General features: G+C 30.9%; 13 protein-coding genes across 25 annotated transcripts; 6 read left to right on the forward strand and 7 right to left on the reverse strand.

The window, feature by feature from the left end:
• The first annotated feature begins 3,773 nt into the window (after positions 1–3,773).
• On the forward strand, positions 3,774–5,512 carry LOC113560713 (probable 39S ribosomal protein L45, mitochondrial). The gene is made up of 7 exons (XM_026966757.1): positions 3,774–3,943; positions 4,008–4,124; positions 4,320–4,532; positions 4,598–4,752; positions 4,830–4,878; positions 4,938–5,087; positions 5,175–5,512. Exons 1-7 carry the CDS (start codon positions 3,902–3,904, stop codon positions 5,439–5,441), a joined length of 993 nt encoding a protein of 330 aa, XP_026822558.1. The 5' UTR covers positions 3,774–3,901; the 3' UTR covers positions 5,442–5,512.
• A 36-nt stretch (positions 5,513–5,548) lies between these two features.
• LOC113560714 (regulator of G-protein signaling loco) lies at positions 5,549–17,148 on the reverse strand. The gene is made up of 13 exons (XM_026966758.1): positions 16,344–17,148; positions 14,649–15,203; positions 14,143–14,589; positions 10,337–10,423; positions 9,729–9,950; positions 9,485–9,646; positions 9,149–9,424; positions 7,806–8,003; positions 7,513–7,743; positions 6,669–6,752; positions 6,458–6,611; positions 6,085–6,176; positions 5,549–6,006 (listed from the first exon to the last, which is right to left on the reverse strand). Exons 1-13 carry the CDS (start codon positions 16,914–16,916, stop codon positions 5,713–5,715), a joined length of 3,375 nt encoding a protein of 1,124 aa, XP_026822559.1. The 5' UTR covers positions 16,917–17,148; the 3' UTR covers positions 5,549–5,712.
• Positions 17,149–17,422: 274 nt separating this feature from the next.
• On the forward strand, positions 17,423–18,474 carry LOC113549568 (E3 ubiquitin-protein ligase RNF180-like). Its single transcript, XM_026950932.1, has 2 exons — positions 17,423–17,713; positions 18,133–18,474. Exons 1-2 carry the CDS (start codon positions 17,513–17,515, stop codon positions 18,283–18,285), a joined length of 354 nt encoding a protein of 117 aa, XP_026806733.1. The 5' UTR covers positions 17,423–17,512; the 3' UTR covers positions 18,286–18,474.
• A 2,277-nt stretch (positions 18,475–20,751) lies between these two features.
• Positions 20,752–22,155, forward strand: LOC113548428 (protein SEC13 homolog). The gene has a single exon (XM_026949302.1). It carries the CDS (start codon positions 21,023–21,025, stop codon positions 21,950–21,952), a length of 930 nt encoding a protein of 309 aa, XP_026805103.1. The 5' UTR covers positions 20,752–21,022; the 3' UTR covers positions 21,953–22,155.
• A 1,844-nt stretch (positions 22,156–23,999) lies between these two features.
• On the forward strand, positions 24,000–30,535 carry LOC113550025. 2 transcript variants are annotated; one of them, XM_026951611.1, is made up of 9 exons: positions 24,000–24,124; positions 24,194–24,459; positions 24,674–24,773; positions 25,606–25,706; positions 25,951–26,063; positions 26,921–27,036; positions 27,368–27,605; positions 27,745–27,892; positions 30,162–30,535. In XM_026951611.1, exons 3-9 carry the CDS (start codon positions 24,691–24,693, stop codon positions 30,344–30,346), a joined length of 984 nt encoding a protein of 327 aa, XP_026807412.1. In that variant the 5' UTR covers positions 24,000–24,124; positions 24,194–24,459; positions 24,674–24,690; the 3' UTR covers positions 30,347–30,535. The 2 variants fall into 2 exon arrangements, with proteins under 2 accessions (XP_026807412.1, XP_026807413.1); XM_026951612.1 differs by having other exon boundaries at positions 24,043–24,124; positions 24,309–24,459.
• On the reverse strand, positions 28,096–33,714 carry LOC113550027 (protein HEXIM1-like). Of its 5 annotated transcripts, none has more exons than XR_003404987.1 (6): positions 33,225–33,714; positions 31,702–32,120; positions 31,188–31,497; positions 29,466–29,559; positions 28,912–28,988; positions 28,096–28,423 (listed from the first exon to the last, which is right to left on the reverse strand). XR_003404987.1 is itself a non-coding variant. In XM_026951613.1 (3 exons), exons 1-3 carry the CDS (start codon positions 33,483–33,485, stop codon positions 31,206–31,208), a joined length of 972 nt encoding a protein of 323 aa, XP_026807414.1. In that variant the 5' UTR covers positions 33,486–33,714; the 3' UTR covers positions 30,674–31,205. The 5 variants fall into 5 exon arrangements, 1 of the variants encoding a protein (XP_026807414.1); XR_003404986.1 differs by having other exon boundaries at positions 28,908–28,988; XR_003404989.1 differs by lacking the exon at positions 29,466–29,559.
• A 159-nt stretch (positions 33,715–33,873) lies between these two features.
• Positions 33,874–55,392, forward strand: LOC113550024 (beta-mannosidase). 3 transcript variants are annotated; one of them, XR_003404985.1, is made up of 14 exons: positions 33,874–34,725; positions 35,286–35,435; positions 48,203–48,351; positions 48,448–48,653; positions 48,771–49,023; positions 50,455–50,620; positions 51,522–51,718; positions 51,792–52,173; positions 52,238–52,506; positions 52,580–52,727; positions 53,641–53,852; positions 53,943–54,164; positions 54,941–55,055; positions 55,162–55,302. XR_003404985.1 is itself a non-coding variant. In XM_026951610.1 (13 exons), exons 1-13 carry the CDS (start codon positions 34,608–34,610, stop codon positions 55,387–55,389), a joined length of 2,619 nt encoding a protein of 872 aa, XP_026807411.1. In that variant the 5' UTR covers positions 33,874–34,607; the 3' UTR covers positions 55,390–55,392. The 3 variants fall into 3 exon arrangements, 2 of the variants coding, with proteins under 2 accessions (XP_026807411.1, XP_026807410.1); XM_026951610.1 differs by lacking the exon at positions 54,941–55,055 and having other exon boundaries at positions 51,603–51,718; positions 55,162–55,392; XM_026951609.1 differs by lacking the exon at positions 54,941–55,055 and having other exon boundaries at positions 33,901–34,725; positions 55,162–55,392.
• LOC113550028 (tRNA-specific adenosine deaminase 2-like) lies at positions 55,334–60,035 on the reverse strand. 6 transcript variants are annotated; one of them, XM_026951619.1, is made up of 7 exons: positions 59,894–60,033; positions 59,610–59,757; positions 58,350–58,426; positions 58,163–58,272; positions 57,836–58,102; positions 56,159–56,311; positions 55,805–56,101 (listed from the first exon to the last, which is right to left on the reverse strand). In XM_026951619.1, the coding sequence occupies exons 4-7, from the start codon at positions 58,175–58,177 to the stop codon at positions 55,991–55,993; spliced, it is 546 nt and encodes a 181-aa protein (XP_026807420.1). In that variant the 5' UTR covers positions 58,178–58,272; positions 58,350–58,426; positions 59,610–59,757; positions 59,894–60,033; the 3' UTR covers positions 55,805–55,990. The 6 variants fall into 6 exon arrangements, with proteins under 6 accessions (XP_026807421.1, XP_026807420.1, XP_026807416.1 ...); XM_026951615.1 differs by having other exon boundaries at positions 58,163–58,426; positions 59,894–60,035; XM_026951617.1 differs by having other exon boundaries at positions 58,163–58,426; positions 59,610–59,754; positions 59,894–60,029.
• Positions 60,036–63,200: 3,165 nt separating this feature from the next.
• LOC113548629 (lysM and putative peptidoglycan-binding domain-containing protein 1) lies at positions 63,201–65,192 on the reverse strand. The gene is made up of 4 exons (XM_026949599.1): positions 64,867–65,192; positions 64,528–64,796; positions 64,178–64,431; positions 63,201–63,625 (listed from the first exon to the last, which is right to left on the reverse strand). The coding sequence occupies exons 2-4, from the start codon at positions 64,684–64,686 to the stop codon at positions 63,454–63,456; spliced, it is 585 nt and encodes a 194-aa protein (XP_026805400.1). The 5' UTR covers positions 64,687–64,796; positions 64,867–65,192; the 3' UTR covers positions 63,201–63,453.
• A 9,714-nt stretch (positions 65,193–74,906) lies between these two features.
• LOC113548836 (DNA-directed RNA polymerase III subunit RPC7) lies at positions 74,907–76,253 on the reverse strand. The gene is made up of 2 exons (XM_026949918.1): positions 76,179–76,253; positions 74,907–75,782 (listed from the first exon to the last, which is right to left on the reverse strand). Exon 2 carries the CDS (start codon positions 75,712–75,714, stop codon positions 74,944–74,946), a length of 771 nt encoding a protein of 256 aa, XP_026805719.1. The 5' UTR covers positions 75,715–75,782; positions 76,179–76,253; the 3' UTR covers positions 74,907–74,943.
• Positions 76,254–78,084: 1,831 nt separating this feature from the next.
• Positions 78,085–432,773, forward strand: LOC113549832 (lysine-specific histone demethylase 1A). The gene is made up of 16 exons (XM_026951307.1): positions 78,085–78,221; positions 78,376–78,495; positions 78,558–78,702; positions 79,063–79,196; positions 79,300–79,461; positions 79,547–79,663; positions 79,724–79,915; positions 79,986–80,131; positions 80,640–80,730; positions 80,802–80,933; positions 81,030–81,103; positions 82,057–82,205; positions 427,031–427,183; positions 429,839–430,236; positions 431,302–431,488; positions 432,314–432,773. The coding sequence occupies exons 2-16, from the start codon at positions 78,460–78,462 to the stop codon at positions 432,436–432,438; spliced, it is 2,241 nt and encodes a 746-aa protein (XP_026807108.1). The 5' UTR covers positions 78,085–78,221; positions 78,376–78,459; the 3' UTR covers positions 432,439–432,773.
• On the reverse strand, positions 270,174–275,262 carry LOC113549831 (toll-like receptor Tollo). The gene has a single exon (XM_026951306.1). The coding sequence runs from the start codon at positions 274,760–274,762 to the stop codon at positions 271,016–271,018; it is 3,747 nt and encodes a 1,248-aa protein (XP_026807107.1). The 5' UTR covers positions 274,763–275,262; the 3' UTR covers positions 270,174–271,015.
• Positions 432,774–463,804: 31,031 nt separating the features above from the next.
• LOC113560334 (DNA N6-methyl adenine demethylase-like) lies at positions 463,805–469,407 on the reverse strand. Its single transcript, XM_026966140.1, has 2 exons — positions 469,268–469,407; positions 463,805–465,317 (listed from the first exon to the last, which is right to left on the reverse strand). The coding sequence occupies exons 1-2, from the start codon at positions 469,344–469,346 to the stop codon at positions 464,254–464,256; spliced, it is 1,143 nt and encodes a 380-aa protein (XP_026821941.1). The 5' UTR covers positions 469,347–469,407; the 3' UTR covers positions 463,805–464,253.
• Positions 469,408–576,716: the final 107,309 nt, after the last annotated feature.

Consider the following 576,716-nt stretch of genomic DNA (forward strand, 5'->3'; position numbering starts at 1 on the left):
TTTACGAGGGCTAAGTTTTTTTTAAGAATTATTGAGGTTATTTAAATAAAATATAAATATTTTCGTATCATATAACATAACATAATATACCTATTAGCTATATAGTACAAACTTTTAAATAGTTAAAAATGTTTTAAGAATTATATCAAATATTTTTTATGTACCTTATGTAAGAAAATTTTTAATCACAGACCTTCAACAACTATATTAATACCCATGTACAAAAATGATAATTTCTTTATTACCTACTTTAATATTACATACCTTTGTGAATGAATTTATGTTTTTTTTACTTATATTTCATAAATATAAATTAAAGTAATTGTGTTTAGTAATAAACAGATGAATTTGTTTGACTCAACTTTAATGCAATGATTTGGGATACATTGTTTATTTTTATCCAGTAATTAGTACTCAACAAAGGTCATAATAAATAAAAAAAATATTTTTTCTTATTTTACAAATTTCAAAACATATTTTATTGAAACTGTAATAATTTTTTTCCTGATTAGACAATACTAGTTTAGGTTAATCCATAATAAAAAAAACCAAAGATATTATTTCTTCTAACTTCATTAATTCAATTATTACAATTTATAATAAATTATAAAATTATAATAAGTATATATTTTTTAGTGGGGGGGCTGGCGAGGGGGTTGAACTGTTTTCTGCGGGGCTAGAACCCCACCTTGCCACCCCCCCCTTGGCGCCATGCCTGCAGTGGATAGTACCTATATGGCTCTATGTAACTTTAGCCATTAACATACTAATTTGATGTAAAGAAAACAGTGAACACATTTGCAAAGTTACGAAATTGAAAATATCTACTTATATTAATAAATATTTCCATTCTTTTCTGATTAGGCACTTATATATTTATATATATAAATATTATTGTTTAATTTCATAAATATATAACTTAATATGAAATTGATTTAATTTAATGTAATTATTTTATGAAACATACAAAACATATAAGTTGATAGTATATGGCCTGGTGAATGGTAATCAGTGCCGGGTTAACGAATATGCCGCCTGGGGGCAGATTTTAAAATACCGCCCTTTACATACCTTATACCGTTATATTCATCATAAAAAAAAAATATTTGAATAAAAATAGTGTTAAAATAGTTTAATTTATTAATTGATATACATTTATAAACAAATAATAACATTGGTAGTTTTAATATAATATATAACTATTAGTACTAAGTATAAACATTTAAATACAAATTGAAATTCAAAACTTTTTTCTAGCTTTTTGTGAAGCAAATTCTTTAATAAAACTATTCCAATCCATACATTGTAGCAAATTATTTTCAATATACATTAGAGCCAATGATGACATCTTTTCATTAGATAATGAGGTTCTCTGGTAGTTCTTCACTCTCTTTAAAACTGAGAAAAACCTCTCCCTACTAGCGTTTGAGCATGGTATAGATACAAAAAGTTTTAAAGCTATTTCACATTAGGAAATGAATCATTTAACTTTGATTTTGTTAATGCTTCAAGCAAACTGTGCATAGATAATTTTTCTTCTTCTGAAAAATGTTTTACTATTGTTTTAAATTGAATAATCTCATTCTCCAGGTCAGGTTCTAAATCTTCACTATAAATAGCTACTAAATTCATTTTTACAATCCACAGGGCCGAATTTGTATATGCAGTAAATACATTTTAAAATAAATTTTTGTGTATCCAAATATATAAAATAAAAACATCAAACATAATTTTACGATAAGTATAGGAACTAATCAGCACATTTGTTGTAATTATCAAATCAGATAAATACAAAAAGAAACTTACATGCTGCAGAGTAGCAAACTATTTAATTATTAAAACAACTATAATAAATTTATCAACAATATTTAACAAATGCCATAATTAAAAATATATTTTAAATAATCCAAGTAATAAAGTTAGTGTAGTATTAATTTAAAAAAAATTAAATTAAAATTAAAATTAAATTACATTGAATACAACAAAAGTTATTGCATATGTCAAATAATTGTCTACAATTTATATTAAATATAAAACAAATAATAAAATGTAATGTAATAAATAGTATAGAATCATAGTCTAAATAGTATTATAAATTACGTTATTTAAAACTGGTTTTAAAAAACCTTTTATAAATATTAATTGCGACTTTATAATTAGTATTTTTCATTGTTGTTTATTAAATAATATAAAATACAATACAATATATTTAATTATTTTTTATTATTTACGAGTACGGAGTAGGTACTAATGTACTATTTTGTATAAATTTGTTATTTTGTTTTAATTATAAATTAATTATTATGTACGTTATTTTTTTACCTTTTTGAAGAAAGTTTGAATGTCAAGAGTTTGAGAAATAGTTTCTTTTTCTTTTTTTGCTCAGCTCTTTTGCGATATTCAGCGCCACTTAATTTTGTTCGTTTTCCACTTATATTTATAAAATAATTAACGTTTTTAACAAAAATGTTGCACTTTTTTTCAGTAATATTATGACTGATTACGACTAGTGTTGACGAGAATCGAGAGACGAATAATAAAATAATAAATAGTATAATACAAATTAAAAACAATTGCTTGGTAGTGTATAAATAAATCATTCGAAACTATTAATACTAAATATAATAATCTGTTGGTTATAAATGTATAATACAAGTATACAAATACAAACACATTAATGTGTTGATTATGTGTCAATGTATTAGTGTGTACTGTTGTAAGCATATCGTGTACAAATTAAAATAAAAAATAATACGATAATAAGGACGAAAATAGAAATGCGTCGGTCATCCGAGCTCTCTAATAGTATGGTCTCGACGTGATAACTTATTGATTGACAATACACTCGTAAGTCGTAATATAATATTATATTATATTACAATTATTATTATTTTGTTCCCACATTTTTCAATGATTAATAATAATTCTTCCTAAAAATTAGAATATATTAAAAATCTTAAAAACCTTCATTATGGCCGTTAAAAAATTGCCACCGGGGGCAACTGCCCCCTTTGCCCCCCCTTAACCCGGCACTGATGGTAATGGACTCTACTATGGATATATATATGTATATACCTATTATGGTTTTCCAAAATTTTGGCACCGATAATTAAAAACTGAAATAATGGATCAGGAGTTCCAAGCTACGCTTTATTTTATTTATTTCTATAAAGTGAGTATCTACTTTAAACGTTTATGTCTTTTGTTATTAAATAATAAAATGTATGTAATTATTTTTTTTACTATATTACATTCAAATTGTTTAGGTTTATATAATATAAAGTAGGTTAGTAGATACCTATTATCCTGAGTTGATTTCGTGTCTTAAACTTCTTAAAGTAATGCCTACTTAGACGATACTTCTGAACGAATTTCTATCAGAAAAAGAGTTTTCAGGGAAAATATAAAAATTTAAAATTGTTTACCAGTTGTATGCACGGTTTAAGATATACCTTAAACAGTGGTTGTATGTCAAATTGTCAATCGACAATCATAGATTGGACTAATTAGTTCCTACTTCTAAATCCTAAAAAGTAATAATAATTATAAATGTTTTAGCAGTTAGCACACGGTTAAAGATTTTAATTCCTGTTGTAACCACGGTAGTAAATAGAATCTATCTATCATCTTAAGCAAGCCATGTGATAAACTGATAACCACAAAAATGATAATGAATGTTGAATAATGGTGTTTTAACTTTTTAAGATAGTAAAATAAAAATTTGAATGTGTGGTAGAGATCGTTAATAAAAGAATTAATTTAAAAATTTATAATTAGGTACTATTTTGGTATAATATTATGCACTCATGCGTGTGATATTATTAAAATAATATAATTTCTTTGTATTTTTAAATTATAAATTAATACTTTTTTTGAGTCTGCTGCTACAATAATAATCACAATGTTTAGGAGCGTTCATACAGTTTATACCGGACTCAATAAGGTTAAAATTATTTTATTTAATGTTCAATCATTGATGTAATTAAATTTATCAAACTTTTTTTTAGCTCCAGCATTTGAACTGTAATGTACAAAATGTGTTAACTATTGGTTGTATGGGTCAAACGCGATGTAGAAGTAACAAACATTACAAACCAGAGTTTAAAAAGTTGAGAAGCCAAAAAGTAACTAAACTCATTATATGTAAATAACTTTTTATATTTAAAACTTTTTTAAATATCTTATTAGCAAGTTTGATATAAACAGTAATAACTATTTGTTATTATAACTCGCATTTTTTCAACATTAAATTGTACATTTTATATGTAGCTATATTAAAAATTACAAATTAACTTATAAAATATTATTGTGTTTTATAGGTTTTAAAAGTAGATTTACCTGATTATGAAAAAGATAAAATGGATGCAGAAGATTACAGTCCAGAAAAATTACGTACTAGGTACAAAGAAAAAGGTATACAGCCCACAAGACCGTGGATTGAACGTAGCACATTTATTAACAATACAGGTTCAATCATTGAACCTTATGTTCCACCAGAAGGAGATGGGAAAATTTCACCAATTAGTACAGCTGTTAAGTCGCTATTGCTTTCATTATAACACTGTAATACTAGTGACATATTTATTATTTTATATAGGGAGCTAAACAAAAAATTGAATTATTAAAAAAGAAAAAAGAAACTTGGCAAGCCATTCGTAAAATAAGACAAAATGAGGAAGAATTTGAATTATATCCAGAATTTATAACAAAAGCACAAGATATTTATCTTAAAGCCCACACAACTATGGTCAAGTGTGTATCAACTCTTTTATTAATGACCTTTATATAATTACTGTGATTTAAATATGAACGTTTTTAATATTTTTTAGTAAAGACAAAAAAAATCTTCTTCAATATGTTACAGAAAAAGCTTATGTGGTAAGTAAAATCAAAAGAATTGTAATATTCAAACTTATAACATATTGTTTGCATTAAAGGAAATGATGCACAATATAGACAGTAAAACATTACGCTGGTCATTCATAAAATCAATTGAACCACCTCGTGTAGTTCATGCAAGAGTAACAGATATCATAACCCAGGACAATTTATTTGCACAGTTGACTGTACGCTTTCACACAAAACAGGTATATAAAGTATATTTAAAAATGTTATTATTTAAATTTATTACTTACTATTCAATAAGCTTATAATATTGGTTTTTTTTTTTATAGACGTTATCAGTTTTTGATCGTTTTGGACGCTTAATTTTTGGTAGTGATGTAGTTGCCAAAGATGTCCTAGAATATGTAGTATTTGAAAAGCATATTGTAAACCAATATGGAATGTGGCGGATTCATGGAAAAATAATCCCCGATTGGATGCCCCCCAAAGAACCAGCTCCAATAACAAATCTATTAAATGTTGAAGCAGAAACAGTAACTGCCATAGAAGCTCAGCCAGACGAAGCAAAATCTAAAATTATTCTTCCTGATGCATAATGAATTATAATATTAACTGATAAGCATCAAATGTAATAATAAATCATAAATAAAAATATAGATACGTATTATTTAAAATTGTTTATACATAACCATTTAGTAAAAATATAAAAATATTTAATATACATAATATAATTACCCACTCCACAATAATACTGAATGTAAAAAAAAAATACATTTAAAATACTCTTAATATGCACATAAAATACATTTTTTTAATGTTAATAACCATTAATATTAGCAAACTTGATATGTGACTTCTTCAATACATTTAAACAAAACTACTTGTTGGTTGATCTACGTACACAGGTTTTTTAATTTTAGTATCAACTTTTTTTTTGATTTGAAGATCATTAGTTAGGTTTTTAGGTTTAGGTGGTAAAGGAGGAGGAAGATGTCTCATAAATTTAGCACGATCATCTGCTATTGGATTTGGCCTTTTAAATTCACCATCATCCAAAGATTTATAAAAGCGAGTGGACTCCCTGTTTCCACCATTACGTTCTGTCAACCTGATAGATTTACGATGTTTTTTGTTAGTATCTATGGTATTATTTTCTTTATTCTAAACATCAAAGAAAAAAATAATTATTATTCATATTTGAAAAACAAACCATATTTAGTCAAAAAAAAATGTAAATACCTTTAAAAATTCGGGCATTTCAAAGTTGATCTCTGTACCTCTTTGGTCTTCTAATCTACTTCTTTGAGCTCGTTTTAAGCCTTCGTATAATGCTAGAAATTGATAACTCGATAGTAAATATTATTCAAAATAAATTAGTAAAAATACATTTAATATCTAAAATTATCAACTTTGTTTAATTATAGTTTTATTATACTAAATCAACATTGACTTTAGTTATTTCAGTAATAGAAAATTCAAAATGATATAGCTGTTGTTAATTTATCACACAGAACATTAGTAATGTTTTAAAAATAATAAAATAAAATAAATTTTAAAATAGAAATTTCTTCTACTTAACAATATACAATAATTATTAAAATCAAATAATTACCATCGCTTTCGGATTGTTTGTCATTTTGAATTTTTGAAATAGGTTTTAATTTAGCAATAAGTGGAGGAAGTTTACTCAGCGTTTGTTTTTTTTCAGTACTATTAATTTGTTGATCATGTATTGCAAATTGTGATTTACAAATCTTCTTTATTTTCTAAAAAAAAAAAATTATATAATTTAGCATATTAAATTTTAATTATAATATTCTTACTCTTTGTTTTTCATGAAATATTGAATCTCTTCTTAAAAATCTACTAATCAAACTAGAAGATTGTTCTGAACCCCATTCTTCAGACTAAAATAAATAAAAGTATACATATAAGTATCGTCAATTATAACAATAAAAACACATGATAATAAATTAATAACAAATATTTCTACAAGGTTTTATCTTGTAAAAATAATAAATGTACAACTATTTTTAGATATAATATTAGGATTATATTTATATGAATAAAACTAAATGTTCAAGGAATATTTCATATTGTACTCTTAACTAAAATCTGAAAACTTAAATTGATAAAAAAAACCTACAAAAAAGATTATTTAGTGTTTTTGAAGTTATAAATGAAGGAGAATTCATTCTTTTAATTTGAAATGATACTATTTGGTACCTTATTCAAAATAATCAAATAGAGACATACTTAAGAAGATATCGGAATATTATTATTTTTTTTTCCCTGGCCCATATGTAACATAGTAAATTTACATTCAGTAAAACCAACCATGTGATGTTAGATTTAATATTAAACTGTAATATTTTACTGAATCATAACTTGAATAGCAACTTAAATATAATAAAAATAGCCAAAGTAAAGAACATAGATAATTTTTTTAACTTTAAATTTCATAATAGGTGCAAAACTAAAATAATGCTAACATTTCTGCTGAACACAAATCATAATATTGCATGAGGGTCAGATTAAAGAAAACATATAGTGCACTGACATCCTCTTAAAAATAAAAATTTGGAATATTTAAATTTATTTAGTTTATTTTGTAAATTAAAATAATTTATAATTCAATATTAATATATTTAACACATCTTTACTAACTTTTATAGATCCTTGATCTGATGGAAGTTTATTTAATTCTGGATTTTTATTTTGCAATAAGTCTTCAAATACTTGATTAGTTAAGTCATCCAAGTTATCTGGATCTTGTCCATTTCTTAATGTAATATTTTGAGCAAATGATGTCATATTACTGCGTGTTAATACTTGAATTCGACGACTTTCTACTAGTGAAACGTCCATATCTAGATCAATAACTTCGTTTTCACTTATCTGAAATAATAAATTATTAGAAGTTACATTTAAAAAAATTTAAAAATGCTAACAATACTCACAGAACACAGTGTAACCAATTCAGTTTTATAACCATACGAGGACAATATGGGACCAATCTCTTGTCCAACAGTTGAATCTATTTTACAATCAACATTTATAGTTTTTCTGTCAGGAAGATCTAATCTAAACCATATCCTAGGTTCAACTTTAACATCTAAACCATCCAGAACACACGAACTGCCATTTAAATCAATTATCTATAACATAAAAAATTATATTATATTCAAAATCTATATAAAATAAAAATTACTATAACAAGCATCGGTTAGAACAAGATACTAAGTATCTATCAAGTATATTTTATACTATATGATGTATTATAATTAATATTTTTTTATATTTATATTAAACTTTTTACAATGTACTTTATTTATAATTATTAATATTTAAAAGGACACATTTTTTTTTTGTGATTTGTAAATTTGGTATCGTAATTTTTATGATTTTCTAACTACAAAATAGTTCACAACTATTTGCAATTTTGACGAATTTCATTAAATTCTAATTTAAAATGCATATAAGAATATTTTATGTGGGATCTTGGATTATACGGGGTGATTCTTTTATCATGAATCACTCATTATTTCAAAAAGTATTCATGTTTTTGAAAATATTTTTTTACATTGTTTCAAGTTGTTAAAAAATCAACGTTTTTTAAAATAAATTATATTTTTAAATATTTTTCATCCTTAATTTATTTTAAGTTTTTTAATTTTTTGAATGAAAACATAGTGTTAATTTCATATTCCAAAGCAGAATATTTTTCAGGGTATTTTGATACATAAAAATCGAATTTAGGGTGAGTAACTTATGAGTTATAAATATTTAAAGTTTTGATGCACGAGGTGGAGTGGTGCAGGTTTACCCCGCAAAATGTTTGGCCATTACTCCGCTTGTCTAAACTTTAATATGTCAATTTGATTTTTATGTATCAAAATACTCAAAAAAATATTCTGCTTTGGAATATGAAATTAAATCTATGTTGTCATTCAAAAAAGTAAAAAACTTAAAAAAATATAAGGATAAAAAATATTTAAAAATATGATTTTTTAATAAAAACGTTGATTTTTAACAACTTGAAACTATGTAAAAAAATGTTTTCAAAAACATAAATACTTTTTGAAGTAATGAGTGGTTCATGATAAAAGAATCACCCCTATTTTTAAAACTATACCATGAATAGAAAATTATAATATTAAATATTTGAACATGTCAAGTATCTAAAGTTATATATTTTTGAATAACAACTAAAATAAAAATTGTTTGGGGATATATATGTATTTGGAAATACTTATTATACGGGTGAATTAAGCAAATTCAGTAATTATTTCAATAGAAATACCTGCTCATTGTTGGATTGAATTTTGAGTTTGAAGTGTTTATAAGGATAACCACGTTTATCAAATAATCTCTGAATAAGAACTTGAACAGTAATATCTGGAGTTACATGCAAAACTGTTGACGATTGGTCAGGAAGTGTCACTCTACATAAACCAGATGTTAATGGAGGCTGCACAGTAGATTGACGTCTCCATGATAATAATGATTTTCGACGACTTCCAGTGTTAACATGGTAGTCAATAGTACTTGTATTAGTTGTTTCTTCAATATCACTTACCTAAAAAATAAAAAAAATTACAATTGAATATCGAATTGCAATAATTATAATTGAACATACTTTTTTGTTAGAACATTCCAAAGATTTAAAAGTGGTTGTGTCTTGTTCACTAAATGGTAAATGGTCAGCTATCTGTTCTACTAAACACATTTTATAAAGATCAGACTTTACAAAACGGGGATAACTATCAAACTTCATCAAATTGAACACTTGTTTTTGTGCCTAAAATAAATATATTTAATATTATGATTTATTGTACTTCCTTATTATGTAATAAAAATTAAAAAAATAAGGGCAGGCATGCCTGTAAAAAGAGATTAGGATCAGCTTCTTCAATTTGTTCAATTGTAAGATTTGAAGCTTTTGAGTCAACATTGACTGGTTCGATAGCATCACACGCTAAATGTTTAGCATATATATCTCGAGCAATTGCACATCGTAACTCTTGGTCTATAGTAGAATGATATCGTTCACACGCAGTCCAAAAGTACAAATTCTCTGCACTGAATTCTTTTTTTAAAAACTCCTTTTTTAAATAAACAAACAAATATATATTTTATAAATATTTTAAAGAGAGTATTTATTTATTCTTTAAGAAGATAATGGGCTTTACTGGACAAATTTCATTGGGGTACCACAAATATACATTTTACTAAAAATTTTTTAAAATGTATGGTATTTACAAATTATAGATTTAAAAACATAATATTATCATGATGTTAAAATGAGAATAAATATATTATTCTTCTTAACTATAATCACAATTTTTACATATTTGTCAGTTAATTACTTTTTATCAAATTTAATCATTTTTATATCATTTTTATACTAGAGTATTAAGAATTTGGTTTAATTTAATAAATTAAAATGTTCAGTTTATTTTTGAACCAAATGTAAAATAATATAACTTACTGCAAAGTTTTGTGAAGTTATAGGATCTTGTAAAACTCTCTCAAACGATAATGTCCAATCTTGAGCTTGACTGGTTTTTGAATTATTCTTAAATATATATAAAAAAAAAAAAAATAAATAAAAAATGATTACAACATACAAAAACAAAATAGAATTATCATAAGAAATTCAAAATTAAATTTCAGTTAGTGTACTTTGGTATAAAAAAACTAATGTCGACTAAGTCTAAAATTCACCATTTTATATACCATTAGTTTAGAATGTTTAGATTAGTAATCCTAATTTGGAAAACGTAATTATATCTCGGGACATTTTTATTTATGTGGGGCAATTCTTCTATCAATTATATGCAGTTCCGCAACTATTGGGTGTGCAAGATGTGCAACGCACATGGGCTTCCAGCTCTAAAGAGCCTCTACAACTAAAATTGAAAATTGAAAATTAATAGTTTGTTTCGATATTTTTTTTTTGTGCTACAAATATTTATTGATTTTATGTTTTTCCTTTTAAATTAAATTAATTATAAGCATAATTATTAAGTAGAGAATAAATATAGTATGTAATTGCTAAGTATCACAATAATAATATTAAGCATTTTATAATGTCTATTAAAAAAAAAAATTGGTTTTATAAGGGTATCGATAATCGATATATTATATGCACATTATACATATATGATATATTGTTGAATGTGATGAGTAGGGCTATGAATTTAATGCTCTAAAAAACCTTAAAAAATGCATTTAAAATGCCAACAATTATAGCATAATGTATAAAATGCACTTATAATGGTTTTTAATTTAATTTCTAAATTTATATTGATATAACTGTAGGGCTGGAATTTGAATTTGTATATAAATATATATTTTTATTAAAACATGATACATTAAGTATTGTAAGTGATAAATTAATTTCAAATGATTTGCAATAAAATATAACATATTTTTACATATTTTGTAAATTTTGGCAATTTCGGTGGTTTAGTAAGTAGTATTATTATACATTTATACTTCGATAATAGTACTCGTAAAAATTGTATGTGTATAATGCATATGGGAAATAACTAATAAGTATATGAGAGTATTAGTTAAATATTAATAACTTGATTATATAGTTTATCTTATTTGTTTCTGTTCGATAACTATACATTAATGATTTTAGATTATATTTTATATTCACAATTATTATTAGACAAAATATATTGATGAATTTTACGTAAAATGTATTTAATTTACAAAAATTAAATAGAAATGTTTTTTTTATATTATTAGTTATTTTATTCTGTTTAATTATTAATTATCAATACTATATTATGAAGTCTTCAAAATATCATGCATAACATTATTTAAATTAGTTCTGGTTTGAAAAAAGTTTCAAATTAATACTATAACAATTTGTGCTCGGATTTTAATATCCTTAAAAATCAAGAAAAATTACCATAAAAAAATGCAAAAATGACTTAAAAAACTCAAAAAATGTCTTCAACATTTATTTAAAATAGCATAAAATTTAAAAAAATTACATTACACATACATAAATATTTTATTTTACTTCATATATTAATAATATAATAATAAATAAATAATTATTCTTTATTGTTACACTGAATCATGAGAGCATGCTTCAGGTTTTCAAATAGAAATGCATGACTGTTGTCCACCAATAAGTTTTTGTAGATAAAAAAGCTCCTTTTCATATATTGCTAGCATATAAATAATTTATATTATATTATACTATAATCTATAATCTTTAATTTTAAATTCATAAACACCAAAAATGACTTAAAAACTCTTAAAATGCCCTAAAAAATTAGAAAAATGATCTTAAAGTCAAAAATTGTCAAAAAATGCAAAATAAAATTTGTTATTTCAATTTAAAAAAACACCTAAACATATTTGTAAAAATTTGAGTATCGTACAGAAAGCTTCAGTAAAAAATGCAAAGTGGATCAGAATCACAGCCCTAATAATAATTAACAATTATATAAATACATAATGTAGGGTAAACTTCTTGTCTAATTAGTAAAATATATGTATAATAGTAGAAATTATTCCATACAAGTTAAAATACTAAAAAAGTACTGATTAATTGCCGTAATAATACAAAAAATAATAATATTCATTATGGCCTCCAAATAAATTTTGCACACGGGCCTCGAGAGTTAATAGTTGCGGCACTGATTATATGTCTATAGTTTATAACTTATATCGTAATATTTTAAAAATTAATATAATAAAATAGCTGTTACTAGTTTAATTTTAAAATACCAAATTTAGTAGATATATACAATTTTTTAATATTTAATATTTGTATATTTTTATTTTTTAAGTATTTACATTAAATGTATATAGTAACTAAATAGTAGGCTGATTTAAGTATGATGTATAATAATAGAACTATTTACATTTTACATCATATTGGATATCCTAAAGTAACAAAAATTTTTTTTCAAAATTCAAGGCAGTGAATATTTTTGAAACTCTAAAATGGAATATATGAAGTAACAAAATATTAGAAAATAATGATTTATATAAATAAATTTAATAATACTTTAGAGTATATTTATAATGAAAAAAACATTTATACCTTATCAATATTTTTTATTTTATATATAATAATATTTAGATAACTTTAAATTACTGATAAAAATATTAAAATGACACAATTATTACTAATAATTTACAGTAATGACTCATTGTGAAATGATTAAGTTCTAGTAAAAGTCTTTACAAATTGATAAAATTTAATTGGTGAGCCATTTAAATATAAATTACCTTAATTAAAATATAACAATTAATCAGTAAAAATATATATTTTAGAGTTAAAATATGATACAAATTGTGTAATATATATACCGTAGTTTTGTTTTCAAAAGAATTTGTTCGCCTAAGAACACGCACAAACGGACTACTAGAGAATGTAATACAACTAATTTTACGAAAAGGAAGCATGTCCTTTGTAGATAAAAAAAAATGTATTAAAAATATTTAATGAAGTACATCTTCTATGAATATAATACTTTAATACTACACTAAGCTTAACATTTTCACATAATCTATACTCAAATATTATTTTGATTTTCAATTATGTATGACAGACACATGTCACAGATATTGACGTCATTGCATACAGTAACCTACCTATCACCACATTTAAAATTTTAATTAGAATTACACATAATGAATACTAATGAACTCAACTCAAAAACATGTAACATATTATGAGAAACTCTTATAAAAAACTTTATAATTGATAAACTATAAACTTATCATTTAACACGAGTTATAAGTTAGCATACATTTATTTATATTCCGTACTTTTTTTTTAATAGCCAACCAAATAAGCCACGATTAATGCATTTTCCAAATGAAAATTAATATGCTTTAAGTAAATTAAATTAATTATTTTATTTTGTAACAATAATTAATTTAAACAAAATTATTGTTATAATATTATAATAACTTTTACTAGCCATAATAATAAAATGTTGATTACATTTATGATAATATTATACATGAATTATTTAATTATTTAATGGAACTTAAAACTATGAAATTGATAAAAACCAACATGTTTTTAATTTTAAGTATCCTAAAATTGTATGGACTCATAGTATAAATATATTCTTTTTAATTAAAAAAGTTATACTCCAATTGATAAGCTCATTAGCATTTTAAATAAAATATATTATTATAAACTTAAAAAATAATATTAATAACACAATATATCGAAATATATTTCTCATCAAATTTAAATAATTATATTTCTATACCTATAAAGTATAACTAAATAAAAGATTAACTTACATAAAATCCATCAGATTCTGGAATAAAATTTTCAGTTCCTTCTTTAATATTCTGTAAGCTTCCCCATATGTTGTTAACAATACAATCTTCATCATTAGTTTTAAAATCTTCTAAACTTTGAGTAACAAGAGGATATCTTAAACAGTCAAATTCTATATTTGATTTTGTTTTGACATCTGATAATAATATTTCTTGACTTCGATAACTGCTTCCTAAACTCATTCCTTCACATGAATTATTTTCATGTTGTACACTACTCTCACTTTTTGATCTACGGGGCCCAGGCGATCTACTTAAGATTGTATAATCAGGTCCTAATTGACTGAAAACTAGATCAACTGAGCTAGTACTTAATGGTGAACGACTTCTAGGACCACGTTCAACTACAGTATCTTTAGGAGTAATTGAATCTGAACAATCAACACAATGTGTAGCCATTTCACCAACCTTATAAAAAAAATATCATGATTATAATTTATTTAGCTACATAAATAAATAATAACTACTTGTTGTATGTGTAAACATTGATTCTGTACATCAACCATTAATATTCTATCTGTCTGCATACCACAGTAATCTTTATATCCAATACCTGAATCACTGTTGCTAGTTGTTGTTGTTGTGCTATCATGACTTGGATGTGGTGAATTGCCAACAACCAAAATACGATTAGCATCATTTTTATAATACTTTTCGATAGCAACTACAACTTGATCACAGTTTGGAGGGAATTGAGTACATACACCATTAGAATCCCTGACACAAGTGATTTTAAAACTATTAGCTTGTGCACAATGGTCTTCATGTGATACTGGGTCTATAGCAAATACATGACACGAGTTTGATGGCTCATCATCTATCGATGATATAGTGACAACACCAAAATATTTGCTATTTTCATCAGAACTAGCAGCACAAAACATGACACGACTACCAGGATAAACAGCTAAAGTTGCTCCAGCATTGTTCTGTAAACAAAGACTGGATCCATATCCTGTCATCAGTACAGCAGCATGAGAACGTTTTTCAGCTTTTAAACGTTTAATACAGCTTTTTACAACCTTAAAAAAAAAAATAATTAATCAGTTTTACTACTTAAAACTTTATTTAAAACAAATGCTTTAGTTAGAGTAATAAGTGTAATGGAAATGTATTTTATCTGTAAGTTACATGAGTATGTTATTTTTTTCTTTTTTATGTTTGTTTAAAATGGAGATAACAAAAGTTACTCATAGTGAGTCAACAAATTATTTTTAAAATTACTAGATTAAAGTTAATCCAAAATATTTTTAATATTTATAAAAAATATTATTTAAACAAACAATTTTAATTAAAAATATAAGTTATAGGTGAAAAAATTATTATTATTATGTCTTATTATTTGGTACTTTCCTGTTATACGAGACTACGGCTATTTTCGCGACTACCAAAATTTGCACACTTTTCTATTATCACAGACTACCTTAATTTTATTTAATATTTATATTTGTATAACGCACCTGCATATTTAATTCTTAGATATTTTTTTAATAGTAGGTATTGTTGGGATGGCTATATTCAAATTATACATATAAATAAAGGATTTAAATACCCAGTAATCATTTGTAATGTATTTTACACAACACATGCTACATATGTGGCATACGGTCACTAAAAACAATAAAATAATAATCATAATAAATACAAAAATAATAATGGTAAAAAATGGTAAATCCACAAATCAAATAATAAAGAATGATGGTCACATTTATGAATTATATAGAAAAAAAAATGTAAATAATATTAGTGTCGTAAAATCATTTTAGATGTTCCTACATCAAAAAACTTTTGTATCATAAATTGTTCTCTATTTTGAATATCGATGTGTTAAAATGGCTATAACATAAATTTTGAATCACCCTATATATATATATATATAATAAAATAATTGTGAATTGCTATGCTAGAACGCAGCACGTGGATATCGTGCAGCTAATTGTGGTAGTCACGATAAAGGTGGTAGTCATGAAAATAGCCATAGTCTCGTATAACAGGAAAGTACCTATTATTTTCCTACCTAAACTTTAAATTAGTTTTTCTCGGATCAATTTCAAAAAATAAATTACAATAAATTATAAAAAAAATTATTGTCATTCAAAGTATAAGTGAATTAATTAATAAATACTTAAAAATAATTAATTAGTAGATTTAAAATTACTAACTTGTAGTCGTGACCCAGCAGGTATACATGGCATTTCAATTGAACCTAAATATCTCACAACTATTTGAAAATTATAAATGGCTACTGCCTCTTTATCATATATTGAACAGATATTATTATTATTACGATTGCAAGGTTTTGATACATGAGCAAACTCAATTCCATAATCTGGATCATCATTTCTCATTTTATTTACATTGATAGGAGTTAAGGCTGGCCTAGATTTGTGTGGATATTTCGGTCGTTGTCTTCCTAATTCATTTTTAAATTCTTCATCAGAGCTATCAGAATAATAATTCTCAGCTATTTGTAATCGCAAAGCAGATTGACATCCGCCAATTAATTGTACTACATCATCATGTAATAATTTACTGACATTATGGTTGCTTACAGCTACCAAATAATCGCCTGCTCTAAGACCAGCCTGATCGGCAGGACTACCAGGAACAATACAACTAAGTATGCATGGCTGCTGCCCAGATATAGTAAATCCAAATCCATTTTTGCCTCTATTCACTTCAACCATACGTACACCATAGTTGGGTCGTTTCTTACGTCTTCGAACAGGATGCATTGCAAACAATTAACTTACATCCTCGAAGATTTTAATGCTCTGATTAAAACTCGATAACTTAACTCGATTTAATATAAACTAAAATTGTCACGTCACGAACAAAACAGGACACTCTCCAAAAAAAAATTATATTTTATAACTAATAACTTACTATAATACTAAAATAAAAAAATAAATCGAGGTTGAACTATTTTCAATGTTCTATAGATAAACATTAATTGCACTAGAATAGTAGAATGGAATGTATAATATTTGATATTTTGATTTAGAAGTATAATATATTTTTAATGATATCCATTATATTATGCCAACCATGAACTTTTGACAAAATAAACCAAGGTTCAATTACAAAACCGTTATAGTTACCATTGTGGTAACAATAAGATTATTATTCTGATAGTCAAACTCATTATCACTTTATCAATTTTATGATAATGTTATCAGACTTTAAAACTTAATTGTCACATTTTTCAGATTTAAAATTTTTTAAAACAAAAAATGTTTGTACAATTTAAATAGCAATACATTAAAACAAATTATTTATTTTGAAGTTGAATAATATTTTTTATTAATATATTTGTTACTTCTGAGTTAAAATGACTAATATTAGTATTAAATGTCAAAAATGTCGATTTGAATTAGCATCAAGTGAGAGTTCATCTATACTTGATTGTCATGAAAAAGAAATTCAAAATACAGCTAGAGTTACATACAGTTGTAATGATAATATAATGGAAAATAATTGGTATTTATCATCTACTAATTTACCAGATTGGATAAATTCATCAGTTGAAGAAGTAAGTACATAAGAATAAATTAATTTTACAAATTAAGATTTAATAAATAAATGATTAAATGACTATTCTTTGTATATCTATATGACTATCTGTTTTGTTGTAGAGATTAGAACCTTGTACTGAGATTTCAATTAGTTGTTTGTTGTTACAATTTTTATCTCATTTTCAAAAAAAAACTATAGGTATACGACTCTTATCCTCCTTTAAACTTATCCTGCCATTTCATTCAATGGAATTATAATAAAATAACCTTCATATCAAATTTCAATTTCTTAATTTCTTATTGAAATTCCTCTGAAAAACCTTTAATTTAAATTATTAATAATATTATTAAAGTATATTATAATTATATTTGGATGGTTATACTGATACAACTTACTAAAATAAATGTTTACTAAAACATGTCTTATTTATTTCAGGAAGATTGGCAAAAGGGTAAATTGAGTTGTCCAAATTGCAATTTAAGAGTTGGTTCTTTTGACTTTGTTGGTGGAATGAAATGTCCATGTAAAAAATATGTATTACCTCAAATTCATTTAGTTAAAAGTAAAGTCGATATTTACTTTCGATAAAAATTTTATACTTTTTTAATATTTTTTAGTGTGTATAATAAATGATTTTTGTTAATACTTAAAAAATTTAATCATATTCCAATATATTACACCAATAATTAAAATCTTTTATTGTTTAGAAATTAAAGTTTTGTACCTACTTTATGTGAAACCAGATTTCTATTCTAAATAAATTGGAGTTTAAAATTATAAGAATGTTTTATTTTGGTTTATTCTAGCTTAATATTAAAGTATTACTATACCATAAATAATCATAATAATTGTATGATACTTATGCTGGGTTGAATAAAATATTGATCAAATTTACAAAAACGTTATGAACGGTAAGTAAAAGTCAAGTGCAACAGCCTCTTAAAAAATATTTATAAAAAAACTAGCTGTCCTGACTCTGTGTTTCCCATGTATTAATTTAGCTTTTGGAATTTTTGTAGGCTGTGTTGGTATTTAATTTAAATATAAATACCTAACAGATATGTTCCCCTGTTAATCATGTTAACCTGTTTTATGTGAGTGTATTTATATACCAGGGGGTCATTTCACATTTTTTCATGGGATGCAAAACCAATATTGAAAACCTAAAGTAATACCAGTCACTCGCATGGTTGAGTCATTCGATGAATTTTTTTCAACACGTTTTTTGTGTTAATGTAGATCATTTTATAGAAATTATAGTATAAAACAAAATAAATAACAATAATTTTGTTCATGAGATGCATTTACATACCTTTGCATCCCACAAATGACACCACTGTTATATACTATAAACTTAAGTAAAAAACTTGATTAACGTAATTAATAAGAGTTTTTATTAATAATATAATCCATATTAATAAATTAAAAATTAAAAACATTTTCTATCAGATCTAATTGTCAATCTAAACCTTATCAACTTAGTCACACACGCAAAATCTCATAAAAATCTCTCCAGCCATTTAGGAGGAGTTTGAATACTAACACATGGACAGAAAAAATATAGATATAAAGAAGAAGATATACATGGCATAATCAACTATTTAAAACTGTAATATATGAAAACTAAATTTATACATTACATTTTCTTTCACATCCTAAAAATTGTTCAGGATCTCCTCCATACGACAACATAATATGCTCACCTGTGTATACTCAAGATAGGTTTCAAAAGAGGTCTTTATTTACATATTAAACACCATTTAGCTTTAAATAGTTTAAATTTATATTATTATCAAATATCTAAAACTTTTGTCAAAACTAATTTTAAATTTTTAAATATGATATTAAGACCACTTCAATTTTAATATACAAGTAAAATAAAAGATTTGTATAATAATTAAATATTTCATTTTAAATTATAATGAAACAAATTAAGTTAATATAGTACATTCCTGTATACATAGGTACCTATGTTTTTAGAAAATATTGTGTAAACAAAAATATTATCGACTAATACATCTTTATCTTTATCTTTATTTATGCTGTATAACAATGCTTAGGTAATAATCTTAGAACAGGATATCAAAAATTCCTTTTTCATTATGGTCCAAGCGGCCAAGCTGTCACATACAATATTTAGCTTTCTGCTTCTTTGAAATTAATTCATTATGCCTGACTTAAATATATGATTCTAATGGTTCTATACTTTGGGACACTTACACTTTTGAACTCTGAGATATTGATTATGAATAATTAAATAATAAATTGAGAATGTGTAAAAACAATTTTCATAATATAAATAATAAAATTACTATGAATCCTCTTGTTTTTTAAGAACTTTTTCAGATTTGCATTTGGCTGTTAAAAAAAATATATATATATATGTGTAAGGTGTTAATACTTAATAGACATTACATAACATCAATATTTTTGTAGCTCTAGAATTTGACCTAACAGCCTATTCTTTTAATGTAGAAATACTAATTTCATTTTTCTATTAATATTTTGGAACTTCTTAATCTATTGACTATTATTTGTCTTATTCATAAAGTTTTTAGTTACAAAAGTTATATTCATGTCAATTCTTATTAAAAAGTTTCAGGTACCATTATTTGAAAGTTTTGGTAAGAAGTATAAATAGTGTAATATTGAAACACGCCGTGTGTTATTATTGTTAGGTCATGAACTATTTGTTTTATACCATCACTTAGACTGGAACTAAATAAGTAAGTAATATTTCATTTTTCACACAAAATTTTCCGATTACAATTTCGTAATTTATGGAATAAACATGTCATTGGTGCATAAGGAAATACTTGCCAAATTAGTACGGTTTAAGTATATCTTAACAGATTTAAATGATTACGCTTCTTTTTTTTCATAAAAGGTGTCTTAATAAATATACTAAATTCAAATTAGGCGCCCGAATCTACACAGTGTGACCGGTTACTTGGTTACCCAATATTTAACCACGCCGGCGTTCTATTATCTATCCGAAAGAAACGGGTACAGATTTCCCGATTTTGATAAAAACTGATAACAGCGAGTCTGAGACTTCGAAGTTCGAGTAGCCGTTGCAGTTCTAGTCTTTATAGACTGCATTGTTTTATATTTTTATCTGTTACCCTGTGATTCTGTTTTACTATCTAGTATCTTAATCTGCGTGATTGTGCAGGCGCTCTATTAGTCTTGTTTTAGTTTTAATCATTTATTTTCTTGTGTTATTTAGTCTACTATCTTCTATCTTGTACGTTATAATTACTGGTTCGTTGTGTGTAGTTCATGAATTTACGTCGGACGTGTTAATTGAAACTTCATCAAAAACATGCTTTCAGTAGTCAGTTCATTCGAAACCCACAACAAGAGACAAATTCTTTCATCAGATATTGATTATTATAATAAATATGTGTGTACTAGTTCTGCTGATGGTGTTATTCAAATTTTTGAGAGTGACAAACCAGACTTGTATTCAGCAATACAATTACAAGAACATGTTGGTCCTGTATGGCAAGTAATGTTTTCACATCCAAAATTTGGATTTTTAGCTTCATGTGGATCAGATTGTAAATTAATTTTACGTAAAACTAATGACGATAATGAATGGAAGATTGTTTATCAATATGATGGACACAAATCATCAACAACTTCTATAGATTGGGCGCCATATAAATCTGGAGCAATCATAGCTTGTTCAAGTGCTGATGGTACTATTTCAATACATACTCTAAATAGCAATGAATGGTCAGTATCAAAAATCCCTAATGCTCATTTAAATGGTGTTAACTGCATTAGTTGGTCAAATCAATTACTAAATAATCATTTGCTATTAGTTAGCGGGGGTAATGATAATAAGATCAAAATATGGGAAGGTCAATTAGGTATGTGGAATGCTAAGTATGAATCAGACAACCAATTAGCTACTATCAAAGACATAAGTTGGAATCCAACTCCTGGTCTGTATAAACATATATTTGCCAGCTGTGCTTCAAATGGCCAAGTATTTGTTTGGGGAAGTGATGATTGCTGTGATTGGGTACAAACAGCGATTGACCCTGAAAATACACAAATACAAAAGGTTAGTTTTTCTCGTTTTGGAACTGTGTTATCTGTTACAATGAACAGTTATGCTGTAAAGCTTTGGAAACAGATTGATAAACAAACTTGGATGTGTATGGAGAGGAATATTACAAACAAAAAAACTTTAGATTGTCAAGACAAAAATGTTAATCAAGATATATTTGCTGCTCTTGCTTAGTATATGTTATTTTTAATATACTAATTGTTATTTGAAAATTAATTCAATTTCAACATAATTCTTGGACCAATTGACTGCTATTTTTATTTATTTAATTAATTAAAAAAAAAGTTCTAATTTTGTATCGAGTAAGAAAATAAAATTAAACAAAATGTATATATTTATTTTATAAGTTTATGAATTAAAATAAAATGTTTCATTTTAAAAAACTGAGTTTATTTTTATAATTATAACTGTAATATATATTAAAAATAATATTCCGTGTTAACGTGGGCCAATGTGGTGTAGTGAATATTGGATACCCAATGTCCGGTCATTGTTGTGGTGATGTGATTTCACGTGATATTATTAAAGAAAACTATTTTATACAATTTTGCATAAAGAATATGAACTTAGCTACCTCAATCTATTCATCTAATAAATATTGAAATACAAAAAATGAACAACTTGAAATTAATCATTTTAACTCGCCCTATGTTACCTATTTATTTATGTTTAATGTTCAAACAAGTTTTTATAAATAGAACAGTATTTTAAATTCTAATGCGTAGTGGGCAGTGGCCTTAACAAATCACTGAATCACTAATCATTCAACGATTTTAAAGAATCAGCTTATAGCTTAGAAAAATACAATTCGGAATAAACTAGTAAGCAACCACTTTCTGTAAATCTGGAATGATACATTGATACACTAGACATTTCACCCTTCTTTAAAAAATAACATTAATTCTCTATTCAAGTGGTGCGGTTGAGTTATTAGAAACAATTTATTCTATTATGTATATTTTATAAGTTGTTTATTAATAATTTATGTAATTTTAAAATTGAACCTGATACAAATTTTACAAATTAATTCAATGTGCATTAAACGTACAAAAATTAAGTGTAAAACATACAGAAAAAAATAATTAACTATTGTTATAGAACATGCTTAATATGACCAAACGTCCCACATCAAACGATTGTCCTGACTTCCTGAGTTTTAGTTATCTCCCATTTTTATTCCCACTCATAAAAAATGTTTCTAATGATAAATTTATTTTTTAAAAGTCGATTATAACTAAATTTACATTGTATTTTATGAGCAATGTTATTAATCATTTATTCTAATAAATTATTACTAATAACCTTACGAAAGTTAAAATGTTTTATTATTAACATTATATAAGTAAAAATATTTTATTCCAATTACATTTTAAATTTTGTTTTACTAATATTAATTATTTATAGAATTAAAAATCGTTGTTTTGCTAAAAATGTTATTTAATATAGGTACACCTATATATGGATATCTAGCAAGTATCTACCGATATCAGGTGTTTCATTTTAGAAAACAAAATTATGGTCACGCAAAACATGCTATAAACATGCTAAACCCATGTTTAGCGATCTAAGATCCCAAGAATCAAGATCCGGTGAAATAAAATTGATTTCACATTTTCACCCAGTCTGTCTTTATGAGGTAATAGGTACTGTATAAATTGCCAATCATGTTGTGACGAGTGGTCTAAATTGTATTTTTTGCTACATAGTACATTGGTACATACTACATAACGTGGGTGTACTGTATAATATTAAATATACTATGGTTTATCTTATGAATCATAATAATATTAACAAAATATTGTCGATTTTATAGTTTGTAGTAGTTTCTTAGTAACCTAGTGCCTGCCTAATTTATAGACAACAACGGTTACAAACTTACAAAACCTGGTCACTTGGAAGTTGTAACAATGTAAAAGGTAAAGACCAAAAAAATACGCCGTCTGTACAATATGAATTATGAAATAGTAGTAAGTACCGTGGTCGATCTCGTAGATATTTTGATCTACAAACAAATATTTCTAAATTCTAAACAGTTGGTACTCAGTAGAAAGTGTTGTGCCATGTGGAGGAATAACAATAAAACCATAGACATATATGTCTATGAATAAAACTAATAATATCGTCCAAAATTGAAATTCAATTAAATTGTAGGAATTTCGTATGTCTTGGAAAATCAATTGGTAAAACTGATCGTTATGACTTATGAGAAACGGCGAAAAGTCGATATATAAATACAATCACGCACGTTTTATAGCTGCAGTTGCTGCTGTAGTGTTGTTAATACGTCGTGGTAATTGCGAATCGGTAGATTCCTTTTTACTAGGTACTACTGTAATATTGTACTAGGTAATTCTCAAATCAAGATAATAGTAGATACTAGGTACATTAGTCATTAATGTGTTGCTATTTTTGTAGTTATCCGGTAAGCGACAAGCGTTAAAAGCGGATTCCAACTCGATAACACTTGAACGTTAATGACTAATACCCACAAAACTTCATCCATACATATCTAATACATATTGTTATTCAGCTACCACTATTTACAACAGTTGATCACCTCAATAATTCTTCAGACTGTCGACTTCCACGAGTCCAGTGTCCAGCTTTCCGATAATTTGCGAGTACCTAATAGTGTACATCAAGTACTCAACAGCTGCTGTCTAAGGTTCACCGTCTATAGTGTGAGTTCAGTCCGTTATCCGTTGACGTCGTCCAGTAATAATTACCTTGAAATTTCTAGAATTTTAACGAATATCGTTTTGTGCTTCGGTCTTCTACCAGTATTATTCAGTATATGTTATTATTATTATCATGTCACTACGTTATACGGTTTACAATATTCCTTTAGTTTGTGTATAGATATCGCGTTTATATCGTTTAAATGCCATTTTTTAGTTGCGGAATTATTGAAAATGAATGCAAATTACAAAGCACTGGACAGGGATGGACGGAAGAAAAGTTTAAGAGAAGGACTACCAGCTTATGCTTACTCACGGTATTTACTATATTTATCTATTCAATATGTAGTATAACTTTCCTTAGTTCTTAATGAAATATTACCTACTTCTTAGGTGTCTACCTAATATTAGTAATACCTATTTAATTAAAAATTGGTTTAAAACTTCACTAAGAACTGTTAAGTATGTTTTAGGAATAATTTTCAGATTTATTTCTAATCTAATTTATGACATTACTATTTGATTTTGAGTAAATATTAAAAATATTATAAATAATCTTAGTTATTATTATTAATTAGTAAATATTTCATTTTTTAATCATATAGTAATATTACATATTTTTAAGAAGATATTTTTTTCAAGTTTTATAACACATCACTGAAATGTATAAATATAATAGCCACTGTAAACTATTTATAGTTTTATACTACGTAAAAGTTGCTGCATTAACTGGTTTAAACAATAATTTGTAACTTTTAAATAATAATAATATGTTACTTTCTCTAATAAAAACCTATACATAGAAGTGGTAAGACAATTAAAATTAATAATAGTTCAGCACATATCTGTGTGCCTATATAAATATCTTATAATATATAAATTGAATCATATATTTGCATAATAACATTACCTTATAATACTTGACATAAGTGGAAAAGAGAATATATTGTGAAATTTGAAAACTATTGTGTTTAAGTAGAGGTTTACGTCTTATAGAGGAATGATAGTTGACAAGGATATAAATAATGTTTTAAAAATTAAGTTATATTATATTATATATATATATAGTAATAAAGGTGACATTTACTTTTAAAATGTATATGTAATATATTTTTTTTAATTCAATTATTTTATGTACTTAATATTTAGAGGAGTTGAATTGCGTAGTGATAAAAATCCTTACTTATACATGCAATCAGAAGTGTTTGATCCTAGAAGAAATGTTCTTAACATTAGCTATCCTATAAATGGTAAGTTACTACAATTATGTATGAACCACTAATTTGTATTACATATATTTTTCAAAAATCTACATAACAACATTTGAGATGTATACTCAATTTACTAATTCATAGTACCTAGTTTTTAATAAAAATTAAGGTTATTAGCACTTGTTTCATAAGGAAAAAATGAAATCTCCAATTTAATGTATCTAAATAATACATTATGTACTAAAAGATCTAAAATAATTATTGATGCATGATTATTTTCTAGTTCCTGAATTCGAGCTACCAAATGAAGAACAAATATCTTATTATGAGCAATTAATGATGATGAGCAATGAAACTATTGTACTAAGTAATTTCTTAGATGAACGAGGAACATTGGTAAATCTATTAATTTTTTCATGTCAAGCTTTATGTTAAATTCTTTGTAATTTAATTCTTCATTAAAAACATCATTTTAATTATAGATTATAAAAATATTTTTTATTTAAATTTATTGGTTATTTTTGCCGAATAAGACATTTCCATACTATACTTATATTACTTAAATATTTAATTGAAGATGACATTATTTTTTAATGTTTAGATTCATCATCCAAATGTTACAAATAAAAATTAGTAGTTTAAAACTAATAAATGTATAAATATATCTGAATAAAAAAAAAAAAATGGTTTAGATTATAAAAAGTTAAATTTTTCTAGAAAACAACATTACGTTTTGTAAGAATTACAAAAAATTTATCTTTTTCATTCATTAATATGAAAATGTTATTATGTTGAATATATTTCAAAATCCAAACATAAACAAATTATTTTTATACCAAAAAAAAAAAAGAAGAATATAAAATCTCCATTTGAAAATGTCCAAATTTATAGAAAAAACAATAATAAATAAAATTATAATGACCTTTTGTAACTTAAAACACTACCCTTAAATACTTCCTTATTTATCTAATAAAATATTACTTCACTGAGATTCTGTTTATTTCGTAATTTTATGATCAATTATCCATATTTCATATTATATAACAAGAATTCTATTATAAAAATAGTTTATTATTTAATGACAATACTGCTCAAAATATTTATAATGTGTTGGTTATTAAATCGTTTATTTTTTATGTTATCTATGATCTATTAGGCATTTTCAAAACAAATCACATTTTTATTTTTATAAATTAAAAGAAATATTACTTCTTAAGAAATAAATAAATTGATAAGAATCTATTATTTTAAAGCTCTGCCCAAAAGTTATTCACAAGAAGCCTGAATCAATTCAAGAACTTTCACTGAAGAAACCGACATTGAACAAGTGTTCATCAGAAATTTTACCATTTTACAAAATATGTTTTGAGTAAGTAGATTATTTTTATTAATTAATTATGTATTTATATTGTATTTATTCTGTTATTTTAAATGTTTAATAATTAGCAGTCTATATTCTACTTTTTCATTACAAATTATAAAACTGCTATACTCTGTCCAGCGAGAGAACGCGCCACAAATCGACCAAAATTAGTTTTTCTGTGCATTTCCTAATACCCAACCATAAGCGAACCAGTTTTGATAGCATGGCGACACAAGGGATTGCGCAGAATCGATGCGTTCTCTTGCCTGACAGACCATATATATTTTTCTAATCCTGTTTGTGAATCACTATTAAAAAAAATATGTAATTATTTTAGGTTAATGAAAGTACCTACAAAAGATTCAAAATGGAAACTATGTTTAATTACTGAACATTCAACTGAGCTACGATCTGAAATACAACAAATTTACTTGCATATGTGGTTATATTATAAACATTATATGGAAAAAGTTGATTTAGGTGTGTTGGATACTTGTAATAAAATAATGGGATTTGGACAATCTGTGACGGAAACTGAACGAATTTATCTTACAATACGGGATGATTATTTAATGGTAATGTATTAAAAATACATATTTTAAGTGAAAAAATAAATATAATCAATCACACAACAAATATTTTCCTCGTAATTTTTAATCTAATTTCTAAACATTAAATAACTATTATTTGTTAATTTATATTTTATCAATTTAGGCGACACAAATATTAGTTTTATTAAAATGCATACTATCCAATCCACATATATCTGTTTTTAAAGAAATTATGGAGACACTAGAATTATGGAAAATCCTATTACAAAAGATGAGTACTAATCCAAAGATGTATGAATTGTCATCATACAGTAAGTACATTTATTATGTAAGTAATTATATTGGGTGAATTACATTAAATTTGATTTATAACATAATAAAGTAAACTTTATAGATCACATGACTTTATTATACCGCTAAACGGTATATTGATTGCATATTTTTATTAGGCTTCTAGAGTAAAAAATATAATTTTGTATTTTATAAAAAAATTATTTTATTTTATTTTGGTTGACATAATACTAATATAAGTATAATATAATAAACAATATGACTAAGTATAAAATTTAAACAATTTTCAAATGTTTTAATTTAGATTTTATCATTAATTTTAACCTTTTATCTTGAGTACTAGCTGTTGGAATTTAAAACTTCATATTTTATCTTCAATCCAGGCGTATTTTCTGTTTTGAAATAATTATTATCCATTAATAAAATGTATTTATCTGTAGATAGTAGTAAATTCCTGGATACACTTGACACCACGCTCTGACCTTTAGAATCATTTCAGAATCAGCAATTCATTTTTTTGGCTCTATGACACATTAGCCAACATCATAGACCTGTGATAAATTATTTAATTTGATTAGTTAAATAATAAGTCACATATTAAACCTAAAACTGTTAGATATAGGATAAAAGAGCATGTTTATATTTTCATATTAAACTTTTATTTTTATTTTATTCAAGAAAATATACCAATAATGTAAGTTGAAAAATTATATGAGTAAATGAATTTGTTTTCCCTTGTTGGTTTTTTATTTTAATTATTATTCATTGAGAAGTACATATTGCTGTTAAAAATGTTTAATCTTTGCTATAAAAAACTAAATATACAAATTATACTCGGTTAACTTGTATAAATTTATAACATTTTATGATTATTAATATATTATGGTAGACTATTTCAAGGAATTCATCACATTCTCAGTTAATAATATAATAAAATTATTAAAATTAAAAACTACTAACTGAGAATTATTTTTAAACTGTATTTTAGCAGAATAATTTTCTATCCACTATTAATAGAACAATTTATCTCTTTACCTACTATGTTTATTTTGCAAACATTTTGTTTCTGACGTCAATGCTACACCAGTTGCTGTCATTTTTCGGCAGATGTTTAATCTAAAAAAAAAAAAATGTATTGACTGGGTTCATGTTCAGTATGTTAAGGTTTCATAGTGAAATATTGAAATATCGCTAATACAATTTAACTGTATCTTTAATTAATTCAATAGTTATTATAGTCGGTATCCACTAAATAATAAAATACAATTTTATAATTCTTATTATTTAATGAAACAACTATTAAAACCATTTTTATTTTTTTCTGTTAATTCCTCCATAATATCTTTTTAACATACATTTGTAATAAATTTAAAACAATAATAACTAAAAATATTGTAAAATAATAACTGCTGAGAATTAAATTTTTAATTACATTAGCAACAGTCTAATATTTTTACCTTTATGGTTGAATGAGTTTTATTTCAATATCAAAAATAATAGCCTGTTAATTAAGATGTTATAGTAAATAATGTAGTGCTATATATTTATCACATACTACTACAGTATTACTTAGGTACTTCACAAATGAATTACCTGATGGTTATTTGTTAGGCATAAGTTATCACTAAATTCCATGTTAAAGTGATCACTGCCAAACTTCACAGTTTACATTAAACCATTAAACATTCTGAAACATAATATAACATATCACACAAGTTGCATGTACATTTTTGTTAATTACATGTATAATATGTATTTATATTTAGAAATATTTAAATTAAACATACATATTTGATGTATTTTTATCCAATTTAAAAATGTTAAAATTAATCTCTTTTTTGCTTAAGGTAGGTGAATTTTCATGTATCATTTAGTTTTATACCAATAATAATATAATTTATAAACCAGTATGAAAATCCAGTACAATGTGTTAGAGCCAGATTATCACGCGAATGTTAAATCGGCATTATACTCTTTCATTTATGTTTTATATTATGTACACGCCCATAATATAATTTAATCTTTTTATTACACAGTAAACATCCATTATTTGAAATTCAATTATTCAGAGATGTTTTTTTCTTTGTTAAGATTATTTTACTTACTTTATTAAATTTATAGACGAGATAATGTATTCGATTACATGCCTAAATTTTGTACTCGTACAATCTTTTAAAATGTCTTTTATTATTAAATTATTGTTGTAAAGATGCTTTGTACAATGAATGAAGCTTTAGCAAACTACAACATTATTATCAATATATTATTTATTTGTTTGTTTGTTTATAGATACTACTTTGGAGATGGCCGAATTGTTAGAACTACTAATTAAAAGCTATTTCAAAACGAGGCATTATTTAGAAGCTTGTTTTGATTTAATGGTTAATAAAGAAGACACCATTAAAGAACAGCAGGTCAAAAATGATATGTTATGCAAATATTGGTATTTAATGGTTGACACTCCAGAACATTAATATGTATTTAAAAACGTTTTGCCAATTTTATAAGTGATTCTTAAAATTGCAACTTCTAATTTTATGTCCTAACAGTTACTTATTTTTTTTTCTGTACCAATTTAATGATTTTTTTTTTTTGTTTTATTCAAAGTGATGTTTTAAGTATATATTTTATGTATTTTTTTAATTTACAAATAGCATATTATATTTAATAAAACCAATATATTTGGTTACAAGTAGTACCCAAAATTGAGTTGGTATTATGCTATAGTTTTAATACAAATTTGTAAATTTATTAATAAAATAAAATCCAGTGAAATTTTAACTACTTGTGTTTAACAGTTCTAAAATTTTTTTATTTTAATCTTACATTAAAAAAATAAATAAAATAAATGTACAACTTATACCGCAACATTGTACCTGTACAAAATATTAGATTTCTTGAAATTTAACATTTCATAAAGTTTTTAATAGGTTTTAAAAAGTCGATTTATTGTTGAAGGATTGTTTTGGAATTATATATTTAAAAAAAAAATTATACATATATAATAAAATCAAAGGAGTTTATGATTCTGATGATTTATAATGGTAAAACCAAAGCATTCAGCATAAAAATTATTTATAATACTCGAGATCATTACCGGAATTACACAAAATAAAATATATATTATGTATCATACCGGTAAATTAAAATACAATGAGTTTCAAAAAATAACTAAATGATCATTTTATGGAAAATGGGTAGAACTTAATATTATTAACATAAAAAGTATCAGTTATCAGAAGCTGTTCTTAAAAAAAAAAAAATATATATATATATATATTTATACTTAAATATTTACAAGGAAAAAGCATTTACATTTTAGTACTTGACTGATCAATCATCTCTTCCACTACTCCGTAGTAAAAACTTCATTTCTATTTCTTGTCCATCAGATGAACTAGAAGAGCTACTGGAGTCTGATGAACTTCCACTATCTACAGAGCTATCTGAATCATTATTCATCTTGGTTTGTTTTTGTTTAAGAGTTTCGACTTCAGCTTGCAGTACTTTGTTTTGTGATGTCAATTCTCTATTCTGTATTTGCATTAGTTTATATTCTTCTAGATCAATAGAATTTTCTTCATCGTCTATGCCATTTAAATATGTATCGGGATTTTTTTTATACCTATATTAAATAAAAATAATTTAATTATTTATTTGTTTTTATATTTTCTTATATATTGGTAATTTATACATTTTTTATCAAAATATATTTTTATAAAAAATTTACTTGTAAGAAATTAAAATATAAAACCTATGATAATATTATGGTCAAGTAGTGATATTGAATAAAATATTCTAATTAATGTGTATAGTTTTCTTTTATTACCTTTTATTGGCCTCAAGCAATTGAACTTTTTCTTCGAGCTCAATCACTCGTTGAACAAGTTCGTTTTGAGTCAACCCAGCCAATTCTTCTTCTTGAACAAGTCTATAGGATTCGATAAATTCCTTTTGTATTGAAGTGCCATCATCGTCCGATGAAGAATACATCTGTTCACCCTCAGATTCGAGACTAGTATAACTTGAATTTCTTGTACGTCCATTTTCATTATTATATCTTGCAAATAATTTTTTATCTATATCTGGGCCATCATTATGATCATCCATTAAAAACTGATTAGTGTTATTTGGAGCCACAGCTTTGTCTCGAAACAACATCCCATCCTTTGTGTATGGTGTTTGCTTTCTGCTTTTACGTTTACCGCGACGCGTACGTCTATTTCTGTGATCTAGATTACCAGGACCCTATAAAATATTTTATTTATTTTATTATGATGAAAAAAAAAATGCCAGTTTAAAAAAATAACAGCACTAACTATTGATTGAAAAAATTTTGGTTAAACTTTCAATTTAGATATTCAGGGTAAATATAATTTAATAAATAATGCACACTAATGTAATAGATTTTTAATGGAATATGAGGATATTACTTTCTAATTTTCAGGATAGTAAATTAGATAGTTATAATTCTTAATATTTTTAATAGTCATACAAGCATAAAGTTAATGTACCACACGTCAAGTACTGTTGGTAATTTAAGTTTAAATTAAACAATAGAACAAAATCATGAGAATCTTCTGCCTAGGTAAGCGATATTTTATGAGTGCCAAATACCAAATAAAAAAGACAGTTAACTAATGAACAGTTTTTTAAACTTATTTTATCTAATAATATGATGAACATTATGAAATCTTAGATGTTATTTTTAAAACTCTCCTCATCCCCTCCAAATAAATTATCTAGATCAACACTAGGTAATATCAATAAATGTAGTATTTGTTTTTTAATGGAAAAATTCTCGAAATGTCCACCGGGCGCATTTGGTTACCGAACAAGTTATCTCAATGAATTCAACAGTTTAGGCACGCAACGCAATATTATTAAGCCATAAGGAATCATAAACCAACAACAATAATGGAAGTGAAAAACACGTTCTATAATGTGTATAGTGGTCGTCCTTGGCACACTGCATAGTGTATTATTCCAGCAGTCACATTAAACGGCGTAGGTATATTACTATATTGTGCAACGGTTGGAAGCCAAATATACCGTGTATTCGTAAAACAACACTTGGACGGCCGACAAGATTTACCCGTGGAAAACAATCGGACGCAAAACACATAGCGTACGCCATAAATCATTATATTTTAAACGTCAATATCGTAGGACGTACGAGTAAACAGACGTCTACATATTTAATCAATGAAAAAATATACTTTTACTTTCCGTCGTCGGCTTACCACCGCGGGAAGGGTGACAAAAATCGGGAAACCCGGTGTGGGGATAAAGCGCGGGTAAACGTCGAGTTAAAACTCGAGGTTAGATGGCATAAAAAGACGTGTCGTGTACCTTTAACTGGTGCTGCTGCCCTTTGATGACCGAATTGTTATTGTTGCAGTTGTGATGGGCGCCGTACCGCGGCGCTGGGCGCGCCGGGGCTCCGAAAGCTGTGGCCGCTGCCGCCGGGAGCGCTGGTGTAGGCGGTGCCGCAGCCGCAGCCGCCGCCGCCGCCGTCGTCCGGTCGTCCCCGCCGCCGTGGTTGACGATCATTCCGCAGGTATCGCTGTTCGGCGGCCGCCCGACGACGACGCCATTTTGGTCTTCTTCCATTGTTGTTTTTGTTGTTGTTGTGGTGGTCGTTTCGACGTCCTGATCGCGCGTTTTCTCGGTCTCTCGGGTCGGCCGTGGATCGCTAGGAATCGGCTGGAAACGGATTTACGTTCGTGGCGCGAACGGTTTACGTTCGAATTGACAACGGCAACGATGTCGCTATCGATTGGGAGGAGGAGGCTCAGCACGAACGGTGAACGCACGTCCGCAAGCCAAAGCAGTCAAACTTCGACTGCCAGCGCGAGTCGAGTCGGTGGCGCTGGACGGCTCGCGTTCGGTCGTCGGCGGTGGCGGGCATCGTTTGTTCGGGGTGGGTGGAGGGGTCGCGTTCCGACCGAGGAGCATGCGTGGTACTACGGCACGTACGCAAACGCGGCTGTATAGTGATGTACACCGTATAATAATAATAATATACAATAATAACAACGCGACGTTCGTGTATATATATAATAATAACAAATAACCAACAACAATAATAATTGTATATTATTTTATTTTTTTTAATTTTAATATTATATTATACCGGATGGAACAATACAAACATTAATATAATCACTTAGACGGACGGTCGTACGAAATAATACAAAAATATTATTAAGTATTTTAACCGTACGCGAATCACGCCGTGTCCGTCGGATATTTTACTGTTTTGTGTAATATTACACGATGAGTATTAAAATAGGACGTGTATACGAAGATTTGCGTTCGTGTGCATAATAATATACGCTTAAGATGATCGCACGTTAAATACAATATTGTACGGCCATCAGCTGCCGTGGTACGGCGCGTAAATAATAACGAACGACGCAATACGTAGCGTTCGCGGGATATACCGCGCTGGTTCGCTATAATAATGTGATAATACAGTAGGACCGCGTAGTAATGCTCACTACGCTGTGTACGATATATTATATAATTATATTATTAATACATAAATATTGCGATTGTACGGTCTCGTGTGGTATACACGAAATGTGAGAGACGGCACTGGCTTGCGGACGAACGCAATCAGAGAGTGACTTCGAAGTCTCGGACTCGGGACACCGTATCGGCAGTAGTCACTATAGTCAGTACGACTTTTGCTGGCGGACCGGACACGGCAGTGCGGCGCTCGCGAGAATCATGTGTCTCGACATCGTAATTGTAGTGCCCGTGTTGTTCCTCCTGTGCCTGCCGGCCGCGTCCGGCGTGGCGTGGCCATTGGACTCGTCCAGTTGGCGGTTCGCTAATAGAAATGCCAGTGAGTGAAATGATTGACGGGACTTTAATACAATGTGTGAACCGCGATTTAAACACTATATATTTCGTAGATATAGGCAAATCATTACTTTCGTCCTGTCCGGAAGACCACGTTTTTCATAACCCCCTCTCCCCCCCCCACCAACCATTTAGTCAAAGATCGAGGGACATTTTTTCTGATTTATATTTTATATTTTTTTTTTAATTTAAAATTTGAACACAACCGCGTGCAGTGATTCGACGTATACGATCTTTTGCACCGATATGTGATCGGTATATAATTCAGATCCATGATTTAATGTTATAAAATATCAAATACGTCCGAATATCCGATTTGGAAAACGACATGATGTTTTTTTTCTTTGTTCCGCCCGGGACCAACATAATAGTACACATCACACCGAACCCTCCATATGTGTTACAATAATATTATATACCTACGCGCGTACGACGTATAGCGATCTGAACGACTACAGTGAATAATAATAGTGTTATAACTTATTATACAATATATATTGTTGTACATGTATGTATATATTTATTACGCCGTCGTGTTTTCAGGTGTCTCCGGAACGGGCCACGTGCCCGGCGGTGTCTTCGCCGACTTGCGATCTAATGGCGTACTGGACGAAGACCCGTTGCGCCGGTATAACGACGTAGCGTACCGATGGGTGTCTGAGGACGATTGGATTTACACCACAACTTTCAAAGGTGAGTGGGTGAACCCGTGCACGAATAATTTCGTTCGAGTACATAATATTTTACCTATCTGCACATAATATTATAGTCTATATTTAACACTCGTCTCTGGAGTACATTGTACACATGTCCAGTATCTGTAGTGGGCAAATTACATGATTTATAATACGAGGAGGCATATACGTATAAGCAGGTACAACGGCTGAGAGTCTGAGACATTATAGTGTGCTATCGTCTAACATCCCCGCCGAATGTTCAGCAGAAATTATATTAATTTGGTAGTCATTCAAGTATTTCCATAGCAGGGGTCACAAATTAATATTTTTGAAGGGTTACATTAGGAATCTGAAAATTTTTCGCGGACCATCAAAATTCTAAGTACATATTTACATTATTTAAAAACTAATAATATTTAACAAAAATAATAATTTACAACAATAACACATATCATTCTTTGTCTGCGGGCCGGATAAAATGTGTTCGCGGGTCGCCATTTGGTGACCCATGTTCTATATTATAGAATATAGATGTAATATAGTGTATAATATTATGTTTTTTGTGAGTTCGATTTTTTAATTATAAAACAGGAGTAGCCAAATTATTTTTTGATAAAGATCTAGCGAGAAAATATTTTTTCTTCGACGAACCGTAAAAATACATATCACTAAACTGTCAACAACGATTTATAATGGGAAAGAGGGTTACTAAATGTATAACAATAAATTCTAACAATAGGGGATCGACTTTGCGTCGTCTGCGAATCCGATCAACTGTTTGACCAGGTTTATATAATTATTATATACATAATACTAATACATATATACATATTATAACTAACAGTATACTGAATAATTATTGTAAACTTTAATAATATATTATTGTAGTTTTGTAGAAAACTTAAATTATGTAATAGTTTAATTGTATTAATACATTATATATATCTGCAATTACGTTAATAAAGGAACCAAGGAAATGAGATCCCGGACCGTGAAAAATCCTTGAAACTTTTGTAGTAAATTTGCATGCAGGCCTTTAACTCCCCTCCCCGTTATGCGGTCCATTATAACTGAAATCTTGTTTAATTTATATTAATACTATTATTATATTTAGTTAATAAACTAGAACCCAATTATTCGAAATTCAAATCAATTTCATATTATTATATTATAAAACGATAGATAATTAATTAAATAGCTAAATGTATTGGCCAGTAAGCATAATATTGCCTATAAATCAATCCGGATTTGCGAAGTGCTCCATAACACTAAATAAATTGTATAAATGTATAATCAAAACAAATTATAGTCAATTTTAATCTTAAAATGTCTTATTATTGCATAATTAGAACTTGATAAAATTGTTTGGAGGGACTGATACGCCCGGCTCTGTATTTCAAGCTTTATTATCTACGTGAATAAAATAGTTATAACTAAAAAAAAAAAATTTAATTAACTGGCTCAAATGGTATTACATATTTGCTCAAATAGTCAAATGTACACAGGTTTTAAATTTGATTATTTATTTATTAAACGCCAAACGGCAATTTGTATTGATTTATATATTTTATGAAACATTATAAATACATTATAGGTTCCCATATTTATAATAATTACGTACAGTGTAGGTTTTGGGAATTAGTAAACTTATTCAAAAGGCTTGACCAGCCCTATAGCTTCGCCAATACGTCTGTTATAGGTTTATACTCGTTTTAATATGCAAAATGTATTGTTTTATTTTGTGTATAATATAAAAACATTTAATATACATATACTGAATCATAAATAAATGATAACCCATCTTTAAGTTTAATTGAATATTTTGTGAAAAATATAGAAGTGTATGTTTTAAATAATAATATATGGCCTACGTTCGAATTACAAAAATGTAAAACTTCTAAGACTCGTTATTAAGTAAACTAATTATTTTACTTGTTTTATTATAATTGTTTATAAAGATTTTTAACTTATTTAAATGCACGTATCTTATGGGTATTATGTATAATGTGTAGTGCACCTAATTACATTATTTAATATTTACATTGCACAAATAAAAGATAGCATGTACTAAGCGTATCGTGCATTGACGCTTTTGTATTATTATAACTATTAGTTATTAGTTATTAGTTTATTACGATAATTGTAGAATTACTTTTACTTATACAATTATACTTATAGTTTATACCATATATAATGTATAATATATTAATATTTACTATAGACTTAACAACTAAAAACTGTTAATAGACGCAATAGAATACCTATTTTAATAACCAGGTATACGAATGAATGCGCATCAACTTTTAAAATTAAGCTAAGTTGGTCAAAAACCTCAATACTCATTAATACTCTAGTAGGTCAACTCTGTTATAAAATGTTCTGAATTAACATGTGATATTTTTTTATACATAAGTTAATTTCCTTGATTTATCGTGTCAATTAATATTATACGTCTACGAAAAAAAAATAGCCACTAGCCATTATAGTTATATGTTTTTGTTGTAAATACGGAGCGATCGGAAATTCGTGTTACGAAAATGGTGGGGATATCATACTATGATACGATTCTTATATCCCCGCTGGCAACCAGTGCCACAATACCGTCGCGTACTATACGACTACTATAATGATAATCTATACTTCTATAGCGTCCACAATCGCTGCAGTTGTGCATACTTCTTTATCTGTATTCTGTGCATCCCACCATCTAATGGACACGAGTACACAACATTTGTATATATGACTATTTATACAAGTCCTGTCCTCTGGTTTTATATTGTTATCGCATAATACACGGCATACACATAACATACTTTTAGAAACATCGTATATTTCAAAAATAAAAAAGTATACAACAATATTCCTGAATTACCTACCACTTACCAGTGTAACATTATTTTATTATTATTATCATTACGAGGTTTATTAAGGGTGCAAATAAATATTTATATCGTTTTTACATTTTCGGTTATTTAAACATAAAACGTTATACAATTTTAATAAATTATTATGAACTATGGCTATATTATATAATATGTATTTGGATTTTGGATACTAGAACTCAACTCAGCTGCGTACAAGATTTGCATTTTAATTGGGTTTTGAAATGATGAGTTTTCTTGTTTATTTGTGGTTATACTTATAATTTGATCCAAAAAATAAAAACATTATTATAAAATGCTAACGTTTAGCAACATAAAAACACAATTATAAACATCAATGAAATTAAACATAAACATTAGAATTAATTAAGAAAAAAAGCAACTATAAAATATTTTGGAAAATATTGACCATTTTTAACAAAAGTTAGCCAACTTTGAACTGTAAGCATAACTAATTCAAAAAAATGAAAAAAAAATTGAAATTTTCATTAGATATGTCAGACGTATAACGTAAAAGAGTACAAAGAGTACGTTATTTTTAATAACGTTATTTGTACATTTCTAATTATATTTTATACATTTATTGTTTATTATTAATTTTTTTAAACGTTTTTCTGAAATACTTACCGTCATAAATTACACGACATTATGTAGGTACTATCTATTAAAAAAAATTATAGTATCTACCAGTATTGGTCCGATAGAAATGAACACCCACCACTCTTCCTAACGGATACTACCACAATACCACGGGTATCAAGGATAGGATTACTATTTCGTCAAGACAAATAAAATCAAGGGTCTGCACAATATTATTATTACACTATTAGGATTATAATACTGCAGAACGCCACACTAAACAGTATATTTTGGTTGTTCTATGATGTGGGAGTTTCGACATGAAAAGCAAACGTTTCAAATGACGTAGGTCTTTTGTCGTAGTGTATATTCGACCGTCAGTGCATTTTATAATAATATACAACGAAAATGCTGGACGGCATACAATACCTGGAACGATGCGATACGCTGATCGGTAGTCGGTTTACCGAACCGCCAACGGCAAACGCGTCTGAAGTCTGAAACCCTGAACGTCGATTTAGAACATTCAAACGATGCTGCAGCGCCGTCTCCAAATAAGCGGCCGATAGAGCGTACTATTTAGTCGTATGCCGCTCGTATAGTAGTAATATGCATCGCTTATGCAGGGCGCAAGCCACGAACAAAGAAAAGAATAGTAGGTATTTATTTACGTTTCATACGGCCACGCACAGTCGACTGCTTAAACTTGGATTTTACAAACTAATGGCGGAGGGAGCGATTTACCTGTGTTTTGTTTCCTAAACGGCGTGCGCGTTTATTCGAATTCTGATTTTAGGTATTTTCGATTATATCTGCATAATTTTAAATTGCACGAGAGTTCGATTTTTGTGTCATTCGTGGAGTGCCCTTTTATTTACTGTAAATTGTTTAATAGGTAATTTTTTTTTTTTAACGTAGACGTTTCTAAATTGAAATTTGAACGAGCATATTTTGAATTATTAATAAGCTTTGTGTATAGTCGTTTTTTGATATTTTAAGGATTATTTGATACTTCAACAGACCTGCTAGATAGTATAGATTAAGGAAATATGATGATTATATATATTATATGAATATGGGTTATGAAGATTTGAAAATCAATATATAATAATATGTATCCAAACAAAAAAAATATACAACATAGAAATATAGAAATAACATAATAATAGGAAATGCTCGAATGCGAATATAGCTATTGACATTTTATAATTTTTGAAAATTGTCAAGTATAATATAAAAAGTACTAGATTAAATATTATAGAAACAGAATACAGATATTTTATATGCGGTCATTATCAAGATCTATTAGGTATTCTAATTTCTAATAAAATTTTTAATGGCTCATGAAACTACTCGTTAAAATTTCAATTTAGATATGTTTTTGAAAATGTAATTTGTTTAACAATTATTTACAGTAAATAAAAGTGGGCGGGTGCGGGGTGATTCTCGTTTGAAAAATAGAAGTTTGTATACACATACCACTCCTAAAATTGTCTAAAAATCTCATTTAATCCCAAGTACATACTTAAATTAAAACTACGGACTATGGTCGTTATAAGTTTACTTATAGATCGAAATTCAGAATTTTAATTAATGCGTTATTAAAGGTTAAAAGAAGAGCGAGAATGCATATTTATTCACCAATGTTGTAAAATGTATACGTATAGTTCTTATAATAACACAATTATAATATCATAACTACTATTAATTTTAATTATATTATTTCACATAATATTATATTATATATATAAAGTGTTACTACATAATTACAATGTGCAACTACAATAAATTGTAAATAACAGTTAGGTTTAATAAGAAGAATCTGTGAATAATACACATCGGTGATTGATGTACGTCTCGCCTTGACAATAAATCCTCGGGAAACGGTTGACGCGAATCGTCAGACCGGAAGTGATGAGGATCGTCAATATACCTATATACTGCAGCGGTCAGTGTCAATTTATACGCACGTCAATTATTCGACCCGTCAGTTATCCACAAAATTTTTGATCAAATTTATTTATAGATTCTAGTTTTATCGTTCGTAAGATGAAATTCGAAATTATTTTATTATATACTACTGTTCACTTTAATAATTTAATGTCTATAATGTAGTAAATAGTACATAGAACATAGTCTTATCATAGTGTAATAGATTGAACAACAAATTTGAGTGTCACAACCAAACTTTTAATATCTACTTAAATTATATAGTGTAGTTTTCAAAGTAATGTGGCATTAAAATATTTTTTCTTTTTCCACCGGCCGCGAATCGTCACAAAAAACAAAATAATATATTTTAATAATTTCAGTTGAGTTAACATGTCGTCAGTTCATTTTCCCGGTTGGGTTAACAAAACCTAACGCGGCGCTAGCGTCGGTGCGCGTAAAATATATATTCGTGCAATCATACTTACATTTAATATATGTTTATCTACTTCAGTACGACATTACACACATGAAATGCTCTTAATGATTCAGTGTCGAATAATATCGATTTCATTTGATGCTGCGGACGTCAGAAATTTGTTATACGCGTTAAGCTACGCATCACTTATTCTGGTATTCGCTTAAATACTCAGCGGAGCTAGAATTATTGACAAAATAAATGTATTTAGAGTCTGTTTAGTTTAAAAAAAAGAAGATACTCCGTACTCATCACTTTTTATACGTTTTTTAATTCCCCCACATCCGTATCCCTGGGCTCTTTTTATTGGGTACCTACCTATGTAAAAAAAATATTTATAAATAATCAATTTAAAACATAAAAAAGTTAAAAGAAACAATTTATTATAAAATATTGGCAATGGTAGAAACTATAATAATTATGCTATATAATAGGTAATAGCCGAATAAAGATTTTTTATTACTCGTATTTATAGTTTATAAAATAAAATTAAGAAACAACGATCTATGATAATTGCAGACATTAATAATAAGTTATAACCTACACTATATATACCTATATAATTATGTTAAGATTTATATAACTGAAGTTATGACTAACGTTTATAGAGAAGCTACAATATATATACTTGTCTTAAATCACAAAAATCTTTAAAATAATTAATATGAATTATGATATTCAGTAGGTAACTCGTACAAAAGATATATCGTCCCGTGTGTTCCACTTAAAAGAAAAGTAGGGATGATACACCATAATATTTCTGAAAAATTAGTCGAGGTACTTTCCCTTAAATCGAGTACTGCTATTGTACTGTAGGCTACAATTGACACATTTTTTTTTTATACGCATTGTGGACACTCGATCCATGTTCAAATTTTTTTTTTTATTGTTACAGCATCAACAACATGGTTATTAGCTTACAGTTTAGGTTCGGTACACATTTAAAATTTTTTTGATATTAAATAAAAACCAATTTAAGACAAACTTGTCGAGCAGTTTGAAAAATAATATTATATACACATTCAACTATTCAAGAACTGGCAGAATTCGTATTGTAACGGATTAGATTCGTACATTTGTGTTGTGCCAATCCTATGGTTCAATTGTGACAAATGTCATAATAGGTAATTTAAGTGGGTAGGTTTAAACTACCTCGTATCAAGAGAGATTTGACAATTTGCTTTTAATTAGTTGTTAAAAAGGAGTTAATTGACCTATTGTGGTTTGGGGTGGGTAGTAGGTATACCTACTATTATATAGACATTTTTTATAGCTATTTCATCAACGCCACTGAATTTATAGTTTAATAAAATTAGCTACGTAAAATAACGCACGCAAAAAAAATGTACAAATGTGAGTTTGGATTTATGGTGCCGTAGCTGTTTGCTATATATTTTTATATCGTTTCGTGCTGCCTTTGCGTATATATTTCGATTTCGTATGTTCAAATCGTCTGAAATCGATTTTACAATAATTCAGTTACAAAATCTCATCGGCAGTGCACAACTGTGTTTACATGTCCCATAAATGTGTTAAAACTGTACGCTAGCGTTGATATAAAGAGTTAATGATTATAATATTACAGTGTACATTGACGTCAGTGTTGTGACTAAAAATTATACTATTTGGGAGGATGGGGTAATTTTCAACTAGGAGTTAAGTCACATCTTATTTACGCATGCAAAGGGTAAAATTGTAATAAGGTTATAATCAGCGATCCATTTAGGATTTTCCACAGCACTTGTGTTGTTTATACTATTTCTAGCCATGACATAATTATTATGATTATTTATTAATCAGCAGTTATTACGTGCATTAATTTTTTGCTTAACATATAATAATGACAAATGGCAGTTGATATTTATATTATAATAAACTAGTACAAAATTAACAACACGTAGGTATAGGTACTAGGTAGTATAATTAGATTTACAATAATGCTGACATTAGTTTTATTGTGAATATGGTTGAGAGAGTCGAGGAAGTAGTTATATTCTTTGAGTTGAACTGATTATCACCCAAGTCATTCGGACTAAGTAAATATGTTAAGACTATATACTATATGGAACTGTGAGTATCTATCTAGTTTGTGTGAAATATGAATTGAAAAGAAGTATCATAGAAATGGACAAGAAAAATATTTTATTTGATTAAAATTAAATTTATATAATATATTAAATCGTAATATCGTATATATTTTTGTATTAATATTCAAATCAGAAATGTGCATTATACAAATATACAATGGCTCGATGCGTGTGTCTAATGCAAAGTATCTAATAATAAATTGTTGAATAAATTAGGCAACATTGTACAAGTTCCCTATCATTTTTTTTCAATAGAAAAAATGTTTATATTTTTATGGCTATTTTCTTTCTCAATCGTGTCTAAATAAATTACTAATTTCTTTAATGTGAATTTATTTATTTATTCTTAAGTTATAAGTAGGCACCTAAGTAATATAATTATACTATCACAAAATAGTGTTAAATATATATTAAAAAAATATTATACATATATTATACTATAAATATGTATGTATACCTATATTTTAAAATAAGATAATTAATAATCTTATTTTTTTTTCTTGCAGCTTTTAACACTTTTATTAAAATAGTTAATATACTTATTAAGGTTTAACTACGAGTTTATTGACTCAGCTTTACACTGATTAAACTTACATTTTCTTTGAGGTCTGTTCGCATAAGCATATTGTGTAAAACCTACCTAATTCACAACGAACGAAATAATCAAACTAGTATAGATATTAAGTGCGTTTACGGTTAGCAAATTGTGTAATGTATTTTTTACATGCAATACGATTAAGAGAATATTGTTTTTTGTTTTAATGCTTATATGCATGTCAAAACCTATTTAACTATATGGCTTTTTATTAAAAAAAAAAAAACCATAACTTTTCTTATTTTTAGTAATTATCTATTTTAATCATCAATGATCACTGTTTAGTATTTAATTATCATGCATTTAAATACTTATTTACGAATCTTTTTAAATAAAATATAATTACTAATTAGTAATTATACATTGGCTATCACGATAAATGATAATTAGTGTCAATTGATATCAAGTTTATGTTAAGTTGATAATTTATCCGTTTAGTGATTGATTTATAATATATTTAATAAGTATATTATGAAATATGCATAATATAAAAAAATATATGTATACAAATCATGTAATTCCAATAACTTTTTTTTAAAAGTAGGTAGGTATATATTATATACATCTGTAAATGTATTTGAATATTAATTAAGCTGTGTTATTATATATTATATTAAAGGACCACAATATAATGGCGTTTAATGTTGTAAATAATAGAATAACAAGTAAATATAGATAATAGGGTTTCAGCTAATGAAAAGATTATACCTATCATTGATTCAATAGTTGGGTATATTGTACATATTAAACTTTATAATACCTATATATATTTAATCAATGGCTATAGTTTATAGTGTTTAATTATTTATATTTAACTTTATCGTTTTTGTTTTGTTTGTTTATTGGTTTTATTAAAAATAAATTTGAATTTTACGATAAAATTAGAACTTCCTAAAAACTTGAGTCTAAAACTAATTATATTATATTCGTAAATTGTAGACATTGTTATCAAAATTTTAAATTGTAAATGTGGTAAAATTACTAGGGATATATTTTTAAATTCAATCAAAATACATAAAATATAGAAACTATTTATTAATTTTAAGTATAATAATATAATACTATGAGACTTTAAAGTTTAAACCATTGATCAGCAATTTAAAAATCCAGTACCACGACAATCATAGAAATTTTCATCCTATTTAAATTTTAAACCATATAAAATCCGTTATTTTAATAGCTTATTATTATAACTACATAGCAAACCACTCAAATCTGTAATCACTGAACCGCAACTTCACCAAATTCGTGTCAAAGTAACAGAACAATTATGCGGCTAATCATTTTGAAAAAGGGGGAAAGTAGGTAACCATTCGCTGTATACCTAGTAGGTGTCGATTGTCCTTCATCAATGTATGTGTTAAATTTGAAGTCAATGATATCATTGTACACGCAAAAAGATTCTGAGCGAAGACAGCCTGTATTACTATAATCAATAATTATGTTTTATGATGTATTTATTTGTTAAGTTGAAAATGTAGGAAGGTTAATCATTATTACAAAAAAAAAAAAATATGCACTTGTAAAATTATTATTCATTGCTTGAATGAATCTAAAAAGAATCTAGTTTAAAAAAATGAATTTATTAATTATTGAAAGATATTTTTTATTTACTATATATTATATAATATTATAGTGAGTACCTACCTAATTTCATATATAATGGTAAATACGAACTACGAAGTAACGTTCCAACTTTTTCAACAATACAATATGTGTTTAATTGTTCTATAGTATAGTATCACTAGTATTATAGTACACTATATTTACTATTTACATTTATAAATACATCGCTAATGATGGCCATTCTTATTGTTTAATTTACATGCATTTTTACTAACAAGGACTCTTCAATGTTTATTTAGTGCTATAGTGGATAAAGCGTTAGTGAACTACTATTTAGTTATTATACATTATATCTACGCGTTTGTGTGAGTGTATTTTCTTATGCATTTGGACATTAAGATTTTTTTAAATATACATACAATATGTATGTATGTATGTATGTATGTATATATGTATGTCATATATTATATATTTATATACAATACTAAGACTGGTTAGTGTGCTCAAAAGGTACCCCCCTCAAAAAAAATGTATATATAATAAATAAAATAAATTGGCAGTATGCCGATGTCACGGAAAAATTAATAACTTCATTACTTATTTCAAAAACAAGGATATAAAATAAATATATTTGTTTTTAATGTTTTTATTATCAGAAAATAATAATTTATTGATGAAAAAAATTATAAACCATGTAAAATACTTAACACGACGGCGTTGAAGTACAGAGTAAATCAAATAATTTATAATGTGGTTGAAATATAAAATATATTATACACATATAGAGGTGGCTAGGTACAATGGTGAATGAAAAATGAATCCGTTCTTTAGTTGAATACTAGAATGCTATTGCTGTACAATGTATATAATGAACAATCAAACAAGAATACAACTGATTATACTTGATGTATATTGGATATATACATTAAACGCTATTATACAGGCTAACAGCATAATTATCTCAAACTTTTCCTGTTTCCATTTGAAATAAAATTAGAAATATGATACAATTTTTATGTTTTGATAATTTGTACAATATACTAATATAATAACATTATACATATAACCACGAGTGTTACTGACTGGACCATAAAGTTGAAGATTTACAAAAATATCTTGCAATGTGTAAAATATTTATAGACTACCACACGTGTATTATGAATGTTTGCAATGGATATTTTCATCATAAAATAATTATACATTAGTAAATTAAAACTCTATATATTAACCAATTTAAAAAACAATATATTTTCCTATAAAATAACAAAACTACCTAGGTATTATAGCAGACTATAATTATTACTTATATTGAAATATAATTTGTTTTTAACTATGGTCGCTAGTCGCTACTCACTATGCTTTTATGGAAGGTGTCCAGTGAACTTCGCCATTTAGTAGCAAGTCACTATAATATAGATGTATCAAATTCAATAGTATTCAATAATAAATCATATAACAAATACATGATATATAATATAAACAAACAACAATATATCTTAAGCGTAGACCTTCAGCTTATTCTTCTAAGAATATTTTATAGAAAATGTATACAGAGTAATTCTTTTATTGAACAACACTTGTAATTTTAAAATGAATTACAATTTTTGGTAATATATTTTCCTACATCATTTTCGGTCAAAATAAAACTAAATTAAAAAAAAATTTATATTTTGAAAAATCATACATTTTTGAATGACAAGAATATTATAATTTTTACTGTGAAGTAGAATATTTTATGGAGTACCTAAGGCATAAAAATCAAAATCTAAACGAGTAGTTTACTAGTTTATAAGATAAGTATTTAAAGTTTAGGTTAACGGAGTGGAGTAGTGGGACCATATATTTTCGTAGATACCCTACAAAATGTTGGTCTACTACTCCAATGATCTAAACTTTAAATCTAATTTTTGATAAAAACAAATCGTAAATGTTTCCTATGCGGCTGTATATGTATACATTAGTTGTTAATATATTATTTCATATTATAATACAATTAATATAAGGATTAAAGAATAATTTATATATAATACAAAAATAGTTTAAAATCGATCTAAACATTCAGAAAATTTCAGATTGTCTAATAAATATAATATACGTTATTATTAATATCAAAAAACCCCTTAAAAGAAAATAACTAAAAATGTTATTTTTTAATATTTTTAGGTATCTTACAGATACCTAATGACTTATGTGGGATACTGTATTAATTATTCATACTTTTCAACAGTGCCTGAACATTTTTACCAAGACTTTAAAAAAAAAAGTATAGTAAATAAAATATTTCAAATTCATAAATAGTTTAAATTATAAAAATGTCTTTTGTAACGTATATAAAACGATATAATATAAGCATTTGATTAGAAATTTAAGTATCCACGATTATTCATTTATGAATTTAAACGAAACGAAATTTAGTTGAAAACTGTTTTAGCGTAAATATTTCTGTTTTTCCTTGTAGGTATACTTTGTAAACTACTAGGATTTTTTTGTCCCAAAGTGCATATAATTTAATACATAGATTCAGTTTTACTGTTCCTTAATATGACGTAAGATAAAGACATAAGGAAAAAATATACCTTATTGTAAAACTAGGTACATTACTCCGCTTACAGAATTTAAAATATAACCTACAGTCTACGCTTTAATATTAATACTTTATTTTTTTAGTTAACTCGAGTTCAAAATCATTCAATAAAAAGTATATTATTTTCGACGGAATAGATACATTTAGTGACATTTATTTGAATAAAAAACTAATCGGTTCAACGAATAATATGTTTGTTAGATACACTTTTTCCATTGAAGAATTTCTCAAAGTATGTATGATTCTTTAGTATATATTTATAAATTCGTAAATTCTTGTACAGTTTTACCTAATAAGTAATAACATAAATATTTGTAACTTGATATAGTACCAGGAAGAGGAAAATGTGCTAGAAGTCATCATGAAGTCGCCCATACGCATGGCAAATTATTTTTTTAATGATTATTCTGATAAAATCCCACCATTTTGTGTCCCCAAAGAATACAATGGGGAATGTCATGTAAACTATTTAAGAAAAATGCAAAGTTCATTTGGATGGGATTGGGGTCCTGCATTCCCATCAATTGGAATATGGTAGGTATTGTAATTTATAGCAATTGTGTTTGTGTACGTGTACGCAGATACTCGAGTATGTATGTAAATAATAATAATTAATAAAACATTAATAAAATCTTTATGTTCATGTTTTAGGAAAAGCGTAAGAATAGTAATGTTTCAAGACAATTTATTAGAAGATATTAAAACTCAAACAATTGCGGCGAATACTTCACATTGGTTATTAAAAACTGATATATACATTAAATGTTTTGAAAGTATTCTCAATGCTAAATTTAAGTTAGCTTTGAACACTGACAAAAATATTATAAGTATTGAACAGAATTGTTGTAACGATATATGCGTTGAAAACGAAATGCATACTGCGATTGAATTATATGTACCTATGGTAATATTACAAAAGAATTAAAAATTATTTATTAATACCTTATTAATAATAATTTATTAACCTATTAATAACGACTCATAAATTCTTACTGAAATTAATTAATTGTGTTACTGCTTAATTTATATCTGCCAAATGTTGTAATATTTAATATTTGACTCAATAACATTTGATATGATTATGATAAAAAAGGTACCACTTATCTAAATATTTTAGACTGAGAGGATCGAGATGTATTGATGATACAAAGATAAAAGATTGAATGATGTTTATTTTTTGTTTCAAACATTCTAGGATTCCTAAATTTTCATAACTTAAATTTTAATTTATATAACTGAAAATCTGTACGTAATAATAGAGTTAAGGAAAATTAGTAATTTAAATTTCTATAGTAGTTTTCAAATATTTATTATTTATTTATGATTTAAAATTGAAAATTGTAGGTTGAGTATAGTATAAATTTATGTTTTTAAATAGTTAAATAATAATATTTAAATTTATAGTCGATTGAATATGAGTAATTGTCATATTTTATATTTAAACGTTGAAGTATTAAAATTATTATATGCTTAGTTACCTAGGCTACTTTACAAAATATATTTCAAAGTATTTCGAAAATATTTAAGTAGGTTCATACAATTGTTTTATAAATACATAGGTAAACACCTAACATAGTTCTGAGCAGATGCACTCCAATTAAAACAGTTTTTATAATGGATTAATTTATCAGATTACGGTAGACTAGTAAATATTATCGTATATTATTGAAAAGTAATAACTAAAGCTATAATTAAATTTAGTGGCAAGTGAAGCAAAAAAAGTTGATAATAAGTTACACAAATGGAAAACAAAAATATTGCTAATTTATTTAATATTTAGTTAGGTATAAGTAAAGTAAATACACAAAAACTTGTTTTTTTACTTACCTTAATTAATTCTACATTATATCAGAATAAAATATACATAGGTACCAAAATTACGCGAGCCATAATATTTTTTATTTTTTATTTGCGATTGTTCCAAGTATGAATACCTATATAAAATCCAATTATTTCCTGCCTATTAACGAGGGGGCTATCATGGAACAAAAATTAAAGTTTTTATAATGGGTTTAAGTTGAAAGTTCTATACCAATATTTACTTATAACAATGGAAACATCCCTAAACTACTTTAGTTTTTGTTGAAAATATTTGAGTTTAATAATGTAAGTAATAAACTAATAATGCGTAGTTATGCGCGAAAAAAATCTGTTTTTGGTAGTTGCCTCAACTTTCAAGTACCTATACTATAGTTTGACGGTCATGATATACTGTTTTTAGTGTTTTTACAATACGTAATTATTTATAGATATCATAAAACAATTTAAAATAGTATAAAAACGAGTATACCTACACGGCTACATTATTACATTGCAAATATAATTTTTATTTCAGACTGACATAGACACTTGGTGGCCTAATGGATATGGTGAACAGCCACTGTATAATTTAAGTATAGAATTTGTAACTAAAAATGATGTTCAATCAAAAACAATTTCAATGGGGTTCAGAACAGCAGAACTAATCCAGGAACCAATCGATAAAAATGATCCAAAATTGGGTATAAAAGTGTAATAACTAATAAATAATTAATATAGATACATAGTCGTATAATATATGGCTTGGAAGTTAATTAACTAAAATATGACTAAAAATGTTAAATGCCCTCAAATAAAAAAAATTAAGCCATAAAATACCAAGATATATTATTATAATATTTTCTTATTAATTTTATTGTATTTAATTTCACGAATCAAATATTTACATTGAATAATAAATAAAATATGTTATGTAAAATTAAACAAAATCAATAGAACCTATACTATTTTTATGATTAAGTTCATTAACATTTAATAAGTATAAATATTTTATTGAATAGTTTTATTAAAAAGTATTTTAATTGTAAAGTTTGACATAAATCATAAATGAAAGTCATAATTTTTCTTTAAATTAGTTGAAATTATGTCTGAAATCCAGGGCTTTTGCACATAATTTCTATAATTGTGATTATTTTTTTTTATTCTTTGTTAAACTGTTCGAGAAATTATTTGTATCTAACCTGGACAAACACAAACTCATATCATAATTTATCACTTTTTTTTTTTAATGTGAATATTAAATTTTAATATTTTAATATTATTAATTATACTAGTAGTGTTAAATTGTGCTAAACTTACTAATAGATTAAATTATTGTTTTTTTGTAGGTTGATTATAATTTGAACATAATAACTAAAAATAAAAATATAGACTACGGTAGATATAAGATATCCTTGTAACAGTAGCCGGTAAATAACATATTGAACCATAACCAAAATAAAAAAAAGTTTCAACAATACAAAATAAAAATTATAGTTCTTTAGATTCATAAATATTGTCACATTTCAGCTAGAAAAGCTAAGGTTTAGGACTCCTAAACAAATAAAATCAAATACAAATTGTTTATATGTATAAATATTTTAGGTTTATCTTTTTATTTTAAAATAAACGGTGTGCCAATATTTGCCAAAGGCACTAATTACATTCCAGCCAATATATTTCCAGAAAATATGAATGATGAAAATGTTATAAATAATTTGTTAACTGCAGCAAAACAAGTTAATATGAATACTATTCGTGTATGGGGCGGTGGAGTGTATGAGAGTGATGTATTTTACAAAGTAATTATTAATTAAGGCAATGAAAACATTCAAAATTAAAATAATTTGATATTAAATTTAATTATTTACATAGACATGTGACAAGTTAGGTATAATGGTATGGCAAGATATGATGTTTGCTTGTAATATGTATCCAGCAAATCAACAGTTTTTAGAAACAGTAGAGGTTGAAATAAAACAACAAATTAGAAGATTACAACATCATCCCAGCATAATATTGTGGGCAGGTAATAATGAAAACGAAGCTGCATTAAGAGGCAATTGGTATGGAACGAGAAAAAATTATTCCATGTTTGCTTCCGACTATGTTGAATTATATGTCAACACAATAAAAAAAACAATAATGGAGGAAGATAAAACAAGAAATTTTGTGGTATCAAGTCCTACTAATGGCTTAAAATCTGAAGAAGAAAATTATATAGCGGAAAATCCATATAGTGCTTTATATGGAGATGGTAAATTATATGAACTTTAAATTTATTATTTAAGAAATACATTTTTATTAATTAAAATTTTTAGTACATTACTATAACTATGAAGTTAATAGCTGGAGTTCAATTTTTTTCCCATGGACTAGATTTGCATCAGAATTTGGGTTACAGTCTCTTCCAGCATATCAGACACTTCAAAAAGCTTTAGATATAAACGATTTGATTACATTTCCCTCACCAGCACTAATTCATAGACAACATCTACCTTTAGGATACGGGTTTATGTTATATCAAATAGAAACCAATTTACCCGTACCGCCAAAGCCTACTGTTAGTGATTATGTGTATTTGAGTCAAGTAAGTATTTGTGATTAAAGGTCACTTGTTATATATCAGTTACCATTTGTCATTACTATTAATATTGTGTTAGATTGTTCAAGCTAGAGCTATGAGAATACAAACAGAATGGTATCGTAAACATAGGAATACATTATTAAAAGATGGTAGAGGTTTAACAATGGGTGCATTATATTGGCAGTTAAATGATGTATGGCAAGCACCAACTTGGTCATCAATAGGTAATAAAACTAATTTTAAAATTGTTTCAATAAAAATATTGACGTGCATGCATAATAATAATAATATATATTATGTTATGACTAGTGTCTGAATTTAAATACCTTAAAAATAATAAAAAATGCCTTTTAAATACTCTTTTAAAATAACCAATTTTTTTGTTTATAAACTTAACCGATAGAAAAATGATGGACTAACATTCAGAATTTTTAGTACTTCTTTATCTTAACAAAATTAATAAATTAAACAGAAACAAAATACCATATTTAGATATACACAATAAATAAACAATATCTATACTTGAAATAAATATGATCATGATGTATCTTCAATTAATCAATAAGCTATTATTTGTCAGTCTTCATAAGACATCACATAGAATAATCACAGTAGATAAATAAATATTATCGCATTTAAATATAGAATGATTAATATTTAGATTAAAAAATAATAAAATTATCTAAAAATGTTTCAAAAATGAACAAAATTGAAAATGCAAAACAAAATTTTTATTTTTGAAGTATCTGTTACACGAAATAAACCATGTACTTGGAATCATTGTCCTACAGCAAACTAAAAAAGAAAATGCAGTTTTCCAGTCCTAGTTATTATATACTATACTCTGTCCAGCGAGAGAATGTGTCTCAAACCAACCAAAATCAGTTTTTGGCCCATTCCCCCAATAATACCCAGCCATAAGCGAACCAGTTTTGATAGCATGGTGACACTGAAGGATGTGCAGAATCAGCACATTCTCTAGCTGGACAGACTATAGAGTACATGACAGGTTTACCTTAACAACAACTAAATATTATTATTTATTGTAAATGGATATATTAAACATGTACCTATTAATAATATATATTATTGTCTTGTACTTATATTTATATAATAATATTTAATTTTTATTTCCAGATTATGACCAACGATGGAAAATGTTACACTATAGTGCATTAGATTTTTTTTCACCAATTATCATAGTTCCAGAATTAGAAATTTCAAATAATTTAACAATTTATGTTGTTTCTGATAGTCTAGTTGATTTGGAAGTAATTTTTAATATAGAGATATATAGCTGGAAAAGTAATAGTCCACTCACTACATACATATCAGATACTATATTATTGGTTAGTAGTGCTTAGTTATTAGTTACATATTACTACATTTCAATATTTGTAAATTTAATTTTTAATCAAAAATGTCTTTAATTGTTACAGAAAAATAATAGTGCCCAATTAATTTTAAATGAAAATTACATTAATTGGTTAAATGCTATAACACAGAAATGTGGTCAAAGCAAAGACCAACATATTCGATCTTGTTTTTTGCACACTAAGCTATATTATAATAATATAAATATGACAGAGGCGTCTCCATCTAATTATCTGTTTCCAAGCACATTTAACAAAATTATCGGTTATGAGACACCTAATATATCGGTTAGTTTTTTCTATTTGACAAAATATTTATTAAATTAAAAATGCTAATTTAAGAAACTGAATTATTTAAACTAATTAATTATGGTCATTACTCATTATGGTTATTTTTGCCATCAATATAATTAAAATATGCATTAAATTTAATTAATATTCATATTAACCACATTAGCATTATAAAATGTTATGAAAAAAAAATATATTAAAACATGTACTCCAAAAATAACAATCAGTGTTATAAGATTAAAACAATTTATTATAATTATTAAAGAAATAAAATAATGCGAAATAGATTAAAAAAAAAACCCCCGTCAAAAATAGTTTTATTAGAATTAATAGATATTTTAATTCAAAATAAAATGTAATTTTCAATTAATATACAACAAATAACTTGTCAAACAGAAATTAAATTAACAATTTTATAATCGTTTCAAATACTTATTAATAAATGTTTTTACTAAAATGTTAATGCTAAATGTTGTGCATTAATTATAATACAGGAAGATAATTAAAAGATTGGTTTCATAAAAATCTGCAAAACTCGTGTAGTCAACATCTAACTTAATTTAAAATTATTTTTACTTTCTTTTAAAAAAAATCATAAATATATCATATTTTTTTTTTTAATTCTAAATAAAATATTTAATTCTAATTGGTCACATAGAATTTAGTATAAACTAATAATCTAATAATTTCTTAAACATGCATTTAAACTTAGGATTATATTATATACATAGATATTGTACATATATTTTATACATTACACTAATATTTTACAGAAGTGTGCAAAAACAAAATATTACACTTCAATATTAGTTAATTAAGAACAATGATGACTCTATTACACTAAATAAATTATTACCATTTAATACAACAACAAAAAACTATGTTTAAGTATAATACCTAAAATCTATATGAATACTCAAAAATATTAAATATCCATAGTTAATTATTTATCTATGAATTACAAAAATTAGCATTTATTGAATTTTCTTAACAGGTTTCCAGAGTTTGGCAAGAAAATAAAAACCAAATAAATGTTAAATTGGAATCAACAGGAATAGGTTTGTTTGTTTGGCTAAATGTCACCCAAACAGATGGTAATTTCAATGAAAATGGTTTTATTATGTTAAACAAAACAAAAACTGTGAAATATACATCAAACAAAGATATCTCATTAAAACAATTTAATTTAGAAATTGAATACCTCAGAACAAAATTTATATAGTTTTAAAATGTTACATCTCAAAAAAAAATTAGAAATATATATATACATTGTTTGTAAATCACTTACCTTAAGTCTAATTATATACATAACATACAAATACAAAATAAAACTGTCTTTCATGAATTTACAGGTTTTTTTTTAACTTTATTTTCCGGAGCATTTGGATTTTGTCCTTTGTAAAATTGTTTAAGTAAATCCATTGCCTGGTTTCCGAATAATCCACCTTGAACATTACATTTTTCTAAACCAGGAACAGCAAGTACAGTACCACAGCCACCAAAACGGTCATTAGCACAACCATAAATAATGTTAGAACAGCCAATATTTATCAACATTGCAGCACACATTATGCAAGGTTCCACAGTAACAACAACAGTTATATTTGATAATTTTTCTAAAAAGCCAGCCTTTACAATTGTATCGACACAATTGATTTCAGCATGTCTAGTTGCATTTTTTGTTTCATTTACAGTGTTACGACCAGAAGCTAAAATATTACCATCATTATCAACAAAAATACAGCCAACAGGAACTTCCCCTACTTCTAATGCTTCTTTAGCTAAACATAATGATATATTCATATGAGCACTCCAATCCATTTTTATTTGAACAACTGGAGAATATGGTATGATTTAAGTTGATTTAATGTTTCATTTTTCCATTTTTCTGCTGTGCCAACACTGCGTGGACTGGGATGAGGAATAAGTACAACCTGCATTTTAAAAAGTTCATAAATATTTCTGAATGAGTTTAAATTTTCTAATTTTACCTTAATATTGTTTAATTTAAATTTCTTGACTATTTCGTTAGACCTTTTTTCAGCATATTTTCCAATAGCAACAATGGTATCAGTATGAAGTAAAGTAACTATATCACTTAATGATTTGTCACAGATTTCTTGTAATTTTTTTTGGTATTCACTCTAAAATATAAATAAATAGTACATATAAACATCTAAAAATATTATGCATATCATACAACAGTATAATGTAAATGTAAATTCAAATTGCAGTCAGATTAGCGTGACCATTAGCCCTGGGTTTTCCGGGACATTACCTGTTTAGGAACTCGTGTCCTTAAAAATGTTTTTTTGGAACAAGGTGTTGTTACTGGGTTTAGCTATCAATATAATAATGTCCTGGAATTTAACTTCTTTTTTTTAAAATTATTTGTTGATGTTAATAAATCATCATGCACAAATATGCATATAAATGTTCAGTATCGGAATATTTTTGAACATACTAAAACAAGATGGCTATCATTATCACATTCTATTGATCGAATTATTTTAATGTTCAATGGTTTAAGTTGCATGGAATTTTAGGAGGATGAGGTGGTAGTGGTATAAAAATATTAAATGTGATTCAAGAAAAAAAAAACGTTCAAGCCGTCACTGACTGATAATGATTAACACAAGTGGAATTTAAAATATTTCAAGTCTTAGTTTTAAAATTTAAAATAATGCATATTTTTAATTACAGAATAATTTGCAAATGTTTATGGTTTAAGCAAATAATGTTAAAATTACAAAATTCATTCTCATAAAAAAATTGTGACTGGTTTTTCCAAGGTTTTAAATTTTTTAAGAACAACTCTTGAGGAACCTTGTATAATTTTCAAATTGTATAAATAAAAAATAAATATTTTATCAAAATTAAATCAAATTAAATTATAAAACGTTTAAATTTTTAAATACCTAAGTAAAAAACTTAAGATTATTTTGAAAAGTACTTTAATTTTTACTTTTATTTAAATAGCTAGATTTTATTTTTTACTAGAGTTCATCCTTAAAATTCAATATCAAGTAATTTTACAAAATATGTTGATAAAAACTAGTGGAAAACTTCAAATACTTAGGAGTGAACATAAATAGTAAAAATGACATGCACTGAGAAATAAGTGAAATAACCGGTGCTAACACAAAATAAGTAAGCTACTAAAATCCAAATTACTGTCAAGAAAATTAAAAACTTTACTTTATACAAGCTATCTGAGACCAGTAATTACATATGCATGTGAGACTTGGTCCTCAACGAAAAGTGATGACAACAGATTGGCAATATTCGAACGAAAGGTACTTAGAAACATTTTTAGCACAATATATAATACAGAGTTAGTTAATAGGCAGACCACGAACGAGATGGAAAGATACGGTAGAGAAAGATATCAAGATGCTGGGAAGAAATGACAGTTGACCTGGCATTTGACAGGGAAAGATGGGAGAGAATTGATTGTGGCAGCTCAGGTCCTACAGGGACCGTTAAGCTAAGGAAGAAGAAGAATGAGTAAAAATTAAAAGTATTAAACTATTATAAGCAAAAAGGTTTAAAATCATACAATTTTGATTGATGGTAATTTATAGCTCTTAATAGTGGGTTTATAAGGCACAATTACCAATGAATAAAGAATGAATAAGATAAACAAAAACTGAATTTTGGAATATTACCTTTAAATCGCCTGGTGTGATATTCTTAGCATTTTTATTCATTAATGCCAAGGGGAAATAGTTATGAATAAAGCAATCTTTGAAAAACTTATATGGATCGTCTTTACTGAGTTCAATAAAAAGATCCCATAATCGTTTGCCGCTCACTTCACTTCTATGGCAGTTAAGACCATTAATTGGTCTTTGAGGATGATAATTTGTGGGTGTTAATACTTCTCCATCTATTTTTAAATAACTTCTGACAATATTAACTTCACCAAATGGTATCTAAAAATTATAAGATTATAATTTTACTCACTATTTAAAAAATTAAAACTAAATGCTTACACCAGTTTGACACATTCCCCAAGGTCCAGGGTTGATGCCTAAGAATAATACTTTTTTGCTTGTAAGTAAAAACTTTTTTAAAAATGTCTTGTGTAAATTGGAAGCATAATCTAATGGATTATAAATATATTCAATATCTGGACCATAATTCAAATGTTTTAACTGAGATACAAGATCATTTTCTAACTTTATAAAAGAATCAGCTAAATCATCAGTTTCTGGTTTGTTTTGTTGAGCAAAGTATTTTGATACAGACATTGATAACTGTAATATAATGATAAAATGTAAGATTACTATGCTAAATTATAATTTGTTTTAAATAATCATAGAAAATTTAAAATATTGTAGAATTTTATAAGTTTTACTATTTCAGATAATATATTTTAAAATAAACATACATACCTACACTACTAATGACAATAATAGTCATTATTAAATTATGTGATACAATGAATAGAAACCATTGTCGTAAAGTGTCTCAGGTTGTACTTTATATTCATATACATAGTTTTTTAATGTATAAACTTAAATATTATAACATAAACATTTTACATCATAGCACTTTATTTAATTAGTTAGGTTATCTAGTTAGAAATTACAATTTAAAATTAATTATGAAGAAATTAATATAAATAAATTAGCCATTTATTTCTAATATAAATTTTCATTGAAAAGCTTAAACTGTAATTAATTAAAAAAAAAAATTATAAATTAACATATTTTTTGTGTTTTGATAATGATATTATATAAGTAAACGTTCCTGATTTCTATATTAATTTTTAAATTTATTTTTTTAATTTCCCACATCAAGATACTAAAATTTCATATTCCTTATCACAGAAGTGATAATAAATAAATAAACGATGATAATAAATAACGAATAATATTATTTAGTCGGTCATCCAATTCACGTATGGTAAATGCGTATTGTTTTTTCAATGCCTATCTTATTATTTGCTTAATCTCTTCATTTTCCGAGCATAGCGTTGAATAGCTACTGATTTTAATAGTATAAAAAAATATTTGAGGGTGCTAATACCCCCTAAGCGCCCCCTATTTGCGCCAACATGTTTAGCCTAGACTCTAGAGGCTATACGTATATAGATAAATCATAAATCTAATTATTACATTCCAAAATAGTTACAACATATAAGCGATACGGATAAGGGATAACCAATGACCAATCCGAAGATTTAAATATTAATATTACAATATACATATATGAACCATAAAATATAATTAAGCAAAATTTCAAAAATTACAAATTCGTTTCAAAGCGCTCCAGTATCTATCCCTCCCCCACTAGTTGTGACCCAGAAGATAGGTGTCAAAATGATAGGTCAGTTCCGCAGTTGTTTAGAGTTTAGACTAAAGAGATTAGAGAGTAGAAGTAAATAATAATGTAGACAATATTATTAAAATAATTAAGTAATATTAGTTAACATACCTAGTTAATAGTTAACACTTCGGCAATACGGCCAGTGCGATACTCGCCCATCAAGCATCAACTAAACACTAATTAGTAATTAACAATTACTATTTAGCGAGGTCTAGTATCGGGATTTACTCGGATTTAATGTGGTGAAAAAAATCTACTGAAATAAAACCAAAATGATAATATTATATTATTATATACCTACATGGCTACATTGAGTGACAATGGTGGGAAATCCAAAAGTGAACTATTTCAGTCGTAGAAAAATATATCTTATCTATGACTAATAAATGTACCTGCTATACGTCTCAGAATAGTAATAGTAATAGTAATTCATAATAATAACAATAACAGTATATTAGGATTTCTCTTGGGGCATAAGATAAACGAATAAGGTAAAACTGTTTACTAAACACCCGAATTTGGTTAACACTTAAAACAACGAATCAACTTAGTTCATATTAAAACTAAGCAGTAGTAAACTAGTAAAATGGCAAACTGTATGCCGTATAGACGTGTACGGACAGGGTTACATCCTGCCAAAATCTATTTAGGTTATCGCACGTCCTCGTAAATCCTAAACTGCGTAATAAAGTGTGAACAACAAATGACGCATATCCGAAACAGTCCCTGCGACTTAGTTGTCTGTTTTCTTTAATTAAATACACTTGAAATAATTTACAATCAATATTATACTTCGAATATTTTTCAATAGATACACTCCGAAAATATTTGCGACACCTGACATCTAACATTGAGTTATTTATTAAACCACGGCTACACCACCACTGCACATCAATTGTTGATAGGACCACTACATACCTATATATTGGCTATATATTACAAATATTCAGTTTACACTACTGCTTAAATTAAACAGATTTAAGTAGGTATTTTTAGGAATTTACTATTTAGCATTGAAAACTGGTTCTTAGGAAATAGGAACTATAAGCTTTGTCTTTATGTATACATTTGCAACATACTTATTACCTAGATTACAATAATAGTTACTTGTGTAAATAGTAAATACATATAAACAGACTAAAATTATTTTATAAAGCAGTTTTATATTATAGAATATATATTACAGTACGTAACGTACAATTACCGAATTTATTCCTCCACAATTTTTACTTAGGTATTAGTTGGTATTAGTGCATTACAATACACCAGTATCCAGTAGGCTAGTAGGATGTAACTTATTTTGGTGTAATCGGTAGGTAGATACTTATAGACTAAAATATCATTAATAGTTAAAAACTTAGAATGTATGGGGTAGTAAAAAAATTGTAAAATCATCCGAAAATCAAAAGTGATATAAACACTTGTATTTTTTAACATACTCCAAAGTTAGGTAGCTAATGCGTCCGTAAATTATTTTTTTAAATAAATATTATAAATTCTAGGTATTTTCAAACTATATACAGTCACATGACATAAATTATTTTATGTAGGTAGTCAGTCGTGAACGCAGGAAAAAAATTCGGTGGACGTTTTTAAAAAAATATACATAAATATCATATCATACTATTAATTTGTAGGTCAGGTAATTTATTTTTTGTTCTTGATATTTCGGAGGGGGTTTAAGCCCCTAAAAATCCCCTTGCGTTTGCGCTTGTAGGTAGTTAAAAATTATAAAATAATTTAATAATGTCTTTATTATAATACTTATAGATATCTTCTGCAAACTACGTATAATTCCAACAACAATAATATTACGTAATTATTTCTATGTTTGATGTATCATAAAAATTGTATTTGTTTTTGTTATGCCATATATTATTTTAGGTAGCTATCCATTACCTAAAATATATGATAATTGATAATATATATATTATATATGGCTATATATGTACCAAATATGGCAAAAATTTCAGTTTCAGCTATATATGTGTTATGTGACAATCGACTATTGCACTAATGATTTATTTTGATGAACTTGGCCGTTAGGGCGTTAGCACGATTATAAAATGGCAAAATGCACTAATTAATCTATTTTATTGTTTAACTTTAAATCTACTATAAAAATAATGGAAATAATAGATTATTATAATTCTATTATATATATTTTATTCCAATTTAAATAGAAGATAAAGAAAAAAAACCCTAACTCCTAATGCCTAAATTGCACCTCAAAACAAAATATACGTCTGCTTGCACTTGAAAACTAGTCTATAATTATTTTCGTTTTATAATTAGGTACCTACCTACATTATTAATAATAATTATAGTAATATTGACATAATAACATAACTATTTATTTGTGTTGTCTGGCGTCCTTATTTAAAACCAAATAACTAATTGCTATTATAGCATTGGTTATAATGAAGTCGTACTATTAATTATTAGGTACCTATTAAAAAGATTATTTATAACAATAGGCAATAGTTTATATTTATAAATTTATCATTATAACTTATAAGAGTGGATAAAAATCAAATAGGTAAACAATAATTTCCAATTAGTATATGGAATTTATACAACTATAGCCTATAGGTATTATAAAATAAAAATTATATATTATTTTAAAAATATGAGTGGTCATAGTTGGTATATAGTTTAGTACCTAAAGTCTGTATTCTGTACCAATGTCCATAGTAAACATATATATAGAAATACACCATAATAATAATATAATGATGTCTCAAGAATTTTGTGTTATTCCTTTCAATAATATTGATTAATTAAAAAAAAAACATTACTGTAATATAATCAGATAAATATTAATTTAATTTACATTTTTAAAAATCTACTCCTTTCTAAATATTTATTTCCTTGTTAACTATAACAGTTTAAGACAATGTCATTTAAAATAGTAAATGCAAAGGTATACTAAATTAAACATAATATGTTTACATGTATGTATGTTTCAGTACATACTATATAAAAATTATGACCTTATAACTAACCTTAAACAAATTACTTCTATATGGTTGTGTGATCATTAGTGATATTTCAATATTTCATTAGTAAAGAATGAGTGGACATTACAATTTCATAACTGAAATAAATAATTTATGAATACTTATATTTCTAAAATATAGAACTAGATATTACATATTTTTAATTGCTGGAAATAAAATAAATAACTTTCTGAGAACAATATTTTATTATTACATAACATAAAGCATTTATATTTGTCTGTTTGTACTTGTATCTGTATAGCATTACTATTTTAGAAAATTAATTTACTTAAGTAATCTAATTTTTTGTTTCAATATAACTATGATTTACTGTTTATAAAAAAAGTATAAAATAGTTTAGTTCAATATAATTATAATAATAGTACTGATGCAAGTTAAGTAAATATTTAATTTGAAAAATTAAATAAATGTAATTGAATAAATAATTTATTTATATTATATGATAAATGCAGTGTACATAATACATATAGTATATAAATATTACATAGAGAAAGACATGATGCTGAACATTTTAAACAAGGGAATTACTGTTGTGACACCTGGTGTCTTGTAAAACTACAATAAATTGTTTTAAAAATATTTAATATCACAAAAAAAACAAATAAGTATAAAATATCAACAATTAACAGAAAACATAATTTATTGATCAAAAATATTATTTTAAATTACAACATTAAAACGGAACCAAACACAGCATTGGTTACATGTCAAATATAGACAAAAATATAAATGTACTTTTAAACATAAAAAATAACATAACCACAACCTTATTTAGATTGAAAATTAATTACAATAGTTTTTTAAAAACAAGTTACAGTTCAGTTAGATTATATTAATAAGTCAACATCTCAATCAAAATTGTTTTAAGATAATTACTATGAAATAAATGTAGTTAAAAATAATATTGGCTAGGGACATTATATTACTATTTATCACAGTGTAAACATTTCTTCTTCATCTTGTTCAAGCCGCTGCCGTGAATTCATTAACTTTTTATTTTGGGTCACAATTATTGGTATATCATCTGTACTTAGTGAGGGACCCTGTATTCTACGATTTGTTAGTCGTTGTCGTGTAAACAATACTTGTTCTTCTGGACAGTACCTGTATAACCAACAGATAATAATATTATTAATTTTTATCATTAACATAAAAATGAATATAAATTACATAATTTGAGAATATATGGTATTGGAATGGTCAAGTGAACTAACAAATTAAAATAGTAAGCATAAACAATATACAATAACAGTATTAATAAATTTGTTAATTCTGAATTATCATTAATTAAAATCAAAGAATAGGATTATTGTAAAAGTTGCACTTTATTTTATGTTTCATTTGTATTCTCTATCAATTAAATATTAAGTATCAAAATAATCTGTATAATTTATAATATTAAATTAGATAGAGAAATGCTATTGTCTATCTTAATAATGGTAATCTTAATGGCTTATAAAATATTGAAGTGTCACTCACAGTTAAACTTGTAATAAATTTGAAATGTAAGATGTACTAGGGTTTCATCCATGTATCTCAAAAATTGATAAATATTCGAGTGTTGGATTATAAACAATTGTATGTCAAATTTTAATTACTCTTAGAAATAATAAATTATTTGTAAAGAAATTTAGACCATTTTAAGAAATAACTTACACACTTCTGTCTTGACTATCAATAACTTGAGCTCTTGCACTAGCAATTTTGTGATCTATTTTATTTAAGAAATTATTACAGTCATCAATGTTGTGTTCTTCAATCGGTGATATGTTAGATGATTTTGACCCTTTGTCATTTTGAAAGTTGTTTGTTCCAATTGCATTGATATCACAAGTAGGTATATTCAGATGTTCCCTTAAGAATAAACTGTCATTTGTAAAGAGTCGGTTAGCATTTCGTATTTGCTCGGTCTAATAGGACAACATTATAAACAAAGCGATTAAAGACGGAAATATCAAAGGTTATTTAGTAAAATATTAAAAATACTAAATAATAATTATATTTACCGTCACGCTGTACTTAAGTGCAAGCCCTTGCAATGTATCCGTCTCTGTGACAACATGTTTGATGTAGTGCTCATTTCGGATGAAGTTGGTATTATTACTTATGCTACCATATTTCCTCAGAGGCTTCGTGTTATCGCGGATGCTTACCCTTTCGTCCATTGGTATTTGGTTATGCCCATTGAAACGATTGCTGTTGCATAATGCGATTTCACAAGACAATAACGTTTTTCACGTCCGCGCAAATAATAAATGTACAAAGTACACAGCTCCTATATACAAACATAGCAGTTATAATGTTTTTGTATGTCGAGTATGGATTATTATTATTATTATTATTACTCGATAAGTGTGAGTACGATTTAAATAATTTCACACAGCGCGGTTTCGTTACGTCTCGTTACCAGCGTCAACGAAACACCTTCACTTCCTAATGAGAATTTCTCTCATCAAACACCTAAAAATGTTTTTGCTATTTGTAAGATTTTTATTTTTGCGTTCCAAGATGATAATTGAAATTGAACAAATGCCTGACACTGGACAGTGAACAGTCTCGGCATTCAGTACGAACGAAAAAAATTAACAAAAATCATAGAATGTCTTTTATCTTATCATAGTATCACAAGTTCTTATCAATATTATATACATACATTAATAAAATCTGGTACATGTGAGTATATTATAATATGTGACACATTATTACAACAGAGTTCTGTGGTAACATCACAGAATAGATAAGATGGTATAATATTTTAATCGTCTTACGATACCGCCCAATCAGAGTCCAGAAAGTACAGTGTGCCACTCCCTACCACAATCATAATGTCATCTTCAACTATAGATTATGTCTATATGTCTTCGACGATAAAGCAAATTGTACTATAATAATTGTAGTTAATTATTAATTTTTTAAAACAAGTTGGTGGCTGAACGTCGATCCAACACGAACAATGGTAAATACTAAATTGCCCGTAATCGCAAGAATAGTAGTGAGAAATGAATTAAGTGTATTCTACTTGTGCATAATATAGTGTCTTAATTAATTATACTATATTATTACAGATAGGTAAATTTAAGGATTTAATTACTATCGCGTTGTTAGTTTACCAATTAATTGTTGATTCTTAATAATATGCAGTTGATACTTGATAATTCAGCATCTAGTTCCAATATTGAGAAAATATTAGTTTTTTTTGTTTTCTAGGCACCTATTGTTTATATATCTACCACAGATGTTAACATACCTTGAGAGGGAAGGCAAAAATACTTTGCATAATATATTATGTAATACGTAAACATATTACTTATACACAATTATTTATTTTTTATTATACAAGCAAGACATGGGAGATGAGAAGTAATTGTATATTTGTATGTAATATACAGATAGGTACAGAGTACACGTAATACCTAAATATAAAATTATTTTAAATCAATTAATATGCTTTTCCATAGTCGTCATAACTCATAGTTTTAAAACACTCATAATTTATGACATAAAAAGTGTAATATTTGTTATATTTTTGGTTTAAACAATCTGGAAAGAAATATTACGTTGACATCCATCATCCGCAGGATATATTAATAGATATTAGGTATCTAAATTAATATTATTAGTATATTACTTATAATTTTGACGTTTTAATAAATATATGTCAAAAATTATAGTACAAAATGCATACAAATTTATTTAATAAAAAGTTGACTTAATTTTGATTTTGAAATTTATTGACTCTTTAATAATGCTATTTTCCTATGAAATATTTATAAAATATATATATAAATTTTTTAAAGGTTCTCAAAGATTTTAAAAAACCAAAAAAATGAGTTAAAAAATTAAAAACGTTGAAAAATGGAAAATAAAAGTTGTGTAAATAGACTTTTTGTTATACATGATTCAAATAATATACTTACAAAGTTACGTTTCACAACCACAAAAAAATACACTTTCCTACAAACTCACATCCCAAGTTATTACAATGTAAAATATTAAAACTTTAAAATGCTCATAAGTCATTTTAAAATAAATATATCAATAAAACCCTACGTGATGCCCTAGATAATACGGAGACAACACATGCTGGTATGAGGTCCTTTTAATCATATTTATAATTTATTATATAATGAATAATGATTTATACAAAATCTTTTTATATATCTATTCTATATGTAGGTACCTATTATAATATTATTTTTGCTGTGTATTGGTTTGCTAATTGCTATATTATAATATGTTGGCCAACTAAATTTGTTTATGTATTTTGTATGGTATAATAGGACTTATTGAAAAATCCAGTGAATCTAGTTGTTTATATAATGTTTATGAAAATGACATTTCGAATAGTTAAGATTAAGGAAGAGGAACCTACGTTATATTATAACTTATAGCTAAACGTATACTGTATACAGTTAAACTGGCTGACAATGCTATTTTTTTGCACCGAACTTGTTATATAATTATAATAATAAATTAATAAACGAGAAAACTCGTTTTGGTTATCTGCTTTTGAAACCGAACTTATAGAGTAGGTACCTATATGAATAGTGTATAATAAAATAAATAATATATTGTGCCAAATAAAATAAAATCTTGAATGCTAGACGCTAGTTGAATGATATTTCAATCGTTTTTGGATGGTTGTCATACGTATATTACCTATTTACAGTGGCGGCTCGTAGTAGTTTAGCACAGGAGTGCGATGAAAAAATTAAAGAACTATAATACATCAACATCATACAAAAAATTAAAATAATAATACAAAATTTAACACGTCGTTACCGTCTGATTTAAGCCACAAAATTCGCCACACACCATAAGCTTTTATAGCTGCCGCGCCGTCGATAATATTATTACTCGTATAATATTATTAAACCTACAGTTAATACGGGAAACTGGTATTTTAATGTGCGGTTCACAATGTCACACAAGCTGTGACGTTGCATAGGTGTATAGCTATCCATATACCCGTATAATAACATCGCGAGTTCGTAACGATATTAAAATAAACTATGAAAATAATTTTAATAATCATTAAAAATATATTTAATTGTTAAGAGGACGCCATACCCGTATGTGTTGTCTCTGTCTTACTAACGTACATTATAGCAAATTTTCGTTCAGCCGAATACATTTTGTGATGTTAGCTTTAATATTAGAATAAATTTACCTATTATCAAATTTAAAGGTAAGAATATTATCTAGACAATGACATATCTTTTTATTGATATTATCATTTTAAAGTGAATTATAAACATTTTAAAGTTATAATATTTTACATAGCTATAACTTACTTTAAAATAATAATATCAATAAAAGCATATGTCATTATCTAGATAATATTCTTACCTTTAAATTTGATAATAGGTAAATTAATAAATTAAATTAAATGTGTTCTGCTGAACGAAAATTTGTTATGGTGTACGTTAGTAAGACAGAGACAACACATGCGGGTATGGCGTCCTCTTAATTTGTTAGTGTATAATATTCTATATACTAAAATATGTAAGTACTTATTTATTTTGTAAATATATTTGTACTTTAAATTGTTCATTTCTGTAGGGAATGCGACCGAAACATTGTACATATGCACAAGCATATTTATAGTATTTATACCGATTTTTTTTTATGCACATTTTTTAATAATAATTGTAATGATAATAATATTATTTTAAATTTTTATTCAATGAAAAAATAGAATAATAATATTTTTAAACAAAAGTTTAATAAATTATGAATCTCCTCAAAATACAATGATTGTGCAAAAAGGAATAGCGAAATACCAAATTATAAGGATCCTATATTATATTATATTATTTATATAAAATTAAAGTTGATTACACACTAATAACTATAAAACTTATATGCATTTATCTATTAGATACAGTATTACGTAAGGTTGATGATTAGACGAACATAAAATAGTATACTATACGTCTATATTGATTATACATTTATACATTATTTCTTTAGTTTGCATTTTATATAATATATTGTACGTACCTATATTGATACAATTAAAATTATCACACACTTATAATGTATAGCTTTTATTAATTATTAACCTGTTAACGATAATAAGTAATAATAATAATAATATTAATAAACCTTTACAGTTAATTGTCATTAAAAATCAATACAAAACAAAATATAGGTACTAAAAGAAACATTAATAAATCATATCAATAATATGTCCGTGTACTTATATAATATGTGCAAACAAGTAAAAACAAAATGTATTTTATGTATATAAAAAATATAAAATAATCATATTATTATAAACTAATTAATATAGGTAAACATAAATCATTATATATAATTTTCTGATTTCTCTTTCTTGCTTTTTAATGCGCAAATGTGTTATAATACTATAATAGTATCATTAAATTTTGATTTTTAAAACCAATTTTGCTTCAATGCTAAATAGTAAATCAGTAAGTAATGCTAATGCATTCAGCCTTTCCTCCTTCATGGTTGGCCTCAAATAGGATTTTACACTTTTAAGAACGGAAATGTCCTCTTGTCTGAGCAAGATGTAAATTTGGAAAAACATACAATCTAGTTCTTTGGTTTTGATAGAAAGAACAGATTTTACATTTTTATCTATAGAGATTCATTTCGAAAAAAGAATACACTCGTCTACAAGTAAGTGCAATATCGTTCGATACCTTGCTCCACCTTACAATATTTACTATTATTTCATAGTACAATTATTGATAGTTTAAATTAGCATTAATTTTTTATTGAACATATTTAATGCATCATTAATAGACAAACTATCAAAATGTTTGCTCTAATCTTCGCTGTTTAAAATTGAATTTAACCTGTTATAATATTTTTAATTGTAGTTGGATTGAAAGAGGTAAACGGTAGATAACATATTGGACGAGTACCGAGGTATACTATTTACTATTTAGAGATTTTATTGTTTTTCAAGGAATTGAAATCTGTTAAAATATAATTATATAGGTACGTATAATATTTGAAGATTAAAACCGAAGAAGCGTTTCCAGTCTCCACTTCAGCATATTGCTTAATATTACATCATACAATTAATAACTTAATATAATCTATTTAATGGCGAAGTAATAACAATGTAAATATTTATTGTAAAACTTAATATTATTTGTATATATAATAATTTGCAGTGTTCCTAAATCCGTGGTTGTGTTATGTAGGCTGCAGCGTACACTGCTTATACCTTCATTCGGGTCTGATATAGTAACCAAGTTACCTTGCTACAGCATGTTTTGAATAAAATGTACCTAGATAAGATGATGTAGTACCCACACATGTGACTCTGTCTTACTAACGTACATAATAAAAAATTTGCTTTCAGCAAACACCTTTTGTGATATTAGTTTTAATATTAAAGTAAATTTACCGATTATCAAATTTAAAGGTAAGAATATTATCTAGACAATGTAATGTGCTTTTATTGATATTATCATTTCAAAGTGATTTATGAATATTTTAAGGTTGTAATATTTTTCATAACTGCCTATAACTCACTTTAAAACGATAATATCAATAAATATTAATATATATATATATTTATTAATATATAATATTAATATTAATAACATTTCATAAAGTAGTAGACAATTACTAAGACATGCAAAATGATGATATTATTCAATTGATGATAAATTATTTTTTTAAGTTTAAAGTTATTTTTGTTATCTCTGATTTTGAACGGTGTGATGAATGTATTGATTTTACAATGATGTATGTTTTTTTTTATTTTTACTTTCTTGATTTTTAATCAAGTAAGTATGGTAATTGAAATGAAAAAAATCTGAATTTTTAAATCTTCGAGGATTTTTGTTAAATAGGAAAATTATAAAAATGTTACTCAGTAGTCAGTTGTAATGAGTAGGTGGATAATTAAGCTAGCTTTAACATAAAATATTATTGAGAGAGATCCGATACCACACCAAAGCGGTATAACGATTTGAATCCAAACGTCGACGTGAACAGTCCCAAAATGTATATTTTTAATTTTTCTCCAAAACTATTAAACTAAAAAGTTGGTTGATAGCTTATTAATAATAGATTATCAAGTAGATACAAAATGTGCGATTATACATTTTCAAAAAAAAATTATTTAATTTTTCACAGTTAAAAAAATAGTTATATTTTGCTAGATTTTCATTTAGTGTGGTAAATTTTGATAGATAACCGAAACTGGAGAACAGATTTTGTTATTTGGGGTCTTGTTAGATTCACAATACATTGACTAGGAGAAGTTTGAAGATTTTCAGAACTTTATCTTCAATCGTTAACTCACTACAAAGCTATAAAGCTGAAAAACAAAAAAATACCCAATAAAATGTATTTTAATTTTTTTTGAAGCTCTGTAGTGAATTAACCTTTTATTTAAAGTTTAAAAGTTCTGAAAATCTTCACTGCACTTCTCCTAGCCAATGTGCATCTAACAAGACTTCAAACAACAAAATCCACTCTCCGGTTTCAGAGATCTATCTAACTAAATGAAAATGAAAATAAAGTACATTATATATACTTATTGCATACAATTAATAAATTTCTAAAAATTGAAAATCAAGAAAGTTTACATGCCGATCTCTGACTTGGAAAGCGTTTTTTTTATTTTTGTGTCTGTCATCACGTTTTGAAGAAGTATTAAAGCTTTGACTTCAAGCCCTCTTTGAATAGGAAATTAAATCTAGTTGGTAATTTAGGGGGTCAAAAGTAAAAAATTTCCAATAGTTTTCTAATAATTAGGAAAAACCCCAAAAAAGTAATGGAAAAACTGAAATTTTTACGTACAACCTGCAGTTTTCGACAAAATCAATTTTTTTATTTTGCTGTAACGATTAAATTTTCAAAATATTTAGAATTTTTTTTCTTGAAATGCTGATAAAAAAAATTTGTTGTTATTTTTTATGGAGGCATACATGACTTGTGTATTGTTTATAATTGGTCAATCTTCTACCATCGTTGTTAAAATTTGTAATATTAATGCATGCAGTTAATTCCCATTTACTGGTTATTAATAGTTTAATTCAGCGGTTTTTAAACTGTGGTACGCGAAGTGCCGTTTTTGGATAACAAACCCATTCAATTATTTAATTCATATCTTATTTTAAAAAACCAATAAATAAAAATAATTATAATGTAGTTGTAGTATTTTACTGCCTTATTATTAGAAAAATGTATTTAACTGTAAAATTTGGAATTCGGATTGTTCTATGTTTAGTCATTACGCGATTGATTGATAATATACCTAAGTGGTACCATTGATTATAAATAGTACTTATAATCAATGGTGGCACGTAAAAAAAAATTTAAAAACCGCAGGTTAATTGGTACTCAGTTTTCAAAATAATATACACCCGATTGTTGAGAAAGTTTTTCGTCAGTGAACCTCTGCGAGCTCCCTCCAACATGGTAAAATGTCAATGCTAAACAACTTAATTTTTATCAAATAATCAAGAAATTAATTTATCGTATTTTGTCATTTGATGCACTATTTTGTCGAAACTGCAATTTATATAATTATATATTTATTAAGCCCACCCAAGCACGCCCTAGTTGCGTCATGAATTAGTGGCTTACCCTTCAGTTTCCTCACTTTTTCTTCCAAAAGATCTTGCTTTCTATATAGTATATAATAAACTACAATGGTAATATTTGTACCTTTGAAAATATATTTGAACATTTTCCTTATTCTCTCAAAACTAGTAAGTGTGGTCAACCTTTCCAAATGTATAGTTGAAAATGCGTTAATTTTATTGCATACACAAAACTCCTTAATTTGGTTAATTGTGTTAAAATACGCCTGTGCATTCGCTTCGGTGGTATAGCGATTCTGGATTTGGAATAAAATGATTTACTGGTCAGCGAATTTATGAGTAATATATTTATTTTGTCTCTCAAAGACTAGATTCGTAATACTTTCCTCCAATGCTTTACCCAATAATATTTTCCTTGTTGCCTTGTGTGTTACCGACTTACCGTACAATACAAGGTATTGATAAAAATAAGTTTTTATTTGGTTTAGCGTTTTTCATATTCCCGTTGATCAAGAAAAAGTTCGAATTTATAACTGCTTGTTTTTTTGTAGTTTGAAATCTGCGGAACTAGTGTCTGAAGTAGATATTAAGTTCTGAATTATGCGTATGCGTGTTAATTGATAAACAGACGACATTAGAATGTTGAACGTCTGCTCAGAAAACTATTTTGTAGTCGTACACGCCATCTCTATAGGTGTAACTAGTCCTTTAAGTTAGTGATGGGGATGGGAGGGTTAGATTCCTAAAAATGTTTGTATCAATTTTTTTTTAATTTGATTATTTTTTATTGTTTCTATATTCTATTGGTGTTCAAGACTGACTTGAATGATTATTAAATTATATGTGAAACATTATATCTTTGTTTATATTATTATATTGTATTGACAAAAATAAAGTTAATACTAACATGTTTATAAACAAATATATTTACCCAAAATATCTAGGGGGGCTGAAGTCCACTAAAGACCTCACATTAGTTACCTACGCCTAGATATTACCAATTTCATTACTTAGCATATAAAACAGATTTTATGTCCAGAAATTAATGCATTTTATTCTAAAAGCGGTGTGCAACTATTGCAAGATTCTATTGAAGTACTAGGAAGTTGTGAAGTGAGACAAATACAAATTAATAAATTATTTTTCTTAAGCTAAAGATTCAAATCGCATGGTTATTTATCATGTATGTATTTAGCGGAGAAACAATTTTTATAATACATGTGATTCAGATCAATGCGTTTCAGTCGTTTTCCGAAACGAGCACCACACAGCAGCAACACCAGATCGATTGCCATTTCTTGAATCATATACTGACAAAGTGACAAACCAGGAGAAAAATCGTCACCACTATATCCTAAACTCAGCATGCGTCACAGTAAATAAAATATAAAATTTCTATCTTTATTAGGTAAGTGTTGTTTATTCATTTATCAAACATATTATTACCGAAGCAGACTTACGATAAAGTATACTTTGTCGTTAAATCTTTCGGAGTCAATCTTTTCCGAGATTGGCTTATAGTTACTACACTAATTAGGTGAGATAGTACGAGTATAAAAACGAATAAAAAGACCTAACCCATGTCCTATTGTAATTACAAAGTCTTGTTAATTTTTAGTTATTACTTTTTTTTTTACATGTTATTGTTTGGTGGCATTTTCATTTTTTTTTTAAACAAAAACGCTGATCGGTGTTCCTATAGTAATTAATAAGAAGTGGATGTTTGTGCATTAATCATATTTTTTAATAATATTTAAATTAATGCTGAGTAAGATAGAAATTTGTTTCATCACTCAAAGAATTCAAATTTATCAATTTAATTTTGTATATTTGTTAGATTTTTATTCGTTTGATCATATTTCTATGTTCATCATGCTTTTAGTACATATCTGAGGATTTTCGCATTATATTAACGGACTTGGCACGATTAACATTAATAGACAAAATGTCCCGCGGTTGTAGTCCTATGAAATATTCGCACCAACCAGAAATAGTCGTTTTTCACTCGTATTGGTACTTGGTTTCTAATATATACCCAAAAACAGCAGTTTGCAAATATTATTTTTAATTTTTAATTTTAATAATAGTAAATTTAATTTTTTTAATTATTAATAATTTATTATTTAAAATTTTTAATAAATAAAAAATGTTATTGATGCATATTTTTAATTTTTTAGTGCATTAACATCCATTCTTTAGTAATTACCTATATTTACTTATATATTTAAATAATATATGGTTTTTTCTTTATAGAGTAGCAATAAATAATTAACAAGAAAATAGTTCAATTTTTAAAATAATACAAAATGTTTCATATTTATTATTTGCCACTTTAAAATAAGTATTTAACTAAATGTTTATGCAGATAATAAAATTACATAAAAATTAAATTCTTTAAACATTTGATAAAATATCTTACTTGACTATATGCCTACGACATAAATATAAATATGTTTATTGATAGTACAAACTGTACAAAATAATATTAGGTAAAGATTACTTGATATATCATTTAAAGTTTTTTATTCATACAAAATACTAATATATTAATTTAAATGTTATAGATACAATTAAATATTTAACATAACTTCTACAGTTGATCTGATGTTTTAATATTTATTGTTAAACTTAAATCAATTATAATAAATTATATTGAAATATAAATAAGCATTAGCTATGATGATATTTAAAAAAAAATTAATATTATTGCAATATAATTAAGTTTTGGATTTATTGCATTAACAATTTAATCCACAGCCTGATTTGATGAAAAATATAGCCAACCAAATATATAATAGAAAAATAGTTTTTATATTGGGTAACTAAATAGTATAACAAAAAGATAATAAGCATTAACTTTTATTGAAAATATAATTAACAATATAATTAATAAATTGCATCATTATCATCCAGACCATCATCATCATCATCAAGATAGCCTTCGCCATTATCAAAATAGTTTTTATTGTAATCTGTACCATCATCTAATTCATCATCTACATCACTTTCAAATTCTTCTTCAATGTCTTTAGGCTGTTCATCTTTATCTTCATCCTCTTTCTTTTTTGGCTCTTCACTGTCTTCTACATCAATGTCTTCTTCTTCATCAAGTTCTTTGACAACACTTTCATTAATTAAAAGTGATGTTGTAGGATTTTCAGTTTTTGCCTTCTTTTTGTTAGCAGGACAAAGGAAATCATCAATTTTATTTTTTTTAGCAGAAACAATTTCTTGCAATGACAAATAATCATGATTAGTAATCTCAGATTTTAACTTTTCCATCCATTGTTTATCAGTTAATGGTTTTTCATCCTGTGAACTTTTTTTTTTTTTCGGTAATAAAGATGGTGGAAAGTAGTTATGATTTTCTATAGATTTAAGGTATGACCAAGGAGTTGTAAACTCTTCTTTAGAAATAAATGATGCAGCATTATTAAAATGCTTGGCTAACTTCTTTTCAAAAGCTATCAGGTCATCATCTTCACTGTCTTCTTCAATTTCAGTAACTGTTGCTCTCAAAGGGGGAAAGAGTTCTGGGGCTTTAAAATCAAGTGGATCGTCTACTTCTAATTTGTCAGGGCCAATGGATATATGTGGGCGACCAACATTATTACCAGCTCCTCGTCCTCCTCTCTTTCCCCTTGATGCACCAGCCATTAACCTAACTAACACTTTTCTAAGTTTTTATTTGTAGTTGATATTTTTTGTTTATGTGGCAAAGCTTCCTGGTAAAAAATAAATAAAAAAATACTAATAAATACATTAGGCTATAAAAATTAAGTTAAACTTTGATTTTTACAGGGGAATGTCATGGTGAGAACTAAGAAATATTGATTACATTTTTTTTATATTTGTTTTAGATAATAATATATTTTTATGAAATATTAAAATATAATATATAATAAAACTGCATTTATAAACAAATATAAAAAAAAGTATGAAAAATTGGATAATTGTAAAAAAATAGAACAGTTTTATAAATTATTAAATTAAAAAAAAAAAGCGTGTATTTTGGTAGAATCCATAAAATATTTCAAAAAAATTTGTAAAAACAAACAAGAATACAATATTTAGAGATGCCTTAATTTACTTTATAACTTCCATAAAACATAAATACTTACAGGGTCATAAATGACTTTTACAACCAAAGAACAGCTAGGGCAAGTAGCATCAGTTTCTCCAGATTCTAATTCTTCCTAAAAAAAATTATAATCTTAAGTAATTCAAAATATACAAGATAACATTGAGAAATATATAAAAATACATTAAATTTCAACAAAAAAAGACAAATCGTAATAATCTTAAATGAATTAATATTTTTAGTAATTTAATAGTAAAAATTAAATAATTGAAGTACCTACAAGAAAATTAATTTTTAGAAAAAGTTACATTATCTTAACGGGAGATAAGTTTTATGTTATAGAATTTACGCTGTACTGAACAAATGTTTTATTGTACTTAATACAACTGTTATGTTTAATAAAATGTACTTATTTTAACTTTTTAAATATATATTCTATTGAAAATTTCAAAATAAGAATCAAACTCGGTGGTAACCACTATATGTTGTATACCAGTCAGGCAATAATCAATTGTTATCTCCACTGAGTCAAGCATTTGTACGAAGTACTCTTATTTTGTAGAAATTTCCCGGGCACAAGTGGTCAACTAACTACAGTTATTGACATAAATAGATGTACGGATTGTGAAATTATACAAAATATTAATAAACATAGAAGTTTTAAGGAAAATTTTTTTACGGTTAAAAGTATCAACTTTATAAGGTAAATTATTAAAAGTTTGACGGCATAACACATTAATAATTTAAAATATAATGGTGAGAGAATGTACTGAAAAAATCATATTAGTGTAAAACTGTTTCTATTTTCCATTAATAACAAAAAAAAAAAAAAAAATACAACAGTACATTCCACGTACTAAAAATGTAGTAATTACTAATTAGTATGGTTTATACATTATCCATGAATATATTATATTTATAAAAAAAAAATCTTTACTTTTGTTATTTGAAAACGATCTCCACATGGACATGGATAATAATACATTTCATCATCTTCATCATATTCAAAATCTTCTATTTCAACTTCGTCGTGATAAATGGACATTTGAAGAGATTATCTGTAAATATGATTTTCAACTAATACAGTTAAATTTATTAGATTAAATTAGGTACTAGATACCTATTATTACTAGAATTTATAGTAAACCTAGTTTCACTATCAGCACAATATCACTAATAATAAAAAATAATTTTTAATTTACTCACAGCTTACAGGTATTTATTGAATGATATTTAAAAATCTTGCTTTGTCAAGATATTATTAGTAAAATACTTTGACTCTTAATTCTTACCATAACGACATACTCGGCAAAACGTTAAATTCGTAGTTCGTGCTATCAGCTTGAAGCTTCTTGTAAATTGACATTCAAACACGTTTTTGATAGGTATATACAAAATAACCTAACATTTATCAAGACGCTATCATTAAAATTTTAAATAGTGATATCACATAATCAGATTTATCACCTGTGTGCAAACCTGATACTGCTGTTATTCTGTGATATTGTAATTTCAAATTTGTGTGAATTATCTATCTATTAAATCTATTTAAATTTGGTTTCAATGCTTAGAAAAATTATTTTTTTTAATTATATTTATACAGATTGATCTTATATAAAAAGGAATGAAAATTAAACATTTTTGAGTTCCCCGCCAAAGGGTTGGTGGTTACAAGAAATTATTTATTGATTATAATATGAATATTTTATGAAAAAGAAATGTATATTATTTTACCAGTGGGAAATAATTATTAGGAATATTAATTGCTCGACTAATAATGTTTTGCAGTCTTACAATTATTATAAAATTATTTAAAATATTATAGAAGTCTATAGGAATCGTACTTTACCGGATTTTTCTGAAAATTCCCGGCATTTTGTTATCATTATCACAATGAGCGCCAAACTCAATCGCTGCAGCTGTGCTTTTGATTATCTGCGGCAGATGTTTTAAACGTCTTGTAGTTCTGTTTCATTTCATTTGAATTTGAAATTTGAATTTTCTCATCGTTTTACTGTATTTCTGTTAACTGTCTCTTAATAGAAATTGTTCTTTAAGTTGATAATTTATTGAATATTTCTTGGTATGTGTATTTTTTTTTTGTATATTATATTTAAGTAAAAGATTTTTTTGAAAAATTTAATTAATAAATGTAGACACATAATGTTTGTAATTTAAATTAGTAGCTATTAAAAACTCTTAAACCAACCTAATTATTTTATTTTTATTTTATATAGAATTCATAATATACTGCATCTGCAATCAATTCAGTTGTGTTGTATAATTGTGAACTCAGTAGATATATATTTAAAGTAATAATCATGAGTGCATTGATTAATCGTCGTAAGCGAATTCGAGTAAGTTAAAATATTTGGTTTTGTTTAGAGTATTATTAATTACCTCGAGCTTTGTGTATTAGTTGAATTCAGGTGTACCCAATGAAGATGATGCTTCTCCTAATGTAACCGATAGTGCTCCTGACAATAATGTATCTGAGGATAATGCAACACCAATGAAAGAGGAAAATGATTTTGAATTGGACTCCGAACAAGATGATCCAACAGGTAAAACTAATTTGTCAACCACCAAACAATGATATATTATATGATGATTAATGGTAAATTTTAAGTTATATACATTTTTAATCTCCAGGTTATATTTATTTATTATCCAACTTAAAAATGTCATAACTCTAAAATGCTGTTTCAATGCAAAAACTGAATTGATTTTAATTCTTGGGCTTTTATAATTAATTTAGTTCTTCAACCTTTAGTTTTTATCAATAGAGTATCTTACCTGAAAATTCATTAAATAATTTGGTTAATGATGTCTTATTTTTAATTTTTATATTAAATATATTATGTTAAGAAATTTTAATTTAGAACATTATTTATTATATTATATATAAAATAAAATTGTATTAGGTTTGGAAGGAGCAGCATTTCATAGTCGTCTACCTTTTGATAAAATGACTTCAAATGAAGCTTACTGTTTTTCGGATGTGGCTCATGGTCCTACACAAACTCAGAAGGTTTTCTTACACATTCGTAATCGATTGGTAAATACTATATAATAATTATTGTATAAACATTTTTAAAATATTTTAATTAATTTTAGAAGAATTCCAATTAAATTTATTTATTATTTTGTTTTATTATTAGTTACAACAATGGTTGGATAATCCAAAACAACAATTACTTCTTGAATCTGCTTTGCCATTAATTGAACCACCTTTTAATACTGATAAAGCTCTTATCCAACGAATTTATGCATACTTAGAGCGTCATGGATTCATAAACTTTGGAGTATTTAAGAGATTAAAAGTAATAAAATAATAAGATATAACATTGGTTTGATGTTATAGTATATTAAAAATAAAAATGGTTAATCAATTACTTATGTTTATAGCCTCTACCAGTAAAGAAAATAGGAAAAGCTATTGTTATTGGTGCTGGTATTGCTGGACTAGCTGCTGCTCAACAAATGCAACAATTTGGCATGGAAGTTGTAGTTTTAGAAGCAAGGGTACTATAATAACACATTCATTTAATCTTAATTTTATGCATAAATGATCACTTAATTTAGGATCGAGTTGGTGGGCGCATAGCTACTTTTCGTAAGAATAGTTATGTTGCCGATTTGGGTGCAATGGTAGTTACTGGTCTTGGGGGAAATCCAGTTACAGTACTATCTAAACAAATCAACATGGAACTTCATCGTATACGCCAAAAATGTCCTCTATATGAACCTGGAAAAGTTAATGCATTGGTATCTACGGTAAGTTAAAAGATTATTAGTTGAATTATTAAATATATCACATTTTAATACAATATATTTTGTATTATAGCAAGTTCCTAAAGAAAAAGATGAAATGGTTGAGAGAGAATTTAATCGTCTTCTGGAAGCTACTAGTTATTTATCTCATCATTTGGATTTCAATTACTGTGATGGAAAACCTGTTTCTCTAGGTCATGCTTTAGAATGGGTTATAAAGTTTGTATTTTTTACTTAATTACATGTTTCTTTATTAATATTAAAACTGGAGATAAACTATAATTGTATTTCAATTTAAGAAAAAAACTTTGTTCTATTACAAATTTCTATATATTGTAAGGTATATTAAAAAAATATTTTCTGATGTGATTTGGTTAATATTCACAGTCATCTTACAAATGTATTATGAATTAAATATGTTTAACAAAATTTTAAATTTTTAAATCTTCAAAGTGTTTAAAAAATAAACAAAAAACTATATTATTTAAACACAAAAGTTATAAATATTAATTCTCATAAAATATACTATATAATATTATAATATATAGTTTATTTCAGTTTTAGTAAATTGTTTTAATATAATGTTCCATTATATTTGCTATTAAATCCTAATTTGTTTCAAAATGAAGTTTGTAAATTTATTTTTTAAATTTTTTGCTATAATTCAAATTTAAAATGTTTATTGAATATTATGGTTTATTAATTTTCTACATTTTGTATGTGATAGATTACAAGAGAAACATGTTAAAGAAAAGTTGATTCAATACATGAAAAATGTTGTAGCTTTACAAGAACGACTGAAAACAAATTATAAAAAGGTATATTCAATATTAATATAATTGTTATGTTATCTTTATTTGTACTGTCAAATTGGGATCATTTTGTTTAGTTACTTCAAGTGGAAGAAACTTTAAAAGATTTATCTGTGCAACAAAAAGAAAATGCTGAAGAAAAAGCTAATGATGCTAGTTCAAATTTTGCGTACCTTGCTGCTACAAGAGAGATGGCTCTTAATGTTAAAGTAAGCTTAAATTATATCTAAATTATTAATTAGTTTGTTAAGTAAGATAATAGATATCATTGTGATTATATTTAATTTATGCACATATTTTTGTAGCAATGGGATGAGTTAATAGAAGAAAAGAATGAAATCGAAGAAAAACTAAAGGAGATGGAAGCATCTCCACCAAGGTATATTTATATTAAATTTTTATAAATACTCACATTTGTTTTTTATAGTTAATTTAGTATAATTTATTTTATTTATTTAAACTTAAATTATAATTATTAAATTTAAGTAAACTATATAAATATATATCTCATAAGTTACAACTATGGCTCAATTAAACTTTGATGCTTTGAAAATTGATTTAAATGATATGCAATGTTTCCATGTGTGAAGCTTAATAATTCATTTAAAAGGTTGTTATCTTTGCTATATTTTTTTTAAGCTTTATAAGTATGAATAAAATATAACTTATATTAAAAACAAACTAGAGTAGTCGTTTTGCGAATTTAAATATAGCTTGTTCTTAAATAAGTCACGAAAAAACAGTTTGGTAAAAAACTTTTGGTATTTATTTAACACTTCTTTATTTTAACTGAACTAATAATTATACAAAACCAATATACTTAGCAAAATATTTTAGAAATTCCGCCTACTTAACTCTTTTTTTTTTGGGATATAGTAAGGCCAATTTATATTTAGGCCTTCCCTAGCTTTGTCGATTAATATTGGGTGAATTAAACTTTATAATTGCATTCAATATTAGAAGGTCATTGAATATAATTTAAAATTAAATGTTATTAAATTGTAAATTTTTAAAAATTAGCTTTATAGAGTATTTTGGATACAAATTGATAAACCAGTTTACCTATTTACAATGTAACAATCGCTACATTTGTCACATTACTGTTCAATGTCAAGTGTTTCATCAATTGATACTAAACATTTATTAGGTTTTAATGAAAAAATGTACCTTTTTTGTTGTTGTTTCATCATAAAGGTATTGTTATACTAATATTCATTATCATTAACAAAAGGTTTCAAACATATTTTTTTATATTTAAATAAATATTTTTTTTATTAATTTAATTAGTCTATAGTATAAAATAAAATAATTTAAGATGTGTTTATTTTTTAGTGATGTATATCTATCAACTAAAGATCGTCAAATTTTGGACTGGCATTTCGCAAATTTAGAATTTGCCAATGCTACTCCACTTAATAATCTGTCATTAAAACATTGGGATCAAGACGATGACTTTGAATTTACTGGAAATCATCTAACAGGTCAGTGATATTTAATTTTTTACTTAATATTATGATTAAAATTATTAGTAAAACCTTAAGACAATTTTAAAGTTGTTTATATTATTCGGTACTCCTCTCAAATATGTGAAAAACTTAGTAGTAAGAAAAAGTAGTGGATAAAATGTAAAAATCTATGATTTGCATATTTATCTCAAACCATAACTACTTAAATATTTTAATCAATATTTAAATTATTATTTTTTTTATTTATAAACATGTTATTAGTCTTATAATATCATGTTTTTTGCTCTTTAAGCTTTTTGTTCCTTGATTCATATAGGTATCCGCTCAACATTTAGTACAGAAAATATGTGCTAACTAAAATTATAATAAGCTTTATTGGATTTAATGATGTAAATCAAATGCTTAAACATTATTATTTTGGTTTACCATTTATTTTATATTATGACAATATAGTATGTAATTTATTTTCAAAATATTTTTGAGAATTTATCTAAATAAATCAATATAAAAAGGTTAAACAATATCTAGAAGTTACAACCAACTTAATTGTTGGTTATAATTACATCCTTAGGCATAAATATTTTTTAAAAGTGTGCAAAATTAATTAATAACATCTGATGGGTGTATTTTTTATTGTGATGTGCAAACTAGTATCTTAATTGATGAATAGAAGAGAACTAACTTGGGGAATAATCACAAAATAGCTGGTTTTTTTTGTAAATATTTTTGTTATATCTCCCTGAAAGGATTATTAAAGAATATGAAGTATTATTGTTATATTTTACTATTATGTGTAAACAGTACTTATATAAGTATTTTAATATAATATATTGATCAAATGTGGTTTAATTTTTAATAAATTAAATTGTTGACAAGTAAAGTGAATTACCAAAGGGTATACTATTAATATTCAAGGTCTATAAGAGGGAACGAGGGGCGCTGGGGGTTTCCAACCCCCACAGGAATTGATTATTTAACAAATAAGAACAGAAACCTTGATTTTATTTTATATTTTATTTGACTATATATATATATAATAAACTTTCCATCCCTTCACCCCTCCCCAAAAAATTGTGAATACTCTACTGGTTGATAGTCTACTAATAAACAAAAGAGAGAACACAATAAGCTCTAAGTTAAATTTGCGTGTATTTTATATGTCTTATTCAGAAAAGAAAATGTCCAATTAATTAAATCGATTTGCTCAATTTACTTTATTCACCATAATAATGAATGTTCACTGTTAAAAGAATCATACTGCATAACAATTCAATAACGTTTTATTTTTTGTTTGGTCTTAATACATTTTTTTTATAAGAAAATAAAATAAGTACCAAATATTAATAGGATTGATGAATTTTATATTTTCATTATAAATTTATAGAAGACTTTAAATATGTTAATAATAAATGTAGATTTGAAAAAACACAATATTAAATTTTGATTAGTTGATTGACAATGATAAATGTATAATACATATTATTAAATAATATAGAAATTAATATGAAATTTATTAAATATTTAAGTTTATAATGTTTGTAATATATTATGTATATACTATGTCATATAGATATAATATTGTGTTATGCATATTTTAAAGAATATATTATAGAAAGTTAAACTTACACCTGTTAAGTTTCAACATTTAAACTCACTTAAGTTCTTTTATTCTACCATGTCAATGAAATAGATCTCATAAATATATAAAAATTAAATATTATTATGTATTGTTAATAAATATTAATAATACTTAAAAGATTAAGGTCATTATGATGATCTAATAAAATAATTTTTGGTTTTTTTTTATTTTTTCATTCAAAAACAATGATATATTTTTCTTATTTAGTATTATTTAATTTAAAAACTATTAGGTTTTTTAAATTGCCCTTCAATTGTAGTTTAATTTTTAAAGGGATTGGTTATAAAGAATATTGCATGTGCTGTTCTATTTCTCTTTAAACTTGAGCATTTACAAAGGGATTATGAAGTTTTGTCCTGGGCAAAAAACTAAAAAAAACTGGGTATACCGTATCCAGTGTTGACAAAGAGATAAAAGAAACCGCCCTTAGGTACTTAAAATTACATCTGTCCACATTGAATAGTATTTTTTTAAACTAATTTGAACTGAATGAATAATGATTTCTTCTAATCATAGGAGATCTATTCAAAATATTAAAAAACATTTTTATTTAGTGTGGTTTGGATTTTAAGATAAATAATAGTTATTACTTATTATGAATAAATTAATAGAATAATATATAATTATTAGCCATATTTTATAAATAAATAATAACTTAAGATAAAAACTTAATGTTATTTAAAATAAATTATATTTATTATTAAAATTATTTAACTATGTAAATATTTTAAAATGTCTTCTCTTACATTGTTAATTTATTTTAACAATGATGCAAGAAAAAAGTTTTTACAAAAGTCACCCCGAGAATAGGTATTACTTTTGTTAATGTTTAGTAAAACTGAAGTACATTTGTGTATTCTATTATATTTATTAGTTATTAGTTTATTATTGTACAGTGTACATAGTTACATAATATTATTCTTATTTATTTTAATATACGTCCTAGATAAGTAAAACTGAAATGATTTTGATTCTTTCTACTGTTTATAGTTTATTACATATAATTCCGCGTATCGCCTACTCAGTAATTTGTAAATTTATCGTAATTTGTTGTTAATTAAAATGTGTTTTAACGGCAATTATTAATCATGTATGAATATATTATAAGGTAAAAAATTGTCTGGATGTTTAAACTTGTGTTGTTTTGATATATTTCATCTTGTTAGGTGTTTTTCGTATTTGAATAACAAATACCATATAATGTAAAAATGTACTGTAAATATACATATCAGTCTTAGCGGGGGTCCGCGTAGAGAAAGTTTTTATTTAATGAAACGCAATAAAGAGCTTAACATTGACTAATTATTTAACATTGTCTCAATACACGTTATTTTAAAAACGGTATTTCATATTTTTTATTGTACATCTCAAAGGTGTTTTTATGACAAATGATCTAGTTTTTCTTTTATAAATTATTTGAGATTACGAACAATTTTAGACTATACTTAAATATTTATTTTATTCAACGGTTTATAAACTTATCTAAAAATTGAAATACATAGTTTCACATCATCAGCCGGACAAGATATAAGAATGAAAATGATAGTTCATTAATTCAACATAAAAATGTATGAACGTCAACGGGCAACTAGTAATAACTAATAAGCTCCAAACAGTTTGTAGTTTATTCGTAGTTAAAAAATGATGCACTAGGTCCATTGACTTTTCTAGCAATTGTAAAATAGGCATCACTGTTTAGTATAATAAATTCCGTTTTATGATAATGCATACTTTACAAAGTGGTCAAGTTAGTTGATTGTCTGTATACTATCTAGATGGTAGACACTATAGTGCATCATGGTTAAAGCAGAGTACAGATTAACGGCCTATCATTTATCAAGTATTCTGATGTTTTCTTATATAAATATTTTAGTCATGTCCAAAACTGATATCACCAGGTACCCAGTGTGCTCAGATACCTTTAACCTCTATTACGTTATGTATTATAACAAGGAGTTTTTTGAGTGATAATTATCATAATTAACATTTTTTATGCTATAAATTAATTTATGTCGGATGACCGTATGAATGGATCACGCCCACCTGTTTTACTGGCTTAATATGTTTTTGATCTATTATCCTGTGTCGAAATAACACTATACTATCATCGGCCAAAATGCTTTTAATTAGAAAAGAAATAATAGGATACAAAAATTAAAAATAATTTACAACAATAATTATGTGTCTAAAACTACTTTTGAATTAAGAACTCATGATTATATTCATGAGATGGTGTATTATATTATGTATAGTATATAATTTGATGTTTTGACACTATAAAGTATTTTATTTTGAACAAATAGAAAAAAATTAGAATTAATAAGAATTAAGTACACAATATATCCTAATTAAAACAACCGCGTACTGAAATATAGGTTATTGATATTTGATATATTAATAATGAGTTTAAATTAATTTAATAAATTATTTTATCCATCATAAAGCGTAGTATGTATGTATACAATTTCAGTATTTAAAGTTATTTATGCGATAAATATATCAAATAATTTATGATTAAACTACCTATAATAATATTAATATATTACTAATTCAAATTTTAAATTACATTTTTAGCATTAGATAATTCTTATTGAGTATGGAGCTCTATTTTTATTTAATTATATGACAAATTGTTTAGTTATTTCTATTGTCAGCTATGACCTACATATGTGAAAAAGCGTACATTCACGTATTTTTAGCATTAATTTACTGAATACAATAGTTTCTTAAAGCGTAAGTAAAATTACAAAAGTATATTAATTATCAGTTATCCGACCGCCACTCGACCCATTTTTTTCGGTTTTTGTTATAATGAAAATATAATAATAGATGAATAAAAATATTTTATCTTTATGAATTATTCATTATTTATTATAGGTAAATTATATAAATCATCAGAAAAGTAAGTTCAAATAACTTAAATTAATAACACTATTATATACATCCAATATATTTTTATATACTTACTTAGCAATTTGTATCTGCCAAAATTGAAAAATAATAAATATCATACAAAATATGCTTGAAAACATCTAGAATAATTATTTGTAGGATTAATTAACTAAAAACTAAAATGTTTGTGAATTATTAGTTGTTACCAAGTAGTTCTTAAAAACAGTGATATTTATAAAAATCTTATAATTCATACCATGTTGTTTTAGTTTAAAACTTTTTTTCGTTGTCAAAATGCAAAATGTGACTAATTGCCTTCAACCGACTTCCTAATTTGTCAAATGTCATTGTGGAATTACCATGTAATATGTTTTATATATTATGATGTGTGCAGTATCACCGCCGGTATAGTTGATGAATAGGGGCGGTTGGATTAGACATGTTGACATTTCTTTTGCGTACACCTTGATTTTGCAGACTCTGGCGGCGTTTATACTTTTCGGCATCTCGGGTTTCAAAGGGGTCGCGGTTTTCATAAAGGGACACCGACAATGTATGATTGTGTGTGTAAGATGAACGTGTTTAACTATAATTATAAAAGGTGCAGGTTTCGATTTAAACATCTTAAAAGACCGCTCAACCTAACCTACATGTCTGTCACCTTACACCGGAAAAATGTCTTTCAATAAATATAAAGATCGTTGAATCTATTCTATCTATTGTGTGTAAACAATTCTTTTTTTATAAGAACACCACAACCGACAGATTTTAAAATACATAATATGTACTTAGTTGTTGTATTTTTATTAAAGACGTTCGTAATAATGGTAACCCTTTCACGAATACAGTCAGTAATATAGTACATCGAGTGCTCAAAACATTTTACCTTTAACAGTTTTTAAATTTTAAAGCGTATACTTTAGGCTGTGTTTTCTTATGTAGTGATAGTAGTAAAAAATAAATATAAACGCGGTTAAGTTTTTTTTTTATTTTAGGCACGAACGTACAACTATTGCGTTAGATTGGCTGAAAAAGAAAAAAAATAAAGTAGTAAAAACAAAAAAAAGGATAAGACTTCCAGAAAAAAAATGTTTAAATCGGCTATTTGTATGCTGGCGCAGGTATATACTTTTAGAGAGGGTTTGCCGAAACTAAAATACGTATTTAATAGAGTTCCGGGTTTTCAGGACGATGTGTACTAAATTTGTGACAAACGATGTGACGTTAATGGAAGTCGTGGGCGGCTTTTTTAATGTTCAGTGTACCTCTACTGTAAATAAGAATTCGGGCACGTTTTCGTAATAAATTGGCAACGGGAAAAAGGAAAAAAAAAGAATTTGAGCAAATAAACTAATAAAGTACTGACATTTTATAGAACATTCTGCGAATAAAAGTTATTGTGTATTATATAGTACTATGATAGTATACGAGTATAATATAATGCTATACACAAGATAAGTGTAATGAGCTTATAGTATATTGTTTTACTTTCATTGAATTGAAATCGGGTCAGGAGGTCTAATTAAGTCGAGCTGGAAAAAAGCAAACAAAAGAATCCTCCCTGAGGTGAAACAATATTCGCTCGATGTCCAGCTGTTAAAAGTAACATGAATTAGCGTAAAACATAAAGGATATCAATATGATCCGTTGTGCCTGATAAACGATGTTTAATTAAAATTGTCTTTAATTAAATCGTCGTGTCGATCAGTGTCTTGAATTTTTTTGTCGACTCATGTTGCCTCTATTTTCATGGAATCTTTTTTAATATCTCCCAATCTTGACGTCTGTTATTAATGTTGATTCAGACTAGCGACTACTAAAACAATATATTGGATACAGCCATACAGATTAAAGAGTATACCATCTATATACAATATTTAAGGCATAATAGATTATAATATATTACATTTAAATTCAATTTTGAATATTTTTTATGATCTATAATGCAAATCACAGGAATATTATAAAACAAATTTAGTTTCGTTGTAACTTGTTTAATAATTTGTGTTGTTTATAATAATTTATGTTATTTTCTTGATAGTTAAAATTATTTTACACTTATAGGTATTGAAAAAACGATAAAAATCGAAAGTTCTTAGCAATAGCCGATAAACATATTTTTTTACGTCTTGGAAATTAATTGCTTTGTTATTTGTTTATTGACTGAAATAAAATTTATTGAGTATAGCATGTTTAAAGTATCATTAGAGCTTATCATATATTTATTTAAATTGTCCTTTATATTTGAATATTTAGAGCCTGGATAGTATTAATACAATATATTTAAAACGAGTTGAATTTTATCATAAGATAATTTTAACTAAATAAGTAATTATAAAAATTACAATTACAGTTTACAGTTGCTGTAAATGAATAACGCTAAGTGTTGATTTAAAATTTTCTAAAATTAATTTAATATTTATCTTTATATTTAATTTCCCCTATCTTAACCTTCGTGTTTATGATCGTTTATCTATAGTTTTGATTTTGTGTTTAAAAAAAATATAAGATTATATTTATTTATTGACAATTTTTATATTTTTATATTTTTTGTATATAGCATAGGTACACTATTATGAGTTTCTATAAGTATTTCTTAGTTTTTAGTTGTTTCTACCTACCTTGGAGATATAGATAGAAAAAAAAATAGTATCTAATAATAAAGAAATTGGTCCCTCGATGAATCAATCTTGTGTGGTGTTCTTAAAAAGGGCTTAAAGCATATTTATTTATCATCTGTATTGTCTTAACCACAACAGTTTTCGTGACTAGGCGTAACCACATAAACGTGGGGAACGTTTTTTAAGCAGATATTTATGAAAAATGACTAGGATAATCAAGCTTGTTACAGTTCAATCCCTCCCATTACCCGAATGAAATAAATATAGTTTATACATAATAGTTTATTTATATGGATGGGAGTTCTAAATAATTAAATTTTGTGTAAGTATAATATTGTTGTTTAATATTCGTAAGAATAGTTTTATTTACATTTTAAATTAGGTTTTTTTTTTAAATTCTTATATATTTTACATAATAGTATTATTTCTTCCATTTGGTTCTATAAAAAATGAATACCTCATTTCTTAGAGATCAATCAGAAAAAACATAATGTAATATAATAAGTCTGTTGTTATTATTATGCAATGATCTTACCTTAAAAATTAAGACGTTGATTATATCTTTGCATAAAAATATAATTTAAAATTAATATTAAATAGGTATAATACAAACTATTTGCAATTTTGATTGGTAGGTAGATAGTGCTATTATTAATTTTTTGTTTTCGATTAATTGGATTTTTGATATAATTGCAACTTTGAATAATTATCATTTTATTTGTTTGTACGTTTTTTGTAACAGGTAGGTATGTAGTTACTTATATCTAAATTATTGTTTCAAGTATTAAAACTACTGTTTTTTTTGTCATGGACCGGTTTCTTTAAATTAAATATGTTACAACTTGATTGTAAATAATGTACCCCGAAAATTTGGATTATAACCTTCTTTATGAATAAATATATTTTAAAATTATTTTTTTGAATTAATATAGAGTGATATGGTATGATGAACATAGTATATATTATTGTGGATATCTATTGCTGTAATTTTGTATAACTTTTATTTACAATTTATTATATAAAATAAACATTATTTAAATTATATTGTTTAAATATTTAAAAAAATGTCCCTTTTAATTTTAAGTATTAAAAAATGAAGTAGATAATATCGTTTTTTATTTATATATTTAATTATTAACTACTTCACATTAGAGTTAATTTGAGATATTTTAAAACCAGTTTCTAATTTTATGTGATGGCATATGAACGATTGAACGTGTGTTGTGGACGGTGGGTCATTAGAAGACAAAAATTTGTTTCATTTAAAAAAAAAAAACATATCGTTTCGAATAACACGGTTATCTGATACAATAATCACTAGAAACAATCAGTAAATATTGTCATTTATTTTTTAATTGACAGTAGCGAGTACAATGCATTTGTTTTTTACTACTGTGGTAAATCTGACACTGTAAGAGTATTACATACAGATAGATTTTGATTTTGTAATCTATTCTAATGCTATTGTCCTGCCATCGCCTATCAGCTATATGAGAAAACTGGAGCGTATTCGTTTTTCCGAAAAAAGTTCCTTGGACTGGCGCCAAAGACGATAAGAACTCTGTCGGAGTTGATATTTTCAGCGTAGATTTAATATGCTTTCTAAGATTATAAAGTTGTTGGTGATTTCCGTCAAAAATGATAAAATATTTTGTATGTGGAAAAGTCCGTCCATATTTATCAGTTATTAAACTCTTTGACACATTGTATGATGTACGCACATCCATGAGTCAATAAAACCTATGTTTAATATTTGATAGATGTCAATAGTTTTGATTGGTACTATAGTATTTCTGTATTTCGGAAAAGTCACAGTGCCACACGTACTTTATTTAAAAAATGGGTTAAGATTAATTATAAAGCTAAAAAAAAAATTATGAATTTCTTTTATGTTTTATTCTTGAAACGCCGGTGAAAATTTCTTGCACAGTATAATAAATAAATTTGATTTGATTAATTTAACTCATATATTTTAATATAGATATATAGTAGTCTCGTTTTAATATAAATAATTATAAATATAAATATTGTAATACCTAATAATAATAATAGACTGCAATGGTAATACCAGTAAAGTATTAAATATTTTCTTAGACCAGAGTGCTAGACCGTATTCCATAATATACAACAGACGTATACAATACCTCCTCTTCTATACATAATAAAATTATATTATTACAGCGCTTTTGAAAAATATAAAATAAATCGTAAATGCCGAAATTCGTATACGGTTTACAGATGTTTTCGCCGATACGATGCCGTTACTAATTTTCCTGACGATTTTTACCGGCGGTGGCGGTCCCTTTGGCTTTCGCGATCACCGTTCGTCACGGTCCGTCGTCGCATTGTATACAGCACGCAATGCACATGTCGTGGCCGGTCGCGCGCGCCGAATCGGCAGATACAGTATTATACTGCAGGTATGAGGTAGGTAGATAGGTCTTGTTGTGCAATTCATACACGCGTGTGGTTAATTTTATTCTCTACATCATTCGAAAAACCGCAGACGCATCCCCAAACCATAATAATAATAATAATTATTGTTTTCTCCCGACCGCGCGTTTTTTTTTTTGCTGTATACAGGGTGTCTCGCACTGTCGCCGTTAGTCGTATAACCGCTAACCGTTAATCTGTTTTTACAGTCATACATTTTTGAAAGAATATGGTTTTAGAAATCATAACTGCAGTGTCAAGCAAAAACATAAAAAATATTCGTTTTTGCGCGTTGCATACAAATTCGGGCCGGTTAATGCATGCGAACTTTATGTTTATTTTTTTTTATCAAGCATTCTGAAAATAGTTGGGCGAGTTTTTAAGTACCTACCTTGGTTGAGAGATGGATGTGAGCACGTATATATGTACCCTGGTCACCGGATATGTGCGAGGATAAACGCGGTCAGACACTTTTTGTATGCAGTCGATCTCTGCAGGTTCGATCGTTCCTCCCTTTGCAGTATTCGTTACGCTCGTAGCCTTTGTGTGTATTATGCATTATGCGTTTCCTAAATATTCTATACAAGCGTAAATCTATACCGGAAGAAACCTCGGGGGGTACAGTACCGAATACTTATCAGGACGGAAGTAAAATATATTGTAATATTTGTAATATATATATTGTATATGTAGACATAAATAAATAATAAATTTTTGTGATTGACATCTGGAAAAAAATAGTAGGTTTAAAGGTAAAGATCATCGTATTAACCGACTGAAACTTATATGCGTATGATGTGCAAATAATCGTTGCAGAATATTTTTAAAATATGTAGATCGCAATATTGAAAAGAAGACTTAAAACATATTAAAAGTCTTATGTGAAAACCAGTTTTTTATTTTAAATCCTGTCATATTCTTGGCATGTATTTTTTCTCTATTTAACGTTCACAAAGCGTCAAAGCAAATACCTCTACACAGTGTGTTATGATTTAATTTTAATATTATTCTGATAAGTTTTTAAATATTTTTACACAGTAGGTACCACAAAACTTCTATATGTTGATAGAATATTAGTCCATATAGCATAAGTATAATATACAGTCTGTTATACTATACGGACTATGGTAAATATATAATAAGTACAAAAATCGAGATTATTAAACGAGTAACAGAATTATTAGTCACATAAGCGTATTAGTGACATATATATATATATATATATATATATATATATTATAATTTATAACTCATTTTTATCCTATAAGTACGACGTTTTTATTGTTTTAAAAACAACATTTATCAATGTTAGGTATAAATAAGTTACTCCTAAAAAGTTGAAGCCAAGTCAATTTTACATTACTACATAACTATTTTGCAATTAACTTTTAATTCCTTTAGTATTGCGTTAATATTTGATACTAATACAACATGGATTAACTTAATAAATTACAAGTTTGTTTCAATTAAATACAAGCTAATAAGTATTACGATTTATCGACTGTGTGCGTCCTCTGGTGTACTGTCAAATGGTATTTGGCGAAAAACCATATTTGGGTGACATTATGTGCGGCAAAAGATTTACTAATAGACACTTCTATAATGGTTATAATAGCGCACGTTCTCTTACTATCAGCGATATTTTTCATTTTATCATTGTTAATTCCATAGAATATGTTGTCACATGTATTTTTTTTTAAGTTATAAGAAATAATATGATAATATTGTAGGTTAATCGTATTCGATTTTATTGTGTAACTAAACATATCTACTTATACAATAATACATTAATGCTATAGATAACGAATTTACAGTTTCATGTACGAAATGTCGGATTTTTTGACAACATTATGATTTAATCCTGCATTTGTTATGTTTTTCTTTAAAGTGATAACTCTGTATTAAATAATACAAAGAAACCAAATAAATTAGAAACTGTTCATATGACAAGCAAAAATATATTTTGTGTACAAATTCCAGGTTTTCTATTTATTATTAAAATTTTTGTTTTTGTCCATCATCCCTCAAAGTATCGACAAGTTTTTATTTTCTTACTAAAAATTATATCGAAGTTGAAAATTGAAGTTCTTTTTCTACTACAAAAAAAACAACTTATCGTTGTAAAATCAATACTCATTATTACGCTCAAATTCAAAATTCGACTGTATATGAATGTTTATTACGTATTTTATTTCACAATAGCTGTAATTGGAAACGAATACATAGATAGGTTGTATAAATATTATGCAACACCTATGTCGTGTATATTTATTTAACTATCTTTTTTTATTTATATTATTATAGGTACCGCTTGATCTGATAAAATGAATTTAATAAAAATGTTGAGCTTATTAGGCTATACTAATTACATTTAGACTGCTCTCGCATGTCTTACATTTTCTGATATATATTTTAGTGTTTTAGTAATTATATGGCACTATAATGCGTATTTATGTAATACCATGATGTACAATTCACGATTAGTGTAAAAATTTATCATGAAAGGTGGCATTTCTTAAACGATAATTATTATTTTGTGTGTTTCATACAATTTATTTATTTCATATATTTACAAATTTCTAAACCATTCTTATAGTTCCATACATATGTCGACGTTTACAGTTATTTAAATTATTTTTTTTTATATTTTTACGCACGGCGGGTCATAATGTAATTTAGTTATTTAATTACTATACTACTTAGAAACAACTTTCGCACGTCTCCAATAGTTATTACTGTTTTTCGACTTATTTAAACAATTTATTAGCCTACTGGCTACATCACTCATCACTCATCAGTATAGGTATTCTGCATACATATTATAGAAAAGAGTGGTATACCGCTTCACAATTCAGTAGTGTATATAATAATAAGTTTAATGAATATATTATACTAACTATTTTTTATTGAGACATTCAAATAATATTTTTCCCAAAGAACTAACCGATGAGGTGTACTTTAGTCATTCATAATTTGGTTTATAATTTTTATTCAAAGTATTTACAACGATATTTTTACTTAAGACCATTTATTGTACACCGCTGTCTGACTAATATTATTGTAGCAATTCATTCAGTATATCTCATATTTATTATTACTTCACTCATCTATCCATCACTGGGCTCCGGGAGTTACAGACTAAGAGAGATATCTTTTTTCTGTATATATGTATGATAAATCGCACATTAATACAGACACATTCCAATGAACCTTAAATTCAGGAGAGTTTCTCGGGCGAACCGTGGCAATAATGACGTTTTGAAAATAATATAAAATATATTTACATATTTCCGTTCCGGGTCAATGTGTCGGTGACGTATGAAACAAAGACATCGTAGAACGAGGCCGGCATTCTCTTACACATACATATATATATATATTTTCTGTTTTCGAATATTACATAAATGTATTATTATCATTATTAATGTCCAGGGGAAAATGGAAAAGAATGATTGTAAACGGTTTGTCTTCTTCACCCGAATTGGGCGCTTCTGTGAATGAGAAAGATTTATTTTTTTAGACCTCCGCAGATTAACGATTTATCTTTATACACCTTTTTTTAAAATGTATTCGTGGTCATACACGTTCATATTTAATACATTATATTTCTATCAAAATCGTATTTAAAAGTTTGATAATAACAGTGACTTTTAAATCACAATTGATAACATAACCCTGTAACCCACTCAATGGTTTACCTAAAAAAGTTGCATACGTATCGTGCGTAACGAATTTGTAATTTTGTTTTATGTATATATACAATTAATCGATCAGATATATTCCATACTGTTAAGTATATTAATATATTGAATATATAACAGTGTAATAATAGTGTGTACGTAAGACGTAAATATATTGTACATAATATAATTATAATGTAAAGAGATAATAATAGTTTAAATTTACAGTAATTTTTGTTTATTAAAAACAATTACTTATTTTGATTACTTAAGTTTACACAAATTTTGAGTTAATATTTTTAAATTTCTACCATATAGCTGGTAACCGTCAAAGTCCGTCGGCTGTTTTGAAACAATCTACAGTATACCGATTTATAATGGATTATCGTAGGACATAAATAACTCTATTTTATTTGTCGATACTAATTTATACCCGATGGGCTAACACATGGGCGAGTGAGAAAATATTCATAGGACCGCCAATGTTATTCATTTTTTTTTTAATTTACGACTGGCTTTACGATTATGTGTGTTATTTTCCATCTTGTCTTATCCACAGGCCTTGTAAATCTTGTTGAGAAACTAAATTTAAAAAATATAAAAACATAAAAATCACCTACATAACCCAACCGACGGACGATCTGTATAACTTTAGGATATTATGATAAATGGGTTTTGTTACTCCTACGAGTACACGACTTAGTTAAGGAAAAACTTTATTTTGTAAAGATATCATGTCATATTGAAGATTTAAATCGATTGGTAACATATTTAAAAAATTATTATTTTCATAATACATAGATATTTCAAATTGGCATAAGAAATTTTAATTTTATTATAATATGGTTTTGGTGAATTTATAATTATTAGTTAATAAACGTATACATAAAGATTAAATATATTAAGAAGTTAGGTATAAAGTGACTATTTTTTAAATATTGTGAACTGCAACCTTTTGACATGGTCATGCTTTTTGTAAGCCGGGAAATTATTTGAAATTCGTATTACGCTTTTTTTCTTGCATTAATTATAATTTGTTATTCTGACATTATTTTTTACTCTGATGAGATTATATTTAAAGTGTATTGTTAGTTCTATTTTCTTTAACGTATAAATAACTTCCGGGACCTACAGCACTTTGATCGGTGGCTTCAAGGTGGTGAAGTTAATTATGACGATTTTCTTATTGGCCTATATATAATTGAGTGGCTGGAAGGAAATCACTAAAATGTGGTACATTCAGTAACTAGATATACATATTGTATTGAAGTTGTAGTGCATCTTTAGGCTTATGGAATACCTAGTAATGATTCAATAGAGCTATTTTTATCGGAAACTAAAATATAATAATTTATTTTTATCATGATATAGTAAACGAGAAAAAAAATACCATGCTTATACAATGACCTATTAGTGAAATAAAGTGTAATAGTCATACTAAAAAGGTATATTATAATAACATATGATTCTTATTTTTAATTTCTATTTTTTGGTAATAAAATTACCGTGGGATAGACTGTTTGTAGGTACCTTTGTATATTGTAACATTAAGACAATAATTTTTATTAAATATATCATATTATATTTAATATATAAAATAATATATCTTGTATGGCTGTATTTTTATTCAAATATTTAATTTTTGATAACTTTGTTACCATAATTATATGGGCTAAATAGGTATTGATTATCAATATCTTACATAAAATTATTCTTAAAATCATACTATAGTCTAATACTAAATAAGGCCGTATTGTATTGCATTCATGTATATATTTTTTTCTATTATATTAATTAAGTTATATTTTTCAAAAGCTCTTTTTTTCATAAACATTTTATTATTTATTATCTACCAATATTATTGATTTAAAATAATAATTTTTATTTAATAAAACTCCTTGGAAAATTTAAGTCAATGGGATTTAATTATTATTTTAAATTACAAACTAAATAATAATTTTTTTTAAAAAAGAAAAATGATAGATTAGGATAAGATATTTTTAAAGTTTCAATAGACTCTATAAAAACTTTTATTTTCTCTTGTTTATTAAGTGTTAATGATAATGTTCTGTTAAAAATATTAATAATAATAAATAACTTTAGCTTATTTTGTATATAGTAGCTTATATAATATATCCATTTACTAATTTATACTACAGATGTTTAATGAAAGTTATGAATAAGTTCAAATTATTGTATAAAATGGACAATAGAAAAATACGCATCCACAATGTTTTTACATATAATTTGGAATGATGATGCCTATGATTTGGTTTAAATTAATTTTCTTATCACGCCATAATTTGGGATGCTATTATAATTAACAATTGTTGCGACAAATAAATTATTATTGAACGGAGTTTTAATAAAATTGTCAACATTTTTAAAAATTTGTTTGAAATATTTAATTGAAAATAAATCGTAGAAAAGTTTGGATTGAAGACGAACAAAATAAAAAGAGTATAAAAAAAATAAAAAAAATAAATTTATTATCATCATTGTAATAGCATATAGAAGCTCGCAGCAGCTGCGGGGGCTCTTGAAGCATGCAAATGGAGAATCTACATACAGTTAATCAGAAGAATTACGAGTGACACCTATGCATGTAATGTTAATTGCCTGGTGGTTATTAACCACGCCTATTTCCCTACTCTCTGGAGCTCTAGAAACATTCTTTTATGTTCACCGGGTATAACGAAAATCGTTTTGCATATATATTATTGCGGTGTTTATTATTATTATACCATTACTATTATTATTATTATTTTAAGACAAAGGAGCCATCGTCCTGGGGAAAAATTCAAACGCCATAAGTCTTATTATATTTAATTTCGCATTTATATAAACCAAAAACCTATTATAATGTTATTGTTATGTTGTGTTAAAAAAATAAACCATTATTGACATATGGGTTTTGAACATTCATAATATTATATTGTTGATCGTTAGTTGAGTCCGTCGAACCACGTATATCTACTATATTGTTTCTGACTTGTTTATGTAACAGAATAATCGTTAAATTACAAATTATGATGATAATAATGTATTACATGGTATAACGCAGAGCTAAGAAAAATATACATTTTTATGTTATAAACGTTATAAATTTATAATATATTTACGCGTTTGATCGGGGCACACAGAAAATTATTTCAAGGAATATAATTAGTATTATTAATAATAATTTATGAGATTGTTTGTTGATCAATCGAATTTGTGGCGTACTCGAGCAATCGGAAAATCAAACAATGTTGTTTATACTGAAGAAATTTTATTAATAATATTGTCATTAAGTCGAAGCACCGACGCGTGGTGTTCGTACCAGCAAGTTTATAATAATATGTGTTATTACTTATTTAAAACTACTTTATTTCATTTTGCTAATTGACACGTATGTAAATTAGATCGATGTTTAAAGAGTAAGCGGGAGGCGTGATTCGCCTGAAACCATTTTGACTCGTGGAGTTAATCGAATTTCAACGTCAATCATAAAAGACGTATTTAGGTTTAGTGTAGGTGCAACCATGAATGTAATAAAATACAACTTACAAAAAAAAAGTACCACTGTAATTATCATTGTGATATACTTATTTCATAAATGTCAAATATTGCAGTTGGACAACATAATGTAGACATACCTAGTATTAATATGAATAAAAATGAAAAAACAAGAATACATTTTTTCTCATATAATTGTATTAATAATTTAATGAAAAATATTTACCCACTGTATCTTAAATTATTATTTTTTCAAATTCAGATTAATTACATAATTTATCCAAGGTTTTTAACATTTCTTCTAACACTCGAAAACCGGTTGTCTGATACATTTTTACATTACATTTAACCGGTTTTAAAATTTGCGGACGGTTTTTAACGTAAAATGTAATGGATAATCTTATAATTTGTTGTACGAATAAATGCTTGAGTTTCATATACGAGTATATGTAACCCAATGTGTATTGATTGGTAATATGTTTTACTTTGGTACAATAGTTGTATTATCATGATTTTTAAATGGTTTGAGAATCTCTCATATGAAAACTGTAATTTTTTTGAGTATGTATATTATATCTCGTTTCGTCCATAATATAGAGATAAAATAATTATACCTTTCTCTGCGACTTTGATTATGGGTATGTTATAAAAACCCCTAATAATTTTGTGGACGTTTTTAAATAAATATATAAAATATGTTTTACCACCTATATTATGTATATATATATACGTTATATTATATTATTACATTTTTTTGTATATATATTTATATATAGTATAATAATATGATATTACCTTTTATGGCAATTATTACGTACCGTGCAAATTTTAATAAATAATTCATACGTTGACTGACTATAATGTATAAGTAGAGGTGATTTAAAATATTATATTATTATTTATTAAGTATTAGTTGGCCGCGACGTTATCTACGTAGTTTCTATCTCGCATTTCTATGTAAATGTTGTTGCTTTAATAAATTAACCGCTAGCACTGTAAACACACACACACACACCTGGCGTTGGATTTGTGTGTTGTCCGTAGGCAAGATGGACTGGTCGAAATGAATGTCCGCTATTTTATGCCGTGTCTTTATCGCTGAAATTAAATCATTAATACGATAAAAGAAAATGTATAATATTAAAATGGAAGCATGTTGAACCTAATGATAACTGACTGATAACTGAAATTAACGACCGTGATTGCCTGTCGGACTTCTCTCGGTTCTCCTATATATATATATATATATATGTATAATATAGCCGAGGTTCGTTATTCAATACTAGAAGCCAATAATAATAATATGTAGACTGGTGCCACTGAAATCCCTACCTATATAACACGCTGCGGTGAGTAACTACTTTAAAAACAAAACATAATATATAACCATTTGGAATTAGTTGTTGGTATATAAATATATTACTCGATAGTCGATATGTTAAAACGCGTCGTATTATTCGATTTGCTGTGTACACGTTTTTAGTATGTTCAGCGGTCCTTCTCCTCAATTAATATATAGCTTGTATGTATCGTGTATAAACCTACATATTATTTTTATAAGTACCTAAAAAAAAAAAAAAATAATTACCTAATAATAACCTACTTGTATAGCTAGATAATAAAAACTGTTATATATAGTTATTAATATACGAGAAGCCTTCTCAACGCGAAGATGGAAATATTGACACATAGCCGCAGTTAATCCGAATATTACACGTACCTAATAGGTATATGTATAGGTGGTTAAATAGTTATTGACGATAGAAATTCAACAAGTTAGGAAAGTTTATTTTATGAGCTTGTTAAATTTCCCGGTTTCAAAACGTATTTCAATTCAACACAATCAATTATAATTCCATACACAATTAAAAAAGAATTAGGTATGTACTTAACATATATATATATAAGTTTATATTGTTTATATATTGAAAATATTAAAATTAAGACAATTTTTGGGCGTTCTGTGAGTGGTTGTATAGATTCCCACTACGTTGCCGCTTGTTTCGAAGGAGGGATAGTGTAGAAAGACATTTTTATACGTCTCAACGGCGACGTGAAGACTACGGTCACGATTTAATGAGATTGGTGGTAGGGGTTCTCAGATGACGACACTCGGAGTGGCAGGAATAGATTAAAGGGTTAATCACGGTAAAATTACAGGTTCCGATAGAACGAAAAACATATATACCAATGAGTATAGTAGGTAGACATATCGTGTACAATATATATCTTTTACTTATATATTATAGTTGCGATGCGTGTTTTTTTCCTATACCTACCTACTAGCAAATAAAAAACATGTATCTATACGTCGTCGACGTAATTTTAAATTACATACGCATTACACACATTATTATAATCTATGTGAAATATATAATTGAAAATATCGACTGGTATATTATCACGATATTATAGTATGAGTACATTATTGTACTTATTATATTTTTATATTTTCAACAGTGTAATAATATATTTTACTTAAAAAACGACGTTATGGAAAATTATATGTTTTTTTTTTAAATTTCACAAATTCTAGAGGCATTTCGTAAAATTATGCATATAGTTAATAATATTATTAAATATTGTTTTTCAAACCTATATCGGTAGTATAAATTGATTATTTCTCTTACTCGTATAATTATTTTATTTGTTTTCTTACTTATTTAATAATAAGCCACCTACAACTATCGAATGATTTTCAAGAAATTTTAGCGATATGAAATAATATTTTAGCATAGTCTACCCAAGCTCCACTGATTATGTGGCTTTTAAAATGCGATGATTCATTATCAGAAAACATCTCTATTTTGTGCTTAGGTAAAACTAGTGCTCAATACATCAGGTTACTAAATCGTATTTACCGGTGAATTCAAATTATTGGTAGAACGATTCATTTTATTCAAAATAATAAGTGGCGAAAAAACTATAAATAGTTTAAAATAGTTTAAACGCTTATCTCGTCTATAATAAATGTAATATATACTTTATAGCCTTAAAAATGTACGACAAGCGACAACATTTGATTTTGATTGTGTGCGTTAACTACGGCGGACACTCCTGTCTCCTATAGCCGATATATTTTTGTATATTGTAAGAGCAACTTACAGCTGCAACAGGTATGAAGTAGGTACGCGGTTTTCAACGCATTCGGTCGTGTGTTGTTTTTAACTGTGTTATACGCGTACACACACAGAAAAAATCTGTGCTGCGCGTACAGTACGACGCTGTATTTTATATAAATAATAGGTACAGCAGAGGATTGATGTTAAATGGCCTCCACTTTCTTCCTTGTATTCATTTGGCATGTCCCAATGTTTATAAGAACGTGACCCCGTACTTATAACCCTCTATTATAATACGTCTTCGTTCCATATACGTAGAGGCGACCGACGTCACGAAATGTATATAACGTAATAATTACACACACACATTCACACACACCACCGTATCACTATTATAATATGGCGGTGTGGGCGTTTGACACCCTGTCAAGAAGATCAATGTTTTCCGACTGTGGCTAACAAGAAAACAACTCGTTCCTTCCCGAGCACAAAGATTAGGTATATGTAGAAGTACTTAGAGGTACCTAGGTACTTGAAGAGTGCCGCACAGCCAAAAGATATCTTTATATATTATATATTTATTTTTATTACGTAGATAGTACCTACTTTTTATTTCAGTCTTCGACAATTCGTTATACATAATTTTATGTGGATTATAAGGTATACACGTATTGTACGAACTATATAGGTCTGCATATAGTGTTCAAATATAATACATCGTGGATTGTCCGGTGTAATTTAACCGTTGTTAATAAATATTGTTCAAGCATTCATTTTGTCATGTTGAATTGTCGCACAGGTCATCGCATACACCACAGATAAATCGTCGGAGACTGTTCTTCGTGTTATTCTGTTTTGAGATATCCGCTGCAGAGTTCGAGTTTAAAGATACATTTTTATTAATTTTTGGCGTAGATTAATTGTTTGTGGATCTGATTTAATGTCATGCGAATTGTTTTGAATACCATTCTACAATACATGTGCAATCGTTTTTTTCAGTTTAGCAAAGAAATAGTTTATGTATTTATGTTTTATGTATAAGACACATAAATAACAGAGTATTTTAAGTGCTATATAATGTAACAATAATGAGAATTTCTTAAATTGTATTTAGTAAATTTATGTTTTTAACAACATTGTCTGTAGTATTTAATTAATTATAATATGACGTATGTTTTTGATATTTATGGTAATTCAAATTCCATGGCTTGTTAGCTTCAGAAATTACTACCATTACTTTACGTACGAAAAGCCACTGAGGGATTCTCACTAATTGCGGTCGCTCTACGTGCTTTAATTACAATTTTGTCTTATGGTTTTCCGAACAATTTCCACGGTACAGTTGTCTTGTTGTATACAGTATATTCCGGGTGAGCGATTTAATTAAACGTGTCTATAGGCAGTTATGAGAATTATTTAAGAGTCGTAGTGAAAAAGAAGAGTGAATAGGGAAAAAGTCTTAAACTTATTTAAACGCCTATGTAGCATTATGCATATTTATGAATTATAATACCCAAAATATGTTTAAATTAAAAAATAAAATAAAGCCGTGAAATAGATATTCTTATGTTCGACGTAGGTATGTATATAATGTAAAATCGTATGAATACGTTTAAAATATCAACACTTAAATAAAATCAATTTCGTTTAGTTATACTTAGAATTTGAAATGCCAAAATTATATATAATATCAGGTTTATATTTGTCATCAACTAATTTGCAATAACAATATCGACTATTATTGTTAGACATTTCGGAATTGACCCACAATTTAAAACTTACTGTGATATCGTATATAGTAGGTATATAATTGTATGCAGTGAAACTTCAGGGTATAGTTAAAGTCTATTTCCTAAGTACTACAAATAATTCAAATACATTCATTTCAAGCGTTTTTGTATTTTATATTGTTCAAGTGATTTTTTAGAAAATATGTTCTTATTAATACTTATAAGTAACTGTAGTCTATCGTGTATATATTATTCGTGCAACTTAACATAATATGTGTATTGTGTACAGTACAGAATGATGTGATAGTCATTGAATATTACAACTAAAATCTTTCTTTGTAACTTTGGGGGTGGGGCTAAGTCCCTTCAAGCCCCATCACAACTCTTTAGCTCTCGATCACTATACCTATGCCGACGGTGTGTCATCGTGATGTCTCTTCTCGCAACATCGTCATCACGTGGTGTTATAATAATAATATATACAATATTAAAATACCGTGACCGGGCGGCCTGGAACTCTCTCCCCTCACTCCCCTCGTTTGTATGTTGGGAATGTCATCGCGGCCGCTGCAGCCGTTTGGGTGGGCGTGCGGGGCTGATTATTTCACTAATAAATATGCAAAACGGCGCCGGGCCCAAAGGATCGTGCGCAGACGTCTTTTCCCGCCGCCGCCGCCCTGTGCATGCGTTTCGTTTACATTGTAATATTATCATGCATATATATGATAGCATTACAATAATTGAGACGTTGGCCCGCCCCGCGTGTGTGTGTGCGCGCTCGGCGGTCGTGATGCGAACGGCAATAGTTGTATATTATAGGTACTATCATAGATATAGGTACTTGCCATCTTATTATGTGCGCGTGTGTGCATTTTCTAACAATAAACTATATATAGGGTGATCTAAAAAGCATATACTCACTCCTGTCTTCAATATAATGTCGTGGTTATATTAAATCTGATTTTTGGAATATTCAAATATACACAAAGACTATACTTTAAAATTCTTGAGGTTGTTTGTACTAGATACTTTAGATACTTGAGAAGCCGCGTGTCCTGTATACTGGTAGAGATAATAACTTCTGTTTTTCAAATTCTTATTTTTCTGTTGTAATTGCTTAGCAGACATTTTTTTCTGAAATTGTTGACATATCAACTTCAAAATTCGAACGAGTATTTAGTTTTTGAGTAACTGAAATTTGTGTCTTGTGTGCTAATAATAATAGGCCCATGGTAATGGGTTTATAAGATATACGTGGGAGTTGATGGTGTTTTAAAGTTTTTGGTAATTAATATAATAATCTATCAGTATTTATAATTTGTAAAAATGCTTCAAATAATACCAATAAATACAAGTCCCAACATTTTATTTATTTTATATATTTGTAGAGCAATTTTTAAGGATTTTTATCCTTAGTGGTAAATTTTTAATATAACTGAGAAACGCCTCGTTCAAATATGTTCAAATTTTAATATGTCGAAAGTTTCAGGAAAATTATCCGCAATCAGACCGCAAACTATAATTTAAAATAGAAAAAAAAGGTTTTCATTTGAATCGACAGTTATTAAAGGAAACAAGGAGTGAACATACTTGATGAATCATCCTGTATATAGTAAATACGATATTGTAACCCTTTTGTGAATACTAACTTATTGTTATTATAGTAGTACAGTATTAAATCAGCGCACGGGCAGGTAAAGAGTATAAGAGGGAGCAAGAGAGTTTTAAATAGTAGTAATAGTGCTGCACGATGACCGGGAGGGGCGGGAGAGGATATAATTTATAAATTATAACTTACTGTATGTATACATCGCAAAAGAACTCGAAAATTCGTTTAGACGAGATTACGTCGCTGCAGTCTTTTTCGAGAGAAAAATATATTTTTTATTATTTTTGTTACACCGACCGGTTTTTCGTATAAGTACCTACGTTCTGTTTCACCCCGACGTTTTGGCGTAAAACGATTCGAAAAAATAACTTAACATTATAGCGGCTACTTGTGCCTCCCACTCGTGGCCAGCCCTCGGGGACAATTGTATTTGTGTTAACGAGTGTTTTATGCATAATATGTATTATATAGTATATACATAAACATAATATATAGTCGTCCCCCGCGTTGCGTCGTCATAATGTACGGTTACCGGTATATCATAATGTATACAATTTTTTTGGTCGAAAAATAAATCGCATCCTAGTAATCGTTTCAGATGGATAGAGAGATATTTTTCAAATTTATACATACAACGCACATATATAAACACGTTTTGCGGTATGCACACATTTGTTTGTTTATTATTTTTTTTCCATGTGGGTTTCAGGACATTTATTTTATTATTATCCAGAAATAATTATAAATATTTCGCTTTATTGTAACCAAAACAATTTGAAAAAAAAATTTAATGGTTAAGGCGAGCTAACATTTTATGGTAAGCCGCTTTTAATCGGTCACAAAAGCTAAACTTTTTTTTTTTTTTATTAACCAACGATGACTTTTACTATTACTATTGTTAATACGACTATTGTATTGTTATTTCCATAATATATTTTAAATATAAGTTTTGTATATTTTCTGTAAACATACTTCATAGTAGATATGACGTTAAAGCATTGAAATAGTGATTAAAATGGTTTATCAATCTTCAAAGTGAATACTATTTGCTTATACTGTAATGTACTCTTGTTGATGAAGACAACTTAACGTTCCTGAACTAGAATTTTCAAAATAATAGCAGTAAATATATGGTTAGTGTGCAGAGAGAAACGTTATTGTGTGAAATTATACTATATAATGTATATAGACACAAAATCAATTTTTTTTAACTATGGGAGGAAGTAGTTTCTTATTATTTGATTGGAAAATCGCGGTATACAAATAAAAATTATTATTTACATTATTACATTGCTTACACGGTCTGTAGGTCATATAATTATTCTCTTGAGAGAAAAACAGTTCTTATCGGCCCTGTTAAATCACCTTTAAAAATACTGTGTTACAAAAACAAATTTTTAAGTATATATTTTTTTAATTACATTTATTTATATTTTATTTTAATAATTATATCATACTCAGAGTCTGCTTACTATATTATATTATATAGACGTTTGGGCAGGAAGTTTATCCGGACAAATTACCATCGTCATAGTTGTCGTATAACTGCGTCACGAATTTGTCGAATCCAATTCATCGAGATTCGAATTGCTTATCGAAACAGGACCGCGCATTACGTACTTATCCGTCGACGGATTGTGGCAAACCACGAACCCGCTGAGTTGCCGACTGTACAATATCGTATTAATATCGTTATGGCATGCGGCGGCGGCCACGAAATTCATCATTTCCATCACGGACACCGTACATGTATATTATTACGACTTATTTTTTTTCTCGCTGTTTCACACCGTCAAACATCACTTTATATTATCTACGCGTATATACATAACGTATGACGTATGTACCTTCTACCGGAGGGCAATTAAGAGCAAAATCACCGGGACCAGCGCCCGAAATATCCTATTAACAGAAGTTTATTAACTAGTCATCGATCACCCGCCGCTGCGACACAATCGCGGCCAACCGACATATACTTAATATATAGTAGTAATATTGTTATTATCTCGGCGCGTAAACGATCGTAATATAATAATTATAATAATGATAATAATAATAATAATAGTTATTCGTTAGTTCCAATCTATGAACAGTTAGTGTGCTGCGTACATTTTATTATTCTCCCCGTATATCATACAAATGATTAAACGATTCGGCCTCGGGAGCCGCCATCGACAACCACCGCACACGACAATCCATTAACACTCTTAACGACCCGGTCCAATAGGTCCGATTATACCAGAATATATTATAACACAATAATAATAATGATAATAATATTATTACTATAATATTATATTATACATATAGGTAAACTGCTTTTCAACAGCCGCCACCGCTGCCGTGTACCTATAAATATAGTATTAAGAGTATGTATAATATTATGTATAATAGTGTAATATTATAATGTGTATGTTGCAGCCCGTGCACGACAACACTGTTCTTGTGTAGGCAATTGCTCTGTTTTTTTTTTTTTTGTTTAAATCACCTATGTATTTATTATGCCTACAACGGAATTTCGATTTACATTTTATTACTATTTCGAGGTTTCCTATTATTTTTTCGTGTTTTTATTTTCCATCGGTTTTTTTTTAATTTGCATCGTGCGATGTGTAGGTGTAAACGTGTTGTTATTACGTACTCGGTCATTATTATTATTTTTTTTTTAACATCTCCAACAGGTATTTTCGGGTATGCTTGTGTTGACTTTACGTTATTACTTATTATCATAATATTCGTATGCGGATACATATAGCTATTGCCGTTTAAATTGCGTTGCCATTTTCACTTATGTTTTGGTTTATAATTAAAATTAAAAATAAAGTTGTTTTTAATAGTATCTAACGTTAAATAATCAAAAACGTAAATTCTGATTCGTTTGACAACTCTGTATTGACACGACATGAAGTACTTTGGTAACTTTGTAACATTAGTAAAATTATAGTATCAAAGATGCAATACTTAGCTACGAGAAGACGAATAGATCAATTCATACTATTTGTAATTATCATTGTGGTGTAGAATATAGATTACACGATTTAATAAAATGTAATTACTTTAGACCAGTGTTGTGCGAAAATCAAGTGTTTTTTCAAAATATTTAAAAAAATTACCTTGAAAATTTTTTAACTAAAGATCAGATATGGATAGTAGGAAAAGTCGTGTTAGACGTGCACATTTATAAAATATTATATTTTAATATTATATAATAATCAATTACAGATGAAACGTTCAATAAATATTAGTATACAGTATGGTCAATACTCAATAGTGTTTTGCACTTACACAGTATTAAAATCAGATAAAATGTTACTTCTTGAATGTTATGATACCTCCTAAATAAATGATATAATTATACATTTTGCTTATTTATTATTTTAGTATTTAGTGTACCTATTGTTGATGTTGTAGTTTATGCCATGTTTTGCGTACCTTCGTTTTTCGAAGATAATTTTCATAAGTGTTACGATTAAAAAAATATTTATGTTGGTCTTCCGTGATATCAAAAACTTTTAACTAAATAATATTTGAGTTGGGAATATACGCAGTAATTAGCATTCAGTTATCACATGTTGAAATACATTCATAGTATTTTTACGTAACAAATTTATTATTTATTTCTATAATATTTATAGACTTTGAATGTTGTCAGTATACTGGATAAGAACCAGCTCTTTTCTTTCGTATAAAATTGTATTAAATAAAGGCAATCATCATAAGAATATCTAAAGATTTTAATGTGCTAATTAGCGTCTGTAGGATTCTCTGATAATTTTTTTCTGATATATTTATTAGAAAGCTTCTTATAGATGTATGATGCAGTTACGTTTAAAATATATAATATTATATTATATTGTACAATGATGATGTTGTCATGGCTTGTTTTTCACAAAGTTTATTAAACAGCTTCATCAACGGTGGTCACTAGGTTGCAATACACCTCTTTTTTAATTTTTTTTTATTTTTATATCTCATTATATTAATCAACGATGATGATGATGTAGAATGAAAACGTTTCCTATAAATAATAATAATAATAAAAAAACAAAAAAACAAAATGAATAGTAAAAATACCAAATAATTTTTATGCACATATATGTCTAAGATTTTATGGAATTTTTGTATAATATTGGTTGTTAACGTGACGTTTTTAGACGATTGTAAAATACAATTTATGAATTGAACGATTTTGTTTATACATCTCACATGGCTCAGTGGGGATCTTATATTTTAGAAGTCGAATGGTTAAATGTATAATAATATCATGTATACTTTATTATAATATCTAATCATAAGTTGAATGAATAATGGTCTAAACTCATGCAATTATTTTGACTTCCTGTGGCTTAAAATTAACGTTTATTTTTGATAGTTTCAGATTTAGTTAAAGTTTTATTTAAATATAATTATGTGATATTATAATATGTTCAACCCACTGGCCACATAAATGTTAACTTGGGCTTATTTAACTATTTAGTACTACATTTTATTGGTTTTTGATTGGTTTAAACAGCTAAAACGTTTTGTTTTTGACTAGGTAGGTATAGTATATACAATTATATCATTTGCAATATCCTTGCTTACAATATTTATATTTTGATAATGATATCTATCCTAAATTATTGCACTATGTAGGTATAGGTACGCATATCTCTATGTATTTTACTAGAAATTTAGGGAAACATTTCCGTTTGTAAAATTTTATTTGGCTGTTATAAATACGTTTTAACACTTGAAGTATTCGAATTTTCTTGTCATAGGTAGGATGTAAGATGCTCGCAGCAATACATATTTAATAGTATATGTATTTCGAGGTCTGCAATAAGTATGTCGTTCGTAAGTGCTTGCAGGGAACAGTATATCAGCATTAATGCAATCCGCAGTGAACTGTAGGGTTTCCCGAGATCGCCACGCCAGGATCTCCGTGCGTTCAAGTCGATCGGTTTGGTTCCTTCCTATATATTACATATGTACGCTGTAACGACACGATCGTGCGGTTTTCCATTAGAGAATTTCGTAAACGAAAAACAAGAGAGAAAAAATGATAGTCCACCGATTCAAATCTCTGTTCTTTATATTATTAAATACACGCCGGTTGTACCGATTCCGTGAGGCGATAAGGAGCCGCTGAAAAAAAATCGGACACACCACTTTCGTCGTAAAATTTAATTGCCTATATAGGTTTAATTTTTTTTAGATCCATTGTCCAGAACTACTTGTGCGCGTTGTGTTTTTTTCTCCTCCTCTGCCTATGTCTAGATTACCGACGGAGATAACACGCACTCATCGGTTTGTCTGCGTTTAATAAAATCGGTTTTTTTCGGGTACTTTTTTCAATAACTATATATACGTTACTGCAGTAAAGTATGCCGTTTCTTGCTTCAGTATCCACTCACTGATGAAAAACCGAACATAAATAATTTATCCGGTTTCCCGATCTGATAATCGACGAACACGGGATTTACACGCGTTAACAAACAACGTACCTAGTCGTCCTCTTCATTTGGATACGTGTGGCGCGCAGGTGGCCCCGTGACGTGTGTTTAGTATAATGTGCGTGTGTATAAGGCATATTAGACTGCATATGTATAATACGCCTAAATTGTCGAAATATACGAATTTTCGGCCTGGTCAAAACAAAATGCGATAACCGTTGAAAAACTCGAACATTTTACGCCGTCACATATTACGTTGTATTATTTAGGTTTCTATTATTATATCTAGTCATAGTTACATCTAGTCTCTATTCAATACTATACCTTCTTATAGTTTTTCACTCCTATAGTATTGTTAGATCTCTAGAGACTCTATCAGACCATTGTTGCGTAGGTCTATCTCTTTTATCGTGGTTTTGAATTCAGGACTTATTTTGCGATCATGTTAGACTTTAGAACATGGTCTAGCCTGCTGCTCAGTCTTTTGGCTCGATTTACCCTAGTTATGGTTCATTCTCTAAAGGTATTATTATGTATTTCTTCATCTGATTTTATCAAATTTTGTCTTCATCATTGTTACATTATTATATTAAGTACTGCAGCAGAACGTCTCTCATACCCTAATTTAATAGGTTGTTTAGTACCAATATTGCTCAAAAGAGAATAATATAATATATTCTATACTGCAGCGCTTCTCAACCTATGGTACGCGGAAAGCTCATAGGTGGTACGCGAACAAAATCTTTCTTTATAAAAAAAATTGGAATACATCATTATTAACATTAAATATTATTTGGTTTATTTGGTGGTGTGGAGGTCGTTTGTAATCGTAATTATAAATAATAATAATAATAATTGTACATATATTTTATTTTATTTAATTTATTTTTGTACATTAAATACTTAATTCCTATCATTTTGTAATTCCTAATAAAATAAAATTCTATGCATGTAACATAAACATATACATTATTAAGTAAAAAAAATGGTCAGGTGGTACGTGAATATGAAAAGGTTGAGAACCGCTGCTATACTGTACATATGATATGGAACCTAAAGCGTATGTGATATCTGCTTCTAAAAATGTTGTTATATCTGTTGTTAAACGTATTTTTCTCTGTCACTTTAATAGCAGGTATGTATAAACTAATTTGCTTACTATGAGTTTTTATCAACGGTGGCCCCTGCACCTCTTCTTTTACTATTGGAACATTTATTTATTTATTGGTCTATATAGTTGGTATTTATAAAATATCGTCAAAGCGCGTGAGCTCGTCGAGATATTCCCGTGCATACAGTGGCAGTTTCTTGTTATAGATAGGTACATTATCGGATCGACAAGTACAAACGAGCAACGGCCAGCGTGGCATCCATACAGAAAAATTGTAATAACAATAATATAATAAACAGTGTGAGTATTATAATATTATGTATTGGAGGTATACGTCTCTACAACTGTCGCAGATCGATAGTATCTGATGACGACGATGAATACCATGACGTTAAACGCTATACTGAAAATTTATTAGATCAAATTTTGATTTTAATATGTTAATATTTTCAGAAAACTTGTCCGTTAACAATTTTCATTAGAAAGGGGAGCTTTTTGTAATTTTGTATGTAACCCACTATCATAATGCAAAGAATTATATAGCCTTTTTAGGTATATTATAACATTTTTAAAAATCAGTTTTTAAATAACCGTATTATTTAAAAAGAAAAAGAGGTCGAATATATGTTTGGCCAATCACCTTGTATATTTAGTGATGCCGTCGTTGTCTATAGCAGATAAGAAAAATAATGGTTTGAGACGGGGATTCATCTTTTGATGTCTTTTTATTTTTATTTTTATTATTTTACGTTATGTTCCCTCATTAAAACAATAATTTAACTTTAATCGACTCATAACATAATACTTACCAATATTGCATAATACTGTTTTATATGTATTATCTATTATTTCAATAAAGTCTAAGTCGAACTTTTGCGTCACCTGAGTTCAGAGTCCGATGGCGTTATGATAATCATATATGTAGGTATACGTTATAATAATATATGTATCTGTTGCGGGTCATACGAAATCTATGCACTCATGTCATTTATTATACCGAAAACAATTACATCACGTTGTGCCTAATACATACCTATGAGCCTGTACTGAACGCAGTTTATTTTATCTTTGTGTAACACTATTGTGCATATCTCTGGTACTCGTTCAATATTTTTTACGAAATCTTATTTATAAGAATGTATTTTGTACGTCGATGATTATTTTATTTTTAGATATAAACAGTAATACATTCATGTTATATCTTTTTACACATAATATGATTCTACCCATGTATACTGTATTATTTATTTATCCTTAAAAATTCGTTTCGAAATTTCCATTAAAATACGTTCCAATAGTTGATTTTGCATATTAATTCAGAAAGATTTAGTATAATACCGATTGACGGCTGCAGTTTTATTTACTTCTGTGTTTGTAACTAGAATATATTTTATAAATACCTATATATGTTATTATATATTCCGTTAAAATATTGTTTGTGTTGCTTATCTTGTTCTAAACACGTTTTATTAGACAAACAACTTCGACTTTTTCTTATTTACATTCAGGGCTGTAAATAATAAATACGTATAGGTACAAAATACCCTTAAAATATGATAAACGACGATGTTGGCAGATATTTCATGGGTATTAAAACGATATTTAAACTTCATTACACGGTTTTCTGAGCGTTTATTATATAGTTAGGTAATGTGTGTAAAGTGTATTATAAATATAGTGTATACCGTTCAGATATATCGAATAAAATATATTTTATTTACAGCTATCGATACTATATGATACTATACTATATTATAAATTTGGGTACTTATGTTAAATTTATAAATACAGATGTATATTTCTTCTGTAAACATAATGCTATTTAAAAACTAAAAAAAAAAAATCCATGCTCATATAGTATACCTAATGACTATATAGAATTGTACATAATTTCATTCGTACTTTTTAGTTTCAATGCTCAGTAAAATTATTCATATTTTAGATCGTATTGATAACTGTATATTTACGATTATAAATAGTTAAAAGGCGTAAATGTAATTTAAGTTTTTAAATTTCCAACATATATACACGTTATGTATCTATTTATAAAAATATAGTAGTAGGTAGTTATACTACCTTCATACCTATATATAATGTATAGTGTATATATTATGTATAAATTTGTTTAATTTGTTTATTTCAGAGAACAAATACGATTTTTATGCTTTGAATGAAATATACTATTCAACAGTTGTACTTTTTGTATAAGATTTATGGTTTCGACAAGTGTTTAAAAAGCCGGATGTGTTATTTTAATAAAATTACAATAGGTTTCTCCTATGTTTAATCGCCGCAGAACTTGAACGTATAAACATTCCGAACATGCTTATGTTGTTTTTTTATCGAATTAAGTACATCTTTTATAAGAAAGTTAATCGTATATTTCACCTGTTAGCAACACTTTAAGTAGCACACCTGTATAAGTATTTTTAAAGTATATATAACTAATTCACTCGTATCAAATAAAGAATAATGCGTATTGTTTTTGTTTTTTAACTAGACAACCATAAAAACCATGTTACATGTGTAATAAACTAATAACAGAGGAGTACAATTGTTTATGATTCGGTTCCGGGAACTTTTGTTGGAGTAATTATCAGTCTGTTGAATGAGAAGTAGTATATAGAGAGTATACGGTGAAGGAGAACAAAATTTATTAGGCCCCTCTTACGCCAGTCGTATATACCTATATTTTGTTTCTTGAGAGAGATGTAGAAACAATACGAAAGGTACTCTGTGTATATTAATAAATAATGACCGATTCTAATGATAGGCTAGTATGCTAGATCATAATTAGTCAATGTTCCATATAATTTTCGCTTTTTTAAGGATTAAATAACTTCTCGAAATTGTATTCACATGATGTATTTCGTCTCGTTTTAAGACCTACCAGAGTTAGTTACATAATAATAATTTTAATATGATTCTACTCGTGTATTATAATATTATTTTGTTGTGCAAGTTACTGTATTATAACATTATATTCGATGATTCTTCTTTGATAAAATTTTGTATAGGTAGATTATACACCAACTTTAGAATTGAAAGCAAACTAACGGAGATTTAGATTTGAGTATTTTACTTTGTTTTTATACATTATATATATTATATATATTATATATATAAAAAATGTAAGAGTTAATTTAAACTTGGAAAAATAATACCTTAATATTACATAAAATTAAAATGTATCTGTTCGTTTTAAAATGTAGGTACATAAGTTTTTCATGAGATTTCTTATGAATTAAAATAATTGTAAAGTTCAAATTGTTTAAGGTACATTTGTAAATTATAATTATTTAATTAAAAGCTTAGATACATATATTGCATTCCCGTTGTGATTATTTTTCTTTTATAAATACTACTTCAAAAAAATAATGTTAAGTTGGTTTATCTTATAATTGAATTTTATAAAACTGATAGAAATACCTAACCTCTTTAAAAAGGAAGACAAATTTATTGCAAGTTTTTTTAAGGAAATCAGTGTATTGTAGGTATCTGTATGTACAATGTACTTATATAATATATTTTAGATGTATAATTTTTTAATTATTTAATCGTTTTGAGAATATTGCGATGTTGATAATATTATATTTGTATTATTTACACAAATAGTCTCAAATACATTGAATCACGTAAATATTGTTTTATGAGATCTTTAAGTAAAAATAAATAAAGTATATTAAAATAATTAACGATTAACTGAGTTTCGATCAGAATCGTTAGTCTATGAAACGATTCGTTATTATTTCTAAATGTCTAATATAAATAATTAAGTATATAACGCTGACTTGCACTGAAGCGAGAGTAGCGACTAGCGAGACGAGTGTTCAGTGTTCACACCCACTCTGTATTCCATCCGTTATTTTTTCTCTTGTGTGTGTGTTTTTTAGTGAGTATTCATTTTATATGTTTATTTTTTACAGCATACCTGTAATAGTATTTGGACACATAGGTACGGTTGATGATTAACGCATTTAAAACACTGCGGGGTGGCCAAAGAAATAAGGATGGATACTTTAACCCTCAGTTCAACTATTTATATTGATGGTGTAAATGTTATTTTCCGATGAAGATGTGGCGATAACGTTTAAGAGGGGAAAAGGGTTGTGATATCAGCCACATATTCAATAACTCAGTATTCAGTGGTTCGGAAAACAAATGAGATTTGTTGGCGCCTGTAAAATATTTATACACACCTTTTTATATATAGAAACTTCGAAATTCATTTTAAATTACAGTGCGATTAAACACGTGTCTGTTCGACATGTTTTTATTCTTTTCATTGTCCATCGTTTAAGTATCTTTCTAAAGGTGTCCAACGGCTATAATAATAATAGTTACCATTATACGACTGATCCAATTTTCATAAACGATTTTGGTTGTTTTTTTTCCTTTCCCGTTTCGGACATCCCTTAGAGGTAGTTGTGGCAACGTCGTCGTCATTCTAAATAAACTTAATTATAGTCTGAAACATGCCTTGTTAAACAAAAAAGTATACAGTAAATAACAAGGTGCCAGGTGAACCAGCACTGGTCAGGTCTCGTTAGCATGGTATTTATTAGCCGGGCCAAGCACCTTCCACAAACAAGTCCCGACAACCTATAGGTAGGTATATAATACAAACCTGGCGTTTAGTTTATAGTCATTAAAATATCCTGCCGAGCCGCCTGTGTAATATACACACGACTTTTAATTTTTTTTTTTAATCTATCCACAAAAATTACGCCAATGTTTATAGAGTGGAAGGAGGTGAGGAATAAATATCAACAACAACAAAAAAAAAATATTAAAAATAAATATAAATATATGTTATATCGTCTTTAAACGTGTGTTTAGATTACATAACGTATAAATCATGTAATTTGAAAAGACGACAACGCATTCCGGTCTACGTGTGGAAGGCGGAGTTTCTCATTGCAAGCAGATAAATCTTCTGTGGGGAGAAAAATGCAGTACAAGGCAAATAAATTTCCAAACTTTGGCGGCTTAAAATTAAATCGAGATAAGAGAAAAAAATTACTCGACAACGTATATTATAATACGTCGCAAAGATAAATATAAAATACATGTGTATAGTCTAATCAATATACACGTGTAATTCCTAACTTGAAAATCGGTATTGGTGTGTAATTCTTGAATTATTGCGTGATCCGTGCGATAAATATACAGCTGGTCAAAGAAAAATACAAATTAACAATTTAATACGCTTTTGACTATATAGCAATATTATATAGTACGCACTCATATAATATAGTTATATTCGACTGGGTTTGTTTCAAATCGTATTTAAGCGTACCATTATCATAAAACTATCGATATACAAATACTTTAATAATAATATAGTCGATTGAAACATTCATTATCTATTGAAATTATTGAATTACTAAAATTGTTCAAGTACGTATTAAAATTGATTGTATACCGTAAAAAAGTCTATTAAAATAATTTCGTTATTACAAATGAATAACTTTCACTATTATTTGTTAGGATGTTTGAAAAAACTAATTTGAAATACTTGAGTTACACTTTGAACTCAATTTTCGAAGAAGAGATAATATCAATTTTTATATTTGAACCTAAATTTTAAATTGTATTATTACCTCAACTCATCAATATCTTGTGTGAAAAAAAACCGCCTCCTAAATTATTGACATTTGTTAAGAGTTAAGATAACAACGTTAAGTTCAATGACATTGTATATGTATAAAAATAACTGAGTATTGTTTAATTTGCTGACCGCCGTGGTTGTTTTTTATTTTTCAATAATTTATTGTATTGATATATTAATATCATTGATATTATTACCATAAATCACTGAGGTTCACGGTTTGTGGTACACCTTGGTTACATTAAACCAGTTATTGATGATTTTTTGTTTTCCGAATTTTGAACTATCATATCGTTATATAATTTTCCATCTACTAATTACCAAAAACTGCACAACCGGCCAAGAATTCTAAGTCTTGGTGGCCCTTAATACCTAATTTAAAGCGGTCCCTTTGGCGATGGTTAGGACGTGCAGCTGCACATGTCATAGCTCCGCCTATGAATGAGTCCGACGTCGACGTGTTTCGTGTACGCACACTGAACCGAGTATAGTGTCTTGTTATTGTGGAGGTATTTTTTGACAGATGGGGTGAAGTCGAAGTATAGCCTCGAGTGGCGCATATTTCGGAGCAATGTTTTTTTTTTATATGATGGTATATTTAAAAACGTTTTAAATCAGAATTGTCGGAAAACTATACAGTGTATTATATTAATAATTATATATCAAAAGCGTTGTTATAGGGTGTAAACTTCCATCTATCATAATACCCATTACCACCGTAGATTATTATAATTTAATTGCCAAAAAGTGAAAAATCTAGTGGCGATACCATGTCCATCATATAGGCGTGAATCGCACAGATGCTAAAGATGCTTATTATAGCACCCTAGATTTTAGAATTGGCATCCAAGCATCACAAAACCTGCTTGGTAAGTACCCATCTATCATAATAAAATGCTGTCACAAATAATTTGATTTTGTGTATTATTATTTTATGTCGATAAATATTTATTGTTAATCTGGGTGATTGTTTAACAGAAAAAAACATTCGATTTTTCTATTTGAAAAGTTTTAACGTTTTTGAAAATTATTATAAGTTACATTTATTATTCTAATTTCTTGATTAAAAACATTATGTTATCTATTAACCCTGTTCACTGTCGTATACAACGTGATAGTTACGTCCAAACACCGACAAAATAATGTTTGGTCTCAACAGCATACAAACAGTGGCGCGTCAAACATGCCATTCTGAGGTCTAGAAATCGTCGTCTATACTACCTATATATTCAACACCATCCCCTTATGATTGAACCAGTAATCGTTTTAATTTTTTTATATTTGAATAATTTAAGATGAAATCATCATTTAATCGTGACGTACAACCGTATAAGTAACTGAATTTCTTCGAATAATTTAAATTGATTCACTTCATTGTAGCTATAGTACAGAGTAATACTACAACAATATTACTGTTTTATTTTTTTCTCGTTACTTGTTATAAAACTCTGTTACCTCTGGCATGCCTCAAAAATCAGCTTTCGCCACGCCACAGCAGCATTCTTGCGATTCATCATTCACGGGCGACACTGATCGCACGGTGTACCGTTGTCGGTTGTCCGGTTCTCGACTTGGCATGATATTATAGAATGTACACGACGTCGCGGGAGTCGGATGCGTCAAAAACGCGTTGTCAAATATTGTGCACGTCCATCGGAGGCGCGGGCACGTGTCCGCCGCGGCTGTGTACTACAGGTAGGCATTACCTGTCCAGCTATTATGGGCACCTACCTACCTACCTGCAACGTCCCGCGTGTGCAGCGTGTAATATATTGTGTGCAAATCGGCCGGCGTCACACGCGTTGGGAGCAGCAGCAACAGCAGCAATCAGTCGGCCGCGGGGTCCAAGGACCGTCGCTGCACGTCCGTCGTTGAATTCCACGCGCGTGTACCTACGTGTATTATAATATACGAATAATAATAATAATAATAATAACGAGGACCCGTCGTATAGCAAACATATTATATTCAAATGGCATTCGAAGCCCGTCGTCGAGACATGATGTGGATCGCCCGGCGTTTGTGTATTACACACTATACATATAGGCGTATCACATATTATGTTATGTATATATTATTATACTCGTGTGTATATTATAATATATATATATATATAGAGGGCGTTCATCGTCGATCGACGACAAACGCGCCGGCCCGGGCGGGCTTTCTCCCGCGGCGAGTTTTTCGCATTGTCTTTTCATATTATCATATTATTATTATCGTGTCCGCGCGCGTACTTATACAGGAGGTACCTACCACATATATATGTGTGTGTGTGTATGTATAATACTACACACGAACAATAGTTGGCCGGCGAACGAAAACTCGAGTTCTCGCGCATCACTACATAATAATATATTATATTATGCGTGTGCGTATATAACGAGAAGTTAATGTAAACTATTTCCATTCAAATTCTGCGCGTATCTATATACCTATACTCATATTATAATATAGGCGAGTACGTGAGTCGGTATAGGTATAAATCGACGTTTCTGTTGCTGCCGGTCTTTCGATGCCAAGTAGTTCGCAATAATTCAACCGTACGTAATAATGTTATGTGATTTCGACGTGAGAACGTTGTTTCGGAGACTCCTGCTAATGTCGTTTTAGGTGAAAAATTATTCTCGACCTTACGCACAACTCTTCACTTCTAATTCAGAGTTTCGACGTTCCATCGTGGTGTTGTTCTGCAATTCCATTGTATCGCTCTTCAAATTATTAGACATTCATTCTTTTCTGCGATGATAAAACACATAGAAAATAATAATATTATGCTAATACAGCAATACGTATTGTAGGGTATCAATACTATATTACTAAAACATTAGAAACATTTATTTTCGTTTATGTATTGTAATTTGCGGTTAACGTATCTAAGAATTTGTCATTGGAACATATTTTATAGTTTTCATAAGATTATCGCTGAGATATAAGTAGAACTTATGAATCCATTAAGAAAAGATTCAATTCAGTGATACAAATATAATAATAATCGTTTATTACTCATATTATTTAGTTTTAGATATTTTAGAGCATAGGTATACGGATTCTAAGAGGAATAACTTTCGAATAAACAATATACATTATGATTATTTTTATGTTACCCGTTTGTTGAAAATTGTTCATGAACGGAAATATAATTTTTTTATATTGAATAATAAATAATTTAACTCAAGTTGTAAATAACTTCTCAACGTAAAATTATTTATTTTTTCATTTATATTTTTATGATATTCATATATCCACGTTGACAGTTATTAATTTTTGAATAAAGGAAATATCCAAAATGTTAATGTGTTAGTATTCCATATTTTTTCAAGCTACTGTTTCTCGAAAATAATATTATGTAATACTCATTATAATTATTGTATTACACAGGCGAGTTAAATTTAATTGCGTTTTTAAAACTGGTTATAAAAATGAATGCTTTTCAAACTAAATGTATTTATTATTTCGAATGTATACATTACACATTCCAATATTATTATAATTTATAAATATTTGGCGAATTTAATTATATTATGTTTAATTTTATATTATTTTAATTTTACATTTTTTCCTTACGATATAGGTTTATACTATTATTGTTTTAGTTTGGTCCTTTTTACCTTTACAGATGACGTAACTTTCTTCGTGATTTTTTTTTATCGTCCTCAATGCTTATAAAATAGATGCTTGCCATTTTAATAAATATATAGTGAGGCGGGACCTCTCAAATTCCTCCCGTTGGTTTTTTGCCCTTTACGTCTCGTATAGCAGTCCATAAATTTCGCTAACCGAACTATAAAATACCGATGACAGTACCTGATAAAAACTTTTAATCCACGATAAACTTCTATAATATACATTTTTGTGTAGGTATCTATGTATTTTTTTAGTCGCATTTTGATTTGTTTGTTGTTCTTATTTATTCACACGAACAAATTCACGTGTTTGTTGTTCTTAAAGGAGTTTATTATAACTGTAATAATTGCATAGAAGGCTATTTGAATATAAATAATTTATTTTGGCAGTTATTTTACTTACACGGTTGATGTTTCTTTACAAGTTAATGTATTTTATTTTTTACATTTATATTAAAAAATCTTAATTTGACTCAAGTATATCTAGTTAGGTATATATAAAGGCAATTAAAATATAATTTTACAAATAAGATAATTAATATGAATCATGTAATATTTTATTTTTTGTAAGACCATTATTTTATTGTTATATTTTTATAAGATATACACTGTAATAAAATATAATTTGGTCTTTACAAAATGTTTTGATTACATTATTTTGGAGATTACTTTATTTGAATGCAGGCCAAGCCTGATTATATTTTAAAATTAAAAAAAAATAATTGTTACTTACAATTATATCTATTTATATGTAAGTACACCTATGTTTATATTTTCAACAACTTTTTCTTAGGAAATAAAAATTATTAATATTATAATGTATAATTTAAGTGGCCCAAAAAATAAAATAAAATAATGGTGTAAATTAATTATGATGATTAAGAATATTGAATAAAATATGTTTACAAATACCAATACATTATAGGCATGTATGTAAAATCGATTGTTGTCTTTACCTTATATGTACTTTGAATTCATTTATAATATATTAATATGAATAACAAAAGGGGAAACAATATCGGTAGATACGTTATAAGTTCTAAAAGCAGTTTATTTCCATTTCTAATAGAATTTATTTTTAAACATAATATTTTGTATGTTCCAGAGGCGATAGAAAAAAATAATAATTTATGTTATGTATCATTCATGTATGTATAATATATATATATATATATAAACTAAAATTCCAACTGCATCGTTTATCTGATTAAAAGAGATTGACTTGCGCCGACTCGTTGCGTTTTTCCTATTCACAGAATATAAAAAGTAAACACTGAGTTATATTGAATTTTTCGTCTGGTGTTATCGGCCATTTATAGATTTCTGAAGTCTTCAAGTAAAAGTGACTTGCGACAGCTGCCAACCACGAACCATTATTTCGTTTACGTTTTATTACATTTTATTACACTGTTACATTTTTTTTTTTTGAAAAAACATATATAACACTTTAATTTCATCTATCATAATATTATAGCTGCGGTATCGAGGTCATAAAAACATAAACCACCTTTTCCACCACCCAGTGAACAACATGTGTCAGGCGCCTCTTTTTATGCTTACCAAGCCCGCGGCTCGAAAAATCCACATCTTTCTCTTATTATGGTGCGCCCAAACCTGTAATTAGCCTCACTTCGGGATATTAATCGCGTTATAACAAGGGTACCCCTAAAAACAAATTATTCGACCATTTTTAACCCTATACTTAAGGCATAAAAACATTATGCTGCAATTTGAGCATTCTCGAATAAGGGCTGTTGTACTATTTTAGCCAAAATAGCAATATTATTACTAATATAGTAATATATAATATAATGTGAAGAAAATAATCATCCAAAAATAATTTACAAATTATATCCACGCCGTTCTTAAAAACTAGTTTTTAATTTTCAGTTTGATATAATAATATATATCCCGATACACTTTTGAATACAGGTAAGTTAATTCAGAATTCTTACAAAATAAATTATTTTTTACTTAGATTGAAAGTGGTGCTTGTTCTGTAAACAAAATTTTCAATTTTACAATTTTAATCTATTTTTTTTTTTTTTTTTGATGAATTCATATAAGTGTGCTGTTATATCTAAATTTAAAAACACAGCGATATGTACTATTTAGGTACTATAATTTGTTTGACCTGTTTTAAAAATAACGTCGTGGAAGTGTGGTACCTCAGTACCTGTCATTAGATTCCAATGTATGCACAAGTAACTATTATAATACGTATTCATAGTCATAACTTTTGAATATAATTTTTAAAGAAAAATGATACATATTATAAATTATTCGATATTATATTGTTATTCAATGTTCAAATATTCCAAACCTCCTTGCACACAGAACACGATACTACGCGATAGCAATAAAATCATGATATAACTCAACTATACTCGTATTTTGCGTTTTTCAAGATTATTATTTTATGTGAAACTATTATAATGTTTTTTATTCGGATAATTTTAGGCAAGCTACCAAGTTTAGATAATATATCGCCATTATCAGTTAGGTTATTGCATTGAATATTGTATATCAGTAATGTCTAATGAATAAAAATTATTTTAAATAAAAATCAAGATGCATGTTTATTTTTATAGAAATAAAAAAAATTGTTTCAAATTAGTATGTTTATATCACTATATATAAGTGTATCGTCAATTTTATAAATTATATATTATGAAACTAATTCAAATTACTATTATAGTAGTAGTTTTTTTGATTAGAAAAACGCACATTAATTTATTATATTGCGTATTAATTATATACAATCACAAATTAATCTATTATTCAGTAACTCAATCATAATCATATATATAAATATATATATGATGTATTTATAGTTATTATTTATTATGATTATTAATTTTCATATTTCTTGAGAATGGACTCATTACGTAAACACGTAGTCTGCGTTCAATATTACAAAAAAATAATTAAGCCAGATCATTAATAAAAAAAAAAAAAATTTAACTTTTATTTGCTGTTGATTTTAAATTCGATATAGTAAATAGTCGGTGAATACTCTATATAATTGTGATGGATAGTATGGTTAGAGCGAAAACCATAAAAAGAATATCAATCGGTCGTGATTAAAATAAAAAAAGGTTTTGATCATGTGTTATATTTGAGTACATACAGTGTTTTTGATTTATGAATACGATCTCGCACTGCAAAATATTGTGCTATTCATATTATACTGTGTAATACATCAGTTCGGATATTGCTTTTCGCTATTATATCCACCACTGTATAGTATTATGTGCAGCACCGTTTGAAGGTATGAAACTCGTTTTTCGAAGGCGTATGTTATTTTTTTTCCGTTTTGATTTTTTATCACATGTGCGTTTTCCTTCGCGACAGACAGGTCGGCAGCGGATCTAAATTACAATTAGTTACTTCTGTTTAATTGATCTGTCATCGGACCGCTGATTTATCGGCGTGCGCGCACCATGATAATAATATAATATGATCAGCAATAACATTTCCACGTCCAGAGTACTCCTGCAAGTAACGGTAAACCTCAACCGCTAACCTTATGGGTCGGCCGCCGTTACGGGGGAGGCTCAACGTCGTACTCCTCTCTTTCTCTCTCTCTCTCCCTTTCTCGTCTGTCTGTTTTCGTCTGTCTCACTCTAACTCTCTCCCTACAATTAATCGCTTATTTGTTTGACCGCCGTCCGAACACGATTATTCGCCCGATATAATAATCGGCGGTCATCCGATTGATTAATTCGCTATACAAAACGAAAATAAGTCACGTAAATTCTAATAATATATATGTAATTACAATCGTTAGAAATATTACGTTTCTATATAGACGTGCACCGTACAGTATCATCTGTATAGAATCTATACTATATACTATATAGTATTGATTCTGTATAGTATATAGTGTATTAAGAGGATGTCATATAAGCGTAAATCTAGAGGGCAACGGGAACGAAGACTAATTGTATAAAAAATCATCATACATTACTTTAAATTGCCTATTCAATGCCCCTTAAGAAGCAATTGTATAATAATATGACGTACTTTTATCTAAAATTACATTTTTTGCACACAATCGCTCAATAATGTGTCACACATTTCATGTAGCACCGCAATAATGCAATATAATATATATGTACTAGCTTTTATAAGTATATTGATTATAATCATTAGAGGAGGCGATCGATATTATAATTATTACTGTTGAACTCGATTAATTATAATAACTTGGTAATATGGTGTATGGAGGCTGCATGTGTCAAGTGTCGATAAATGTTCAATGATATTAAACGGTATGTGTCAAATATGCCATTTTAGATTAATATTTAATTATTGTCTAAATAGAAGATATCTTACTCGATCGTCCGTAAAACTTTTAAATGTGTATATTTACATTGATGTAACGAATAAAATAAATATAATAGCAATAAATAGATATGTTAAATAGGCATTTATTTACTGTGGCTATTCAATAACTCTTTGAAGTGTTGAAGTTATCATCGACTACTGCAGCGTGTGTTGACGACAAACGATATTACAAACTGATTATAAAATATATTTATCTGTGTGATTGTGTGTCCACAAAGCCGTTTTAAACGCTATACTATTATATTCGTCGAAGAAGTCGCATGTCAAAAGTTATACATACAAACCATAAACATTGCGTTGGATTGAAAATGGCTAAGAAATTTAATAGGTATACCTATTAATAGTATATGTATATATACTCGATTTAATATTGCAAGTGTGGTGTGGTAGTCGTGTCTTTTATGGGTTAAATTTTATTGACGTTGAATTTTATGACGGGATCCAGCCATTTAGAAAATTCTGTTTTCTAAAATTGAATTTAATCATTTATTTTTTTTATTTTCATTTAACTTCGTATGTGTATCGTATGAAAATGTATTAAAACTGTCTCATAAAATAACTATAATTATTGATGCTGGTTTATGTACGTTTAATATTTATAATACACCTGCGGTTTTTTTCATATCTTTCAGTTACTTCTTACTAACACTACCTACAGGAAAATACAAATTCGTTGTATTTATATTACTTTCAGTAGGTAGGTGGTATATATTATGTACGCGCCAGTATGTACCTGCGGAATTTGTAATGTGAATTGGAATATCGGAGCAATTCAAATACTGAGAAATGTATTTAATAGTTCGTTTAATAACTGTAATCATTGCCAGTTTACCCTTGTATGATCGCATTAGTAATAAATAATAAAATAAAATAAATGATAATTATGCACTTATTGCACTTATGTGTGTGTGTATATCGCAAATCATTCTGAAACACTTTTCACGCGATTGTATGCGGTTCAAGGACGTTTTCGGATAACCACGTCGATTTCTTGCTTACGATAAACTTTAACCCTTTGGATTCGATCGCGCGACAAAAGTTCCCACTGACGGATTTACACTGCACAATAATAGTACTTATTTGCGCAAAAAACCAGTTTCGATTAATAATAACCCTTAACACTACTACCGTGTACGGTGTAAATAATATACTTATAATGTTCGTTGGTGATGTTCATGTAATCCGGTGGCGACACGCGGTAGAAATCGCGTTTCAGTCACGTTTCGAGGCGATTCGCGCGCGTTGCTTTCAATTGGCGAAACACACCACCACTACCATCGCCAGCGTCGCCGCCGCTTACGCCGTTTGCCTACTGCAGTACAGTCGGCCGTACAGGTATTTTATATACGTATGTACGTTTATATGTATGAAAACAACCGCAGACTGCAGTTAAGGTCGCCCAGATGTACTTAATCATTTTGACAATCGGACCTTGGAATCTGACGTAAAACTAGGGAAATCTTCATTCGCGGGTTGCACGCACTCCGCAGACGCCCGAAACCCGATACTTTAATTTTTTTTTCAGTTATTCGTTGGACACCAACGTGTGCGCGGTGTATAAAAATCACCGGCCACGATACGCGAGCTCGCGCTTCTATAGTCTACAACAGATCGTAGATAACTGGTCGGTTATTAATCCACTTCACAGTCAATTGGAAACACACACACACACACACATTCATAAATACATACGTCTTGTTCGTTTATTTGTTATAAGGTATAAATTAATTTCCTATGAATGCTTTTAGAGTAATGCCCGCTTTTTACTAGCTAGCAGTGTTATTTGTCAACCAGCCGAGTGAAAAAAAAGCTGCTGAAAATTATACGATTAATTATAATATGTACGTTTATACGACAATATCGTAATCATTATGATCTGGAGAGTTATTTGTTAATATACGTATAATGTATATATATATATTTTTTTTTTTTTATTAACTTTGTCGAACGTCAACAAAAAACCAGTCGTTTATCCGGGGTAGATATATATAATAGATGCATATATTTTTTAAACGATATTTGGTTATATCTTCCTTTCAATAACAGCAGTGTGTAGACGTTGAACCACATCCACGGCCATGTATTGACGCGAATTTGAACGCTAATACACTACTCAGACGCATAATTAAACTATACTAACAGATGTTGATGAATACGTAAATAATTTTTATTTAAAACAAAATTAGAAAAATGAGAAAAAAAGTAATCTAACATTAGGTACTATATATATATATATATATATCATAAACCAGCGTAAATGTGTGTTTTAGAGAGAAATAAAATAACATATTCCTCTCAATCAATAACATTTGGAAATCTATCAATGAGTTTTAATTGGTTTTGAATATATTTTAAATGTTAAATATTTTGTTATGAAGTGAATAAAAGGTACGATGTTTGGAACTAGTTTTTCTGATACTTACTAAGCGTTCAAATAAATGAAACGATGATTTTTGGTCTGTTACAATTCAGTTATAGTTAGATTGATGGTGAAATTAATCGAATAAATATAAAAAATATATCTTGTACATTTTAAAGGAGATAAACTCGTTTATTTTTAATTCTAACATAAGACTGTAATTTGTGTGTTTAATATAAATGCATTTGCATTGACGCAGATCAAAATTAAAATAAGATAGATAAAGTTTATCATAAAACCGTAAAACTGTGACATTATCACCATGAGGTAAAACATAAATTATTTGTTATTTATTCTTTTATATTACATTTTGGTTGTACGATTCAAACAATTTATATTTGTTATCTTGTGTACACATCGAATTTTTAAACATGTAGGTACTTCTATGTAAAATATTTTCCTTAAGATTGTTAAAATATCTGTTTTAAATTACCCATAGTCATATAATCTTTTTAATCCAAAATTTTAATTTTTATATCACTTTATATTTTATTATGTTCAAATAGGCAATAAATTATTATACCTTATTAAATAAATATAATTGTAGACATTATTATTTTAATACCAATATAGAAACCTTTAGAAATTGTTACCGCATAATAACAAAAGGTCACGGTAAAAGTGCATCGTTGTTATAGTTGTCGCTTATGATTTATACGATTTTCATTTGCACTTATAATTGGTCGAGTAAACACTAAACCCAGCGTTGTCCAAAAAATACCAGTCATCGTTTAAAACGTATGCGTGAAGCAATGTTAATTGAAAAAATTATTAATAATGGTTCTCTGGTATAATGTATATATGTGTATATTTTTTATTTCTTCACTCTCTTAGGATATATTTTATTCATGAAATTTTCATATATATTTTTTTAATAAATAGATCGTCCAATGAAGTGATCGTGTGTCGCCATTTGTCACGGGGCGCCTTCAGTGCCCCCCGCAGTGACGAGAGTCGCGTTCACCTCTGATGTATAACTTTTTACAATTTTAATCTAAAATAAAAAAAAATAAAAAGGTAAATGTGTACATAAACATTACCAAAAAAAAATATATAGGCACCTAAGACCGCCCGCGAGTGTCCAACGAGTTTTCATTTTATTTTTTATTATTCCACTGTGTACTCTAACCGCCTTCTCTATAAAACCTATTAATTACGTGCGATGACCGTGTGAATTTGGTTTTTAATAACAAACTATTTTGCCGTCGTAACACTATTACACGTGTGACAATCATGAATAACAGTTTTGTTTATTTAACGCATAATCAACATTTATTTAATAATGTTAGTGTAATATTATAATATATAGTATTGGAATTGATTTCGTAAATAATATTATTAATAGCAATTACCCAATATTTTTATTGGATTTATTTAAAATTAAAAATTCTCAAGCTTGTTTCTAATTTATTATTTAAAATATTAAGAATTATGTATAATTATGCATTTAAAAAAATGAAAATGTTATTAATACTGAGCAAGGATTTTCATAATTTATTTTTATTTCTTTAGTTAATTTTATCGCATAGGTACTTACTTAAAAATATAATTTATAACGTTTGAAAACGTAATGCAATTTTGAAATACTCAAAATGTTGACAGGTATTTTTGTATAGTTAGATGTTTCTTGGTTTTTGTTTCGATTTGATTTTTTGATATCAATGAAGAATCTGTTGAATACTAAAATTCCAAGATTTTATATAGTATACATATATAATCTCAATACAAATATTAATCTATATTGTTTGGTGGACGTCAACATTTTATAATAATGTATTAAATGTAATTGTTTTTAAACTATAATGCTTAAGGGTGGTAGGCGTATTGACAAGAAAATATGTATAATATATGTGTACTAAAAATAGACAATTTATTTTTATTTTACAAATTACCTACAGAATATTACTATATATATCTACGCTTTGAAACTTTTCGATTTACGCGCGTGACCAATGCCTACTCTTCCGTCAATAAATTGATTCCACCCTCATACACGGTTGGATATTTACATATACTTGCATATATATTTTCAGCAAAGAGTCGGGTAAAGACCCTTCGATGTCCGAGTTCGCGGTGAGGAGTGGAGTGATGAGCATTTATAAGTAATATTTTCGATGATGCTCAAAAATGATATTATAAATCGTTTTTACACAGAACTCAACGATCGCGGGCTTTAGAGTCCGCCCGCGGCGTGTGCTGATGCTAATAATAATGATAATACTAATATGTGCCGTCTAATTAAATAATAATCGGACCGGATAAAAAGGGGATACACGCGAGCACACGGAACTGGCTAATAATATCCTCACAAAGCGACAACTGCAACGGCGGTGCAACCCTTATTCGTTCGTTCACTCAAGTAATATTTGCATATTCGAGTACCGCTATACACATAGGGTTCGTATTATAATGTATAATATATTATACATAGTATAAATTTTGGTACATGCTAACGGGTGGTGAATAAATTGTTGTCTTTAGCTTTCGAAATGAGTTTTTTCGGGGCTGTTCAAGAGGGTGGGCAGGGTGTGTAATACGTATATATTCTCGGTATCCGATCGGGCGCCCGTCACCGGCAGCAGGAAGTGACCATAACGGCCCGTCAGGCAAACTCCTCCCCTGATGGTGCACATAATATAGTCACCGGTTCGTTCCGTTTATTAACCGTAGGTACGTCCAAAATTACCGTATACAGGGCGCGCCGGTGGAAGTGGGGTAGGAAACGTGTTGGCGTCGTATTTTATTGTAATACATATATATATATATATGTGCATTGTACATATCTCTCGCTTTTTATTTTTAATTTGGATATCCGTAACGACAGGCCCTTAACAAGAGCAGGAAACTGTAAACGTCTAACACAGTATGATATGATATTATTGTGTGTCGTTGCGCCGCCGAGCAGTGTTCGGTGGTGTACACGGTCATGAACACAATTTGGAAACGACGAATACGCAAAGGAAATATTATTATGATTATGATTATTTTTATTATTGTTGTTGTTTCATTTTTATTATGCGTCGCCAGCGACGCGACGGGCTGTCAACGCGCGTTTTATTTGTCGACGTATCTCATAAATAAAATATAACAAAAAAAATAACGATATAAAAACAATACACTGAGGTGGCGTATATACTATATATACTAACTATAACCAGGTTAACATCATAACCGAAAGAGTTACTACGACTACGGCTAAGGCGCGCGTTTGCACCGGGAAAACGACCAGTGCCGACCGGGCGTGATCTGTAGGCATACCCAGCAACACATGTGCTTGTTAAGTGTCTGCGGGCAAAGTGTCGTGTGGTATGGCGATGTGGCATGTGCCTGACGCGAGCATCTGTTCTCCGCGTGAAAGTATAAGCAGAAATAATAATGTTTCATTCACGTAACGCGTGTTATATTTGGTTATAAACTCGGCAAACCGTGATCTATTGTGAATTCTAAAATTATTATTATAGATAGCTATATGACATATACATCCGGTTTTCCGTGATCTATGCGTATACCTATATAGATCTTTTGTGGGAACAAAAATTACTACTTTTGTGGCGTGTACGATATAAGATATAATCATAATATAAGCACCACAATATTAATACCTGATCGTTATAGTAATAGTAATAATAATAATAGTTATCGATTGCTGGAGTTAATTGTTATATATCTTGCAGATAAGATATCTGTTATATTTTTGTATAATACCTACAAAAGGAAAATCTAGTATTGGTTTCTAAACTGAAGTGAAATCTCTTATCATAAAGAGTACCTACCTAAGACTTATGCGATAACAACAGAAATTATACTAGAAATTATTATAGGTATTATAACTTATATATTTAAAATAAATATGGACCAGTGAATAGTAAATAATAGCTTTTTTAATATCATTAAGAATCATGTATAAAGACTTTAAACTTTAAACCAATTTAAATGCACGTATTTGAGGTTTTTTAAAATTTTAATGAACGTTAAGTCGATAATTTTTTTCATGTTTTTTTAGGGTTGATTTTTGTTTTAAAGTTGTAGCATATATAAAACATAGGTATATATAACTTTTTTTCTATACAGAATTCATTAATATCGAGTACTCTTAATAGTTTGAATAATTTATTTTAAGGAAAAGTTTTAGGTTTGTCTAAATTTTTTTTATAACATTTTCTTAAACATTTGATGAGTTAGAATTCTATCGTATATCATTAATTATATCATGTTATACGTGTAGCTGTGTGTATATCGATTAATCTTGCCAAGACATCGCTCGAATTTTCTTTGTGAGTGATTCATTCAATCAGACGAACAATTAAAATATTATAACTCTTGTAGGTTTTGCGTAACATTTTATAATAAACAACCATCAATATCACTTGTAAAAAGAGTTAACAATAATACGGGTGTTATTTTTATTTGTTTAATTTGACACTATTAATTTTAAATCAACTTTTATTTGTGCGTTTTCTGGATGACGATATAGGTAGTATCAATTTAAGTTGAATATTTAAGAATACTCGTGTGAAGTTCAGCGTTAAACAATATTGTGTGTGTCATTCACCTTTACTTGAACTTTAAAGTATAAGTATACCCTGCGTTTCTTTAATAAAAAAATATATATGATCGGAATTAAACGATATTCGAACCAAATTAAAATCCTGTAGGTACTTATAAATAGCTTGTATTACAACTGAATTCAAAACTTTTAATTTCAACTTGAGTAATATTTTATTGACATTATTATTGGAATACTATATTTGAATTACTGTTTTTTAAAGATACATGGTACCTACTCTGTTTTTCACAATCGATTTTTTACACGTTCCCTCAAACGTTAATATACTTACTTATTAAAATTAAAAATACCTACATAATATATTAATATCATCTAACCCAATAGTATTTCAATAGAATGATAATATGATACAATAATGCAGAGTTGTTTTTAACTTCATACATCTGGTAATTTATTGTTATTTATTATATTAGTTTAAACAGCTTCTGTTTTATTGGTTTTTACCGAGAATTTGTTACCTGCGCCACATTCGTCGATACGTCGCCTTAATTAGTTCTGTTAGATGGGACTTTTTGATTGCTTCATCGCCTTTTCCGTAATAAACTAATAAATATTGTTTGACCGCCACAATTCCTTTCTGTATTTATTATATTGTTTTCAAATTGGTCTCCCGTGGAGTTCGTCTTATTCCTGTATAATAATAATAATAATAACACAATAAATTATATTATTGTATGATCTGTGGTTACATAATTATTTATTAGGCTGTTAGTCGCGACTCGCGATACGTGTCAACGTTTCTTCTCGGAAATTTCAAACGGCTATATAGTTTGTAAAATATGACTTATATATCACCTATTACAACATAGCTACGGTGTTTGTGTAGTTTATTAATTATAAAATATATGCGTTTGGAAAATTATTTACGGAAATAGTGCTATAAGGCATTATGTGGGAAAGCCGGACACGACAAATACGGCGTCCGCAACACGCAGCACCTAACGACCCGCAAAGGTCCGCACAAAGGGCGGGTTTTCATTAAAAGTGGCTCGGATTACAAAGGCCGTGAAAATCTGGCAGTGTCAGCGTTCTATTTGCAGCGCCGCTCCTTGCCGCGACGTAGTACCCCCCACACAACCGTGTTTGTAGACAATGATTTAATCAACCGGCGACGTCCGGTCTTATAATATATCACACTACCTCTTCAATTTCACGCGAAATCACTTTACTTCCGGTCATCGTTGCACTGCAGTCTAATGCATAATGCATACTGTACGCAATGACACCAAAGTACCACCGTATATCGTCATATTATATGTATATATATATATATATATATATATTGCAGAACACTGCACTGTTAGAGACGGACCCCGGAGAAGGAATACATTATGATAAAATGCTGTTCTGTGTAAATGTATGCGCTTTTTGTGTACGCATGTTCAAATATGGTTGGGGGACTTGTACTAGATGATTTACCAAAACATGCTTCACCCCATTTTTTTTATTCAAACTCTGATTTTTGGAATTTTTAAGTATATATCTAAAGATCATAATTTAAAATTATAAAAACTGCATATAACTTGCACCATACTCAAAAAATGTCTCATGGAGAAACTTCTGTTTTTGAAATGAAAATCCGCCTTTTTCACTATAAATTGTTAACGGATAATTTTTTTTTGAAAATGTTGATGCTGTATTGAAATCAAAATTCGAACGAGTAATTTCCGAATAATAAATTTTGTGTACTAAATATTAGGATAAAAATAGTTCTTGGTGATGGGTTATAGGTAAATATGATATGAATTAACAGTGAAAAAGAAAGTTCTCATTTTAAAACGGAAATTTGTATCATCATATGATACTCCTTAGGTAGCACACAAAAATCTCAACAATTAAAAAAAAAATGGTATATAAAAACATTTAAAAATTCTAATAATAAAATTTTTATAAAATCAATATTAAAGAAAAAATTATACATCAACCTGTAAATGGAAACAAACTTATACGTTGTTTAAAATTGCGCCATTATTATTATATTTTTTGGGTGTGAGGAAGGTTTTATACGACATAAATACTCATAACAAATAATTTATAATATTGCCAATACAATGTGTTTTTTGTCTTATTATTATCTTACTGATTGTGGTAGAAAAAAATTATAGAAATACATAATTTGCGAAAGACTCTTTTACATAGTTGGAAATCGCAAATCTGCAGGTTGCCAGTTTTTTTAAAATATTTTTTCTTTATAAATACTTTAAATTTATAGCTTTTGAACAGTTTTGAACATAAAATATACAATATCTTTAATATAGATTTTTTCGAGTTTTGTTCCGAAGTGTTTTTTGAATTCGTTAATTCGTCATACAAGTTTCAAATTTTTTTACAATTATTAAATGCTGTGCTGATGTGTGGCGACGTGTAAAAAAAATCCTCAGTATTATGTCGTCTTTTTTTTTTTTTGTAATAGAATCTGGATATGATTACAGTTATATTTATGTGGTCTTTGAAAAATTAGTTAAATTAGTTATTGTTTAAGTTGATTTATTACCTAGTTGTTATTAAAATGAGATTCACATAATAATAATAATTATTATAAAAGTGATTATTTATTTATATCATATATTTGTATACGCCATTGTAGTCTACATTGATATGTACCAGCACAGGAAACATAAAAATAATGTGTATAGCTTAAAAGATTAACCAGTTTTTGATTTATACAATAATAATAATTTTATTTATTTTCCAACTATAGTTTAACAATTTATGAGAGAAAAAATTTACATTGCAGTAGTTGGGCACTCCCTGCAAGCCATTGGTTGCGCGGAAGTGAAATAATATTATATTATACAATATAATATAATATGCGTGATGATCTCGGTAATTAGCGCGGAGCTACAACACTAGTCTGCATTCAAGTTCGTAAATGGTTTGCTCTTTTCAGACATTGTTTGTGTAGCGAATGTTTTGCCGAAAGTTTGTCTAGGATCGTCTGTGACATCAATAACTTGGTATAAGAAACCGGAATCATGGCAACGGTAACCTAATACTTTACAAACGGCAACCGACAAATATTAATATTATTTAAATAATGTAGAATAATAGTAATAATAAAAAAAAAAAACCGTCAACAACAAACCATCATTAATTCATGTGTCTAATAGTCTTAAATCCGGACTTGCGGGTGTCCCGCAGAGAAATCGGATCCGTTTTGACGTATAATCACTAAGTACGATTGAGCCGTCTGCATGTTTTATTGGGTAGCCCCCCTCGTCAAATCATCATCGGCGTCGAGCGAGGCTATTTATATGGACAAAAAAAACCTTTACACGAGACCATTGATATGATATGGCATCATGAACAAAATATGCGTTTTTCAAAGATTTAAAAAAAAAAAACAATAACCAGTAGGTATGTATAGTGGTTTTTCACACGTTATTCAGATATTGCAGGCAAAGATGTCTGTTTGTCATCATTCGTTTAGTGTCTTAAACATCGTGTCAAATTCTATCCATATTATTGTGCGCACTTTGTGCAGCCTAACAGAATGGTGGTGTTTATGTTATATGCTAAGGTTTTGTCTAGACAGAGAACAACTCAACAACGTATTAACCAATCAAATTAACTGTATGGTTAATATACTTGTTATTGGCGCGTATTAATATACTAATGATATTCAATGTAGTGAATACCTACATGTACTTCAACACACATTTAAATAATTTTTAATGTAAGTATTATACAGTGATATATCACGATGTTTTTAGTTTGAATTTTTACAATCAAAAGTTAAATCTTAAATTTTTAAATGTAAATTTACTTTTTGTTAGAAAACCTGGAATTAAAACTCGTAGTACTAAAAGGTAGTCGATTCATGACGATTGGCGAATAAAAAAACAAAAACGTATGTCCATAATCGTTTAAATACGCATTTAATAATATACTGGATTACATTTTGCATTTATAAATTTAAATAATATATATATGATAGCAATTAGCAGTCTATTAATCATTTAAATTTTTTTCCTGAGTATAATATCGATACTTTACTATTGTAATAATATTTGACGATTTACCTTACGTTTTAATAACTAAAAAAATTATTATAGAAATAGCAATATATAGCAATGTATATTGCATATGCTCACTATCGCAGGTGTTAAAATAGATAACATTGATGATAGACAAATTATCGGTGAAACATGATGAGAATGACATATTCTATTTTTCAACAAAGATTAAAATTAATTGTTCACTGCTAATTACATTTATGCCATACAATTTATATTTTTATTAATAATACAATAAGTTATGAAAATAAATGTTTGCTGCTATATTTTCTTGGTGTACATACGTATTATATATATACTCTAGTAAGTGTTTAATATGTGTTGCGTGTATGCATATACATAATATACATAATATTGTATATAGATTTAATACAGATGTCCGTGAATATTTGTAATATTTCTTCACAGATTTCCGAATTTTAATACTAAACTCGATGTTAACCAAGTATTAGCACAAGAAACCGATTTTCGTGTATATTTGTGTTAGGTTCATGTGTCGGCGGGAGGTCTTTTATCGTGCATGTATGCAGATTATACCCCACATTGCTAACACAGTGGTGCGGGGAGGAGGTTTACCAATTGAAATTCTTAAGTTTACGACTCCCACCCAAGTGTATGTATATAATATATATATATTATATGATGTATACATATTACATATCCACGCGTTCGGGGCTTTTCGTGTGCTCGTGATTATCAGTTATGGGTTTCGTGATTTTCCCCTCTTTTTTCCCTCCTTTGTTGCGGAAAATATATTTGCCGTGGAGCTTTATTGCTAATGAACAAGCCAAGTGTCGGTACCCATAATGAAAACGCCATAAAAACCGGCCAATTAGACGGCATGCACAGTCCGTTTTACGGTCCCGATGAAAATAACTTCGGATAAGTCGCCGTCGAACGAAATATATTACTCTCATTCATAAACGCTATATGTATATTGTATACATATATATATATATATATATATGTATTTTAGGTCGATCGTTTATAGATAGTTATATTATGTGTATGCAAGTGTTGTGCGTGTGTTTTTTATTTTTGTAATGCGAACGGAAAAATACTTTGCTGCAGCAGCAGCTCTGGTGGCTTCTCGTTGTTATTAGGCTGTAGTCATATTGTTATACTCGTTTATTTTAATGGATTTTATAGATGTGCTGTAAAATGCTGAATAATATATAGGTGTATAGGTGCAGTGGTTATGCATTTATATACCTGCAGCGTTTGTATATAGATATATGACTTAAATGACTATGCCGGTGAATGATGATGCGAATATTTTAGTTCATTAGACATATATTATAAACGCGCTGTGGCATACGGCGTCTCATTAAAATACGTTGTTCTCGTTAAATGTCCGCTTATGAAAAGTACAAGGGAAAGCCAAATCATTACGAAAGCCGCCGATAAATTAAACATTTGACTGTCGATGCGTAATTTCATCCGTCGTGAATCCACAGTTTGGTCTTGGTCCATTTTTATTTATATATATACGTGGTATAGAAAGTAGTAATGTACTTATATATTATATATATATATACGATACACTAATTGTTTACTTGCAATTTTAACGGACAGTTATTGAATGACGAAAACTTTTTTTCGCTTAAACGTTATAATACGTAGGTATATATATAGGTGTCGTATAATGTGCGTATCAACATAAGTTTCTCAATAAATTTATAAAATTTAAATTAAATTTCATTCACATCAATAAAATTGTAAAGCTCTAAACGAATTAAGTAATTTTATATTCTCTATATTTATCATAATATATTGTGATTTAATGTGCATATAATATATGTCGTTAAAATATAGTTCCGAACATATTTTTCGCTGAAATATTTAAAACTCGTTTTCTTTTACACGCATACTATACGGCACGGTGCGTGAAACGTTTGTTTTATTTTAAAACAATATTGGTATAATACTTTATTTACCAGTTGTAAAAGTCTGTCCGTACAATGTATATAATGCCTTTCATTGGTCAATATTACCCGATCAAAAATGGATATATCACCGAGTCCAAGTATTATATTGAAAAAATATATATAAGCACCTTCGAGTGAGGTCATGTGTTATTATTATAGGCCGGCGAGGAGGAGTATATATCTATCATACAGAGATTTACAACTGTATTGTAGTCGGCCAGTTATCGGGATACTCGAAGTATTTCTACTTTGTTTTTCCTCTTGTTAGTTGTTGTACTCCTTCTTTGCACACACACACACACACTCACACACATATAGAAAGAAAGAGTTAGAGTGAGTGAGATGGGGGGAGGGAGGAGATCTATAATACCGAGGAACAAAAGATCGAGAAAAAGAAATAAAAATAATAAACTGCGAGAATTCCTGCTCGAGACGTCATCGGATGTCGGGTTATTTATGAACGAATTGAGCAGTACGCGTAAATTAAACCGACACTCCGGGGGCATCCGATTGCAATTCTTTTCCGTGTTATAAACCAATAACAATATCGGTGTTTATAGGTATGCCAGTATGCACACACTCCGACACTATGAATGCTTTCATACGTATAGTGTTGATCATTTTTGCATTTTTACCGCGTTCGTCTAATACTAATATTATTATTATTATTATACACATAATAAATATAATATATCATATATATTTTATTAGTTTTATTTCGAGGACACGTGTTTATCTGCCATTTATAATCTCTAAACGCGGTGTCCGTATTTTCATTAATTCTGCCGGACGGCCGAATAACGCGTTGTTTTTATGTATCGCCGAGCTGTGGGGGAAAAAAAATACCCAGAACTAGCAAAATGTCATTAACGGTCTTAAATCATAAATCTAAACGCGTTTTTTTCTCTCCTATCGCGCGGACCCATTTGTCTTTTCGGTGTTGACCCCCGTAGTTTTTTACACCCGGCTCGTTATTTTTTTTTCCGCCTCCCGAGTCCACCTGGATTCCTGCACTCGTCTTTGGACATCGAAACCGTTGTGTTGTTTTTGCGACAGCGACCTGCAACAAACCCCACGGTCGTGGTGTTGGTACGCTGTTCATATTATACAAATATATATCGTTGCAACCTTTTTAGTTTACATTTCATATCATTATTCCCGGCGGACAAAAGGCGTTTAGATCGCGATAAAGCAGAACCGATCGCGCGGTAGTCCGTGCAAAGATAATTGGGTTCAACGAAACGTCGGTAAATCTTTATTGACGAGAAACACCATAAATCTTATACATATATAAGTCCCTGCGCCAATGCGCTTCGCCAGAAGTTTATATATTTCATATTCTATTGGCTTCGTCAAAAAATAACGCCGCGACTGTCGTTGGATGGGACAACTCGCGCGTATACGTATACGTATATATATATAGGATACATCGTAAATGATATTTGCCAATTTTATCAAGCACGGCTTGGATGAGTTATAAAATTATATTTGTTTGGATTTATATTATTATTTATGACGTTATTAATCTATAAAAATGTTATTATTGTATATAAATTTATTTCCATTCGTATAAAAAAAACCATAAATTGGAAATATCAAATAAATAAATGATTTGAAAGTTTATTTGTCCAATATAATATCAGCTTACCTTTAATATAATATCTATTATAGTAAGTTGTCCAACTACTATATATTTACTAGTCAGGTTAGGTTTAATGGGCAACTTATTACTTACTAGTTCGCCAATGGTCATTATTTTATAAAAAATGTGTTATAAATTTTTATGATTTTGTTACTTATATAAATCGTCGGAACATTCATTAGTTTATTAGTTATAAATAAATGATTATGTGTGTGATTATAGAGAATTGTGACATATATGAAAAAAATACAGATTTTGTTTCCAAACTATTTTCAAATCTGTGTAACGTATGGGAAAAATAAATGTTGCCCGACTGTGTCCGTTACGATTCTTAAAATAAATAAGTTGCAGCTCAGAAGAATTATTTTTTCTAGCTATTAATTAAAATATTCTACGCCAATGATACTTCGCGTTATTAATTATTTTGTTCTACTTTCACGTTTGACATTTCTACTTTCGTATTTTTTAAGTTAAAAAAGTATGTTTTTTATATTTTCATCGTAGATAAACATTACAGATAAAATTGATTTGTACTTTGTACAGTTTTTCTATTAAACGTATAATACGTTCAGATTTAAGTTTAAACCCATAGTTTGTAACGTCTTTTGATGTAACTATGTCTTTTTTATTAAAGTTTCAATAACACAAATTTTATAACGTTTTCCTTACTGCTTTTTTTCTTTAGAGTATTATTATTTTACACACACACACACACACGACACATACATACATGTGCGCCAATATGACGTGTTAAATATGAATATTGTTGATCGTGTAGACGTTATGTGTTATGTCCGCGCACTTTCAGTACTTATAGACGCCTTGGAGTACATCAATAATAATTTACTGTCAACAGAATAGCATAGTATAAACGAACGTAATTTTCGCGCCAATATCACGTCGGGCATTCCCGGTGGTGTTTATTTATTACTCACTCGCGACGTTTAATGGGTAATCGATTGTGCGTTTGCATACTATTATATTACTTTGTGTATAGTAATGGGCAATGGCCAATGGTTCTTTATTCCACAGCCAGGTACGTATTACATTGTGTTAGGCTTCATGAATCATGATCCGTTCGCTGCGCAGCGTCCAATTGAGATAACAGGAGGGACGTATTTGTATACTATATTGTATAATGTATATACGTATGTATTATATACATCACAGACTTTGTATGATAACAATTATTACAAATAACATGCGTTCAGCGTCACTTTGAGTGATTCTTTTTGTATCTAACTACTGGTATTTGTTGGTTACTTATGAACCGTAGTGATACGCTGATACCAATAGTAACTATAATTAAATTCGCAACAATAACCTTTGGTAGGGCGCTTTTTGAAGATAATTTTTTCATATTCCTCCCCTGGCTAAAATCAAATTAGTGATTTTCAACAATTCCTGATATTTTTAATAATTGTAATATTTAAAATAAAATAAATAATAATTAAAAATAATATGACCTTAATATAATATTATATAGGTTTATTGACTATATTTTTCTTAACATTAACATGTATCGTTATTAAAATTGTTAAAATAATATTATGTAAAGGAAATAAGTAAACTTATAACTAAGCAGGTACATACATTATGTACTAACGTAATTGCTGTACCTGTTATTAAATATATTTTTTATTTATTTATTTATTATTATTATTATTATACATTTGGTTGTTTGCCAATTTATAAAAACAGTCGCTCACAATTCTGATAAGTGTCTAAGCCCTAAGGTATAATGAGATTTAAATTTATATCTTATTGTGCAGTGATGATATATTATTTTTTATACTATTTGTTGAAATATTATATATAATTAAAATATTTTTAGGGGAAAGGACTTTAGGCATCCTACCCTTTCAAACCCTGATTGCTGTCTCTACTGGTACTTTTAAAACGAACTGATTGAACGAAATAAATTTCAAAAATCATAATCATTATTTGAAAAACTCAATGTCATCGTTTATTTTGTTTATTTAGTGTGTGTAAATAGCCAGCGAAATCGTAATCCTTATCAATATGCATATATATATTTGTGTTCTTGTATTTGAACATAATTAATTTTCGTAGTCATCATCATATCTATGTACTGGTTTGTAAGCTCGCTATTGGAAGTGAATTAAATAAATACCATGTTGTTTATGTAATTTGACATTGTAACAAAATCGTGACCAGATTGAATGTAAACATTAATAATAATAATGTCCAGATCTCACATTCGTACAAATTACTAACTGTATCAAGGAGAAACTAATAACCTCTTTAGTTATGATATAAAAATGATTTATAATTGATAACTATCATTTATACGCAATCACATTTTTAATGATCCAACTAGTTTTTAATTATGTATATTGTAGTACATAGAACGCATACTATTTATATACGATATAGTTATTGGTACCAATTAACGAAAGAAAGCTACATGCTTATTATAATTATTTATTTTACCTATAAATATTCAATGTCGTCAAAATGTTTACTTTAATCACTTATAAAAAAATGTATGTAGCTTTATTATGCTAGTCTTTAATTTTCAGTTTCCTAAGAAAAAAAAACTAACGTGGAATATTATATTAAATAATCAAGTATTGGATATTAAAATCAAAATTTAATTAATTTTTTTTAATTACAAAATAATTTACATATTTTCGTGATTTTAACAAATTTTAGACGAATTTTAAACACTACCTTTACGTTATGTATTATTAATTATTATTGCAAATAACTTATAAGAAACTTTGTCTAATATTAAACGTTCAACTCATTTTGTATACAATAAAAAAAACAACTTCAAATTTCTATAAATACCACAAAAGAGCCAAAATATATTAAAATGTATACTCTGTTTAGAATATGTTAATATAAATATTTGATAAGAAATTCTAGTCTCTGAAGTTATTCGTTTTTGAACTATAAGAAAATAATTTAATAATTTAATAATTTTGTTAAAATTAAGTTAAAAATTCTGTTTTTTAAATTATTTTGAAAAGAACTGGGAATTTTTATTTTTATTTAAAGTACAGACTAAATCCGAATTAAAATCAGAAACCTTTTTAAAATTAGAAAACTTAAACATTTTTCTAATTTAAAAAATGTCTTCCGATAAAAAAAATAACACATCGTTGTAAAAGTAAAACCAATATTCATTTATCGCTCAGCTCAGAAACTAAATGAAAGGAAAGAAAACATTATAAAATACTAAAATAAATGTATATTATACTTTACTAGGAACCGATCAAATCATTTTTTATGAAATGTGTTTGATTTGTTTGCTAACTTATTCATAAGTATTTACGAAAATATTAATTTTTTTATTCAATATAGGTATACATCTGGTATAGCAATTGTTCGGTAATAATCCATTATCAAATAGTTATACACAACAATGTGTACAATATAGTACACGTAAGTTGTCGAGTGCACTCGTGTAAATAATTGATTCAGACAATTTTTTTCCCTTTAAAGAATCTGACATTTCGTTACGGGGTGTCAACGAAAAAGGTAAAATATAAAACGTTTTTCTGTGTATTTTTGGAACACGATCAGTAATTATCTGATCACTGCTGCTACGGCTGCCGAGCATTTGGTAGCCGAGAGGGTACCTCTCGGTATATATTATATAGTGTAGCGTAGTAATGGCCAATTGGATTTGTCCGTTTTCTTTCTCGATCAAATCCCGTAAAATTGTGCAGTGCCCGTTGCACATACACTGTCCCGCGGGACTCGGGTCTCTCTTGCTGATTACGTTCGTGACTTCGTATCCGAATTACCTGATTTTATTTTTCCGTCTCACCCCAGTCCCAAACTTTTAACCTCCACCATCACGTGGCTTAATGTTTAATAGTGTGCAGTGCTTCCGATCGGAAAACAATTTATGCTCCCGTATCGCATTCCGGTCCTGTCGTCCGGCCGCATGCCGGTTTCGCCTCTGGCTCCACAGGCCACACACATATATACGTTTATATATATATATGTGTCGTAATTACAATTAGAGATGGAAATAAATTGGCATGCGATTTATTTTATCGGTTTTTAATTACGATTATTATTCAATAATAATAATAATAATAATAATAAACATAATAACGGCAATCTGAATTTTTGTACATTAGGTATAATATGCGAGCATATATCTACATTAATTACTAGGTATAGTATATATAAGTAATAAGCAAGGACTTTATTATAGGAGTTTGTATGTTATTTAATATTCATTAAAAACATAGTTTAGTGGTTTGTAAATTTGTTTCATAATTACAGGAGTCTAGGTATACCTAGTATTTTTTTTTGATATCTTGCATATTATTTAACTCTTTTTCGTGCGTCAGTGCATGTACGATTATTATTATATTCACATTTCAAGTGCATATTTCACACATAATATTTTTAAATTGGTATTTAATTTTATTAAACTTATTACCGATAAGTATACAAGCAGCGTGTATAATTGCGTAGTGTAATACTGTAATATGATGATGAATTTTATAATTGTATGTGATGTCTCGAGCGATGTACCTACACGTATCATGCGTATTGATTTACATGTTAAATAGCTTGTTTGAATATTTTGGGAGGGATTTCGGTGTTAGAATACAACGAGTAAGCGTCGTGTAAAATGGCCGGCGTGGTATAAATAATAATCTTTCAAACAATTTATGTTCTTTAATTAATATATTCGGTGGGTTAGACAAATGGTCGAGAGCTGCCTTCGTATCAAATCAACATGTCTAATGCCTATTAACATATGATATAGATATCCGGCTACAAACTATGTTTGTTATATTTTATTACATTTTTCTTATTCTACTGTAAGCAGCCGCCGTGGTTTTCGGGTTATTGTATTGTTTCTCTTGAGAATCAAAACGAAACATCGCGAATACAATTCAATTTACGCTTGTGTATTATTATTTTATCGTGTCTGGTGCAACAATTAAAACTACATTTTGTATTAATACATATAATACGGAGGAAGTATGGATAAATTAATAATAACGTATTGTATATTTTGCTGCGGCGTTTGTTTGTATTTGGATATGATAATATAATAATTACGTGTTCATCTTTCGTTGATATAATAATAATAATATAATATATTAATATAGATTATAAAGTATAATTTGACGATGAAAAACGCGATAAAAACGGTGTTTCAATGTATAATTGGCCGCGAATATTCAAGTATTTCATAGCTAGCCAAAACATAATAATATACGATTTCCATATTTTTTTTTTTTATACGCTCTAATTAATGAAATATAATATGTGGATACGTGTAACTGCGGATTAACGAAAAGAAATTAAATTTTTTTAATTAAAATCACGAGATGTCATCACTGGTCAAACGGTACACGATGATATGTAATACGATAAAATTATGACATATTCCCAATCGGATATTATTATAATACTACGGCGTTTAATCAAGCGCGTTGTTTGAGTAAATAATGTATACCCGAGATACGTTTTCGAGTAGAATTATTTATACGCACCATAAACCAATAAAATATATTGTGTCCGTCGTCCAGAATAATAGTAAAATGTTTTGGGTCACGAACTCTTCGTACTCATAACAACTAGGTACCCATATAATATATGGCGGCACTGTATATATGTTACATGTTATAATATAATAAGAAGTATAATACCTGCGAACTGCGGCGGTACACTCTTTACCCGCTGCAGCGGTATCCTAACCCACGCCGACGTGGACGATCATAAATATTTTATTGGGGTGATTCAAATTAGGGACAATATGATGTGTACAAGGTTTTTTTTAGCACAATAACGCATATATAATGCTCTTAATTGGGAGGTCTTTTGATCGTTTGTACCTAACCGCATTTCCACCGCCTTTTCATGTATTCCGCCGCCGATTTTATAATAACGTGTGTGTGTGTGTATGCTCATGTAACCGAGCGCATTCATATTTAGATATTTATATATATATATATATATACATATTACATGTGTAATATTAGTATAATAGGTCAGCGGTTTCACCTTCTAGTTTAGGGACGCGCCGATGACACTATAATGCTTATTCTACAATATATATAACGACAATGTCACTGAAATTTATATTCATTTTTTTTTTATATAATTTTTTGTTTGTTTTGTTTTGCAGGTATGTACGATATTCAAAAGAACTTACAGAATCGTAAAAACGTGCTTACGTGCGTGACATCCTTTTTATTTTGTTTGTAAAACGTTATGCAATATTGTTTTAATCACTCATCGCGGAGGCCGAGGACGCCTTTATAATATGTATATAGGATAACTATATATCATACAAAGGTAAATAACCATACGAGTGTTCGTACCATAACGTTTAAGGAAATTAAGTTTCACAACGATGAACATAATGAAATATTTAAAATAAACAAGTGCTTTGAATTTATATATATATATATATATGCTTATATTACATTAGGTTTACATAGTGAAACAAAAAAAAAAAAAAAAATGGTCACAACACTCGCAGCGGGATATTAAACGTATGGTTTTGAATGCGTTCAAAAGCATTAACGTTTGTGAAATATAAATCGACAATTTAAAAAATAGTCTCTGATCTTCTATGTATAACCGACACGCATAATTTTTTTTAAACACTCATAATATTTGCTTGGCACCACATATTATGTCTTGATGAACACAATATATTATTACTTTTAACGTTTACGTTTGCTCTTATATACCTGTACGTGCAATAAAGCGTATAATAAAGTATTTCTGTTAAGCACAACATCAAATAGAGTTCAATAACTACGCGTCTTAAAATAAAATATAAATTTTGAAGTCATTCCAATTCAATATACGCATAACAATATATATTATTGTATGTAGGTATATACTATAATATATATACCTATACTTATAACATCATTAGGAATATACTTTAAAAGTCCTTGTTAGCCAACCGTCGAGGATCGTCTTCCGTACAAGGCACCCATCACCTGCAGGTATTACTGCAGCGCATTAAGTCGCGCGCGTCGTTCGATCTCTGGTGATATTTTAACCGTTACCGATAATACACATCATTATCATCTGATCACCGCGGCCCGTGTACGACGACGGTGCAGCGGCGGCGTGTCAATGGCACTTTATTACGTATGGCCTACTTTAACGCGCGCGTAATATGTTGTAATATTATAATATATAATATTTGTATATGTATAACGTATCGATAAAATAGACACAGTTCGGCGGGTCGTGGGTTGGAAGAGTTACCGCGTCGTGGTCTTACACTGCCTATGCATATTATAAATATTGCGGCAGGATATTGTTATTATTATTATATTCGTTGTATGTAAATAAGGACGAATTACCATATAAGTTATTACGGACATATCATTATCATCTCGTCCCGCACTTCCTAAATATTCCGTCCGTGTAACGTCACATTCGAGTCTGACATTAATTGTATTTTATTGGATTAAATTATCCGGAGTAATCGAATTTCAAACGATATACCAGTCGGACTAGTCGTGGTGGCGCAATAGCGCGAGGTGTAATCCATGTAGGATGACAGCTGTTGGTCGTGTATATATACTTGTATTATAGTCCGCATCGCGGGCCCCCCAGCCGACCTAGGTTCCGAATTTAAATTATAGGAACGCGTTACATGTTTCGATATGCGTGAAATACAAATATTTGTTTTCGGGTTTTTTTTTCCCCATAATAATGTTCTATTCGTCGAACGCATCGTTTATAATAACGCCTCGTTGCGATCGTAGGCGTGTGTTTGACACTCGCTGGACGGGTAATAATTTTCTGTTTGAATAGGTATTTAAAAACTTATAAACAAAACTACCGTTTTATACGCGCATACCGTCGAGCGTGTGTATCGATTTGAATATAAACATAATATAACGTCTTGGATAATCGCTATGCGGGCTTTGGTATTATATTCCTCATCGTGTAATCGTTTATGTGTATATTATACGAAAAAAAGGATATTATACATTTTTATACTTGTAAAATTTGAATTTCTTACATAATGATAGAAATAATAACAATAATGTAATATTTTGATCTTAAAATGTAAACGTTTGTTTAGCTGGATGCCGTTCACGTTTTCGTTTTTATTTGTTTCTCACGCCTAAACGTGGAGACTTTCATATACCTAGTGTTTATGTAATAATATAAATTATAACTCGCAGTCTTGCACACAAAAAGAATTTTGCATGAACACGTTTGTGTCGCGTAGGTCGAAAATTGGGTCGACTACAAATGCATTATGTTAAAAAAAAAAAAAAAAATTGTAAGAAAAAAGAATCCTCTTAACCATTAGTGTGACCTAAGTTCACTAGCCGATGCGATCCTATTGTGTATCGGTTGATAATCACCACCGCGGGTTACTTTATTGTCACCGTCGTTGTTGTACTTGCGTTGTAAAATAATATATTGTTTTAATGTTCATAATGAAACGCAGTTTTAATTGGCTTCGGCGTCCTATGTTCTCAGGCACCGCACGTCTATTATTATTACAACATTAGACTATTATCGTGTCTGGTTGTCTTTTGTGAATTTTGTTTGCGATTATCGATCTAAATTTTACAAATTAAAATTCTTGTCATTATTAATGTACGCCTATGTCGTGGATGTGCGTTGAATTATTTTCGCAAAGTAATTTCTTTCAAAATCCAACGCGAGAGCGAGAGTGCATTTGTTCGATTCTTCTGATTTTCAGTTCTATTTTGAAATATAATATTTAGTGCAAACCCGATCATCTCTCGGTCTCGAAATCACGAACTGCGGTTTTTACCAACACTATTTAAAACGCGTTTATTCGCCGCTGCAGTACTGTTGCATGTAACTGTGTTAGTTTAATCGTACAGTTCATGGTATACATGAATATAATAATGGGGCAGTCTGATTGTTTTACGCAAGGATTTCACTCGGTTTTACAGCAGAGTTCTGAAATTAATTCTGGACCACGGTCGCATGCGCGCACCGCTGACCCAGCAAATATTATTGCGGCGGCCTCTTGTCAAATCATAGATGATTTGTTGTGACTTGGCGATAGTGTTTTAGCGTGTATCGTACCTACATGATAATTGGTACAAGTTTATAAATAAATATACATTTACGCGTATTATACGCACCTGCAGCTGCAGCAATGCTGTGTGCCGTGCCACTGCACCACCACCACTTACACCGTCGCTACCGTCAACTACTGGGTTACGTTCCACAAATGTCACTTGCGCGCGAGGAACTACATAAATACTATAATATATTATAATAACCTATAACGAGTAAAATATATAATATAATATAGAAAAAAAAAAATAACAACTTGTTGTTGATTTATGCGCCCGACTTACGCAACCACCGTATACGCGACCAACGGCGAAAGTGTCCCGGTGCAAGTACAACGAGCTGCGAACAAATGAGAGTACTATTATATTATATATTATACAGTGTTGTTATAATATGTATGATATAGAGATCCGATAACAATCAATTTGTCCGAGTGTGCCGTACGCGTGTATATATACGTACTTATAGTAAAAAATGATAATAATAATAATAATAATAATAATAATAATAATAATAATAGTGATAATAATAACCGGCTGTCCTGTATTATAATGGTCCGTAAGACTGACTGTGCGTACGCATTGTGTGTAGCTCCAGGACCAGTGGCGGCTTCGGCGGCGACCGGTATTATATTATATTATATATGTATGTATTCATACACATTATATTGTGGCCGCAGGGTCCTGGTGCAGCAGTGCCGGACTGTTTGGCAATACGCCTGGCAAAGAATCAATATCTGCTCTAGTTTCGCAATCGTATATACTACACACTCGCACACATTAGACATCGTTATGACGGCGTGCGGTGTGTTCCAGTGTGGTTTTTACTTTTTATTTTATTGCTGTTACACTAATTTTCGCAGAGACTATATTACTCAAAACGTGTACGATAATGTCTGGGGGCGCCGCCGTGACATTAGCATTATATTATTGTATTATTGTATATATACATATAAATAATAATGCATATTATTATTGTGCGGAGTGTGCGTAATTCGTATATTTATTATATTATATTAGGTGCACTGCGCGCATACAATACGCCGATATATAATATATATTATGAGATTATATTAATGTCTTCGGAGCAAATCATTATTATATCATTGTGCTCGAGCTGTGCCTGTGCGATAGGTCACCAATAACACGCGCGGTCGAAAGTCGCATTGCGTTCGAGCCAACGCGTATATTGTTGTTGTACTTGGTGTTTGATGATGATGGGTTCGTCGAGAACTGTCAAATATATAAACGTAAATACACTATGCTCCTGTACGGGTATCCGTTCTGAAGATGAAAAAAAAAACAATTAATCGCGATATGTGCAGTCCGCGGGCGACAGTCTTTTTATCGTATAGTATTCGTAATGATTTCCAGGGAACTTGACGGCGATCTGCAAGATTCTCGGGGAGAAACTCAGACGATGTCATATTATATTTGGTATCTAATTACTTACCTGACAATATTGTTTAATTATTATCTTAACGACCGCACAACTCCGATCGTAGGCAGCGTACTAATGCTAATGCAATGCGCGGGATAACATTTTCGATGTCCAGTAACTACCAGCTCGCCTTTACCGTTTCTTATTACGCCGATAAAACTACTGCAATAATACCGGAGAGATCATATTATTATATTATATTATATATAGTAGGTCAGCAATGTTACGACCGCGTGTTATGAAGTGCGGTCTGATAAAAAGTAATTTATATCACTGTAACGATTTGTTCAGTTTTCTAACCAACACTTTTCGATGTGTTTGATACACACACTTAAAATATGATAGGTACTGTTGGTCTGGTGTACCACGGGTGTCGGTATAATCACTGGTCAATATTTCAAATATGAAATTCACCAGTGTAGTTTTAGTTATGTACTTGTCTATTATATTATATTTTCATTTACTTGTTTAAAAATTACACCGTCATATATTATTGTAATTTGTAGTTGTATCTATGTATCGTTAAAACGTTTACGACATAATAATACTTTGGGAAAATGATTATTTTAATATTATGAGATAGGTATACTATAATAATATAGGCACGAGTTTTTGTGTGTATACAATTATTTATATTTAATAATATTTTAACATGAGTGTAGGTACTTTTATGATTGATAAATATAATGATATGATGCCATATTAATTTGGTTAACCAATTTATTTTCTGCGTCAGTTTTATATATTTATTTTTGAAATTCGTTTTATGGCAATTTACGTTAAAAGCATTTTCATATTAAATGATATACATATTAAATTGAAAAATGTAGTCGAACTCGAGTATTTTTTAGTGTTTATTTTTAATATTTTTTACACTTATTATCGCGTAGTACTCGTTCATTTTTTATCTGTTACAATATTCTATATTTATTATTAAAAAAATAAAATGAAAAAATAATGTTTTCCTTATGTGAACTAGGGATATAAGTTTTTAACAGTTTTTTTTTTAAAAACATTTTAATATTACAGTAATGGTTTTGATGTGATTTATATTGTATATTATCTATACATGTGTAATGTTATTGTGCATAATAACCAATTGTATGTATCGAATGTAATATTGTAGGTTTTTGAAAATTTTATAATTATTAGCTTTCTCATGAGACAGATTTTATTCATTAATTTTTAGCATACCTATTAATACGATAGTAAAAATCAATTTGGTTGATGAGTTTTGGGGTTTTGAATGAATTATAAATACTTAAATATAATTAATTTGTACTTATTAATTTCTTAAGCAATAATATCTAGTTTGTTAATTAGATTATAACATCGTGTCTGTTGACTTTGTACGTTATTGCCTGTATAGTATTATGTATTTGTTATTGTAGCATATTCTATAAATTTGACTTATCTAAACTAGTAACGTATAATCTGATAAATATTAGATTTCTCTCTTGTTCAATAGTAGTTAGTCTATCGTATTTTATTTTTCTCTCAGAATAATTATCTACCTACGAACGTTTTTAAATTCTGTATAATATTTAAATTAATATGTTAAGCAAAATATAAAATACCTCTACAATATTTGAAAGTAACTTATTATAAATTGAGGAAATCGTTTACACCACTTGGATTTTTTTTATTGGTTTAAGATTTTAATTAAACTGTTGTTAATCTTATAGTTTTTAAATGTTAGATAAAGAGGTAGAGTTTTTAAATTAGAGGAAAGACGTTTCGGAAACCAGTGGGCATGTATAATATTTAAGTTCAGATTAATGCGGACGTTTTCGTTTTTTATATTACAAAAGTATTACACAATTTGTTGTCAAATAACTCCAGCTGTGTTATAACTGCAAGTTGTAGTAGATAAAAAGAAAAAGTTGAGAAATATTGATTTATTTAAAACTTTTTAAGTTTTTCAACAAATAGATGAGCCGTGTAGATATATATATATATATATTTACAGATATTATGCATTACGTACAAATACTTTATCACCGATATACTATACTATTATTATTACGACTTTTTATTAATTGAGTATCACTACGATGATACACATGTTTCGTCCAACGTCAAATATTCTGTTTCAATATATTTCACGACAGATTTGGCATAATTTTTAAATAGTTCACGTATAATGTTGCGAATGTAATCACATATATATATATATTTAAAACACGCGTACAACGGACCTCGCCCTAGCTGTTGGTTGTCCACTGTAAATTGTCAAGAGAAATCCGAGACCACGGTTAAGGAGTAGTTAAGTTAAGTGTGTACGGTACGAATATTAAAAAAATAAATACAAAATAAATCGAATCCAATAAGCCGCTTGCCAGCGGGCACGTGTCCGATCAGATTAGCAGTGTTCTCTTGCATAATCGCGCCGGAGGTGGACAATGTAAATACTGCTGCAGAGCTAACCGACCGCGGCTGGGCTGCTGCAACTGGATCAAGAACGTGTAATGTTATAATGTTTTGGGGGCTACCGAGTTGCGTGTGCTCGTGTGTTGGTGTGCATTCTTGGACGTTTCGACCGAATTCGACCGCAATGGGAGCAAATCGGGTCTCCTCCGGTGGCGATAATATAATATTTTACAATATATATATAATATGCGTATTGTACGCGGCGCACTGCTGCAGACCACTATATATCATATACATCGCGGGTCAGCCCTCCGGGTTAAACCCGTTTTGGCGCTCACCAGAGACTTACGAGTTTTAATAACGTGTGGGATATCGTTTTTGTACGTATACAATAATTGTTTTTTTTTCCGCGTGTGAAATAAAAAGGGCAACTTTGGAGGGGGAAGTCGAACTATATACTTTACTCGTTCCTCGACTGTTGTCAGTGTGCGTATATACGTAATTTGCGGGATAAACGTTTGTATGTTGTAGCGGTATATGTTGTAGTCCTACGTTAATAATTCGAAACGATTATAGACGTACAATATCTCGTAAACGCCGTATATACAAAACGGTATCTGGTCAGCCGCAGTCTGCGCGCTAGACGGTTTCGGTCGGGAGAAAACAAACTCTGTCCGGTTATGTAACAGCGATTCCGATTATATACATATATTGTACTGCTATATAGCCGATTATAATATATGTATACTATTTACCTATACATTGTGTTATATAGGTACCGCCGCCGTTAAAATAGGTATAACACCGTCTCGTCATTCGGTTGAGTTTAAACGCGTACTCGCCACACTCTATCACCCGGTACAGCGTTTTGTCGTCTTGTGCAGCGTTGTTTAATTCAATTCTTATTGGGATAATTTAGTGTTATTAAGAATCGAGATGTATAGGTTTCAATGTGGGAAGCGAGTAGATCCTTAAGTATCGAATTTCAACGATTTTTTTCCCGTTGGTTTGATTAAGAGGATTACAAGTGAATGATTCGTTTGTACATGATGTTTGTTTTGAAACTCGATTTACATTTTTCGTCCATTATCCATTATAACACTCGCGTTATCACTGATCGCCAAGCCTAAATTGTCAAGCGTTGGATAAAATTAATTATAATGATTGTGACCTGATATATTTCTATATGAAATCATTAACCATTTATTTTCATGAAGCAATGACAAAATATCATAAGTCAGTATTGAAACAAATTGCTACATGTGTACAATAATCGTCGTATATTATGTTTAGTTACACAACATTCTTATGCAATGTTATTACAGTTATAATTGTTAGTTAAAAGGCGTTTAATGACATACAGATATACTAAATGTGTTTATATTATAAATGTATGCTAATTAATATTAAAATATAAATGGTAGGTATATATATATATATATGAAATAAGTAGAAATAATATAAAAATAAAATTTAATTGAATACATCATTTTATATTCTGCGTTATATGTGGTGTCTTGTAGTGATTAATATGTATATTATAGTATACACGGCCAAATATAATTATATATTTTTTTTCAAATGTACCATGTCAATAAGAAGATAATAATAAACAATAATATTTGATTATACATTTTAGTTGATTTTCATACTAAAACAGTCACTAAGGAAAATATATGGGTGTTTTTAAATTTGAAAGCAATAATAAAATATAATATTTGAAAAATGACACTTAGTAGATATCATGATTTCCCAAAAAATAATCAATTATTTAATACGATTAATGATTTTGTAAGTAATATGCTCGAAAATACAAATGAAAAATAAACGTTGCATTAAAATAATCAGGCATGGCCGGAAAACGCATCGTATAATCTCTGACATGATCATGCTCTGAAAAATTTTTTTTTTTAATAACGAATTAATTAAAGTTCTAATTTTTGGAATTTTTAAATATTTTAAGTTTCCTGGGGTGATACAAGTACAAAATTTTGCTTTTTAAACAAACGAGAAACTTTCCTATTTTACTGTATATTATTTAGTGAATAATAAAAATAATAATTTTTAAAAATGTTGATTTAAAATTTGTATTTGTCATACTTTTTTTTAGAAAAATTATCTTATAAATAATTAAAAGAACGGAGAAGGGTTCTCGTTTGAAAATGAAAAGTAAGTTTTTATTAATGAAGTTCAATCTTCATAGGATACTTCTTAAATAGTACATATAGTTTCTACAATTTGAAAATAGTGTTTGAGTATACAAATTGAAAATTTTTACAAACCTCAAATTTTCTATCGCCGAAAAAAAGTGCGAGTATGCTTTATGGATCACCTTGTATATATCATGTAGTTGTAACTACTAAATTCGAAACAATTTATTATATTTTATAATCATTCTAAGGCTTATGATGACGGTTGGACAGGGTGAGTAACAGTCGCTCGCTTTAGTATAATATATTGGAAGTTATAATAACGGAGAAAAGTTTTCGACCCGTTTCTCTATCAATATTTTATCGTGTTCGCTCAATATTATCGCGACCCGAGTCCGAAGTCGCCGCCGCCGCCGTGCTGGTCTTTATAGGAAGACGCGTTGCATTACTATGCACCGCTCGTCTTTTGCAATGGTCACGGTCGGGCGGTCACCCGCGATCTCCGCAGAACATGATTTACAATGTTTGCGGCGAAACGCGGGCGAGATTCAATACCTACATAAACCGTAATCGCAAACACTTTGTTTTCCATTAGCGAAGAATGTATAGCGCGTGAATACATAGATAGGTACCTATACATATATATTATTATTATAATATATATTGGTACTGGTTGTATGCACATTATATTTTATATGCGGGGTGAATCACCAAGCACGCGTTTACTTACATATTTCATTTATTTTAAAACCACGATTTTATATGAAAGAATTGACGATTTAAAAATTATAGTGATCAAACTAATCGAAGTATATACATTATAATCTATTAGCATTTTATAATTTGAAAGTATTGGCCGAAAATAATAAATACCTATATATATCGGGCTAAATATTACACATCATATTTTACATTTTATGTGTACAATCATATTCTAAGCATATTACATGGACTTGTGGATTATACTCTAAAATATAATTTATTATTATTATTATTATTATTATTATTATTATGTGTCGAATATCGACGTCGACGAGGGTACCGATGAAATGATTAAATACATAATATAATCTTATAGTAATTTTAATGTAAATTGCAAATACTATTTTCGACGACCATGGTGGTGCGAATTATAAACTCCCATTTTTACTCGGAGTCAAAAAATTTGCGATTCATTAAAAGATCAATCTCAAAGTGTATATAGACTTGTTCCCATGTGATAAAATCATGGTTTGTAAATAATTTCTATCTATGTATACGTTTTGTTTGCAGGTGGATAGAGGTATACGACCGATCGAGACTATTGTACTTAGGTATTGTGGTTTTCGGTGCAGCGCCCTCGAGTTGTACAAGAGAAGAGTTCCGATTGCGATTTATCGAGTGAATTTTTTAGTTTTTACTTTTTACAGTTCGACCTTTGAGACGTCGCGTCGATATTTATATATGTACTTATTATATTGTATTAGGCACCCACGTCTGACATAACAATAGTTCACGTGTTTGCCAAAGTCTGCAGGACTGACGGCAGGAAATTATGCGTGGAAACAGCTGATCGTATTACCCCCGCTAGGATAGGATTACAGAAAATAATTTAATCGACCAATCGTAATTCAACCTTGGCAGCATTTACTGTAGTTGTATTCAATGGCGGTACATAAATATTAAAAGATCATACCAGTAGATCTTTGATTGGAAAAAAAAAAATCATCATATTATGAAAGTTTTTTTTCTGTCGTAATACGCACGGGGACGTTGAACGGATGCGTGTTTTTCTTTTGAATAATACGAGTACGCGTAATATTCATAGAATGCATATATAAATACGTCGACGTGTTGCAGATAAAATTAAATACAAGAGAACGCATACATCTGCACAATATTTTAAACTCGTTTCTTAATTTTTCTAAAGTGTAAACATTATTTCATATCGTGTTAGCTGATAAAATAAATTTTAGTATTTTACTATATGACCATATGACCACAGGAGCTGCAATATTGCATGTAGTATTATTATTTAAATAGATACATAGTTATTGCCTATTGATATTATATTGGAACCTTGAAGTAGACATTTTGTTCTCGTTTTATTCGTTCTTAATCGTCAATTCGTATTTATTACCTCCTCATTCCTTTACAATGCATTATCTTTCAAATCATGTCGTACACTTTTCGAGATCCTTGACACCTTTTTTACGCGTACCTCAATTGATTTCATCAATTTACCGTTCTCTCATTAATTGATCCTTTTATGTCTTGTATATACTACAGTGCAACGATTGAAGTTACTTCATTCCAAAATAATTCATTGAATATATTTTTTATTGTATTTATTGATAATGAATACCCATATGTTATATATATATATTAGTTTTATATGACTTTTTAAAACGTTTTTGTTGACTTATTGATTTATTGATAGAAAAATCCTTGGTAATAAAATATTAAAATTTTTATTTTTTTTTATTTCAAATAGAATACGATAATGGCAATATTGAAAAAAAATAACATTCAATAAATTCGTATATACATAAATTAATTAATTTTTAAATTTTATTTAAATTCATATAGATATGAGTACTGGGCTCCACTGAGAGGACTCGTGTCAATTATTTGAAATACTTTTGTTATAAATAAATTAAAAAATACATGCTTTGTTTTATTTATTGATCAGACTTCAAATATTTTAAATTTATGTTTAGATTGCTTTAGAATGTAGTTTTTTTTAATTTTTACAGAAATATATATATGAAATACAATAAACATTAGACAATTAATGCATGGACTGCATTAAACTTTTATAAAATATATTTTATTAGGTAGATTAAATAAAATCATAAAACTTTACACGGTTATACTATCTATATAGTGAGAAATCAAATCTGAATCATGTTATTATTTAAGTGATTTTGTTGTTAGATGGATTTTTTTCTTACCACCTGAACAGTAGGAATCCGCATGATTATTAAGTATGCTATAAAACGTAAATTATGTTTAAAATACTATGTAAACCTAAAAAATGAGTGGCGATACAAGCAAAAAAATATTATATTACCGCATATATAGCGATCATAAAACGAACTTGTATACAGCCCAGCATGCTCTCTGAACACAATATCATCTTAAATTACTCGGTAAAATCGTTTTAAAATAATTAAGGTGGCTAGTTGTGAATGTGTTTTTTTATGTTACAACAGATACACATGGTATACTGTTAATAATTTTTTTATTATTATTATCATTATTATTTATCGGCGTTTGGGTGACAAATTCCAACATAACGTTGTAGCCGTCATACCAAATATTTTGGCAAGATAAAGTGACGAAAAAAACACGGAGTGCTCAAATCTGATAAACAATCGATTTAAAATCTCCTTTAACGACCGGTATTACTAGTGAGACACTAAAATGCTTTTGAAATTGACCGCTTGAACCTGCTCCAAACGTCCTTAAGATTTATTTTTTTAAATCTAACTCCACGCCATACCGCTGTAGTAAAAATTGAATAAAAATTGTTTTTATACATTCCATTCTATTGTTGATCAAATATAACATTTTGTACACTTGATGATAAGTTAAACTGCTTGTAAAAATATAAACATTGACAGTATGTCCTACAAATATACCAACCCACTCGATATTATATTGTGTTAAAAGTTAATGATCGTTTCGTATCAAAAATAAAAACCCGGTCGAATGTCGTTTGTTTTCATATATTTATTTATTGATCAATTAGCTATTTGACATTCTAACAGCTTTAGCTTTTATTTTATGTAATAAAATAATAAAATATACTATTTTAATCCAGTCATGTTATTTATTTTTTAATATCCGTGTACCTGTGTGTTTATAGTCGCTTATTATTATTATATAAATTATACACTCTACGAATGAATGATGCATTTCAAATTCAATCCTCGATAAAAATCGTGTATCTAAATTTAAAAATGATAAATAAATAGGTATCGTAAGTAGACATGATATTGTGTTATCAACATAATCTGTTAGGGTCGCTACATAAGAGTTTATGGTCCATCGTCCAATTACACGTAATGATGTTTTTTCCATTCTCGTCTCGGGTAACCTTTTTAATTTTTTATTTAAACAATAAATTATACGACGTATCAGATATAATGCTCTTGTTGCATTTAATTTTGGTTGTATAAACTCGTTTTTATTATTGGTGTGTGTGTGTGTGTGTGTGTGTGTGTGTGTGTGTGTGTGTGTGTGTGTGAGTGAGTAGAACAATACGGTGGTAATATTATTTTGTAGGTATTTGTGTTATAAAGAGTATTCATGACTATCATGATAAATATTATTATTAAAGGTTTGTGTTTATATATTTAATATAACAACTTAAATAATATATAATTATTGTATTACTTTTGTTTACATTTTACATTTAAATATATGTATACGTCCAGAAATATTGTAGTTAAAAAATGCCATCGATCAACATTTCACCGTCGCGAATGTCGTTTCATCAAGGCCCACATTTAGGGTGGTTCGAAATAAGCAGTCACCCGGACACCAAATATTTGGAAACTGTCATTAAGTACTTCAAAAAGAGATTCCGGATCTCATAATTGTTCATTTCAGAAGTAATTTAAAAACTTTTAATTTAGATACAAGAAAAAAGTGTGTATTTTTATGGAAAAATAATTTTTTTTTTTTAAATATATAATCTTTATACTGATTTAATGGCTCTTAGAATGTTTCAAACGTTACCAATTATTCAACTGAGCGTTCCTTTTTCTTTTTCAAAAAAGGATAAAATCATATGTAACATCGCAGTAAGTACTAACAAGAAAGAATATTTAAACTCGAGCCATCGTGAACATAGGAATTAGTAATGACAACGATTAACTACGACGTTGTAATTAACAAATTCTCCAATCAACTGCAGTCACGGGGTAAATTTCAACTTTTTTTCTTCAACAAAAGGTACACTAATTATTATAGTAATATTTTTTGATTTTGCTGGGAAATATATTAGACCCGTGTGTTAATATAGATGATTGAATATAATCATTATTGGTTTTTCCGAAAAATAAATTAAATAAAAGTTATCGAATATATTTAATTAGATAAGAAAGAATCATTGTGATCGCCGAGGCGTGGTGAAAATGTGGACCTGTAGTATTTCACGCTAAATTATTTTCATTGAATTTCGAACTTAATCAGTTATGGTGTATATATATCTTACTATGCTTACTGTAAGTCTCATAATACTGTTGTATACTTGCGTTTAGAACATATTAATATGTGTATAGTATGTTTGCTATACGACAAGACAAGCTCATATTGTGTACCTACATTGTATACTGTGTATATTGTTCGTGAACATAATTCGCCGAGCATTACAAAATGAAGTAAATTGATAAATTATGGTTAACTATGTGTTGGATTTGTTGCGGGACGGACGATATGCAGACCGTCGGGCATACTATAATATATAAATATATACAAATTATTATATAGTTACGACGAGCGTAATATATAATATTAAAATATGTTATCGTCGTCTGTGAAATGTCGTCTATTTTTTCAAAACGGTTTTCGTTCTTTCGTGTACTCGGGGCGGTTTTCGCAACGAGAAAAGATGATAATAACATAATATGATACTAGCGAACGAGTGCTGTTTTCGCCGTAGGTCAAATGGCTTGGTCAAGATGACGTGTGTGCGGTGTGCGGAGGGTTAGACGGTAATGAGATTTGTTGTAAATTTATCGTGAATTTTCATATTTATCCATTTATACGTTTGTAATAATATAATAATAATATGTAGAATACAAACCGTATGTCTGATTATGTGTGCCGTATCTTATATATTATAGAAAGTGTTTATAATAATATAATATGTATTAATAGCCTGGTTCATACCCAGGTAACAAGTAGTTACCCAATTTTGACAGGCGTATTGCCATTGGTTTTTGTTTCCACGAAACACATCAACAAATCTAATTAAAAAAATGTTGCGCCGCGAACACTGATAAACTTGCCGCAACCAGTTTCCCTACCAATTGGACGTTGTTCTGCGATGGCAACATACTGTATTTTCGCTTTAAACACAAAATAAGTTGCAAATTTGGCGTTAATATACCCGACAACATACAAACAATAAACGCGCTACGACACTCGGGAGTATAGTGAAGTATTTATGGACTTTTGAACGAGCGATACAAATGCCGCAGCTGAAAAATCATGTCGCCGCCCTATAGTGTGGACCGGGCTTAATATATTTAATGTTATATAAATACCGCATACGCGGTTCATAGAAAAATGGTTTTGGACGGTAACTGGTAAGCAAGGCGGCGGCATATTGACGGATGGACGGGGTGGAGAGGTGGAGGCGGACGAGGAGGCTTAAGTACGGATAGGTAATTATCTCGCGGACAACCTAGCGGCGAGACGGCGGCGGGGCCCGTCGATGGTATCTCGTTTGTACGGGATTGTTGTTGTCGTGGTCGTCGCCGGACTCGTCTCGTAGCAGCCGTCGTCGTCGGCGGCGGCGGCGTTGGTGGTGAACTTGTGTCCGGAATTCGTGTGCACTGTGGTGGTGGTGGTGGCAACGGCAGCGGTGGGGCTAACGAGATGACCGGTATTTCTCTTCTTCGCATATACAGGTACACCACTCTCGCATAGGTCTCTGTGTTTCTACGTATATATAATAATATATTTTTAAATTTCTCTCACTCTCTCTCTCTCTCTCTCCGTTTATTTCTAATATATCTTTCTCTCTGGGCACTCTCGTCGACCGCGTGCAGCGTCTCTGGTCCGTTCTCTCACTACCTCACTCTCTCTCACACATACACACACTCTTCGTCCGTCATCCAGTCGGTCCGTGTTCGACAACTATACGACAGACAAATACACACTTCACACACACACACACACACGCACAGAATGTGTATGTGTTTAAATGGCTTTGGAATAATAATAATAATGGGAAAAGGAAAAAAAAAACAAAGACCCGGTAATAGCGCTAGGAGGACTTGGCGGCGGCGGCGGCGGCGTGTGCGGCGACTTCTGTGCCACGCGTCACGACTCGCGCGCGCCCCGACGCGCGTTGTGTTGTTCATATACATTTTGTTGTAAACGTTCGACGGTTCCTTTTCGTAATTTTTATCATTATTTTTTTATTTTCTATTTTTATTTTATACATCCATTACCTACCAGCGTATTAGAGCCCGGCCGATCGGTATGGGTTATCGGTAATAACACCGTGTGCCGGTGCTGCAGCGGCCTGTTGGTGTATAATATAATACTACGGCGACGCGTCGACGAAATCGTGTTTCGTTCGCAGTTCCCACAGCGTTCGTTCCGTTTTAATTATATAAATCGATAACACGACGTTCGAATTCTTCGGGTTGGCGAATTAACGGGACGTCGAAGGAAAAAAAATAATAAAACGTTAGTATTATTGTCGGGATGGTAATTATTATGCATTTTTCCGCAGTATACGCGTGCACAAGGTGGTACATAATGTTTATACTTTGGAATTTCGACGGAAAGTGTCTGCGTGTACACGCGTTACACAAGGGCGTTGCAATTGTCTATTTTTTTTCTGTTTTGATCGGTTTAAAAAAAAGTTGAAACGGTAAGTTAGAATCGACGCAATAGGTACCTAACAAAAATGTGATAGGTAGGTAATTTGTCGTATTCCAATGGCACCGTATCCAACTGAAAATCGTTAGAGCGTTTTTACACTGAGTGATCTAATTAACATAAATCACTTATTTTTTTTACATAATTTCAAATCAACAATCAACATTTTTCAAAAAAAAAATAAATATTTTTTACTACGTTTTATTGTTATCGTTTTTACGAACAGCGTATATTTTTATTCCTTATTCTAAATATGTATTCTAAAGAAGAATATTTTTTGGAATACTTCTATACTTAAAAATTAAATTTTTAACGAGTAGTTTATGAAGTAGGATACCTATAAGTATATAAAGTTTAAATAAGTTGAATAATTTAAAGAGGAATTTCGAAAAAAAAGTTAACCACTCCGTTCATCTAAACTTTAAATACTTTATAGTTATAACTAACTATTTGCTATATTTGTCCGAAAATTGATTTTTATAGATCAAAATACTCCGGATAATATTTGGTGATAGTATATGAAATTAAAATGCATGTTATTGTCATTGCAAAGAGTAAAAAACCAAAAGAAATATTTAAAAAACCAGTAGATTTGCTGCAACAATGAGTGTCTTACGTTAAATGGATCACCCCGTATATGGGCGCGCTGCTGTAGAGAGAAAAGACGGTCTCTCGGGGCATTCAATTATTGTGCATGCGTTTAACCAATGCCGGTTCAATGACAAGACCGTGTAAATTGATTTGCACGAAAACCATAATCGACTGATACTGTTTGATTAACAAGGCCGATATACATAATATTGTTATGTCGTCAGCAGTTCTCCTTTTCTACATTGTCGTCATCGTTTTGGCTCTGTCTCTCTCCATCTTTCTAGTTTCTGTCCGTCTTGTGCTCGTGATGACGAAATCGTCGTATTGTTCTGTTGAATTATTCGCTGAAACTTTTGGTGCCCCTCGTCATCGTTCACCACACACATATACATACATACATATATACACATATCACACGCACACATACTCGCTCTCACATTTTACATTTATTTAAGTCCCCCGGGCTTTTCTATCTTTGTCTTAACCGGGTCATGACTTCAGCTATGGCGTTATCACTGACGGTCATCACTAGAAACGGCTGTGTCTACATTATTGCCAAGAGGTCGGAACGATATTTTGATGGGTGTTCAACGAGTACCTACGTATACCTATAAATATAACATTTATAATGCCCAACCAGTGTGCATAAAGACACGCGAGTGTTATAGTAATAATATATAGGTACCTCGAGAAAAAAATAGATCGGTCAAGTTATAATATGATGCAGTAATAAGTCTATATAGTTACGCGTAAATTATTAGTCGTTTAATTTAACATGCCTCTTTGTTTCGTGTCATAATATTATAATACAAGAACGGTACAAAAGGCCTGATATGCATACACCGTACGCACTATGCGTAGTTTGCCTGAGTTATATTTTACGTTTATATAGTAACATAATATTATAATATTTTATTATTTTTATAATGTATATGTTTCTAAATCCTTTCGCAGATTTTTTTTCCGCCGTGTTAAAAGTATTTGACTTGGTACCTTTATGAAAAAAATCGATTTAGTAGGAATCACCACGGTATACACTATCATGTGCATTTATAGTCTTGATATCAAGTTGAAGTACTTTTTATGTTCGTGCGGACCGTCTAGCCTTTTGTTATGCAGTTATATAGTAACGTATAGCGCGCATCATTATACTTTTGAATAGTCTTTTGTTTGTTTTTATTAGTAAAATTTAAACATTATACAAAATTCTCCCCATAAAGTCTGTATTATGTGTGTATAAAACAATTGTTTAGAATTGCGAATAGCCACATTTTACGACCAGTTTGCAACGCTAAAAACCTAATAGCCGTTAAGTTTTTCTTAGTCAGTTCAAGTGTAGCATACGATAGCTAGATTTGTGCGCAATTATTTTCACAATAAACTATTAATAGTTTAATAATTGTATTTATTATGTTTTGTTAAAACTATTTTAAATTTATTTATTTTTTTTAATTTTTATTATGGGTACTTTATACAAATCAAAACATTCAATTATACTCGAACACATTATGTAAAAACATTTATTTTTCTATCTACTATATTAATAATTCATGGGTATATACGAAATAGATATTTTTCCAGAAATTGGTATCCACGACTATTTTAAATATCATATTATCAGTAATCTATGGAGTTCTAAACTTGTCAAAATAATGTTTTTTCCATATTATTCGAATTCCCATTAATCAATATAATGTTTCATATATTTATGTTGTGTGTATAATCTTATGATATTTATAAACGGCCAATAAGCTAGAAGAATGTTAATACTAACGATGGCAAAGTTATTTTAATTTAAACATTTATACTTTAAATTATTTTATTTAAAACTAAACTTATTGCAGTATATTTTTCAAAATTAAAAAAGATTTAATACCAAGAAAATTATGTTTATTTTATTGATGTAATAGATAAATATATGTTTAATGTTGTGTTAAATGAGTTGTTTACTTGTTTTTATTCTATTCTCTTATTAGTCATTATGATATAAAATAATGATGATAGGTACTTATTTTTAAAACATCAATTAATTTGATAAAAATCTATCAAAATATGTGTTTTAATTAAATTTTGTAGGAAATAGAATCAAATGAAAGTACACGCTTTGTTTTTCTGATAGAAATTATGTCAAAAAAACCATTTGGCACAATAATGTGAGGTCATTATTGGCTTTTGGTCGGGAAAAAAAATTTATGTATAGTAATTATCGATTGAATTCCAGCGTGAAGAGCTGGTTCCTTGCAACGGTCAGTGGATCCTCCCACTGTACATGTACAAAAACAAAAAAAAAAAAATCGGAAAAAAATACATCTATACAAAAACGTGTTGTCGTGATCGATTCTCCTAATCATGACAATCGACTCATAATGCATAAAAACGTTTTGCTCTGTTAACCCTAATGAACTTCGTAACGTATTTTTTTTCGATTTCCTCCTCCTATCCCGGACCGTTACTCAGATTTTAGCCGGATTCGTCCTAAGAAAGAAAGAAAGATTATATTATTAGGTACCTATATATAATATTATGCTAGCTGACCGGCATAATTTATAGCTAATTGGTTTCTCATATACTGCTGCAGTCTTCACGACGCGTTCGCATATCGTATGCCGACCACGCGCCGCCAACGTTTCGGCACTGCCATCAAAGTTCAAATGTTTTATACACTTTTTTAGTCCTTTCTGCACGATGTTCGGTATGCCGTGGTCTATTGCCCGTGGGGCATTTGAATTTGCGATGGGTTATAGCAATTGAAATATTTTGCAAACTTTCAAATTTATAACCGCAAATGAGTCGCTATAGTCAACTGGCATAATTCTCGAGAAAAATCTTAAAGTGTTGTAAAAAGTTGATTTCAACATTTCTTGAAAATGTTTGTATAAGAACCAATACTAAAAACTAATTATACCCACTAACTTTATGTATACTAATTAAATTAAATTTAAAAAATACTATTTTTTTTTTGATTGCGTAAAATCAAACTTTTATAACTTATTTTGAAAAGGTCGTGTAATTATTGAATTACTAATATCATATGACATAATATTTTACATAAATTCGAATATTGTTCACTATTTTGTTTATAAAATATAAACTTTATCTTTTTAATAATGTCCTTTCATTAATATTACATCTGATAGAATATTTTATAGTGCGTAGGAAGGTTTCTTCATTGACCTAGATTGTATAAGTATATCAATGTAGAACGGTTACATATATTATGGTTGACTAACAACTTTAAGTCAGTTCAAAATCGATTTTTGTGGTTTTGCATTTGATATCTTAAATGCATTTTCTATATACATGTATAGTTGTATTTCTATTGAAATGCTTTAGTTTTCGATTGATTTGAAATTAAAGACTGAGTTTTGTATTTATTTTTTGTTTCGATTAAATATTTTAATGTTCGTAATCATATTTGATTTAAAATTTTCGATTGAAATCATTTTTAAATTCATTCGTAAAATATATAAACATTCGCGTTCAAATCGTCGTGTATATAAATAAAATTGAGATTGTCTTTATGCGCCAATATTTAGGTTAAATATATAATATTTATTTAATCATTTGATTAAATTTCAATGTTCGATTAATATTATCATAACGTGAAATAATTACTAATGGACTTGTCAATTATTTGTTATTGTTTTATTATTATTACCTACTGTTTATCTATAAAATTGTGAATAATTGTAATATAGTCTGAATTATTAAATTATATATGTATATATCTTTATTGTTTGCACTAAAATCAAAGGCAGAAAAAGCTTACAGTTTGTCTACCATTCGATCAATTTTCAACTCTACCGACTCTATTCTTAGAGCTCGCCACCATATGGTAGCCACAACGCGTAGCATAATATACCTATACATCAATAATTATTGTTGTATAGTTCATAACAGAAGACACTTGTCTTTGTCTCACTCTGAGGATGGATTGAGAATTTTTTTCAACTGCTGATGACGGTTATCATCAACAGTTCTTCCTCGGTCGCCGGAACGCCGTATATAAGGGTCTTATAACATTCAATCAGCTCGTTACACAGCGCGCGTGTTCGTTTTTTGCTCGTATCTCAAACACCTCTGGTCGTACGTACGTATATGTACAAAGTGTACCAGGAATATTTAACAAATATAGTAACATTTGTAATGGAAGTTGGTTAAATATAGTCTTGTTACACCTTATATATCATATAAATATATACGTGTAATATTGTCTCCGTGGTGTATCTTTTGTATATACAGAGTAACACGCCAAGCACGCTAACCCCTAGTCGGCCTAGTCTCTTCTTCAATACTTTAATTATTCAAAATCTGATTTTTGAAAATTTTAAATATCTCTAAAGAATCTATTTTCATATTCTTGAGATTTTTTGTATTGTTTTAGGAGTGTTCTGTTGTGATCTTATTTCATCAATATCATATTTTCAATTATTTAGAACTTATCTATATGCAATTTTATGAGTATAAATTTAGTATTTTTTTTATGTGGTGTTCTTAAATTATAACCGCCTATTTTGATGGAGAAAATGGGGGTTTCCATGAAAATGATGATGACCGATTAAAAAAAGCAAATCAAAGTTATAGAGCGAATAATTTCTGAGTTAATTGTGGCCACTGAAAAGTACCTATATCTGATTAAAGGTATCTTTAAAATTATACCCACTTATAAATTTCAAAATATTAGATTTTAAATAAGCGTGTTTATAATAGTATACCTATACGTTTTGAAATGTTGAACATATTATGTTAAGTAAAAAAAAAAAATAGGCATAGAATTTAATATTAAAAATTCCCGGGTATTCATAAAAGTAAGAAAAAAATGTGCGGAACGGTAAGCAGAGAAATAACTAACTACAATGAAAGAATTTATTTTTTTACATATTTGTCTTTATAGTATCTTGCAACGTAAAAAAAAGTTTTCTAAGTATAAATCTACGCTACGTGACAATTGCAGAAGTTTTCAATTTGTAAATCTAAAATCACTTTATATAACTTCGTGTTAGTACTCGTCCCAAAGTTGACATTACGCGTTTTCTGTTAATTTTGTTTTAAAATAATTAAGGATAATAGTTTGTTAAAAGTTTCTAATCATTTCGTATTTGTGGGCGGAATTATACTGATATTTTAATTGTATTTTCTTTTTACACCATACATTTTGAAATTGTTTTTAAAACGTTTATTGACTTTTATTTTTTGTTTTTATTTCTGTTTTTTTTTTTTTTTTTGACAAACAATAAATAGTTTTTATTTTGCACATTTTTGAATTTTTATGTTCATAAATAATTAAATAATATTTATCAAATATGTACATGTTCAATAGTATTTTTTGCAAAAAAAAATCCGGGTCTTAATACAACATTATAATTAAAGGATGGGATGGGGTGAGCATGGTCGGTAAATGGTGATCACTCTGTATATAGTGTATAGTGGTATATCTACGCGTACGATACGGTACACCGAAACGCTTTTTTTTCCGTATCCGCTGTGCTGGCAATTCGTTATTATTAACCCGTGTGGTGATAGAACGGTGGTTGGCGAAACGGCGGCGCGCGCGTTCCAGGCGGCGATATAGCTGCACCAGTGTCCCGACATTAATTAACCGCGCGCCGGGCCCCAGCACTCGGATCAGATAACACAAAATAAAATAAAAAAAACGGTTGAACAAACCACGTATACCTAGGTACATGTATATATTGTGTAATGTATAATATACGTTTGCGCGCCGAGAGGCGCTTCGACACGATCCGTACCGGGTAATTATATCACGAATTTCTCTGTACGAAAACAATGATATCTCTCGGGCGGCCGAGTTTATACCGGAAGGTTCAGTTGGAAGCGGCTTAAACGTGGCGGAAAACAACAGCTAGTGTACAGCGCTCAACGCGTGTTACTATATAATAATATCGTTTATTTATCTGTAATTTTATAAAAGACGTCGCTGCAATGCTCATTTGAAAAAAAAAACAATTGAATACAATTTCAGGGGTGTCAACACATCACCATAATATTATTGAATACTTCGATGACCTAAAAGTACACGAAGGAAAACATTTCGAGGGGGGGAGGGGTTAAAAAATTGTTCATAAATATGGTATTATTAATTTATATCAGGTAATTATTAATGTCAGGTAATTTATTTTTTGTTCCTGATATTTCGGAGGGGATTTAAACACCCTAAACCCCCCTGCATTCTCGTACAAGTATATAGAAGTCTACAGCGTGTATAATAAACGACTTACAGCTTCTAAATATCGCACATCGATATTTCACATTAAATTAAAAAACTGATACAAATAAAATGGCAAACACACTGCAGGTTAAGGCAACTGACAAAACTCGGGATATAAAAAATACAACTATTTATTACTGTTTTATACCGCGAGTTTAACAGAAAAGAATAATATATTAATAAATCGTCTCCGGTAGGTCAAACTGGTCAAAGATAATACACGTGTACCTAATGTCCAAAGAGGAACTTCCCCGGTGTACAATCCGCAACAGTTATAGACACATATAATATATGCATTATTATAATAACAGAATGCTACCAATATATACTACAACATCCTATCAACCATAGACGTAGTGATGATACAGAAAACATCATCAATATTATTAACTTTTTAAGAAAAATTGTAATTATGTAATGTAACTATTTTATAAATGCAAGACTGCATAGCTGAGATTTTAAACTGATAACCTTTGTCGTTGATGTTCTTAACGATCTACAAAAAGATTTATAAATATATATACACATAATATAAGGACCTCTATATTAATATAAACCATGATAATATATCAATAGATTCCGTGAAAATAAAATACGACGATGGTAATATTGTCGAGAATGCGAACATTCCAATAAATAAGTATCATCATTTAATACGACGGCGACAATAGTAATTATTAATTATTATTGAGCATATAAATTTTCGTAACTATAGTGGAAACATGAGCGTTATTATACCTAGTATAATAATACTATTAAATTCCAAAATCTGCCCAGAAAAAATATTCTCTACATTGCGTATATACGTTCTAGCAGATTTCAATTATTTTTGCATTCAAATGCATCTACCATGTATTATATAACGGATTATTTATGTTATTAACTTAACACCTGTAAAATCGACGATAACAAACGTCTAACATTGTGCACGCGTTATGTATTCGGGTGGAAAATAGATAAAAAGTATATTATTACAATTGCGACAACGAGAAAGTTCTGTTTGTTCGCGTATATAACACGAAGGGTCTAAAATGACTGACACATGTGACACATGAGCACAGATGAACGATTCCCCGAGGAATTCCTTTAGAGATCCGTCGTTTGAACGGAGACGAATGCATGTTATATTACATTTTATAATGTTACGAAAATGATTTGTCCGTCTTCAGTGAACTGTTAACGTTTGTTTATCATTTGTTTATTCTTACTCATTGCGTCCTTGACAATTACGTATTATTCAACATTTTCCTCGTTTATAGAAGTATGAAATCTGTTCTTGTGTGCAGATAGTAGTTGTCAATTGTCACAAAAACTCACTGCGGTCAAATTGATTCGTTGACATTTCACAATAGGCACACATTTATTATTTACTTTTAAGTGTTATGTACATTTTTGTATGTGTTGAATTGATACATTTTACTATTTCTGATATTATACTGTAGCGCTTATACATTACCAAAATAATTATATAAAGTACACGTAAATAATGAATTCTTTGTATGAAATATTGTCATATCTTAAAATAGAACATTATATTTATATTATAATATAATAATGTAATTTATATTTTATTATTAAGTTTTTTTAAATAAATAAATACGTCGCGCCTAATAATTATATAAAAAAAGTCGTTGATGGAAACAAGTTGTGTATAGTATTTAATGTTTTAAGGTACTTTTGATGTATTTGTCTTATAAATTGAGTAGGTTATTTAAATTAATTTATCAATTGTGTGTGTGTGTGTGTGTGTGTTTTATTATTGTATTTGTGATCCGTAAGCTTTAACATAAACAAATATGTATGACGAACATGAATAGTTACTGAATAGTAAATTATACATACACTCGTAGGGTTGACATTTTTGAAATTGTGAATATTTCAAATGAGTCGCTTCGTTTGTTTATTGACAATCTTTTATTGTATTGAACTCACCCGTGGTATTAAACACTAATAGCGAATTATTGAACTGGAATAAAAAGGATTGTTTATTATAAATGGTCTTAAACTGTCAAACTTGTTTAATAAACATAATTGGATATTTTGTGCAGTGAATAATTGAAAGATTAATTATATAATTGTATTGTATTTTCTTTTTTTCTTTTTATGATCCTAAACATTTAATTATATTTCCACGTATAACTGGATTATTATTATTTTAGAAAATTTTAAAAAGTTTCTAGTGTCTACGATTAAAAAAAAAAGGCCAAATGTGTTATATTTCTAAAATAAACGGTACATCGATTTATTGGCTAATAATAGTTGATTAAAATTAAAAAATCGTAAATAAAAATAATAATATATGATTTAATATTATAGATATTATTATAAAATATATACTTTAATGCGTTATGTTTATAAAATATTAGTTCAATCTATACCGTATTATTTATAGAAAAATAAATCATCAAAATAGTATTGGAAAATCAGTTAGGTTTTTTATTCTTAGAAAATAGTAGTCGTCTCTGCTCAAAACCAATTTTTTTTTTTTTTTATTCGTATGCAATGATTTATTATTGAATTATGATTTAACATATCTATAACAGTGACCGACCTACTCAATGGCGAGACGTACACTTAAAACCAACTATATCGCAGAGTGACTTTAAAAAAATATACGTGTACCTATATATTTTGCTGTCATTAAACGAATGCGTTGTAATAACTCTGTACGATAATATTGTACATTATGATATTATAATAAACCAGTTTTTACTTTTGAGGTAAATCTCTCTCCGGGACCCATTAGATTATCGAAATAATTTTTGTCATTATATACCGTAAGCTCGTATGAATTAAGTTGCTAGAAATTACTGCTGTACAGGTAGATTATAGTAGCTCGAGAGAGAGATGTATCTGTTACGGACAAAGAGATTATATTATAATGCGTACTAGCGTAGCTGGTATATATCTAAATCGTATATATCGTGATGGTCTTGAAACGAAAAAAAACGGATTCGAGTTATCAAAATACAATAATTGACGACTACAACGCCAGCCGCACGCGGTAACCGTCGCGCCGTTGTTGGAGTTTCGGCGAGCGAGAGAACGAGCGAGAAGGAGGAGACACCATATAGGTACCGTAGATTATGATTATAATATATATACACCGAATTAATTGCCACCGTCTGCCAGGCCGGTGTGTGCAATTTTCACCTAGTGACATGTTCCGCCTTCTCCGCCGGTAAACACACCGTTACAAAATTAACACTATCTTATTATACCCGAACCCTTCAATTATCCCGGACTGAACGCGACGTGTACGTACATAGACTTAAATACACCTACCGCACAACTATTTTAGCGTCTCCGGTGGTTTGTTACGTATAGAGTCGGGTTGCTGTGCAGCGTGACGGCGGCGTTTAGGATCCTCGTTCCTAAAGAAACCGGCGACGACGTGTATATACGAGTAGTATACAGGACTTATGTACGAAATAGATATGATTCGATAAGTATATGACGGGATCAGATCGCCGTATACGTGTGAATATTTAGGATTCTCGCACTTGTTCGAGACAAATTTTCAGCGGACAGGATCGTCCAGACTTTAAACGCGCTTATCGATTAAACACCTATTATATTATGTATCAGATTAAATATATTTTATAAAAACTGGTAACTATTTTCACATTATCGTATACATTTTTAGATAGTTGTATATATGTTACTTACATTTTTCAAATGAAAAGTTTTCGAACGAATAAACAGAAACAGTGTTAGACTGTTAGCGTATAGCGTTGTACTGCCGAAAGAATTATCCCGTATAGATATATATATCAATGTCAATTGTTTGTGCGTATTATAATTTGAAAACGCATTAAAATACAAATTCAAGTGAACATCGCGCGTGTAGTGCGCTAACTCTCAGTTCAAGGCGCTATAAACACCCTTGACAACTCCGGAGATTTACAACAATGCGAGATAAATCTAGAACGCATAATAATATATATTATTACAAACGCGTGGAGTGCGGTTATGTGCGCGGATTGCGTTGTCGTCGAGGACTCAACTGAGAAGTCAAATGAGACGTGGAGCAGTTATAGTGTTGTTGTCGTCGTTTTTGGGGTGATAAAGGTACTTACAATTTCGAAACTCCTGCAGTGGTAGTACTGTATGCTATCGGTGCCCTCGTCGTCGTCGTTTCAAGAGAGGGCGGATGCCTATTTATGTTTTATATGTATATACTTGCGCGTATACGAAATATCGTATATATATATATATATATACACATTATTATATATACATATAAATGTAGTGTGTACTTGTGCATACCCGAGTGCACACCTCTACGTTAGTGTGTGTCTGTACCGGAGCTGGACGACTACTTTGTACTTGAGATTCGCAATGGCGCGTTTTAGAGATTTGTTTTTATCGCTTTCGCTGCGCATTTAAATAGCGTCAACGATTTACGAATATTAAACGAAAAGATGTGTTATCCGAGTATTTGTATATACGCTGGGAGTATCGACGATCGCCACATATATTATTATCATTACTATTATCATCATCATGATTTATGGTATGGAAATACGGTAATCGGTTAACGGTGCGCTGCGGTGCAGATAAATCTGATATTATACTACGCGCGTACGTCAATGTGATGCGCGCGTCATACTAGAGACGTTTTTAGTGAGTCCTACCGTTTACCCTTGCGCGCGCGTATATGTACAGCTGCGTATACTCGTTTTCGTGTTTAGTTCATCAATTCGTCAACAACTATAATCTGAACACGAGAGATCGGATGATTAAACCATACGAGTTTATCGCGTTGAACATAATGCGTATATAACCAGCCGTATTATAGAGATGAACTGGCACCTTGTCGGGTGTTTATTATTATTGTTATTATCGTAATACCAGTTTGCCAAAAATTACATACATACGACGACTCGTTATGGCGTCGGGGCTGTACACTTCAGAAAGTGATACGATGATATTGCTCGTTCTCTCAGTTATTATTAATTTTGATTTATGTTTATGGAAATAATGATAAATTAAAAAGAAAAAAACCGAAACGAAACGAAAAAAAATCCACAAGATTTATTGTATCAGTGCTCCGATTGAATAAATAAATCTTAACGTTTCACGTAAATAATCCTTAAACAAATATTATTTATTTTATAATATCGACGCATTGGAGGTGAGAGTGTTGGTTGAGTGGTGGTGAAGCTATAGTGAAAGAGAAGGTTTGTTAATTGTTATTTGAAACTTTTAAAAAAACACGTAGTTTATAATAATATCATGTCCTCTGTATAGCTGGCGATCTATTTTATTGGTATAAAAAACTCTTGATGATTATTAGGTACGCAACGCGTATTTAATTTCGATATTTTTATAAGTTTGACGGGAAAATGCATACCTCGAGAATATGATTATGATATTAACGCAATCGGCGTCGACACAATTATTTCCGGATGAGACGTCACGGGCAACAGGCAAGATGACGAGGTGCTATTATAATATCATGGATACATTTTTATTCGAAAATACTACTCTACTAGGTAGATAGCGCCACTGGTTCTCGGATGCGCCAACTTGTACAATGCGGACAATGTTGGATGTGCATTAAACTTTAATAATATATATTCTATACATTTTCACCTTTTGACATACGTAGAGCAACTCTTCTGCATCAAGACGCGGCGAACAACACTCATTTGAAAGCGCCAAAAGTCACTGTCATTCGGAACACTGACCGTGAATTCACGTCACGAGCAGAACCGGCGTACGTGTCATCATATACAACAGATATTGGCAATATTGTATAGATCGTTACACATGACTGCACTAGCAAAGGCAAATCTTATGAAAAGAGCGGTTAACTGAAAATGGTTAATGGAAATTTTAAACACGGTATTACTTCGAGTTGAACTATAACAAATAAACACTATGCATTGTTCATGGTGGTGCATTAGTATTATACATTTAAGACGATAAGTTAAACAACAAAAGTTAAGACGAAAACAAGTATTGAATTAGCTTGGCTAGAAAAAAAAATTTAATTTGTTATTAGTTATACTTTATGCCCGTCGACGCTATATAGAATATCACGTTAGATGCTGCGCGTGGCAGTGAATATATCGCGGTTTTAATATGAACTGCAACCATATTGTTTGCTTCTGAAAATCGCTGAAAAGACGGTTTTGGCGTATTATGTATTTCAGTTAAATTAAACAGCCGTGTATACTCATACACACGTGTCCGTGAAATATGTTTAGTTGTACTGTACTACTGTGTAGTAGGTATGTACATTATATAAATTGGCAGCTGTATACAGATGTCGGATTTTCAGAAACAATCATTAGGTGCCCAAAAAAAAAGTTTAATTACAATAAGTATGGGTACTCAAAAATATGTTATTTAAACTTTTTAGGTATAGTCTATGATGATAGATATCAACGTATACAGACAATATTAATTGTCATTATTATCATTGATAGAGTTCGATGTATGCGCAGTACAAATGTACAATTATGAACAATTATTATTATGTTATAATTATTTTGTAATTATTATTACATTACGTTGTCCAATAACTGTTACTCTGTAATCTATTTTAAGCGTCACTAATATTTTCACTTATATTAGTGACTCCAGAATTGATAGCGACTGTATTTTATGCCGATTTCTGATGTCAATAATGTAGATTAGTACGATTATGTCAAGTAAAAATCGAATTTTATATAGTTAGTGATAACTCTTTTTCCATATTTCAATAATACACAATTTCAAATATATTCATTTTGACTGTCATTAAACGAATATATAATTTCAACGGGTGCGCTGTGCTGTGGAAACGATTCCTGCCCCGCGGATTCGTCGCCATTGGCAGTTATTTGTATAACATTCAGGTGTATCGAAAAAAGATTAAAATTACCAATATTTCATACACCTTGTTCTTATAAACCATATTACCATACTAAGTAATAGTGTTGTATGGTTGTGATAGCCACAGCAGCCATCATAAATCTGCAAGCATGTACAATAAGTCATAACATTAATTTTTTTAAATATTTTTATTATTGTTCACAACTGTGAATAACTCACTTGTCGAGCATAACGAAATAAATTTAACAACAGTACACTGTAACCTTTGATGCAATTTGAAGGCGTATATCACGAAGTGCACGTCATAATATGCATTGACCGCGTGCAAGATAGCCGCCACTTTATAATGAAATGTTACTACGATGACATTCGCTAAAAATGGGCGCGCTGTGTAGTCTAATCCGACGGTGTCGGGTTTATTGTACAGTGTCGGACTTGTGCTGCATATAACGGGGGCGGAGAAAGAGTCGGAAACACACAAAAATCAAAATGTTCTGGTGAAAGTGATAAGTCCCGAGGACTGTCGTGCGTATATCTGGCCACGAACGCACTGTGTATAAAATATTGAGTAGTAAGTAGTATGTATATACATAATACAGTTGAACACATTTTACACTGCAGGTATATAGCCGACACACGTTGCACAGTTACCGTCCAATGCGCCTTTCCGCTGTTCTCGTGTTTTGTACTTGTCCAATTTGAACTATTTTTTTTATTTTACCGTCTAGTCTTGGATTTGCTTTCTTAAAGTGCCGATTTCTTAACGCGAATCTCGCTGTTGAACCTCAATTGATAACATAAAATCATCGATTATGGCAGACGTCGTGAGCTTCGTATATACGCGCGGCTCATTATAAATAGGTACCTAATACTACTTAAATGTGCGTGTGCGTGTGTATACCGTCCACGCGTAATTGATAAATATAGTAACGTCAATATAACATATAACATCAGGTCCACTCTGGTTTTTGTTTAACCGTCATTCTTTTCATGCTTAACTAGGATACGGTTTATATTTTCTTTTTCGTAATCATCTTTGCACGTTTTCGTGATCCGGACGAATGCGCGCATGTGCACCATATAGCTGTGTGGTGTTCGAGTGTATGCGGAGTAGTGTTTGGCGTTTACACGAGTTTCAATAGTATACTCGCATATCCGTACACCGATATAACGGTGAATTATTGAAATCGTATCACTTCAAATATGAACGCCGAGCCGCGGTGAATAATATGTACTATATTGTCTATAGTACAGACTCTGTACCTATGACACCAGATCTGGCCGTTCGCCAGAGTTTGTGTGTGTGTAGCGAGGGATTTAAAAATAAACGTATAATATAATCGACAATATAACCGCACCGTCTTCCGCTTTGTATGAAAAATCTCGAATGTCGGTTAACGAGAGTTGCAATATGTGCGCTGATACTGCATCACCAGTGAAACCCGATCAGTGGCGTGTATGCACATAGTACATACGGTTTAATACTTTAGTTTGTCTCTCGACTGGAAGTAATCAATGAGAATTAAAAACAACACGAGTTAGGACAGCTAAAACCATAACGACATACGCGTGACTCGACGTAGTGAATATGTGAATGTCCCCTTATTTTCAGTGTGTACGTATACGTTTCGCTTTAGAAACGTATAGCAGTTTTCGATATTTCAATTTCAGCTGATGTGCTATGTATATTTTGCATATCATATTGTGTCGAGAAACGAGCGCGTGTCTTGAAAACAATTTTTCATCGATAAATGTCTCCTCGTATACATACAACTATTATGATACTTAACCTAACATTATACACTCGGTATTCACGTGAAGGTCGGCGGCGGCACGAGATTGCTTTGTCTTTTTTTTCCTCTCCTGTTGTAACCCCACATGAGTTCACATGGAATTTTGAAATGAAAAAATCCAATACCAGAGATGAAAAAAAAATATGACACTCGCCCAACACATATAATGTAATAGCAGTGTGCTACATCATTACGATAAACATGGTCGGTTCTATCTCATTTGCATAGCGACGCTTCCCAAATACCCCCCGATGGTCAGAAACAATAAATGTCTGTATTTATAAATTAAATTCGTGGAGTAGGTGTCTTCTAATTTCTAAATATATCTGAAAAGTCAAAACCGTTAAGAATATGATATATATTATGTATGTTCACGATGTCTTCTGTATAATACTATCAAACACACACACACACACACACACACACACACACACACACACACACACACACACACACACATACCCTATGTATTTAATATATACATAACATTATACGAAGAAATATTATTTTCATTTTCGGCCCGCGTAGACAAAACCAACAGAAATCGTTTAGACTAGCAGTGTACGTGCTGCGGTGTTGGCTAACAAATCGCATACACGTTATATTGTTGTCGGGTGGATATCGTTTACTGTTGGGTAAAACGTATGTACATAACATGTATAGTCTTCTACGATTTTCTTTTTTAACGATATGCAGACTATGACAGACAGAAGAACTGTAGTCATAAAACTAACAGGGCGATCGCGTATATTATAATAGGTCGGCGGCGGCGGCAGTGGCAGAGCGAAGAACAAGTGATACACGAGAGAGGACGAGAGAATAAAGAGCTGAGCGTAAACCAGTATATTATAATATGCGTGTTGCAGCGCCAAACGAACGATAAAATTTATTATTAACAACGGTCTAGAGCAGTAAATCAGCCGAGAATCGTTCGGACACCTCATCAGTAGGTATATGCTTTTGGAAAAGTAATCAAAAACCGTCGGCAAGCTTTTATTCATTTTCTCATCTCCACGCGGCCGTTTCTCTGTGTGTGTTTTTTTCCCTTGTATGTGGTTTTGCCGTTCGCACTCGGTTTTTATTGCGCATTGTGTGTGCTAAAACAGAACTGAAAAAAAAAATAGATAAATAAAAAACGAGTGAAAAATAACTCACTAGTGTGTACGCAATGTACAGAAACGGGTCGGGTCTGGTGGAATGTCGGTCGGTCGAGGAAATGACCGCGACGCGACGTAGCGTAGGTCCGGAAAACCGAGACTCCAGCGACAAACGACCCGGTCCACCGGCCTTCGCGGCGCATACACAACGACCGATTATTATTATTGAAACAACCGTCCAACTTCCTTGCGAGAATTCAGTACGCATATACGAACCTAAGCGCGTTCATTTTTCAACTAATTTATTATTATTAAACTTGAATCAAACGTGTCGCGCCGTGCCATCTGTATCGACTCGTCATATTTGTAGGTGTTTAAGCGGAACTTAGTGAAGTTTTGAACTTTTAAATGTTTTAATATTTGATTTTCGATTGAGAACATATTGGGTTGCGAAAAACGTCCGTTGGAACCGAACGAAACGTGAGCGCACCTCGCTCGTCGACGTTCAAACGAATCTATCGTCGCGAATGCCGTGACCTTCCCTATAAAACGGGTTTTTGGCGTGTATTTTAATGCGTTATTTCTAGGTTAAACTAACCCTCGACAAATTTCTGTTCAAATTGGAGTGTTGTTAGTACAAAAAAAAAAATATCCCGTTAAAACAATACGTATAGTGAAAACGGGCGTGTCAAAAATTAATGTAAATTTACATTTTCGACAAAACCATTACTCTCCGGTCATTTGAAAAGTTCTCATAAAAAGTTATGGTGTGTACGTTGTGTAATGGTCGTTTTATAAATGCCAGTATTGCCCTTGTAATAATAATAATAATCACAACAACAAAAAAGGGAAATACGCATTTTATTTACTACAAAAAGGCGGGAATGGCATTGCAGTCTCTAGAGGTTAAATAACTAGGGTTAAATTTGTCGTTAAATAAAAAAAAAATATGACACTGTACTGTTCTAGATTAAAAGAGATAAAAACATTTTATGATAATGAAATATCAATGGGCGGAAACTATTAACGTCCGCGTTTAATACACTGTGACTTGAAATTTGGCGACTTGCAGCAGTATGCTCTGTAGTACTTAATACGACAATAATTGTCGGTGTAATAACTTGATTTACAATAAATTAATATATATATATATTATGAATAGTTGAAAAAACTGTTTTCACCGTGTCTCATTTAAAATAATAAATAAATAATAACAATATGCCCGCTATTGTCGACCGATTATTGTATGTCTGCGAACATAATATATCATTCATATCATACAAGTAATTGTTGTCCCTATTTTTCTCATTCGACGTGTGCACAATACTCTGCATCATAGCGCCATCATTATATAGTCGGAGAGACGGTGAGACAGAGAGAGAGATATAGAGTGAGCGAGAGAATAACCGTGTGAGTACTAAGTACTATCACCGTGTATAATATTATCGTCTAAATGCACGATGTATTCCTTCTTGAAAAATAAAATGCATTAATGCGTACAACAAGGTACTATAATGTTTTGTAATATATTATATTATATTTAATGGCTCTAATCGTATCGTTTATGATGACGTGTGGTAAAACGCGTATCGAAATCGCAAAACAAAATCTAGTTATACCTATCTAATATAATATATCGTGGTCGCGTAATAAGTGATCATGTACAAGCGTAATACCACGACAGAGCCACACAGAGGGTTCGCCACGGTGGAGTTCCGAAGCAATAAAACCTGCAGTAACTGTTATTGCTGCAGGTGGCAGAAAAGTTATATACATACTGGTCGCCGATTATCAAGTGATTATTATAAAATATTTACACTAAGAAAAATAGCAAAAAATGTACAAAACAACAATATGCTAGCAGTTAATGACGTCTATCCAATCGTCCTTTCGGCCTTATCTTACCTCGTGGCCAGACAACTCACGCACAGACGCCGGGACGATACTTGAACCACTCGATCGCTTCATTGTACGTCCTTACAAAGTGATTGTCATAAAAAAAACGATTCCCCGCCATCGGAATCAATCGCCTATACATTAATGTAACATAATATCTTCTAATGTCGATTCAATTTGTATGATAATATCCTCGTCAATATTTTTTTTTCATTCGATTTGTTTAACGACAAGTGTGAATAACATTACAAATTGGACTTTCAAGTGATTGTTTTAATGTTTAAATTGCATTCGTAATACATAATGTACAATATTATAATATTAAATAAAAAGTAACGAAATAGTGGACGAATATATCTAAATCGCCAAAATTAATGCTAAAACTTTTTAATCAAACAAAATGTCTTATGGCGACTAAAAAAAAAAACTGATAGCATATCCCCATCCACGAGTAGAAGGAAGATACTGTAATACATAAGGTGCGCGAAGGATATACCAAAATCATTCGGGGATTTCTAATGGCTAGAAAGGACTCCCTTTTATACAGGAAGGATTCCCTCCTATATATGCCAAACGTGTGAAACTCATCACTCTGTTAAGCATATAATTTCAGACTGTTTACTATGCGTTCAAGATAGAATCAAAAACAGAATACCTATGATCTATCCCATAATCTTGACTCCGCCCTCGGACCTAATCATAGACAAAACCCATGACGTAAAAAAAAAATACATACGAATTTGAATAGAATGTAAGTCAAGAAAATGTAAACATAATATAATGCAATTAATGGCATTTTCTGCTAAAGGTGGAACTCGGATAAATAAATAAAAAAATATACAATATCATGTATCCTGCGTGTACATATTACATAATACGAAGCCCCCACTTAAGTGTCGACTTATGACCCGCATTGCACAGCGGTCTGCACGACCACCATCACTCCAGCGATCGCGTCCGTGCTACTGGTTTCGGTTGTGCGGCCTTGGGGTGGAGCGAGGTGGGGCTGGATCCCTCGTATTATACGGGTCCCGTTATCACACCTGCAGCTGCAGTTTCGTCTGTCGCGCCTACTAATAATGTTAAGGTTAGATTATACACACTGCACCACCGGCCCATTGTTTCCAGCCGCGGTAATTTTCCCCACCACCGGTGCACAAAAATTATTACTGCACCGTTTACATTATGCACAGGTATCCGCCGCAGCAGAGCAGCGCCGGGGCTCGGGTCCTCGTCCGCGACGGCTGCGGCGACGGCGGGGGGGATCTAGAGGAAAACGATTTCTTCGGCGCGGAGACTCCACGCCAGCTGCTTCCTGCTTTCGATCGGTCGCCGGCAACCAACCAGATCCGGCAACATGGCCGCCGACAACCGGTCCCCCCTCGTGTCCATATAAATACATATATACATATATATTTTATATTACAATATTATATATAAGCACACACACATGTATAGATCTATATTATACATATTATTATCGCAAGTCTTTGCACACACACACATACACATAGACACCGTACTGACGTGCGCGCACTCGCGCGTACACTTGCTCGTATTTATGGCACTAATTTCCATAGACGACCGCCGCGGCACACTCACGCTACACCGGCGTGTAAAATATATCTAACCCGACCGTGATACAACGATTTGACTACCGCTCAACTACGACGGCGACGGGAAGCCATCATTATCATTATTATTATTATTATATTGTTGTTATAATAATATAATATTATTCCGCTGGAATTAAAACATAATTTTGGTCCTGCTGCAGCCATATAATTCGGTAAACGAGTTTTTAATTAATTGCCTGTTGCTTCGTGACGTCTCATATACTCTGCAGATGATAATAGTGATGGCGTAGTATATATTATTATGTATCGCGTATATATAGAATATAGATATATACACACGCGTACGTTTCCCGCTCGAAATGAGATGGTGACGTAACTACTTTTCGTCGCGTTCCACCCGTTTCCCCGTATCCCGTTAATGCTACGAGTATAATAATAATATATATACCTCCTTTAAAAGCATTAGTTCTGCGGCAGACCTGGTGCTGAGCTAGGGCGGAGGCTATGATTATTTTTATTTTCTGCTCGAAACGTCTTTAAAATTCGAAAATCGCTAGTGTATAGACGGTGAAGATCTGAAGATTGGGGTTCTGAGAGCGAACAAATACTTTTCTGCGACGAAAACCGTCAAACAAATTTAGGTACACTGCAGGAATGTTGGCATACGTGTTTTACCGACTTATACGATTTGAGATCTATTTTACGAATATCCTGACACATCGTTCCCATATTGTTATTGGCGCCAGACTTTAAATGTTCTAAAAAATATAAAAAAAAAATGGCAAACATTTTATATAGGCACGCTACTATACACGCAAGTTAAGTTGGGAAAATTATATGTTTGTTGTTGACATTTGTTACATTTCATCTTAACTAAATTTACATTTGTCCTAAAGCAATCAAAAAATAATGCACTTAGCATTGGAATCCGGATCTTAATTATTATAATATATGCTGTTTCGTAATTGGAGTAAGGTTTGCACGATCATTTTATGGGTATTTTAAATTCTGTTGAATACTCTTTTGTGGTTTCGCGTGCTGATAAGTATTTGAAATGATTATCGTTCGTACATTGTGAAATACTTAACAGCGCTATAGATAGATGGAAATATCTAATAATAAAAAAGTGATTATTCAACCATAATTTCAATTTGCGATTAAATTCCTGTTTACGCCCGTCAAACCCAATTCTCATTTTTCCTCTTATTCAATTGTGTATCGGCTGTGTCGTAAAACGCGCGAACGGCCTTTTTCTCTGCACAATGATCTGAAAGTTATTTCCACACTTTGCGGGGAAACGGTATGTCGGTGTACTGAAATTATTTTAATACACTGCACTGGTGATATTAATGTTTCTCTTTTTTATGCGCACACAGCCGATAATTATGGAACATAAACCAGAGACTAATATATGAATTTATTATAAGCCGAAGACGCAGATAAAAATCAGTTGCAATACTTTTACAATGCTCTGTGTACTTATCGACCAACATACACCAGATACCTATACTATAATAACGTTCTGAAACATTGCAAAGAAAATGCACTGTTCGAGCGTAGCCTTGAAGTTATATTCTCAGAGTACACCTTAATGTTGTTGTTAATTAAAGTTTTATATTTTACGACACAGAGGATCTTGTAGCTATTAATGTTTATGAAGATCGACTACTCGTACGTGCTAATATACACAGGTAGGTACTCCATACGGTATCCAAGCGATCATTTGATCTTTAATTTAGAAATAAATTATAGCCGTTTTGTAAAACGGTGTGGATATATTTTGTTTATTTATTATTAATATTATTAAGCAAAACGTATACACAATATATTTATTTTTCAAGAGATATTCAAAGATATTATGCTTATTACTTATTATGAACGGCTATTTAGTGCTTTGTTTATGATGATATTATACAGTTGTATACACATGTCGCCGAGGAGAGCTGTACACCGATAAAAATAATTTATTTTAATTTAAATATTTTAAAAATTATTTTTTTTTATCATTCTTCCTATGTCTATATAGTTTCTCCGTTGTATATTTATACAATGTATAGTTAGAGCGTCACTAACGGGTCAAATCCTTTAAAATCGTTCAATTATTCAGCTGCGCCGTAATATGCAATACAGTATATGGCGAACACTGTGTCGATAACTGCGATTTTTCAACAAGAAAAATAATTCCCGAAAGGTTTGAATTAAAATGTATAATACAAACTTTAATTTTTTTTTTTATTCGTAATGACACGAACTCAAAGATAATATTGTAATCATTGGTCTCGCGCGGACTGGGCACGGTGTAGCACGAATCTCTGTATCCGATAATAATACACGTAGAAGCGCATACCCTGGTGCAGTGAGAGTGCAGGCGGCCAGCCGACCGATATACTCAACTATAATATAATATTATATGGTCCTATCTTCCGTCGTTATCGACCTCTCCGTTCCGAAGCATCGGTGACCGACGGCACAACCTGTTTTATTGTGTGGGTACTGGGTCGTGTGTCTGTGTGTGTGTGTAAATATAATATACAGTAAGAAAAAACAAAAACGAAAAATATAGTAATAAATAAATCGTCTCACCTTTTTCAAAAAAAAAAAATAAAAATAAAAATAAAAAACCGAAACAACCAGTCGATATATTATTATTATATTATTTGAAGAACGCCGGTGTCGTCGTCGTTCTCGCGAAGAGTATGTGTGTCCCGTCCACCCGTGATGCGGTACACGTGATAGTCGTCATCATTTCGTATCGCGAAGAAATGCAACGCGGAGAACACACCATTGCTGCAGTTTTCGATGATCATCCGTATCGTGATCAATTCGATTTTGACGATCGACACGTGACAATATGAAAAGGAAAACATTTGTCAGCACATTTTTCGGTCTTGGTCCGTAGTATAGCTATTTTTGCACTGTCCTGCTGCTATAAAACGACTATATACGTATACCTATACGCAGTTACTTACGTAATTGTATAAGGCGACCTATACTTATTACTATTCAGTGATAGACATTTTCGGGACTTTATCCGGTGAGCTGTTTGTACGAATAATAATTAGAGGCATTTCTATTTATATGGCTACAGAGACAAATATATTGAATAATTTATTAGACTAAAACTATACTTAATTACATTTTTTTTTCTAAAGTTTTATATTATATTCCGTTAAATTGAAAAAAATATGACTTATTCTGTTTATGTTAATTGCATATTTGAAGGCAACATAATCAATAAAACTTCAAAATAATCACACATTTTTACCCTAAAAAATTCACTAAATAACTATCAGGAAGAAACAAATTTGAAGGCTGGTAAAATAGTTTCCCGGGCCGATTTTTTTATCGTAGTATACTAATGCCGCTTCTAAAATTATTCAATTTTACATAATATTATACAGACGAACGCCGATCAATAATCCGATCTCTGCAGTTGTAACAAAATTGGACAGTACAAACTTCACAAATAGGTACTGTACCGCCTGTTCGTAAATATGCTCACCTTTTTTTATTGTATTTAATGGACGGGGACGCGTGCTACCGATTATGTTTTTTTTATCACTATAAATTATTATTAGGTATTACGATTAGTATTATATACGATCGGATGGCAATGACGAACAGAGCGGCTGCAGACAGTAAACGATTGAAAATAACAGCATACCCGTAATAATAACGTAATATCCGCATCACGTCTATGTCTACACACACACACACACACATACACACACACACACACACACACACACACACACACACACACACACACACACACACACACATTATATACGAAAACGGCGATGATAACGCGACGAGAATATGATTAAATAGAAACGCGTCGGTTAACCGATCAGGCGTTATAGACGTATAGCGGCTGCAGCAGCGGCCGCCTGTTGCTGCGTATATTACGTAGGTATTATAATATATATGTATATTAATATATATATATCTGGGTCTTGTAATCTGTTTTCGAATTAATAGCTCTTTAATTTATACCTCGGATTTAGATGCATGCTATCATTACGGAAGAATGAAAAAAAAAGAAGAATTTTACATTATCCTATGTTTTATTTTATTATTATTTTTTTTTTTTTTTAACCCCGTTTGGATAATTCATTCGGTCGATTAGAAATATCCATAATAAATTATTTATCATTCCGGACTGTACACACGAGAAAACCAGTTTCTACGTGTCGTTGGCATACGCAGAACGTAAATCTTGAGCTGGAAAGGAGTATTGAAACAACACAACAACAAAAAAAAAAAAAAAAACCGTGCTAGTATATTAAATACATAATGTGTACTGTATTGGCGTCATTTTTGTCCCTTATTTTTAGCACCAAGGTTTTTTTTTTTAGTTACCGATAATTAACGGCCGCCTGTCGAATTTTCCGCTCCAGGGTCCGCCGTGATGACGTGAACAGGTGAACTACAAACCCACAAACGGTCACGCCCCTTTCCGGTTTTGATGATATACAGGGTTCAGGGTTGACGATGCGTTTGTGTCAATTAGGTCAATATAGTTATTAACAGGCTACGCGAAAATATTATTTTCCACTGGACGGAAACCGTTGTCTCTTATCAATACTTAAAACGCTCTGTAACAGCCATACGCCTATAGAAAACCGCATATAGGTACATACAAATATTATACAATAATAGGTAATGTATATAATTTACGCTATTATACGCCAAAGTTGATTTGTGATTTATGTCTGTATACTTACAGTTAATGGTTTAAGGTAGGTATAATGCAACGCTCGAATGTCATTTCAGGTATCCGTCATAGATGACTGCTGTACGCGCGCACCTATACGTCGAATAAACGCATAAATCGACGGACGATTTGGCTCGTTTTCAAACGGCCTGTGGATTATAATAATCGACAATCGGCAACCCGTTATAAATCGACACTGAAAAAATAAAATATGTGATTGCTCGCCACACCGTTTAATGCATCATAATTGCGTTCGTGACCTCCTCGCCCCGGCAGGGCTGTCGGCGGACGGCTGCTCGTTGGCGGCTAAAAGGATTGTGACGTTCCGGCGGTAAAAGGTGTTTTCGGGATGATGCATTTGCTATTCTACACAGCCGAAGAAACGACCCGACGTCTGCTCACTCTTATCGGATGACACAATAATAAGTGTACAATATAATATTTGTTTTCGTTTGCTATCCTCTCGCGTTTTTCGAAATATTCAATCCCACTTTTATTACATGTTTCAAGTTATTTCACGGGACGGTCGGTTATCGTTTTTTAAACGCATCACATAAATAATACGAGGTGGCGTTTCGCTCACGGTCGGTTAGTCATCGGTGTTTTTATTTATTTATTTTTTTCATTCTCTCCGACGTTTCGTATACAATCAATGTCACTGGATCGGATGATGCGGCGACCCGATTAAAAGAACCGTACATAATATATACATAATATAATGTGTGTATTTTTAGGAGAAAAAAATTCTTAAATAAACAACACGGTGGTAATAATCGGCGACTGTGTGTCGTCGTCATCTCCGAAACACGGACCCCGGTTTCGCCGGTTTACAAGACTTCTGTATGCGTGCCCACTTCGTTGCGGACAACACTGGTCCAAAAGTCTTGTCGATTTCCATAAAATTTATTCTAGTTTTTGTTTATCGAGGTTTTTATTTTTATTTTTTTCAAGTTGCACTTTTTTCGGTTGGTTACAATATTTTCATTTATATTTACATTATATTTTTAATATAATTCGAAATGTAACTGTACGATATTATCATTTCAATCTGTTTTTTACAACCGAAAAATTAAATCTAGAAACAGTGTGTGGAAAACTACGTCGTCTACGTCGAGTACGATACTGCAAAATCGTCAAAAACGCTATTGCGATAAGACTTTGTTGCAGTAGTGTTGCTAGCTGTTATTTGGTATTCATAATATTAATATTATGATAATATGTATACAAACGTCCTACGCTATGAATATCAAAATTTAAAAAATTGTATGCAAATAAATTAAGCATAGCTTTTAATGATTTGAAAATATAAGCTGTTGATGTACTGTAAGTTATACAAAAATTAAGATGAGTTTCATTCAGCTCTGAGAATATTTAATAATATTGTAAGGATAACAAATCGAATATTATAACGCCTTTTACAATATTACCGTTTTTGAAAGTAATTACTATACAATCTGATCAATATATTAAATACTATCATTCTATTCATCTAAATTTTGTTTAATTTACATCAATCCGAAATAAATTTTAAATGTTCCTGACAAATACACATTTATTTATATGCAAATTTTGATATCGTTTATAAATACAAATATTTTATTTGGAATTCTGTTACTCATTTTTTCAATACAACCAGTTTTTAATCATATCTAATATCTATTATTACCTTTGTTTACCGTTCATTCGTATATCTAACGTTTCTTAATATATTTATATATATATATATATATATATATATTCACGTTTGAAATTAATGAAAGCCAGTTATCAGACAGTAATACACACCAGATGTCTTGTCACTCATTTTCGCTTCTGTGATCAGGAAGGACAGAAAAGCTCCCGAAAAACATGTGTTTTGATTGTAAATTTAATTTGTAAGTTATTGTACAACAGTTTGTCGGAAATTTCTTTAAAACTGTTCAATGTTATATATAATTTTTGTATTTAAGAGAAACTATTAAGAGGATGCCATAACCACGTGTGTTGTCTCTGTCTTACAAAACGTACATGGACATTTTCGTTCAGTATATAATTAAATATTAATTGTATAAGTTTGGCTAAAATATTAAAGTGAAATAACCTATTGACTTTTTTTCGGTTTTTTACAATACATTAATTCTTAAGCAAATTATGAGTATTTTTAAGTATTAATATTTTACATACTTATATTTGCTTTAAAATTAAAATATCGAAATAAATCAACGAGCAACACAGATAATTTTGTTATCTTTAAGTTCGACCATAGGTAATTTCACTCTAATATTTAAGCTAAACACATACAATAGGTCCTATTAAATGAAATGTACTATGTTGTACTTTATAAGACCGAGACAACTGCACATGCGGGTGTGGCGTCCTCTTAAGAACAAAATCTAAAATTTGCCTCTTGTAAAGACCACCGGACTCGATTTTTGATCTCTGTAGATGAATAGATGATGTAATAATTTTAATAAAATATAAGTTAAATAGTTAAATATTTGAAATTGATCAGTGTATAGTTCAAACTTCAAATACCGTTTACAATAATTTGTATAACACAAATAATTTGACTTAAATTGATTAGATATGATATTATATTATCTTCCTTTTTTTAGTAAATGTTTTATATTAAATATAAAATACATTTTTTATCATATATAGCAATTTGTTTCTTATATTCGTTTAACATGCTATTAGATTAGAAAATTGTTTGAAATGGGCTGCTAATAGAATAATATAACATATTATACTCGTTACTAAATACATTTTAATGACTAAAAGTATTTTTTAATATTTTTATGAATGTCCGGTTAATCAAATAGCATATAATTTAAATTTAAATTTAAATTCTTCTCTTCTTACAATTACTAAAATCTATGTTTTGTTTTAAAGTTATTTTGTTTTACGTATACCTACCATATATTATATAGTTGTTGGGTTTTGTTTACACGAAAAATGACCGTAGTACTTAAAACAATTCCAATAGAAGTTTTAAATCGAGTTTGTAGATATTATACTATCCCCGTTTAATTCAGTTTTTCGAATTTTTTGATTATAAAGGATAGAACTTTATTGTTTATACACCAATTTCGTTGTTCGGCGTCTATATAGTCTTGTACACGCGCTGTCTGCATTCGTCCTCACCTGTGTTTTTTCAGGCACATTTCTCGGTATTTCTCCGTTGGCTGACCTGGCCTGTTTTGTATTTATATTGTAGTACGACATATATATACACATTTCGTGTACTCGAAACTGTTTCGTAATCTGAGGTTTCGAGTGTTCTTCATCACGAACGGTCCCGAGTGAAATGGTTTACAAGTGGAATATATATATATACTTATATTTAGATAGGTACGCGTAGAACGCCAAAACATCATATCTGAGTATTATATATATGTATGTATGTATGTATAACACACACGAGAGAGCGAGATAAATATTGACTTTTGGCCGGCGCTGTTGTTTGAGTTCGTTCGACGGAACGGGCGCTCGCGCGCGCGCGAACTCGACGAATTTATCGGTGTCACGACTCTCCGATATTTATCGTGAAAAAAAAAAATCTATAAAACCGCGTTCCGGAGCACCGGGAAATAAAAATAATAAAATAAATAAATACACCGGTGCTTTATAACGTATATACGCGCGTTGAAGTATTATATTATTATTATTATTGTATATATACTGCAGTGGAATAAAGAAGAATGAAAAATAAATCGCATTGGCAATCCGTTCGATCGATATTGCTCTCCGGCGGCGGCTATAAACATTTTTGCCGACAAATCGCTGTAGTGCAGCTCGCGCGCGAGCGGACACCGTGGTCGCCGCCGCCGCATCTATATAGTTATTGCTAACGGACACGCGATCGCCATGGGAGTATCGGCTGGCGGCCTTGACCATCACGCAGCTCTCAGCACACGACTTATAGCTTATTTGCGCCGCATATTGCACCCAAAAGGGGTTATAGTCGAACGAATCGTTAAACACGCGTGCGCGTGTCCTGCTATATATATATATATAAAGGTACTTCGATAAAAGAAGAGCACGAGAATAGCTGTAACGAGACGATCGAGGATTGACCGATGGACCGTGTCAGAGTAGAGTGATCGGCCAAACTCCACTGCAGCACGTGGTGACGTGATGGTGACTAGTCGTTCACGCTGCACGTCGGCGCGCGGCGGTATGTAGTGCTGTATAATGTGCATCGTGGATGAATTCAGGGTCGGTGCCACTTTAGAGCCACTCCCCATCAGTATACCTACACGCGTCATAATAACTAAATTAACTGTTAGGAGCTATGAATTACCTAAATACATTTAAAAACCGCGAAAATGCACTAAAACGTTTTACGAATGCATTTCAATTTCAAAAAATATCGTTTCCGATTTTGGTTTCGATTATTTGAACAATGAAATGTACTACGGAGTTCAATTGAAATTTAAGTTTTGTAATTTTTATAAAGGTCCCGATTAAATGTCTGTCTCTGTGTTAGATGGTACGAAAATTACTCGAGTATCGAAAGAATTTGTCTAATGTTCACCTGTACATTTATTTGCTAAACAAAATACATCCACGCGCGTATATTAAATTAAAGAAATCGTATTTAATTATGTTTTTGAAATGTGCTTTCATTATGTTACGTAATACAATTAATTTATTCAGTTTGTAATATTTGTATACCATTTTACTAGATCTATCACCGGTACCAACTATTTTTAATATATTTCTATTTACCTTCATGCTATGCCTAGTTGTTTTTAAATGCATTAAAATAATGGTTGTTAAATACTATACTTTATGGTTATATTGGATCTAAAATATAAGTTTTAACGGTCATTATTTTATTCTTAATAACTCACGCTGTGCTATTTTATTATTCATTTTTTTTTTTTTTAATGGTGCTTCCGATGAGTTATCGACTGGAAAATGATTCGCCAAAGAATAAAGTCGCGTTCATTATATATAAACATGTATACATACATGCATATATATTTATATAAAAAGAAAGCAACAAAAACGGTCGTTTCGCATAAAGGTTTAGTTCACATTTGCAAATGTCCTTTTCGTAATAATGTCATTCGTTACGACGTCGTTACGGCTGTTCGGAGTCAAAACAACCGACCGAATGGACCGTCCTCGGACCCTGTCCCGCGAGTAATTTAAATGGGATATATAATGTTACCGGCACCGTTTATTTCGTTATTTTATTGTGTATACGAGTACACCTATGGGCTACAGTATATGTATACATTGGAGTTGTAAGTTTTTATTACGCACATCTTGTGTCGTTAGTACGACATCTCGGTAAATTGGTGTTGCCGGACTTTAATAAAACGGCCCAAAGCACAATATATGCTAGTCAAGAAACTAAAATAATTGCAACAATGAAATTAAAACCGTGATTAAAATTTATGTTTTCAACAATCTAGTAGTGTATATGTAGGTATACTACCGGTGTTTGGTAGGTTTACCCGCCGTAATGCGTTTTAATATAAATAATTATGGTTATGGATATTCAAGCACAGACTTACCTATACATATATTTTCCCTTACTTTGATGACCAATACGATTATACTTATTTATATTTTAATATTATGTGATAGGAGTATTAATTAAGTTTTAAAAAAAATGTATGAGTACTTTGACATCGTATTATATGTATTTGTTTAAGTCTTTAAAATAAGTTGAGTTGGAAATCAGATTAATTTTTAAATCTAAAATGCCATTAAATTATTCATTCAGCTTGATTGCGATGCTTTGTGAGCTCTCTATAGATCGAATACAACTACGTCGCTTTTATGTAGTATATAAAAACATAGCATGTCTAACTGCAGGTTGGTCGTCTTGTCAAAAGGGTTTATTCAATACATTACTGTCCAGAACAGCTGGGGTGGGCTCACTTATAATACGTATTACAATATTATTAGTTATTGTGATATTTAAATCGGTGAATCGTGACAAGGCAAGGTACATATGATTATATACCAAAATAAAATAGTCAGGTGTTACTTGAACATGAGGAAATAATTATTATGATATCTATAGGTTTAATATATACGAACATATATTCTTTGGTATTGGTTTGAGTTTTAAATGTGAATACTTTTTTCTAAGAACACATGTAATCCTAAGATTTTTTCTAAGCATTTATTCTTATATGCGTTTTAAATGTAATTCGATAAAACTATTTAGGCGAAAAGGGGAGTTTAAGTAACTAGAATATTATTTACAATATGCGACATTCGGAAATGTGTGATGAGTTCCGAATTTGAGAAAGGTTTGTTAAATTTTAGTGGTGTATGGCTATCCTCTTTAAGTTCCTCCATCTAAAACTATAGTTGTTAATATATATATTACCTATTTGTATATTTGAAATATATTATTTTATGTTTTTTTTTTACGGGCCTTTTAAGATGATCACTACTGCAACTATATCGATTGCTTCCATCTCTTCCTTTTATTCACTAAAGTTGCTTACTACTTTTGAGAACTTAAGTTATATTCGTTTATCCGTATGGTTACCGGATTTCAGTTCTTTTATTCCTCGGTCTGTCCTCGTACTTCTCGAATGTTTATCTTTTCGGTCCAAATATTCTTCTTCCGTTCGAATTCGATTAATAAATTTCTATCAGTCTCTGTTGTAGCCCGCATTCGTATGACTTTTTTTCACACCAGCACTGTGATTAATGATATTTTAATCATCCTCGGAAAGAAGATTCTTTGACTTAAATAATTGGGTATCAATCCTAAATAGCTATTCGCTGCTACCGATTGTTGTTACATTAAATATATATATTATACACGCGTGAATAACAAGGAATAAGCTCGCATTATGGGTAAATATTATACAAAATATCGTCGTTGTCCGGTTGCCGGTACAGAGCCAGCGATTTATTCCCATCGATCGTCTGCGTGTACACGATACTGTGGCATACTACCGGATATAAAGATAGGCGTGTAATATACCTGTATCGTAATAACACCGCTCTACTATTTCGTTCTTGCGGTTTTACGCTGCGCCGTCCGTCTCGCCGGGTCCCTAAAATAATCTCGTCGTAATCATCGCAATCGCCCGAGAAACGCCACCGTCATACACACGCGTGAAAATCGTCGGTTTGCGTACGTGACGTTATTACTGGCGTGCAGCGCAGACGTCTCCACGACGACGACGATGACGACGACGACGAATCATCCGTGACTCGACGCGCGATCCCATTCATTCCGATTATCCTATACATATATATAATATTATTTATTATATAAGCGTGTGTGCAAGGTGTTGTGATGTCGTCCGTGTGAAACCGGCGAGATATTTAGATATGTATAAACGAATATGTATACGTGTAGTGGGCAGAGAAGAAGGGAGGCAGTAGACGGTAGGTATACACTCGCGTGCCACTCGTCGTATTTATAAAGAATATAAAAATATATATTTAATCGATTTACACCGGTGCGCGTTGTCCCAACCGTAAGTATCGATAAGTACGAATATTTATATCGTGCATTAATCATCGCGTACAATAATACATTTTCTTTGGTGTTTTGGATTAATGACGGTCCGTGATCGAACGCCGGCGCGGAGGATTTACGCGACACGACCCTTAAGTCGGTAACGATATGCGGTCGACCGTTCCAAAAGTCCTGCACAATGCAAACGGCTTCGGGAGCCGCGGCCGATACGATTGCGCGTGGGATTTCGGGTGTAAAAAAATCGTTTCTATCGAAAACGTCGACGGCACTTATACAAACTATATGTACAGTATTTTATCATATTTTATAGATTACGCGTGTGCCCGATAGATCAATATTAACCAATCGTTTCGATTTATCGACCCGAATTCCGAGTTTTATACTCGTATTGTACAACGACCAGGTGACTTATACCTATTATAATATTATTGCCGTTATTGAATTTATAACCCTAGAAAAAGTTATTTCCAATAAGCTGCTAATCCGCATCGCAAATCGTGAACGCGTTAGATATACATGTATATGTGTAGAAGGTATGTGTATTTATGTGCGTCACATAAAGAATGTATTATTACCTCTAGCAGACCGAATTATAAGAGTTATTTTTTTTTAATACCGCGTGCGCTCCCACAAGCACAATGTGTAAGTGTATAATATATAGGTCCATAACAATAATATAATGTTTTAATTCAATACATCGTGTATATATAATATATATATATATATAAAAACCTGATCGACGTTGATATATTTGTAATTGGTTCTAACATAATATTGTTCAGTAAAATATGAGATGATTAAAAAAAAAAAAAAAAAACCGTTTTGCCACTTCGAGTAGTTATATATATTTGGATGTTTCGTTATCGTGCATTGTTTTTGATGTAAAATATCCGGTTAGAACTTTAATTATAATTAAAATTGCGAGTTTATGACTTTTGAATGCCGGTTACAGTGCCCGAACGTAATTATTCGTGTCAGAGTTTGATTTATGTTCGCTTATGAAATATCGCCGAGGCGAGTAATAATAAAAGTGTATTCATAATAATATTATAAAATACTCTGTAGTCTGAGGGTATTTACTTGGGTGTGTACAAATACGATTGGAATTTCAACGAACTGTACATGTACTGGATTCGGATTCAAGCCGCAGTGTAAAACTGTTTTCCGTTTTTTTAGCTTTGCAGTAATCGCTGAGTGGGGGTTAGTAAGAACTTTTTACATAGGTTTGCAATTTTTTTTTTATTTTAATCGAAATATTTTACACGTTAATTGAACATTACTTTCCTAGTATAAAATTATGGTATATATTTATTTGCTTTTGAACGTTCACGGTAAGCATCATAGGTACAATAAAATGTGGTGTGCCATATACATAAAGACCGACACGTGTACACATCTTATATAATAATAATATTATGTAGAATGTCACGGATTTGCGTGCGGATAATGGGTATATCGCATAACCCCGTCCTCGCCGAATTTCTCTCTCACTGTCTAGGAGTCCACGTGAATATTTCGTTGTAGAGGTGGAAAACAATGCTGCTGATTTTGCTGCAGATTCACCGTAGTCCCTATGCACATTACATATATAAGTATAGTAATACATTATAATATGTATTATACTTCAGCGTGTGTATACCCGCACGCCGTGGTCGCCGCCGTATATTATCATAACGGCCACTTGTAGCTTCACAATTGCGTCTATGTGGGTCATATCATCAATCAGAGACGTCGGATGTGTCTGTACACGGTATTCGATCGTATCTCCGCTATGGTTCACAGTCGCATAAATAAAGTACGCGTATATTATCTACGTGTGCACGCCCGCGTCCGGATGTTTGTTATCAGTTTACTCATATTGGGCGATATCATCAATTGTTCATTAGCAAACGACTTTATTTACCATTTGAGTGCATAAAATAATATTTGCAAAACACATGTTACATTTTGTATAGGTACTTGTTAGTGCATCATAAGCATCGTGGAACTGCCGACAACAATGCGTAATGTATCAGCGGTCGAACAGTTTTTGCGCCAATTCCAAATGCTAATTACCGCAGTTAATGCATAAAGGTTTATGCGATTCCTCGTCCGCTGCTCGCGCGCAGTTTGTCGTCGAATCTCGTCCATCTCGTCTACATATTATTATAATAATATTACGTTATTATTATTATAATATACGCACTACCGGCCATCGGGAACCGGTTCATCTATTTAGGTACAAAAACGTTTTGCTCCGGTCCGTCCTTTGTACACCGTTGCGGTATACCCATATACGTATATTATGTATGTATATGTATATATACATACGATACACACACGGTATATATACATACGGTCGTTTGCATGCGTCTATCGATACACATAATATTATATTCATACATTTTAATATCGCATTGTGCATTATTTGTTGAGAGTACATCGACGAGCATGTGGTGTATGTGTGTGTGTGTGTGTGTGTGTACGTATGCGTGCGATCGCCAATGTGGATCGTGTTCCACGGTGGCTGACAACGTGAGATTCGATTCCGTAGTGCTTTTTTTTCTCTCTTATATAGTTTCAGCAGATTCCCTCGCCCCTTCCCATCCCCGACAATAATATGTTACGTGCACACATATAATATTTCGTATCTTTCAACCCACAATGTACACACACACACACACACACAAACACACGTAGACGTAGGTATAACTCGACTATCACCGCGTTTTGCGACCGACATTTGTCAATCCCCGTTCGTTGCAGGTGAAACGGTCGGTGGCTCGTTATTGTTACGGCTCGGTTGACTCCTCGTTAAGTATCGTTCACTTAATGACCGGCATGTGGAACAATGGATCAGCCGCGACGCTCTATACACCATACACACACACACACACACACACACACACATATACACACATTATGGGTCGCGATGTGTACATGTGAGTTTATATACGTATATATATAGGTATCCGGGTACAAGTTTATCGGCGAGTCCTACGCAAATACTACGTCATGTGCCAAGACTCGAGTCGTCACGGATATCCGGATCCAAATATTATCGTCTCGACACCGGACGCGCGCGGTTGGTGTTTGTTACAGAATTCGGAACTACCCCGCGCCTACTGTGTATAGTATAAAATAGCTAGGGACATATAGTTGCAGCATACGGCCGAACGGTCAGATAACTACACGCATTTCGTATATTATATAATCATCGTACCGTGCAGGCGTGATGCAACAGTTCTGCCGAGGTTTTGCGACGATGATATCATAATAACATGTATTCGGTGCGGTTTACGCTGGAGATTAAACATTTCGCCCTCGCACCGACTGCAGTAATGACGGCCGCCGTATCGAAACGTTATTTTCTTATCTATAGGTATATCCGTAAAAACAGTGATGAACTTCTCCTAGTACACACAAGCGAGTATTCGGTGCTGGCTATCGTTATACCTAAAGACTGAATCTATGCATGGATAAACATTTTTTTTTAATTTTAAGTATTAGTCCTTATACCGACTTTCTACGTAATCTTCAAATTGAAAACTGTAACCAATCAGATGAATAATGTTCCAGTTGATAAGTTCTAACACTGCTCCGGACAGTTTGTATACAGAAACAACGTATCCAGTTTATTGTAGGGTTGAGCTGACGAAAGAGACTATACTTTGTAGTGGATAACATTGTTCTTATGTGTATTGTTCATTGATAAATACATCTCAAATTCTTATAAAAAATAGTTATATTACACTCCTGTTTGTCTGGCTTACAATGATAGGGACCGTGATCGCGCAACACATGTATCTAAACTCGGAGCACTCGCGTCTCCAAAGTAGTGGCGAGCGGTTTTTTCTTGTCGTCGTCGTCTAGTACACTAGTGTAATATTAAAAAATAATATGTGTGTGCTCGCGATCCTAAGAACCAGTTTGAGCGACCCCCCCCCCCCAAAAGGGCGCGGGACGCCCCGCGCTGCAACAATAATGGGAACGTCCGTCAAACGCGCACACGTTGCAGCAGCGTCAACGGCCCGGTTAGCCGGCAGCTCCGGTTTCGTTGTACGCCTACGCGCGAAACACAACAATATAAAATATAATATTATTATATGCGTTAAAAAAAAAAATTGCTCTTAACACCTTTAAATAGGCATCAGACGTATACATAATATGCGTATTATGCGCATACATAATACGGATTACCCACGACGCAAATTGCGAACTATTTTAATGTAGTACACTATTATACTACAGCATACCGGACTGGAATATTAATGGTTGCGTATATCGGTGTCTGTTCGCTTAAATAAAAAATACATGGTTCACTTTCGTAAATAGTCATTTGGCAAAAAATGCATAACGAAAAACGTGTTCTCGCAGTGAAAATATTTTTTATTATTATTTTTTTTTTTTGTCAAACAGGATTTGTTAAAACAAAAAAAAATTTGTATGGGAACCAATAATCTGTGTATACCTCAAAATATTATCGAATCTTAGAAATATTAAAATATGACGGTTCCGGTATAAGGTTTCGGTTGGACGATTTTCCAAAGATCTTATTTTATTTATCGGTCAAAATTGATCTATGCAGACTTCAAAGTCCTAAACATAAATTTAATTTAATCTCAATGTGTTTTAAATTTCGAACTATTAAACTCCGATTTAATTGGATTCAGAATTAATATTCTAAATTGGGTTTTTTATCTAACCCAATAATATTTGGTTAGAAATTACGTTTCGATGCGATAACCGGACGTCAAAAACGTCATTGCGGTGGCGCGCTGTTGTCGAGTCTACGTGAAATAAGGCAATTGGTACGTATATAGTTTATGACGAAAAAAAAAATGTAATAAGCAAACATGCTGATGTATTTCTTTTTATTGTTATAATAATATATTATATGTACACCGTGCGACAAAATCAATTTGCAGTCGATAATAGGCGTGACCAGAGTAATTTGTACTGGCATCCGGCGACGGCTATACAGAAAAAAAAAACCAATAACCAAGTTTGAGGTGATTTACTAAACGTGCCGCAATCAATATTAACCCTCGACGTTTCCAATTGGATATACATTATACATATATATACATATATATATATGGGTAACTCTACGCGTATTTACACAGCAATAATGTTAAACGTAATAATATATTATAAGCAATGTGTTTTATTTTCAATGCGAGAAAAAATTAGTCGGCCAATTTCCCATCGGGCATATATTATAATAATATTCCTAATACCTATTTATTATAGTATATATGTGTGCATTGTAATACAGTAGCCCCGCCATGGCCGCGATGTGCTCCGGACAATGGTAATAACGAGGTAAAAATAAAAAATAAAAAAAATATGCATGTAAAATAAATGAAAACAATGGCGGTTACGGTGGTGTTAAGAACTCCGGTGAAAACAAAGCGAGTCCGCTGCAGAGGTGTTTGAATATCACTACATTCTTATTATTATGGCAGGTGCGCATGACGGGTTTTGACGTGCGTCTATGGTAATAATAATAAGTAATATACCTAGTAAGCCTATTCTAGTAATTAGACACGTTTTCGAAAAAAAAAATTAAAATTCTCCCCCGCTGCAAGATCCCCCGTTATAGCGTAGTACTACGCGCGAGTCTATAGACCTGACCTCGGCGCTCATTCATATCTGCAGCGTATGTGTATTACTACAAACGTCCACGTTGATTAGACATGGACTACCGGGTGTTCGCGTTCACACGTACGTTCGTATTTTTACGTGTCGTCGTCGAGGATTTGGTGCTGCACACGGAGAGAGACCCCACACGGCAGTGCATAATATTATTATATACAAAACACGTCATGACTAATCGCCGGCAAAATGTCCACGACGACATATTTTATTTTTTTGTTGTTTGGATAAAATATCGCTAAATACCTCTGCTGAGTACGCACGAACACACACACACACACACACACACGATCCCGTATATACGATATTATCGTGGTGGACCGCGGTGCTCGAACCGTAGACGGATTTCTCGTTAAAAAGGCATTAATATTATAATATTTTTAGAGGGAAAAAACAGGAACGCCCGCGTTTAATGCGCCGCATACTTCTATTACAACTACTGCGTTACAATGTCGTTTCCACGGTCGTTATACATTATTGTATCAACGGCCGCGGAACTTTATCTTAGCGCTGTAGTGCAGCTGCACCTGGACCGGAGAGGATATTTCGTTGTTTGATCGCAGCTGTGGGCCGCGCTGCACATATGCGCGTATTATATACATATACCTATAGACACGCGCGTTAGTGTAGTCTCGAACGCACCGAAACGCCAAAAAAACGTTTCGCCGATTCGGGTTGATCTATGGGTTTCTCGGTCACGCATTATCGTACATTATTACGTTATATAATACCGTCTCGTCGATGTATGCACTTCGCGCATTTGTTCGAAGTCGTATTAGCTGTGCTGTGCATTTGAAAAAAATAATTCTGCGTTTAACGTTCGGCATTTCATTATTGTTAATAACTATATATATCCGTCTATTATTGTGCGGGTTAAAATTAATATCTATCGTTTTCAGTTTCGGTTCACAGCAGTTGAAATATATAATACAATTTCTGTGAAAAACTCGTCAAAATCGGTTCATCCGTTTTGACGAAGCCTTTCGTGGCCTTATAGGTACATATACAAATTTTTATTGGTGTCTAGACAAGCTGCATATAATTAATTGACCGTGAAAAAATCAAGATTTTTCTAAATCTCTGCTGCTCTTAGAGAGTGTCATTGGAATTCATTAATCGTCTTCGCCAATATTTAATTTACTGGAAATAGAAAAAGAAGTTTTCTAAAGTCGATTGTATATAAAAAGATGTCGTTAGACAGTTAAAAAGTATATAATACAGAAAATTATACAAATCATACTATTTTATTTTCTATAACTATAATGGCAACTCTTAATATATATATTATATACAAATAAATATGAGATTTTTGTGAGCCGATACAAAATTCGAGTTTTAGTCAACAATTAGGGGTTGAATCCGAAATGAAAATTACTCTACGACCCGCCAGAGGTTCCAAAAACGATGCACGGAACACTCGGTGCCAATTATTCAAAAACTGTGGATTTACTAAGAAACATCAGATAACCAGATAGGTTATAGATTTTATATAATATACATTGAACGCAACGATGAAATTAAATATATTTGAATTGAAATCTACAAGACGAGTTTTTAGAATGACGGAAATTATCATATTTTACAAGTTTGAGGAATCATAATTACCTGTAATCATGTCATTAAATATTTCTACACAAAACTATATAAATTACATTAGTATAATAACAAAGCAATAATATAATGTTAGACAAAATAAGACTCGTTATGAAGATCTTAAAACTCAATAAGTATACCTAATGTTTTAATCGTTCACCATTTTTACAGTTATCATTGTTTAACGTTATCGGTCAACATTCAGGGTTAGGCTATTTATATTATTTTTATCTCCGCATAAATACTTACGAAATGATAGTGACCGAGTAATTATACTTCATATTTGGTAAAACGTGATGATTTCATTGTACCCCGTGGACGAGGATGACATGCCCAATTTCCTTTGATTATATATTCCATAATAGGCCCATTAGATTTTCTTTAATGTGCACTTTGTTCTTGAAATGATAAGCAGTTACATAAATAATTGCTCGCGGGTAACTCGGCCGCTCTGACTCTGGTACGTAATGCGAGAAACAACGTCCGATAAGCCACATTTATATGTTCATTTTTGAAAATCTCAGTGACCATAAATAAAAACGTTACTGTGAATATCGTATTATACGAAACCGTGTAATATTTTAGTGACAAGATACCGAGAAGATTTTATCTCGGTTTGTATGTACACGGGTCTTTGTATAGTACAACTGAGTATACAAATAGGTCTTATTAATTGGAGTTAACCACTGTATTCAATATGGAACTTCGGCGTATAATGCCTCTACACAGTCTACGGCATGTAAAACTAACCCTGTATGTCTGACGACTTGATTGCACCTCAATCCTTAAACTATTTTATTTCAGAGTTTCTCCCCGTCGTACATTAGATCTCCTTCCGCTTTCCATTCCATTAATATCTATCCTCAAATTCCATACGCAACACTTATTATATACTAGGCGCAGATACGACGAGGTCCCACATCTTGCTCTTGTCACTTATATATTGTTCTTCTTCCCACGCCTCTTGTTAACGATAGCTTATATTTATTGTACACACGTAATATCTTTCTCCATATTATTATTATTTGTATCAGATATATTAGGTGTGTGTGTGTGTGTGTGCGTGTGTGTGTTTGAAACAGAATCGAAATAATATGAATAATAATAATAATAAAACAAAACAGAAAATAATTACATAAATATTTGTTTATTGAACCGGCGATAATCTACCGCAAAAGACTCTGCATTAGCATCAAATCCACGCCTGCAGTAGTTGTATTCGGTTTAACAATGGCGATGACAAAAAATTTAAGTATATAAAAAACAATCGGTCGACCACATACCGCGGTGATAACGTAAAATGCATTTCCGTTTTGTGGTATTTTTTTATTTATTTATTTTTTTGTTTTCCGAAGATACATACTTGAGGTGGCCACACGTATACATAATGTTATGTGTATTATGTATAGAGGTACTCGAAACCGACGACGAGTATTATGTGTTCAATACGGTGGGATGCGACATATATATATATATACAAATATGTTTATACGAACAAAAACCGTTTTAAGGTCGTATAAATGAGCGTATACTTATATTTATATATCATACCTATATAAAGATTGTTATTATTATTTTCATCTGCAGCACGACGACAGCCGGTTGCATAATGTTGACACTGCAATTTCGAATTCAATATTATATATACGCATAATATGTGTATATCTTTGTAGATCGTCGAATACAATTGGAGTGCATTATTATTATATACACCGCGGTGGTCGGTGCCAGGGTATAATAAAAACACGCATATATATATATATATATATTTACAGAGAAAATATCAAATTGTAGGTTAGCCGCGGTGGCACAACGATATAATTATACGGTCATATCGTTATTGTTTCGACGCAATGGGTTTGCGCTCTCGTCTCGGATGTCTCGGCGAAATCGCCCTCGTGTATAATTTGAACAAATAACTAATATAATATGTGGCGTCCCTTTTACCGGCGTCTGTGTATTTTTTTATATTCCGCCGCTGTCTGATCCGACCGACTCCGGCTTCCAACTCCTCCTCCTCCGCACAATATATAATAATTTCGCCCCGTCGGTTCAATTGCCGCGACTATCTGTCGATCGAGCGGTTTCGCATCACGAACCTTCGTGTCCGTGTGCCTATTGGAAAGCACGTGGGTTAACGCACTGCGCGGCACACGATAAAATATTATTATTATTCGAACATATTTACGATCGAATGAGAATTGAACTGACACTAATTTTTCTTTTAATTCGAAACGGAATATTATATGTATTTTATACTGCACGTATTAATTTGCTGTTTTATTTAAACGTCTGACCGTGTTTCGTGAAAAACGAATGTTATAAAAATACTATAATGTATAGTGCCTAATGTGTGTTTATATAGGTACCATAGACATAATATTATTTAAAACAAATTATGATTAGTATCAAATATTTAATTAGTTTTGCACTTATAATATAATAATTTTAATTGATTTGATTATTTGATGTATATATATATATTATTTTTTTAATTTCTCAACACGTATTTAATTAGTTTTACTATACACACAACTGCACAAGCATAGTAGGTATAATATTATAATATTATTAAATACTAGCTGGTATGTACGATGTATTTGTAAATAATATATTTATGTATATAAACGTGTTTTATTAGGAACAACTATATTTTTCATTAAAACGTCTAAAATTATAATAAATAATAATTTTGTAAAACCTATACTAGTCGTTTAAAATTCTATGAACATTATTATAATTAAACTGGCGTAAACTTGGCTACCTAGTTACCAAAAAAATATTATATAAAATAAATATGAACTTATATTATTTTTTTATTAAATCATTAAAATCTAAAAGTGCAGATGTTATTTATTATGATAATATTGAAAACGATAAACGTACAAGAGCACGGAATTCGCTAATAATTTTTCTAATAAAAACACTGATTTGACGTGTTTACTATAAAATCTTTTGCACATTTGCATACACCATCAAATTTATCTACAGTGTCTATAGCAATAAATATATTAAAATATATTTTATGTATAAGCATTATACACGTTTCGTCCCACGTCACTGCTGTAATAATCGTATTTACTCATAATTATTAATAAAAAATATAAAATCGCATTCGATTCAAGTTTTTTGATTTTCCCGGTTGAAAATTAAAAAAAAAATCTTCGCATAATACCTATTAAAATGAAAATATAATCAGACACCTGCAGTTATCATTATACCATCTCGCATGTATGCGATACGATCACGCAGAAATTTGACCATTATACTGTTTAAGAATCAAACGAAAACCAGTAGCAGACTAAGGAACGCTCGAAACCGTCGTCACCGCGTGAGCATATAAGCTTCGGTGACGCGGCTTCTCAAGTCTTTATTAAGCCAGTGAGCAATTCGCACGCGCGTGTTAGATTCGAGACCCGAGATAGGCGGCCCTATATCGTCTCACGATGGACATGGTGGATTATTTATTACGCGCGGTGATCGTGTAACGCGACAACGGTATAATATATAATAATAATAATTGTCGTCGCCCCGGAGAACAGGTAGTAATGCCGGGGCGCTAAGTCCATTAGTATATCGTACAAATAAATAAGCAAAACAGCAGCGTGTTCGGGTCGCGATTTTTTGATTTACTGCGGCGGCAGCGATTGCCGAACACGCGGCCCGCAGCGTTTGCGTACCATTAGTATTTTCGCGGTCCTAAAACACTCTCTCTCTATATATATACACGTATATATAGTTGCAGCTGCTCCGATAACACGTACGCTGTACGCAAGTAAAATATCTTACATTATGAGGTATATAACATGTTTATAATCTATGATATATTATTATATATACAGTTAATATATCATTATATAATTATTGTGGCACTTCGCACATGTACGCGAAAATCAATACGATTCGCGCACCCCTGGAGGCCGGCGAGGACGCGAGATGGATCGATAACGCCGAGTCAATTAAAAATCCGCACGCCGCTCAGCGATACACAATATAATATGCAGTTTAATATAATATATATTTACTCGAGACCGGCGAGATGCGATTTGCTTAGGGGGGGAGAGGGGGTGTGATATGAATATAATAATAACGATAACAATAATGATAATGATGTTAATATAACGTCTGAATCTCTATCGCTTTGCGTACTTGTGAACCGCCTTCCGTATAATAAGTATTGCAGAGCGTGTTTTTTTTTCCAAAGAAACACCCGTTACACATAATAAACGTCTCAGGTTGAACTGTACCCAACTCTTCGTCGATCGTTTTTCGTGTTTAAATACGCATACCGAGTAAACGAGTATACACCAGCTACACGGTCTCCCCGAAAATAAAAAAAAATGTAATTAAAAAGAAGTTACTGGTGAAAATCGTATGATATATGTCTCGCGATTAAAATACCTACGAAAAAAGACCTCGTATCGTCTCACATCTTCTAATTTATAACACTCCCGAAAGCTGCACGACACAGCTCGGGCTCGCGTGTGTGTGTATGTGTATCTTGTTTATAGTTTCTTTCCCTCTGATATTGTGTCTCAGCGCGCGTGTCTTACACAGTACACACACACACACACACTCACACTTGTGTTATATATAAATACACATTATGCGTGTGCGTGTGTGTGTGCGTACGGCTATTCGTATTCAAATGCAACGTCGATGTTACAATGGACGGGCTACGAAAATATTTGTCAACGCCACCTCAACAGTCGCGGTCGACCACGAATTTTTCACGTTCCCCGTAACCGCCTGGGAAGCCCATCGATCATCGCCCGTCCGTCCGCCGTCTCCGCCCGCCTCGCCTTCTTTGCATGCAGCCTTCCGCCCGGTGTGAACGAACGACGGTATGCGCGTGTGTGTGTGATTTATATCCATGTAAAGTACCGTCGTGCCGGGTTTTATTTATTTTTTTTTTTTTTTGTCTCTCGTCGCCTATTCATAACACAATAATAATAACATTATAACATTATAACAACGATATCATATCCTCGCGGTTTCATTTTCGCCCCGGTCGACTTTGTCCCGCGCATGATGCAGTACCTCAAAAATTTATTATGTACCGATCGCGGTCGTCGTCGAGTCACGGGCGCCAATCATCAATCAGCCCGGTTGCCAGCGCTATATTCCTATTACATATTATATAATGTACACTGCCCGTACATGCTACACACACACACACATATATATATATATATATATATATATTATACGAGACGCCAACGAGAATATAATGATATTATTATATTTTAATATAAAATCTTTCGGCTCGAATCGATATATTATGTCGAGCTCAGCGGACGACTTGATCCAGCCCGCCCGTACGGACGTCATGCCGGCGACGATGATGATGACGGACGCGGACAGCGATCGGGACTTTGCCAAAACCGAAGCACAGGCACAGACTCTATTCCAAGACGACGTCCCGCCACGATCGAAAAGAATTAAGACGAAACTCTTTTCGACTTCTCCCCTCCATGACTTTGGTACCGTGTACACTTCATCTCGTCGGATCGGAAACGGACTACCGCATCATACTTTATAACATATAAAACTAAACTATAAACATACGTCGTGGCATACAAACCTCTTACGTCCTCGCCTGTCTGTAAAATCTGTATGTCTGCAGCCTTATTGTTCGATTTATTCTTTTGATTTCTTCATGTTGTCAGTGGCGCTTTATTTCGATTACATTTTTCTACTTTTTTTTTTTTTTTTGTCAACACTTTTATCGGGCAGATCGAAAGATGAAAGGTTCCAAGAGTTTCATTCGTTTAGAACTATATTTCTATACAAGACGATATTTTCCATCTCTCCTTTCAGATTTGATACGTATAAATATATAATGGGTGATTCAACAACTATATATTATATTATATTACTCTCTCAAATAATACAGAATTCACTCATTCAAATGAACGCATTAACGATTTCAAAAACGACTGTCGTCTAATTTACAGTAAAAAGTGCAGTTGTTCTCTTCTAAAAATAATTTTTAGTATCGTCACAGGACTTCTTGAATTGTTTGCAAATCCAACTATTTGAATAAGTGGTCTTTAAGTAAACTTGAAAAAAAAACATCGGAGTTTAAATAAATGTACAATTGATGTAAAAATGAGGGTGTCGTCATGTGTTTATGTCGTGGCGGTCGCTATATAATATCTTTGCTCATTTTTTTTAAAATTTTAAACAGGAAACTCTGCTGACTTTTGTATTTAATACTTTAAATTCCAATGTGTGTGCTAAATTAATTGTTATTACATCTTTGTATTTATTTTGTTTTGAATAACTAGCCGATTACACGTTATTTTCCCATGAATACATTTACCACGAAAAATAAAACGCAATATGCTAATCATTTCCGCAAACCGCACACATCGATTTTCGGTAAAAATGTGATGATTATTTAAAATCAGTTCACCGTTAACGGTATTATTAAACGTTTTATGTATCTGTATACCATTATTTAAATTAGCTGGGTGTTGTTTGAACAAATCGTGTAAGCAACTAAAAAACTAAAAGTTATTAAGTTTGGTCAATAATAATTAACAAAATTGTGTTGAAATTATTTATTAACTTCGAGTTTTTGTTAGGTCATTTAACGTTTATAGTGTTTTATAACTTTGAGCCGAAAAAGAGTCATAAAATCTAATTACTGCGTAGCACAATTTATTGGGTAAATAGTATCAGATCATTTTCATGGATGTAATTAGTTTTGGTCAATAAATTTTAGAATATTACAAGTAACGACCTATTTTTTTAAATCAAACAACAACTAAATACTAATAAACTATGATTACTATATCAGTAGATTTTCTAGATTAGTGTTCGATAAAAATAGTAGTTATATATAATAGGTTAATACAAATTTTGTGAAGGCTTTATGTAAGAATTTACTTTTTAGTTAATTATATTATAATTTAAAATACACGTTATATATAGTTGTTTTTAGTATGTAAAATAAGTACGGTTTGCAATTTCAGTAGCAGCAAAATCCATTTCGGGGTATACGCTTTACGTTAGTGGCAATAGCAGTACACCGAATCGATTAAAAACTTCGAAATAGACATAAAATGTATATTTTTTTGTAGTAAAAGTTCTAACTATATTATAAATACGTTTTATACGGTACGAAATCAAATTAAAAGTATTTAAGAAACTATTTTGGTCAAAATTAACCTTCAATAAAATAACTTTACTTAGTATAAAATGGACGAACATCAGAAATAAATACAGAAAACAAATATTCAAGATTATTTTAAGACTAGAAAAATTGATTTTGTTTAAAAAGGTCTATATGTACTATACTGCTTATAATGAATTAAATTCATTAAATATAGAATTGTTTTAAATTATTCATAGCATTTTGTATCTTTGGAAAATAATAATAGCATTAAATATTTATTCAATTTCGTAATGGGTACACAACCAAGAACGATTCTTAGATTTGGAAAAGTATTGTCGAAAAAATATTTTTGTCTTAATAGTTATAAGACAATCATGTCATTTAATTGACAATTACTGTCATTATAATTCCGTAGAAATTTTACAAAATAAGTTAACGTAGTGGATGGCCTCTAAATTTCCTTTTTTTCTATTGCAAAAAGTAATCTTGTTGCGGCATTAGTTATAATAACAATATATAAATTTGCTATTTAACAACTAAAACCATTGCCGTGCGTTTCAACTAAACGCATTAGCACTGTACGTTATGAATTGTACCTAGTACCTGCATATATATATATATTGGTTTTATATTTTATGAGCTTACTGAGACAGACAAATAATATTATTTTAGCCCAACATAACCATTTAAATACCTTATAATTAAGCCTGAGCGGAAAAGAATGAAATAATAATTTTTATTATTTATTTGCATATTTACATATTACCCAATACCTATTTGGTGCTACCACGTGTGTACTTAATACTTATAATAACGAGGATTTAACCAAACGACTATGGCGCGTTAGGCGAGTGTATTATGTTTTATTACAGAAAGTTTAAAACGAGAGATAGAATGATTATGATACGACGAGATGAGGCGCGTTGCGGAGATTGCAGGCAGTGGCTTTTGAAGGTCGATAAGGAATTTTTATGAGATTTTGTTGACGCCGATGAAGAGTTTATTACGGAGCTAGAACATATTTCTGTCTCGGTGATTTATACTGGTTATTAATTTGTGTTTAACATCAACGATCATTGTTTGAATTATTGTAATTTCTTTGAATTAATGTGCATGTAGTGACGGTTTCTTGGCGGTAGGTTTTATTTGTTTATATTATTCGCGGGCGTGTTTTACGATATTCCAATAAAAAATGAGTCAAACACATTAACCCGAACCGATTATATGCTATCTTAAATACCCACAGACGGGAGTTCCGATTTAACTGATGTATATTAAAAAATAAATAATAAAATATTGCTAATAAAAAATAAATTTTCATTCGGATATTATTATAATATTATTTTAATCATTTTCAGATTTTAGGCAGGTTATTGGCTATTATATTTTAAAATATATCGTTTCAAATTTGTTATTATTTCATGCACGAAATCCGATGAAATAATTTACACACACACACACACACACATACCTACCAAATCAAATTTTATATACAAAACGTACCAAGTGGAAGACAAATATTCAATTTTGTTCATAGTATAATATATATGTCACCGTACAGTTGACGTGTAAACATTTTCAGCCGAACCGTAATATTTTCGTCCTCGATTTGTACATAAGTCCTAATCGACAACAACTCGAATAGTAGTTATCGAGTAAAGCGGAACGCTTTTGCTATAGAATTATTACTCATTAAAAGTAATCGATCGGTACAAACGATAATGATTATTGTAACGTTCGTCCGCCGCCTAGACCTACATTTGGATTCAAAGTATATATAAGCACTTACATGTACGTGTATTGTACACGCGGTCGTACTATATACAGAGTCACTCGTTATGCGATACACGAAAAACGCTTAAAAATATTGTCATTGTCGTTGTGTTTTACGAGCGGCCTTTTAATGAGAAAATCGGTACGCCATCGTAATGTGAAAAGTAACGAAAAACGAGTAAAAAAAAAAAAAAAAATATAATAATACGTCCCGGAATGTAATGGCGCGCTCGGTCATTATATCATTATAATAATATATTGTATAATATTGTGTATAATATAATTTACCCGGGACCTTAATGTTTTGGGTGGACGATTTGTTTCGACTGGAACACGCGGCGGCGGCGGTTGACCGTTAACGAGAATAACTATATACGCGTCTCGACCGAAGGGACCGTTTTATAATGACCGTTAATTGGTAGCGGGCATCATATATACCATAGTAGTAGTAGGTACACAGTAATATACTGTGGCGGTCGCGCGAGGACATTATTTCTACGCGGGCCCGTGACGAGCGTATATAATTTTATACATAGGTATATAATATTGTGTAGTAGGTGAACGGTGCCCTCACCGCAAGACGTGTATATACACACATTATTTTCTCCGTCATCATCATCATCAACATCGCACTCGTATATACCGAACCGCTATAATATTATATATCATATATACTGCACGTGTACGACTACTGTACACACTGCTGTTGTACCCGCGTAGCTATATAATATTATAACGCGGTGTTAAATGCACCCCGCACCGTCGCGATCGCCGGTCGGGTTTCTTGAAAATGTGACCGTTGGAAAAAAAAAGACTAGTTTTCGTTTCACTCGTGTTTTGGACAATTTTCGAAACAGGCCTCTTGCCGTTTTCCGCCGTCGCACAATTGATTTCAGTTCAGATCTGCAGTGTTGCGGCATTATCGTTGTCGTGCCAATGACTTTATAGATTATCCTCATAATCCGTTAAATTTTCTATAACAATTATATAACTGTTTTTCTAGTATTATTTAGCGTATTGCCATCGCGAGATATTTAAGGACGCTACCCCGTTTCTAACAATATATCGAAATACTACACGGCAATACGTCAGTCGAGAATACATTGTTTCTTCGGCCAGCTCGCAACATCAGAAAATGCTCAGCAAGGGTCGTGCGACGTGAGCGCGTTTTTCATTTTACAGTTAAAACAACAATCTAAGGTTTCGTCATTGGTTTTTGACTAATAATAGCTATACCGAACAAGTATATATATATATATATTACATATAGATACCCTAAAAAATTCCGCGTTCACGAGATCATTCAAAAAGTCTGTATACGCGCGGGAAATCCGGGAACATGCCCCGCGGACATGGGTATGTGTATAATATTATATTATATACCTACGCATCGATATAATTTATAACATAATAATGTTTGGGTCGACGGGCCGTACAGTTAAACGGCGGGCACGGAAACGGTAAATTGCTCGGTACGGAGACCCGGGAGTTCACGTGCGACCATATACCGCATGTATGTATTCGTATTATTATTAATTGTCTATACCTACACTACACACTCACATGTATGTACCCATCAAACACGATATGTATACTGCGCCCCGGCAGTATGCGAGTTGTAAGCGCGTCGTCGCTGCGTGTGTATATTACGGTTTGTACGCGAACGCGACCTTGAACGCGACGAAAAAATAAATATTATTATAATAAGCGTGTACGCGGAGTAGCCGTCACCGGCCCCGCGGGTCCGGCAGAGAGACGCACTGGGTAATAATTTCCCGGTGCCGCAGCCGCGAGATTCGTCTCCGCGGGCTCGGGCGTCGCGTTAACGGCGGTGGCTGTGTGCCGCAGCAGCGTCGGACGCCGCGCAACAAAACCGACGACGCTGCATATATATATATATACGTATATAGTGCTCTCCGCGCGCGGTCATATATTACAACACTGTTTTTTTATATATATATATATATATACATTATTTTAACGATAATCGTCTTCGGGTGGCCTTCGGCGCGACTGTCGCGACGCCGCGGTTATTACAATACGTGTATTTATGTGAATATATACTCGAGTTGACGGAATGGTATTATACACGATGAGATGACGTATAGTCGGCCGATATGGTCGTCGTAGAACACGCGCGTAGGTATATAACTGCCAAACGCGCACATAGGGCAGCCGTGTGCGCGGGTATGAAAATATGCGGTCATACTATTTCGGCTGGTTTGGGTTTTTAAAATACCGCAAAATCGTTAAACAATACACGCGTACGATATAAACATTGCGATTACTTAAATGATTTTGGCGATTCGTCGAGCGTCATCATTCTCGTCATCACGCTCGTTATTTTAAAATTTAATCAAATAAACTCTCGAGGACCGTTTTTTTTTTTTTTTTAATGGACATGATACTTGTTTGTTACCCATCAGAATTAATGGACCCTCCGTTTAAGTTGTGTCCTGCGGTGATACCGATTATTCTCTACTGTAATCGAGAATCGAGCTTTTATCCTGTACATTTTCAAACGAATTACTTTTTCGGAAATGTCGATGTACCTATAGCTATTTTACTGTAGATTGAAATTCGAACGAGTGGTTTTGCAATTATTTAACGATATAACTTCGTATACTTAAAATAATAGGTCCACGGTAATTGCGGATTGGAAGATTTTTTGAAAATATTATTGCCTGAATATAACAAATATTAAATCTATTTTAAAATTGTATAAAATCATCTTTAAGTACTGTTATCTTTATAATGTATTTGTACATTTAAATAACTTGGCGTATTTGTTTGAATTCATCAATATTTTTTGAAAAATCATCTAGCAACAATATATGTATATATGTACAATATACAGTAATAATTGGTTGATTTCTGTTTAAAAATAATTTGTATTGGACACTCGCACTCCTAAATGATATAAACAATCCAAATAATTGTAAATATTGTCGCTAAGCATACTTAAAAAAAAAATAAAAAAGTGAGAATTTTAATGAAAGGAAAATATGTTTGGTGAATTACCTTGTATATATTATCCATTTCGATATAGATATACCGAAATATTCAGGAATTCGTTCTACAGATCATATAATATTTGAATTTCAAATCCGTCTGTAGACTCATCATTTTATATTTTATATTGACTCGATTCGTATTATTAATCGTTTTACTGTGTATTTTTTGAATTAATTTTTTACATGCGCATATTAAACACAACTCATTATTCGATAATGTTCAAGAAAACATGCTTAACAGTGATAACGGTAAAAAGATAAACCTCGAGATAACAGTCGGTTGGCACAAGTCCACAAGTACTTCTCAGCTTTTTCTATAAAAATGAATACCTGTTTCATCTTGGAGTGTCCTAGCTGAAGAATCTAATGTATTATAATTTATAATACATAGACATATTATATTATTATTAAATAATTATTAACAACACACACTTTATGTTTGAGTTTTATCGAAGTCTGATAAATGGCGTCAATTTTTTTTTTTTATTGATTTGTTTATTTTTCTCGGTTTGACCGAAATCGATCTGTGTGACTTTTATCCAATCACCGTGCGATTGATGAATAATAATCATGTAGTTTTAAGATATTTATTTTATTATTCTATGACACGTCTATTCGAACCGTTCTCTTGCAGAGTCCCACTATGGGAATTAACTAAAGTAAGTTAATGTCAAGAAATAACTAGATTTAATTAAATTAACCAACGATAATAGAACAAGTAACAAGTTAGTGTATGTAGTTATCATATTGAAAAATCCTAACACAACTCAGTTAAAAAAAAAAAAAAAATAACTAATTTTATATTTTAATTACCATCCGGAATCACATATATGCGGTAGTGAAACTTTCAATTATCTTTTAATGTATTAACCGAGAATTATTTTTTATATATATATATATGATTGTTCGTTTTTATTTTGTACTATATAATATACATTAAAATATAGTTGTTTAGTCAGTTACATGCCCACGTCAATTAAATTATTATAAAATCGAGAATTATTTGTCCGTTTATTTTTATTAAACATAATAATATCGACTATTAAATTAATTTTTAGCACAGATACGTCATGGTTATTGTATAGTCGTATACCTACACAGTATGTATCTATAGATATATGATTTAAATATGTGTAAAGATTATTTGCAGTTAAAATTAGTATTGTTTCGTGGATCCGGATGGGAAATGCAGCGTCGTGTACGATATTTGCCTACGTATAGTTCATAGCCGCGCGCGCGATTCGTTGTTGTTCTGCAGTCCGCTTGCCGCTGGGTTGTGGTACGCGTATAACAAAGACGCTTTCGTTTTATATTATAGTCGAAAAACTCCGTCATCGCAGAGCGTAATAAAGAATTATAAATAATAATAATAATAATAATAAGAGTGAATGAGGTGGGAGTGCGGAGGATAGGAAGAAAAAAAATACTCGGCCGGAACATTTGAATACAAACACTCTTCTTCTTCTGCCCATACGACGTGCGTGCACAAAAGCGACTGCGGGTGTATAATACATATTATATTATGTGTGTGTGAGTGTGTGTGTAGGTACGAGAAGAAACGGTGGCGGGTGGCACTCGGTATGAACTGATTAACATTTAAAAAACGTTTATATAATATAATAAATATATATTTTTCTTATGGTGCAATGGGAGGCCGTATATATACCGTGTAGGTACGAGCGTGTTGTTTCGCCTTCACAAATATTTATAGATATCGTTCACGACATACCGGATGACTGTGTGCGACTGCGGTGTTCGCGCAAAGTGTACAGCGCAGACTCTTTATATATATATATATACACATAATATACAGGGTGACGGTGCGGCGAGAAGATGCGATGATGGTCACAATAAATCGTTTTCTAGTGTAAACGACTAGAATAACAATGCTCCCTATAATATCGCATATACTGTACACACACAAACACACACACACACACATATTATACTTTTTCTCTGCGGCTACAGAGTTATAAATTTTTCAGTCGCGAGTATTCCACTTCTTGGTTTCGTTTTTGTTTTTGTTGTTGACGCGTTTTTTTTTAAAACATTTTTTTTTCTTTTATACATGTCCTTCTCGCCATCTCCGTCCACCCGTGTGTAACGGATTAGACCTGTCACACACGAACGTATTACACGCATAATATAATATATATACCGCGGCTCGCGGACCGTGGGACAACACAGCTATTGGTGTGTACGGTGTGCGTGTGCGCGCGGTGATGACTCATGACTTCTTTGGGGCACGTAATGATAAAACATAATACACAGATGACCGTAGGGTCCGCCGGCAAACTGGTTCGCATTCACGGATTTCTGTGCATTGCGTTTGGTCTTAGGAGTTCTGACGACGGGCCGCCGCCGCCGCCGCTGTTATCACAGCCGATCGGACTTCACGGCGGTTGCAGCTGCGACGACGACCGCGATCCGGTCAAAGTAAATATGTTTTAAAAAAAAAAAAAAACATCCAACAAATAATTCTAATCTCAGCGGTATCTTTAAAACGGCCATATTGGTACCTACAACACTGGCAGTGTTTAAGAAAAAAATTAATTTGTTTCTGTAAACGTTCTGGATCGATTCGCATAGGTACCTACATTATAATATAATATCTGTAATTTATCGTAGCCTCTTGTTTTCGCAACATCGTTTAATATTTAACGTATATATTACGAATAATATGGTGATCTGATTATGCATATTTTATTCTAAACGAGTATGTGAATAAACAAAAACATATAAAATAATATTTTACATTATATACTGAGTAATGGTGTCATTATGACTATTATTAAAAAAAAAAGACCTTTTTTCGCAATCGAGTTAACAATAGCGAAAGTACAATGGTTTATATAATATTGTTTGCTGCCATAGTTCATAACTTTGTTATTAATATACGATATAATAATGTATACTTAATAAAGAACTACAAACGCAATTTTTATGTTATTATTTATTCATATTAAATTAATTTTAGTGTTGTATACACAAAATAATGAATTGTACTTATTTATACATTGTTCACCATTTTAATTTTGTTTTTTTTTTTTTGTAAAGAAACTGTAATAACATCGTTTATACTATATTCAAATTAAATTTGAACTGAAAATATAGTGTATACAATATGGCTATTTGAAATTAATATACGTAGTGTTCTCAGTTTTATATTACTTATATATATTATTTCGTAAAACAGTTAAATTATATTATTATTACAATTATTATTAGATTTTTCATTTGTGATGGACTATTTTTGTCGAGTTGAAAAATGAAAAATTTAATAAACATCGAAGGATATTACGTGTGTCTATGTGACTGTAATAATATGAATCAGTATAATATTTGCGATTTGAGATTTGGATCAATAAGACGTATCCGAATAAAAGTAATGGTCAGAAATTCTGCAGAATGAAAAATAGTGCGATAATAAGAAGAGTATTACATAAGTACAAAAGTACCTACATTTATCAAATAGTTCTGCTTTCGAAAACGTGTATATTAAAAAAAAAATAATAATAATAATATAATACAAATTCCAATAGTGGACGGTTACGGTCGACCTCGGCTTAAACTGTAATACGCATTGTCAATGGGAAGAAGACTACGAGGTATCCCTTTGATGGTGTGTAAAGAACGGGACTTTTGGAATAAACCCTGCAACAGGACATTGTACATATTGTTGCGATCGTCTTTTGTTTAGTTGCAGCACGAAAATGTCCATATACCCGACCGGTAGTGCATATATACCACGTAACCGATTGGTCGGACGTTTACCGTTATTCCATTTGTGTATTGCATATAATACGTGAAAATATCGAAATACCACCTGTGGTATATAGCCGGTCGTCGGTATTTTGTATCCATACACACTCACACATATGCGCATATGTTGTGTGTGTATATATATATATATATATATATATATATGTATATACATAATTCGAAGTCGGAGAATATCGTGCGTTAACACGAGAAAGACACTGAATTAAGAACGGAGTCATTACAATAATGTTTAACGCATATATATATTATATACCGTGATATTCGTAATTAAAATCTGTGATGATAGCGTGTAGTACGGTAAAATATTATTATAATAACGTTAATCCGATTACCTCTGCCCGCCGCCCCCCTCCCCACTATCACCCGAAGACAATAATCCGCGCGTGTATACACACTCCCCACCAATGGAATATCGGGACTAGTTTGGCGGCGCGGGACTATAATATAATATAATTTATATTATTTAATATCATGATTTATCGCCGCTTTTAATTCGGTAACGAGAAAATAAAATGCAAAAAAAAAAAAAAATAAAACGTTTATATTTTTCGCGCCGATTCGCCAACGTGCGACCTGTTTTCGGGTTTCTATTGTGTGCATGATATTATTATATAAGTCGGAAGACGGATAAGACGCGCAATAATGTGAGACACGTCGGAATATACATGTATAATATAATATGTATATAGTTTAGTACGCCGCCGTGATTCTAGAATCCGTCCGGGCCCGTCTGTCCGTCTCTATGTTTCTCTCTTTTTATACTATTTGTGCACCACCGCTGCCTCTCGATATATAATCGTTATAAAATTTAAAAAATAAAACTCGGAGTATGTTAACTCATATTGCTCTCGACCCGACGGCAAGACGTATTACATTATACATATATTATTATCGTACATATGTATACAATATTTATATACACACAACCCGATGTTTAATATAACTACCGCATACTATTATCGTCCGGTCCCGTTCGTCTCTCTATATTATATAAGAAAGTATCTACGAGATATAAATTGTTCACAAATGCACTCCGTATATATGTGTGTACTACACCCGAATCCCGTAACAACACCCCTCCCCTATCTTGACCGGCTTACTTAAGTCGGACCTACTTGTTATACATTCCGATGTATAAATATTTTACATCATTACCGATTACGGAGATTTGTATATGCATTAAACATATTAATGTCATATCTATGTATAGTATAGTGTAGGGACGTTTAATTATACCAAACGACAATAATTATGATTTATAGTGCATTCTGTCCATTTAAATGGGTAGTTTTGATAACACCTTATACGTCGGTAATTCCTACGCACCTGCAGTAGCGCTACCCATTCGGCTTGTGGGAATAATGGTAATGAAATCTGAATAATTGAACTTTGAATATTAAATCAAGATTTGACGGATTATTCGGTTTAACAAAATATGTTGTACTCGTACCGCCGTAGACTTGTTATGTTGTGTATTTTGAGAAAATGTAATTATAATTATTCGTATTCATATTTTCCAATGTCCTATGCGTATTGTCATATTATATTTTAGTATTAGAAACTGCCAGGTAATAAAACAATAATGTTATGAAGTCAATGGATTATTCGGATTTTTTCAGATTTTCGAATACTTATTCAAGGGTATAACTGTTCAAGGTACAACATATTATGCATATTATATAATAATTATTTATTTATTTGTTTATAATTTAACGAATATTACCCTTTTAAATTTAAGTGAAAATAAATACTTTAATTTAAAAAATAGTAACATTTACAATACAAAATAATACATGATGACAACTAAAAATAATTTAAGGAAATACAAAAAGTGGGTTTGCATTGGCATTTGATACAATGGATCGTTGGAAAGGGCATGGTCGTTTTCAACCAAAAACGTACCCTTCCCTTTTCGGCCGATTCACTTTTCTACCAAATTTAAAAAAGACCGATTGCCCTTTCGGTCAAAATAAAAATTATATTTATATATAATTTTTGTAAAATTATAGCAATTATATAATTATATAATTTTGAAAATGATTAAAAATATAAGTTGCAAACACGATGACCACCGGTCAAATAATTAATGACAAATATTATATATTATTATTTTATGTTTTTATATAATATTATACATACGAGTATTGTAACATATTAACAAAAAATAATGTTTATGCTTATATTTTGAATGATTTTCTATATTTTATTTTACAACATTTTAGGCTACTCATATTTTCAATCATTTTTAATAATTTTTAAAATAATATAATTATATAATTGGTATAATTTTACATAAATTATATATAAACATTATTCTGTTTATAATTTTTGTTTTGGCCAAAAGGGGAATCGGTCTTTTTCAAATTTGGTCGAAAAGGAAAGGGTACGTTTTTGGTAGAAAACGGTCTCGCCCGTTGGAAAGATAGTCGGTAGTGCAGGTAAAAATTAAGAGAGAAGTGTGTGACCCGGTTTGTCCCGAAGGGACTTTAAAGTTCAATAGAGATAAAATATGTAAGTAGAAGTAATATATAACCATTTAATAAGCCGTACTAGAATATTTAAGTTCCAACGTTTCTCTGCGATCAGTTATAGCGAATTGAGGTTATAAGGAGATTTGTAATTGGTGCATAGTCGTGAGGTACACGTGGAACACTTAATGAAAAAACCTGCGAATCGCAAAAATCTTCGTCTGACTGTTTCTATTAAGTAAGAGTAGTAATAGCAGTTTGCAGATTCCAAACAATAGAGCCGTACTCAACAATCGAACGAACTAATGCGCAGTAGATTGTTTTAAGTGATTTTTTAAATCTTCAATCTGCAGAAACAATCCTTACCAAATCCAACGTCATAATACTCGTAATATATAAAACGTTTAAGTGTTACCAATGATTTTCTAGGTACCTAATCTCATTTCGTTATGCGGCCAACGGCGGTATGTATATATTATATAGAATATATAATAATGTATACTAAAATATAGTAGCGCCGTAGTTAGTGCATTCGCGTATTTTATTATAATACGCTACACGTCGACGTTGCTCCGACGAGAGTGTATGCATATACCTACATATAGCCGCGTACCTACCCCGCGACCTACCTATATATATATATACGTTACGCAATTAATACGACGACGTCTGCACGCGCGCCCGTGCAAGTGATGTCTGCTGGTATTATACGGCCTTACGGGATAGGTTAACCGGGCGACGACGTGTATGTGTACAGTATATGCACCGCAACACAATGTAAACCTTTACGACATCTTCGGCGAGATTGCTCCTGCTCGTGATGCCGCCGCCGCTGTTGGCGTTATTTATGTCGCCAGATTGTCCATTATATATGTTATATATACGCGCGTATCGTATACATATTATTGTAGTGTACACACAAAACGGCCGGGAAATTTGTTGCAGAGATTCGCATCGGTTTTCCCTCCCCCCGCGCCTCGTTTGAATATAATATAATATATATTATATATAAGTTATATATGTAATGTGGCGTCGTCTCTCTCATCTACCGTCGTTTATCCACGCGTAATACTGCGACTCAGAACACTAACACACACACACACACACACACACTCATAAATGGATAATATTATGTACTTTTAACACACTGCCGCCGTATATTATGATATACACATATATATAGGTAAATCATCTGGTTTGCCCTGGATGTACGCGTGTACCTACCCATATATATGTGTACGTTTCACGTGAAAATATTATACACGCCGTGTGTGCACAGTAGTACGAGTCGTCGTCGGCGAGCACATAAAAATGATATAATGCGTCGGTAGGAAGACCCGTACTTGCTAAAGTGTCGAGGGGCATGAGGGGGGGGGAGGCTGTGAGTGCTGTTGGAGAACCGCGCACGCCGCTTCAAAGGCTGCAGCAGGATCTCGATTCGCGGGTAATTTATACAGCGCGCTCGCCTCCGTCGTTTAATTATTTATTTACTGTGTCTGTGCGTGTTTCCAGCATAACGGGGGACGACTGAGATTCGTATAATGTGCGAGTATAGAGATATAGCTATATAGATATACGCGCGTCTTGTGTGCGTAAAGCGATCGTCCCGTATTTTTTTAGTCGCGCTGCAGATGTTGTGTACACAAATCATAAAGTGCGAATTTCTCCCTTTTCGGATTCTCGGATATTGCACAATATTTTAATATAATGCTATAGCAAGGGCGCTGTTGTAGACGTGTACGAGTGCTCCGTTTTTACCCTTCCCTCCAGCTTTAAAATAATAATCTGTTTTTTATATAATTTTAATTAAAATGTTTGACGCCATTTCAGAGAATTTTAACATTAAATCCACCCCTGAAAATATATAGGCTTGCTGCTTAAACAGGGAGATTCACCATGACAAGCATATACTCACCCCCATTTTTACTTTAATAATTAATTTATTCTAACTTCAATTTATTTTTCATTTATGAAAATCGCCATTTTTTTGATAACATTTTTAAAAATTAATCTGTTTAATAGATTATATACAGCGAACAAGTAGGTTTTCATTAAAAAAAGTTCTAAATAATTGAAACAGCGGCGCTTCAAAGTATTTAAGAATCTCAAAAATTAGAATTAAATCTTTGCATTATTTAAAGGAAAATGAATGTGTGAAAAACGATTATGACGCTTAGTGAATTTTCTTATGTATTACTCGTATATATAGTTATGTAGGAATACAGTGAATGTAATTTTGACTATTTAAAAATAATAGCGGGAGCGTATTTAGTCCTAGTGTTTCGGGGGGCTTAGCCCTCAGACCTTCGCATCAAAAATATGAATATAATGTGTGTAGTCGCTACGTTGATTTCGCGTTTTCTCAGACGTTTTCATTTTCGAGTGAAGAGAAATCAAAATCCCAATTCCGTCGTAGTTATAAAGAGAAAATATATTATTATCCAGCGAACGACGCAGTTATCGAGTAGGCGTGGTGTCACGCAAAGGAGTCGCGTGTACAACATAATGTATAATATATTATTCATATAATATATAATATTATTGCGCGCGCGTCTGTGATAGGAGAACGCTTGACCGTCGATTTGGTCTTGAGAAGCTCTGGACGGGTTGAACAATAATAATTATTGTTCTCCGACGGTCTGAAAACAATTAGTCACGTTGTGATTGACACTGTAATATTGTTTGAACACGTCTCTTTACCATAAATCCTCTCGAGACGTACCGTCGTTTATTCACACACACACAGATTTATATAACATATATATATATATATTTATACCGTGTATAGTGTATACGGTTTTTTACAATGTTTCTTTTATTTTTATGGTTACGGGCGATGAAACGTATAATGCGTTATAGTCTCGGCGAACCGATTAAAAACTGCCGCCCGTACTATTTCAAGTGTTTATATATATATAGTTACGACTCGTACAATAATATTACTTCTTATTTTGACCCATATACAGGAGAGCCCACGTGTTTTCTCGTTTTCTCATTTAACTTGTACAGGATGTAGTGGTAAATCGCCGTGGACCACCCTGTTTAAAAATCGGTTTGTTTGTTTTTTTAATTTTTATTCTCGTGTGACTTTTTACGGTGCATTGAATCGATCTCATCGGAGACGCCGAGACTGCGTGTGTTTCGAATATGCTTTGGTTTGCTAACCAAACTCAGTATTGTTTTTATTATTATGATTGCGAACGCGTCATTTGGGCTTTTGATGGATTGTGACAGCCAGGATTTCGAATATTGTAGACCATATATACACGCTTAGCTACGAATTCACATCAGAAAAATGTATAAATTATTCTTACAGCGGTAAAATGCACTTTTTTTCCATTTCGTTAGGATCATATTCCACGATCCTCGGTAGTTATAGTCTGCCCCCCTCCACAAACACACACCAAAAAAAAAATACGTCCTTAATCGTCTTCGAATCGACTAATTAATTCTCTCGTGCTATAGTGTGCACATATTATTATACGCATATGTCGCGGCGTGTAACGTAATATAAAACGAACTCTGCGACATCCCATACGCATCATCTATATAACTACGTGGGAGGACACTCGGTATTGGAATTAATTCGCTTCGTTTACTATATTATTATAATCACCTCTGAAGCGCTGCTGCGGGTGCAAAGCTGGGTGATGCACGTAACACTATTATTAAATGCGTTCATTTCTATATCATATTATAATATAATTCTTTTCCTTCCCTATTCGTCGTCCGCATTCTAAGACAAGAACGTCTCGGGATAAAGATATTATAAATACACATCAAGCGGCTTCTCGCATAATATATTATTATAAAATTATGTGTATATATATATACACACACACACACACACATATTTGTGAATAAAATTACATGACGTCCAGTGTCACCTACGTATACCATGTGCAGTGGCAGCGTCAGCTTCAGCTGCATTTATATTATACATTATATTATATTATGTCCGCCGCAGCCGTCGTCCGTGTTTATCTCGTTATCAGCGCGCGCGCGGCCGTACGTATACACGTTTCACTGTCGCCGTTAATCTTTTAGAATTCGAAAAATGTAGTTGTAATATTTTTTCTCTCCTCCCGGCGTAATTATAATCCACACGAAACGCGCGTATTTTCCCCACCGTAGCGAAAAATGCGCGTCCGCAGCTTCGCCCGATGTCTATCGCCGGCCGGTCGCGACATTCGTTTAAAACACCGCGCAACCCACCTACAACTATAATATATATATATGTATACGCATATTATTGTGAGTGGTGCGGTCATCTTTACGAATATTTTCGCTTTGAAACAAACGTTTTTCATCAACAAACACCGGTGCACTTAGTATAGTCATATTATATACTATACGAGCTAGTATAATCGAGTCCCATACCTGTTGGCCAGGGCTGGGCAGTATCTTAGATACAATTGTATCTTGTATCGAGATACATAATTTGAATATATCTTCTATTGGGTATTTAAATACTTTATTGACTTGTATCTAATATCTTTTTATGATTAATAAGATACTATAGATATATATTCAAAAAATATGTTTCGTATTTCATTTATATATCAGTTTTCCTAATTGCCCAATAAGTAATAATATATTTTAAGATTAGATTAAAGTAACTTTGGTGTCTGACGATAATATTATATCAGCGATATTTTATATATTTTTTACAGACTTTAAATCTTTTTACCTATTATTTCGTTTGTCTATTATTAGTATTATTATTCTAAGCGTATCAAATGTAATTTTAAATTATATTGGTAATGATCGATACATACCGTATTATTATACATTTATATGCTATAATATAATATAAATAATGTATGATAAAATTTAACGTGAGAAAATTGTATCCAAGGTAAATTAAGAAATTAATAATAATAAATAAATATATTAAGTATACTATATTGTATACTATCTCAGATACATGTATGTTGTATCTAGTATCTTTAAAAATTTTTATAGTATTTTGTATCTTGTATTTAGATACTTTTTTTGAGGTATCTTGCCAAGCCCTGCCTGTGGCCGGCCGGAGAAAAGATACTAATTGAGTGTGCACTCGAGAAAAATATAAAACATAAATTTTATCTGCAGGTCATCGAATTTGAATAGAATATCTTACTCATTATGTCTGAGAAAATTGCAGAAAGCTCATATTATCCTCTTGAAAAACATGAGCGTCTAACGCAGCAGACGATTGGCTTTTCGTTCTACATTTTATATAGCCCGTCGCGTACATTTTTTCCAGTACAAGATTTAACTGATTTAAGTATTATACACTTGAATTATGTCACATATCACACACATTAATCATTTTTGTTTTTCAAAATTGATATAAAAAAACATTTTTAACCATATGGGAAGGAAGTTGTTTTTTTTTAAATTTGACTTTTTTCAGTTAGTATACAACATGGGCTCAATTAATAAGTGTATGATATGTGTTTGAAGCATTTCGGAACAACTCTGTTCGTAAACAGTCACAACTGCATCGAGTGATGAGCGTTCTGTATATATTATTATTATTATTACTTATAGTCGCACGGCCGAGTGTGCTGGCTATATAGCGGTGATGTCGATTTGTGTTGTCGCCAAGAGAAAAATTCATTTTTACCTCCACACACAACTGCTGTTTCGACCGTATATTATATATTATTATAATATAGGCACGGATACTTTCGTATAATGGCAGCGACCGCGATAACGTTTTCGATTGTGCCGGTATTTTCAGAGCGCCTCCGCCGTACATATATACCTATATTACGTACAAATTTACATTCAATGTAGTAATGTCACGGGACGTGGTTCGGTTCGCCTATCTTGTGCGGTGTGATGCGCGCGCTCCGGCTGTGCCCTGAAACCACGAACGACTTTTTATTATTATTTCCTTTTTTTTTTCGACCGTTCGCTTAGATGCGGCATTACAGCGGCGAACATGTGTTAAGGACGGTTCAATGGTGTACAGTGCAGTATAATTTACAATATACAACGTGTACGTACGTACGTACGTACGTATGTATGTATGTATGTATGTATGTATGGACACTAGCGATTGTCTCTTGTTTGACATGTACGGCGAACGCGTAATATTCACTTGCCGACGACGACACGGCAGAATTCGCGAGATTCTTTTCGCCTTTTTGTTATTAATGAAAAAAAAAAAACATCCGTCTGGTTTTATAATAACAAGTGACTGTCTGCTGCTGTGTGTATTGAGATCAAAGATTCCGAATTCGTACTTCGGTCTGAATTTGTTTTGTCATTGTAAACGCTTTAAACGTCAATCTATCGATAAAAACCGACAAAACTGTATATGCAATATACTGTGGTACATTTTATACTCGAGTATAAATTATAATATATTATATTACATACATCAATGGCGTGTAGAGTATTTTTTTTTTGGGCGAGACCCAGAAATTTTCAATATCCACCACCACCGCCCACTTATAAATCAGTACTTATTTTAGTTTTATTTTTTATTGTTTTTACTAATATTCAAAATGAAATTGTCTTTCGGTTATATGCAAACAACTGAAAATCTTTAAATAGTTAGAATAGGCTCACTTCATAATAGCTTATAAAGTAATAATACAATAATTATTTTTCTTTATATTTGTTGCTGATACATTATATTTTTTGTTCATATTTTTATTTTATTGAAAAAAAAATGGTCTTATTGTTACTCGTTATTTTCTCGCACTTAATGTTTCTAATTCAGACTACAGAAATTTAAAATAATTCAAACATAATAGAAGTGTCGACATTTTAATGTTTCCAAAAATGTTGAGCCGTGGAATGTGCCGAATATATTATACGTAATAGTAATTAGTAATATTAGTAGATACTGAATACATTAACTATACAGGCCATAGAACTTATAAATTTAATATAACTCAATGTCTGTTAGTAGTACCCACACTAGTAAGTACGTTATAACTTACACTTTTATGAATTCCATAGTAAGATATTAACATAATTCATTTTTACTAGTTATATAGTTTATTACTTCAAACTCACTGATCTACAATCATACACATTTCCGAACAATCCACCGATTTCGGTTGAGAAGCAGACCTCTAAAAAAACAGCTTTCGCCATCCCACTGATACATTACTATTTGGTCGTATCACGTGTAATCTGAATCAACGTAGAAATACCCGCACTGTTATCACGAGTAAACGTTTTCTCAATGTCCTAAGAAATCTTCAAAAATGTATAGGAAATGAATTGTTTTTTTTTTACACCGTTATAAAAACAACAAATATTATTATTCTGCTCGTGTCGTTTCCAGGTCATTGCGCGATTACCTTACCGGATTTACCATCGTGTATAACAACGAAATTAAGATCGTCTTTATTGTTAAAGCGTATATTTAAGAGTATATAGGTTTGCAATAAAGTTAAACATGTAAAAAAAAAATGAACTAACGGTGGAAAATTACAACACTGGTTTCCAATGAGCCCCGCCTCCCGTTGTTGGCCATTTCTGAAGCGGAAAGTTACACTTCGATGCGTTCGAAACCTAATAGTTAATAAATGCAACTGCGTATGTCAACGCTATCGTACATTTTAAATTAAATTAAATAATAACATAACATGGAATTTGAAATTTAGTAATCGATTACTTTGAATTTTCTTGAATCATAATATTGGTTTCTAGTGACAGATTACTGCAACGAAGTCCTAACGTTACTATAAAATATTATGTGTGGTTTATTAACGTATACCTACTATAAAATGGGATACACAGCTAGAAGTTATGGCCGTGGGTCATCAAAATATTCTTGGAATCAAAATAATGATTAATTATTTGATCTACAATTTAAAATTTAACTAGAATTTAATATGTATATGTAATCAATTTTTACGTATTAGCATTCGCATGTGCATACTGAATTTGACGTTTTCATTATTTACATTGTCATATTGTATATTGAAACGTGGAAAATTATCATATTAATAGTTGACTATGAATTCTGTCATATATATATATATATTATGCGCCAGTGAAATGTGGCTCACGGGGTTCCTGATATACAGTTTAATCCATTTCAAACAACGCGTCGATGCTTAACCCTTTCAACCCTTACGAAATCGATATAAATGTATAAGTGGCGGGAAAATATGGATACAGATGCAAAAGAACTATAAACAGTGTCGTTCGTTGCTTGCTGCTGTAGTGAGCGATAATTATTATATTTTTATAATCGCTGTACTCATACCGAATTACGTACTATATAATATGACGTCCCGCATTATTATATTGGATAATATTACACCAATGAAGTTACAATATTATCTCCGGGTGGCTGAGCGGCGACGGAAAATATCGTGGTTACCCATACAATATGTGGACGGCCAGTCATCGAATTTATACTGCGGTCAATATCATATAGTCACCTGTTTACCGGGGATTTGTCGATTGCGATGTGTCATATGGTGACAAATACATGATATCGGTCACTTATACTTGTGCTGTTCATAGGTTCCTCGTACACTATGACCTCTACGGCCGTTTATTGGCGTAAAATTAAAATAAAACATTTATGATGCATAGCCGCGTGATAAGTCCTGCGGCTTAAATGCATTTGAAAAAATACACCTCATGGAAGTCGTTTTGAAAAAAAAATATTCACAACATAATATAGTATCATATTCACGTGTCATAGATCTCCACTATCGCCGGAGATCTCGAGTTAAAAAAAAAAACAGTTTCCCAAAACGCGGCACTAAAGACACTGTAAACGGCACTCGACTTTTCGGACGACTTTGTCGTAGCTACAGCTTGTGGTGCGGGAGTGGCGGTTGCGGCCGACGACTTCTACACCGCGTGCCGCCCACGAAGTCGTGTATAATATTCGCCTCGCGCGATAGTGTGTCCGATGCACACCGGTTATATGTACACATGACGTACATTATGCCTACCTCGTCGCGATAATGATGGTACGCGGATAAAATATGATATTACGTGAATGTACGAAACGCGAGGCGGAAAAACGACGGGTGACAGTCGTCCCGCATATACATCGCACATTATAGGTATATTGTATGTACAGGCGGATTATTCGGCTCAGCGGGGGTAGTCGGAAATTTCGTGTCGCGAGTCCGGCGACGATTCTCTCGAAATATCCCCCCCACACCGCCCACCATCCCATCGCTGTCTAAAAGTCCACCTCCGGCCATTGTCCGGTCGACGGTATAAATTACGCTACCGCCGCCGCCGCCGCCGCCGTTGCTGCTGCTGCTGCTGGGACCAGATTTAAAACAACGAGCATAAATAACGCGGCAACTATCGCATCATTGAATATTATTATTATTATGATAATATTTACACGGTAAAAATAATATTAATAATAATAATAATAATAACGACGACGATGGACGACAAAAAAGAAACTCGTACGCACACGCACGCGTCGACGAGACCTACCTATAAGCCTCCTATCACACATATGCGTGTGCGCAGTGCTGCGACGCTTCTCCGCGCGAGTCTTCCACGTGTCGTCGTCGTAATGCCGCCGCCTTAACTATATCACACATATTCATATTTCATATGTGTGTGCGCGTATATTGCGTGTATTTAATAATATTATTTTATATTATTATAGGTGTTATTTATGTACGGGACAGCATGCGGTCTCCCGACGCGCGTCTCGCACTCGCGTATTATAATAATATACATTTTGTCGTTTTTCTGACCCCCCCCCATCACTTCTCCTTTCGATCGTTCCTACTCGTTCTGGAGTCCGTATAATAACAATATTAATAAATGGAAAGCAGTCCCCGCTCTGACGTGGGACAAAATATCGTATGTAATGAAGTCTTTCTGCCGGAGGAGTCCTATCGCGGCGCACGCAACGCGTCAATACGGCCGTTGAAACGGTGGACCGGAACACTGTGTACTGTGTACAATATATAATACTATACAGGTATTATACGTGAATAAACACCACTTGTCTTATTCAGAAAATAAAGCCATCTCGCGATATAATTATTGTTGTCGTAGCGCGTTTACCCACGTATTACACATCAGGTTGAGTTAGGTTATAGGGTGATTCACCAAACAGACTCGCCCCGTTTTTCTTCTTCAATAATGAAGTTATTAAAAATATGATTTTTGTATTTTCAAATATTCTTCAAGACTATATATTTTCAAATTCTAGATATTTTTCGTACTCCAGTGCTCACTAACCCCTCTTTCTACTAGAAGTTATAAGTTGATAATTTTTCGGATAATGTCGACGTATCAGAAAAACTAAATTCAAACGAGTGGTTTTTGATGACGAATGGATAATAATCCTTAATAAAAAGTATATATATTTTAAAACCGGAAAATTGTACTTGTTTCGATTTTAATATTTTTAGGAAATATATCCACTTGAGAATATTTACAATAAAAAAAGGGAAATTCTCGTTTAAAAACATAATTTATTTGCATCTCCACTCGTAGTACACTAAATCACAATAATCAGCTAGAATTTGAATGAATTCATAATTAAATGAAAAATGATGTCAAACATATTCAGTGAATCACCCTGTATAATATAAGTTTGTCGATTGTGGAATATTAAATTATATATTATGAAGCGTGTAATAATAATGACGATAATAATATAATATACAATTATTTAGGCATTTTATGCGCGGTTGGGTGACGCTAAATTGACAACTATCGTATTATGCATATTGTTATAGTTCTTTGGTACGTCCTCCGCCACAAAGACCCGCTTGTTGCGAGGCTTATAATTGATACGTGCGTGTGTTATGTGTATACCTATCAATTATCATGTACAGATAAGGTCGATGACTTATACGGTAGTATTGTTTTATTCGTTAAAATCAAACATTAAACATTTTATTATTCAATACTTCACAGTAGGTACTGACCTACACTTATGAAAAAGCTATCGATAAATCTATTTTTTCATGAATAATACTAACTTTGGTCGGTTCTCGAAGCAGTTGTTAAGTTGTTAAGAAGTGCCACAATATATTATATTATTGTATATTGAATTCGACACATTATTAAATTTCATTATTTTTAATTTATATTATACTGATGACAAGTTTATATATATATATTATATTTACTCTCTTGACCTTGTATGAAAAATATGCGAGTAACCTGGTATTATGTATAAAATGGTCTTGTATAATACGGTACAAGACTATTATCCAATATATTCATTTCATGTCAATATTACACGGAGACTGTCAAACACATTTCAATTCTATAATTTTTTTTAATATATATTTTTTATTAACCATCATAATATACAACATAATACAGCACATTTACTATAGTTATTGAAAAATTGAATAAAAAAATAAGCAAAATATTGTCAAACTGGTTGTAACATATCAACGGTTTGACAAATCACTGAGAACCTCTATCCTTTGTCTCCGAATTGATGATTATAACTATACGCAATACTACGTCGATTTCTATGATTCACGCGAATCCAAATTCAGTATTGAAATTTCTTCATCGCAACTGTAAATCATTGTTTAAACTTTGCAAGATATAAGCATACAACAATTTTTAAAGATAAAAAACTATACCTAATATAATTTCTGAAAAAAAAAAAAAACAGAAAATTGTACAAAGTGTACTCTATAATATATAGTATTTTATGTTTGCTTCGGAATCTTAAGTTTGTTTTAATACTTAATTCTGTTTGCTGACCATTTTAAAATCGCATTTATCTCGAAGTTGACATCGAACATGTAATTTTTTTCAGTTAAATTAAGTCGTATTAGTTTATGGTCTACGTGTGTACATTTCCGTATTTTAATTGATTTTAAGAGACCGCCCGGACTCTATACCTTAAAAGCATCGCATAAATTATTTACGCTTCTTTTGCGAATCGTATGATAAAAAAAAAAATAAAATAATAAATAAAATAAATAAAAACAACTTGTGCAATAACAAGACATAATGTTTTCATTATACACGAATAAATGCACGCCGAGTCGGAAGATCATTATTTATCAGTGATTATTACAGAAATTCCTGTGCATTCGATCCGCGATGACGGTTCGACGACGATTATCGTATAACTACGACGACCGTTCGCAAATGTTTTACCACACCGTAAATATTATTACTCGTACTTTATATTATATTTATTTTTTTATAATATACTTATACAAGACCTTTTATTGCCATCGATGTTCATACACACAACACGCGCACGCACACGTATTTATTGCGCCCCGCAATACGTATATAACGTAATAATATAATAATGTGCCATCCGGTCCGTATTTACATTTTGTTTTCTCTTTGGACAATAATTATCACCGTGACGCGTTTGTGGTTATTTATTCTTATTACTATTGTTTTTTTTTTAAATTCGTTTTTTGTCAGTCGTGCCCGCAGATAGGTTTTGAATAGATGTATGATATGCAATACCTGCAGCGTACTTACACACAAACTTACCGTATGGCGTTTATCGTGTACACATTATAATATTATATTATATTATTGTGTATTATGTATACATTGTACGTGCGTCTACGGGACTAAGGTCTGTAGCGCCCGCGAACATCGGCAGTCGTCCTATAAAAACGTTTTAAGACGTGTTGTCCCGTTAAACTTTTGACGTCCGTAATTTGATACGTTAACACGTTCACGTTTTCGCCGCGTCCAGATCAAGTACGAAAAATTAATATTATCGTTATTGTAATTCGCTCGCCCACGGGTTTCCCTCCCATCCTCCCCAGTCCATCGCAGCGAGAAACTAATCGACCACGCGCGCGCTCGAATCATATATTATAATATGTGTATATATATATTATACAACAATCCACCGGGTGATTGTCGTCGACCAGATTGTACGCCGCAACTAGTTCGGGTCTACGGGCGAATCGTTATTATTACTTATTAGTTATTACTATTATTATTATTATTATATTCTTTATACGCCCAGCGCGAAAATTATACGTGTGTTCGGTGCTGTGCATAAAAAAAAAAAATCGTCTTTATTACACGGTCCGTATTTCGCGACTGAAAATGGCGATCTGTACGATACGCCGTACGAATATTCACGCCAAACGTATATTTAATGTAATAAATTACAATGTATATTGCAGTATATTATGTTGTAAGGCAGATATGTTTATTATTATGCCTTTGCATCTTTTTATTTGTCGGTCAATAAAATACCGACACGATGGTCTCGTGTTGATGTAACGACACTGAGTATATGTAAAATACTAAAATACGTTTAGAAATTAAAACAGAATTCACGCCAAAATGCTTCACATCACTGCAAGATATGTTAATTCCCACACGTATTTAAGTATTTTTAATGTAAATAAGTTAACACCGTCTCTTGTGCGCTCATATTGTACCACATAATAATGCGAATGGACTGTAGAATGTCCTGAATTAAAAGAAAAAATTAAGAAGAAATTAAATGGATTTAGTAGAATTTGGTTCATTTTTTTAAAATCCGAGGAATTATTTTCAATTAATTTTCTTTTAACATTAGACATACATAATAATTCTTGTTTTTTTTTTTTTTATCTATTTTTAAAGGTCACTTTTAGGGGATATTTCGTATAATTATATGTACGTACTCGTATTATAAAATTAGTTTTTTTTTTTTTTAAACATACTTCGTACGTTTTTTGTCAATTTCAGCATGCACAATATATTATTTAGTCGATCGTTATAACTGTTATAAGGAATATTATTTAGTTCTCTGCCCCAGTAATTTATTACATTGTTGTTTGCACGTAAGTGTATAAAACCGAACGCGTTTGTTGGCCGTCGCGGGCGTTTAAAACCCAACGCGACTCGCTTATATGCGTGCGGGCGAGGCGGAGCGACGTGACAAAATATCACGTATATGTATATTATTATATTATGTACAACTGCAGATATACAATATAAGTCGAGACTATTAACATTTACACCTATATACATATAATATATATTATTTAATATTTTAATGGTTTACCCACACGTTCGGGTTTCTTTATCGCCGAACGTCGGCCGCGCTAGACGAGCCGTACCTGTAGACGACGACAGAATATTATAATATATGCAACAAAGTATGTGTGTATGTGTACATGTAGCGTTTATCCCGAGTAAATATTACCGCGTATAATAAAGGTTCCGGTCGTCGTCGGCGGCGATTGCAATAAGCGACAGGACTTGACGCCTATATCGTTTTATGTGCATATATTATTATATATAGCGAGTTGGCCAAGTCGCCGTGTCATTACGATAATATATATATATATATTTACTATGTGTACATTTTGGTAAATACACTAGAAAGACAGATAGTGAGAGAGAGTGGGGGAGGGTGAGAGAAAATAACAGATACTATACTGTGTTGCTGTAAACCAAAAATTAAAAACTTTAAGAGTTTTCAAATCAAACTGTATATTATATTTGAAATATTATCACCGTCACCAGCCTTACCCTCATACAACCCTAACTCATAATTAGCAGATAAAATAATAATGATAATAATAATTACGTTTAAATTTATATTTTATTATACGTTGTGATCTATCTACACAATAATGTCATAAGCATACGACCATGCCTATTAACATGTATATTTATAGTAAACGTTTATTTACACGTTTGTGGTATCACAAATGTTACAGTATCTTTAGTTTATGGTTGATAACTATATTCAAAGCCGGTTTATGTGCCAATTATGGCACTATGGAGCAAAATATTTTTGCCACTCCTCGTCAGAACAAAAAATTATACTAATGTAATTTATTTAAAAACATAAAAAGTTATTATGAAAATAATTTAATGACATGATTTCCATTTTTAAATTGTTTTTAAAAATGTGACTATGGTAATTAATCTGTTGAAAAAAAATAATAATTTATAAATAATTATTGTAACATCTTATTTTTTTTTTTTAGATAGGTAGCTTAAATTTCACTGCCCCGGCCATATCGATTACTTTATTTAAATATAATAATATACATAAATGAATGCAGTATATAAATATTATAAGTAAATCATAATGTACACTATACATGTTATAAAAGTTCATATTATAAGACATAAGTTATAACATACCAGGTTTTATCGTACATATAGTTATATATATTTTATAAACCCACCACAACGTGATTCTATGACGGAAAAGGAACCGTCATATACCGTTTATATGTTTCACAGCACGATATTTGGTGCTGCTGTAGCAGGTTTTTAGGTCCTTATATTATGACATTATGTAGATTGCTTACCACTTAATTACGAAACGATTCTTACCCGTTGACATTACCCTATAAACTTCACCGCCACCCGTTGACACTTCTAAGTTTGAGGCAAAATTGTACTTCCTTTGACCCGTGACTTTGTGCCTTTATGTATTTATACGTATTATATAATTTATATAGTGGCGAGATAAATGTGCGCCGTGACCTTTCGACCCAGGAAAGCCCTTTAATAATAATTGTGCACTATATATACTAAAGGCACACTCACTCGGTGGATCCGGACATCCTGGGTAATTCCTGTATCCGTCATTATACACAATTTAGTATAAACGGCCGGTTTACAACAATTTTTTGCAATAAATATTTACCTATTTTGAAAATATAGGCCGAATCCTAAAAAAAAAAAAAAAAATTATAACTCAAATGTATAATAATTTATGAATTCAATAATAAACTCAAAATGCAATCGTACAATAAACTAATAAACTTAAAAAACTTGTAAGTACAATTATAACTTAATAGAAAGTAGAGAATTAGTTTACAAAGTTGGATTTCTGGTTCGCTTTACGTACAATACGGTGATAGGATATTTACTATATTCATACAATAAGGTATATAGGTAGTTGGAAAAGTAAACTGATGAATAAACGGATAAGATCTAAACGGGATGTGTATTGCTCCAGAACACTATTTTTAGCCAACAGCATAAAGTACTGAGTTTAATAGCACCAGACAAAAGTTTCGACAGCTATTTTGCGATCAACAGCCCACCATAACTGTGAGAAAGACATCATATGGTTATGATAAGAATTTAGGAGTAAAAGTTTAAAAAAACTACTTTGAACTCATCAGAGTAAAATTTACGTATATAATATATAGTATACCGCGTCTCCAGCGACTTTTTGGGCGATAATCGCAATGATTGTGTATTATTATAAACCGTGTAAACTATTTATAAAAGAAGAAGTCATGACTTACTTATTCACAATCAACGTACAGTCAAAACTATAATAACTAAATACTTGACATAATTTTTAATGGCACATACTAGGTGTGCACTAAGCAAGGATCATTCAAAAATCGCGTTTTTAAGAGAGGTTTACACAAAGTTAGCATTTAATGGAGTTTAAAACGGTGTCCGACCACGGTCATTATTTACTGTATGTCTCGCAGACAACGCAGTGCAGGATCAGCTAATATTTAATATAATATAAATATGTACAGTATACAATTTTGTATATTAATCCGTTTATTTTTTTTCTTTCAGGTACGTTCACAATGTTCTATCAGTGTTGCCGGGTAAGTGTGCCCCGTACAACGCAACATTATTAGTTATTATTTTTCCGTTTTTAGCTGTAACTCCGTTGACGAATTTAATACGTTAGTTTTAAAGATAATATTTTGTTATAAATACTAATATTTAAACAATGCATTATATTATTATGCATACACGACTAGCGTAATATAAAGTGATTAAAAACAGTTTGGTGGCATCTCTTTACCTCCGTCGTAGGTAAATATTATAAATATATCTATTGTATTAGATTTTTTCGTGGGACGTATAAATATATATGTTCATAGGTATAAAACGCGTGAAATCTCACGTGAATCAACTCGATTCGTTACATAAACCTGCCACGATGTCCGGTGGGCAATTGATTCCCCGAGGATTTTATAACTTCTACATCTACATAATATTCAGTATCATATACGCTATATAGTTTACGACGTTTCTTGTCAATATTATATTTTTTCTCCTGTCGTACGTATTATTATTATGTTGTGCTGTTAAATGTTGGCCTTATTATTTTTATACTGTTTTCCGAATTTTTATATATTGTACCTTTACTCGTTTAAAAAAAAAACGGGAGCTATAATAACGCACGGGAGGTCCTCAAATTTCTTGTCGGACACTTTAACTGTGGTGTTCTTATTATTTTTCATTTCCATTAAATCAAAACAACATATCATTAGATATAGGTATACATATATATTATATTATATCGCATCATAATATTTTATATAGGTACACATAATATGGTGGTCGGTCTTCTGTTTTTACTACCGTCTCGCGTATTTTTTTTTAGCTTAAGACAAACACGAACCATAATATTTATGTGACTCGTTTTACGATTGCATTGATGACACAGTTTGTAGGATCCGTATATATTATATATACATCATACGTATACGGTATTATACACTGTTTCGAAATACACTGGTGGAAAATTAAACCGAAATGCGATAAACTATAGAACACTGTGGTCTTTATTATAACGTTATCGGTCAAACGTTTTGTCTATATATTTATTGTATTATCTTACAACAATTATATTGTCTTAAATGTACATTCGATTACACCATATTTATATTATAATATATGCGTGGTAGTAGTATGTTACATACGTGTAACATATTATATAATATTTTAACAACAATATAATAAGTGTATACGAGCAGCGAGGAGTGTTTGGTTTGTTCGGAGTGTTTGACTTCAGATAAAAAAAAAAAAATGTGAGAAAAAGAGACAAGTAAAAAGGTGTAGGCACCTGCGTCACCCGGCTCGGGAATAAAGTCATTCGATATTATTATTTATAAACCATACAGACACGTATACTGTATGAAATAATACTAATAATAATAACGTATTGACTAACAAGTACGAGAATTATGAGAATATGAGATATAATATTCTTTTGCGCGTGGTACACCTCGATAAAAACAACGTTATCGGCAGCAGCGTGTGCCAGCGCGTCATAATATCTTAGTAGTTTCTCACTGCTTATTTAGCTGCAACTGCATCGTGCTTCGAGTAAGCACAGGTGTTTGCAAAAAATGCATAGATTAACTTTATAATTTACTCCCCGAGTATACTTATATAATTTGTATATTATTTACGTTAACGGAATGATATTTTACTCAGGACCTATATTTATTATTATTGTGAAAGGGATACAAATTTTGAGAATTTTTAGTATCTACAAATATATGGGCCTGCAGGTACGCAATCACGTGATTTTTATTTTACAAAAATTTAATTTTTATTTTACAAAACTGCGTAGACAAGTACACACTACATTATGAGCAATTTTAACGAATTGTATCTTTATAAATAAGATATTACAATCGTAGAGTTTTAACTTTAATACGAGCCACGAGCAACCTGCAGTGACTTCTCACGTTAACACACCGCATTCGGCCAATCACTGGAAAACAGTTGACGTGTTCAGTCGGACCGGAAGTGACGAGGACATCAGTTCGTAATAATTAATACTCACGTACACGACTCGTTTCGACGATAAGTGTCGGCGTGTCGCACAACTCGCACGGCATACAGTCTACCTATACTCGTGTATGGTGACGCAGAAATGATTTGATAGATATACTATAATAGTATAATTGAACGGCATTATGAACACGTGAGAAAAGGACCTGCGACGATCGTGTTTTTTCAGTATGATTTACCGATTTACCGATGACGGATGTAATCGCGATAGCGTATACTTCACCGTCCGTACATAGGTATAATATATATAGTACATTTATTCGATTGGTCAGTTTTAATTAAAGATACTGTTGAGAGTGGGACGTTGTGGTGGATGGAAAGATTGCAGTCGGTCGGCACAGTTTTCCTTCGAGAATGACTAACAGAAAATACATATCTCAAATGTTTCATGACCCACCATGGTTATTTTAAGTTAAGCATACTAGCGTACAATTTAGTGACGCCAATAAAAAGTTAGCACGCGATTTAACTTAAATTTGAGTTTTGACATTTTGAAATTCGAATGCAAACGTTTTTTGCACTTCCCGTAAGCGTGTCATAACTGTTGTTTACTATAGCTGTATAGTTTTAATTCAGTAGTCGATGTTTAAAATTTGTGGAGAGCTTAAATTTACCGATTAAATTCATCAGAAAAAATCCCTTAAAATAGCACCGAAAAACTGCCGTTTTCATAGGTCTACGATGCTATAGAATCTAGCATGTTACAAGTCCCTTATCCAGTTGTAGTTATTCAATACGTATAGTTTGGCATCTGTACCTGTTTACTATTAAGTACCTACTACAATATGTGTGAGTACATCGTTTATGTACTCCATCACCTCGTTGGAAATTTCGAAAAAAAAATTCCCCACCGCAAACACACACCATAGTAATCTTATGCAGACACATCACGCGTCACGTAGTCGTCGCCTGAAAACGTTTCCGTGTAAACACGAGATAAGCTCTCGCGGTCGCGAGTAAATATAATGTATAAAAAGGAGGAGGCGCCGCGCCCCTCGACGTTATCGTGTTCGGTGTACGTATATAATATTGTGTGTTGGATAATGTTATGTAATGTATTTGGATCGTTCGAAAATGATATGACGAACCCCCTCGATCTTCGACGAGCCTTGTCTGCTTGTTTGTACCTGTATAATATAATATGTACGAGTTTTATTACCAGTGCTCGGGCACCATCAAGTATACGCGCGTTTAAATTACCGTTATGGTGCGTAATAAATATTGTATTATTTTAACAGTCGTAGTATAATAGGCACATATTATAGTATACCGCTAGTATACGCTCATATATGATTATAAGAATATTAATAAATATTTACAATATTGAAATATACCTATAATATATATACTTATGGCGTATACGGTATATCTACCTGGTAAATCGGTTATTTTTATTTATACGGTATACATTAAAAGATATATTTTACAACACGATTTAATTTGTCGATTTTGTTTTTAATAAATTAAGTTAAATTTTTAGAAAATTTGTAAAATAATTTTTTTAAATTTATATGGGTAGATACCTAGCTGTATGTACGCACGTGTGCTGCTAAATAATATAGTATAATATAATATATATATATATATATTATGTATGTATACAGCTCTTATGAATTATTTCAATGATTATAGTTTAATCAGATAAACAAAGTGACATTTCATTAAATATAATGAATTGACGTTGGATTAATGCCAGGCGAATATGTTTACATCGTTTATAAAGTTAAGTATCAAACTATGAACATTTATATCTGTACCGGGAAAAAAATATATTACTGAATATAATTAAAAGTTATGTTTAATGAAAATTACGTGTTATGAAATTTTCACACGAAATTAAACTTATATATTTTAATCATTTATAATTTAGCATATTATATTATTTATTCTCGTTAGTATCGCAATCGAATAAAATTACAAGTTTTAATTAAAAAAATTGCTCTTGATTAGTTGTTGACATTTTATCGTTAGTATAGCGAGATGTATAATATGTACACACGGTATACTATAAGTTTTTAAAATATTTCTTTTAAACGCTAATATACACTTTTCTAATAATGTGAACATTTTTATAATTATTTCCAAGTTTGTCCACATATAGTATTATAAAGTCTGCAAAATTGCAAATAGCTCTGTATTCGTCGCGCGTGGTGTAAAAATCCACACCTGCTGCAGGTCACGTTTTATGGAATGTTTGCATTGACGACATGCCTGTAAGTAAACCTATATAAGTATTATACGAATATACAGTGCGCGGTGGACGACGCTATACAATGCAGCGGGGTATAGTCGATATAGGTATATATATATACTTAAACAACCCCTTTTTCGTTTTTATTAACACGGTTTTACCTTCCACACTGTTCCCGTATAGGTAGTGTGCACTGAACGGTGTCTACGTGTGCATAAAATCCGCTTGAAGTCTTTCAAACGGTGACGAGCGCGCGTCGCAAAGACTCGAAATGGAATTTCAGTTCTACCTGCACAAACACACACACACTAAATGTACATTATTTAGAGCGCAAGTATTTAAATGTATATAACCGCGTGACATCGACAAGATAATTTTTTTTTGAAAAAAAAACGTGTGAGCGGTAAAATACGATACAGTTAAATGTTATGTAGGTTCGAGCTTAAATCCGGTGTATACACACACAGGCCGGCACACTTTTAATCCGCTTCGACTTGTGTGGCGGCGAGAGGTCTCCAAAGCCGATTATTACTTGTATATACGTATATATATATATATATATATATATATATGTAGCCTCGTCCGGGGATGGGCGCTATTATGTGCGCGCAAAAAAGGGTGTTTCCCGTGAAAAAACCCTATAACGGTGTCCGACACTATATGATCTATTTGCGGGTAGAGAGATTTTGCCGGGATCGCGTACACCGCTGTGCGCGCGTAAAGTAGAACCGTCGAAAGGTCCGAAAATAACTGTACACATTGTATAACTGCGGCACTCATACCATATACACTATTATATACGTGTGTATATTGTACATTATTAATCGGCACGACGACAATGAGTTTTTCGCGCCATACGACGTCGGCCGCTGCGCATTATCACAATATATGTATATTACTATACATACCTTCTGTGTTGCAGTTCGACACGTTTTTCGATTATTTATTGTCGTATACACAATATACATATATATACATATATTCACACACAATATAAACTGTGTACTATACACATGTACGTCATACGATAAATAATAAGTGGCAACTGAAGCGGTAGCCCTTTTGCTGCCTTTTTCACTACCTAATCTCACGACCATCGTCTTCGGTGGCGGTGACCGACGGACAATACGAACGGGCCTGCCTGTGCGTCTTACGCGGAAGGACCGAATGAGAAATAATAATAATATAATAACAATAATAATAATATCAAAGACATGGGCGGGTTAATGGTCGGCGGGAGACTGCTCTTCGTCGTCCTGCCTATAACGTCCGTGCATTGTCGCACCGCCACCGAGGCGACTACTGCACCGGGGTGGTTGGCGACGACGGCGACGGCGGCAGAGTGCTAAAGCATTGACGCGCGTTCATGATATCGTGTATTATATCGTTATATGTATATAAAGGGTCTTAAGTGCCACCGTAATAGTTTTGACCGTGTTATTTATCGTCGTCTCACAGCGTGTTTAGGGAAAAGGATATTTTTGGTGAAAATCACGTAATATTATAATGTTATGTATAGATATTATCCTTACGGCCTTGCTATATGCGTCCACACAGCATATCGGCAAAGACGTCGTCGGGCGGAGGAAAACACATTTTTCGGTCCCATAATATAATAAATAATAATTCGATATTTAAAACGAAACGTGTATGCATTGTGAGTCCAAACTATACGTTTTAATACTTCTGTAATCGTTCCGAGAATTCGGAATCGTTAGTGTATTTTACTATAATATTATAACATGGTTTTTGTGCCCCCGAAGAAGGAACAGGTCGCACCTACTACGTTTAGTCGTGTCTTACAACGTGATTATACATGTCCGGAGATTAATTATTTAAACTATTACTATATCATAATATCCGCGGGAGTCGTGACGCATTAAGCGGATATTACAAGGGTAGATTAATGTTCACGCGCTGTACTACTGTATAAGGGCAAATATTTTTAATTTAATTTAATGGAATATCGGATTCGAAAATATGGGTATTAAAGGATTAGTGGACAGAATACACTTATTTCGATTAGTGTACATATACTTGGTGTATGCGCATTAAACGTGGCTGCAGCTGTATATAGTAATATACGTATAATATTATATTACACGAACTCCCGAATTAATATAAAATATGTTATTCCCGTTACGCAAACGACGAGAAGGATCACCGCTCGCCCGTGTCGAACTCTAAAATGTAATATATTATTAAACTATATTTAATATTAATAATAATAAATAATATGTACGACGACTGCTGCAGTGCACTAATGTCTAATAACGGGTGAACACAAGACGTCGGAAAACGCAATCGTCTCTCGCTTAATGTACATAATAATATTACAACCGACCGTATTTCTGTGTGTTGGTGTGTCTGAGTGTGTGCCTGTGGGACAGATTACGTTCGGTTTACTTGTTTTAATCAACTCTTGAAGCATTTTAAGATAATAATATGACGTATGATATGAACGAACACCGAGGGGTTTAGTCTGATGGCATAATACGTACCTGCGACCTGCGATCGACGCGCGTAGTATTCCTCTTCTACCCTTGTCCGCGGAATAATATGCGTTCAGTGTTGATATTGCTTACAAACACGTATGCAGCTTTTAAGAAAAGAAGACAAAAATAATAAACCAGTTTATTTATTATTATATTACGCCGCGTTCAATACTAGAACGGCGGCCAACGCGTGTTTTTTTCACTGGAAATAATGGAAAAATCGGTTATTACGTTTAAATATGCTAATGGTCCAAATTGAAAAACTCACTGTACACACATTTATAATGTATAACATATGAATGCGTAGTGCGCGTATATATGTAGTTGCGTTATTGTATATACTCGTAAATGTGGCGTGACTGGATTAACACACGGGCCACGAGAGTAATTTTCTTTTCTCGTAGTTATTATAATATATATTACAATATATATTATTACACATCGTATGCGCCTATATTGAAAATTATTTTGGTAATTTTTCGAACATTCTTTGGGTATAATTGCACGGATCTGTTACATAATCATACAAATCATTTATAAATAATAATAATATAATTCTTGTGTATGTACGTCACGTGAGTAATTAGGTATGTCTAATCACTTATCGATATATATACGAAACAGTACGTATAATAACATATATTAATATATATATATATGTGTATACCTACCGGTCAAAAAGTAATATTAATTTATGTAAATACAACACGAATCGGATTGATAATTTAATGGAAAAATCTATTGATTCTTAATTACATAATATGAAATACATTATCCATATCACATTATGACCCTCTCCGTGTACAGAGTTAATGTTCATAAAAAGTATTCCGAATTTTTCTAAATTATAAGACAGAGTTTAACGGAGCGGTTTTTATCCCTAAAACAATCCAGGTATTCTCCACGCCGATTATGCCACGCGTTTGGCGTTGTGTGTATACAACGATTTAATGACATTTCGGTGTTAAACGTCATTAAAAATGTAGGGTTAAATGTAATATAATTAATGATCTTTTTGGTATCGATAGAGTTTGAAAAATATTCACGTGTTTATTGCTATATTATTATGGATGCTTATATACCTATAAGGAAACCCGTTTTTTAGTGTTTATATTTCAGTCGTTCTATTGTTCGCGGTTGACGCAGACCCGAAAACGGTCGAAAAAAATAAATTGAAAAGTGTACGTACTTGAATCACCAACAAACATATTTTCCATAATAATAACGTGTCATTATATATCATGCACGGGATACTTAAATTAATTCTTATAGTGATTTTCTAATTCTAAGGTTGATATCCTGTAGAGAATCACGGGGTCCTAAGAGTATTATGTACCTATATATGTATATATAGGCACGTATATTATTTTGTTTTTGTATAGGTACACATCGTTTCGGTCTCATCATTCATCGTTCCTCCGTTTTTATATCATTATAATTATTTTTACGGCTAATGAATATAATAGATCACGGTCAACGAGAGTATAGGGTTGTGATGTGGATCGTATATATTATCATTGAGTATGTAATATGTTATTTAATTTTGACGATTGCCAGCGCGAGGGCGTGGAACTATAATATACACGTCATGTACCACGGCGTTCGCCCTTCTCATGACTTTTTACCTATTTGAACTGTTCGAAACCCCCGTGCCCTAACCTACCGCATCTGATTGCCACGTTATTCCGTTTTTGGTGTTTGAGTGTTTCGTATCGCTTAAGATGTTGAGATAGCCAACAGCTTGATAAAAGCGACTGTATATTGGCAACTATTGATGATGTATGGTATAGCGGAAAGTACAGGGTGCAGGGAGGAGCACGAGAGCAAAACCGTATATGATAAGGTTTTTCTCAATATCAAGAGAATAAATTTAAAAGCAATATTGTATCGAGTCAATAAGCAAAAAAAAACTATTTTATTTTTTCCATAATATATAATCATATCATATTTCCATTATTTCTACATGTTATCAATAACCATTAACCTCGTTCGTATAATAAATTCAAGCACAAATACCCGCTATACAGTTTTGTTTGTGATTCATAACTTTATGAGTAGTCTATGTATATTCAATACACTTAAGTCTATAATATTTAGAAGAATTTAGTCTATTCATAATCTATTATTGTACCGGTCGAACATAAAAAAAAAAAATAAAATGAATAGTTATTGGAGCGGAAAGACATGATGGGACACTTTGTGTCGTTTTACATATTTTATATTGTTGTGGAATAATGATTTCAATAATTGTCGTTGTATATAGCGTATTAATATTTAATAATACCAAATTATATATAGTTCCTACGGATAATGATTGATGTTATGTATTGACAAAAAACGCATACGAGTACAATATAATATTATAATAGGCATCATACCAACACATGACACGTTGCAGCATTAGATAAGACGGGGTATATTATTTTTATGTCCCGTCGTTGGTGTCCTAGCTGACTCCCGAACGATAAAAAAAATATATAATTTTAAAACCAATCGTATTTAAAATCGGTTAAACCTTGAACGGAATCAGCTCGGGGATTGCATATAAAATCTCAATAGCGACTATTACAATTTCCTATGGCGTGTACAACGCAAAAATTCGTATTACCCTATAAAAATCTATATAACATATAATTTTAATTTTTTTGGATGCATTTTATTTGGGCGAATAGAACGTTTTCTTTTGCGCATGTATCATCTACCTTAACTCTGTAAACGAGTAAAATAAATATTGTCGTATAAGACTCATCAATTTTATACAGGACCTTTTGCAATTAGCTACAGGTTTGGTTAAAAATTATTGAGTAGAATACTCGCGTTAAGTGAAATATACTTTTTTTATTAATGAAATTATATGAGTACCTAATCAAAAAAAAAAAAAAAAGCTTGATTATAATAATATAAAATAATTTTTTCTTTTTATGTTAGTCTTATCTTCCGGAATTTTTAACTCCCTCCCCCCCAAACAATATGCTTAAACTTTTGTCAAAAAACAAATTGGTTATTATTCGTCCAAATGAATTGTTTTCATTATTAAATATAATATTGCGTGACGTATTATACCTACATGTGTGTGTATGTATACCGATGAGTACACTCACGATTTAATTAGTCTCTCTACTAGATCCGTCGTCTCGTACTCAGACACACACGCACACATGTTACGTTCGTCTTCATCGTATTCGGTTTGGAGGTGCGGTGGCGGTGGCGCGAGTCACCCCTCAGAAAAAACCGCCATTAAGAGCGGCGCACCGCGCCCCGGTCGGAACACATCACTTCCGCCGTTTAAAAACAGTAGCTGCAGCAGACCGTCTCGCGATCGGGCAACAGGGTCTCGGCCTCGGCGGCGGGACGCATAAATATTCATTTCAAACAGCCCGAAATTTAAATGTCTCGCGGCGGCGTCCGTCTACAAATACCCACACACACGCATACTTGGGCCGTCCATAATACGATACACATATTATAATAATAATATTATGTATAAATATTGTTATTCTATATTGTTGTATATTATATATTTCACGTACGGCCGACATTTTTTTCCATTCTTTTCTTCCGCGATACACATACATATATGTATATATATATATTTATTTATACACTATTATACCTATATCATAATATATATATATATGAATATTATAATATATACATTAGCTAGCTATAGTATATAAGTATACCTATACCTATTGCCGCCGCCATCTCTCTCTCCGCGCACGCCGCTCGCGCACACGTTATATACGTGACCATGAGAATAGAGAATATTATCGACTTTTTTTTCCCAATCAAAAAACCTACCAGATTGATTATGCATAATAGAAAAGCACGCTCTCGTTGTTACATACTAGTACACATGTACACTGCGTGCATATATATTATTATTATCATTATTATTTTTATTATTATTATTATTACTCCGGACAGCGTGAAAAATTTTGTAAACGTGTTTCATTGTAGTATCGTCCCGTGTACGGCGACGCGTCTTTGCTCCGAGCACACGAGAAAATCTCTTCACATCATTCGTTCACTGCCCCTGCACCGCGCGTATACGGTATAAGGAGACAAAAAAAATTTAATAATAATAATCATAAAAAGCCATTTGAATATGGCTATTTATATGTATATATATATATATATGCGTACGTCCGCGAGCGTGTACGGAGGAAAATCGTTATGCATTACGATATCGTTCATCAGCAGCAGGTCGTCCACCGCCGTCGCAAAGTCACTCGACCGAGTCTGTCCGCTATATATACATCGGCGGCGCGTCATTTATTTTGGTTTATTATATTCGATCCATAGCTGCAGCCGCGTTAACGCGTACACCCGCTTTTCATTATAATAATATCATATAGGCATATAGCAATAATAATAATGCGTAATAAATAATAATATTGTGCGCGTAACACGACTGATGTGACGCGGGGACTTAGCCGACAGTCGTACTTCCGTTTCCGATCGATCTGGTGAGGCGACGACGAGGGCGATGTTGGAGTAAAAACAGATTGAAATATTTCTCGTGACGTTGACCTGCTGCGGGAGTTCGACTTTTCCCCTGTTTTTACGTTTTCATCTCGGAAACCGCCGAGCTTATAACGATTCACTAGTTATCAAAATATGAATCACTTCGGGGCAAATTCAAATTGAATCCGCAGTGTTTTAAAGACCATATTTTGTTTTATCACATCGGTTTATACGTTGTTGATTGTCGGAATACGATTAAATTTCCATATGTCACGCACGTATAACATACGTATATATAACATATTATGTGTAAGACAGAAACGGCTAGCAGATTACCGCTTCCAGCCTACACGTCGTTAACGACGCGTGCATTGTGCAATCGTTTATCTCGAGGCCTCTTTATGAGGCGTGCATAATGCAAGCTCCTAAGAACTATAATATATTAAATAATGTATAAAACAGTTAACGCTAATTATTTCGAAAAATAGTGAATTCTTTAAAGACATTTTCTATTTGGAATTTCAACAAACGCCTAACATTTTACATTATCTGATTTTTTACCCACCTAAATTCGAAGGAAGAACCGCACTGCAGTCGACTTAAGATTTTTAAATGTCAACGTGTTTTTATCGTATCGTAATCCGAAGAGAATGTGTGTAGGTACTTTTTCTTAATAATTTCACATGCAATTTTTGTAAAACCACTAAGTTAATTCAACTTTTATATATTAAAAAGAATAACGTCCACAAAAAATTATTTGTTTAATATTTTTAATAATAACGTATATTGCGTATATTATGTTACGTGAGCTTTTTAACCGTCTGTCAAGATAATTATAAAGTATATATAATATGTATATATATTATAATATTATATAATAATAACAATTAATAGGTACGTTTGTTTTGTACTCGTATATATTTTCTCAAATCATTATTTTGGGTAGATCAAAATAATATTATTTACGTTACTAAGATAAACAAAGGAAAACATATAAGTTATTTTAGTTTACAGTTTCTTTATGTTTTTCTCTTTCTTTATTGTTTCAAGACGACTTTCATACTGTTACATTAATTTAGTGATTTCGCACATTAGCTCTCTGAAAAACATATTTTATACATCATACAGTTAAGTTTGAGACGAATTTAAAAAAAATTCGCATGTTTATTGTATATTATATTATCGTAATCAGCTGTGTAATAAATTTTACTTGACAGAATTTGTTAAAAAAACCGGATATTATAGTATATTGTTTTAAAATATTTTTATCGTGTGTGTTTACGGTCCGTAAAACTAAAAGAAAACAAGTTTATTTTGCTAAACATTATCGAAATGTACTGCGGAAAATTGCGTTTATATAATATTACATACAAAGTAGTTAAAATATGTTTTATAATGAGTTCACAGAACTGTTTAATTTGATGCTTTTGTACAGACGTGAAAAAAATTACTTAATGAAATGATAACGTTCGAATAAAAATATTTTTTAAAACCCATCGTTATTATTGATTGCTGTTTAATTTTAATTAACAACTCCATTAAATTTCTTTCGTAATGTATAGGTATTAATATATGTTTGTTCCTTAATATCGATGTATTTATCAATGATTGTATGATGCATTTACATACAGAATCAATCAACTAGTTCGTATCTATAAATAATTGTAACTCAGCGGCAAAGTTCAAAGAAATAATATCACACTGTTTTAATTGTATGAAATTAATATTATTGCTATTTTTTTATTTTATCTTTTTATCTACTTAATATAATTAAAGCGCAATATATTCAAACGGTTTGAAAATCATCTCAAAACTTCTATAACCATATGTTCTTATATCATAATAGTATATGTATATGTTATGGACAAAATAAAAAAAACCGTGCATTGTGATGCAATGTTCAAACATTGTGGGTAGTACAAGAATGATTTTATTTGTACTTCAATTTTTCCAACATTGACCGTAATGCATTTTCGACAGTGCCCGGGCTATGTGAACGCTGTCCGGAATCAAACGAGCAAAGTAATTTAAATACAGCACACTGTGAACATCCGTATTGAATGGAATTCATACGTAACAATTACTCGCGCGTACCATTAATTTTAGAATATTATATTTTCTAAAATCAATGCCCATGCTCACATATTTTATTCGTTTGATACAGCGACTTACGAGAAAGATTAATAGGTATGACTAATATTTGAAGCGTCTGTTTCAGGTTTTTTTTTATGTTTATTAAAGTATCCACTAAGAGATTTTATTTAATTTTTTTTTTGTCAATATTTAACCTACAGTGCCAAAATCTAATTAGGCACTGCATACAATGCCCAACTTTCTACCTTGCCCCTAATATATACTTACGGTCGTTTTCGTATGAATTTAGTATGACGTATTGAGTATTAATTATGCATGGGTGTTGCATGTGCAGGATATCGCGTTTTAATGATGTACGTTCATATTATATAATATGCCAAACGGATCATATTAAACGGATAAAATGATTCCGATGGAATTAAAAATAATGACGCGTATAACACGCATACGTATATAACATTGCGTAATGCTTAAAAAAAGTCTATAATAATAATATGATAGTATTTGTTTTTATTTTCTATTCGATTCGAAATTGGATAGGTATGTATCTAAATATTTCGTTTGTCGTATATTTTCTGGTTAATGAACATATTAAAATCTCCAAGACGAAAATAAACGAGCACACGTCGCAGAAAACAATTAAACCTTTTTTTTCTTTTTTAACGTCACAATTAAACAAAAACCAGTTAGAACACTAAAAAAGTGTATTCGTAATATACATATATATATATATATATATATATGTATATATTATTATAACATATATACATTTTATATACACGTACGATATTATACGATTATGTTTTGTTTGTTTGACATTATGCCTTCCGAGCGGTGAACTGAAACTGTCCTACATCGTGGACGACATGAAAAAACGATTAAGTCCGGCCGAATCGCGTGCTATTATATTATATTATTATGTACGCCGGGGCATGAAATTAAAAGTTAACCGGTATTGCATATTTTACACGATGGGGACGATAAAATACGGTTTAATAAAGTACAAACGTGTTTTTGTACTCTGTTACAATTGTCTAATTGATTTTAAATGAGTTAAAGTGATATATGCACTATGCGTACTTATAGGTACACACCGTTAATATACTGCAGCATTATTCTTCCTACTGTTCTTACGTTGGGTCTTATTTATATATTTCGATTATTTTGTAAACATCTCGCGGAGCTAATAACACGTACAATATATACGTTTTCTCTCTCCTCTTATAACTGAAGCGAGTTGTGTGCACCTGCACGGTTATGTATTTCAATAAATCATGAAATAAATTAAAAATGAACTATTGGCCCGCCAAAGACTTGCTAAACGTATTTAAATAATTAAAACCCAATGATTTATCGTGTCCGTGTTATATTTATTATTACGGCCGCCGTAGTATTGCTAATATTGAAGTCTCCGTTGGCCGGTATATAAGTGCTTTTCGATATATTTTTTAAAAACGTTAATTACTCATATTATACACATATTATTTCTTTTTTTTACCCTTTTCTTAATGACAAAATTCTTCATTATTCATTTTTCCAATCGGAATATTTTTTTAAGTACTTCGATAAGTAAAAATTGAATTTTAAACGAGTAAGTAGAATTCTTCGATTATTTCCATAAGTAAGTATACCTATTAAAAGTATAGATAAGCGGGGTTAAACGATGTAGAGGTAGTCTGCTAAAATGTTGGTTCAATACTTAGCTCATTTAAACTTTAAACACTCGCAAGGTTATAAAACTAATAAACTATCTCGTCTGTCAAAAACTTTAGTGTTTTCTACGCAGTAATAATGAGTGTTTTACGTTGAATGGATCACGCCGTGTTTATCGACTAACATTTATCGACGACAACACCTTCTGGCGCGTTAAATACACCAAATAGCTTATTACAATAATATATGGTCCATTTTACACTGCTACACGACTACACAGCGGTGTATAATACGATTATATTATTACCGTGTGCCCGTCGATAATCGTCCGAGCTGTTTTCGTGATTTTTTTCTTTTTTTTTTTTTCCCAACACCATATATTATAATATCGTATACACTTCTTCGAATTTCCGTATATGTTCGTCTAGCAATCACTGCAGTGACCCCGGTGCCCCGTATATTATAAGACAACAACCAAAAAAAAAAAAAAAAACGAAAAAAAAAATCACTTATAACGAGCAACAGTTTTCACGAGAACGGAGCGTTGTTTCTTTTTTTTTTTTACTTTTTTCGGAGGTCGTTAATTCGTACCTATCGTCTTCTTCGTTGTCGTCGTCGTCGTCGTCGTCGCCGTCCTCGTATATACATACAGAGGTATAGGCCCCTGGAGCACCTTTATACTGGTATTTTACACCCACCGTAATTACTATTGATTATTCGTCCTGACATTCGTCTTGTGTGCAGGTGTGTGTGTGTGTGTATTTAGAGGGCGAAGACGGTTGTTGGGAAAATCGGTTGAGGAGGAAGAGGCGGTGGCAAATGGTATAGTTGTACATGTGAGATGTTTTATTATTATTTATTATTTTGGTGAAGAAAGATAGGTCGAAAATTTTTTAGAAGAAAAAAATTATATACACAACACATCGGTGTGTACAAAATACACGCACACATGCACGATATATATTTTGTGTACACGTATATGTATATAATAACATATATAATGCGGACGGGATAAACGTGACCCGGTAATAACGCGTCGAGTGATGTTCTAATGATAGTGTCCGCCGGTGTGATGACACGCTGCCCGCTGCAGTACTCGCGCGCGCCCGGGTATACATTATAATATTATACCTATATACATTATCATATATGTATACGCGTATTTACCTCGTTCGATAATATACCTATATACGTATACCTTCCGTGGGTGCTTGTGCGTGTGTAATGGTGTGTGTGTGTGTGTGTGTGTGTGTGTGTGTACATAATATACCAAAGTCGTAGTCATTGCTGCCCACAACCTGCACTACCACGACCGCCGCCGCCGCACTCATTATCCGCCGACGACGGAGAGTCCGCCGCACAAAAGCGCGATATACTTATGCGTATATACTTATATTATTATACCGCGATCGAAATGCGCACGGCTGGTAGACTGACTTATAAAATAAAAACCGCTAAAAAAAAATAATAATGGCCGGTGAAATGAAACATATTTTTGGGTCTTGCGAATCGCGGTCACAGTTCTCAACAGTTTTCCGAAAAACAACTTAATAATAACTGGTGTGCCGTGGAATTACGTGATTTTACAGACTTGTTAACTATACCCGTGTAGCTAAAACGACGGTCGCGGCTTTCGGGTTTCGAGCGCATTATATTCCGCACATAGCCTATAACGACGTGTTATATAGTTCGGTAACATTACACATCATAATTTATGGTTTTACGATCTATTTCCGTTATAATACGTTGGAAGTGTGTTGAAAAATATAAAATTAAAAATTACCTACTATTTTCATCGAGTAAAAAAATTAAAATGTTATGTACAATATACATAGGATAATATGATATGCGAGAAGTAGCGAGAATTTGATGTAAACTGTCAAACATATATATATATATGTGTGTATATTAGAAAAAACTGTTGTGGATAGGTACAAATTCTAACATTTAATAGAAATGCGAATAAAAAATATTTCGTTCGAGGTTGATTGATATTAATAATTATTTGATAAACCGCCACGGGCAATGGATGACGATGTTTATTATAATATAATATTTTTTCTCATGGAAATGCACCTCGGAGATAATTGGATATTTGGATACCAGATTTTATCAGTTATATTCGTTTTTAATTATTATTTTATTTAGTTGTTAAACGCGAGACGTCTAATTTATAATTACGTGTTAATTTATATTTAAATATTTCAAATCCATATTTGTAATATTAGGTTATTATTTCGATCTATTTATTTTGAGTTTGACGAATGGTTGTTAGCTATTTATATTATATTGTATTTAAAGATTTAACTTTTTTTTTGTGCTTTGCTAACAAGTCTTCAATTATTAATGATTAGTTTTTTATTTTTTTTTTTCATTTCGGTAGATCTCTGTACGTGCCGTCAATTCTGTGCGCTAGCTTATTAGCACACCCCAACTCATGAGTCTCACTCACCAATAGCTTACAAAACGTCTGTAACGGAAATTCACGACGTACAATACTTCGTCGCCGTGAAAAGTATTATTTCCGTTTGATTTACGAAAACGCCTCCCCTCCACCAACGCCCTGCCAACTAGTATATAATATATATTATAGTTTATAAAAAGTCGAAAATAGCACGCCCACTCAACCTTCGTTACGGCGGCGTCGAAATGTTATTATATTATTGTGTTGTCTCTCGATCGTGTCGTGAACCAGTCGGAAACCGTATCCTTTGAAACCCTTATTACGTGTTATTAATCTTGATCTCGTACATCGAACGTTGTTTAATTTATTTATACTCGTGCTGCGTTTCGGGCTCCAGCCGTTTTTAAATCGAAGATCTCGCGCGTAGTTGTAAGGAATAGTAATAATAATAATAATCATCGTCGTCGTCGGATTATAACAACTGGCCAACGCGCGGCGTGCGTATAATACCGTCGACCGCATTAATCTCGTGATCTCGAATAATTGTATTAAAATTTAAAAAAAAAAAAAAACAACACACACACATTGTGTGTAAAACAATAATTCATCGTCATGAAATATCGAAGTGTTAAATTATGTTTATTTTTAATTGAAAAGTCACACCGGTCTTAAGTGTACACCTATATAATAATAATAATAATAATAATAATATGATGATGTTATTGAACGATTTATTATGTGATTGTATATATTATGTCCGCGTCTTGTGTAGGTACCTACGCGCATATATTATTATTATGAAAAAAAACGGATTTCGTGATGATTATACTTTCTAAGTATTATTTGCGGCGTATACCATTATATGTCTGTGTGTGAGTATAGAATAGACAAAATATTCAAGAAGAAAAAAAACACGGAACTATTGTGCGAAACTACAGCTCGTTGTTTTCGAACCAATCAGATTAAACAGTCAACCGATAGGTATATACGACGAGCGTAATATTTATTATTTATAAGTCGCTATATTATCATTTGGTAAATACGAGTACAATAAGTATATTGTTTGGTTTTACCGGAAGAGTTGAAATCTTCTATAGTTCTATAGCACTACTGCGTACCGCCTAACACGGAAAAATCAATTTCTTTTTTCTCACAAACAAGAATAGTGTATAAGGTTAGGTATAATAGGTATATATTATATAATATACCGCTATACGAAGTGAAAAATAATAAGATTTATCCACTACAATATGATATACCGGATGATTCAAAATGTATAATATGTACTAGTTGTTTTACCGTATAAATGTTTTATTCAGAAAATAGAGAAAACCTATTGAAAGTGTACAAAAGCATTTCGATTTAGATGAATCTAAAATTAATTTTAAATTGTTTATTTCTTATGAAATTTCGGGGGAATGTTTGTTGGGTCAATTTTTTAAAATGTAAAGGGAACCCGTGCTTTTTCGCAAACCCTGCAATGTAAAGATATTTTTTTCATTCGTCTTAATGAGTTCTGTAAAAAACAGGTACAAAAAATATCAAATACAATATATTATGTAATTTAATTTGATAAAATTGCTGTAGCATAAATTTTGACTCACCCGGTATTCTATAGTACGTTACTGAGATGACGCGTCCTGTTTATTAATGATATTCACACACAGATATTGTGCGTACAACGTGCATATTATTATATATATATTGTGTTATATTTACCTACGATGTATTATATACATACATAATTACATACACACACACACATTGTGTGTATAATATATAACTATGCTAGAACAATCCGTTCGACTGTCTGTTTGTAATGGACCCGTTACGGCTGAACGTCGTTGTGTTGGTGATAATGCGTTCTGATATATTACTGCCCTAAAGACAAAATAACTTCGCGCCGAATTCGCTAAATGTAATCGGTTTTTCTCAAAACGGAACGTCTTGATGGCTATACACGGCGAGTGTCGGCATATACAGGTTTTTGTTTTGTTATTATCGTTGTTATAATATTAATTCTTTTATTTTTATCGCGCGTACCTACGTATATACCTATTACGCTCTCCTGACATTCGCTGTACATATCGATTTGAATATAGTCGTCGTTCTATTTGACGAAAATTTATTGACGTTTAAAATTCAGACAGGAAATAATCGAATTTCGGCGTATTGAGCACACGACTTTGGGTGTAAGAAAAGAAACGCGTAAAATAACTATTGAAATCGACGGCAGCGTGAACGACTGATAGCATTCCCATTTTGAAATGCGCCAGACATTATTTATTGTTAATTATTATTAGGTACTCAATATATTTGTAAATATATATATATATATAATTGACCGCGCATTCCACAATCGCTTATTATTTTCACTCCCCGCGCATAATTCCTGAACGGACGTCGGAGCAATTATGTAGTTGGGTAGGATATCGACTATTCGTTTTTTTTTTTATTTATTTATTTTAGAGTAGATAAGCGCACACAATCTACATTGAACACTTCGGCGCGCTATCAAAAATCGTTGTTAAACGGGATTTACATTTTGAGTTTGAAAATGATTGAAAATAACAATAAAAGTCTTTAGTGGTCGTATAACCTTCTTCCGCAAAAAATAAATGTTTATCTTTGGTCGCGCCCAGCGCAAACGTATCGTTGGAAAATAGTACCTATGCCATATTATCGACGAGCAAACACATGCGTGTATAATATATGTATACAAATATATATTTATTTGTTTAATTTTTACTATGCTTTTCGTATGTTAACGTCAATATTATGTAGATACACCGTACACGGGTTGTAAAACGTATACATATATTATTATTATAATATTGTGTATAGACAGTGTGTTATATTGTCATTGATCGTACTTATATGTTATTTTTCGTCGAATTCCTCTCCTCTCATAGTATCTTCTCTGCTCGTATTCATTTTTTTCTATACAAAAAAAAAAATAATAATAAAATATATCCGTTCACGTCTCATTACTCACGGTGAGCTGAAAAATCATGTTACATTTAAAACGCCATGAGGGTTCGGAAGCCCCGGGGAACGGGTTTTTTTGGCCGGAGAGTCGAGAGAGCCTGTGTTTTAAAAATTGTATAATAATATAAAATATAATATTATTACAAGTCTTTTGTACACATTTAACTCGTTAATAATACATGGTAAATCTCAGACGCGTGTTGTGGCCATCGACCGACGTGGTTTATATAAATATATATCGCATATACGTACGATGTGCATCGTTTGGTGCATCAGCATCACAGATTATGTGTCCCACATGTTTAGTACCTACCTTCATGTAGTGGAGGGGATGGATGCACAATTTTACGCGTATCGTATGTAACGTTCGGGTACATAGACGATTTCACTCGGAGTATCGATTTTCTATATACCTTTGGCTACATATATTCAAAACACATATACTTATAGTACTCTGTGTGTTATATGAAGAAAACCGAATGGAATGGAATAAAATATTTGCATTTCGAGTACATTAAATCAGAGTCTCTTACTTGGGGTGGGTTTTTTTTAATGAGAATAACGTAGGGGGATGAAATACGTGAACCGAAAAAAAGGGGCGAAATGGCTCCCCTTGAGCTTCCACTTCCACAAACCGGTCACGTCGTACATTAGGATATTTTACTGTAAAAATAATCATATACGTCGACATAAACATAATATTTATAACAATAACAAAATACGGTAAGTTTATATAGTGTCTTATTATGTATAATCGTGGTCTCGCACTGCTTCAACTGATGTTTTGTCTCATTTTTGTACCATTAACTTCTAGGTCACACAATGACTAATGAATAATTAAATTGTAATTTGTTTTTATTGCGTTTTCGTTAAAATGTCACTCTGATATCAGAACGCATGAATGTCGTGGATAACACTTAATGCAGATAACGACTTTTCTGTAAATTTTCTTATATGGCCTCGAATATTACCGAATTAGAAACAAAATATAATATATTTACTATATATTTTTAACGTTGGTGTATATGTATATTATTATGCATGTATATATAATGCTATACTTCTCTTTATATTGCACGAGCGTTTCGTATAATATTTTTACGATCGTACCGACTTCTTCTTCTTCTTCTTCTTCTTCGACTGCACGTCAAATGCATATGTAAAATCTGGGGACGAGGTCTTGATACGTTTATAGTCGATGAGACACGTTTGTCGAACACTATAAAGCCCATGTCGGATGTGTGTTTTATTATGACGTCCGTTCGACATGCGATGTATTCGTATCGAGAGTGACCCATTATTACATGGCCGTACCGTTTTATGACCTGTGTTCATTTAAATATATATATAAATTTTAATAGTGTTTGTCTTAATAAACGTATATTCTCATTTTTATTGTATTATTTTATATTTTCTACTTGTTATAGAGATTATATTATTATTCACTAACCCGTCTATACATAAACAAACGAAATAGTGTAAATAAACCAAAACGAAAATGTAAATAATATATATATTTATGTGTATTTCAATTTATTTGGTATAAAACTGTCTTTTTTTTACTATTTGAATACATTACAATAGCTTAACTCGGTCCGTAATAAAGACATTTTAGAATCGATTATGAATAATCTGACGATTCTCAAGCGTAACAATTTAAGTCGGAGAAAACATCGATTATATTGTTACTCGATGAATAAAACGAAAAAAAAAGCTTTCTAAAATTATACATTTAAAGTGTACTTATACCGTTGTTTTACATATTTATATACTGTACTAGTCGTGAATAAATTAGAAATTAAAAACATGTTAACAATCGTAGTTGGACTTTAAAAAAATAGCTTATGTATACATGAGTATGTGTATGTACATGCATGTATGCATGGTGTATCATGTATGTATAGTGGTCGTCTTCGCGTGCGATAAAAAATGCATTATAGGTCGACTGTAAACGGTTAGTATGAGAGAAAAAGTTGGATCGTCGGCCGACTTTTTACTATCCAAAGTAAATATATTTATATTTATGTGTGCATTATAGTATAATAATATGTCGTTGCGGGTGCAGGTGCAGACGGAATTTGCGATATGCGTTCCTACATTTTATATACCCATTATTTATGTATAGATATATACACTTCTGTATGCCTATTTGTACCTACAATACTGCGCTATTATAAAAACCTACTATGTCTTGTTTTTCTAATTCTTACATACTTATAGCTTTATTGATGTGGTTTTCATCCCTTATTATTGTGAATGTCGTATCAGTGTTATATGTATTTAACCTGCGGTGATCGCTCCTTACAATCGTCGCAGTGTATAAATACGAATACACACGTTGACGTGTTTCTACACTAAGTTAATAACAAATATCACAGTAAAATTAATAAGTTGAAGAAGTTTACTTAGCCTTCGAGGAAGTTAACTAATTCGTTTTAATTATATTTCCAGCAACTTGAATAGTTTCAAAGTAAACTCACCCGGCCGAGACAAAGTAAACTTCTCCATCATAAGTTCGGGCCGAAAAGCCAACAGGGTTATCGCCGTGTTAACGAGTTATTTTCTAATGGCGATAGTTGCTTGAATATTCACACAAAGTGATGATTTTTCGATGACATAGAGTCACAAACGTGTATACATTACGTGTGTGTGTCAGCGTGTGTCTTTATCGTTTCCGCGTTTAGTCCGATGGGGAAGGAAAAAATATATATTTCTGCAGAGGACGGATTCAATAAGTAAAATCACAAAAAACAGATGTACATTTCATGTAATTATTAGCTATAATGCGGTACCCATTACACATAGCCGCAACAATTGCCGCGCCGCCGACACGGATGGCAATATCATCGTGTCCGTCCATAAATTAGGAAAATTTGAGATTAGCCCCTACCCCTAATACCAAAAAAAAAAGAAATAAAACCAATTTGCCGGATCAATAGCTGCGGCAAAACGACGACTGCACACATAATACCCCAAAATCCCTTTAGGAACCTAAGTCTTGTCGTATAATGGTCGTATATAAACTGCTCAAACATTACCGCAATATCGTTCGCGTCTATATATATATACATATATATACATACACACAAACGCACCACTTATATAGAAACGCGCGTATCGTCGCAGTCGTCGTCGCTCGGGGGAGAGAATCGTCCGCGGCGTTGATTAATAAAACACCGCCAAAGTACCGTACATATATATATGTGGTTGTGTGCGCGCGTATATATATTATATATTATGCGGTTTTGGTCGTTCGCCCTTCCCCCGTCGCCGCGGCAGCACAAAATAGTAATAATAATCAGCACACGCACGCAAACACACACACACGCGCGCATATACACGCGTTTTATAGTATTAATAATAATATATAATATTATACTCTCCCGTTTGGTTTTATTATTATTTTTCCGGGCCGTCTACTCAAGCCGACCAGTCCGGCTGGCTTCGCGTACACATAATAACATCTCTCCGGCGTATGGTCTCTCCGTCCTGCAGGCTAATGCACAGCGCTCTCTCCCTCTATACGCCGCTCCGTGGTACATAGCGTCGTTTAATTAATAGGCGAACGAAATAAATACGAAACTAATAAATTCGAGACGACGACGACGACGACCGCGACGACGACATAAACAATACACACACTAACACACACATAATATATACATATATACATATAATCAGGAACTATATAGCCTCAACGCGTGTGTACGCGAGCGCACGAAGAAGGCAATCTCGTTAACGCGCCGCCGCCGCGCGGTCGTGATACGCCTGTAATTATTGGGGTTGGAGAAATAATAACCCGTGTACACACACACACACACACATATACATAAACTTGTATTATAAACATGTGAATTTTATAATATACCTATATGTACCATACTCTGTAGCGCGCGCGCGCGCGCGCGAGTGTGTGTGTGTACATTTTTACGGAGTTTCTTTTTCTTTTAGAACGCGTGTGAAGATCGTGAAGACAATCTTGTTTACACAATGCCATTATAAATATAAAAAAATTATACCTATAGTGTTTTTTTTCGAAGAAGAAGAATTGTAAGAATTGTCTTAGAGAGCGAAAAATAACCGTTTTATTTATTTATTTTTTTTATTGCTTTATGTTGTATTAGGACACTTGTGTACCTCCTCACTATACTACACTATATACGTTTACTACATTATATATATATATATATATATACTCCTAGCGGAGGTATTTGCCGGTATATATACATGCGCGTATTATAGTCGTTAATAGTCACGCAACATGCGGATGCGGAAACGTTTTGTGAGCCCTCTGCTATTTTGTGGCAGATGTGTCGTGCTTATACGCGCGTGTGTGTGCGTATGCATTTGTATCATCATTGTGTCCACGTGTATCGTCTGCCGCTTCCGATACGGATACATAAATAGTATATAGACTACGCGATAAAGGTCACCGCCAGACCTACCACCGTCGCCGCTTCGACGCATTGTCCGAACCAACCCTTATTATAGGGTATGGTTATAGGTATTAGGTATGCACACGATATTATAATATCGGATAGAATTGTGTTAATCATAATTTGAAAAAAAAATATTTCGAGAGAGAAAGAAAAACCACCGCCATCGTATACTTATATTGACGCGGGGAAAATGACAGAATTTGCGTAAAACCATCGACCTCGTCCCGCGATAAAAAAACCTAAAGAAAACACTTCAGGACGTAGCGCTTATATACATCTACTTATAAACATTACCCATGTAAACGTATACTTCTCGAATTGCAAATTATATATATATATATACACGTATGTGTTATTTAGGTTTTTTTCGTATTCCCCTTTTCATTTTCTTCCAGTTTAACGCACCGACAGTTCTCCGAATTGCACTTTGCCGTTTGTAAACATCCTGCGAGTGCCGGCCCCGTACATACGTGTATACTTATGCATATATACCACGTATATTGATTTACCTATACGCATAACAATATGTACCCATCTTTTTCCTTTCCTTGGCCGATACGTCTTTATATAGGTGTTTTCGGGTCTCTTCACCGATACGGATCTATATCACGCGATCAGCACTCGGCGGAATGCACTCCATCACCGTTTCTTTTGCGGTGCAGGCGACCGTGATAACGCTTCGATCGGTATAATATAATGTTGTAGGACACTCGGTGCAGTCACGGTTGAAGTGACGGTTACCAAAACTATAGACGGTGATGGGTCTCGAAGGGTAGGTAAATATATTATATATAGTTCAAAGTAATAATGCTGCAGTATACCATCAACAGAAGTGTATTTCTGTTTACACGCGCGGAATATGATGATGTGTGTGTTCGTTATTTGTATACGTTTTTGCGGTATATGCGTGCGTATTGTTGTATTGTACGAGCGGCGACATTTTGCGATGAAAAATGGGATAAAAAAAAAAAAAAAAAAATTAAAAACCAAATATCTTTCAATTTTTTGATTTTTTTTCCGCTTTTACGATATCCGTGCATTGTACCTGCAGTTGGTAGGTACATGCAATATTTTGTTACGTTCCGCTTGATCGATATATACTTCAAGTTATATTTCACGAGGAATCGCATCACGTTATAATTATACATAATAATATTCTACACCGGACCGCGTATATGTTTCGTACGGCTCATTGGTTTTATTTCATCTCTGGACATTCGAGCAGATGTTTAATAATGGGTTTCGTATATATTAAATACAGATATCGTGCGGCGGACCTGCGCTCAATAATAATGGTTTTAATTACTGCGACTCGCGGTCATGCGAGAGTATACTTATAATATGTTAAAATATTAAAATGATTTGCGTTAATAATTTCCACGTACCTAACTATATCGTTAGTATCGACGACCAATAATTATAGTAACCTATAGATGAGATAGGTATACAAAAATCGCCGTCTGTTTGTTATTTTCAACGGCGTTCGCAGTATCAAAGTTGTATTATTAATAGTAGCGTATACTCATCACGTGTGCATCATACAATATTAATACCTATATGTACTCAGTTCATTGAATATTATTTTTTCAATATAATATTATTATCGTGTTCTAAGGAATGAACAATTTCCGTGATATTCGTCGTCATCGTTGGAACGCCGCGTGGTATGCGTTGAGCTCGTCGTCGTCTTTATAAGACTATATATATATATATACACACACATACATACTCGCCACTGTCGAATAGCGTTGTACTCGTTGCAGACACTGCAGTGCTACACCTACGACGGGACTACTGTATCGCGTGAAGAACGACAATAATATGTTTGGTGGGTGACCACAAGTCGATAAAAAAATTTAAAAAAAACGTTTTGTCCGTGTAAATTGACGGAACACATGACGCCACAGACGATATATAATGTATTATATTGTGTATTAGATACCTACAGTATTTATAATACACTATATATAGTATACGAGCACATATAACCCACGCGGTGAACAGACACATATTGAAAGGGAGAAAAAACGGTTTCGAACAATAAGACGGGGATGAAAACGTACCTAAATACCTATACGTAAATAAGAATATACGCCGTGAGTACAATGTATAATATGTTATATTCATTATTATTTTAACACCGCGTTGCGTAAATGCGGTGTTGGACGTATAGAATAATATATACGCCTACAATAGTTTATAAAAATATTATGTACAGTTTTTTTTTCATACATATTTTTATATTTTTTATTCCGTGTAAACTCGCGTCAAATGAAACGGTACTCTTGTAGAGAAAAAACAGCCAGATGCGCGAGCGCGAGCGTGTGTGCGTGTGTGTGTGTGTGTTAGGTATACCTGCCAACGCCAGCAGGTTGTAATTAGGAGTCGTTGCCGTGAATATTCTCGCGCGGTTCGACGTGCGCCGCGTGCGTTTAAGTCTCTCGGATAACACTCGCACCGTTTTCGGTTGCTGTCTTTGTTTTTTCTATAATGTTTATTTACACGTCAAGCTTAGGCGATAAATCTGAAAAGTTCTAGTACAAATCGTGGTACGTGTACCGTATTAGTATATCCGCCGTATAAATTGCGCTCGGCATATTATTTACTTTCAAATATACACACGATAATAAATATAAATATGAATACATAAAATATACCGTAGGTACGTATATATACGACGACTCATTCCGTATAATTAACGATGATTTATTTGCTCATGCTTTAAACGGCGGAACTCGCGAGTCGTCGCCGCCGCCGCGGCCGCCGCCTTGGGCAACCATTTCACATCATACACTGTTTTGACTGTTCTTTTTATTACTATTACTCTCCTTACGTTTTCCCGACCACGGAATCGGAATTAAATAGCTCTCTGTAAAACATCCCGAACGTAAAAATGTACACATATATACCTATATGCATGTTATATATATTTATTATCGAATGTAAGTGTAACTATTAAAAAACAGTAATTATTTGGTGCAATTATACCCACTATAACGGTCTGCTCGGGAAATGTCGTAAAAATACACCTTGTACGCATTCTAAGAGAAACGTGGAAATATTAATATAAATAGCGTTATGTTCTCAGTCCTAAATTATTTATATATCACGTGTGTGTAATAAAACTCGGTTCCAAAAAGTGGTTTGCGAGTCTTCTTATAAAAATAACGTCTCGAGGATTTATTTCCTGCCGTGATCGTGCACGCCCGTCTCCCGTCCGGGACCATATTATAATATCGGACAACGACTATGTAGCTAAATTCATATTATATTTCGCCAAAGGAAAACTAAAATAATAACAAAACCAACTGTGTTGTATCCGCACACGTTTTTTGGGAGGGAATTGATTAATAACTCTCGATTGTAAGAATTTTTTGAAAAATAATATATTATACCGCTAAATATTTTGATATATTACATTTCGAGGATTTAGAAGATGATCGCAGCGGGACATATAGATTACACGTCAAGCATATCGTTTTACCATATAGTAGGACCTTTTACCCGCGTAAAATACACGGACCTGCATAATAATAATAATAACAGTAGATTCGGAAATTCCATTAGTCGTTGTCTGCTATTACACGACGTCGTCACAGCCGCGTGCATGACGTTTATTTCGTACAACAGCACACACGAATATTGAAATCGTAGACGCTTCGCGAGTCTATGAAATATGAAAAATCCGTATCGCACTGCGCGCCTATATTCCGGAAATTTAATTTTTTTTTATTTGAATTATGTTGATGAGTGTTGGCGTGTGTGTTTGCGAAACGCAAAAACGATGTTGCTGCAGTCTCGCCGCCGCGCTCTCTCTCTCTCTCGTCCGCGAACACGTAACATCGATCAGTCGTCGACTTTGGCCATGTCTCAAACCTATTATATTCATATACGCATAGCCTCATAGGTCGTGCAGTTAAGGTGTGATATCCGAACGAACAGGCTGAAGGACGGACGGGGCGACGACGTGTAAACCGCGGCCGGTAAATCCGCGAATCTGCAGCGGTCGGTAAACGAACGACGGCGTGCGCACCATCACACACCGCAATATATTATTATTATTATAAAATGTAAAATAATACATATATATATATATATACGTACCTATAGCACAATATACAGGCACGGAACGCGCAACTACTATATTTATTAAAACAACAGTACTTACACGCGCATTTCCATTGTATTCGCCGGGCCCCGGCGTGTATAATTAGACCGGACCGGCGTAATAAAACGTGCGTTGCACTCTTATTTTTAATTGATCTCGCCGGGTTCGCTTTTTCCCGTCGATATTACGACGATACACACAATATTATTGTAATAATTCTGCAGCGCCGCGGTCGTCGAACAATGGTTATTTTCTCTGGGCGCGTGTGTGCTATCCGCCGGACTCGTGCGATTTATGCCCACTTGCACGTATAGTATATATATATATATAAATAAGTGTGCAAGTAAGGTACACAGAGTGCTTTGACGTGTATAAAATAATACGTATGTATTATAGTTTTTTTTGGGACCCACTGGGAATCCGCCGGGTAGGCACACGATAACCGAACACCGGCAGGACCGGTTTGATCGACGCAGGTACCTATATATAATATTATTATATAGGTACGTGAATCATCCGTTTTCGTCTCTCGACCTGCAGAATGCAGATCCGACTGCTGCAGTGAAGTAAACGCGTATGTTTTACGTACCCGTGTTGTAGCCAGCCGTGTCGTCGTTTGTATAGCGCGATGACGCTGTACTGGAATTCCCATTACGCCCTCGATCACGCGCTCCCCTTTTGCGGAAAAAATAAATAACGATGATAATATATATAAAAGCCTCGGTGGATTATTGAAAAGCGGAATGGATAAAAAAAAACTCTGATTTATGTATATAATAAAACTAATTGAAGACATTACGAGCCCGGGGGGAAGAAATGGCGAATCAAAAAAAGGGGTGCAACCCCTTAGAGCGGTCGCCGTTCGCCGGAGGCCCTTGTCGGAAATGGCGGACACGAATTTCCACATACACGCACACTAGCGCGGGGTGGTTTTAAATGGCTTTTTGTTCGCCGGTAATTCGTTTTTAAAAACAAGTCTGAGTATAGTAATATCGCGCGTGTGCCCTTTTTTATTTTTTTTACAATTAACCCACGTGGTCCGTTTAACCCGATTTTTCAGACGTTAGCTCACCGATAAAATATTATTATTAAATCGCTGAGGCCTGACCCGAATCCATTTCTACCCACCACATTCTCATACCTCCCGACGCGTATATTTATATAATAATTATAGTATTGTCGTCATAATAGACACCGAAAGCGTTACCGTTTACATGAACGTGAGAAGTGTATATAAAAATAATGAAAACCATTATACAGTTTCCAATATAATATATTATATACGATATATGATAAAGGCGTTCGGATGAGCCTCGGTCGATTGTTATGAGGTTTCAATTGTTCTGGCCGAGCGTTGATGGATTCTCCTACAATGATGGTGTTCGAACAATAATAATAAAATATTATTACGGCGCGGCCACTAAATTAAAAATAAATGAATTACAAATGTTATATATAGTTTATTATATCGGCAGCTAAACGCGTATATTCGAACGTCGTAAAATTAATCGAAAGCGATTATCGTTTAATTTCGAATAGGACCGCATTTCACGTTGTACCTGTTGTACGGAAGGAATTCGAAATTCGAATCAAAATGTAAGTCAGTGCACGTTATCATCCGAAATACACCGTGTATTTCACGCCCGGCACACGACCGAGATTTTCAAGCGTAAAAATATTACCATCATCACCGTACAGAAACTATACGGTATAAAAGAACGAGGCAGCTTTTCCGTAATATTACTGTTGTAGGTACGTACTCGCATTTCGTTCATTACGTTTCGGTCGGACTTATATGGGCGCGACTCGTTTCCTCTGCGGACGACGGGTTTTTGCCGTGACACTAAAAATAATGAAAGGAGGAGACAACAACAATAATGATAATAACAAGTATACACAAAACCACTCAGCGCGGTTCGGGTAGTGCGCCGGATCCGACATGATAGATGAAACGCACCATATGTGTCCGGCGACGACCACGAAGACGATCATTAACCCAACTCTGTGGGGCACATATTTTCTCGGGGCAGCCATCATCACATCATCGTGTATTATTATATTGTTGTTATTATTATACAGCGCTGCGATTTTAACACGCATCGGAGAAAACGTCGTTAACGGTGGCAAAATGAGAAATAGATAAATCAACGTATATATATATACAATACAAAACCTAACCTGCCCAACACGCGTGCAATAATATCGTACACGATATATTTCATCATCATATACGCAATGTGCTGTCCTATAGGTACTGTTTTATATTATTATACTTTACCTATAACATTTATTTTTGTCCATTTTTTGGGAACCCCGGCGTGCACATTCTTCAGGTGTGATTCCGGGCTGCTTTTCGTCCGGGACGAGACGTTAACGACTGTAGTCGCAGTTGTTGTATTTTCGTTCGTGTACTTCGTGTACTTCTCGCTGAACTGGGCCATCTCGCGCGTACCTATATATATATATACACGACGGCGTATACCGCGGTAGAGATAGAATATTATTATTATTATTATATAGGAGAGACGATCGGCGAGAGAGTGAGAGGGAGAGTGTGGTGGTCGACGAGAGAGAATGGACGCGTAGATATATAGTAATAATAATAATAATAATAATAGTAATATGGGTGTATATATATATATATATATGTATAGTCCCCGCGCCGCCGACCACTAATCATACTCGGGACGGCGGCGTGTTCCGGAGCAATAAATTGCCCGGTCTAAACAGCACTGGGGATCGTTGCCCAACGTGTTATTACTGTTCCGCTAATCAGTTTGATCATACAAGCATAACAATCATCCGTCCACGTCGTTATAATACTGACTCGCGAGCAGTTCCGACGGGGCGGGCGGTTGGGCGAGAGAGAGAGAGAGAGAAACCGTGCAAGCGAGAGAGACGGAAAAACACCACGAGGAGGATCGTAAAAAAATAAAAAAGTATAAAAACCTACAGCCGATATCATACAATATTTGTATACGTATATAATATGTGTACAAAATATATACTTACCTCGGGTTTATACCGTATACACACGCGCAACGGTATACACGTCTAATATAATAATATGTATATCGTTTTTTTTATTTTCTCGCATTGGAAATAAATCACAATTCACAACAAAGGTGTACCTGTATCGGATTTATGCGTAATAATATAATAAAATGTATTACACGTAGTGTTGTCGTTCGCCGGTTGTGCAGTGCCTCTGGTGAAGAAAGTGTCTCGTGACGATAGCCTTTTACGGCTCAAAAAAAAAAAAAAAAAGACTGAAGAAGAAAACGTCGGTGACGACGACGGTCGCGCGCGCGCACACAGAAGAAAATCCATATATTATTATAATCTAACGTGAGTTATTGGTCGGATTGTCATCGGGTCGTCGTCGAACACAACGAGTTGATAGCGCCGGCGGCGACGGCGGTGCGCAGTCGTTGTCGCAATCCGTATAAAACGTTCGTTTTGAGGAAAAAAAAATTGTTTCAAAATTTGCTCTTTACGACCGTAGCCGTCATCGTCGTCGTCGTTGTCGTCACCGTCGCCGCCGCCGCCGCCGCCACCGTCGTGTACTATATACCTTAAACCATCCGAGAAGAATGTCGTTTCGCCAGTTTGACGCCGTAGGCGAATTTAGTTTTTTTTCGACTTTTACCGTTTACCGCATACATTATAAGTATAAAGTGTATATAATCTTATACCTACGTTTTTATTTTCGTTCTCCGAAACAATTACACCCGGCCGGGCGATTATCCACCCGGTCCACACAGATGATCTCCTCGGCCGTCATCATCATCATTATCATTATCATCATCATCGTCGTCGTCGTCGTCGTCGTCGTCATCGGTGATCAATGGTTCTTCGTCGTCGTCTGTGACATTTCGACGCGATCAGATAATATAATAGGTACACCTTTCCCGCAACCCCCCCTCCCATTTCACCCACAACTCGAGCCGGGCACGGTACTATATATAATATGTATATACTGCACCGCGATGTGTCGTTCGGGGCCGGTTATTGTTTCTCTCCGTGCGTGCGCTACGAAATACTCCGCGGGGCCGTCTCGGACGAGATGGACGATGATGACGATGATGATGCCGCGATGATGATATACCCGGCGGAAAACCGTGTGCAACGACATGGCCGCCTATCGTACGTTTTTTACGCTGCACGCTCGTCTCGGGTACGCAATAATTTGATATCGACGAATACGGTCATGTCATTACACTTATAATATACTCTATACCTAATGGCGTATTATACGCGCGTACAGCACAGTCCGTCCGCTGACGCGACCGCGATTCGTACCGAGTGTAATCTCGTGTACGTACAACGCATACTAAAGGCAGACTTGACCTTTTTTATTTTTTTCATAACCGATATCGATCCCGAAGGACGATTTCGATAACCATTGTAAACGATATAGCAGTAAATCCATTCGAAAACAATTTTAATTGCAATCGTAATCAATTATTCGTCGAATTTAATCGTTTATATTTTCACACCTCATTTTCTGACATACACACACTTACACATATATATTATATACATATATAGTATTATATTAAGCATGGACGATTAAATAAATAAATAAATAAATAAATAAAAACAAAGTCGAATTAAATTTTATGTTTTTTTTTTATTATTCGCTGGGTTCTCGATATTTTTTTGAGTACCAGTCAATTAAATTAACAAAAATATATCACAACAATGTTCTAGTACCTAGAAGTTTATAGTCTTCATTGTAAGAAAATAAATAAAAATAATAATAATATATATAAAAAACAATAGTAAAAATGGCATTGTTTTTAGTTCACGTTTTTAATCAAAACGTAGGTTTTACAATAAATCGGGTTAATAGTAAGTTATAAATATAATACTACCAAACGTACAAGATATTTCTTAGACTAGGTAACTAACCCCGCGATATATCTCAAAAATCGACATTTAACTCTTTTTCTGCAAACTAGCTTATGTGTACATGGCAACTTTCTTTTTTAAAATTTAATTTGTATGCTTTTGTATGCACATTTTTTCAAATTTTTTTTATAAAACATTAATTGATATAGTTAAAAAAATACACACAAATTTGCGTTCAAAGAGTTAAATTAATTTAACATATTTATTTAAGGGCTAAAACACGTTGAAATTTAAGAAATAATAATTTTAACCTAATAGTAATGACTGGGAGGACATTTTATTTATGGTCTTTACATTTTATTTTACACAAAAAAAAAAAAAGAATAGTTTAAAAAAAGGTTATAAAAGAAACATCTTAAACTTAATCGTATAAATACAATAATTAATAATTATGCAGGAGTGGTAGGCATTTAAGCCTTATATACACTGTACAAATATTTGTTTTTTGTTTTTATTTTTATTTTTATTACAAAATAGTCACTATCTAATATCACAAATTTAATAAATAGGCAAGATAAGTTTTGAATTTTCATACCGTGTACTATATATGTATGGCAAGCGGTCTTGAGTAGTTGTTGTGTACCCCTCTGTGATGATGATGATGGTGGTGGTGATGTTTGTGATTGATTGCTTTCGGCCTTTGGTTGTTAGGGACGTCCGGAAGTGCGAATTTCAACTTCTCCCAGAAATGTTTGTCGCCCCACTGCAGATATGAATTAGTCTTGAGGTAGAGTCGGATGTCCGGATCCAAGTCCTTGTTGGGCACCTCTCCCAGTAGTATAACGATCAGTCTCTTCCTCTTGTCTCGGAGAACTTGATGATGTGCGGATTTAAATTCGAACCGGCACCACTCCGACTTGATAAAGTTCTCCGATAGCACCATTATCGTACGTTTGGACGATTCGACCGCCTGCACGATTGTGTCGGATATGTAACCACCGGCCGGAAACTCTCTGTAGTGCAGACACAACTTATACGACGGGTCACCATTTTCCAATATCGGCGCCAATTCTTCGATAACGAACGCCTCGTCTTTGGAACTGTAGCTGACGAACGCGTCGAATAACTTGTCCCGCTCGTCCATTTCAAATTCGGTGCTCTTGCAGAATATTCGAACGCCGAATCTCGAGTGACACCAAACTTTCATTTCGTGTCGGAAAACATACACCATCATGGCGGCGACGATTATAAAAAACACGGCCGAAAACGAAACTATCAGAATCGGTATGTAATCCTGAATGTCTGGCCTTTGGATTATGGTCTTGGTCGGCACGGTCAGGTTACCGGCATTGAGAGCTCCTTCGATGGTGTTCGACGACGTGTTCAACGGCTTTTCCACCGACGAAGGAGTTGTAGGTCCACAAACCGTGCCGTTGTCGCTGAATATGTTGTACCCGCCCGAATGGTCGAGGCAGCGGACCTGTTCGGCGTCCACCACCGCGTCGGCCGCGTATTGTAGGAACTCTTTCATTTGTTGAACGAAATCGCACGCGCAACTCCATTGGTTTTCTGCGAGCGTCAAATGTGTAAGCGTCGGCGACAGTCTCCACACTGGAAATTGAGCTATTCGGTTGTGGTCCAACCGAAGTATGGTCAGCTGTTGCAGAAAACGGAACGTCGTGCTGTTTATGTACGTTATACGATTGTGGTTTAAATAGAGCTCTTTAAGCTTGTCAAGCCCGTAAAACTCGTCACCGTACAACGTGGATATACGGTTGTCGTCCAAGTGTAGCACTTCTAGTTCCTTGAGACCGTGGAATGTCCGGTTTTGCACGCGCTCCACGTTCGACGAATTCAAGTAGAGAACTTTTAAGATCTTTCGGCCCAAAAATGTGTGCGTGCTCAACGTCTTGATGGTATTGCCGTCCAAATATAAAACCGTGGTGTTCATCGGTATTTTTTCCGGCACTCTGTTTATGTAACCAGCACTCGAACAGTCGACCACGTTTGATGTGGAGCTAACGCTGTGGAAACACGTGCAGTTGGTCGGGCATATCATTTTGCAATCGCATGCGTCGAAATCGCAACAATCGCACGTACTACGTTTCGCGCACTCCATATCGTATTGGCACAAAAACTGTTCTTCGGACGCTTCTTTCAGCAGTACCCTTGATTCGCCCCGGTTGTAGATAACCTCGCACGTGGCCGTTTCCAAGTCGACTAGTTTAGGTTTATTCCTATCGGGTTCGACACTATACGCTTGCAGCCATTGCATCGAACAGTCGCACACGAACGGATTGTTGCCGACTAAAAACTGTGGCATAGCACGACCCGCTGGAACCGTCGATATCCTTAGCGATTGCGGGTTCAACGTTTTCAAACGATTTCCGGTCAGGTCTACTTGCGTGAGATTCGGCTTCTTGAAAAACGCGTACGATTGTATTTTGGAAATTTGATTATTGGACAGATATAGATTTTGAACTTTATCCGGGATTGAACTACCAGTCACTTCAGTCAATTTATTGTTACTGGCGTCAAATCCGGTCAATTGCGTTTCCAATTCATAGTGATTTCCAAGTTCGGTGATTTGATTGCCGTGTATGTCTAACCACTGTAAACCCGTTGGTATCAGAGCGTAGTCGAACCATTCTAAGAAGTTTTCCGATATGTTTAGCCACACAAGATTCGACAGTTTGGAAAATAAACCGCCGACGTCCCGTAAATAATTGCCGTCCACTCTGACCGCAACCAGTCTTGTGTTGTTATCAAAAGTACCGGCCTCTATTTTTTGGATTTTATTATTGGCGAGGTTTATAAGATGTAGTTCCGGTAATCTATCGAAAACACCCTTGGAAACATTGGATATTTGATTTTTCAACAGTTTTAACCCGATCAGTTGACTCATGGCCGGAAACGACGTGTTGAATATATCGGTGATCTGATTGTAGCCCAAGTCCAACGTTTTGAGATTAGGAATGTTATTGAGGACCGCCGGTATGTCGTACAGTTTGTTTCCATTGAGGTGCAAATATTCCAAATCGGTAGAGTTCCTCAACGCCTCCGGATCGATGTACTGTATTTGATTGTTATCGAGCGATAGTTGGTTTAATGAGGGCAGACCGTCGAACGTGAACTGATCGATTCTGGTCAATTTGTTGCTGGAAAGCACCAACGTTCTCATGTCTATCAGCGACGAAAACACGTTCTCCGGCAAGTACTGAACACCGTTATTATCCAGTCGTAACGATCGGAGCCGGTACAAATCTCGAAATATCATCGCATCCAATTTAGTTATGTTGTTATTGGACATGCTCAAAAACACAAGGCGCACGAGACCGGTAAACGTGGCCGCGTTCACCCATTCCTCAGTCAGCTGATTTTCGGACAGATCAAGTACCAACAACCGAGACAGTTCATTGAACAGTCCGGGTGCGAGCACATTGATGGTGTTGTTCTGCAGGTACATCTCGCGCAAGTCACGGGTGTCCGCGAACAATTCGGGCGCCAGGTTGACCAGCCGGTTAGAGGCGATGTTGAGCACGGACAGAGCGGACAAGCCGTCAAAGCCGTGGTCGCCGATCACCGAAATCACGTTGCCTTGCAAGTGCAAGTCCTGCAAGTTGGTCAGGTGCGAGAAAACTTGCGAGTTGATCGAGTCGAAGTTATTATAGGACAGGTCGAGCACTTGGAGGTTGGCACCGCACTTATGCTGTCCAGACGACCCGAAATGAAAAAGTTCGAGATGCCGGAGACGGTTACGAGTGAGGTTTAGATAGACGAGATTCTGCAGCGAGCAGAACACGCCCTCCGGCAGCTTAGCAATGTTGTTGTGACTCAAGTCGAGCCGCTCGAGCATGTTGAGCTCCTCCAGGAACGTATCGGGCTGCACTTCCATGTTGACCGAAGTCCAGTCGTTGTTGTGCGTGACCACAGTGAGATTGCGCAACTGCCGGAGACCACGGAACGACTCGCGGCCTAAGCTGTTGAGCTTGCACGAGTCGATCGTCAGCTCACGGAGATCGATGAGCGTCTGAAACGTGCCCGTGCCCAGCGAGCTGAGCAGGTACAACTGCGAGTTGCACTCGATCTTAAGCTTGACCGTGTACTGAGGCTGTATTATGCTAAAATTAGTCTTCTCCAGCTCGGAGTTCATGGTCCGCACTCGGCAGTGCAGGGCCACCTCCTGTTCGTCGGACACTGTCTGCGACGCGATCGTCTCGTCACCGTACGCTGTCACGGCGAGCCACTCACACTCGTTGGGCGGCTTGTGCCGGAGCGTTTTACTCAGCGACGCCGACATGACCAGCAGAACCGAGCTGACGAGCACCGCGGCAGACGTTAAAGCCATGACCGTGCCGGGGGGGGGTGGGCGCGTTGCTCGGGGATACGGTGGTCGTACTCGCGGGCGCGACGGGGCGCGGTGTGGAACGCAAGAAAAACGCGCTCGATCGCCGTCACCGCTCGGACACCATTAGCGATGTGCGATCGCCGAAAAGAGACATCAACGAACGGGCATGGTGCGATCGAACCGTATGTTATTGCGAGAAAAAAATTTCTATAAAAATTTACCACCGATACGAATTTTATTATTCGCAATCGTCACGCGCGCACTCGAAAAACACACGCACGCACACCCGACATTAGCGCACGCAACACACGCGAATGAAAAATTTATAAAAAAAAAAAAATATATATTATAATACGATATTATACTATATTACTATTACTATTATCGTACACCGAATAACACGACGCGAACCGCAACAATTTATGCACACTCAGATATACGCGCGCGCGCGCGTAAACACCACACTACGACGGTCGGCAGGCACTCGGAGACTGAATGTGCTGCGGGCGGAACGAGGACTGGTTGCCGTTTGGTGTACGCCGCCGCCGCCGTTCTCCCTCCAGCCGGACAAAATATTATATGCTTTCCGTTCGCTTTTGCTGCCGCTGCTGCTGCTGCTGCCGCCGCCAGGGTCGTCTTGTTTTTTTTCCCAGTCCACCGCCGCCGCCGCGCGTACGTGCGTCGTTTTCTACACGCATACACACGCACAGTCCTGTCTGTCCGTCCGTCTATTCACCCGGTACACTTTTAACACCTACTTAACATAGGGCGTCCTCACCCGCCCGCCAGTCCGAGTCGGATCTCTTCGGACCGTCGTCGTTCCGGCCGCCGCCGCCGCTCGCGTTGTTACGTATAATATTATTATTATTTTTATAATAATATTAAATATCAGGAAAAAAAAATGATGGGCGCACATTGGTCGGCGGCGTAGGTATTTACGATTTATTAATTAAATAATAATAATAATAATATCGTTTCGTGTGCGGGACGACGGACGACCGTAATACCGGCGGAAAAAACCATATGCGTACCTATATGTATATTATAATAATATTATAATTAATATTATTATTACGTTGGCCGAGCCGCTGCCAGTGAATTCGGTGGCTATTATTATAATAATAATATATGATGGCTATATCATCGATTATAATACCATTATCACACGCACAAATGATCTCATTTACGTCCGCGTTTTATTAATAACGTTTGAAAACGGAGCGCACACGCGATCCGAATAGAATAGTTACGGTTTTTCTCCGCGTCGTCGTCGGATGTCTTGATCGAGTCGGTCGTGGAATTTTCGTTAAACGTCGTCGGTATTTGTGTGCGACTTACCCGCAATCGCCGGAACGATTACCTCACGTCGCGCGCCTCGATTTAAAATATGAGTTTCGACCGAAAAAAAAAAGTAGTGCTTAAAAATAATGTCGTGGCATTGCGCGCGGGCGGTGTAGACATTTTGACTGTTGGTGCGACAAATCTCTCACCGTAGTCCACATATTATTACGCGGAGAGGAGCGTTTTTTTTTCCGCCGTTCGTCTTCTCGCGCGACGAGACGACAACCGCCGACCGACTTCTGTGCGTGCGTGTGTGCCGCTGTGCTCTCGAGAGTGCCGAGTTTTTTCTCGCTTTTTCCCGTCTTTTTTTTTCCGCACTGTCAACGACGGCGCGTAATGAACATGACGAGTAGTCGAACACGTTATATTGACGAGACACACGTTGAATTATTATCGAACCGACTGTATTATAAACGACTTTACAATAGCACAACAACTCGGTTATTTCTTTCCGTACACCGCATCATAATGTTTACAATCATGTCGGCGGATGACTTCGATTTTTAATTCCGTTTCGGTTTTCTATTTTACGAGTCTCTTATTTTGTGTATATAATACGGCCGACGCGAAGCTGTGCTTCAAAAATAATATACCTACATCATATTGTTACGGGTACGCGGCTTGGTGTATGACGCGCAGCGTGTGTTAAAATCGATTAAAATTTAAAATATATTATTCTTGCGGTATCTCATTATTATAATGTTATTATGCTATTTTGTCGAGTGTGTAACAGAAAGGAATATTTTCATCAGACAAATATGCGGTGTTTGGAAAAACCGATAAGAATAATGAGTTGTGTGTGTGTGTGTGTATATACTATATATTATACACAGATACAAAAACTAATTTCGTTCTTGTAATTCAAACGGTTGACTGCGGTTGTCCAATCGTTTGCCGTTTATTTATATTTTAAACAATAAATAATTGTTGTATTAAAAAAAAATAATACTGTATAATATCAGGTACGGGTACCTATACTATGTACATATATATATATATACGTGATGTTTATTGGAGCACTTCGGGTTTATGATGTTGTCTGACTTGCTATTTTAAAACATTTCGTTAAGTAATTTATATATATGCACGCGGTCCCTCGAGGGTCGTCGTCGTACCTCTATTGTAACCATACTGAAAATCACCGCGTGCTGCATTCGCCCCGCTATATAGGTCCCCCTCCCCCCGATCGCGACTTTGTTTCTTTTGACGTGCGCGTACCTCGTACATTAATATTTCCCTGTTTATGCGAACGTGATACGTATTGGTACGATGTATACGGTTACATGCGGCCCACGGTGTATCCATTTCACCTGTCGATAAGTTTTCTTGAAAATATTTACTCTCCGTCTCGTCCCGAGTGGCCTCCCCGCAGCCCTGACCAATGTCCTTTTATCTAATTTGACGTCTATATATTATCATTACTTTTGTGATACAGCCAGCGCGCACACACAACTCAAAAAGGAGCCGGCCCGTTTCCACCGGTAGATCGAAAACGTTCGTTTGGCATTTAGTCGTCGGGAGGGTTCGTATTATGCATATATACGTACGTATAGGTATTATAATTGTATTATATCTATACACACACGTATAAGCAGCGCGCCCAACAATGGGACAGGCGGTATTCATTATTCCTAACTACCCGCCGCTTACTGTGCATATGTATATACGTATAGGGCCCAGTTTTTTTTTCCTGGTTCTTTTCTTCTTCCTCGACCCGTGCTAAAACGCACCCCAACCACCTGAATGCACCAGGTGAAGACGACGACGAGCATAATATAATTTATACACTGTTAAAAAATGCATTTTTAATACCAAACCGCTCGTTGATTTATAACTAATCGTGAGAGACCGCGTGAGTGCCCGCGCCGGAGTGTTCATATCATTAGATACGAAATTAGTGTGGTATTTTTTTACGGTCCATAAGTCACTTTTTTTTCGGACGGATGTGAAAAAATAAAGTAAATGCCAATATTATATTCATTCGATTATTTCTTTGCCACTACACTCGGGAGGCTGAACGAATTTCTATTTAGGGTTCGACAAAAATTATGCGTTCCGAGATGCAAGCACACACGCACACGCACGTGCAAAGGGGTTGATAGAATTCAGCTGTTATCATTAGTTAAAAAAATAATTCGAGACGGTAAAAAAACTAAAACAAGGTTCGTTCGACTGCGTATAGTATTATCATAATGACAGCATTCGGTGACGATTGACATATTTTGTGAGTGCGTATTATACGAACAGACGAAAATAAACTCATTAAACATACTATAGGCCACAAAGTGGTTCAGTAAAAAACCAAAAAAAAAAAATAACCGAAAATACGATTAACAATAATATTTTTTATCTATAGATTTGTTGGTTTTAAGAAAGAAAACGAGTCTGCTGCGGAATGTATAGTGTATGTAGAATATAATACTCGTAATATTCCGTATATTATGCAAAAAAGAAGTCCCTGCGATTTTCTCGTGCCTATATTATAAAATATGTACCTATTAAAACTATATAAAAATATAATAGGCACTGGCCCGGAGACAAGCGTGTACTCGTAATTAAATAGACGTTTTTTCATATTTGATCCGTTTTGATCATATTATATTATAATATACATACGTGTTCTTATATAGGTATACATATTATATACTCGCATAGGCTCGCTTCCTCGGAGGCATCGGGACGTTGAACGACAGCGATCTGATAACGATATTATAATGTTTGGTTGTCATTAAACCCACACGTGGGTTCCTGTAATTACAATGCGTATGGGAGGAGTTAACGATGTCGACAACCTTATATAGGTAAAAACAAAAAAAAAATATATAAGAAAATAAACATTGTCGAGTACACATATAATATAATATATAACTACGAAAAATAAAAAGCAACCGAACCGATCTGAACGTTCCTCCCGCGGCCCCTTGTGTTGATGATTGCGGTGGGTGAGGAGGGTAATTAACTGCAGTGATGAGTATCGCCTGCTGCATAGGCCCGCGATAATAGTGAGCATACTATATAATAGTTGCAGTTCAAGACGTCATGGAGGTTGTACTTATTATACCCATCGAGGGGGTTTCGTCATCGGCGGTGTGTCCTCTGTGTGTGTGTGTGTGACGGTTGGGGAGGAAGGATAATTTACTCGATAATTTCGTTTATTTTTTTAAACTTTATACTCGGCTCATGTATGTTCATTTGGTGGATTCGACAAAATTGTTCGCTGACATTAAGTTTAAATAAGTTATATATAGGTCAAATATACCTATAAAGTATGATGTTGGCATAGTTTTTTATTATGCATTATCATATTTATATTTATATTCATATTATCGCAATAATGAATATATACCATTAAAATTGCTATGTTTAAAATGTGTACATTTTTATTCGTTTATTCGTATAACCGTTTTTAAGAGAGCATGTTTAACAACCGCATAGTCTATAATCATCTTAATGCTTTTTAAGTTATTATAATAAATAAAAAATAATTATATAATTAATATAATAAATACATATATTACAAAACTATTATACATGCGATGTATGCCTTTATACGAATATTCTGAAACTCTCTTATATTAAGTATGTATAAATTAAACTATAGTAATAAGAGTGTAAAGTCTTTCATACTTACGCAATCACTGATACACACATTGTCGACGATTATTTTAGTTCCATAAATCGCAACTATTTCTAATTGCATTCATCGTGTTTAAATCTTTATCCGTCGTCCATGTCTGATATTTAATAACTTATAAGTAATAACTCGTCAGATGTTTAATAATAATTATGCTGTGACGATGGAAAATATAATTAAAATCTGTGTATCTGTATGTGTTGTATATATCGTTTCGTAAGCCGTAGCTCGTAGGCGTCCTGCTGGAAAATAAATATAAAAAGCGTTTTGATAGGGTTATCGAAAAAATTAATGTGTTAACTACGTGATACATGATGGTTACGTGAAAATTACTGGAAAACCTATAACACCGCTATACATATATTATTATATATGATGTATAGATACGCAAAGTATAGATTTCCTTCGTTTATTGCTCTATGTATGTATTTGAGTATGAAACAAAAAGTGCGAATACAGTTGCAATCAGTCGCGTTTTAATTCTGTTTTCAATTGACTATACCTATGGCTACCGCGGACCATACAGTGTACTTCGGGGAGGAAAATCCAATATTCCCTTTCGACGAACCCTCGTACACGGGTCCTGCCGCAGGATGTCCCCGATAAGCCACGTTCATCAGCGACAACGCCACGGTCACGACCGACACACGTCGGGCGACTCGCGCGACGTCGCACGTCCATTTGTCAATAGCTGCAACGCTCATAATTAGATATAATAATATAAATGGTGCGCATACAATGTAACACGGCGAGTCTGTCTATTTTTAACGGCACCCGTCGCATCACCCTTTTCGCCGACCCGTAAACGGTAATGGGCTTAAACGATAGATCGTCGTCGGCCCGGATAATCGCGTTAAAGCATAATGATTATAGTGATAAAAAAATATATAATAATAATAATAATGATAATACGCACTACATAATTATATGTCGTATGACCCGCAACTACATAACGCTGTTGGTGTATACAATGATACGCGCGCGTATAGTGTCACTGATCGTTTGCAGGAAACGTGTAAAACGTAACGCAGACGATAATCCGTTGCACTTATATATATATATATATTATATCAACCCATTACGCCGTATCGTATAATGAGGTATCGTGTATATATATAACGGCTAAATCGTAAGTACACCGCAAGTACATCGGCAGAAGTCGATGTGTGCGATGTCACTATATAATTCTCGGATTTCGGTAAATTACAGTGATTTGGATGTATGGACGAGAGAGTGCTCGATTAATATAAAGTATATTATATACACTATCGTTTCATACTCGAAACCGGATGGAAAATCGAGCCTGAATGATGGTTTCGATCAACTGCTGCAGTTTCAAAATACGTCTATAGAAATTTCGACTCGATCTCACTCGTATATAATATATACGCCGGCCCATTACCCTGACCTCTGCCGGCGTACCTATAATAAAAGTTCGACACGACCGCGACGAGTATTGAACTATAATAATAATATGTACCCGCGACGTACACATAGTGTATTATATACGTAAAGTGTACATTAAATTTTTATAAGTACCGGAACGTTATTTTATTAACAAAACGTAGTATAGGATGTTGTGGACGAGCGTAATCGATTTTTTTTTTTTTTTTTTTATAATATACATTAATCTTGTGCACTGTTCGAATACGCGCGTAGGTACCTATCGGTATCGGATGAAATATTGGTTTGTGCGCGTAAGTATTGAAAAGTCGGTTTAGCGCGGGCACTTGGAGCAGTATATAATAATATATAGGTGTATAATAAAAGCGCACGTAGGCGGTTAATTATTGTTAGTTTAAGTCTCGTATCACTGTAAAAAATAAAATGGTTATTTTGGAATGTCATTACATTGACTGGGTAATTTATTTAAGGAAAAAAAAATACATAGCGCGCTATAAATTATGACTATTCATTGCGTTCTTGACGTTTTGTGGTCTAATAATTCACAATCTATAACTTTATGGTCTAGTTGCGACGCGTGCTTTGACTTCACAAATGTGTCCGTGCACAATTTTAATAATTTTTCTTGCGTTATATTATAATAAAACAATATTATTATGCATGTATTATACTGTGTACACTGTGTATTTATACCTTTATACATAACTAGGTAGGTACACCGTAATTAAATTCGAATCTTTATACAGTCGTGTCGTCCTATTACAGGCGCAACCTAATTCTGTTTGTATATTATGTATATATTATTAAAACGTAGGTATAATGTACGCTCTTAGTCATTATTTAAATATCGGGCTCTTGTATGCGAATATAATGTAATTTCAGTATTTTTTTGTAATCTTATTTTAATAGCCGCAGTAAACAATTTTAATTTTTGTACCCTTTTTTTGTTTTGTTTTAACAGTACAATACCGCTGTGTAAATAATGATAAATTGCTTAGTTTTTATTTATTCTTTACTAATTAACAAAAATTTTATTTTACACGGTGTATGTAAATAAGTATAGGAGGCACATATAATATATTGTGTATAAAAAATAATAATATACTTTAATATAACTATAGACTATAGAGTATTGTTATGTATAGTCGCCGTATATTATTAGTATACAGATTATAATAATATGCATAGGTGTACGATGAATAGATTATACGCGATGTTAACTGAGTTTTAAATAAATACTTATATACTAACATCTAAACTCTATATACCTATTCATATTATACTCACTTAACCATAATATTATTACAATATTACTAAACCGTTCATAAATCATTCAAACGTAGATATTAGTATATAGTTGGTCTGAAAATTCCGACCGGATCCTAAATCCGTAAATTAGAAAGTGTTTGCCATACACGTATATATATATATATAATAATACTGTACTCGAATATTACAGTAAATACTTGATTAAACACTAACCTCGAATAAGCACTATTAATTAAAAAGTGAATAATAAACTGTTGAGCTTAACGGTGTCATGCAAGACGAGCGCAATTTATCAAGGTCGAGATTTTTTCCAAAAAATTCAATCGTTTAATTGCTAACGTTTTCCTATATTATACACATACGTATATAATATATATAATTCATGCTCCATCGTTCACATTACTGGCTAGTTATATAAATATGATTGATATATTATACGACGCGTTTACAATATTCGATCATCTTCCGTATAGCATTTCGTAGAAACTAGAAATTATCCAAAACTATTACTGAATGAACTACAGAGACTACCGTCGATTTCGTTTCATTTCGGTTGCTGCGTTTTGGACGTTTTGGATAACAAACTGTTTTCTATAATAAATTGAAAAGCATACGGATTTATCATACATCTTTCAGAAAATCCGAAACGTACGGGCTTAGCAGTTAACAATATATTATAATATGTTATATAGTTATAAGACATCATCGATTATGATCGTTTTCGTTGTTAACTCGGCTATAATTGCAGCTGACTAAACATCATATTGTGATATTCGTATAATTACGCCGTCGAACGCGCTTCGTTGATAACAACTTATCGTTTGAATAAGTTGTTTAGGATTTCGTCGTACAAGTACTGCAATAACTATATAGCGCAGATGCTTATTTCCATTCGTATAACACACACACACATAAATATAATACTCGATTTAACTATGGTTTGAGAGTGTCTATATCCTATATGATGCTTGTATATTGTGTTATAACGCAGGCGGGTCTTCCAAATTGTTCATGTGACATTAATTTGAGGCTCACTGCTCTCGTGATATTCCGTCAGAAAATTGGAACAAACAAACGAAATCGGAAAGACCGGCCGCTTAAGTTTGAGATGTATTTAATATTATTCGCCTGTTAAGTCCTCCGGGTAACGTAATTTATTTACTCGCTGCAACAGCGAGATCCCACAGCTTCAGCACACGACAATAATAATTAATATAACGATATTATGTTAATAATCGCATGACGTTTTTCTGCAGTACCAGAGCTATAGCTCGCTCACTACCTAACCTAACTGCAGCAGGGCGGCGGTAGCAGATTCTCTTGCTCCGATAACACGTGTTGTGTGTGTGTGTGTGTTTGTGTTTGTGCCCGTTTATTTGCATCTTCCGACGTTTTTACAAAATATGCGTATGTGTATCGTCGCCGTAGACATTACAATATAGGTAGGTAGGTATATATATACGAGTCTTTCTAGACGTTAATATACATATATATATATATATAAATATTATATACGCGAGCACATCCGTCCGAAATCATAAATCACATCTACACACCGCTGGGCTGTCTGCCGAAGAATAATATTTCGTTGTTTAAAAATATCCCATATGCGTATTTACACGTACATATTATTATTATACACGCACACGCATAATATACAGGACGCGCCATTAACACGGTTTTTCGGGGGCGGCAGCTGAGGCGGCGGCGGGGGAGGCTATTAACGATATGCAACGTGTTTTCCGCCGCAACAGCAGAGAGCGAATAGAAGATGACGTACGTTTATGATGTTATGGAGAAGAACACTTAGGGAACACGTGTATGGTGCAGCACCCCGTCAACATTCTACCCGCGTATATCCATAATGATCGCTTAAATCGCGATCTACATATACGCGTACTCGGTATGTCGATAAATCAATCTATATATCTACAACAAAAAGGCTGCAATGTTTGTATGTGTGCGATCCACAGCCAAGTCCGCCACACCCAGGGTTTAGAACCTTTTGGTATAATATTATGCATAAACCAATACACGAGCATGTGCGTCTCGAAACAATTTTTTTAAAATATTTCACACAGATTTTTGACACGAAAAACGAATTTATTATTTTGTTTGAATAGGTACGTAGTGTTATTATAATTGGTCACGTTATATAAAATATATTGGTTATATAATTGAATACGATTTTAGACTTATATTGTGATGCTCAATATTTGGTCGAACGACTCAAATAACTGCATTGAAAATTAACCTCAGTTTTCGACCGATTGTCTTAGAATTGTTGTCAATGGATTCAACAAGATCCGTAGTGTCTTAGGTTACTTTTTATATAACCACATAGTATTTACTTTTCAACATGTGAATGTCGAATTCAGTTGACTCACGAAAAAACTATATTTTTTTTTAAATTTATATATCGTTGCCATTGGCTATAGAAAATAGAATACTTATTATGTTTTAATACAATTTTAGATCTCTATATTTTATATATTTTGGTCGAAACATTAAAATTACCGTGTTAAAAATCTATGTAAGTTTATATTTAACGAAGTTTAGGACGGAAACGGGTATTATTTAATTGGACATCACGGGTAATTGCCCGTTGTGGATCAGCTATAGTATAACGTACCTATATATATATATATGTATACATTTAATCGTGTATGTCGATTTTTACTACTTTTTTTTTCGTGTATGTTAATATATTATTTACTTTTTTCTTTCAGGTACGTTCAAAAATATGTTCTACCAGTATTACGGGGTAAGTGTGTGCGCTGTGTATGAAAAAGTATATTAGTTATTAGTTATTACTTTTCAGTTTTCGCTCCGTCGACGGATTTAAGACGTTCGTCAGAGATAATAATATGTATATAATATCGTACTACCCACTGCTACAGTGGCGCGGTGAACTTATAAAATATTGTCGGAAGCGAGCGTTTTACCCTTCACACTATGGCCACTCTCCCGTTCACCGGAAAATCCTTAATATCACAGAAGCATTCGCCTTTCAGACTTCTCCATTATGCCGCGCCGCTGCAGCATCACGCTACCGGACGTATATTGCGGATATAACCATAGGATAACATTAACAATGTAATAACGCGTTCGACGTAGCTGGTTTTCTCCGAGAAGAATCGACTGCGCGCTTACTGAACTGTGTACAGTTATTATACGTATATATAATGTATGAAGACGAGACATTCGTGTTTATGTATTAATAATATCTGAGCATTTTATTATACGTAAATCGTTCACTACCCGGACAAGCAGACATTGTCTGAACGTTTTTCGATAAATATTTACGTTTGTGTGGAAGGTGCGTATAAAATAGCGTTTTAAAAATGCAAGGTTATTCCTCGTTTCGTAGTGTAACTTTAACTGACGTCAGGTGGTCGAACGATTCACGGCGCGAGCATAAGTGTACAACACGGCCGTATATAGAATATACGACTCAATATTATTTACATATTCTTAAAATATAGGGTATATAGAATTATTATTATACTACTATACGGTCTGACTCTTATCGAACCGTATTTCGTATGTGTATATTATTATATCCCGATGGCTGTAAATGATTATGAGAGGATCCGTGCATGTAAATCGGAGAATTATTGTCGTTTTAGATGCCGATATCGTAGCAGCAGCAGCGTATATATATTGTATACCGAATTATCTTACAAATCATTTTATTATATAATATACACACACAGCATCCACCCGATTGCGTGATTTTACGATACTTACGTCCGTCCGTCGATCTCGTACTTAAACATTTCAATCATCTGTTCGATATAATATAATCGGGTATAATATTATATATTTATATAGCTCATACCGTCGATGGAACAAAAACAAAAATAAATTCGATATTTTTTCAACGTGACCGTTCGAACGGACAGTCGTAACCGAATATTTTTTTGTTATTTTTCGTCCGTGGAAACACAATACGGACGTCATACAGGAAATCATTTTTTTTTTTTTTTTTTGCAAAAAGTCCGTGTGGTTTATGTGCTGAATGGGGCTGATTCGAAACTATTAGCGACCGATCGTCTATGGTCAGCCGCGTATTAGGTCATTTCTGTAGAATTTTGATAAATCATTTATTTCGCGTGTGTATATATAACAAATGGTTGTTTTTTTCAAAAAACACACATGACCCAGACCATAGGTCGACAAAGGCCGCACTGCAGTATACGAGTCAATGGAATTTAACGTCGCAGGGTTCCATCCATTATCGTTGCACAGATCGATTTTGCCTAAAATCCGTCTAATAGTGTTTTCTGCGTTCATTAACGCGCCACTGCGCCTACCGCCATTCTGCTATATATATATATGTGTGTGTGTGTGTGTATAATATATCTACCGCCGTCCAAGACCCACCGCCGCCTCCTTTGTGTCGCCCGGTCATTACGGTGTTGAAAAATACATTCGGCGACACACACAAAAGAATAAGAGCTTGTGTGTGTGTGTGATTTTTCTTCGACCATACGCCTTGTAATAATAATAATGTGTATTATACGCGTACACACACATTTTTTTTCCATTTTTATACGTTATATTCTTCCGGAAGGACGGGGCATTGTTTGTTCAAGAATAAATGACGTATTTTGGCTTGACCATAAAAATTGATTTGCACCGTGAACGAGCCGCGGATACGGTCTTAACGACCTGCGTTGACAACCCGTACGACCCGAACCGCTCGTACGAGAACGGCCGAAAATTTTTTTTATACATCATCATCAATAACCTGCAACGCCGATGTCCACCGTGTACACTATATATATATAATAACCCGTGTACATAGGAAGAGTAGTATTCTTGCGACGGTGTCTCATGGCTTTATGCTTGTTGGTAGGTGGCCGCCGCCCGTCACGGACCGTTTACGGTGCGTTATGCACATTCCGAACAATCCCGGGCCGGTCCACACGAAACGCCGCGATTCGTTTAGAGAAATGATTATCCTATCTCGGAAGCCCCAAAGACTACTGTGTGTTTAATGTCCCAAACGAATCCGATCGATTTATCGGGTTGACAATGTGCAGGCATAGGAATATATACGAAAAATCACGTTTTCCACTACCGCCGTAGCCGGTCGATCATATTATTATTATACACTGCCATTAAATCTATTTACCATTGTACGCCTGACACGTGGTGACTATACACCATCGATTTGGGGAAATTAATGTTTTAAAGTAGGTAGGTAGGTATATACCAAGAATTACAGACACCGCACAACAGCTGCTGCTGCTGCTGAAGTAGCACTCTTTATTATATTATGATATTATTATAATAAATAACCAATATTATATATGTCACTTATATTTTATTTTATTGTCAAACATTTTTGCCCGTATTCGGAATTTGGATAATATTATTTTCGATTTTGGCACAACGTGAAACAACCAATGCTCGCTGTGCCGCCGCACAGATGTATATTACTTAAAACGCGTGTTTGACGTTCAGAAAATATACTAAACGGATACGCTAAATTAGTTTTGAAGAACATAATATTATAAGATATATTATGACGATCCCCGATTTACCTAACGATATGGTATTTATTTCAACGGTCGTTCGTACGAACTCACTTGTAGTTACTGTATACGCTATTCAAGGTTTATTACGACCGTTTGTTAACTTGTTGTAATACGACTTCAGAAAACCGTTTGTTTGAACGTCATGATTCGTGTATCACATATTATAATATACGATATGTTCAGATTTTGATGTTTACACTTTTGATATGGTCTCGATATTATTTACAATAGATACATTTTACATAATTATCAGTGCACGTGACCGTATCGTTTTTGTTTATTCGTGTCAAACAAACGACGTAGTAATTTTTTTTCTTTCTCAAATGTGATGGCATGTCTCGTGCATGATAAAAAAAAAAAAAAAAACATTTAAAATATTATAAAACACTAAAACTTGATATTCTCGAACAATCTAATGAAGAAAATATTCAAAGAATCCATTTACAGGTATACCCTTTGGTACAACATCAACGTTAATGTTTTTTCGAGTACGATGTATTTTCTTCTTAAAGACTATTACTTTTTATAGTATAATATTATATATACTTGTTTTTATTCAAGATTTTCGTTCTTTTAATTGTTAACGATTACTCATCCGGGCACCTGACATTCGATATTATATTAACATGCTTATTATGGCTGATCTGTTCACCCGCCTTATCAGATCCTGTATTTAGGATAATATATTTTAACAATCTTTTCGTTTGAGTACATGCTCGTTATTGCTACAGTATAAATACCTATATGGTTATGTTTATGCATTTAGGCGTATAAAGAGATAGTAGTCATAAATAAATTAATATTTTTCTTTAATTTAAAAATAAAAAAAAATACTCAACATAAAACTAGGTAGCCGTTTGTATTTTTTATTTTTGTTAAAGGTATATATTACACAAAACCATTTCCATATGTGTATGTTTCTAAGAAAATATAGTTAAATCATATTATTTTGTACAATATAAGCATTTCGTTTAATTTTTTTATAACATTCATGGCGAATATAATCAACATAATTAATTTTTGCTTACGCATTTCGGATGTATTGTGTACAATAAAATACTTATGAATAGAATGAATTTTTAATATTCTTCTCGCTTTTTAATTTGACGAAATAGAGAATACAATTTTATACAAAAATAAAAATATATATATAATACAATTATACTCACATATTTTGCATAGTAATGTTAATTAATCCATTCTACTAAATTAGAAACTACATCATTCGTAAAATATTTCCTTATAACCGTACAAATATGAAATACAATATACTATAATATTATCATTTGTCGTCTTATGATAAATATCTTTATCAATTTAGTGTTAATTTTAACACTTATGAAAATCACGAGGTGTGATTGAAAAATGTCCGTCATTATGGTTTTGATTTATAAGTTTGTACCCAGTAAAAATGACATCGTTGTATTAACGCCTACAATTTAATTATGTTCATAATCAGACAAAGAATGTTTAGAAACATTTGATAGAATTGAATGGCTCTCAGAAATTAAATACTAAACTGCAATATAATTTCCCGATTCACGTTCCATGCTATAAATCTAAATATGTTATTTCTGTAATTATTTTTTCTCAAAACATGAAATTTTACTTGAAGCGTGTTTTGAGAATATTGTTTCATGCTTTCATTGGAAAATCTACATCATTCCGTCGAAAAAAAACAATCGAACCATAACAAATGTTTCCATAATTTTTTTTATTACTTTATGTTTTTATCTCCATGTATAAATACAATTTTCAATGAAATCTTAAACAAATATTATACTATATTATTATAAAATATTATTTATTATTATAAATATTATATATAAGTGGAACATATTATTGTATTATTATTATTTTATTATTTTACGCGGACTTCATATATGTACATATTATGTATTCTGAACAGTGTATAAATACACAATATAAACGTTGGAGTACATAATGGTGAATTATAAATCAGCTGCCGCGTGCTACACGCCAGTGCCCGATTTTTAATGTCCCGCACAGTGGCGATGGGGTCTCTGTGGAAATCACCGCTATAGGGCCACGCCCGCGGGCCCGTATATACTTTAAGGGGAATATTTCTTATATTATATTTTAAGCCCGTAAAAGAGAATCTATTAAAAAGGTTCCAAAAATATCGGCGAACGCTTTGATAGTTTGCCTTTTCATTTTTTACGATGCCCCGGAGAGATTCATCACTATATATATATATATATATATATATATATATATCATATAGTGCGTTCGTATTATAATAATATATATACCTAATATGTATATAATATTGCAGAGGAGAGGTGGATGGGGGAGAGGGGTAAGGGAGAAAACAATTTAATTATACGAGAGTACAACACGATCGACCGGCACCATATGCAACACTTGTATCAACATCGCACCGATGCATCGGTACCACGTGTACGCTCGGCAATACAGTATATGTATATATATATATATATATATAGGTATATACGCCGTTTATTAAAATATATACAAGCACATACGTACATACACGGGTGCCGTAATTTACATGTGCATTTGTCGTCCCGAGTCATATATTATTCGTTGCGTTACGGTATATTTATATATATATATATGCGCATATAAGTACAATTAAAGTGTTTTTTTTTCTTCGGATGTTATATATACAATAGTTTTATAATGGTTTTACTTCCCGTGTGTTCATTGATAATGGTTATACGATTTTTGAATACAGGTATATTGGTATGTATACCTATACACGAGGATAATATTATATCATTGTAATATGATTTCATTCCGGTCGTTACAATAATATCTGCGCGTTGCCGCGTTGATGCAGTTTATATTCTGTTGAAATTTAATAACTGTACGACTGTAATAATGAAATCTATCGATTTTTTTCTCTTAGCCATAACGCGACAAAAACTTGAATGTTCTCTCCGAACGACAATTACACGAAGTTTTAATTACACTACGGCACACGAAATAATACGAGCGTTTTGACAACATCGAAGAAACTTATATGAAATACCGTAGGTAGTTAAAGCGGCTATTCATTACGATGGTAAAACACTAAAATGTAACGTTAATTAATTAGAAATTTAAGAGTCTAAATGATTATATATACTTTGTTGTTTTTATAGTTATGGGAGAACAGCATAAAACGAAATCGAATGAATAAAACGCGATGTAAAACAAATTATAGACGATTATTATTTTTATAGGTTTTAGAATAATGTGATCAAATGAGAATAGTCATAATGTTTTATGGAAATCACTATTAAAAATGTGTACGCGCTTTATGGATCATAGTTGTTATTTATATAGTCTTAAACCCCGAGGAGAATAGAAACGTTTTATTATGCTGTTATTAAAAAGTTTGAATAAAGATTGTGCTTCAGAGAGGTTATTGTTTTTTGATTTTACGAGTAATTAAAATATGTTTTATCGAAAAATACCATAAGCCGACAATGAAGTGCATATTATATTTTAACAAAACCATGACTTTTCTTAGACTGTACAATATACGATACAATATACGTTTTGAACTGAAAAAAGGTGAAGTGATGAGTGCCCATATCAGAACTCCGTGACTTATCTAATCTGATTTAACAAAAATAAATTATAATTCGAATATTTTGTATTAAAAACCAGATATTGAATAAAAAATTAATGTTTAGAACGTTTAGGTATATAAGTTAAAAAAATATAGTTTTTGAATAAATTATATTGATAAGTGATTTTAAGTTTTTCTAGAAACTCAAATGGTCTTTATTAATTGCTCGATCTAAGGAATGCCTGTATTATGTTATTTGTGCCTTATTTATCTTGTTTTTTATTAACTCGTATTTGGAAATTTGTAACCCGTCGATGGGAATTGGGAACTACAGATACTACAGTACACGTAATGGGCTGCAGTATTATGGGATTTTTGTTTTGTAATTTATTTTGTAAGTCATTAGTAACTACTAATTATAAGTAACAATGGACACATTAATTTACCAGTAATTATCGTGGAAAAAGTGATATACGATTACAAATACTACAATATGTACATTATAGACCGAGTAATTAGATAATAATAGTCGTATTGAGAGGATTGCATTACGCGCTATATTCGTTGACAAATACGTATTCTAAAATATATATTATTGTATTATTAAGTAAAGTATCATTAATTATAACAGAATGACATGATTTACTCAATAACATAATATGTATATATATTTTTTTTAACATAACCATAATATTTTTTAGTAATTTATGAGTAGTGTTATATATGAACGACATTAAAACTTTTTTATTGTTTTACCGTTTTCCTTTTCGTTCTACAATTGTTAACACACCTCGCTATGGTATATAATTATAACTTTTATATATAAGTCATAAGTCATGAACTAAGTATGGGTCGTGATATACTGAAGTTAAATATTATAAAATAATATATAAATTCCGAATGGATTGAATTTAAAGTATTTTTTATTTCACAACTGTTTTTCTACGAACACTATTTTTGTAAAAATAAAAATGATACTTCGAATAATTATACGTTTCATTATTCGAGGGTGTACATATACGTTATGTGGATGACGTTTTTAAGGTTAAATAAATTTAAATTTTTAAGGGGATGTTTTTCGATTGTCTCGTACAGCATGATCGTTTTTCGTCGTGAAAACTACCGAAAACTATTCAACCGATAATTACGACTATAGCGTTGTGTTAAAAATTACCATAATTTATATCGACCCGGGAGTTGGTCGCCGTGCCAGCAGCCGGCCACACGACTCGACGGTTTTCGCTAAAAAACGATACCCTGCAGATTTGTGTCCTAAAATATACGCGTATGCAGCGTCTAGTATATATAGTCGCCCGAAATAAAAAATTCTACGCTGTTCCGATGTGAGAAACACCACTCGGAAAACTCGCCCAACTAGTGCAGTGATCACACTACACATACTGCTCATCGCTTTTCCGTCGTACCGCGATTCGTTCACAAACACGCGCTTCTTCTGCGCCTGTAAGACATCGCATTATGTTGTCCGTCACCGGAGGTTTTCGACTGTTTCGAAAATCAATGGACTCCGGCTTTGTGTACACATTATCGCACGTATAGACTGCCGCAGCAGCCGACTTTCCATAACGAAACGCGCACAACAATGTGCCTACACGTAGCTAGGTATACATACCACACCAATACATAATAATAATAGGTAATATCAATAATAATAACAATAATAATAACGTTACAAACGAGCGTTTAATCGGAAATCGATTTTAGAAAACTGACAACGGGTTAGATTCCTTTTGTCCGCGGTGCGTTTCGATCCGGTCCGGTCCGGCATGTACGTATAGTATAGCAGCACCCACAACAACGATCCCAAGGCTAGAATCGCCGGGCTATTTTTTATCTATTTTTTTTTCGCGTCCACTCCGATACAATAAATAATGCGCTCTGTTTGTTTAGCGTCTATAGAATGTAATAATAATGATAATAAAACGTACTCTCATTGACAACACACGTATATAATACCTATACCTATGTATGTATACGGTAATAGTCTTCAATTGACGTGTCGAAAGCGTAATAATTCCGCCGCTGGAGCACAGGCCGGTTATATTATTATTATTATATTGTGTGTAATATTAGACAAAGAATAATAATTTTATTATTCAAATGACTTATAAGAAATAGTTGGAATTATACAACTATATAGATATATTTTTTACTGAAAACCACAAGTGGTGTCTAGTTGTTACACGTGTTGTGGGTGAGTTGATTTCTGAGACACACTTAATCTATTAGTATTAATTGATTCCTGAATTCAGCGTATTAGTGTACCCAACATAGTAGACACCATAGATAGATTGTCATATAGGTCCGCGTTCCATACAATTTTTTTTGTAGTTATTAAATTTGATAAATTATCGTATTTTAATTCATTATAATATGCTATCATGCCTATTTAAAAGTAAGTTGAAGACTTACAATAAAACTGTCTTTGTCAGATTTGGATTTTTTTCGCATACCATAGGTGACTATTGAGGGGAAGGTAAAAATGTAAACCACGTCGTTCTCAAAAATTGCCAATGAAGTGTTTTTGGTTATATCCATGGATCTTTTCACTCGTAAATACACATTTTCCTTATATTCCACTACTGCGAGTATTCATCAAAGAGGGAATCAACTCTACAGATCCGTGGAATCAAATCACCGACCCCGTCGAGGTAAACAGGTACCTGGGAATCAATTCCGTTACACGCTCGAAAATATACACTTTACATAGAACCTTTCATATATCACATATCGGATTAGACGTGCGACCCTAAATACTCGCCGTGAGAACGCATCAGTGGCTAATCATATATATATATAAACGTTTGTACCTGTAGATTGTAGCTCAATATACAAAATAACACGAGTATGACGTAATGTATACAATTCAGTCATATTTTAAAAGACGGGCGAATATTGATACTACCAATATTTGGCCATCGACTAATTCGTGGAATTTAGACATTTCAAAAGGTTTCGGTATTGTTTACTTTTCTCGATAAGCACCGTGAGAAATATTATTGCTGTGTTTAGGCTATTATGTAGATACCAGCTATATATATATATATACGTATATATTGATAATGAAGTGCGATGGAAAAAATTCCATCGTTAATCCATTTTATTTTTCAACGGAGTTTTAAGTGCTCGAGTCTTCTTAATTATACGAGGGTTTAACCTTCTTTAATTATTTAACTATTGAATTGGATAAAAAAAAAAACTGTTATTTTTCAATCGAATTAAACCCTCTTTTAAAATAGTCGTGTAGATTGACTGCACCTAACCTATTTTTTTTTTTTTATATATAACTATTATCTGTACCGCTATTATAGAAAGTAGAAAATCAGCAATTATTTGGTTTCTGTTGGTGAAAAAGTCACTAGAAATCGAGATATTCCATAGTTTTTACTATACTACATAGATATCGGCAAATAAAATTTAAAAAAAATAATAATACTTAATATACTTAGCACCGTTTATGGATTTTATACGGTAAAAAACGAATATTACCTGTTTTAGACAATATTATACGTGTGTAGGTTTTGCATAACTTATTATGCGATTCTTTTAAATAAATTATTTTTGTATGGAACTCACATACGTACGTCACGCGTACACGCGTTAATAAATGTATTATATTTTATGATATTATATATTATAATTATGCATATACCTACATTCGTTCATGTAAGCCGCGATTTAAACTCATTACAATCCTTCACTTTTGTATTTTTTTTTTATCTTACTATTAAAAAAATAACACGTTGTTGAACATAACAACACAATATAATATATATTATATTATGATAAATATATTGTATTAAGTATACAGCCGCATTCCCCATTTGTTATTTGTCAGTTTTCGTTTTCTAAATGTGCATTTGATCGTAACCCCCTCGCGCGTGTCACTTCACGCCAAAGTGTTGAAACGCGCCGGCGGATGGCACGTTTATTATTATTACGATTTACAATTAATATACATAATAAAGTACCTGTATTACAAATGTTATTATTTTTTTTTTTTTTTGCGGATAGCGTTTATAATGTTACTATCGTCTTATTATGTTCTTCGTCACCGTCGCTCGTCGCTATGGAATTAGCGGTGTAGTTCAGAATCCGATTAAATACATTATATTATAAGCGTCGGGCGGAAAAAAAAAAACTAATAAATAAATAAATAATAATAACGAGACGAGGAACAAAAAGGAATAATATAATACAGTCCTGTACGAAATGTGTATAATACGTATTTTTTCCACAGTTTTTTAAATAGACGCTAAACAGCCACATATACAGCTGCAGAGGAGCGTTGGATGCGTTCCAATTAACCTTTGACACACACACACACATACACACTCACACACATACATACACACACGTGCGCGCGCGCACGCCGCACGGAATATACGCGCGGAGGGGAGCCTTGAACTTGAACTACGTGGGTGTTGCAAACGAGACGGATTAAAAAAAAAAATAAATAAAATAACAGATATTTATTTATTTTTACTTTATTTTATTTTTTTCTTCACGCCACCACTGCCCAATAAAATCTTATCGCGTTTCTGAATCGATTCGAATCATCATCATCGGTAAATCACAGCCAATTAAGATAAATTATGCAACTGCTACCTAATCATATACACGCGCGTTTTCACGCCGAGACCGAGACCGGGTCGGTATACATTTTTTTACGGATATAAGTATTTTTCATTATCTCACCCGTATAAGTACATTTTCCAAATGTCCCCCAGCTTATACAGCTTGGTATACGCCAATTAGCCAGTTATTATACTGGCTGGTTTAATTTTTTTAAAAGCCGTCTATAGTAGGTATATACCATTAATTTAGTCACACGACGTTTGCGTATAAGACAATACACAATGAGGTTTTCTTAAAAATTTCCGCGTACTACTATATCATTAGATGTACGTGATCATTAAATACATACCTACAGGTAGATACCCATTTTGTAAATTTGTATTGTTCGTATTGTCATAGGCTATTTTCTACTCGTTTTGAAATTTTTAATTTAAAAAGAAAAAAATTGTTTTTTATTAATCATTTAATAAGTTATAGTTTCTAATGTTTCAATTTTTACTATACTTAGGTAATATATAAATATGATAAACACTTAAAACATTTCAGCTCATTAGTAATCATATACCTAGATTATATAGTATATATGTTTTATATTAAATTTTATTTTTTTTGTTTTGTTTAGCGTTTCTGATAAATTCTAATATTTGTTTTTTTTTTTTAATTAGGTTTATATTTAAATTTAGTTTAACGTTTTCCGATTTTAATGTTATTTAAAAACAATTTTGAATCATAATAATTGTTGACACGAACACTGAAGGTAAATAAGCGTAAATGTTATGAGTTTGTAACTAAATTTAGAAATACGATAACAAAATTAATATGCAGCTGAAACATTATTATCCATTCCCACTTCAGTAACAAAACAGCTGCTATAGATGCTTGTAGTCTGCAGAAGTGCATATCCATTTAATACTAACGGTGTTCAAAACACCAATTCGCACTCGAGCTAAAACATTAATTAAGATATTCATGTTTTCACCGTTGTGAGTATTTTTTTAAAATGAACATATTTTTAAGTTGCACCTATACTTATTTATAATAATTAACAATAAACCTTAGACATTAAAAACACAAACCATTTTTCTGACAGTATATCGGCTGGTATTTTTTAATAAGTATATTTAATATAATGATTGGAGCGAATACAATTCGAACATTACCCTTTTCTGCCTCGAGCGCAATTCGATTAAGTAAGTGCAATTCAACCTTACCAGGATAAATAGGCAGTTGTTAACCGCTAAGTATATTGAATGAGTGTACTGGGGTTCCGTAGAAATCATATTTCAGCGGAGAGCGTGCAGGTCTGTGCCCTCCGCCCCTAATGTAGCATATACAGGGTAATTCAAAATGTATTATCATCAATATATAATTTATATAAATTAATATAATTTTAGTATAAATATTTAAAACAGAAAAAAGTGTTAAACAAAGAAGTTTTTTTTTTTAGAAACATCTATAAATGATAAAATATAAATTTTATTTCGTTTACATTATTGTACGGGATTGAGGGTTTAGGGGCTGACTTTAAAATATTAAATAGGAGTATATCATATTTTGCAAACATAAGTGGATATATTTTTAAAATAAATTTCAGTGATTGAACAGCATTAATGAATGCAAAACTTTGTGCTTGAGAGCGATTTAAAGTTTTTATAAATTACATTTTAACCGCACGCCGTCAAGTAATTGGTGTGCGTGTGTGCGGCATGCGGTGAAAATGTACTTTCTAAAAACTTTAAATCGATTTCAAGTACTTTAACGTCGGCGAGGGCTGTATATAAAAGCTACCGGATTATTGGTATTAATATTATAAAATATATCGGAATCACCAAGAGGGCGCCTGTCGTAGCCTATCACAGTCACTAACAGAGTTCCATAAATATATTTTTATGATAACTCAGCCTTAAAGTAATTGCAGATAATATATGGTTCCAATCTTTTTACGGAGAGGTCGTCTGGTCCTCCCGCCACAAAAAAAAAAAAAAAATTGTTATCAGGCTAAATCATACAACCATGCTGCAGTATACTATAGGTACTCATTATATTATTTTTGTCGTTTAGTTTTAGTCATAATTTTTTCTTACATACATTTTAATAATAAATCATTATAAAATATACATCGGTAATCATACGTAAATAGAAACATAGGAATCCAACTAATTTTGAATAAACCTTTGCTCTCTGGCGAACGCCTCCATTGTGCTGCTTGTGACTACGTGCAGAGGTTGTCGCGTTCGCGTAACTGCAATTATATTATTATATTCAAATACATATTATATACCTGTGACGGCGTGTCAAGTAATAGCAATAATAATAATCATTATACATATCAAATATCGCGAAGTTCGTTTGGCGCGAATCGTTTTATATTACACAATATTATAATATATGTATTGACGATGTTTTAGTTTAACACTGTTAAATTGTCATATAGTATACACACGTCTATGGGAGGGCGACAGTATGTGTCGAACCGGATGATTTATGTTTATGATTATTAGCTTTTTTCGCGATAAATCAGATTTGTGAGCGGAATGGCGTGTGGGGGTCGTCCGCGTGCGGCCATGCGTGCGTAAAAGGCTTATTATTACGCGCGCGCCACCGCCGTCTACGGGGACTTTTGCCGCCGCCGTCCGATGAGTGGCAATCGGCAAATTAGTCGCCGGCGGGCGTTATTATTTCGGATAATCGAGTAACCCTCGGGTTTCCAAAAATAACGTCATTCCGCCGTGAAGTGGTGTACTGTGCTCTGTACACAAGAGAAACACCGACGTCGCGCTGTAACAGTATCGCGCGGTGACTTTGACGTCTCCGTTCGCGACACACAATAGCTCCTGTACACTATGTATTATTACAACACACACGAGGGGAAATTACGCGTATTCATAATATAATATGTATAATATATATATATATACGTACGTATTAGCTGCTAATATATTTATTGTGTATTATTGTCGTCGTGTTCTGTTCGGTGCATTTTATATATTGTTATCATATATTATATTGATCATCATACTAAACGAACAAACAGCAAACGGACGATTTGAAAATAAGATTAGTGAACAGAAAAAAAAAAATATGATTTTCATCCTCATTTCAGTCATTATTGTCCGGTTTTTTTTAAAATAAATATGTTTGTTTTACACTCGTGTAGTTTTCTATCGTATACTGCGTCCGCTTTGTATATATATATATATATATATATATATATATACAGGATGATTCTTTTATCAAACAACACTCATCAGTTCAAAAAGTATTAATGTTTTTGAAAATATTTTTTTACATAGTCTCAAGTTGTCAAGAAACAACGTTTTTATTCATTAATTATATTTTTTATCCTTATAATTTTTTAAGTTTTTTACTTTTTTTTGAAGACAACATAGTGTTTTAATTTCATATTCCAAAGCCGAATAATTTTCTGAGTATTTTGATGCATAAAATTCGAATTTAGGGTGAGTAGTTTATGAGTTATATTTATTTAAAGTTTAGACAAGCGGAGTACTGGACAAACATTTTGCGGGGTAATCCCGTACCACTCCACTCAGCGCAACAAAACTTTAAATACGTATAACTCATAAACTACTAGCCCAAAATTCGATTCAAATGTATCAAAATACTAAAAAAAATATTCTGCTTTGGAATATGAAATTAAAAATCTTTATTGTCATTCAAAAAAGTAAAAAAACTTAAAAATTATAAGGATAAAAAATATTTAAAAATATAATTTTTTAATAATAACGTTGTTTTTTTAACAGTTTGAAACTATGTAAAAACATATTTTCAAAAACATTAATACTTTTTTAAATAATGAGTGTTGTTTTATAAAAGAATCACCCTGTATATATATATATATATATATATATATATATATATATATATATATATACGTTATGCATTTAATATTACGCTTCACTTCAATAATTCCATTGAAATTTTTATTGCGGACCTTTTTTTCTTTATATATATATATATATATATATATATATTGTATTTATTTATACATCGATGGACGTATAAACGTCGAATATTAATTTAAATTCGAAGAAACGGAAAAATCAGAGTGCAACTTTCGAGTGCACCTCGCGCATCGCCGAGTAGGTCATTGCAGTGAAAAACATGTTAAACTGTTAAATTTGAATTTAATAATAAATCATTTTACAGGAAAATAGGATTTTGAGAAATACAGATTGGTTGATCTGCATATATTTCCAAGAACTGTTGTATTATGTTTATATTATATTATTAGGTAATATTATTTTAAATTCAAAACTTAAAAGTACATTTTACCAGTCACCAGCAAGTGTTGTCTTCGTCTTACAAACGTACAACGTACGAATACTAAAAACCGTTTCACGTGGGCAAGAACCACACTAGGACTGTAGTCCAAGTGACCAAGTTGAGTGCATTTCCACACTATGAAAAGAAGAACATTGGTTGTGCAACATCGTACCTATAGTTAATATTTTAACATTATTAATACGAATATAGATCTTATCGTTTCAAAATCCATTATTTTTATGTTTGTCAAATTCGAATAACTTTTTTAAAGTTTTTATATCGAAAAAATAAAAGCCGTTTTTTGGTAGTTTATACCATTCATTAAGAGAATTACTTAGAATAAATAATAATTATTACCAACTGGAAAACATTTCTTCCAGAAACCATTCCCAAGTTAAAGATTACAACAAATGCTCTGCTTAAAAACGTGAAGCTTCAATAAAGCGTGAAAATAAAAAAGAAACCATCACTTCGTAGTAAATCCAATACATATTCCTATAGAAAGCTTTGGTCAGAATAACATAGGCGATTACGCCTATCATAATAACAACTATAGTATATAATAATGTATTCGACGCCGTTAACTTGAATCAAAAATCAAATCATTATTATTTTTTCATACGCGTCAGAGATTGATGGCTTATTAAATTATTGAATACCACTGCTGCAGTATATATATACCGTTGGCACGACACGGTTCGTACTCGCGATATGATTAAACGGGTTTAAGACTAACTAAATATTTTATTTAAAATAAAAAATATATACGATATAATTAATAATATCGTTATCGATCGGTGTTATTAGTGATTTTCGTGTAAAGTTTTCACATCCCGTCGAACGGGTTTGCCGTTTTCGGCGTATTATTCAAATGACTGCCGGGTTACCACGAACAAACAAAAACACACACACACACACACATATTATAAACTAATATGATTTGATATTAGGCAATCCCGTGTTATTAGGCGCGCACGGGCTAATCAGCGGCCAATCGTTAGAACAAGACTGTGATACTATACACAATATTATATTATTATAATACGCATTTAGATTGTGAGATGCGTACATTATATATATTTTATACGCAAACGCGCGCGCACACACACACACACACACATATGTTTTAATAGGTCTTATCTCCGGGTAATAGCTCGTAATGACGCGTTTTTCAATGGTTTTCTGCGCGCGCACATCCTGCACCTATATACATACTCGCATACATATATAATGGCCGTATTCACATAGGTTCATATAACTGCTTTGCGCGCATATTATTTCGCACGCGGCGATGAGTTTCTTTGCCGGTCGTCTCGCAATCCACAGAAAGAAATGCGCGATAAAATAGACTCATTAACCTCGCGCCAAGCGCTTTATAACTTTAAATATACGTATACACGGGTGTTGCGAGGTTATAGACTCGTATGTATACAGCAGGGTGGTGTCTGTGGTAGTGGCGGTGGTGGTGCAGACTGTGTGGCTGGGTTTTGTTTCTATTTTTCCCATCCTTTAACTCGACCGCAAAAACCCACCTCTGACCTTTGGCGCGCGCGGTCGGTTCGTGGTTAATATTTATTTTTTTAATGGACTATCGGTCGGCATCGTGAAAATGTGCACTCTCGAATAGTGTATATCTCATTATGTAGTAATAAAACCGCATACTGCAGCGGTGTGTAGGACTTTTGTTTTATAGCCCATTCAAGTGACCAACGGGCAAAAAATTAAAAAAATTAAATATGTCACGATGTTGGAAATTGTATTAGGAATAACTACAAATGTATTATAATGTATATATGTGCACGTATATATGTATATTATATATAATATATTATAGGTTGTAACTTATAACTTATCATATTTTCATAAATAATTATTAGCATTAGTATTAATACTTACTACGCCATCGTACATGTTTACGTATATAATAAATCGCTACTTTGAACTCGACAACAACCATTGAACACGCTACGTGTGTACATAATATATTACGCGGCGACGTATATTTTTATCCATACAATACGCGTTGTGTACAACAGTATACAAAATCAATTATTATTTATTTTAGTTTTTCAGTAAAAAATTATATGCTTAAATACTTGTGTACGATAGTATCCAACGTGTTGTGTACGTTTATTGATGTGAAATTAATTTGAATTATATTATCAGGCTGATCGAAAAAGCATATATTTGTGATCGGCGAAACAAATAAAGCGATGTAATAATATATTATGATGTACGTATAATTGTAAATTTTAACCGTTTGTATTTTAAATAGATGCTATTATACTATCGTAGCAATAACGTGAATACGAACATTTCGATGACGCGAAAATCGCGGACGTCATCGTTGACGACCTCCTATATATCATCGATAGCTCGTTATTCTCATGTCGTTTTCAGAGGCACATCAAGTCGATCACACACACACACACACACACACACATTTGTACCACAATATCACCATATTACGAATTTAATGATATTCTATTAGTGTGTACGCGACAAATATATTTTTCGTATATAATATATAATATACATTATATTATCGCCTATATTTGTTATATATTTATATAGCGGCAACAGCGACCACGCGCACTTGTCCGAATGAATTTTAATAGCCATTATTCATAATATTAACGAGCTCGCCCGGGTGGCCAGATTTCACCTGCTGTTACCGCTTGTTGTACTGCAGTGGTACATAATACCCATACCAATCCGGCGTACACGTCAATGTGGATTAAAACAACAGATATACACACGCACACACGGACGCGAGCGCGTAAATGATAATATGCTTATTGCTTATGATAATAATATACAAACGACAAGTACTTTATCAAAATAAATATATACAAAAAAAAAATAAATAAATAAATAAAAAATAGAAAAAAACCAGTTTTTTCGTGTGTATTTTTTAGGATTTCGATCTAAACAAATAACGAACGGAAATTCGTCTGGTAGTTTTCCCACTGTGCATACATACAAACGTAACTAATAATTAGTAACTCATCAATTTTCATTAAAAACCTATCGGATCCGCGCCGGTAACACGCCGCTGATAAATGTCCTCGTTTTTTCTTTCTCATTTCTTAATATAAAATAATATATATACGTCGGCTCACCGCTTCGTCCCGGCCGACGCAACGCTCGTACCTTTTAAATATATCTACGTTAATATATTATATTATATAAGCAATATAATATAATACTGACTACTATACTATTTGATACGGTGAAAAAAAACCAAAGTACGATGAATATTATTCCACGCAAATTGACCGTTTATGTAAATATTTAAGTGGTCATTAAACGCACGCAGAAGAGCTGGTTTTTTTCGCGTTGGTGACAGCAGGGGCTGCGTGGAAAAAAATTGTGATCTAAATGTCGCCGTGTATCTGAGCGTGAAGATCTGCCGAAGAATTGATGACAAAAACGACCTGTACCTATAGGTATTATGTATTGTATATTAAACAGCAGAGTGAGAGAAAAACTACCACCGCCGTCGAGTGAAACTTGCAAGAGGAGCTGGGTACATAATAAATCTATATACCTGTACCGCCGCTGTACCGTCATAGGTAGAGATTTTATTGCATTTTTTTTTTGGGGGGGGGCTTAAATCTATATTTAATGTTCTAAAATAAGCACCTATTTTATATTTTTTGAAATTTTCAATAATTTTGGGGGGCTTTTGATCTGTTTAGGGGGTGGTTAATCCACCCCTCTCCCAAGTACCTCCGATCACCGCTTAAGCCGTTGGCTACACTTATCATTTATTAATTTATAACAATATGTTATGTATGTAGTAGGTATTATATTATTATATAGTTAGTATTATACGTGCGCACAATGACGTTTACGACTACAATTTTTAAGTAATTTTCCCATCATGATCACCGAAGTTAATGATCGCTAGTTGTCGTCGTAAAAAAACAAAATATTATATCATATTCGACGAAAATCCCATCACACAGCGTGTTAGCAACAGTGATCCATAACACTTAATCGCTAGACATCGTTATCGTCGGCGTTGAGACTACGACACACAGGCACGTCATCACCGTGGTCGCATATTATTTTTCTCGGACTGTGATTATTGTACATGCCATAAATTGGCGATATTTTATCGAATTTATTTAGTGACTAGCAAAATACTTATCGACAACACGATATATCTACTAACTTACGAAGAATCTTAGAAAATTCTGTTTTCGTCGTCCCATCAGTAACTTACTGTTTTTTTGTATTTCGTGACGAAACGGTAATTTAAAAAAAAAAGTCATCCATGAATCTACTCTTAATCGTATTTGACGTTATACAAAATAATACATAGAAATAAGACATGTCGAGTTAACAAGGATTTTTTGTAAAAATAAATATATACCAGGTGCTATATGGTTTGTCGGTTGATTCGAAAATGGCAATCATATCATACGAGTCTTTTATGTCAAAATAACATATAAGTTTTTATTTTTTCCGCGTGTCATAAAGATTGATAACTACATCCTCAATAAAAAACCACAAAAATCTTGTTCATTGGGAATATATTACATTGTAACACGAAGACAAATAATAATAAAAAAAAAAAATCATTCATAGTATAATAATTATTACATATCATATTATTTTATAATCTCGAAGATGTAATATGTGTACAGATTATAGATACTTTTTGCAATCGCGATAACAACTATAATATTATACTTTCGTTCAACTTAATTTCGAGTTTGAAAACTATAAACAAACAGGGAGGGAGGCAACCGAGACTCGTGAAACTACCTGCGGGGGTTGCAATTAGTGCACCTTCTTGCAACTCCGAAATAATGCAATTAGTTGTGTAGATATATGATTATCTCCCATACACACTGCAGGGCCCGTGCGTTGGATACATACACAGAAGTCTACCTATCTGCACCACTGTACGTGATTATATATGAAGAAGTTAGCCTAAGAAAGTTTTACGGGCGTACATATAGAGATTCGCAATACATCCTATGGAAAAATTCCATTTATATTGATGATGCAATTAAACGGTCAAAAGTTGATGGTTTGCCGTGGCTCACATATTATTCTGACGTTTCGAACGTGTACATTACACACGCGTATCGTATAATATTAAATTTTATTTATTTTTTATTTATTATACTCAAACGGTTATATAACTCTTTTCGCATTTTTATTACAAATTAATTATGTTCAACATAAAAGAATAAGGAAAATAAAATAAGTACTACAATACTTTACGGAAACGCACAGAATGGATGTTCACATTGCATTAAACATATAAAGCGTCTCATTTATTCACTTGGTAGATAATTGGTGATGTAAATTGGAATAAATAATAGTGAGTGCGGTATATCCGGCGTATGTTTATAGAACTTTAAACTTAATTATAATGATAAAAGGTAAAGAGTAGAAATTTTACCACATAACAGGAATTATTTAACTTCTGAAGTTCTATATTATTATATAGTGAGTCTGATTCTAGGAGATCGGAAATGGGTGCATATTCGCGAGGTGCGCGGGGAATACCTATATAATAAAAAGAACCAGTGAAACGAAGAATACTGCGTCGAGTGCGTCGTGCTCTTTCCGCATCGAGCGACCAGTATGTGGACTCAAATCGATGCGCTAATAGTTTTTTGAGTTTTAAATCGTAGAAGCTGCCTTCGTTGCAAAACCGAGTATTTTAAAAGCTCTGTAAGACATCATCTCAATGTGAGGCTGCGGATCGAATGTTTTAATATTCCAGTGCACACATTGCACGTAAATATAATAGTGTGTTGTACGCGAAATAATAATATAACGATGATGATATTATTATGATATGCCATGAAGTGGTAACGCGCAGGACGCCGAGAACCCAAAATATAATGAATATAATATTTGTATTGCTAACACGCCGACGAAATAAAAAATGATGGTCGGACCCGCGTTAATTGCCAAAAACCGCGTTCTAATATGATGTTATGTTCCTAAGCATCATCGGTATAGTGTATACCTATATATTACTGTACTATATATACATTATACACGTTCAATATTGTACATAATATGCAAGTATACCGCGTGTTCATTATTATTATAACGTATACGTTTGTGTTTATTTTTTTACGCGTTTTTCATTTACAGATTCGCGTATATAATATAATAATATCATATTATTATATATTAACAGCTCGTGTGTATAGTTCCTTCGCTGTGAAACGCTTTTAGATTTCCGACACATCACGCCTGTCCCGCCAACGCAAATTAAGAGCTATGGCATACGCATTATAATATATTACATTATAAATATATATATATATATATGTACTGACGAACAGCTTCTCGTGACGACCTTTGTATACCAATTAAGATTATACAATTTACGTTTATATAATATGTACTACAGACTGATTTATTTTAATCGTATATGATAACCAGAGAAGGTTTAAGTAAATTTGATTATTAGCCTATAGATATAATATATTATATGGAATCGTTATTTAGATAGTATTCCGCGGAAGAGAAATAAACGTCGAATTTCAAATCAAAAATCTATTACTAATTATTTATATGCATTTGTTAAATGTACATAATAGAGTATACAACCGAGAGTTTGACATAATTTTGGCACATTTACCCCGCAAATGCGCCAAAATTTCCATACCGAATATTGGGGCGATATCAACGCGTGTCAAAATAATACCCTCGAATAATATTGAATTTCAATACTTCAAAAGTCAAAAGTTGTGAAAATTAGTTTTCGCGGTTTACAGTTCACCACAAGCAATAAACAAAATAAACACATTTAAGCAATACTATGTTGACATTTTTTTTTTATATACCTTATTTATGTATAAATTGCATTAGGTATACTTACAGTAAACGTTTCGGTTTGAATTTCTGTTTCTGTCGATTCGATTACCGTGAATAATCTTACCAAGACGCGGACTGGTCGACACACAGTAATAATATAATATAATATATTCACGAATCTGTTAAATAGTTTATGTCGTTTTCTCGTTTATGGTTTCAGCTGCTACTCCGAGTGAGACGTTCTCTTAATCAAAGTTCTCACCACGTCATCAGTTCTGGCCATTCATGTTTCTACGTCCTTTGGGTATTATCAATAATATGTATACATGTCGTGTGCAGGTTTACTTATAGTTTAGCATTTAGTCGAATTATAGAATTAAACAGTATAATATGTATAGTACGCTTCAAGACTGGATTTGGGAATATAATTGACTTGAACGGTATATGTACTCGTATTTAAAAAAAAAACAAAACGGATAATACATTTTTTGCCTATTAAATATAATTTTGTGTTAGTACTTACTGACTATTTGTTAAATTTTATTTAATAGAAGAAAAAAAAACAATGACGTTTTAAAAACGACTCGAGTACAGTGGCGAATATCAATTAATTTAAATAAATTGTAATAATGACGTTATATTATAATGTTTACGAGAAATTAAAATTAAACTCTTTTTCCATTGGTCAAATTGTTATCGCCCGATAAATTTTAGATCGTGTTTCTCGGTATACCGATAGAAGTGTAACGCAAAAACTCAAAGGCCTTATTTTTATATTATACATTTTTTCCGCGACATTTTCGTGTCCAAAGTAATTTTCTCGTTTCAAACGACAACAGACGTTATCAAACTTGCTATGACCGAGAATTCTAGGAATAAATAGCAATTATTTTTATATTTATCTTCCTTTTTTAGTCAAACAAACAGTTTTTTTTTTTTTTAACGTACCGCTTATGTCACGCGACAATCAACTCAGATGCTATCTAAATGTCTAATTACATATTGTTACGGTATTAGAAAAAAAAACAACCATTAAACTGATACGACGTATAGGTACGAGCTTATAATAATGTAATTATTCAATTCGTGTGTTGTGTCATGCATAATGTGTATATTATGTATATTATTATAATATCGTGTAGTTTTTCAATTCGAATGGGAAACATATTTTCGATCATTATTTATGTATAATATATACATAATATTATTATATTTGTGATCATATAATATAGTGGAATACAGGATCGTACGTACGCGATGAGGGGGAATTTCGATCCGTGAATGTTATGTTATACTATAATAACGTCAAATTATTACTACACTATACGCGTCGCATACGTTCATTTTTTAACGAGAAATAATGGTCAATAAATTCAGTTATTGTGTATCGATTTGATATTTTGATACTTCTACCGTTTACGAGATAATGTTTCGTTTTTTTAGAACTATTTAAATATTATGTATTATGTATGTACAGGACGAGGTCAAGTGATTTCCTGTTTGGCTGTGTTGTTTTTACGAAGGAACGGCAGAAAAACACGGTGGACCGTTCTGTATATTATAATATGGACAAGACACCTATAGAGAGTATAGGTGACGTGTGTGTGTACATTATGCAACAAAAATAATCTAACGAAAAACTCCGAGTAAAGCCATAAAAGCGATGTCGCACAGTCAAAACACTATTAAACAGATATTGTACCTATACGTTTATAAATCGTGATTAACGTTTATCTGATGTGCAAATCGCTAATTAATGTGTCCACCGGTGATCACGCCACGAAATCATTGGTTCGTGCATAATAAATACCGAAATGATATATGTTACAATTTTATCCGCTAGGGCTCTGGACTATCCCGGCAGTGGTGTTAAAAAAGTCGTAAAATAATTTCTCAGTCGAAATCTTCCGTTTCGTGTACTGCGTTATGGGCACCGGACAAGGTCGTAAAATTTCATTGTGAACCGTCGACGTGTGAATAAGTCTATATAAGGAGAGGGGTGCAGGATGTTTTTTTTTCTCTAGCGCGTAAAAAGGTATTTTGCATAATGTTATTTTAGGAAAGTAATAAAAAGTAGTGTTGTTCTTGACGCATATGTATAGTAATATGTATAGAAACAGTGTATTATTATTACGATAGACGCAATGCAATTTCCTCTAGTCTCGTAGAAAAGCATATTGAAAATCCTGAAAAACCTTTTTGAGTGGCGCTGAACGAAATATTATACGGCTCACGTGTAATGCGGAAAAGCCGCTGAAATGTAACAATAAACTACTTATATCAATATGTGTACAGTGCATATAGGCGGTATGCATAAATATTTATATGTACGTACACAAATATTATGCAAATATAGTACGAACCTAAATGACAATAGTAACAATAATTCAATAAGTGATGATTTTCGATCAGGTGCGTTTTCCAAAAACCAAAACATTGCATTTTCGCAGTATTTTTTAAATTGCTGATAATGCCATATAGTTATATGTTATACTGCAACATTTTCTTGGATCTGGCATCCTAATCACTGCGCTTGTAGGTATGTTGATTTTTTACAATTCACTTGTATGGTTTTCCAAAACTGGTGAAACGAATTTGTAAAAATAATTTAACACCACTTGATCTGCAATTAGTGTGGTAAAAAAAAAAAATGTGAAAATTGTGAACGCCTCTTTTTCAAACGAAAAATGCTCAAAACGATACAATGAAATGACATGATTTAATAGACTTAGACAATATTTTAATGCGATTTACCTGCTTTATACTTATAAATATAACAGCTAAGCAACATTATTAGTAGGTATTATATAATTATTTACTTTAGAATTTTAATTTTAATTTGATTGCGTGACGCCAGATTCATATTTTTTACTTGTAAATGTAAAATGCTAAGAATGTAAATTAAAGAAAAAAAAAATTACGACGAAATTATATTTACTCAGTTTCTGGGAATAATGGAGTAATTAATACATCGCATTGATGCATATTATATAACGTCTTTAAAATATTTTTTTTTTTAATAATATGTTTCCGGTTTTTATATTTAAACAATAAATATATTTTTTTATTGCGTTTTAATTTTTGCGATATGAATAAAATCGAAATCGAATATAGAAAAAAAATTGTACAGTACAAGCAATTTAGTTTTTTATTCTTGCAATAATTGCTTATGAGTTATGACCGTTTCGGTAACCGATTTAAATATATGATGAATCACTTTCTAGGGCTTTAATTAAAAAATAAGTAACATTATACGTAGTAAAACCATTGGAGTGTTGTTGCAAATTCGTTCGTTATTGATGACGTACGAACATTAGCGATTCCTAAAATTTTTCATTGAGAAATTTGCGTCTGTGCGTGTATTTCACAAAACATCATATCCGTGTCATCACTTTTAACGTTGTCGGTCGGACGAAACCGACATTTTTACTCTCGTGTTACAATACGTCAATACACGAATTGCTGCGCGGTCGTGCATTATAATATGAGTGTCACATGCGACGATATACATTTTTTATTTAAAGTTGGGTGGCACATTATAGAACGGAGTGATGAACAAAAAACGACGAAAACGAGAAACAAAATATATCATTTGACGATAACAAGACTGTCAACTCGGAAGTGCGCGCCACTTTGACTAAATAACTATAAATAAATAAACATCCTAGCTCTACTCTTTTTCGACTTACATCAGACTTTATTTTATCTTAATTTTTTTTTTTTTTATTGTACCTAACGAGGTTAATTAGGATTTTCAAAATTATAAAATACACGAAACGGTCGAACTTGCAGAGGGAAGGTGGTCTAATTTATAAAATCATTTGTAAACTCCAATTCGCATGGGTATTTTTGTCCTCTCGCATTACAAATGCTCATTCCACTGGGAATGGTGTCGTCCGGTAGACAGTTTAAATTGGCAAACACTAACAGTCGTCTGCGTAGTAAAAACTGGCGTGGTCCTATCGCGGCAGCGTGTTAGTCGTTAGGTCAAGAAAAAAAATATTCTAATGATCCATTTATATAACTGTCGTGTGTTCTGATATGTGCACGACAATGCGCGTTATATAATAAGAACTGCTGGGGATGATGTACCCGCAAGACATATGTTAATAATCAAATATGTGATGTATTCGATCGTTTTTCTGCGATCTCTCTTATTCGAGAAAAACGCGGAAAACCTCGTCACTCTATATCATATTATATGAAAACGCGTACCAAAATAAACAGTGTAATTTATATGTTATCACGCATACATATAAGATACTCGTGGTTGTTCAAAATCGATTCGAAAATATGAACCGACGGAACCTTTGGGGATCTGTTGCTTACATATTGCTGATATTTTATATTATGATACGTTTATTCGAACTGCACTGCAGCACTGTAGTCGGATTCCACGATGCTATGTGTATACACGCGTGTGTAATAAGCGCGCCTGCAATATTGATGAGTTCGCACAAATCTCGTGTGAAAAATACTCGAAAGTCTGTTCAATCATGTATACATATATATACACACATCGTACAAATCCGTTTAGCGCGAGTCTCGACGGTGTGTTATTATACAGCACATAATATAATACATCATAGTCTCGAAAACCCACCGTTTGTTCGACCCAAATCTTTTCGTCGTAGTAGTCGAATGTCCGTCTGCGGCGGAGGTCCGAGTCGGAGGCGCGTCGTACGGTCCCCGCGGGGAATACACGGACGTACGTGGACGACCGCAGAGATGATGCATGCGTATTTAGACTTGAGGAGGTGTTATCGAGAAAGGAGAAAAGAAACGGGGCAAAAATAAAACGGCAAACCGATCCATCACAACAATATAATGTTGTATATATACCTATGTAATATTATGATAATCGCACTGGGGCAGTCGATCGACGAGTCATTCCGTCGCGGGTCTATTAGTATTCCATGCGGTGGACACGGTTTGTGCGTTTCGGACTTTTGTCGTCCGCTGCACAATAATGTTATAATAATAATAATAATAATAATAATATACGATAATAACGCGTAATCCGAGACATTTTTTTGTTATTATTATTATTATCAAATTTTTTTTCGTTCTACAATATAATACGCCGTACATTCTTTTTTCCCCATTTCACCCCGAAGACGATGATGGATGGACTGCAAACGGTGACAAGTCGACAATCGTACAGACGTTACCCCTCCTCTCACCGCCACTCCAATCGCCCACCAGACGAGAACGCGACAAATTAGAAATGTTCGGTGCTGTGTTTGCAGCAGGCTCCGAGCGCGAGCTCGCCTTGTTTGTATAGGTACACGATATATATTGTATATATATTATGAAAAATAATAATAACGAAAATATTAAACTTATTCCGTGGGAAACTGTGCACCATTGTTGTATATCTACTCGAAATTGTGTTTATTTTTATTTCGGTGCCAGAAAGAAGCTTACTTTACTTGGAACAAAATAACAATTTGTGTTCAATTGTACGCGCCGCATGCGTTGTTAGAATGACATTTTATTTTGAGTTTCTCTTCGACGGAATAGTTTTTCAATCAATTTAAATCTGTGAAGGATTTCCTAGGATTTTAAAAGGTCAAATATATATATAAATATACAAACCCGTATTTGATAATGCCTTTGTTTCTATGGAAAAAAAATTCTCTTCAACATTTTTTCTACGACAATGTAATATTTTATAAATGAAAATCCTGTTGAAATACATTATAATGTATCACGAACAACAAATTATCTGAAATCATTGAAATTAAAACATAAAATTGATCATTTTATACTAAACAAATAATAATCATTTATACGATAACATAACTGTATAAAATAAACTGTATATAATATGCATACAAACATAAATACATATGAATAAAGGTATACACTATACACAGAATTACAATACATTCATGATAATATTTATGCATAATATAAATGAAATATCTAATATAAAAAAATCCATTTATGATAATTTTGTATTGGAATGCATTACTACTGGTAGTATAAAAATAATTTGAAATTTAAATTTAAATAAAAAAAGAAAATGCTTGAGATAATCTATTAAATACGATTCATAAAATGTCTGCATAAAGCTGGAATATAATAAAATTGAATTGTCTCGGAATTTAATGCTTTGAATTTTTTGTAAATATATTTTCTAATGTGTTTTTCTCGTTACGATATCACAATATTATACGTAGGAGGGACGTTAGATGAAAAACGATAATTTAAACCTGCCTAGTCCTTAAAAAAAGAAAACCCCGTCATTTGCAGAGGTTTAGCGCTAGTACATTTTTATTTATTTTTATCATACTTTGATACTTGATATTATTATTATGGATTTTCGTTGCTAGTGTGAATCAATTTTAGCCAATTACTGCTGATTTTCCAATATGTTACGGATATTATATTAAATATATACATAGTCAGCAAATTCGAGAGTTGAAAAAAGTCGAAGATAATACGATAGGGGCCGCGCCATCTGTTTAAAAGGTTGTGCATGGATAATCTTAATATTAACCCTTGAATGCTTGAACGCAGCATTGTTATTCAAATTATGTGAAATAATGATTATTATTAATAAATAGCTGTGTATAGGTTTGTATACTGATTATAGCTTCCTTTAGACCTATAAACTGTTATTTGACAATCGATTGTAAAAATAAACTCAATTTTTTTTTTGCGTAGTATGGTGTCTACGTATATTTGTATTTGTATTAAAACAATTAAAAATAATAAGGAAAAATAAATAATAATAAATTCGTATATTCCGATAGTTACTGTGTCCGTGTTTTATGTAAGTATTTATCACGACGACTAATATTTTTCGACGTGATTCCGATATAAAGCTTTTATTATGTGATACACTCAACGCGCATGCACATTGTATACTATAAAAGTATAAATAAATAAGTTAAATATGTATTTTTTATTATAGATGGTAATTTATTATGACACGCGCGCTAAGTATTTTTAATTTCGATAGTATGTAATATAATACATATTACACATGATATATATATATATATATATATCAAATCCAAATGACCGCAATATAAAATAATGTTCATATATATATATATATATATAGTAGATCGGTGGCTATAGGTATGAAACGATTTTAATATTTAATTTATTTATTTGGCAGTTGATCGGGCTTTTCTTTAATGGTGGAAGCTGTTTATGAATCCTTGCCGTCCTCTGCTATCCCCGTCCGTTTAATGGTTTTGAATATAACCTAACCCGACACTATTATACGCGTATATTATTTTTTAATATTTTTTATCATCGCCCAAGCCTTCGGGGGCTATAATATATCCCCGGCAGATTTAAAAACGGTAGTCGTAATAAATTTAGATTTGGAGCAATAACAGCTTCGTGCGTAATGATTTAAATTTCGAATAACTAGTCTGAACAGTACATGCCGAATGGAAATGTACATTTCTGTCAATTGTTTCCGGAGGCGTAAAAGAGACAGATGTCAAAACTTTTCGCACAAACGACAGTTAAGTCTAATCTAACGTCTTATAATATTTGACCGTTTATCAGATCATTCGTTTCGAAATCATACATACTTCAGTGAATACATATCATGTACAAATATCGCAGAGGCAGTGTCCATAACCTGCCGCGCTCGGTGTATCTGGTACGTGTATACAATATTATATGTATACGCTGTCCGGCCTTTTTATCATTAACATTAACCAGATGTTCGAGTATCGCCATCATACGCAATGCAGTACCGTGACTGTATAGAACCACTAGAACCGTATACGACACCCGCCGTGTGTCTGCGACTTGAGAGAGGACGATCGTCGCGGTATAACACGTACACACGAAATCGTCCGAATGTCGCGTTATGGAACTCGATCGCCGTGCAGGGATTATACGTATAATATACGGCACCGTATGTGTGCAAAGCCTGAACGCGGGCCTTTAAAGGTGGTATTAAAAAAAATAAAAAAACCCAACTCGAGTCGGCTAATTCTTTTTTTATGATACTACATATATTGTACATGGCATTATTAATATTATTATTATTTTATGTAGTCAGAGACCTCCGGGCCGTGTTCCGCATTCGGTCCGCTGCGGACGCGAAGTGTATTAAGCGCACGTGGCTCGGTCGCGTTTTCCCCGTCCCGCGTGTGCGACCTGTTCGGCGCAGACTCACCGCACACGCGCCAGTCATTGTCGTAATCAGCGACGAGGAGCGTCCGTTGAAATAAAAGGGATCACGCGGAAATCGATTTGTCACTACTATTACGGAATAACGCGAGCAGCAAAAGGGGAACCCGACGCCGCCGCCGAAGGGCAGCTGCAGCCGATGACGGCGAAATTGGGGGGGGGGGAGAGGACACATTAGAGGGCAAATGAGTGCGCGATTTACGTGTACGAGACGTGCGTGCGGCTTATTAAATAGGCGTATGTGCAGTCTCCCTCGATCCCTCACTATGTGTGTGTGGCGTATGTAATATTTTTCGATAGCGACAAATTCGACACGGACCTTCCGCAGGGGTGGGGGAGAGCGATGCGTGGCGGCGGCGGCGGTGGTGGTGGTTTTATGCGAAAAACATTCATTTCTGGTCCCGGTGATCGGTGGAGGAAAACGGGGCGCGGGGTGGCGGGCGCGAGTGCTCTCCGGCTAATAATATTCCGTTCCTCCCCGCGCGCGCGAGTGATTGACGGTTGAATGAGCACACCCGAAAAAGAGGAGAAAAAAAACCTACCGGCGGTAATCCCTTTAAAATCGCGGCCTTAGGCTGTTTCGGTTCTTTTGTATTTGTATACAGTGCTTGTATACACGCGCGTTCCGTACGTTATATACATTTATACGTATACACAATAATAATCGACGACGGTGGTGGTGGCGGCGACGGGTTCAAATTAAGGGGATCCGGGACGCTCGGAATAACTGGATTAAAATTCGATACATTTCGCCACCAGCCAGGCCCCAGCCGACTGTTTCTCGGGTGTCCTTTCTTCGAGATGTTTTCGTCGAGCGTTTTCAAACAGAATATTATTATTGTTATACGAGCAGCGTGTCCCCCGCGCGTCGATCCTCCGTAAGCTGTATACATATATATATATACGTACATAGTCACAAACACAATAACGCATCCCATATATGCTCATCGCGTATACAATAATATCATGCACATATATATATATATATATTATACATATATAATATGGGCCGCGCTCTACAAACACTCGAAGCGACTAATTTGTTTTCCTATATATACTATACGCTGTACGCTGCTGCACAGGGACGACCCCCGTAAATACCTTAATATAATAACACATATATTATACGTATATTTACTCGGCATGCCGCATTGTCGCTACCGAATCGTCTCATGCCGAGACGTCGTCGTCTGGTTCGACGGTGTAATTATTTGATGACGAGGTGGCGTATTGTAGTGGGAGACACCACCGACATGCTCACCACGATAATACATACAATATACATAATATAATATGATATTTCTATCACCACCGACTGTTATATACGTGTAAAGCAGTGCACATGCCGTATGCGTTGTGTGAACGCTAATATAATTTATTAAATCGAGTCGACGTTTAAACGGTTTTTCACTTTTATTTTTACATTTCAATTTCCGTCTCGTGTTATAATACGTAATATCACGAGTATATGCCTAGCTACTGCAGCGTATTTAATTCATTGGTTGTCCTCTCGTACGATACAACCCATGTCGGACGAAAAATATATATGTTTTTATTGTGTTTATAGCCTGTACTGGAACAACGCCACCGAAGATTATTATTATTATAAGTCGTGATGCGATGCAAAGTTTATTGTTAACCGCATAGTCTTGCTGCTGAAACGCGATTGTTGGCTTTGTCTAGTAATATTCAAGGCTGCCTTGCACGAGTTCATGAACAGCCTCAGTCCTATCCGTTTTGGTTAAAAATAGTGTAAATTAGTTATGTAACAAACTGTTGGAATTTCGAAACAAGCCAAAAATTATCTCCGATGAGTGTTTGGTTTGGTTGAAAAAAAGGAAAGATAATATTAGATATTCGAACCACACCAAATGTCTAACAATTTGGTTTGAAAATCAAGTCTATGATGGATAAAATCTAGATATGTATCGGATCCGACAAATAACGATTACAAAAATAAAATATGTAATTATTTTAAGGGCGAATACTTCAGAACATAATATTTTTTTTAGATTAAAAATTATTTTTAATCAGTTCATGACTGATTCGTTTTCGGTTTTTGTTTTGGTATTACACATAGTAATAGGCGACTAAAAAGCCAAAAGTAACTCAAAACTTATCGTTTGGATTACGGCCAGTCTCGATAACTATATGTTTGTCCGTTGATGCGAATACCATGCGATCACGTTTGACATATAATAAATCGGTATTGTCGTTGCACGCTGATCAATATTATTAATAATTATTTATTGCGAATAATTTTCAATTACCTAAAATGTACGTTTTTATGCTTGTTTAGCGTTTGAGATTTTTTCGCGCATCGCAAACAATCGTTACCAGCTACCCGTAAACGTCGCAATACATACTATTTTCGCCCTATGGCCTATATATTAAAATCACCGTCCATTATCGGATAATAGCGCTATATGGTGGCCATTTGGTACACGACGTATGTGTAATACGCATATGGCTCGTAATATTCCGACCGTTGTTGATGATACGCTCTTAAAAACGAGAACGTTCCACGCCGTTCCCCAAACATCGTCGTATATAACATTATATAAACGCCGCATAACAAAATATTATTACCGACGGTCCCGTAATAGTATTACCAATTTGCAGTGCGGGGCGGGGGGATGAAGAATAATACTTTCAACAGTATTATGTGCTGTGCTGCAGCGCAGTGTTATATTATATTATAGTCACGCTAATTTGAGTGGTTTTTGTTCCAAAAATTTCGCTCTCGCGTATATTATTTTACAATGTACACATCAGTAAGTTCAGACATGTTTTCCCCGTCAGCGGTGGATTCGCACGGCCGGCGGTTGCCGCAATAACCGTATTGTATATTATTTTTCCTTTTTCTCTTTTAACGTCGAATGTTTATGTTACCCGTGGGCCGTGGATATACTGAAAATAAAAGCTGAACGAAATATAGACGAAACCTGCTTGTGTACACTATAGGTTATTATCGAAATGTATGTCGCGTAGTGCAAGGGAGAAATCGTTAAAATAATAGATAAAAGACAGAGCGCTCGAATGATATTAAAAATACGGTAATAATTACAATAATAATAATAATAATAGTAATCGGAAATTTAATTCCAATTTACATTTTTTTATATATATATATATATAATATAATACAAAAATACAATATCTTTATAGGTACATAAGCAAATAATTACTTTCGTTCCAATAAACTTTGGTCGTAACTATAATTTATCTCACTACTCGTACAATTATAAATTGATATTGATTTATTACATTGTTCTATATTTTATCAGTTCTATTGTCCTTATAATAATAAAATAAATTATTTTTGATTATTTTTTAATGTTATTTTTATACGTTTGAATTCACCTTTTTTTTCTTTCTTTCATTCAGATGTGTCATTTTCTATATCGTCACCTACACCACATGATTTACCAATGTTAAAAAATAACAATTATTATTAAAGTACACGATACGCGTTACACCCCTATACACCGGTTTGGTTGTTCCTCCGATTCGGCGAAAAATCAAAAACCATAATAGTTTCATTGGGTAATACATACATCGAGAAATATTCGTTGTGGTCACGATAAATCGGCGTAGGTGGATCCGGACCGCGCGGAACATAATGTAAACCTATTTTATTTAGGTACCATTTGTGTTTTTTTTTCGTGTTACTCGTTCAATGCCATATACATAATTTATGTTATACCCATACGGATATATTATATAGTCGGAGGACAAATATAATCCCATTTGGCGTATATTGTCCGGGCCGGGTAGGTACCAATAACGTTATCCGGACGCGTTTTCAAAGACTTTATAATACTGTCGTGGAACTAACAAGACACAAAATCGATCGTATTTCTCGACGTACGTGTCAACTACGTTTGACGTGTAATGTGCGTTTATATATAGGTATATAAGCGTCCGTGGTCAACCCAATTCACGCCCAGTCGAGACGTCGTCACAATCGAATTTCGGTCATTACGTCTTTATTCTCGTAAATACAATATTATATACGCGTACGCCGCCGCGATTGCGATAAAAAGGCGTATTAACAGAAGGCTCCGAAACTCCTGCTGGCCGCCTTCTTCCCTTCCGCACACATACACAAAGCTGCACCTGGTCGTTTCGTCGAGACGGAGAGCTGACTCGTTTATTTAGAAATCACAAAAAAAAAAAAAAAAACAAACTATATAGGTAGGTGTATATACGGAGGTATAATATGTGTATACGCGTATATTTTGTATCGAGAATGAATTTGTCAATAATTACATTGCGTTTGCCGCGTCGGAGGAACTAAGGTCGACCGAACGACTACAAAGGGACTACCAGAAAATTGTGTGCCTTTTTTTTCATATTTATCGTATACGATAAATCATCGCATCGGGGCGTGTATATTATTTTACCGCACTCGGAGGGGAAACTTTGAGAAATTGTTATATTTCTAGGCGTGTCTCAGCACGACACGGAGACAAAATCCGAATTTTGATGTATTTTTGTGAAAAACACGTATATTAGGGGAAAATACAAACGCTCATGCTATTATGGGGACGAATAATAATCCCGAGTATTTTTAAACGGTCTAAAACCGCACAGTCATGTTTTTTTGTCGTTGTTGTTGTTGTTTGATGAATGCATGATAATATGTAATTTAATCTAAATAGTCAAACAGGGCGTTTAAACGTGTAATAATTTATTTTAATCCAAACGGTTTTTATTTTAACTTGGGAACATTGAAATCGCCGATTCGAATTAATTTAAACTATACAACTCCATCGTTGAACTTTTACTCTGCCCTTGTTCGTCCCTGCTGTATGGTATGTAAAAATAAAGCATACATTTATTTTGATTTTGATGGAAATTAATTTAATACAATATTATTGGTATTTGAACATTTGATTTAAACGTCATTATTCATTGTACTCGATTGTACTCCCACATAATATGATATGTTAGCGATATTAATTGTCTTTACGCATCGTGTAATCGATAGCGTCGTACGTATAAAATATTCTCCATCTACCCGTGTCAAACGTCCTGTCGTTATTGTCATTACTTATTACTTATTATTAATATTAATTTTCTGAACACGAAGTATGTAACACGTCATATTGTGTTTATACACCGAACGCACGAATACGTGTGTCGCCTATTATAGAATTGAATTTGGACGGCGTTTTGACCACCGCCGAAATCTGCCCTCAGCCACCTTCCCGTTTTAAGTGGGCCGGTGTGACTAATGTGAAAAATTAGAATATGCCATTGTTTAACTCCGTTCTGCGTGGATGTCGCTGAGCACGGAGTTCAACAAAAAATAAAATAAAAAACGTATAATATATAATATATAATAATATAATAACACGAAAATCGGATGAATAACTTTCTTTTCTCGTGTCACGGGGCCTCGTGAATTATTGTCAAAGGGGTGGGGTACGCATACCCATGTGTGTGCATATATATATATGTATATACGACGGGTAAAGTGTATTTTTACATGTGAAATATTCTCATACCAAGTACGCTCTATCTCTCCTATATAGACGCTTTATACAACACGATGCTCACTCACTCACGCACGCGCACCACATGATGTATCTCCATGTACGTGTGTGTGTGTGTTTGTGTGTGTGTGTGTGTGTCTGTGTCTGTGTGTCTGTGTATTCGTCGTCGAGGAACGATGATTTGACAGAGGGGCTCCCGCGATATTGTTTCTAGACAGTCGTCGGCGCGCCGGAGGTATTCTTTGTGAAAGACCACTGGTCCGTTGCACCAACGGGTCCATCATCTCTTCATCCGGCCACGAGCATAATATAAAGAGCCCAAAAAATTGTTTTTTTCTTCTTCTTCTATCCACATTCAAACCATTATGCTTGCTCATTGTTCCATTTACATTTCGGAAAAATAATTCATTTTAATATTGCCGGTCAATTATCGCTACTGGTGGCCCCGGGTTGTTTCGCTGTTTGGTTAAATTCCATGGGAAAAACGGATGCCAGACACTGAGTCGTCGTCGTCGCAGTCGTCGTTGTCGTTATCAACGAGCCGTCATTAATGCTTATACACGTGTATACCCGTGTCGTGTGTAACGAGTAAAATTGGCTCGATATTATAATCCCGGAAACATTGCGTTCATCCGGTTAATTTTGTTGTTCTTGTTGTTATATACAACTATTATAACCCACCTGCAATTAACACAGTCGGTTACAACTTACAACATTCGACGGGTAAACGTTTACGAGAGACATATTAAACGTGTTATAAGAAGATAGTATACGAGTGAGAATTTACATTTAAATAGTAATCGACGGGACGTTATATCAGCTGAAATTATAAAATACATTAGGTATATTATAGTTACAGTAACAGTGTATTATAAATTGGTACTTATTTTTTGTATCAGTATTGAATATTCAGTGCTTAGTTCATTTTTTCGAACTACTCTTTTTGAATGATACCTCTACTAATACAATACATGGAAGTGTGTTTTTAAATTTTACGGTTGTCGGGGTTGAATTTCGATCGATTGTCAATGTTTATCCGTTATCGGAAAATATAAAATATACACTCGAAGAAGGTTCCACTCGAGTTTAAAGAGCACCGCAAGTAGGGTTTGCGAAAAAAAAAATAATAATATAATAATAATAATAAAAATATAGTTCGATTTTGTATAGAATAAGGTTCGAATGTTTATTTAGTAAACAAATTAAACTAATATCATACATTTATCAAAAAAAAAAAAAAATAATATATATATATATAGGTATATATTTATAAATAATGTTACGAGAACCATTTTACGGACGAGCACCGCCGGGTGTGTTCGGCGCAAACATTGCGCTCTCGGTGTTTATCAAACCTTTTCGTATATACATCCGACAGAGATCAGCTGCCGCGTATTATACGTATTATGTGTATACGAACTCGCGGCGTGTCCATTAATACTGCAGCAGGTAAAGGGAAACTGAAAAGGAATATCGCACAGCGTACGTTTTTTACAACCCTTATACACTTTGGGTCGGTGGATTAAAAAAAGAAAAAGACAAACCGTTTGAGTATGAAATGGTTTTTTTCCCCGTCAAAGTCGTTCCTTGTGCAACCTATCCGAAATAAAGGGGTTTTACACTGTTTTGAGCCGTGTTCCTGTCAGACAGCGACGCAGCTATATATGTACTTATTGAAGTTTTTGAAAATTGTTTATTTCGTTGACGCTCTATGTCAAAAAAATAAAAAAAAAAAGGACAAATCCTTACTTTGGCAATGTTATTCGTACGCGGGATTGAACATTTAAAAATCATAATGATGGCAAAAGGTTGTATATTATAATACAACATTTTGTCATCATTGTGTATTCGTGTGTGATCGCTCCTATTCCGTCGCTTGCTGTGATCGCTTACATTTTTTTACGAATCATATAATAGCAACGTCTCTGTAGTTGTGTTCCCATGAACATTATTACATCGAACCAGATCAATTACCGCAGTGGGCTTTGAATGTGAATTGAGTTTTACTAGTTTTAGGTTAATCGTTATTATTTCAAGCAATAATGATTTAACCTAGTTCTCGACGCTACCCGCAGTGATAACCTTATAGTATCTTAAATTACTATAAACTGCTCGGATAAAATGTATATTTCCCAACACCGTTGATTGCAGTTAATTAAAAAAAAAACGAGAATTTTAGTATAATTATTTCATATTTTGAAACAACAGTAGCAAACATATAAATTATGAAATACCACGTTTACAAACCCGTCGACAGCGATAACACAAAGGGCGTTTGCGTTTTTCCTCTCCAAATAGCGTATTTATATTGTATATTATGTTACATATTATTATTATGCCACAACGACGACCGGTTTGTTGTATTATTAATATTATTGCTATACAAACAGGAACATAATATCGTTTGCGATAATGATAATGGATTTTCGCTGGCAAATATTATGCGGCACCGCATTTCAAAGTGCAGACGGGGAGATTTAAATAAAATCGTGATCCGACCCGGTGGTGCACCTCGTGGCCGGGGGGAGATGAAGTTGCATATTATCGTAGCTAGGGATATATTATAATAATAATATATAATGTTTAAAATATTCCTCCGCGCAGCTCATTGTTTGCCCCCCACCCCTGTTCCCGACCCGTCCCCTCCGCCCTCCCACAGACTCTACCACCAATCAAAAATATTTCAATTATATTCAAATTTGAATTTGCTAACACACATAATAATATTATGAGTAGTATTCTTCGGATTTTCATTAACTTTTAAACGAGAATCACGCCAACGAACGATGAAAAACGTGCAGCGCGCTTATAATTCGGCCGGTTCATCGAATCGTATTTATTTGTATTATATAAGTGCAATTATTTATATACCATCACGACGATGGCGTTCGTCATTTCGCCCGCTCGCCGGATCCCTTTGCGCATATTTCCGAGAGGTTCTCTACCCGCATTCTTGGTCTGGCAACGTCCAAAAGTCGTTTCGTTGCGCACTGAACATCATACATATATATATATATATATATATAGTTAGCTGTTGTATTATAGCTGACGTCTGTGATCGAGTGCCTTTTACAGCGGACGTGTGCGCAAAAGCATTTTTCCGGCAAAGGCCGGCCGCGGTCCCGGTCCGTCGGACATCGATTTCACGGTTCGCCGGCCGCCAGGCATCCAATACAATATATAAGACTTACGTATATATGATGGTTACACGCAGCTGAGCTCGGTATTTTAGAGTCCGCGGAACTGTTGCCGGTAGATATACGAGCGTATACCTACCTATTTACTGCAAACGGCTCGCGCGGACCGATGACCGATCGACGTTATTATTGTGCGCAGCTTCTCGGCGGTGAAAGTCATCCGTGGAAAAGCATAAATAGTAATCTATCGATAAACCGATTGTTGCAGTTGCTGAATCACCGGTAACCCATCCATTATGTGTCGCTGTTGTGTTTAGTGTATTATAATAATAATTGATATCTTATCTGTCCGGCATCGCGCGCGCCGATGTCAATTGGTCGTTGTGTCCGATGACGACGGACGGGCGGACGACGGCGGTTGGACCCATTCCAGAAAAGAAATAAAAATAATAATAATAGTAAAAAGCCATTTACTCCCCGCGCGACTATATCACCAAAACAGGTTTCTGCGCGAGTCCCTCCCGCGACTGCATCTCTATGTGCACAGGCTCAACGACCCGAAAAACCGTCACGTCTCCGTCCGTTAATTATTATTTGAGGCGAATTTTTCGCTAATCACCCATCGCGACGGTGGTTTACTCTCGTGAATCCGCATTTTTTCCGCCGTTTTCTAGTTACTTAGGACCTCCCAGGTTATTTCGTTTCGCCGAGTTTTTTTTTTTTTTGTTTGTCGTTTTTTACTACTCCTCTCCCGTATACGCGGCTCGTTGTTTCCGTACTTGCACACGCACACACACACACTCATGCGCGTGCGTGTACAGCAGTCTCGGGGCCGTCGTGTTCATCGGCGCCGGTAAACATTGCAACGTCTGTTTTATTTATTTATTTTTTTTTATACCATTTGCTTTCGGTGGTGCGCTCGGCGTGCGTTTTTCCCGTTTCCGAGAGACCCGGCACATATATACACTCGCGTATTGCAGTGCGGTTCCGAGTCGTATTTCTGTGTAAAGATCGGAGTTAGTAAATGTTTGTTTTTTTTTTTCGCGATCTTTCCGCCGCCCGGACTGCGCGCATTGCAAACATGCACCACGAAATTACAGTAAGTAATCAGATATTGCCCGGTGGTGTTTTTGTAGTTTTATTATTTACAAGCGCTTTTCGAGAAATTTCAGTAAAAAAAAAAAAAAAATAATAATAATAACAATAATAATAATAGCTCTTATTCTTATACAATATTATATTTAGACAGTATACTACATATATATATATATATCGGGCGAGATTGCAGCGTTGCGCCTTATTTAACACGTCGAGATGACCGGTACGTGGGCACAACCGATGTCGTAGGTACTTTATACCAACAACTCTCTCGTAATATATTGTTATATTATATTGTGTGTACGGCGAGGCGGACGAAACGTACATGCGAAACGTCTTAATTATTCGGCTGCAGGACGTGTCGCAAATATCATTATACGCGAAATAAGCTCCGAATAACGTCCGTCTCGATATATGGACAATATATTATCATAATGCGTGTACGTACGACAGAAAACACGATATTATAGCAAAAACCGTGTACACACTTTATTCCGTTAACAATATATAACTTTTTTTTCTTTTTTATTTCACTCGTCGTCGGGCCGCGAAACGAAACGTATACCTATATTATATCGTAATATATTGACGCAAACGGTCTGGCAAAATTCCCATAGCACCCGACGTTTAAAGCCACTGCGGGATGGTGGGCATCTCCTAATGCAATTATCAGGTTCAAGGCGATATCGATATAATAAGTTTCGCAGTATTTTATTATATTATATTATATTCTGCAAACGAAACGTCCTTTAATTTACATTTATTTACATATACTCGGACGTTGGTCGTCGGTGTGTATTATAATATATACACGTATATAGGTATATATATATATATATATTATGTGAGGCGTGCGCAAAATGTTGTTCGCAAATCGATAGAATGCATATAAAAAGTAAAATACAGAGAAAACCACTATATATAGTACACACACACACACACACATATATATATAAATATTTGTGTGTGTGTGTGTGCTTTGAAATTGTATAGATTAATATTCTATCAATATTTATTTAAACAGATATTATATTATGTCACAAGCACACGCGTATTATGTATATATATATTTACATACAAATAAAGTCAATATTTTCGTATAAATATCAGTTTGAATGAACAATTTCTGATTTTCATCGACGCTGCAGCAGCATTATATACCTATACTTATTGTGCGCGTATTGTATTTAAATTATATAATTTAAAACAGTTGCATTATATTATAGTAGTTATCATTTGTGCACATTTTATTAATAAATAGTAACATACTATTAGAATAAATTTACATATACGTTTATGCATAATGTGTGGTGATGTAAATAAATCAATTTCAAAAGTAAAACTTGCGTGCTAACAAAAATGTCGAAGAAAATAATATAATATGTTCAACTTAATATGCCGTCGGAATGTGTAATTATACAAAAATATAATTAGATAATAGATGAGTACAACCAATTTTATGGTTTGAATTGGTTTTATGGTATGGTTTGAATATGCGTTTGGATTCAAATTATAATATATTATAATAAGATCGAACTTAATTTTATTCAATAACTCCAATATCTCTTTGTAGGTCGATGCAGACAAGTCGATTTTTATGCTCTTTTTATAATCACAATTTTGGTTCAAACGTTTTTGCAAAATTATGTCATCGTGAAGATTTAAAACGTGTGTTGTGAATTATTTCGTTCATTAAAAACAGACTTTGAGATGTTATCATATTTCATTTCTCGTATTTTTACAAATCCAAATTACTTCTTGATTTGTATGCATTTTTCGAATTTTTTTGTCGAATTTCAATTTGTGATTGCAGTATATCCAACGACAAAATTTAAAACATGTTTTTTCCAATGCACTGTCATAATTTTATCAAACATGCATACTGCATATTATAATCATCGGACGTTTGCACAATACAAACTAGGATTTGTGTTGGACTAGAAGTATATTAAAAAAAAAAAAATCTGTTCTAGTTGTATGCTGTTCGTCGGCAACAGCGGGCCGCACATGGACGGTAGGTACATAATATAAGTGCTGCATCACGAGTAGGAAGTGACATTTTCGAGCGCCCGACGACGGTCCCTCTACCATACACATAAATAATATAATATATATATTATGTTATAATATATATATATATATATATGTGTACCTGAATGGGATTGAATTCCATTTTTTCCCCTTGTCCACTTTGTCGTCCCTTTTGTAAATACACCCGAGGTCAGTCTCGTATTGTTATTGTGCGTGCTTGCAGCTGAGCGTTTTTGTGCATCCACGTACAACCGGGTTATGTGTATAATATGGTATTATGCGATGTATATATATATATATAGAGTAGGTCAAAGAAAAAAAAAATGTAATATAATAAAACGAAACCATCCCCGGACGAGGGTGAAAAAAAATAAGGAATTTAATGTAATGTTTAATTATACGGTTGTGGAGGAGGTCTGACGTTATAGTCTCCGGCATTGTTGTCGGCAACGTACGAAAGACTCACGGAAACTAAAATGAAAATACACGATGCGCAAGCAATATGATAATATAATAATAATTTTTTATTTTTATTACCGATGATGTATTGAATTATTATTATTTTGTATGATTTTTTTTCGCCTTTCCGTACGGTCAACGATTCGGTGTGAAATCGCGAGGAACGGACCGCGCTACATGTACACATGTACAAGACCTCGTGCCCATTTGTTACGGTCCCGCCAGATAAGCGTCACGGAGGCATGATATATTATAACATATATGTGCTTCTCGTACTTGCACAGTATACTTATATGTAACATCACGCTGGTAGGTCGTCATCGTAGGCAATCTGTATTTATATATATATATATGTGTGTGTACATATGCCGTTTCGGAAATAATGCAAAAAAAAAAGAATATAATAATAATAAATAAATGAAAAGCAATATTACTTTGCGTATCGAAATTCATATTTTATTATTGTTTATTCCCCGCCAAAGGACTACCTATATAATATTTTCTTGTCCATTTTATTTTTTTTCCCTCGTCCTACTACGTGATTCAACAAACAATCTTCAACGCCGAAAAAAAAACTTTTAAATATTCAATGCATAATTTAATGCGCGAGCGTCTATGTAGATAATAACAATACGAACATCGTGCACACTACTTTGTTTTTATGCTTCAGTAAATGAATAGTGTATTATGATTGAAATACTTCGCAGAATCGTGGGGAATCGAGTAGACGCCGAGCAACGTTTTGTAAGGTATCTACCTATTTATTATTAATACACGACTGAAAACAAAACTAACTTATCTGAAAATGTCTTCTTCTTCTGCTCATTGTACCTACTGCTGCTGATGGCTTATGTTTATTATATTACCCTATTATGTTTGACTCGTTTTACTGAATAATAAATGATAATCGCGGTCTCTAATTTTCCATAGTAATACTAATTGTTTTCCAAGACAAATCAAATTAGTATTTTATAGGTTTTTAATGTCGGTACTCTTAGAAAATAGCTTAAAATGAATACAACAATACGTGAAATATATACCTTTTTAGCCGGTTTCGTAGTGTATTATACTGGAGCAGTGTCGTAGTTATCGTGAATATAATAATAAATATAGTTTCTCATCGTTTTTTATTTATTTTTTTTTATACATTTTACTCGTAAATGGTGAACAGTAATAGCCATCTATTCTATTTACGAATTATTGTTGTTAACCGAGTGAATACAGTGCCTACGCCCGCAGCGTTTGTATTATACATACCTGAGATTTCTAAATGCATTAAAATTTAAAACTGCCCGATGGTAACATATTATATTTTCCGTCCTTATTATTATGTCTACAACAGACACGTCGACCGAACGTGGTTTACATTATATTCCATGCGAATTTTTTTTTTTTTTTGTCGACTTATTGACGCGGAAAGTAATTTTTTGAATTGAAAAGCTATTGTTTGGAAGACATTTGTTGAACACATCAAGTTCACTGTGGATATATGCTCAGCCGGCGCGCGCGTTTACCACAATATTCACCGAATCGTATAATTATCATATCAACAATAGCGCGCGTAGGTATATATAGATATGAAATTATTTTTATTTTCGCTGAGTTTGATTTGAATATAAATTGTCCCCTTCCCCGGGCCCCGGTTACATCTCGGATTAGATTATGGCGCTCTGAACGCGTAGTTACATCGTATAATTATATGTTATACTGCAGGAGCAGGAATCACGGACGCGAGAGAACGACGAATTACCGTAGGAGCCTCTATATATACACGGCGACACGGCGAATAGGATGATGAACAATATTATGTATATTATGGTACACAGTCGTACCGACAGATTAAATAACAGATTTCACGACGTACAATTATCAAATTAAAAAACCTACATAATATAGTTGTCACTTTTTTTAAATTTCAAATTTAATGCGAAAACAAGATTTATTTTCACGCTTTGCTTTCTCGGATAATTAATTTTGACACGCATTACACACTGTGGATTTCGCTGCTGCTTATCATAAGCGCAAGTAACAAGAGTGCTGAGCATCTGTATTATCGAGTTAACGCCATGAATGCTATATTTTAATATTGTACCCAACTATTATAAAAACAACAATACTATTATGGTGGTTCGAATAATCTGTTTTCTGCTCTAGTTTTCAGTTATATCGAAGTCGGAGAATTTTTATAAAATATTATAACATCATATTATAATCAGTACTTTTCTATATGTATAGTAGTTAGAACTCATTATTTCGAGAAGTGTTAAAAGTTTTGGAAAACGTTAAGTTTTTGATAGTCACGTGTAATGTTATCCTTATTTGTATTGTAGTCAAATGTTTTTCTGATAATCCATCCATAAAGAATCGACTTTTGATTTTAATTACTCAACTCTTACATACATTTTTATTTAGAAACTATAAATACTTTTCTAGCAATCTTAATGAAATTATAAATTTTTAAAAATTATACGAGTTTGTGTTATTAACATTTGGCGCTTATATATTCAGCTGCACACGAATCACGTACAACTCAAATTTCAGTATAAATTGAATTTACCTACTGCTGCAGCTAACTCATACGTCTTTCTGAAAATCACATCGTCTTCCAGACAATGCATATTATATCATATTACGCCAATTATGATTATAATTCGACTCCCCGGGACACGTTATTTGAATGCCACCATCACGACTATGATAATAATAATATATTATAATACTGTCGAATTCTATATCTCCCGTTCGTGTGACGGCGGCGCGAGTATATTGTTGGCGGATTCCGATCTCAAAACGAGTGCGCGTGAATTTAAAAACGACGGGCCGGAGTAAAAATTGTAATGTTCTCGATATGAATGGAAAACACTGCGTTTAACTATTGTGTGTATAAGTATTTATATTCAACAACATATTAAAGTCGTCTGCCTTCGGGCGGTACCACCACCGCTCATCGTCTGCCACGTACATGAACGTTAATTGCATTCTATTCGGGGTTCGGGTTGAAAATTATCGCTTGTCGTTCCCATCCACAATAATATGCAATTTATAAATTATATATATATACCTAACCTATATATTTATTATGTATACATAGTACAAACGTAATATTGTAATATATAGGGCGATTCACTAAGTGTGCTCGTACCCTACGATTTTTGGAATTTTGGAATATGTACATTACCTATGTACTTAGAGATCATATAAAGTTAAATTATTAATATTCTTTGAGTTACTTAAGGAAAGTGTTCTGTACTTCTGTGACGATATAAAATTTTGTTTTTTAAAAATTAGTACTCCCCCCTTTTTTACTGCAAATTATTAAATGGATAGTTATTTGAAAATATTGATGTACCTAATTCAAAATTCGGGCGAGTAGTTTTTGAGGTATTAGTATAGTATTTAAAAATCAGTTTTCAAAAATATAAAATAATTAATAATTAATGATAATTAATTGACTTGCAAATGCATTATTCACAAACCTATTATCCTCAGCGAGTACATTAAATCAAATAACGTTTTCAAAAAAATTGTCCGCTAAATGATTTACAGTAGAAACAAAAAAAAGGTGGCTCTGCTTAAGGAAGAACACAAACAGGATGACCGTCTTCGGTGAATCGTCCATGTATAGATACACGTATACACGGACAATACGCATACGAATCGACATACTCGCACATAGTTATTAATATACCTACATTATTATATAATGCCCTAGGTGATGGCGATAATGAGTATATCGGATTTTAATTGAACCCCGGTTAGATACCCACACGCGGTAACCGCCGCGGTTACTCGCACAACAATGGTACCGGTAGCCTCGGAGTGTGCGGTACACCGGTCGTTGTCGGGTGTGATCACCACCTATAGGAATATCGCGGTTGTGTGTGTGTGGGACGAGAGCCGCGAGCCGTCGACTCACGAACCGCGTGGGCGACTCTTATAACGGAGGCTCCCCCCGGGCCTTGTTCTCGCCGAATACGCCGCCGCCGTCACCTCATTAGACGATTGATATTCTCTCGTTTGCTGTCTCTCTCTCTCTCTCACACACACACGCGCGCGCGCGCGCACATACACACTTACACACATCGTCTGTCCGTCTCTACGCGCGTGTTTCTGTCTCTGCGGTACGTCCGTATCTGTTTATATACGTCTGTCTCTCTCTCTCGTACGGTTTTTTTTCCTATAACACCCGCGAGCTTATCGTTAACGCGACGACCGACCGAAGACGGCCGCGGCAGCACGCGCGTCGTCCTTCGCATATTACGCGACGTCCGAACGAATTATAATAACATGATATGTATTCTTTCGATCGAGAATTACGCGGCCCGAGGTGTGAATATTCACTCGGGCGGTTTAATACGATATTTAATCACGTGACGCGTGCATAATATTATATTAAAAATATATTACGCGTACGTCGCGCTCGCCGAAGCGGTTTTTAGTTGTTGATTTTTTTTTTTAATCGTATTCACCTTATTTTTGTGTACCGCATAATAATAATAATATATTTCGCTGTTTTCGGTGTATTCTCGGCCCGCGGCCAGTTTTCCTCGTACGTTTTGCTGTTACTCACTGTGCTGCAATATACGCATTACGCATATACAATGTGTACTATACGTGTGCGCGGCCCGTGTTAATTACATTATAATAATAACAATAATAATAATATGCACGTAACGCACAGACACATCGCGGTATTGTAAAACAAAAAAATACATTTATACGATTTTTTACGGTCGTCAATTATTTCATCTATATATTAATATATAATAATGTGTGATGTGTGTTGAGAGAGAGATGAAGAGTAATTTATAGCCAAAAGTATCGCACTCGTGATTTTGAAATTCGGTATTTAGGTGATCCTGTACTCGGAAATGTACACTTATCTAAGCCAATTTTTAAGATTTAACGTCTTAAAAAGGGACTTGCACAGAGATTTGTCGGTTCACGAGAAACTGATATCGTTTCGTTTGTAGTGGGTATTTGGTCACATTAAATAAAATAGTTATTAGAATAATATTATTGGATACAATTTAAACGTTTATGTTTAAAAAGTCTGTTTAATTTACACTGAACGGGGTAAATATAGGATAGACGTTATTAAATTGTTCATGACGGGCAACGCTTTGTTGTATCAGATATTATGATAATATTATAAATATAAGCGATTACACTTAACGTTACATGATGTGGATGTCGATTTTTACTAGTTTATTTGTTTATGTATGTTAATATTATATTTATTTTTTGTTTACAGGTACGTTTATAATATCTTACCAGTATAGCGGGGTGAGTATGACCTGCATGCAGTACCTATTATTAGTTATTAATTAATTATTACTTTTTATTTCTCACTTTTTTGACGGATTCGAGACGTTCGACAACGTTCCCATCGTGCAAGATCAACTAGCCTATTGTAATATGCATGTTCAATCTTTATTATCGCATGTAGTGCACAATTAGTTTTACTAAGTAGAATAAGTAGATTAATATATCATGAACAAAAAACGATTTATCCTTACCCCTTTACATAAAATCGCCGTACGTCTATATATATGCGGTTATCTGTGTGCAGTACTTCAGGTACGCATATTTTATACTATATATTATGGAATAATAATAATATATCGAGTAGATTGCGCGTATTACATTTTTTTTACCAAGACATAAGCACACGTTGTTTATGATGCAACAGATTCAACAACAAAAAAATACTCCCTTTTCATTTGTATGCATATATTGTTGTTCTACCTAGGATCAAACCGTATATAATATATGTATACCTATATATAACAACGTGGATTACACGGAAACGTATTTGGCCCATCCGATTTAATGATATTTATTGTTTTAAATGTTTTATTTGTTTTATTATTTTCCCCCCTCCCATTTTTTCTCTGTACTAAATACACTTCCGCACATTGCGGAACGTTTAAAAATAAAATACTTTACCAAATCCGTTAACCGAGCAGTGCCATTTCGCGTGTGTTTGTATCTCGTACACATAATAATACAACTGCAGTTGATATTCAAATAAAAATGTACATAATTTATTACCATTACTATATACGCACGCCCGAGAGTAGTGCGTACGTGTTTATAATAATATAACATAATAATAATGTATATTAAACTGTAATATAAAGGTGTACAAAAAAACTCGCTTTTAATGTATACAGAAAATCATTTGATTTCTTAAATACAAATCGTTGGCCATGAATTTAAATTTCAAATAGTCATTAATACCATTTAATTATATCGCACAAGTATACCTGTACGCACATAAATCAACAATCTTTAACGTCCTTAGATAATAGCACAATTATATTTTATGTACACCATGAGTAATAAAAACCTTATTTGATTATTTTCATATATTTTACTAACGCTCTCGGGGAACCACTCAATAAACACTGACCTATTGTGCCCTGCGAACATAAAACGATTGAAGTGCGTCACACATAATACACCAAAAGCATTTTTTTTTTTTATATATATAATATTCTTAATGTTCACGTGTTAATTTTGCGAAGCCTATTATAATAATCTAACATACAAAACTTTTTTATTATCGAAAAAAATCATTTCGATTGACGTGAAATAATACAAAAATACATTGATATATTATATATATATATATATATATGCTATGTATCACTAGTGTGTGTGATTTTTTGTTTATTGTGTCGCGTGGTCTGAGGGAAAACTAGTGGAAGCAATACCGCCACTGGACACGGCACCGCACTGCAGTTGTACACCTTTCCAACAGAATGTTCATTGCCGCCCGATTGCTTTTTTATCTCATTTTTATGAAATATTACCGACGGTCACCTTGTGAACGTAAGACGATTCAATGTCGACACGCGGCTGCAACGCGTTTATTTCGCACCCATATTATACGCTTGCTCGCATGCCGCGATATTATTATTTTCTATTACGGCCGTCGAGAGACGTTCGCGCCGGTAAATAACGCGTTTGTAATAATATTATAGCAACGCATATTATTAATATTAATATACATCGACGTCTATTGTTAAACGGCCCAAATACCATTTTATATATACTTACCTATATAAGACATACCTTTTTAAAGTCGAAGTATTTTTTTTCTCTGCGATACAAATTATTGTGCAAACCGACAACCGTTGTGCCCTTAATATTATATATATATATATTATATAATGGCTTAAAGAACGCATTCCGATCGGTTTAATATTTATTGTTCTTTTTTCCTTCTCTTACATTTTTTACTTTATTTTTTTTACATATAGATACCACGCACCAGTCCGTCTTATAATAATATGCTTGTAAAGATAAATTCAACTCGAAGGTTTAATAAAATCGATTCACAAGACTTATACCTATACCACACAACTGGCCAACAATGTTCTATAATTTAAAGCCATCGACGAGTTTTGATTTTAAAGACTTACGTATATAATACGATATCGCGAGCGCGATTGAAAATATTCAAATCATCATACAGTTCGGTCGTTTGTTTGTATCGATTTCAGACGATATAATCCAAATATACCGGCAAAAAATATATTATATAGTACGGCACGATATTACCATGTTACAGTGTCTATTTCCACGCATATTATAAACTAAACAGCGTCGGAGTGCTGGCTAAAATATAATATAGCAGTATTAAATAATATTACATCACAACGTAGGTACCTGTACAACCTAACCTACCGGTTATGATACCACGATATACATGTATAGTTTTCAAACAGTTAACACGCGGAAAAATTTTAGTCTTACGAGTGTAGGTTAACTAAAATACACACTGCGGTCGTTCAATTGAATTAAAGTTCCCCCGAAAAGGTCGAAACGTTATTCGGCGGTCACGCGTTATTGTAGATATCGGGAAAATATTGGAGTCGATAATTTATAGTCTTCCGTTAATAATTATTGTGTGTGTTTTATGTCTGCGCGTGCGTGCAGCGTGGTGTGTGCTATGTGTTACATAGTGATGTGTAGATTGATGCGTTTTCCCGCAGCGGGTTAAAAGTTATTCAGGCGTGTAACTTTTGACACGTATCTAACTAAACAGCGCTTGTAGGTATATTCGAATCACACTGTTGTGCTTATATACCGTGTTCGTTTGTGTGTGTGTGTGTGTGTGTACATAATCATGTATATATATTATAGCTTCCTACTTGTTTGTATACTCACCTACGTGATTGAATATTATTTATTAACCGAGATAACACATCTAGCATCATATTATATGCGCATGTGCATATTATGTATAACACATATAACGATAATAAAAGTATGAGATCGGCCGTATTTTTTTCCACGATTAATTATGCAAATCGTCTTGGAAATTATAATAATAACAATGATGGCGCGACGCGATGCGCGTTTTGGCCACTGAAACAATTTCACACACACGGAAATTTGCATATAATAAAAACTTCCTATACATATAAATATATTATACGATAATATGTTGTTGTATGTCTCTGCAGAGAGATTGATCTCGCGCCGGCTAGAAAGCAGCAGCGTATTTAGACTCGCGTACGCATATTTATTGTGTATTTTTAAATACCGACGTCTGCGTTCGAGTCTAAACATTATTGTTTTTCGCGTCCATTACATAGGTACCTGTATATGTATAACACCTACGATATTGCAGTAATATCATTGCGATGATACGGTGTGATGCGTTCATTGTGTATAGGCTTAATATTTTATGCTAATTAGGTTTCGAAATGTTTGAGAGTGCACGAATGCGTAAACAATATAATAATAATAATAATATGTTCATCCGAATCGGAAGAGCGGAAAATAGTTTCGCGCGCATCGCTTTAATAATAGGTAGGACAGGTGTATAGGTATGCTGCACAACAGAACATATTTGGTTGCGTAAATTCCATCAGATTTTGCAAACTTATATAGACTGAATCCGTACTGTCATTGTCGTGACATTTTAAATGCATTTTTTTTCTTATTTATAAATTATACAATGATAACTTATTCTTATGCGGAGCTAGGGGTATGCAGGGTATGTACGGCGGTACACACTATACAAAAAAAGTTCTTTAAATATGACGCTTTTAGATTCTGAGCGGAGCGAGTCATTGTATAATATGATACAGGTGACTTGACGATTTGTAGTTATTTTAATGATTTTATTTTGTGACTTATGCTACTAAGTGCCTAGTGTAGTACAGTATACGTATATTATAATGATAATATTTTTTATAATGTGGAGGGGAGGTTAAGATTTATTAGATAATAATGCATGTTCCATTCACATTATTATAGTAATAATATAAATATAATATAATAATATATAATATGTATTTTATATTATACAAATGAAATGTGTGTACTTACCTCTTAAGTACAAGTGATTTAGAAGGACGTTTTCTTACAATTCTCGATACACAACGCGTTTTGTACACACGCTGGCGAATATCCGGCATAGAACTGTTCGTTGAGCGATGAATAATCGATTATAAATACAAGACTTCTTGTATGAATGTGAGAGATAACAGCATTTTGAGACATCTCAAATTTTTTTAACCTAAAATTACGGTCGTTTAAAGAAAGAAAATAACAAATCTAGATAACTTAATATAACAAAAAACTGATATGGGATGCTATATTTTTCATTTATATACATTATTGTTAGTGTTTAGTTCAAAATTTACATTTGAATCGATATTATATAATAGACTATGGGTAGGAATGTTTCAATGAATTATCTATACAATTTTGCTTTATTATAACCGTCATGAACAGATTGTGTTTTGCTTTAAACACTAATATATATTAAAATGTGCGATGTTTTATAACCCGAATTCGACAGCAAAAAATTGAGCAATCAACGCTAAATAAGTGTACCTCGTTTTTAGGGCACTTACTCACTTTAATTCCCGGAGAAATCATAAAACTTTTCTCAATCATTCAAAGAGCAATGTCTTATATTTTTATAAAAATTGATCGCGTATTGTTTCATACAAAAAAATACTCTAATTTTGTGAGCTAAAACGAAATTCACGAGCAAGTCATCCTATGGCAAGTATAGGGATTGAACAAAGAAGCTATTTGAACACTCTCCGAGTCAAATTTAGTGCCAATCGGTTCAAGTCTATAATCCCCGCATAAAAATACTTTAACATACACTTTATATGTAGATTTAAATCTTTCTTAAAATATATCGTGAAAATTGCCTATATTAAGCCCCTTAGAATATGCCAAAGACACGTCACATGTTTTAGGTATATAAAAATAAAATGAATAAAAAGTTCAAGCGGTTCATCACATAGTATAGTATCTACATAGGGCCAAAATCAGAGTATTTCGTTTATGGTACCACGACATTCAGCTAGGTCGTTATAAAACGAAAAATATCATTATCAATACGTGATTGTCGTGGTGGTGTTGTTGGTCAGCAAATTATTTATGCGCTCGTCTGGTTGACACCTGTACGCGTTCAATACTTGATAATATCTATCTTCTTTATAAATAAAGATTAATGTGTTTGGGTGTGTCTCATAGATTTGGAAACTTTACTGGACCGATCGTCACCAAATGTTACACACATTATATTCCTCGAAACTCGTAGAGTGTTTATAAAGCTTTGTTTTCAATCCCCTTAGGACAGGTGGCTAATGTGCATGAATTCCGTTTTGGACGACGAGAATCATATAATATATATTTTTGTTTAGCAGAATTATCATTATGTAACCAATGACGGTGACCAGAAACAGACAAACAAAATATTATAAGGAGACTTTTCTATAATCTATGTAACATTTAAAAAACTATGTCCATATACTCCATATGTTGTTAGCTTATAGACTCGACAACTATTCGACCTTACAGATATTGGACAAGTGTAGCTTGAACCGCGTCCGTATATATAAAACCGCCGCCGATTTGACTTTGATAACTGAGGTACACTAAAACCTATGAATACCATATTTATATAGCTCCGCGTTTTATATTATTTATTCGTGTTCATTTCCCGGGTGAAGTCGGGTTATACGCTCAGCAAGTGTGTCTATATGTAGTATTCGTCCGGACATGGCGTACTGGAAGTCGCCGACCATCATCACGTGAACCGCATCCGTTTCTTTTGGTCGTGTGTAAATCAAACACGATATTATATAATATATATATATATAGTATCACTTGTAAATCACGCACACGAGCACAGTAAGTCGACAACAACAATAATAATAATAATAATAATATATACGCGTAAATGTATCGAGAACTGCCCCGACGTGGTGTTTTTCTCGTCCGGTGACAATTACTATATCGCATCGAGGGCGGCAGCCGCGGCAGACTTCTGTGTCCTTTTTTCTTTTTATTTATTTTCCATTCTTACCGACGTCACCGCCGACGGTCGGTCGTTTGTTGTTTTTAATCGAATAGAGAAGACTTCTTTTTCGCCCCACCATAATATCGTCACTATACATACCCATAGGTATGTACGCACGTAACGACGACGACAACAACAATAATAATACGTTTTCTGCAGCAGATCGCATTCGATCGGTTTCCCCTTACTCCCCCCTTCTCATTCTTTCCTTGTCATGACTATAATGTGCTCTACGTACAATAATTGTTCCGATCTCGCCGATCGAATCTGTAATTCCGATGCCGTCGTCGTCGTCATCGTCGCGACTCGCAAGTGTCGTCCACTGCAGCATTCCTGCCGAGCTGCTATTGCCGAGCCGATGTTATTATATTACATATTGTAGGTATACGGCGTGTGTGTAAACGGACATAATATAATATGATATATTATCTACGCTGCAGCGTTGCAGGCCGCGTGTGTGTGTATAATGTATATAGTACAAGTGCGCGGTAAATGGTAATGACCACCGCCAGGTCCGTGTTACCGTTCATAATGTATGGGAGCTGTGCCTAAGGCCCGCGAAACAAATTAGACCTAACAAATTATTGTTTTATAGACAACACAAATATAATGATCGATGGCGGTATAACCGTGAAGAGCGGGTGTAGGTATGTCTAGAAAAACGGTGGTTTTGAAAAAAAAAAAAACACGGCGTAAAGAATTTATTAATTTGAGGTATTCGATTGAAAAACGGACATGATAATATTATACCATTATAATATTTGAATATTATTATGTGTTTTAAGATATATACGTATAGAGCGGCGTTAAGTAGCGTCGCGAGATAATCAGCTGCGTTTTGGATCGCATAGAAAAAAAAGCGATGTGACTAACCGGAGCTTATGACATCCCTTTAATCCGGCACTGGTAGCAGAGTATTATGTGATGTTGAACGCGCAGAAGGTATTATTTTATTATTCCGCCGCCGCCGCCGCCGCCACCGTATACGAAAAACGAGAAAAAAAAGTCACTCACTATACCAAAGAGACGAGCGCGCGTTTTCTTCGAAATCACGGATTGAGATAAAACCCATATAAACATCATGTACATGTTACAATATGGTGACGGTCGTAGTCGTCGTCTTGGGCGGATAGATGACGTTTTTTTTTTTCTCGTCGCGTATTTTGTACAACGAGAACAATCACTTATTTTTTTCATTGTTGTTTTTGACGAAGAGTCGTCCAAAAAAAAAAAAAAAACGGATGTTTATAAAATATAATATGTATATAGTGTACGCGCATAATTGAACTGGTTTTGCCTCCGCGAAACGTTCGTTGTTTTTAACGACACACTCGGTTGACGTCGATCGAAGTATAAAGAGGTAGATAATATTAGTCGTCTAATAGTCATATATACTTCTCGGAATTTTAGAAAACGAGAGTTTTTTTTGTGCGTACACTCGTGTACAAAAGGAAAAAAAATATTTTAATACGAAAACATCCGGAATCGTTGCACGAGTCACTAAAATTGACTAGCAAGTTTCTTTTGACGATGATGACTAATTAAAAATAGTTTTAACGTATTCCACTTAACGGGTTAATAATAATATTCGGACGAGTACTTACTATAATAGGTACCTATTTTATTTTACACTTCGAGTCTTACCGTGTTTTTTGATTGACACTTTTGATTGCGGTTAAATTGTAAGTATACACGTACGAGTACGCCGTTTTAACCTTGGCCCATCAGGTCGTTTACACGCGAGATCAACTATAGATGACTTACTATTAATTTTTTTTTTTTTTTGAACTTAATTTTGTCGTATTAAAATATAATTGTTATTCATGATATTAGTACATAAATTGTAAATCAGTACAATCAGAACGGGTGTACTGCAAGCAGCTATCGATGTTATGTAGATACACCGACATTCGAAATACGATGATAACGAATAATATTATCCTCGTATCAAATTTTAATATGAATTAAAACTATTATCAGTCGATTAAATCGATTTAATTTTATAGATATGTAGCTGATTAAAATTATGGGTTTTTCGGCGTTATTGATTATGGCATATAAAATAAGCCGATTAAGCAAATTTAAAAATGTTTATCTTGTATTTTCTAGCTCGATCATTAAAGCAAAACGTTTGACTATAATACACAACGATATAATGTCGTTGATTTTTATGTGCACACATACTGGGACGGCCATTCGCAGCTGAAATAACTAAAAAGTGATTACTATTCTAAAATATGTACCTTCCTATATACGTGCATCATTTGAAACATACAAGAAAACTGCAACGTTATTTCGTGAGTCACACGTACATTTTTTTACCAAACAACCTTCGTAATAACAAGCTGATAATAAAAAAATTGTCACCATAATTTAGCCTTTTCTTGTACACATATTATTTATTTACCTATTACGGTATGTCGGAGACTTGATCGTCGAGCACACCGCGGGAAGACCTTAATATTATTATTACCTATAATCACTCGGTTTCACAGAAACATTACACATATACCTATCTAATATTAAATTACGTGCCGGTGTCGGACATCGAACGAGTAAGATTCAAAAACTCACACGTTGACCGCTCTTTTCGTCGAACCCGCACTCGGATTTCCATAAAATTGTCGTCGAAATTAATGTTTATTGTGACGCGTTGTACTTACATACATATTATATAGACCCGGACCCGGGTGGCGGATATACCTTCGGGGTCATCATCGTCAATATACAATATAATAAAATATTATGTGTAGGTACCTACCAACGTTAAATCAGTATATATATATATATATATATAGTATATATAATAGCATATATAATACACTAAAATTGAATAATGAAATCCGAACTCCCACGTGTTGTTCTTTTTCTGTTTTATTAGTGTTATTAAAAACTCAAAAACAAGCAAATTAAAATCGTTCTCTCAACGGCCACGGACAAATATTAGGGACCGACTCGGATTATGACTCGGGGCTACACGATGCGCTTGTGAGACGACGATTAAATTACAGGCTGTCAAATGCAATACCACGTCAAAAAAAAATAACCGCAACCGAAGACACGTGTATTTATGTATATGCACTCGAAGCTCAAACGTTCGAACCGCATTGTTATAAAGAAAAAAAAAAAACGCAACAACTACGGAAATTAATAGTGATCGACGTCATCGGACGAAATAAGTTTTTTTTTTTTTTTTTTAAACGGTTTCCCCCGCGGGACGTCGCGTAATAATAATCGTAATAAAACGAATTATAGTTATAATAATAAATTACATATAGGTAATATATATATATATGTGTGTGTGTACAATATTTATACAGCGGGAACTCGTGACTTATACGCTGCGATTTTCGTCGTGGAAAAAGATTCGTAATTTGCTTTATCTCGGCGGGGGTACAATTATATTATTATATAGATAGGTTTATAGGTACTGTTATTACACGCCGCACACATGACCGCGGACATTGCGCGGCGCTCGTTAAAATCGAGTTTTTCTCCTTGTTTTATTTACAGTATTTTTTTTTTTCCGAGTTCCGAAGCCGCGTGAACGTTGCGAGAGGTAAAAAAAAAAATAAAAAAACAAACAAATCCAATTCCGTCATAAAAATATATGTAATAATATTATATGGGTAGGTCTCGTATAGAGGCATACACATCACTCGGGTGCCGCCCCGGACGAGGGGTACGCGTATACACACGTAATTGTTACACCTCATTAGGTACATTTTCTTCCTCCCCGAGACTTCGTCACCGTCGGCCGCCGGTAACGGTTTCCCACATATCATAATATAATATACACAGTATACATAATAATACATTAATATGTAATATATTGTATCGTATTGTTGCACACGACGAACCGATTTCCGGAAATCGTGGTGCAGTCTTTTATACACGGGTATTATGTTTATATGTATTTATGGCCGTAGCTGGTATACCTATATAGGTAATATATTTATATTAACAACAATATATTATGTCATACACTAATACATACATCGTGACGTATAAGGTGACGATAGGGTACGATGAATGTATCGCGTTTCCGATTGATCCGAAAAACCGAAATCTGAACGGACTGAACGTACGTGCCTCTACGCAATACGCATATACCATACGCCTACCTTTATATTATTTTATGTATTTTAAATTATTACATGTCGTCGTATTTATTAGGATACCGATTTACGTCGGTTTTTGTCCGCGCCCGTTAATGGTGATCGATGGGTACAATAATACAATAACAATATCGTCGTAAGGATTTTTACTCGTGTGATATACATATATATATATATATATGAGTTTAACTACGCCGCCGTTACATTATACTCGAGTCAAATCGGACAAATCGTATTTTTATTACGACACGAAACACGACTTACCTCATATGAATGTACCTAAATGTTATATCTACGTAACGTGTAGATGATATAGGTACCTACGTAAACGTCGCAACCCATCACCGTCATCGGTGACTTAAACGCTAGGTGTCGACGCGCTTTGTAATATTTCGCAATTGTATTTGTGTATAGGACCAGCTGGATTTACACGCTAGTTTAAATGTTAAAGGTCAATAAATGTTCAACACATTTTTTTTTAATCGTGTAAACTGTTGGTTACCTACTTTAAGTAAAATTCATTAACTAAATGTTCAAAACTTTTGTAAGCTGCATGTGTGTATAGTCACTGTTATAGTATATAGGTTATAGGCATGGCTCAACGAATTAACCTGCTGAGTCAAACTTACATTAAACAAACGTAATGTTTTGTTCAAATAAATCGCAACTAGATTCATCTGACAAATTCACTTTACTATGAAATACAAAACTATATTTATCTTTGTTCAATTAAATCGCATTATGCTTTTTAGTTTTTAATAATAATTTAGCGCTCGTGAAGCAAATGTTCTGTACAAAAACGGATATTTATTTATAATATTAGATTGTTAGTATAGATGCAAAATACATTAATAAAACTATTCATGACAACCTGCAGACAGTTAATTTTCAACATCTATAGGAGCATTATTGTTATTTTTCTTATGCGGTCGTCGATCAATTTGAATTCTATTAATATTATTTTACTATTGTATATACATAATATACATGATATAATGAACTCTGCAGTGATGTGTATCTAAGGGTCGTCCGTTTCCGTCGAAAACGATTATGGTTTCATTAATTGTATTTTTTTTTCCACTACGGAAACATAATATTTCACTGGTGTAGTCATAATCATCATCTGCGAAGGGTTTCCTGCAGTCCGCGTTTTCCGCTCGTCATCCCGCGGGAATATTCTCGTGCTGCAGCAGCTTCCGTCGTCATCGCCGTCGTCGTCGTCGTCGTCGTCGATTGAATGTAAGCGCACGCGTACTCTGGGGACGCCCGAGGGTCATATTTACATTACTGAGAAACCGACTGCTACCGAGGGGTACACGTACATAATATAACGAATCGTTTACCATTAGCCAAACATTTCTTCGAATATTATAATAATGTATAAATATACAGTACAACATATAATGTTATACGTCCGCAAGTAGCTGCCTCGCCGTTACGTAGTACATAGTACAGTCATTAGGCTATCTATCTCTCTCTCTCTCTCTCTCTATATATATATATATGTATATTATATTTTAATAATTTTTTATTTTTCGTTTTCCCTTCTCGCGAGCGCATATAATATTATAATATCTCGAGAATTCGGTTCCCTCGGGCAGCAGTCACCGCTGCCGCCCGTGTATATTTACATTAAAGATGTATAGGAAAAAAAATGTAGAGGGTTATGAAATGATAACAGATTACACGATTTATTCGTATATAATATGGTGAAGAAGACCATATAATAATTATTATGAGACAGCTGTGCACGTACGCGCGGTACATTATATATACACAGCGATCGCGTTTCGTGTAATAAATCTGTTTTCGGCATGTCTTAGGGGCTTGCGGGGGGAAAGTCGGGGGATGTTGGTCGGAGACCCGGTAATTATACTTATATATTTATCCGTGTATTTAAGCATGTACAAGCATGCGTGTAATGTCGATAATAATATTATATCCCTCTTGTATTTATGTATTGTGTATACACTTATGTATATACCTACGCGTCGCTTATAGCCACCTAGTCGAAACACTGTCCATCGCGTTCGTCAATAAAACTATGTTCACAACCCGAACGAGACTGATTAATTTCGGACGCAGTATACGCGCATACAAGATGTTTCAACAGGCGTCATCAACGCTGCAGTTGTTCGAAATCTGATTTTTTGGACTTTCTGAATACACCCACTTAAACATTAGGAGATATGGAGATGGGGAGTTGTTGTGTGCTATGGTGACTATTGAAAGCTCAAGTGACTATCAACATTGTATCGATTCTCTAGAAATCTCTAACTCTCTAGAATTTTAAAACGTTGTCTTCGAGTAATTTACTAATTCCAATTACGCATCATAATTTGAATACATTTATTATCCAAAGAAAAAATTAAAGGGGAGGGTGACTATTCTTGTCGAATCATTCTGTATAATATAATATAAATATGTACATAATATGAACGCGATAATTTCTCTCTTATGTGTCCGCCTACTGCGCGCAATACGCATATGTCCGTGCGTTCGTGTATACGCATTGCGCATATAGCCTGTAGAATACCTGCTTACATTTATAATACTATCTGTTGATATAAAATAATATACAAATGAGTGATTCGTCTTCATTAACGGTAGCCGGCGATCGGGAGAAAAACAAAATTTCGGATCGGATCGACGTCGATTATTGCGAGGAATCCGGTTCGAAGACATCGTTGTAATAGACGGAAATACAATTTAAAAGTTAACAACCTCGAACGTGTATTTACGGACATTAGGTATGCAGACATTACAGTTTATTTCATATCGATTAATATATATTGTTTACGATAGAAAAATATACACATTATAAAATTGTGTAGCCAATAATCAACGTATATACATAAGAGGTACAATACCATAATATATTATATAATATGCAGTATACCTATATCCTGTATTATAATGTATGTGTGTACTTATGCCTAATAATAGCCGTTTATCAATGAAAAACTAACGATAGCTTAGATGGATCAAAAATGATATTTGTTACGGAGATTTTCATCATGTTACATATTACATATTATGTAGGCAAGGTTATATTTTAAATCATTGTTTTTACGATATTTTTTTTTTTTTTATGGAAATATTATACAAAATATTAAGATATTTTTAGTGCTTATTCGAAAACATGATCCTGTAGTTAATTGATAATTTAAATTTTTGTGTTGGCTGCGTAAAAATGATTTTATGTTCAAATTAAAAGACCGATCAAAGTATCATAAAAATTAATCTCTATACTAATAAAAAAATATTTTATTAAACCGCATGTTACTTTATTAAATTATAAATATATATTCATTTAAATAAACCTTGTACAATTTAATGTCGTTTCATTTTACTATATGATTTGCATATAATTATTATATATTATGTACTATGTATATTATGTTACCAAGTGGTAACTACCTAATTAACTCGAATCACATAATATCAAAGTAATTACATTCTATAAAAATTGTCATACCAAAAATGTATTAAAAAAAAAAGATTTATTTTTTTGTATGCAACTTTATCACTCGATATAATTATCATTTGAGATTGGTTAATTACATTTAAATGTAATGATTTTCTAAAATTCTATATCTATCCTTCTATAGGTTATAATTATATAGATGTACTTCTAAAGTTTTTAGTGCTTTTGATAAATTATTTTTATTAATTTGTGAATCGTTGTCTATACATTTATAATAGAAAATATAATGAACATACCAATTAAATATATATATTTATTTTAAAATAGAATTTCATAGAACTGTATATCGTTACAAAGATGAACAACATAATAAGTTATTAAAGTCACTATAATTATCCGGTACTCAGTAAATCTGCATTCAATTGCCAATGGTAATATAAATGATTAATTAATTGCAGCCAATTTTTCATTCATGTAACGAAATAAATTATAATATAATTATAAACCCTGACCTTTCGGAGAATAGTCGGACCAAGAAGGTCGTCTATGCATATTATAAGATATTAAAACGATGATATTATGTATACGTATACACACTATTCTTCTTGAAATGATGCATATTCAAACAATTTGATTAATCAGCAGTAGCCCATCCAGTAGTGTACCATCATATACATACTTAATCATAAATATTCTTATGCAATTATCATCCAATCAACCCATTACAACCCTCTCACGACTTACAATCAAACGTTGAAATTCAAAACCTACATATATACAGAGCAAAATGCATAATATTAAAATCGTGAAAAATCGACTATGGTGTTTATGTGTATTGAATGGATTGATAACAAAAATATTAAGCTTGGAAAGAATATTGTTATGTTTTATAATACTTAATAACTTATATTATTAACAGTTTAGCATATATAATAAGATGTATATAAAAACCTTTAATATGATATTAATTACTTAGTTATATTTTATTATTGTGTATTAAATAAGCACTGCTGGGAGAATAATAGTCGTGCCCTGTGAAATTGCTTATAATTTGATCATATTATTCCATATAATTAAAAGGGGAAATATTTTACAAGTCGCATTGAACTCCGTTTTTTTAAATTTTACCTTAATAATATATCCTAAAAAATGACAATGTTGATACATTTTTTTTATCTGAAAGTAGAAAAATTATTACAGCTCGCATTTAATTTTGATTTGTACTCGTATTGTAATAAAACTATAATGAAAAAAAAAAACATTAAAATTTTCTTTTTTTACTAATTATTAGGTTTAAAATAAAAACCAGAGGTAAATGCGAGATATTGGTAATGAGTACTTTAATTAATACCATTCTATACGAGTGATTTCATGCTGTATGAGATTATATTTTGTTTAATAATTTATTTTTTTTTAATATACATACTTTAATTAAAGTATATCATAGTAATTTTGTTAAAAAATTATACAACCATACATTTGAATAGAAATTAGATTTAATGAATTTTAAATTTTAATCCAATATAAACTTTGTTAGAATTGGAATATTAAATTTAAGTTCTAATAATGAAAAAAATAAAATAAATTATGATTTTACTGGTTGAGGCTGAAAAATTTTAACAATTAAAATTGTATTTTTAAACAGATTTTGAAAAAACAATAATAATGTACCTTCGTGGGTGTTTGAGATATACTATATTGTTTGCTTAAACAGTACTTAATATACTTATAATTTTCGTGATAATTATTGATAAGTTTCTAATCGCGTCATTTATGTCTTACTATTTTTTTAGAATACAATACTATATAGGTTGTTTATAAATTGTTATATTAACAGTAGATCTAGATTTCACTATAATATAACATATTACAGCTGTATTTATTTTAAACAACCTTATTTAAATTATGTTTAATTTTAAAGATAAGATATAATTTAATTTTTAAAATTGCTTTTAGTTTTTTATATGTGCTTTATACACATTTCAAATAGGCCACTGTAGAAATTGGCGTGAAATAATAACATAATAATGGATATTTTAAACTGCTGTATCTCCTTCTCCCGGTAAATAATAATTGTAATTGGCTGTTGTGAACATCTTAATTACGTTTATTTTTTTATTCTTATTTTTTTTAAGCCATAGCTTGTTGATTGGTCTGGAGAGAAGTATGCGAAGAAGCCCTTAAAATGGACTTCTTGTAATGCGATGTCTTGGACAAAAACGTTACCTACATATAAATAATATATGATCAAGTGTTCTTAAAATAAAATAAATAAAATAAAAACCTTTAGGTACTCAAATTCCTTAACTAGCTGACCTCGTAATTGAAATGAAGGCACATATAATAAAATGCTGAATTCTTGGGCTCCGTGGCATCTGTATTTATTTAGTCGTAAACTTGACAAAGGAATAAGAATGTTAGGAATTGTAAACAAATGTTTTACCACTTTGAATTATTATACTATCGAACTATAGTAATGCAATTGTGTGTACAGACATTACCGTATCTTTAAAAAATGTGTTTAATATATTATTATATATCATAGAATCGTCTTCTGCAATCAGCGTTTACGCATATTGTTATTACATTATTAATGTGTGCGTGATTGGTAATATAATAAAACAAAAAAATAAAATTATCAGCGATCGTCGTTCACTAGAAAAAAATGGTTAAAGGTTATCTCATTGCGAATGCAAACTTAAAACGTATGGACGTTTTAAAACATATGAAATGTAATGCGTCGGTCATAAATTCGTTGTTCTGTATCACTGCGGCGTATCATAGATATATAAGCTGCACGCATATTGTATGATATTATATATCCATACCGATTTTGCTTTAATCATTATACAACAATAACCTGTATAGAACACTAAAAATGTGCACTATTGTGATAATATTCATATTACGAGTTCTATAGGATTCGTTGAGTTTCTTGTATTATTAAGAATCGCACTGTATAGCGATTAGCGACGTCCGCTTTAATTTTGCCCATTTATATTAATGTATTTTTTGTCGGTACACAAAGTATGCTAAAGTTCGTTAATATTATACTCACACGTACGATATTTATAGTACGGTACTAGTTTTTGTTATGAGTTAATGACGTATAAATTAAATATGTTTTTAACATTGAAAATAAAATCAAACTAATAGAAAAAAAAGCACTACTGCAACATGTTCCGCTCAAAACGCATCTTATGAATTATTCAATATTTCAAAAACATGGCGGTTTTGAACTACGCGCTAGTATAATATATGCTATACAATGTCGGCGAAATTAGTTTTTAATATAATAATAGCGCGTACTGATGAACTTCAATATTATTTACAACACTAGTAAACGGGAATGGTTTCCGCAAATGCATAATATATTGTCGTTTTATTGTTAAAGCTGTTTTTCCTATAAACCGGATGCTATTAAAAATTTAAATCTAATTTAATATTAAATTGTAATTTATAAGAAACCCGACGGTTTAGCAAACAGAACGTGGTGTGCATCTAAAAAAAAAAAAAAAAAGAACGAATAAAACGAAATAATAAGATATATTAATGCGATTCTATTTATTTCCTCGTATATAGACGCGGGTGTTTACGAAAATCAATCACTTTTAACGGGGCGTGGGCCGGATTCGCGAACGTTAGGATTTTATCATTTTTGCTGATATAATTTTTGAGTCCACTCCGACGCGCCAGAGCTTTATTATTAAATATCTCCGAACCGGACGTGACCGGAATATCAGCGCGTCGAGTCTATTACGTGCATGATACATTGCGAAATATACGGGAAGGAGATGGACGTACGGGACGGAGTGCGAGACTGCACCAGGAACGGAAGATATCTCTCGAGGAGCAAAAGATTCTGCACACGCAAACCGGCCTACACACACAAGCGCGCACGTTTCATACACACATACATATATATATACACACATTGTATAACGTTACACACGTGTAAAGAAATAAAAATAAAATTATAAGAAAACGAAAAAAGAAAAAAGTAACAAGTCTTAGTCGAGGCCAAAACGACACAGAAATGTTGTTTTAATTGAAAGCAAAAACTATATGAGTTATCCGATGGGTATATTATGTGACGTGAGTAGCAATTTCATACGCACTCTCACACACTCGTCCGTATACAGACACACACACACACACGCACACACTCGCAAAGCATACAGAGCGCGTGAAACTATATTGTATTATATTATACACACGCGCACACGTCGGGACGATTGGTAGTCCTTTTGTGTGCCCGCGAACGTCGTGTATTACGGTCGGCCCGATGCGTTTCGAGGGATATCTAATCGAATCCGAACAATGTCGTCGCCGCTTTCCGCGCGGTTTACGGTCGCGTCGGACGTCGGAAGAGTATACGAAAGTCGACGTTTTGAAAACTGAATAATAATAATAAACAAAAATTATAATATACTTCCGCCCTCCGAGGCGCGAGGACAGAGCCCGTCGACCGACGAATAACGAGGCGTAATAATAGTTACATGACGTTTGCGTCGTACATTTACTATAATACAGAGAAAACGTTTTCCAAACAGCTTTTGCACAAATATATTACCAGCGGGGGAGGGAGGGGGGGTGGTGGCGAGGCGAAGTGTGGCACGCTCGAGACTCATCATAATATCATTTATGTACAAGAATACAAGATATACTGCGTACGATTTTGCCCCGGAAAACTTCTGATTTGACGAACGCGCGGTACTGAATATGACAAACAGCAACACTGTATATGTAGCTAACCGTTCGGGTGTTCCAAAAACTTTCCACTGCGCCGTCTCAAGCACTATAAGAAGTCGTTGTGTAAAAACCGATCGAATTGATTACTTGTGCGTCTTATTCTACTTGCTTTGAGCAATTATTCAACATCGTACAGCGTATCGCGCGCGTTAGTTCCATCTCAACTTCTGGTCAAACTCATCCCGACTGTTTCTCGCGAAGTCTAAACAGCCTGAGATGTGTTCGAGGACATAGTATAATACGCCTAAATAAAATCGTTATATATGTACACGAAAAACGTCGAAATATTGTGTTCTCTCTTACGTTACAATATTATATTATGATGTATTATTACATTGGACATAATAATACTAAGTAGTACTCACGTGTTATAATATATATTGTATTGTTTAATATAATAATAATTGTATATAATGCCGGTAATATAATACGACCGCAGTCGATTTATTCTCACGCGTTTGTGTTAGCCAAGTTCGACATCAAATGTTTTATAACCAACTTGTTCACGGTATGGTTTGCGTACGATTGTGAAATGTACAGAAACATATTATAGCCTACGCATTGTATTCTAATTTATATATCATATAGACACAGCTGGTAACAAATTAATAGATAATACGTGTACGATATACCTAGGTATATTGTTTTCTCGTTCTCGTTCAGATTTCGTCTGTGCGAGCGTGAGGGGCTGGCGACGTAATTCTTCCGGTTTCGAGCTCACCACTTTATAACTTCCGAAAAGTGCTGCCGGCGCCGTTATTGGGGTCTGTGGTACGAAATTTGGGTCGTCGGTCTCAGCGGCTACTGCTACTGGCGCACGCTCGTGAGAAATCTCGGTGGTGTCTTATGTGTATTTATTTATTTTTTTTTCATCTCTCGAAAAGGTAGTTGACCCGCGGTAATCATAGAGGCGTCTTCACGATTTCACTATATTATGTAGCAAAGAGGTATAAAGAGGAAAAAAAAAAGTAGAAAAAGAAACCTACTCAACAATTTCCTATAATGCAGCAGTGTAAACAGGGAAAAGACACAAAAGTGACTCGGTCACGGTTCAAATTACCGGAGGCCGGCCATTTTTAATGAACTAAAGGGCTTGATTTGAGCTACTGGCTTCCCATCCGCGCTACTAATAAATATTATATCTACACGAGAGAAATACAGTGAATTAATGGTATAAAAGCCCGGGACGAAAAAAAAAATCATATCTGTGTATATATATATATATAATATGTAATATTTTAACGACTATAATTTTGTTTACCTACTTCTCTTCTTAGCGTTTTGCGAGAACGTTTGAAATCAGGTTTTTTATATACATATATATTATACTTTTTATCCTCTCCTCGTTAACACTTTACATGGCTACCGATTCGATGAGACGAGCTCTGATAAACTATAAAAATAAGACATTCCTTATTTCCTTATAAAAACTTCTCAGAGTGCAAACATTTAATATACACTCGACTACTCGTTAGTCAACGCGGTAATTTATGAGATGATTGCATGTTTATAGTGTACATACATTTGATTAAATATCCAAAAAGTGTATATCATATACTTCGTACAATCTATTATTATATAAATAATGTTTTTAACCGATATTTCGACACAGATGTTTTTAAAACAAATTTGATATCTTCGGACAATATTTATATGTGTATTGCCTGATCTATTTCCGGTCCAATACAATATAATTAGTAAGTTAGTGTATTATCAACCGACAAATATTTAATTTTTAATTATAAGGTATTTTTTTAATTACACGTTTTATGTGAATGAAGGTAATTTAACACGGATACTTTTAGTAACAATAATAACCGCAATCCCGCAGTCTTTGGAGTTCAGTTATTATTATAATTCCGATTATTTATTTCAAATAGATTAACTGAAAGCATTTTTATGTTTCCCAATGTCCAAAAAAGTTCTGTGTATCTATTAATCCCTTCCTTTTTACTTTTTAGTGTATTATATATATATAAGACATAAGTACATAATATTATATATAGATATAGGTTTTTGCTCGAGAATAGAATTCATTGCTATTCGTTCTTAAACTTCTAAAACAAGCAAATTCAATTATTCACGCGACTCCCCGCTGTGGATCATCATCGTTTGTTTACTCTCATCATACGTTTACTATTCATATGCCAACGTTCACCTGTCATAAATGCGTAGGACGATTTAAAATACTCAGTGTCATGTAATTATATTAATTCTTTTTATCTTAACCGATTTATTCGTAATTATAATAATATATTGATAAATACAACCGTGAGTCATATTATTATGACCACGCCCTGAAAATATTTGCAAATATACCACAAGAATGTTACAAAAACAATACAGTAAACTTTCTAACGTATCTTTATTTTATCATCAAATATAATCTTTAGAGAAGTTTAATTTGTATAAAATATATTTTTTTTAATGAATGTTTAATTCTGTAATTTTTTTCCTCGTTTATTTTTTTTTTTATAAATTCCAACGCTTAATAATAATAATAATAATAATAATAATAAAGAAAAACATAATATATAATAATGTATAAAATGATATTTTTATATTTTTTTAAATAAACAATTCTTAATGTTGATAAAAAAAATGTCGAAGATAAATGTTAGCACTATGTAGTTTAAAATATTTAAATCCTAAAGATTAAATGAAAAATATAATATAGTTTTTATTTCTAATCAATATACATACTTCAGATTTTTTTTTATTACATAATAGGGAGAAAAAATATTTTCTACATATTTATGATCACGTTTACTGGCGTATTATAAAAATAATAATAATAATACTGTTTATATTGTTTAGGATGTGTAGAGACGTTTATTATACAGTGAATACTCAAATTCTTCACACTTTTCAATATAAAAAGAGGGTATTGAAAATGTCGCTTTAGTTAACCACAAGTCTGGGAGGTCTATTACCAGAATTGTACCTTGAACGTGTGACTAGCCCCACCGATCATATTAGGTATGCACCTGTATTGTAAAACCACTCATATTATTTTAACGTAGGTACTTGGTTTTTTTCCGTCACAACTGGCAAAGTTCTGTTGTGTTTCCGCCTCATCACTAATAACGAAATGAAAAAAAAAAAAAACCGTACGAGAATAACATAAAATTACTACCTATAAATGTATTATAACGAACTACAAAGACTATAGAACCTAATTGACCTATCTTATAATTGTGGCCACTGTATACAAGTCGTATGATCTAATTTCATGGTTCCTTGACGAGGGTCTCAACAATATGTGCGATTTGGTTATAATACATATAAGTGACGATATGCGAGTTCAAATGCATTTTGATCAACTCTATAAAACTCTAAACAAGTAGATTTGTTTCTAAAACAAAGGGTCAATATAATAATTTTAATGTACATATTATTTATGAAAAACTTATAATTATAAATAATTTTTCCCAAATAACACATACACTAAGCCAATATGATAATATATTATTGAATTACACTCAAATATTATATTTGTGATTGATATATTGGACGACTGTTGTAGTGATAAGTTAAATTATTGTTGTTATATCATATAGAGTAGGACTATATTATAATCGAAACGAATGAGGGAATCATCGCATTCGATAAACGGTTTTAAATTAACTAAAAAATACCTACCTATTTATAATTAGGCTTTATTTATTTTGTAGTGATCTGGATAGAAAATTTCAAAGCACTTATTCTTGTAAAAAAGGCCTATAGAAATAAATATACTCATATATATATTTAAAATAATCATTATATTATTCAAGACCGGCAATAGATTCCCATCGCTCCAACAAAGATTACCAAATAAACCACCCGCTGGTTATAGTATATTGTTTAAAAACGATTGTTTTGAAAAGACCCTCCGTAATACTAATCCCAATTCCTCCTATGATTCTGACCGCGCTGCAGTATCCGGGACAGACCACTTCATTTCCGCGCGGGAACGTACTATAAATACACGATCGCTGCCGGACATTGCGCGCGGACCCTACAGCAATAACAGACCATGAACGAACGTTTCTCGGTCCGCGAGGAGTTGCGGTCCTTACGTCATCCGGGTAGTGCTTCGGGTATAAACTGCAGTGAGCCCCCGCAGGGTGCGGAACCGTGCACGACGATAATATACACTTTGAGTTCCGTAAAATTCTCAGCGGGAACGACACTGAAACACAACTATTTCGTACGGCTATACGCTATATTATGTATACAGACACGCGCATATTACACTTATATTACATAAGTGATTCCGGCGGACATCTGCAGTATAGTGTACGCGTCTTTTTCAGCTAAATAATATAGACACCGTCATTTTATGTATACACATTTAACGTCGTCGACGACCCTGGAGAACCGTCGTTATGTTTAGCTGGCCATCCGAGATAATATAGTGTATACGTATATAACACCATGTACAATATATACGGTCTAGGTCTATATTTCTCACAATAAACACACACACACACATTTATTAGGTATATTGTTGTCGCATGTGTAACGTATATATTCCGATCGTATACACCTATAAACGATACACACTGCACCCCGTGACGCCGCCGGCGCGAATGGTGGTGACCGTGAAGGCGCGCGCCCGCGGTTTTTGACCTCGAAACGTCGACGCAACCCTTTTCTTCTTCGCGTTACACGATATTATAGTCAAAGGGTGCTGCTGTCCCGACGGGCTCAAGGTCGGCCAGCTCGTATAACGCACACTTTGTATAATAAACGAATTATTCCGTTTCCAACGACGACGACGACGAGACACTTCGACTTGGGGGTGCCTATCCCGCTGAGTCGAGGCACAGCCGACTGCTGCTGTTGCACAATATTTATTATTATTATCGTCCATACGAAAGTCGTAAAATTGTCGTACGGACGACGTAGCGTATGCATAATACATGTATACGTATTGTTGATTTCCGTCATTTGTACACTCTACAATAACGTATATTATAATATACTGCACGCTTCTTATTGTACAATCGGTGATCCACGCAGCTTCCTGGTGATGATGAGTGATTTACACGTATATAGCTAGCAGCGAACGACACAAAAATGTGACTACTCGTTGCACACAATATCGTATTTTGTTAACTGTCCGACTTCGCCCGGAAGAAACTGAACAATCGTCAAATACGTCGTTCGTTATATAGGCATAAGTATCTCGGTATTTGTGTAGAACTAAGTTCACTGGCTATAATCGGCATTGGTGTATATATATCGCTAATTCGACCGAGATAGGCAGATCACTTGTGGTAGATTGGATATTGCACTTCGTACACTTCCGACCACGGTTAAAACTACTCTTTAAATTGTCCTTATATCTCTGAAAATAATTTTTGAAATTTTCGTAAAAATCGATCGAGTAGTTTTTAGTTTATAATAGCTATATACAAGCTTCTATGCGGACATTGCCTTTTATCGTACATTAGAATAACCAACAATTAATCAAATAATATTTTCTTCTATTAGAAATAGATCCAATTGCAACGCAAAGCCGGTGAAATAATCTACGTCATTTTTTTTTAAATTTGATACGCCTAATGAACAACGAAATATTCGATTTTCGTGAACCAAAACGAAATGCATGTGTGACCTACGCTATTATGGCAACCTATACGGATTGAAAAACGAAGCAAGCAACACTACCCGAGCATCAAGAAATATGTATGTAAAATTTATGCCTATTAGTTCAGCTGTTTCCAAGTCCATAATTCTCATACGAACATAATGTGCATTCATTTTAATGTAGTATATAAACCGGGTGCAAGCTGTATTACTCGGCGATAAATAAAACTGAGATGAGCACATTTATTTATATGTAAATAGATGCATACTGACTGAGTGCTTAATAATAACCAAGTATAACATGATAATATTGCGTTATAATATATACTTACGTCGGACGGATTTTCAAACTAAATCAGTTATATTTTCATTTCGATATACCTGTTAAAAATGTAACACATTTTTCTTTCCGTTATAGGAACATAAATTATAAAATCACGTTCGAAACTACAATCGTGCGTTGTGTGAGGCCAGTGATCAAAAATTAGTTTTACTTTTTAAAAATTATTCTCGTTCATCTCCCCCGATGTGATTAACATAATTCCGTTTGTCATTCGAACGTTTAACATAATATAATATAGGTTGTCGTCATTTAGTATGTTATCTACTGTACGGCTACCGCGATAATGGTATATTACGTCATATCGAATGATTTAGTACGCCACTTACTTATATACCAGTTGAACTGAGGTGTACAAGCATGAGAAATAAAGAAGTAATTCTGAACTATATAAGAGAGTGATATGATATGAAAAGTAGGAAATGTGACTCGCATTCGGAGAATGTAAAAATCATTATTTTGTGTTTGTGTATTTTTTTTTATACAAAAAAATATTTTTTTTTAGGAATTGAAATCTTTAAATCTAGGGTCGGTCACATATCGAATGACATCCCACAATATACATAATATCATACGCATTATGCTACGATCAATACATTAATCGTACTGTTTCGTTTAAGTCATTTCGAGTAATGAAATACAAATTATAATGTACAGTGAAATTAACCAGTCAGCGTGTCAACTATTGTCGTTTACGTACATCATAATAGCAAAGGTATTCTATGTTAAATTACGGGTTTGAAACGAATTCGTCGAGCGTGTGTACGCTGTGTATACTGCACTATATCATTATTATAAATGTATTGTTATGAAATTTTTAAAAAACTGTCGTTCGTCTCTTCGGACGATTCTGTGCACGCAGTGCATTACAATATTATATATTTTAGTTTATATATAATATTATATTGTTGTGCGTCGGGTCTTAAACTACTTGATGCACACCGTCGTCTGTACGTTTCGTGAATTCCTGAAACGCTCTCAAGATAAACATCTCTTCTCTTATCCACCCACCACCCCCCACCATCCCCCCGCTGCCAAGCACACGCCACATACCCCGTCGGCCCCAAAAACTAGATTGGATCCCGCCGATTCCGTGAAGTGGGCAAACAGTAGCCGAGCACATCCCATATGGAAGTCCGTGTCGCCTCTATACACTCGTAAACAACTCTGTGTAGAGGGCCCCGGGCGCCAAGTGGGAGGTCTGTCGCCTGAACACACCTACGTCTGCAGGTCTACCCGTGTCGTGCGTGCGCCTCGTTAAAGGTAGCATTTTTATTTATTTATTTTTCCTTACATTTTAATAACCGTAAACTGTAGTTGTTTTTATTATTATTACTGTTTTTTTTTTTTTTTGTGTTTTTAGACAAAATATGTTTACCGAGACACGGAGAATGTGTATTATATATTTCGACATAAACCAGAAGAAGGGACCGTTATAAATAATTATGAGAAAAAAAACCTTAAAACCCCGAAAATTCATGGCGACGCGTAACACCGATCTCTTCTTATTATATATTACCTATATGTACATGTATATTATAATGGTACCGTTATAGGTTTTAGTTTAAATCATATGCAAAAATGACGTTTTTATAGGTCCGAGCAATTAAATCATTCCGAACATTCTAACGGGCCATTAGATAGAATTTTTTTTCTTCAAATTTATCAATCACCATCGATCTAAAACATAACGATTCTGTTTCGAATAAAAATACATCAACACACTGTTGCTCCATTTTCTTAGCATATAAAAACATTTCTGTCTATAATAATTATACACTTCCGTGCAACTTGTATTCATATTCAATTCCGAGTATGCATAATGATGTGAATGGATCATATTATTTATTTCGTTTCGCACTTCTAAAAAATCAAAATGTTAAACATCATACATACTACGCATATTATGTGTACAGCCGTATATAATTAATATGCATTATACGATCACATAATATTCGATGCTTACATTAGAAACGAATAACAAACTACCTGTACAAACGCATATTCTTTTTCCTCGGTATAATACGACCCTACCCCTTTAACGACCATTCGACCTTCGTATATATATGTGTACGGCCGTCATCAGTCAGTCGGTAATACTCTTTCTGGTCGTACTATTCATACAAAATAATACGGTCAAATGACTGTGAAATAAGAGTTTGTTATATATTTTCTAAAAGTCTCAGACCACTTCGAAAAATCATTTCTTCTGTGTTTGCGTTTCGGTGTGCATTTGTGTTGACCATTTCAAAACCCGTCACAAACAGAATGTACTATGTAGGAGGCTGTCAAATCGCACAGAAAAGGGATTAGTTGAGAACACGGATCACTTGTTTCCATTTAATATCGATTAAACTACAATTATTTCAGTTTTTCATTTTTTTTTTTTTTGTAATAATTCTCCTTATCAATGTATAGTAAAATAAATGCATTTTTTTTCAATCTGAATTCATGATCAGCCAGAAAATTGTCTTATGTAAATGTCTAGTACGTATAATTCAATGAAAAATATCAATGCAATAATAATATTTTTCGAATGAAATAACCGGTCAAATGAACATCGCGTTTGATTATAACTTTATAGAGAACTTCGAGGAAATTCATATTTCCTTACCGTATATTTATATTTTTAATATAATTTACTTTGGAAATGTTTCTTTTTCTCTTTTATTTGAACAAAATTAAAAATTTTCTGTCGTGGTTGTTTTACGTATATATTGTTTTTCTCCATTCCAAGTGACGTTCCTATTATTTATTTATTATTTTTTTTTTTTTTCAAAAACCATTAACAAGACCGAGAAGCAATAACGAAAGGACATAATTTTCGATAATTGTTAGAACCTTCTCTCACGTGAGTGTGTGTGAGTAAATACTATAGGCAGACAGGTAGTCATGAAAATTATTTTGTCAATTTTACCGACGCTGTCATCGCGGCGGGGGTTAACAACTGGGAACGATTCCAACATTAATAACAGTAATAATGATAATAATATAACGTTGGTAATTTTAATTGCGATGATAATCATAAAATATAGTAAAATACATAGCGTGATATGGGAGGGAAAAAATAAATTACAAAACCGGACGATGTATAGTAGTTTTGATAGTGACCGCGCGCGCGACTGTTGCGGCGGCCGGCGACGGGGCAATCGGATGTAAAAATATAACTGCGTTGGCGGCGGTGGTCGACATATTGTTAGTATAAAATGTGTCGTAAATTGTCCACCAAAGGCTCCGTCGGACTTGTGAGTAATAACGAGTGGTCGAAGAAAAACAACGACACGCTGACAATTAATTTTCAACGACTTACCGCGGCCTCGTGCAGCAGTAACTCCCGCAACCGTCGCGCCTATAATACACATCGTTTACTTATACATGTGCACTGCATAATTTATATGACGACGATTGTATCTTTGATTTAATTATGTACGTATAGCAACATATTAATCGTTATAACCGTATCGGAACAGGGTCGACATCTGGAGGTAGTCAGAATAATATGTACTTTTGCTCAACTGTGTTTTCTCGACCGTCATATTGTCGTCGGCCCGATCGGCGCGGTAAAAATAAAAAATATACAAGAACTCAATACGATATTTAAAATTTTGCTGATTTACTTTTGAAAATTGTTTGATGTGGGCTGAGACAAAATTCACTCCTTTGGTGTTCAACACTTGCTTAATTTAGTTATTATTATAGTTTGCCGAGAACGTTTTTCCTTTGAAATCATTGTAAGATATTTCATTCTAAAATATTATTATTGCGCAATGTGACGAACAAAGGTAGACTTTACGTTTGGATTTGTGAGATTTTTTTTTGAATGACTATGGTGTGAAACTACGTTGATGTCAGCCCGGTTTGTTTTAAAAATTCCATTACATTATAACTATTAAAATAAAATCTGAGATGGCGGTCGCACGGCAGACGTCGTCGGCGGTCAAATATAACGATTATGCAGAATATCCACGACCGCAGCAGCAGCAATTTATTTTCGCGGTCTATCGCACTTCCAATTTATGCATATTATAGTTGGCGGTGACAAACGACAATATTACAGTTTTTTTATCACCTGTCCATCGTCCACTTATAATAATTTATTATTTATAAATAATTTAATACGATCGCGAATATGTGTACAAAATATTATTCTTACGAGTATTTAGCCGATGTATGCAAATTATGTATTAAATACCGGACGATCCATTTAACGTTTAACACTCGTTATTTCTGAAACATAGGTAATTTTTTTTAAATTTTCTATCGTGCTATTTTTTTTAATACCAATATGCTTTTTTAATTCTGTGTTCTAAAACAGTTTTTGGCAGAACATTTCGGTATACCTAAGGTGTATAAGACTTTGGACGAGTGCCGACCTATATTTTATGAGTTATAATAGTGTTTAAAGTTTTAATTAGCGGCGAGTGTGGAGTGGTGTATGGTATCTACTCCGTTAAAACGTCCACTCAATTCGCCTAAACTTCAAATAGTTCAAATACTTATAATTAATGAAGTACTTGACCAAAATTTAATTTTGATAAATCGAAATACTTACTCCGCACAATATTATGCTTAAGGATGTGAAATTAAAAACGTAGTATGTCGTCATTCAAAAGAGTAAAAATAAAAACATTTAAACAATGATAACGTATTAAAAAATGTTGTTTTGCAACGACTTAAAAGTTTCAAAAAAAAAAAAGTATTTTCAAAAACGTCAGTGTTACTCGAAATAAAGAGCGTCTCGCGTTAAACGGATCACTCCGTGGGTATATATATATATGCGGAACGGTCGTCGTATTATATTATAACACAACGACGTCTCGTCTGTCCGCGCGTGATTTTCCGCAATTTTTTCTCTTTTCTTTTATGCCGTCGCGTGTGTTTTGTTTTACGACGCTGTACACGTTATAAATATTGTGTACATTTAATTAATAAGGCACTCGCAGGACCTGCAGCGACACATCAAACGCGTCGTATTATGATAATACACAACTCACTGCTGAATACTGCGCTGCAGTCGTCGTCGGCGCGTCACACGTCATCGCGGGACATCACGAAACGCATCGCCAATTAAAAACGATTAGTGTTGTAGGCACATTATAATATATATTATACGGCATTACGTAATGCACCTATACCCATCCGTCTGCACATATAGCAGTGTAGTAATGTCGTCCTCATGTCCTTTCTTTTTTTTACAGGACGCAGGCGAGAGATCGGAGCGCCGAGATAATCGGCCGGCGACGGTGGCGGTGGTTTATTTTGATTGAACGACCGATTTGAATAAAACTCGTCGCCGTCGTCGTCGGCCTCGCGTTTCCTATATTAGACACGTATAATGATATAATATACTGCGTTATACATATTATAATATAATATATTTGCGTGCAGCGTGTGTGCGTTTAGGTGCAATGCGATCGGCTTGTGTGCATTGCGTATACCTACAACTCGCGACGGCTGCAGTGGTGGTAGATAATTATCGCGCGCGCTCTGTCGTTTTATCACGGCATCCGATACGAATATTGTAATAATAATAATAACAATAATAATGTATATTATTTTATCGAACCGACTGCGATATTGTGGTTAACGTAAACGATACTTTTTCGCGATTACGTTTCGTACTGCGAGACTGTTGCGGTTCCGCGGGCCGTAAAATACGGTGTGATTCACCACGCAAGTTCACCCAAATTTTTTTTCCATTCAATAACGTGTTCATTCAAATTATATTGTATTTTTGGAATTTTTAAATGCACCCAGATACCGGTTTTTAAAATTCTTGAGATTTATCGTACTATTCGGACTAATTAAAGATGACGAGGTGTCCTGCAGAAATGTAGATGACCTACAGAGTTATGTTTTGTTTTAAACTAGAGCCCCCTTTTTTTAATGTAAATTATTTTTGAACACTGGTGCATTTAATTCAAAATTTGAACGAATAGTTTTTTAGTTGTAAAAATGTTTAGATTAAGGATAATAATCATTAAAAACGGTTTTACTAAAAATTTTAAATTACCATACCTCCATATCTATAAAACCCATTAACAATCATCATCATCCTATTAATACAAATAACTCAAAAATTACTAATTCGAATTTTTATTACGTTTTACGGTAAAAATTATCCGTTTACGCGTTATGTTGCATAATATTATGCCTTACATTGTCCAATCGCTCGCAAACATCAAAACGGACAAAGCACGTTCAAGCCGGTTGAATGAAAATTCGGAAATGTGCTTTCGAGTACCGCGCCACGCCGATTATAATAATGTGTTCGATTCTAATAACACGTGTATCTTCATTCGTCACAAATTTTTTCTGTAATAACTTTTTATAAACATATAGTGTAATTGTGATGCATTGTTTTTCTATATTTATTTAAACGCTATGGTTTGATCGTTAGACGTATAGACGCTATACAGGACTGTATATACTATTATAGTATAATGTCCGTTGTAAACTCGTTATCGAATTGCCGACGTTTTTTGAACATCGAAAACAAAATAAACAAATAATGATTTAAGTAGTTCGTGCTGCAGCCGTCCGATCCTACACCATATGTGTGTGTACGTATATTATTATGCGATGCATCGAAACACTATCGTTTCCGCGCAGGCATTTATCACAAACACGAATACGTATATCGTATATATATATTATAATACCATAGTTTATGGCAATAGATCGTTTTATTCTCCGGCGCAGATAATATGCGCGATTTCCTGCCATCTTCAACATAATATTTTAAATAGGTATAATAGGTACACATTTTATCCGACTCCGCGCGGTGCTATTTCGTGCTCAACATAACAACGCATGACGTGTTGGTACCTATTATTATTACGTCTCGTTTCGTGTTAAAATATTCGACTTTAGGAACGCTTCTGTCCTGGGCATATAATATAGAATACAGGTACAGGTATAATAATATTATGTCTGCCGTAGTATGTGTAATAAATTGTGAAATATATTTTGTATTCGCCCGTATATACATTAATTATTATTTGATTTCTATTACTATTATTATCTCGCTTCGTGTATTATATTATTATATAGGCACGTCAAAATATTATCGTAGTGTAGACGGACAATGCGCCGTTTATCAAACGGTCGGCGTTTGTTACATATACGCTTCAAATTTTTTTTAACCCAACCTACAATGTTTTATTTGTTAATCAATTTCTAATTATTACACTTATGTAACATTATTTGGCACCGAAGCAACAAACGACAACCATTATAATTATCGTACAATTTTTTTTTTTTTTCATACATAACGCATATATATATATATATAATATTATAATAAATAAAATATTACAACCGACAAGATACAAATGACCTATTAATCGACCGGTTTATTATGATCTTATCGGTGTATTTGTTTGACCTAACCGTTGCCTCCTATATTATATTCTGTACCGGTTCGTTTTCGATTATTGACATTTCTAGCTACTATCAGTGCTCCGGCACCCAATCCGTCCCATCACTGTATAATTTTAAAAACTAGACAAGGAACCAGTATGCGTAATATACATACCCGCCATCGTACACGGAGAGCGTAGTTCAAATACTCAACTCTCATTTTTAACCCTATAATTAAATATTATTAATAATCAGTTGCAATGCGATTTAAATGCCTTCGATGTTTGTTGTAGTTACACAAGCGTATTCTAAGTAAAAAAAAAAAATTATAATAATAATAAAAATAATTATTGTTTAGGTATGTATAGAGGTACACAATATTTGGTATTCGATCTCGAATTACAAGTTGTCAGTGATTAATTTATCATTGAACGCGTACACCGCGTGTACAAACAACAAGTCATACATAACGTTATTATATTGTGTATGTAATATAGGCATAGGACTACAACAGGACATCACGTGACCAACAAAATATACCGTCGACGAATGCTTCGAGTTTACATAAAACAACCCTTCCGAAGATTATGATCAAGACGTTCTAAACCTATGCGTCCGCATGCCGTTGCGCGGTTGACACATAATATATATTTATTTTTATACGCGCCCGGTATGGAGCCGATTGATTTTCGATAGTGTTTGTTTATGTTTGATGTTAAATGTAAATCTATAGTTCCCGTGTAACCTGTGTGTATGTATATATATAGGTAAACAAAAATACCGTGCCTACGGTATATCTGTTGTCTCGTCACGTCTCGTTTGAAACGATCCTGTCTTCATTTCGTACGCGCGTTATTTAAAATGCTAATTGATGGTTATTCGAGAGAATTTTTAAATTTCACTTATCCACGTTGTATCGTCGCGCATTTACATAATACAATACGTTGTATTATTTACATTATGTGTGTGTCGGTCTCCCGGTACGTCTGCCGCGTGGCGTTTCGTGTGTACACTTGTGAGTCAGCTATTGGTATGTATACATATATTTATGTGTATTAACTATATGTGTACAAGAAAACAATATTCGATACGTCTGTACGACGACATTAATAATAATCAAACGGTTATATGGCGCGATACCGAACGGTAGTCGCCGGCAGTGGTGGACCGAAAGTTAAAAACGTACAAATATAATGGTTTTTCTTTTTTATTATCGTTACTTCTACCCCGAGCGACGAGCGAGCTCTCTGCGCGCGGGGCTGATGATTAATCGGGCAACGCGATCCGAGATTCGTCACGCGGACGTGTGTGGTCCTCTCGGCTTAGAGCAAATGTAATAACGAAATAATAAAAAAAAAAAAAAAAAAAACCCGAGGGACGTGTGTGGTGTAATACGAAAGGCCGAAAAATTACAGGGTCGTCTCCTGTAGTATACGTAATAACGCACCGGAAAGAAAGCGAATGCAATGAAATATGTAACGCACACACACAGACTGGCATATATATAATAACAATAATAATTTAAGTATAATAACACTATATACGTATATGTGCGCGCTTTCGGCCTGCAGAGAAGAATCATCATTTCGCGTGCAATTTCACGGCAATTCTTCTGTAAACACAACGGGGTCGTGTGCACGTCGTACCCATTATATATATGTATAGTATGTACATGTATTGCCGTACAACGCAATGTGTATGTATAATAATAATAATATAGCACTACGTTATATGAGGTATGCGCTGTGCGTATAATATAATATAGGTAGGTACACGCGTGTAATAACGTCCAGTCAATAAATAATTTTCTGCCCGTTTTAGATGTTTTGCGTATAGTTGTGACTAGTTTTGTATTTTATCGGCGAAAACGTGCCTGCTGAGAGTTCACGTCCCCGGGGTCCTCGGCACTATTGTGTTGTCGTGTGCGTGCGACGGCAATAAAGCATCCGGGGCAAAGACAATATGACTTCTTCGGCCAGATAAGCGCAACACCGCTCGCGCGCACGTTACCGTACACGCGCGTATACGTACACCGTGTACACACACAACATATTATGTTATCGCGTCGTCGTGTGTGTGTGTGTGTGTGTGTGTGTGTGCGCGCCCGCGTATAGCGGCTCGCCGGGGTGTGTCCCGATATAGTCTGAATTATTTTCCATAATTTTGCGGATTTCCGTACACCAGTGTGTGGTATTGCTATTATAACGCGTTTACATTATATATATATTATGCACGCGAGTATAGCTATCTGCGGGGAAAAAAAATAAATCCGTTCGTCCGTCCGGTAAGGCTGCCCGTCCGTACGCATATGTATATTACAATAATAGTACGCGGATACGCGCGCGTTATAATATTATATTATTATGGATTGTGCAGCGCCGACGACGACGACGACGACGACGATATCGATCAGCGAAATGCCGCGACCGGCCGTGTTACTATATATTATTATATATGCCGAGCAGCTGCACAGTGTTATTGTCGCCGCCGCCGCTGATGCTGCAGCAGTGTTCGCGCGTCTTATCGTCTATTGGAAATCGCAAAGACGACGGCCTTTTATTTATTTATATTTTAATTTTTTTTTCTCTCCCTCCCCCCCGCCGACCGTGCATTTCGGTATATAAGCGCACATCACTATCGGCCGTACGAAACAAATTACGGTCGAGGGACCTTAAAATATAAAATATATAGGTGTGTGTATGTGCGTGTACTTAGAGAGATACTCTGATCGATATCGGTTCGTCGGGGGTGAAGAAAACGCGACAATGGACGTCGTCGTTCGAACCGCGTTGACGACTAGTGCTGTACAGGTGTTGACGGGTAGTCGGTCGTACCCATCTATACACCTATATGGTATAGGCATACTCGTATGTACGCCTATGATGATATTGTGCGCTCGTATAAAAATTTATTGTAAAGCGTGTGTTGTCATCTCGAACTAAATACAATACCTATGATATGTGTGCCGTAGGTATATACAGTGTTTGGCGCTCCAATTTGACGTGTGCATTCTAATCATATAATTGTTCGGAACACAGACCCACGTTTACCTTTTCCTATTGTCGCGTTTATAAAAACCTTTCAAACGTGTCATTTCTAAAATTCTGAATCTTCCGAGAGAAACGAGTGCGTCAAATAATATACAATATATTATATATTAAAATAAATGTGTATACGTGTGTCATTCGAAACACATGCGTATATTACCCGATTTCAGTTTATGTATGTTTTGCCTGTAGCAAGCACAGTATACCTGCAGTAGTGCACAGTGTACGAACGCATTCGACAGTTTTACTGACACCGAGCGTGTTTATTTATCTTTGGGTTATATAGTCATATTGGATAGTCGATCAAAGCGCAAACAAAGTTTTGAGCTTAAATTAAGAAATCACTTTGAGCCGATTAATATACTTTTTTTTCGAGTTTTTACTTCATTACTGTATGCGTTCACAGTCTATTGGTGCTGAAAATGAAAACTTTATAACTATTGGGTTTTATAAATTTCCTACGGGTCTTTATAATATATTTAATGGTTACATCTCTCACAATTATTTTCAGTGATTAAATGTTCGGTATATCAAATTTACAACTACATTTATTATACATTTAATTATTTTAATTACATATTTCATGGCGTAAATAAAACATAAAGATATAAACCCCATATGAAATTATCAAGTATTTGGAAAAAAACTATGACACAAACATTATCGCTACGGATATAATGACATTTTAATTAAAATATTAGTATTTTGTTTTGTCGTTCGCTGTGTCTTATGGTAACCAACAATCTTGTGACAGAAATTTTTAAAAATATCTAAAATACGTTTTTTAATACTTTAATAATAGAGCATTTATAGTTACTTTCAAGTATACTTTGAAATTGTTCACTTACATTTTTTATACCTCATAAATCAACTTAAACGAATTTAAGTCATCTTATACAGTAGCCTACTATACTGCTATAGTATTATGATACCAGTAGAAATAATATAGAGTAGGTATTTTTTGGCAGAATATTATATTTGAATACTGAAAATCGAAGAAAAAACTGGTCCTTGGATCATTCACCTCATAGAAACTTGTTTCTAATACATCAATCATAGCTGTATTAATAGGTACTAACGATATTTTTGCGTCTAGTCACTGAATAATAATTATAACCATATATTAATTAGTTATATAGATATATATTGTGTATAAGTATATAGGTATATATTGTATATACATATATATATATATATATCGACGATAAATTATTGATGTGGTTCGCGTTGATTGAAAATCGTTAAACCCAATTATTTCCGTTGCGTTCGTTCTCGAGAATAATAATAATAATATAGTAATTTAACAAATTGGGCGACGATTAGAAGAATGTACGTTCACGTAATAATGTGTACGGATAGTGTATATTTATTGTCCGCGGTTCTTTAACGATTGTTATTTTTTCATTTTTGGTAATTTTCTCGTTGAGCGTAAATAAATTTCATTTTAAGTATAACAAGTTGTCGACGCAGTTCATTTTTATGTTTTATTTTTTTTTTTAATTTTTACTGACATCATACTGAGCTGCAGAGGCAGTGGCATCTGTCTTTGTTTACGAAAACATTAGTCGTAGGACATTATCTACTATTCTCGAATATTATTTTTTTCTTCCCCCTCACGGTGCATCTATAACATGCATTTATATATACTTTAGTGTACTATATAATAACTATATACGGGTTGTTCTGTTATTCTCGTTCTTACGATTATGGCATACTATGCGATTGATCATTACTGCGGTAGCGTAGTGGCAGGGATGGTGGGACGTGATGACGAAATTATTATGCGATGTTTATCAAAGTATGTATGGTATTATACAGAGTGATTCGCCAAATATTCTTTTCCTCGTCTTTTTTGTTAAATGGATATATTGACTTATCATTATTTTTTAAATAGTTTAAGTATAATGATTACAAGATTAGTTATTATATTTATTTTATATTTTTTGTAAAACTTATTTTTTAAGACTCATATCTTTATTATAAATATTTCAAAAACTAAGGAATAATTCGTTCGAATTTTGAGAGAAAATCATCTCGACACTTGTTAATTTACAGTATAAAAAAACTATTATCGCTTGCGAGACAGAAGTTTGTATCAGCCACAGGGCACTTCATCCCTAAGTTGTACAACAGATCTCAAGAATTTGAAAATAAAGTTTTGAAGTTTACAAAGATTATAATTGTAATCAATCCATTTTCGAAGTGAAAAATATGGGCGAATATATGCTTGATGACCGTCCTGTATACAAGCGATAACCCCGAGAAATTGCAGATCGAGTGTATTTACATGTAATATATTATAAGAAATATTATATAGTCTGCCCGTGGCACCCCATTACGGAGATCAACCCCTAAAAACGGCTGGCGGCGTACGCTCGCCGCGGTCGATTAAAAACAAAAACAATAATGAGCGTATTACATCGTTTAGAGATCGAATATACGCGCTGTCATCTGCGGCGGCAGCCATGACGTTGTTAAGTCCGCAAAATATATTGTTTAAGTCTATACGCGCCGATGACGATAATAATAATAATAATATACTCCGTCGTGGCGAGATAGCGCGTGTATATGTATAATAATATAATATAGTGTACCCTTTTGTTCCTTCGGATACGGTGATGCGGTTGAAATAATGATAATTATCCGTAGGACGATCTCTTCGCCGCAGTCGGCTGGCGAACGAATAAAAATAAAATAACAACGATAAGAAGACGACCGCGCGCGACGGCTGCCGTTGTTTGCTGCGAAGAGTCGTATAGGTACTTCATCATTTTGGACCGATAGTCGCCCCACGGCGGTGGCTGCATGTGCATTTTCCCGGGCCGCGCGTATAGACTGCCGGGCGAGAATGTTTTGCTTTTTTTGCTCAGTCATCCCCACGAGTCGGACGGTCCGTCACAATACAGTTTGCGAGTAATAATAAATATACATATACAGTATATTAAACACAAAAATGGTGGTCGAATAGCGCACATATTTTAGGGCTTTTGATTAGGTTAGGTTTTGCGGTGCATGGACGCTGTTCACGCTATTCGGTATAATATTTATCGTCCAGATTGATTCATTCTCGGAGATAATTGTATAATTAAATTATCGTTCAGAAAGTTTTTACGGCGTATACAGAAGTTTGATATATTTAACACTACACGAAATCATTTTTCTTTTTCGATTTATTTCGAGTGAGACCGGTTCGATTATGTTGCTATATGTTTTACATTCTAAAAAATAATTCTTAAAAAAAGTGCCCACGAAATTGATAATCTCAATTCTCAGTTCCCAACAAAATATTATGTAAAAAGATGTCTATTTAGCTATTTTTTTTTTAAATATGTTTTCAAAAAAATATGACTGATCCTGTTATAATTATTAATTCTATATTATAGTTGTTATTATTATTAGTTGCTGCGTAATAACACATTTTTGAGTAAAAACTGTTTCGTGCATGAATTATATTTTCTTTTTACTGGATGACTAGGTACATCCCGTAATAAATAAATAAATCAGATTTTTAAACAACGTAAAATACAGCGTTATTTGTGTTTTACCGTTGTTATAGTTATTCGATAACACTAATAGAAATTGTGTTATATCAACTGTAAAAACATCAAAAATAAAAAAATCTTAATTATGATAGAACCACGGTAATACTATGTATTGTATTTATTATGTTTTGTAAGAAAACTATTCCCTACAATAACGTCTTTGAAGTCTTTGAACTAAAATAAAAGATAAAAAAATGTAATCCGCTAACTAGGTATATATCATTGTTATTAAAATGTCATGTATATTATCATGATGTAGTACATCTATAATACGTTAACTATATTATGTAATCAAAAAGATTATAAACTAGATCAAGAATATTATTAGATCATGTATAATTTATAAAATCGTAAGGTTATGATGATCAAAATGTTCAGTTTAAGAATAGTCATTTCCGGAATATTCATATAATATGTAAATCAACATTCGTTACGTTCATTAAACTCTTGAATATGCGTATTAATTTCAATATTTTTCAGATAAGTGTGAACTGTACTGTCAGTCGCGTGAGGAAACTGTATAAATATTCTGAATTCAAAACAAACGTAATTTCGAGAAATTTAAATAGACACCATAATAATATTACATTATTACTATTAAATGCTGTATACTATAGCAATTTTTAAGTAAATTTAAAAAAATAATATTAACATAATTCAATGCGTTCAACCGATATATTACTCGGAGATTATATATTTTATAAATATCTAAAAAAATCATCTTTATTCGATTTATAAGTCACAGTATAATATTTACGAAACCGCTTCTAATCGTATTATTTATCCGTCTTGAAAACGAATTTCTGGAACTTTTCCATATTCTCACACCTATACGGTGAGTGTTATTGGTATCCAATTCTCCCCGCAATGGGACCAATATTTACTCTGCGTGTATTTTGAAAATTGTTTTCGCGATAAAATCTACCTAACGGTAACCTCGTATATTATAATAATAATTGTCCGTTTCATAAACTGAGCAATTATACAAGTCGTCTGGGGTGTAACATTTACATATTATAATATAATGATATTAAACGTTTTCGAATACAAATTTCTGTGTTTTTGGAGAAAATAAATATAAAAATTTTTTTTTCCACTTCAGTTTTTTACCATCGAAATACGGGCACCCTTACTATATCTCATGCATATATAGTATAATAATAATATGGCTTCAGTTGTAAACTACCATAAAAATGGAAATTAACCGTCGGTCGCACGTTTACCTGACGTGTATTTTTTTACCTATACACGAGAATAATACGACATCCAAAACTTTATTATACCCCTTCCTCACCTGCCGAAAATGCCACGGTCGCCCGTAGATGCCTATCGGATGTATTACAACCCCCCTGATAATTTATCAATGTCCTCGTTGTCTTTAGTCTTATATCATCGTTGCAGTGTTTTATCTTTCGTTATTCTTCTGTGCATATCGCGCCGTACGTGTCTACATAATATAATATATATGTTATGTATGTATAAAAATTAATTCGAAAAAAAAATAGTGTGTGTACAGACCTTGTGTCCCTAACAACGCACATCGCCGTTGTAAATAACAAATTTATCGAACTGTACGACAGCCCCGATATTATATCGCCCCGTGCACACCGCGGTGTATATTAAAAACGTTTATCCAAAAAGAATAAAAAAATAAACCCTTATAGCAACAACGGCCCAGCGAGTTCTTTATGGTGTTTACCCCCACCGATTTATGTAAATTATATATTATATGGTTTTGTGTGTATACACAAACTGTATGAAACCCTTTTTTTTTCGAAATAATTTCCAGTTCATTAACATTTTTTTCTCCTCAGTCAGCGCCGCGGCTATACACGCATTGCGTATGTATATATAATAGTAATAATAATAATATATAATATATCGTACACCGGTACACTACTACGTGTATAAATGAAAACACTTTACACTCGCACACTTTATGGCTGCATTAAATTCGCCACTGTTAAAACTCATTGAATATTAAATTAATCTCTATTTAAATCATTTTTCTCCCGACCCGCTCTCCCGGCGACTGTCAACCGCATTATGTTGGTCATTTTTTATTATTATTCCACGTGGCAAGTCTGCAGGATAGTGGTTTCCGTTCGATGATTTTTCGCAAAGCGCGCACGACCCGTATTGATTTGACTACGGTTTGATACCGCGACTCCGCGAGTGCACATAATACGGTCGTTTTAATTAAGTTACATTTTTATTTTCAATCATTACGTATGTAAATTTGTATAAGCCAGTGTGAAATTATATTTATGTACATTGTACAGTGTATATTACAATAATCATTTTTTAAGCGAATAATGCACTGCTTGTGTATTTTCCCCGCATTTAGATTTTTAAATAATTTATAGTTAACTGTATTAATAAATTACTAGTTTAATTCAAAATAATTCTGATAGAGAATATCTTCACGATAAAATAGTAAACGGTTAGAATTCAATTTTATTTAATATTTATAATTTAAAAACACTGACTTTTAAATAATAATGAAAATAATTTATGATAAAAAAATTCCATAAAAATGTTGTTTTTGTTAGATTAATTTTTGAATTTAGTATTTTACAATTTTTACATTTTACTGCTTAAAGATTATTCAAAAATTATGTTCTAGAATTTTTACTGTTTTTTTACTTATACAAATTTAAGAATTTTGGCTTATCGTTTGTTAAAACAAAATATATACTAGTTAATTTGTTTAACAATAAGCTTTTGTTTTTACAAAAAGTATAAATATATAAAGTCATTCTAAAACGAAAGGCGCTACATATAAAAACATAATAGTGTATATTACGTGTATTTGATATTACAATATGGTTTTTACTTTGATTTTATCGGGAACTTGGAAAGGAAAACCTTTTTAGAAATTTAGAGTCACGTCGCGCAATAGTTTGCCGTTTAAGTAATTAGCCATTTATATTGATTTTAAATTTGTCATAGGTAGTACTTACATTAAATAATATTTAGCATTGCTCGGTTTAGTTTTAGTTTTTGTGATAAATTTCGTAAAGGTTGCTGACCGTGTAAGCTTAACTCGGAATTCAGCTTTAGCTTTTGTGGATAATTCATCATCGTTTTCAAATTTAAAATTATAGCACAATACTAGCAAATTTTGTTTTCAGTTTCTGGAAATACTTAACTGTTAATAAAATCTCTCGGTTTGATGGTTTCTTATTATTCTCGGTCTGTTTCATCAAATATAGTTTAATTGTTACTAATTATTGTTACGTCAAAAAATAAAAACCTTAAAGGATGCTTATTAATGGCAATATTAAAACATTTAAAACCCATATACTGAAAAAGTTCAAAATTATAGTATTCCGCATTTTTAATGATGAAAATTAAATTTAGTGAAAATATATTATTTTTAATTCAGCATAAAGTTTTAACTTTTTTTACAATACAATCTATTTATTTTTTATAATTTTAATACTTAATTATCATTTAGTTTGATAATGTGATATCATTTGAATATCATATAATAATATTATTTGAATTTTGAGTTTTATATCTTCATACATTAATTCTTCATATTACGTAATACTATTTTAATATTTTACGAAGTAGATATACATTTTCATTTTTGAATCACACAAATTAGGACACATGTAGTATTAGGTATGCTCGCAAGCTACAAAATATCAATTACACGTTTTGTATTTTATTTCAAATATAAAAATGTGTTTGAATCATAATTTTAAATTATTACTTATTTTGTTAAAAATTCCGGGTTATGAAAATATATGTTAAACTAGATATCATTCCGTTGAATCTTTAACTTGTGAACAAATCGTTTTAATATAGGTATATAAAATATATATATGATGTATCTGTAACCTACCTATTCCTTGTGTTTTGGGCTAGACATGCATGTACATTGTGCATGTACAATACACATAATGCATATATACAATATTATATGGTCTGAGATAGGCATCTCGTTGAATAGTATATATGTATAGTGTCGCCGCACTTACCCCCCTTGTCGTTTGTAATTTTTCCGATGTAAATAAAAAAAAAATATATAAGAAGAATTATATCACATCGTGCCCGAATGCCCGATGGCTGGCGAAGACGATATAATAACACAACTCCGACAACAACAGTAATAATAATAATAATAGTATACCAACGACCCGATCGAGTTGGTTTTTTTTCCGTACTTTGAGCGATAAATAACCCATTTATACGGGACGTGACAGACTGGATATAATAATAATAATAATAATAATAACAATAATAATAATAATTCTCAACCGACCGAAGAGGTGCAAATGTGCGCCCACATCGTCGGCGACGGCGGCGGCTGCGGATAGACAAGTTAACCAGCGGGACATTAAACAAATCGATTCTCTCCACATCAATCGGCCACGCCAACTTGATTAATGGACGACGCCCGGCGCGCGATGAGAGTTTATGTATAAAAAATAAAATAAACTGTTTATGTACACTACACGAGCGTTATGGACTTAATAATATCACATTATAATATTATATATATATATAATGTATTTGTGCGCCCGTCTTCGACGTCACACTCGCGTATTATTATTATTATATTAACAAGTATCTGCTCGTGTATTATATTATTGTTATTATAATACACATTTATATATATATATATATATATATATATAATAATTCTTATAAACAGATGCGTATTATAATAGCGTATAGTCTCGGAGAGTTGTCCATTGTTCTTTGCGCGAGCCGAGAGGTACCGAAACCGCCGGCGATTCGACGGCCGATGATATTGTGTGAGCGAGAGAGATCTGTCGTGTTGTCGTGTACGAGATGAAGTTTATATATTTAGTATGTATGATATCGTATACACGCGCGTCACTTCTCCTTATATACCGACCGACGACGACGACGACGACTACTTCTCGGGGTTGTGACCCCGGTGTAAGGGTAAACCGATAATAATAATAATAATTGTTTCCTCTCGGTGAGTAGGTACATCTATATATACATTTATATATTATTATATACACTTTTGATTGATACTAATGGAATATTGCGGCGGCGATGAGGTGTGTGTGTGTGTGTGTGTGTGTGTGCGAGCCTCGAGATAAGGTCGTTGACGTGCTCTATGGTGCTTTTTTTCGACCCCTCTCCTCGGAGACTGTTCGGTCGTATAAAATAATAACGTTATGCATAATGCAATTTATTTATACACGATAATAATAGTGTATAAAATGCTACTTTGAAGTTTGAATGTCGTCGTCGTCCCTTCAATAGCCATCATCGTGTGCATATACTATGATTCATGGTGTAACTAATAACCGTAAACTATGATGCGTTATTGTAATGGTACTATAAAACTGTATCACTTTACATATAACGCTTCGACTCATCAGATGTTTACGCGGGTTGTTCTTTTAATAATAATAAAAACAAAATCAATACAGCTATAGCTATACAATAATGCGCACCGTCGTCATTTTCGTACTGCTATCACTGTGCGAGATCGATTATAAATTGACATACATTGTATCGGAGACCCTAAATCGCCGTCACTCGATACTCATTGTTGTTATTACTATCATCTACTACTATTACGCTCTGTTGTAAGGACGCGTCGCGATTTCAACACTGATGACACTTTATAATAGTGTGTAATTTGTTTGTCTTGTGATGTATCCAGCGTGTATTATATATATGTATGTGTGTTGTTGTTATTTTTTTTATTTCAACGACATATTGTTAGTACTTCAGATCAAACGAATTCCCACCATCACACTAAAATATTGATGAGATCGTGATAATATTAACTTACAATCGCACTATATATTTTAAGCTTATATAATATCGAGTCTTCAAATTTCCGTGGGAAAGAAGATAATTTTATTATTTTTTAATAACTTTATCGGACTTGAAGACAATTAACGCGTTACATAATCAAAACATCATTAAGTTTGATTTGCCACACTAATACGTGTTATACGCCTGAAACTGTGAACAATTCTACGAAACGTGGTTGATACTATTAAGTTTGTGAAGATGTTTTAAAAATAAATAAATAAAAAGTAATAGTATATATTTTTTATGTACTTATCTGAATCTTTATTGTTGCTATAAAGTGCATTGGACCACCACCAGAACGAGGTATTGCCGACGGACGAAATTCGTTTACCATTCTTTTATATTTTGTCGCCGCTTCCAAATAAAAGAGACACGTGATGAAAGAAAAACCGTGTACATCATAAATCGTACAGTTGACAGTCGGACGATTATTTTGGCGTTAATATTATTTTGGTCCAATGAAACGCCGCCCGACTCGCCAGAATCGAAATTCTCGATTAAAATTGAATAAACCTAGTTTTGTTAACTGCCCTGGTACAATATATTCTATTCTATTTTTATGTCCGAGAGCAATCTCGTTTAATCGTAAATCGGGTTGATTTCGAAAAAATAAATAGATACAACTGTAACGTATTAATATTTTACACCAATTTATTGAAAATAGTTGCAGGGACTACGGAATCATAATGGTTTAGATTCGAGATAAAAAAATTAATGTTTTAGTTTCGATTTCGGTTTGAACCAGAATTTAAGGTTTAATTGACGGTTCCGGTTTATTAACCGGTATATTTACCGGTATTTTCAACATACCTATTTTAACTCTTAAAAAATACATTTTATGAATGTAAAATGTACATCTAACTATAGGTCCTTTCTTCGATCAAAACTTAATTTATACAAATTATATACATTATACATTTATTTCGGTCGTAAAAGTAAATATGTCCTTATTTTATTGCCAGTTATTATATTAGATTGGAATCTTGTATATTGTCATTGGACGTTAATTTCATAACGATAAAAGCGACCGAATTCAAAAAAAAAAATATTAGACTTATTAAAAAAATACTCTTAAGAACAAACTTGTCTGAACTCCGGGACGCCGGTTTCCCATTGGGGTTCTTAATTAAATTTATCGAGAAATTTCCCGGCGTGGTCTTAGCCTGATTAATTTCGGTTCGGTTTATTCGGCCCCCATATGGATTATAAGAATCCCGGGAGCGTTCACTGAGGGCTCTAACGGGATAAAACCGTTTTCGGCGCAGCTATAGGATTTCGTATAGACAGAGTTTAACTCCGGTGCGCATCGCGTTTAAACCTATTTTGCTGCTATATATCCCATTATACCATATACACTCTCAATACTCTGAAATTGTAACCAAGCGCCTGAGGAGGACCTCGTGAATAAACGGTAAACATATACCTATCGCGTGGAAGCTTATGTGTGTATAATAATAATAATATTATATTGAACATGATATATCAATGCGCGGAGTTCAGGTACGCGTATATTCTATGTGCTTAATAAATATTATTACATGTTGTACATACACGTATACGTATATACGGTAGAATTGACTAGTGGTACGGTTTGTCGGTACACACGACGTGTATATACCTACGCGTAAGCGCACCGTATACGATGTGTACACTATGAGAGCAAACATTTTATAATGTTTGGACGAAGTTTTTTTTTCATATGCTTTTTTACCGAACGGAAAAATAAAATACTTATAATATTAAATACGACCAACAGCGTCGTCTTTTTCGTTTTCGGCAAAAGCTAGGCGACAATGTTGTTATTATATTCATTATTACAACACGCTCGAGCAGCATAATATTATAACGCGGTCGACACGAACGCGCACGTGTCCGGCGATGCTGGGCGTAGTCCCGTTCGGCGTCCGTCACATATTACACTCTCCGTCTCGCGTTCTGTCTGCTCTCTCGCAATCGCGTATTTCGCACACCGCAGCAACCGGCTACCTACCACTGTTATATTCGTTGCGTGCGATATACATAACGATACAATATAATGTTATAATATTTTAATCGAAAGCGGTTTGCCCGGACGCTGTCTGCGACCGTCGTAAATCGGCGGCGACTCGGGTGCGAGCGGCCGCTTACTTATTTATTGTAATACGCGAGCGCACAGCGCACATTATAGTCAAGTCCGTACGGCATTATGCCCGTCGGTATAGAACGCTTTATCATAATAATAATACGTTCCAAGGCGCGTCGCCGACACACGTGGCGTACACGCGTATACGTGACAGCGGTTTACGGACATGACGTGTCGTCTGCACCTTGCAATTATTACACCGGAGCAACGCGCACACGCTACACACGGTTGTCGGCGGTCCGGAGGTGGAAAACAGTGTTCGCGCACACATAACTGGTGATGTTATACCTACCTTTTGGTAAAAAAATCGTGAAAATACCGATTATAAATACGTCCTGTAGTTAGCGTGTACTGTGCGTGTGTAATTATTATAATAACGAAATCGGTTTCGAGATGACTTTCAAGTTTTCGTATCGATTTGATATCGCACGTCAATCAACATAACATAATAATAATAATATATATATATATATATATATATATGCGTACAAATAGCGTCATTAAATTATTGATAAGAATCTGTAAAATTGAAACAAACTAAATACAAAACGCATGCAAATTAAAATACGTATAGAGTACTCTCAAACGTGACGTGCGCAATAGGTTCATCGATTTTTATTGGTTTACGTTTCACTACTATACGCACATTCATAGCTGTACTATGCATTACTCGAAGCTGTCTGATGATAAATAAAAATGAGACGAGCAATCCACCTGCAGTGAATAGTAATAAGTAATTTTTCTTTCTTACACGCAACCAATGACAAGTAAAAATAAACGATTATGCACTTATGTTTTTAATAATATCGAATAGACGAAACGGAGCTACAAACCTTATTACAAAAAAAAAAAAACCAATATTCATTATTATATGAATATGGATTGGTTATACCTATCTCGTGTAATATGACTACGTAACGTCTTACATATACTGCAGCGTGCAAACGGTCTATCAATTTTCGGTTGACTCTCGAAACGTGCGGGCGAATAGTTTGCCGGTGGTCTAGACCGATAGAACGTTGAAAACGTATTGTTTTGTCCGAGAATTTCGTGCAACCGACCTACCGACCTGCACAAATAAGTAGCGATTCCACGACTACCTACCTCATTCCATTTTACCGTGGCATATCATATTCGGTAGCCGATTTCCAGCGACTCCGTGCGCACGGACGACCGACCGAAATGCATTTTATGCGCGCATCGTGTAATAATTATTATTACTCGGGACCGACGATTACTACGTTAATAATATATTCGTATGCATAATACTATACGATATCGGCTGACGATGTTGCAGTTATTGGCGCGACACGCACATACAAAAAAATATCTAAAAATGAAGCTATTATTTTTTTTATTTCATTTCGACCTGTACGCGCATACCGAAATTAATTGCGTTTCAGTTGCGTTGCACGGGGTTTAGCGTAGGTCGCGTTAACGACACGTTATAACATGTATATAACCGTACAGTAGGTGATTATTATTAAAGCCGCCGTTGAGTGCGTAGTGTGATTTGGTGCCCAGTAAAACGCTGCACCCGTGCGCAGTCGGCTCGCAACAGAAATCTTATTATTCGTGTATACGACTCGTGTACGATCGCCTGTAAAGTATTATTATAATATTATGGGTAGGTACGCGTAGTATACCTCTCGTATGATTATAATAATGTACTGTGCCAACAGTTTATTATTGCCGCTGCTGCTGCGTGCTCTGCGATAGTTTCCAATACGAACGCCTCGTTGAAGTGCTTCAGACAATCAGTCTTAAAAACCCATAAAATATACTGTGATTCAAACGCTTTTTGACATTATGATTTTATGCGATAATACCAGTTTTTATATTATTATGTGTATAATATTATGTTACAACAATATATTCAACTATTCCGTGTTTGTGAGTGCGTGCACAGATTTATTTTCATCACTGGTCGCATACATGCAGCGAAACGTGTTCTAAATAATATATGTATAAATAATAATAAGTAGAAAAATAGTTTTAAAATCAGTATGCATTTTTTTCAGAGTTATTTTTACGAAGGAGAAAAAAAAATGCTAATAATAACTTCTGTGGGTACTTTTCAAACAAATGATGAAGACATAATGTTACGAAATAATTATAGTTTTTAATTAAAATATTCAAAAACCCACATTTCGTGGTCAAAAATGATTGCCGTTGAATTAATTTTTAACTTGCCCATAAGTTTGCAACTGCATATTTTCTTATTTAATATTTATATTGAAACTCGGAACACCAAGATGTTTTCTTATATAAGTTATTTTAAAATTACAATTAGATTTTTAAACTTTTTCCGTAAAACTTCTTAGACTTCTGGTTAGTTCAATTATCATACCCGATACGCTTCAATTACACATATAGGATAAGTTTTTAAAACTTATTTCAACTCGTTTTAGCCGGTTTAAAGGCAAGAAGTTGTCAGTAACATATTTCAATTCGTTTTATTTCTGTATAACTTATTTTCGTATTTTATTGTTCTGGAGTGCCTAAATATACCGCTCCAAACAATTGTTTCGGTTGTTTGATGTTCAAAACGTACATATAAATGGTTTCACCTCTTAAAATATTCAATAATATATTATTGTATGTTGTTGAACCCGTGCATGTATGTATGTGTACAACGCATGAACATAAAAGTCACATATTACGTGTATATGATACATGTCGTATATAGTTGTAAGCACCCCAAAATATGTTAAAGAATAAATTGTGTTAGGCGATGTATTGCGGAAAAAATGGTCTCAAAGGTCATATCGCGACGTTGCGGAATTGTTACCTTGTTTCGTGTATTTAAATTTCTGATATTTCGCATGGTGTTTTTTTTTTTTTTTTTTGTATTCGGTTATATCTGCTGCCCAAAGCCCACTTCAATAATGATCCAAAATGTTGGCGAGTTGAAACGAAGAAAAAAAAAAACAACAACAATAAAGCGAAATCGCGGGACGTTCGTCGATACCGTTGTCTACCCGACCCCGAACCATTGTTCCAGGACAGCTAATGCATATTCCATTAGTCTGTTTGTCAGCTTCGGTATTTCGGCGTGTCTCTAGGATCGTGGCCCCCTACCAACCCCCACCCCACGTAACAACCGGTTGGAAAACCGCTTATTCCCTCCGCCCGCAGTGAATCCGTGCGGATTTTTTATTCTTATTTTACATCTCGTCCGCGTTTCGCGACGTCCTTTGTCCCAGAAACGCCTAATAAATTTGACAGACGCCTGTTGTAGTCGTACAAGTCATTGTTTGCAAATGCTCGCGCCGGCGGATCTGCAGCGCAGCAGAAGAAGTAGTCGTCCGTCGCGCGTCCGCCGCACGGTTAAGGTGTATATAATGTAAGCGCGTGTGTACAAACCAGTATACGTCCTATGGGTTACGCGCGTGTGTGTACACGCCGAAACTGGACAATCTCTTTGACGCCAACGTCACAGGCACCGCGCAGAATCGCGCGCGAAGACGTAAATATTATTATGCACACGCGGGAACCCGCAGCGCGTACCATTCATCTGCAGACTCTCGGAAACGCGCGTCCTGGACACAGACGAGTGGACAAAAACGTGTACACATCGATAGTCATTTGCCGTCGACCTACATTTGATGATCGTTCAGCATCACATAATATCATATACTATGTTTCCCCGGCTATTGTAGCATCGGGACGCGACTACGATGGTGTCCGTGACGAGTTTAACCATTTATAGGTTTCGCCGCAGTAGTATAACATACCCAGAGGGAGGATTATTGGTTCAAGCGTGTGAGCGTACATACCTATATGAATTGGAGCTTCGTATAGGTGTTCGTCTGATGATCGTAGCAATCAGCGGTTTCCAGTCAGGATTTTTTTACCTTTATTTTAGATTTATTACGACCATCCGCACGATATTTCTGAGTATAGACGCCATAAAAAAAAGTCCTTTATAAGCTCTATTCGGTTATCATCTATTTGGTTTTGTATGCCGTTCGAATAGAACGTATTTCAATTTAAATGACTTTCCAACGCTCTTCGTCTGGTATAGATCAATCGATAAATCGCATAATCTATACTTCCGAGCACTGTAAAATCAATCATACGGGGCTTCACAAAATCGTTCCGATTGATTCAGCAGTTACAAGCTTTACGCGGCATGTGCGACGAACACAATCTGTCATACAGAGCTATAAACACAAGTGTTATGTATCACTCTTATTACGAGTACTGTGCAAGTACACGCGGTCCCGTATATTTACCATCATACTATCCGCGGGCCGTACACCGGTTCGCAACACGCTCGAGGCTTTTCTAGTCTGTGAGCAGTATACGTATACACAAGATCCGATCGGTAAAATTCGAAAAGTGAATATAGAGCTGCACCACCGCAGTTCATGTACAGTCATGGACACCAGCCACGTTGTCCAATATAATATATGGTTTTGTGCGTATGGTTATATGGTTATTATTTGACAGTCGTACGTATACACAAGATGTATGTGTATTATATACATATATAGTACTCCGAAGTGACGCGACCCCGTGGGAAGTTTGAATGCGCACTAGGTGATATGCCTATATAATATAATACCTACCTCAAATCTCGAACTCGCCGTCTCGCGCAGAGGTGGACAACACCGCAGCACCGGGGCCGAGAGATTGATACCTTAGATAGAACTGCCCGTTATTATAACCCCGTTTCGGGCCCCAAAGTAGTATATGATGTACATATTATGTACTATTATTATTATTATTATTATTATTACGACTGTCGTTGGATGTCCAAAAATTTACATAATAATAATAAAATGTAGAACGTAGGTAGAGGTACATTGTAATCATTATATTATACACTGTGTTGTTACAGTCATTTTGACGGTAAACGCGTTATTTTTTTTTGTAAGTGCTGCATCACATCGATTAAAGTCCACATCGAATTTTTGTCAAACACCATAAAATTGCATCATGATATATTATTGTTATTTTAATTCATTATCGTCATTATAGTACAATAACATATTAACATTTAGGGCACTTTGTGCTCATACAACGCGAGTTTATTTTTTTAAACGCCGCAGATTCGTGAACGTCATATTCCCAAGTCGGTAAAACATTAAGCTTTATTCGAATTAACTGTAGTGGCTTTAAAATGTTTAATGTTATACGCTCGCATTGTCCTTTAAAACCCGTGAAAAGATCTTTAACACTTTCTACTGACAAATTAAAACTACCTATCTGAATAAATAATAATAATTTTACAGCAGAGTAAATAAACTTTAGTTTGAGTGAGTGTACAAACTGTTTTATGCCTGAACATCAAGAGCAATGTAATTATTTTAATTAAGCTTTTGATAAATTTATTTATATTTGTATAATTACAAATTATTATTTATTAAACTTTCGCGAAACTGAAACGAGTACGAGCATGTTATATATTTATAATACTATATAGGTACCTCCCACGTTTACAAGTTATATTAAAAAACAAAATAAAAAAAAAACTTTTATCCCCGAGACTTCATTCCCGTTTTATACTCATACAGCCGTTTTGAAACAAATCGTTATTGCCCCTCGTCATCTACGTATATGCGTTTACATACACACACACACACACACATATATATATATATATATACGTCTACTATTGAATGCACGATTATGTGTGTGTTTAATTCAACGAGATGTTCTTCTCCGCTCCGACGCTATTGGATTCCAAAACTTTATAGTTACATACCCATATATTGTATATTATTGTATAAATATATTGCAGCAGCGCGTCAAGTATAGTAGTTGTCGACTCACCACTGCAAACATCGTTCAAGAGACTCCTTGAATCAAGTTCCTATTCAAATGTTTCACGATAGTAAATATATACACGGGTTTCAACGGCGCACACTAATCGATGTTATAGACAGAACGACGTTTTATTATTATTATTTATTTTGTACGGTTTATCGTTCGACGTCAGTCACAGTTGTTGGTGGTCAGATATTATTGTTGTGTTCGCTTCGTTCTGAAGACGAATTTTTCGGTCTTGAAAAATAAACAAAATTGAAAGAAAATTAACAATAACGGTAATTCTACAAAATTATTATAGCGCGCCGTTAAAACGTCACTGTCAAAATGTATGACTGGTACCGATTATGTTGGAAATCAAATGTTTAAAAAAGTGACACGTGTACCTACAACATTTACGTGTTATGATTTGCGAAGTATATTAAATTAAATTTAAATAATATGTTACATACATTAAGAATTTTTCAATATTATTATAGTAATAAATAATAAAAATGATAATAATAATACAAAACCAGGCACTTTTATTCTGGAATGTTCATCAATAAATGGGAATTATTTCTTATTATGTAAATTCTACACACATCACAAAAAATTACAGTATTTTCCCTGAAAAGAATTTCCAATTTACCATAATATGAATTCATATGTGTCTATTGTAGTATTGTATATAATATGATAAATGACTACACGCATGGTCTGCATTAAACATTTGAAAACTATCCTTTTATAATTTGTCTTTAAGTTTAGTTTAGCAACATCATGTTACTGCCTATAATTTAAAATTATATTCGAAATTTTATTTACATATTTATATTATAATTATTGTGGTATAGATATTATATTTGGTAAAAATAGAGATTCAAATCTTGACAAGAGAAACTAATTGTTTACGCTTGAACATTTTTTATAATACTATCACATTAATACATTAAAATTGAAAATTTGTTATAGATTATGACGTATAAAACTTATTAACACGATTATACGAATATTGTTTCTCTGCACTTGAAGTATGAATTATAATAAGCGTTATAAATATTATGATTTGTATTATTTTTTTATAATATGTCAATGTAATCAAATATAATATAATGTTAGGTTTTATCTATATTTTATGATGTTGTATTTCACTTCGTTTTTTTATATAAATAAACTTAATTTATTAAATTGTCCATTTATTTCAAGTAGTTTGGAATAATTCGATGATATTAAATATTATAAAAACCTACCTAATTATATTTCACGGGTGTCAGAAGAATATAAAATTTGATTTATGGTTAGTTATAACAATTTTACTAAAATAATATTTCTTATCTAACTCGCAACGTTTTAAATTTATATACCTAATAAGAATTAAATCTGGAATTACTATATATCATTTATAATTTATATTACTTAATTTTATTATTTTAGTATAATTTATTATTTCAAATATCCGATAATTTAGCAGTAAGTAGTCAGAAATTCGAAGAATTAGTTAAAAGGATTTCGTACTACGACTATTGAACCGATCGTTCAAATTGTAATATAATTAATGAAAGAGATATTAATTATAATACCCAGTAAATACGTTATACTTATTTTATTAATAAAACAATATAATCTTTGTTTTAAAACCATTTAGCGATTAGGTACATAATATTACGTTTGTCACTTGAATGAAAAATGTAAAGAGTGTAAATAAATAATGTGATTTGCATAATCGTATGCACATAACTGCTATTTTATTGATTACAATATTCTAAGTGTATACGATTCAGATCGAGTGATGTAAAGAAAAAACAATTAATTTGAATTTATAAGTCGCTTAACGCATACAATCAAATAAATAATCTAAAAATTGTTCGTAAAACAACATTGATTAGTAATTAGTAATAATTACCTATGAATTATGATGTACGTGTAAAACTTGTTATTGATTTTACTTCCGTTCCTAGTTATTATTTGACTACCACACGTTGTTCGTCATATAAACCATGACTCATTACACAAAATATTAAAATTTATTTTGTATCATATATTTACACTACCTTCAAGTATATTTATCATATTTAGATTTTTTTTTTTTAATTTCTATCTTGAGCAATTCCAGTATAAAAATCACTTCTGTTTGTTAATTAATCATTATATATTATGAACACGTGTAGATTTATAAAAATAACCGTCCACAACGGTTATTAAATTAAACTATATTAATCAATAGTTTACGCACTAAACAAAAATTAGGTTAACCTTGTAAATTTTAGTTTAATATAATTTATAATAAATGCTAATGACTATATTTTAAAGAATAGTTTTATTTGAGATTAAATAATTATTATATTGTATTATCTCGTAAGTACTTGCAGGTAAAAACGTATTAGCGTCGCACAAAATATGCTTGTATTCGAGTAAATGGGAATAAATTTAAATGTTAATAATTTTATAAACTGTGTCTGTAAATGACATTTTTATTTGTATATAAATAATAATCTGCCAAGCTTCTTTTATAAGATTAAAATTAAACAATTGTGAGCTTGATGCTTTGTGTGTCAAACGATTTATTTTGTTAAAATCGCAGGATTAAAAGTACTTTTAATAGTTTTAAAAAACTCGAAATATAATAATGGGGAATGTAAAATTATACAATAATATAATTCTTCTAACAGTAAACATTTTTCAAAATTATAAACGTTTTATATTACTTAACGCTTATAATTTTGATTGTTTTACATTATTTTGAATCATTGCAGAATAACATTTATGAAAATAAATCATATTTTTATTAAAATAATTGTTTACTTTTTCGAATCACAAAATATAATTTTAATTTCATATTCTAAAGCAGACGAGTTCATTGTGAATTTTTATCTATATAAATCAAATTTTGAATAAGTAGTTCATTAGTTATACGAATTAAAGTTAAGGTGAACATGTGAAGTAGTACCTACAACCACTCCGGAAATGACACTCCGAGAAATGCTAGTTTAAAGTGAATATTCACTTTTAAGAACATCTAAATGTTTTACATTTATAACTGAATAATTGACTGCTCATTCGTTATTCGATTTTTAATGTTATATAAAAATTCTCAAAAAAATATTATTTGTTTGTTTCGGAACATGAAATTAGAAATGAACAAAATCGTTCAAAAAAAGAAAAAACTGGAAAAATAACTACAAAAAATAGAAAAAAATATTTTTATTTCAATAATGTTGTTTTGGATTGATTTCAAATTATGCAAAATACATTTTTTAAATAGCACTAATGTTTTTGAGTAAAACTATTAAAATAATCACCCTGTATACATCCATGATTTAAACATTCGGCATTCGCTTACATTTACCCACTATTTAATGATTTATTACTAAACTTAAGTCCGCATAATTATTTCTACATAATTTTTTTATACCAACGTTTATTAATTTTTTTAACTCTCTCACAGTTTATTTTCATAACCAAACTGGTCCTCTTGAACGTGATCGATATTTTTAGAAGTGAAGTACCTATCTCTATTATTATAATTCTTTGTCTGATTTTCATGTAGTCCAAAGCGTATTTCTCAGGCAAAATCTTGAAGTATAGCAGACTTCATATTTTTTTTTTACCTGTCAGTTTCATTAATAATTATTTTTCAACTTTGTTTACTTTTATTTTTTTTGAACTTTTATGATTTATATACTAAGTTGTAGCTAACTGATATCAGTGATAATGAATTTTAACATTTTACATTTTTAACATTGATTTATTATTTAATTTAATTAAGGTTAAATGTTACATGTGTTGAGCAATAAGCTTAATGAATAGTTATTAGATTTTAGTATAAGAAGTAGAGTGGATATATTATTTTATAAAAGATTAAATTAAAAATTTAGGTTATTTTAATTCATTATCAACAGTTATTACAATAAACTTTACTTAATTAATTTTCTAGTTTTATCGGATATATATTATTTCAAATATAAAAATTAAACTTAATAATACTTATTCTACTAACTTTATAAAATACTTGATAAGATTGTATATATGACGTGTAAACGGTTTTTTTATCACCATTTTGTTGTATAGGTAGTATTTATTAAAGAATTTATGATCAATCAATTATTATAAACACAAATATACATTTATAAAATCTCAATGATGGTCAAAAAAAAAAAAATATATATATATATAGATACTGACGTATTAAGTGTCTTTTTTAATTTGGTCAATTCGGAAACGTTATACTTTCAGAAATATTTATATAATATTAGACTTTCTTTTCTATCGTGTATATAATATATTTAAAAAAAAAAGGTGTAGACTAATAAACTGTTTGATACTAAGTCATATAATATTATGATACGTAGAAATGCATCGTATGTTCGAGTCTTAAGTCTGTAGGCAAGTATCATAGTTATACGACACAAACGACATAAACATAATATCGTTGCATTTAATTGTTTTTGAAGTAATTCGACTCGTTTCAATAGCGATCGATTGCAAGCTGTTTTTACGTTTTCAAAAGTATCAACGTTGCGTACGACGTCGTCGGTCGTTTAGGCGTGTTCGGTGTATTTATTTATAATATATGTGTACAAACATTAATCAACATTTTAATTTCCTGTTACTGCGTCGTTTAATTTTGCGGTGCGAAGACAACTGCCAACGCGTGTACACTGTCATTTCTCAATTCCAACAAACACGATATCTTCGTCGTCCCGTCGTTGTACTACTCCAATAATATTATGTGTTTCACGATCATTGTCGTTTAGAGAGAAATGCATTACACGGTGATCATTATTTAAACCACTGCTTATGTATCCTGCGCCGAGGTGGGCTAATCAATATACCTGGACTCCGATGTAAATATATATACATACTGCAGTGTATCCTGTCCGGCTTACTTTTTCGTTTTATTTATTTGAATAATAATACGCGAGTACGACGTTAGATAATAAATTAACAGCAGCAGTATGTTTTATTTTTTTTCTCTTAACACGGTACGTAACTCACCCGTTAATTAAATTTTTTTTTTTAAAAAAGTGTCACATTTATAACATATTTTACTGTTATACGTATATTTCACGTTGTGCATAGGCACGTGATTTATATAAACGTGTAAAAACGGAAAAACGAAAGAAAAAAAATGAGCGTAATCGAAATATTATATTTCATTAAATCTTAACGGTACACACTTACGGGGAAAAAAATATTTGGTAAATAGTCGTTTTTCAAACGGTAAATTGATTATTTTTGCGATTCGACGAGAGTTCCGATGACAGTAGTACTATACTTCAACGGCGGTAGGGTGGTTATAGCTGTGCAATATTTTTCACACAAAAAACAATATATATATATATGTATTGCATTAATGCCGTACTCGATTAAATCTCACTCGTCTCAAGAGTTGGAATTTAATCCGGGCGTTTTGCTCACCGTCGACCCGCCGGCCGCCGCTGCAGCAAAAAGAATTTGTTTATTGCGATCTGTTTTGGAGACAAGACAAATTGGTTTCTTTGGTCTGACGTCTCTGAAATCCATCCATTCCCGACTCGTAAAAAGAAGATGAAAAAAAAATAGAACTCAAATACTAAAGCTCTTTTTACTTAGATGTTTCCTTTATACGTACGCAGCATCGTAATATATACCTACCTATACAATAATAATAATATATAGACACGCCGGCTCCAGGACGCGGTCAGAACAAAAACCCACGTGTTCCGCTCGAAAACTCCGTCCTTGGATTGTCCCAATGACATTGGGTTTTATTATGTATTACATTTTATTTTTTCAATCAAAATATTTTTTAATTCTCGTACCGACCATCTCACACATACACATGCTCGTGCGTAAACCATTGATTTAAATTTAACGCTTTAATTCTGTTAAACCTTATCGGTTGTATTTTTTATTATTATATTCTTTTAGGTACACGAAAATACCGTAATTCGACGTTATAAACACGCTTGGTGTATAAAATGTAGATCATATAATATATGGGATTTCATTTTTCTATATAAATTGTCTGTAAAATAGTAGGGAATACATTATTTACGAGTATAACGATTGTACATTTGTATCGTCATATATAGAACGGTAATTTACCTCTATTTTCTACACTAGAATTTTTATTTAATAATTCCTTAGTTTGCCTTTTGAAATCGGTATTGTTGAAGTACAGTCTGAATAATATATATGTTCGAATTCACGGAACACGGAATACTTTATTATTATGTTTTCTATTGGTGCATATTATTTGTATAGTGAATCTCCAGAACTATGAGTATTAAAAAGCTCACAAATTGTTGTCGATCCGTGCCAACTGATGCATTATTAATGATATCTTAAAATTCAACAGTTTGTAAGTGTCGGTAACATTAACTTTATACAGCGAGGCCACTTAAATTCAATAATTTATGCACTGGAGTGTATATTAACGAAAAGAACAATGCAATTTAATCGTATATTTATGAATTTATAACGTTAAGTCGTCAAGTGTAAAAATATAGTGTTTTTTGTGTTCCATTAGAATAATACAATTTTAATTAAATATAAATGGTTTGCACGGATATTCGGAAAGCCAATTATTGTATAAGCGTTACGAGCATCGTTAATGTCACGTTTTCTAATCCGTTATATTTGTTCATTTACGTTATTGTTAATTTCGGATTCTTAAATCAATTCAAATTATTTTAAATTCGTGTACAATGTGTATTAATAACAACTATTTTCAAGAATTTTCAAATTTTAAAGGTCAAGAAATACAAATCGATTATGGTTCAGTGTATTCTATAGATATGGGCCATGGACGTATTTCGACCACATATATTATATTGACCTGTGGGATTTTCGTTGCATTTAAATCGTAGTAAATCGAATGTACACGGAAAATTGTTTTCTTTGCTTTTGGTTACTTATTTTTAACTTATTACTTTATATTTCGTGGGGTATAATGTCCGTATATACGGAGCATCTAACAAATGGGCTGGAAATCCTATTTAATAATACTCCATGGGCCATCTATAGAATTTGTAAAACCTGTTTACCAACGATTTAACAACCCGATAAGCAAATGTATCCGATATATAGTGCGTATACATATATATATATATATCAGAAACACTTTTCCTATTATTCGAACGAGTAACCGATTTGTAAAAAAAAAAAATAAATAAATAATAATAATAATAACACTCTGCAACGTGTCAGGCGAATAATAATTATAATTATTATCGTTATTTTTTTTTTTCAAAGATAATAATTATCATGATAATATTAAAGGTGCGTTCAATTTTTTTTTTACCGTTTCGAATGTCGTAGTTCAACCCGACAATGTGAATACCAGTATGACAGTTATGTTGCCTACGCCGGTGAAGAACTGGCTGCGGTATGTTGTTTTTTTTTTCTCGTGCATCGCCCCCCAAATTGCACACTTACTAGTATGTGTTACCATTAGTGTGAACACACACAATTGTGGTCGTGCACAACGATTTCACCACTCCGAAATATTAATGATAATAATAATAATTATAATTGGTCTTTGCGGTCACAGCAGCGGTCAGCGACGTTTGTACCAAAGTGACAAACTGCAGTGCGGGTTGTAAAACGGAGGAAATAATAGTTTTCCCTCATCATTGAATGTATGCATTCTGTATTATTTTTTTTTCGAATCAGCGTCTCTTGCACGTAAACTTCCACTCGACCGTGAACTACTATAATATTATGTATTGAGAATTTTTTCGCCTTCCCGCTTCACCGTCAGATCATCATCTATATGGTCGTCCCGCCCCGTTAAAATATCTGTAGCGTTATTATTATTGTAATTTTTTATACGTCCCGGATGGCTGGAACACAATGCAAGTTTTTCGTTGACGTATTTTGAAAAGAAAGACAGATACAAATTAATAAAAAAAAAAAAAAAATAATGCATAGAATACACGTAAATATTTTATAAAATATGTTAGTGTGCTGTTATGAAAATCATAATTTTTATAACCGATTGGTTTCGGATTCATGATTCAGCAAGTAGGTATTCAATTTATCACGAGGGTTATGGGAAAAAAGACCATAGCAACTTTACGTGTGTAAACTGTAAAAAGATACATTTATTATATTGTGTGTAATATGCACGTTCTAAATATAATATTTGGCTCCGAAAAACGATTCGTATAATATAGCACGATATTGTGTTTCAGTTTTCGAAATTTCAGTTTCCCAGCTTTATTTCCCGTCAACTCTCCACTGTTAAGCTGCTGCCAGTGATATTTAATGGAAAACGAATTGAACCGTAATTATTATACTCCTATAAGTTACAGGGGTGCGTCGAAAGAAGAGCGCCATGGGGTGTGAAGTATTTGGAATTCAAACCACCCCTATATTATATATAACGATATATCTTGTGGAAACGGCACACGACTTTACAAGAAACCCAATAACGGTTCAAAGTAAGACTGCGCGGCGGGTGTGATAAATAAAAATAATTACGCCCTTTGATATACTCGAATTGCGTACAATAATTTAACATAATATTGTATTACACAGTTATACCTTCTCGTATTATATTATTTGAATCATTGGAATGCACATTAGTACAACATTTGAATTGTGATGAAAAAAAATTACATTCGTTTTCAAACGTTGAAAAAAAATCTAATGTATACGTTATCGACTGAATTTCTATCTCATAATCCAATAATATTCATTCGAGACACGGGTAGACTGTTTTTTACTCCTCACCGGCAGAAGAGATGAAACGGAAAACAAATTAATATTAGAATATTTGATTTACAAACGTGTGAAGTGATGGTCGATGAGTGAGGCTGTGTTATAATTGAGAAACTTATAATGAAACCATAAGAGATGGTCTACTGAAAATAGACCGCAGGATTACACACGAGTAACGACAGAGCGGAAGATTCAAACCAACATTATTTTGTAATAGTGCTTAAAAAATAGTCGTTATTCAAAATGTTAAAACGGAACTAATCATGTTGTGTCGAGTTAATATGGTATTAACCATGGGAACTATAAGGAGTGCCAAGCTAATTTGTCTTTTACACACTATAATTATTATAGAATACTACTTTTAGACTACAATATATTGTAACTTAATGTTTACAAAAATGATTATCGTTAAACGCGTTTTAATTGTTAACTACTAACGGAACGAATAGCCTATTAAAATAATCTTAGTTTGAACACATAATAATATGTAGGTAGTATGGTAGTTACTGCAGTGTTTAATTTATCTGTTTTAAAGATTTAGTATTTAGTACGTGCAGTAGGTAATAATAATTAAACGAAGGACCGTAAAGTGTTCGAATACGCCGAAATAATTATTATTGGAAGAAATTAAGTTCTGTAGCTTTTCATATTGCAGAGTAGTTACGTAATTATTTAACGTCTCGCGGAAGTCTAATTTAGCAACTAATTAACTTGGAAAACTTTCGATCATTTAGATAATGTCGTTATAAACGCTATCAAATGCAATTCTTATCAAAAAAAAAAAAAAAATACAATTCCAACCAGTCTCTGTACGTTTATACAACATATTAAGTGTACATATTGTTTTGAATAATATAGGGTGATTCACTATAAATATGCTTAGAACCATGTACACCGTCATTTTTTCAAATTCTGATTTTTAGAATTTTAAAAATGCGAATAGGTACTCATCGAAGAACATATTTTCAAGTTTTTGAAGTTTTTTATAATATATAAAGAGTATACCGAGGAGATACAAACTTCTGTTTTTCAAATGAGAACCGCCCTTTTCTATTGATTCATGTTGAAATATCACAATCGAATTCGAACGAATATAGTTTTTGAGCTGTTTAACTTTGTGTACGTGGGAGTCCTCATTTGAAACACAGAAGTTTATGTTGGCATCTACAAGATATTCTCTTTGAGTAGTGCCTACCTCTATACGGAAAAATCTCAAGAATTGAAAATGTGTCCTTTAAGTATGTGCATTTAAAAAAATTCCAAAACTCAAAATTTCAACGATTGAATTATTAACGAAAAAAAAGCGGAGTGAAACATGTTTGCGGGGAATCGCCCTGTATTTTTATTTATTATATTATGCATCATTACATCCACACACATAATATAATATAATGTTTAGCAATTTATTACGATCGACGAGGACGTCGTGGTCGTTCGCAGCTTTTTTTTTTTTTTTGCCAATGTAGCAACACGTTCAGTAAAGGTTTTTCTGTCGTCCCGACAAAAAGAGCACTATATGCTATTATCACATTATTATTATTATTATTACACGTAATATACAACGCGTCGCCTACCAAAGCACCACGCCGCACGCGCACTGCGTTTATTTGCCGAGTCCATTAATCAGACGGACACTATACGCGAACATGTTCAATAATGATATTGTTCCGCGGTGTTAACAGATGCGGTACACGGGTCTCGTCCGGACGGTCGCGGATTTACGCCGATATACTCGGGCGTGACGTCGCACAATGCAACATAATGTTATTATCACAGTTGTTTGTGCCGCGCATGTTTAATAATAATGTTTTATATATTATTAGGACAATGATGGCGTTCCGACCGCAAAGCCGTCCCGAATGTCCATAAAGTATCCGTTATACATATAGATATTATTCACGTAGGCGGCAATAAATCGGGGTGACGGTCATCCTATATAAGTACCGTCTGTACACCAGCGCATTGTCCAATTGTTTGTTAATAATATTGGCCGTCCGGAAAGAGTTAAGACGAATCGCCGTGTACCGTGTTTCAGCATTCTTTGTTTCGATATTATCGCTGTGGTGAAATTATTGCGTTCGACCGTTAGAAAAAATTGTGTCGATTTCTGAAACACATCATCGACGAAAAACGGAATAGATCGTTTGTAAACACTAAACACAATATTATAATATGTACTATGCAATGGGTGTAAATCGGAATTTTCCATATTGGGCTCGATGCTCTATCATTCCGTTGTATAGCTAATAATGAAAAAATCCAAATTTAAACACAAATATAACATAATTTACATTATTCTAATTGTCTGTAAGCATTTCTCTATGAATAAACAAGAAAAGCTCAATAAGTTCTATATAATATGTGATACACAAAAACCAGAGTACAACAGAACGATCTATTTTGAATATTTTGAAGAGGTCGAAGAGTGGTTTTCTACTGAAAATTTCACGAAGATATTTGATAATACGTTAAAAATGCATGGTAAAAACCGAAGCGCACTAAAATTCACAATTTTTCATCATTGCTTTTGGATCATATACCTATGCTGTGACATAGGCAAGGCATTAGGCTAAACGTTCACGGATACCGTGCTAGATCTCTTGTATAGTCTTGCGTATACCCATCGTTTACGATTTTAAAATAAAACCAAAGAAATATACGCCCACCACATAGCAAAATAATTGTTATAAAATATAACGCAAATGATAATATATCATGCGGCGATACGATATCTGACCGACCGGGTCTCGTTAAGGTGATATTATAATATTTACACGTCCACTGCGGGCGCGCGCACACGATTGCAGTGGTGGTACATCGGACAGTACGAAAATTTGTCCACGACCGACGTCTAATGTGCGTTTAACACGCGAACGGAAAACGCGTTCAGAGGTACACATTATTACGGACAATATATAAATATATTGTATTATGTATACCTTCGCACCGATCACTTTCCAATAAAGTCGGTTGATTTATCGGACTCGCCGCGTGGAATGCCGCCGTCTCGATATCGCGTGATCGCGTGGTCAATATTATAATCTGCACTCTACATAATATTATTATTGTATTAGGTATATGCGTATATTATGTACGTGATAATAATAAAAAAATAATAATATCATTTTTATTTTAACGTTCAGACGAGATAAGTAAGACGGCGACACCTGCTCAGATGTGTAATAGCAATAATAATGATAATAAAAATAATAATAATTGTGTATGCACTGCACGTCAGATATTATGTATTCGCATAAAAAACCGAAGCCATAATAATATAATGAGTTGTGTGTGTTACAATAATATACATGCATATATAATAATAATAATGATAATGATAAAAATAATATGGTATTCTCCGCATGTCTTAACAGTCGCGACATTGCTCACGACGTTATTCCGCGCAGTTTTAATAACAATATTATTATTATTATACACAGAGAGAGGTATGTATACACCTATCGATATTGTTTTCGTTTTGTTTTTCACCTTTTCGGTTTCCATAAATATTATGCTCGTCTGACACGTCAGAATCCGCCGAGCCGATGTCTTATAATATATATATATATTATAACACGCGCGTCGACGCCACTCGGCTGCAACGGACTGCGCCGCGACGCGCACACACGTGGCTGTCCGATACGATTTTCTCCTTGGCGAGCTTTCGGCCGATTTTCCCCGTTGACCGCGGTCTCGGCGTGATAATAAAATACTATAATAATATAGTGCCATTGCACGTCTTTTAACATTATTACAAGTTGTCGTTGCGTCGAATGACGTTTTGTCGCTTGCAAACACCGTCCGCCGACGACGTCCTTGGCCGCCTCAAACACCGTCATTTGCATATAATATTGTACGCATAGTGGTGCAGGTGGTACAATATAATATTATTATTATTGCGATCGTTGCAGTCTTACCGCCGTATCGTCCGGACGACGTGTAGTTTACGATAATATTATTATTATAATACAATATAGTCGATACGTATTTGTCGATCGTGTGCATTCGATTACAATAATTATTAGTCGGTCGCTTCGCGGAATTCACAATGTACTCTCCGCGGCATTTGTCGGAAATTCGTTGGCGAAAACGCTTTCGTAGCGCACTCGCGTCGTAGGTATACATGTTTGTTTCTCTTGTCCGCTGTAACAAGTAAATTCGTCCGTCTCTTATACGGTCGGTTTAACTCGATTATATCGTTTAACCACGTGCATTGTAAGTTTAAAGAAGAAAAAAATTAGCAGGCAAAGTTTATCCTTTGAAATTTCGAGAGGAAAACGTTTTTATTCGTTCAAACGCAGCGAATCCAAGATTAAAATTAAGTCCCGATGCTCTCCACGGCATAATACGGCACCGCGTACAAAAAGTATTTAATTTTTTTTCCTCTCGTCTAAAACCCTCTAAAATTGAATAATTAAGGAGTTTTTGAACGATTAAATAATTTCCGCCGTATAATATTATTATAATCTAAATATTCAAATCGTAAATCGTTCCAAAACCAATATTTTACAAAAATAAATAATAAAACGACGTGCTCGTACCTACCTTATATATTATAATATTATTATTATTATTAATATAGTAGTTACGCCCAACGTGCGTGTTAATACAAATCATTTAACATGACCGAATGGGCGCGTGAATCGCATTTACAATGGACGTTTTTATTTTTCCTTAGTTTTTTTTTTTCCCCCGGACGTGGGCAACAATGACGGGCTATGATAATAATATGATATTATTATGCCTTCAAAGACCATAATGAGATCGTTAATCGCTCGGGTTATGATGACTTCGCTCAGGGAACTAAAATATTGCTGGCAAACGCGGAGGAGGAGGGTGCGGGTAATTAAAACGTCCGAAGACGTTACGCAAGAGATCTAGTGCTACAGATAGTGGAATCTGTTTGCTGGCCCCCGTTCAAATAGTAATTATTACCAACGCAAAGCGAAAAAAAAAACTAATCACCGCACCAATTCTCGACGATTTAATAATAATAATAATAATTATAATATATGTATATATACGCGCGCAGTCTTCGCGGCTATGTAGACGGGCATCCGAAGTTTTTTTGTTTTTAATCACTTCCGTCGGCGCTTTTGGGCCAGAAACATTTTTATAATATTCCGTTCCGAGATTTATGTAATAGACCGAATTTTAATTCAGAGTCTACAAAATAATTTATTTCGTAGTTCCCGAAAATGTAACAAAACTTAATCATTTTCTCCGAACAAAATTCAACTTTTATTTTTTATTTATTTTATTTTTTTTTTTTTATTGACTTCGAATAATAATAATATGTTAATGTACTGTTGCATCATCATTATATTGTTAATTCCTCCCAACTTTTTCAAATTCATGAACATAATATATCGTAATGATAATGTCGATTCTGTGTAAATAATTATGTTTTCATTATGTTGAACATCATCTGCACACAACCAAGTATTTTGGTTCTTCCATAATTATACATAAGTAATACGCGAAACGATGTCTATTTAGTCATGGGTTAGGTTAATTATAAAAGTATTAAGTATACCTTCGGTCTTTCTTGACAATCATCCTATATACCTAGCTATTACTAACATTAAAAGTAGTTAACGGATTTGAAATGTTATTGATTTTGATATTAGCTTATAAATATGTATTACTTTTAGCATTAATTATAGGTATGATGACTTTTTGAATACGATTGAATGAAATATTTTTTATACAACATTTGAGTGTTAAAAAGAAATATGTTAGGAAATTTCATCATCGACAGTTATTTATTTAAAGAAACGTCTGTTCATAAATCAGTAGACAATGATGACTTAAAAACTGGTTTCAAAACAAAATTTGGAATTGAAAAGTGCGTCGAATAATTGGAGCGCCGGCAGGTTTTATTAGACACACTCATATGTATTATATAAATATATATATATATACGTTTTCAATCATATACAATATATATATATATTGTATATGATTGGATAATTTTCTAGTTCACCCACGTCAACACAGTTTTTAATTATTTTCTTTTCTCGAAAACAGTTAATATTGATTAAAAACGTTGAAACATATATTAGGTAGATACTATGTGTCTATGTAGGTATATCTAATAATATAATATAGTAGTAGCTATAGTAGAACAGTATAATATTATGATACATTATTGTATATGTTACAATGTAGTAGTCTTACACGCTACGCGAGTATATAAAATAATAATAAAGACCTTATCTTTCGGACTCGAGTATACAAGCCAAAAAAGTTTAACGCGTTACACGTCGAACTAAATGGGTTTTGGGCTACTCTTAAGCTACTTTATACTATTATACCTATAATATATATATATATATGACGTATTATAAAGTTACATAAACTACGCGCATTCAATTGGTAACAGTTTGAGCATTAAATGTTTAATATAAAACGATTTATTTTTTTGTCCGGACCGAACTTTGTGTAAGTGCTTTAGTTTTAACGATACGTAAAAAAAAAAAAAACTAAAAATAAATACTAAAAACAAGTGTGCTATAGTTTTTATCTGGAAGGTATAATGTACGAGTGTGGGGTCATAGTTTTTCATCGCGTTAATCCACAGTCAACTGCACAGCGATAGATACATAGTATTGTATAAAATCTATAAAAAGAAAAATAATAATTGTTTGCGTTGTGACAATACTGTGTGGTCTTGTTTGACGCGAGTAAAAACATTAGGTTTTTTTGGAAATGTGCTTCCAACGAGAGAGTACTGCGTAGTGTAACATTGTACGTTTCGAAAATTGACAAGGTTAGGTCGACGAGGAATACAAATCGTATTTCACCGTTTTCACCCATTGGCGGCGTTACGTTTCAACTGCAGCCTACTCGTACGCTATTTGTACACGCGCGCGCGAGCGTTAGTTCGTCTAAAATAAATAAGTAGCACGTGTTTGTTTTTCGGGGTTTTCTTCTCGCCATGATCATAATATAACGATATACACTAGCTTGTTGAATCGTAAAATAATATGATGTACGCGCGATGTGTTTTTCTTGATTGCCACTGTCCAGAGCTGCAGCAGCATCTATATATATATATTTACGGGCGCCGGGAGGAGATTGCCCTTCAAGCCAAGTTTGTGTACGACATAATACCATCTAAACGATTATATTAATAAAATACGATTTTATTTTCATCTTTAATAATGTCTAATAAAAATATCACTCTTCTCTCTGTGAAAAAAATCTTAATTATCCGAACTCTCGAAGGACCATTATAGCATATATATATATATATATATATAGATATTATGCTGCAGTCGACGGACCGGCTCCATCCGTCCCAGGACGACATACTCGTCATCCGTCGTGACATCACTTTATTCAATCATTTTACAGGAATCGTTGCGCGTTTGATTTAGGTCGTAATATAATTTTATTGACATTAAGACACGTGTTTGTATATAATAATAAAATACACGACTCGTAACAATAAAATGTCGCCCAATAGTACAAACGTCTATCATCATTATTTTATGTATTTTTTAATAATAACGCACCGAATCATGCACAACGAAAATTCGAAAACAAAACGAGAAACGTTTTATAGTTTCCAACAATAAATCACGATGTACGGATGTGTACAATATATCGATTCATCATGTTTCGTGACAGGAACTCGCTGTGCCCAACCGACTTATTGAAATAACTTGTGATTGTAAAAGTATATAGCTGGTACCAAGCTTTTAATAAATAAAAAAAAAATATACCGAATTCTTTTTAACGATACACCATAAGTGTTACAGGTAATCTGGTACTCATGTATATATATATACTGATTTTGTATTACATCTATCCTTTTCATCTATCTATAGTCTTTATCAATCTATAGAATATATAATATATATACATGTACAAAACGAGGCATATTTAGTCGTCCATTTTATTTTGAAACGTGGCTATTTTGTTCTTATATCATATGTAAATTTAGCCTTGGATACACGTTTCTAGCATATCGGCATTCATTCACGATGAAATATTAACATTTAACTCTCTGACATTTCTAAGTCAGGCGAAGAGAATAATATTTATACGGCCGCGGTGTACATAATATAATTATTATCCACCTGTTAGAACGTTTTTACGTATCATATTTTAATAAATAAATAATTTTTTTATTTCTAAGGGCCGTGTAATTATTCTTTTTTTTTTTTGTTATTGCGTGATACATAATATGATGCCACAGCGTTAAACCATTATTTAATGAAGAATTATTAATTGTTGTGTATCATTAAATATTAAAACAGAACAATCTAGAAGAATTTTTCCAAAATATACTTATACATTATATAAACATCTTTAAATCACATGTGAATAGAATAAATTTACACTATATGTATTATATTTTAATTTAATATAATATCAAATGTAATGCATTTGTTAAAAATGCCAATAATCATAGTAGTTGAAGTTCGAAGTTGAACAACCTGGTAAGAACAAATATAAAAATATATTGTTTAACTTTCTAGGATTTCGCATAACACCCAACAGCTTGAATGTATATTTTTATTCAATTGTATTATTGTGATTATCACCGTGTTACAAATTAATGTACATAACTAATGCACTTGCAGGTAACTATATTAAATTACGAACATCACCGGCAAAAAAAAAAACCATTTGACCTGAATTCGTTAATTGTAAATTATTTTCAATTCTCTTTTATACAATTATAATAAATGTACATACATAAATGCATATGTATAGAACGTTGTCACGTTTTTTAAGAATTTTAATGCAACTTTGTCTGAAACGGAACGCAATAGAAATATAAATTTGCTTGTACTTTATTCCGCGCGCGCTCATGATAACGTTAATGTATATAACATAATATGATATAAAAAAATATACCTATGCATTAAATATGAAAATTCAATCTATTGTCATTGTAATTTTCTCTCGGTGTTATAATTGAAAAGTCGCAGGGACGTACACACTGCACAGCTATAGCGCGAAACGTTTCCTCCTAATCGTCGTGGTCCGTGTCGTCTCTTTAGCGTGACGTTCCTTTGGACGCGCTTTTGGATTTCTGACGATCGGAAAGGACGGTGGAAAGTAAGAAAGAAAGTAATCATCATATTATTCGCTTTGTTACTGTTAACGATATACAAAACTAAACCAACGTGTATTCGCCCGTCACCAGCCTGTTAGCCGTCCGTATTTTTATTAAACTGCGTATATTATGTATCTCATGATGAAACTGTACTTGATATACTTTTAGATAATTGTTTATACATAATAGTATTATAGTGGCGTTGAACACGCGTACGCATGGAATATGAAATATAATATATTATCCTCGAGCCCCGATATCGTTTGTAACGACGGATACGTAATATACGAATACACAAAACGAAAACATAATACATCTCAAATGACGATATAAAATAACTGAATTGATATTCATTGTCTGCAACAGTAACATGACGACCGACCTTTGATTAAAAATATTAAAAAGTCAACGTTTTCATTATGATTATTGGTAGTCGTCGTCTATAGTGGAGACTTGTACAATATTAAGATAATAATATAAAACGCTGTTCTCGTGCGAGCGGCCAATCTCACTGCACCAGCACTATTAAAATCCAATAACAATAATGATAATTGATAATGATAATAATAATGTAATACGCTAAACGTCGGTCCATAAACGTTTACGACATTAATGCGCACATTTGCCTATTTATAGGTATGAGTCAGTAGAGAGATTATCGCGACGAGTGGTCTGTCAATGTGCGTCTGTTCCAATCTGTTGTTGCTGATCATAATAATAATTACCGTGCCGTCGATATTTGTAATTTATGCGGTCGTCTCCCCCGCGGCCAACCTTCTTCCGGACAGCGAGTCGAAGGTCTATTATATTTTTGTACATACGTAGACGAACGCGCGTGCTAATTCAGTCACACGAGAGAAAAGGGGTCGCGCACTGGCGCCAGAATGCCGCTGACTCGTGTTCTCGACGATATATATTATCATCGGGGAAGTTATAAAATATAGGTACATATTGTATGTACCGTATATTATACGTCTTATTTTACATACACAGATATTATAGCTCTTATAGACTTGGAGTCTGAAATCGAAAAATTTTGAAAATTTTATACGTACTTGAATCGTTATTTAATTTGTTCTAAAACCAAAATTGAGTTCCGTTTGGTTTAAACTATATAGGTATATTAATTTATAACTTAAATATTTATATTTTTCTCATGCTTTCAAGTTCTTGTAATCAATAATAATTTATTTGATTTAAATCTAAATAAGTCCTACAAAATAATGTATAATGTACCCTATGTTTTTATCACGTTTCAATAAATTGGCTTCAAATTCATTGCTCAAAAAAAAGTTGGGCTTTTATTTGAAAATCAAACTTTTCTTCTTATCATATCTACTAATTGATGTAACATCTGACAGGTAAGTTGTGCAATATTTCTTCACGTGAGTAATACCAACTACACGCATACCATTTCAAAAGTGGTCGTTTTTGTATGATATTTGCAAATATTGCCATTAGCCGACATCACGGTATCCAACGTTAATTCGGCGTGCGTCACATATGTCGATTCTCGACTTTTACAAAGCTCTCAATCGTAATCTGTATGACACGTGACTGTTAATGTGACATCGGGTCTTTAATTATGGTTGAGTACAGATAATACGTCCGGTTTGTCTATGTAAACGTTTTATTTGTGTTATCGCGATCGGCCGTCAAGAGTCGCGGAATGACATTTAGTATATTTCGAATAATAATCTTCACGTCATGACGAATAATATTATAAACTATACCTCACTGTCGTTAATCATAAGTATAATATGAATACTAATATACTATGTGGTATAATCGTTATTTACTGCAAATAATAAAACAGTTTTTTTTTTTTTTGAGCGGATGATTTGGTGTTGTATTTTATTTATTAAATCTTTTTTTTTTAGTTGTGTTATCATAATTATTATTAGCCGTATAGGTAAACACAGTGTCCGTAAAACTGTCAACTATCAGTAAACTATTATATTATTATTTAATTTATAATATTATTGTTTCGTGTTTTCTTCGTATTATTGGCTGTTTGTGTTACATCAGCCACTGGCCGTTTGTGCATTTATTTGGGTACAATCCGTCGTATAATAAATTGCGAACTTCAGCGTTTAAATGCATTACGCCGACGGTCCCTGATTTATGTGCAATATTTCGATGTGTTTTCTGGCAAACGGACAACCATATGTCCAGTGCTCACTCCAATAGCTGAATGATAATGAAGTATAGTGTGTGTGTGTGTGTGTGTGTGTGTGTGTGTGTGTGTGTGTGTGTGTGTGTGTGTGTGTGGTGTTGAGTTAAAATCGAGTGCACGATGGCTGCAGGGACAACGATTGATGTAATAATCAATCAAACAACAAATGGTCGACATCCGATTATTAAAATATTAAACTATCGACTCGTTTCGTGTAAACAAAACAAAAACGATCATCGTGATCATAGAATATGCCTAGCGCACACCGTGCAGGTATAAGCTAATCGTAATGTGCGTCACAAATGACCCGCTGGTATAATAATATTTATCGTATTGTTGAAATGTATAATTATTGTAATCGCTTCGTTTACGGGTGCCGGATCCGAACGCCGACTTTCCAATTAAATCACACGCTATACATTATATATGTTGCGTATAATCGTTAAGACGAAATGGGTTGTGTTTTCTACATCGATCATTGTCCGTCTATTCGCCGAGCGAAAAACGAAGCCGGCCGTAAATACATTATTATGTGGCCATAATTTATATTGACCGGCGAGCTTAGCTATACATTATTGTCTACACACATACACACACACACACACACATATATGAGTATATTTATGGAGAGAAAATAGTGTTTCTATGGAACAGCTCAAATGAGACGAAATCGTATGCCGTTTATCAGTTATCAGTAGGGTTGGAAATCCACAATTTAATTTTAATCCGACTGTACATGGAAAGTCTGTGACGATTCATTTGTGTCCAAATGGACATTATAATGTGTACGAGGACGGTTCGATGTTTTCATATACTCACTTACTCGAGGAGGAAACGATAAAATACGTTTAAATAACGCGCGTGTTCGATAATTGTTATTATACCTTGTTAGCACACTTTATGTACAAAACTATTGTATTTATAGGAGTATAAATTAAAAAAATCATTAAATTCATTTTTTTTGTTAATTTGAAATTTTTGACACACTCCGGGGAAGGGGGGGAGTCAAAGGGTCCTAGAAACGGATTCCACTCCTTTTTGTGCGCCGATGTAATCTATAAATACATATTAGGATATAACCGATGGAAATGTTGTATCTGCCAAACGATCAAAAAAGAGCTCTGCTATGATGTATTCAATAATATTTCTCGTCTGCCATAAAGGGTTATATAACTTGTCCATTCCCGTAGTATAATAATATTCGTTGAAAATATTTTCCTATTGGAATTCCAACGGACTATTTGAGCGGAACACGCATTTATCCATAACGCTAACGCACGTTCAAAAAACGACGAATTATAAACTTCCACAATTTCGATTGTGTTTATGCGAAAAAATATGTTAAACTTTCAGTCGACGTTTCGATTTTACATTGTTATTAAATTCCATCGAATTATTAACGCGGAACGAATTATATTAGTAGTGATAATAATAATAATAATAATAATAATAATAATAATAATACAATGGTTGATGGTCTATATTATTCTCAAACAAATTTTTCGAAACATCGCGTTTAATATAATAATAATATATCGTATAACAATTAATACGCGATCGGGGGCAGCGACGGCGGGATTCTTTAAATACATCATATTATTATTATTATACGCACCGCTCACGTTATCTGCGGAGGAGGAAGAGGGTTCTGACAAACTGGCGTCGAGCCGCTCCGTCTCCTCGGGGGTTGAGTCTTCGGTGGCGGGATACGCACAATCTGTTTTAATATTCCACAAGGGAAGCATTATTTTATTAATGTGGGACGAATGATAATAACGGTCACGGTGGCGGCGGCGGCGCGGCAGTAGCAGCAGCAATCGTCTAGGCGCATATATATTATTATCGTAAATGTTATATTATATAGGTAGTTAGAAATTGTAGCCCGCGGCGTGATTTGTGTTTTTTTAATATTCGACATAGGTATGTATATCATACATTATTATAATGGTGGTATACACATAATATTCTCTTTTCCCCGGTTTGTTTTAAAACGTTTTAATTATAACCCGTGGATGTGGCTCAAGGTCGAGTCTCCACGTTGTATTACACTCGTAAAATAATAAAATAATATACAAGGTGCTTCACTTAGGTGTCTACATTCATTATAATGTCTACAAGTATTACATTTTTTGAAAATAATACATTTTGGCGTCATCGAAAGAAATTTACGCCACTCCTACCCTGTAACTACCTAATAAACTATATTCGTTAGAAATTCGGATACTATACTATACATTTTTTAAATCACTTACCGGAGTGCTCCAAAAACTATTCTGTTTAGGAATATATTAAATATAAAATGTAATATGTGATTCGAAAGAGTAAAACCTTAAGAATGTTTACATTTTTTTTTTTTTGAAATAATTAGTGTATATATATCCGCTTTAACGGAACACCTTGTATATGTTTATGATAATATAATATGCGTTTTTATAACATAGTCCATGTACATCAAAAACATACTATTATAATACCGTGGACTACCGCTGCGTAACGCCATCACACACGGGTATGACTAACGATATATAATATTATGTGTTATGATATACGTTCGGGTGTATACGTTTAGCGCACGTCAATATTGTGTTTTATAATATAGTTATCTCTGCGAGAAAAGTGCGCAGTTTGCGCCGGTTGACGCGCGAAATAACGATGATGATAATAATATAGAGTATCTACCTATTATACGACAGCTTATTAGAATAATAATTGGGCACGTGCCCACGCGACGCCTAGCGCGGCGTTTGATGTCCGTCGGCCGCGCACAATTTGTCCGCGCGAATTCGGGACGCACACTCCTGTCGCGTGTATACGACGACGGCTGTTGATACGCATTACAACGACGATAATATGTAATATTGTAAAAATCACTGTAGGTAGTAGAGTAATATAAAGTCGGGATTTCAGCATATAATTACATATGTCATATAGGTTAATGGTTATAATAATATGTTGTGTGTGTGTGTGTGTGTGTGTAAGTGGCGTACCAGATCAAAGGTAAATAGGGAGATATACGCTTCTCAATCTAAAAACTTCTTTTAGTATAATTTATATTTATTTTATTTACATTTTTCCACTGATTATAATGGATAAATTTGTGATATATTCTCATTTCAATAAACAATTAAAAAGCCAAAAGCAAAGCAAAATCGCGATAATTATAAATTTATAATAAATGTCATTAAAAAAAAAAAATATATATATGAACAAATACAATAATATCTATATGTACCTAACTAATAATGTTTATTCAAAGGATTTTTTTATAATTATTTATAATTAAATATATATAATATATATCAAAAAAAAAACCAATTGATTAGAACAGAATTTATTTCATAATTTGTTAATTGCGTTTGTTGGTTATTTCTGTTACACATAATAGATTACATATATAAGCTTATATTATGTATTGCGTTATGTACATTAGACACACACCCCTTAACCGCATTTATTAATTAAAAACGGTTTTCTGTGTACAGCTGTAAAATAATAATTCACCGTTCAACTCGAGCATCGTGTAAAGTGTATTTGGGTGCATGTTTGCGAACGAATAAAATAGCCAAACAAACGTAACATACTTTATATCCATTCGCTTATATGTGTATATTATTATACTACATAATATAATCTATTGCTGTTAACTATTATTTTGAAAATTATTGTTTTGTTTATTTTAATAGATATATATATTTTAAAATTGGGTAAATCTGGTCCTTTCCTCAACAATTCCAAGGGACGTCCATTTTCTTTTGTATAAACTTAAATTCCATACATAATAATATTTAATAATAATTGTATACATAAAAGTGAACATATTATTACAGACGCATAACAGCTTAAATATATTATACGTTCACGACTTATAACTGCAGATAGCGTTACTATTTAATTGTTCACTATATGCTCACGACTGTCCTAGTGATATTATTGTATTTTTAATTTATTTAATTTTCGTTTTTGTCTATCGATCGTCAGAATAGCGAAATACTATTGAAAATAAATGGTGTTTTTACTCTCGAGTAGATGTTAGCACACAGCAGCAACGTTCTCGACGTAAGCGGATGATCTATATACTGCGTACTTATATATTATTGTTAACATATGATATTCGTATATATTTACTGTAAACATACTCGTCTCGCAAAAACTGCAGTTTAGTTTTATTTTCAAAAAACTTTTTTTTTATAATTTTATAATTTAAGTTAAACCTCATTTTAAATTCAGTTCTTAAACGCCAAGCAATTTTAGCGTACTTGTTATTTTACATACGTACCTATTGCATATGATAATGTTTTAAACGACAATCGTTAACAAGATGTGTGAAGCATTTCACTCAATTCTTCAGTATGGTCGGGACTACACAAAAATATGCCTATCATGTATAGTATAATAACGGCATGAAATGTGAAAATATTTATTATAACTTATAATTTACATTGGTACGTCATCTTATACATTATATGTAATATGTACACATAAAAAAAAAAATAGAAGTTATTACTTTTAGATAAACAGAAGTTTGTATCATTACTGGGCACTTTTTAATTAATATATAGAATCTCAAAAATATGAAAGATGGTGGTTTAAAAAATTAGAATTTGAATAAATCATTTATTAAAGGGAAAAAGGATAATAAGCATATAAAGGGAATCATTACTGAATAACTTTTATTTCGATTAAACGATCGATCGTATCTCGATGCGTGGTCATTCGTCGTTTAGTTTGTTTGAAATCGTCTCATCTTAATAAACTATACAAGTTATAAGGTGTGTATTCATGATTTGAAAACTTAATAAATAAATTAATATTAATATTTTATTAATATGCCATCTATTTCTAGTACACTTTGCACATTATGATATAAATTACACAGTACTAAACAGTAACAATGTTATGACGTACGTCCTTAAATGTAATATTTGGCTATAATCACTGGTTTATTCCACGGGTCCACAATTCACATATTATTAAAATAATGATGTATACTATAGGTATGTCGTCCATTTACTGTCCCGCTTTGTCCCGTTTTTTTGTAAATCCGAAGGAGGTCAAGCATGCGTATAGTATTATATACGTATTCATTATTGACGTTTTAGCGGGGCATTATGCTATAACCTATGTTCACTCGCGATAAAGTCAAAACTTTTCAAATATCAGAAACGGTTTTCCGTACGACTTTTGTATTTTTTATCACAATATATTTGAAACGAAGCTTTTATATGTACCTAATATGTATGCTATATTTTTTAATTTCAAATATTTTCTTCGACTGAGGAATGACGACGATATCACTGTCAGCGCGTTCCGATCGCATCTCGCGAATTCAATCGATACTGTACACAATTACTCTCGACGACCAGATTTTGAAGAAAAAAATCAAATCGAATTATTAAATAAATATAAGCGCGTTATTTACATCGTTCGCACCGACACGATAATAATAATGGTAAACGGTTTAATATAAGTAATTGTAAGCAGGTTGGAAAAATCACACGGCGGGTCGACGCCCGAATTAACCGTGTACATACGCATTATATTATAATAATATAATGTATATTATAGCTCAGTCGCACATGCCCACGAATCGACGGGAAAGCGTTATTTTCGGTCCCGCTCGCCGCGGCGAAACGACTTGTGACACGCGATATACGTATATACTAATCTGCGTGTACAACAGCCATATATTTCATCGCACGAGAAAAATGAGATACTCGCTTTTTAAATTAATTTTCCCTTCATACGCAAACGACGGCGATGTATGATGCACATACACACACACACACACACACACACACAGAGTTATATAAATATCGCGTTTGCTATACATGTGGTAAAATCAACGTGTATATAAGTTATTGTAATTTTGTCCGCAATCAACACAAATGCGCAGCACGCTACGGCGCGGTGCCGAATGCAGAGTGTTAAACAAACATATATCCGTTGATGATGATCTTAACGCGTGGAATTTAATAATATGTGAGTAGTGTGTTTTTTTTTTTTTTATGTTTTTGCGATGATAAACGGGAGAGTAACCGTTTTTGTAACGTACACATGATTTATGTACATCACCCCGAGTATATAGGCACTATGTGTGTTCAACTCGTATGTACCTACAATTTAATCTACACTTTCACTGAAGTGGAGGAAAATTTAATTATCTTCTACCGCTCACGCTGCACCCGGAAAATATGAATTTTTTTCTTGTAAAACCCCAAACCATCACGGAAATTTAGTTATTTTTAACATAATAATAAAACATAACATTTTGCATGGCATTATAAAAATATTTGTCGATTTTCATTTTTATTTTTGTTTAACACTTTATGATGCAGTCAAAAGCTCAAACTCCACACTGTCATCACACAATATAATACAAAATACTATTCGTGTTTAATAATACATATTTCAATAATTATTTCAATTATATAATACAATGCTCTGAAAATATTTTTTTTTAAAATTTAAAAATATATACAATCATATTTCAACAATATCTTTATTACTTTTGATGAATTCGGAATTTATTTTTCTGTTTAAATTTGGGTTTAAAATTTATTCAAGTATTTCTTTAAACTACTCGTAATAACCATAATAACGTATATTATAATTTCTTTCGTATGATGATTTTTAATTATCTCACTGCATAAAAAAAAAAAAACAAATCTACTGTAGTTCTGTAACAAAATAATAAACATAAATATTTATATAGGAACTATAGGTACTAATGCGAACAATATAATATATTTTGTAAATATATTATATTCACTGAACTTTTCGGCATTATGCACTCATATATTTTGTAAATTGTACAAAAACCATGAAACGTTTTATTATAACATCGAGAGAATAATTTAATAATATATTATAATAATAATTGATAATTTTATTCCGTCTACAAATGTATATAACGTGTCATACAACAAATTTCCTCAGCGTGCGTGAATCCACTGATAGGTTTATAATATATTTCCGCTGCGTTGTTGTAAATGACAGCGAAACACATTCCATGTGAATTTAGTACAGTTAATTTAGTCTGATCTATATATTTATGTGTTTTTGTAATGTATTCATTACGTGATAAATGTCGGTGCATTTTGCACACTTGAAAATAAAATAACCTCTCTACAACAACTTGTATAATATACGCGTTGTTCGCAATGTAATAATATATTCAACGCGTTTTGTGTTTATTTGTACACTGAATAGTGCATACACGTTTGAAATAATAAAAAAATAAAACGTGTGTACAATTAAATACATTAAAAAAATAATAATGATAAATTTAATACTTCTTGAATTCATTAATTCTTATTTTGTGTATACCCTTGAGGTATATAACAAATTCGATTGGGGAAAAAAACATTATACAATAAATAGGAAATGATTATTTTTCGCTTATATAAAGAAATAAAAACGTCAGTACAAACGAAAATAGTGACTGACCGCAAACAAATATACCTACCCAATAAAAATATGAAAATAGACTAATGTTAGAACATGTTTATTATATATTATACTTTTTTCTACTTCATAGTTAGTATCATAGTATAAAACCATCATCAATTATTATTTTGCGAACGGAAATTATTCATTCTACGCCAAGTCACAATAAGGATTTTGTGGGATATGTAAATAATAATTCTAATAAAAAAAAAAATACTTAAACAGATAGTATAATATAAAATACGATTAAGCTAGTGCCGTTTGTTTTTATTTACAACTTCTGGCTTTAAGGGGGTTTTAACTTTAATTTGATTGCCGTTAAAAATAATCTTGATCTTTATATTTTTTTAACGCTTGATAACCATCAATTTTATTAGTTTTTTTTTTTTTAATAATAAAAAAAAGAGCTATTATATTCTACAATATTACTTTCTCGGTACCTTTAGCTTTAGTATGGGTTTAGGAAACATTTCAACTATATAAATGTTAGTTTACTACCAATACACCGGCCATGGAATGCCTCTTTCGTAATAAATCAAACACTGTTTAGTCTCTACGCCTATAAAGTATCCAAACATAAAAATAGTTTTATACGAATCAACAATCTGTTAATCATTTTCAACGCATAAACTATACACGTTTATGTTTATTGTCTTTATACGTTATTAAAATGTGTAATAATATATATTCCTTTTTAATTTGTTTAGATTTTAATTTATAGTTTGACATCAAACGAGTTTTCAGAAGATTGTTACGTTTTAATAATGAATTGTCGTCGTCGAGCCTAATAAAATGAAAATTACCCAAACAAACGTAATGTTATAATAATAATTGAAAAAAATATAATAATTTCACAAACAATTTAAAATAATTAAAAAAAAAATTACATATTACGATTCCAATCAAGTACGACAATCGTAGTTATCAATCTAATTAAATATTGCTTCAGACGGTGCTTTGGATTTTATCATACTTATAACTTATAAGTTATAAGTGTAAAAAAATATACGAATATTTTTTGACGGTATTTAGGAAAAATTGTGACGCTTATTTCTTTTGGTTCTTTTCGTATTTCGTAGCGTATAGTATCATGTTTAATTTCAATTTCATTTAGCCGTTTAATCAATGGTAAAAGCTAATAATATATTAAGTCAATAATGTCTTTCTTGTTTGACGTATAAAATGATTTTATATGCATAAACATATTTCAAACTTTTGACTTGCAATTAGTTTATTGTTGTCGATATAAATATAATAATATTGTTTAATGCATATTTAAATACTGGCCTGAAAAATGTATACTCTAATATATTCAAATAAGTTTTCAGTTATGACTTTTTTTTTAATATTAACCGAATATACAACACTCTAACGCCGTAGTTTTCCGTTCGTTGCAGGTGAACAATAATGAGATAAAAAAAGTTTTCCAACCACATTGCAATATTTATATAAGAAATTATAAATATAAACATTCTTATATAAAAATATGACAGTCCAATGCGATTGCCCGCTATAGACATCCCTACGTTTTAAATGCGTATCTAGGTCTCGATTACAATTGGTACGTATATAAGAATGATTTATGCTAATATTTAAATAACTTCAATTGATAAAGAGTACCAGTTGTGAAAATAGAGCCCCACGCATTGATGCTGTACTAAAAAGCGTGTGAAAAACGACAAACGATTGGTCCAGACCGACGCGTGTCCTATAATACCCATTGACGTACCGCCTTCGAAAAATCGTCGGAACGCACGTGGGCCGAAGGTGATCCGATGAGGCTATAAGTAAGCTGTTCCGAAAGTCAAACGTGAAAATTTCCATTCAGGTTTTCTCGATTGTTTTTCGGTGTGCTCGTACGCGTATTATTTATTATAGGCCTCGTAGGCAGCAGTAGGTCGGCGAGCGCGTAATATTTTATTCACTGCAGCAGTTTCGTTTGATTTACGGCTACCGGGCCGGCTGCCACTGCTCGGGACGACTTACCTATTATATTATTACGAGTACGAGTATATATTACATAGGTTGTCGAACGCCGACGACGGGTACTCTACTGCCGCTCTACCCCGTCGCCGTCGTCTACGGCCAATTTTAAGCCTGCACCGGCGTGGCTTATATAAAATAAAAATTTTTCGTTTTTCATCGGTATCAACGCCGCCGCCGCCGCCGCCGGCTATATTATTGTAAGTACACGACAAATAAATACAGTCGGTCGCGTAGTAACACGAGGTTAGGTTATCTATAGAGAAAAAAAACCCATCTCGTTCGCCGGTGCCGTTTTGTATAGTGTTGTATAAATGTTATAATATAGTGTCGTCGTCGTACGTTCGTAATGGAAATGTCGTGCGCGCAACTATACGTATATGTAGCGGCGAGTGTTTCTCGCGGAAAGGATGAAAAATAAAGATGGAGAAAAAAACACGCCCGGTCGACCGTTCGTGTTGCTTTGATAGATTTCTTTGGATTTGTCTTAATGTGTGTGTGCGTGTGTGAAAACACGTTTTTCTCTCTCTTTATCTTTATGCCGTTCTCCGTCTTTGGCGATTGTTTTATGGACGACGGCGGCGGCGGCGGCGGCGTATATGATAATTAAGTGGATTCGGGAGTTCCACGGGCACGGGCGACAAGAGAAACGCATTTACTCGGGTGACGCCTACAACGCCACGTCGTCCGTCGTGTGGTGTGCGAGTGCACGTTGTTCACCGGTTGTATTTTTCTCTTTCCTTATTTATTTTTCGGCGGTCATTTGTCTCTCGCACGCGGTGCGACCACATAATATCATACCGTTGTTGTATTGTGGTATCGTGCACAAACCGCGATGCGTCACGTGTGCCGGTCTCATTCCTTCTTCCTATTTATTCTTCTTCTTGTTTTTGCTCCGATTCTATCCTTCTCACTATTATTGCTCCGACTTCGGGTCTTCTGCGGCGACGGTGACACACAACGACCGGAAACGCTGAATGCAATTGTCACCGTCGTCGAATCCTCGTCTGTACATACGAGTTTAATATTTATAGTATATTATGTACCGATGGCGGACGACTGTCGTTTATTTTTCTTTCTCGAAATTCAAAAATATCCATAGCACTATACGATAGTGTTTAAGGACGAACTCAGAGTAAAGCGTAAATTAATTTGATTTAACCGAAAACCATACGTGCGGGCTACGGTTAGGGTGTTCGTAATCCTCGTCACCCTCTCTCGAATTCGATCTTGAGTAACGTACGAACGAAATGTTCACTCTCGTTCTTGTCTACTGTTTTTTTTTTTTACTATTTTTATGGCTGGAATCCACTGTTTACAGTTTACTCGATTCGGTACAGTAATACATTTTATCAAACTCTATGATATTTTAATATTATAAAAACGCGCACTATTTCGCATAATGTATTTATTTTATCTTGTACCTATATATACGTCAATAAATACCTGAAAACGGCTGATTGTCCGATGCTTAACGATTTTCATGCGAATCAACAGAGGAAAAAAAACAGTTGTTAATTATTCAAAAATCTACCTATATATTATATTATACATATTATAATATATATATATACGTACGATGTCTACAAGTCCGAATTGTGTTGATCGAGATAAGATTTCGGATCACGTATGTGTGTAGGTTTGGTACCTATAAAATACTTAAACAGTTACCATTTTTTTCTCGTATAATAATATTTATATCAATTAAGGTACCATGTCGTCCTTATACACCTATTCGTAAACATTTTGATTCTATCGCTGGGAATCTAGTAGTATTTTACTATTAGAACCAGATTATCGTCGAATTCGACCACACTATTATGTTATATAGTACCTATGTTATTATAAATTATAGGTATATTATATTAGTATACTATATATTATACTGGGTTATTATGTATAGTCTATACAGTTTCGCGGTCGGAGTTTTTCGTCCTACGTAGGGACCGCGGCGATTTATCGTCTCCATATCCAGAAACCCATTATCGGCCGACAAGAATACCACCAAACGGTACAATATGATAATTATCTGTCAAAGGTGTAATAATAATAATAATAATAATACATTCTCGACAGTGTTTGTGTGTGTGTGTGTGCTATCTTCCGCGTGTAATATTATAATAGCTTTGCACGTGTGTGCCAACTCATTTTTGATATAGAACACGTATTATAATAATATAATGTATGTTCAAACAGAAAATCCGATTCGCGTAAATTTTTCCATTGACATTAGAGCGTACATTATGTTATGTAAATAACGATTTTAACATTTTTTTCAAAATACATACCAATATATTATTATTTAGTTTTGACGACGCAATAATAACGATTTAAATATTCAAGTCTCGAGTCATTATATTATTATACCGTATAATGCATGTAAATAAATAGCTTATTTCTGCATCGAATATATTTAAATCATTATTTACCCAAATAAACACATTTTTTAGAGCTACATATATAACTTGTTTATTATTCTGTACCTATATAGTGTTAAATATAATATCAACTATCTTTGTATTATAAATTAATTTGCAATACACAAATAAGAAATTAATTATTATAGTCATAATAAATTATAGCTTGAAAAAAAATTATATTTTCTAATTTACTTTAAAAACCATTATACTCTACTCGGCTTTCATATTTTGTAATGTTTGATAGTATTAAAGAAAACTAATAATTAATAGCATAATTTAATGTACGAGAGGTGCTAACGTAAATTGCAATAAAGTTTATTGAAGGAAACAGCAAATTTATTATGGTGGTCCTTTGAGTAATATTATTTTCTTTTTTTCATCATTTGCGCAGTCTAAACTAATAAAAAAATATTACATACAAAGGACTACGGCATAAAACTCTTTGTATCAACCAACTATAGTAAATATTAGATTTTTCTTCTTAATGGATTACTCGGCTACCTGCTCGAGTTTAAAATTATTTGGATTATATTTAACGAAATTAAAGTTAGTTCTCTGTATCCTTTTATTTATTTCAAGAAAATAATAATCATTAACTTTTATTAATAAGCGACATTCAAATAAAGTATCTTGAAAAAATAAAAAGTTTTAGAATTAAATAATGAAAAGAGTCAATAAATTAATAAATATGTATTTATCGATTCAAATATAATTAAAAACGCTTGGGCTTGAACTTTTTAATCATTTAATCCCGAGTATTTCACTAAAAAAACATAATACATGTATTATAAATCCGTTTAAATTGTTATTATTTGCATATATATATATATATTAATGGTTCTGTATAATGACGTCTGGTATTTTTATTCAACTTCTTTCATTCGTGTTTGGCGCTTAGTTTTTCGAACGAGTAATATGATTGATTATTGTATTTTCGTCTAGATACATCACAGCACATCGTATTCCACATCTATATTACATAGCAAACACTACTCTCCGTGCATATTAACCAGTTTTCGAAACCACTCGACACGCCGATATCGGAATTCCACATTTAAAGCTAGAAAACCCACGGAAGTCCGAACAGGCACGACCGACGTGTTTCCCGAAGGTTTCTAGAACCGCGGACCCTCTCTAACCCGACGGGAAACCCGTCGAATGGCACTGCAGCGCACAAACACAGCGGTGGGTGTCGTTATGATGGCCGCGGACGGGTCGCGGAAACCTTTGGCCAGACATTGGCTGATGGCGGGACGGTTCGATCGGAAAATCCGAGGGAAAATCCTATTAATTATACGCGCCCGGGGGCTCTGGCGAGTCGGCCGCGTAATGAGCCCGCGGCGGCGCTCGCCCACTCGATACTATCGCATTTCTCGTCGTTCGAGGAGTTTGCGGTCGTCGCGCCGCAATGACAAAATACCCCGTAGGGTAGGCGCTGGAATTCGCCGTTAGAGGTGTATATATACACATAGATGTGTATGAACGATATAACAGTAATATACGCGTATAACGGCAATAATAATAATAATAATAATACAGCGCGGGGCGGCGCGTGGGTGTATATTACACACACACACATATATATATATATATATATCGGACGGCGGACGGTCGTGTCACGTTCCTAATTAAAATTACTAGTCCGGCAAAGCCGCGCGCGCGGGATATAATCGAACTGATACGACGACGACGACGACGGAGGAAACGGCGAAGACGGCGAATTCGACGACGAAAACGCTGCGCGCGACGCTAATGCCGGGCCGAGGGTGACGCCGCGAGGGGTAGTAGTAATAGTAGTCGTAGTAGCAGAGTGTCCGTGATTTGTGTGACCCGGAGCCTGTCCCCGGTCGGCGGTTATATTGCGCGACAGTAATACAATAATATATTATATCATATATACGTATATACGTACTGCATAATATAATGTATCGGTGGGGGGACGACGACGATATAGACACGCGCGGCGTTCGTAGAGCTTTGCGTTTATCCCGCGACGCGTTATCCTCCCTATAAATATAAAATATAGTACTGCGTACACTCGAGTGTATTAATTAATCCGCCGGTGCCCCATTAAGTGTTGTTCGTTATACGTGTGATTGCCACCGAATAGCTGGTCTATCCGCCGCCGTTAGTGCTTCCCGTCCCGTCGTCGAATAAATTTGTTATTGTATTCCATATATAATATATATATATATATGTGCACTATACTTACCTATACAGCGACGGCGCACCTTAAAAAGTCTCGGGCCCACTCGCTAAAATTTAAATAAATGTGATCGGGAATGGTTCGATTTTTACGACGGTTTTTAAAATAATCGATTATTCGACATTACATTACTCGTGCGACTTGTATGACTTGTGTCAGTACAAAATTACTGTAAAATGATGTGCATTTCAATATCGTAAATGTATCGTAATATGTAATATCATCGTTTTCGAGCGGGTTGAAAAGTACGTATTCGAGCCATCATAAATAGACGCTAGTGTTTACCGACGTCTAATCGCTATAGGGAAAATAAAGCGGATGTGTACATTTTCAATTACAATAAGTACTCGTTTCTTTTGAAACATGTGAATGAAATATTTCAGGTTTAAAGAGAATAAAAACATTATGGATACATTATAAAAATATTTAATCATCTTTTAGCTGTTTTAGTAAAGCATTCTTAAAGCCAAAGATGATAAATGTGTTATATTATTATAACTATCTCTAAGTATTCACGTGTTCTATGTAAATACAAATTGCTTACGATTTTTATCTTTTAAGCATTATATATATATATTTGTTTTTATAATGCTTATTACTGTATCGCTATGTATTTAAATTGGTATCACAAATGTATAATTTAAAATATTTTTAGTTATATTTTATTATAACGATATAAGTATACACGACTAGATGTAAGACGAACACTACATGATAAATTCTAATTCTTCTGTGCCCAAAAACCAAATAAGTACTGTATATTCAAATTGTCTCAACGCTATTATGTTTAATACATATCATTATTGGCTTATTTGGCTTGATATTGACTAATATGTGTGTATAACGCACATACAAGTTTCTCCACATTTTCAGCTCTTTAGAGTTTGGATTCGCTTGTGTTCCTACCCATTATAACTTACAATTGGTTTATTATTTACTCGTTAGTCGTTATTACTTCAATCATACGATAAATTGATTATAAATACAATTATTTTTCATTGAAAGTTAAACGATGTGACGTTTTCCGCATCGTGTGACACACATTCTGTTATAATATACAGACTTAATTATTTTATTCGAGACGATCAAACAGTTAGTTACTGATAACTATCACCGACGGTTTTAACTAATTGACGTTTTTATTACAGTTATAAATATTATATAGTTTTCTCTAATGTCACCCGTGCATCATTTCGTATACAATAATAAAAAATGTAAATACACAATTACAATAATTTATAAATAATTTTAATGATATTAACAGATCAATATCAACAGTTACTGGATGGGTTATAATGTTAACAAGACGTTTGATAGATTATAAAGGGTTAGTTACACATTATTTAAATACTCGAATGTTTTCAAGTTTTGGGATTAACATTACATGTTTTCTATTAAATTAATATGTACTTATAGAGAATATAAAAAAAAAAAAAACCAACCAAAATTTGACGAATAATAAAAGACAACACGGTAGGCACTATATAATAATATAATATTATAGAACCCGTTTGAATCCATTCGTTGGAATAATCCGAATCCACGGTTTGACGTAACAAGGCCGTAACAATTTAAGCTCCGCTTTGTCGTGTAAAGATGATATTATAATACCTTATAATACCCCGTAATACCCGTACGATAAATTATTATTATTATTATTATTGTACGTTTAATAATAATCATTATTATAGTCAATTGGCATTGATTACGACGGGGCACGCGTACTGCTGGCACCGCTAACGAATCACACAATTCAGTGGTCCGGCGACACACTACAAGACGTGATTAGGATTAGGCGCTCGATATCTGTACGACATTATTATTGTTGTTCCGTCCACTGTATATTATCCGACAAGCCTACGATCGTCCGGTGCACTCGCAATCGATTACGTCGGCGACGGCACTCGAACCCGTCCAAGTCCGTGTGCTCCAACTGCCATATCGATTTGTCGTTTTGTCCGTTTACCGAAATACAGTCCGCCGCAGTACGTCAATATAATAGTATTATATTATATCGTATACAAGAGTTCATTTGGAAGATAATGTCGTTTCATATGACTATGCGTATATTGTGTGAAAACGATAATATAAATAATACGACGTAGTCGTGTAGTACAGGTACGCTCAACTGGTTACCGTCTATTTTATTATTGTTATCGAACGGTGCACGCAGATCATCGTATTATGGTGAAAAACGCGTTTAAAATTTAAACGAGTGTAGGCAGTAAACGTTTATACGTATGTTTTTACGTTTTATTTATATTTTAGCGTTCAGACGTGTAACATTTTTATGAATGATTTCGTGTGTACAAAATCTTGTTACAATTTTGTGCTCGAACGCACAATCGCGATGGAATTCCCGAACGTTTTGTACGCTCTTCGTCAGCAACGATGCGCGCCCGTGTATATTTAAATATGCATAATAAATAATATAATATACGCGATATAAAGACGCACCCGGATCGTCGTTCGGCGTAATTAAAACGGACGTTTTACCCGCCGCCGCGTCTCGTGTATAGTGTATACTCTATAAATGCCATTAACATTAGAAAATTGTAGTCGTGTCGTATACCGCGGTATACGTTATAATATCACATGAAAACGTAGTATACGTCTCAGTACCTATTACGTACCTACCTCGCGTCTTGCCGCGCGCATCGCGTCGTCCGTCACCGCGGCAGCAATACAACGACGACGGCCGGTCAGCTATTGATTTTTATTATTATTTAATATTCGACTACGCGCGCTTCGTATAATATAATGTAAATGGGTGCATTAGTCGTACTATTCCGACAGTTGTCAGAAGCGAGCGAGAGACCGCTCGGCGAACGGAAGAGTGGGCACCGGGCTGACCGTTAACGGGTTGGTGACGGGGAGTGGTGTGGTGTGGTGAGATGGCCAACAGCGGATCTTGATAAAACTTTAATACGTATCTGACCGTGCCGTAGTGTTGATCGGAGCAATTATAACTGAACCCCCTACAGTTTGACTTTATCCGTTTCTGATCTAAATTAGAACGATATATATACATATATTTTTTAATATTACTCTATGTACAATATACATATATTAATGTTCACTGACTAAGTAGTAATCCGGTCCCATTAGTGTAAATTTAGGCGGTATTCCTTTTTTTTTTTTTTTTTTTTTTTTTTTAATATTAAAATATGGTATCCGGACACAATGTACATCTAGACCTCGAGCACGTAGGTATATATTATACAACGTGATAATATTATATCCTGTATATCGTTGACTCGTATAGTCACACCCACACGGTTTATGGACCAAAACACTTTTCTCTAATCCACCACTGACCGTTCGCAAAACCTCAGTTCACGCTGCGTGCGCGATCGGTTTTTGATAAGATGAATCACTTATGTAAACGAGGTTAATTGCGTTCTTTCGGGGATAAAATAAACCACAGATTTTATGAGCAACATACGCGTATATACCTATCTACCCGGTAAACTATAATGAGAAAAACGCGTGAGATTGTAATAAACAACAATTGAGAATTAGTACTAAAAATTAAATGATTTCTTTATTGACACGACGATAGGTTGATCTTTTTACGTTTTTTTAAGTTTTTTCATAACCGCTGTACCTATTATGTAACTATAATCACTCGACTCTCATTCATCGAGTAGGCAGGTATTGTGAAAAATATTTAAAATCATAATTATCATTTCGCTGTGATAGGTCTTCATAAGTTACAGCTCAATGTATTGAAAAAATCTCTGTACATACAACAGGGCTTAGGTGATATTTAGGGATATTATCCATTAATATGGATTTTAGACAAACACAACTCCTATAATGAAATATGTACACTGATCGATCGATTATGAACATAAAAATCTCTCTGATCATCTAAACGAAATTAAACTGAAAATAAACGGTTTTACGATTGTGTATTATTAATGTTACAATCAAAATTATCGTACGCATTATATTATATGTATAATATAATATATAGTTACCCATGACGGCCATAACCCACGTCCCACATAAACAAGCGTGTTATATGGCGCGTTTAGAGGCAGTTTCAACGATGTAAGAATCATACGAGTGATACATAAATAATATATTTTGTGTATCTCTTAATTAAATGGAATACAATATAATATTACGTATACACAAAATATAACCACAAATTAACTTAAAAAAAAATCTTAATTTGTTTAGTTATTTTGATAAAGTGTATCATAACTTTAACACGTAATATATCAAGTGTATTAATTGTAAAATGAAAGTTTATAAATAATTAGCCTTAAATACTATTGATAGGTAAAATCGGTGCCAATCTTGAACAATATTATGATTGTACTAACGTTGACTACTGTGTTTTGTGAAATTTAAATTGTTTGTATTTAAACCCTATTGTTATGTTATTTTACGTTAATTACTAAATTGTTAATGTTTAAAATATAACGCATATTAAAATAAATGTAAAAAAGTATTCTACAACAAGCATCTGTCTGAAACATTCAAACATTTATTATAATATTTATGATAATAAATAAATTGTTGGTAGTCTTAAGTTAAAATGAAAATAATAAGCACTTTCTTTTTGTATGACATGAAAAATATCATTAAAATGTAAAAAAATTAAGGATTAAAAAAAAGAAAAAAAAAACCATTTTTAAAATTTTGTCTTATTATTTCATGTAACTATTTACTTGTGGAAGCTATATACGTGCATACAAGGTATTATAGATATTATATTATATCTGATGATACCCGACAAAATAAAAAATAAAAATAAATTGTTTGCGTTAACATAGGTAATATGAAAAATAATTTAAAACACATCACATACCTACTACGTGAAAAATTAAAAACCTCCCGTTTATTATGGAACAATATTATTCAATTTCAAAATTTCAAACCAACCCTTTGCTACATCAAACATTTAAGTTTCATTTATTATTGAATTATTTTAGTATGGATTAAATAAGAATCTAAGCTAACCAATTAGTTTTCTTTTGAACGGAGGGAGTTGTATATTGTTACAATTCACAACAATGAGTGACATTATTATTATTAGTCATCGAATTAAGTACAATGATTCAATTCAACTACTGTATCAATTAAAGTAATTGTGTATTTATAGTTTTATTATTTTTTTTTTTTAGAAGTCAATACAAACACCAAGTTTTTGTTCGTGTCCACGACGATTTAAATAATTTTAAACACGTTTATTAGCTAGACAATCGAGTTATTTTTTTATTGTCTGCAGATGTTTGGCTATTTTTATAATTATTACGAAAACATTTTTACAGTCAATACCAAGACACTTCCAATACAGACCATTACAATAAATAAACCTATAATAACGATTCTGTTGCTCACAAACCATTTGTTTGGAAATAATTTAAAACGCACACTAAAAACAATACGTATTTAAGCTATAAAACTTATACGATCGCCAAGATTGTTTCCAAATCTAATAATATATTTTATTTCCAACGCATAATATTTATTATCATTTATCTTAAATGAAAATCCAGAATGATCACTATAGTTGGCCATGTATAACAAATGTTCGTTGAAATAAATAACGAAAAACATTTCATTATTATGTTTTTTTTTTTTTTTTCTATGTTATGAAATATTGTACGACATTAATAACTAATGCATTTCCAAATATAACTCGTCGCCTTTATTAAAATAATAAAATATCGAGTTTGTAAAGACAAAACCAGCTAATACAATGCAACAATTGATATAATGATACGTGCTTGCACTTAAATAGTATATATATTTTAAATAAATTGAGGCTGTAATTACATAATATGTTTTTAGCATACTTTATTTTAAAATCAATTACAGGTTATAAGTTTCATTGATAAAAGGAAGGAAAAAAAGAGAAAATAAAAAAAAAAAATGAAAATATTGGAAAAAAGTTTCACAATTTTTGACTTGATTTTATAATGTAAGAAAAATGTGTAAATTGTTACGGCGTTTTCTTCTTTGAAGGTATGCTGTATTGAGAACGGGTTGTTTAGAATTTGACGGGCTTCCGAGTATTTAGGACAGGTGACCATTATATGTTCTATTGTTAGATTTATATTGAACGCGTCACATATTGATGCTTGATCTTTATTGATAAGATGTGGGTGGGTAAGCTGGGTGTGACCTATTCGTTCTCGGGTGAAGATTACTTCCTCTTTTCTTTTTATTTCAGGGGAAAATCCTATTTTTACACTTATATTGTAATATATATCTACCGTATAACCCAGTTATACACCTATATTTTACATATTGTTAAAGACTGTTATACTAACTGTTAATATTGTTAGTAAAATATAAATTCACTGCTTTTGTCTTATAATATGCAGCTATTCATACTAGAAATGTATTAAAATTGTCTAACGGCTTAAAAGATGCATGTGAATTGTATTGGTTTAAATTTAAGGCACTTCAGTTGCGACTACTATAAAAAAGTTCTCTATAAACGTCCAAAATTAAGTATGTCGTCTTTATGTGTTGTTGATTAACAAATCACTTTAACGTAATTTAATCTAAAAAAATAATAAATACACAGTTAGTAACCAATGGCTGTAACGGTAATTTATTGTTATTATTTTCACAAAAAATGGTAATACGCATAACTAAATTTGTTATCTAGTTAGTAAGTATAGTAAGTCGATCTTCTGGATTTTTAAACATAAGCTACGTTTTGGTTCATAAACAAAATACAAGAAAGAAATTCCTTTTTTTCTGGGATAGAATTATATACTTATAGAATGCGAAAACTTAAATTAATAATATTTGTGGTAATAATGTACGTGTACTTTTATATTTTAGATAATACCTACGTAATCTCGGTGTTCTTATAGTTTCGAGGATAAAACGTGATAAGAATTATAATTTTTTTTTTTTAAATTGTAACACACGCCACCATTAGAACTTTGTCTCGGGAATTTCAGATGTAATATTATATGTATATTACTTACCGACTACAATGGTAAATTTTCAATGAACAGACTCTCTGAGTATTCACGCCTCGCCTCGGGTGTGATATCACGACTAATATTATACGACATATTATTATTATTATTATTATATTACGATATCCTACCTACTCGCTCTCATTGTCTCGTTCTATACAACTACTATGTCATTGGCGAGGATAGGGACTAAGTGTAATAACAGCATGCTTTCAGAAATCTTATTATGCCAGTCGTTCTAATTAACTCAATCCGTAAACAAAAGTCCAAAGTTCCCAAAACACCCGTAAGATAATCCATGCCTTGTCTTCGTAGCTCGTACACCACTGCTCTACTGTGTAGTATACCTACAATAACAGTGAGTTAACTTCCCGTGTTTCCAAGCAGTGTCTGCATAAACTTATAGGATATAAAGTTAAAACTACTAATAGGCCGCTAAACTAGCATGATGTGTTGGGGTTGACAACGGTGTTTTGTGTTGGTGAAAACTACGGAAAGGTAATTTTTCCCTCATTTTTATTGTTTCCTGTAAATTCCCAAGTGTGAGAAAGAGAAATTATAAAATTAATAATGTCTCATAATATAATAATTTATTCGACAACTGTAATTGACTTTGAAAAATTAAAGAAATTGAGATATATTTTTAACTCTATTTCTTACTTTGAATATAATTCAAATTGTGTAGGTGTTCCGTTGTTCAGTTTAGCGTGAAATTTCTACGAACCAAATATTTATAAATATCAAGTATAATACAATATATATAAATAATAGGAGATTGTGAATTTCTTGATTTTTTTTGCCCTCCCAGCAACAAACAAACCATTTTTTCATTGGTTTTATATGCTAATCAATAGTTCAATACATAAAAAGTTATGATTTAAATCTTCGACAAAAGTAAATCGAAACTCGATTTCCTTAGTGACCTATTTAGTTTTATTATTTTATTTGTTCAAATTGGGTACAATTGCATGTTTCGAGGAGGATAAAAAAAGCCCTAGGGATACGAAATAAAAAAAAAAATATTCTCCAAAGGTAATTCAATATGTTCAAAAAGAAAAATTGTTTTTTGTTTTTATACCTTGAGATTATTTTGAATGTAGAAAATATAAATAATAAAACTGCTTTTGGATACTTATTGTTTTCTGACGTCAACAGTTTTAAACTAATACGTTGGTTCGCTCTTTAATTCAACTTTTTATTGTTTATGATTTTTATTTTTGTATTTATTAATGTATGTTTTATAAGTGTATAATATAAAATAAAAGTTTGTAATATTTATTTGTTTGCAGTGCGAAATGGTTACTCGTGTGTACCTGTAGCTTTGGCAGAAGGTCTGGAAATTAAGTTAAGTACTGCCGTCAAACAAATTACTTATGGCCCAAATGGTGTGGAAGTTTCAACTACTAATCCTCGATCAAACACAACCGGAGCTGTATACAAAGGTAAGGAATATGGTTTTACATTTCCCAACTCGTTAGAGTTTCTATTAAAAATTTGAAATCTCATATTATAAAACTCTAAAAAAAATGTACTCAAATATTGAGTGTTTAATTTAAATGTCGACAATATCGACAAATCAGAAAAGAAAACAATGTTATACATTTACATAAATAATGGTCGTTTGCCAATATCGTCTGCAGACATTTGACAATTAATTTAGATATATTTTTGACGTTTGCGGTTTGCCCATAAACTTGTATAATATACATGAAACCAAATCCCAAATAAATATGACGCGCTAAAAACACCATCGACTCGTTGATTGATATTTGGATTGAGTTTCGCGGTATTATTGTTCGATTTGTGTTTGAATTTCAAATTAAAATCGGATGGGTTACAAAAGAAAAAAAACGTCAGGTTTTCTCTGCAATATGTTGTATTAATTTGTTTTTTGGATGAGCTAGGGGAAAAAAATTTAAATTATCAAATTATCAACACTCGTGTGTACGAGTCTGATGCTATCCTATGTGACCAAATACGTTTTGTCAGCCTTTTATTGTTTGAAATTAATTTTATTTCCGATTAGTTTTTTTTTTTTTTTGTTGATCGAATTCTCATTGTGTACATTAAACACTCATCATTCATCCTTGGCATAAAGCGCTTCTGTTTGATTCTGTATAACCATTGATCCGTTTATGTGAGGTGTACAATGGGTAGGGTGTAAGTCAATATGTTATAAACAATTTTTTTTATAAAAAAATCAACTTATCAATTTAATTATTATTATTGCGTTAACAGTCATAATTTATTTCTTTTACAACTAATATAATTACACATTTTTAGTGTTAAATATATTCTATTATTAACGTTGTATAGTAATTACATTGTTATTTATTAATCAGTGTTGCGATAAAATTAAAACATATTGTTGAAAATGGCAAAATGATATTATTAAAAATGTATGACACTCACTTATTTTTAAATTTAATGAATTGTTATCTATACATTATCGCATAATTATGTAACTGTGTTATAATATATATTATTATTAATTATAGTTTTTTGTCCAGGTCGATGATTTATTAGTTTTGTATCAGAATAGTTTAAAATATAAGAACAACACTGAAAAGAGCGGTTTTTGTGTATATACAACTCGTTAATGTAATTGATCGGTTCTTATTGTTATATTATAGCCTCTGTATTGATTTTATAAAGTGTTTATGTCTTCCATTATTTTGTAATAACCTAGTTTTATATAGATGTCTATAAAACTATTTGAAGTTTTGAACGCAGTATCAATAGACATTAAAAAAAAAAAAGTACCTTACATAGCCTTGCCTAACTGCATATTATATTACATAAGTTATATATAATGACCTGTAATATTAACATTTGTATGTTATAAATTGCCGAAGAAAATTGAAAACTAAATATTTTATATGGGTAAAAAGCGAGGAATAAATTTATAAAACCCAATACAAAGGTTGAAAAGCTTAATAATAATAATTAAGTACCCGATAACTATTTCGACGTCTGTTATAAAATTGGCTAAAAATATCAAAGTTACATAATTTAAACATTTTTTTTTTTTTTAATATTTAGATTGTTAAAATTACTTTGATATTCCTTATCTCCGGTTTATTCTTAATTACCGTTACAAGCTCTCGAAAGCTGTTTTCCAATGCCTTCTATAACCTCAACCATTGATTTTGGGTGTTCTTTTATCAGTCTTAACATATATTTTTCCTTTAATTACTATAGTCACCTATCGTCACCTTAGAACTATCATGGCCATTCACAATAAATTCATATTTAAAATTTATTTCTAAAAACTTGAGAAACTTCGGTATTATTGTTACCGTAAAAATTAAAATGTCATCATTGCATAACTAAAACCGTTTGTTATCGTGACTAATCTCAAATACCCGACGTACTTTTCCTTTCTTTATTATCTTTATTATGGGCTATCTAAAGTTCAACTATTAAATATTACACTATCCAGGCCGATCTCATGAATTTTCATCAAAAATTACTTTTCAGAAAGATGCAGTACACGTTTTAAAGTTAATAATTGTTTAGAGGGATATCAACTTTCAAAACTCCTAATAACAATACAGTTTTTTGTTTTTCTTCAAGTTGGGTAAAATTGAGATTGTCCGTGACGGTTCTTACTCTTAGGCTATTCTTAGTTTCGTATTAAATACATTCTACACCTTTTTCATTCTTTCTATATGAGTATGCCCCACGTTGAAAAGAGCGATTTCATATTAATATTACATACTTTCTCTATACAGGGAATATTCAGTAAAGGCGTGTAAAGGCAAGGTGTTTGTAATCAATTTCACAAAATTAAAACTGTCTTCTTTATATACCATATAATTAATATTTGTATGTTGTATACATATTAAATATGTTTATATGCAATTATAGTTGCATTATTACTTGATTAACGCTTACCATACATAAGTATACAACTCGTATACACGTGTTTAAAGTTTAAACGTAGTATTCTGAAAAATGAGTGTTCTTTAACAGTTCTGAATGTTCTGATTTAATGTTTTAATTGGTAAAATGCGATCCTAACGTCACTAAAGTATATAATAGTATCGCAACATATATAAGAGCATACTAATAATAATATAATTTCGTATTTACAGGCGATGTCGTACTCTGTACACTGCCTTTGGGCGTATTGAAGCAATCCACAAACAAAAAGACTCAGTCGCTGCCGAACACTGTACAATTTTCGCCACCGTTGCCCGACTGGAAAGTTGCCGCCATTGAACGTCTGGGTTTCGGTAACCTCAACAAGGTGGTGTTGTGCTTCGACCGCATTTTCTGGGATCCCAACGGCAATTTGTTTGGTCACATCGGCAGTACTACAGCCAGTCGCGGGGAAATGTTCTTGTTTTGGAACCTATACCGTGCGCCAGTACTTTTGGCCTTGGTCGCTGGCGAGGCGGCCAGTGTCATGGAAGACATATCGGATGAAATCATTATTTCCAGGTGCATGTTAGTGCTGAGAGGGATATTCGGGACAGCAAACGTTCCAGATGTAAGTACGATAAAGTAAACGTAAATATATGAACTCAATATATTATAATATGTCGTCTATATCGAGTTGAGTAGAGTCTAAAACATATTCACCCCCTATTCCCTAAACAGATATATATACAAATTTTACAGATATTTATTACTACGTATGTACCTATATGCGACTTTTAATCGAGCATTAATTATGAAACTTAAGTTGGAAAAAATAATATTAAATACATAATATTATTTGTAGTCTATTGTGGGAGATATATTTTTTTAAATTAATAATTATATTTTGACTGGAGCAATGTATATAGCGATAGTGTATGTTTTACAACGACGAGTGTATTATTTGTTTCGGACATAATCCAACCATCCAACTGTTAGGAGTAGTGAAAATGCTTCAACATTGAACTTTAAAAGTATTTTCTAGTTGTAAATTAGACTTAGTTGAGGGAGACGATGCTCACAGTATTTTTAGAGTAAACCAAAAAATTAAATAATAATATGAAAAGACGGAAATATTTACGAAAACCAGTTTTTCTTAAAATCGATTGCTTGTGGAAATTAATAAATAAATAAGCGTAGGCACTTGATATTTCTGTATCCTATTATTATTTATGGTTTAAATATTTTATTTTATATTTGTATTTGATTGTATTTTCTTCTAATTTTCAAACCTTTATACCAACAAATATTGATACGAATTACGTATATGGGTGAAGCAATACATTTTTAATTGATTACACAGACTACTCGTATTTATGTTTAAAATGTTTAAATACGATATTAAAAATTAAAACAATATTTTGTTTCATATTTTAAATTTAATTTGTATTTTTTTTTTATCACGCTCATAAATAATGATCATTATAATCCGTGTTATTTAATACACGTGTTTTTTTAGTAATTTATTTTATCGAACACACGAAACAATAATTTACAACTCCGTCCGTATGTAGGTACTATGCTATGCTGCTACTACACACTACATTTTCAATTCGTGTAGCATTACCATATATCTATATTATTCACACATACATTTTAATTACTATTCTAACGTCGTCGTATAATCTATTTTCAGCCGAAGGAAACCGTCGTTACTCGCTGGAGAGCAGATCCATGGGCGCGCGGGTCCTATTCGTTTGTGGCAGTAGGTGCCTCCGGCTCCGATTACGACTTGCTAGCGGCTCCCGTTTCGTGTTCCCGGAGCACGGAACCCAACACGAGTTCAAACCCGACTGACGGAAGCGAACGGCTCTACTTTGCCGGTGAGATATTTTCTAAGACTATAATATATATTATTAAGTATACAATACTATACTATCATCGCGATGCACAGTGTACAGGGCGACGGCGAACGCGCGTTATTGTCTCGCGACCGTCGTCGCGCCGTTATTGTTTGTTCGGCGTGCGACACGAGCTCGGGGACTGAACCCATTTTTAAAAATTATAAAAAAATCTCGTCTGGACCAAAAAATGGGTTTGAAAAAAATAAAACTCGAGTTCAAACAACAGTTTATTATGGACTTATATCTGACCGTCTGGTCCACAATCGCTATTCTGTTGAAAACGGAGGCGTATCGTATACATAATATTGTTTAATATTATTATAACATCGTCTCGCGGGCAGCCGTAAATCCGACTCACCTGCCGGTCGGCGTTGTACGGGCCGTTGACATGTCAACCGATTACTCTTCCTTTAAGAAGTTGTCAAGCTGATTTACAACCGTGACGGACTTAAGAGAGCGTGAGATGACGGGGTGTCTTTTTTACGAATAATAAGTCATATTTTCCGAGTAAAATTAATTTCAATACCTAATCACCGTGATGTACATTGTGTGTGCATAATATATATATATATATATATATATATATATATATATATATATATATAGAAAGAAATGTATAATATAGTGACGTTCGAAAATCTTGAATGACGTTTCAATTTATGCCGTCTCTTTACGGCATTCAAACATTTTTCAGATGCTTTATTATCGTACGTACGTTTTATAAGGGCGGTATATGCAAATGAAGATGTTCAATTATTATTAAATATGACCTGTCAACTATGTTTTGTGTCTGTTGTTATGTAGGTGAACATACTATACGTAATTATCCGGCTACGGTTCACGGCGCTTTTCTTAGCGGTCTTCGCGAGGGTGGAAAGATCAGTGACAAGTTTTTGGGATGTCCATACGCAGCGCCTACATCAAAATAATCAAAATAATTTCAATTTGCAGCCATTTTTTACGTAGTAAATTTTTTTTTTCATAAACAATTAACACTTATTTATGTTTTTTTTTTTTTTTACTGTAATCGATGTCGTTGATTTCAATTTTAATACTTATATTCATTAATTATAAGCATTATTTGCCATTTTTTTTTCAATTTCAATAATTTTAGCACTTTAAGTTTATTTTATAATGCACTACTTAATCAAGCTAATACATGGAAAGGTTATTACTCCAGTCTTACAACTCTCTTTAAATATTTCTAACAACTACTTGTATTACTATTAACATAATATTAATTATTTTTATTCCATTCAATTTAATTATTATTTGAATAATATTTTTTATAATAAATTAATACTATATTGTTTGTGCATTTTATTTAAATATCAATAAGTTTAATAATTTTATAGAGCACTGATCATGTTTTGTCGTAAGAATTGAGTTTTATTTTATTATTATTTTTTTTTTTAATAATATTTGTAATCACTGTTAAACATTAATTTAATTTAAATATACCAGATTGTGTTTAAGATGGAACCTAGTAGACGATTTGCCATGTATAAAATATAAGTTTAATTTTACTATTTTTTTTTTTGTTTAATTAAATGTCATGAATTGTATTAGTATATTATAATATGCACTAACATTTAAATCTTAGTTTTATAGAACCACTTTTTGTCAAATTTTTTTTTTAAACATTTCATTGTAATTTTTTAAACAAATAAAGCATACTTATCTCTATTTAAATACATACATTGAACAAGCTGTACAATTTATACAGTTTGAAAACAGAGCTACCTATCGATTTTTAACATATTCCAGTAAATTGCACATCACAAACATCCAGATAGCGCCAGATGTAGACTAATAATGAAGAAAAAAGGATAACTTAAGAATACCTCATGATTTTATATTTTGAGTTAAAACGATTTCGTCGCAAACAGTTCACTGATAAAAAAAGATTAACATTAAAGATAAAGTATAATCATTTAAATCTAATTGTATGTATTTAAATCGTTACAGCTCATCACTAATCTACTCCGAAGTAAGTAAATTGAAAGCAAAATTTCTAGTCACCAATCGATAGAAGTTTTTAGTTTCATATTTTTAAAAATTAATAAATAATACAAAATACAAAGCAAACTACAGAAATACAAGATAAACGAATTATTATTAAAAATGTGTTGTGTTTTATTAATGTAACCGTAAATAATTGAAAGTCAAATGTTTAAAATATTATGACATTTTTTTACGCTTTATCCATTCCTATAAAAATATGTGAAATAAACAATAATATTTTTATCAATGAATAGGTAGATTAGTCTTTTATTTAACGCGTTATAATTTAATTGTACTTACGTATTATGTTTGAAAATGTATTGAGAATAGTTAGGTAATCAAATTAAATTAAATTATATAAAACTAACATTTATGTTTCAATAACCATACTTACAATAGAATTGTACTTTTTTTTTCAGAAAGAACAGCTGAAGTAATTAGGTATCTATACTTTATATTTTGTTTGAAAGTTTTACTATGAATAGCGTAAATCGTATTTTTATACTAAGGCCTTAAACGAGATGAAAAAAAAAATATACAGAGGAATTTCGATAAATTCTGAACTCTGCACAGATATTTAAATGGATGTTTAATTAATTAATTAATTAGAATAAGTTAAAGTCATGAAAATTTCTTGACATTTTTTTTGCAAACTTTTGTTAATAAACTCTAGTACGTCAAAAAAGTGTATAACTTAGCAAGAGCGATAACTTCCTTATTATATCAGAGAGTATAAATGGTAACTTATAATGTTATGAGTATAAGATTACAGACTCTTGTTGTCCATCTACGAGTACAATGTTATTTGATATTAGGTTGGTAATATTTTATTTTGTTATTGTTTGTTGGATATAATTTAATATTGGATTTTCTCTAATAGTAGTGATTTTTCCATGAGCTTACGCTATCTTATGAGTTCATTATTTTTGATATTTTGGTTATTGTTATTAAAAAACTAGTGTCTAAAAATTACAACAATATGCAACATACAAGCATATGCGTTTGGTAAATAACCAAAATGGCAGCAGTGTATTTATATGGCATTTGATTTTATTAAAATTAAAAATTCGATTTAAATTACTATAATCAAATGTATTATTAAAAACTTTTAGCCTGTTTCTGTAAATCCTGACCTAACCTAATAAAGTGAAATTTAATATTTTGCATCGAGTGTAAAGAATCGTATACTCTCTTCTACTCATATAGTCATGCGATCAAGAAGATTTTATATCTACTTCTTAAATTACGATCATTTTGGAATTCTATTATATTCGTCAATTTTAGAATAACAAACTATTTTTTAAACAGTTTTCGCTTATACATCGGTAAACACTGTAATATATGTATATTGTGTGGTTATGTTGTAAGCTATATGCAGCAATAAAGCGTTGAAAAAGTGGCAACTGTATATGAGATCATTTTTCTTAAAAAAAAAAAATCTAAATTTGTATAATATGTACAATAATTTAAATAACGTCACTGTGACAAAAGTTATGTGTATACTTGTTGAAAACGAATATCGAAGAACATTCATGTAAGCGACAATAATATTGTGTTACGTGGAATTTTAACGATCAAAAGTGGCAATATAGTTTTTCTAATAAAATTATAGTGGCCTCTAGCATAGGGTGTGTGTGTGTGTCCTCGCGAGTCTGATCTGATTATTATCGCGTTTGTTGATAATAACATGTGGTGTGATTGTTTCAAAATGATTCGCAATAATATTTATGTTTCTGACGAGTATATAACAGTATAAATTATATAATATAAAGCCAGGTCGGCGGAAACACGCCGCCACTCTAACGCTACGCGCCGTTAATGAAACGTTCACGTTACGAGAACTTTGATAGTCACGAAGGTTGACGCGAGATAAAAAAATAAATAAAATAAACCTTATAATATATTATACGAGTATATAATATAGTGATATTTTAACGCGAGAAACGAGTTTTGCCGTAAAATGTTTGTCCGTTGCGGATAAAAAGTGTTGTCACCTACTCCCTCGCCAGACAACCACCATCCGCAATAATATTGTTCCGCAGTTACAGATTAAAAAATTAAAATTAACGGTATCAATTAAACGTAACATAATAATATTATCACCCGATGCTTTTTCATATTATATGATAATTAATTTCGACTAATAAAATATTGTGGTTATTTTGTATGATATCGGTCACCCGGTTGATGTAAAATCCGTTTTGTAACCTTTACCTGTTTCACGAGACATTTCTGCGTTGGTATAAGCTCCATCGCACACACACAAAAAAAAAAAAATCTTGTCATAAAAAACAAAATAACACGTTAAAAAATGTCATCGATGGTTGATTTTATTTTTTATGTCACTCAACTTGACATTATAATATTATTATTCGTTTCATGCGAGCTTGTTGTAATATATTGGATCGGATAAAATAAATTACGTTAACGAAAAAAAAAAAAAAAAATAGGTACTGAAGTCGATCGTAAGTGTGAAAAAAAATCTCCCTCTCCCAAACGGTATACATATACACGCTCACAGTCTACACGTATATAATATATATTATAATATGCACTAATCTAATAACATAATATTAATATAATCTTTTTCTCCTTATAATATTATGCATTCCTATACGTCAAGGTCCCGCAACTACACCCACCCACTATCACTCCCCCCCCCAAATCATTCCAAATCGTCGGAAAATCCTTAATCTCCGGTATATATATACGAGATATAATGCGTACACCGCCAGATGATATATATATATATGCATATATACCTGCCTATATGGAATATAATATTATACAGTGTCATTTGTACGACGGCATGGTCGGCGGGGGTGAAGCGGCACGGCCGCGACTATATACAGTCCGTCTCTAATCTGCACGGTCCATCGACAAGTCGGGTTTTATTGCGCGGCGCGCGTGCAGTGTATGACAAGTTGCCCCGGGACGACGTTTCGATCACGACTCGCCACGCGATGTCCATAAGCATCGCTATATACGGTCTACACAGAGTTTACTTACCCACCACCACCATCGCTCCTAATACTATTACTACCACAACTACTACTTCGACTAATACTACTACGACACACTACTGCAGTGTATGCTGTACAAGTTTACATGTATTATTTTTTGTTTAACGCACACACCGCGCGCACAATATAATAATATAATATATATAAAAACGATTGCCGACACGACCGTTTCTGTCGGTCTTTTATCATAATATATTATAATACACGCGTGTGTATATGTATATATATGGGTATGTGTACGACAGTGTATACGTGTATTTATTTATTTATTTTTTACCATTCTTTCGCCGCCGTCGCGGTCGTCGTCTCTAATCGCGTTCACCGCGCTCCGGTGCGCGGAACCTTTGCAAGATTATCTCGTATATATATATACATATGCGAACTATACCTTATAGGCCACCTATACTATACCGCATAGGACACGCGTGGTATATGATCGCGAGTATACGACCCAGTGCGGAATGTGTGTGTGTGTGTGTGGTGGACTGCAGCAAAAATTACGCGCAATTCGTATAATTATAATACTATTATGTATTTCATACATTAAAATAGTTATGATATTATGTAATACTCGAATTTCTGCACGTCGGGTCGTGTTACTGCACCGCTACGGCCATTCGGTCTCCAGATCAATATATTGTGCCGTCATCACGTGATACACACACTCATCGTTCACCACAAAAACCGTCGCATACGTTTAATACGAACGACATCCTCGTCGAGTGCACGCGTTTCTCGGGATCGTTTTCAATACTTACCGCGCTGAGCGATTTCAAGCGGACCAATTCTCAGATTTGGAAAACAAAATTAAATGTTCTCCCACGCGTCCGATATTATACTTTGTGCATTACACGTTTACCGTCAACTTGTATTGTCACGAAACGGTTTACACAAAAACTCGATTTTTCTTCATCTCTCTCTCTCTCTCTCTCTCATCCCCTCTCACTCTATCTTTGTATCTTCATTTCAGCGTTTCTTTTCTACCGACGCCACTCGAAAAATAGTATATTAAAACTTTTTTTTTATTTATTCAACTTAATACATAAATGTTCATATTTGGATTTCTTAGAGTTTCTCTTTCCACGCCACAATACGCACGTGATGCCTAATGCATTCTTCTGAATTTTTATTCAAATTAATAAATTCAACTCGTACAAATATCTTAACACTGCAAGTTAAACAATATATACATGTATATTATATATACACGTGTATATATACATTTATATTATGCATGCGTAGTATTTATTATTAAATAGGCTTTTCTTAAAATAAAAATTTAAATAAAATCACTGTTGTTGTGCATTGAATACAGACAATAACGATAGAACGTAGAGCACTTCAATTATTGTAAGAATTTGATAATATGATAATTAATTTATGAATAATATAGGGGCCTTGTGTAACTGGATTTCGGATGTCGCCTTCGAGGTGGTCGAGTGAAAACCGTTTCGTCGGAAATTCGGTAGAGAATAGTAGTCGGGTGTCTAGAAATCGGTTACTAAAAAATATAATAAAGTCGACGCTTGTCCGTGGTGCTTTTTTGAATTCAAAAATATTAAATGCATACCGAAAATGGTAATCGAGTGTCTATCAATCAATTATTAACCTGTGCAAACCAATACTTGTGCTGGACAATATGCCTAGGTGCTTACGGCGGATTGTCATACCACCTAATGTCGAAAGTCTGATGTTGTATTGTAGGAGAAAAAGTTAAAGTCAAACGAAATATTAACATCCTATCTTTGGGGAAAATCGATGTATTAACAACTAAATCGCGTAGGTAGGCAATCCGACTGCGTTGGATCGCAGACAATGTGCGTGTAGTAAGTTAAATAATCCACAATACATTTATTAAATTTGTCACATTATAAATGTGTTGTATTTTTTGTTCTTGAAATTTGAAAGGTATTATTAATTTTGCATAAAATCCACTATATTATACTTCTCACGAAACTACTGCAATGTGAAATTAAATAACTATTAATATTAGTCGATATAAACTATTTTTTTATTTAATAAAATTACTCTAATATTTGAATAAATATGAATTTACTGTGATAATTTCAATAACATAGTAAGAAAATCGAAAATGAAACAAAAAATGAAGCACTATGATGATTATTAATCAAAGCACCCTTGTCAATGCACCGGAGCGAGATTGGTTCCTTTATACTATGTACCTACCTTGCTATGGAACTTAACGCTAATACCTATCGACTTTAGCTTAAGTTGATATTGTAAAAAAGCGATAAAATATCAAATATCATGTCAAGTAGGTAAGGATATACGAAATCATTATACATAACAGTATAACACACAATAATAAATAGATTTTCGCGAAGAACAAATTCCCATGGATTAATGTGGTATTATAAGTACCTAAAACCTACTAATTCCTTTCTCTAAGAAAATATAAATAAAATGAAAAACTACCAATGTTCTTACTGTTTTCGGCGGTGATACGTCTGACACTAGACTGTATAATACTGCAAGTAATATAAATAACTATAAATAGTATACTTTTATGCAAGCACGTACTCAAAAAAAAAATTCGGGGGGGGGGGGGGGGTACAAAATTTAGTAATACAAATTGTGCCGCAACATAATAAAACAATCTTTTCCTCGTTAATCGAAAATATTTCGAGAGGGGTTTGAATTCCAACCCCCCTCCCCTATATACGTGCCTGCTTTTATATTACTATAGTGATATAAAAACTCTTCCGTTCGCGCATAATATAGTCAAACAACCCCTTTTACATTTACGAAAAAAATTACACTACTACTACAAATCTCAGTTATTCAACTAGATAAATGATATAAATATATATTATGGATGAGATAATTACAGTGTATTGCAATTGTGGATATCTTTGTTCTGAAAAGTCAGTCATAATATTATTGAAAAAAGAATAAATAATAATATGTATGCTGTATGTTAAAAAAAAATATTCGTTTCTCTTTAAACAGTGTCTTCGACTATCCGACGGGATAGATACTGACGAATAATCGAGGTTCTATTGTATTAGAATTAAAATTTATTTGTGATACAAAAACTATAAACATCTATTACTGGCTGCTGTTGCTACTGACAACTATGTGTATAGTGTTTGAAACAATATATATTTCTGTTTTGTTCATTACTAAAGTGTTATTGTTACGAAGCATACGTCTTCTAACACATTCTGTTCCTTATAAAAGTGTATCATTATTATTTTTTGTGCAACTCTATCAACGGATATTCTACTGCATTATCATGGAAAATAATGTAATTATATCCGACGGCGAGACTCGATCGCTGCCTGCTCCGGCCGAGAATCAGGAGATGCTGCCGGTTCCCGCTGAACCACCCGCCAAAGTTCGGACAGCAAAAGTATGCTGCGAATTTTCTGGTCTGGTGAAAAGGCCATATTTTTCGATGCCAAACATCGCAGTGATGTGTGATGCGGCAAACGGTCGATTGGAAAAAGAAAACGACGAGTTCTCCGGTCTGACGAAAAGGCAATACTGTTCGTTGCCCAACATCGCACTGATGTCCGGTGCAGACGATGCGATTCAACTGCAGTCGCCGTCTTCGGTGTCGACGCGCCCGGTTTCTGCGGGTCCGGCAGAACGGGAAGTGGTGAGCGGCGGCGACATGACGGGTTCGCCGAACATCTGCGTGACATTTACCGCGACCGAAGCGACCGGAGTCATATGCACTCCCGTGCGAGCTTCGGACGAAGACTTAAAAATACCGGCCGATGTGGAAACGTCTACGGATTTGATAACTAGCCGCGAAGCTGAAATAGCGTTAAAGGCGACTTCGACTGAGCGTGGTGCAGTACCGCGCCGTACGTGGTGGAAACGGACAAAGAAATTCGTCCGACGGTTGTTTTGCTGTGTGCCCATAAAGGATTAGCCCATACAGTATGACTATTGAAAATAGTCCATTGTTTTTCAGTTTTTCACAAATAAATTTGTTCATGTTATATTATTTAATTGGTTTTTATATTTTATTTAATGTATTATTATTTAATAAGGCTAACACACATATGTACAAATGTTGACTTTGTCTTTATAATAATTTAGGTACTTTCATTTTTTTTTTGTAATCGGTGTAAAAAAAATGGCAAGGTTAGAGTAAGGTATTCGATATTTTCAAGCTTTTTGACGAGTTATTATACTTATAGATTTGGTTCTTAAAGCAATGTCATTTTACGAATTATAATGTATTCTTCATATCACCTTCACCCTGAAAAAAGGAACATATGGCATCTAGATTTATTTTTTTACCAGAAAAAATATTGAAGTTGAGTGTATAAGCATTTTTACTACCTATTTCAAAAAGCGATGACAACAAATAAATAAAACACTAGTAGTAATTGTAAGACCAATAGGTACAATATTCAACATTGGGCTTAGAATTTTAAATAAAATTTATTTATTATGAATTATGATCGTATCCTTTGATTTTTGAATATGGAACGGAAAATAATTTTAAACGATTTAGAAATTTAGAATAGATATAATATATATAATATAAACGTGTTTTATTGTTGTAGATACGTAAATACCCGAATTCGAGTTACACCAGCCCCTATTTTTTTTTGATTGACCGTTCACTCTACCTATTGGCCCATGTTGTAATTATTATTACGGTTTTTGTATTTTTGTAATATAAGATTATCTATACTATACTCTAAAAGTCTAAAATATATCAATTTATTTAAGTTCGATTTTACAAAACCGTTTATAATGGTATTTAAAAAGGTACGCTAAGGTGTTTGTAACTTTTTTTATATACTCAACACTATAACCAATGAAGTTTAAAAATGTATGTGTATTGTACAAAATAAGTTCTAATTCCAACATTATATATTATCACACTTATTTTCTGTTTGTAAAATCACTATAATGCTTTTAATTTATAAGTTTGCTTCTTTGAAAAATGTACTACTTTTTTATTCAATACCTATACTGACAATATTTACAAAATACCAATTTCAAGTTGTAAAACTAAAAAACTATAGACAATTTAAAACTAAACTTATGTCATGTTTGATTATCATGTAAATACTTTACACTTTGCTGAAACTATTCTAAATTTAAAAAAAAACCATTTGATGTTTCTGTGTATATAGCAACAGTATACATTTTTACTCAAAACATTCCACACAATGTTTGTTTTTAAATTACTGAAGAAAAAGAGAATTAAAAAAAAAAAAAAGAAGAAAGCCGTTTGTCCAAGAAATACCGTTGCTCCACCACTTGATAACCACCAAAGAAAAATGCTCTTGGCAAAAAAAGGGTGAAAAAAATTTGAAAACAAATCAAATTAAAGTTAATCGTTCGCTTTTTGCGTAGTCCGGAATTCTGCAATGCCTCGTTTACTTTTAATTTCTCGCGGTACGACCGTAAAAGAATATTTATTAGGAGTGGGATGGGATGGAAAAAAAAATTACACAAGAAAACTTTACTGCTCCTGACCAGACCGAAGTTTGGCGGTAAAATATGTATGAGTGAATATAAACTCCCCGGAGATTCGTCGCCGAATGCATCCATAGCGAATCAAAATGGCTTTTTTCAGGGCTTACAAATCATTCAAAGCCTGTTTGCCGACTGGCTCTGGGGAAATATGTACGTTGCATACGTTTAATAAAGTCGCCTGTCGAACGGTTTTCTTCATTTTCGCGATGGTAAATAATACACACACACACACGTGCACTTATACACGTATATATATATATATATATATATATATATATGTATATAAACTTTATACCGCTGTCGAGATACATAATTTTCACCATTTTTTCTCTCTCTTTGTGTGTGTGTGTGTGTGTGCTACTGTGATCATAAATCATTTTTAGCCGCTGATTAAATACCACGCCAAACAATGTGAACGCGTTGTATACTGTATAGGAGGTACCTGCTGTGTTATATTATATGTATATAAACACACACACACACGAGTACGCGCAGAATGTATTATATATATTATATGTCAATCCGAACGAATATATAGCGCATTTCTGATGCAAGTTCGACGAAAGTTAAACGTACGTCGTCTCGATCATAATATTATATATATCCCAATTACACACTCGATCCACGCGAACACCCGAATAAACGCGTTTTTCGATCATTGATGTGCGCGTTATAATTTATATAGTGCTGCGTGTTAATGTCCCAACCATATACGTCGTATACCTACGTTCGGCGTTTAAAGCACAATTGTTTTTCTGATTATAGATTGTGCGTGGTAAACGATACATAAGCCCCGCCGTCGCGCACATATCTCCCCGATATTTATTAATTTTCTTGTGCATGCGTTTCGATTCGGTTGCCACTGGTAAATTTTCGTTTTTAAACTGCGCGTTTGTGATTATCATACGTTTGTTACTAATAGAATTGTCACGGGTCACCGAATTAAAGTCATGTAAAACGGCCGCTATTTCGCGTAGGTCGCGGGACATTTTTATCTGATATCATATACCACGTGACCCTTCTCAAATCTTACATTGAATCGATCATAACGGTATGCGATTATTATTTTTATTTTCATTTTCACTGCAGCAAACACGTCGCACCATAATAAACACGCCGAATAAAATAGTCAATAGGTGAGTATACTAAACAATATATTACGGTGGCACATTGCGTGTTAAACGAGAACTTGAATTTCTGAATAATTTTAACGTAAATTTGTGTTGTTTAGACGATTTTAAATCATGTTTATTCCATTTCACTTCTTTTTTTTTTTCGTCTATTTTTAAGTTACTTTTTCCATAATATTAAGATAAATAATAATATGCTATACATAGTCATTTATGGCATTATTTATCGTTCGATAGATTTATCTATTTTTAGTATTGTATTCTTTATTATTTTTTTGTTAGTTGTTTTGAGGTATATCATATTATACACAATGTTATTATATTGGATAACCTACGCTAAATCATAACGTAGTAAGTTGCCGCACGAAACAACTTTTTTTGGTTATTTATATATATGTAATCTACTTATTATAGTCATCGGCTGTATATTCGGACGTTGGTCATTTAAGCGAAATTTCGACCAAACAAATAATAGCCCGTCGGGGCGAGTAAAATTATTTTTACCTATATGCGAGGTGAAAGATACGAAGAAAACCTGGTGACAGATACGGATGATATTATTGCTAATCGATAATCGTTATTGATCACTATTATCAAAAAAAGCATTTTCATACAAAGCCAATAGATTACTTTAAAATGTATTAATTACACATAATTTTATTTATTATTTTTTGACTGTATATTATACTATCTACCTAAAAAATAATATTATTAATATCTGTGCTATTTTTTTTAATAAGACTTTTATTATTTATAATTTGTATGATTTTGTTTAATTAATTGTCTAGTGTATATTTTAATCATTTTCATACCACTCAAACGGTATTTTTAGTTGAATAATCATCGCCCAAACATGAAACAATATATATCTGTTCGCCCAAACAGATCATATTTTGGGTCGGTTCGCCCAAATGGTCTACGCTCGTAAATTCGTACCATTCTTATCAAACATTTTACCATAATATACTTAATATGTAATATTATTTTTGTCGCTCTGAAGCAATATATAGTTAGGTACTATAGGTACTATATTTTTTATTGTTTTAAATAATATATTTGCTTACGGTTTTTTATCTTAATAGTACAAACAGATACTAACGCAGTTTTTGTTTTAATTCGTGCCGAGTTTACGATCGCTAAGAAAAGTATAATAGTAGGTATAACATTATACGTAAATTATAGTACCTAGTGTTATTACAAAGAGCAGTTATTTTTAATAGAGTTTTGAAGTTTTTCATCGTCACATTATCAATGAGATCGCGTTGTTTTATTCATAGCCAGGCGCATTACCAATACACAAAGGACACCTATGCGATAACAACTTTGCCGCGTTCTAAATTCGTTTTATTAAAAAACTCGGTAGTTTCGGCCGTCGAAAACGAATACGTCGGTATAGTGCGGTCCGCTGGCGTCCGATGGCTATTCGCAAGTCGCGTATACGTGCATATATATTTAAGTATAAATACATCGGATGGTCGCTGCTGATAAAAGGCGTTCTATATTAACGGTAATGCGAACGGCCCAAGCGTCCTCGGATATCATCTGAAAATTTAAAAACGGACTTTTTTTCCGTACGTGTGCGTATCGCAACAAGTGCGCTCGGGTACGGCTGCGGGGGACACGTTATCGTATTTAAAAGTAAAGGACATTTGAAATACGGCCTTTCGAAAGGGTTGCAGAGGCGTAGGCCCTGGTTATATTATACTATTAAGATAATACGTACGAGAACCCCGACGGGGTTTCGTGGGGGGAGGTGTCCCGAAAAATACGCCTACATTGCGTTATTGCGAGTCTCGAGAAGACGACCCCGCACATATTTTATACTGCAGTGAGGAGGAGATTTTTTAAAACACAGTCTGCGAAAGCAGACGTCAGACACCGCGCGCGCGGAAGGAAACACGACAAAGTCCTACCCACGATGCCGCGACCTAAATATTATAAAATATCTATATCGCCGTATATTTATATGTATAATTTATATATGTTTATATGTATAAATGTGTGTACATTTTATGCGTTTGTGCAGTAAATATTCCAAAATATATATATATATATATACGTACGGATGTATTCTAAGCCGGGAGTGCTCCAACAATGTTGTATAATATGTTATATTATATTATTATACGGCGGGGCCGCGTGTGTGCGACTGTACACACATATAGTATTATACGTATACATTTCCTCTGAACTCGTACGAATTAAAATTAATGCATTTTAATAACACAATTCAAATGGTTTGTACGCATAATGAAAAGTAAACAGCGATTTTTTAATAGTATTATATTATTATATTGTTCGTTTGCTGTAAATTTATATTTTATACACACTACTATTATATATAGTACGCTGCACAGTCATATTACGATACATAAATAAAATGATGCAATATTCAACAACGTATTAGGTATGGATACAAGAAATATTGATTTTTTTTATTGTCATTTATGAATGCGCTGCTTTGTTTTGATTACCTGCATAAGATACTGAGTTATTGTGGTTTTCAGGTATTTTAGTAAAAACTATAGAAACAATATCCCTGTCCAAGAATTATTTTACCAAGCTCTTTGTGGATTAAATAATATAAAACAGTTGTTTTTTTCATTTGAAAAAATTAATGATTGATTAAAAAAGTAATTGAACGTTCACTAACCATGAAGTTTACAAAGTTTTACAACGGTTTTCTTAGACAATATAGTACCATTTTAACGTACTTCCGTATTTCAATTGTATTTTTTTTTTTTTTTTTTAATAAGTAAAAAAAAACTTTTTATAACATTGTGTTTTTATTCTGTTTAATGGTTTATAAAGATGTGTTTTCGATGAATTCGTTTTTTTTTTTTAGTTTTGTATAATATTATTGACGCCACACCCCAAGTCCTAACACGTTATTAGACGATGCGTGCCCGATACTGCACTATTGATTCACCTTCCAAAGATAACTTTCGTATGATAAAACTATTGAACATGTTCTATTATTATTTGCTATAAAATCGTGTTATGTAGTATTTTATTCAAATCACTGCAGGTAAAACGTTAACAGTAAATATTATTGTTATTACCATGTGGCGTTTAGGGGATGTCCAACGAGAATATTATACGAACAGAATGGTTGTTGCTGGGTTTGAGTTGAATTTATTTCTAAACCACACGCACATGTGTAGTCATGTGTATAGAATAATATAATAGTATAAACAATTATATGCGTAGTAATAATAATAAATATTGTTGACTAATTAAGAGTTCGTGTATAAATTGGAAGGATGTATGGATCTATTACAGCTATTCCGCGGAGTCTAATAATTTACTCCTAATTCGGTTCAAAAAAATAACCTAATGGTGTCCAAAGTATAATGCCTATTATTAATTTAAAAAAAATTGTATTTGTATTTTACGGGCTGTCAGTGCACAAACTGACAATGAATTACAGTTAGGGTATTGGAAAATAAAAACGTATACAATAATCATTAATAACTAATTAAATTCGCATCATTATATTATATTTTATCGCAATTTACTTTTTCTTGTTCATTATTATTATTATTGTTAAATATCGCTATCGAGTACCTAAGATCGGCTAAACTATCGCTGATTTATATGTATATAAAAATAGCCACATCATCTAACGCTGTTATAGATATTTCATTTCGTAATAGTATTAAATGGCGAACGTAGATAAATATAACGATAGGAAAATCTAATATAAACTATAGTTGCTTTATCGAACGCAATTAGACATACACGAGTACTAGCAAATGCATCAAATTTAATTCCAAATCTTGGACTGAATTCTCTGAACCCAACTCCTCCATAAATACATTTTGAATAAATATACCTAGGTGTAGTGCTACATATATGGAACTTAAAAAATATATAGTGTAATATGCTTCGCGTCCGTATATATCCCGTGATATTCACATGGTTTGGTTTCACAGATATTCACACCCTTTTATACCACATGACACTACTAACCACCCATCACCTATCCTATGGTTGCATTTTACTGCATTTACCCCCTCACCTTTTACCAACATCAAATAGACACCACTTTCGTACCCTTGGCTGAAATTGATAATTGTGTATTCAGAGGTCGGGTCAAGTACCGACACTTTAGCGCTGGAATCGGTCTTCGAAAAGACTAAAAACCGATAAAGTATTAGCACAAGTGTGTGAGAATTCTGAACGATTTTTACCAATCATTTAAATCTGAAAAATCAATGATCCTATTGACTATTGGTCGTGTACTCGTGTATCGTTTTACCATAACACTGATGTGTATTATATTATTTTTTTTAATATTTTTTAATAAATATGAGCTAAGCTATTCACGATGAGAAAATTAATATTTACTAACTTAACTCGATTAAAAATTATAAGTAGGATGCGCATTAATATCACCCAACTTTGTGACTCGTTAGTGGGTGGCATGTTGAACATAAAAACGAGTAGTGAAAAAACACCGAGCTACTCTAATACATATTGATGGTGTAAGGATACCTCAAAACGAACACTCAATAATCTATCTATAATCTTATCAAGGAATAAATAATATCTGTAGTCTACCTACACTCAAACCAAGAAGATAAGGTCAAGAATATTAACATTTCAGGGGATCATCACGTGGTGTACGAAAAATGTTGATTTCATAACTCGCAAAAACTTTTGTTCTACTCTTTTAAGACGCCTCGAAACACTATAGAAATTATAAGTTATTGTATATATATAGTGCGCGGAGTGGCAGAACAGTCGGTCGTCACAGATGTGCATAAATATAGATGACTGATCAATTTATTATGGGTTTTTTTTTTTTTTTTGTTAGACATTTGTTTTACTCTTTTGTCGGTTCATATTTTTACTCTTAACGGACGTCAGTTTCGGTGTGTTTCGAGAATAAATTATCATTGATCGATCGTTACATTAGTGATTATTGAACTCGGTGGTTTACGCTTATATTTCTATAAAATAACATTTGTTTGCTTTATTAAATACTTTAGAGTTTAGATGTTTTTCAACAAAAGGCACAGAGATAAAATGACTTCTCCTAAGTTTCAAGATAGATTTCTGATCTTCAAAGTTACTTCTCGAATACACCTATTGTTTGATCACATGCTCTCCTCCTCAAGGATATAATAAAAATAAAAAACATTTTCAGACCAACGTTATGCTTGAATGAAAATCCAGCCATCTGTGCACTATTATAAATTTGTAACATAATAAATTATTATTTCATCACAATATTTTACAAAGATTTTTTTATTTGCTTCGCGTATATTATTTATGTGAATCAACCTTTAGTCAGTAAATATTTATAATTTATTGTAAATAGGTGTATAAGAGCATGAATTTAAGTTAGAGTAATTGAATAATTGCCATCTAAATAGTGAACATTTCCTCGAATTATACCTATAACTTAAACTCTATTATATTTATATTATAAATTAGCTTTGTGTAATATTAATATTATTATATTCACAAATAAAAAAAAGTTTTTACCGAAGTAATATAGTTATATTCTAAACGAATTAAAAAAATAAATTATTTAGTTTTTTAGTTTTTTTTTAAAACGATTTTTTTTTATGTAATTGTATAGTTTTTTTTTACATAGGTACCAATAATTTGTTTTTAAAAAGTATAAAATATAGTCTATATGGTATATCATCTATTCATAGACTATGACGCTGGTTTAATTATGATTACTGTATTACAATATTTATTTTTATATAGTCTTATTTTATTCACGTGTGTAATGAATTAATTATCTGTTCAATTTCCGTTTTAATAGAATTTATAAAATATGATAGACTATACAAATACATATTATATATTATACAACGTTTCAACAATTGTAATGTACCCATTTATTCATAATCGTTATTTATCTACACTCATATGAAAATATACGCGTGAAAAATCATCTACGTATTGTTTTGATAAAATAAAATAATTATCACCATGCACGCGAAATAATTCAGTGGAGTTCATTTCCATTGAATCTGAACTCGATTCCAAAACGACTGGGTTAAATAACAATTTGCCTGTCCATGGGTTTCCAGCAGTCAGCCCGTATATAATAATTAAATTACCGAGAGTATAATATATATAACCTATTGTATGCATTGTTATCACGGTAGAATGACTCGTATGATTTATGCGCAAACTGCAGTATAGCATTTTGGCAAAAACCTAACTAACAAACAAACAAATAAACGGATAAAAAAATACCAACTGATAACTGGAGAAAAACTTACTTGTTATCAATGAAAATGATAAACTAGCGTTATGATAGGTAACTCTGGTTGTTTTTTGTATGTTTTAGAACACGTTTACACGTTTTTCTATTTTAGATAAATAAATATTGGCTAACTTTTAAATTTTATTTTTTTTTTGTCCCATTCTTCTGATTAAAAAACTACATTATATTCATTTTAGAAATACATAGTATGATGAATATAATAATATTATTTTTCATATTGGATGTTCAGTGTTCACCCCGTGGTTTATTCTGTATAATTAACTATTTATATTAGTATAGGTACTATAAAATATAAAACAGAAAATTAATATTACTGTTGAAAACGAAATTACATAATATCCTATGTTTGTAACGAGCAGGTTGGGAGCTTCAATGCGACGATTAATGATACATTTCAAAAATAAATATAATAATCATATTGAATTTGCGGAAACGTAACCAGTCAACTGTACGCAGCTATATATATATATATAAATTATATTATCAAATTAATATAATACATTATGATCATACGTGTGCAATATTGGAAATTTTTCGTTATTTGATTTTTTGAATAGCAGAACAGTATGCTACCAAGTCTATAAAACATTATTGTTTTTATAAATGGTCCTAAAAATAACGATTTTCACGTGTCAATCAAAGAATGCATTTATAATAGAATATATTATATATGCATTACAGTCTCATTACTTTTATATTTATATTTTCATTAAATCAATTAAATTACTACGAATATCCTGTTTATTATTTTGTTCCGTAGAACAATATAATATTATAATATAAACACGGTCCATTATAGAAAGGTCTCGATAATAAACTAATTTTGAATAATTTCCTTGGTATGGCCTGTCGTCGGCATGACGTGCAGAGTGATCCTGTCAAAGTGTAAGTCAACGGTTAACGTGTCGTTATTTAGACATCGTCCGAAATCCCTCTTGTACAAAATATAGTGCATTCATTCAAAATATGACTTGGGTATCAATTAATTTTTTCACATAATAGTATTATACAATAAATACGCTAAAACATTTTAATACATAAGTGTGTTATTATTATTATTTAGTTATTTTTATTACAGATTTTTTATTATATTTGTATGTTTCACTTGCTGTCAATCATTATTCGATCATAATTATTGGGATTCATATTAAGTAAATATACGTATTTTTTGTCGTGGATATATGAATTATCTCTAAATTTTTCATACAAATCTAATAGTTAATGTGTTTCATCTCGTTAAAAAATTATAAACAATTTAATTTTCAGTTGGACTTGAAGTTCAGATCATTATATGTATTACCTATTTAACAAAACAATACTACCTTTATAAACTAAATTATCATTTATAGACATGGTTGTATAAAATGTCAAAATCACGGACAATTTACTTCCTGGTCACGTCTTATGTGTTTGTTGAAAACTTTAACGCAACACTTTTGTGACACTTCAATGTACAGTTTTTGTGTGTTATATTTTACTATATTGTGGCATTCTACTTACTGCATTGACTTACCTATTGTAATCTTATGAAACAGTACAACCTAAACAAATTATTGTTAAATATAAATTAAAATTATTAATTCTAACTTGCAACACTTACATTTATAACTAAGTTTTCTCATTTTAATTCTATAATAAAAAAGGTATTTTTTTATGATTTATACTATAGTCTACTATAAATCAAGAGTTTATTGTTTATTCATTTATTTTATCTTTTTCTTTTTCAATACCAATTGAACAATTCGTTTAATTCAACTTTGACATGATATTTTATCAGAAGAAAATATGTACGGTAAATTCATAATCAATGTTTTATTTTTTGTTCAATTCATAATAATTATTCAAAAGTTTACGTGTTCTCAAAATCCTATGAGTTAATACTGTAACACAACTAATACTATATTACTAGATTTATTTATAGATAATTTTTACGGGTTATACATCATTATTATAGTAAACCGGTGAGACTGCAGCCGACAGGAAGTATGTGGTGACCTGGTAACGCCTTAAATAAGAACATAATATAGCCACAAACTAACCACTATAATATATATATACGTCATATTATACTAATCAATGGTATAGTATGATGTTACATTATATTTTTGTTAAAAATTGACTACACTAGTACCTATTTACTAATAAACTAACCAATTAGTAATTTTATAAATTTTGCTCGCTAATTATTTTAACTAGATAATAATGCAATAAAAAACGGAAATAAAGTCCATCATTTATTTAATATGTCATATTATGTAAATTTACAAATGTTTTAATTTTATTAATTTTTATTAATTGTTATTAGCAAATACGATTTTATTTTGAATATTCATTGTGAATTTATTATAATTTAAAGTAATTTTTATACTTGCAGTGAGAATTAAAAATGTACTTAGAGAAGTTATTTTCTCATTCAAATAGTGCACAGTTTAATGTAGATAAATATGTAATTACATTACATAAATATTATTATTACATTTTGGTTTAAAAATAATCATATAATTTGTTAAGTGCAAACTAATATGCAAATAAAGTTATCTTCTTGAATTAAATATCACATATATACTTAAATGATAGTAAAATATACAAAAACTAAACAGCACATATTCGAAAATAAAAAAATGCCTTATCTGAAAAAAAAAACCAAACAAACAACCTAGGTTATTATTTTTGTTCTTTACTTTATTTTTAAATATAATTAAAATGTACAATATATTTCGTATTAACTCATAATTATTATGAATTTTAACATCATTATTTTAATATAATTATTACACAAAGTAGAGTTGAGTAGACGGGCTTAGTGTTGAAAAATTGTTATTACACCTAGAGTGTTAATTTCTCGGATTTCAAGATACGTGCCCACAGACATGAGCCTTAAAAAAATATAACAATAATTAATTCCCGTAATAATAATAAAAATAATAATTTATTAAATTTAAGCTACTTTTTTAGTATCTTTTGTTGCAACTTTTATTTGGTAATTTTTTTTAATTTAAAATTATGATTACCTAAAAGTAATTTTGTTTTATATAGATACTTCGTATAAATTGTAAAATATTACTTTGTATTTGATTCACAAAATGTAATTTTTATAGGAACACTCTTTATTCGACTCCCTTGTTAAAATATGTATAGCTTACACATGATACACATAGCCAGAGTTGTATGTAGTGTATTGGCAATAAGGAGTAGTCTACTTTGACCACGACAATTTGGAGCAATTCTCTTGTTGTTTTATATCAGAGAAAAATATTTCGTCTCGCACTATAAATACTGAACATTTATCTTGCTTATACTTAGCAGTACATTTATATTCACCGACTATTTTTGTTACAGCAGGCCTGGCCGTAAGGCGTAATACAATAATCCTAATATGAATTTGTATGAGTACTTTTTACACAACAGCTGTTTAATGGAAAATATTATAAATTACAATTTATTTTATGCGATCGATTAGAACCGTTTTATTGAAAATCGTATTTTATCATCGTAGTCCGATTGAAATATAACTGTATTCATTTGTACACGTCGGTTAAAGTCGAAAAACATTGTACAACTTGTCGTGAAGTTAAATAATTGAAGAAAACGCGAAAGGAGACTTATAAAAGTTGGTTTTATATTTCAGTTGTGTATGGTGCGCGGTTATATAAATCTTCTTACAGAAAAACAATTATAAACTATCAAAAACGTTACTCATGTATACATTTGTAATTTATATCATACTCGTGTTGTACACGATTATAGGTGATACATTTTGAAGATGACAAAAACGAGTTGACTTACACAATTTGACGTCAGAAATTATTAACAAACAGTGTTGTGTTTTAAGTGAAAATCAAAATAAAACGTTTAAATAAAACTGATGATGTAATCATGTATTCCTGAATGGTTTCAAAATGAATTTTAATTAAAATACCACTGTATATTAACTGAAATCAGTGTATCATTATTATCTTTAACTGTACGTCAGTATAATAACAATAGTTAGCATATTTATGAAAGTAATACTTCTAACCTAAATGCATATATGTATATTATATTTCTATAACGTAATATTTGATTTTACTTATCACAATAATATTTTTTTAAATCGCCTATTTAAACTCATTGTGTGTCTGCGTAATAATATGACGCTTAGCCACATTGACATGATAATATAGAGGTACACAATATGGCCTTTAATGAATTTATTTATAAATTATTGAACACAAATGTAGGTCAAACGATTTTTTTTTTTTTTTTTTTGTTGGCGGTGTCGAATTTTCCCCCGTTATAATATAATATAATGTTAAACATTCATCGAGTCATCAATATATTGTCCGAATCACCGAATGGATTTTACTCGAAATCTCAGTTCGTCGGTCATCAATCATAATAAAATTTCATTCTTCCGTGTAAAACGTTTAGACACGTAAAAAAAGCGCGCGCTTGGAAATATGTCAAACGGGCGGCCTACCGCACACGCATCGCGTATTAATATTTCACCCCTTCGGATACGTTTAATGTGCGTATACGTACATAATATTATATAATATATTCTGTTCGTATGTGCAGTGTTAAAAATCGTCTGTGACACCGCAGCGTGAGAGCTGTTCGACGGCTGCGCGGAACGCCAAACATAGAATATCAAATATTATTATAATATTATGCGCAAACGGTGCAGGTCATTTGATATTGATACGCCGCCGTCGAACGACAACGACAAAAAACCGAAGACCGACGACAAAGAAAAAAAATGTCAATTTAAATAGATAAAAAAAAATTCATCTGGTGGTTTCTTGGGTGGCATTTAATATTTATCGCAATAATGCACAGGTAAACGCGCGCCGGTGTGTCTCCTGCAGCACAACAATATATTGATAATTACTGCTATATTATTATGCGTCACTCCGGTCGGTCGTCGAGTGACATTATTGGACGAACGAATATTATTACATCCGTGTCTATCGGACTTTAAACTTTTCTAAACTACAGGAAGTTCGGGGTATTATAAATTATAATATGTCGTCGGCAATGACGGTTTATGGCCTGTAATAATAATTTGCATCAGTTGTGGTCACTCGTCCTCGTTAAATTCATATTCGGACGTTGGATTTCAAAATTCGAAATTCATAATGTATGTAAAACCGACATTTTCACATATTTTATTACTATTAAAAGTTCGCATAATAATAAAACGGGGTTCTGTGAAATGTACTACAGAGTGTGTTTGAATGGCTTGTCCGATCGACGAGTAGATTTTTCTGATGTCGATCTTAACAATAAACATAATATTAGTAATATTATTATTATCCAGTAGGTAAAGTTTAAAATTTAAAAGATTAGAATTTGCATGCATGCATCGTTAATATTCAAACTAAATTATGAGGATAATGCACCGAAAACTGCTGTTTTTAAATTATAAGCCATAACTTATAAAAGTGTAATAATTAGGTCAGGCTACTATATCCCATCACTTGTGAAAAAAATCAACACCAAGTTTTTCTGACAACAATTAAAAACCAAGAATCGATTTTAAAGCCTTAACGTATGGTCAATTGTTATAAGATGTAGGTTATTTGCGTTTTTAGTAATTGATCGATAGTCTAATGTAGACATATTACATACATTATCCTGTAGCTTTAATTCGATTCAAATTAAAATTACTGTTAAATTTCACGAACAGTCATCATCACAACAATAATAATATTAATAATCGTGTATAAGCGAGTGTAAACAGATTTAGTCCGGGAAATGGAAATACTAAACCGATGGAACCTGAACACTATTCCCTAAATGTCAAACTAAACATCAAACGTTGAATTAGAACGAATAAATTCCACTCCAATTGAATAATTAATAATCTCCTCCAAAGTCGGCAGTTTATGTGTCATGACGTGTGTACGTCGGTGTTTTGGCGTGACGTGTTTCATCGAAATAATTTAATATTGTCGTGAGTGTAACTTTAATGAACGGTGTTAGCAAAACAATAATACTAATAACATAGGTATTTTCGACACCTATATTGAAATCAAATCGTGTCGTGTCACATCGCGCCCGTTGAAATCGCGTAAGCTAATCAAACTATAATAATAATAATAATAAACAGTATTACAGTTAATCGTCGATGATTGCCGTTTAAGGATTTGGTATTCGGTGGTAGCGTGACGCAAAGTAATATTGATTCGGGTCCTCAAAATAGCCACATACATTTCTTATGAAGGATTGTTATCCAAGTATTGACAAAATTCATAAAATTGGCAAGCATTTGAGAGTTATTCTGAAGATGTACAACATTATTGATTTCAACTGTTGAAAATATAACGTATAAGAGTTCTAGTAAAAAGTTCATACTGAGATATATTACTCTAAAATAATCTGCTAATGTATACACAATTTTTGGTAATAGGCGTTGAATTTTAAATTAAAATTTTGGCGAAAATGGATTTTTAAACGAAAAATAACGAGTTTAGTGTTCTTTTATTGAAATTTAAATGTATCGTTCGTTGGAACTTGAAACTTTTAGGTATATTATTATATATTTTAATACACACAATGATTACATTTTAAATACAATATTTAAATTAGTTTTACTACAAACAATATTATTTAGATGCTATATTTGGTATGATAATTAATAATAAATGTGATTTTTTTTTTTAATAAAAATTAATTCAAACTACTATATCGCTTATAGCAAAACAAATTATTAATAGCCATATAAATAATATACTTAGTAATATGGCGCGACAGACCTTTTTTGCTCACAATCGTTTTTCGTATGTGACGGTTTATACTTTGAATTTAAATTTTACACGATCATTACTTGTGTCCTACTCAATAACAAGGTAAATTCAAATTTACTACGAAGCAAAACAGATTTACCGTTTATTTTATTATCCAGAATTTTTGTAAAATCATTAGATTCCACAGTTAATAATTAAATATAAATTGAATAAGTATATGTATATAATCATATAATTTATGGAACCAGGTGTTCTCGATAGCAGTTATTGAAATAAAATAAAATATTCAATTTAAATATTTATACGTCTCAGATAAAAATTCAGCAAGATCGTTACCTTTTATAAAATATATTTATTTATATTATAAATTTAATATAAATCACTGTAGTTTGTGGGCAAACGGTTTGGTTAATATTATTTATTACCATGTCGATTGTTACATTTATATAATATTATTCATATATAATAAATAAAATCATAAATGATAAAAAAGAATTTCAAAACAATTGTACCTATATATAATATAATAGTATATGCATATATATTGTATGCGTTAGCACTTTTTATACTAACTTACTTGTGGAAATACCTTTAAGTTATTATTTTTGAGAACCCAAAAACTTCTTTTATATTGTTATAATATTTGTGTGCTAAATTCAATTTTCTTACTATTGACTGACGAGTGTTTAATATTGTAATATTGACTTATGTCCATAAAAGTTATTGTCGACGATAAGTCTAGTAGAATTATATTTTGAATTTCTAAAACTTTATGAGTTTCAACTTAGTGAAGAAAGTTTTGGAGAATATAACGTAATAGTATTTACATATTACACAAAAATTCGTATGTACAGAAGTTCACTAGTCTGATAAAGGCAGTTTTGAAATCATGTTACATTTTAAGAGGTAAACATATATATTCAGAGCAGATATCGAAAGTTTAAGTCTAATTACACCAAATGTTTAATACTTATATGAACGAATCGATTCAGATAAACTGAAAAATATTGAAAATAATTAAAATAATAATTAAATACCATAGTATAAGCGAGTTTTTAAATGACTGGGCAAGCCGATTGATTTTTGTTTTAAAGTTTAAATTAAAATATGATATTTTATTCAGTAGATCAGTGAATTTTATAAATTTGTCTTAAGTTTCTCGAAGGTATATGATATAAATTATTAGTTAACTTTAATTAATTATTTTCATTAAGTATCTAACAGTAAATTGTAAGAATTTATAAGCAAAAACTGGAGTAGAGAAATATAATATATTTTATACATAGATACTGGTTTGTATGTAAGAAAAACCTTCAAGAAACACCGAAGGTATTTGGGAATTTCTTTGGTTGTTAAGATCACCAAAGTTGATAAATAAAATTAATTTTAATTAGTTGAGTTCGGTGAACGTTAAGAATTTTACGCTTTATGTTTATAGTTAATAAACAATATATTGATATGTTAAAGTCTAAAGCTAATATGAAGAAATTTATTAACTTAATTCAGTTAAAAATAAGCATTTTACTAATTTTGTGTCGGGGTGTATAAACAAAAAAAAAAAATAAAAAATAATTTATTTGAATAAAATTAGCTAACTTGGTAGTAAATTTATAGAAATTAAATTTATTTATTTAATTTATGATATTTTGTCTATTTAACTAGTTTAGTAAAATGTATTGATGATAATCACCCTATTATATTATACTAAAAGGTTATCGGTGTTTCTGGCTCAAGTGTTTTTGACTAAATTAAAAAAAAATTTACTACTATCATATCAAATTGATTACAATATGTATTTAAAAATGAAATACGTATAAAAAGTTGAACATTGATTAAAACACGAGTAATTTATAATTGTACTATAGTAAGTTGTATAATTAACTTTACTTTGTCTTATAAATAATAATTAAATTATATTATAGGTTCAAAGTGGCAATTAGTGAAGTAAGTTTATTTCATTCCCAGTTGCACGAATAGCCGAATTGCTCATGTAGGCCATCAAAGCTTCTTTGAAGGCCACTCAAGTTATCCGCGTATAATCGGATTAAAAGGATTGACTGAAAAAGTAACAATAAAGAATATAAAAATCTTACCATGCAGTATTATATGGTCTAATGTTTAGTAATTATTTATTGGAGTGAAAAATATAAAATCTCAATCACCTTTTTTGATAAGTAGATTTTGAGCATAGATTTAAGTACCCCTTCATTTAGTCACTGTAATGAATATTTTATTTTAATTCAATAATAAATCATTGTATGTATATGGAAATTAATCATAATCTTAAAAAAGGAATAACTATAAATACAAAAAAATCGTTTGAAAAATAATCGTTATGATTATTATAATTTACTTATACTGTACATTGTACAATTTAAACTTAAAAATCTTTAAGAGCGACTTATGAAGTACAATGTATTCATTTTTGATCTCTTTGTTTTGGATAAAACAATCGTATATCTGTCTAATTCGAAAAAACTTTTATTTTGTCAAATATATGTCGTAAAGAGCCAAAATATTTATAGAATAGTAATATATCTGGGAAAGATTAATTTAAAAATTTGGTTATAGTTTCAAGACACTATATTGTTATTTATTTTTTGTATTACAATAAAAAAACAAAATCAATTTTATCAAAATCTTGAACTAGGTTTAGTATTTCCATTTTTCCACCAATGTTTTTCTTTTTTACTATAAAAATTTTCTGACTTTTCTTTCCTTAAACTACTAACTATATCTAATATTCAAACAGAAACCACTACCAAAGTTGAAAAATAAAGCTTTTTTATAGAGTCGAAGTTTGTACGTCAGATAGAAAATGAAAAAAACAAACACATCAATGTAAAGCCAATACGCTGTGATTATAAACTAAAATTAAAATAATCTTGAAAAGTGTCTGATTTTTTATAAAAAGTGTTTATAAATGATTTAAATAATAAATATTATACTCGTATAAGTAATCTATCATTATTATAATTATATTTGTTTAATATAAGTGTCTGTAACACGGCGTTTTGTGTATGCAATTTTAATGCACCATATCAGTTGCAACTAATATTCGTTTTAAAGATAATAACAGTAATACCATACCAATAATTATTATGATTAAAAATAATCTCTCCATTTAAATATAATTGCATAAATAATGTATTAAAAGCACCGACCTTACCATATTAAGTCTATCTGTACAAAATATTATCTATAAATTGAAACGTAAACAATATTGAATATACACATAAGACAAATATTATTATTACATATATGTCAATAAAAACCGTAAACTAACTGTATAGATAGTAGCGAATTATGATCATTTTGAAAATGGTTTAAGTATTTAAAAGACACGCATAATATGTAATATCATATGAAGTGTGTAAAACATTGAAATTGAAATTGCACATAAGGTTATTTTATTGTAATTTAGATAATAAAATAGATTTTGAGTTAATATTATTTTCAAATTCACTAAAAAAAACTTACTTACCAACTTTTAGACCTCAACTCGACAATAACAAGATAAACATTATGCATCTATGAAGAACTAAATAGTTAATATTATTTCAGTAGGTATCCTTTTCGTTTTTGCTGATTGGTAATGCGTTTAGTATTCATAGTAAAATTTAAATAATATTAAGTTAAATAGAAAATCACACGCAAGAGCGAAATATTGTTAAAATAATTAAAAAACAATAAATAATAAGGAATTTGAGATAAAAGTAGGATAATTCGTTTTAGGGTGATTTTATTAATGTTTTTTATTAATTTTTCAATTTATGTTACTTTTACACTGAGTGCCTAAGTTATATCAGCTTACTATAATATTGTTTGTAAATGACGACTACTATTCTTTATTTTCGTGTAAATAAAAGGGTGAATTAATTGTGGTATCGGATTATAATGCTCGTTAATCCATTTTGACTTAATTTTTCAATACGATGTTCGTACTGAAATAATTATTGTTGTTACACCTTTATTATCCTTTTTAAAAGACACCATTACGACTATTTGACTAGTAAGTACGTTTGAACATCCTTAAATCAGCCGAAAAGGAACCAAATGTTATACTGGATTTAATTAATAGTAATTTTTCAAATGTGTGTAAATAAATACATAAGCAAATATTGTACATGACCTATGTTTTATGGACAACAACGAGAATAGACGACCAAGGTTAATGGTATTTTGGATTGAATGGTTTGTTTAGAGACAAAATTTATTTCAAAAGTTCTATGTTATGTTTGGAACTCTGTATGAGTGGCTAAACAAAATATCTCCAAAATAAGGTAAGGTACTTTCGGTGATAGATACGAGAAAGTAATAACTGTCAACAAAGTGAATAGTGATACATATAAATATACAGCATACATGGTGTGTATTACATACACATACACAGTTATGATACAATAAACTTACTTCCACTTCATCACGTGTTTCTACCTTATGCCCTTACACAGGTATTTTTTTTTATCTTACGTATAATAAATGACTATAAATATCCAATAGCTCGTTGAAGTTATCGAAAATAAAATATATCTTTAACTGTTATTTTACTATTAGTGTTTTTGTAGTCAGTTAAACATAAAGGCTACCATTTATTTGGAGATGATGAATACATATAATGTCTAGTGCATCCCTTCAACCATCCAAATTTTCTTGAATTATAGCATTTTATTAACTACATGTATGCAGAATACGTTATCAATATTATATATAACATGTTATCCGGGAGATAAAATATATATCACTTAAATTTAATTTGATGTCTATTATTAAAATATTTGTGGAATTAAACAAAATTTTGTCATTTATTTATAGTGTTAGTCGTTAGATATTTGTAAGTTTACAATTTGTCTGATGTAATTATGACTTATGAGTGATTTTGTCTTATAATTAAATTTAATTTTCACTTATAATTATGACTCAATAAGAAATATTATTATCATATTATAATTGCTAAGATAATATGACTTAATCCTCTTTGAACTTGAAAAATATCATTAATAAGAGGGTATCTCATCATGGTTATTTCTCTTAATTTTATTGTCGCCATCAGTATTATTTTCATCTGGAAGATCGTCATTTTACCCTTATGTGATTGATTTATTAGACGGATTTGAGCTAATAGCTTCTATAATTAGTATAGTACCTTTAAAATCAATGTGAACATTTGTTCGCCAATTACAACAATATGTTTTTTTCTATATCATAAAAAATACTGGTCTATGAAAAAAATATTTTTTTAGAATACAAAATGGTAGAAAATAGTCATTGAGAAAAGAACACTTTACCCCATCAAACTTGTCACTATTTTAAGTCTCTCTTTAATCGCGAGTTATGTGTTAGTATCTATCGATAAAGTATTATTTTTTATGTTATACACACATTAAATTCATCATTAGTTTTAGTTGCCTGACATACAAAAACCAAATAATTCATAATATGAAAGTATATTCTTGCACAGTTCTAATATTATTACAAAATTATTTTTCATCGTATTGATACTGTTTGTTAATTTAATATATTATTTACTATAGTATAAAATAGTTACTAGTTAATAGTTATCTTTATATTGTTGATTATTGTACATGTTTGACTTAACAGGGAAACGACCAGTTGATTTAATATTGCTTTTAACATCGACGTCATTTTTGTTAATATAATATTTGTAATAGGTAACGTAGCTAATTGTTGTATAGTTATTTTTTAGGTATTTAGTTTATTACCTAGTGGAACATATTATATGCTATAAATATGACAATGTTTTTGAAAACATTATAAAAATTACTTAAATTCCAAAAATATAAAACACGATTCAATTTAGATTAATAAATTACATGGTATGTAAATGTAATAAAATATGTAATATTTTTAGTTACTTTTAAAAATTAGATAGAATTTTAAATAATTAGTTATCAAGAATTTTTTTAATGACAAAATGTTGTATGACATAACATAGCGCTATGAAATGTTTTAAATTACTATAATAATAGAAACGAATATGCTGTTCATATGCTATCATATTGATGTAGATGTGTCATTGAAATAAATACCGCAAAACTATGAAACTATTACTTTATACTATTTTTTGACAAATTCAATAAATGAATATGTTTTCAATATTATTAAAGGAGTATATACATAATTTTTTTTTTTTAATATGTATATGCTCAATATAGATTTAATATTAAATAGTGTTATGTTTTGTTTGATAAAAAAAAATAGTTTAAATAGAATTCAAAAATAAAACTAACCGCTCTAGAAGTTAATTCGTATAATCAAGAACAATATTGACAAAATCTTTAAATCTTAGTTAATATGCTATTTATAAACTACAGTATTATTTATTTAACATTTCTCAAAATCAAAACCAGCTGTATTGGCTATACAGTTTAATTAAATTAATTCAATGAGTTATTAGTTACAAATTATAATTTTATGCTATTTCAGATGAATATTATTATGAAAAAAAAATGTATTGAAATATTAATGAAGTTCTTGCTGACTTAAATGTTTCAGTTTATATAATTTAAACAACACTTTTACTACTGGTCTTGAACTTTGCGATCGATGTTTCAAGTAATTATGAAAACTATATATTATCTTAATGCCACAGTATAGTAATTTTTAAATGACCTATTTTCGTATAATCTGCAGCTTTCATTTTAAAGAAGAAGAAAATAATCTCGAAAGTAGAATATCGATACGTTCATACAAACTGTAGTAAATGTTCATCCAACAAATAAAAAATTAACTGTCTAACATATTTACTTTATAATATTATATTTAAACTCACTTATATTGAATTTTAATTTACTCGTGTTGGTTGTATGTTTAAATTTTAAATACTAATAAGACTATCTCTTAGACCAATCCCTACTTTGATTTAAAATTTCATAGTTTTATTTATTTATTTTTTGTTTATTATACACAATCTGTACTACTATACCAGTAGGCACAATAAGAGTATGGACTATGTGAAAAAAAAAGAAAGAAAACATGAACAATTAATTAAATGAAGAAGCTATCCATTGATGACTCTTCGTAAAATTGCATAGTTAAAACTTTTTATAGAACTTATGGAAAAGTTAATTCAATATTATTGAGAATATGATTTATGAATTTTAATTTTTATATTTTCAATTTCGAAATATTATAATAATTAAACATGGACATTTTTTATTTTATTTCAAGTAAAAGAAATAATATATATCTATTACAACGATGGAACATGTTTTTCAAGATGTATTACTTAATAGCAAATCATTCCTTTTATAATTTATATAAGAAATAAAAAAAAACCTTTATTCTTATAGATTGGTGATATTGACATAATAGGCATATGTATTGATGTTGATTATAATTATTAATTAATAAAAAATAAAAAAAATATTATAATATTTAGGTAATTATTAAAACCACTGTAATGACGACATAATGTCTGCATGACATTAAGCCATTAACCTAACTTTAGAATTCCTCTATGGCTCCGACAAACGGTTAGTGTTGAAATTTGAATTGATACTTAAACAAATTTATAATTATTTCAATATATTTATCCGGAGTGTCCGTATTTGGTTTAATATTATAAATATTCGTTAAATGTATATCATTGTCGAATTTCCTATATATTTGCCATTTAGAACACTCTATATTTCATGATAATATAACGAATTTGACGGCAGTAATAAATAATATTGATAGTGATCGCCCCGAAAAATGGTATTCACAAAACTTATAATTTCGCTATTTTTTTTTTTTTTTACTTCAATCGACTCAAGTTTGTGTAGTGGGACGGGGTGAACAATTCTAAAGCATTATCGATTTACATACTATATAATATAGAAAGTTTTATTTATAGCATATAGTCATGATATTAATATAATTCGCACGTTATACAATAATATATTATTATGATGATATAATTACGCGTAATGGCGTTATCAGTGGTAACGCGACAAATGAAATAGAAAAAAATAAGCGAATAACAGCTGATGATAATATGCACAGCGGTCGGTGCTGGACAGACGCCCGAACGCAAGTTCCGGAACACCGTGATGAACTAAACTACTGGCGACGAGGAATAAGAGAAAATCGTAAAATATCGACGGGCCGCCGCGCCGCGGTGGTCGGTACGAGTCTAGGAAACGCGTTTTGGGATCGTCATGCCAACGACCACGCCGTCGGACTGCTGCTCTTCCGGTCGGACGGTCGAGGAGAACGGCTGCGGCGGCGGAGGAGGCGGCTGCGACTTTTGTGCGCGACCGGAAGGGCCGGTGGCTGTGGCCGCGGCCGCGTAAGCGTTGGCGTCCAAGTAGACGTCTTGCCGGTACCGGCCGTACGGTTCCGATTCCGGTTGTCGTCGGTCGTCCGCGTAATCGGCGGAGTCGGCCAGAGCGATGGGCAGCCTCGGCGGCGACTGTTCGGCCGAATAGTAGTCCCGAACGAAGTTGTAGCACATGGTGGACAGCAGCTGGTGCTCGAACGGCATCGGCGGCGCTCGGCTGTCGTCGGAGTACAGGATGGACCGGCGCTGCCTGTCCATCTGGTACCGACGGCGCTGCGGGATCTGCGGATGCTGCACGCCCGCGGGGATGCTGCCGTCCGTCTGCACGGCGTCCGACTGCACCGGTTGGAGGTACTGCTGCTGCTGTGGCTGGTATTGCTGTGGCTGCTGGTGTTGCTGTTGCTGTTGGTGTTGCTGCTGCTGTGATGGCTGTGGCGCCTGCAGGTACTGGTGCGACTGCGAGGGCTGCTGTTGTTGGTACTCGAACAGGTGCGGATACTGTTTGCGGTGCAGGACCAGCAGCCAGGGCATGCGCGACGAGGCGGCCGACAGGAGCACGGCCATGGTGACGTTGATGGACGACATCCTCAGCTTCTCGTCGCGGTCCAGCCGCTTGACCGTTTCGGGCGTGACCAGTACGCCGAAGTGCTCGGCGTCCTCGTCTTCCCTGGTCGCGGACGGCTTGCCTTGCTGCGGTGGCAGCGACCGGTCGCTCATCGGCGGCGGCCTCACCTCCTGTATGCCGCCGGTCGTCACGAACGCGTCGTACTCGCCCTTGTCTTTGTCCAACTCGCGGATTATGAACACCGGCCCCATGTACTCGGATTCCGGTCCCCTGTGGCCGCCGCCGACATTGGACGCCCTGTTTCCGGCCGGTGGTGGTGGTGGTCGGTTATTGCTTCCGCCGGACGACAGTCCTGCAAAACGACGAGAGAAAATCGGTTACGCTGTTTTTGTGCAAACCCGCGCTCAGAGCAAAGACGTGGTATCCCACAGTGTTGACAATAATTATTAATCGAGCGCTATACGCGCCAAAAAATACCTTTTTTTTCGACCGCGAAAAATATTATACATATATTACATTCAATGTTGCAAGGAAAAAATGATCATAATTCTATTATAATATGATTGATGAGTCGATATAAAAAAAATTAAGTTTAGGTACATTACCTTTTGTTAATTATTTATTTTCATAACGTGATTTTTTATTTGTTTAATATAACTGATGCCTAAAAATATTTGAGTTTTTCAAAATTGTGTTGTGGATTCGCCATCTCTAGTATACGTGTATCTACGGCCACGACAACAATATCGAGCGGCGAGAAAAATAATCACAATAAACGAGCAAACAAAAATCGTGTTAACGTCAAAATAACAATAATAATAATATTATGATGTATAACGGCCACCGTCGTGAACACACCACTGAACACACGGACTTTCGGATACATGAGCTGATTTGGCAGGGGAACAATTTTTGACTGCGCAAACGAATAAAATAACGAATTATGCTCACACGACGTTTGAAATTCTAATATTAATTATTATTACGTCGTTCGCATTAGTGTTTTTGGTGGTTTCCATACATTCCGTTTGCGCGTTATCGGCTGCCGCTCGTTTACCTATTATACCGATTTGTAAACAAACGCATATTCAATAGCAACAACAATGTTACAATCATAGTTTTGACATTTGATAATTCATAGTCTGTGACCTAGCCTCGAGCTTGGGAAACGACATATTGTAGAACACTGCATCGACATTGAAGTCGTGTCACCCGAAATACTAAGCTCATTTATAAATTATTATTACCAATTGTTCACGAACGACGCGTTACGATTCATGACGTTCAAGTTGATCGCTCACAGCGGTGTTTCCCGCGACAAATCAAACGATACTCGCGGATTTACAATCGTCTTAGAATCCGTTGAACGCGATGTATTTGTACTTTTAACACGATATAATTTTAGTGGTTTCGGCCAAGTATAATAAAATACCGGTCTAAAACCATAATTAATCATAATAATATTAGCCATTTTATTTTCTACAGTCGACGGCACCCTATGTGTACGACCAAAAAAATATTATTCGTTTTTGTGAGCCTACGAATTCTTCGTGCGAGCCCCCATTCGAAATGCGAATTACAGAAGAGTATAGAAAACGCGAACAATGCGAGATGAGAGTATGATAAATTACAACAATATTAAAGGATCATTGTAAATACATGAGAGAAACGACATTTGTTCGTTACTTGAAATACGCAAGTCAAATATAATTAGTGAACAAAAGATACATAATGCACGCGGTACCAGTATGTATGTGTTTATTTTTCGAGTGACATAATGTCAATATAACATTGCGTTTAAAAAAAACAGTCAGAAATGTGAGACTGCGGCTTATTTATCGAGTGGTAGAATCGTTGAAATCGAGTGCTGTAATTATTTTAGGTCTAATAAAAATATCGCTAGATCAATAGTTTTTCACTTAGAGGTAAGAAAATGTCTAATGTGAGAATATCTGTTAGGGGTAAAAATGTTCACGGTTTAGAATTGTGCATATTTTTATTTTTTATTTTTACTTGTGTTTTTAATATTTTGCGTCAGTTGAACATTTTTTTATTCAGCGTACCTACTAAATTTCAAGCTTCACCGAACAGAATAACGTCACGTCGAATTATTAAGTCACAAAACACGTGTCCAAATGATACAGTTTGACGTTTTCTTACATAAATATCCTTTATTATCTCTGACCTTGATTTTTCACGATACAAAATTATATTTATTTTCGTGTATGATTTTAAAAACAAAATATTATAATACACTTGATACGAACGCCATAATTCAGTGATTTAAGTTGACAATATGATTAAAATATCATTCATCATGTCATGTTTTATAAATCGTATTGAATAGGATTTTATGATATACTAGCTGTTGCCGTGCACTTTGGTGCCAGTAAAAATAAATCTGACAAACAAGAAATTATTAATAAAATAATTTAATTTAAATAAGTGTAACTCAATTATTTATAAAAATTAAGGATAGTTAAAATTAAATAAATAAAAAAAATTACATTGTGTATCACCATTCACCTTTATATTGTTTATATTGTTAATAAAAAATCTATGCCTTTAATTAACAACGTTATTTATGGCATCCTTAATTTGTAATGTAAATTGTTTGGCAAATGATTTTTTTCAAAAATGTCAATTTATCCAAAAAAAATTAAATTTCTTTTGTTTCCAGTTCATAATGATCAGTTAATATTATTGTAGTCCTCAATCATGATTTTGTAAAATAAGAAAATAGTATTTATTAATATTCGTTAATTTTATCATACTATATATACTCAATCTATTGTCATGAATTATTTAATTTTAAAAATGATTAGGTAGATACTTAATTAATATAGTTATTAGTTTCTATATATTATATTATTAACCTTTAATTATGATCCATATAGCTTAATATTATAATATAGTTCCTGGAATTTCACAATTTAAAAACTACTTGGCTTATTTAGATGTTAGTATATAATTATAGGAAGCACCTATATAGGTAACAGTAACTAATAAAAAGATATCTAATTATAATTTTTTTTTTTTTATTAACAGTGTTAAAATATGAATTTATTGAAATACGTTAGGTATACTTCAAAAGTTCTAAATAACTAAAATACTGTTTTTAATATTTATTTTTTTATTATTAGTAAAAATTGGCCTAGCATGCTTGATGAATTCCTCTGTATTTTTGTCTATATTATATAATATTTTGACGATAGCATTTGTATAACGTATTGGTAAAGATAATATTTTTTTATTTATTTTTTATCACAGAAGAAATTTATAATTATTATATGACAATATAAATATATTTGTTATCCAATTTAATAATCCAATAAATGAGATATTTATTATGTTATATTATTTAAGAAAAAAAGTAATTGTATTCACAGTTGAACTTTAATAATACACAAGGCTTCTGTTAACTTATAACTATAATAACATTTGTCAACAGTTATTTTCATTGAAACTCGATTAAATTATAAAATAATAAACCTGAATAGCGTATAATAATAAATTATTATTTTATACAAACTGGAATTTAGGTTCAAACCCTCTCAGCTCTGTATAAAGTTTTTTTTTTTTTTTTTGTTGAGCCATTGTGATGCAACTACAAATTAATTTTCCGAAAGCAAGTCGTTAAAAAGTTAATTAAACTGTCATTAAAAAAAATTAATTTTGGTATTAAAATTGTATAAAACTTTTTTTTCTAGTGATTATTTTGTGCACACCAAAAATTTAATTTTGAATCAGTTATAATATTGATTTATATTAATTGACATACAGTTTTATATATTAAAAAGTGTCTTAAATGCTAACGATATATTGTATTGCTTGTTCCCGATAAATTTATTAATTGGTACAACAATTTTTTTTATAATATTTAAAATTAATTAATTAAATCAATAATCTCACTTTTTTTATTGCATACTAGTATCAAGTTACATTTTATAACATTATTATTGAATTGATTTTAAAATCATTAATCTTATTTTAACTCAGTCGTAAAGGGATCATTATATAGTTTCGTAGTTACGTTCGATAGTTAATAATTGTCATAATATTATAATATTGATGAATTTCACTGATATTAGTTTTAAAGTTCAAACTATGAAATGGAATGGAATGATTAATATATCGCGCGACATACTACACTACCGCTAAATTCCATATTTTAACATATTATTATACTAAATTATTCGTATCGAGATATTGTTGTCAGGGGTATTATTATTTGACCAGCGGTGACCGCTATAAGACATACTTCGGTAAAACAATTATTTTTTAATAACGTAATTCCGGTACCTGGTATCTTGAACGCATCCGAATACTGCACGACGGCGAAGAGCAACAACAACGACGATGCCCAATAATAGTGGTTCATGGTGGATGTCCGGCAAATCACTAGGTGTGCGGAACGTACGCGTTTGGCTTTTATAAATACGTTCGGGTGTTTCGGTTTGCCGTGAGGGTTGCGTTATCTCCTATCTTGGCGCTAACCCACCAAATGGCGATGGCGTCTCCGAGACCCGATAATAATATAATATTATTGTCGTATCATTTGTGTGCGCGCGCGCGTGTTATTAATGTTATTGTGTTTTGCTTTTTTACGACCGTGACGTATTTTTTACCCTCAGTCAGATAAGAAGAACATCGACGCGTCTAGACGAATATCGTGTTCGGTACGACGACGGCGCGTATCGTGCGGCGGAGCGGTTACGGCACGTTGACATCGTCCCCCATAATACGTCGCCGTATCGATAATCATAATAATAATAATAATAATGAACCAACCCAGAATTCCGAGGAAATTCCACAGTGACGGCGCCGGGGGTGGACGTAATAATCCAATATACTATATTATATTATATTTAATGATTCGTTCCGAATGATGCGTTCCGCGCCGGAATCACCGAGATACCGGAATAATTATTACTGTCGAATCGAATGTAATGTACCTAGTTATTATTATTACTATTGTTATTAAAATATATATATCGGCGGCACACCGACGGCGGCGTCGTAGTCTGCGGGATTTCGCTTTTGTGAGAGGGGTGCACGGGGGGGGGAGGCTGATAATTTGTTATAAATGGGAGGCTTAACTAGGATCCCTCGTAAGTTTTTTTTTTTTTTTATGCTAATGCCGCGCGGGTATAAAAATATATTTTAGACTTTAACCTTTTCATGTGCGAATTACGGTTTTAATACATGTTTACGTTTTACGTGAGACGTTTGCACAACTCCAAAAGCGTTTTTAAATTTTCCAAAAAACTTCGAGCAAATCGGCAGTCCCGCCTGCAGTCTCCTATTCCTTAATACGTCACGCGATATCGCCGTTACACCGTTCGCCGTACGTAATAATAATAATAATATGATGTTTAAGCGTTTACGTCCGTCAGCTACGGCGGTGAATTGCAGGCCAAAAAAAAAAAAGAAAAAACACGAATCGGAACGTCCAAATTGCATGGCCTGTATAATTTTAGTAAATAAAAAAAATTCAACTTACTTTTCCACTGGAGGAACGGGCTTTTGTTACATATTATTACAATGATATATATATATATATATATATAAATATCGGAGATGGTGACGCTGTGAATATTAAATAAAACGATTGTAGTTTGGGATAATCAAATGAATGTATTTTACATTTTCATAAATTATTTCAAATAAATAATGATATTATACAAATTGGCGGAGTTGTTGACATTTAGGATATATAATATCACGAATATTTCGCCGTACATAAGCCTATTAATTATAACAATAATCATATTTTAATTCCATTGATTCGATTATTTTGAAATCGCGTGGACACTGGACTTACACATTTTGCGTTTTCGAATATTACTCGGCGCATGTCGTTTAAATTCGAACTAGGCATTTTGACATGAATATCACAGCGTCTCGCTTTAAGACATCGACTAATTGCTTGCAATGGTACACTATAGGACTCGGAGAGTAAAAAAGGCTTTTCGGCGTGGAACGGAATGGCTCACAATCGGGTTAGGCGCGTTGTTCGCGCTGTTGAGCTAGACAATTCAGCCCAAACGGATGGTGGAAATAAACACACATACACTCATGTAATACACCTTAATTTTATATACTTTAACGGTTATAGGCATAGGTAGCAGAGATGTGACTACGCCGTGTGTACCGAAAATCGATAGTTAATGCGGACGTGATACGATACAATATATTTTATTAAAATACACGACATTGTGCTATGTGACACCGGTGTTATTATTGTGGCATATACAGTGATATCGCGTACGACTATTATTACAATATAACTGTATACGTATTACCTGCTCGGAATGATCATTTTTTTTTCTGGTTCACGGAAATGAACACATTTGCATACAACGCTTTTGAATTCGCCACATACTCGTACACGAGGTCGAAACATTTATTTACTCCTCAATGCTTTTAAAACTTTATACCGCGTTACTTTGAGACGAGTGTGCTCCCATTCCGGCGTAATATACGCGTTTTCGGGTATGGCATTATTATCATTTGCATTTTTAATGTCGATCGCTTCTTTTTCTTATTATTATTTTTTATTGTGTGTCTTTTTTCTGTTATTATTATTATTTTTTGTATTACGCAGTCTGTTGAGTGTATTTAACAGCGGAAATCGCGTTGTTTGCGCGCAAACGATACGCCGTTAAGTTTATGCCGAAAACGGATATTCGCAAAATTCACGCGCGGCTTTAATATGTCTCAAAATAAGGGACTGAAAACTTCGGAACGTATTTAACGGAGTTTCTCATAGAAATTACTGGAACGAAATAATAATAACAGTTTATTTTTATTCGACATAATTATATTATTATAGTATTTAAATATAGCTTAATTTAACGGTAAGTGTTCTAAATACTTTTTGTTTAATATTTTACCTGCAAGCGCCGTAAAGAGTTATATTTGTTATTTCATTACCTATCTTATCTTTTATTTTATTCCATATACTCGGTCATTGAGACTTAAAAGACTTATAATTTAAAATAATCGTTTATAACTGAATGGCTGTTATGATTATTATACGTTCAATTAGATATTTTATTTGTCTCGAGTTTAAACCTATTAAAAAAAAAAAAAAAAAATGTGCATATGAATGTATATTTTTCATACTATTTAACCTGGAATAAAACTACTGAAATATTTTGTGGAAACGAGCTTAATAATATTTATAAAGTCATAGGTACCGTTATTAAATTATAATGGTTATTGAATTTATGATTAATTTGATTTACCATACATTAAATTACAAATTTTACAGTTGTTAAATAAATTGAAAATATTAATACAAATCGAATATGAAGCTTGAATTAAAGACATGTATTTTATTAAACGAAAATATTTATATTCCATAAAATAAACCTTCATATTAGGTGATAATCAGTGATTGTGAATACAGTTATTTTTAATTACATCTAACTAAGTCTTAATTACTAAAACCAATCCATGTCACTGATTTTATTCTAATGAATATAATATAAGCTATAATTATATAACAAAAAAATAGTATTATTGAAATTAGACAGCTTCAATAAATCATTGCAGTAAAAAACGATTTAGTTGTAAGTCGCATAGAATTACGTTTGGGGTTAGTTCTCTACTATCAGTGACTATTAGTAGTTTATAATACGCTCAGTAAAGCTGATAGTAAGAAAATCGAAAAACATCCACATTTGAGTAACAAATCACATAAATTGTAATCAGCGTTTTTGCTGTCGTCCAAATAGGTTTAAGGAAATATATAATAAATGAAACGAAGATAAAAATCATCGTAAAACCTATACATTCTTCAATTTGATATCAGAGTCTAAAAAGTAAAACACGCGACGTAATATTATTATAACAACATTTTATATTTTTATAAGATTAATATGTTACGCTTGTCGTCAGTATTCGTGACTCAAACAGTAGGTATCATTAAATACTCGTTACGTGTTCTTCGTTAAATACCTTCGTCTTCGTCTACATTATTATATCTGAAATCATAAGTTGTTTTCGATGTCAATAAATCCATTATGATATGAAAAAAAAAATGATACTATAAAAATATTCATTAAGTTTTATTATTATGTGAACGATTTTTATCTCACTCCATTGTTATACATTTTTTGGATGGGTAAGTTGATTCCCATAGTAAGCAAATAGGCAGGTATTGCGCATACGTACCGGTTGATCAATTTAACGCAAGTCACTTATTATTTCAAAACCTATTAACGTCTCTAAAAATATATTATGACATGATTTTAAATTGTTTGTTTTTCTTATTCCTTACATTTTTCATTTTTTTGACGACAACAAGAATTTAAAGCGCTAATTATTGCTAAAAAAAAAAAAATATTAATTTCTTCCCGAAAATAACAATTTTTTTGAGAATACAAAATTTCTCAATGAATATTTTTAAAATATAAATATTTGTATTCTAAATAAAAATGTATGATAATATTTATTATATTAAATAAAAATTATGTAAATTATTCATTATTTGAAAAAATTTGTTTTTTTTTTTAATATTTTCATTATAATATATTATACATCAAAAATGTTTATATACTATATTTTATTAAATCTTTTGATATTGATATTTATATTTGTTAGATATTGTTGCTGCTTTTTTAATGTATTAAAAAAAAAATATAACCAAATAAAGTTAATGCATTATATATGTAACCCGCTAAAATCCACAATGGTCTTGACTTTTAGTGTTTTTTTATAGGCATAAGACAAATATATTTATATATATATGTATTATATTCTATGCACAATAAACCTTATATCATACATTATATTGTACTTTTTAGCATGAACACACTATATAGTACCTACTTAATTCGTATTTTTAATGTATTTCAAGAATATTTTGTCAAATAATCCATTTTTAGTTTCAACCACGAACAAAATTACCAAAATATCAAAAATATAGACTGTGTCATAATTATTATAATAATTATATAATTATAAAATAATTCAATGAAATTATTGTAGAACATATTCAAATTATGAGATTATTTTTAGAAATTATATTTTTTAATAAATTTAAAATATAAAATCATGTATATAGTAATAAGACTAACCAAATATACAGTTATATTAAGTTACCTACAACGTAAAATGTAATAAATAATGTTTTTATCTTTAAATTGCGTATTCAGATCAATATAGCTGAATATTAATTATAATATAAGCCCTCGGAGATTACAATCAATGTTTTTAATATAAAACAGTCATTTTTCTACGTTACGAATTATAAGAGACACCGAGATAACAAATTTTGGCGTGAAATCCACTTGGCGACAAATGTGTTCTTCAGCTTTAAATCAATACGGCAATCTCTGAAATGCTCTCTTACTTAATTGTTAATTAATATTAACTAAAAATGTTTGGAACAGCCAGCACCTATAATCATAACTAGAACTCAGATTTTAAAGCACAATAAATAGCAAAATAATGATAATACTGTTTGAGAAAAGCGAAAAAAAGCATGACTAAGAATTAACTTGAACTAAGTATAAAATTAAATAAAAAAATTTGAAAATGTATTTAAATTTAAAAAAGAATTAACGGTCATGTATTTCATGTATTTAGTCAGATTTTCAGTCGTGAAACTGACTTTGTTATAAGATAAAATGTTTTTATACATAAAAGACGAAAGCCCTATAATTATTATTAGTAAAAATATCAAAACACTTTTTTTTTTTTTTAACATTTGTTATATAGTTAGTTCAACTACTAATTTACTGCACACTATTTAAATATTGTATGGTTAATTTTAATATTTTAAAAACATAAAACTACATGGATTAACTATTTTTTTTTCGTAGTTGTTGAATTATTATGCTAATAAAATTTAAGTTTTGTTGTTACTTTCTTTTTTAATAAATGCATATTTTGCATGTTTGACCGATTATTATTCTGTACGAAGTATAGTTTGAATTAGTTGAAACTTAAAAAAAAATATATTTACAAATTTTATAGTTGAAATTAAAACGTATGTTTTTCTTTTTGATTTAATAATAATTCGGCAATAAATATACATTAGAAATGTTTTAATGTCAATAAGTTAAATATGAATATTTAGACACACGCCAGTATGAATACTTTTCGTATGAAATAATATACACAAATTAAAATATAAAAATTATACAAACCGATGTGTAACTTTATTTTAAATTTAAATAGTATGGATAAATAAATGTTTTGAATGAAACAATAATTATTAATAGTATGTCCTCAAACACAGCTCAGCGGCTGTTATTTTCAGTCATAGCAATACAAGTAATAATTCATTACATTTATTGGTTGAACTGCATTTACGACTACTTCTTGAGAATCATCAAATGCCATTTTTATTCTAGGATATAGACGGTAATACACGTTTGAACTTTGAAGTATCATAATGATGTAAGACAAATGTTTGAACTTTTACGATTCCAGTACAGAATAATATAACATTCACGGTAAAACATTTTTTTTTTATATGTACACATCTTAAACTCGATAGCGATAAACCATTTTAATGACATTCCTAGGAATGGTTTACGACGGTTTAGGAGACACAAATGTACAAATATCCTTGTTTTTGACATATTCTATGTATATTGAATTTTTCAAGCTACAGATTGTCTTTTTTGTGATTTTTTTTTTTTTAAAGAGCGCAAACGAAGAAGAAGAAAAAAAATGAAAATAATTTTAAAAATATAAGTTCTCGTGTTAATTAAAATAATTTGTGCTGATCGAATTAGTTAACCATTTTTTTCTTTTGATAATTACGTATTTAACAATTTTATATTACATTTATTTTAAAAATCTAATGTAATAAGTTATTTAAATTGAATTCATAATTTTATAGAGATGTAGAATATTTCTTTGTCGTCAGTGTAAAACATTCATTGAAGCTCAATTTAAAATAGAATAATGGATTATTCATATAGTTTAAAAATAAAATTATTATAACATATAATAATAAAATAATATGCAATTTAAATTACACGATATTGTACATTATTTTAATGTGATTCAAAACGTGTTGTAGTGATTGCAGTGCAGGACATTTTGATTTGTTATCACAATAATTATTTAAACGACGTTGCACGTTCAAAGTGGCTTTTTTGTTGTCGAAAAAAATAGGCGAAAAACAGAACACGTCTTGCATTTTTAACTAACGGCATATTAGACAATTTATTTAATATAAAATAACGAAAATAATAATATACTCTAACTCCACTGGAACTGTGTATGACTCGCGGCGATGTCACTGTGCCAAAGTCTACGACCGCGCAATATAGTCTTGATGGAATAGTAGCCTGTCTATAGTGGTGTAGTACTATACTAACCTTTAAAAGCGCGCTAGAAAATGAGGTCCGTTACTCCAAAACTGCCATGTTTGAAATTGAATATAAAAATTATCCAGTATTATATACGAAATTGTACAAAATAAAGTACACATGAATTATATTTCGATTTGATAAAAATTGGTCATTGGCAGTGTTGCGGTATCGTTACCGCAGCACGGAACGGGGAAATAGCGTTTTCTCGTGTTTGGGGAGGTGTACACAACTGTACAAAATAAATTCCATAATACTGGATAATTTTTATATTCAGTTTCAAATATGGCAGTGCTGTGGTAACGGAGCTTAGAAAATGTACTCTCATAATGTGGTTCTCAGCGATGAAATACGGCAATATGGCGTTCGCACTAATCTGGCAGATAGGTCTATTATTTTAGTATATCGAGGAGAAAATCCTATGTCGAATTTTTTCCGAAGTGGAAATAACGTTGTTCGACTTTCGATGTTGATATTATCACGCACGCCACATGGTGTGATTAAAAGTGATATCTATTAACTGATTGTACATCTAGTTTACTGCATTACGAACAATAGTGTACTTTGGTGTTCTATTGTTGAAATGATGTACAGGAGACAATACCGGTAGCAATATGTTTTTTTTTTTTTTTGTCTGCGTATATGTGTAGACAATCAGTTGATACACAAGTTTGAAAGTAGGTATACAATATATTTTAATCTGTTGTCGGGAATTTATCTGGGTTTCCACGGTTTGAATCAGCTCAATGAAAGACACTTTGACAAGTTTAAGAAGCCGAAAACTTCAAATCACTGCTGCGCGAGATCTTTGCTTTATTACAATAATAAATTGTTTTATACACCCATAAAATATTAGCATATGAAATTCAAAAGACAATAATATGTTTAATTGCATATCAAGGAAACCATATGCGTAATATTTCATCCCCAATGTCTATAGCAAATGAATTGAATAATATAGATCGATTCCACTCATTATTCTCAGAACTAGCTACACGCCTCCGTTGATAATTCAATTGTTCCGTTAATAATATTATTCACATAAGAATTATGTATTATGTTATTATGTATTTTTTTTTTTTTTTTTTACAAAAAATGTAATAACTATTTTAATGCATAGTAACGAGTAGGTTATGATTATTGTATGTTCGTTTATATGCAATAGTTGCATTTATATTATTATTATTATTATTACGGCATATTTATTATTCGTAATATTTCAATTGACTATTTATAAGTCTTGGTTAGTTAACTTCAACATTTACTAATTGTGTGTGCCTATAAACTAACAAGAAGCTTATTTTAGTCTATCTACTGTCTTATATCTTATTGAAACATCTAAAATTGACCTTCTGAGACTCAGATCAATTTAAAGAAAATCCTTCACTGTTGAGATTTCAAAACTAATGGCTCTTTATAAGGAACTTAGTTAGGTATTAAAGCCGATGTAAACAATTAACTAAGCCTTTAGAAAATAAACGGGTATCTGGTGACCGTTCTTGTAAGTGAAATTCCAGGAAACACTAATTAACACAATTTCACGATTCGAGCCCTAGAAAACCGTTTACCTATCGTGTCTCTTTACGAAATAATGAGGTGTGCTAAATCAAAGATTTTGTTTGAAATAAAAAGAAAACGACTAACAATTACAGTTTATTTATTTGATCTTGACTTTACGGACTATGTATTCAACGGAAACTCGAAATTCAAAATTTTCATAGAACAGGTTGTATCTAAGGTTGTTCACTCATGGATTAATTCAGTAGGGCAAAACTTAAAAATAACGTAAGTCATCGAAACAAAAGGACCTAAGCCCTGAGTGACAATGGTATTCGAATACCACTTTTGCGGGCGTTTTATATATTTCATCATAATATTGTTTTCAACTATTCAAGAACAATATTTGTGAGAGGATCACGTTAAGACCTGGTGCGGACAAAATGCAGCCAATCCATAACATTTTGAATGCTTAATAGACGTTATATCGTAATTTGAATGCACCGATAGGATTTGGCTCCGAGAAAAACAATAAATATTATATGTAAAACGATACCATGTTTTTAATAATAATTATTGTATTTACTGTACTTAATAACAGTTTTAAAGTTTAATTATTTGATTTAATTTAGTTCAATGAAAATAGACTCAACGTTTCTTAAAAGTTAAGACTGTTTTTAAACTCGATTTACGAAAAGGGAAATTAAATTTATTATCAATGTTTTGTTTGTTTCAATAAATATCGTATTTCATTATTTTACATTTTGCATAAACGATTACACACACCTCCTTAATTATTGTAATATAACTATATATGTATATTTTATATTTATTTTAAATACTGTACGAGTATCTATGCAGTAGATATGAACTATAAATAAAGAATAATCGTTTGTTATATAATTATATAAATGTGTATATATAAAATAATATTAATATATATGACTTATAATTACATATATATAGACTCAATTATTATAATATAATGCGTTAGTAGGAAATTCTTATTATAATTTTAAATATCATGAGCATGAAATTAAATTTAAAAAAAATATATTTAAATGAATAATAAAATACACTTAAAATGGTTAATAATTTATTATTTGTAAATAATTGTACCTATACCATTACAAACAATATTTAAAAAATAAAATTTATCACATTTTTATGTTATTTACTTCTTTAAATTAAGGTATTCATTTTCGATTTGATTATTTAAATTGAAATGTTTTCATTAAAATATAGAGTTATAAAGTATGAATTGATTTTTGAACGGGTAATTAAAACAATGAAAAAAAAAAAAGTAGCAAAATCACAACATGCCTATTAGGTCATTAAATATTTCAAATAATTTATAAAAAATATATTTTCAACAAATTCATTATTTTCTACACGAGTGTTAACTGTAAAGTAATCTACCATTAAATTTTTCAATTATATTAATTAATATATATCTATGACAGATATATACATACCATTATTATTTGTTACACTTTTTAATTTAAAACAACTGAAGTATGCTGAACCATTTGATAGTTAATCAAATAATAAGATAACTTTGCACAAATATTCGTTATAAATTGTGTTAGTTTTTTGTGAAATTTTATTATTATTAATCGTTGGATAGTGATTATAAATGAATCAAAGATAGACAAATTTTAATATTACACAGAGTATTACGATATCGGATGATAATATCGTTTGGATTAATGTATTTGTTTTAAACTTAATCATATTATATTATCGATTTAGAATTTTCAAGAATTATATACGCACTTTTAGTTATTAATGATCAGACCCGTTTGAACGTGAATTTCTGTACAAAACATGCAAGTTAATTTATTTATTCTATTATTATTTACTATTGTTTTAGTGGATCTGTTGACTATACTGAATATAATATATGTACCTAAATAATTAAAATAGAAAATGTATTGAACACCTATCAACATGATTTGTATTTTTGCCGCTGTCACAGAGTATGATTATGCAAGTCTCAACATCCAATTTATACGTGACTATGTCAAAACTAAATTGGTTGTGATGCAAATAAACACGAACCCAAATAACATTTGAGAGCTTCGAGACTTGCTCGACGAACGCCATAAAATGATAATAATAACATATTATTATTTATATATTTTTCTATAAATGTCATTAATTACACGGATAGAATAATTATTCGTAATTTAAAATTAATTTGATTTCAATAGGTATTAGGTACACTTCACATTGATGTGTTTATAATATACAATAACACTTATAATATAGTTATAGCATCAAAGACAACATAAACGTACTAGTACCAAGTCATGACAGTAAGCAAAGTCTTAATAATTTAATAGTTTAATTTATGATGTAATTTTATTTTGTATTCAATATTATTCATTAACATAATAACAGAGTAAATTATACTAATACGAGTGAACATGTAGAATATCAATTGATCTAAACGGATTTTCTTTGTTTTCAGATACATTTAATTTGTTTTACCATGAGATCAATTTATTTATTTATTTATATGAATTTATGCCATTCGAATTTGTTACATATTATATATATTTATAATGTATATGGTCAACTAAATCGTATATGACAATATTATTAATTACCTATTGCAAACAAAAATTAATGTGGTCTTGGTAGGAGTGAATAATGGTAAGTTATTGGCTAAGGACATAATTCTTATTATTCGTGAACTTTGCTCTACGCTTTAGTGGATAAAAATAACTCTGTGACCTAATATTATTTGGTTTTTATTTATAAAAGGATAGAGAAATGCATTTCACGTCATTTTTTATTAGAACCTTTACATAGTTCTCCGATTTATTAAATATTGTTATATCCGTATAATGAGGGGGAGTCATTGAACTAGATACCCATATTTAGTGTTGTACAAAGCAGTTTTATGTGCTTTACTGATTTATATTTACTACTATTTATTTAACATTAAGTAAATGTGCCTTTTTGTGGACTTTATTAAATCCTGTTAAATACAAAATGTATAAATAAACGTAGTATTTGTTGCTAAAATAACTCATCCGTTGCGTAGGTTGACGGAAAGGAGTACACTACTTTTATAATGTGTTTTTGAATGATATTTACTTACAGTAGAAATATCTGTTCTATTTATGCCTCCCTAGCACGCTATTCCATATGCTATACTATAGTATTCGATTACATAATGCCATCTATACTTATTTAAATATAATTGATTTATTTAATAAAATAATTTTGTAAAATATAACAGCCAACTCTCTTATTTTATTTTAATATTATGTATATTAGGTTCTGATTATTTTATATTGAAATATAATATTATCACTTCTATATTTTCTGATGGTAATACAATTTTAATTAACCTGTCCAATAACCTGTCAAAACTATCCAATAGTAAGCCGTGTCTATAATTATTGTTGGCATGCACACTGATCTATTAAGCGATAACATATTTTTTCCCTTTCACTCATAGATACATCGTAGGTCAATTTCGACAGTTTCTTTTAACTTATCCCAAGTATCATTGACATAGACTAAATGAGCTATATTGTCAGTAAACTCGAATATTATACATTTTAATAATTATAATATCGATATTGAATTTATATAGATTAATTCAGTGCATAAAATGTACCAAGGGTGACTCGACATGCTTTAATACACACATTTAAGAACTGTGCTAACTATATACCTAACTAATTTAAAAATAACAAAAACGATTAATATCAACTATACATATTGGGTTTCTTTAATATACTATTAGAATGAATATTGTACTTTTATGTATTTTTCTCACTTGTATATTTTGTATAACGAAAATGTTAAAATATTCAGTTACAATTATATTAAAAACGTGGGCCTAAAATTGTTATTTTGTTTAATGAAAGGTTGGTAAAAAAAAAGAAAGAAGTATGTAAAATGTTATGTGGATTAAAATAGACAAGGTAATATTATGACTAATTTAATTAACCATTTTGTTTTTTTACTAATTATGAATATTTGATAAAAAAATAAATAAATGCACCTATATTGTACCTACGCAATGCGCTTAATTTGATTGTTTTTACTAATTTTTCTACGAGCGTACAACATTTACAGAACGTTGTTAGAACAACACTTCAATTGTAATTTTTTATCACTCACTCTCGCTGTCAGTCAACGTTAACTGATTAAATTTAACAACTATAATTATATGCAGAGCACTATAAGTATATAATATTCCATGATGCATAAAGTCTGCCTCAGTTTTGAATAATTCCAGCCCAACGATACATAATTTGTCATTAAAAATTTAGGAACTATGAATATGGCTTATTTACCAATGTATAGATCTAAAGCTATTAAAATGTTATCCAAGTACCTTAGCACTTATCGTTGTACATAAATCAACTGTGAAATATTATTGCGAACAAATAGTTTCTAAAGCTACATTTAACAAAACTATTCCATTGTACCATATTATAATATGTAGCATCGGAAAACTTTTAATATAATTATACAATTGTAAAAAATAAAATCATATGCTGTAGCAGTTAGACACGGTACAGCTAATTGTTTTAAATATAATATAAATATATTGTTTTTTTTATAAAAAAAAAAAAAATTCTTAAACATGCGGTTAATAATATTATTAGTTGTATATCTCTATACATATTGTATTTTATTTTTAGTAAGTACAGCGGCCTAGACCCAAAACAAATGAGATACGTAATATAGATGACGAAGAAATAAATATAAATGATAAAAGTTAAAAATTATAAATCTATCGATAACAAAAATAACAAAAATGTTTTAAAAATTATTAACAATAACCCAGTTGAACAGATTTTAAGAATAATCGAAGGTGGGCTCTTCGCATAAGACGGTTAATAGGGAAGTTAGCTAGTTAGCTAAACAATTTGTAGAAGAAAATGGAATTAAAAAAGAGGGATTATATATCTATATTATTATTAGAAACCTGAAATATTGTTTTTTCAAGACTAAACGTAAACTGTACTTTGAAAATAAGTATAATTTTATATGATATTAAAATGGTATAATTTAAGACTGTTTCAATGCGTATTGTGTAACTAATTTATTCAATAATTATTATTATATTATACTGTATTTACAAATACTTCAAATAGGTTCAATAATGTGTGTGTGTGTTTACTAGTGTTTCGCATACATATTTATATTTAAGTAAAATTATTTTATGTGTTTTACTTTGCGTCTTACTATCGTTTTTCTGGGATCAATTATGGTCGTCGGTTTTGTTGATAAAAGTTATCATCAATAAACATAAAAAGCGTTATTCAGTATAATATTTGTTTGTCAGAAGTTTTTGGATACCAGTTCCTCTAGTATAAAATACTTATATAAATTGTATTTGCCGTATCGTGCGTTCATATAACGCAATAATTAATAACGGTTTCGTCGTTTCCCCATAGATATTATTTTATTATCAGTCGTGTATAATATGCATGTATACCACATCAATTACCGTACGAATAATCGTGAGCATCGCAGTGCCTTAAAAATAATACGCCTTAAATGAATTTAATATAATAATTCTACGATATTTCCCTTATTGATAAGAAAATATAGCATTGAAACTACACATTATACCCACACATCTAATATAATATATATATAGATATATAAGCAGTGCATTCTCTCCAATTGAATTAACCCTATTTCTTTTGGGTTTGGTCTGACTTGTTCCATTAGCTAAAACCGTCTTACGATCCACTGCAGATACCATCTGTTTATCTGCGTTTTGTGTGCGTATATTTTCCGGACCTTAGGATTTTTTATTCCATTAAAATCGTGACAAATCAAGGGTTTTTAGCAAATTGGTTTTTATATACAGACACACACCCACAAACACATATAATATATCAGTGGTCGTAGAAAAGTAGCTTGTTTCTGGTTTCCTTGATATATAATATTATATAAACTACCTTTCTTTTTTTTTCTTTTTTTCCTTTTTTGAAGATACTTTGGATCATCATTGCACAATGACGCCGTGTCAAATAGATTCCCTTGTCTTTACTTTTTAGTCCCTAAAAGGAAAATTCCATTAATTTTCAACCCCACAAGAAACAACGAAATGCTAATAAAGTAATACGACTCTTTTCGGTATGACCTTTCAGCCGACAAAGCCACTTCTTTTTTTTTAACCTCGATCTACTCTGCAAAAATTAGATTATGAAACTCAATGAAATCATCCCTTGTTATGAAATTCTACAGTGTGTGTGTGTGTGTGTGTTTATTATAATATAATTTTGTAGTGTTTTTTTTTCTTTTGACAAAAATCATTAGTAGGTATGATTCGCTTTTGACAATTAAGACGTATTTCAAATTATTAAAGCTATACGACATGTTTCTTGTTATAATTAAATACCGAAATACAATTATACAGGCCTAGATTTAAGTTTTGTAACAAAAAAACAGTACGTAAGTTTAGAATCATATTGTATTAATTCCATTTATTTGTAAATAAAATGTTATAAACTCGCACGACTGACAAATAATTATTTTGATCTCAAAGCATATTTTATTTTCATATACTTGGTCTTTTGTGTATCATTCTTTAAAGTATTGTTTGTAAATTATTTTACTACCATAGAAATACTATAATATATATAAAGATGGAAAACAATTACTAATGTCAAATCAAATGTAAAGTTTTTTCACTAAATTATTATAAATTTTGGCTGTAATAATGTGTATACCATAAACAAAATGTAAATTATAGAAAAAAATATGGACGATAAATAATTTCATCACATTTTGGCTTAAATAGCTGACGTGGAAGAATAGTAAATTTATGTTTATTAAAATATTGAATAGACTATTAATGTAACTTAATTTTAGTTTATTTTTTAGTCATTACAATGTAATTAAGTTTAACATAGAATATACAATATAATTAGAAAAATTAAATCAATAAACAAGCTTAAATTAATTTATTAATCACGGAAATTGAACAAAAAAGAACTGATCCTTTAGCTTAAACAATTTTATAACATAATTTTCATATTTAATTGTATTCTGTATCGAATTCACCAGTCTTATATCTAGGAAAAGTGCATAAAATGTATAAATATATGAATTTATTAAGTTAATTAATTAATGATGTTAATGAATGTTACAATTTTATTATACATCAGTTATTAATCAAATAGTACAAAGTATATAAACTAAAAACACACATTTTATGTGTGTAAAGAGATTTAGAATCCAACATTTTAGAAATGACAAATATCGAGTGAACTTATGTCTAGAATATGATGACCTACAACACCATTAGTGAAGTTATTTGTAAGTCATTCGTCATCCAGCTCCTATTAAATTTGGATCACTTTGTTTACCCTTTTGCAGTCGAAGGGGCGGCTTGCCCTAATGTTTTTTCGACCGATATATGAACCGGAGCCATGATGGAAAAAAAAATGTTTGATTGATGTCCACCACATAGATTCTGAGTCTTTTGATTTGTTCGTTTTGACCGATTGTTTGAACAACCTATTTTTTTTCATTATAACCAAAAACACGGGGTGTAGCTGGAAAAGTGAGATAAAAAGTCAAGGAACACAGACAGTTTGATAGACCAGTATTATCGCTTTTCTCTATTTTATTAAAAATAAATAAATGTATTGTCCAACAAAAATATTAAGCCTACCCTTATTATATCCTATTTTTCAGTTCAATGTTAAGGATAATATCACATGATATATGTTTTACGATACGCATAAGAAATAAAATCAGGTGTCCAAAATGTCATTATATAATAGTTATAATCTTTCATATTATTTGAATTTATTCAATAACTCATTGTCTTTTAAATCAACAATTTATTAATATGATCCCTATTATCATGTATTGGGTCGTATTCTATGATGACTTACACAAATATATTGATAATAGCAATGTACTGTAATATAGCGAATACTCGTATGTATGTACATTTTTTATTTTTATTTTCATAAATAGGTACAATAAGTACATTGTATGAATGTTGTTTTATAATTAACGCAATGCGTGGTGTATTATGAATTAAAAGTTTCTGAAATTGATAATGTTACAATTTACCAATGAGAAGTGAGATATAATATACAAAAACATTACAGATATTCTCAAACAATAAATTAAACTTGATTGACATTGAATAGATCATATTGCTATCATAAGTATAGTTCACAATTTGACCTATATAACAACCATTTATATATATATATATATACAAACAGTATATATAAGTTAAAAGCCAGAGTAGTTATTTTTTCACGCTCGGTTCGTTTAGTTTTTTCCGCTGATGGTTTGTATTGTGTGTTGAAAAATTTGCCTTTTAAGCCTTAGCACGTCGTTAATGAAAGAGTAGGTCCTTTTCATCTAGAACGATGAAAAAGCGGATTTTGGAACGTTTAAAACAATGACGGGCTATTTGTTGTTGGGAGGTCCATTTCTTAATGTCAAATACGCATCGGGGCTTTACGCAGAAATCGACGCCCATAACTTAAAACCTCCAAACTCATAAACGCAGACTTTCACTTTATATTAAATAAATATATAAATGTATGCTTTTTTATTCCGTAATTCCAAGATAAATCTGTCTTTTTGGCTAATGAAAATAAATGTATTTTATTATGTGACAAATTTCCCCATCAGAAGAACATGGTTTGCAACTCAATCTAAATACCAACTTATGTTCCTGACTTTGTGTGGTTTTTGCTTTTATAATAAATTACTATCATGTCGTTTATTATTCTATCATCAAAATGAAGATTTTATACGTTTTATCATACGAGTACAACACACGTCAATTTGTACTGTTATCGCAATAAATTGTTACGTTATGTGATTATTTGTAAAAAATATACTTATATTTATCAACGAATTAGATGTGAACATCTATATAAACTGATTTACTACTAAAAAATAAGCTTGGATAACAAAATAAACTTGTTTGTCTGATAATTAAATAATAATATTAAACAAAATGAATGATATTATAAAATGTTGACAATTTCACACACATTGCGCAACTATAAAGTAAATTGAATGAAAACATAAAGTTTATTTAAAACCTCAATATTCCATCGTATTTGTTGATAAAAAGATGATTGCCAATAAAAACCAATCGGATATTTATTAAAATTAAAAAAATTATATTCCAAACGACAAAACATTTGCTCAACTTCTTAAATACAAGTATTTCAGATAAAAATATTAACAACATTCGTATATCAGAACTATTCTTCGGACTTTATAAGACATCTATCTGTATTATACATATTATGGTACACTTGGAAATATACTACTTGGACTTGTCCATGTAATAAATTCGACGATAGAAGTTCTTATTATTCTTATTTTTTTTTATGTAGTACATATTTTATGCTTTAAGTGGTCTTAATTTATTTCAGAACTTCCAATCTAAAAAAATCATTATTCATTTTGGTGTGAGGATACTGTGTAAAGATTTACATTTAATTCAAAAACAATGTTTATCAGTAAAGCGGAAAAAAATTTAATTGTCGGTTTTAAATTACGTTTTACACTTATATACATATATCATAGACCGTGAAGAAAAAAACTTTTTCCCCTGTTAACTAGTGACATTAAACAGGGAGAAGCCGTTTTGGGATATTACGGCTGTAGTATGAATGGCTGAGGAAATTATGACATGGGAAAGTTGGCCGGTACGCTGCACCTGGACCGTGAAATATGGCAGAATACAGTATGTACGTACACACTACAAACTGCTACCGTTGAAAAGTCGTTTTCATTATTATTAGGTACCCACTATGACTTTTATACGAGACTTATAATGACGGACAAAAAAATAAAGTAAGTTAATAAATAAAAATGAAGTGGGTACCATCAATGCGGAGCCAGTGTACTATGCTGAATACTCGGTATTTTTATATTTGTATATTTATATTTTCTCAAAAATTACAACAAATGAAAAGAAAGACACCAAACGTTAATAAGGTTCTTAAGGAATTTGTGGTGTAATGTATTTTTCAACCACCGAAGAATATATTATTACCATAATTTGTCATTTGAAAAATACTATTTTTTGTGTTTACAACTACTGTAATTGCTTAATGACTTTTCATTATTTTCGTTGTCTTATTTTTTTTTTTTTTTTTTTTTTTAGTAAAGCAAATAAGAATTTTAATACAACTATTACTAAAATGACATATATTTTTGAATATTTTTCTCGAGGTATAAAAAATATATGAAATATTCATATGTATAAAATATATAGAGAAATATTTTTATAATAATTATAAAATGTAGTGGCTTTAGTATGTAAGTAGATCTTTACGTGTATGCATCAATAATATATTAATCATTTTGTTTTTTAATAAATATTTAATATTTTTATAGTTGGCATAATTTTTTTTTAATATTTTATATCAATTTAAATCTTACAATTTTTTATTTCATCACAAATAATTATTCATTATTTTATGTGAACAATAATTAACTTGTCAACTTGTCAAATAGTTCTTTGAAAGTACATTATACAATTGATTAAATATTCATTTTATGTATCAGTAATTTGAGAATATTTCAAAGAGATCTGATTTACACCTGCAATCTGCATTAAAAAAATATAGTTAGAATAGTTTTTGTCAACTTAATAATGAATATACACATAATTGTTTTCTTAAATATATATTATTGTTGCTTACTATATAAGTATAAAATGTTCAAAATATTTTACGCATTACACGTTTTACATACTAATATGTACAATAATAATAGTTAACAGTAATCATATCTAATTTTCAACTATTATTATACTGACGACAGGTTAATGAATACTTCATTTATTTTTTAAAAGTATTTTAATTATACGATCACAATATTATATAAACAACGTAATTCATTACAAATTTGATGTTTAGTGTTATATAATATTATGACGTTTTGTATATTTTTATATATTCAATGTATTATAATTGCATATACAATGCGCCGTTGTATAAAAAAAAATTCTTCATACTTCAATTTATAATGGGTATATCAAAATATTATTTAGGTATTTATAGTTAATACAAATTGCGTAAATCTTAGACAGATATTATTTAGATTCTCTTGTTCTAGTTGATTTAATGTCTATATATTATATTTTGCTCTTAGAGAACTGACCAATCAAACTCAACTAGGATTATTGCTACCGTTTCGAGGTATTTTGCATAAAATGTAGTCCATAATTCCATTTATATATATGCGTTTTCAATAATTATTCAAACTTTCGATAATATCTTGTGGTGGACTTTATACGATTTTCTGTGAACAATTTTTAATATCTCCGCTTATACACCATGTCTTTTATATAAACAATATAAAAAAAACAAGATTAAGTGTGTCACTTGTTGCTGAATTTTAAAATAAACTATAGTTGAAATGTTTTATAGCATAAAAAATAAAAATCACTATTGTGTATGTCTAATTAACGCGTTTTAACAAATTTGATAATATGTTTTTATATTGTTTATTATCTTTCACCTGTTTTTGGATAAGTCTATACTATTTACATCATCGGATTTGGGGCCTTAGCTGAATTGTTATTACTGTCATATTATGATTTTAAAGTTCCGATGAATTAATAATGGTTCATCTACTATTCGTTCCATATAGCTTCATAATTTAAATTAATTTCGAATATTTTTACATATTTATTTAAATGATTAAAAAACGCTCCAATCATATTTCAATATTATGAAAATCTCTACTAATAGATAAACAAAATCATGATAATATTATATAGCGTAGAATATGTACACAAGAGTGGAGAGTTGATACCAATCAACGTCCCATTAGACTTTAACCATTGTATATGTTATTGTTTGATCAGGCAAATATCAGCAACGTGGTTGTGCCCGATTGAACGAAATTCTCCATAATCGGGAGGAATATAGACTATGATCAATGAAGTGTGTGAATTGGACTCTGAAGAGAGATAAGCCGATCGTGAAACATTAATAATATCATTGGTCAAACAGTTGTAATTATCGATCATTGGTGTATGGCTAAATTAATATTTGGACAACGCCATAATTGCCTATTTTAATCAGTCCCAAAGCATTTACAACATTTACAAAAGTATAGATCTTCTTTAATTATTAATTGTATTATAAATGTTGAGTTGTTATATGCAACAATTATTTACAGATTTTAAATTAATTTTGAATTTTAATATCTATTATATTAATATCATTATTGAATTGTTACAAGTTTTAAAATTATATAGTAGTTTTAATTTTTTTTTTTTATGAATTCTTATGCTATTAATTATTTTATACTTTGATGAAGAATTGTTTATGAATAAATTAATATTGAATTATTAAATAAACAGTTATAAATAATATGATCAGATGAATAGTTCAAAAATAAACCATGAACAATTGTTAAATTAATTAAAAAAAATTAATTTTTATAAAATAAGTTGAAATATACAATTAATATTAATATGCATACATTGTAGGCACACGGTTGCACGTGTCAATATATTATGCACCATAGTTCAACTTTCTATTGTAATGTGTATACTCATCAATACCACACACATACGTAGGTATGAATATGTGACGTCAATGACGCGTATATATAGGGATCGTTTTGTGTACAAGACTCACCACTCTCGGACACTTTTGGACACAGTACGTTGTACGACGTGTCTAGATCTAGTTGTATGTTACACTTATGTTACACTGTTATTATAATTATAAAGTCGTGTTACTATAAATGGTTAATACACCAATACTCAAATTCACTCTGGCTTCAATTTCAACAAAATATGTATATCATAATTAAATAATGGTTCAATAGTCATAAACGCTGACAGTTTGATGAACAAATTAGTTAAATCATTCAATCCAAATTTCAGTACGTAACAAATTAAAATGTATCAAATAATAATATATTAACTGTAAAAGTTAAAAGTTATTACTAAGAAGAGTATAAAAGTACACAGTAAAAAATTTAGCCTAATTTTATTAATTTCCAGCTAAGTCACACAATAGTGATTTTGATAGTCTTTCAATAACAGACCATATTGTTGAAAATACGCGGTATAAAAAATGGCTGATATTACTAGATTTCAGATATTTACGTATCTACAACAATAAAACACATGTATATTGTATACATAATATCTATATCTATTCTAAATCGTTTAAAATTATTTTCCGTTCCATATTCAAAAATCAAAGGATACGATCATAATTCATAATAAATAATTTTTATTTAAAATTCTAAGCCCAATGTTGAATATTGTACCTATTGGTCTTACAATTACTACCAGTGTTTTATTTTATTTATTTGTTGTCATGGCTTTTTGAAATAGGCAGTAAAAATGCTTGTACATTCAACTTCAATATTTTTTCTGGTAAAAAAATAAATCTAGATGCCATATGTTCCTTTTTTCGGGGCGAAGGTGATATGAAGAATACATTGTAAATTCGTAAAATGACATTGCTTTAAGAACCAAATCTATAAGTATAATAACTCGTCAAAAGCTTGAAAATATCGAATACCTTACTCTAACCTTGCCATTTTTTTTACACTGATTACAAAAAAAAAATGAAAGTACCTAAATTATTATAAAGACAAAGTCAACATTTGTACATATGTGTGTTAGCCTTATTAAATAATAATACATTAAATAAAATATAAAAACCAATTAAATAATATAACATGAACAAATTTATTTGTGAAAAACTGAAAAACAATGGACTATTTTCAATAGTCATACTGTATGGGCTAATCCTTTATGGGCACACAGCAAAACAACCGTCGGACGAATTTCTTTGTCCGTTTCCACCACGTACGGCGCGGTACTGCACCACGCTCAGTCGAAGTCGCCTTTAACGCTATTTCAGCTTCGCGGCTAGTTATCAAATCCGTAGACGTTTCCACATCGGCCGGTATTTTTAAGTCTTCGTCCGAAGCTCGCACGGGAGTGCATTTGACTCCGGTCGCTTCGGTCGCGGTAAATGTCACGCAAATGTTCGGCGAACCCGTCATGTCGCCGCCGCTCACCACTTCCCGTTCTGCCGGACCCGCAGAAACCGGGCGCGTCGACACCGAAGACGGCGACTGCAGTTGAATCGCATCGTCTGCACCGGACATCAGTGCGATGTTGGGCAACGAACAGTATTGCCTTTTCGTCAGACCGGAGAACTCGTCGTTTTCTTTTTCCAATCGACCGTTTGCCGCATCACACATCACTGCGATGTTTGGCATCGAAAAATATGGCCTTTTCACCAGACCAGAAAATTCGCAGCATACTTTTGCTGTCCGAACTTTGGCGGGTGGTTCAGCGGGAACCGGCAACATCTCCTGATTCTCGGCCGGAGCAGGCAGCGATCGAGTCTCGCCGTCGGATATAATTACATTACTTTCCATGATAATGCAGTAGAATATCCGTTGATAGAGTTGCACAAAAAATAATAATGATAAACTTTATGAGGAACAGAATGTGTTAGAAGACGTATGCTTTGTAACAATGACACTTTAGTAATGAACAAAACAGAAATATATATTGTTTCAAACACTATACACATAGTTGTCAGTAGCAACAGCAGCCAGTAATAGATGTTTATAGTTTTTGTATCACAAATAAATTTTAATTTTAATACAAAAAAACTAATAAAATACTATAGCTATAATCTATAACACATATTTCATAACTAGACACTAAATTTGGTCTTATTATGCGTATTATGATATGAATAATGATTTGATTACGAATTATTACTTTTTTAATGTATACACAATGTGTATTACACATATATGTTTATTATGAGCTATAAATTATTGCGAAAAGCTATAGTGTTAAGATTTTAAAAATGTTTAGAAAGCCTATAATTAAATTAAATAAAACTAATTTTAAAATAAAAGAGTAATATAATCATAGGCGCAGATCCTGTGAAATATTAAGGGGGGGTCAAATATTTGATGCCAAATGTTACAGTAAATAATAAATTGGTAAATATTATGTATGTAATGTACTAGGTCAGCGTTTCTCAAAGTGTGGGTCGTGAACAATTTTTTGAATTATTGATGTCAATGCTATTAACCATAACAGAAAACAAGCACATATTTCACATACACCTCATTATTAAATGTACATTTATAAAAATAAACCTATAAGATACTAAATATATATTATAAATTTATACATATTTATATAATACAAATTTTGTTTTTTATAACTACTTTTTGAATAGTGAAACCATGTGTTTCGCGAAAGATTTTTCAAGATAAATTTGGTCTACGGTACTAAAAAGAATGAGAACCACTGTGCTAGGTACATTTATATAATTGTGAATATAAGATTATAAAATAATGATAAAAATTCTACAAACTGTGCAAAATTACGGTATTGTTTGTTTAATATTTTTAAGAGGGCTTTACTTCAAATTATTTATTTTGGGGGGCTAAGCCCCCGTAAGCCCCCCTCTCCCGATCTCCGCCTATGAATATAATGTAGTTGAATTTTTTCGATACAAAATAAAAAAAATAAATATTTATATAACATTTTATATGCAAAAGAAAAGTACGAAGTTTTTTGACTCTTATTCTAATACAAAATAGTATTAAAAAAAGAAAAAGGAAACCATGATTGAATACTATAATATAGTAGGTATATATTATATTATATACACGGGATAAAAGAAAAAGTGTAATTTCCCTTTCCATTTACTATAGAAAATTGGAAATGACAATAAATTATGTATTTGTAAGGTTCAGCAAGAAACGTTATTTCGAAAACGTATTAGGTATCTAAAATAAAATATACATTATTACGAGTGAAGTGTGCTCGTTTTTTTAATGTTTTACAAACTATATGGATGGGAAACATTGTGTCTATATATTCTACCCACACACGTGCTTAATATTAACATATTTGAAATAGTCATTTATCGATTTACTCAACAGTTTATCTAATCGTTTTGAAAATACAAACGATTATTGATAATTATTTTAAATAAACACAATCAATTAATGGAGTTTCAATTCTATGATTAGAATGCGATGATATAATATAATTATTTTATTCAAGTTTAATATTAAAGTAACCATATTCAAGGTGACCGAAATGTGTATCAAACAAATTATGTATATATATTTTTTATTACATAATTTATTTTTTTTGTACATGTTAGCTTTAACGGCTTTTCATTATATTTTAATTTGAAAAATACGCTTTTTATGTACAATAAATTATGTTACTTATTGCTATTTTCGGACGTTTATAGTTACTACTTGTGTATTCATTGAGACGAATAGGTACTATACATACATATAACACTATAATATTTATATATCAGCCTTTATATGCCTTTATGAATTGCAACTAGAAATCGTTGTAAATTCAAAGTAATTTCAACAAACTTTAGAGTAGAACTTTTCAAAGATATATTTAACGACTATAACGCAATCTTAATATTATTTTTAACATAATATTATTACTTAATTCTAAGATAGTATAATATTACATTCCATTTAAATAGTTTTAAAAATATGGCATTTCTTTAAAAGATATGCAATTTATAGTTATTGTAGCATTGTTCTAAACGACGGTTTTTCAGTAATATGGAAACTTTTGTTATTTTATTTAGAATGGAATATTTTCGAAAATGTTGGGAGAAAATTTATTAAATTTTCTATACACACTATAATCCTTTGAAGCAGTGACATTATTTTTCGAGAAGAGAAAAATAATAATAAATGATTATTAAACATAATCAGTGTAAAAATAATATTGAAAGTAACTATCTATTTTATGTATTTTATATTTAATATAATGATATATTATTATAATGCAAAACAGACAGATTTGAACATTTTTTTGTTTGTTTAAAATAAGATATTGTCTTGTAAAGTGGCTAAAGTGGAAAAGAATTGATACTATAAATTATTCTATAAAAAGTTAAACTATAATTTAAAAGAATCGAATGTATATGTATATATAAATATTTTTTTATTATTTTTTTTTTGTTAAAAATATTGCATTTTAGAATTAATGTTAATTAAACTGAATGTTCACTTTTCAATTGAAAATAATACGTTTTGTATTAATTCTTAAATTGTATAGCATACGTACATAAAACTAAAACAATTCTATAATTTGTTCAAAATAAATTTAGTAGCTATTCGAAAAATTGTTTCATCAATTTTAATTGAAGTATAGGAGGCCGTATAAAGTTGTCATCATCCTGATCATCGATAATATTGTTCTAATAAATATTAAAGTCGACAATAAATGGTTGTAATTTATTAGATGCTCTGGAAATGAATATGTTTTTTTGTTTGTGAATTTATTGCTATTAGGATACATTGTACATTCCAAGTATAATAAAATAAATCGATGTTATTAATTTATACATTCCGATTAACCGTATCAATATGAATATAATTATGGGATGGAAAAAAATATTTGAAACATAATATATTTACATGTACTACGAGTTATAGAACATTTGTTGAGATTTTAATATATTTGTTAATTCTAATGCTATAGATTTATGAATTTTTTTATATGTCCACGAAATACAGATATGTCCAGAATATCATATTTGATTATGTCGAATATTCATCAGAAAATTTTGATTTTTTCCGTTTGTATAATTAGTGTATTATTATACATTTCGAATGTTTGTATTAAGTCCGCTTTTTCCCTAAATTATTAAGATTTAATGAAAAATTTACATTCTGTCGTTTACGCTGATTACTCTCAATTCAGACTAATAACACAAAACAAATTCAATTAAAATGTAAGCACTTTATTGACACTACTATGGCATACAATACCGAGCGACCGCCTTAAAATACTTCATCTATACCATTTACATTATAGATTAAGCTAGTTGTATTTGTTGATATATAATTGTTTTTTATCTACTAACGCTTAATAAATAAGAACTTAAAAAATAAATCACGTTACGTATTGTCACACAAATCTTTTTTTAAATTAGTTTTCAATTCTATTCTAATTTGTATTTATGTAGCAACGTACAACATACGTTTGTTCATATAGTGCGACTTATAATTATTAATAAGACATTATCCAAAGTTAATGAAAATATTTCGTCATAATATATTAAAAATATTATTTAAGTTGTGTCATTAACATTCAAATGATACATCCGTTTATAATTGATATGATATGATATATGATCTAATTTATTGATATAGAGCATGGGCCTTTAACACTATACCTCTACAACTCAAAGAACCTAACCTCACTTTGGAGACAGAAATAGGCGGATAGAGAGTATTGATATTCTGATAATAAACATACCATGTGCATATATTCTGAGTAAATCCAATATATCTCATCCAAAACGTTGTTATCATTCGAGCATATTATTATTATGGATAGTTGTAGCCACGAATGGGTCGATAACATAATAATAATATTTTTAATTTGAAATCTCCAGTGCCCCGTTTTATCTTTTATTTCGTCACAACCATTTAGACATATTATATCAGTAAATTAATCATAAATTATAAAATATAAACTTTTAATAACAAATTAAATATAACTAATGCTTAACAAATTAATGTTAAATTCGAAATCTTTTTAAAACCAAACATTTTTACTATATTATCGTTATAATTCTTACAATTTTGATTTATTGAATGTTAATTTTCATTTTTGATTTTTTATTCCAAAATAAAATATTTTTCTGCGTGTAGCAATGTACAATACATATCGAATTTTTGACGAGTAAATTATTTATAAGCGTTTGAAGTTGAAATTAGTGAAGAAGTGGACCAATATTTGTTATTCTACTTAACTCCACTCATCTGTACTTCAAAGTTACAATACTTTTTATCAACGAAACACTCCCTTAAAATTATATTTTTATATATATCTCACTTAACTCAAAAATAACTAATTAATCAAAATGATTTCTCACGTTCCTCATTAAATTAGTAATATCAACAATTAAGAATGGTATTACTCTGTTAGTTTTTAACTTACAATAAAGTTAACTTAATATAAACCAAATGACAGTAAAAATAAATAATTTCCACAAAAAAAATTTAAAAAAATACAAAATAAAAAAATCTAAAATATCGTTTTAAATAATCTTCATTGTCATGAAAAAATAATGAGTCTCAGTTGACGTCGAACAACTCTATGTTGAAATATTGTATGTTTCTAGTTATCAGAATCCATTTATACGAGTATACCTGTATATACATATATATACAGGGAGGATACACAATAAATATTTATTCAGGATAAACATTAAATATACTAAATTAATTTGATCAAAAATGAAATGTTCAAAATCATATATATATATATATATATATATATAAACGCATACTGTAGTTGCTGCTGCCACAGTGGTTTCATTACTTGTAGTTAACATATTTGGATGATACTTATTATAATACGAGCTGCTGTCACATATCGATTCTTGCATTTAAATTTACTGAACTGTATCTAACTGCCCATATCAAATGATATTTTGGGTTTGTGTTAAACGTTAAAACGAATAGTTATAAGTACATAATGTTTTTTTAGTCTTTGCCATTATAATATGGTATAAATTATTGTGCGAAATTGCATCGTGTGAGAATTTAGAAAGCAATTTTGAAGAATATATACTTTTATAGTAAGAATAACAATTTGAAAAAAAGCCTTTTTTGTGATAAAAAAAAAAAAATCCGAAATGTTAGTCCTTATATAGGGTCTGTCTATTTTAAAAACACTCTGTATTTCAGTTGCCGCGTTGCCGTTGTTTCTAATTCGATAAAATGCATTTTGCTGGTAAAAAAAAAGAAACTTTTGCTTTAGCACTTGTTATGTTTTTTCTTTTATATTGCTTTCTGTACTTATATGATCCCATATCATATACTTATACTTAATATAGTGACGATGCACCTGGCGTATAAGAATTATCAAGGAAATGGTCTCTTGGCAATTTCTGTAATCTGAACTTGATTGGCTAACGGTACATTTTGTTATCGTAAAAACAAATAAAATAGTGATCTTGTTTTTACTACATTTGCAAGTTCTATCAGAAATGAATACCATTAATTTTCAGGGCTGAATAAGTCAATAATTCAAACAACATATGGGGAATAGTAACTATCAAACTGATTGTTTAAATTCGTTGTATAAAAACGGTATAATTATAATGTTGGAATATATATTGATAAAAATATTATATTTTTTTATCTTATTATAAAATGATAAAATATTATTTAAATAAATGAATAATTCTATTGAATTGAACTGATTTTTTTTTTTTTTAATAATTATATATTGATTTAAATTAGTTTAAATAGCTCATTAACTTCGCAAGTTATTTGCCTAAACGATTTTGTGTTTAACATAAGTCATTATCATTAAACGCCTCTGATATCAATTTTGTAATCGTCAAAGTTATTAATTAATCCCCCTTCTAATTACGCTTCGAACGTAAAATACGTATTTTCATAGTGTAATTTGTCAAATGCACATGCCTTTGACATTTTATAAGATATACTCATCGTATTCACACTCATTTTGTAGAATTAAGCGAAGATCTACATGTTGATTATATTTTTCTGTTTGATTATTTGTTATTTCTTTTTGTTTATTAAAACATTATTATATTATTATAGAAATCACGGATTTATTTTAAATATTTGATAGGTTATATTTGAGTCTTCAAAATGTTTTGGAATTTACTGAAATATTTATATGTACAATGTTATTTAGATTAATATGTGTCTTTTAGTTAATTTTTTTTTTAACAAGCTAAGGTTAATTTATGATTTTTAGTTTATTTGAGGTTTGAAATACTCAAATCAGACATTCCTGCATCTTTTGGAAGGTTTTTTAAAAATATATTTGAATATATGAGATAAAACTGTCATAATTTAACATTGAATTACTTTATGCTTTATGTATGTGATTTAAGGTTTTAATATGTTTTAATTAACTTAATCTAGCTTTTAGTGCATCAGTGTTCTTATTTCCCTTTATTGTATATTATTATATCAGCTGCTGTATTAAATATCAAACCAGTTTGTCTTTGATTATACGTTAAAATATTTTTTATTAAGAAAAACATATGAAATGCTCATATCTATTTAAATGAAAGCTTAGAAAATCGTTTTTAAATCAATTATTTTTAATAAAAATTAAAAATTTAACATTTATCATTAAAAAAAAAAAAAAATTATAGTATAAACAAATACTAATATAAAAACTATATTTATTGAAAATTAAAATTAAAATTAAGGGATTTAGTTTAAGGTTAAATTAAATATATGATAGTTGAAACTGCAGTATATTCATATAACTTTATACTGACAATTGGTTTTTCAAAGTCTTTGAAGTTCAAGTCACTGGGTTTACTCTTCATATACTCATTAAGTGAGTATAGACACCAAAAAAATAAAACAATATTGTTCAAAAAACACTTTTATTAAATGCGTAAAAACGTGTGTCATCGCATGTCGTGGCATCGGTTCATCGGTGTTAACATTTTTCATATTTTTTTCAAATTCAACTATCTTAGATTATTCTTTGTCTCATCGATCTAGTCTTTTTAAATATATATATATATATATATATAAGCTATATTAGCTATTGGAAAATTGACATTACTACAATATATGCGAATCTCTACTAAAATATACATTATCATTTCGTTGTCTCAGATTAATTTTTCTAAGCTGATAATAGATAATTCAACTAAAATGATGATACTAACAAAACTATTCATAACATAAATTTATATTTACCGTAAGTTCTATACAACAGATAATAGTTAAAAATGACGTGGCAAAGTAATTAAAAAACAATAACTTTAATTTAAAGTACCTAATGATTATAATTTATATTAATAATCGTAAAATATAACTGAATTACATCGGTTGATATACCAAAAATACCAACGTATACAATTCATTATACCATTACATTACAACATTAATGTACAGTTTTAGTTTTATGATTTTCGACATATTATTTTGTTAATTTAACTAAAAAATATATTTTAGTATTGTATATATTTTGTTGATTTTAAATGTTTCATAGATTTTAATAAATGCATCTTAACTGTATTGTTCAATTTGATTTGAACCAAAAATGAATTTACAATAAAAATACAACTAATATTATCTATAGTTTATACCAATAACATTAATTTATCGCCCTAAGTTAGAAATTCTCTATCTTTTTTTCAAAAAAAAAAAAATAAATAAAATAAAATAAACTTAGACCATTATTTATTATAATAATTCTATAAATCTATTAGTTTAAATTACACAATAAGCTATATTCTTACACATACGAGTATACGTCTAACCGGCGTAATAACATAATATGGTGTACATAATTACATATTATATAAACAACATTATTCAATAAATTCAATTAAGAGAACTGCTCACTTTGTGAGTTGCCTAATGACACAGTATATGTATTATACAAAATAGTACATAATATATTATATTCTATAAGTTTAAATGAAGAATTTTTATCTCTAATAGTGTTTATTTCAAAGTGTTTGATAAATAAATTAAATTTAAATTAATAAAAATAATCATTTTTAAGTAAAAATGTGTTTCAATTTAAACTTTCTCGCTTAAAAAATATATATTATTTTAAAGTAGAATTTTTTTTTTCCATTCTGAATATATTAAGATCTTACACGGTTATTCAATGATATCAACGTGTACAAACATCAGTAATGTCTCGTTTTTAAACATTTTTTTTATTTGTAATCATTCATAATTAAATATTTTATATTACTATAATATTTATTATTATTTAAAATATAATAATACATAAACAGCTATTTTATTTAGTTGTGTGTTGAGTGAACAATAATTGGTTTTCTGGAAATCAAACTAATAGAAATAAAAGCATATTTATTTCCGTATTTTTTTTTCATTTTAATAGAATGCGCAAAATAAAATAATTACAAATCCATGAATAGTTTATAATGTGTATTATTTTGTGCATTTACATAAAATAAAAGGGAATAGGGTAGGTAAATTTATGAAATTATAAATGAAAATTTGGTTTTAAATGTAACACAACATTTTAATTGCATTTATATTTTATTGCTCCAATAAAAAACACTAATTAAATCATTGTTTAAGTGGTGTTAATTAACATTTAATTATTCGTTATTTGTTTTCAAATTTAATTTTAATTGACAAATTCGAAATTCAGAACATTTAAGAAGCCATTGTTTTTATAGTGATATGTTTATTTTATATTTCAATAAACACTTTTAAGGACGATAAGAAACCATAAAAAGATATTAAAAGCACGTTTCAGCATTGAAAGCTAAATAAAAATTGACTTCACATAAATAATTTTTGTTTTCATTAAATAAAAAAACTAGAAAAAACCTAACAATATAATGAAGATAAATATTTTGAAAACAACCTGATTTTTTTCTATTAAACTAACGCAATATTATATGGTTTAATTGTTTTCTAATGTATAACGTTTAGATTTTAGATAATAATAAAAATAGTACCATTTTAACTAAGTAAATCTATAAGCGAATTGAGTGATTAACATAACATTTGCTATTTATTCTTAATTTTGTTAAAAGTTTTAATAAACTATCCCGAAGTTACTATTTAAATTAAAAATACATTTACATAAGAAATAAAATAAATAATATGATATTATGAACACTGATACATGAAGTACTTAAAATAAAAGAAAAAAATATTTATTATAAAAGTGCATTTTTGATAAGAATTTTAAGTTCCATCAATTGATCAGTTTAATTTCTTGCGGAAAAAATATATTATCCTGAAACAGAATATTTCAGTGCATATTAAATTATGTTTCACTTGAACATGAACAATAGCGTTCTTTTGATCTTAGATAATATATGAATATAACACAGCACGGATAGATTACATATTATTGTCTGGAAACAAACCAAAAAGTTTTGAAATTGTAGAAAGTATGGTAAAAATAAATTTATAAAGGAATTCATAAAATTTTTTACAGGATACAAATACTGGGTGTTAATGTTAAGCTCTCGTTTCGCTTCGCTCAACTCAGCATACGGAAATTTTATATTATTACCGTACATTTTAAATGATTGATAAATCATTGCACAAGTAAAACTTGTTTCACTATTAGTTGTGTTTATATAAAGTTTTAAAATTGTACAAAGCTCTAAGACTGTTTGACTTTTGTTACAGCACTAAAATTACAGTTATATGGTACAAGTTAAGATGAATGACTGGAGTATGATGTACGTTAAATGTCCAGTAACTGCTGATTTGAAACAAACGGTTTACTAAAATATTCATTGTTTATAAATAAAAATAATTAAATAAAAATAAATGTACAAATACCACCATTTTATGTTATGTTAATTCGATATTATTTAATAAACTACTATGTACTTCGAAAAATTGTTCTAGTATAAGCTTGTACAAGTACATACATTATTATTTTTTAAGTTTTTTAATAATAATAAAAAAAATTAGACCTATCCCATAATTTTAATATTTTGAGATTTATTAATGATAAGTACCTAATGATTTAAATATGTTTTAAACAATGAATCAATACAATTTACGATAAAGATAAATTTAAACATTATTTAGAGGTATTTATATGTATCGTTTCATATGTGGTTTGAACGTATACTTTGGAAATTGTATTTTGTCCTCTTAATTAATTTTTGTATTTTAGCTCGTTCATAAATAAAAAAAAAAAAAACTATTATTATAATTAATACTATAATATACGAAATGGTCAATTTAGATTTCAATTATTTCAATGTACAAAGCATGCTTTTTCAGTATAGTACAAATGATTATTTTAATATTTTAAAAACCAATGGGGATAGTTAGTATTGATTTTGTTCTTTGATCTTGAAAATAACTCATATGGCATCAACTAGTAAAATATAATATAATTATTATATAACCGAAAACAAGAATTTAACCCGTTAGACATAAAAAGTATAATATTTATATTATATCATATTATATTATCCAACAAATAAGCATTTCTATTATATTATAAATCAATTTATTCACGTCCATGTACTACTTAAGTATGATTAAGTCTTCGTTAAATTAGACCATAGCAATTTTTAAAACTTATCATACAAACAGAACCATAGTGGATGTATTATCGATTAAAGTCTACAATTAGTACTTTTGGAAAAATATAATATATTGCATCATTAAATTAGAAAATAGTTATTTTTTACATATTGATTTTAAAAGATTTATTCAATAAAAAAATTTAAAAATAAAGCTAATATTTTGCCTTATATTTGTTTTTCATTTAACTTTAGTTATAGGTAAAAACATTTTAATATTAAAAAGGAATTGACATTTCTGATCGTTTATCGTTTCTTATATTCTATAATATGTGTATGATAATATTACTTTGCTTTGAACTCACTACGTTTTAGACAAGCAATTGGTTTAAATTATTATCACTGAAGCAAAGACAATATTAATAAAGGACATTTTTATTCAAACTTTAATAAATAGTACCAAAGATCTAATTTAAATAGGTGTATTATTATGTACCAATTATACATAAACTCGGACCAAATTGTTTATAATAAAAATCGCATTTTATTAGATTAGCAGCATGGGATAGACCTTAACCACCACTTATAGCGTCATTGTTACACTATGTATGATATTTGATGCCATATAATGGGATGGATAGCTTAATGATACAGATATTTAAAAAAACGTTCGACCCGTGATGAGACTCATAGTCTAATATTTCGTAGACTTAAGCTCTACGGGCGTAGACTAACCTATCTCCAACTGGCCAAAGTCCAGTATTATAGTAACAGTCAACAGACAACATCAAATCATGATCCTCGATTCCAGCTCAGTCTTGAATGGTATTTTTTAAGTAGTAAAATTCTAAATTAGACCCTCTGACGTTCATTATTGAGTTCTACTCAATAAGAGATACTACTCTTAATAAATCCATTCTCTTTTATATTTTATTCTATTCCACCGACTATGGTTTTAATAATATCATGGATAGAATGCTTCATAACTTAAGTTATACTAATTTAAATTTTTTAATATTAATTTATAGATCTGTAGCCTAACTTAGTCGTAATTAAAATTCTAACTTTAATCAAACTTTAATGTTATTCGGAATAATATTTAAGTATAAAATAATTTATTCCTTGACTTCATATTCATACTGTTGTACTATACATAAATATATTCTGTTTTTTCTCATTTCATATTGTATATGTTAATGTAAGTCTGCTTATTGAGGCATAAATAAATATGTATAAGTAAATAAATACATGCTCTTATAAGCATTTCATTGACATAACGAGCATAAATACATGATTAAATTTCGTAAATTAGTTCTCTGTATCTTTCATATTTTATTTCTTCATGTTTTTCTAACTTTGCTATAAATCAAATACATTTAGCAAATAGTAATGCTCAAAGAAGTTTGATAGTTATATTTTTTAACTTTATCAGATAAAAAGATAGTTTTTGGTTTCTTGATAAAATCTTTATTGACATTATTTTACTTCAAACGTGTATTTTACGTTCATATATTTATATTTACTTACAGTATATTTATGATATAATATGGTTTATTGTTAATACTTAGAACATTTATAAATTCATATATGATAAAATTATCAATTCTAATGAAAGCGAATAAATTATTAACATTATTATCTCTACATTTCAAAATATATTACTCAAAATAATAGATACATAATATTGTAAATACATTAAACATATTAAATTAATTTACAATTGAAATAATCCATTTTCTAACTAATATAATATTTATAGTAAACTATATGATAAATTAAAAATAAATTTTTTTTATCATGTTTTAAAAAAATTTAGTTTCATAGTAAAAATTATTTGAATTTGACAAAAGAGTAAATTATATTTTTAAAACTATTTTTAGGGTTCCGTCGCTGAACGACTTCTCTTATCATGTGCTACGTGTGTCATTCTATGCGAAGTGTATGTTTATATACAGCCATCCCTTTTACTTATTGTATATAATTAATTACAGATTGTAAATTGTCTAATAAAACAAAAAAAATATTTTAGGTTTAATAAGATATAGAATACTCGTTACCTATAGATATAATGTAATATTATTTAATAAATTATTTTCTTATAAATTACATTGTTTAAATAAAAAAATACGTACTTAACTAAATAAAATACGTGATTAAGTAATATTATGTTTTATCCAATATAACATTTTATATTTCAGATATCATAATTTAATTTTCAATTAAAACAAAATGAAAAAAGTTGTTTGAAAAATATACACGCCACCCCTCATATTCCTAAACATTATAAATATTACAATTTTAAAATATTATTTTTTTGGAACGGTTTTTTTTATGTGTAACAATACATATTTACACATCAATAAACGTAATTTAATCTGTTTAATGATAATTGTTTTATTAAAAATAGAATTATATATTGTATTTACTTTTGAACTAAATAATTTTATCGATAATTATTTAATGAAGATAATATTTTATAACTTATAATTATTATAAAATAATAATTTTTCGTAGAAAAAAATAACATTGTTAATTTTTTGTTAATATTTTGTGACTGACATAAAAGTATTATTATTTATTACGATAAATTAAAAAATGCTTATTTAAACTATACTATGAAGTATTAACACAAGATTATTAGTTAAGACGTATTAAAAAAATATTTATTAACTAAATTTAAATAGATGTATTAAGATATGTTAATAATTTAAATTCCCAAAAAACATGGTTGTCTAATGTTTGAATGTACTTTTTTGATAAATTTTATAAATCTTTAGTATTACGCTACGTTTTTAATATGAAATAAAATAAATTGAAATATATTAATGTGTCTTGTTTTTTTCATTTATATTTATTGATAAAATACTCGTGTAATTTATCGCTGTAACTCATCCATTTTAAACGATAACAGATTGCTTTTGATCCATCGGCGCCAGCACAAATTAAATAAAAAAAAAACAAACAAATAGAAAAACTAGAATCGAAAGTGATATAAATTTTCAATTGTGCTCCGTTGTACATATTATTTCTTCATTCTTGTAACCTATTTGTTTTACTGCAATTTACTTTATCCGAACGACCAATGACGGTTTTGATTTTCAAAGATATTCGATTCTATTCTCAATATACGTACATATATATATATATATACACTTAATATATAGATGGATATAAGTGTATACACGCGTACTCGTATAAAATATGCTTACATATCAATTCGTATTCGACGTTCAAATTACATTTCATTTTCCAATTTTGGTTATCATTGATTGTCATCATTTCTCCCCGTCAGTGGGAACCCTGATTGTTATTCAAATCAGACATGGCTTTTGATTCATATGTCTAAGAGTGGAAAATCAGACGGAAGAGGATACAACGAAAAATGGACGAATGAAAATATAATTCCAAAGTGAAACCAAAATTCACCGTTGATAAATGTAATGGTTTCCGATCTATCTAGATACAAATCGAAACACGTAAAAGGTTTGGCGAACTTCTCGGGAAATAGCGAATAACTCCGGTTATAAATCTACAAGCCACGCCCATATAACGTCGACGAGGGTTTTGGTTTGGTTTTTTTTTTTTTACTTTTACTTTTAAGACGAATTTAAGGGTCTGTAATCCGATTTTTTGGATATTTTTTACGAGTTCAGAACAAACAAAATAACACTGAACGACACAGGAAAAGTTAGATCCTCGAGATTGTGGCGAAGAAAATAAAAATAACACCTCGCGCAGTATGATTTTGGAATATCACTTGTCGTGTGAGCACTTGGTGTGTGTGTGTTTGTGTGTTACACATCACACGTGTATATATATATATATAATATGTGTGCATCTACGAGAGTATATATGTGCAGCGTGCGTGTTTTGTATTAATGGGAATATTATCGATTTCGGAAGTCGGCCGCCGCTTTTTTGGACCGCATCCAGCATATTAATTCGCCTCGCGGTGAAGGAGACGCTGACGGTGGTAGGACGAAGACTGACTAGGGGAAATATCCTCCGCATCCATCTCTCGACCGTCCCCCACCCGTGATCCAATAACTCCGGAATTACTACGACCGTCGTATAAATTATCATCGTTCCAGATAGTGGTGTATTTCACTGACGTTTAACTTTTATTACACTACTCGACGATGACGGTGTGCCGGCTACAGTCGTCGTTCGATTATTTTTATTTTGCTCCGTTTTGTTTTCAAATATAACTCTCGAACGTCTATACACTGATAAGCGCGTCATAGCGATAATACGTTATCCGCCGAGCACCGTAGTCGTGTGCGACCCGCAATGGACACGCGACTAATCTCGTGCAACTTAAACAATATTGTAATATTTACCCACGACTCCGCGCATAACCAAACGATAGAACAATTAAAACGATTTTATATTCTTTTACTCGGACAGTTTAGACTTTAGAGACACTAATGCTGCGTTTGACATGATCATACTTTATTTTTAAAACATATTATATAGGTATATATATATATATATATATATATATATTTTATGACTGTCAACCGCTTTAATCTGCAGTAGTAGCTGCACGCTATATATACCGTCGTTGTGTTTCTATTTTAAAATTAATGTTTTATTTTTGTATCACTTTATCTTATTGTAATTTTATTTTTATTTTACAAGACAAACAATGCAGTCTATTAGTAAACAAAAAATAAAAAAAAGTATAATTAATAAATACTTACATTTTTGTTTTAAACTTTATTCGCGTTATTTTCTGTTGTATTTGTATTACTTCAATTATTGAGTTAAGTGATGGTAATTTGAATATTTTTTTCAAATTGTCTTAGTACAATTAATTTTATTGATTCGTATTGTTTATAACTAATATAAAATAATTTACCTAACTATTATATTAGTAAATATAAGCCATAACTATATATGCGTTTATTAAACCCGAATATAGTTTACATTATAGTAAACAATAACGATGTATTATGTACCTATATTTAGGTACAAACATAAACAAATGCTGGTATCTTTATTATCATATTAATTATACATTTTTAATTAGTCTATAATATTAACTAGATGTTTTTCTCATAAAATGGTAAGTTATTATTATTTATTTTTTTTTAAACCCCATTTTAGAATAAAATAATTAACAAATTGTGATTAATGAATCTACTGACTACTACTAGTATATGCATGTACGATTGATCAACTCATAGTAAAGATTAACGATTTGCACTACAAATATTTGACTACCAACTTCAAATACATGTTTTTTATTTTGTTCTATAAGTTCACTTGAAAGCATTGAAACAAGGTTCAGCTGTTTACAAAGCACGAGTTTATGGACCTAATAAGAACGAAATCCTAAGCGGAAAGATACAGTGCACTGTTTGAACACTTAGTACAATGAACCCAAAAATAAATAACTTCTATCGTGTATGTTAGTTTTATGCTCTTTATAGCCCATGCCGTTGATTCAGACGACAACTCTTAGTTACAATCGACGAAATTTGAATATAACTTGATATGTATAGCGTATGAATTGGGGTAGCAATTCACAAAACATTAAACACAAATTAAACCTCACAACTACCACATTGTCAAGTTAAATACAGTATTTTGAGATCGCTGGCTTCGTCGCAATATTATGAAAACGGACTTGGACAACTGTATAATTAGCACAGTTTAAACGCCATCCATTATAGTTGTAATCGTTTCTCAAAGACTTCAAAGGCTCATGTCTCAAATTAGAGAGCAACTCGTCGTTGCATATATCCGTACTAAAATATTTCAGTATATTAATATGATCCTTTGCCACACAGCAAATTCTCAGCAATTCTAAGATGTTTGAAATCAGCCAATTGTGTGAATTTAATTATCTTCAGATAATAAATAGAAAAATGTATGTAATGTAATGTCACTCTTTAATGCTTGTCATTATAAAGGACTATTGTTTAGTTTAGCTAAAATATATATTCTTTTTTTTTAACAATAATTTGTTAAAATTCTTCTAGAAACACAATACAATTTGGCACGGATGTTGTAAACTAACTCAACAATTTGTACTTTTATTGAATTAACATTTTATTTGTTTATAAAAACAGTTGTGTGGAAAACAAATCGTTGTCATATCAGGTTTATCTTTTTTAAAAAGGTAAAAAGAAAAATTCTGACAAGAAAACTTAAACATTTTTAAAAGATAAAACTTTAAATGAACAATTTATTATTTAAATCTCATCTACATAAATGTCTAATAAGTATTCTTAATATTCTTGTAAGAAAATATTGAGTCCTTGTAGACCATTAATTAAAACTATTTTCTTTATAATTATAACTTAAAAATAGAAAAGTCTTTTAATTATTAAAATGCTTTTCATTTAGCGATGTTATGTAATAAATCATAAATTATAATATTATAATATATAATATAATACAGATATCTATGAAATGAACTATAAAATTAAACCGAAAAATTCAAATTACTAAATTCAATTTAAAAATATATATATATATATATATTCTATCGGAATAGGTTTATTTTAGCTATCTTTTAAAGTCAAAATAAAAAAAAAAAGTATTAAAGTGTTATTTTTTATTTGTCAAACATTTTATTTATTTTCTTATACAATTATAGCTTCTTTATACAAGGTATAAACAAAATGTCCACATCTATAACATTATCTAAATTATATTTGTACAGTGTCTATGGAAAACTTATCAAATAGTTTTTACTGATTGTCTTAGTAAACTATTGTATGAATAATAGAGCTGTAATTTTAATTTAAGAAAAATGTAAACATAATTATTGTAAAAATAAATTATTAATCTAGACAATTTGGAAAATATAAATATTTCTTCCCTAACAAATCATTATAAGAATGAATTGGTGTATATAAGTAGAGTTTAATCTAATCGATTTCAGACTATATCATTCAATACTCAGAAGTAGGTTATAATAATACAACAACAATGGTAATTTATCTTTGTAGACGTCGTTGTAACGGTATCGCAAGCACAAAATGAATTATGTATTATTTATTTTTCATTTTAAAGATTAATATATCCAAAAAAACAATACAAAAGATAAATTAAACGCGATATTATTGCAAATAGGTATAAAAGTATATTTTCGAAATACGTAAACATTATTAGTAATAAAAACTATGTTAATACTAATATTATTTTTAATAAAAATTATACAAAATATATATATATATATATCTTTGGGTAATATTATATTTCAATTTATAATATTTTATAAGTAGTTTTAATTAAGTAAACTGAACGCATCTATTAGTAAAGAAGTGTGTTACACTATTATCTTACACTTAATCTAATATTTCTACTAATAAGTTAATCAAACTTGTATTCATTTTTAAAATGTATTAATTTATAGTAGTAGGAGTACCTACTATGAATTAAAAATGTTACTTACCAAATAAATATTTTAGCATACTTTTTATTTTTTATTTTTTTAATATGCAAATAAAAACAAATTACACATCAATAATTTAAAGAAATATGAAGTCTATCTCACGTAATATTTCGTTTGAATTTAATATTTCTATATTACATTTTTAAGAAATGAAAAAGATAATTGTTATAAATTCTGAAGTGATATATGATTTATTATAAGCAAAAAGTATAATAATTATACATTTTACTCACTTCTGAGTGATTCATTCAAACTGCAATGTAGGCTACATAAATATTATATGGATCAGATCAAACATTATTTAGAATAAGATACTTGTAGTTAAGTATTCTTTGAACTAGAACCATATATAATACTTTGTCCTTAAAATCGCTTTGGAATTCTAGGAAAATGTTATTAGTTTTAACTATGAAAAGTATTATAGCTTTAGACGAATTTCAGAAAATTTTAAATGATTTAGACGTGCGTATAGCATATTATATTATGTTATAATGAATTCCTCTGAAGTTATATTTAAAATACGTTAGAAAATTAAAAATACCATGATAATATAATATATTATTTGTAAATAAGTATTATAATTGGGGAAATGGCAACATTTAAACACAATTATTTATAATATAATATTAAATAATGCTAATTTGAAAATGTATAATATTTCACTGTTATTTGTTTGATAAAATACAAATAATATAATATCGTAGGTATAAGCGATTTTTTTTTTTCAATAATCAAATTTTAATTAATTTTGTTTATGTAGGTAATCACAATTTATAATGAACTTCCTGGTGTTATTACGCAATTAATAATATTATGTAAGGTCTCCAGTAAGTTAAAAAAACAATAATATTATTATTATTATTATTGATCTCTAACAATATATTTTATAACTGTTAGCTGGCGCATTGAGTAGGCAATTTCCGTACGCCATCGTATATTATTTAGCTTTCGGTAGGTAACCGGCGATATTACCTGTAGGCAAACTAATTTAATATCAAAATATCTCATTATGATTTATGACATAATACCATGTAAAATACCACCCTCCTTCATGAATTATGATTATTTTATAATATATTTTATTGAGTGTAATAATAATCATGTTGCCTTAAAAATACAAATTAAGATAAGCACTACGTGTACCAGAACGCGATTAAACTGCTTTTAAAATTAATAAACATCTATGTATTTTAAACTATAATTAATATTGAGTTGTATTTTAGTTGATATATTATGCGTTATAACCCTTTTCTGATTTAAGGACTAAATCTATGATTCGTCCTTTTAAAGGGAATTAACTAATTCGATTAAGGGTCATGTATGTTCATATTATTTATATACGACGGTATTCATGAGATTTAGATTTAAATTGAGTATATGTTTAATACCATTAATATAATTCACATATACATGAATTAATATTTGGGACCTATATCCTTAAGGGGATTCGATACCGACCGTTTTCTGTCTTTGTCTAAAACACGTAGAACATACTAATTTAGACGCGCTTTTTGCCAAACGTACTGATGAATCTAGTGAAGCGATTAGAAATTTAAAATGAATTGAATTTTCGTCAAGTCTACTTGATTTGGTGAGTTTTTAATAAACATTTTTTCCAGCTTTAAGGTGATAAAATCAAAAATAATAACAAGTCTATGTTAAGTAGACTTAATGACAAATTTAAATCTATTCTCAAATTTATCATCAATTCACTAGTTCAATTGGTAAATTTGACAAAAAACACGACTATACATTTTTATATTTCACGTATATTAAAACAAAATCAGAAATAGTTAGTATCAAATCCCCTTAAGAATATTAATTAATAATTTGATTAGAATTGATTATATGATAGAAGTTATGATAAAATTAGAGATTATGGTGTAAGTTTATTTATTCAATATAAAATAATTCATATATTTATTTTGTTTTATTTTATTCCAATGACATATGTGTCAGTGGGGTCCACTAAAACTAATCTAGCAATATTCATTAGTTAATTTAAATTAAATATACATAGTGTAACAGAAATAACTGAAAAATGTAATTATAATACATTTTGTTTTAATCAATATTTTTTTTATACATAATATTTTATATTGTTTCATGAAGTTTATAAGATTATAAAATTTTCCTAAATTTAATTTTTGAATCGATAGTAAAAAATATATTTCATATTTCTATTACACCTAGTACATCCACTTTTTTTTTAATAAGATTATATAAATTATGATTAATCTGTCTCTACCTGTAATATTTAATTTAGCTTTTAGCAAATAAATTTAGTCTATTATGGCAAGAATATCACAAACCCTGTAATTATCTTTTTAAAGTCTTATACCTAATATTTTCAAAAATCCACAATATACGTAAGATATGTAAGCTTCATATAATCAATAAATGAATTGTTTTTATTTACTATTGTTATCTGTTTGGTTTTGTTCGTATGCCACTATGTGACCGGAATCGGTAGTTAATTCGGTCGCTAAATTGACATAATTGTTATCTGCGCATCCGTACTTTTCTACTATACCTAAGTTGGCAGTCTCTTTCTTTAGACGTTTGCTTGCACAGAAATAGATACCATCTACGGCTAATTTTGTGTCGACAAAGGTCGAACAAAGGTGGTTTAGAATCACCACCCATGTCCAATCTGCTAACTCATTTCATTATTATAAGTACTAACCTAGATTGAACCCGTACAATTACGCTTCACATGATGCTCGTTTTCAATCAGGTCTCAGTGGTCCTGTCTATAGATGATATTTTACAGTTAATATTGTTTGATAGTATATTATTTATTAAATATATATTATTTAACATAATATTAGGGTTCTAAATTTGAAATTTGAAAATTGAAATTTTCACTCATTATGACATATTAAAAAATATTTTTCTTCTTTTAAACGTGTTTGGTTATAGATAATTAGCAAAAAATAAATTGATGACATGCATAAAATATTGGTAGTAGATATGCAAAAATATGCACTATAAATTGTTGATATTTTTTTCGTAGTGTTTAGAAAAATATTTCTAGCTCACTAAGCAATAAATCTAATAGTCCAAAAAAACGTGAAAATATTACAACAACTTCCGAGCCTTAGTCCTTATTAAATATTACTTATTATAATTCGATACTTAGTGGCTATTATTATACCTATTTTTTTGTTGTTTCATACAATAAAACAACTTTTAAAAATGTTCACTTATACGTTGGCGTGACTATAAACTTTTAGAAATAATAATTTGTTTTTCATTCAAATGAAATATTTCATAAAATTTTAAAACTACAAACATAATTACTATTCAAATGTAATTAAATACTAATTTTTTAAATAATATATTGTACATCTATGTCTGAATTGATCAATTAAATTACGAAAATGTTGTGTTACAATAAATTACTCTGTATATTTAACTTAAAATGGACAAAAAAATACGTGAAAACAAATGTAGTTTTTAATATTGTACACCACACACCACATATTATATTGTCTATACGTAATTTTACGTAGGTACTCTTTTTTTCTTAGAAAACACTATCCGAAATGTTTTAAATTGTTTGGATAGTGATGCGGTAATATGTACAGTCATATATCATAGCAGAGGGAGCGACGAGACGAGCTCAAGAATGTCGACGCGATGTCGTAGATTGAGACCGCGACGGTTTCCTTTGACCACGCACACGTCATATAACAAGACCTATGTCCAGATGGTTTCTTTAACACAGAAATTAATTGTTATCCGGAGATGAGCGAGAGAAAATGCAGAGATAGCTGATTCGAAAACCTTTTAGAACTATTGTTGTGCTTAAAAGGGCAATTGTATATTTATGTGTGGTTCGTCTCAAAAGTGAACTCAAAGTTTCCAATAAATGTCAGAATAGTACCGCGAGTAGTGTGCGTGATATACGACGGAAGACGATGTTCTTTGTAATGTTTTATTTTTTTTTTTTGTTTGAAACAAAGCGTCGTCAATAATTATCTTTCCGGGATAAAGGAAATGTTTTGTCTGATATAATATATATACACATATATAAATATACTGTACTTTATATGCATGCGATTTATTCTGTATAATATATTTCTTCACAGTAAAATCGAATAACCGAATTAATGTGTAGGATATAAAATTTTATCGTAGTGTGCGAGTAATTATGTGAAATAAATTAGTGCTTACACATACACACACGCGTGCGTCTAGTGTAATAATACAATACGATATTATACGTGTGTGTATGTGTGAGTATTGCAGTCATGAATTAACTGTATCGTATCGAATAGCTGCCAACGGCCGCTATTTTAAGTAAATGTTTTCCCCAGCACGCATGCGAACGATTTTATGTTCTAATAGCATAAGATAATGTAGTGCGACCAATTGTACTGAATTTTAAGGTAATGCGTACCATTGTACGTATTGTTTTTGTATTTTTGATTTTATCGCAATCGCCAACAAACTTTTATCACGAAAGTATTTTATATTTTTTTTTCCCCAAACACATTAGCATTATGGCGGGACCTAACACCCGAATTAACAGAAATCCGTAACACTCCTAAATGCCATTAAAAAAAAATCCATCGGCCAAAAACCTATACGATTATTTACATAATAAATGATTCGGGTGCAAAGCCCTGATTACAGAATCTGCCTTGGTTTTTGCGAGTGTAGTTCGTATTATTTATTTCAATCAAATATCCACGCATTTCAATCATTAACGGACGTCATTATTTTTACGCAACGCAACGCAGAAGCGAGTTATTGGTTTAACGAACAAATTGAAAACTGTTTATTATACATTTTACGGTTCAGCTAATTATTTATACTTATATCATAATATTAATACAATTTAATTATTATCAATTACATCATTTTAGAAGTATCATTTGAAAGAAAAATAACCTTATATAAAAATATACAATGTATTCGTTGTAAAAAATTTTAGGGTCAATAAAGCGATTACCTGTAGGATTAACGTGGTTAGAAACTTTTAACGTTACAATAATACAACACTGTACTTCAAAAAAGTTTTTATTTTTTCTAACATTGCTGTTCTCGTACCTCATATTCCTCACTAAAATATTTTTCAAGATTGATATGAACAAATTTTGAGTCACTAAAAAACATTATGATGGGAATCGTTTAAGAAAGTAGTAAACATTTTTTTTTTTTTTTAAATGAAAAAAGTATGATGCGCAGCACATAATTTGCTATTCGTGTTTCACCACCGGTACACTCTGCGATAACGTGGGTTACACGAATGTTTATTTTGTTTTAAACCTTATTTTTGTTTTCTGAGAACACTAAAACTATAACGCACCAATGGAAACAACTACGACTAGGTATTAGTTGTATTTACTACTTACGATAACCGTACCAATTCGTACAACTAAAATTCAATTTGTAAAAATTATGTACACAAAAACTAGCAGACACGTAGAACGGTATTATTATGTGTACGAGTATATGCACATGAATGTTTGACCACCTCCAGTGTGAATACAGTTAAATGTAATAATGTGAAATAACAATATAATCACATAACATTCAGGTGCTCTTGGACGGACACAATGAGGTTTCTAAAACGGAAAACGTATCGGAAAATTGTAAATACTAACGCTGTATATAATATTTACACACAGTTGCGATGCAAATCAATTAATTGTGCGTAAACAATACGTACATTTGTCATAATTACATTGGTGAATCATGAGATTATCCGAAATGTCTGTGCAAATTTAAATTAATGAATAAAATTAATTTTGTCGCGGTTTGTCGGTACAAATAACCTATATATAGATTAGTTTTATATTGTAGGTCGGTAAATTTAAACCTCTCGAACAAAGTAAATCGACGATCCACGAGTGCTCTGTAACTATTAACCCGCAAGTCGGCTGTGTGTTCAGCGTTATCCCACATCTGTATGCAAATATTTCTATCGAATATTTTCGTACTAAAGACTTTTGTCAAATTCATCGCGCGATTATCTAGTGTATAACAATATTCTATACAGTATACACAGAGACACGGCTGACGAGAACACGACGGTGATGATCGCGTTTTTTTTTTCACTCGGAAATACAACTCACGTGAGTCGGGAGAGTCGAGCCGATGACAACACTGCAATAGTATTGTACATCGCGTATGTTGACATCCGGGAAAAGGCGCGAAAATCTCTTCGCAGCCGACGCCTTACTTTGGACAACGACGGTAAAGCATATATTACGTGGCGTTATTGGTATACGTTATGAACTCGAGGTGTATTTGCGACGAACGAGGCATCGAAATAATATTATAATACTAATCACACATCACGTCGTCGTAGGCATAGTAGTTCACGTCTCGTCTCCACGACCGGCGGCGTACCGTTGCATTCATTATGCGTATGATTTCGGGAACACCGTCCTGATGCGGCAGGCTTACACGCCGGGAAATGACGAAAACCGTTCGACGGGAAACTTGATTAAACGTATGCAACGATGAAACTTATTTCCCAGGAGTCGTTGCAGGGGACGGGAGGTGTCGGATGATTTGTAAGTATACAGTATATATAAGTGTACCTATACCGCGGAGGCGGAAAAAAAAATACATAATAATAAACGTTCGCAGGAACGAAAATCTTTTCAAAATTCCCCCGTGGTTCATAACTTACGTATTTGTAGGGCGAGCTTCGGATTGAATAATCTATCTTATTGCCAGAAGGAAAAAAATCGTTAAAATAAATAATGACTGTGTTCGTACGGGTAGTTCCGTTCGAAGGCCACAAAGTTAAACAGTTGGTATTTTTCTTAAATAATTGTAATCAGTTAATATTTAAATAATATTTACAATGCGTCGTGAATATCATCAGACTGTGCTCCCAAATAACTTAGTTATTCGATGAATCGTTTTACAACTCGCTTTTAAAATCAGTTAAAATTTATAATATTGTTTTTGATCATCATTAATGATTTCATTGAATAGAATCATATTAGCTGCATTTCTGATTACGTTTGATGAGTATCTATAAAATAAATAGTGTCTTTTTAACGTACTACTGATTATTTAATTTATTTTATTTTGTATAGTTGTTTTATGAATTGATACATTTTAAACACATTTTAATTTAATTTGCGAATATAGAACTACAAACTATAAGTAACTTATAAGCAACTAACACAAAATATTCTACTTAATATTTGAGACTAAAACTTCTGTTATGTTTTATTATTACCATCATTTGAATAAATCAAGCTATTTTAAATATAGTTCATATTATTAGAGGTATATACTATTAATTAAAAATATGAACATTTACATTGAGAGCATCTTCAGTGCTCTAAGTGTACCTACTCTGTAAAACATTTTGTTTTAATTTAATTTGTTAAAGTAATTTCTTCAAGAAAAATGGCATAATGTGTTTTTATTAGGTATACCTTGGAACATTTATACGTACAATTTCGATTTTGAAATACATTTTTAAAATAGAGTAGAGAAAAAATGACCTTCTATGAACAAAAACATTATTTTTCATATAAAAAGGAATGGAGTTGGCTTATACGTATATATATATATATATATATTTACCGTTATTTTGTTTTTCTCTTTTCGACAACGTGACAGAATTTCGTAATAAACCAGAGAAAAAAGAAACGGAAATGCCTAACGACACCAGGAATAACGAACTTTGCCAAGAACACTCGTCGCTTTATGAGAACAGAAAGTGACACTTTGGGTGCAAGATAGGGGCCAATTGAATTTAAACGATTTTCCACGCACGGAAAAAAAAACGAATTTTGTGTTTCACATTTATTTGGCGTGTATTTTCACCATAAATCTAATATATGTTATTATCATTAGAATCTGATCACGTGTCTTTGTAATGACCGTCTTGGATGATCGTCGAATGATTCCAAATATATTTGTTTCATTATTGGTTTTTTTTATTTGAAACAATCTATGGTGAATTTTTGTAATATTATATTTAAATTATTATATAGAGTAGTCCGGTTGTGTGACGTAAAAACTTTTAAAACATCTGGAATATAATTATTATTCTTATCTTGAATATTTCATTTTTTTTTTGCATAAACCATTATTATTTAAGAAGACGCTAAGATACCCGCTTGTGTTGTCTCTGTATTGCTAACGTACATCATAACAAATTTTAGTTCAGCAGAATACATTTTGTGATGTTAGATTTAATATTAGAGTAAATTTACCTATTATCAAATTATTTAAAGGTAAGAATATTATCTAGACAATGACATATTATGCTTTAGTTGATATTTTTATTTTAAACTGAGTTAGAGTTACATAAAATATTACAACTTTAAAACGTTCATAACTCATTTTAAAATAAAAATATCAATAATAGCATATGTCATTGTCTAGATAATATTCTTACCTTTAAATAATTTGATATAGGTAAATTTACTCTAATATTAAAGCTAACATCACAAAATGTATTCTGCTGAACGAAAATTTAACACATGAAGGTATGGCGTCCTCTTAAGCTTTATTTATTTTCAAACTTCTGAGCTATATGCTAGCTTTGAACGGTCAACCGTAGCTGATAGGTGTGCGTTGCATAATTGATACTAATTACGGCAAAGATTTTGAAATTATTATTTATTTTTAATAAAAATAATATTTTGGTCATAACTTCATTGGATGGCACTCCGAGAAGGTTTGAACGACTGTCGTTGATATTGAATGTATAAAAATCCAAACCCAATTATTATATCGATATATTACTATATTGGATAATAACGCCGCCACGCCAAGACGATAAAGAACTCCGCCACAATGGTGCCATTGAGCATTGGCGGCGCTTCGCAGCAATCACTCTTATCGCGACTGATATATTATAGCGGTGCGAAGCTATCCACGACCCACGTGCTCGCATGATTAAACACAATGCAATAATATAATAATATTTTAACCGGTCAGTTAGCCGGCAACGTGACGGGCGTGTTAATAGACGATGGCATTTCATCTGCTAGCCAAACCATTAAATTAGTTCTCGCCGAGATGCTGTGTGCGAAATATCTGACCGGGATCGGGTAAACGGATCCAAAACGATATCGCAAGCGTTATAAATTCCTTCTGCTTCCGACCAACGTCATTCGCCGTATAACATTGAAATATGTATTGTATTATTTATTTTTTCTCTCGCAGAGCCTTTCGGTGTCGGCGAGAGCCGACTACCACGCGATATCATAGTAATAATTGTTGATATTAGCAGTGTTCCGATACGGTGGGCCCGGAGCAAAGTCAACGTGGGCGCGAGTCGAGGAAGGGGATTTGGCTAAGAATACGAGGGATGTCTGCATATTGCTACGGCGAAGAAGATCTCTTGCTGCACCACCGCCACCACCACCGCCATCGCCACTACTGTCGTAGTCGACTGCACGATAATATTATATATACCTCTGCCGACACGGCCGCCGCCCCTCACGCGAGCCGTGCAGTTTCTGTTTTGTGTAACACGCGCAAACCCACACACCCACATGCACACACGTACACACACACCCATACACATACACGTGGGCGCGTGCGTACTTGACGTACGGGTGACCAGGCAACCGTGAAATCATAACCACGTTAGAACGCATGACGTACCACGGGCGAGTGCAAGCGGGCATACCGTACCCTTACACTGCTGTCGCCACCGCCCCCGAGTCCGCCGACCGTTTTTGTGCATGTCATATATATATATATATATATATATATATGGCACACCTCCGTTTCCCGTCTTTTCGTCCGTCTCGTTTTCAGCAAAGGAAAAAACTCTTTGATGTGTCTTCTGTTCGCCGTTTGTCCACCCGCAGGGCTCGCAGTAATACAAAATATTATGTATAAGCCGCGCTACCCACGTGTACTGCAGAGACGAGACTACGGCTCAGTGACGCCCGAGGCGGATCGGTTTCCGTCTCCGCCAAATCAAATGGACTCCGATGTCCACACACCGCCGCACGGTTTAGCCTTTGTCGTACACTCTCGAAACATATTTTTCTGCTCTCCTGATTTTTTTTGCTACTGTCGTAAATCACGCTATTTCGTTTGACGCTGACACGGAAGTCGACCGGACGTTTCACAGACCAGTGACCGTCGCGATACTGGGCTGTTAAGGTCAGATCCTGTTGACTTCGTTTATTAATTCGTCGGAGCGAATTCTCGAGTCAAACGAAATGTTGACATTGTTTTTATTGTTCTTCTTGTTCTCAGTATAATAGTAGTGCACAATCAGACAGATATATTTTATATAGATATTGTTGTAAATTTGCAACCACCCCACTTCACGAAGTATGACAACTAAGGGTTTGATTTCCGAACCGAACTATCCCCGGAACGTGCACTAAATATCCGATAACAATTTAATTATATCTACAGCGCTCGATTGCGCGCGACTACTAAATACTAAAACGTTTGCGTGTCAGGCATTTCACTAATTCCAATAATCATTATAATTTGATAGTATCTTGGTCAATAGACGTACACGACTATACTCGTAATATATATGAATGCATGGTATGATATGTCGATAATATGACAAATATCACTCACCACCGTCATTCACGGTAAATGCACAATTTTCAATTGGTCAGATCGCAGATATTTTAGCCACTCAATACAACTTATATTATTGAATTTACATCATTAGGAAATAATATTACAAACCCAATATATGAATATACCATAACATACAATATATGTAAATATTATTTTTATAAATTTGCACATGTATTTTTAGTTTGTTGTCGTTATAAAATATTACAATATGAAATGTGTAGATGCATTGTAGTTTAAATAATGTACATTATGCTATAAAAGTTCAAGAAAAACTGTAAATACATTTTTTAGTTTAATGTATAATATAATCGATTATAATTATTTTTTATTCTTATACAAGTGCCTTAGTTTAATGGTTAAAAACATTTTAAGACTATTTTTATGTTCTTGGATTATAATTGTATAGTCTTGGTGATATTTTTGTATGGTTTAAGTTCATTTTTTTATTTTTGAGATGGAAAATGCATTTTTTTGGGCTTCGAAGTCCAGGACTACAGAAATAACATTCAAATATTATTGAGAAAGGCCAAATCAAGTTAATGAGAGTGTTTTTTCTCTTACGAGATCTTTTTTACTTTTTGAAATTTTAAAGTTATTAATAGGTAATCATTTACAAATATATGATATATATATACATATATAGGTATTAAAATTCAATTTAAACAGTAAAGTCTGTTATGTGTTTATTTAAATGAAAATTATATCTTGATCTCTAATTTCAAATAATTTTGTGGTAATTAAAATCGTATTCATGAATATTACATTAAACCGGAGATCAAATTAAATTTGTTTAGTAAAAACTAAACTGATTACTGGAAAAATGTGCCTATGAATACGTTCATTAATGTTTAATAATTATATATATAATAAAACGATTTAATTAAACAAAATTAAAGTTTAATATTTATTTCAGGAACTTAAAATAACTTTTAATTTAATTTTGTATACTTATGCTGAGCTTTTTGTTAAGCATTTAACTGAAAACATCAATAGCTATTAAATGTCCGAAATACCTAGTACAAATGTATTAAAATATGATATTAAATGTTCTTTTAAAATATAATATCTTAATAATATATTTCATATATCATAATATTGTATCATACATAATAATTTTATCTCATAATATATATTATATGTTTTTTAAAACATTTAACTTGATTATAATTTTATGATTTAGAGAATGAATGATTCTTTTAAATAATTAGGTGATTATAAAAATACTTGGTTCTTTAATTTTAATTTGACAGTCACAGAACTATCTTAAAACTTTAATAACTCATAGTTCTAGTCAAAAATTTACATTTTAAGTTAATACAACTAATTAAGTACATAATACAAAAATATAATAAGCTCGTATATATGCTTTAAGTACTTGTAATTATTTTTAAAACAGCGTTATTGTTTACCCATGTATATTTCAGAAATAATATGTGTATATTTTGTATAGTCATGCTTAAATCTATCCTGCTCTAGTTATTTTATAAAAAAAAAATTATTGTTTTATTTTAGAATTTACTTTGTTGAACATTTTTTTTCTCATTTATTATCTTTTCCTTTTCATCAATTGTGTAATTTTTATAATTTCTCTTCTTGGCAAATGATACGTATTTTATTTTAAATACCAACATTTATTATTGTTAAACATAAGCAAACAATAAAATATTATACTAGATAAAAGTGTTATTACTAGTGTGCTTTGTTAGAACTATAAACATACTATGCAAAGAGCTATAATATTTATAACTATGTATAAACTTTTTTAATATTGTTGTTCTATAGAAGTTTTGGATTAATTGAATAAATGTATTTATTTTCAAGTTCAAATAACTTCTTTTGTAATATTAGCCTGATTATATATCTTGTAAAATATTAACTCAACATTAAATGGATTTCTCTTTTAATTAATCTGCTTGAGTGATTTGTGTAACGAGGCTGGTGATCTAAGTGCCTTAGACGTTCAAAGACTCTATTTTCAAACAACAATAGTATAATTTATATAATCGAATTGAGGAACTTCTGTTCGTGGTTCTGGTGTATACTTCGCTTTTATTGCCTTACCCATGAAAACCGTCTAACCGTAAAAGAACTTTAATTAAATTTAAGAGGACTCGGGGGTAATACACAAATTAAAAAAAATAAAAATAGAATAAACTGAAACGTAAAAAGAGAAGTCTTTCGAGGCAATTTGATTTTTTATTTAAGTTTTTGAATGAAATTAATACTACTAAAGGGACAGAAGTTTTGGGTACAGTTCAAAGTTAGTATATTTGGAGGGTAAAGCGATAATGTTCATGGTAATGAAGCAAGCTATCCCTGTTGGTTCCTCGAATTATAGTATCCGTACATAAGGCAAGGAATTTGAGACGGACCTGTGGAATAATGGTCGGCCATAAATAATTTCCGTTAAAAGCTTATGGAAATTTTGTCGCAGATTTGCCATGGTCTTTCACACTAAATTACTAAAACTAGCATTTTGTGGATCGATAAAATGTGTTTATGCTTTGTATGTTTTTCATTTTCATTGTTATGATCATGAAAACCATATTAAAAACAAATTAAATTTAAATTCAGTCAGCAATTAATGTAGGCTCTTACCCACACGGTCACACGTTATCTGTGTAATACCTTATACTTCTACCGTAATAATTATAGTCATAATAATACATAACTTCACATACAAATTCCGTAATTATTGATTCATTGGCTAGGTGTTGATTGTTTAAAATAAACTGTACGTTGAAATTTTATATTTTAATATTTATGACATATTATTATAGTTTCTAACCAAAAATAAATATTGAAGTTAATTTAAAATTATAATATAGGTAGGCATTATTAATAAATATGAATTGAATAAATAATTAGTATTTATAAATTGTTCATAAAATTAAAATGTACACTATCATACGTAGTTTCTAATTCTTCAAAATATTAATCATGCAAACCTTATTTTTGTTCGTCCTATTTTACAATACCTTTAAATATTTTTTTTTATGTTAACACAATATGTCTATTGATTCAAAAAGAAAGTCCTTATTAAAGTTACCTTATAAGGATAATATAATATATATATAATATTATAATGTATTTTTTTTTTAAAAAAAGGTAAGCAAGTGGAAACTGCTTTGCTGTAGATAAGGTGTCGAGTGGGTCACTATTATGAGTGTGTTCAATTTGGATTCAAAATATATATACCGTAATAAAATTATTATACTAAAGACGGTCTGTTACCTATACATAATAATATCACAAACATAAAATATTTCATGGTATGCTTTTTTTATTTACATTATACATATACTAGGGTAAGTTGGCATAACTTTTACCAAAAATATTGAATTTATCATATCAGTATTTAATTATTATAATAAAATATGTTTTTATCATAGTATTATTATATTAACGTATGCAACTCAAATTTAATAACATCATTCTGTAAATACAGTGAAACAGTCAACATAGATTCATAGTATAACATATAAATAGATAATGCTATTTTAGAATAAATCGAAAATTCCACTGCGTAACTAATAACTAATAATAATATAATATGTATAAAAGTTTTAAGTTCCCAAAAATCATTTTTTTTTTTAATAATTGACATCGTTATATTTTATTGTATAAATAAGTAAATTCGTCCAATTTTGAACTTAAAATGTTTATAATAAATAATTTATCTTATAAAGTAATAATTAAACATTTCATAAATTGTATAGTTTCAGTATAAATATAAAATGTATAAACTTATGACAAATTTTGGGTTAAATTTTATCAACTAAGATATGAAAAGAATAGTTTTTATGTGATCTTGTATTAAATTTTTAAGAATTATCTTGCAAATAATTTTTTATCGACATTTATAAAAAAAAAAACGATTTATATCAAAATATTATCGTATAATTAAAATAATAATACATATTTTGGTAAAAATTTCAAGTATCTAGTGTTGTTATTAATTTATTGAAGTAAAAAAAAAATATATATCAGAAATTGGAGAAAATGTTATTCTTGGAGAATATTTTATGTCATAAATATTTGAACATAAAATGCTTTTAAAAACATTATTCATTATTGAATATTAGGATATAAATGTTATATATGTGCATGAATGAATTAATAATAATGAAAGACACATTATTTTTAATAACGAATAACTTTATTGTTATTGATGAGATAAGTTTTAGATGAAAACTAGGTGTTTTTCAATTTGAGCCGAAGTTCTTAAAGTGATGTGGAGAAAAAACGAATTTAGGAGTTACAAAGTTCAATGATGTATTACAAACTATGACGTAAGTGCACAAACAACCAATGTTTACCTTGTTAAGTGGATAAAAAACTATTTTAATGCAAGCAATTCCTAAAATAAAGTTATTAAAGATGAAACTTAAACAATTTTATCAAAAATGTTTAAGTTTTGAAATTTAGAAGAACCTAAGCATACATTTAACCTTCATGCTACTTCTAAGTATTTCTATATATTTTGATACCTACTAGGATAATTATAAAATTTTAATTTTTGAAGAAATACTGAATACTACTATAATCATGTAAGAAAGTTAATCAAGTTTTAAATGTTATACACATAAACCTAATGTATATTATACCTATTATATATTTTAACAATATTTAAATGCGTGATTAATTTTTATATTGTTTTTAAAAATACACTAATTAATATTTTATCAGATGAAAAATAGTGCAATTTTTATGGTTAAAAATATCTTTTTTTATAAAAATGACGGGTTACAATAAAATATTATCGAGATAAAATTTATAAATGCTTGAACTCTACTATACACAACATTTTGTGTGAATAGATTTAATATAGTGTTTAAATCTATTAGTACAAATTAATACGTACATCGAGATAACTATGTTAAACTATTGGTGTAAAAATGAACAATACATAATAGTGTTTGAAGTATTTATTTATAATTTATGCTTTTTATGAATAAATAGTTATTAATTAAAAAAATACATTTTATATACAGGTATATACTAATATTTATAATATATTCTCCTGGACTTATATTATGTTGCACTATATAATATACGTTGAACATGTTTAATTTTACATTTTCAGATTAATAATATATTTTGTTTGAACTTGTAAATTTAACGAATGTAATCAATATACAGTGCGTATAGTACGCAAGTGCCATTTCGACTGAATAGGTATTGGATAAATAACGATATTTACGCGTTTTCGTCCATGGGAATTATCATCGACCGGCGGCAACTGCTGAAAACTTTCATGCGATGATGATAAAAGTTGTCGTCAAAGGAAACACACGGTGGCATACATGTAGGGGTGATGGGTAGTTTTTCGATGTGCTAATATGCAAATTGATACGAGTTGCAGTGGCGGAGTGCAAGTTGATGGTTAAACTTCCAACAAACTTACAATGTATATAAGAAAAGTACGTTTAATATTCTGAACCACTTACGGTGGTTTTCGTAAGTTTTTACGAAAAGTCTCACGTGAGATAAAGTATCTAAACATGGATCCGCCATTTTTCTTAGCTAATATAATTTATATAAACGTCCAACCCACAAACATATAGTATATATAGAAATTGAATGTGCGATATTAGAAAACGAAAATTGATCTAAAACGTCTAATAACCTTAAAACGTATTATACTTTTTACTGACATCTATGATATGTTATTAAATTGTAAAGCTAGTTTTGATATAGGATTGTTTTTCTTATACTAATTGTTCTTAGTAAAATAATATAAATACATTTTTAATTTTAATAAGTTTTAAAAGTAATAAACTATTCATTTTTATATAAATATCGATTTATCTATTACATTATATATATATATATATATATTAATAATTTTAACGGTGTAAATTAGCTTTTATCCGTATAATTTTAGTTGTTGAGCTATAGTATATTGTATTGTACTAGTTTCAAATATGCAAATAAAAATCAAAAGTTATTTACATTAATTAACATTATCATCAGAATATGACTCAAAATTAAAGTAAGTGGATGACAACTATTGTTTACTTATAGGTACTCCTATTAAATATTATTTATTATGATGAGTCAAATGTGCATTATTTAAATGTAAATAAATATAATTATATCTTCATATTTTCCCTTTTGAAACTTTATAATACGATATATCTAACTTTACATGTCTTTTATTATTTAAACAATTTTTAATTGATTCAAACTATATGATACGCTAAATTTAATTCACATTAACATTAATCAATAAAATAATAAAATAGTTCAATGTATTAGTTTCAAATTAATATTATTATTATTATTATTATAGTAATCGTTTATTTTTAGAATTGAACATGTTGAACGGCGTAATGTATAGACAATATTTGTACAAAATTACAGTGTAACATTATACTAATACCTACTCTAAACGCAATTCGTATTCTTATGAAAAAATAGTTTTATGCTTAAATGCTGAACATTATTTGGGAACATCAATACAGATAATTTTTTGTGTCTTATTATTAAAACAATAAAAATATAGGTAGTTTGGATATTCTATGTTGTAATATTTCATTACTATGACCTAATTTTTTATCAAGATAAATAATTATGTACTAAAATATTATTTTAGATCAACATATTATATTTATATGAAATAAATAAAAATAGTAATTTTTTATTATAACTTAATTGAATATCTATTTATCAAAACAGTTAATCTCAAAATTCTGTAAATGTCACCTGCAGTTACATCTTATAAGTTTTGGAACGTGAATAGATTTTAGGTAGTCATTTATTAATTGCTATAATTCAGTTTCTGAATAATATTACTTTACGTTTTAACTCATATAATCCAAATTGATAAACAGACAATTTTTTTTTTTTTTTATCAAGATAAATTGTTTTTACGTTTCATCCGTATAGTTATACGTTTTGACTAATTAAATTGTATTTTAATTTTTAATCACAGTCAGTTATTAGTCAAATGTGCTTTATCATAATGTGTTTTGGTGAAACACAATAATTATAATACCTATAATAATTTTACTAATATTTTCAATTTATTTTTCATCACCCTAATGGCGTTTAATATTAATGCCGTATTATATTGTGTATAAAAGACATGCAAATTCAATATTTATATTATATTTTACTTATTTTTTTTTTTTTTTTTGTATACCAAATACTTACATAAAAAATAATTACACAATATTTTAATGAAAACATTGCTAAAATTGTATTAATGCTCAATGTTTTTGATTGTAAGATTCAAACTTTTTCTATTATAGTTAATATTTGTACATCCACTCATAAACGTGTAATGGCGTTTTCTTTAAAGATCGATACACGTTCAATAGTTTGCTGTAAGACGTTAAGCTGGTAATTTCTTGTAGTTTCTCTTTAAAAATTAATTTAATTTGTAAATAGTAATTTAACGCGCACGTGCATTCGTGTTAGACCTGAAGCGATGTGAAATGTGTTATCTTAAAGCGTTCTGCTAATGTTGATCGTTTGTAGGGTCGCGGGCATGAGGATGGGTGCACTAGTAAACGACGACAATTATCATTTACACGGTACCAACATTGCACGCATTTATCATATTATGTTTAGACGAATACTCCACTTGTATTCGTTGCTTGCAATATTATCCTTCGTTCTGTATTCTCGTAAAATTATAATTACTTTCATATTTTTTAATTATACACTGTAACTAGTAATATCACTCTCTGGAATAATTTTAGAATTATATACATTAAAACTTCTATCTATTTACGAATTAGTAGATAAATTGTAATACTTAATAGCATTTTTAAATTAAAAAAAACATTCTACTAAAACTGAAATTCGGAAAAAATGCGCAGCATAATATTTTTTTTTTAACTGAATAAATTCAACTCAGGAGGTTAAATTATTATTTTAGATAAGTAATTGTATTTTTGTATATCTCATTCGATCACGTGTTATTTCATGTTTATTACCTATACGAATGTTCAGAGAAATCAGAATATTATGTTAGTTCGATTTTGTTTCGACATTTGACGTGAATATATAAAAAATAAAATAATCCACTGTACTACAGTTAGGTTTAATACAAAATGTATTGATACTTGATAGACGTGTAAGTTACAGTATTTCGATTTGTGATAATCCTAATGAACAAAATAAAAATACATAATTTTGTATTTCGTACGTTTATTTATTCAAAAAAAATTACCCAACAATAGACATGTGCTAAATAATGTTATTGTGACACTGACTTGTACATTTTTACAATTGGTTAGAAATAACACAGACTGTAGTCTATAGTTTCCATCTGATAAAATGTTATTTCTTCGTTGAAAACTGCGTTTCTATTTTCTTATTTATCAATCAAATTACACGTCGAAATCACGGTCTTAACGTCATCTACGTGTAATAAATAGTATAAACATCGATAGCTTACGGAATAAAACAACTGGGGAATATACAATAAAGACTGAAATATCATTAATACCAGTGTTAAGTCTACGGTTAAATTATGTTGCTCAAATACTACATATTATAATACCACTGTTATTATGGGAAAATCTCAGAACGGCAGTGTTTCGGGACGCGGCGCGCAAGAAGTCTTCGTGTAGGTCGCGTGGGATGTATCGAGCTCGTCTCTGGGTCCTCGGGGCTTATTCAATACTACGAAAACGTTTTATACGCGAACGCACTATATTAGATGTGTGTAGAGTTTGACGAAACAGTAATATTGTAATATAACAGAACGATTATGCGTATTCATTAAAACGCGATCGATGGTCACCGTTACGTCTGGCTACAATACGCGTTTCTACACAATATTATAATGTACAATTTATGTGCCGCGCGCGTACATGGAGGGTATCGTCGTAACTAACTAGGTAGCATCATAATATATTGACGTTTTCGAGTCTAGTCTCATTAAATTTTACAACGTCTCGTCGACCGTCGTTATCGTAGCAGTTTATTCGCGTGCTAGTTAAGGTAGGAAAAATAATAATAATAATAATAATAATAATGATAAATAAACAATTTTTCGCTGCTCAGATCAATAGTACACGCGCTGTACTATACGCCAGCTAGTTCCAGAGGGATCCCGCGCTAACAAGCCGGAATAATATCGTATTGTCGTACGCAACGCGCACCGAGCCCGACGACGGGTCAGGTATGCCCGCGGGCCGCGAAAACCACAACAACGCGAATAGTATACCTAAAAATAGGGTTTGAGCCGGAGTAACATATATCGCGTTACCTAGTGCGCGCGCAGGCGACGTCGAATCCAGAAGATATCGGCCTACCTAGTTTTAGAGAATTTATAATGTTTGATTACAACTGCAGGTACAGCCAGCCTAGTTCAACCCCCCGCTCCCCCCCCCGAAATAGTTTCGAGTAAAACAATTGTTTTATTATGTCGCGGCATAATTTGTATTGCTATATTTTGTAAACCCCCCTCCCCCCACATCATTTTTTTGTATACGTGCCTGACTACAGCTACTGTACGACGGTTTGAATAATTCAAATAAATTTTATTTTCTACCAGTGCCTGTACTAATTTATCACAAAAAAAAATAAAAAATATATAAAATACGACCAAACGCTCGAAAACCGGCCCACATATTTCGTACGGGCCACCGAGTTTCTCACCCGGTAGCTCGCCACACCGATCGGCAAGTCGTCCGTTTCGGCGCCGCCGTTAATTAAACGTATATTATTATTACTAACACCAGCATCACATATTATTATTATTATTATCATCATACATAATATATATATAATACACCACTGCAGTGTATACGGTGGTGGTGGTGGCCGCCGCCGCCGCCGCCGAGTCGTAGGTAATATACGCGCCGTACGAGTTTACGGGCAGCAAATCGTATCTACATAATATTAATTACGTCCGTGTACACGCGTAGGTACATTTAGGTATATATATACACCGTAAGTACGGTTAGCGCGGGACAAGTCGTGGGATTTAGGCGATACCGAGTAATGTATACAGGCGCGTGTAAATTATTATACCGTGAGCGATGTGCGCGCGTCAAAGGGGAAATTAAGATCAAAAGTTCCGGCGGGGTCGGCGGCTGGTGGGGCGGCGACGGCAGCGGATGTTCCGGCGTGTATTTCCCACGGGGGCTGTGGCGCGCAACACGCGGCTCGCATATCGCGCGCGATTCGCCGCAGCGAATTTACATTTTTCGTAGCTCTGTCCCGAGCCGTTTTCTCGGTCACTGGCCGCGCGCCACGCGTTCCCCGCGACCGTCATAATTATTATAATAATATCGCGCGTCATATTCGCTGTAAGCGATATCGCGCGCGCGCGCGCTCGCCGTCAGTCACCCCCGCAGATGGCGCGGCCGCGATGGCGCTTCGGCATCCGCGCGGACGATTATAATATTGTTATTATACGATACAGCGGTGTGCGCGAGACAACGCCATCGGGAATAGTGTACGCGCCGCGCAATGATAATAATTGAAGTCGGAGATTAAATTAAAATCTCACAAATTGAAAGGCGGCGACTGCGGGGGACCGGAGGCGGCGGCGGTGGGCGACGAAAACGGATTGTTTCACTCGAGATTTTCGACTACTGTGATTTTAGCGTTTCCCCTTTTTTTTAAATTTTTTTGCAAATATATTTATTAATTTATTAATTTATGGTAATTAATAAAAGATACGACCCCGTTTGCGACGGGTCCGTGGCACGATGTGTTGTTACAGTTGTTTGTCTTTATAGTCAGCTGCTATAGTCGGTCTTGCCCAAACGGTATTATTTCCATGCCATGACATTTGAATCGTAAATTAAATATGAGTCATGATAATCTGATTGCACGATGGTTTGTTGTATCCGATTTCAGAGTATGGAAACACATGGTAATATAACTGAAAATTAAAAACGAACTAGTAAAAACGAATCTACACACCTGATATAAGTAACTTATGTATGTTGATCATTTAAATCAAAACATTATAATATCGTTAGCTAAATATTGAGAAAAAAAATATTATATTATTGACACAAAGTCGCGTGTTAAGTTGTTTCGTTTACCTGTTTGTATTCTATTCTCCGATATAATACCTAACGGTATAGATGGTGTAAGATAATAAGCTTAATGGTTTGCTTATAGAATAAAATTAAGTTCCAAATACTAAACAGTTATTTTTGGTTGGAAAAATATTAATCCCACTCGTTATAATATATCTATATCATATTCCTTTTTATGATATTTGATCAGCGTATAAGTCATAATATTACGTTTTTATCCACTCGGCTTTGGTTTACAGTTACAAAGATTGCGATTTTTAAATGTTTTTTTTTTCAAGTATTTCCAGAGACTGACTTATCTCGAATCGTACGTTAATTGGTTCTTATAACTCATCAAATACATACGTCTGAATAAATCGTATTAGATGAAACGTTCTCGACAAGTGATTGTACAACTTCTGGTTTGGCGATATAATCTGTAACAATCAACAATGTAGGTACACGAGCAGCGCCTGTAAACATTCGTACACACACACACGCGCGCGCGCGCGTTGAGCGAACGCGTATAGCAATATATTATATAGACCGTGTTTAAGGCTTTATCATGTCGTCGGAAAGAAAATACATCAACGCGTCTCGTATCCGTCTGTTTGAACTCGGAACGATTCCGCCGTCGAGTATCAAACAATTTTAATTAGTCGCGACATTTTAACGTTGTTAACGACGACGCTCGGTGGCAATAGATTTGTACCGACGCGACGCGTGCGCGCGCGCGCGAATCGGAATACCGAGTCGCAAGTCAACCGTTTGATGTGCGTTTAAATATCCGCTCGAAATTAGCGTTCTTAATTCGACAGCACATTTGCCATGCCGTTTGTTTCTACCGACGAATAGTTGCTATTCTGCGTGGAGGGGGGGGGCGATAGGGGTGGTCGGAGTTGGAAGCGCCGAATGGACTGGGCTCGCGGGTATGGTCGTAATTTCCTGCCTCCGTGCGCGACTTAACGTAAATATATATTATACATGTGTGTGTGTGTGTGTATGTGTGTGAGTGCGTATGCACCCGGACGAGAGTGGAGAAAAAGAGAAAGGGAGCGCGAGATAGAGAGATATACAGTGTATTACATAGGGTGCTGCTGGTGGTGGTTTCCGATCTGACGTTATTATTTCATGCATAACTCGGGCATAAACCACAACACGTCCCGATATTCCGGAATAATCTGTGCGCACAAACTATTTCGTAAGACTACGTCGTTTCGTTGTAGTTATTAAACATACAATGTGATCGGGTATCAGTATAATATAACATGCGTCATGTACCGAGCAGTGATTCGTATTTTAACGAGACCGATCATTTTTTTGCAATCGAATTTATGTGATTAAAAAAAAAAAAAAGTGATTAATAGAATTATTTGAAAATAGACACTGCCAAAACGCTACCCATAAAATACAAAATAAACTTATAAACTTATTTTTAATTCAGAACAAAATAATTTATAATTTCTCGTTACATAACTAACCAAGTAGAGGATTTACTTACTTAAATATTGACTGTTTAGGATGTAATAGTAACAAACTATAAAATTTTAGTTTATTCGTTCAATATTTGATATATCTTCGACAAATAAATAATATAGATTATTACTTAAAATATTTTTTTCCTATTTAATTATAACGGTTTTTAAACATGTCATAGTCTTAGTACACTATTATTATCTAAACTATAGTTTATCACAGCTGTATTCCACCTAGGAACTTGGTTGGTTGTTGTGAGGTCGTCAACATTTCTGAACAATATTGTCTTTCGTAATATATCTTATACATTTCAAATATATTATTTTAACGCTGTGTTGAAACGAACCACTTTTTCTTGTTTGATAGTCATTAATTGAATTATGTGTTTTGAGACGATAGCAGTATGCCGTAGCACCGTAATCATATATGTGACGAAGGATTATTTAAATTTAAATTTTAAGAACCCCTCTGTGAATGTTTGCATCAAAAGAAAAAAACAATTTGATATGATTCTGAAAGGTTGAAAACCACTGTTTTAGCCAATAAGGATTCCAATTTACTTTGAATCAGCGGGATTGGTTATTAATAGTGAAAGAAATAAAAAATAATAATTATATATATATATACATATTCTACACACATTTTTATTGCGTGGTTAGTATTTGAGATTAGTTTCGAATGAATACGAGAAAAAATTGAAATAATATATAAATAGGTCCCATTAAGCGTTTTAAGAAATCTAAGAACTAATCAATCTAGTAAAAAACTGGATTTATTACAAGAATACAGTACACGTGTAACCTAAATAAAAGCCATGAGAAATCGAGTCGTGTAGACGTAGAACATTAAATTAATAGATCCGTTTATTCGAGTATTGTAAAATATACAAAAAACAGTTGTTATTTTAAAAATAATTATTGTTGTTCGTGTCACGGGGCGTGCCTTTCATATGGAATTCCAATAGTTTACTATTTTTCAACTTATCCGATAACACTGTGATATATCGAAAGCTCGTTCGCCGTTGAACATTAAAAACACGTTTTTTTTTCTTTCCACCAAATAGTAATTTCGAGTGTATTGTTCGAATATAGTTCAAGTTTTTGTGTATACGACACACGCGTTGCCAAGTTTTATAATATTTGACGTCAAAAAGTAATTTTGAAAACTAATTCTCATTAATCATTAATATTGATAATGTCTCACTGGTAGAAAAACTTTTCGTACACCGTTTCTATTATAATTAGCTCATTCTCTACGGCTTCGTATACTCACGTCGTAATTAGTTTTGAATATGAAAATCGGCGAAACAAACAATAGACGAGTTAATACGCGCTGTTTTAACATTCAGTTAATCGTTTCAATCGTAATGGAAAATTCGTTTTTGTACTCTCGGAGAAAAAATATTATAAACTTTGTATACAATACGTAGATTTGATCTACCAACAAAAATTGAACGTGAAAGGCGTGAAAAGGGAGCCACCTGAATATAAACATTTTTTAAGAGTTGTGATAACACGGTTTTATTTTGTTTATTAAACGGTGAGTAGATCTCAAGACCGTGTACACACTTTGGACGGCAGCTGGGATTGCCTGGTAAAAGGAAAAACATTAAAATAATAAATTCTGAGGACGTACGACAACTTGCGTTTCAGTCTCGTTATATTTCACGCTCCGTTTGAAGTCCTGAAAAAGCCACAAAACACTGAAACCGCAACACACTACAGGTACACTTTATTTAAACATATTTCTTGAAAAATAATTTATATTATAAAGTTTAGTATAATACACTTTATATTATGCGTTAATGCACTACTATACGCACGTATCATAAGCTGTGTACGTTTTACAGTGCAATTGCAGCAAGGAAGTACTTCATATAAATTACAAATAACAAGTGTCTGTCTGTAGACACGTTTTTGTTAAATAAAATAAATTAATCAGTAATTACTAATTACAGTTATAAATCAATTAATAATTTCTGTATATTAAAATGAGTTTATGTTATTTTAGCAGTCGATTGCTTACAATTTTGTGATTTTAAATATCGACGGAAACGGGCACGTATACTACGCATCCTTTGTAATGAATTTTTAGTCATAATATTCATCTATATAATAATATGAATATTGTTAATATTGTTTATATTATTAACTGCAGTTATTAATTATTATCCAAGATGTATGTGTATAGAAATTAAATATAATTAATAATGATCATGGTTGTTCAAATTGTCAAATTTGTGATTTAGAGAGGAGGAGTAAAATACAACATATATATTGTTATAAAATAATTAATCTTAAGCTATAGAAAATAATGCGCTTTTATTACGGTTTAATTTCGATACACCCGTAATCCGTAACCTTTGAAATCACTCGAATCCTGTTTAAGCATAATATAACTAATATTTAAAAGAAAATCATATTAGAGAAAAAGTAATTAATTTAGAAACTTAAATTTATTTTTGATGAATTTAATTTTTGTTTTCTAACATAATATTTTTTCTAAACACAAATAAATTTGTATACACTTAATAAATAGTTGAGGGCATTAAATTTATATTAAACGTCAACCTTTTTATTTGTATAGACTATTTTTTATTATTATTTTCATATGTGTGCAGTTTTTAAGTGAATAACCACATATAAGTATGACATTTTTTTATAAAACATAGTAAATACTTTTTGTTAATAATATTATCACACTCGAGTATACGTTATTATAAGTAATAAAACCATATATATTTTTTTATCGAAATAACTTAATGCGATTAATTACGATACGATACAATATTTATTGATTTATTATACGACATCAATTGTATAACAACTTTTTTAGTTATTAATTGGATAAGATATAATATTAGTAGTTTGTCATTGAACGAGATAATTCATTTAGATAAATGAATTTAAATAATGAATAGCATTAAATTATTTCCTAATAAGAACCTACCTAAGACGAGTTTGTAATGAATTTTCAAACCAATGCATTCACATACATATATTGCTTATGATTTACGACACACAAAACATTGTGTAAAAAAACAAATTACAAATTATAGAAATTGAGATATTGCAAATTGGTCTTGATTACCTCAATGGAGGTCATTGGATTAAAGTTTAATATTTAATAAATTTTTATTTTTTAGTGGAGGATCGCGTACCTAACAAACAGTAAATCTGTGGGCTACCATTACAAAAATGTTAGTAAACAATAATTTAAACTATATTTTATTATTAAAGCATTGATATATATTTACAACTATTTGATTCAAGGATTTCAAAATTGAAAATTTGCAAGAAAAACATGTAAGTATTATATTTTTTTTAAATTATCTATTATATTATAGATTTATATATAACAAAATATTGATATAGAAAATTTACACAGCATATCAAACGATAAAGGAATAAGACTTACAAGTATAAATATTTTAACTTTTTGAGAAAATATTATCAGTATTTATTTTCTTGAAAGAATAATGACAATAAAATGTATATATCACCTGACAGAAGGACTAATAACTAACTACATAACGATCGATTAAAAGCACCATTTATTATGCATACGATAAATCTATAGTTTCAGAGTTGCAGTATGTAATACAAATCACTGTTTAGTAGTAGTTACCACAACAATAAAATTATTAAGCAACTGGAGGAAGATAAAAAATAAAAATAAACTAAATCTCTTATACGTGGATAAAATCATGTTACTAATAGAGGCAAATAAATATAAAAACATCGTGTCTGACGAGGTAATAAGAGTGAATAACCAACCATGTAATGCAGCTGACAGACAAGAAACGAGACGGAAAAACATAAAAGATACAATAATTGACGTAAACTGCAAAGGATTAAAAACAAAAGATATAGGTATAAAAAGAAAGATTAATTTAACGAAAAATACCAAAGGGCAGTAACCAGTAACTTAACGTAATTATAAAGTGACAGAATTTTTTCTAAAAATACAACCCTAGATAATATACAGTAATATAGATTCAGGAAGGTAATTATAAACAAAATAATTAGAAGGAAGAAATGACTGACAAAAAAAGAAAATTTTGGAAGGTTAAGAAAAAGATCACAATAGTTCAAGAACAGTTTTAAATAAATGCAAAATAATTAGAAAAGAGTATAAACTTCGAACTCTTACCATAAACAATGATAGTCATAACCTGTTGAAGAAACTAATAAAAATTAGTCAAAGAATTCCGGAAATAATTCGACGAGTAACCAAACAACAGTTGCAGTACTAATGGAAACATTATAAAACCTAAGATTGGTTTATCAGACAGCAGAGCCGGAGTTGACTGAACCAGAGTTGGAAGAGAGCTTATCATTGAAGATTTCAAAAACTTTAAAGTCTCAGAAAAGAATGAAATTAGTCCACAACTTTTCAAACTAAGATAAAATTAAGGAGATTATATCGTTTGATAGAAATGTACTTCCTACTAAAATATGTATGGAACAAATAGATTATATTATGCTTAAGACTTGGAAAATTATGTAATATATTTGCAATCTTCAAAAAAAAGGTTAAAGGAAGAATGTAACAAATTATCGTTGAATCTTGCTACTGGACACTACATACAAAATGTTATCAATAGTTATCTTGAAGAAACTTTAAACGTATGCAGTATACATAGTCGGAGAAAAATAAATAAATAAATGTGTTTCTAATAATTCTTGAAAACTACATAACGTTTTATGAAAACAATTAAATCTAATTGGAAAGGTACTTTAAAATTTAAAATTTAAAATCAAATATCGCATTCAATTACATATTCTGCGCAGACATGGTTTTATATATATATATATATTGATAGGCCGAGGTAGTTTGTCATAAAATGTTCTTGAAAATTGTTCGTTTAAATACAGATTAGGTATACTATTATAGTACAACTCACGCATCGTATCAATCATTGACCTATATAACCGACGAGTGTGTTCTCCCGCGCTACAATAATATATTATTATAGCAAACGATGTACCGTGCAAGTCGATTATCGTGACGAACAAACTACCTATCCGATATTGGTTTGTCCGTGCCGGGTGCATATCATATAAGTCTTGATAGAATGTGCCTTGTATGTATATATCCAACGCAAACAAATTGCAGAACATTTATGGCGAACGCATACATTTTTCTGAACAATATCTTTTCTCAATTTCGCTAAACATAATAAGCTATGCAATATAAAACTATTTATTTATTTGAGTGTGCGCTTGTTCTCGTGAGCATTCTCGGGAACGCGAAAAAAAACTCTCAAAACGAGTTGCGGTGTTGTAAAATATTAAGATGAAAAATAAAATTGAAACTTACTACTTTTATATATTACTGTAGAATAGTAAATAATTTATAACTCGAATGCTCTCTATATGTTTGCGTCATAGTATTACACTTTTAAGTCATCAACTATTTACGCATAAAACACCTATAAGTTTCAAAGTGTCTTTTACTTTTCTTATAACTAAATTTCCATAATATATATTGTAGTGTTTTTTACAGCAACTAAATTAAATAAAAATATATCTTTACAAGTTTTTTTTTTATTCTAATCTCATCTTTAAGAATGATTTTGCATTTTAATTTATTTTATCCATAATATTCCTACTAAAATAAATAATATCAAGTATTGATAACTGTTTGCTGAAAACAAATAACAAAACCATTGTATATAATACACTATTAATCGAATGCAAGAGTTTGAAGTTTTGTCTATTATCTTCAGAAAGACGTTTATACCCTAAACTATCCATGAGAAATTAAAGATAAATAACAAAATCTAGTTTTAGAACTATTGCAGTAAGATTTGCGATCGTAAAAATAACAGTCAAATGTTTATTAAGTCTGTTATTTACGATTTACCAATGTTCTATAAGTACTTTGATTAGTACATTAAGATATTTATCGATCGTTCATTATAGAAAAAAACAATTGTAATGAAAAATAAAATAAAATTCTTGTAACTTATAATATGCAAGTATTTCGAAAAATTTACGAACTCTGTAAATCTATGTATTTCAATAATTTGAGTTACAACTCATTTAGACACTAACAAAGTTATACGTTGAAATAATTATAATATCGGAGGTTGATTTATCATTATTAAACCCATGAAAATTTACAAATATTTTTAAATTATATGTTGTGTAATTTTAACATTTTGAATTGAATTATGTTTCTAAATATGACTAAAATTTCACAGGAATTTTGTATTATTTACACATTCATAATTAATCTTTATTTTATATAAATTAGAATATTACTAAAATTAATAGTTAATACATTCAATACGAATATCATATTATGATGAATATATTCGCAGGAATGCTGCACATATTTATGTTATATAAATTAAAGAAAAAAAATAAACATATTTTAGCTCGTTAACTTAATAAAATAAGATCCAAAATTTAAAATTAATAAATCAGTATTGAAAATTACTTCGGAGCTGCGTGTTATGTAAAATAAGTTACCATTTGTTAAAGAAATAAGCAAAACTAATACATAATCTGAATATAATTTTATTATCTTACAAAAGCAGATGGTTATTTATTTATTTTTCGTTACATAAACAAATTAAGCATTCTTTGGAAAACAATCGTTTTGTTTAAAACCAATTCAAACAAAATATTTAAAAACTATGTTATTATTATTTCTTCAAACTTGCACGAGTACATAACTATTTTGAAATTATATAATATTTAAGTTATACTGAAACAACTCTTTTGGAAAAAAAATATGTACATATATAATTACAAATAGATTTCTATTATATAATAATATTTAATCAATAATAACTAAATAATTAACGCAATAAACTATCCAGATATTGGATACCTCAAGGTAAGGGAAAAACAATGTCAACAATCTTGTAAATTGTTCAAATATTGTGATTAATTTCAATAAAGTTTTTTTCTTGATAAAAAATTGTTTTATGTAGGTATATATAATATTTTATTATGTAAGTGTATTATTACTTATTAATATATATAAAGTTATTTTTTATAGAATTAGTGGTCCGCACAACTAAAAAAGTTGGGAGCTACTGTTCTAGATGAAGATAATGCAACATAATATCAGCAACTTTTTAAAAGATAAACAATGTAAAAGAGTGCAAAAAGTTTACGTTAAGCGTATTGTGGTATAGTTACATATCTAGATGTATATCTATCATATCAAGATCAAAATGATATCGTGTGATTGATGTCATGTCGTAGGTATGATATAATGTATAAACTAAAATATTCATATAAGTTTAATGTTTATTATCTATGATAAACTATATTTTAATTATAATTTAAAAAGTTAATAATTCTACAAAAATACATTTTATGGTTTTTCAACTATACCCCAAAACGTGAGCACGGGCGTCAATTTTCAACACCATACGATTTTATATCACAAAATACAATCGTTTATTAACCACCGATATACAATTTAAAAAAAATACATATTATGATTGTATTCACATTTGTGTTATTGATTATATTATACTAAAATTAGTATATATCATTATTATAGTCATGTAAATCATAATTATCATTGTGAACTAATAATATTTTATTACATATTGTAAAATATACTATTTGCAGATAAAGATTTTAACTTGTAATTATTGTCTTAAGACTCAGAAATACTGAATTAATTTCAAGGTTTATTATTGACCGAAACGTTACAAAACTCGATATCGAAACAAATAAGTAAATAATGCAAATTACTTTTTTGCGGATCTAGGCTGTTGTTTTAGTTTTAAATTAAACAAAATCTGACTACGTAATCGACGAGAAAGTCATAATATTATGTGGACAACATTTTTGGAGGATTTCCTTTCGCAAATTAATCGAGTTTTGATTATCGCGAGTTTGCAGGATTCATTTTGAATATTTATCGGATTTCCATTGGATAAATATTTGCGTAAGAATGTTTTCTTCGCCGCTGTCACTGCCAACGGTACGACCACCATTTCCGTGAGACGCCCGAAATACTTTTACATCGATTGCCGAGAGAAAAGTTTTTCGGAATCTTATTAATTCAACTACCCCTTGAGCGTCTGCTGTTGCTATGGAATAGGGATGGGAAAACTTTAAATTATCCTTGGGTTTTGCCCACGAATGAAATGTTTAAATCAGTTGTCCCAGACGTAAGGACGAAGGGAATTTCGAAAAAAGGACGTTACAATAACTTCTAATATTAACGCAATATTATGGTTTATTTGTTGATGGTTTTTTTTCTTATTTTTTTACATTAAATAACAGTTCAAATGAAATACTGTTTTCGAGGGAGGAAAATGCTGATTAAAATGAATTCCAGTAGAAACGATTTCGTGTCCTTAATAAATTACGTTTTTTTTTTTTTATTACAACGTTCGTACAAATTAAGGTTTGTTATTACTAGGAAAATGAGAGAGAGAGAGAAAACACAGTTTCATTATTTTTAGCTACATTGTTTAATAGTGATATAAATTTCAAAAGTCAGCGATTAATAATGATTTAAGTGCATATAAAATTTACCATATAGTATTCTCAATTAATTATATTATTTGTGTTTATAACTAGCTTTCTCTCTCTATACACACATATATATATATATAACCATAACTTATTAAAACATGGTTTTAAATAATTAATTTTGTTAATACATTTAACTGGAATGTGTAAAATTGTAGAAGTTTTTTTTCCAACCAACATTATTCTCGCTAATATTTTACATGCAGATTTTTAATTAAATTTAAAAAAAAATAAAATAAAATAGTTTAATGTAAAAATATCAACAAAATAACACTGAGTATTATTTTTATATATAAATATTTCACGGTAGGTAAATGAGAATAACTGATTAATTTTAACTAGACTTGAATATACATATTATATAAACTCTAATGAGGAATCTTATTTATTTTTATCGTGATTATAATCGCTTTACAGCATTAATTATAATGATTATATGTAGGACATATGGCTTATTCCACAGAAAAAGTTTGTCCGACAGATTCACATCCGGTACAGTGTTATATTAACACTATACTGTGCGCACGTAGGTATTTGTTTCGTAAATACCTATAACAACTAATAATCTTAGATTTCTGTAAAATTTACTTGTATATTGTTAGTATATATGTATATACCTATATACCTATATCCATAATATATATGGGAATTCTGATTTAGAGGAAAAAATGGAAATAATATTCTCTAAAAGTCTAAAGCATAGTAATGGCTGTACGGCACATAAATCTGACGGTATAATATTTCGAATGATAAGACATTTATTTTCATTATGCAATGTTGTACCTATTACACCGTGTTAGATAAAAATGCATAATAATATATTATATAAGGTTACGTTCTTTAAAAAACAAATCCAATTTATCAGATAAAAAACTGGCAATGTTAATTCGTAAAGGAATAGTCAATTTAAATTTTTGTTTTGTTTACGATATTATTTTATCATATTATCTAACTCTGGCTCTTTCTAAAACATTCATTGTTTTTAAATTACAGATAACGTCATACATTTTAACGCTAATTATTTCTAAGTGCATTACGTTTTTTTCTATCATTTTATTCCACAATGTACGTGTATGTAGTATGTATAATACTATAGTGCATTAGTAATATATTAATATTTACTCTTGCAGACAACCATTAATTGATATTAATAACGATATTATTATTATTTAGAGTAGTAGAGTGATATCATCACGTAGGGCAATCGGTTTTTTTTTTTTATCGTGTCTTACACGAATAATATGATATATTATTATACACAACACACATGTACAATAATAATAAACATTGCGTTTTAGTTTTAACCGTAACCAAACGTCGCGATGATTATGCAAATATTATTACCCCAACAGAAATCTGGTGAGCGACGGCCCATATACATTCGGCCTATATACATATGTGTATGTGACCCACCAGGTGCCTGTCTCGACCCCAACCTGAGTAAATTTAGTTTTAAACTCAATATATTGTTTCTGTGTTTTCGATTTATTTCAATTTTTGATGTCTATACACTTATAAAATGTCTTTTATTTATATTGGGGTGCGCGATAAAAGCCTACTAGTATTCCATATTTTCAAAATAATATGTGTACCCGCCAGTACTATTACAATTAACATGTTATTGGTTACCAATAAGTTTATTTTTACAATCGGATGTTGTCTATTCGAAACTCAGATGGTATATAGGATTTTCAATTCATATTGAAATTCATAATTCCACGAATATTCGATGCAAATGAACAGCTATAGTTTTGAAAAAAAAAAAAAAAAACAACGGTTTGGATTATCTGAAATTAAATTCCGAGAAAAATGGCGAGTAAAAACGCAGTGTTCGGCAAAAATCAGAATTTCGAAAACACGAATACGGGAAAAAATCCTTTTAACATGGTCAAACGCGACGTGAATACACAACGCCCAGCATTTAACGTTTAAATTATATAATTTTATACGAAATACATAATATTATACAGACGGGGGTTGTTCGTATGTATACAATGTTATGGCATTGTGCTTGATAATATCAAACGGACGGGTTTTTACGCAGAAACTTGCCCACACATTATTATATTGTATTATTATATGTATATTAATGTATATATACGCGCTCAGGTACGGCCGACGGGGTCGTAAAAGGTTGCGTAACACGCCTCGCATTTTGTTATGACGATGATAATAATGTCTCGAGACACGCGAATCCACTTACATTAACCAGCGGGAAACCGGTGTTCGCCGCGTATATACACAGCCGAAAAGTTTTATATTCCAATTGCCACGCCCGGTAGTTTTATTAAACGTAATTATTTTTTACGGTAGGTATATGTATATATGTATATATATATATATATATAGTGAAGGCCGTTATGTGATTATATTTCACCCCTCGAGACGTGCGCGCGCAGCACTCACCCACCCCCACCCGCCAGCCGACCAGCAGGACAGGGATGACGGTAATAATAACGACGACGACGACGACGATGATAATAATAATAATACGGATAGAATGAGATAATATTATATAGTTTAGCCGCTGCAAGTCGTATTAAAACGGAGAACCTCTCGAACCGCCGAAATAATATAATATCGTAACATATCGCGATATTAATAATATATAATATGCGCTAAACCCGCCTCGTCGTGCGCGTCTCCGTCTCGCGCGTATTATATAGGCACACGCCGACGAGATTCTACAAGTTTTGCCATCCCCTCTCCCCCCCACGAGTACGACTTAGTGCATGTTAACACGCGCATGATGCACACACATACTCGCCGTAAATGGCCGAAGAAACGGCGGCGTACATGTGGGTAGGTACGCGCATAACAAACTACGGGCGTTCCGAGCAAACTTTTTCGCGTCGGTCGACCGTATAATATAGTTGCGTATAATAATAATAATAATATAATGTTCACTATATAATAATGTGATTATTACGTTATACGGTGTACGGCGACGGCACGTGTACATCAAATTATACGTGACGACCGTGTGTACACCGGTGTTTACATTGTATATTATTGTTGTATAATATTCTTTCGTATTATATACAAATACCGTGTTTACGGCTTCATTAAAATGCGTGGCGTCGGTGGAAGCGCGAAATTGCAGTTTTATGTTATTGTTCGCGTTGCATGCAGTATAACTGTGCTCCGGACGTGCATCCCCCCGTCGGGTATCTCGCGATTTCCACCGCGAGTATAGATAGGTAGATATATCGTTATTCATCGCAATACGGACGCCGAATGACGCGACGGACGAAAAAAATATCGAAACGAACGAGGATCGCTGTACAGTGCGTTATAACATATGCACCGGATGTAAAAGGATATCGACGTGTATCCGTGTAGGAGTTTTAAACGACATTAACTCATAATGTATAATACGCATTAAGACTTGAGAGCGTAACGTAATATGAATATAATTAGTTTTCAAAGGTATACATAATATGCTTTTATACCTTTGAGCGCATTCCGTTCTCCTTAAATCGTGCGTTTTGGATAACACACGGTTGTATATAGTAGAGCATTAACAGTAATATGTACATTTTTAAAGTGTGTTCAATTACAATAAACTGGATAATACCTTTTTTTTTTATTTTTAAAGCTTTTCTGACACGTTTTTTTTTTTTTTTTTTATTCTAAACTTGATGATAACTTATGAACGCATTTAAACATTTTTTCTTTATAAAAAGTATTTTATTAAAATCCAGGACGGGATGGGAAAATTCCACTGCACCGGCGTTAAACGAAAAAATAATTACATAATCGTATTTTTTCGTATATAAACACAAAAGAACCAAACCGTATGTAATATGTATGTATATCAAACGGTTAACTTGTCGTATACAACTGTTATACAGCGTATTATTTTATTGTGTAATGTTTTGTTATTTATTATAATATACAAATTTAAAATTTCTGTTAAGTATTTGATTGTTTTTTTATTAGTTATCTACGTTGTTTAAAATCGATGTGAAAACTTGTCTAAACTTTTAACATATCATTCTACTACCTCTGTGTAGCTAACACGGTGTAAAGCGTTATACATTTATGTATCATACGTATACGTATACAACACACCGAAGGACACCATTCGATTATTTAATATGTTTTAAATTGACTTTGACAATCGCCTTTCTCAAAGGATTGTTGGGTGCATATATGGATGTCATCACCAATATTGTAATATACTATATAGAGCCGAAGAAAGTTTGAAGTACTTGTCAATTTGTCATATTCAATCGTTTTTGATAACTGATGACAAAAAAAAAAAAAAAAAAGAATGGTTGAAATCAAACTTAAATCTTAAATTAAATTATTTTTCAATCAGATAAAGACATGGTGTTTGCTAGTAATGCAATGTACTTTATGAGGGATTACATACATTATTTTGTTCATACAATCGTGTCGTTTTCAAACACAAAATCAATGGAGATATCTAACCTATGTTTTGAAAACATACTCCAAGCTTAGGTTAGAGATAAAACACGACTACACGACCATACGATCAAGTACTTTCAGCGGTTGGTTGGTAGACTTAAGTCTGAATAAAGTTTTACAGACATCGGTGGATTAAATAATAAATACTATCATGTACTGTCAATTTATTTATCATTCTATTTAAAAATAATTTGATAAATAAAATAATATAATTTAATGTATAATAACATACAATAAACTGATAATTAATTTTAGTCGTAAATTAGTATATTCCCTAAAATATTTCGCTCTTATCATATTTTTTTTTTCACTTACAAGTATGTACCTAATACCTATATAGGGAAGATTTAAAAGAAATTAATTAATTAAATTTTTCAAAAAAAAATGTTAACAAATTACGGGCTAGAAAATTCCATAATGTATAATGTTGATTTAGGCAATAATGAAAAAACAAATTTTCTACATTTTATATGAATCCACCAATGAGTCATAAGTCTCATAATAAATTAGTAATTACATTGTAGTAGAACGATGATTTGATAGAAGACGTTTTTAATGGGTTGAATATAGGCAATGTTCTGTTTAAGTACACGTGTGTTGTGTAAATATGCGCATAGTAAATTATCATTAATTAAGTGAATACAATAATACCTAAAAGAATTAATAGAGTGCTCTCACACATATATGCAAATGTTAATAACGCACAATACAAATATTAATTATTTTATTTTATTCGATCAAAAATATCAACATTTTTCCACTTCAATATTAAATATTAACATTTTAAGAGTATTAATGATAAGCTACAATTTAACAACCTAATTTTTATTCATGACTATTTAATTTTATTTCAAAAATGTGAAAAATAGTTTTCAAGTAAACTTTGTAGATTCGGCAAGTCTGTGTGGTTGAAAACACAAAAGAGTTCGACTTCTAAATATTATATATTTATTTATGATGATAATGATATACGTTTATACTTAATAGTTTGATACTATAATTATGTATTATCAACAAAATTGTGATTCCAAAATATTCGTATTGCACGATAACATAATAATTTTATAATGTATAATATTATAGAACATTAAATTATGACATTACTATAATATAATTTGCACTTTATTTTACCATTATAAAAGTATAGTACTTAATAAAGACATTTAAGTATAAATCAATAACATATGAGTTATATAAACTACTTTATAACAATAGAAACACATTGTTGCCGGTAAGCGACCCCGTGCATTGCTGTTTTAAAATAATTATAATAAAATAATATTAATGGTTTTCTTAAAACGGCGCATTGTATAGGCAATTTTGTAACGTCGCATCTTAGAATTATCATTTAAAAAAAATAGTGTTCCATGAACTATTCTAATTATATTATATTTACATAATATATAAGCTACCGGAACAATATGTTTGCATATATTATTGAAATGTATTGTTTATATTACCGACCTAATGATTAAATTCAATCAATACAAAATATATTATATAATAATATTATAATATAAACCAGTAATTGTATATATTTTAAATTTATGAATACATGTATATATATATATATATATATTACTGGATTTTAAGTAATTTCTCAGCTGAAAAATAATTAAACGAAATAAATTCATAATTTAAACACCTTGTATCGCATTAAATATTTAATAGAAACCAATCGTTTAGAAAGTATTTGATCATGAACAATAATGCCACCAATTACTATGTAGGGATTGAAAAGTAAAACGATTTATTATTACGTCGTTTTAGAATTATTTGGAGACCTAAACCATTTCTATAGAATCTATTACGATATTTTACAATTATTATTATCGGTAAATCGCTGTAAAGAGCCAATGTGGTTTATAACGATTTCAGCGAAACTTTTACCCCGAGTATAAGATCTTTTGATTGAAAAACTTTCTTCTAAAATAATCGTAGGCTGTGCGTGTTAATGAGAATTTGGATTTATTTAACCAATACGAATTAAATATATGAAATGATCACCTAATTAATTTGTTAGATTTATTATATAACTCTAATTTTTCACAGAGTTTATTCATAAAAACGTATTATATTAATATTATAAACGAATAAACGAATAAATGAAATAAATAAATAATGTCTTAAATATCAGTTTTTGTTATAGTACGAATTGAAATTATAATATAGTCATATATTTCAGATATATACCGAAATAATAACTCAGCTATATTATAGAACAATATATAAAACAAGTTTATTTTATTCACAATTCTCATAAATGTAAAGCTTTTTTCTTAGGTCGAATTATTGCTTAAATAAATACGTCATACTATATTTTTATTAAAAAATTAATTAATTTTTAATTGTTCATTTACTTAGTATGAATGTATACAACAAATTGCACTTATTAATTGGTACGTCACTGTTTGTATGGTAATAAAGTATGTCCAAATGAGCACCATATTAGTGGATTTTCCGACAGTTTCGGAACATACACAACACATATACAACTCATAACAACGTTATTCTGACACTAGGCATTTTCTGTCGTTGCAACCACCGGTCGTCTGCTGTCTCGACATTTTTGAATATTGTCAACATGTATGTTGTGTAATGTGTACGTACAATGTTCGTAAAATCTAATATGATTACGTATAGATTTAGATATAAGTATATAACACGTGTGTGCCCGATGTATAGTCTCCCAGCTATTTTTGTATACATTTTACTCAACTTAACCTTACTACTAAACCGTTAGCGGAAAAACGAATTATGCATGTAAGACAAGGTAGTAGGTAGTATTTTTATTCCCTTTGGTGTACGTGGTTCAGGTGTTTTATGCGTTTTAATTTTTTATCAGCGACAAAGTGTGCGGCGCATGTGCTACGAAACGTCTTAAAGTCGTTACGTTATTATATTATTTCATACCAAAACTCAAACCGCTCGTGTTGAAGTCTACCGAAAATATTACATTTTTTAAGAAAATAATGGAGTAGTGTACATATTTTCGTGTAACTGGTATCGAACGATTACTTATTAGTTTATCGTTTTCCGACAAATAATCACTTACGTATTAATGAATATTTATAGTTTGATATGGCAGAAAATATTGAGTATATATTTTTCAATAAACATCAATAAAGATCATTAATTTAAATAAAACAATTTTACAATATCGTTTTATAACGACGTCATTGTTTTATTATTATATTATCGTGTGTAACAATTTAATGAACAAAATGTACATTTACAAACAACAATAATTATCAATTGTGCTACTTATATGATATTATAATTAAAACAACTGTTAAATGTTTAACAAATAATAATAATATGTCATATCTACCTTTTATTGTATTCAACTTAGTCAGCACATAAACATTTGAAAGTATTGGATTTCGAGCTTTTAACTTTTGACATTGTGATTTACTTTGTATTATAATACCTTTATAAGTTTATGTAAGGTCTAAAACATATTATGTTGAGTATTTAATAAAAACAAAATTTATTGTTTAACCATAAAAAATCGTTCATTTAAAATAATAATTATCATACTTTTTTGTTACAAACATTAGGTTGGGTAGTTGGGTTATCTATTTTTTTTTATTTATATAGTGAAATATTATTATATTTTGGTAGGTATTATTATTTTGGTTGTATCAAGTGTTTTTGATATTTAAATAAATCATGTGATTTTTATATAGGAAATTTGGTTGGCAACTAATTTTTATTATTATTTGTTTTAAAATATGAAGGATAAAGATGTTAGGCAATTAGTGATAATTACAAAATAAAATTCATCAAATGACCCTTTCGTTTAGTGTAGGCGGAAATTTCACTTGAATTTTCGCTAACACGCACGGGATTGTGTAATTTTACATCAAACAATTTATTCAAGAAGTACATGAATGTAGTCAACCCTTAAACAAATGTAAATTACATGGTAAGTTATGGTTATAATGATTTTTGATAAATTCTTAATCTTATTATAATGTTCTTTCCTTGAAGGAGGTCTATTATTATCATACCTAATTTATAATTAATACGTTAAAAGTAATTTACGTTATTATAACCATTAAAATAAAAATGCATTAAACCTACCATTAATTTTTCTGTTTGAAAAATATTTTGATAAAAATGTAATGTTTTTCGTCGTAAAAACGTTTGCGAAAATACAAAACGATTTAAATTATAACTAATGTCATTGATGTAAATTGTTTATACTGAATATTTAGGTGGATACTATGTAATATATAATTGGTTTTAATCCCACAGTTTGTATGAATAGTTATAAAATTGTATTTTTACTCTATTTAGGTGAAATATAAATCGAGATCGCCCGAATAATTCGACATACTTATCTCGTCCACAGACGCTTTGTATACACATACATAGTATAAGCTATATGCGTGTATACAACGTACTATATAATATGAATACATATTTATTTATATTGTTACCGTTTCACGAGATTTTTTTCATCGTTATTAAAGGGCGCTTATGCGATTTTCATAACAACAGATCGTGGTTTTATAATAAGTAGGTATAACGTTATGAATGTATATATGTATTTTTTATTTTATTTTTTTATATTTTATTTTTTTGAATTTTCACCATAAATAACGTGGTGTGCGAAGAAAAAAAGGGTGCAAAAACACGGTAGTCGGACATCTTATCTGCATCTCATTTTTCATTCACGCGGCAAAAACCCTGAGCTTAAACCCACGGAACCCTGTCCATAGGAGCTTATCAAGAGACCGTGTCACGTGTATCCTAAATTACATCCCGGACGGCGGCGGCGGCTGCGGCGGTGGTGATGGTGACGGCCGCGAATACGACTACGACGACTGCGATGGCGATGACGACGACGACGCGGACGTGCTTATCGTGAAAACACACAACACAAACGTATACGATGTCATAATGGATGAACCGGCGAGGGCCTACAGCACGCATGTATCATCGTCAAGCAACTTTCACTTGAAAGCCACTTTCGCGTCCCCCTCTTTAGAAATCGCTATGCCTTCGCCTCTCCTTAAAAGTCAACTTCGCTACTCCCGAAAGCCACCTTACCCCATAAAGCCGCCTTCATCCCGCTTGAACGGCTTTCCACCTCATGAGTTACATTTCTACCTCCTCCGTCGCAAGGTTTCCATAACAGGACGGTTTTCTCTATCCGAGTGACGCGGCGGTACAACAATAACATGTGTGGATTAACCCATGTCCCATAGCTATATGGCATAAGCCTACCCGGTAGGGATTCACTACGCGAGTTTTTATCCGACGCACAAAAAAACTTCAAGTCACGATCGCAACGACGATGATGATGACGACGACGACGACGGTACGGCGTGATAGCTTCGCACTCTAAACGTCGCTTGTGATAAAACCTAATGCCAAGGATATTACGCTTTATTACGCTTTACGAAGTTTGGCCTAACCTATTTTTTAATAATATCACGAGTGGACTAAATATATTTATATATATATTTTTTTTTTGAAGGGATAACTTTAGTCTGAAAAAATCGAGAATTAAGGAATATCTTATAACGCTATATTACATACAAGCCTTTAGGATCGACCGGACTTGAACACATCTCAGTGTATTATACACTGGAAAAACGTTGAATTTGAATAGTTGATGAGTTTTGTCATGTATAAATTATTCATTGTGTATTATTCACTTGAAACTCACTGAAATAGTTTATGTATAGATTCATTATAATGTACAACAAAAGTTGAACTCTATAGAATGTCATGATACAAAAAAAAAATATTTTTATGATGAAGTATATATCAGTATGACAGTATCTATGTTCCATACGAATATATGGGAACTAAAAATACGAATAAGGTAAATATTATGTTATCACAACAAAAGTTAGAAAGCAAATTACTTATGAAACTCTAGAATAATAATACCATACTATATTGATGAATGCTGAGATATTAAGAAAATAAAAAAAATTACATAAACGAATTATCTAAGTTTTTTTTTATTTTATAAAGGGTTATTTTTTTTCAACAGTGATTTAAGAAAATCGACATTTTTCGTTTTAAGGAATGAAATATAAATGTTTTTGGATTTTTCAACATTATTTTTCAATTTAGGAAGTATCTCTTACTATCTTAGGTCAAATTGAATACGTCTTACAACCTTTAGCTAAACCAAAAATATAAAATACTTTTGTTTATTATGAAGTATTGCTGTATTAATTGTAAAGTAATAATAGGATGTAATAAAAATATTGTGATATAATGATATTTAGCGCTAACCAAAATCGGTTAGTGTCAGAAAATTAAAATATTTGTATTCAGCCCAGAAACATATAAGTTAAAAATATTAAAACTAGAAAATAAAATTATATTATAATACTATGGATAAATTATTAAAGTCATGCAATTAAAAATGTATTACCTTTTTATCACGCATATATTTTTATATTAACATGACGTCCAAACAGTTTATATTCAGAATGTCTAACGTCACCTATCCCACCAATCAATGGGTGACCCGTCATGTGAATATTATAACTTTTTTTGCTCAAATATTTTATTCTCGATTCCTGTGAATTTCTAACCTATTTATTGTAATTCCAACTCTACCCGTTGGCCGAGAATGTCTTCAGAAGAAAGAAAGAGTAACGGTACTCCGACCCTACTCACTACATACATTTTTATTACATATTTGCATGTACATTTAATATTTTTTTCACATCATTTTTATAAACTATTTAAAATATACTCACATAGGTAAAGTTATTAATTCCAGCCAACGGCCCAACGCAGTAGTAATGTTACCAGTATTTGTAATATTATATTCCAGAACAAGTAATAATAAAGTCCACTTCTTAACAAATTAATTAAGTAGTTTTTTGGTATTAAAAAGTTGATAATGAAATAAATTACATTGGTATATAACAGGTTTTATGTCGATTTTGTTCCTATAAATTATTCGAAAATCGATTAACTTATTTTTTTAAATAATTGCAAATACGCACATAAAGATTTTTTTCTTTTTGTTTGTTTATAAATCGCGTTACCAATTATTAGTTATTATTAAAAATTAGTATTTTAGTCAATAGTTTATGTAGTATAACAGTACAAAACTTTTTCGTTCACACTATTAAAACTTTATAAGTTGATGGTTTTTTGCATAGAATAAAAAGGAAATTAAATTTGAGTCGTTCGACAAAAAAAAAAAATAATTTCAAAAAAATGCAAGTGCACAGCTAGTAAGCATAGCTAGTTTTTATATAACCACGAAATCAAAAATTTAAAAAAACAATGTTTTTTGTATTTAATCGCGCATAACTTTTATTTTTTTCAGATTTTTTGCGAGAATTCAACAGTCGGAAAATAAAGAAAATAATTAGTGTATAAGCTTAATGGAAAATGTATTAAAATATTTGACGCCCTATGTATTTTGTTTTTACGTTCAAAATTAAAATTCTAATTATATGATGAAATAAAATATTAATTATATTTCTTAATTTTTAGCACTTATTATTTATATATTATATATTAAAGAATTGAATTAGAAGAAACCTATCTCTTCCTCTGGCGAGGTAATTAAAAAATACCTAGTAAAGGATATAGCAGCTATAGTTATTTGTTCGCTGATTTTATGTATGTACTCCACAACTGTACCAAATAATATTAACTGCCCCGTTTAATATTTCAGTGTCGGAAGGAAGTAACGCCTAGAAGCATATTATTTTCAAGTTTTATGTCTCTCGTCAACCGTAGACGCCACGAATAAGATATTATTTTAGCGCAAGTCTCGTGATAGATGATGGTGTACGAACACAGAATATACCCAATAGAATTTTAATGAGCACAATTAATATTGACCGCTCAGATGTGATCGCTATAAAACCCCGAGGTGTGTCAACTACGACCGTTTAATTAATTGGGTTCCGTTTATACAAACGGTGTACCTAATAATACGATATTAATCAGCCATCCGTCGTTTAGCCACACCCTGTGTAGTGCGCAGATAACGGAAACTTCTATCGCGTATACACGCCATTGTTTCGAAACTTGCACTATGCAAAACAGTCGCGAGCCTTCACTTTTTGGGTTATTAATCCTTCTTAGACCCGTCCGCGCGACCGCCCCTCGTGTAACACGGGATCCTTTTTTGCTTTCAGACGCTCATCCACAGGACGACGAGTCACACATAACGCACATAAATCCACCGGGTGCGTGCCAAAACGTCGTAAACCGGATTAGATCTAAATTATTAGCGTCTTGTGTTGTCAAGATTTAACACTTTGGCGTGGACGAAAAACAGGGTATATTAATATATATATGCATACATATTATTATATTATTATGACGAGAACGGAAACGTTAAGACCGTATTATATAATATTCTCGTCATTCTCGTTTATCGTTATACGCGGCACAAACGTTTCTCTTAAGTGTACCATAACGTGAGCTTTATTTTTTGCGCCAACAGGACGATTAATTAATTAATTATTCATATCCTCAATATGTTAAGTACGACTACAACACCGGCCGTAATAGGTCGTACATTTTTTTATTTGAGTTATTATAGGTGAATGACGTCTACTCGCGTAACGGCAGGTGATTATAAGAATATTATATAGTTATTATAGTTTATTTATAATAAAAACTACAAAATTATATTTAATTTAATCTTCTCAAACGAACATTTAGTTTCAATTTCTTTTGACCACTTATCAAAATATAAATATCGTAAACCTACATAAATCATTTATCATACGAACAATTGTACTTTTTACTTTCTTTACATTTTATTACTAACAACACTGCCAAAAATAAATAATAATTATTTTCTTATTTTAATCGAGTCACTAAACGCATAGAGACTTTGTATTACATGCATAAGTCACAAATTTAATCGTATCGCGTATAATATGTTTTTTTAAATAATTATAAAAAATACATCATACGATAGTGTACGTCGTAAGTGTATTATCTTAATAGTGCATAATAAATGAAAGAGCATGCTATATAAAATGTATCAAAGTCGTCGCGTCGTGTTACAGTGTGTTGCCAAATTTGAGCGAATAGCGTACGCGCTTACCTATAACATATTACACGATTAGGTTGGAACAACATTATACGTCTTATATATATATATATTTATTTATTTATTTAAAAGGGGAATTCTTCTTTTGAATTATAAAAGAGTAAGTCAGAGCTCGTCTGTTTCGCGTCTCGTTCAAATATATATTATTATATATCGACATCGGATTACGACCGGTCGAGTGAACGCATTCCACGGTAACTCGAATGATTCCTCTATTGGGTTTCGGCGACGCAATGCTCATATCACGGAATGACGAAAGTCGTCGAAACTTCGACGAGGATAATACTACTGTAGTACTCGTATATCGTTTATTAGAGATACCTACCTAACTACCTATATATATATCAATATTATAGACGCGGCGATCGAATTTCCTCTTTTTTTTCTTTTTTTTGTTCCGTCCTACTTGAGGCCACACTCCGCCTTTTTTTTCTCGTTTTTTTATAAGCGCACGCAATAATTATACCTCAATCGAACGAATGATCGGTGGTTGGGGGGGGGGAGGTGCAACGCGGCCATGAGATACGGCGACCCCGCGCTGACCTGCTACGCGTTATTAAATGTGGCGAGAGACGAATTCGCCGGAAATCGACATGACGTTTTCGTCGTTCAGCCCACTGTCATTATTGTTTTTCCTTTCTCCACTTCTTAATTTCACGTCGTCCCCACTTCTCGTCGCCGGGGATCCGTCGGAGCCGCCCTCGGCAATTTACCAGCCGTCCGCTCCGATTACCGATTAGAAGAATTTAATTAAATTTGACACTTTCACACAACGATATACACTGTATAATGTATACACCTGCGTACCACCGCGTCACCGACCGTTCCGCGTTTAATCGGTTCTGTTGTCTTTTTTTCCGACATTTTTTTCGCTTGTCGTCCGTTCTCTGTATCCTTTTAGCCGGGGATTATTTTTTTTATTTTAAACTTAGATCCCCCTGCGCCTTTGTCAAAATCACGAATACCCAATGCTTCGTAGGAATACCAAAAATCCTATTGGATTGATAAAATTATTCTAATACGTCAAAGATATTCCGTCGAGGAATAAACACAAAAACAATAATTTGGTAGTTTATAATAGGATAAATACACATCATATTGTTTTGGCAACTGCATATTATAATTATGTGGCTTGATTTGTTCACCTACAGTAATATCTACTAAAAATCGTATCGATTAGATAGTGATTGTTTCTGTATCAACACCCACGCCGTGAGTTTATTTGTTCGATATTATTTTTGTGCGATGGAAAATGATACGTCTTTTAATATCTCTAAGTACTTTCGTTTTTGTGCTGCGAATCTACGGCGAATCAAACGACTTATGTTCCCGTTTTCATCACTTTAACCACGCATCGGTCTAACTTCGTTACACTATACCCAATGGTTGAGTTGAAAAACAAATAATAAGATCATGCCCTTAAATTAACTTATAGATATAACACGATATAAATAAAAAATATCATATTACAAATTACAATACTGTTTTCATTTCTTTCTGGATTTGTTTTTTAATAATTTTATTCGAGAATTATTATACTATATAATATGATGTTATTTGATTATCATTTTAACGATTCAGTAAGACTAGTACAAAATGATACTGTCACTACACTTTATGAGAAAAAAAATATACCCTTCATATCTTTGTTAATTTTAAGTCACATCTTTGAAATGAAAAACAATAATTTAATTAGGTAACAATAATAATAATATATTCCCCGTTATCTCAGATATAATTAAATACAACTGAAATGATATAAAAATTATTTTGAACAAAATGCAACTGAAAATATATGAATAAATTAATATTTTTCTTTTCGTTATTTTTTTTTCTTGCTTTATCTCAAAGTAAAATAAAAATTATTAATATACATTTTTGGAATGTATAGGTAGGTCTTATTATTTTATAATTAAAAATAAATTATAATATTTATTGTTTAAGACTACCATTTTGTTAAACATTATCTCAGTCTTAGCAGAGTACCTTTTGATTTAGTTATTAGAACAAAATATACCTACTATCACACTATCATAAAAGATAATTCATTATTAAATTTGATATACTACGGGTATGAAGAAAGATACAATATAAGTTTTATTAAATTGTTAATATTATTATTAATTTAATGGCGTACGATTTATGCGATTTTCTTGTTTATATTCATTAATAATTATAACTGCAATGTACTGATTTACGAATTACTTACATAGACTTTTATTACAATTTTGGTACGACGTGTGTTTGTTAAATAGGTGATATTTCAATAAAAATTCAAAATATATGTACTCACTGTGTACATTTTTAATTTTTTTTCTTAGATCATTTTATAATAAACTTTATACTTAATTATAATATAGTAGTATAAAATATTTGTTTTGTACATTTTGTAATATTACGATTTTTTTTTTTTTTTAATATTATTATTATTTACCTATGGATAGTATTAACATATAATGTGATTATTATTTATTAGTGTTTTTTTTAATTTTTATACGATTTATCTGACCATCTCTATTACTAAAATAGTGTCATACTAATGAATATAACATTTAAAACTAACTTTTATCTAATATCAATAGTAATAATATTTCATATATCGTTTGATTTTGGTAAGTTAATTTGACATTTTCTTACATTGCGAACAAAATATGCAAGAATAATTTTTCGAGTTCAACTATTATGTTCATGTAAATTTCTTATTACAATAGACATAATTTATGTAGATTTAATACCGATTATGTTTATGACATTGATGAATCTAAATAATTTGCATTATTATTATTCGATGGTATTTTAATATATTCGAACCTGGGAGCAGGTTATTAAAAATGAGAAATTTTGTTGTCCTTAATGTGTTATTATATTTTACCGCCACTCATTGTTTTGAATTGTTATCGGTCTTATTTTTTGTTCGTGTTCCATGAAATACCTTTGAATGACTGAGTGTATTTGGACACGCCTCCATCAACTTCTGTTTCCTGTTAAAATACATTAATCTAGTGGAAACGGGTGACGGCGAACAGGAAATATTTTATTGGGGGAAGAGTCAAATATCCGTACCACCTACTTATCTTGAAGTAATTTTGTTCGAAATATTCTACACGAAGAAAAATAAATTAATAATAATTGAAATCTTTCATACACTTCTAACGCTTGATCATTATCATTTATTTACGAGACAACATGATTTATTTTAAATTGTTATTCCGGAAAGTTCTGTTGAACAAGTTAAATAATAATTGTTTCATAAATTATTCTTCCTGAAACTGTTTTTTATGCATATTTTTATAATTCACTTAAAGGCTTATACTCGTTGATAATTACAAATAAATATTGTTGAAGCATATTATAATATATTTTATTTATATTTTGTGTGGGTCTTGAAACGAACAGCAATACTCGTTCTATTATAAATATAACTTTAACAGTAGTCATTACTCATTAGACTCTGTTTCAATAATATTTCAAATCTCATATTTAATTACAGAAATTGTCATTCATTCCGTAATTGTATTACCATGTGGCCACACGAATAACTCTTCTAAGATTTTTTTTCGTGTAATAATAAAATACAATTTGACACACACTTCATATACATTGCAGTATAATATGTCAGTTGTACAACCGTGAATGTGACTTTAACGTTAACGTCTCACTAGAAATCTTTAAAAACCCCTTACTTTTAATTAGTTATTTAAATTGGCTGAGTGTTATATATAAAATTCATTATTGTTGTATTAAGATAGAAAATAATTATGTGGTAGCATGTGAATAAACAACTTTGTTAACTGCACATTGCTATAATCCACAACAGTGCGAGAATTAGTTATTTACTTTTAAAAAGTTACGAGTCGACAGCAAGTCAATTTTATCTCTAAAAATACATATTATTAAAAAAAAAAAAAATTTATGTTAAATTAAATATGAATTATAGACGATTACTTAAAATTAAAAATAATGTATATATTAGTTTTAATTTTAAACAATATAGTGTTTATATTTTTGTACGATTAATGAATTATTATTATTATTCTATACACATTACACAACACAAAAACAAAAACGGTTTTTTCTATAAAATGATTTGTGGTTATTGAAAACTAACTATTGGGATAAAAATAAAATCAATTCTGCAACAATAATAATTTTCCCATTACAATTGTTTACTTAAATATCTAAATAGTATTATAATTGATGGTAAAAACAAACGTACCTATAGCTATTACATTGTTTGTATTATGTGTAATACCCAAAATATATGAACAATTTCTGTGAATAAAATCAAAATAACTTTTCTTTAGTAGGTTATTAGTAAGTATTTACTAAAAACTAATTCATCCCATTGTGAAGGTTGGTTTATATCCTCTGCAACCTCATCTCACCGTCATAAATGTATGTGGATTTTTGTTTTCTTTTATTTTATTTTAGTCTCTCACTTTAAAAGCTGTCTGGAGCTAACAATAGGATTTATGGGGGTTTATCAGATAACACAGAGGACGATAGCCTTTTGAAAAGCGTGACCCGGAATACAATGAAGGGCTTTTGTTCAACCGCGGCTTTATGGTGCAAGTTTCTGTTCAATTTACTTAATAAATCGAAAATTTTTCTGTACCTTGAATAATATGTCCATACTCCAATTTTATATAAACTCGATAAATGCATAAAATTATAGTATTTTCTATATTTGATTTATTTTGCATACCAAACAGTTTTTTATCGTTTATTGCTATTATTATTTATTGTACTCGTATAATGTATACCTTTTTAATTATTGTTATTAGTAATGCACATTAATAAATATGTTTTTCAAATTATATTTTATACCGAAATAATTAATAGAAACATTGTAATAAAATATTGAAAGTCTGTAAACACAAAATTAAAATGATGTGTTATTAAAAACGAATATATATATTATATATAAGATTATTTCCTTTTAAATCTAAAAATGGATATAACTGTATTATTATGCATTTACAACTTATTAATAGCAAAAATAAAATGTTCTCATTATTATTAGGTTATCGCTGATTTAGAAATTAAGATATTCACTCGGTATGTTGACCCCATTTATTTTAATAATATTTTTAATTCTGAATTTATTTATTATTAAATAATTAAAGGATGACCATGAACGATAAATTATCCTGTACATAAGTTAACCGTCAAAGTGTGATTTTTAAAGTGTAAGATAAAACATTGTACAAATTTAGAAAAAGTAATAGTCTTAGTTAAACACGAATTTATTTATAAGATTACCTACAAAATTCAAATTTAAATTTAAATTTCTGTTTATTTACTATGAATCACCTTACTACAAATTACGCCTATAATACTCGTCTAACTACCGCTCGCTTAATTTTCAAAACGTTTAAGCTATTTGAATACTAATGGAAATTAAAAACTCAGCTACTAAAATATTTGCATAAATTTGTTTTCTTAGATAATTTATCAATTAGAAAAATGGCTATCGTTGAATACAAACATGGTGAGACCATCTTGTATACCAAAGCGATCAATATACTAAGGAAAACACTTGAACGACAGTGAGCAGAATATAAACAGTGTACATTTACAAATAATAATAATAATAATATGAAGTAGATACCAAGTTACAAAGCCTTAATTTCTAATGACTATGATCAGATTACTACTTTAAAAATGTTTGAAGCATATAAATATACGTGTAGGTACTTAACTACTTCTTCCTCAAATACAATATTATTTTTATTTATTTCGACGAGACTCGCCTCTAAACATTTTACAATAAAGTATCCAATAAACATATGCTTAAATAAAATTTTGAAATTCTCATCACAATTAATTTGCTTTAATATAAAATATTATAAGCAAAAGTTTAATATCATTAACAATTGAATAAAGTACAATTAAAATATGTTGATATCTTGAATTTAAATTAGGTATTGTTGAACTACTAAATCATTCAAAAATATAGTTATTTTCTACGCATTCAATAACTATTATTATATATCTTTATATAATAATATATAATACATATATTAATATTTATCTCATTAGAGAAAATTAAAATAATGCTATGAGTTAATCCATAAATAATGTATTATAATTTCTAATATTTGATAATTGCCTATTGTTATTGAATTATTTTCTCAAAGCCAAAACAATTGCTTAGCATTTAACTAAAAATATACAAATCATAATTTAAGTTTTTGTTTTAACTTTATTTTCTCACTAAAATATTTAATAATAATATAGTGCCTAAAATCTATAATATGTATATTAAATATAAATATTTATAATTTATTTTTAATAGATATATTATCGTCGTTTATTCAAAGTTTTACCAACGTATTGTACTAGTTTCCACAAACCACAGCAAACCACAGCAAACAAAAAACACAATAAATGAAATCAATATTTTTAATTATAAATTAAATTAAAACTCAAAATTAACAATCTATACAATAATATATAATATATATATATATATAGGTAAATTCGTAAATGTTCAAAGTAATATAACTATTTGTCATTTTTAATTTATTTATTTAAATCAAAAATTTGGTTACAAAGTGTACATAACATAAGTAATACAAAAAGTATAAATACGCGTGAAAATTGGTGAGTTAAGTTGCTTTTCTTTAAAAAGCTTACTAATTTAATCGATTTACTGTTTATTTGAAATATTAATTTTGATTTTAATGAATATCAGTTGTAGTATGGTTAGTAATTAAGAGTAGAATCTGTAGATTTTTCTGTTATTGAATTATTTGAAGTATTAATTTCCATAGGAACAAGGCTTTCTTGCTTGGGGTAATTGGAATATATATTTTTAAAAATTGTTCAGTAGTGTTCGAGTTTGGAGGTTTGGTTTTGGTTTCAAGAGAATTACATATTGGAGATGTAATTCTTTAGATAGCTTATTTGAGCATGATGTCAATCCGACGAATATAATATCATTGTCGTTATCAATTGTTTTTCTGGAGTGTGTCTTTGTGTTCGATATAATGTAGTTTTAGCAACAAAAAAAAAAAGATAACCTAGCTAGCACGACAATCTTCAAAAACAAACTAAAATCAAACTTTAAACTAGTTAATTTCCGTTTTTATTCTTTTCTTCTTTCTTGTGAAATGAAAACAACAAAAGCCTGTAACATGTAATTTTATTTATATGTTTTCTATCTCAGTCCTATCTGTTTACTACTATTTATTAAGCCATGGTTATAAATAGTATTATAAAATTCCATAAATCCCAATGGCTTATGGATTCTGCAGGTTATTATATTTAAAAATAAATATAATTTATAATTTCTGGAACCGACACTAATGGCTATGTTAAGCTCTTTGTTTAGGAAAATGTGACTTATTGTTCACAATTATTAGAGATAGCGAATGACGTATCCAATAATTAAAAATGTAAAGTTATGGCGGCTTGTGAGAATATATTACCTCGAGATCATTAATACTAATACAATCCTTTCCGTTGTAATATCACGAATACACGGGAGTTAAACTTGGAAAATAACGAGTCATATTAAGTTGATTTTTTCTTTAAATATCACGGCCATTACAGAAAAAGTATTGGTTATTTCACCCTAAAAGGCTATACGAATGAAAATTTTTTATTAGCGATGGAAAATAGTTAGACTTGTCATTTTTTAATATTCATTTTACCACATCTTTTTGTATAGTATGATGTTTATGTCGTAAATAATCTCAAATTGTACACGTCATCTGTGTAGCACAGTTTAATGATAAGTAATACATTTTTAATAACGATTTATGTTTTTATCTTTGTGGTTTATATAATAATGACGTAAAAATATAAAGAAAAAAACATCATACTACTGGATAACTTTTTTTAACTAAATTTAAATTTTTCATGTTATTTGTGACTTAAAAAAAAAAAACACTGAAAAATTTATAAATCTTTCAAAACTTATTTTTTTAAAACTTTGTTATTCTCCTTATATTATTAAAACCCAAATCATACGGTCTCCAGGGTGATAATTCGGAAAAGTTTATAATGAGAACGAGACGCGTAAAACGTGTGTAATATAACATCACCTTCATCTATAGCAATGCTGTTTTTAATTAATAAACTACCGACGGAAAGTTGTAACAAGAAATTTGTCTGGGGACCGACTAGCAAAATTTATAGTGCTTAACAGTAGTTAAGTACTATAGCATTCTACATATTTAAATTATAAGTTAAAATTAAATGTATGCATTATTTATATAAATAAATGTATGTTCAAGGAGGTGAGTAAATTTTTAATGGTTCATTTATTTCCAAATGTGCTTATAAATACAAATTTATAATATTATATGCTTGGAGAATTTTATTTTAAATATTTAAGTATTTAATAGTATATATATATATATATATCTCGTTTAAATAATATACATTTGTTAAAAATGTTAACAGAGATATTTTTAAAAAATAAAAAAATTAAAATGGAGATATTATAAATTTATTTTAGTCTGTAATACGGCTAAAATATTAAATTTCCATAGTTTTTTCCCCAAACAAATTATAAAAGTAAATATTAAGTAAAAATGATTTTATTAAATTAGCATCAACATGTTGTTACCGCAGAAAAAATACTGAATTTTATTTACGTTCACAAGAACAAAATATTATGGTTATTTTGTGCCTAATAAATTAAATGTCCATACAATTTTTTTAATATTTTAACATTAATTTGTTTAGCTTATTTTCTTCTGATATTTTTTAAATAACACAATAATATATTATAATTGTTTTAATAATGATTTTAAAATAGTAATTTAATTCAACTATATAAAATTTTAATGATTTAACATATCATTTAAATTATTTTAGAATAAATAGGATACATTCAAAATAACTTTATTCTTAAAATAATTAGTTATTTTTAGATTTTTCACTTTATCGACTCAATTTAAGTAAATTAATGAAAATTAAATTTCAGTACTCTAAACTAATATTTCACTGTACATACGCCTATTACTGAGTTAAATTTATTTCTAGAATATTATATTATGTTAGCAAATTGATGTTCGTTGTTATACTATAAAATCATATGGATAATTAGGTTTTTATAAATGACTGTTGGTTTATTAGCTCAAAATACACATAATATATCTATTACAGAAAAAAAAAAACATCAGAATATAACATATTATATAATATTATATTATAGTCATAGTGACTTTTCTGTTTAGTAAGTGTGCAGTATAGCTACATTAGTATTAATTTATGAATCCGTTAATACATGTAAGGTATTAAATTATTATATCATAAATATTGCAAAATTACATATTATATGCATTAAGTTTAAAATATTTCAACTACTCGGCAGTGTCTTTTGTTGTAAAACTGTAGTATACTATAATATTATATTATATAATATAATACGTATAATGTTGGATCTTAAAAATTTAATTTTTGTTAAAACTTTACAGATAAAAATAATTGAATTATTTTTATTACGTTTTTACTAACAGAGAATATAATTAAAACCCATTTTTATAGTTACTAATTCACTGACGTAAAATGTAATCATACAATGATATCATAGTGTTTCATTCTAAGTTTCTAAAAGAGCCATATTTGTAATATTATTTGTATTATTATTATCGTGTATCGCGTATCAAAATTCAGAGATTTTTACTGTTAGTTCCGATAGTATTTTTTTTTTTTTTTTTTTGTGAGAATATATTTAACACCCCACACCCATAGGTTACAAACAAATAGGAATTTCATGCTGGAAAATCTGACGACTATATACACCGCACTACGGTCGTGGATATTTTCCATGCATTAGACATTTTAGCCTATTAAGTATTATTTAGTATGAATACAATATCATTTCCGTTATAGCGTGACTAGGTCGTTGGCCATCGCTCGGCAGACAGCAATTACGATAATTGCGTGCTTAATTGCACATAGTCATGATCGAAACTCATCGGAAAAATTCGGTGTACACTTCAACACTGCAAGGTGATAACAATAAGACGATTTGTCCTTTTAGACGAACAACTAACCGTGATAATAATTTATCGGACTTTCAAATGACCAAATAGATGCGGGTGATGTTGCGCAATTACTTTTGTAATGGAAGTTGAGAAAATAATCAATTCCGTTTATAATACAATTAGTGATAATTATGAAAAGTCATATCGGAGAATAATAAGATAGAAAGTCTATAGTAATATGATGTAATGTTAAATATGACCACAGATTATTAGGTCGTGCAGAGAAAAAAATATGACGATAATAGGTATAAATTTAATAACAACGCAACTTTTCCAATATAAAGTATAGGGCGTGGGCCTTAATAACAATTTTTTCCTCCAACTTACATAATGTGGTTCTATAGTCTAAAAATAATTTATTAATAAATATTTATAAAAAAAATAAATATATTTTCAAGTCATCCCATTGCAACTTTGAATTTGTTATCACTATAGTTTATACTACATTATACGCAGTACTGGGTCAATGATATTATTAATATATTTATCACTATTATTATCGTGTCAATAACCATAAATAATTAAAAAATGCTACATCGTGTATTATCCTCAGCAGGATGTTTTACGTATAATGCATATCGGTAAATTATGACGGCGTGTGTAATATTCATTATTCGTCAATAACGATTACAGAATATTACGATTACAGTTTACTGAACACTGTTTTGAACTTTGTCTTAGTTGTTTGTGTGTTATTTCTATGCGGGTAACTATAACTAATGAAATTTCAATAATATTTCTTTAGTAATAATTACTTAAATGATATTTATATTTATATTCACTTGATTGAATAACTTATTCCAACTTTACCTAGTATTCAGTTAACGTCTAACGTAAAACATTGTTTTTTTTCTTAAAAATGTATTGGATTGAAAAAAAAACCGTTTAAATATTCATACGTTAAAGTGATTGGAGAAGTGGTATTTGTTCGGAATAAAGCAAAAATACCGATGACTCGGAATGATAACGGTAAAAATATTTTTAAAAAAGCTATACCTCCAATGGCTTGATATTTTCAAACTCAAAAATAAAAAAAAAGAGTTTAGCCGTGAACAAGAATATAATTTTCATTTAAAATGGTTAATCTCTTCTCTTTCCGTTAATGTAGCATATTATTAAAAAACAATCAATGAAAATAGACAGATTTTACTTGCATTACAAGAGCCAAGGAGGAGGGGTTTTTAGTTCACAGTGAACGTATTCCTACTCAGAAAGACAATAATTGTAAAACGGGAGTAAATAGGAAATCTAAGGCTTTTATATATTAATAAAAGGCTTATAATCGTAATTTTAATGATGATGTTTATGATTTTAAAACCAGATACTGAAGTAATATTAATTCAGATGATTTCAATGTTGAAGAAAAAGTTCAAAATTAATCAGTAAACGCAAAAAGAAATTGAAACTTTTAATAACTCCTGCAGAATTATGGATTTTTCTTGGACAAAACTTAAGTCAGTAGTTAATTTTTATTACTGCAGGTGCTATTAATGATAAATAAATACGTATTATTGAATTATAAACTTAAAAAATACTTATTTTGATTTGCATGTGGACACTTCATATTTTAGTTAATTATTGGAGCACAATTAAAAACATAATTACCTTCAGATACATCAGTCATCATAATAGACTTTTTTTGTATTCTTTCAGTCTTGTTGGTAACAAATTGATTAATTAGCATATTATATGAATATTATTCTCAGAGTTATAGATTTTTATCTAAATGTAACGAAATTGTTAGTTTTAGACAAGAAATACAACAAATCCAATAAATAAGAAATTATAATCGTGAGATACTGGAATTATCGGTTACACCTATTTCTTGGTAAGCAACCCGACTGGGAAATCAGATTAATGGCTCTAAGTGATACTAGTCGTGCTCGTCGGATTTTTAAAATAATTTATTATTTGAAAATGTTATACAGTGAGCAATTCTATTTGAATACTAAAGAGAAAAAATTGATTAAAAGAAATATAATTTGATTTTTTTTAATAGTCACCGTCTATACAAAAAAAAAAAAAAAAATGGTTCACAGTACCTAGCGGAATGTGATTCAATAGTGATGACCTTAATACAATTCCATAATCCATCATATATTATTTCAAAAGCCAATGTAAAAAAAAAAAATTATGGAAAATGTCTTAGTATCTTTCAGATAAGTTTTAGTTATTAGTTGGACATTGTTTGTTTACCAAAAGGTTTCAGTAGAAACATTGCGCATGATAGTTTGCGAAATTATTAATAAACTTACTTTAGTAATACACTATGTACGACCAAAAATAACTAACATTATTTAGAAAATGTGCAGGTTTACGATTTAGATAGCAAAAATACGATGAGAAATTTCATAGAATTTGGTGTTGAATAATAAAAGACATGGTAAGCGAGTCTACAAGTAATTTAAAAGCAGAAAAAGTTTTTAAAAATCTCCGAGTTTCCAATGACATGACAGAAAGAGGAGTTGCATTGATCTAAGACCATAATAACAAAATCATCCATGATATGGATCAACTCCAATTTATTTCACAAGTAGTTTTTGAGCATCAAAATAATAATCTTAGTTGTGACAAACATGCTCTTGAAGTTTATATGTTTATATGTTTATATCATGTTGTTATATTTTATAAATAAGGAAATACATTTTTATTCTTTTTGATTTTTTCACATTTTTTTTTGTATAGAAAAATATTTTAAAAAAGATGATTCCTATTAAAGGATTACGAAATTGTATTTACGTTTATGAAATTCTATATATTTACAAGAAGTTTTAATTTTGTTTTTTTGTTACTTTGTTTATATTTTCTTTGGTGTAATGAAATTGGTATTTTTAAGAAATTATGTTAGATATATTGCTATTCATATTTTTCAATCTTTAAATATTTATGTCAAAATATCACACATATCATAACTTCAATGCTGTTTCATTTTTGATATGGAAATTATAAATATTTAATGTACTGATAATTTTTCTAAAGAGAGACAATATCTATGAACAAGAGTACATTATTGAAATGTTTTTGAAAATGCAATTATTATTAATTTATTAATCTAAGGTAGTTATAAATTAGTTATGTATTATTGTTCATTATTGACATACATAATCATATTGTTATATACTATGACAATTTATTTTTTATTTTTTATTATATACTGTTTAACGCGTTATAGTTTAGTTCTTCGTTTCTCGTTTCACTTATAAAATTTAATTTAAAAAATAATCAAAATCCATGTTATTTAATCACCATAATTTTAAAATAAGTATTACTTGTATTGATTATAATATTATGATTATAAATCTACTCAAATTATTGTATTTTGAATTAAACAACGCTGTATTAAATTGAAACTTCAAAACATTTTTTTTTTTAATAAATTAAATTGTAACTATCTCTTTAGGGCGGAATAATTACTCAAACAATTTCATGTAAAGTATAATCATTTTCTCAATAGTTTCTTGTGGCTAAAGGGAACTCCACGAACAACCACTAAAACATTCTTAGAAATATTAATAAGTTTTCTTCGAAATTGTTTTTCAAATTAATTATTAATATTTAATTTTTGATACTCCAAGAACAATTTTCTACATTGAAAAGTGTGAAATAAAATTGGTGACCGATATTTAATATTTGTTCACTATTTGGCTACTCTAATGTTACAATGAAAAATACTTAGTGTAATGCAATATATTATTAATATTTAATACATTTAGGCTAGCCACTGTTCTATGTACTTCATAATTGCATAGATATAAGTAATTTGGTTAAAAAAATATCACATATAGATAATAAATAAATTATGGTTTTTAAGTACCTTTTTTACACTTAATTTATTATGTAACGTAAAAGTTAATTCTTTTAAATAATAAAAAAGGTTTATAAAACTTATAATGTACAGCATTTATACTTGTCTACATCTATTACAAATTCTGAACGACGTTGCTTTCCATATTTTCCAGTTTAATGACATAAGAGTTTGCCCGGGTAGGTGAAATTTGTTTCAGTTTATTTTCCATTCTTTTTTACCGTTTCTTACACTTAATGGATATAATTATTATTTTGGCAATATGCTCAAAGCATCAAATCCCTCCAAAATGGTCTAACGGTATTAAAAAAGTTTCCTAATTATAAACTTTTGTATATACAGAGCGCCTTTCTCGTATCACGTCATATTGGCCCTTTTCCACTTATGAATCATAATATTATGAAAACAATTTATTTACCTATTCGCTGGTATTTTACGTGACGCAATCGCTATATAACGTGTAAATGATCAGATATGTCTTTAAACACGTCTAGAAAATTAGTCCCTACTCCCTGCACTATTTACTACCTACGATATATTGTGTATGCAATTAACGTACGACGTTATACGTTACTATGGTAAATGCATTTTGTAAATTTTAACAAAAGCACGAAAAATTAAACGATTCGTGCGTAAGTACTAATTTTTAATTTACTCATAATGCAGAACAAATTAACCGAAGTCTATACGTGGTATTATTCAAACTTAAAGGCTTAACGACTTTCATTTGAAATGATGATGAAATATTTCACACACATTATAACTCTTGACTAATTTAAAATATGATGCCCATATTCGTGAACATAATATTTAGTAAACAGTGTTATAAGTTAACATTTCAAATAATCAACTTATAAATAATATCGTAATGCACACGTTGAATTGTACTCTTTTAAAAACATGTTTAGCGTGTGAGTGCTTATGAAATTGAGTTTTTTATTATGTCCGTATTGTTTTAAAAATAATAAAGGATTTACTATAGGCTATTGCGATATTAATGTATTGTATGCAATGTGCATAAACGTTATTAATAGGATAAAATATGTATTAAATACACACCATTCTTTGTTTAAATCCCAAAAAGAATTAAGGAGATAAAAGCTTTTTGCCCATTAAATATGGTATGTTCAATATTAATCACTTCTCTCTATATTCATCGCCATAATATTTTGTTTAGACGTTTAGTCTATTACTATACACACACATATATATATATATAAATAATAAATACAAATTCTATAGAAAGCATCTCCATTCTATTATTAAGTCCCTTCACAGATAATTAGTAAAAATCTGAGTATAAAATATTAAATGAACTTGACATTTTAACATCGTTAGCTAACAAATATTAAAATTAATACTATATCATGCTTGAATCAAATGTGTACGATTTGAAATTTAACTAACTGTTTTTATAATTTTTTTTTTTTTATATTATATATAGAACATTGCATCCATATACAATTTATTATATGAATATAATACGCATTAACTGTAGTATTGTAATATATTCTCAAGCTCTGCATGAACGTATACCAATAAATTTTGTATAATCTGTAATATTTCTAAATCATTTGAAATATTTATAAAATAAGGTGGGAGGTTCATTACGTTAAGACTAAGTTTGTTGTATGAATAAATCGATTAAACGTATCCGATATCATGATAAAGCTCTAAACGGAAATAAGTTCAGACGCATTCAAAATATGACCACGGGATCTGAGGTATTTTATTTAAAAAACCAAATAGAACCACGATTCTCAAAATTGTGTCCTGATTTATACAACTTGTCATTTATAAACATATACGTAATGGTATTAGTTTGATTTAGTGTATAATTATAAGTTATAACCATATTATAAAAGTTTATATTGCCAACTTCATTAAAATGTGTAAGCGTAAAACGACCTAAAAAAACCGAATACCTACTTCCAACTATGTTAATACATATATTACGTTTGTACGTGCACTACGCCACTGCGTGTACAAGTCCCTGCAGTACTATAAAGTACACCCAATATAATAGTCTATACAGCTTAGTTACGAAGTATATATTATTATGTTCTAAGCTCGATTTATGGCATTGTTCTAGATTTATGATTTTTATATAAATAATACGAACGTTGTGTTTATGATTACATGATTAGGACGAATTCGTAAGATAAATCAGAGTACGATTAAATCGCTCGCGACACGTGTATCTGTTAAAAAAAACAAAATCGCTTTTTACCGATATCATCGTTTTTATCTAGACGTTATTATATTAGCATTTGTGTCTTTTTGTAAACATAAATTCAAACCCATCTATTAATCACTAAAGCATAGTACACATTAATTAAAAATTCACTAGATAAAAATAAATGTAACACAAACAGCGGGCCTGTGCGAGTCTTAGTGTATATAATAATATTATATAAAACGCATTAAAACTAATTAAATTTAATAATTTACACTTGAATTATCATAATTATACCGGAAAAAAATATGCTAAGACATGATTAAAGTTACATAGATTTAAGTATTAATCAAAATGGACGTTTTCTTGGTAAATAAATATTTTCTGACAGTTTAATATTGATTACATGTTTATTTTATAATATTCGTAGCTCCAGACCTTTTGATAAAAATTAAAATAAGCCAAATAAATAAATGAATAAAATAAATTACTACTTTATATTATCTGTAAGTTATAACCATAGTATGTTCACGATCTGTCTATTTTTTTTTTTTACCAACATTATGAACACATTTGATACTATCTGAATTTTGAATAGTATGGATTCATTAGTGTTAAGATTTTAATTTGATTAGTTTTATATTTACACACATTCAAAAATGGATATATGCATATATATTTTGATATCCGTACATTTTTATAACGACTTATTTCTATAAATATATATTGTATGAATCGAAAATAAATAAAACAAAATTTAAGTATAATGCCAATTCTATATTGAAAAAGGCAAGTTATTCAATCCAAACAAAATGCCAATATAAGTACCTTTACCTGCATATATCTGATCATCAAAAGGTTCATATGCTGTTAAAATAAATATTACGAATAACTTAATATTTATTTATTTTGTAACTACATAGACTTAATACTAATATTACAAAATGTTACTACCATATTAACTAATTCCTTATAAAATAGTTGAAATCATGAGTAATATTTTTAACAATGTAATATGTAATTTATCTGTTTATAAATGTATGTATATAATATTATCTGTGAACCGCTATCGATTGCCAGAGCTGTCGATATGATTAATTAAATTATTTTTTTTTAAGATGCTAATACCTAATAATTAATAATATGTAAATATAATTAGATTGCTTCTGAATTTATACTTTATGATAAATAATTCTTCAATAATAATACTTCTATCGATATTCGTTAACAATAGCGTAATATCAATCAAATACAACTTCATATTACATTCATACTATTCAAAACACTAGAGCGCACTAGTTGTACTATGCCTCGTATTTGATTTCATTACAAAACAGATAAATAGAAATAAAATAATAAATATCATAATATAATATTATATTAGTTTGATTTATTATACAAAAATAATTGTATTGATATATGTTTTTGATAATTTTAAGAAAATCATTGGTGTATAAGTTAAGTGATTAACAATAAAATATCATTTGATTCGAACAAGTTTTAATAAAAAAAATACCATAATACAATGATTTAAGAGTAGAAAAAAAAACATTTATTGTAAAATGATCAAAAACAGTTGTGCAAAAAAATTGTATAACTTAATATATGTTCTAAATAAATAATAAGTGATTTGTGGCGAGGGAGTAACTTAAAAGTTAAAACTGCTGGCCTAACTGATTAGAAAAGTTCGAATAGTCATTTTATTGTTTTCATTATGTAGATATGCTTACATTCTACCCACGATACACATTTACTTGGTCGTATGTATGTGATATATTTCGAGGTCTAATATCTTAACTTTGCTACTAAATGATCATAGATTTTCTAAAGTTCTTTAGAAAAATACTGTGATATCTTTTTTTCACATTATTATTTATGTTTATACAACGCTTATTGCGTATACATTTATCGAGTTAAATCTGGTACCTTAATTATTTTATTTGTATGATTTTCACGGAATCTTTATAAAGGTATAGTATATAATATATTTTAATAGTTTAAATTAAATTAATCCAATTTTAAAATTATTTTTGTTTTTGACAACTTTAACTTTAACTCTGATTAATATTCTTAGTATTAACACAAAATAAAGTAAAATAACACTATTTTTATTAAACCGTTTTAAAAAATAATCAACATTAAAAATATATTATTATATTATTACATAATACTGTATACTGTTTATAGCAAGTTATTAGTTATCCAATAAAGATGAAACAAGTAGTAAGCAATCTTTTAAACAAATATATTTAAATCATTAAAAATGTTATTAATTTATTAAAATGAAATAACTGAATAAATAATTATCTTAGCATATTGAATGGTTAAAATAAATATTACATTAGAGATAAATAACTGTATAATGTTAATATAATATTATATTCTAATGGTATTTAACTTACTTATAAAAAAAAAACGTAGTTGATAAACCACAGTATGAAATAATTCTTAAAAAATAGTTTTTTTATGATAAGCCACCAATACTATTATAGAATCAGAAAATTAATATTTTGTAAGTATATATATTTCTCATGAGTTATGAGAGATATAACTTAACTTATGACGTTTATACATCGATCAATATATTGTTGTTATACGATATTAATTGTATTACCAATACCAGTAATCTGTCTATTTTTTAACTTAATTATTATTTTTTATTTTACAATAAATTATCAATAATCATACTATAATTTATAGAATTGTTTAAAGTGAACAATATTATCCATTTATAAATTTCTAGTAAGGCGTTCCGATTAGGCAATATAGCTACACCACTGTCATGGTTCCATTATTCAGTTTGATATGAAATAACGTGTAAGCTAAAATTATAGTAAATAACGGAAATATTATCAATAAATATTTTTATAAAAAAGCAATTATAACTTTAAAATAACTCAAAATTATTAAATTAGCCACGGGTTTTATTTTTATTCCGTAATTATGATTAAATTAAAACTGTTAAATAATAATTTATTCACCAATCATATAAAAATGTATGGAAAAGTTAAACATTAACATATTAAAACAGTAATACATAAAATATAATATATACCATACAATAAAATCATAAGATATGTCATTTCAATCGTATTAAAAATATTAATAACATTGATACCTTATAATGTAGTCTAAAATTCCAAAATATAAAAATATAAAAAACAATTTAATTTAATATAACTTAAATTAACTATATTAAGATAGTAATATTATAGTTCCTAAATTGAATATATTGACGAGAAAAACAGTTACATTTTTATTTTAATATAAAACGTTCCAATTCTTAACTAAAACTCATCTCGTAAATAATTTCTAACGCTAAATAAATCTGATGCGAAAATCTCAAAGAACCAACATAAACTATGTTTTTCTATTTATTTTTACTTATTTATATTTTGAATACTCTAGACTAATAATCTTTGATATTGAAGTTGCTATTTAATAATAATATAAAATATCGTAACGGATTTAATTTTTTTATTAACTTCAGAATATAGGAGTAAGGTACACATTTTTAATCACGATTTCTAAATAAGATTATCGTATAATAGACCGTCGCAAAACTAATATTTCGTAATTAATTTTTAAAATAGTACACCAAAACATTCAATATGTTTTATATTTTGGAGAAATTTGTAGAAAACGTCAATAAACCGTTGTTATCTACCAAACCCGGTGAACGTTACATATAAATATATATATAGCACGTATGAGTATATTGTATATCCGAGGTATTTTTTTTCATTCCTTATAAACCTGAAGCATGGGAAAACCTAATGGAATAGAACGAAAAGCGATAACCAGCTTGCTTCATGTCGTTTATCGAATTTTCATCGAAACATTGTCTTACCTAAAACTTTATCCACTCGTACAAGGTACAACAGTACGACGCAGGATGATTCGTCTGATGTATTTAAAAATAGGTCAAGTCAACAACTAGATTAAATAAAACATTTTTAATATGATTCGTATTCGACTCACTCGTCACCGATCTAATAGGTGTTATCGACACTGACAGTTATTTCACTAAATTTACACTGACTTATAAAAATACGATTTATAATGATAATAATAAATTACATCTTTAAAATCCATTAAATAGGTTTTGAAAAGTTATTCCGATTCGGCAATGCTATTTGTTTAATTGATTAAAATTTTCATTTCACAGTTAATAATATTTTCTCGTTATCGAGAAATATGCAGATAGGTACTCACATAATATTATTATCGTTCGCCGTTTTTAGTACAGTATATAATTGTACATATTTAATTATATCATTTCATAAGCCAAATAATATCGATTGCTAAATAAATTTCCAAGCAAATAACATATGATTTGTATATAATATAGGTATTATTTAATATCTTGTTATGCAGACTACACGTGTCAAGATTCCTCCGAATAAGTGTATCGATAATCATGGTATTATTACAATTTACAATCTTAAAATTCAATTAAAGAAATAAATGCCAGAGAAATATAGGTAACTCATAACCTTCAAAATATTCGTTTTATAGAAGTAATAAAAATCACTGATTAAGATACATATTATGCGTTATAACTTATAATTAATTACACTTGAAAAAAAAAACAAAAATGTACATATTGTAAAAATAAAATAAAAAACAACTATATTTTTAAATTTAATTCCTTATTTATTTAATTATTTTTTTTAAACTAATATATTTTATTTTTTTAAATAAATTATTATGCTAAAATTATAATCCCTTCCTCGAAGAAAAAAGAGCGTAAAAATCGAATTAAACATTAACCGTATTATCATTTGCATTATCTATGTAGTAAGTATATAATTTAGAAGGTGAAGTTTCCAATGTTCATTTTGTATTTTCTATGAAATAAATAATCAAATACAAATATGCTTATAACACAAATTATATATTTTGTTTTTCCAAACAAAGAAACAAGAATAATATGTAAAGAACGTAAAGGTTTTGTCTGGGTCTTTTAGGTTCATACGACAGGGGCGCGCCTAGGATATTTTTTTTTTTGTGGGGGGGACTAAATTTAAATCATTTTTAAATATTAATAGTATTTATAATAATATAAACATAGGTCTCTCCCGGGACCCAGAATGACAAGTATAAATATATTATATTATGTTTACCTAATGTTTCAATTTCGTTAGTTGATAATTTTTTAATATAATAATTTAAAGTCAATATACCTAATAAAATTATCAAATTGTTTGGGCTAGCCATTTTTTTTGGGGGGAGGGGGGCTAAAACCCGTTAGCCACCCTCTTGGGGACGCCCTTGTAATACGATGATTAAAATTCACTTCAGACATTTAATACGTTTATTACTGACGGTGCAAATTTTCTCGAGTTAAATGGTCTTCTGTAATTTTTAATTAAATTAAATTCGTCAATTTGGGATAATATATTTTCTCTTTACACTCATGCTTCTTCATTTAGATT

This window comes from Rhopalosiphum maidis, chromosome 1 (genome assembly GCF_003676215.2).
Source record: "Rhopalosiphum maidis isolate BTI-1 chromosome 1, ASM367621v3, whole genome shotgun sequence".
Lineage (NCBI taxonomy): Eukaryota > Metazoa > Arthropoda > Insecta > Hemiptera > Aphididae > Rhopalosiphum > Rhopalosiphum maidis.

What these genes read in the sequence shown, in the direction of transcription:
- LOC113560713 (XM_026966757.1), top strand. Translation starts at nt 3,902, where the DNA reads ATGTTTAGGAGCGTTCATACAGTTTATACCGGACTCAATAAG. An exon ending in GCCCACACAACTATGGTCAA is followed by an intron (nt 4,753 to 4,829) that starts GTGTGTATCAAC and finishes AATATTTTTTAG; the next exon opens with TAAAGACAAAAAAAATCTTC. An exon ending in TTACAGAAAAAGCTTATGTG is followed by an intron (nt 4,879 to 4,937) that starts GTAAGTAAAATC and finishes TTTGCATTAAAG; the next exon opens with GAAATGATGCACAATATAGA.
- LOC113560714 (XM_026966758.1), bottom strand. Translation starts at nt 16,916, where the DNA reads ATGCATCCTGTTCGAAGACGTAAGAAACGACCCAACTATGGTGTACGT. An exon ending in CTGCTGGGTCACGACTACAA is followed by an intron (nt 15,204 to 16,343) that starts GTTAGTAATTTT and finishes TTTTTTTTTAAG; the next exon opens with GTTGTAAAAAGCTGTATTAA. An exon ending in TAACTTCACAAAACTTTGCA is followed by an intron (nt 9,951 to 10,336) that starts GTAAGTTATATT and finishes TATTTAAAAAAG; the next exon opens with GAGTTTTTAAAAAAAGAATT.
- LOC113549568 (XM_026950932.1), top strand. Translation starts at nt 17,513, where the DNA reads ATGACTAATATTAGTATTAAATGTCAAAAATGTCGATTTGAATTAGCA. An exon ending in TAAATTCATCAGTTGAAGAA is followed by an intron (nt 17,714 to 18,132) that starts GTAAGTACATAA and finishes TATTTATTTCAG; the next exon opens with GAAGATTGGCAAAAGGGTAA.
- LOC113548428 (XM_026949302.1), top strand. Translation starts at nt 21,023, where the DNA reads ATGCTTTCAGTAGTCAGTTCATTCGAAACCCACAACAAGAGACAAATT.
- LOC113550025 (XM_026951611.1), top strand. Translation starts at nt 24,691, where the DNA reads ATGAATGCAAATTACAAAGCACTGGACAGGGATGGACGGAAGAAAAGT. An exon ending in TTTTACAAAATATGTTTTGA is followed by an intron (nt 27,037 to 27,367) that starts GTAAGTAGATTA and finishes TAATTATTTTAG; the next exon opens with GTTAATGAAAGTACCTACAA. An exon ending in GTATGAATTGTCATCATACA is followed by an intron (nt 27,893 to 30,161) that starts GTAAGTACATTT and finishes GTTTGTTTATAG; the next exon opens with ATACTACTTTGGAGATGGCC.
- LOC113550027 (XM_026951613.1), bottom strand. Translation starts at nt 33,485, where the DNA reads ATGGAAGAAGACCAAAATGGCGTCGTCGTCGGGCGGCCGCCGAACAGC. An exon ending in GGCAGCAGCACCAGTTAAAG is followed by an intron (nt 32,121 to 33,224) that starts GTACACGACACG and finishes AATATTTTATAG; the next exon opens with GGTCCTGGTAATCTAGATCA. An exon ending in TTGCTTGAGGCCAATAAAAG is followed by an intron (nt 31,498 to 31,701) that starts GTAATAAAAGAA and finishes TATTTAATATAG; the next exon opens with GTATAAAAAAAATCCCGATA.
- LOC113550024 (XM_026951609.1), top strand. Translation starts at nt 34,608, where the DNA reads ATGTGTCTCGACATCGTAATTGTAGTGCCCGTGTTGTTCCTCCTGTGC. An exon ending in TTGAATTATATGTACCTATG is followed by an intron (nt 49,024 to 50,454) that starts GTAATATTACAA and finishes TTTTTATTTCAG; the next exon opens with ACTGACATAGACACTTGGTG. An exon ending in ACCAACTTGGTCATCAATAG is followed by an intron (nt 52,728 to 53,640) that starts GTAATAAAACTA and finishes TTTTATTTCCAG; the next exon opens with ATTATGACCAACGATGGAAA.
- LOC113550028 (XM_026951615.1), bottom strand. Translation starts at nt 58,420, where the DNA reads ATGTCTGTATCAAAATACTTTGCTCAACAAAACAAACCAGAAACTGAT. An exon ending in GGGGAATGTGTCAAACTGGT is followed by an intron (nt 58,103 to 58,162) that starts GTAAGCATTTAG and finishes TATAATTTTTAG; the next exon opens with ATACCATTTGGTGAAGTTAA. An exon ending in TTAAATTAAACAATATTAAG is followed by an intron (nt 56,102 to 56,158) that starts GTAAAATTAGAA and finishes TTTAAAATGCAG; the next exon opens with GTTGTACTTATTCCTCATCC.
- LOC113548629 (XM_026949599.1), bottom strand. Translation starts at nt 64,686, where the DNA reads ATGGACGAAAGGGTAAGCATCCGCGATAACACGAAGCCTCTGAGGAAA. An exon ending in CACTTAAGTACAGCGTGACG is followed by an intron (nt 64,432 to 64,527) that starts GTAAATATAATT and finishes TTGTCCTATTAG; the next exon opens with ACCGAGCAAATACGAAATGC. An exon ending in GATAGTCAAGACAGAAGTGT is followed by an intron (nt 63,626 to 64,177) that starts GTAAGTTATTTC and finishes TTGGTTATACAG; the next exon opens with GTACTGTCCAGAAGAACAAG.
- LOC113548836 (XM_026949918.1), bottom strand. Translation starts at nt 75,714, where the DNA reads ATGGCTGGTGCATCAAGGGGAAAGAGAGGAGGACGAGGAGCTGGTAAT.
- LOC113549832 (XM_026951307.1), top strand. Translation starts at nt 78,460, where the DNA reads ATGAGTGCATTGATTAATCGTCGTAAGCGAATTCGA. An exon ending in ATCGTCGTAAGCGAATTCGA is followed by an intron (nt 78,496 to 78,557) that starts GTAAGTTAAAAT and finishes TTTGTGTATTAG; the next exon opens with TTGAATTCAGGTGTACCCAA. An exon ending in GCTTTAGAATGGGTTATAAA is followed by an intron (nt 80,132 to 80,639) that starts GTTTGTATTTTT and finishes TGTATGTGATAG; the next exon opens with ATTACAAGAGAAACATGTTA.
- LOC113549831 (XM_026951306.1), bottom strand. Translation starts at nt 274,762, where the DNA reads ATGGCTTTAACGTCTGCCGCGGTGCTCGTCAGCTCGGTTCTGCTGGTC.
- LOC113560334 (XM_026966140.1), bottom strand. Translation starts at nt 469,346, where the DNA reads ATGAACCACTATTATTGGGCATCGTCGTTGTTGTTGCTCTTCGCCGTC. An exon ending in GGATGCGTTCAAGATACCAG is followed by an intron (nt 465,318 to 469,267) that starts GTACCGGAATTA and finishes GTCGTTTTGCAG; the next exon opens with GACTGTCGTCCGGCGGAAGC.